Source organism: Miniopterus natalensis, chromosome 18 (genome assembly GCF_054644295.1).
Source record: "Miniopterus natalensis isolate mMinNat1 chromosome 18, mMinNat1.hap1, whole genome shotgun sequence".
NCBI classification, from domain to species: domain Eukaryota; kingdom Metazoa; phylum Chordata; class Mammalia; order Chiroptera; family Miniopteridae; genus Miniopterus; species Miniopterus natalensis.
This window is the reverse complement of record NC_142098.1, coordinates 28,078,776-28,553,820: the sequence shown is the minus strand read 5'-3', so window position 1 is coordinate 28,553,820 and position 475,045 is coordinate 28,078,776. Positions and strand designations below refer to the sequence as shown.

At 47.5% G+C, this 475,045-nt stretch overlaps 27 protein-coding genes, 2 non-coding genes and 2 pseudogenes across 47 annotated transcripts; 16 read left to right on the top strand and 15 right to left on the bottom strand.

Annotated features, from left to right (window-relative positions):
• Window positions 1-17,741: 17,741 nt before the first annotated feature.
• On the bottom strand, window positions 17,742-41,573 carry DYNC1LI2 (dynein cytoplasmic 1 light intermediate chain 2). Of its 3 annotated transcripts, none has more exons than XM_016213195.2 (13): window positions 41,453-41,573; window positions 41,215-41,288; window positions 39,072-39,188; window positions 34,553-34,783; window positions 29,597-29,766; window positions 28,541-28,634; window positions 27,461-27,596; window positions 25,246-25,357; window positions 24,018-24,077; window positions 23,248-23,289; window positions 22,737-22,854; window positions 21,997-22,113; window positions 17,742-20,678 (listed from the first exon to the last, which is right to left on the bottom strand). In XM_016213195.2, the coding sequence occupies exons 1-13, from the start codon at window positions 41,557-41,559 to the stop codon at window positions 20,578-20,580; spliced, it is 1,479 nt and encodes a 492-aa protein (XP_016068681.1). In that variant the 5' UTR covers window positions 41,560-41,573; the 3' UTR covers window positions 17,742-20,577. The 3 variants fall into 3 exon arrangements, with proteins under 3 accessions (XP_016068681.1, XP_016068689.1, XP_016068697.1); XM_016213211.1 differs by having other exon boundaries at window positions 20,594-20,678; window positions 21,943-22,113; XM_016213203.2 differs by lacking the exon at window positions 23,248-23,289.
• Window positions 41,574-44,415: 2,842 nt separating this feature from the next.
• On the bottom strand, window positions 44,416-70,808 carry TERB1 (telomere repeat binding bouquet formation protein 1). The gene is made up of 17 exons (XM_016213218.2): window positions 70,022-70,808; window positions 67,290-67,400; window positions 66,973-67,101; window positions 66,434-66,565; window positions 65,269-65,329; window positions 65,058-65,173; window positions 64,834-64,956; window positions 62,835-62,987; window positions 61,796-61,927; window positions 60,684-60,809; window positions 59,391-59,551; window positions 55,301-55,647; window positions 54,165-54,229; window positions 53,767-53,862; window positions 49,286-49,435; window positions 48,911-48,976; window positions 44,416-46,684 (listed from the first exon to the last, which is right to left on the bottom strand). Exons 1-17 carry the CDS (start codon window positions 70,050-70,052, stop codon window positions 46,497-46,499), a joined length of 2,187 nt encoding a protein of 728 aa, XP_016068704.2. The 5' UTR covers window positions 70,053-70,808; the 3' UTR covers window positions 44,416-46,496.
• On the top strand, window positions 57,738-57,841 carry LOC148091044 (U6 spliceosomal RNA). The gene has a single exon (XR_015716090.1). It is a non-coding gene; the product is annotated as a U6 spliceosomal RNA (small nuclear RNA).
• A 2,987-nt stretch (window positions 70,809-73,795) lies between the features above and the next one.
• Window positions 73,796-93,011, bottom strand: NAE1 (NEDD8 activating enzyme E1 subunit 1). The gene is made up of 20 exons (XM_087827558.1): window positions 92,914-93,011; window positions 89,928-90,031; window positions 89,783-89,843; window positions 88,155-88,185; window positions 87,366-87,437; window positions 87,053-87,132; window positions 86,354-86,463; window positions 85,689-85,798; window positions 84,493-84,555; window positions 83,774-83,837; window positions 83,373-83,464; window positions 82,492-82,551; window positions 82,266-82,399; window positions 80,638-80,713; window positions 80,301-80,340; window positions 78,962-79,048; window positions 77,886-77,978; window positions 75,376-75,490; window positions 75,240-75,289; window positions 73,796-74,036 (listed from the first exon to the last, which is right to left on the bottom strand). Exons 1-20 carry the CDS (start codon window positions 92,964-92,966, stop codon window positions 73,927-73,929), a joined length of 1,605 nt encoding a protein of 534 aa, XP_087683684.1. The 5' UTR covers window positions 92,967-93,011; the 3' UTR covers window positions 73,796-73,926.
• Window positions 93,012-100,125: 7,114 nt separating this feature from the next.
• On the top strand, window positions 100,126-108,533 carry CA7 (carbonic anhydrase 7). The gene is made up of 7 exons (XM_016213539.2): window positions 100,126-100,165; window positions 102,626-102,823; window positions 105,926-106,044; window positions 106,843-106,938; window positions 107,042-107,104; window positions 107,639-107,794; window positions 108,309-108,533. The coding sequence occupies exons 1-7, from the start codon at window positions 100,126-100,128 to the stop codon at window positions 108,429-108,431; spliced, it is 795 nt and encodes a 264-aa protein (XP_016069025.1). The 3' UTR covers window positions 108,432-108,533.
• A 10,503-nt stretch (window positions 108,534-119,036) lies between these two features.
• PDP2 (pyruvate dehydrogenase phosphatase catalytic subunit 2) lies at window positions 119,037-126,386 on the top strand. 2 transcript variants are annotated; one of them, XM_016213554.2, is made up of 2 exons: window positions 119,037-119,085; window positions 120,834-126,386. In XM_016213554.2, exon 2 carries the CDS (start codon window positions 120,891-120,893, stop codon window positions 122,484-122,486), a length of 1,596 nt encoding a protein of 531 aa, XP_016069040.1. In that variant the 5' UTR covers window positions 119,037-119,085; window positions 120,834-120,890; the 3' UTR covers window positions 122,487-126,386. The 2 variants fall into 2 exon arrangements, with proteins under 2 accessions (XP_016069040.1, XP_016069034.1); XM_016213548.2 differs by having other exon boundaries at window positions 119,041-119,102.
• LOC148091043 (U1 spliceosomal RNA) lies at window positions 122,661-122,824 on the top strand. The gene has a single exon (XR_015716051.1). It is a non-coding gene; the product is annotated as a U1 spliceosomal RNA (small nuclear RNA).
• A 13,572-nt stretch (window positions 126,387-139,958) lies between the features above and the next one.
• On the bottom strand, window positions 139,959-148,429 carry CDH16 (cadherin 16). Of its 4 annotated transcripts, none has more exons than XM_087827202.1 (17): window positions 148,385-148,429; window positions 148,027-148,110; window positions 147,431-147,586; window positions 147,224-147,362; window positions 146,713-146,871; window positions 145,680-145,876; window positions 144,905-145,027; window positions 144,545-144,695; window positions 144,079-144,306; window positions 143,898-143,974; window positions 143,636-143,824; window positions 143,289-143,530; window positions 142,676-142,814; window positions 141,645-141,765; window positions 141,374-141,481; window positions 140,968-141,084; window positions 139,959-140,105 (listed from the first exon to the last, which is right to left on the bottom strand). In XM_087827202.1, exons 1-17 carry the CDS (start codon window positions 148,427-148,429, stop codon window positions 140,008-140,010), a joined length of 2,373 nt encoding a protein of 790 aa, XP_087683328.1. In that variant the 3' UTR covers window positions 139,959-140,007. The 4 variants fall into 4 exon arrangements, with proteins under 4 accessions (XP_087683328.1, XP_087683327.1, XP_016069056.2 ...); XM_087827201.1 differs by having other exon boundaries at window positions 141,645-141,817; window positions 142,677-142,814; XM_016213570.2 differs by having other exon boundaries at window positions 141,645-141,887; window positions 142,681-142,814.
• A 4,068-nt stretch (window positions 148,430-152,497) lies between these two features.
• RRAD (RRAD, Ras related glycolysis inhibitor and calcium channel regulator) lies at window positions 152,498-155,561 on the bottom strand. Its single transcript, XM_087827200.1, has 5 exons — window positions 155,477-155,561; window positions 154,870-155,254; window positions 154,286-154,359; window positions 153,943-154,147; window positions 152,498-153,143 (listed from the first exon to the last, which is right to left on the bottom strand). Exons 2-5 carry the CDS (start codon window positions 155,237-155,239, stop codon window positions 152,866-152,868), a joined length of 927 nt encoding a protein of 308 aa, XP_087683326.1. The 5' UTR covers window positions 155,240-155,254; window positions 155,477-155,561; the 3' UTR covers window positions 152,498-152,865.
• Window positions 155,562-160,997: 5,436 nt separating this feature from the next.
• On the bottom strand, window positions 160,998-162,786 carry CIAO2B (cytosolic iron-sulfur assembly component 2B). Its single transcript, XM_016213478.2, has 5 exons — window positions 162,645-162,786; window positions 162,410-162,489; window positions 162,047-162,172; window positions 161,579-161,624; window positions 160,998-161,208 (listed from the first exon to the last, which is right to left on the bottom strand). Exons 1-5 carry the CDS (start codon window positions 162,784-162,786, stop codon window positions 161,111-161,113), a joined length of 492 nt encoding a protein of 163 aa, XP_016068964.2. The 3' UTR covers window positions 160,998-161,110.
• Window positions 162,787-183,287: 20,501 nt separating this feature from the next.
• Window positions 183,288-228,372, top strand: CBFB (core-binding factor subunit beta). Of its 2 annotated transcripts, none has more exons than XM_087827556.1 (6): window positions 183,288-183,401; window positions 183,631-183,717; window positions 188,175-188,291; window positions 202,692-202,808; window positions 215,288-215,414; window positions 226,095-228,372. In XM_087827556.1, the coding sequence occupies exons 1-6, from the start codon at window positions 183,324-183,326 to the stop codon at window positions 226,115-226,117; spliced, it is 549 nt and encodes a 182-aa protein (XP_087683682.1). In that variant the 5' UTR covers window positions 183,288-183,323; the 3' UTR covers window positions 226,118-228,372. The 2 variants fall into 2 exon arrangements, with proteins under 2 accessions (XP_087683682.1, XP_087683681.1); XM_087827555.1 differs by having other exon boundaries at window positions 183,290-183,401; window positions 215,288-215,383.
• LOC107537361 (large ribosomal subunit protein eL42-like) lies at window positions 196,020-199,314 on the bottom strand (annotated as a pseudogene).
• Window positions 198,912-202,681, top strand: LOC107537258 (large ribosomal subunit protein uL11 pseudogene; annotated as a pseudogene).
• A 6,258-nt stretch (window positions 228,373-234,630) lies between the features above and the next one.
• Window positions 234,631-257,809, top strand: PHAF1 (phagophore assembly factor 1). 3 transcript variants are annotated; one of them, XM_016213256.2, is made up of 16 exons: window positions 234,631-234,785; window positions 238,758-238,840; window positions 242,454-242,537; window positions 246,311-246,354; window positions 247,715-247,794; window positions 248,082-248,176; window positions 248,817-248,914; window positions 248,996-249,108; window positions 252,006-252,139; window positions 252,749-252,832; window positions 254,209-254,291; window positions 254,750-254,793; window positions 255,261-255,304; window positions 255,455-255,513; window positions 256,095-256,167; window positions 256,829-257,196. In XM_016213256.2, exons 1-16 carry the CDS (start codon window positions 234,722-234,724, stop codon window positions 256,913-256,915), a joined length of 1,269 nt encoding a protein of 422 aa, XP_016068742.1. In that variant the 5' UTR covers window positions 234,631-234,721; the 3' UTR covers window positions 256,916-257,196. The 3 variants fall into 3 exon arrangements, with proteins under 3 accessions (XP_016068742.1, XP_016068737.1, XP_016068750.1); XM_016213251.2 differs by having other exon boundaries at window positions 234,635-234,785; window positions 257,113-257,809; XM_016213264.2 differs by lacking the exons at window positions 234,631-234,785; window positions 238,758-238,840 and adding an exon at window positions 240,307-241,121 and having other exon boundaries at window positions 257,113-257,809.
• Window positions 257,810-257,887: 78 nt separating this feature from the next.
• B3GNT9 (UDP-GlcNAc:betaGal beta-1,3-N-acetylglucosaminyltransferase 9) lies at window positions 257,888-260,835 on the bottom strand. The gene is made up of 2 exons (XM_016213273.2): window positions 260,746-260,835; window positions 257,888-260,387 (listed from the first exon to the last, which is right to left on the bottom strand). The coding sequence occupies exon 2, from the start codon at window positions 260,365-260,367 to the stop codon at window positions 259,159-259,161; it is 1,209 nt and encodes a 402-aa protein (XP_016068759.2). The 5' UTR covers window positions 260,368-260,387; window positions 260,746-260,835; the 3' UTR covers window positions 257,888-259,158.
• Window positions 260,836-263,235: 2,400 nt separating this feature from the next.
• TRADD (TNFRSF1A associated via death domain) lies at window positions 263,236-265,702 on the bottom strand. Its single transcript, XM_016213578.2, has 4 exons — window positions 265,552-265,702; window positions 264,421-264,695; window positions 264,141-264,339; window positions 263,236-264,019 (listed from the first exon to the last, which is right to left on the bottom strand). Exons 1-4 carry the CDS (start codon window positions 265,700-265,702, stop codon window positions 263,703-263,705), a joined length of 942 nt encoding a protein of 313 aa, XP_016069064.1. The 3' UTR covers window positions 263,236-263,702.
• Window positions 265,703-270,429: 4,727 nt separating this feature from the next.
• FBXL8 (F-box and leucine rich repeat protein 8) lies at window positions 270,430-272,128 on the top strand. Its single transcript, XM_016213501.2, has 2 exons — window positions 270,430-270,599; window positions 271,156-272,128. Exons 1-2 carry the CDS (start codon window positions 270,448-270,450, stop codon window positions 272,126-272,128), a joined length of 1,125 nt encoding a protein of 374 aa, XP_016068987.2. The 5' UTR covers window positions 270,430-270,447.
• Window positions 272,129-273,092: 964 nt separating this feature from the next.
• On the top strand, window positions 273,093-278,210 carry HSF4 (heat shock transcription factor 4). Of its 2 annotated transcripts, XM_087827199.1 has the most exons (13): window positions 273,093-273,215; window positions 273,838-273,946; window positions 274,035-274,162; window positions 274,259-274,383; window positions 274,670-274,745; window positions 274,881-274,945; window positions 275,453-275,555; window positions 275,802-275,929; window positions 276,051-276,278; window positions 277,325-277,421; window positions 277,494-277,559; window positions 277,689-277,758; window positions 278,059-278,210. In XM_087827199.1, exons 1-13 carry the CDS (start codon window positions 273,093-273,095, stop codon window positions 278,208-278,210), a joined length of 1,470 nt encoding a protein of 489 aa, XP_087683325.1. The 2 variants fall into 2 exon arrangements, with proteins under 2 accessions (XP_087683325.1, XP_087683324.1); XM_087827198.1 differs by having other exon boundaries at window positions 277,325-277,559.
• Window positions 278,211-279,015: 805 nt separating this feature from the next.
• On the top strand, window positions 279,016-282,822 carry NOL3 (nucleolar protein 3). Its single transcript, XM_016213310.2, has 4 exons — window positions 279,016-279,370; window positions 281,652-281,957; window positions 282,099-282,521; window positions 282,625-282,822. The coding sequence occupies exons 2-4, from the start codon at window positions 281,663-281,665 to the stop codon at window positions 282,630-282,632; spliced, it is 726 nt and encodes a 241-aa protein (XP_016068796.2). The 5' UTR covers window positions 279,016-279,370; window positions 281,652-281,662; the 3' UTR covers window positions 282,633-282,822.
• A 40-nt stretch (window positions 282,823-282,862) lies between these two features.
• On the bottom strand, window positions 282,863-290,833 carry MATCAP1 (microtubule associated tyrosine carboxypeptidase 1). Of its 2 annotated transcripts, XM_016213301.2 has the most exons (8): window positions 290,742-290,833; window positions 290,166-290,415; window positions 287,470-288,095; window positions 287,244-287,387; window positions 286,829-286,961; window positions 285,668-285,973; window positions 285,480-285,577; window positions 282,863-284,484 (listed from the first exon to the last, which is right to left on the bottom strand). In XM_016213301.2, the coding sequence occupies exons 3-8, from the start codon at window positions 288,037-288,039 to the stop codon at window positions 284,320-284,322; spliced, it is 1,416 nt and encodes a 471-aa protein (XP_016068787.1). In that variant the 5' UTR covers window positions 288,040-288,095; window positions 290,166-290,415; window positions 290,742-290,833; the 3' UTR covers window positions 282,863-284,319. The 2 variants fall into 2 exon arrangements, with proteins under 2 accessions (XP_016068787.1, XP_087683679.1); XM_087827553.1 differs by lacking the exon at window positions 290,742-290,833 and having other exon boundaries at window positions 290,292-290,524.
• A 473-nt stretch (window positions 290,834-291,306) lies between these two features.
• EXOC3L1 (exocyst complex component 3 like 1) lies at window positions 291,307-296,195 on the bottom strand. Its single transcript, XM_016213287.2, has 14 exons — window positions 296,079-296,195; window positions 295,723-295,816; window positions 295,341-295,501; window positions 295,040-295,259; window positions 293,817-294,429; window positions 293,620-293,737; window positions 293,359-293,484; window positions 293,162-293,262; window positions 292,842-292,952; window positions 292,278-292,407; window positions 292,039-292,161; window positions 291,804-291,959; window positions 291,578-291,702; window positions 291,307-291,496 (listed from the first exon to the last, which is right to left on the bottom strand). The coding sequence occupies exons 2-14, from the start codon at window positions 295,766-295,768 to the stop codon at window positions 291,307-291,309; spliced, it is 2,220 nt and encodes a 739-aa protein (XP_016068773.2). The 5' UTR covers window positions 295,769-295,816; window positions 296,079-296,195.
• A 1,620-nt stretch (window positions 296,196-297,815) lies between these two features.
• Window positions 297,816-304,609, top strand: E2F4 (E2F transcription factor 4). Its single transcript, XM_016213513.2, has 10 exons — window positions 297,816-297,950; window positions 298,371-298,480; window positions 298,619-298,780; window positions 299,102-299,145; window positions 299,875-299,936; window positions 300,140-300,437; window positions 300,925-301,137; window positions 303,286-303,333; window positions 303,548-303,592; window positions 303,693-304,609. Exons 1-10 carry the CDS (start codon window positions 297,816-297,818, stop codon window positions 303,806-303,808), a joined length of 1,233 nt encoding a protein of 410 aa, XP_016068999.2. The 3' UTR covers window positions 303,809-304,609.
• Window positions 304,610-304,682: 73 nt separating this feature from the next.
• ELMO3 (engulfment and cell motility 3) lies at window positions 304,683-309,425 on the top strand. Its single transcript, XM_016213594.2, has 20 exons — window positions 304,683-305,117; window positions 305,266-305,306; window positions 305,399-305,471; window positions 305,644-305,694; window positions 305,907-306,076; window positions 306,162-306,261; window positions 306,365-306,516; window positions 306,597-306,675; window positions 306,803-306,853; window positions 306,935-307,057; window positions 307,147-307,278; window positions 307,382-307,483; window positions 307,590-307,698; window positions 307,807-307,943; window positions 308,043-308,206; window positions 308,314-308,426; window positions 308,517-308,621; window positions 308,724-308,803; window positions 308,898-308,984; window positions 309,072-309,425. Exons 1-20 carry the CDS (start codon window positions 305,040-305,042, stop codon window positions 309,282-309,284), a joined length of 2,160 nt encoding a protein of 719 aa, XP_016069080.1. The 5' UTR covers window positions 304,683-305,039; the 3' UTR covers window positions 309,285-309,425.
• Window positions 309,426-311,382: 1,957 nt separating this feature from the next.
• On the bottom strand, window positions 311,383-325,078 carry LOC107537324 (Leucine-rich repeat-containing protein 29). The gene is given in 8 exon segments (XM_087827197.1): window positions 311,383-311,897; window positions 311,999-312,216; window positions 312,429-312,599; window positions 312,601-312,629; window positions 312,738-312,927; window positions 314,093-315,085; window positions 321,777-321,878; window positions 325,055-325,078. Coding segments are annotated over 8 exon segments (1,896 nt in total). The 3' UTR covers window positions 311,383-311,728.
• Window positions 325,079-325,219: 141 nt separating this feature from the next.
• Window positions 325,220-327,314, top strand: TMEM208 (transmembrane protein 208). The gene is made up of 6 exons (XM_016213331.2): window positions 325,220-325,305; window positions 325,932-326,027; window positions 326,417-326,476; window positions 326,556-326,692; window positions 326,853-326,937; window positions 327,033-327,314. Exons 1-6 carry the CDS (start codon window positions 325,300-325,302, stop codon window positions 327,168-327,170), a joined length of 522 nt encoding a protein of 173 aa, XP_016068817.1. The 5' UTR covers window positions 325,220-325,299; the 3' UTR covers window positions 327,171-327,314.
• An 82-nt stretch (window positions 327,315-327,396) lies between these two features.
• Window positions 327,397-342,579, bottom strand: FHOD1 (formin homology 2 domain containing 1). The gene is made up of 22 exons (XM_087827550.1): window positions 342,356-342,579; window positions 335,466-335,572; window positions 335,009-335,073; window positions 334,613-334,680; window positions 334,435-334,540; window positions 334,267-334,361; window positions 333,887-333,998; window positions 333,706-333,800; window positions 333,222-333,365; window positions 332,964-333,109; window positions 332,742-332,882; window positions 331,227-331,342; window positions 330,538-331,139; window positions 330,047-330,202; window positions 329,659-329,841; window positions 329,457-329,576; window positions 329,219-329,380; window positions 328,617-328,807; window positions 328,334-328,526; window positions 328,089-328,251; window positions 327,808-328,008; window positions 327,397-327,734 (listed from the first exon to the last, which is right to left on the bottom strand). The coding sequence occupies exons 1-22, from the start codon at window positions 342,554-342,556 to the stop codon at window positions 327,652-327,654; spliced, it is 3,450 nt and encodes a 1,149-aa protein (XP_087683676.1). The 5' UTR covers window positions 342,557-342,579; the 3' UTR covers window positions 327,397-327,651.
• A 1,601-nt stretch (window positions 342,580-344,180) lies between these two features.
• Window positions 344,181-364,435, top strand: SLC9A5 (solute carrier family 9 member A5). Of its 3 annotated transcripts, none has more exons than XM_087827548.1 (16): window positions 344,181-344,373; window positions 347,133-347,435; window positions 349,154-349,317; window positions 349,514-349,592; window positions 349,895-350,072; window positions 350,634-350,854; window positions 351,071-351,273; window positions 351,496-351,585; window positions 351,682-351,752; window positions 352,481-352,610; window positions 353,591-353,679; window positions 353,844-353,970; window positions 357,765-357,935; window positions 358,441-358,507; window positions 359,176-359,313; window positions 362,342-364,435. In XM_087827548.1, the coding sequence occupies exons 1-16, from the start codon at window positions 344,181-344,183 to the stop codon at window positions 362,812-362,814; spliced, it is 2,697 nt and encodes an 898-aa protein (XP_087683674.1). In that variant the 3' UTR covers window positions 362,815-364,435. The 3 variants fall into 3 exon arrangements, with proteins under 3 accessions (XP_087683674.1, XP_016068835.2, XP_087683675.1); XM_016213349.2 differs by having other exon boundaries at window positions 358,438-358,507; XM_087827549.1 differs by lacking the exons at window positions 349,895-350,072; window positions 350,634-350,854 and having other exon boundaries at window positions 358,438-358,507.
• Window positions 364,436-369,452: 5,017 nt separating this feature from the next.
• On the top strand, window positions 369,453-378,664 carry PLEKHG4 (pleckstrin homology and RhoGEF domain containing G4). The gene is made up of 21 exons (XM_087827192.1): window positions 369,453-370,010; window positions 370,179-370,274; window positions 370,348-370,471; window positions 370,560-370,653; window positions 370,737-370,811; window positions 370,892-371,008; window positions 371,171-371,269; window positions 371,365-371,513; window positions 371,675-371,813; window positions 371,908-372,024; window positions 373,953-374,135; window positions 374,369-374,871; window positions 374,947-375,193; window positions 375,921-376,010; window positions 376,091-376,312; window positions 376,405-376,575; window positions 376,648-376,825; window positions 377,483-377,599; window positions 377,738-377,974; window positions 378,062-378,177; window positions 378,338-378,664. The coding sequence occupies exons 1-21, from the start codon at window positions 369,470-369,472 to the stop codon at window positions 378,341-378,343; spliced, it is 3,621 nt and encodes a 1,206-aa protein (XP_087683318.1). The 5' UTR covers window positions 369,453-369,469; the 3' UTR covers window positions 378,344-378,664.
• Window positions 378,665-379,098: 434 nt separating this feature from the next.
• On the bottom strand, window positions 379,099-399,372 carry KCTD19 (potassium channel tetramerization domain containing 19). Its single transcript, XM_016213618.2, has 15 exons — window positions 399,082-399,372; window positions 391,803-391,953; window positions 390,630-390,821; window positions 389,280-389,411; window positions 387,025-387,235; window positions 385,438-385,598; window positions 384,030-384,133; window positions 383,453-383,595; window positions 383,192-383,275; window positions 382,799-382,913; window positions 381,779-382,406; window positions 380,842-381,033; window positions 380,529-380,683; window positions 380,104-380,205; window positions 379,099-379,212 (listed from the first exon to the last, which is right to left on the bottom strand). Exons 1-15 carry the CDS (start codon window positions 399,364-399,366, stop codon window positions 379,099-379,101), a joined length of 2,769 nt encoding a protein of 922 aa, XP_016069104.2. The 5' UTR covers window positions 399,367-399,372.
• A 4,716-nt stretch (window positions 399,373-404,088) lies between these two features.
• Window positions 404,089-433,928, top strand: LRRC36 (leucine rich repeat containing 36). The gene is made up of 14 exons (XM_016220311.2): window positions 404,089-404,158; window positions 409,378-409,505; window positions 412,053-412,245; window positions 413,016-413,112; window positions 415,364-415,452; window positions 418,520-418,647; window positions 420,228-420,279; window positions 423,050-423,490; window positions 424,140-424,429; window positions 426,838-427,003; window positions 427,925-428,070; window positions 428,869-428,992; window positions 431,686-431,800; window positions 433,703-433,928. Exons 1-14 carry the CDS (start codon window positions 404,089-404,091, stop codon window positions 433,926-433,928), a joined length of 2,265 nt encoding a protein of 754 aa, XP_016075797.2.
• A 4,430-nt stretch (window positions 433,929-438,358) lies between these two features.
• On the bottom strand, window positions 438,359-463,012 carry TPPP3 (tubulin polymerization promoting protein family member 3). 6 transcript variants are annotated; one of them, XM_087827546.1, is made up of 12 exons: window positions 462,906-463,012; window positions 456,455-456,502; window positions 454,910-455,152; window positions 449,971-450,146; window positions 448,249-448,350; window positions 447,737-447,861; window positions 447,478-447,636; window positions 446,881-446,993; window positions 444,032-444,114; window positions 443,722-443,815; window positions 443,564-443,579; window positions 442,983-443,454 (listed from the first exon to the last, which is right to left on the bottom strand). In XM_087827546.1, the coding sequence occupies exons 2-12, from the start codon at window positions 456,461-456,463 to the stop codon at window positions 443,171-443,173; spliced, it is 1,404 nt and encodes a 467-aa protein (XP_087683672.1). In that variant the 5' UTR covers window positions 456,464-456,502; window positions 462,906-463,012; the 3' UTR covers window positions 442,983-443,170. The 6 variants fall into 6 exon arrangements, with proteins under 6 accessions (XP_087683673.1, XP_016075813.1, XP_016075815.1 ...); XM_087827547.1 differs by lacking the exons at window positions 442,983-443,454; window positions 443,564-443,579; window positions 443,722-443,815; window positions 444,032-444,114 and adding exons at window positions 438,359-438,899; window positions 439,014-439,167; window positions 439,284-439,477; XM_016220325.2 differs by lacking the exon at window positions 462,906-463,012 and having other exon boundaries at window positions 456,455-456,618.
• Window positions 463,013-475,045: the final 12,033 nt, after the last annotated feature.

Here is a 475,045-nt window from a genome sequence, read left to right as displayed (position 1 = left end):
AAAGGAGGCGGGAGCGAGCGGAGAGGGAAGGAGGCGGGAGCCGGCGCGGCGGGCCGGGTGGGGGCGGAGCGAGTGCCCGCCCGCTGGCCGCTCGGCGGCGCTCCGAGGCTCCGGAGAGGCAGAGGTGGCGCGCCGCGGACCCTCTGGGGGCGGGGCCGGGGGCGGGGCGTCCTTAGGCTCCGCCCTCACCTGCCAGTGCGCGGGGTGGGGACCACGGCTCCGCGCCTGGCGATCCGGAGAGCGAGGGCTTGGGTGCGGGAAGGCGGGTTGTGTGGATCGACAGGACCCGGAGCTGAGCGGGAAGGTCGAGGTCGACCGAAGGGGCGTGGAGTTGTGTCCCTGGGAGCTGCCTCAGTTTTTCCTCCGTAGGAAGTGGGGTCCTCTACAGGTAGCCTGGGGTACTTCCCGGTGAAAACACAGATGCGCAGCGCGACCCCGGTGCTGGGAGCGGTACACGGCCCAGGGCTGGCCTGACTCGGGCTGTTCGGCTGACAAGAAGAGGGCTAAGTGTCTGGGCTCCCACACTGGGCGCCTTGCAACAACCAATTTTGAGGCCAGGGGCCAAACAGGGAGGGGTGTGGAGTCGGGGTGAGTGGGGGTCGATTAGTACGGTCTACAGGACCGACCGCACGATAAATATTTGTGAGTAACCGCAATGTAAGTCCTGGATCCGCCGGCCTGACCGGGAAGGGGCGCTAGCACACAGTAGACCCTCGGTGACTTAGCTAAAGACTTTTGGCGATCTCCGTCTAATCATCAAGTCGGGTTAAACACAGACTTCTGCGCTGAAGGGCATTAATTAGGGACCGATTTGCAATTCAAGTGTGAAGGCTTAAGTAAAACACTGACTTTCTAAGAACCGCCGCTTTGGTATTACACACCACAAAGGTGACTGGGAAGCGCCCATGCTCTAGGCACTAGCAAGGCACTGGAAGGAGGTATTATTGTTCCCATTTTACAGAAGAGAGGGCTAAGACCCCAGAGCTTGTCCCAGGCCACATAAATAATTGGTGGGCAGAGCCCAGGCTCCAATTTTCTTCACTACACAATGTTGCCTAATATACAACTCAGGTGGGTTTGAGATTTCCAAGCTAGGCATTAAATACCAAAAGGGCTCTCACCTTTTGGTTACCAAAGATGAGAAACTCAGTGACTAATTAATACTCTATTCAACTGATGAATATTGGGCATTTATGTGCTAAGCAATACTCTAGGGACTAGAGACAGACTGACAAGTTAAAGATGACAAGTTGAATGGTTGGATGTAGCCTCTGGCCTCTGCTCTCTCCCAAAAGCCCAGTGAAATGACAATTACAGGGATTTATTTTTTTAAGAGCATAAAATCATTGGGACAAAGAATGGGAAAGGAGACAACAGCAACAAAATTTTGGGAGCAGAAAAGCAAATGGGCAAGTGGTAACTGACTTAGCAGATCCAACGAAACAAAACCATCAGCTGGCACAGGCAAAGGCTGAAAGGCAGCCTAGGTTCTATCACAGAACAAAAGGATCTGGAATGGGCAGCACCAGCACATCTAGATGTGGCGGTGGAGGCAGGAATAAAAAACAAGGTCAATCGAGAATCTTTAGGGAGCAGTTGGATCCCTGGATCCCCTCTCATGCTCATCCCCCAAAACTAGAATTCTAGTCTCTAGAATTCTATAAGGAAAAACAGAGGGTCTCAGCTAGGGGTCACTAGGCACAATTGAGGTCAGGGGTACCATACTGAAAATTGTGTTTGTGTGTGTGTGTGTGTATCCCTGGATATTAAGTAATATGAAAATGAAGAGTTAAAGTAAATATCACAGGAAATAGAGCCAAACAGAGTCACCTTAAGACTTCTTCAAGGTGAAATTAAGAAAAGAGATAGAAAATAACAGAAAATTAGAGCTATAGTCCAAGAGAATAATAGAATAAGACTTCTATAAAGTTAGAAGAGAGAGAATGGAGGGAAGAAAACATAAAATAATAATTCAATAACATTTCTCAGAACCAAAGGACTTGAGTTTTGGATTTAAAGGACCCACCAGTGCTCAGCACAGTGAGTGGATGGACAGGCACCCAGGCCCATCAGACCACTGGAGCAAAGAAAAGACCCTTGAGAATCGAGGAGGAACAGAGCAGGTTCATTATAAAGAATCAAAATCAGCCCGGCCGGGCATGGCTCAGTGGTGGAGTGTCAACCCAGGATTCAGGCGATCAGGGTTTGATTCCCGGTCAGGGCACATGCCCAGGTTGCGGGCTCGATCCCCAGTCGGGGGCGTGCAGGAGGCAGCCGATCAATGACTCTCTCATCATTGATGTTTCTATCTCTCTATCCTTCTTCCTTTCCTCTCTCTGAAATCAATAAAGATATATATTTTTTTAAAAATGTATTCTTCTAAAAAATAAAATAAAATAAAGAATCAAAAATCAGAAAGGCATCAGACTTTTCCACAGTAACTTTGGGAGCTACAAGGGAATGGAACAAACCCTCCCACATCCTGAGGAAAAGTGATCCCACATAGAAGTTTGGTTCCAGCTGGAGTATCAATCAGGTATGAGAGTTAATGGAAGACTCTTTCAGACATGCAAAAGTCCCTTTCTCAGGAGGCTGCTGGAGGAGGACACCACCAGAACAAGGATTCAAACCAAGGAAGCAGAAGACAGAGGATCCAAGAAAGGGTGGATGCAGCCTACAGAGAGGTGAAGGGGGCAGAGGCCCCCGTGCAGCAGGTCTGAGAGTCAGCCAGCCCAGATTGGAGCAGCTAGACTTTGAGAGACTTCTTCAAGGTGAAATTAAGAAAATGTTTAATATACAGCAAAGAAAGATACATAGTTTAGGGAAAGTTTTGAGATAAACTAATGATAAATGCATAGGAAACTAAGCAAATATTCATAGATATTAATTGTAGGGAAAATGAAATTATATATAGAAAAGATAAGTATGGTAAATCACATTGCTCAAATGCAAATAATATTTGCATAATTATAATAATATAAACAATGAATACTGACCTACCCAAAAGTATGTGACCATATTAGGAGAGGATGGGGTCCAGATATATGCATGTGTGATAGGGAGAAGGGAAGGGTGTGCAAGAGACCTAAATACTCATCATTCATTTTGGGAGATCAGCAGATGCTTAAAATTGAAAAAACCCAGGAGGTAGCAGTATATGCATGTTCATTAAAAATATAAAGGTAAATGCAAAAATAATCAGTTAAAAGTTACAAAATGTTGCCTCTGGGAGCAGGAAATGTAGTGGGAGTTTGAGGCCTTGTAGAACTATTTAATTCTTTCAACCATGTGCACTTATAATGTTAATAAAAATAAAAGCTAAATTTAAAACAATTTTTTAAAAAAGGAACATGAAAGTCAGTGGTTAACAAAGCAGACAGAACCCTTGCCATCAGGGCCATGGAGAGCAAGTGCTGAACCCGGTAAATACAACAGCATGTGCAGAGTGTTGTTCATGGTGGTATGTTAAACCCATCAAGGATTTAATTGAGTCTCTGGGTCAGAATTTCAGCTGAGATTTGAAATATGAACAGCAATTAGCTAGGCAAAGAGATGTTAAGGGTGGTTGGAAGAGTGTTCTGGGCAGAGGGAACCACATGTGCAAAGGCCCAGACACAAGCAAAAGCAAAGCACAGTGAAGAGGCTCAAGTGTAGAATTCAAGGGGAGGAAGGAGGACTGTCAGGCAAGACCTGAAGCTGAAAGGTAGCCGTGGGCCAGTCACTGCAGGGCCTCATGGACCACATGAGAGGGTGGACTCTGAATGGAAGAGTGTTAAGCAGGAGAGTGGCCTTGTGAGGCCTGGCTTTTAGAATGCTTTCTCTGGCCACAAGAGGGAGATGGGTTGAGCAGAGGCAAGATTGGAGGTTCTCCTCCAGTACTTATTGTTTCCTGTCCCTGGATACTAGCCTAAGTTTTTATTTAGTTCCAAGGACAGACTCATTTTTTTGTTGTTCTACTTTTGCTTTTTTAACAGAAGCTCACAGACTTCCAAAAGGCGCTATTGGGAATCCCACATAGTAATAGTAGATAAAACTTGTTATTATGGTGCCTTCCTTCAGTGTTAAATTGTAGTACATCATGAGTCTGTGGCTATAGCTGTGCCTCCAGGTATCTACAAGAGCTGAAGTAAAAATGAGGATAATAAATGATAGAGAAGATAAATTAGTGATAAATGCATAGGAAACTAAGGCAACCCTTGGACAGGTCCCTGGGTTTCAGGGTCTGATCCACAAATCGAGGGCTGACTCAAGGCAACCAGACTCAGAAGAGACTGATGAATAAACCAGATGCTACTTTATTAATTGCTGCCAGTGGAAAGAGTCTGCCAGCAACTGTAATTCTGATTCTTATCTCAGTTCCTGATCTCATCCTGAAAGAGCTGCTCAGAGTATAGCATCCTTAGATATGGGCTATTCCCCAGGATACCCTTCTTTACCTGGATCAGGCCTGGCCTCTTCCCAAGTCCCTCAGCCTCTCCATTAGCCCTGGGCTTGTCTCCTTCTCAGGACAATCACCTCCAAGTCAGAGGATTCCTCACTCTAGCCCCCTCCACAAGTGTACTGATTCCGTGGACTCATGGAGAGTCCTAACATCAACAGCATTGATCCTACAAGGACTTTAGATTCTAAATTCCATGAATGGCTGGGAGCAAAACACATTCCCAAACTGTGGTCCTGCATGTTCTGTCCCTGGAGGCAGCGCCTGATAATGGTGAGGAGAGAGGGGGTTCGAATTTCACTTAGTTCCTTACTGAGGTCTCTCCCCAGTCAGTGCATCCTTGTGGGTGTTGGGGTGGGGGTAGTTTTTCCTGTAACTTCAATGAAACAATAGATCTAATCTATTTTTAATAAGCTCAGTAACTGGCAGGAGCCCTAGAGACTTCTACCTCAAACAGAAAAACATAAACAGTGGCGGTAAAATTGAACATTTCAAGTATAAAGCACATAGTAGGAAGACCAATTAAGTTTATCAGAAATAATTATCAATATTAAGCATGACCCAAACACCCAAGAAAATCTTACCTTTAACGTTATATGACTAACAAGTTGGTTTGATGACTCTCTCTCCTCTTAAAAGGCCTTTCAAAGAAAAGTGCCCATATAAATTCCTTATGTCTGAGGGATTAGACTCCAAGATGTAAAAATAAACAACCCATTTTGGTGTTTGAAAGCAGCAGCTGCCCCTGTCTTCCCTGGGGGGACTGACTGGGCTCCTCCAATAGTGTTCCCACATGTCTGGAAGGAGGGGCGGCAGCCTGGGCAAATTCCAGGCAGAGCAGTTCAGGGGTTAGAGTTAACTGCTACTTCTGAAAAAGCTTGTCCCTTCAGCCGGAAAAATGCTCTCCAAGTCTTCTCTAAAAATAGTGCTCACTGGGATTTTCCAGCTTGACATTCCTTTGGTTCCTATGACCAAGGCCAACCCAAGCCAATCCATCTGCGTCCCTCACTGGAGCCTCCAGTGGAATCCCAGCCTTTGTGGAACCCCAGTTCCCCCGGTTCCTGTGGCCTCCAGAGCCTGCTGGCAACTCTGGGGAAGGTTCGCCTGCTCAGCCACTGCCTGGCTTCTCCCTGGCTGCCTGCTCCCTTCTCTTCCCATGGCAGAGGAAGAGTGGCTTTCTGGCGCAAAGGGTGGCTCCAAGGAGATGTGGGCGTGCCAGGCTGCATGCTGACTAAACTAGCCTGTGAACCTCAGGGTGTGGCTGAGGTAGCCAGAAAGCAACCTGTATAAGCCAAAGATTTGCTGGTGGCCCACCCCCATGTACCAGGCACTAGGCCACATGCTGGGGCCCCAAGGCTCTCCCAAAAGAACTGTGGGGGTAGTAACTGTGGAACTAGAGCATCCATCTCTCTGCTTCTAATGACAGCACCCCCACCTTGTGCTGGGTGTACTCCTCTTCTATTTCCACCTCCCAGGTGTTGCCTACCCAGGAAGAATGAGCACTTGACCCAAGAATGACTACTCATGGTTCCCTGCCCATACCTCCTTAGACCACAGCTCAGGATGGGCATGGGACCTGAGCTGAGCCAATAAGACTCCTACCCTGGGATTTTTCTCTCTAGAATGCAGGGGTTGGTGAACTTCCATGTGCAGGAGAATCAATCGCTCAAGGAATAGGTTCTCAGGACCTCCTCTAAGGGTCTGATGCTTAGGCCTAAGGTGGGGGACAGGAATGTGCCACTATAAGTATCTGCAGGACTACAAGCTCAACGCAATTACCTGGGCCAGGAGAGGGCAGGGAAAGCTTTAAGGAGTTAACCTGGGTTTTGAAGGCTAAATAGTTCGCTCAGCAGGATGTGATCCTGCCAAATGTATCTGCCTTCTTGCAACGGTCTCCTTGTTTGGCATATATGAACCCAGGCTCTCCTGGTTGTCCTCCTACTTCTCTGGTTGCTCTTTTCAGTCATCTTTATAGGCCTGGCCCTGAGAGTTCAGTGTTTCTCAGGGCACAGCCATCTCCCGGCTTACCTGCAGGGGATACATTCCAAGACCTCCAATGGATGCCTGAAACCATGGATAGCACCAAACCCTATACATACATATATATGTGTGTTGTTCCTATACATACACACCTATGATAAAGCTTAATTTATAAATTAGGCATAGTAAGAGATTAACAATAATAATAAAATAGAACAATTTTAACAATACACTGTAATAAAAGTTATGTGAATGTTGTCTCGCTCAAAATGTCTTATTGTAACCATCTCTTACTTGCAGTAAATGGCTTGGTGTTACTCCTTTCAGAAGATCCCTTGCTGAAGTCTTCCTATAGGCTCAATGCTTTCTGGTGCAACACGTTTTGAGAGGACGTTTATTAAAGTAGAGACAGTGAAACAAGGGTGGGCTTAGGATAAAAGAAGCAGCAGGAGAGCCCAGGCTGGGCTGCTTTGGCTCACTGGAAAGTCAAAGAAAAGGGGGCCTTGGAGAAAGGATCAGGGGGTTAACCTGGAACAAGCTGCCACTACCCATTGCTCCCCTGGTTGCAAGTCTCATGGGAACACTTAGAGTTTAGGAGATGCATGCCTGTGCAGGGCGAAGAAGGGGAAGGGAAAGATGTCAGCGTGCTATCAGGAGCGAGAGCATGCTAATGCCTTTCCATCTTTTCTTTTATTTAATTCTCACCCGAGTATCATTTTTCCATTGCTTTTTCAGAGAGAGTGGGAGAGAAACATTGATATGAGAGAGACACATCAATTGGTTGCCTCCCACATGCGCCCCGATTGAGCCTGCAACCAAGGTGCGTGCCCTTGGCTGAAATCGAACCGGGGACTGTTCAGTCCCAGGGCCAATGCTCTAACCACTGAGCAAACTGGCTAGGACAATGCCTTTTCATCTTAACTCTGTGCTTATCCATGCACTGTGGCCATAACTTTTGCATTTTGAGGTGTGACAGCAAAACTAGCAAGAATTTTTTTCCTTCTTCACAATTTCACAGACAGAAGATTTGTTATTGTAGATCTTAGCAACCTCAGCATGATCCTTTCCTTATCAAGAACGTTCACCATTTCATTTAAAGGGGCACTTTATTGCTCCTCTTTGGCATATCTGAATTGACAGCATCACCACTCTTGTACTCGGGGCCGTTACTAAATAAAATTAGGGTTACTTAAACCCTGCTGTGGCAATACTACTAGGTGACTACTGGGCAGGGAGCATCTACAGCATGGAGTCACTAGACAAAGGGATGATTCGCCTTCTGAGCAGGAGGGTATGGGACAGCATGAGATTTCATCACACTACTCAGAACCCTGCACAATTTAAGGCTTCTGAATTGTTTCTGAAATTTTTCACTTAATGTTTTTGGACTGAGGTTGACCTCGGGTAACTGAAACTGCAGAAAGTGAAACTAGATAAGAGGGACTACTGTCCTAGCTTCATCTCCTTTCCTATGACTCCAGACCTTTCTCCTGAGCTCCAGCCACTTAGATCCACCTGCCCACTAGATAGGACCTTTGTCATGGAATTGGGTGTCCTGAATTCCATGAAGCCAAAGCATAATTCATAATGTCACACGATGCCCCCCCACCAAACACACCCATTCCTTTATGAGGCCAATAGGAGGGAAAGGAAGAGGAGGAGGCACTTTTATAGTATGTTCCATGTGGCAGACACTGCTCTACTTGGTTTTCATACTAACTCATTTAATCCTCAAAGCAGTGCAATGAGGAGGGCTAACTCCTGGGCATACTGTAGGGCTCAGGCTAGATGTCAGCTCACCCAGGCACACCTTCCTGAGTCCCCAGGCTGGGTCAGGAACTCCTGCCCTGTCTTCCACAGCCCCTTGCATCAAAGTATTTATTACACCGTGTTATGACTCACTGTTTACCCATCCATCTGCAGCCCTTCCAGCCATGAGCTCTGAGAGGGCAAAGGCCTCTTTTATCTGTTGTGTCCTCTGGGCCTGGCTCTGGCCAGATGTAGGATAGACATGCAAGGAACCATTCACCGAACCTGGCTGCATATCCTCAGACAAGATATTAACCTCCGTGGGCCTGTTTCCTCACCTGTAAATTGTAAAAAAATTTGGAATTGTGTCTGAGACAAAGTAGACACTCAGCAAATGTTTACTCACTATTGTCATTATTCTGAACAAGCAAGGCAGGGCGAGGTGTTCTGGAAAAAAGAGCTCTCCTAAGCAAAGGCCCTGAAGGAAAGGCCCAGGACGTTCAGAAAGAGGTGAGCAATCTGGGTTCCTGTTCAGACAGGGAGAGGTTAAGAGGTATTTGGGGGGGAGGGGGCACGATGGGGTAGGCCAAGTACGCTGGGAACAGATTCTGAAGGCACCAGCAGTCAGGGGAGCCATCAGAGCTGCATTTTGCTCTTTAAAAAGGAACTGACATGATCAGATTTGGGTGAAAACAAAAAGTACAGATGAATAATTCAGTCTTATCTCCTCTGTATCAAATGGGTAGTAAACATTCTGTTACCCTGAATAATGTACACAGCCCTTTAAAAAACAAAAAAAGTCTCAGCCCCCAAGGGTACATCTGTGGATACCTAGGGTTCCCCAGACTCTTTTGGGGAAACTCTGGGGTAGTCAAGAAATGCCCTCAAGAGTTCAGGGAGCCTGATTCTTGAAGAGGAGGGTGGGGCTGAAGACCGTCCAGATTTGTGGGCACCTGAGTTAAGCCTGAGGACAGACAGGCCTTAGGTAAGTGATCTAAGTGGGCAGGAAAACATGATGCTAGGACACTCGAAGGGCAGAGTCTGGGAGACCAAGAGATTAGGGGAGGGGGAATGAAATAGTGGCTGAGGAACATACTTATTAAACAAGTCATGGGAGTGAAGGTTTTAGGAGCTATTGCCAAAGGCCTGAATGTCACACCACTCGCATTTTTTAGCCTACATACATTGGCAGACTTGAAGATTGTTTGTTTTAATTAAATGTATTTATTTGGAAACAATGTCAAAATTACTTCAAAAATTTAAAAGGCTATAAGTACAGTACAAAGAACTTTTCCCCCTAAATTATTTGAAAGTGAATTGCCAACCTAATACCCCATCACCTCCAAATACATTAGTGTATATATCCTACGAACAGAATATAATCAGTAAATCATTAATGATACATCACCACCACATAACCCTCAAGATCCCATTCAAGTTTTGCCAAATATCCCTGTCTTTGTAGCAAAATGAACCCATTCAGAATCATTCGTTCCTTTAGTTGTCATGTCTCCAGTCTCCTTCAGACTGAAACAGGTCCTCAGACTCATCTTGACTTTCATGACCTTCACACTTTTGAAGATTACAGCCAATTATTTTACAGAATGTCCCTCAATTTGGGTTTGTCTGATGTTTCCTCAGGATTAGACTCAGGTTATACAGTTTTGGCAGAAACACCCTAGAAGTGATGTGTTCTTAGCATAGCCTATCAGGAGGCCCACGATTGCTCCTTGTCCTGTTACTAATGAAGTTCACTTCGATCAGTTGATTAGGCTTGTGTCTACCAAGCTTCTCCACTGTAAGTTACTTTTTCCCCCCTTGTAATAAACCAACCGACCAACCTGGGACAATTTGAGCATCCAAATATTAATTGTAATGGGTAACCCATTGAATAAATCACATAAATTTAAATTTTGATGAGGAATGCTTTTTCTCATCAAACTTCCAATTTATTTACATCAATGTAGACTCATGACTTCCTATTTTATTCAATGGATTATACTCCATTACAATCTTTTCTTTTTTTGATGCTCAAATTGTCATTGATTTGTCCAGTGGCCTCCTGGTTTTGTTTTGTTTGACATGTTTCCATTCTTTGATCGCTTTTACTTTCTGGCACAGATGTCCCAAGCTCACTTACACTTTGTTTGCCCCAGCCCTGGAATCAGCCATTTCTCCATGATTTATTTTACTGGAAAATGGTATTTAGAAAAGGAGATATAGGTACAAGGTGTGCTTGTTGCCATTAGGCTGTGTCTGCTCCCAGGACCTCTCAGTGCAAACAGCTAGGGGCTATATTGTATGTATATAAACATATACATACTTACATATATGTTTTTTATATCTGTGTGTGTACTGAAAACTGTTAAGTTTGTACTGATAGCTCCACCACCACTCCAACATTCAAGTTTTCTCATTCCATACTTTTAACGCCCTTCTCTGCCAGTGGGAAACCTGGCTATTTTCTTTCATACATTAACTTGATCAATGTCCATGTACGTAACCATTCTTCCATCCCCATCATGAACCCTGTCCCTGCACAAACGCCCTCCTAACACATGACCCCACATTGAAACATCCCTCTCAGGTGGAGGCTCATTTCACCCCACTCAGCTTCTTACAACCCATGTGGATGGATGCCCACTTCATCCCACCCAGGCTAATACCGAGTCAGGCTAGCCCCCATGGGTTTGCTCTCCTCACCCCACTTGGGCTCCCACACCGTGTCCCTCCCTACCACATCCCCACCCAGGAAGATGCCCTTTTCACCCTACTCAGGCTACCTCTCCATGCCAGGCCATTTTCCCATCCCCTCCCCGCCAGAATCACTCTTTACCCTGCTCAGGCTCCAAAAACTGGCTCTGGGTCTCCATAGCTCCCCACCCCAGCCCCAGACACCTACCATGTTCTGCCCACCTAAAGGCTTTAGGGCCCAATTAGTGGGAAAGAGGAAGACTGCCACAAAGACTTGGGTTTTTATTTTGAGCAGAGAAGCTGATTGTGGTGGTAGATACATCAGTTGGCTTATCTGTTGCTCCCAGACTACTAGCCCTGTGGGGGAAGGGCCCACCAAGTTCTCCTTATCACTGGCATCTCGAGTGTCACCCACTCATGCCCACAGTTCCTTGGAAGATAGCAATCGTTGCTGAGGAACAGCAGGGAGGCCCCAGGAGGCCACATACTTCAACGTCATATGCGGAAGCCCACGCATGCAGATGGCAGAGAAATGCTTTGCCCAAGAAATCAGGCAGTTGCCCAGGTGATGGAATTTATGGTGTGCTGAAAGTTTGTCTGCCCTAAAATAGCTCTCCTGCTCAGTCTAAACTAGCAGTTCATTTCTTCTGATTTAAGATCTGGTGTTTAGCACTGCCTAGGCTGGGGAAAGTGCGCAAATTGGGTAGACGAAGGCGGCAACAACTCCTGGATTCTCAGTCCCAACTCTGTTCCCTTCTATGTGACCTGGACAAGTAATTTCCCTCACTGGCCTATTTCCCCATCTTGAAAGTGACCATTTCTCAGGCCCTTTCAAGAACTAAGTTCTTTGTCTCTCACACAATTAGTTAAGGGCTGGTTCTGTTTCAGGACTATCTGCAGGCTGGGCATTGCACAAGCACTCATCTCAAGGCATCCAGTTTGCCTGTGAGGTAGGTGAGGTTCTCATCACTTTCCAGAAGAGGAGCTAAGATTCAGAGAGGTTAAGTGACTTGCTGACTGCTAGCCTCCTGTGGGCCTGCCGTAGAGAGAACATATCCTCTCAGATGGGTTTTCAGGGAGCAAAACCACAGAAAAATAATTGGAATTGCTGAAATACCTTCTCAACATGCACATGTTATCTGTATGCAAAGTTTAAACAAGAACAGTGTTTAGTTTCCTATACACTCCAAAGTTTAATTCCAGGCTAACATTTGTTAGATGATTCTGAGTAGGTCAGAAATGGATTCCCGGCAAAATGGTGCCAAATATTTTAAATATCAAGGACAGATGTAACATGCCACAGGCTGCTGACAGATGTACCAAAGCAACCCCATTCTCTAAAATAAATGACTGCCTTAAAAAGGGACATGCTTTTAAATTGTTGAATTCTTCTCCAAACAAAAATTAAGGTGCTTATAATCTGAAGTTCAGATTTTATTTGCCTTTTCTAGACCTTTAAGTAGATAGTTCTTTAAAAGAGCTGACTGGGTGAGGGGGGGTTTGCAGGGAGGCCAGGCAGGGAAGATGGAAGAGCCTGATGACCATTTAGGAATGCTAATTAAGTCCAATGAAATGTTCTAGAAAAACATCATATATGAAAATACCTCGACATTTTTGTGACTTATCTTGAGTTGCTTGATGAAAACAATCAAGATAGAACTCAGTTCAATGTTAACAATACTGGGGAAAAAATGTTAACTTTATTCACACAGGAATTTATTAACAAGGTTAGAAACACTTGAAAGGTTAGGCTCCTGCCTGACTGGCATGGCTCAGCAGTTGAACATCCACCTACAATCCAGGAGATCGAGGTTCGATTCCCTGTTAGGGCACATGCCCGGGCTGTGGGTTCGATTCCCAGTAGGGAGCATGCAGGAGGCGGCCAGTCAATGACTCTCATCATTGATGTTTTTCTCTCTCTCCCTCTCCCTTCCTCTCTCTGAAATCAATAAAGACATATTAAAAAAAAAGAAAGAAAAAAAAAGGTTAGGCTCCTCCTGTGTGAAATGCTGCCCAAGATCTCAACCCTTCCAAAAAGAACCCTGGTTCCCACTGATCTGGTACCCCCCCCCAAACCCCCATTCCTGGCCTCTCAAACCCCTGTTATCTCAGCATCTCTCCCTTCAAGCTGTATTCCCTCAGCATCAGAGCCCAGGGAGACTTCTGAGCTATGTCTCAACTGTGGCCTGGCCCATTGCACCAGCAGGGCACACTGTCCATGTGCAGTGGTTTTGGCTTCTTCCTTTTTCCTGCTCCCAACACTGCCACAGGCCTGTCACCTCCATCTCCTCCTAATCAGAATACACTATCTGTGCCTCATTAAGCAAGTCAGAGAGAGCATCAAGATGGCACTTTGCATCCTTGTGGCTATCTGCAGGCCTTACAGGGTAAGGAATACAGTACTAAAGAGCAAGCACTGTCCTTGCCTCCAGAATCAAGGGCTCAGGTGTGGCATCCCATGGAACTACACTGAGAGGGTGGTTACAGGATATCCATCCCTCTAACCTCTATTTTCTTTAGAGATATTTAAACTACAAAATGTAAAATGCCACAAATGGGAAGAGTACATTCTATATGGGCACAAAAGGGGTTGCTGGAATGTTTATTAGGGAGTTTTCTAAAAGTATGTTCAGGGTCAACAATCACATTAAAACCCTACCATATGCCAGGCACATGTGTACCTCCTCTAATGTTCACAAGGGAAAGAAATTTTATCCCCTTTACACACAAAGGCCTAAGAGGGGTTAAGTTCCCCAATTTTGACTGTTTTCTTGTTCTGCTTCTTGATCAACTGCTCATCTGTCTAAACTATATTTGCCTGATTCCAAAGTAGTAAGACTTCTGTAAGGTTAGAGGATGTACCAGGACTGGAACCCATCAAAGCTCATGCTCTCCCTCCCCAACATTCCAGCTGCCTCCCTCCATGCACTGGTCCCAATCCAGAGGTGGCAGGAGAGAAAATTCAGATGTAAACCTGATGAAGGTCTACATCCCAGGGCCTGCCAAGAGCCCTTACCACAGGTGACCCTCTACGCTCTGCCTTGAGAGGCAGAGGTCCTTCCAAGATAGGAGAGTGGCAGGCACCTCAACCTGCCTTTCTCAGCAAAGTAACTGTTGACTCTGGCCCCTTCCCCTTTTTACAGGTGTACTGTATACTTTCTCTTTGGGTATATTCTCTGCCATTTTTCCTACCTAACAAGAATGACTCCTCCATCCACAACAGAAAGAGGAAAGGATAAACAGCCCACGTGTGCTTAGGACCACAGGTAAAAACACTTTCCATTGACATATTTTCCCCATCCGCTTTGAGCACAATAAACAGCTACACAGCGCCACAACTGCTGAAACTCAGAAGCTAGGCCTCTTGGGTTCAAATTCTGACTCTGACCTTAGTAGCTGTTTAGTCTATCTGTGCCTTAGTTTCCTCATCTGGAAACTAAGATGGAGATGATAGAACCACATGTCTCAGAGTTGTGAAGATTAAATCACTCTATATAAAACACTCAGAGTCACTGGTATACAGCACTTCTACTATAAGTATTTGCTATTACTCTAGTAATGTTACTCTAGTGTCACCAAATAATTCCCAAAATAAGTTAGTTCGCCAAACTTCTAAACTCAATTTTAAGGTAAACTGTAACAATGAGTTATTAATTTCTACAACTGCTGATAAGTGTGCAGAATGATGTAAGCTTTATGGAAAGGACTCTGATAATCTCAAACAAAATACTACAGATGTACATTTACCTTTTGACTAGGTAGTCCCACTGCTAGGAAACTGCCCTAAAGTTACATCTCCACAAGTAAAAACAACATATGCACAAGGCTATTTGTTGAGGCATTATGTAAAAACATGACTGGAAATGTCTTAAATGTCCAGCTGTAGGAGACTTGATGTATAAACTATGGAGAATCCGCATAACTGAGTACTATGAAGTCATAAGAAAGATATAAATCAGGTTTCAGGAAATGTTTGTTTTTTTTAAAAGTACATATTGTCTGCCCACTGAAAGGGCCTAGATGCAATAGCACCCAGTAATGTTACACATGCCTGCAGTCCAGATCTTAAGTTTCTAAATACCAATCCCTACTAAAAGGAATCAGGACTCCCTGGGAAAATAGCTGATTCCAGGTCAGAGGCAGGGGAAATGCAAGGTTAGCCTGGAGCATCTTTTTATACCAGAAAGTAAGGAAATGTTCAAAAGCCCAATGGGAATGTGTCAAAAGGACACGGCTAATAACAGTGTAGCATCTATAATATAAAAAGAACTCTGAAACTCAATAATAAAAAGACAACATCTTGTTGTTAATCCTCATCTGAGGATATTTTTTCCCATTGATTCAATTTTAGAGAGAGTGTAACGGAGGGACAGAGAGAGAGAGAGAAACACTGATGTGAGAGACACAATAATGGGCTGCCTCCTGCACGTGCTCCTACTGGGGCCGGGGATCAAACCTGCAACTCAGGTTTGTGCCCTTGACAGGGAATTGAACCCACAACCCTTCCGTGCATGGGCCAACACTCGCTAACCACTGAACAATACCGGCCAGGGCAAAAGACAACAATTTTTAAATGAGCAAAGGATATGAATAGACAATTCTCCTAAGATATACAAATGGCCAGTAAGTGCATGAAAAAAAAAACCACTCAATATAATTTGTCACTGAGAAACCATCTACTAAGACACTATAATTAAAACAAACAAAAAAACTCCCAGAAAACAAGTGTTGACCAAGATGTGGAGAAATTAGAACACTTATACATGGATGGTGGGAATGTAAAGTGGTTTATCTGCTATGGAAAAGTTTGGTAGTTCAGTTAAAATAGAATTACCTTATGACCCAGAAATTCCACTCCTAGGTATATGCCCCAAAGAACAAGTTTACACAAAAACTTACATTATTCATAACAACAATCAGAAATCCATATGTGCATAAACAGATCAACAAAATGTGGTTTACCTGTTTGTGTGTAATGGGACATTATTCAGCCATAAAAAGGAGTAAAGTACTGATATATGCTAAAGCACGGATAATCCTGGAAAACATGCTAAATGAAAGGAGCCAGACACAAAAAGGCCACATTTTGTATCAATCCATTTATGTAAAATATCCAGAGAAGGCAAATCCAGAGATTTGTGGTTGCCAGGGAATGGGGGGATAGGAGAACTGGGACTGATAGAGGGTTTCTTTTGGGGATGATGGAAATGTTCTGGAATTTGATAGTGATAATGGGTACACAACATAGTGAATATACTAAAAATCCCTGGATTGAACATTTTAAAGTGGATTTTATATTGTGAATTATATCTCAATAAAAAAAAACACACACACAGCTAGTTGGAGGGATCACCACTCATCAAATCTGGGGCAAGTTGAGCATCAAAAAGATTATTAGAATATAATACTTTGAATTAAAAAAATAAAACCAAATTTATAGTAAAAACCACCACCCAAAAAGGACAGAGGGCAGAAAACTCTTCTTTATAGATGAACACCACCTAATAAACGTAGGGGGAATGATGGGACAAGAAAATTACCATTTAAGAACTCCTAATGTGGTAACTGATTTAGGTAATGACCATCAATGAATGCTATAAGCAATGCGCAAAAGGTGGCTTAAAACCACGATATTCAATGGTTATCACCCCACAGTTCATTTGATAGATCTGGGGGGACACCACCTTAACTAAAGACTCAAACTCAGTATCAACAATACAGAGATAACCTGATGTTACACACTGGAACACATGCAACCTCATTTACATAGAATTCTTACAAAAAGTTTAACTGGAATTGAATCATGAGGAAACAGTAAGACTAATCCAGAATGTGGGATTCTACTAGAAAAACAACTGGCCTGGACTCATCTAATATATTTAGGGGTGAAATGCCTTGATTTTAAAACATAGTTTTTTTATTTTAAAAATATATATCTTTATTGATTTCAGAGAGAGGGAGAGAGACAGGAACATCAATGATGAATGAGTCATTGATCGGCTGCCTCCTACATGCCCCATACTGGGGATTGAGCCCAAAACCCGGGCATGTGCCCTGACCAGGAATCAAACCTCAATTTCCTGGATCCTAGGTTGATGCTCAAGGGGTGAGCCACGCCCGGCCAGGCTAAAATGTATTTTAAATGACTTGGCAGGGGAGGGAGTGTGTGTAGAGAGATATGGAGGAAGGGAGAGAGGAAAGAAAATAGAAGGAAAAAGCAAATGTGGCAAAAAGTTACTAACTGGTGAATTTATGTAAAAGAACATGAGTATTCAATATATTCCTCTTTCAACTTTACTGTAGGTTTACAAGTTCTCAAAATAAAAAGTTGGGGGGAAAATTTGTATAATAAATCAGCTTTAAAGAACAAAAAATTCACCTGGCCGAGTGTGGCTCAGCGACTGAGGTCGACCTAGAATCCAGGAGATTGCAGTTCGATTCCCAGTCAGGGCACATGCTTGGGTTATGGGCTCGATCCCCAGTGGGGGGGGCATGCAGGAGGCAGCCCATCAATGATTCTCTCTCATCATTAATGTTTCTCTCTCTCTCTCCCTCTCCCTTCCTCTCTCTGAAATCAATAAAGATATATTTTAAAAAATAGAAAAATTCAACATGCTTAAAGTGTAATAAGCAGCAACAATTCATCTCTAACACAAAGAATCTGGTTTTCTCGAAAAAAAATTTTACTGTTCCTATTATGGTATAGTTGCTCTGAAATTCCTCTATGAATCCTCAAGACTTCAAAATTAGTTAAGTGAAAATCACTTAGCCCAATTCAGACAATCACAAATGTATCCAAGAGGCAAGAAAACAGTTTAGACAACTCACAAACCCCAGTATCTCCAGTGGGAGGATTTATCATAAAGAAAGTCACCAAAAGTTGTAAGCAGTCTGGATTCTTGTTTATTGAAGACAGTAATTAGAGACATCTTCTTTCCAGCACTAGAAAGCAAAGTTCCACATGACTGCATACTGCATCTGGACAGAGCCACACCCCTGGACTAAGGCTGGTCAGGGAATAATCTGCAGTCCTAATTTTAAGTTAAAAACACCAATAAACTTAGCAAGAGACGACAGTGAACTTTCACTTACAGCATCAACATTGTTAAGGTCATGATGTACAGAGCAGTCACTTTCAACTTTGTTAAACTAATTTAAATACTGATTTTAAAATGCCAATCAAAAAAAAAGTGCAAACAAAATTAAATAATTCTAGCAGCATACCCGTTGCATTTTTAGGAAAGAACAATTCATGGCCTTGATATGGCCACATCTTCAAAATTGGGCTTATTTGATTTTTCCATTTTAAAGACAAACAGCAGATGTAACCACTATAATGTATATAAATAGTCATAAAATTGGCTTAAACAGTATACCATACAAGTGTATTCTGTAAATAACATGAATTTTACTTTAAAAAGTAAAGGCTGTTTATTGTTTGGCCTTTGGTTCCAATGCTTGAAAAACCCCAAAATAACAAAAAAAACCTCCCCTCCTCCCACCTCCCAAAAAGAACCCCGTGCAGCTCCCCAAAGTTGGTAGACTTTGGCAACTACTGAGCACATGACACTATGCATTAGTTTCTTCTGATACTAGGAGCATCCACTTGTCATGAGAAACTAAAAGTGGTCTCCAAGAAACCTTCCTTCACAAGACAGGTGCCTTAGCATTTCATCAGTTCTAGTACATTTTATAGTGACACAAAAGTGCTTATCAATTTAACTGATAAAAAAAATAAAAAGTAAAATTATGCACTGAAATTTTAAATCACTCTATATCCCTCTTAGGCATGTGCCTTCCCAAGAATTGTTTCTTGTTTCCGAGGTCACTCACTTTGTGCCCCACCCCCAGTTGCTATAGAGGAATTAACTGACCCCCACCACTAGTGTGGTCACAAGCTGTTGGGCATCTATTGGTCACTACACCACAACTATCACTCCACAGTCAGATTACTGTCGTTACCTGGACAATCTGGTAATTGGAAACCACAATACATGAAAAAAAAAAAAAAATTAAAAAAGGGGGGGAGTATATTTTCAACAATAAAACTGGCACAAGAAACGCATTTTTATGTTCGTCATAAAGACAATACTCAGCTTTCTCCTTAACAGTGTTCAGACCTTTACAAAAAAGCAATTCAAGACAGTTTTAGAGTCTTGTTATACAACCTAGGATATTAAGTTATGCCCAGTACTATGTTAGTGGTCAGTCAAATCTTGCATGTAAAAGTAGTAACATCAGGGAAGTTATGCTCAGACACAGTACAATAAACATCATATAAAAAAAGTAAACTCCACATAAGTGAACTGTGGTTTTTCCCTTGGTTTGACAACAAATGTTTTATACATTAAATTAATGGTAGTGTTTGCATTTAAATGTTCTGTATCATGTATAAAAGTGCCATTTCAAATCCACAGAAGTCATTTCCAGAATGGTGGTGTGACATAACAATGTGCATGAATTTGTCCTAAATGGAAACACCTGAAACTTATTCCCATAAGAAAAAAAAAATGCTACATTTTATGAAAAACACAAAACAAGAGAAGTGTATCATTTCCACTTTCAATATAAAACACTTATTTGTCCATCTGATAGCACTGATCAGACCAGGGAGCTAGGATAAGACCCTTTTGCATCAGTGGAACTGCATGATTGATGGCTTCCACAGACCATAAGGCAGGGATTGGTGCAAGCCAATTAATCAGTGTGTAATTGCATTAAAAACCTCCCTCAAACTTTCTGTAGTACACTGCATTACAGTAAAATGAGAGGTTGATCACCCATTCTCTATTTGTAGGCCAGCCTGTGGTAGTAAAAAAAAAAAAAAAAAAAAAATTTAATTCAAAAAACAAAGCAGGAGTTATTCAGAAAACACAATTTAAAGTAAACTAATTTGTAACTGCTGACTTTAAACACACCCTACAGTGACTGTCTGCCCCACAATGCACATGCGTGGAGCCCAGCACCCCCACGAGAACATGTCCTAGGCCAAGCATGTGAGTCCTGGGCAGCTGCCTTCTTCCCAACCCGTGTAAGCTCCACCTGACTCAGGCACACCCACACTTAACACATCTTTCATAAATTAAAGATGCATTCAGAACAAGTCTAATTACCATTTTGCTTAGTGTTAAGTTTGGAAATGCTTCTGATATTAAGTCTTAAAAATGATTATTCAACTTCTACTGAACACACAGTATTTACTAACACTGCTCATCTCCTTCCTTCACCTCCTTCAACGTTCAGCTTTCCCACCATCACTTCTCTCATTCCTCCTTAAGCCTTTTTTGTTTCCTGGACTTTCTGCTACTTAATCTGCTTCCCAAGAACAAGTGAATTTGCTTGCACGCACCTGGTCAGACTAACCACCATCTGATCAATGATTTCCTGGTCTCATTTGCTCCACCCTGAAAGAAAGTGGGCCCCCTCTCTCTTTCCATCTACCTTCCCCTCCACATGAAGCCCTAGCTGCACTTGCTTCCCACAAGAAAGCAACATGCCTGAGAGTCCAAGGTTATCCTTAACAAAGGGATCTGACACATAACCTTCCTAAATGTGCAATTCACACTCGGACAAGCCCATGAAGTATTTTTTTTTTTTAAATTCATCTCCCCTGCCCCAAAAAACTGATAGCATGTGCCATATCAGAAAAATCCTGGTCTTAGCAGATCAATATACATAGTTATTTGGTCATTTTACATATGCACTTTTAAGGAGGATCAGGCTTCATTTTCTGTTGAAGAGTTTGTTACCATGGAGTCTGGTTTTCGAGTAATTCTATCCAGTTCTTCCTGAACATTTGTCAACACAGTCTTTTGTCCTTCAAAAAAAAGAAAAAGGCAGTGATGGGGGACCAGAAAAGAATTTTTAAAAAGGAACATTTAAAACTATAGAGTTTTTTAGTCACTTGTGGTGATAATAACCTCAATCTCTGGTTATTGAGAAAAGCCTTTTTTCATTACAATGATTATGAGACAGACCTAAATTTGGTCCTTCTTTATTCCAAATGTCACAGGTTTGTGCTCTCCCAACCACATGATGGCCCCCAGCCTGGGAATGCCTTTGTGCCCAATACAAGGGCCTTTCTGAAAACCCTCTCAGCACCCACCAGACCCCTATGCACTCTCATCACCATCTTCCTAGAGGTGCTGAGTCTCTGGAATGCAGCAAACTTTTTCTGTGCCTCACATACAACAGGTATTTAGGCTTTGTTTCTAATTACAACACTCTAAACTTACTCATATATGGATGGCCCAGGAACACTATATTTCAATAAGGAAGTAAGACTAAGCCCAGATATTTCCATCTAGCACAAAGTCAGTGTTCATATTTTTTGTTGTCAAATACTAACTGGGGCCTGGAAATGCTTCCTGTTTCCTACCAGGGAATACCAGCTCACAGCCTGGCCACCAGACCAGATTCTGAGTCTTCAAGAACTCAAGAGCCCCTAAAGGCCCAGGCTGACCTAAGGGTGGAGTGATTTCTTAATGGTATCCTTTGATATGAAAACACCAATTAGGGCAAACACTGTATTAACATTTCTTATAGCCAATGGAAAATTAAAATCCAAGAACTTTTAAAATGGCCTCAAGCTTCCAGGGGAAATGTGGATTATTTGTTTCAAAGACCTCTAAGACATAGACTTGCCTTAGCGGCATATGGAAGGACAAATGGAGAGAGCGGTGTGCGTGTGTGGTGGGGGGAGCTTCGAGGAGGAGGCATGATGACCCTCCAGTGAGACAGCGAGTGTTCACAGGCTCCAGCTCACAGCAAGACTGGGGGCAGTAAACAAAATCCTTATGAAACATCACAACAAATTAAATAAATAAAATGTCAATGGTATACTCTAGACCATGACCTCTAATGGGCAGAGCTTCTACAGCAGAACACGTATATGGTTTAGGACCTACCTCAACTCACCTGAATATACACAAATCCACCTTAAATGTGCGCAGGAAACCTGCACTGTATTAAGGTAATCCAACAGTAAAGTATACTGTCAGTATAACAGTATTGCTTGGCTGTTCAGAAAACGGAAGGTCTGCATGTCAGGTGAAAGCAGATTCTCCTGTCTGCTCCCTCACCTTGCAGCACCCCTCAACCAGAAGGCTCATAAGTCACCAACGGTCCTTCAGTACCTGACTTCTTGGCTGTGCTCTGCACCCCAGTAGCACCAGGACTTCCAGGAGAGCCTGTTTTTTTACTCAACAGACTGTTGAAGAAGCTGGCCAACACCCCTTCACTTGCTGCGTTATCTAAGAAAACATTAAGAAAAAAAAGCATCACACAAACTGGATGACTCAATTAAACAAACAAAACCTGGTTTTCAGCTTGGAATTACCAATTGGTGGCTACTGTCTTCCTGGGTACTGAGCACATTCATCAACTAAGATGCCTTACATACTGCCACTGCTGACGCTAGTTACATGTTAGCATGATTTATAAGTGGAAACCTATGCCCTGGCCGGTTTTACTCAGTGGTTAGAGCATCGGCTGCGGACTGAAGGGTTCTGGGTTCAATTCTAGCCAAGGACGTGTATCTCGCTTGCAGGCTCGAATCCCTGGCCCTGGTAGGACACGTGCGGGAGGCAGCCAATCGATGTTCTCTCTCTCACATCTATGTTCCTCTCTCTGTTTCACTCTTAATAAAAGCAATGGAAAAAATATCCTCGGGTAAAGATTAAAGAAAAAGAAACAGGCCGTGGCCTCTGCTAACCACGAGCCCCTCCCCCTGAGAGAGGGGGTGTGGAAAGCAGCCTTTCTTGGGGAAGAAAACAGCCCAGGCACTATGAGTCACTATCTCCCAAACCTGGCCACACAGCCCCCGCAGACCTCAGGCCTAGGACTAAACCACTCTCCACAGACACAGGATACATACTTTTGATGTTTGGATCCGGCTTCTTTACTGATGTGCCTGGGGAGGCACTGGGCACGCTGGCTGGCCCTCCCCGGCCCTGAGTTCTTGGAGAGCCAGAGGGTCCTCTCGCAGGCGACTCCTAAGTCCAAAACCAACCCAAGTCACACACAGGCATAAAAATAACAGAAAATACATATTCCAAAAGTGAAACCATGAGTCTACAGGGTATTTTTCACAGTCTAGGGAGAAGAGTGGGAGGACTGGGAGTTTGCTCCTAGCTCAGTCCCTTTCTAGACCTGTTTCTTCTGAGAAAAGAAGAATCACGATAACAAAGTCTGTTCACTCAAATTCCCAGAGCAGTATTTCTTCCTCAGATATTTTCTTAGTTCCTACTATGTTCCTGGCCCTGGGCCTTTGGGGCACCATATTCCCTTTGAAAATACAAAAGCCCACACAAGCTCTCATAAATAATGGTATAAAGTTTGAAGACACCCATGACACTGGGCCTTGACCCTCTGTTTAAGGTACTCACGGAGGCTCTCGTGGGCGTGGCTGGCTGCTTGGCAAGGAGTGACTGCAAAGAGAGGGACACACTGGCCATTAACCAAGGCCTGCCGAGTGCACTGAAGGTCTGGAGAAACACTCCAAGTATTCCACTAGAGGGCACCATTAACAACCAAGTCATAGGTTTTACATTCTAAACGCAAAAAATTTAAATCAAGTAGTTTGGTATGTGGTGAAAAAATATACTCCAAGTAACCAGTTTTGAAGCTAAGGAAGCAAGGAGAGCACAGGAGGGAGGGACAGTTGGCAAAAGAACTGTCAAACACCCCCTGCTGACCTGCCTGTACCATCATGGAGACCCATGGTATGTCTAATAGTCCAAGTGAAACAGAAAGATAAGACTGGAGTGCATCCTGAACTGTCAGCTTGGGGAAGTTACTTTCCTCACCTGCCTTCATGCCCAAGGCTGTGTGGGGCTATGTGAGATAATGGAAGTGAGGTCAGGGCACCTGGTAAACTGTCAATATGGGAACTCTTATGCCATAAAGCCTACATTTCTAGACAGAAAGGATACTTAAAAAGATAACTAAGCCCATCACTGTAGAATCTGCAATCCAGGCAGGGATCCCCTGAGGCAGGTGGTCTAACTCCTACTCTGTACCAATTCTAGAAATGGAAGGAAACAGGGAGACCTGCTCGCAACTCCTTTACCAAGCTCTGATACCCGCCACCTCGCCCTGCGGAACTGGCATTTCAATCATGAGAAGGCCTCTGCTCTGGCCTCACTGGTCTTCTTACCTGTTGCTTCATTAGGAACACCTGCTCATCCTCCGCTGCCAACTCTTTGTCGTGGACCAGCTGTGAGGGGACGAGACATATTCATTTGTGGTCAGAGGTAAAGAACACCTGAACTACTGTCAAAATTCACACTGAAAGGAGAATCTTGAGCTAGGGTCACCACATGGGTCTGGGCAGAGTGCCTGCTAAGGCTGCAGTTATGTTTTTCTAGCCCGTCACAGGCCCCCTTCCAAGACCAGCCTTGGCATGTGGCCAAGTGACATTTTAAAAAAAATGTTTTTATTGACTTCAGAAAGAGGAAAGGAGAGAAAGAGAGGGAAAGAAACATCAATGATGAGAATGAATCATTGATCCGCTACTACCTGCACACCCACTACTGGGGATCAAGCCTGCAACCCAGGCATGTGCCCTGACCAGGAATCGAACAGTGACATGGGTCAGTGATCAACCACTGAACCACACTAGCCAGGCCCAAGTGACATTTTCTAAGTCTGGCAGGTTCCAAACATCTCGTACAAGCAAGGATCAACTAACAATAGTCCAGAGGTGGTGGTGGTACTGTCAGGACTTAATGGGAAACTTCAACCCCACTCCATGTGGGCATTCCATCACTCATGCCCCACCGCCCAAATCATTTGCACATCACCAGACTTCATCTAAAGACTCTTTTTATTTTTTTAAATATATCTTTATTGATTTCAAAGAGAGGAAAAGAGAGGAAGATAGAAACATCAATGATGAGAGAGTCATTGACTGGCCTCAGCCCACAACCCGGGCATGTGCCCTGACCGGGAATTGAACCCTTATCGCCTGGATCCTAGGTCAACGCTCAACCGCTGAGCCACGCCCAGCCGGGCTAAAGAATCTTCTTAAAGGCCCTTGAATTACTCCCCCTGACCTCTATGGTTTAATATGTAAAACCTGATTCTTCATAGGTTTCTTTTCCCATTAAAAAGCACCTGCAACTCGCCCTAGCCTGTTTGGCTCAGTGGAGACTCGGCCCGTGGACTGAAGGGTCACAGGTTCTATTCCAGCCAAGGGCACATACGCTGGTTGCCCTGGTCGGGGTGCATGTGGGAGGCAACCAATTGATGTGTCTCTCTCACATCGATGTTTCTCTCTCTCTCTCTCCCTTCCACTTCTGTGAAAAGCAATGGGAAAAAATATCCGCGGGTGAGGATTTAAAAACAAACAAACCTGCAACTCTTAAAGTGATGGATTTCAGTACCTTTCTCACAGGAGGTTTCACAATAAAGTCTTCATATGCATCTTCTGGCTTCACAGTTGTGAAATTTTCATGTAATATAGCTATTTTCTTTTCATTGTCCCAGCCAGCAGGTCTAAAGGCAGAGAGACAGGGATTGACTTGTTTATCCTAGGACTGCCTTACAGCGAGTGTACAGAGCACATTCTAGGTTAGGACTCCTGGGTGAGTTCCTTTCTCACAAGATCTTGTCTGTAGTTGCTGGGGTTGGCTTATAATTTTCAGTAGACAGGTCAAAATTTACTGCAGATATAACTCATCAGATCAACATTGCAGGTCCTGCTCCATACTGAACTCATGGGCCCAAGGCCTAAGGAGCCAGAATGGAATCTTACTGACTACACATGCTGATGCACAGCAAGTGTTCAAAGCCTTCCCACAACTCCACCCAGAACAGCAAGGACACAATGGGGCCCTTTTCCAACAGAGGGGAGAATGCAGAGACCAGCATAAAGGACAAAGCTTAGGATGAGAATATTTCTCTTTGGCATGCAGGCACCCTTCCTGTGAGCTATTTCTCTGAGAACTCTTCTTTCTGACAACAGTTTCTTATGGATTGGTTCATTCATTTTACTGGTTTGGGAAGATTTAGCCTGGAGCCAAGGGGAGCTACCAGGACCTGCACTATCCTGGGCCCCAAACCAGAGGGATATAGAAAGTCCTTGGGGATCCTATATGGATGCTGACCAGCTTGACATCACAGGGCAAGATGACACCCAACTGCCATTAAGTTAAGCCACAGCCCACCAGACTTTCCTAGAGGAGCAATTATAAAATGTCCTACATGACATACTTTTGAACTCTAGAAGCTCTAAAAGATGGTGATTGATTGTTCTCCCAGGCCTCTCATTCTCCATCCAATTCCTGCTTCATAGCTCTAAAACCAAGAGGGTGCTTAGCCAGAGCTCTCTGCCCAAATCGCTTTGCTGACGTCACCAGCTCCCAAATAGGCAACTACCTACAGGACCAAAAGTGCAAAGGGACAAGGCATGATCAAGATACCGCCATGACCCATGCAGCCTTCAGCAGCTGCAAAATACTTCACTCCAGACCAGCCCCAAACCCAGCCAATCTCCTTGCTCCTCCTGCTCCCCGGGATCACATGTGATCTGGGCACTGGCTGACTCGAAAAACATACCACTCTCTGCACTTGTGCCACCTGACTGCTCTAGACAATTTTCTAAAATCAGCCCAAGTCTCTAGGTTCGCTGGCTGCAAGTAGCCCAAGTGAGGCTCTCCCTGAATGTTTAGAAGGCAATCTATTCAGTCCTGAGCTCGGCTTTCACACCTTCGGTCTTCTCACAGACTGTCCCTCTCGCCCCTCCATTCTTCCCAGCCTGCCTGGCTCACACCACTCATCCTTTCAGCATCGCCTCTCTGCTTTCCCTGTTGCACTGCCTTCACTATCCCACTGCCGCCCTACCTCTCCTTGGCTGTGTCTATCTCTCTGCAATGCCATGTGCAGAGACCACCTCTCATTCATTTCTGTGTCCTCAGCATGCTCAGTATTTGCTGAATGAACTGTAATTCTTTTTTAAGTCAAGAAGATATCTAAACCTAAAAACACTGATCCACTGGCATAAGTCCTCTCAGACACCACAGCTTCAACATTTATTTATGCATCCACAGCATTCTCCCATGAGTGAAAGACACAAAGTTGGGCAAACAGGTGTCCAAGTCCCTGCCCAGGGGCTCCCAAAATGTGAAATGCTGGAAACACAATAAGCAGGCAGTATAGCCAAAGTCCATGCTGATAGGGATGCCTGCTGATGAGCAGAGAAACCAGATGCTTCAACAGAAAACATTCAGGATCCCCAAAGTACCAATTCCCTCTACTTCAACCCACCCCCCACCCCAGCCAGTATTTTACCAGAGTAGACAGTAAGTGGCAAAAATGGCTGGCTTCAGTTTTGGCAACTTGCTCTCAATGAAGAAGGCAGCACCCCTGACCTTACACTACCCGCTTCGCTCAGACTGGAGGCAAAATGGTAAGTAATCTGGAAAGAAGTGAAGAGGGAGCTCTGGGTGTAACTATCACCTATGAGGTCCAGCCCAAGCACTTTGCCCCAAGGCAGCAGAAAGCTGGCTGTATAAGACAGAAGGCACCTTACTTGGAAAGATAAAATGTAACGAGCAAATATAAAGAAGAATTTGAAAGCATCACCTATAAAGAACTCACATAAAAACTGCATCCTTTTCCACAACTAAGGCAGGTGTGGTAAAGTGGAAACCATATGTTTTATGAACAATGTACTTATACAACAAGTCGAGGTTTTTCTCTTCCTTCACTGATGTGTAAATCAAGGCAGCTCCATCTAAGCAATCTACTTAAGGAAAACCAATTCACTGCAGGAGACAAAAGCAAACACACACAAGCACAATCCTCAGTACTGCTCACAGGTTGATCAGTTTTTAATTAATACATGATCAATAGAAAAGCATTAAAAATTTAAAAACTAAAAGGATAATAGTAGCAGACAAACAGGTCAAAAGCATAAAGCATGCTGATGCTAATGGGCCATGTAGTTCATTTTTTAGCGTATAAACTTATCTTCTGACCCATCAGATTGCTTCCCAGCCAAGTTTCCTGGGCTCTGAGGCTAGCCCAGGAAAACACCCTCAGCATATCCAAGGTACACAGATTCTTTTCCAGGCAGATGCTCACTGTGATTAAGTTTATCATTAAGCACACTTTTTATGAGAGATGGGTACCTACATGTATTGATAACCTCCACTGAGCTGGACAAGCTAAAGAGTCCAAAATAAGCGAAAGGAATATCTCTCTCACACCCACCCCAGGGTGTGGGACTATGGGACCAACTGCTATTGGATTCTTACAGAAATAGGACTCAAAGAACTGCTGACATAGCATCTTTCTCATGGACAGCACAAAACACCTGTAGCACTTAAAACAACATCGTGTGGGGTAATTAACCTTTTCTGCAAAAAAAAGCAAAGTTTAAAAGGTTTCCAAGATATGATAAAAGTAACCTGGTAATAAAATTATTACACATCAGTTTTCTTCTTAAATATAAAAGCCTATCAAATGTACATTAAAAATAAAAGTGAAAAAATACAGGCACCAATTAGTCAGTCTCAAATTCCAACAAAGTAAAATACAAAACTAGTAAAAAGATGTATCCAATATCTCCCTGGCAGAAGACTATTCTGGATTCAGGAAGTACTTTTTCTCTTTGAAGATGCCCCATATGGAGGGAAACCTGGGTCCCTATGCCCTGGGATAGCACCCCAAGGATACACTGCAGGCAGAACCTCCGTAGATGTGACTGGATAAAGTCAAAGTGCTCGTCCCTGTAATCATGCTCTTTCTCCAGTACGCTCACGGCATCACACTGCAGGGAAGACAGAAAGAGAAAGAAGTTATCTTTGTGCATCTCTGCCTGATGCGGATGAGAACAGCATGTTCTTCAGGAGTAAAGTATCATACTCCAAAGGAGAAAGCCACAGGCAAAGTTCCAAGCATTAATTAAACTGACAAGAGCAAAAATCAACTGGACATTTTTCTCTTTTATCCTAGGCCTCAGTTTCCATATCTGTAAGCGGGAATATAATAGCCCTGATCACCTCACAGTTGTTCTGAGAATCAAACAAGGTCACATCAGGAAACAGGACCACTGGACATGGCTGTGCACTGCACACTCCGTAGGGCTCCATTCTCACAGGACGTGATGCAAAGGCACACCCTGTAGTTGGGCAACACAGTGGCTCTGGCTGGGAATCAAGTACTTCTGAAACCCAAAATGTTTTTAAAGTCATTTCTTTTTTGTTGTAAGAGACATAATTTTGTTTCTCTCTGACTTAACTTAATTTCTGTTCCCACTTCATCATTCTACAGGGTAAAACAAACTGAAACCTCAAGTTCCCTTCCTTCTTTCCCTAGAGTTATGTTTTTGCTGAAAATCATCTCAAGTCCAACAGACTTTAGAGACCAAAGCCCAAAGAATTCTGCTCTTTCATATGTATTTATTCAACATTGGCGCAGGCTGGGTGAAATGGCTTACACAGCCTTATGAAAGTTGCTTTTAGTTCTGAGTTTGAATCACTCAATAAAGTTGACAGCACTTCATGGAGAGATTAACCCAGGCTATGAGCAAACTGAGGAATGTCATGTCTCCAGCAGCAATATTTAAATGACACTTTCTATCCTGACACATTCAATGTACCTTAATGAATCCCGAATGAGCCCAACTCTCCTTTGGGAAGACACCTAATTAAAGCTTCCCAAAGTTTCTTTCAAATGGTGACTGTTCACTGGCCCAATCCAGCCAAGTCTGCAGCTTCCCAGCACACACACCTTTGTGCACACCACCAACACTGGTATCCCCAGATTATGAGTCAGCACGTTGTCACCAAGAGGCAGGGCAACATTTTCTTCATCAGGACCTGAGGTCAGAGGCCCTCTTCTCTGTGGGGAACCTTGACAACCTTCTTCAGGTTCAATATAGTCTTGAAAATCTTTCACAACTATAGGTGAAAAAGGAAAAGAAAATTACACACACACAAAAACACTCCAGCTTTAGAAAACTGAAAAAGGTAGGAACAAGCACAAAACAGAAAGAATTGTGACAAACTTCCTAACTGCACCCTACTGCAACATTACAGAATTGAGGACAATGGCGCAAAATGCCAATTCTGATATATTCAGTCTGAGCACCATAATTTCAGAGCAGCCAAAACATTCCCCTGGACATCTTCAATTGTATCCAACTCTTAAACAGGTTTTTATTTTTATTTTTATTTTTTTAAAATATATCTTTATTGATTTCAGGGAGAGGAAAGGAGATGGAGAGATACAGAAACATCAATGATGAGAGAGTCATTGATCGGCTGCAGCCCACAACCAGGGCATGTGCCCTGACCGGGAATCGAACCCCGATCGCCTGGATCCCAGGTCGATGCTCAACCGCTGAGCCACGCCCGCCCGGGCTTAAACAGGTTTTTAAAAACTTCTAAAGCTTCAATAGTTCCTACTATGAAAAGCCACTTCTTATCTATCATGCATTTTCAAAATACCAGAATAGTTGAACTGTGTTACTTCAACAGAGGTGACCACCAAAAATAGCTTATAACTTCTAAAACTCCTCAGAGTTCTCATTAGAAATAATAAAACCACCATGTGAATTCCACAAGAACATGCTGTTTGCATACAGCTGATGAATGTCCACCCTGAAGAGGGAGTCTGGGCTTGTCCAGCACCACCTGCGTGTCCTCTTCATCCTAACTTCTGTGGACTTGGTCTCATCTGTAGGAAATCCTGAGTCACATATGCAGTGTTCCAGGACCCACTCTAACACAAGGGGTCAGTGGTCAACACCCACTTCCTGGGACATACAGTCACTACTTTGGCCAAGGTGTAACCCCACAAGAGGGCCTTCAAGCTGAGTGGACCATGGCCTGTTAGGCCAAGTGAACACAAAGCCCACAGACCTGCATCTTTTCATGGGTGCTTCAAGGCTCATGTGTCAGCCCAGAGAATGAGGACATGATGGTTAAAGCTACTGAGCCAGAGGAGCAAACAGACAGCTCTACCCTTCCATGCCCAGTAGGACTAAAGGGCCAAAGCCCTTTTACTTTCATCCACAAAATGTTCATTAAGAAAATGCAAAAAGCTGGATTAAAGAGAACCTAGAGAAAGGTACATATATTCCCCTTCCCCACCCACACCCCACCCAACAGGTTTCAAACATTTTAAAACAATGAAGTTTTGTGTGTGTTTTTTAAAAAAATGTTTTTATTGATTTCAGAGAGAGGAAAAGGGAAGGGGAGAGATAGCAACATCAATGATAAGAGAGTCACTGATCAGCTGCCTCTTGCACGCCCCCTACCGGGGATGAAGCCCGCAACCCAGGCATGTGCCCTGACCGGGAATCAAACAGTGATCTCCTGGATCATAGGTCAATACTCAACTGCTAAGCCATGCCGGCCAGCTAAAACAATGAGTTTTAATTTACAAAGATTCTAGATTATCATTATATAAGCTTCTGGAATTATCTGGGAGCACACTGTCTTTCATATAATACTGAGCAGCCTGGAAAACGACGAAGCCCTAAAGTTCAGACACAGTAACATTTAATCTCTACAACCTCTCCTTAATTAATATAGTTTCATTGCCAACATAAACAATCTACTCAAGAGATCTGTACTGCATTTTGGACAAAAACAGAAGAATTTTCTGATGAACTTATTTGCATGGTTGTTGAAGGATCTTGAAGGAATCAAAGGCTCTCATATTTTCTCTTTAAAAGCATTTTAACAAATCTTCAAATCAATGAAAAATACAATGGCTTAGCTGCCTGGGTAATATCTATAACTGCCCAAGAACACATGAAGCACCCAACCAGGGCTGTTCTAAGACGGGGAGCAAGGCAGAGCCTGGTACAGGTGAGCTAAGCAACTGTGGGAAGCACGGCAGGGCAAGGCGGCTCCAGCAGTCTGCCCATGAACACCCACCACCCGGTGTGTTGCACAAACCCTGCTGTGTTCTTCATACGTCATGATGTGAAAGCCGATGGGAAGCCCCGGGTTGGAATATTCACTCCGGGAAGGAGCGATTTAATTACACCTGTCCAACCACAGCAGGAGCGCGCAGTTTTAATACGGAACAGCGTTTTAGAAAGTAAGCTGGAAAGCAGAGCAGGTGCCCCGACAGAGGCTGGTGAAAGGGAGGATAAAAGCCCAAGGGCTGTGCAGTTCGCCGATAAAGCGGGCACTTCCCTCAGGGCACCCCGCGTTGCTGTTAGCACCTCTCTCTAGGTGCAGGCTCGGCCCACCGGGGCTCCCCTTTAGCATCATTAGTGGAGTGGGCATGGGAAGGAGAATGCAGTGTGTTCTACTCTAGCTACTGCCCATCTTCCCACCTTTTCCCTCCTACCTCACCTTACTGATCACCCACTGGTCCCACAGTCCTATCAGACAGCACCCAATTTTTTCCTCTACTTGATAACAAGGGACGCCCGAAGCATAAAGCAGGAAAGACTAACCTACACACAAGCACCATCTTCTGGTGGCTCTAGGGGTTGCTCTGCCCTTTCCCTCACTCAGATGGATCCTGTAACCAAACAGCTGCCACAGATTCAGGACCGACGTGGAACCTAATCCTGAAAGAGTGGCTAGCCATGCAACAGCTTTCCAAACACAGCAGACTGGAGACTGGCGCTGGGTTGGAAACTAGGTTGGGTGACAGCCCTTTGCTCGTTCAATACAATACCTAGACTCCCATTAATCTGGAAAGTGTGAGTCCTCTGAGCAAAAGGATGGCCAACTGCTTTATTAAAATGTTACCTAAAACCAGCAGTAACAAAAGCACTCCTTCAACATGCAATATCTCAGAGGAGGGCTGGTGAAAACAAGAGAGGTCCTTGGAACGTTGGCCAGAGTCATGAGGCATGGATGGGTTCCAGCAACTGCTAGTTGCCCTCCAGTCAAATCCTGATATTTAGAACACATGGCCACACGTCTACATTTCCCAGCCTCCTTAGAAAGACAGGAGGCACAAACCCTTCCCCCTTCTTTCCTCTTCCTCCATCCCGCTGTCTGGAACAGGGATGTGAAGGCTAGAGCTCTAGTTGTCAAGAGGAAGAGAACCACACCCTAGAGGTGACAAAGCAATAAACCTAAAGGAACCAGGGTGCTTGACCTGTCTTCTCAAGAGCTGCTTTCCAGGCCTAAACTGCCTACCTCTGGATTTCATTTACAAGAGAGAAATAAATCTCAGTCTTGTTTAAGCCACTGTTATTTTGGGTTTTGTGTCACATGCACCTGAATCTAATCCTAAGTGACAGACATCAATGACTAAGAACACAAAATTAATTCAGTGTGTCATGGGAACACAAGCTCCCAAGGAGCAGGCATCTAGTCTGCTGTATGCATCCCCAACACCTAGAACAGACCTGATACAAGGCAGACACTTTCCCTATCTCAGAAGGAACAATACCTTTGGCTCGATCTTTTTTTTTTTTCTGTTTTAACAAATCTTTACAGGTTATAATTCTAAGAAAACAGGTTCAGAAACTGAAATCATCAATGCATTAACCTACTGATCCAGATACAAATGCTAAGTGCGCAGTGAAAGGAAAACTGCTCTTCAGTTTCAGAACTATTCTGAGAAGTTGTCTTTAGGATCTCTGTTTAAGGGGGAAAAGAAGCATTATCTAGAAAGGTCAATGGCTGGAGACAGACGAGCTGAGCTGCATACCAATCACTGCAGCACACATGCGGGTGACCAGGGAAACACACATACACACAGCAAACTAAATTAGATGTAAAACTCCCTGTTTAAACTAACGTAGGACAGGAGTAAGTTATGAAGTTATGACAGACACACAGCAAGAAATTTCATTTGAAAAGCACATCCAAATTTCTGAACCCTTCTGCCAGTAAATGTGAAGATCCCACGTGCCGTGCTTCAGAAGCCCTCATTAATTCACTAAAGGGAATGATGTCATCCTGTGGAAATAAGCCAAGCTGAGCCAAGCCTGCCCTGGCCAAAACTGCTGCTGCCGCCGCCGCCACCACAGCTCCAGCCCTTGCCCCTCCCATTTCCCTGGCAAGTGGACAGAAGCTGATGTAACTGCACAGAAGCAAGGGAAAAGAAAAACAAGCTTCTGAACCACATTAAGGAAAAAAACAAAAACACTTCCTTTAATTTGAAAGTTCTTTGTTCTCAAAAGGGCTGGGATATCCTTAGTCTTAAAAAAGTCTTTCAATTTCATGACAAAAAAATGACCTTCCTATTTATATGAACTAAATTCATATTTGCTGGATCCCAAAATGAACTAAGGTAGGAGCTGAAAGACTTGTCTTTTGTAGGGCTTCCTTTAAACCTGCCAGTAAGAGGGTCCATAGGGCCTCAACAGAATCCCAGGCAATGGACTCAAGCTGCAGAGATCACAGTAAGTCTCCATACCCACTGATGCTAACTGCAGGCAGAGAGTAACAGAAAGCAAAAAGATGCATAGACTTGATCTCATTTGGGGGAAAAGGGGAAACCCTTATTTTAAAAGAGAACCAATGAAGATAATATGAAAGATTAATATTCTTCAACTGTGACACTTGACATAAAAACTGCTTTGAATACTCTTATTAGACTACTGAATTTACAGGAGCAACTCTGAAATAAATGGTGCAAACAAAACGCAAACACTCTTCAAGGGAAGCTCTGTAGCCTCCTGACACTGTGAACAGAAAGGTGGTTGGAACCATCCAAAGAGACTACTGAATTTTCCCATCAAGAAAATCTCATTTTACTTACACTTCCGTTCCAGCTCCCTCATTTCTTCTGGTGGAATTTTCATTTTATCAATGTGTTCACGTAAAACACTAGCCCATTTCTGTAGAGATTCCATCACAGCCCAAGGCCTAGACATGTCTGCAACGAAAATGACCAGGGTCTCCGGCAAGGATTCAGCAGAAACTGCAAATTTCAGCAGGCCTTTGTGGTATAGGTCTCCATCCAGAATCCATACGTTACAGCGTGTGTGATCTAAGAAAAGAAGTGAAGCTAATTTACTACCTGACAATGACCACCAGCACAGCTGAAATAAGAGCCATGTCAGAAAAAATATCAGAAGGTGACAGCCATAAAATTCCACACAGAACACAAACAGAAATCTTAACCAGAAAAGGGCCCAAGTTCTTAGTGGTCAAGGTGCCTGGTGAACTGCCTAAACTTTAAACTTTTTAAACTACCATAACATTTTGTGTCCACATATGAAGATTCCAGCAATGTCTGAGGAGTAAAAAGTGAAGGACACTTTGGGTTTCAATAACAATCAAAAGAGACTAATGAACGCTACTGGTCAATTGTTCAATAGTCTAAATAACCTATTCTCCTCAAACATCAGCCATCTGTGAGGCAGCAAGCTGTGCTGATGAGCCTGTGGTTAAACAAGCTCTTTTTATAAAGTCAGTCACACTAAGCAGTATGTTCACATACTACAAAGGGTGCCAAAGATACAGGACACCTTTGTATTTAAATGCTAAGATAAAATAATTACTTACATAAATTGAGATGTGAGTCACTGGGTACCTGATGATTTAAGGAATTACAATTATTTTTGATACAATAACAATATGGTTATTTTTTTAATCCTTATCTTTTAGACATACACATGGAAGTATTTGCAGATGTAATGAGATGCCTGGAATTTGCTTCATAATAATCCAATGTGGAGTGAAGGGAGAAGAGGGTGAGAATAACAGTTGAAATAAAATTCATCAAGAACTGGTAACTGTTGAAGACAAATGATAGATACACTGGGGTTCACACTAGTCTCTCTATATTGTATATAGTTTTTGTTTTCCATTAATAAGGAGTTAAAAACATTTACACAAATGTGCAACTGCTGACATTTAATGAAATGTGGTCCCAAAATCATAACTGGATAAACAAATTATAGAAGATAATTCTCCAAATATCTAAAAAAAAATCTGAGTCATCGTTTTTAAGAAAAAAAAAATTTGTTTTTTACAAAAGTGCCTTGAGGATGAACTCTTACCATCAAAAATATGTCATTAAACCTATTTCCCAATAAATTCCAACATACACTTAAAAAATGTCTGCTGTTAGCTACCTTTTTTTATATAATCAACATACTGTTAAAAAAACTTACTTTCATGACTTTATTTCAATAGTATATTATAAGATATTTATATCTAGCTACGCTTTCAAAACTCTAATACATTTTATTTTTCAATTACAGTTTACATTCAATATTATTTTGTATTAGTTTCAGATGTATCAAAATTCTAATACATTTTAGATAGCAGTTTTGGTTTGGGTTCTGTGAATTCCTTCAAAAATACTGCTCTGTACCTAAAGCCCAAAGATTTTAATGCCTGCTCCTTACCAGGCACAGTTCCTTTTTTTAGCCTCTCTTCCCACTGCCCATTACACATAACTCACCCATGTACATGAAGATCACACACACCTCATGTGGCATTAAACAAATGCCCCCAACCCTGAAGGCAGTGGTCCTCTGACATGTCATGTCCCACCACAAACCAGGAACAAGCTAGAGACTATTTTCTCTACCTGTGTGACTGACTGCCTGCAGAGTGTATATTTATAACCTAGTCACACCAGATAATAATAAAAATTTAAAAAACTACAGATGGAAGGTGTCTAGTTAACCACAGGTTCAAAAAGGAACCTGCAAATTGGTGGCCTAGAAAAATCCTATAAATGCAGAGACCAAAAAGCTTTTAGGGAAACCTTAAGGAATCTGAAATACAGTTAACGTGTACTTCAACTCAAAGACAAATGACTATGGATAATATGTTTTGGCATGAAATATGCTTATGCCATCTTGAAACAAAAGGCTATAGAGAGTCGCACAGTATCTACACTGTTTTTCAAAGGGGTACTATTGCTACCGCTGTGTCTTAAGCACCCAGCTACATGTGACACATGCCACCTCTCATTCTGTCAACCTACAAAATATGTATCACTTACCCAATTCTAAAGATGAGGAAACTGAGGTGCAGAGTGGTTTAGTCAGTCACAACTAGTGACTATAGGAGTGGGATTCTGGACCAGTTCTGTGTGTCTCCAAAGCCCATGGTTTTCACAATAACCATGCTGCCCAACAGAGAGAAGAAGTAAAAGACTCAGACATATGAGATCCCCTAGGCCTAGCTCAGTGGCCCGAGTCTCAGCCCCACCTACAAAGACTCTAGTCGGCCTAGATGGGCAACTGAATGCCTCTGTCCTTTTTACACAGGGAGAACCCTCTGCACCAGGTCTACCTCCTGCCTTTCTTTCACATCCTTCAGGAAATTTTCAGCATGGAAAATTCCTGGAGTTCTAAGATGACCACTAAGTTAGCATTAATATGATGCAGGTCTCCAAGCTTTAACAAGCAATCCTTATCCATACCCTCCTAATGACTCTTGGAGATCCAAGAATTATCATGCTGGAAAGGACGTGCATTCAGCTTCTTCACTTTAGCAATCAGGAAATAGGGGACCAGAGGTGGTGGGATCTGCCCTCTTATATAATCACCCTTGCATCATGACCCTTACTGTTTAAATGAGTAAAGGAAAATATAAAGGAAGTAATTTAACAAATATATTTCATCCTTACACTACATAACTTTCCTACAAATAAAAACACCTAGACACCAATAATTATTTTAGATCCATTCAAGATCTAACATAAAGTCTAAAAGGTTATAAAGGAGGCAACTGAGTAATGGTAACCAAAAACCACTACTCCAATCCAGCTCATAATTATACTTTTAAGAAATAATTGTAAAATAATATCTAATCCTTGTAAGAGTGTTTACCATGCAAGTATCATCATCCCAACTACCCTGGAGGTAGAAACTATTACTATCCACATTCTTGAGATGAGGAATTAAAAGAGAAATTATCACCTCTGAGGCTCTATTCTTTCCACTAAAACACAGGAAATTAGCATTTTTACACTGTCACAAAGAAACTCAGAAAAGTCTCCTGTGAATATCTGTTGAGCTGTTACACTCTGAACCACAACAATTTTAGACTCTCCACTAGAACCAGGCAGAATAACAACGGTGCCCAGATCAGCCAGCCACACATTTCTCTCACAGAAAAGTCCAGCGCTTTTTAAAAATTTCTTATTGCCTTTACGCACATCTGAAACTAACTTCAGTATCTCCTTTTAAGTGGGGGTTACCCAGAGCTGCAGCTGACAGCTCTGCTCCCCATTTTCGCGAACATACTCTAAAAAGGAAAGTAAGTAGTCCTACAAAGACATACACTTTATCTATTCCCATGACTTACTCTCTTAGAGGTGTGGACCTCAAGAAATAACATACCTACTAAGAAGGGTTCCTGGTGGCTACCTGGGCTCAAATTAAAAAACAAAACAAAGCCTGGCCGGGCGTGGCTAAGCGGTTGAGTGTCAACCTAGGATCCAGGCGACCGGGGTTCGATTCCCAGTCAGGGCACATGCCCGGAGTTGCGGACTAGCCTATCAATGAATCTCTCATCATTGATGTTTCTCTCTCTCTCTCCCTCTCCTTTCCTCTCTCTGAAATCAATAAAGATAAATTTTTTTAAAAAAACACACAAAAAAACAAAAACAGAGCCTAGCAGCCATTTCTGTACAGGGGCCTCTCATGCAAACCCCATTGCAGAGAGAAGCCTGCACCAAGCTGCCTTCCTCCTACACTGAACTGACTTCCTGCACTGTGTTTCTGCCATCTGAGCCTGCCCTTACAGAGGAGTTCCTGGAATCCCATCTCAACCAATAGGACTGAGACTTTCCCAGTCCAATAGGAGCTACACAGCTACATCCCCATCGGCATCTTCACCAAACAATCAGGGACCAGGGACAGGGACTTCTGTCTATATAAATCAGTTCCTCTCTGGCTCGAGAAGTGCACTTTCCCTTTTTACTGAAAACAGAAGACTGTTTCCCCAGCTGAGGAAGTCTCACTAGAGCAGAGCGGAGCAAACAGGAGAGCTGAACTGCCTAGCGGAAGAGAGGCGTCGTCCCAGGGCCTCCTCAAAGCCAATCACAGTCACACTGCTTCATAACTGAGATGTGATGCTATTAAGCTGTTCCACAGCTGTGCTGTATCACAACTAAGCTGTTTTGCACTGAAGTTTTCCTCTTCACCACATCCCAAATTGAGGATTCCTGTTGGCGTTTGAATTGGCACCAACAACCACTGGCTGACAGAACCACACAGAAAACTGAGAATGCCTGGCCATGTTGCAGGAGCTGCAACCAAGGAGTCAGACATCTGCATTCAACCCTCACCACGGACACACGCTTCACTCACCATCTCGGTCCTCGTCATGCACGCTGAGGTAGAGATATTCCAGGCCTCTTCCTTTTTTGCCATGTTCAGCGCCTTGTAGTTTAGTCATGAGTGTTGTTTTACCAGAACCATCTTCACCTACAAATAATGGATGTAAGAAGACAAAGTGTACTGTTTATTGTAGGCAGGATGGGAAGTCTTGAGATTCACACTAGGGACAGCTAAGAATTTCCTGCAAAGCCTGCTGCTGAGGCCTCTCATCTGCATTCATAAACAAAACAGGCTTTGCTATAAGAGTGGTTGGTGTGGGGAGGGGTGATAAAGGTGGCAAAATCCAAGGTCTAAAATAACATTTTACTGCAATTGTCCTTACTTTACAAGGGAAGAACTAAAGCAGGTCCACAGGCCCTACCTTCAATTTATAAGACATGCATTTAGAGAAATAAAGTAAAAGGTGGAGCTAGTTTCTCACAAAATAACTTTTACCACAAGAAAAGCAAGAAATCTTCAAAATATAACTGTAAAACCCAGGAACTCTGAACTAATAAATAAGTCTGATTCTGCCTCACAATCATGAAGAATGGAAGCTATTATTCACTTTTGACTTTAGTACATCTCTTTGAAAAGCATCTCAAAGGCTAGAAAACTAATGAAAATAATTACAGACCTAAGCAAAACTCTTAAGCACAATCTCAGTAATTATCAAGCACTTCCTCATCCCCCTCAACTAACCACTCCCTTCCAAAAAAACAACAAAAAAACCTTAAACATCAAGAACCATCACCACCAAGGAATATCTCTAGGCACCCCTGGGATTTAATAATATGGACTTACAGAACATGAGAACTGAAAGGCATCCCACAGATTAAAGGTCTCCTTCCCCATCCCGGACGCCACTCACTACCTTACTCAGGCGCTCCACATCCCATCTGGATCATGTTCTACCCAGCAGCCTGACTTCAGTACCTGCTCACGTTGAGCCACCTGCCACTCGGCTGCCAGACTTCCCCTTCTACCACAGACCTAGTATCTCAATACCCTACTTCTTGAGGATCTCTAAGGGTCCTCTATTACCTGGTGCAACGGTCATCACCTAAAGAAGACCATCTCCTCCCCTCCTCACAGGGATTCCCATGAGGATTAGGGAATGGAGGTGAAATAAAAGGCCCTTGACAATCAGGGGCCTTCAGGAAAAAAAGCATCAACTCTTCAGCCTTCCACAATCTGCCAACATACCTCAGCAGTCATCTTCCACGAGGAACTTCTGGCAGCTTCCAAACCCCCACACCTTCTGTGTTTCTACAGGCACTAACCCTCTGCACCCCTGGATGTTGACACTTATCCTTCAAAACACATGACCCTCCCAAATCACCCTCTTTTCAAAGCAGCACCAAAGCAGTGTGATGCTCCCACAATAATCTGTCTATGCCTAGCTGATATAGTGCAATCACCAACACATCTGTCTCCCCCTAGACAGAGATTCTTGTGTAGTGTCTGATGGGTGTCCGTGCTGTCCCGGTGCCCAGCCTACAGGTCTCACTCAGCAAATGGGTTTGCTATATGAATGAACCCAGTCAAACTCCCCCGCCAGTATGAGGGTACTGAAAACCAGAGACATTAAGGGACCTGACCCAGGTAACCCAGCAGTGAGGGCTAAAATAAGGCAGTAAAATCCCTCAGTGAAGACTCCAAGGCCGGCTCTCCTTTGCCGAGTCCCTTCAAATGCTCTTGAACATCAAGGAGTGGCCCCTGTGCCACCTCCCTACAGCCCCGACCCCAAGACACCTAGTTCCTCCCCCTCCTCCCCCTAACCTCATGTACTCACACCCCTCTCCACGCCCACATCTAGTGAACTTCGAAGTGAGGCATTTACAGAAATGAATGGAGTCAGGAACGTTTAAAGCAAGGCTAATGTTGCAGCCAAATGACTAAAGAATGCCGACAACCTCATGCCAGCATCACTGGACTCTCCAACGGGGGCAACACCCCAACCTCAGGCGTGGTGGACCTGGCCACTCTCCGGCTGTCCAGCCTGGGTCTTGTGGCCATCGGGCGGGGCAGGCTGCGGGCAGGCGGCAGAAGAGAGGAAGGCTGGGACCTGTGAGAGGGGTGCCCGCCTCGCCCACCCCGGCTCCCCGGGCAACGCCCCGCCGCCGGCGCTCACCGAACACCAGGATGTTCTTGCCGGCTGGCAGCTTGGACCTGGCGCGGGTGGACACCTCGCTCAGGATGGAGGACCTATGGGGACAATGGCAAAGCGGTCAGCCCTGGAGCGAGCCTGGACCTCACCGGCCCGAGATGGCCCGTCAGTCTGTCCGGAGGTCCGGCCCAGCCCGGCGGCTCCCCGGCCGGCCGCGCCCTCCCCGGCCCGGCAGACCCAGCCCGACCGCTTATGGTCTCACCATAAGCTCTGGCCCTCCTCTTCCTCACTGGTCAGGTCGCCGGCGGCTGCCACCGCGGGCCCGTTGGGACCCAGAAGCACCTTCTTCTCCACCCCCACCGGCGCCATCTTGCCAACTGCAGCCACAAAGAGGGCCCTCCCCCGGGCCGGCCGAGGACCCGCGAGGACCCTGGCTGGGACGCCCGCCGCCCGCCGCCCCCGGCCCGCCGTCCCCCTCGCCGCCCCGCGCCGCGCTTCACGTCGCCCGCCCTGCAGGGTTCGCGTCGCCGGCCGCGCTCCGCCTGGAAGGCAATGTTCGCAGGCTTCCCCAAGGTCGTGAGGCCGCTTCACCGGTAGGAGGCGGGCGGCGGTCAGGCGGCAGCCGAGGCAGCCATGCGCAGGGAGGCTGCGGCGGGAGCGGAGCGGCGCGGACGGGGCGCGCTGGTGGCCTCTGCCGGCCGAGAGGCGCAACCGCACCCCGCCCGGGGTCCTCCCCACGCTGGCGGCTCCCGCTGCGCCGTCGGGGCGAGGCTGCCAGATGGACGGACGCCAGAAGTTCAGGCTTTGGAATGAGAATGTAATACATAGCGCCATTTATCTAGCTCGTCCTGTGTGCCCGAGGCACATTATCTCCCTGAATCGTATCTAACCCGTTTACAGATGAGGAACCTTAAGCTCACACAGCTTAAGCAGCCTACCCAAGAACTCAGTGCTAGAAGGTAGCCTCCGGTACTTCCAGTCTTACCCATCTTAACCTGTTACATCACCAGTTTTGCCTAATCCTGATCAAGCCCCGCATAGAAAGATGGGCCTTAAGCTAGACCTCCAAATTCTCATAAATATCCCTTCTTTCACCTCCTCCTTCATTGACCCTATTCAGACTGTGAGGTGGCGATCTTTACGGCAATGACAATACACTTGCGTTTACAGGACTTTATTAACAGGTTTTAAAGAAATATCAGGAAACCAGCATTTGACACCAGAAGTAGGTGGCTTTAATTTCCTTTCTTCAGGGGGTTGGGGGAAGAAAGAGGAAAGAGAAAGGGGGACAAAGAGGATAAGGGAAGAAAAAGGAACGAAAAAATACATTTTGTCTATCAAGCTTAAATTTAGGTGTGGCCACCTCCTGAGGGCTCTTGCTATATACTCTGTGGAAACAGGCTCACTTTACAAGGCATTTCTAAATATCACAAGGAAGTGGGATATAGCAGAAAAGCAGCCACCTTACATGGGTTTCAGATGAGTAGGATTCTGATCCTGGCTCTGCCAAATGGATTACAGGACCCAGCTAATGGACGATACCGGAAAGGAGACCTGGCCCTTGGTGGGTCTGCCTAGGGATGGCCGGTAGTGTGTGGGTTCTTGACTTCCAGCAGGAAAAATTTCAGGAGTCCAGGTGACTATGAGGGAATGTTTCTCAAAGCTGAGGACAGTAAAAGAAGGAAGGCTTAGCACAGGAAAAGCAACAGGAGAGCCTTGGATGGGTTGCCTTAGCTCTCTGGGAAAGGGATCCTTGGAAATGGCTTTAGGGGTTAGCCTGGAACAAGCTGCCACTGTCCCTTGCTCCCCTGGTTGCAAGTCTCCTGGGGTCCCTTAGAATTTAGGAGATGTGTGCCAGTGGGGAAAGAAGAGAGAGAAGGGAAAGGGAATGGCGGGGTCTGCTCTCAGGTGGAGAGCAAGTGCTGTGTCCTTTGTCTTGTTTTTTTTTCTTGCAGGTGGGAATCCTAGGGGAGGTATCAAGGGAGTGTTTCAGCAGAACATCAGTTTTCTAGGTGTGCTCTTTCAGGGTCATGGTCTCCACTGATTGGTCAGTGTCAGGGCAAGGGGTTGTTGTTAGTCATTGCAGGGGTCCTGGTGTTGCCAGCCTGGTTTTGCTTTTTTGGGCCTGAAGCTGAAATACAACTGAGGCCTAGATGTTCTCTCTAGGGAGATGACCTTCTGCTGTAAGTTGACCTTCTGCTATAAGTTGCTCTGCCAGTTTGTTCAACTATCTTTTTCAGTTTCCCCATTCCACTTGGCTTAGTGGCCTCAGACATCTGCCAACCTGAATGTAAGGTTCAAAGAGGACAATGGGAGTGAAAACTCATTAAGAGTTACACATCTGGAAATCTGGGAAGAGCAGGTAGAGTGTTGTAAGTCATAAAAGGGCAAGCAGTGTCTGAATTTTCACAGGACAGAAGATGAAGTTGAAAACTGCAGGCCAGTGAACTTCATCAGCCATAGGTGAAATTCTATAATATAACCATTTGGAAAAGATAGCACCACATTTAGTTTCTGTTTTTGCAGGAATACCAGGTAGGAGGATACTGCAGACATGACAAATGCAGATTTCAACAGGACATTTGACAATTCACATTATCGAAAAAATTAAATGTAGGTGGGATTGAGGCCCGTTAATAGGCCAGGCCCAAAGGGGGCTGGCTGATGAGCAGGGACTACCAGAGAAGGCCACTAGGGTCCTGCTCCAACCTCCTACCCTGACCCAGCCAATTCAGGTTGCCATCAGTGACTTGGATGAGCATGCAGCAGAATACTCAGAAGTTGTGGATGATCTGAATCAGGAAGGGATGCCTAATACAATGGGTGACAAACTGAGTATAGACTAAACCTAACAAGATGGAATGTAACAGGGGCTACCGAAGTCCTGTAGTGAGGTTAAAAAAATAAATGTGTAAGAATAAGATAAAAATTAATAAAAGTTATAATATATAAATCTTAACTAAGTTAACTCTAATCTGAGAGTTGGTCATATAGAATGCCAAGAAGCATCTTAGGTAAGGTCCATAAAACCTAATTGGGCCTAGCAAAGATGATGATGCCCTACTCTGCCAGTCAGGCCACATTCTTTCTGGACACAGTCTATAAACAAAGAGGCATCCAGTGGTGACTAAGCTCATAGAGAGACATGACATTGTTCTGCTGAAGCATGAAGTAGCTGGGACTCATCAGTATGCAGGATAAAGGATGTAGAGAGAAAAGAGGGGAAAGTGATAGACACTTATCTTTAACTCTCCCAAGGGCTAGCATGTGGAAAAAGGATTCAACTTTTGTGGTTCTTCAAAAGGTGCTGCAGGGAGGCACATTTTAGCCTAAGGAAGAACCAACCATCAATTTTTACTGTGAAGTAGTAAATCACAGGTTTCTGAGGATATATACAAATTAAAGACAGCCACCAATGTCCAGAGCAATTCATGCCTCTGGCAGAGAACTATAACTAAGGTCAGTTCCAACTCCAAGGGTCTGTCATTATTAAAATCACTTTTCATTCCCTGTTGATTTGGCCAGGTCTAAATTCCTACACCTATACAGTCTTCTAATATGTCACCACTTTTGGCTTTTATTTTCTTCATTTATTTTCTTACCAAATATCTCTATTTGAGGGGAATAAAAGCAGCTTACGCTAACCAAAAGTTAGCCAAGGGTTAGGATAAAATTCAAAAAGTTTTCAGAAGGCAGGTTATTTTAAATATAGTACCAGTGACAAAAACAAAACTATCTAAACTACAGTATTTCATACTCTTGAGGATGCTTCCGTAAGCAGTGTTTGATGATTCTGTTACATACATAATTTCCAAAGAACTGTTACCTAAGACCCACTTAAAGTGGAAAAATATGTTTAAATCGCACCTGAACAATAGTGAGAGACAACTTCTGATTATCTAAGCCAATGAGGCTGAGGCAACAGCCAAAATGTTTTCCCCTTTGACCTAAAACAACTTTCATAAACCTTGAGAAGTACAAATCAAAATAACCCAGCAAGACTATTTAAATCATCCCCATAGTGCTTAGGGAACAGAACGATAATGGACTAGATTCATTCACACTTTAAATGCTGCAAGGGATTTTACTAATTGCAAATTATTCTTCTGCCTAAAGGAAATTTTGGATTTAAATAGAAAATTTTCTTATTGACCCTATGGAATTTTCAGTGTGGGTCAGAAAATAAGAAATTTTAATAAAAATTATGCTTCATTTAAATAGAAATAGTCATGATCCGAAAAGGTCAGAGAAATCGTGCTTATAGGGAAATACTGTTTAGCGCTGAAAAACCTACCACCGTGACATGAAGCAGAGCGCCAATGGGTGCATGAGCACAGCAGAGCTTTCAGGCCCTGATACTTGATCCCTTTGCCAGGGCAACAACATTTTAAGTATAATGGAGGCTGCAACAGCATTCTTTGGGGATCATGATATAATACAAAAAAAGAGTAAGAAAAATAGAAAATTGAGAGAGAACATTTTGGTTTTTCCATTAGAAGAAAACTAACTTAAAAACAATAAAAAATTGTTCTAAATTTTTAAAAAGCAAAAAATAAATATACCAAAAAAAAGTGAACCTGACCATAGAATTCAAAAGTATTCAAAGCAACCTCACAATTAGCCTTCAGAAAAGAAAATTTTAAAATGTTTTAAATTGATTTTAGAGAGAGAGAGAGGAAAGGAGGGAGAGAAGAGAAAGACACATTGATTTTTGTTGCACCACTTATTTACGCTTACATTGGTTGACTCTTGCATGTGCCCTGACCGGGATCAAGCCCGCAGTCTTGATGTATCAGGACGATGCTCTAACCAACTGAGCTACCTGGCCAGGGCAAGAAAACATTTTAATTTTAAAAATGTCAAATGATTTAGTGTGTTGGAACCTCACTTTAACAGTTTGGGAAACTATTCTGTGGAGAGGAATTTTCACTGGGTAAGAATACTAAAATCCAAATGTTCACACAGTATTCATTGCACTATAATGTCAAATCACGTTTAAAGGCTGATTTTTTTCTCTGACCTATGTTCCTTGAGCTTAAGATAAAAACATATTCCTAAACAAATGTTTGACCTTATGAAGGAATTTTGTCTTACTAATCCACACTTTTAAAATGTACTTGTTTTATAAACTATTTTAATAATTTGATGAGCTACAGCTCATCACATCACAAAAAGTATTTAATGAAAACAGTATCCCTGTTTCTGCAATCCTTGTTCTCATGAGAATTTAGCCGATTTAAAATTTTGTATCTTCAAGGCACTGCATTTCCAGGGTTCGCCCTAGAAACTGACAAGTCTTCTTCCAATTAAGGAGCTGCACAGTTGGGGCGTTTGGTCAGCTTGTGGTATTTCTGAGCAAGGTCAACAGACTTCCGTCCTTGTTGAAAGGGGAAAGACCACAAAATTAAATTCCAGTGATTACCCATTTTCTTAACGCCACTGAAAAGGTAATTTACTTCTTCTTCAGTAAAGTTTTTACGAATTTTTCTTTTTTCTGCAATGTGAATTAGAGAATATATTAGTGCCTGCTGGGGGAAAAAAAAAGTCTTCCTGAGACCCAAATAAGTGCTTAACTTATTCTAAAAATAAAAACTATATAGTGAGAAAACTTCATGTCTGGGCTACTTATCACAAAGAAATCTATTTCAGTTTTTTTAAAACTGAGTGCCTTCTATTAAGCTAGATGTTATCACTGTGACTTCTTCAATAATCATAACTTTATCATATTGTAATAATACTTGCGACATCTTTCAACCAAGAAACACAAGAATTTACAAATATTTGATTGTTAATTCTCTCGATATTCCTGTAAGGACAGTTAAACAGCTTACCTATCTTACAGATACACTCTTTCCAAAGGGCTTCATAACTTCATAGAATAGAAAAAAATATCAATACTTGTTATTTTAATTATCAATCTTGATTAATATTTTTAAAGAAAAAAGGTCTTTTGAAATTCACTTTAAAAAACAAGTTCACTACCTGGATGCTCAGCTTGTTAAAACTTAAAAAAAAAAAAAAAAAGGCTGCAAAAGGGAGAGGAAGCTTTTAACGATCTGATTTTTAGAGATACTTTCTACAATAGAAAGAATGCACAGTTGGTGCTGGTAAACACAAACACATCTTCTGGGGATGATTAGTAGGAAGCAGTTCTTTTGAGCTTTTTCATCCACCGCTAATTCATGTCACTGTACATAGATGCTGGTGAGGATTTTTTTGGCATATTCACTTAAGGCTGCTATTTGCTTAGTGGGACCTGGAAAACCCTTAGAAAATCTTGCCCTCACATGTCAAGACTGTTAGCTACTCCTAGGATAGGAGCCACAGTTCAGATCTTTTAAAAGAGAAGAGAAAAATCTTGCCAGCAGAAGACTGGTAAATAAATAAATGAAAATGATGTCTGATTATGTCTTAATGGTCTTACTTAGAATGCAAGCTCCATGAAGACAGAATTTTTGTCCGTTTTGTTCACCATTGTATCCCCAGGGCCTAAAACAGTGTCTGACACATAAGAGGTGATCAATAAATATTTGTTGAAAGAAAAAAGTTATTAGTAAAAACTGTTTTAAAGCTTATCAATGAAATTACTCCTTACTTTTAGGTCTACTGGAAAACTATGGTTATCTAAGAAATAGATTATTGTAGCTTCACTTGCTAAATGATTTGAACTCACTGTAATCAGTACTGGATGGGTTATTAAAACATTTGGGATATTAGGGTACAGAGTTGTTCATGTAAAACCAATCCCCACTTTTCCATTGCAGCTGCCATCTCATTGATTCCTACACTTAACATCTGTGTCCAATTCCTCAAAGATTACTGCAGCAGAGTAGTAGGCAACCTAGAAGGAAGAAACAGCTCTGTACACCACAAGGGGGGACTCTGTGGCTTCTTCATTGCTCCTCTTGATATTGATTGGATATTAGGAAATAGCAGGAAAAATAGGCAAGAAGACTGTTTTAGAGACTCATATTGTTTAAACCCCCTTAAGATACCAATTAATCTCAAAAAAGAGACTTGCCCCTGAGACTCTTTAAATTTTTTTGAAAATTGATTTGAGAGAGAAAGACAGAGACAGAGAGAGATATCAATTGTTGTCCGACTTATGCATTCATTGGTTGCTTTTTCTATGTGCCTGACTGGAGATCAAACCCACAACCTTGACATATCAGGACAATGCTCTAATCAACTGAGCTACACACAGCCAGGACCCTGAGGCTCTTTAAATGCTTAGATGCTGCAATAGTCCCTTCTCAAAAGAATCATCTCAAATTTGAGTGTAACCTATAACCAACTGAGTGGCGATGACTGTCTCTAACACAAAAGAGAAATTTATCAAGGAAGAATGGCAATATATCAAATTTTCTTGGCCTGCTTGTGAAGGAGATATGAGACCAATCTAATCGCTACCTCCTCAAGATGCCTTTCTGCAGTCTAAAAAAGCAGGCTATATGATTAACTATTTGGTTTTAGCTAAAGCAATTCTAACCCACAAAAAAGATATATGTGTTTATGAGTTGAAGGTCACAAAACAGTATTTAAGATCCCTCCTATAAATCAATGTATAGCCATAATTATGTACGTTTCATGAGGCTCTGAAAATGATTTTACTATGTAAAATAAGTGGAACAAGTTGATGTTTCTCTCCCCCCCGCCCCGGCCTTCCTCTCTCTCTCTCAAATTAATATGTAATTTTTTTAAAAAAATTAAATATATTCACTTATTCCTCCAGAGATAGTAGGTTCATTATTGAGCTGTTGTCTTCTACGTGGAGTCAGCAGGATTTCTGAAAAATATGGAAAACATTTAGCATACTTAGCACATCAATTTGAGTAATAGCACATAAATTCCATTAGCATGATATTTTCTTTATTTTCCCCTTCTAATAGGAATCCTTACGTGGATTAGGAACAATTTTTAAACCACCAGAGACTAAATCTGCCCACTGGATACATCTTAAATCACTGGTTGCTCAGAGACAGATTTTCTTCTCAACATTATTTTGCCCTCTAGCTTTTAATATAAATATATGTTCTAGATCATAGTTCAGAATGTATAGTCATAATTACAGTTTTAAAGCTACTGAATTAATTACTTTTGTTACAAATAAGTGATTTCCTTAGTTCACTTTTATATTTGTCTTCAGCTTCCACAATGACTTTGTGACGATCACATTGGTATTGGCAAGAGTGCAAGAGCTTGCTAAAATTTCGGCTATTCAGGGATTTTCCTACTGCTATGCAACCTAAAAGAAAACAAATTAAAGTGATATATAGATGTTACAAAATATCTAGTAACAAATCTATGAAAGCAAATATCATTATGATGGGTACTGAAGTGAAGTCAGGAACTTAATTATAAATATGTCAAGAAGCTCAAAGTCTTATGGGAGATGTAAAGAACAAGCACAATATAGTGAAACGTTACAACAGAGGTGTGAACAGAGTTACGGTGATATAGACAATGAACATCTACTTGGTCTGGTTCTAAGCAGGAGTCACTGTTAGGAAAGATATGTAAAAGAAGTTACTCTTATGTCCAGTCATATTTTTTTAATGTCTCATTATGGAAAATTTCAAACACACAGAATAAAGAAAGAAGTATAATGAACCTCTATGTATCCATCACCCAGCTTCAACAATTATTAACTCATGGTCTATCCCCCATGTATTCTATACCCCATGTATTCTGCCCTGGCCCCCATGTACACACTAAATTATGAAGCCTGGAATTTGCATTAAAGTTTTATTTCGTCTATAAATACTTTGTATGCATCCCTAACAGATAAGGAACTCTTTTTTTTTAAACACACCAAACCATTATTACACCTAAGAAAAGTATGCTTAATATAAATTAATATCCAGTGTTCAAATTTCCCCATCATTTCAAAATTTTCTTTTTACAGTTGATTTCTTTGAGTCATGATCCAAACCAGGTCTACCATTACACTCAGGTTTTTTTTAATCTATCAAGTTTCCTTTCTTCCTCCTTATGATTTACTTGTTGCAGATACTGGGTCATTTGTACTATGGAGTTTCCCAAAAGCTGGTTTTGCTGATTACATCCTAGTTGCATCCTTTAAAATGATCCTGTGCACCCAATAAATTAGTAATTAGATCTAGAGGATTGATCAGATTCAGATTCAATTGCTTTTAGAATTCCTCACAGGTATTATCGTATACTTCTTACTGCATCATATTAAGAGGCACATAAAGTCTATCTGTTTTTAATGTTAAGATTGATCAGTAGGTTCAGGTAATGTTAGCCACATCTGTCTATTATAAAGTTCTCTATCTGCCTGTCACCTAATGGTATTAGTGGCCCATTTCCAAAGGACAAGGAGAATTTATCCAGGCAGAAAGTTGGCTGGGATAAGTTCATTTCTAGTACAATGAACATGTGCAAAAGCACAGAAGAATGAAAAAGCATAGTGCATTCAGAAAACCATAGGTACTCTGGTGTGGCTGTCGTACAAGATATGAGAGAAGTATGGGAGAAGAGTTGAGGCTGATAAGGGTTGAAAGGGCAAGCTCGAGAAGGGTCTTAAAAGCCATGCTGAGGATTTTTAACTATCTTAAAGTCAATAGGGAGGAACTGAAGGATATTTATTAAGCAGGGAAATGATATGATTTTATTTGTTTTATAGAAATCTCTGCTGAAGGTAAGAGAGGATCATTTGAGGGGTTACTTCAATAGTCCAGAAAATAAATGAGGGGATTCTGAAACAGGGCATTTGCAGTGAGAATGCAGAGATTTCTGAGGTAAAATTGGTCACTAATGAGCTGTTGGGGAAGGAAGTTTAGGATACCTCAAATAATTTGGTAGTTGATTGAATGGCAAAGTTTGGAATAAGCATGGCACATTCTTGGCAGACTCAAAGAGAACAAATGTGCAATAAAATTTAACAAGTGGAAGCAGGAAAAATTCCACATAATTTTGAAAGCCAGGCAGAATGTTTGATTGAGTTACAGAGAAGCACTAAGCGTACTTTAGAATGGTGACGTGATAAAAAGCACATATTAGGATAAGAAGTTAACAGCAATATATACATTATAGTTTGGGGTTGGTGAAACTTGAGGCTGAAGACTTCTAGACAGCTGCTGGAGTGATTTAGGCATGAAGCAAAAAGAACCTACGTGTGTAGGGGGGACCAAATCTGAAAGACTGGAAATAGGGGATGTAAGGAGAAAAAGTATTTATAGATGATTCAAGGTTTGAAATCTCGGAGGCCAGAAGAATAGCGGCAATAATAGAAATGGAGCAGGTGGAGGAAGGGCAACTTAAGGAGAAAGACGCTGTGATTTGAATACATTAAGCTTGAAATAAAAACAAGATATTGACATTAGTATGTCCTGGGTACAGCTGGAAATGGAAGAATGAGGTTATAACCCAAAGCAGAAAGTAAGTGTAGAGAAACACATCAGTAAAATGATAGTTGATGGCCACAAAAGTAAATGTTGCAACAAAATTAAGTGCTGCAGACTATGTCTTGGGGGGAATACTTGTAGAAATTTGGCAGAAAGAGAAAGATAAAGCACAAAAGGTGATTAAGTGGAATCGTTTTAGACTGTAAACTTGAGGTGAAGAATGAGTTCTATTCATCTTGATTCCAGTGCCTGCCATAGAATAAGCACTTCCTAAGTGCGTGTGAAATCAATGAATGAATCATCACTGAAGGAAGGAAGGAACTAGGAAAGAACCATCACAAACAAACCAAGGGATGAAAGAAAGTTACCACTTATAGTGTCCATTCTGTCAATTGGGATACTTTAAAAAAAAAAAAGTCTTTTATTGATTTCAGAGAGAGGAAGGGAGAGGGAGAGAGACAGAAACGATTAATCAATAATGAGAGTCATTCCACTTAATCAATAATGAGAGTCATTGATCAGCTGCCTCCTGCATGCCCCCCACTTCGGATCAAGCCTGCAACCCAGGCATGTGCCCTGACCTGGAATCCAACCAAGATCTCCTGGATCATAGGTCAATGCTCAACCTCTGAGCCATGCTAGCTGGGGTCAATTAGAATACTTTTGACCAGAGGTTCCCAAACTTTCTTGCTTCATGGCACACTTAAGATCTTGGTGATTTTTTTAAAGTATTTTTTGTTTTTTTAAAGAGGGGGAGAGAGAGAAACATCAATGATGAGAGAGTCATTGATTGGCTGCCTCCTGCACGCCCCCCACCGGGGATCAAACCCACAACCCGGGCAATGTGCCCTGACTGGGAATCCAATTGCTGTCTCCTGGATCCTAGGTCAATGCTCAACCACTGAGCCATGCCCATCTGGGAGAGGGTAAGAATTTTTTTTAGAAGTCATTGGTTTGAGGGTGAGGTGGTGGTGAGGCTTCAGGTAACCTTTAACATTAACATTTAGTAGGAGGACAATTTAAAAAGCCAGATTGCAGGGAGTTAAAAAGGGAATGAATACATTGAAAGAGAAGGGAGCAAGAGCAGGAATCTGGTAATAAGCGGTGAAAGAAGAGTAGATGAATACTTGAAGCAAGAGCAAATTACACTATTGGACTTTATGGTGAGGAGAAATTAATATAGTTTAAGGTGGGACAAAAGGAGTTAATGAATAGAAGGGAAATAGAGAGACTTCACAAATATTAAAATGGGGGGGGGGAAGAGATGGGATTCAGATTATAGCTAGAAATCAGTTTTAGGGTAATAAAATTAAACTCTACATCCAAGACTGAAGAATAGTAATATTTTGAGCCTAACGTGCAATAGCCTCAATTTTCTCCAGAGGCACAGTGCAAGAGTAAGAGTAAAGAGAAAATACCAGGGTAGGAAGGAGAAGAAGAAGGGATGGAATAAGCACTATGAAACATTTATAAGTGCCCTGCAGAAATAACTAAGTGTGGTGCCAGGTAAGTACTTGAAATATCAGGGGAACCAATTTTGTAAAGTATTCTCTAACCACTATGCTCTACACTTGAAACTAATACAAAACAATATTAAATGTAAACTGTAATTGAAAAAAATTTTTTTAAAAAGAGCCCTGAAGAGCCCGGCCAGCATGATCCAGGACATAGAGATTCGCTTCCCGGTCAGGGCACATGCCGGGATGGGGGTTTCGATCCCCGGTGGGGGCCATGCAGGAGGCAGCCAATCAATGACTCTCATCACTGATGTTTCTATCTCTTTCTCCCTCTCCCTTCCTCTCTCTGAAATTAATAAATTTTTTTTTTTTTTTTAAAAAAAAGATCCCTGCGGAAAAAATAAATAATGGGGCATGGAACACTAGAAACATTTATATATTTATTATAAATATATATAAAAAATGCTTACCTTACTCAGTAAAGTTAAACTTATAGAAGTATTACTTGTGACAAAAAAAGAATAATAAAGTAATAAAAAAGTATTAGTTACATTAATTCATACAAACAAATACCCGAAGCACAGGATGATGCAGATAGAAGGCAATATTTTGAATGCTTTATGGACTCCAAATGGTTAGTTTTCCAAAGGAAATTAAGATTGTATCATACAGGCACAACTAATACAAATTCTACTTCACTACTATCAGATAAAACTTTAATTATGAAATTACTGTAATTAAGAAATATTTACCTGAGCATCTATACTTGAACATTTTGGAACAATTGTCAGCTGATAGGAAATTGATGACTTCTTTATTTATTATATCTGAACATAATGTAAATGGATCTGGAAAAAAATTGCAAAATGCAGAATTTTTTGAATAAAAAGGACCTGTTATTTATAAGATTTCTTAATGATCAAGATTTTCATAAACTTTAGCCCTGTATTACACATCCAGTCATCGTGATGGATAAACAAAAAAGTTCTAGATGTCAATAAAAGGTGACTGAGCATTTATACCAGAAAAAGAGTCAGAGGTGTGGCTTATAAGTTAGAGAGCAGATATTTCAACGTACATTTTTAGCTACATTAGTCATCTAAATGTGTGTTTTCTTGAAAAATCAAAGAAGAAACATTTTTAATCATACCTGTTAATGGTAACTGCTGCTTGCTATTTTTGACAATGGGATTTGGATGTTTAAAAACACGATCGCTAAAAGAAAATAGGTGCCTGATTACTAAAAATAAACATACTGCTTGGTGTGTGTACAAATGTTTTCTGTAAGTACTGGTTTGATTCTGAGTGTTTGGCCAGCAGAAGGAGCTGGAGCCAGGATCTACCAAAATCTCCAAATTCTGCCAAAGTAGGGTCTGAGATGGTTATAACCTTGTTTCTAAAAGTGGAGTGGAACAATACTCCAGAGGGCAATAATATTGTTGCCAACAGAAATATGGAACAAAAACTTGTAAAAGAGGAATATAGGAAGAAATGAGGACACACAAAAAAGAACTGAGTGGGCAAGAGAGCAAAAGGCTGGCTCAAGATCCCATCTCATTGCTTCCCAATTCCACATCCTTGAGAAGTCAATTAAAATTAACATCAAGAATGGTTTTGAAAAGGAAAAAAAAGGTGGTAATGATATAATGCATCTTCTGATACTTAGTTTATCCTGCAACCTTCCCAAAACATAAGAGCATCATCCTAAGTTTCCCTCCTAGCACAGTAACCGTCAGAAGAGCAGAGCACAGGAAGGGTTTAGAAGAAAGTTACAATCCCAGGTCCAGCCCACAGGCTACCCGTGAGGGAGAAAGGACATGTACCGGAAGTGAGGAGCAGGGAACAAATGAAAGGGCAAGCCTAAAGCAGATTTTCATCACACCCTACTCCCTTTTATCAAACTAAACTTACAAACTGGGTTTTGCCAGGTTGCTGATGGATTATCAGTGTATGCATGGTTACTTAAGGAATGGGGTTTCACTTTCAGTTTTTTGAGTATCCTTTCTAAAATTCAAGTCTGATCATGTCATTCAATTTAAAATTGTCAATGGATCCCTACACCCTGTTAATTAAAACTGAAATTCCTGAGTATAACACGCAAGGCCCTAGAGAAACTGGCCCATACTTCCCGGTCCAAACTCCTTTCCCAACATTTCTTACTTTAGGCTCCTCCCAAGACCATGTTTTATCATTTCTATATCCCAGTGCTTAATAGTGTGGCACACAGTACTGCACACAAAAAAATTTGCTGAATAAATTTTTTGAAAGTTAGAAATTAAACTATACCTTGATTGAGAAAGAGAATCTTCTTTTTCAAAAGTTTCTGCATGTGAGTTTTGACTGCAGCTTGAATTGGCTTTACAAAAAGTCTTATTTTGCCCACTCTGCCTGTAACAAGCATTAACCGGATTTGCACTCTTTAACAGAGTCTTCGTTTGGTCATCATTTGCACCTGCTTTAGATATGAATCCATGAGGTTTACAGCTCTGAAGCTTTCTAGGCTGGCTTTTATCTTTATCTTCTGCTTTGGGGCCTCCACCAAAACTATCTGCATGGAGGTGTTTCGATGTATTTTGAATATTTATGTTCACAGATGAAACATTATCCTTATATTTTTCTCTTTGTATTTTTTCCTATATTGTAAAAATAACAAGTAAATAATTTCAAGGTAATCCATTTGCTGTATAATACAATTTACACACCCCTTAAATAATGCAGGAAAAGCTTATGGTTGTCAATAGAACATACATTATAAAAGGGACAGTTTACATTAGAAAGAAAAGGAACTTTATTCAATAAATTATTTGGAAACAACTGGGTAGCCATCTGGGGGAAAAATAAATTGGGTCCACATCTCAAAATTTACACAAAAAATAAAGTCAAAATGAACTAAATATTGATATGTAAAAATGAAATTATATATGTTCTAAAAGAAAACATGACATTTTAATATTCTCAAGGGGAGGAAGACCTTTCCAACTAGTATTACACAAAATCAATAAATCATAAAAGGAAAAAACTAATAGTTTATCACAAAAAATTTTTTTTAAAGTTCTGCTAGAGACCAAGAATAATACAAGGGGTTGGGGGGAAACTTAGAGGAAAAAGGGCCAAAAGCAAAACCAAATAATAATCAAAACACCTAGAAAGAATATATATGTCATATCCTGAGCTACAATATAATTTTTCTATTAATGTTCACAAAAAGCTACAACAACGAAATATGAAAAAGACCAGCAATAGTGTAGAAAATAGGCAAAAAAGATGAACACTTCACAAGAAAGAAAATATACTCTTAAACATATGAAAAAGTGCTCCATCCTACTTATAATAAGATAAATAAACATTAAAGCTACACTGAGATAGCTTTCTTCATCTATGACATTGGCAAAGATCAAAAAGGTATAGAGAAATACTCTCATACATTACGGGTGGGAGTATAAATTGGTACAACCTCTATGGAGAAAGAATTTGACAGTATCTTTCATAATAAAAAACTATGCATATCTACAGACACTTTTACATGTACAAAAATGTTAATTTTATTAACTGCAGCATTGGTTGTAATAGCTAAAAGTTGAAGCTAGCATATTCCTCAATGGAATGCTCTGGAATTGTAAAAATAGAAAAAAGAGTAAAGAGGCCTTCCAGATAAAGATGATGAAGCTGACACTCATATTTATTTTTGGTCCTTCCAAAAAAAACAATTAGAACAATAGTTTTTTAAAAAGGCAAAAATCCACATGGATAGGAGAAATGAAAGAAGAAATAAAAGCAACAGATTTTTGGAAACTGGAAAGCAAATAGGTGAATGATAACCTACTTAGCAGACTTGATAAATCTGAATCCAAAGCTTACAATGGGAAAAGCCAAGAAACTACCTAAGATATGCTATCAGGCTCTCAAAAGGCTTAGGAATTGGAGGTACCAGGAACCTACAGAAGGTGGGGTTAAAAACAGGAAGAATGGATGAAAGTCTGTTTAAGAAGTAACTGGATTACTAGATCCTGACTCCCACATACACACACTTAGCAGGTAGTTGAGTGACACTAGAAGGTCCTCTCCCTCCCCAAGGCTTGAAATTTAATCTCTGGAGGGGACAAAACAGCATCTCAGCACTGGAAGACTCCAAGCAAAGCTGAAGGCAAAATACTATTCAAGAAACAGAACAAGCAAATACTTACATACTGAATACTAAGACCCGCCCCCGCCCCCCCCCCCCAAGCTGTCTTCCCTCATTTTGATTCCAGAACACTGACTGACAATCTCTAGGCAGGAGATTAGACATTGAAGTTTCTTCAAATAATGACCCACTTAATCCTACGAAAATCCATAGTCAACAAATTTCCAAGGAGACTTTTAGAATCTGACTCTTAAATGTGAATAGCAACTAAAGACCACCAGGAATCTGAACAAAGCTAGAAAAAACAACTCAGAGGAGAAGGGTGGAGTAGGAAATAAGAAACTAGAAAAATGAAAGAGAAGTAAAATGAAATAAAAATATTTAAAAGAAGAATGTCAATGAAGTCTGAAGACTATGAAATAAGAATAAGATAGCTTAAATGGAGTGAAAAAGAGGCTTTGGAAACTAAAACTACGATAGCAGAAGTGAAAAGCTTACTAGTTTAAAAAGTAAATTTGAGAACACTTCCCAGAATGTAGAATTAAAAAGATAGAGAGGAAAATAAGAGAGAAATGATAAGAAGGCGGGCCATCTCAAGAAGCGCTTGCTTCAGCAGCACATATACTAAAATTGGAACAATACAGAGATTAGCACGGCCCCCGTGCAAGGATGATACGCAAATTCATGAAGCGTTCCATATTTTTTAGAAGCATGGAACAGACTGACAAATCTCAGAGGAAAGGCAGGGGGGAGGGGGCGAGTAACCAAACTATTTATACGCATAAATGCCTAACCCATGGACAGAGACAATAGCGTGGTGAAGGACTGGGGCTGGGGGTGGGTGCGGGGCAGAAGGGATCAATGGGGGAAAAAAGGGGACATCTGTAATTCTTTCAACAATAAAGATAAATTTTAAAAAAAAAAGCCCAACAAATAATAGGAATTTCAGAAAAGGAGCAAAGAGAAAACAGGGAAGTAATCATCACAGCATAAAGCAAGAAACTTTCCCAGAACTGGACACCAGTTACCGGATAGAAAAGGCCCACTAAGTGTTCAGCACAATGGATGAAAAAACATGACATCAAGATACCTCACTGTGAAATTTCAAAACATTGGGGATAAAGATTGCATAATCTTCCAAAGGGAGGAAACAGGTAACACCAAAGAATCAAAATGTCTTTGGACTCGAGAGTTAACACTAGAAGCTGCAAGACTGTGGAACAACATGTTCAATATACTGAAGGAAGGAGATTTCCAATCTAGAATACTTTGTCCAGTAGAACTATCAATTAATTCTGAAGACAAAATAAAGTCTTTTTCAGATTTCAAAATGAAAATATTTTCAGATTTTTAAGTCTCAAAAAATTTACATCCTATGTACCCTTTTCTCAGAAAGCTAAGAAGAATGTACTAGATCAAAATGAAAGACTAGCCCTGGCCAGTTTGGCTCAGTGGTTAGAGCGTCAGCCCGAAGACCAAAGGGTCGCGGGTCCGATTGCCGGTCAAGGGGACACACCTTGGTTGGGGGTTCAATCCTTGGCCCTTGTTGGGGCACCTGCAGGAGGCAACCAATCAATGTATCTCTCTCACATCGATGTTTCTCCCTCTCCCTCTCCCTCTCCCTCCTCTCCCTCTCCCTCTCCCTCTCCCTCTCCCTCTCCCTCTCCCTCTCCCTCTCCCTCTCCCTCTCCCTCTCCCTCTCCCCTTGCCTCTCCCTCTCCCTCTCCCTCTCCCTCTCCCTCTCCCCCTGCCTCTCCCTCTCCCTCTCCCTCTCCCCCTGCCTCTCCCTCTCCCTCTCCCCCTCCCCTCTCCTCCCCTCCCCTCCTCTCCCTCTCTCTCTAAAATCAATAAAATATAATTTTAAATAACAAGTGCATGTGCATATGAAGACACAAAGCATACAGAAAGAGAAAAGATATGGAAATGCATGTGCATATATACACACAAATACATATTCATATACATAGAAATATTACTTCTCCATTCTTTCTTTTTCTTGAATTCTTATTATATAAATGTTAGATCTCTTGAGTCTATCTACCAAGTCTCTTATTTTTTAGTTATTATTTCCACTTCTTAAAAATATTTTTTTCTACATTCAAGGATGATTCAAGTATTACTACTGAATTTTAAATTTAAAACTGTTAAAATTTTTAAAAAATGACTTGACAAGAAAAATATTTTACCCTCCAACCTATATTGTTCAAAAATACTTGAAAAAAGTTCTATATTCATTGTAACAAAGAAACCAACCTCATTTCCTTCTCTTTCAAGCTGTTCTATTCTGTGGAGAATTTCTTTTGCTTTCTTCCAGTACTCTTCAATACTCTTCTCTTTCATATTTATGTCTTTTAATTGTTCTGCTTCATTTTCATCAAAGGGATATTCTCTTAGACTTAAAGATAATTTTTCAGCTTTGTAAATATGGGGAAAAAATAGTTTATCCATTACTAGAAATGTTACTTTTAACACTTTAAGTAAGGACAACTTCATACCCAACACTTCCTTCTCTAAATTGGCCCTTCTAGACTATTTCAACTGCCCAAGTGGTACTGAAAATAAGTGGAAAGCAAGTGCTTGGCAGAGACCTAGGAGCCAAAGAGTCATAAAACAGACTCTATTCTTCAAAGTTATAGGAAAGAGAACAGCATGAAAATGTGTTATCCCAGGCACATAAACCCCCTCAGGTATGGATACCGGTTTTAAAGTAGTTTTTTAAAAAACAGTTTTCATAAAGGAGTTTCTTCCTATAATTTTTTAAATTCTCTTTTCATATGATGTAGCATCTATTTTTCTTCCACAAAGACCAAAACCCTTTTCATAGCCACTGCCCCTGGTGCTCCAGTCACAATGGCTATCAGTTCTTTCAATGCACCAGGCTCCTTCCTATTGCAGGGCCTTTGTGCCTCACTGGTGTTTATCCCTGAGATACTTGCCCATAACAAAGTCCCTTCTTTTCACTTCATGAATTCTCTACATTCGGATCTCAGCTCAAGAATCATTTCCTCCTGAAGCTGTTTCTGCTCTATGTCGAGGTCTGAGTCCTTTGTTACAGGATTCTAAGATCTGTGTTCTATCCAATCTAAATTCTTAGGTTAATTTTTATATAATACATTAATTTTTGAAACTACACAATTACTATCTATTTCTCTAATTAAACTAAGTTCTATGAGTTCACAGACTATTTCTTATCACTATATCCCTAATGTGTAGCACAGTGCCTGGCAAATAATAAGCACTCAAACATTTTTCAAATAAGTAAATATACTTTGTATTTATGACTTAATCATGTTACTCACAGCCCTCAAATTTAAGTCTTACAACTAACTTTGTCCACACTGCATGAAATATATGAATTATCTATACTGTTGCTCTCTTCCATATAGGTTTTTCATATGCCGAAACACTCTAGTGGTTATGTCCAAATTACATCCTCTGCTCTTCAGGTGTAAAAAGAGCCTGGGAGCTAAAAGGGCTTGGCTCACCAAAGCAGATATAAATTCCCCTTCATAAACTTTGGTTGGTATTTTTAAAAAATAGACTTACTAATTTTTTTGCAGTTGTAAAGCACAAAAGTGGCAGCCTTGTTTAGTTCCTCATTCTGAGACTCAGTTAAGGCTTGTATCATGAGTGGAAGCCCATTGTTTTTAAAAAGGTCATACTGATTTTCCTCTAGAAAAGATATCAAAAATTAGATGATAGTGATTTAACATAAACTATCTGCATGAGGTCATAATTCTTCCTTGTGATAATTATGAACACAGTTCAAATTAGAGAAAAACAAATAGTTTCAAAAGTATATGCAACTTAGAAAATAATCGACTCACATAAAATACCTCAGGCTCACAAGTGATGATCTCTGAAATACAGTCTCACAGTGGTATTTGTTTATACTCATGAATATAAACAAATGCCCTCACTTGGTTTTTTAAAAAGTATAGTTCCTAATTAAATCTTAATAAAAAATAAAATAAAAACTTAAAAATTATACTAAATCCTAAATTATGCAGAAGTTAAGAAAAAGATTAGAGAAATAAACTAACAGAGTGAATGGAAAAGGAGGAAAAGGAGAGTAGAAGAAGCAAGAGAGCAAACAGGAGAGTGGAAAAGCGGGAGGGGCAGAGCGGGGAGACCAGAAGGAGAGAGGGAGAGAGGAAAGTGAAGAGAGTTGGGAAGGAGGAGAGTGGACAGAGGGAGAAAGGCAACAGAGTGAAGGGAGGAAGGAAAAGGGAAGCGAGGAGAAGAAAGAGAGGTGAGAATGACAAGTGGAGAAAGAAGAGATAGAACTTTTGAAGGTTTTCAGCAAAGGAGAACATGATCAGATCTGTGCAGCATTGTGAAGAGTGGATTGAAAAATGGAGATGGAAGGGAACACAGGGGAACAGTCTATTGCAGTGACATTGGTGAAAGATGGGAAGGGATTGGGGGTCTTGGGAGGGTAGCGCTGGAATTGAGCAGAAAGGAATATACTGAGGGGGAAAGGGGCTGACTAAATACACTGAATCAAGAAGGATAAAGACCAAAACGACTGGTTTGGGGTCTGAATGACCGGGAGAAAGGTGATATTTTTAAGCCCTCATATAACTCTGAGAAAAGAAAACAAAAGTGTATTTCCACTCCACTGTTTTAATAAGCATACTAAGTAAAGCCAGTATTACCACAAGCCTCTGTGCAATGACCAAGAGTAAGAATGATGCTAAATTTTTCTCCTGAATCCAGACTTTCATGAAGCAGTAATGCCAGAAGTTTTGAAACAATGTGATACTTGGACAGTACTTCCCCAAAAGTAGCTATTAGTATAAAATAGAAAAAAAAAGGAGTAAGTACAAACTTAAAACTTATAACTATATTATACTACTTCTCATTATTTACATATACTATTTTTTAGATTTTATCCTAGGAGAATGATCTTATTTATCTATATAATATCTAACATATATGTGTGTATAAATATAAATAAATGCATTGTAATAAGAGTGGCATATATAGCCCTCATTAATCCCTCTTCTCATATTAAAGATATTTTACTAAAGCATTGCTCATAGTGTTTTTTAACAGAGTTCACCAAGTGTCTAACACTATTTATATCAATAATAAGGTAGTGAATTTCTCAAAGGACTATATCTTAATCATTTTTGCATCTCTAGAGCTCACACAGAGCCCAATGCATTGCAGGCCCTCAATAACTGATTTTTTTTTAATCTACTCATTTTTCATTTATTTGTGAATGTCAAGAGTTGCTTATTACAAAAATTTATAGATTATCATTCCACAGTGTTTATGAGAAGCAGGCATGGTTTCAACTCTGGTTCTGTCACTTGCTAGTTATGGTTGGGTAAGTCAGACATACTTAACAGAAAGAGGCATACCTTAATTCTTTATATAAATTTTTTAAAAATCTATAGATAGGGTTTTCCATTCCTTACGTCTCCAAAATGCCCCTTGATCTCTCATCTAAACTGTTTAATTTAATGCAAATTTAAGTGAAATAAAGGTTTAGAAATGATAGAATCTATCATTAGACTTGAAGTCAGAAGACCTAGATTTGAAGCCTTAGGGAAGTTATAACCTCCATGGGGAAAATAAGGAATTAGACTAGACAATCCATTTTAGTGTTCAAGCTATCATTTCAACACTCACCATGTTAAACTCAAACAAAATGCAATTGTAGAAAAATTACTAAGCATTTTTACTCACGATTATCAGCAATACATGCATCCACCGTCTTTGTCACCACCACTGCAAGCTTAGCACTGGAAAGAGTCTCATGTGAATCAGATTCCAGTTGTACAAGAACTTGAGACAATACATCCAGTCCACCCACAGATATAAAGTATTTCTGAACATGTGCTTAAGAAATAAAGTAGAACTATTAATACCCCAAACAAAACAATTGTATGATTTCATTCAATTAATCTGCGCTAAATATAACATTAACTTGACTTTTTCAGATAGAGTCATCCCCTAGTATCCACTTTTTCTAGCACCAATTGTTGAAGACTCTTTTCCCACATGAAATTATTGTGGCACCTTTGTAGAAAATCAGTGACTATATATGAATGAGTTTATCTCTGGGCTCTCCAGTCTGTTCCACTGAGCTAGTATGTCTAGACTTTTAACAATGCCACATTTCCTTGATTACTTAAAAATAAGTATTAAAATCGGGTCATATTGAGTCCTACAATTTTGTCCTTTATCAAAGCAGTCTTGACTACCCTTCTCTGCACTTCCATGTAAAGTTTAGAATCAGCTCGTCAATTTCTACAAAAAAGCCTGCTGGGATTTTGATGAGGAATGCCATGTATCTAGAGATGGGCTAGTGATTATAGAGATGAATTTGAGAAGTGATATTCTAACAAACTGAATCTTGCAATCCATTAGTCTGATATAGCTCCCATTAATTTAGGTTTTCTTTATCTCAGCAATGTTTTATGGTTTTCAGCATATAGACATTGCACATATTTCATTAAGTTTACCCCTAAGTATTTTTTTGATATCATAAATGATAGTTTCAAGTTCCTAATTCTTTGTTGCTAGTATATAGAAATACAACTGAGGTAAGTAGATGACCTTGTATCCTGCAACCTTGAAAAAAATGACAGCAGTTCTAATAGCTTTTTGGGGAAAATATGATATCAGTTCTAGTAGCTTTCTGTAGATTCTTCAGGCAATTATGTCATCTATGAATAGACACTATTTTCTTCTTCCTTTTTGATCTCTATGACTTTTATTTCATTTTGGTGCCTTATTGTACTGGCTTGGACAACCACTAAAATATTAAAGTAGTGAGAGTCACCATTCTTGTCTCTTTTCCAATCTTAGGGGAAAAGCATTAAGTCTTTCACCATTAAGTATACTAGCTGTAGTGTTCCTTTATCACACTTGAGGAAGTTCCCTTCTGTTCCTAGTTTACCAAAAGCTTTTGTCACAAATGTATGTTGAATTATGTGAAAAAACTTCTGCATCTTTTGAGATTGTACAGTTTTTCTTTTTTTGTCTGTGAATATGGTAAATTTTCTAATGTTAAACCAATCTTGCATTCCTAGGATAAATGCCACTTGGTCACAATATATTATTACCCTTTCTATATAGTACTAGATCTGATTATATTTTATTAAGAATGGCTCTATCTATGTTCATAAAGGATATTGGCCTATAGTTTTCTTATAATGCCTTTCTCAAGTTTTATATGGGAATAATGCTGGCCTTAAAAACATGTGCTAGGAAGTGTTTCTTCCGCTTCTGTTTCCTGGAATAATTTATGTAGTTTTTTTTTGTTGTTTTTTTTTTTTTTTGCTTAAATGTTTAGCAGAATTCACCAGTGAAGCCTCAGGGCCTGGAATTTTCTGTATCAAGGTTTTAAACTAAAAAATTGCTTTCTTTAATAGATATAGGAATATTCAGGTTATCTATTTCTTCTTGAGTGAGCTTTGGTAGTTTCAAAAAAGTTGTCTAATTCAAATTCATGTAACTTGTCAAATTTAGAGGCATAAAGTTGTTTCTGCTTTTCCTTTATTATCCTTTTAATATCTATTAAAATCTACAGTGATGTCACCTTTCATTCCTGATACTGGTAATTTGGGCCTTCTTTATTTTGTGGTTAGTCTGGCGAAAGGATTCATTTTATTGATCTTTTCAAAGAGCTAGCTTTGAAGTCATTTCTTGAAGTATAACTTAGAGAATAATGAATACTCACTGTTATTTGCAAGAGTAAGTCCAATAAATGAACAAACAGGGCGAATTATCTCAGGTATCATGCAGTTTATTAGCCAGTCATTAGCATGTGGAAAAAGTGAAGAGCAAAGACTTTGATTTTCATCTGAAAGAAGGCAAAGTTAATAATGTTTTAATATATTTAGAAAATACCAATTTTCATTTGTTTTTATTTTATTTTCATATTCAAATATTTGAGATAATTACCATTTTGAGGATTGTTGACACAGACACACAGAGTACTACACACTGAGGACCACAACTGATAACTCTGGAAAACATTTTTATCTGACAAATTCAATTCATATTTTGAAAGAACTGCCCTATTAGATTAAAAAGAAAAGGAAGTAAATTAACACAAATGCGTTAAGGTCTTCAGTAATGAATAATTAGGAATAAGGAATTTGTATTTACTTACCTGAACAACTCTGACAGAATTTTAATACAACCTGTTTCTCTCACAAGAGTTTGTCCAGTCCCTTAAAAGAATAGCCACATATTACATGAATATGACTTTTGCTTAGAAATAATTTTACAGGGATGGAAAACACTTATTTGGTATTTTAATAAATAACTTTCAGTTACTTTAAAATATTACAAAGTATAACACAGAATTACAATAGGTAAAATCTAATCAAGATTATGGGAAATATATTAGTTATACTTAGAGAATGACAGCACTCAAATTTCTTCTAAAAATTACAAAACATGTATTTTGCATGGTTCTGTGCTACAAAATAAAATATGCTCCAAATGTTTTAAAAATTCAAAATAGAAAAAATAGGAAAAAAAAATCTAGAAGCATTTTAAATGCTTATAAAATCTCTAACAATTTGAAGATTTAAATAAAGCAATGTTAAAAAATAACCTTGGGCTTGGCCAACGTGGCTCAGAGGTTGAGCATCGACCTATGATCCAGGAGATGTGGGGCCAATTCCTGGTCAGGGCACATGCCAGGGTTTCGGGTTTGATCCCCAGTAGGGGGCATGCAGGAGGTAGCTGATCAATGACTCTCAGCATTGATGTTTCTCTCTCTCCCTCTCCCTTCCTCTCTCTGAAATCAATAAAAAGATATTTTAAAAAATAATAATAACCTTGGCCTGAGCAGTAGTTATACAGGAACATGCTATACTATCATTGCAACTTTTCTTTAAATCTAGTATTATCCCAAAATAAAAACTAAAAAAATAAACAAAACAAACAAAAAAACAAAAAACAAAACTTTAGCCAAGAGCTACATGAAATTTAAGGTCATTGCTGACTGATGGAGTCAACACTGTAACTAAATGGCTAACTTAGTGAAATATCAACCAAACTAACTCATTAAATTCCTCTTTTGCTTTTAAAGCTGTTTCTCTTCCATGTTAATTAAATAATACAAATCACTTTATTATTTGTTAAAATTAATAAATATCAAACAATTAAATGCATGCTATTAGTACTCTTTTTTTTTAAAGCTAGTTCTCAGAAGTTAGTAAGAAAAAAAGACATTGATATAAGGGCTAGAATAAAAGGATTAATAATGATTATTCTAATTCATTATTTTAAAAAAATGTTTCTACAACATAAAAGAATGTACTTACTATTATTTGAAACAAGAACCAAAATAACATAGACAGACATTCTTTTCAAATTTGTGTTTGAATCATTGTTAGATAAGAACCAAATTAAGTCTTCAAACAATTCTGAAGTGCACAAAGTCTGCTGACAATAAACTGAAATATAAAAATATAATTTTAATTTCTATACATAACACAAATCAGATATCATTTCATTGACATTTATTGGTCATATAACAAAATCTCATTTGGACGGCAGAATGCAAGTAATTATTGCCCCGCAGATATTGACCAGTTATGTGCCTATTTATAAATCTATTTCAGCATTCTTAAATGCCTATATTGGTTTTTGCCATTGCCTTTAGAACATTTGTAACATTTTACTGATTCCTTCATTAGTTAATAAGTAAAATATAATCTTTGGCATATATTAATTTAAATAAATAAATAATTAACTATCCAGACACATAAAAAAGAAACTTAATTCTAAAATTATTTTTAGTCGTTTGCTAAAGTATAACACGATGCTTGAAAGATAATGAAATAAAGTTTTTATATTTTACCATTTTTTTCTGCAATAGTTCCTAATGTATATAAGGCTGCTTCTTTTACCATGCTATGTTCACTTGACTTTGCAAGATTTTGTACAAACACCAAACCACCAATTTCCCGAAAATATACACCTGCATTACCTGTAGGATGTACAGACAAAACAATACAGAAATGATATTTATTATGACTTTTAAGGATAAAGTAAATCACATGAACACAGTAACATAACGTGTACAGCAACTGAGTAGAAGAGAAAGAGCTGTGCATATTTCATACGAAATAACTAAAGAACTAGAATCATAGGTGAAAATTCACTATCATGTCTTACTGTTTTGTTGACATATTGAGTGAATAGTGACTAAAGCTTCCTTTTGAGAAAATGGGTTGTCCATTTGATATTTCAGACACTCCAATAATAAGTTCAGGTCAGTCTTCATTTCTAAAGAACAAAAATTTCATTATTTTAAACCAAACATTTCTTTTCAAAAAGCAACCATTTAAATTTCACTTTCTAAATACATATCTTTGTAATGTTTGCATTCTACATAAGTATGCATTACTTTTACAGTCTAACAAACAAACAGAGACATATAAAGGAAATATGTTCCTTAAAGAAAAGAATTTGAACTTCTTAAAATTACTTGATCTTCCCCTTGCATGAAATATAGGAATAGAAAATCCAAATATTATTCTCTTTAAATAAGGCTACACTGGTTTAAATATCTGCCATTTAGAAATGAACTGAATGAAAATGAAAATATGACATGTTAGAATTTGTGGGATGAGGTATTTAGGAAGAAATTTATAACACTAAATGTCTGTCTTATAAAAAAAGGGTCTCAAATAAATGATGTTGCTTCTACCTTAAGAAACTAGAAAAAGCCTAGCTGGGCATGGCTCAGCAGTTAAGCATCGACCTAGGATCCTGGACATTGTGGTTCGATTCCTGGTCAGGGCACATGCCCAGGTTGTGGGCTCGATCCCCAGTCAGGGGCATGCAGGAGGCAGCTGATCAATGACGACTCTCCTCATCGTTGATGTTTCTATCTCTCTCTCTCTCTCTCTTTCTCCCTTCCTCTCTCTGAAATCAATAAAGATATATACATATATATATATATATGTATGTGTATATATATGTGTGTGTGTGTGTGTATATATATATATATGTGTGTGTGTGTATATATATATATATACTAGAAAAAGAGTAAATTAAGCCCAAAGCAAATAGAAGGAAAAAAATTATAAAGATTAAAGCTGAAATCTATGAGATAGAAAACTGAAAAACAATAGAGCTGGTGCTTTGAGAAGATTAATAAAACTGATAAACCTCTAGACAAACTGATCAGGAACAAAGGAGCAAAGTCACAAATTACCAATATCAGAGTGAGAGCTATATGGCATCATCATAGAGTCTACAGATATTCAAAAGATAATGGTTATGTACAACTTCACACCTACAGATTCAATGACTTAGGTGAAATGGACAAATTGCTTGAAAGACACAAACTACCAAAATTCACCCAAGAAGAAACAGATAACCTAAATAGTCACATCTATGAAGAAAATTAAAACCAGAGTTAAAAACCTTTCTATAAAGAAAACTCCAGGTTCAATTCAGATGGCTTCATTTGTAAATTCTTCCAAATATATATATTTTTTAAATATATCTCTATTGATTTCAGAGAGAGGAAAGGAGAGGAAAAGAGAGATAGAAACATCAATGATGACAGAGTCATTGATCGGCTTTCTAGCCTGCAACCCGGGCATGTGCCCTGACCGGGAATCGAACCCCGATCGAATGGACCCTAGGTCGACGCTCAACTGCTGAGCCATGCCTGGCCAGGCTCTTCCAAATATTTAAGGAAGAAATAATATTGATTCTACACAAACTGTGGACATTTGACACAGATGCTTTCAAGCAATCTTTCTCACAAAGCATTCTTCTGACATCACCTGGCTATCATCTAAAAGACCTTAATGTTTCTCAATACCTAAACTATGTCATAAGCAATGCTAGCTTACAGGAACTAAAAAGGATTCCTGACCGCAAAAAACAAGGCACTAAGTGCAAAAAACAAGATGGTATGGGGCATGATGTGCAAAAAAAGACCATGCACGGAAGGGCTGAGTGCAACAGAAGAATAACTACCCATGCCTAAAAAGGAATTTAATCACTCCACGCCACAGCCTATAAACATAGAAGGCTCCTTCTTATTTCTTTTTTTTTTTTTTTTAATATATCTTTATTGATTTCAGAGAGAGGAAAGGAGAGGGAGAGAGAGAGGTAGAAACATCAATGATGAGAGAGTCATTGATCGGCTAGCCCGCAACCTGGGCTTGTGCCCTGACCGGGAATCGATCCCTGATAGCCTGGATCCCAGGTCAATGCTCAACCGCTGAGCCAAACCTCGCCGGGCCTTACTATTTCTTGATCAAAGAATAAGTTTCTGCTCCATTTTACTGAATAGGTCTTGTTCTATTGGTGCGAACATTACTGGGCAGAAGGACCGTGATTTGGGTCCCAGGACCTGAAGGGTCAGTAACACTAAGGCTGATTTCCAAAATACCACATTACATTCCTAACTCTCCATTTACCTTTCTGAAATGTTTTTCTCAGTCTTTTTTTGAGGGCCCTCTTCCTCAGCCAAACCGTTATGTGATGGTGGGCATTAAGGGGAACCCTACTCCCAGTTCTTTTCTCTTTTAATATTTCCTCTCTGGTTAATCTCTTCCCTGCCTATGGGTTTAATTTCCATTGTTCTGAGGATAACGGAAATCCTCTAGGCATACTTTGATGGTAGTTCTCTCAGGTTTCCAACTATTCTTGTATATACCTCCATTAAATCAGCTATCATGTGGTATTCTAATTATCAGCATTCCTTTTCCAATTAGAATGTCAGTTTCCTGAATGAGTGTGACAGGCACAGAGTAGGTACATGATATATATGTATGTAAACTGCTGAATTATTCTTTCATTTCCTGCATCCTATCAGATAACCTGCAGTATTACCCACAGATATATAAAACTAATTCCAGACATATGATCCACGAATTTCTCACCTTGTGTTTTCTTTGTGTCCTCACTTTCCATGCTTGTTTGTTTTCTTTTTCCTTCTAGTTCACCTATAAGATAAAGGTATTTTCTCAGTTTAAATCAATGTTTGAAATATAGAGATGATGTATTATAGAACTGTACACTTGAGGAACCTATATAATTTTTGTTAACCAATGTCACCCCAATAAATTTAATAATTAAAAATTTCTAAAAACAAAACACTTCCTTCACAAAAATACATACATAAATAAATGCTTGAGAATTCCAGAATTATAAATACAAAGAGGCAGGGAAAGAATAGTTATCCTGAATCCAAAAGAGCAGGGATTGAATCTACAAGTTATTGGGTGTGTGACACAGGGCATACTTTAGTTCTCTGAGGCTCACTTTCCTCATATGTAAAATAGGAAATTTCTACTTCATAGAGTTGTTACAAGAGTTAAATTGGAAAACATAAAAATGCATCTGGTATTCTTGAGTACTACAGGCATTCAATACATTCTATTAAATAAACACATGAATGGTTGGTTAACTGAATCTAACTGATGTTCTTCTGGTCCTTCTTATTTTCTTTCCTATAAATTTTCATCCCATACTTTCAGATTGGGCATCCCTCCATGAATCAGTTTAAAGACACACACACATAGTCTTTAGAACTACATTTCTCTTCATAAGCTAAGCTAAATACTAAAAATTTTTCTAATAACCCATGGTTTGTTCAAGATATTCCACTATTAAATATTTGTTATATATATATAACAAATTTTAAACAAATCTTTATTGATTTCAGAGAGAGGAAAGGAAGGGGGAGAGAGAGAGATATAAACATCAATGATGAGAGAGTCATTGATCAGCTGCCTAGCCCGCAACCCAGGGATGTGCCCTGACCGGGAATCAAACCCCGATCTCCTGACTCCTAGGTCAATGCTCAACCGCTGAGCCACACCTGGCCGGGCAATATTTGTTATATATTATTTGTTACAAGAATTTTAAAAATAATTGGATATCCTGATATGGCCTTTTATATGCTTTATTTTAAAACACTAAACTAATTTTTTAGAAAAAAATACATCAGAATCCAACTAACTTCTTAGAGCAATAAATCAGGACTCGCAGAACTCTAAAATTCTTATGTACTTCAGCCCTACATGGTTAAAGGGAGATACTGAATTATCCTTTCTATTTTTCATTCTCACTTTCAAAATGAAAATAAAATTCCCAAACAAAATAATTTTAAATAAATGTGAGAACATTTTACAAAGTAACATACAAATATATACTAGTTTTGCCATTTTTCACCTAAATACTCCATTTAAAAAGGGCTTCATTATAGTACATCCATAGGATATTGTTTACTCAAAATGTTTAAAAGCAAGGAATGCTTCTGTTATGAAACAGCAACATAATAATACTTGCTGTTCAGCTGGTGGTTTTATGGTGTTTTATTCCAGTTTTCTATTTTTCACAATTTTTATAATAAAAGTTCCTAATGTTCCATAAGTCCTATTGTAGGCCAAGTACTGTTCTATAAATCTTATAAATATCTTTTTAGTTGTTACAACGCCACCACAAGGGAGCTATAAGGATGAAGATAGATGGCCAGAGGGTAAAGAATTTGCCCAGTTCAAATAGCTAATGAGTGCCAGAGCTGTAATGGAAACCAAGAAAACCTGAAGCCAGGCCTGACACTCTTACCCTCTACACAGTATTGTATTGTTTCCTATATGTAAATAAATATGCATTAACTTTGAGCAATGGGTTAAGATTTGTGGGGGAAGGCTAAATTAAAAAACAGACTTAAAAAATGGACTACTGTATCATATGTGGAGGTTTTGCTTTGTGAGGGAGTTTAAGGAATATTTCCTTAGTTTTAATTATTCTGTTTTTTTCATATAATTTTATTTTTAAAGACGGATACAATTTTTCAATCTAAATGTTCAGGGCTGGATTCCCAGCAGGGGGAGCGGGGTAGGCAGCCAATCAAGTACTCTCTCATCATTGATGTTTCTATCTCTCCCCTGCTCTCCCTTCCTCTCTCTCTGAAATCAATGAAAATATATTAAAACAGAAACACACACACACAAAACCACATCTGCCCAACAAAGCATTTGCTTAGTAAATAGATGCAAACTGTAATGAACAAGATTTCAAAATTATGTACTGTATTCTCACAGTAAAGTAGAAGAGGCAAGTACACGTAATATAAATTTTTGGTTACACTAGTTGAAGTAGGTTGAGAAATAACAATCGGGTCCAGAAAACAAGCTGAGGGTACCAGGAGGCAGTTCACCCTACAGCATTCACACTCCCAAGCGCAGTAAGCTGGAGCAGCCCTTTAGCGTAAAGCCTTCTCACCTCCTTCCAGTTTGCACAAGTAAAGGTACGTGATCTTTCCGAGGAGGGAAGGCCAAACCCACCCAGTTTCCTGAATTTCCGAGGCCTGGCTCACCTGAAGAGCTGGCAGGACCCCTTTCGAAAAGACTGGCGGTCCCTCGGGCTCTTCTTGGACCAGGTTCTCCAGCTTCTGCGAGAGGCCGGGCCGCTGGTTAAAGGCCCCACCACCGGCGATCCACCAGCAGCGGGTGCGCCCGGAAGTCAGCCCAGCGACGGCGGCCGCCACTGCAGGAGCTGGGGAACACGCGGGCCGCCATGGTCTCGGGACCGACCTCGCCAGTGGTTCCCACCCTTCCCTACATCAGAATCACCTGGGGAGGCGCCCGCGGATTCTGAAGTACAAGCGGGTGGAAAAGGGCCAAGGTCTAAATGGTGGGAGCCCGTGCTCTGCCCCACCAGCCGCTGTGGGCACTGCAGCCGGGGTCTGTTGCCTCCTCAGAAGGGTCCCTCCCCACATGGTCAACCCATCCCCTCACGTGGGCCAGTTAAGGGAACAGCGGGGCGTTCTGCATCCTTGCCCCTGTGCGGGCCTCTTGGGCCCGCAGGCCGCGGCCCGTCTTCCACAGGAGGCAACGGACCGGCTCCGGGGCGCGACTGAGGGAGGACCGAAGACGAACACTCAGGGAGCTGCAGCCTTTACCCTCAAGTCGCCGCGCTCTGGGCTCCCGCCCTTTATCCCTTTATCCGTGCAGCCTGCCTCCGGCGACGCCGCAGCCCGTTTCCCACCGAGACAGCAAGAACCACTTCCGTGGGCGGGACTTCCGGGAGCCCCGCCTCCAGGCGGAGTCTCTCCTCAAGGGCACGGATTAGTAAACACGTGGATTGGCGTCTTCAAGTGGTGGAAAAGTCACAGCTTGCAGGGTAAATCCTCCAATGTCCCCGCCCCAACATGGGCTTCCTTTGCTCAGAGGGGCGTTCACCCCAAGGAGTTGCCTGGGAGGGCTCCATGATGGAAGAGGACCACTTCGGCACTGTGGCCTCGAGGGCGGTGTGGGGCCTGGGCGCTTGTGTGCAGGATGCGTGGAGCAAGCAGGGCCCTTATTCCGCTCTCCCAACCTTCCCTCGGCATTGCATCCCGTCCTTGTTTTCTCATAAAATTAATACATCTGAAATATTTGCTTTTAAACTTCTATTAGTTTTAACAAATAGTGATGGTCCTAAAATGTCCATAGATAAAATCTGCACCTGGGTTAAATTCACTATTTAAGAATGTAAGAAAAAAAATATTTAAAGCTATTTCTAACGAAACACGATTTCTCTAAGTAACTTTGAAACAGCAAGCTGAAAATAACAAACTCAATTAGAAATGGAAAGCTTTTATTCTCTGGGAAAATGACTGCTTTCTTCACACACCATCCCTTGACCCCCCAAACAACAAGACTACATTATTACAAATGAGAAAAATGTTTATTATGCAAACAATTTAACAGTTCTCCTTTAGCAGAATTTTACAGATTAGAGCACAACTTGAGGCAATTAAGTTTCAATTATTAACACGCTACATAGGGTGTTTATTCTACAACTGAAAAGTTGCTGAAGTTTGTGACATGCCACTATAAATGTAAGTATTATTAAAAATTACAAATTGCTTGGTGATTATTTTGATAACCTCTTGAGCAGCAGCTCCTGCAAGGAAAAAGGAAAAAAGCAAACCTGAAAAAGGTAAATTTCAAGTATTATATAAAAAAACTCTGTAAAGAAAACCTTCCCTTTTTCCAAAAGCAAAGGTGTTTAAAAGTAATCCAAAACAGACATGATTTACTGAATCATATCAAAATAAAGGACTACAATTTTTTATAACTATGTTATTAAAAGAAAAGTTTTGTTTTATACATTCACACCTTGGGATATTATGCTACAATTCTAAAGAATGAAGTATTTTTGCCTGGCCAGGTATGGCACAGGAGATTGCAGTTCGATTCCCAGTCAGAGCACATGCCCAGGATGTGGGCTCAATCTTCAGTCGGGGCGAGCAGGAGGTAGCAGATCAATGACGACATTCTCATCATTGATGTTTCTACCCCTCTCTCTCCCTCTCCCTTCCTCTCTCTGCAATCAATAATGATATGCTTTTTTTAAAAAAAAAAAGAGTATTTTTAATTATAGTGATTTAGAACACTAGCAAGGTAAATTAAGTAAAAAAAATATCAAAATAGTAGTATGGTTGATTACATTTTAAAGGATACATACAGGCAGAAAAGATTCTCAAAGGACACCCTTCTGCTTTTATAATAAAAGGAATAAAGGTGTATTTGTTCTAAATACATTTGTAATTTGGAAAGAATCTCTTAAGTACTGCCAGACCACTATAACTACTCAAAACAAAACAATAGGAGAAAAAAAAACCAAAAAAAATTACTAAGGAAAAAAATTCTTCATCTTTTATAATCTAAAGCCTGACCTTTCACAAACATTCATTGATTCAATACAATGGGACTCTACGTACCAGATGCTGTTCTAGGTACTAGAGATACAGGAGGGAACAAAAATCAGTGCCCCCACAGGTCTTACTTTTTAGTAGTGAGGGAGATCATTTACAAATAAGTAAAATGCATAGCATGTCAAATGACTCTAAGTGCTAAGAAGAAACAGCAAGGAAGAAGGATATGAGTGCAAGAGGAGGGCCTCAGGGAGTGAGGGATGGCCTCACAGGGAAGATAACAGTTAAACAAAAGACTTGAACACAGTGAAGGAATATAATGGTGTCGTGCCATTTAATATTTAACATCCTGCTTCACTGACCTCCCTCGTTAAAATAACTAAGAAAACAAAACTTTACAACTGTACTATGTAACAACAGATGCCAGACTTCTGATCTTTGGAACTCACCCCCTAAGAACGCAGCAATGGTGTGTGGCTCAGCAGCTCCATATCGGCAACTACAGGAAAGAATGGAGACATGAACTTCGACTAGCTTTTGGCAGGTACAAGTATTATCTCTTACTAAGGCTTAAAAAATACTCACAATTCGTGGACATAATCATCTTTCACCATTACAGATAGTCCATATTCCTGAAGGAAGCCAGTGAGACAAGACTTCAACTTTCCTATATCTTCTTCAACTTGATAGTTAGATACCCCTAAAAATATACATGTAAATTAATTTTCATTAAAATAAATGTGATTCAAAATAAATGGCTACCTCCTTTCAGGTGTTCTAGCCAAACCATAAGGTGTGAAAATGAAGAACAAAAATAACAAAGTATGAGACCAATGTTTGTAAATATCACAAATCTGTAACAATCAAAGAAACCATCAAAAACCTATTAAAATTTGAGTCTGATAAGCCTACTTTGTTCACTGCTCCATATCCAGTGTCTGGAAGAGTATCTGGCACTCGGTGCTCAATACTTCTTTGACAAAAGAATTGAATGAATGAGAAAGTGATGTCCTACTTATACGCTTTATAAAAGGTATAGTGTTGCCTGGCCAGTGTGGCTCAGGGGTTAAGCACCGACCTAGGATCCAGGAGATCATAGTTTGATTCCCAGTCAGGGCACATGCCCGGGTTGTGGGCTTGATTCCAAGTAGGAGGTGTGCAGGAGACAGCCGATCAATGACTCTCTCTCATTACTGATGTTTTTAATCTCTCTGTCTCCCTCTCCCTTCCTCTCTCTGAAGTCAATAAAAACATACAAAAAATTTTTTTTAATTATGGTGTTTATTATCCATTTCCAGGAAATTAAATGACACTGAAGACACAAAGTTATAATAACAGTTACATTTATTGAGCATTAACAGATGCTGGTTACTATTCAAAGCACCATATATATATATATTTATTTATTTAATCCTCACAACCACTTTATGAAGTAGGCACTATTATTCCCATTTTACAGATGAAAAAAAACTGAGGAACAGATTAAGTTATTTGCCTGAGTTACTTAGCTCATAAATAGCAAAACTGGGATACATGCCCAGGCAGTTGTTAATTATTAAACTATAATGTCTCCAAAAGTAAGCTATTATTATTATTACTACTGGAAGGAAAAATATAATTGCCATAACAATCAGGTATTATAAAAATAAAAATCAATATTTTTTAACCGCTCTGGTTTAAAAATGATCACCATTACTCTTCCTCATAATACCCTTTATTGAGTACTTACAAGGTGCTAGGCAATGTGTAAGGTGATTTTCATACATCACATATTTAACCCTAACAGTCTAATAGAGTAAGAGTAGATACCATTATTGCCATTCCATAAATAAGAGACTTGAGACTTGGTGGGAAATAGTCTCACCCAAGGTCAAGAAACAGTAAGTGACAGAACTTGGATATGCACCGAGGTTCAAAGCCTATGCTCTTTGTGGTAGCTACTCTCCCAAGATGGCTGGCTCCCCAACATACACCCCTTTGTGCCTTTATGTAGTCCCCTTCTCTTAATCTAAGCTGGCCCTGTGAAGCCAATAGAATACAACATAAGCGATGCTGTGTGATTTCTAAGACTGTCATAAAAAGCCTTGTACCTGCCACCTGGGTCTTTTGGAACGTTAATTCTGAGGAACCCAGGCACCATGTAAGAAGTCTATCCTAGGACTGCCATGCTAAAAGGAAGCCCTAGCTAGCTAAGTGGTGCCAGATGCCTGACAAGCCCCCAGCAGTTCGTTATCCTGAACTAAAGTGCCAGGCATCTGAGTGAAAATAACTTCTCGGATGTCTAATTCAGTCAAGCCTTCATAATGACTCTAGGCCCAGGCATCAAGCAGTGAGATACCCTTTCCCCAGTGAGATCTGCCTGAGCCCAGGAAATGCACAAAATCATCAGATAATAATTTATTGTTTTAAACTACTAAGTCCTGAGATGGTTTGTTATGCAATAGATAACCAAACAGATACATCCTAATCAAATAATATGAATAAAGCAATGCATATTTAGTGTTTATTCATTTTTTTCCTCCTGGTAAGCTAGCTCATTAAGACTGTAACTCAGTGGGCATATGACATGAGTTGGGGCAACAGGTTTTATGATACACTTAGAATGTACTGCTATGCAATAATCCTGCAAAATTAAACTTAATAAAAATTTTCTGGGCAACTGAAAAATCTTTGAGATTACGCAGATTCCCCAATTATTATATTGACAGATAACAAAAATTAAATACTAAGCAAAGAAATCTCTACATCTTCAGAGTTCTGAGTTCAGGAGTCACTGGAATACTTCTTGTGACTTCCCATTCCCAATAAATTAAACTCAGTGTGAGTCTTAGAAGTAAACCGTGGAAACTGACAGAAAACATGTTTTCTATATGCATTCAACCAACATTCCCTGTAATAGTTTTGCATCAAACACTATTTGCAAATAGTTACACTTATAAAAGAAATGGTAGTTCCTCACTGAGATGAACTAGGTGTAAACTGTTTACAATGAAAATATCAAGGACCAATTGTAAACACCCAAGAACACTTTAAGATTTCATTCAAGTGTCTAGTCAAGATTTTATTATATTTGATGATCCGATTGCTATTCTTACCTGGATATCTACCATGTTGTTTATGAAATCTATCCACAGCCCGTAACATTAAGTATAATACTATCTCATTATCTGGACTGTCCATGCTGGAAACTGGAAGGGAAAAAACTCAATATAATTTGGGTAATTCATAACATAAAAACAATGAAAGACAGAATTTACTATATACTCAAGTTTCAGGACAGAAGGCAAATTTATCGCAAAATTTTAATATTTTGTAACAATAAAATAGAAAATGATAAATAATAGTAAAATAAAGGGAGATACATTAAAATAAAACCCAGCTGTCTTAGGGACTATTAACTATAGTAGAGATTATGTGTCTTAATATCTCTCTCTTCTTTTTATCACACAACTTACTCAGTAATCTACCTAAATATGATTTTATGTATTAAGTTTTCCATTTTGAAATTATGACTTAGATAAGTCTATAGAATAAAATTTAGAGTATAAATATTTCCATTACCCTTCATATTATCACCACATACTCAATAGTATTATACACAAAGTATTAATCTCTTTAAAATTAAAATTAAAGCTGTGGTACATTTATACAATGGAATACTAGTCAGCTGTAACAAAAGGAGGAAAATTTACCCTTTGAGACAGCATGGATGGACCCAAACAGCATTATGCCAAGAGAAATAAGCCAGTCAGAGAAAGACAAGTACCATATGATTTCAGTCATATATGGAATCTAATGAACAAAATGAACTAACAAGCAGAGAGAGCAGGCTGACAGCTGTGGTGGTGGTGGAGGGATTGACCAAAAAAGAAAAGAAAAGAAAAAAAAAAAATAGAAAGAACTCATGAACACAGACAATAGTGTGATTGCCAGGGAGACAGGGGTAGCAAGGTGAAGGAGATATGGGGGGATAAATGGTGATGGACAGAGACTTGACTTGGGGTGGTGAACACACAATACAGTGTACAGGTGATGAGCTACAGAACTAAAACCTGTATAATTTTGCTAACTAGTGTCACCCCAATAAATTCAATTAAAAAAAGGGAAGGAAAATCAATTAATTAATTTAATTAAAATTAATATCCTAGCATAAAAAGATTATTATACTTACTAATTTCATCCCTGTTAATTGTATCCAAGCCATATTCTTCAGCTAAGGATCGGCATCTTACCACGCGAAGAAATGCAGAATTGCTGCCTGAACACAGGAAATACATTACAGAGGTAACTGAGTGTTCCAAATCACAGAGCACTTTAAGAACAGGAAATTCTGTTTATACTCTTCACAGGTGTGGTAATGTGAACGAATGTCTTCTATTTGACTCTAATGGTTAACAAAGAAGGGATCAGAACACAAATCATCCTAAATTTGCGTCCCTGGCACTACCACCAGTTCAGCATTGAATAGCAGGTGATCGCGCCTCTCTGCGCCTCAGAAAAGCGATAATATTGTTTACCTTTGAAAGTTGCTCTGTGGATCAGAAGTACCTAGCATAATGTCTCACAGAGCTCAGGGACTAGTTTTTATCATTATTCTGGATAAGCAGTCCTAAGGGAAAGTGTATATATATTGTGCTCTTGGTATATGTAAAGTTTTAACAAAAAAACTTTGTATTATGGAAATTTTCAAACATACCCCAAAGTATAGGAAACAGAATAAACTCTCAAATACCCAACATCTACCTTTTAATCTGATATCATATGATTTAGTAGAACAAACACTACATGCAGCAAAAAGGTGCAAGATTAATAATGGAACGAAACATTAAACTAAGCCTAAACAATCACTGCGAAAGAGTCATGAAATGGAGAACTTGCATAAATATATTTTAAGACTGAGGAGCATGCAAAATATAGACTATCTTCAGACACCATGTAAACCAGATTGTATTATTCTTAAACTAAGTCTTAAATTTTAAAAATGCTTCAGGTCTACTGAGGAGTTATCAAAAAGATGCCTAGAGCCTTGCCACCCTGAAACTCGATGGCAAATTCTTAATTCCATTACAGTCATTAACAGAGATCAAAATGAGTAGTTAAACCAATACTGTCAATGTACATGTGACTCAAGACTTCACACCCAAAGCTTTCAGATAAAACTTTCCCAAATTACTTAAAATTAATAAGCTAAAAATAATTCTGTATTAATGACAACTTTCAATTAATTGAAACTTTTCAATTAATTGAAATTCTGTATTAATGACAACTTTCAATTAATTGACCTTCATCTTTTTAGCATTGCCATAGATATGCTCTACCTCTGACCCAGTCTTAAAATAGTCTACATTTATTATGTTATAAGAATAAAAAAACCTTACCCAATAACTATATTTACCTATACCATGAAAACATGGAACATTTTTAATTTAAACTATTTAAAATTCCTGGGAACACTTCCTGTGGCACATTTTTTTGAAGCAAAATAAGGAAATTAATTCAAGGGGACTTACAGAGTAATTTTAATTCTTTCTCGGAAATGGACTCTGGTGCCTGTAAAGAGATATATGCAGATTTTGCTCCAGTATAAAAGAGAAGATCAGCAGAGGGTACAGCACAAAGTTAATCACTGTGGGATGGGGAGCCTTTCTCCAAGTGCTGAAAGAGCACCAGAGGAACACCCTGTTTCCTTAAAACAGTCTTTCTCATGAGGCAGGTAAGTGAGAGATCCCTCCAAAGAAGCATAGAGCCAGTGCCATGCACTCTAAACCTTTTCTGGCTGGAGTTATGGGATCAGGCCTACATGGGGCTGTGCTGTCCATCAAAGGCACAGTGTGCCCAGTAACTTACCTGGCCTATAGACTGCAGCAATTTGGCAACATGATTACCCACAGCAGCAGCATCTTCCTTTGCTTTTTCACGGTAACTGGAAGGAAAAAAAGCTACTTTTAACAAATTTTAAAATTGTAAACATCACCAGGAAGCAAACAAAAAATTGTTTTCCTTTTCATGAAAAAATACTGGTCTGGAACATGTGAAATGTGGAAATGCCATGGAAATGCTACCAGCAGCACCTGTTAGTGGTTGGGGATCTTCCCAGTGTTGGTGATGGACTCTTGGAATCCACTAATACCTGGGTTCCCTCTATAATTGACAGCACCCAACTTAAAAACTGCCCTCTATGATCCACGATCCATGCTTCTCTGACAGAGGACCTGACAAAACATGTTACTGATGAATATAATTTTTCTCTTTGAAGTCAAGTCCAAAGAGAGTTAAATACTTCAAAACTGTCCATCTATAAATTCATGTAAAACTTTTTTTTTTTTTTTAAATATATCTTTATTTATTTCAGAGAGAGGAAAGGAGAGGGAGAGAGAGAGATAGAAACATCAGTGATGAGAGAGTCATTGATCAAGCCCACAACCGGGCATGTGCCCTGACTGGGAATCGAACCCTGATCACCTGTATCCTAGGTCGATGCTCAACCGCTGAGCCATGTCCGGCCGGGCTCATGTAAAACTTTTAAGTCTATTTACATTTTCACCCTCTGAAGATGATCAGTACTAAGCTAACTACCTTCAATGTGAGGTCATACTTCTTTCTATCCTCAATTGACTTTTCCCAAGTTTTAAGTAGTTGAACTTTTAGACTAAGAAAACAAGGATTTGTTAAACACTGACTAAGATGAAGAGTGCATTCTGTTTAGAAAACAGAGATCTTCTCTGTGTGACATTATTTGGCCCTTGAGGAAACCAAGCCAGTGGCCCCGGATTCATCAGCACCATACCCAAACTACATAAGGGTAATATCCGTTGAGAACAATCCTTATGTCAGTCTATCTGGGTTCAGGCTAGTGATACCTGGATAGCAGAAGTCTATCTATAGTGATGAACTCTTTAAATTATGAAACATTACTAATAAAAAATTCATCCAAACTGAAGACTTCCAAGTTTTAAGTTACAAATAAAAGGCAGTATAGGGTGCTAGTTAAGAGTATGGAGATGGGTTTCATGGGTTCAAGTCCTGGTTCTGCTATTTACCAGTTGTCTGACCCTGAATAAATTGCCTTTTCTAGGCCTCATTTTCCTCGTCTATAAACTGGGACAATAATAGTATCTCTCATTGGGTTGTTGTAAATATTAAATTAGTTAATACATAGAACAATTCACAGCACAGTTAAGTGCTCAAATGTTAGGTTTTATCATGAAATATGTAAGGAAAAAAATCTGCCTCCTGGTGGGGGTATATGAGAACTCTCTATACTTTCCATTCAATTTTGCTGTGAACCTAAAACTATTCTAAAAAATAAAATCCACTTTAAAAAAAAATCTGCCCCCTAAGTTCTTTAGCTTATTTTTAAAGCAATTAGATTATAACATGCTTTCATTTGATTTCTGACAGACTAGTAAAATATGTTCATTTCTAATATAAACAAATTAATTTTCCTATTACATAGTTTGAAAACAGTGACTTACACATTTTGCAATTTTATATATTTGCCTGAATCTGCAATCATGTCAGGAATTGTGCCTCGGACAGGTAAACTTCCTTGACCCTCTTTGGCCACAAATTCCTTTAAGGCACGAGCTAAAATCCAAAATGATGGCGTCTAAAAGAGAAAAAAAAATTTTTTAATTAATATTAAGCGGTATTTGAATTTGACCCAAAGATTAAGGTGGTACTATTTTTACTTTTTATTACCTGTTTGGTGATATTTATGCAGCGATCATCATTAAATATATCTTCAATGCTGCTTGGGATCTACCAAAGGAACATGAAACATTTATTTATACTAAGAATTTGCCCACCCTTATTTTCACTGCTATTTCTCTGAACAAGTTCTTTGAATTCTCAAATTGTAATCAAATACAAACTTCTGATTTGCTTATACTTTCATTTAGAATCAGTACCAGAGGGAGATTTGATGGGGCAGAAGAGAATGGAAGAAAGTCCCATCCTGCCCACTGTTGTTAGCATTAAAGACAGACCTGTTCTCTTCCATTATATATGGAGTAGAGAAGCCAAACTGAATCTTTTTATAGATTTACATTTGAAAATATAACAAAGATTACAGGCATTGATGTCAAGCTAGAGTTGTAGTCCTTCATGTTTTTCCATCTTGTCCAAAATTTGCAACCCTTTCACCCTAATTAGTGACTGCTGAAAGAGACAACCACTCTGACAAAAACTGGATAATAAAGGACTTTTAATGCTAGCAAGATCACCATACATTAATTAATAAGAACTTTAGAAATTATAGGCTTTGATTCTACTGTTGTGTGGGAAAAAGAAATTTCTTACTGGTAACCTCCTAATTGGTCTCTCTGCTTTTACTCCCAGTCCCCTAGAGTCTCTTCTCACAAGAGCCAGATCATTTTTTAGATGTAAATCTGGTTACTCCACTCCCCTGCTCAAAACGCTTCAATGGCTGGAAAGGACATTATGATCTAGCCCTTTCTGCCTCTCCACACTCAAATCCCTTGCACTACTTTCACCCTTGTTGACTTCACTCCAATCATTTCACCATAAGGACTTCAGAAAACACCTTTCTTAACTGAATCCCTCAGCAACTCTTTGAATACCTGAGTCGTATTTAGTGCTGTGTTCACATTTTTAATGGCTTCTTCAAAATTCTCTTCATCTTCAGGAGCCCCGTTTTCATTCTTTAGAATTCCTATTAAAATAGAAATTGGTCAGTGAACAGCAACCCTTTTCTTCTCTTTCTCTCCTCCCAACATTATGAAAATAACATTGTCTGATTCTGAAGGGAGGATCAGACATGTTGAAACATAAGAATAAATACAGCATATCACTAGTCATTCCTAAAACTGTACAAGGAATGGCTCCTTAATCTCCCCTGAGGCAAAATAAAATATGAGCTAATAATGGCATCATTTGACATGCTGACAGAATCCAATAAACATTAGCTTCAAGGAATTTGCTTTTCAAACCTTGTATAACATTTAATCACATCCCATATTACCTTGTCTAATCAAATCTCTGAACTCTTCTTTTTCTTTATATGTTTTAGGTATTCGTCCATTTGTCTAAATTGGTTAAAAAAATAAAAAACTTAGTTATAAAAACTCAAAATATAGAAATTGAGAGTCCACAGTTTCCCCCATTCTCCCATCCACATGAGATTTCATCAGTAAATATACAACCCAGTGAAATCAGAGGCTAATCTGATAAAAAACAGAAACTGTGGGCCATTTCTCTACATTCATTCCCACTGCAGTATCTGAATGCCATTTATTCAAATTTCATTGTTAATAAAAATATCAGCATCACCCTAGAGGGTCTGGCTCAGTGGTTAAAGCATCAGCCTGAGGACTAATGAAGGGTCCCAGGTTCGATTCCGGCCAAGGGCACATACCTCGGTTGCGGGCTCAATCCCCAGCCCTGGTTGTGGAGCGTGCGGGAGGCAGCCAATCAATGTGTCTCTCTCACATAGATGTTTCTCTCTCTCTCTCTCCCTTCCACTCTCTCTGAAAAGCAATGGAAAAAATATCCTCAGGTGAGGATTAAAAAAAAAAAATTAGTATCAAAAGAGGAACTGCTAGATTTAAACGGAAAAGCACCCACCTACCCTAAATCATGCAAGGAAGAAAAATTAATCTCCCACCCCCTCCAATGAAATCCTTTATAATAAACTGAGAATATAGTTACAGATGGAATTTCTTTTTTTAAAAAAGGACATACTTCACTATACCACTGTGCTAAATATTTAGCTATGATCACAATCCATGGAGTGTGGCTATGGTCCTAAAATTGAGAGGAAAAATAAAATGTATCAGTATTGGTTAACAATAATTAGTTAATATTTATTCCTCACTACCCCGTATCATTTTCAACAAATTTAACAATATTTATGATCATTCCCCAGTATACATGAAATAACAAATAAAGGAAAATGAACTGGGTTAATAAAAATTGCTTCACAAAATTTTTAGAGGCAGTGTCCAATTTGACCCTAATATGGCAGGTATGTACTATGATTGTCTCCATTTTACCATCAAGAAAACAGTCTCAGAGACTGCCACCCAAAAATAAAGCTCAAATCTCTTGATTTCAGATACCAATCCTAGACTATAGAAAGACCTCTGTTTTCTGATGAACCAAATACCTGCATTTTAATTAACACATAGGTAGGAAAAAATACATATACTCTTTAAATTATATGGTATGGTGTGTTATAAATATCACTATTTTCATACCAAAATATGTGGTTGCCTTGGTAATTCTAACACTAAAAATAAGTTATAAGAGGATTCAATTTCAACACCCACCCACCCCAAATTCAAGCTATTTTAAAAAGCACATCTATTTGTTTAGGAAAGAGCCATGATGAGGAATATGTTAATGTCCAATTTCCTGGTCTGAGTGTTTACATAGATATGTTCAATTAGTGTACTTTTCTTTAATAAAAAAGTTTTTTAAATTTTGGAGAAAAGCCCTAGCCGGTGTTGCTCACTGGTTAGAGCCTCAGCCCGAGCACCAAAGGGTTATGGGTTCAATTTCTGGTCAAGGGTATGTATGTGGGTTGCAGGTTTGATCCCGGCCCCGGCTAGGCCGAGTTCTGGAGGCAACCATTCGATGTGTCTCTTTCATATTGATGTGTCTGTCTCTCTCTCTCCTTCCCTCTTTCCCTTCCACACTCTAAAAATCAACAGAAAAAATATTCTCGGGCAAGGATTAACAAAAATAAAATGAAACAAATTTTGGAGAAAAAATATTTATTTAAAACAAATTAGGTATAATGTTGTTACTATGTAATCTGGATGACAGGACTATGCAGGTTTACAGTATTTTCTCACATTGGTGTAATTCTAAAACCTTAAGTTAAAAAGAAAAGTTTTAAGTCTATCTATAAATGGAAGGTCACACACACTACCAACCCTTTTGTCCATATGATCCAAATCATAAGACTGAAAATGTTCTCTCAGTTCAGGAAAGGGCTTATCCAGTCGTAGATCCTCTAATGCATTATCTGGATGAGATTCTATTACTGTGAAATAAATAACCCCAAAAGATAAACTTACTTCTTTAGTAATACTCCTGGCAATACAATGCATTACAATATAGGAAATCTATAATTTTTAAATAGGCATAGGGTCTACATTTTTTAAAATTGTTTTGTTCATTATTGAGATAAGTTTACATTTACATACACATTTTACTAAAAGCACAAATCATAAGTGGACTACAGTTTTAATAAAAGTAAAACCAAGATTCATTTAGAGCAGAATTTTGTTATTATAATTGGAAAAGATCAAAATCGATAAAATGTGTGTTCAGATGCTACCTAACAACCTACCCTGCTCCTCCTGTCGCCTTCAACAGGCAGCTGCACCTACTGTATCTCTTGCTTTGTACCCTCCTATAATGCTAAAGGAAATACTAGATTAAAGCCTATTGATTCTGATTGACACTTTGAACCTATAACCCGGTTGTGCTGCTACAAATTTACTTTGTAATCTAAAACTGACTTTCTAAATTGTTAAGTTTCTAAAATCATAGCTAAAGCAATGAAAAGTAAGCCCCATACGTGCAACAATTTTACCTGGATGTTCTTTTATAATGATCCTCATATAACCAACTAGTCCATATGTCCTACAGATCAAAAGAGGGATTTGGGAATTCCAGAGGACATCTGCTAAACGTAGTAATGTACTGTAAAGGAAGGCACAATAAATAAGAATATAAGCAAATGGATATATGCAAAACATGAAAACACCTTAAAACAAAGCAACTTTCTTACTAGATTATAAATGCAAAAATATATCTAGTGCATTATAACCAGGTCAAGGATATACTGAAAAGCAAGCAATTCCACAAGGTTGCAGTTTCAAAGAAATCATACCTTTTGGACTAGAGGGATAGGAAAGCCTAGACTTTTGTATTAGGGAGAATGTTACTAAAAGACACTTGCTAAACATTTCCATAAAAAAAGAGGGAAACAATGATAAAATGTATGTATCCTTGCATACACGCCCAAGTACTCCCTATAATTAATTCTAACTAGTGTTGTTGTTTTTTTCACTAAAAATAACCAATGATCATAAATATATATTTTTAAAATTTCACATCCAATATTTTTTTTCTTTCTTATCTTTTTGGTTCTAGACATTCATTAGTGCTTCCAATTAAAGGTTTCTATAGTGTTTAGGAATTTTAAAAACCATAGACTCTACAGAGAAAACAAAACTATGCAAATCTAATTAAGAGATTCAATTAAAAACAAATTAACAAAAAAATTTACCTTTCAGGGAGCTGAGTTGCAACCACAACAGTAAACCTACAGAAAAATGAAGGATCATTGTCTAGAAGATTTTCTGGACTCTAAATAGGACAGAGGGGAAAAAAGTCCAACAAGTTCACAGTCATATTAAACATGGCAGAAAGAATTAAGCTATTTAGAACAAATGAGGCAACATGCTAGACTCCAATGTTAAAGTAATTCAACTCTCAACTAAACATAGTATACAAAGATTCAAAATTCTAAATTCCTAGAGCTTTGGGTTATTAAAAAATAAAAGTTCTGTACAGAAATAATAATGTATGTACATATGTACCTCTTCCACAAAACTCCCGGAGACATCGCTATTTAATTCTTGTAAGAATTCCATGGCAGCTTGAGCTCGGTTCTTTTTTAAAACAAAGCATTTGACTTGAATTAGAAAAAATTTGGTTAAAATGTAACCTTTCAATTAACAGATCAAGCAAACAAACTATAAAATTACCCAAATTTCATGCATAGATAGGACAACTCTGCTTTTCATACACAGTGTTTAAACTGAGACTCCACCAAAAAATTACTTAGAACAGAGCTAAACCATCATTATTCAGAGTTCTTCAATGAATACTTTATTTGCACTCTACTTTTCTGATTAAGCAAATGACCAGAAAACCCTGGACATCAGGCAGGGATATTCTGGATCAATTTACAATAGTGTACGAGAGGTCAATCATTAAAGAAACAGTCATTTCCACTCAGAATACTGTACTAAGTTGATTAATATGGCTTTGTAAGGTTTTTAATATGTAATACAAAAATAAAAGATATTCTTGGCTCTTAGTTAAAAATCTTGTTAACCAAAATAGTCTTTCCTCTGAACATTAACATCACTCAAGATTTAGCTTTAATACAGGATACAATATAAAAAGGATACATTACTTCTTCTATGTTCTTAAATTACCAAGCTTATAAAATTTACAAGATCAGAAAAAATGAGCTAATTTAACTTTTTTCTTGGAGAAATAATAAGCTCTTTTAAAGTCAAAGCTTTTTCAAGAAATCAAAATATAATAGCATCATTAAATGCTTAAACTCAACTATATTCTATAACAAACTGATTGTTTACCTTGCCAATACTGCTTCTTTGAAGGAAAAAACTAAAATAGACAAAAAAAATAAAAAAATAAACGTAAGGGCTTCTTTGACCATATAAAGGAAAGATTATTTGTAATACCAGGTGTATTTCATTCATATGATAAAACAAACTATATTCTGATTACAGACTGTAACAGCCTTCCTGGAGGAAGAAAACTGGATAAAACTTGTAATCAAAGACAAGGTAATAAATCAATGTTTCCCAAAGTGTGTAGCACAAAATACGAATTTCACAAGATGTTCTGAGAGAAAAGGGATCCCTGGCTTTAAAAAGTTTAGGAAACACCATGTTATATTTCCCTTTTGGAAATTCATAATATACATAATACACATGATATTAAAGTTTTACATTAAATATTTAACTTCATTTGACCATGGAATCCCTTTGCCCATTTAGCAGTTAACATTTCCCAGTACCAATGCTCCACAGGCCACATGTGGGAAATGCTGTATTAAACTGTTTGCTTTTTCAGGTAACTACACAGATCTATTTCAGGCTTCTTCTCACACATACCCTTGTCATATCCCAAGGCCCGGATCTGAGGCTGCTGATCAGTCGGGGTGGTATGTTGTAGCACAATCTCAGTGGCTCCATAAGAAAAATAAACCTTACTCTTATCGCATCTTGCTTTAACCAACCAAGTAAGCAAAGGTATTAGGACTTTTTCTTTACAGACACCAATAAAAGGGCTGTGTTGTGTATCAAAGCTCAATATGAACCAAATTCTGATTTTCCTTGTATTTATTCATTGCTGCTATATACTGACAAATATAATGAGACATCCCAGACTCCAAGTCCCTGAAAAGGTGAGCTTGAAATGCTCTGAAAGTCTAAATATGATCATTTTTAAAGAATGATATACAGGCCATCTTTAAAACAGCATTTTTATGGAGACAGTTAGTGGAAAGAGAGATATACCTGAACTAAGCTTAGAAAACACTGCAAATAAAAGGTAGATTTTATTATTCTTATAATCCAAATATACAATTATTGTTAATTATATACTAACACCTAGGAATCACTGCAATGACTTAGGAAGTGTTCAGATTTCACAATTAAAGGAATAATGACTACTTCTTTGCATTAATAACAACAATAAAGACAATAACGATGGCCCTGAGCAGTGGTTAGAGCGTCAGCCCATGCACCAAAGAGTCAAGGGTTCGGATTCCTGGCCAAGGTCATGTACCTAGGTTGCGGGGTTGCTCCCCGCCTCCTGTCGGGGCACGTGCAGGAGGCGACCAGTCTATGTCTCTCTCTCATGCTGATTCTCTCTCTCTCTTTCTCTTCTCCCCCTCCCTCCCACTCTCTCTGAAAAGCAATGGAAAAAATATCCTCAGATGAAGATTAACAAAAAAAACCTACAAAAAACAGTAATGATGGATATCTTTTATTAATGGCCTATTTGCCAGACACTGTGCTAACATCTGACCTATATTAACTCCCTTCATCCTTGCCATAATCCTAACCATAGGGATTATTGTCCACCTGAGAGTCAAGTCACCCTGATGAGGTGAAGCTGGGATTTAGGCCTCACTCTCCTGTGACAGTACACTGCCTTTCCTAACATGCTTATATTTGAAAAGAATAGAACATACTTATTTCCAGCATCTTCTCCGCTGACCTGATTTCCATCAATAATTGTAAATGAACCAATACCTGGGAGACAAAACAATCAGTCAAGAATATGTATTTCTAGTTAAAACCTTAAAGAAGTAATTTATAACCACAAAACTACAATACCTGGAAGTATCAAGTTTTTAAGAATTTCAGTTCCTGTGGCTGTTGCATTTATTAGGCAAACATGAGCAGATTCTAAAGCCTCTTGCCCATGATCACCCCACAACCTACAAAACAAGATACACAAATTCAACATTTGAAAAAAATTCACAAAAATACAACTTCCTTATTTGAATAGTGATCTTTGATCTTTAAAGTGTTCCTGCATAGAGTAACTGATGTGATAACCATGGCAAATATGTAAGACAGGAAGAGCAGGAGGTGTTATGGGGATTATATGGCTGTGTAACACAAGACTAAGACTAAGATTGATGACTTGCATGCTTAGATGTGGAGGGAGGGGTCAAATCAAAACTAGTATCTTGGTCTTTCAGCTTCCTGTCCATTATTCTCTTCAAGCCAGATAACTTACAGAACGGAAAGTCTTTAGAAACACTCATTAACATTAAAGAAGTGCCTTAGATTTAAAACCGATCCTGTTCTCTATTTCATTTCTCCTTAAGTTACATGGATCCAGTATACTTAAGGTCTTGACATAGGACTTATCACTGTGACATCTGTAAGAGTGAGAAAAGCTTCACCAAGAAAACTAAATTATTATAATCTGAAAAGCCTCATACTAACTCTACAGGAGTGCTTTAAAATATAATACCCAATGAACATTCTCATAGCATGATTAATAAATGCATTAACAAACACAAACATGTAATAAAGATTAGAAATATATGTTATAATCTGATTCACACAGGCATATCATTAACAAGGCAAAGTACATGATCACACATGTATTATGGCATCTCAGCCAGCCTGATTTTCATCCAGAAAGCCTATTAACTAATTTATCTTTTCTTGTCACTGTAAGAATATAGAGTCCAAACCATTAGAAAAATGCTATAGCCTGGAGGACAGATAGACTTTAATGTGCCTTCTCTGTCACCTGATCTAAAGCAGATTCCCTTATCCTGTAGCCAGCATGTCCTCCAGCATATGTCACAACTATAATTGCCTCATTTGTTTTTTTATATGCTGAACATCCATCTTTCCATTCCACTCTAAGCTCCATAAGGGCCCAAATACACCACTGTAGTCCCAATGCCTGGCACAACGCCTTGTCCAGGGTAAGTGATCACTGAATGGTTATCAAATGAATGGAGGAAAAACCTAGAAGAACCAGAAGGACTGGAAACATCAGGTTTTCCTATGAAAGTAGGGCACACAGAAGTCACCGGACATATTTGGTTGATGGATGCTTGGGGAGTTGGAGAGGGAGCCTAAGAGATCACTGGTGCATCTCTAGGTAACATGTTTCAGGAAAGGGTCCAAACAAGAAATCAATCCACTCTACTCTTGCTGGCCTAAGGAAAGCAGGGCCTTGTTGACTGCTGGCTAGCTGTACATCTTTGCTTCTAACTGCTTCCCTCTGACATTTCAAAATCAATAACCAGATCTTAATATGAAAGGTAAAGTTTGGTCCTTAAATGGACTGAACTCAGCAAAAAACTCTTTTGTTCCAGTTACTTAGTAACCAAAAGTATCTTCTCAGCTCTGTGATGTATGGTTATATCTGCACTCAAAACACACGGAACTCCAGGAATTTACAAGAGAATATGAGTTTGTTACAAGGGCTCTGCCACCTTACTTCTTTCCCCAGAAGCTTCGGAGCAGAGCGATGTGCCACGTACCAGCTCTGAAAAGGCCAGAAGGGCCTGGCTGGTGTTGCTCAGTGGTTGAACGTTGACCCATGCACCAAGAGGTCATCAGTTCGATTCCCTGTCAGGGCACAGGCCCAGGTTCTGGGCTCGTTCCCCAGTAAGAGGCAGCTAATCAATGTCTCTCTCTCATCAGTGTTTCCATCTCTCTCTCCCTCTCCCTTGCTCTCTCTAAAAATCAATAAAAACATATTTAAAAGAGCAAAAGGCCAGAGAGCCTGAGTTTACATCCTGGCTCAAACACATGGGAGACTAAGCAAGTTATCTAACTTCTTCAAGACTCAGTTTCCCCATCTATAAAGCAGAGAATGTCTGCCTCCAAGGCTGCTCTCAGAATTGAGCCCCTAAAGCCCCTAAGACAGCACTCAGTTGTAGGTGCAAAGGGGAGTTTCAGTCCTTAGGGACATACTGTAACTTCTGGCTTGGAGGCTCCAGCAAGGAGGGAAACCAAGCCGTTTGTGTCCCTTCCACTGCCTTAACACACAGAAGACACTCAATAAGTAAGGAATTGGGAGGGTGAAGAGAAAAAGCAAAGGAGAGGAAATAACCAAGGACCTGCCTGATGGTCTAGACCCGCAGTGTCCATTAAGGTAGCTATTAGTCGCATGCACTGAGCACTAGACACGAGGCCTGTAAGAATGGAGATGTGCTCTACAGTGTAAAATGCCAGATTTCAAGGATAATATGAAAGGAAAAAAAAAAAGTAAAATAGCTCCAATAACTTTGTATACTGATTATCTATTGAAATGGTAATATTTAGGATATATTGGGTTAAACAGATTGTATTATTAGAATTGATTTTACCTGTTTCTTTTTATTTTTAACGTGGCTACTAGAAAATGTATAATGGCACGCGCGGCTCACACGAGACTAGCGTTACATTTCTATTGGGCCGTGCCGGCCGGGAACGATCCCTAACACTGTGCGCCGGGTGCCGTAGTGGCGACTCCCCCATTCTGCAAAACCCGGAGCCCGCGCGCAATGAGGCGGGGCCGGCAGCCTCCCCGGTGACAACCGCTGAGGCTGGAACCGCGCATCTCCAAACAGCACGCACCCTGGAGGGCGGGCCCGGCCCGCGGGGAAGGGAGGGCGGCCCCGGAGGAGCGGCCCCGGCCCTAGGCCGGAGTCCCGGGCGCCGGCCCCGAGCTCTGCACCGCCGGCCGGGCGGAAGGCCTGAGAGAGGCCCGGCCGCGCCGCTCGCTCGCTCGCTCGCTTAGGCCCGGCACGGACGCAGAGAGGTTCACTGGCCCGCCCGCCCGACTAGGTGAGCCCCAGCTGACCTCAGCTGCCGATCATACTTCTGCTCCTTGAGCAGCTTCCCCGGATGCGCCATGGCCGCGGCAGCCGCGCGAAGACCCGATGCCCCGCGGAGGACCGCCGCCGCCGCCACGAGCGCGCAGGCGCACCAAGTGCCCGCCGCCGCCGCCGCCTCCTGCGCGCCGCCAGCAGGGGGCGCCGCCGCTGCAGTGCGCACGCGTCGCCGGTAAGCTCGGGCGAAAGCCACCACCACCTGGACCCGGACGGGGACAGGGGGTCAAGGCTTCCCTGCTGGCGCCAGCTCCGCTAGTCTGCCACTCGGTGATTTTTTGTGTGCGGTGATTGGGGAGGACTCGGTCTTTGGAATCAGGCCGATTTGGGTTTTCACCACTTACTAGTTGTGAGATCCGCTCTTTATTTCTGAAATCCTCCACTTACTCATCTGTGCAGTGGGGATAAATGAGTCTCCCTCACAGGATTCTATTAGCATTAAGTGAGATTTTTGAATACACAGAGCTAGCCTCACACACACAAAAAAGGCTGCCCAAATAACCTTCATGATGATGATGATGATGATTTACCCATTTCGCCCATCATCTCACGCAACAAGCCCACTTTGAGGGCCAGTTTCGAGCCACAAAGCTAGCTGCTCCCCGCTGCAGGTACAAAGGCCAAAGGCAAGTATGACCGGGGCCCTGTTCCTGGGGAGGTCAAGAGGGGAGAGGAACCCTAAACAAGTACTTACTGGATAATGTGGCCTTCCTCTAGATAGAGGGAAGTAGGGGAGCTTAGAGGTGCGCAGAAGAACCCCACTCACGCCCCCTCTCCAGGAATATTTCATGTGGTGTGGGCAATGAAGAATGTTTTAAGTAGAAGGAGCAGCAGGTGTCATCTCGGGGAAGCAGAGAGACCATGGCAGGCTGGAGGCGCTAAAAGAGTTTGGTGTGGTGGGGAGTTAGATGAAGGGTAGGGAGTGGTCAGAGGAGGTTTGAGACACAGCAGGGACCAGATTATGAGGACCAAGTACAGACAAGCAAGGAGGAATTTAAAGCCCTTTGCTTTGTGAAAAGAATCACTTTCAGGAAGAGGACAGCTGCCCTGTGGGGATGGGTGGCAAGAAAATGTGTTACCCCATAAGGAAGAGGGAAGGAGAGGAGGCTGGAAACCAGGAGACCAGCAGGCAGGGAGATCAGGATTTCTTCCCCACTGAGTCCCTACGTAGCCACCTTCAGGTTAATAATTGCCTGAAACAAGGTGAAAATGAGCACAAATCCCCATGCCCAACCTACCCTAGGATGGGGACAAGGGAGGGGACACAATTTGACAGTAATGCTATAGTAATGATGGATGCAGTTCCCCCTGGGTTCTGTCTCCGGGATCAGGGTCAGGGCACATCCTCTCAGGACCTCCCTGGCCCCTACCCAGCACCCGTCCCCATCAGTTGTTCCAAATTGATGGGAAACAAAGGCGTGAGGCTCTCCCAGCACATCATGTGCTTATGCTGTGACATTTCCTTCTCCAGTTGGACAGGTGAAATATAAGGGATAATAAAATATGCCCAGGGAATGTGGAAAAGTCAAAAGGCGATAGGTGAGAGTTCACTGCTTAGCCTCTCATGCTCAGAGCAGTCATGTGCTGCACGAAAGAAAACATCCCCAAATTTGGTGGGGGGAGGGTGGAATCATACTGCCTATGAAAAAAAGTGTATTTTTTTGAAAAGGTTTGTACTGGTGATATCTGTTTAAAAAAATAAAAAGCCTCAATGTATCAGTCACCTAGAACTGCCGTAACAAAGTACCACAAACTGGGTGGTTGAAAAATATAGAAATTTATTGTCTCCCAGTTCTGAACGCTAGAAGTCTGAAATCAAGGGGCAGTATGGTGCCCCTTTTTTTCAGAAGCCTGAAGGAAAGAATCCTTCCTTGCCTCCTGGTTTCTGGTGGTTTCTGGTAATCCCTGGCTTACAGCTGAAGCGCTTCAATCGCTGCCTCATTGTCACATGGCACTCTCCTCTCATGTTTCTATCTGCCCTTCTTTTCTTATAAAGACACCAGTCACATTAGATCAGGGCTCACCCTGATGACCTCATCTTAACTTAGATACATCTCCAAAACCCCTATTTCTAAATAAGATCACACTCACAAGTACTGGGGGGTTAGGACTTCAACAGCTTTTGAAAAATACAATTCAACCCATAATAGCATGTGAAAGTGCCTGTGCCGGAGCTGTGGGGATTGACCCGACACAAATCCTGCCATCTGGGAACTCAGGGCCCATGGACGAGTCTTTCCTACTGTGGAGGAAAACAATCAGGTATCAGAACAGGAAGCCATGGCTGTATTCAGTTAAGCCCCTGTTTTTCAAAGTGTGGTCCTGGACCAGCAGCAGCCCCTGGGAACTTTTAGAAATGTAAATCCTCAGGCCCCATCCCAGACCGGCTGAATCAGAAACTGGGATGAGGTCCAGGAAATGGCTTTAATGAGCCCTCTAGGTGATTCTGATGCACGCTTACGTTTGAGAACCTCTGATCTAGGCCAATCTCCCATTGAACAGATGGGAAAACTGAGCTCCATACCACATTACTGCTCACTTACAAGCCAAGCAGGCCCTTGATGTGCATCACCTCATTTTGTTCTCATTTGTGCTTACCCAATGAATAGACACTATTGCTCACCCCAGTTCACAGATAAGAGAACAGAGGCTTGGAGGGTGAGTAAAATTCCAAAGTCTCACAGCTATTAAGAGGTGGTGTAGGGATTAGAAATAAACACTCCAACAGATCTGGCGAGTTACCCATCATTATTTGTGCCAACTGGTGGAGACTGTATTATTGAGCTCCCAGGAAGTTTGGGGCTAGCTTTGCCCTAGAAGAGCTTATAATCTATGGGAAACCAGCCAGGAAGAATCAGTCACAACCCAGGACACTCTTCCAGGCCTTGGCCACTAACCCTCCCTGCCTGCCTTTGCCCATCCTAGCCTTTCTCACCCTGGTTCTCATTGGCCAGTCATTTGCCCCTCTTCCCCACTCCTCCCCTGAGACAGCTGTGGGTCTATAAAGTCCACAGTTGTATCACCCATGCCTGGCCCAGCACTTGGCATCTAATAAGTGTTGAACAAATGCTTGTTGAATGAAAGAATACATTTATGAAATTACTTTCACCATGCTTTCTACATTTTTAAATGCTTTACTGGCAGTTTATCCCAGGGAAATTATCAGATACACACAAAGATGTATAAATAAGGATGTTCACTGCAGTGCTATTTACAATAGTAAAAACTGGAAATAACACATACACTAAAGCATTGTGCAGTTATTAAGTGTCAAGTTCTCCAAGGCTGACCAAACAAGAAAATGCTAACAATAGGGCATTAGGTGGGGGAAAAACAAAAACAAAACTGTTCACAAAGCTATACATCTGATTCCAATTGTTTTTTAAGTACTACTAATACATATCAAGAGAGCCAGGAAGGATGGTCACTAAAATGTTAACAGTACTGGTTCTTGAATCACATGACCAGTTGTTTAAATTTTCTTCTATATGCTTTTCTGATTCTTCCAAATTTTCTGCAATGAATAGTTGCTACTACTATAATTGGAAAAGGAATTTTGGGGGTTTTAAATACGCCCAACAAAGTAAGGAAAGGGGAAAGAACAGAGGTCTAGGGTCTGAGGAGTGCATCCTTGGTGCCAGGTACTCAAGGCATCACCCTACCTGACCATACTATTAGCCCTCTAGACTCTCCATTCCTGTCTTACAGATGAGAAAACAGACTCAGAGAAGTGAAGCAACTTGTCCCAGGTCACACAGCCAGTGATACTGGAAGCCAAGTCTAGATCTGTCTGAGTCCACAGCCTAGGCTCATTCCATTCCACTGCATGCACACATCCCCATACATACTTGGAATGGAAATGTTTTTTAAAAATACAAGAAACTGTAATTCTGCTCTTACAATCTCCAGGCCACGGGGCTTCTAGTCTGCCCTGTTGGTCCTGTGCATAATATACTATGAAGAGCAGACATGATTCTGCCTGTTGGTACAGCATTGGACATCTGTTTTCTCAACCAATGCTCACAGTGATGCCCATGACCTGACAGGGTAGGCATGAGCCTCTCATCACCTAATAGAGCAAGGACACTGTACCTTCAAGAGGGAAAGTGAGATCAGGTCGAAGTTGTTTGATGAATGAGGTATGGCTATGCAAGCTGCTCCTACCCTCCTCCCAAGCCCTTCATCATAGCCCTCAAATATCCCCATGCTCTCCTCCTCCAGAAAAAGCAAAATCCAGGAGCCACTGACTCCAGTGAGACCAAAGAATAAACTCCAGAGCAGTGAAATCAATTCAGCTTTAAAGACAGCACGTAATTGAGACAGGAGGCGCCTGAATGAGGGCACAGGCTTTACCAAGTTGACCTGAATGGGCTGCCGGGACAACTGGGGCTTCACCTGAGACAGGCAGACTCCATCGGCTCCTCTCATCTTCCTGAGTTCCCAGCACTCCAGCACTGGAAGGAAATTTTTGAAGTCAGGCTGCAGGAAGAAAAGAATTGGATCAACCTCTATTTGGTTGTTAAAGCAGTAACACATTTGACTCTTGAACAACACATAGGTTAGTGATGCCACCACCACACACACACCCATGAGGTCAAAATTCCACATATAACTTTTGACTCCCCTAATAGCCTACGATAACATAGTCTATTAACACATATTTTGTATATGTATCATATACTGTATTCTTACCATCAAGTAAGCTAGAAAAAAGAAAATGTTACTTAAGAAAATCATAAGAGAAAATACATTTACAGTGCTGAATATTTTTATTGAAAAAAACATCTGTGTATAAGTGGACCTGCACAGTTCAAAGCCATGTTGTTCAAGAGTCAACTGTTAACACTTTAATTCTTTCAAAAGGAGCAGGCAGTAGGTGTCCCTGCCACCTCTATTCCTTCCCCTCCCTCTCCCTTCTGGTCTCCCAGTCTTCTCCTGGGAGGCAAATATTCTCCCTAGCTTCTCTTAACTCCTTCCAGAGTCTTGTACATATATGCAAAGCATATATACACAAATGACAATCAAATTTAAAATCCACTTCCTCCCCCTCCCCGTGATTTTAAACATGTTGAATAAGGGACTCGGCAGCCTTGGGTTTTCATGCTTGCTTTGTCACTTGCCATGCACCATAACTAAACTTCTCTGAACCTTGCTTTCCTCATCTGTAAAATGGGGTAAAAATCCCCCCAGGGTTGCTGTATACATGAAACTGGATACAAAACTATACAAATAATTCCAATTCTATTTTTTTAATACTATAAATAAATATGGAAAAGGCAAAGGTCACTATGAGGGGGAAGTGGGCAATGAAGTAGACACATTTGGGCCCATCCCCGAGGGTGCTGCAGCTCCCCCCAGGAGAAGGGTGGCAGGCTCCTCTGCAAGATAAACAGAGGCTACAGGCCTTGTGGAAGCAAGCCTTCATCTTCTTGGTCCCAAGATGACATTTCTGGCTTGGAGACCTAGGGCCTTGTCAATGTTGCATTCTCTGTCACTTGCTGGTCTTGGAGCCACCCCTTGCATTTCTATCATGAGTCCCCTTTCCACACCTGAGGGTCAGATTTATATTAAGGGTCCCTTCCAGCTCCTGGGTCAGAGAAGGATATCTAGGCAGGGCTGAGAAATCACTGACTTACCTTGAAAGTTGTCAGTTAATCTCCACAACTCTTCCTGGAGGACTGGGGTTCAGGGCCTAGGAGAGGGAAACCGATTAAGACAGCCACAGAGATGTACGGGAGTCAGGCAGACAGAATGGCAGAATCCTTCACAAGGTCAGCCAAGAGCAGGGCCTGAAATAGTCTCCTCTGGTCCAGGTCAGACCAGCAGACATTGTACAAATGGCACTTTAACTCCTGTTGGGTACAGGCCCCTTTGTGGGATCATTTCCTGTCCTCCCATCCACCCATCTGTTTGTCTGGCCTGCAGAGGCCCAGCCAGAGACTAGCCCTAGCTTTGGCACAAGGCCACATCCTAAGATAAATCAGATTGGGCTGGTGAGAGCCAGTGGGTGGAATACAAAGGATGTACCAGGTGGAGGGCACAGCAAGGACCAGGCCTAGAGGGAGGGAAATGTTGGGCCCAGGCCGGCGATAAGGTTGAGTGCAGGGTGAGGAGCCTGAGCTCCCAGCATGTGTGCTGAAAGTCATGGGGAGGCAAGGAAAGGAGGGACAAACAGCAGGCTGCACAGGAACAGGCAAAGAGTCCTGGATAGAAGGAAGAAACAATGGAGCGAATGAGAGGATGGGAGGCAAGGCCTCAGACTCGGTTCCACAGGTAAGCCAGCTGGCATCTATGGATCTGTCTTCATGCCACTGGTTAGTGCCAAAACTTCAGACTCTCCCTTTAAGGCTCTGGCTTTTCCTGGACCAAGGGTTTGGACTGCCAGTCCTGCCCTTGCCCTCCCCCAAGGCCCCTAGACCCCCCCCACTCCCCGCACCCACAGGACCCACTAGCCCCCAGCCCCAGGAGAAGCGGTAAAGAGCATAGTGTCTGGAGTGACACGAGCTGGGAGTGAATCCCTTACTAGCTGACTAGATGACCTGGGGCAAGTCACTTCACCTCTCTAGGCCTCAGTCCCCTACTCTGAAAAAGGGCTAATGGAAATGCCACCCAATGTTGCAGGGAAGCTGAGAGGGCTGGAGAACAGGAAGGACCCGAAGCTTGACCCAGAACCTGCCACAATGTCTGGCAAACAGGAGAAGCTCCAGTTCTGGACACAATGGTCAGTGCAATTTGCAGTTTAAAGGGGACTCCCCAATCCGAGAGGACTCGAGGCCCAGGTCCTCGGTGGTGGGGTTTACTGCTCAGGGCCAGCCAAGCCTGGGGAGGGCAGGGAATGTGGGGAGAAACAGGGGTGTCCCTCAGCACGAGCGGTTTCTCCCCTCCCAGAGCCTGTACACGTGCTGGAGAAAAGGAGGGAGAATCATCAGGCCGTGGAGTGGGGGAAGCGGTTTTCGTCCCCCTAGCCCCGCATCTCGACTGGGGGCGCGACTGGCCTGCGGGGCGGGGGTGGTGCAGGGCCGGCCTCTCGCCTGGGGGGGGGGGGGGGCGGGTCTCCGGGAACTGCTCCGCCCGCCACCGCTTTAAGAGGCTGCTCCGCAGCAGCGAGCGGGGCCCGAGCCGCAGCCTGAGCCAGCGGAACTGAGCCCAGCCGGCAGGTGCGCGACTGCAGGGACGGCAGCGGCATGACCGGCCACCACGGCTGGGGCTACGGCCAGAACGACGGTAGGCGCACACCCTGGCTGGCCCGGATCCGCTGCGACTCACCCCTTGACCCTCGCGCCCGGCCGGGCTTCCCGGACCCGCAAATCCCCCCCCCTCCTGGCCAGACCGGGACCCCCTCCCATCCAGCCCAGCCCGAGCCTGAGCCCTGGCTCCCCGGCGCCTGGCGCAAAGTCCGCGCTGCGCCCCAGCTGGTACAGCCGCCAGCTGCGCTGTGCCGCCTCCTCCGCGCAGCCCCCGACCGACGCACTCCCTCGGACCCGGGCCCGGGTACACACTCGCTCTTCCCTCGCCGGCGCTGGGGGTGAAGGTGGCCCAGAGCGGCGGGGGCGGTCGCGGCGGAGCACTGCGCGCCGGTGCCGGATGCTGAGTGCGCACGTCGTGTGTGCAGGATCCTCCCCGGAGCCGGGCTCCGCTCGGGCAAGGGCGCAGTGTCCCCGGGAGAGTTTCCCTGAGGGATGTTCGCGCTTACCTGTTGGCAGGTGCATGAGGAAATGGGTCACTTGGGTGCGCACGATGTGTCTGGGTGTCTACAGGGATCAGGGTGTCTGAACGCGTCCTGGCGTGAGGCGTGGCCCACACCATCCTCCTGGTCTGATCTGGAAAATAGCTCCTCGATTCTGCCTCAGTTTCCTTAGGATACAGAGGAAGAGGGCAGAGGCAGAAAGTGAAAGCCAGACTGCTTGACAGTGGGTCTGGGGCAGGTCAGTTCCTTTGTGGGCTGTTTCTCACCAAGCTGGGGTGGGGGTAGGGTGGAGGTAAGGGTTTCCCCTTTTCTAGGAGGTGAACAGTGAGGACCCAAGATCCAAGCTGCCAGGCAGGGCAAGTGGGGGTGGGGAAAAGTGGGAGCGGAAACGGGAGGAACACTCCCTATCCCCACTTCTCTGGAGAGAGACAGTCACTCTCGGGGGGTGCCCTGGGCTACAGTCTGGCGGTCAGGAGGTTGCAATGGGCCAGAGGGAGTTAGAGAGATGCTGTGGTATATCTGGCCCCGTCTGGGACCCCAAGGACACAGGAGCATCTTTTGGAGGGTAGAACTCCAGATCTGGGCATGCAAAAGCTAGAAAGAGACATTCAGGAAAAGGCAACAGAGACCGGCAGAGATGGAGAGAGGGGCAGAAAAGGGCAAGTTGACAACCCATAGAAGATCATCTTTCCCCCCAGTACCTGATCCAAGCCAGCTTCTGTGTGCTCCCCCAGAGTCAGAGTCCCCTAACTCCAGCCTTCTTGCTAGTCCTGAGCACCAGCTCTGAGCACCCAGTATCCTATAGACCTGCCCAATGGCCAGCCACCCTCAGACTGCTTGTTGTCCCTCACCCAGCCAGACCTGGGTGGTCCAGTCTAGGAGCACTGAGGGAGAGGACAAAGGATAGAGGTGCCAGCAGGCGGCATACTTACAAGACTTCTAAAATAACCCAGTGAGTCTGGGCCACGATTCTGAGTCATCTACTGGGGACACAGCTCTGTCGGCACCTGCTGCTATTTTCTCAGGAAAACTTAAGAAGCCAAAAAACAGGGAGAAGCACCAGCCGCCAATAGCTCTAAAAATAGGCTACATCTCAGGATGTTCCCCAGGGAGATGCCTGCAGATGGAGCCTCTGGGAAGCAGGTGGTGGGTGCCCGTGGGTGTGCATGCAGGTGTGTGTGTGTGTACCAGCATGTGTTTTGCTGTAGTCCCTTAGTGCAGATCTGGGTTTGCAACAGGGGTCCCTGTGTAAGGGTGCATATGTGTGTGTCAGATATAGTTGGCTGGGTACGTGTGTGTTTGTGCACATGTGTTGCTGGGCCTGTCTCCTCAGGGCTCAGTGAGCTCTGGTCACTGTGCACATGCGTGCATACATTAAGATCTCTGTGGATCTGTAGGCACATCCCTGGGGAGGACATCTGGAGGCAGTTCATACACATGCTGTGTTTATACCAGTGCCCAAGTGTAAGTGTGCACATGCCTGAATGGTCTTCAGTCCCCTCATCTGGGAAATGAGGACCATGCTGGTTTCTACTGCACAAGGTAGCTGTGAGGAACAAATGCATGTCACACAGCCAAAGCCAGGATGCTGGGAGCTTTTATTATTATTATCACAAACAACATGAACATTACCAAGGTGCAAGAAGAGGCCAGATACCTGGTGGGGTCAGGTCAGGGACTTCAGATGCCTGGGCAGGCTGTCCCTCTGAGCATGTACTAGATGTTAGGGAGGACTCATTGCCCAGAACCACCCTTGAGCCTATGGCTGTATCGTGCTCTCTTCCACGCATTACCTCTCTGGGCCTCCTATCAGCTCTGGGTGGGGAGTTTTAATGAGGTCATTTTAAGACAAGGAAATGGAGGGTAAATGGCAGAGCTGGGATTGGAGCTCCAGACTGCACAGCTCCCAAGCAGGGGCTAAGGTCTGAAAGCATACCAGGGAGGCCATACCTAGAGATCTGGGCTGGCCTGAGTCCTTGCCCTCTCCCAACCCGCAGGCCCCTCGCAGTGGCACAAGCTGTATCCCATTGCCCAGGGAGATCGCCAATCACCAATCAATATCATATCCAGACAGGCTGTGTATTCACCCAGCCTGAAGCCACTGGAGCTTTCCTATGAGGCCTGCACATCCCTCAGTATTGCCAACAATGGCCACTCTGTCCAGGTGGACTTCAATGATAGCGATGATCGATCTGGTAAGTGGCCCTGACAGACCCTGGCACCCCTCCACCTGGGGAACTAAGCCTGTCTGGGGCAGGCTAAGGAGGGCAACATGCTATGGTGGGGAAAGAAAACCTCCTCTCATCAGCTATAAAGCCATGGCCTGAGCCTCGGTGTCCTTAGGCATAAAGTGAGAGTAATAGGACCTTATTTTGTTCCCTAGGATCATAGAGAGAAAAAATGAAAACCTGGCGCGATGTTTGTAGTGCTGGCATACAGCAGATGCTCACAAGCTCAAGAAATGCTACTTCCCTTCCTTCCCTTCTATTTAGTGCTTTAGGTCAGGTTTGTTTTCACTTTACTCTCTGCCCCATCACTGACTGTCGGTGTGGCCTAAGGCCAAACCCTCCTCTCTGTGTGATCTGGCCAAGCCCAGCAGAGAGAGAAAAGGGAGCTAAAATGTTCTGGGTGCCAGGCCCCTTGCTAAAGTCATAGGCAGCTCTTTTATTCCTCTCAAGAACCTACCTCTAAGATGGACAAGTAGATGCCCTGGCCAGGTGGCTCATTTGGTTGGAGCATAGTCCCATACACTTAAAGGTTGTGGGTTTGATCCCCAGTCAAGGCGCGTACTGGGGGCACCAGTGTTTCTCTCTCATATCGATGTTTCTCTCTCTCTCTTCCCCTCCCTCTCTCTCTAAAAATCAATAAAAACATATCCTTGGGTGAGGATTTTAAAAAAAGATAGGCAAATAGAGACTCAATGAGCTGGGGAGGGCCCAAACCAGCCTGGTCCGACTCCAAAGGTTTTCTTTCCAGCCCACGTACAACCTCAAGATCCCAACTATCTTGGGACTAAGAGAGGCCAGCAGGAACTTGTGGCACTCTTTCCAAGGTCTCTTTGCCCTGGGATTAAAGTTCAGGTTCTTTCATGATAAATTCCTAGGCAGAGGCCTCAGGAGTGCTCCTCATTGAAGGGATTGTGTCCTTATGATAAGATCTGCGAGGGGTGGAGTGGGGCAAGGAGGAAACTTGCTGGAGTTTCTTGTGTAAGGAAGTGACAGGAACTCTGCCTACCCTGCCCCCCCGCCCCACGCACACACATAATAAAAACACTCAAGGGAACTTAAGTTCCAAATTAAAAAATCAAAGGGCAGAGAAGAGGAGGGAAGCCAGATAGGAGCAATTTTAGTTGCTTAACCCTGAGTTCCCTGGTAGGCTAGGAAAAAAGGGAAAGAGTATCAGAAGGGAGCAAATCCAGCAGATCCTCAGAAGAGAGACATAGCATTTCCTGGTACTGAATTCTAATGAAAGCCTCTTACCCAGAGCTTTGGGGAGGGAGATGGGGCTCTTGATGACTGACCCTAGATTAGGTTTATGAAGGAGCAGTTTTCATATGGCTGTACCTTCTAAACAGAGGGCACTGAGGGTTCAATTCAGACATCAGTAGCTCAGTGAAGGCCACTATATGAGGTAGAGGTGGAAGATCCAAGGGGGCATGCCTCTGAACACTGACCCAGGGGCTTACTTTCAGGTCCATCTGGGGTTCCCTTCCCTACCAGAATGCCCAGGCCTGAGGGGGCAGGGAGCCAGTGGAAAGAAAGTGGGCTTGGCAACAAGCTAGTTGGAGCTCTGCCACTTACCAGCTGTGTGACCTTGGGCAGGATACCTGCTTTTCTGAGCCTTAGTCTCACATCTACCCAATAAATTTAACAATGTGTCCTCCTCAAGGTCTCTGTGGGGGTTGACATGTCCAGAGTGCAGAACACATAGGAAGTGCACAGTGAGTGGTAGTGTGTTCTATGGTCAGGACGAAGGGAGGAGGCCAAGGGAGCCAAGTTCAAAGGGTTAAAGAAGGAGTTCACTCTCTGAGAGACCACATTCTGGATACCAGGTAAGACATGCTCAGGAGGGTGAGTCCGCACAGGCAATATCAGGGAGCTCAGCCTGCAGGCCCTGCTCCTCAGATAAGGCAGGACAGACAACAAGGAGGGTTATGCCTCTGGACTGTCCTGTTCTGTTCCTCCTCCTCAAGGGGCCCACAGGGCACAAGGCCCTGGCCTGGTCACCCATCCTGAAGAGGTCTAGTGGAACTCTGAGCCCAGGGCTGTCACCTGATCCAGGGGCTCACATTCAGGCCTGGCTGGAGCTCTCTCCACTGTCAGATCCCTTTCAGCTAGAAATTCAATCAGCCTCAGGAGGCCTTAGGCGTGGCCCCAGCTCACCAGATATCAGGGTGGGAAAGTCATAAAACCAGCACAAGTAGGGCCCACCAAAGAATCCAGGGGAGCATTGGAGGTACCTGGGCCTAGCCACCAGAATGGGGACCCTGAGGAACTGGTCTCTGGACAGCACTAGGTCCTGGGGAGGCAGCATGGTCTGGTGATTAGGGGCTTGGGCTCTGGACTTACAAAGGAAATTCAGGCTTATATCTTAGCTCAGTGCCTTGCTGTGTGACCTTGGACAAATGCCTTTCCCTCTCTGTGCCTTGGTTTCCTTCTTTATAAAATAGAGATAATAAGTTCTGTCTCTCATGAACTACTATGAGGATTAAACAAAATAATCCTTCTGACCCAACCCTGGGTCAGAGTTCCAGATATGAGGGGCCTATTGTTAGTGATAATGGTGGGGGGGCAGCTTAGAGGCTAGGTTCCAGCTTCTGTACAAAATTGGGCAGGAGTGGGAATGGTGGAGAGATGTATTCTGTCAGTACCAGACTCCCTGCCACCTACAAGCTGTCAGGATTTCTGCCCTGGCACAACTAAGGGCCCAAGGAACAGAGTGGGGACTGACCCAAGACCAATTAGCCCAGCCAATTTTCCAAATGAAAGATGTATCCCCGTCCAGCCAGTGTTGCTCAGTGGTTGAGCAAAACCCAGGCACCAAGAAGTCACTGGTTTGATTCCCAGTCAGGGCACATGCCCCAGTTGTGGGCTCATTGCCCAGTACAAGGCAGCCAATTGATGTTTCTCTCTCTCCCTCTCCCTTCATCTCTCTCTAAAATCAATAAAAACATATTTTTAAAACAGAAAAGAAAAATATATCCCCCTCCTGGGCACTGCTCTGACCTTGGCACTAGCGCCTGCCTGGGGTGCAGGCTCTCTCACACCAATTGCTACATGTCCCACTTCTACCCACAGTGGTGACTGGGGGCCCCCTGGATGGGCCCTACCGGCTCAAGCAGTTCCATTTCCATTGGGGCAAGATGCACAACGTGGGCTCAGAGCACATGGTAGACGGCAAATCATTTCCCTGCGAGGTAAGGGCCCTCCTCAATCGGAATCCCTTTACTGCTTGGGGAAGGAGTAGGGGACTGGATAGTCAGGGTTTGGCAGGTGCCTGGTGTTGGGCTCTGGAGAGAGTGAGGAGGGGCACCCAGGGTCTTTGGGAGAGACCTCCTCCACCTACCGCCAGCATGGGATCTCCTAGCTGAACTCTGCTCACTGCTGTGCTGGTTTGTGTGTCCAGAAGGAATTTTCTGAAGGGCAAATCCAGTCCCACCACACCCTTGCTAATAAGCCTTCTAGGATTGAGCTTAACATTCAAGGCCCTGCATGAACTAGCCTTGCATGGCCTCATCTTCCCCCAGACTGTCCCCACGCTGCACTGCGGGTGGTGAATCCCCTGCCCACACTTGGCTCTTCCATGCCTCCAGGCTTTTGCCCATACCTCCAGGTTTTCTTCCTGGAATACCTTTCCCCCCAGGTTGTATCTGATAACCTCCTAGTTATTCTTTGGACTCAGTGCAGGTGCCTCTTCCTCAGGGAGTGTCACACTGGATGGCCATTGTCTATTTCACCGTTAGTTCATGGAGGGCAGGGCCTGAGCAAGATTCCTCTTTGGTTCAGAAAAGGGTTGGGTCCAGAGCAGGGTGGATGCTATGTGTGCCCTTTGGGGGCTCCCCAGGGCCACTTAGGATGCTAGGCCTGGGAGGTTTGGCAGCCTGTCCCTCCTGCAGAGGGGCCAGGGGTCTGTTGGGAGTGAAGGAAGCCTGGCTCTGAGCTCCCATGGCCCCTGGAGTGCTGAGCACTGTCCTGGCCTGTTGTTAACCCTGTAGCTGCACCTGGTTCATTGGAACGCCAAGAAGTACAGCACCTTTGGGGAGGCGGCCTCAGCACCCGATGGCCTGGCTGTGGTCGGTGTCTTCTTGGAGGTGAGGGGGTTTACCCAGGGCCAGAAGGGGCATGAAAGGCTTGCTACTGCCCCTAATTCCCGGACACAGTGGTATGGGGCTCACACTACCCTCTCCCTGACAGATTGGGGCTGAACACCCCAGCATGAACCGTCTGACAGACGCGCTCTACATGGTTCGGTTTAAGGTGAGACCAGGGGTCCATGCCTCTGACCCAGAGCAGCCTGGTGGGGAGAGAGGAAGAGGCTACATCACGGAGTGGACCCAGCCACTCTTCCATTCTGGCAGCAAAGCCTCGCTGAGATGAAGGGGGCAGGTCAGCGCCTGCAGTACCCTGCCCCTGACTCTTCTTCACCAGGGCCAGTGGCTCCATGGAGTGCCCAGCATGTGATCTTGGTGGGTATAGGATTGATAAGATACTTGTCACATTCGTTAATGGTTGTCCGGCAGACAGCACCACTAAGGGCTGCTGAAGAGAAGGGAGAAGACGTCATGGCCAAAGAGCTCCTGGAGCTGCAGCTTTTATAGACAAGCAAATGGGTGGACATAGCCTGGCCCCAGCTTGGAGATGGCATCTGGGATCACAGACATTTGCCCACTATTTGCATCAATGAGCCAAGGAGAAGCCTAGATCCCCCTGACAGAAATGGGTAGGGAGGCTGCTGATCTGGTGCTGGTGGGAGGACTCTGCTGATTTCTGGGTTCCCCTACCCTGTCGCAGGGCACCAGGGCCCAGTTCAGCTGCTTCCAGGTCAAGTGCCTCCTGCCTGCCAGCCGGCACTACTGGACCTACCCAGGGTCCCTGACAACGCCCCCACTGAACGAGAGCGTCACCTGGATTGTGCTCCGAGAGCCCATCAGCATCTCTGAAAGGCAGGTAAGTCCTCCGGGTGGAGCATCAGGTGGAAGGATGCAGCATCCAGGGTCCCTCCCAGCAGTGTGACTCTCCCAATCAGCAACCCACAGCCAGGGGTCCCACCACCGAGCTCCCATCTTGTGCTAATAATCTTTTAGATTCTTAGAGGGACGTTAGCTTGATTGGTAGTCATTAGGACCCAGACACGGTCTTGGAGGGGAGATCCCTGGCTCCTGGGATCACACTTGCTGTGTTAGAATCTGAATGCTGCGTTTGCTGATAAGTCTTAGCTAGACTGGATAAGAACTGCAAGTAGGTGGAGCAGGGTCTAGATTCAGAGGCCCTTTAGTGAGTAAATAGCTGAGGCTGGGGTCCCAAAGAGAGAATGAGTGGGGAGAATTGGGGACAAACCCTAGGGGAGGAGGAGGGAGGAGGGGCAGAGCTGACTGGGCAGGGTACGCCAGATGGTGTGTCCGGGGTCAGAGGGGACCACAGCACCCCACTCGGCCCTGAGTTTCTCTTCTGCCTTCTCAAGATGGAGAAGTTTCGGAGCCTGTTTTCCACCTCAGAGGACGATGAGAGGATCCACATGGTCAACAACTTCCGGCCACCACAGCCACTGATGGGCCGTTTGGTCAAGGCCTCCTTCCGGGCCTGAGCTGCCCCACTGTCCAGCTGGCCACTAGGACACCATCTTCCCAAGGGCTTCCACGTCAGCAGACACCAAACCATCTGAGGCTTCCCGCCTGGGGGTGCTGTGGGCATCCCCCTTCTGGCTTGCTTCTTAGCCACCCTACAGGCTTCTTGATGGAATTCCCAAGTCAGGGGACACCCCTCAGCTGCCCTGGGGACAGGAAGGACAGGAGCTGAGCATGCTCCAAGCCTAGGGCTGCCTCTGTTCTCCAAAATCCAAAGGTCCCCGGGAATGTCCTCTTGTGTTCTTCCCCACTGGCGGTGGCAGCAGCCCCACCCTGAGCTCACACTGTGATGGACGAGACCGAGCTCTCTGGGGCAGGAAGCTGACATTGCCACAAAGACTGAAGCAATAATTAGAGATGGGCAGAGCTGCCCTCTCGGCATTACCTCTTCTGCAGGCCTCCGCCATGCACGCACCTCACTGCCAGGCCATTAAAAAAAAGCCTGCTGGAGGTGACAAGGCCTTCTCCCTCCAGCCACCTGCTGCCATGGGCAGGCACTGGCTACAGCTTATGTAGTATCTCCCCTCGTCCCCACCCAGCCACCAAAGCTACCTACATGACAATCCATCCATGCAATGATTAATAAATTCATTCATCCATGCAACAAATACCCCTCGAGTGCCTGTGCTATGTCAAGTTCTGTTCTAGGCATTGAGAAGGCAATGGTGGTGAGTCAAGTACAGGATGTCCAAAGGGACATGGGTCCTGAGTAGATAAGAGTTATAGGGCGGACAGGAGCTGTGGGGTCAGAGAAAACGGGGAGCCTACCTCATCTGGTGAAAAAATTAAATCCCAAAGCAGAGAGCAGGAAATAATATGTTTGATGCTGAGGGAAGAGCCGGTGTGCAAGCTCAGAGGTGAGAGAGCCCAGAGTGTTTGTGGGACTGAAAGGACCGGTGGGGTTGGAGCCCTGGGGGGAGGGCCTGGGTCCCTTTCCCATGGCTGCTGGGGAGTCATAAAGGGCCTGGGGTAGAGGAGGGGCAGAGCCAGGTGTGCAAAGGGGGAAGATCCCTGTGGAATGGGGATGGGTGCGCAGAAATGGCATCAGGGAGTAGGTGGTGGCCAGTGGGGCAGGCATTGTGGGAAAGGCATGGGGACACAGGGACCCTAGTGTCAGCTGGGCTCCCAGGAGTCCCTCAACTTTTCAGGAAGGGGCTCCTCCTCCTCCTCCTCTCTCAGTGCCTGCTCTGAGTGACAAGCCAGTGGCTGCTCTGGGCACTGCCCCATCTCTCCAGTTACCCAGGCCTCCTGGGTGCTTGCTGCTGCTGCTGCTGTTTCTGAGTGTTCAGGAGTACAGTTAGTACCTTTCCCTCATCAGGAGAGCCTTCTGTATCAAAAAGACCCCTGTGCCGAATAACTCCCTATCATGGAGCCTGAAATCCTGTCATTTGAGCTTCAGTGCTCAGTTAAGACAAGGTCCCCTGATGCAATGCAAGTGCCCGTGGAAGGGGCACCCACCTTACGGGGGATGATTTTGTCACTTTCTTTTCAGTCTGCTATATGACTCCTTCTCTTTGCCTCAGTTTCTCCATCTATAAAATAGATCTGTGGGAGGCTCGAGAGGCCAAAGGTAGGACTTGAGGTGGGAGAGAAAGCAGATTTCCCAGAAGCAGTCAGATTGTGACCGAGCTGGGGGCAGACAGCTCTGGATGTGGGTCACCTCAGGTGTCACCTAAAGTGAAAGGGGCCAAAACTGGCAGAGACAGATAACTGGAAGAGCTTCCTGACCCCCAGACCTTTGCCCATCGATGTGACAGGAGAATAACTAGGCTGAATTTCCTACCAGTCCAATGTAACGGAGTCTCAGAGCTGGATTTAACTGATTTACAGAAAATAAAATAAAGACATTCCATGTGTTTCATGTAACCAAGCCCATGAACTATGACCTACACACAACAGGGACGTCTGTACTTTAGGAGTCACTGCTTGGAAATGCTGTCTCTCCTTGGAGAGCAGAGCTCTCACAGTATCATTTCCGGCAGATGCAGGCGAGCTGAAAATACATTTTGGGGACATCCAAACGTTTGAACCCTGGCCCAGCGCTAAATCCAGAACCTGTGGTTGCTGGACGAAGAAGAGGGGACCAGGAGGAGAGTTCCCACCCTGTGTGGCTTGCTAGGTGCAAGGTTGTTCACAGGGGTCCTTTAACCCAGGTTGGGGTGGAAGGCTGAGTACCACCCAAGCTGCTTTAACTGGCGCCAGCGGTGGCTCCAGCAACTCCTGGGGGCTAAAGTCAGGGCAGCAGCAACCAGCTCTCCAGTCTTTGGGGCACCTGTGTCCATCCCAGTGCCCCCTGAAGTCAGAGGTCATGCTGAGGAAAGAAACTCAGGTGTCTGGCAGCAGTCAAGAGCTGACCAAGCTCAGCCAATTCACTGAGGCCTTGCTGTGAGCTAAGACCCCTCAGCACCTCTGGCACACCAGACCTGCCTGTGGCAGGAAGTGGCAGGCCTCGGCTCCCTTTGCTGCCGCTTTTCACGCTGACACCCTGGAGAACTGTGGTTGCGGTCATGGGAACAGAGAAACGAATGGCCAACATTTAGGTTTCCGCTATCAGACCCAGAGCCCCTCCCCCCGAAACCTTTCTACTTTAGCATAATTTCAGACTTATAGAAAAATTGGGGGGGAAATAACACAATAAATACCCACAGTCTGGTCACCCAGGCCCCCTGTTTTATCACATTTGTTCTCTCTCTTTTCACAAATATACATTTTTGAACTGTTTGAGAATAAGTTGCAGCCATGATACCGTTTTACCCCTAAATACTTCAGCGGTTTTTCCTAAAAACAAGAATATTCTCTTACATAAGCAGTACAAGAATCAGAATCAGGAAATTAACATCATTATGTTACTATTATCTAATCAATATACCTTATTAAGATTTTGCCAATTGTCCCCATAATGTCTTTTTTTTAAATCCTCACCTGAGGATAATTTTTCCATTGCTTTTCAGAGAGAGTGGAAGGGAGAGAGAGAGAGAAACATCAACGTGAGAGAGACACATCGATTGGTTGCCTCCCACGTGCCCCCACCAAGGCTTTGGATCAAGCCTCCAACTGAGGTACATGCCCTTGGCCAGAATCGAACCAAGGATCCTTCAGTCCATGGGCCAGAGTTCTAACCACTGAACAAAACCAGCTAGGCCCCCATAATGCCTTTTGTAACCCAAATAAATTCCAAGATCAGGCATTGCATTCCATTATGCAGCCCCTTTAGTCTCCTTTTGTCTGACGATCCCTCAGTCTATCTTTGTCTTTTTCGGCACTGATAGTGTTGGCGAGTACAGGCTAGTTAGGCAGTAGAATGGCCCTCAGTTGGGTTTGTTAGGTGTTACCTCCTGAAGAGACTCAGATCATGCACATGTCACAGGAATATACAAAAATGACCCTGTGTTGTCTCCAGGCACACAATGTTGATTTGTCCCATTACTGGTGATGTTAACTTTGCTTTTTGGTTTTGGGGGGATTTAAATTAAAGCATAACTTATGTACAGAAAAGTACATACACTCAGCGAGCTTTCACAATCTGAACACGCCTGTGCAATCAGCACTCAGATCAGCAAAAGTACATTGCCAGGACCCCCAAACCCCCATGTCCTCATAAGTTCCTGCTTCCCAAAAGTAACCACCACCCTGACTTCTAATAGTATAAATTACATTGGTCTGGTTTTGAACTTCAAATAAATGAAATCATTAATTTCAGAAGCCTCCTTAGTGTCTGACTTTTTTGCTCATATTATGTGCATGAGATTCTCATAGCTGACTTTTTTTTAATATATATATAGTTTTTTAATTGATTTTGAGAGAGAGGAAGGGAGAGGGATAGAGAGATAGGAACATCATCCATCAGCTGCCTCCTGCACTCCCCCCACTGGGGATTGAGCCCACAACCAGGGCATGTGCCCTGACCAGGAATTGAACCCGTGACCTCTTGGTTCATGGGTCAACGCTCAACCACTGAGCTGCATCAGCCAAGCTAGAGATGACTTTTTATAATAAATGCAATGCCTCTCATTATGAGCCTTCAATGAAAATTAAAGAAAATATAATTCATCTATATACATAATTTGAAAAAATTAATTTAATGCCTTAATTGTAACATATAGGACAGACATTTATAATACATAATAAAATATACTTATGTATACAAATAAGTAATTTTTAATAAAATAATAATGTATCAATATGTAAATGCTGAGGCACAAGGACACTAAAGATGCGATGAGATCTTCTGATGTTTGTACCCATGTATGGAAGCCCCATAACGTGACAGCTACAAATGCATTCAGACAGAGGAACATTAGTATTGTTGCCTCATGGTATGATTTTCCTAGATGGTAAAATTTCATACACAAAGCACAATAATTTGCTGTGTACTAAAACTGTGCAAGCATTATTTTGTGTTTGTAAATCAAATAGAACAAGATTGTAGATTTGAATAAAGGTAAACAGATTCTACTCTTGTCTAAACATCCAGGTAAGGCCTTTGAAGGAGGGACAGGACTCAGAAAATCCTTTTTTGTGTGAAACAGCTCTGTAGGATTCCTAGCACCCCTGGGACTCCCCAACCAAGTGAGAACCACCTCCAGATTCCCCAAATGCTCTTCCAGTGGTACCATAAGTCAAGGGGATAAGAGGGGAGGCCATCTGAGGGTGGTCGGGGAACCACAGGGGCTGGGCACCTGAGGAAGGCACAGGGTAGAGGGTTGAACATTGCCAGAAGGAAGTGGGGTCCTAGGTGAGAGCACTGATGGAGAGCTCTAAGGTGGAGCCTTCTAGTGGCCAGCTCCTGGGGTAGCAGGTTACTCTCCGGGGATAGAGGGTTAGGGACCTTTTGTGGTGCCCATCACCCAATTCTTCCCCAGAGGTTGCCACCAGGACCTACACTTTCCTGGTTTCTGCATGGACAATGACAGTGAGGGCCTTGTCAACCACAGCCACTTTGGGGACCTCCATGGGCTGAAAACCTACCTAAGTCATGCACTGAATGGACTATGGGGCCTCACATATGTAATTAAATATAAAAATAATATAAAATGATATTAAACTGACAAGTAACTATAAAGAAGGTAAACATAGTCCTGATTTCTCTCATTATGTTTTTATTTTAATAAAATTAGATAGCAAATTATTGGAAAGCACCTTCCTTTGGTGCCCCTGAGAACATTCTCCATGTGCCTATGGGGTGACCCACCAGTGAACATAGTCCATGGACTGACTGACCTTCCAAGGAGGGTACCATTCTTACCCCTATTTTGCAAATGAGATATGGAGGATCAGACGGATGAAAAGGCTTGCTCCAGATCACAGCAGAGCTGCTAGGGCCAGGACTGGCCTACCTCAGAGCCAAGTCTGAGCCACCACTCTCTAGGTCATTTAAAAAGTATTAGTCCACCTATTCCCCCCACCCCACCCCCACTGACAGTGTGAGTTCCTAGTGTTAAGCGCTGTACAGGGACACACACACACACACACACACACGCCCTCCTGCTCCCACCACCAGCTCTGGGGAGTGAGATGCTCAGGTGCTTCCTGCAGTGTGTTTACGCCCCCTCGTGGCCATATGTGAAGCTGTAGCTTGGTCTCTGGTCCATCTTAGCCAGTGATCCACCAACAGCAGGGGCCCAGCCTGGAAGTGTTGGAAAAGAACTTTGCCCAGCAGGTTACTGCTTGTCAAAATATTTGAATATTTTTGCTGTTGTTTGAGCTCCTTCTTTGCTGGCACAGTAAACTCTTGGTTCCTCTCTTGCCCAGGGCCGCTGGCCAGTGCCACTGAGCACCACTGGGCTACTGGGGAAAGGGCATGCATGGAGGGCCAGCCGAGGCAGTAGCCCCACTATTCCCCAAAGGTATGGAAGATAGATGAGGGCATTCCAGGCAGGGGAACAGCAGGCGCAAAGGCTTGGAGGTCATCATACGAAACTGAAGGTTAGTGTGAAAAAAAGTTGAATTAAATTTGACCCAGTCTCCAGCATAGCCTGGGGATGGGGGTGCCCTGATTACAGCGACGGGTCCCAGTTCTTCAGACAGAAATAGCTCCAGAGCCAAGAAAAGGAGGACAGCACCGCCTCAACACTCTCACATACTTCCCCCTGCCCCCATTATGTAGCCACTGCACAGCTGGGGGGAGGGATCTGCCCTCACATAATACACTGAGCACACTTTAGGATAGCATGGGTGACGTGCTCTCTCATGCCCTTTCTAGCTCTGGCCCAAGGGTTGAAGGTGGGACAGGCAGCCCTGGCCATAAAATCCAAGCCCTTCTGCTAGTCCACAAGGTCAGGACCTTTGTCCCTGCTGTTTTCTCTGGCAAACCTGCTCTCCCCCAGACACTACCAGTGTCATGCCCTAACTTTCTTCAGATCTCTCTCCAAAGCCCATCTTATCAGAGGAGCCTTCCCTGATTTCCCCTATAAAAGAGCCTTCCCTATAAAAGAGCACTCTGGAGGCCCCGCCCTCTTCCCAGCTGCCTCCCTTGCCCCAGGACAGACCACCATCCGCTGCACTGTGCCTTCTTCCTTCTCGATTCTATGCGCAAGTGTGTAGGACAGACATTATTAGAGGTTTTCCTGATTATTAAATACATGCTGAGTGTTAAAAAAAAATGTTAAGGAAATGGAAAGGTAAAGAATGTGAAAAGTTCCTTCAAAGTTTCATGACCTGGAGAGAAGCATTGTTAACTGCTGGCATGTGTCCTGCTAAACTTTGCTCATGAAGACGCACCCACAAAGGGAAGGGAGCAGGAGGAGAAATACACAAATAAATAATTGTCGTTAGTATCAAAAAAGCCCTCTCTTCTTTGTTTGCAATCTGTTTTTTCCACCTGATGTTCTATTCTGGCCAGTAACTCCTTCCAGACCTTTTCAACCCCACACTGGGCTTCCTGTTAGGTGCTCAGGGCTGCTGCTCAGACCAAGGCACTGACACTCCACCCTTCAACCCCTGCATCCAACCCAGGGTGTCCTCAGGTCCCTCTCCGAGTTGTTCCTGGGCCTGAAAGGGGGGCCCCATCCACTTGGAGCAGGGCCTCCCCAGGAGTGGCTTGGAGAGGCCACTGGGCACTCAGAAGTCCACAGGGCAGCACAGGCTGTGCCATGATAGCCATTGCTTGCTGATTGAGCCAACCTGATGTGCCTGTATTTCTGGGGACTCCAGGGCTGTCTCCCAACTTCCTCTTGCCTCCCCTTCCCTACACCAGACCCCTAGAACTGTTCTACTCCTCTCCAAATTTACTTTCAAGAAAGAATATGAGCCACTGGAAAGTTGGAGTGCAAATGACAACTGTGAGGCCCACACAACTGCCCTTTCCAAGTGGTTCTAATTATGTAAGATATGCCAGATGGAGCGATGTATATGTATGCTAATTGTAGAAAATTAGTAATACTTACCTTTGACTCTCTCTTTAAGATAAAAGAAGTATAATTAGTAGACCAAAGATCTGTCCATTGGGTAGCTCCAATTCACTCTCCCACCTGCCAACATGGCAGTGCCCACTCACCAACATTAAGTATTAATCTTGTCTTAATATTTGTCAAGTTGATTGACAAAAATCAGCATCTTGTTTTAATTCACATTTGTTTGGTTTTGAGTGAGGCTGCCATTTAAAAATATTTTCTCAGAAAAATGGCAGCTGAGCTGCTGCTTTCCCTTTCTCAAGGGAGAAATAAGTTCTTTTCCTTCTTTTTTTTTTTTTTTCTTAGAAGAGCTTGACTCAAAGAAGCTTTGGGAGACCAGATGGGGTTCTTGAGTTAGCCATCATATATCGAGTGACTGAACTGGTTATAGCCTTTAAGCAAAAGTTCCAGTGCACAACAAAATCCTCCAGGGTGCATTTTTACTTTAGAAATGGCATGTGTGTGGTAACTCAGAAAAGCTCTGTGGTTTCAGGTTCAGTGGAGTGATATAATTTTTCTCAGGAAAGTGTGGTAGGGGCAGCCATCTGTGTGTCTCTAGTAGTTGGCCCAGAGCCTGACACATTGTAGGTACCCATAAGTGCCCACAGATTGAGTAATTAAACTGTGCTGCCTCGGTCCTGAGGGACGACCCTCTGTAACCCCAAATGAACTATCTATACAAAAAACATTTTGCATCTCTGGTTGAAAAAGGAGTGCTGTAATAAATCGTAAATTCCTAATTGGGCAGGTCACTCAAAGGCATAACCACCCCAAAGAAAGCACATAATCATCTAATTCTTGCTTTCTCCCACCCTCATGGAACCTTCCTTATGTTCCCTCATTAATTTCAAATGCATAAAAGGAGTTGCAAAACTGTTATTCTCTGGAGCATCTGAGATTTTGTTCCCTGGCATATGTGGTCAGTTTTGCGTCAAATAAACTCATAAAAAGTCTCTACAGATTTGCACGTTCTTACGTTGACACACCCACTTATTTAGAATCCCTTACAGTTATTTTTAGTTTGAGTCTGAAACAGCCCTCTCGAAATCCAGGAAGAGAGATATTGCAAATTCTGACTAACTGCTAGTTCTTTGTAAAGGGCCAAGGGTGAGTAGTGATGTAAATATCATACTAAGGGCAAGTCTGACAAGAGCAGTTTTCTGGTAGGCACGTCCTTGGGTCCAGGTGGGCTAGCCAGGCTCCCCCAGTAAGCCAATGTGTCTTCCTTCTGGAAGACAACATTCTCAAGGTTCTAAGTGGCCTTTTCTGGTTATCTCTTATTTTTCTCTGCTTCCACGGGAGGGTTACAGTTGACTTACCACAATTAGTAAAAGAGTTCTATTAAATAGTTTATAAGGAAGAAGGTGAAAACTGGAATCCCAGAATGGAAAGGGCTGAAGGAATGAATATCTGGGGTCCTGGTTCTCAGCATTTTTCAACCTAGCAACCACTAACCATTTGTGGGAACTGTCAGTGGTCAGGCCAATGTAATTGTCAGCTCAAGGCCCAATGGTCAGTGGGGAGCCAATGAAGACTTTTTGTTGTTGTTCAAAATATTACAGATGTCCCTTTTTCTCCCCAATGACCCATTCCACCCCATCCCACCCCCCTCCCCAACCAAAGAAGACTTTAGAACAGGAATCTGAGTTCTAGAAGTGTCACTGCCTGCTCTGTAGAGGAAGGGTGGCTAAAGCCAAGTTGAAATTGGAAGTGTGGAGACCAGATGAGAGGCTTGGGAAAAGGTGGTAGAGTAGCTGGAGGCAAGTGTTTGGATTGGAGAAATATTTAAGAAATAAAATTAACAGTATTAGATAACTGACAGGAGAGTGGGATGGGGGTGAGGGAGAAGGAGAAGTCGAGATGACTCCCACCCAGGCTTCTAGCTTGGGTCTTTGGGCAGAGGATGGGACCATTTCTGGGTTAGGGGAGAAGGGGAATGTTACCAGGGAAACAATGAAGAGACCTCGGTTCTTGTCTTCTTGAGGGAAAGATTTCAATCAAGAGACAAAGTGTAAAAAAGAGCAAGAACTTATTGACCGTAGCAAAACTATACTTAGGAAAATGAAACAAGGAAGGGCACAGACAAAGCAACATGAGAGCCTAGGCTGGGCTGCCTTGGCTCACTGGGAAGTCAGAGAAAAGTGAGGGGAAGAGGGCCTTGGAGACAGGTTCAGGGGGTTAGTCTGGGACAAGCTGCCTCTGCCCATTACTTCACTGGTGGCAAGTCTGGTGGGGTCCCTTAGATGGAAGAAGGGGGAAGATGGCTCAGGCATGCCCCCCTGGGGAGCGGGGGGGGGGGGGGGAGCACGTTGGGATCTTCATTTTCAAGGGTTTTAAAAGCTGGGTGTTTAGGGGAGGATGTCAATAGACTATTCATCAGCTTTATGCTGATATACCAAAATAAGGTTTATTAATTTCATTTGTCCTTGAGTGTGGTTGGCAAATGGCACTAATTGGATTTCTGTTATCTGTCCTCCTGAGCCGTGTGATTTAAAGTTATTTACGCTCTGGCTGGTGAGGAGGAAAGCAAACCATTTACTCTCTGGTGTCCTTCGTTTAGGGAAGACAGGAGTTACTAGGTGGCCACAAACTGCTGTTTAATTATCTGTCTTACTTTCCCTATTCCACTTGTCCTGGAATTTTCCTAGCTTCTTACTATGCTGTAACAGGAGGAGCTGGTTTGGCCGGAAGATGTGTTGGGAGCAAGTTGTGTTTGAGGCATAGAGGGGCCTTCGGCCGGAGCTGAATTGCAAGGCTGCGGCGCGTGGGAGAGGGGTCTGGACTGGCCCGCACAGAAACGGAGAGGAAGCCCTAGGGAATCCCTAAGAACAGTAAGGAACTGGAAAGATTACCGGGTTTGGGGTGTGCATAGTCCGGGCGGTCACGCAGTGGGGTGCTCAGCCAAATGACTGAATGGATCCGTAGCCCTGCTCTCACCCTGCTCTAGGTCAGAGCCCAGCCGGGAGGGGGGGGGGGAGGGGGGAGGAACCGGATTTAGCCTCTCCAGGTCCGTCCCTCCGCTCGCCCACCCTCGCTCCTCAGCCATTGGGCAATTCCACTGTCCGTTAAGGGTCCGCCTCCTCAGATGAACCAATAAGGGCTGGCGAGAGGACGCTTCCTTCTGGAGTTGCACTGGCGGCGTTCAGAGGGAGGCTCCGGTGGCGGCAGGCGCGGTGCTTCTACGCTGGGGCGGCACCGAGCCCCGCGGCAGTGGCGCAAGCCGGTGAGGGCAGCGACAAGGTCCGAGGTTGGGAAGGGGTCGTGCGCGGGTTATGGACGCGTTTAACTCCACCGGGCCTCGCTGGCGTGGGTCTGCCACGCCCCTGGCTCGTCTCGGGTGATGGGGTGGAGGAGAGCGGAGGTCGGGTCGGGTCGGGTCAGGTGAGGTGAGGTGAAGGGGCGGGCCCGTGGCCGGCGGGGAAAAGCTGGGCTCACAGCCACGGTCATCCCACTCGCGCCACGCGCCACGTGGGCTCGCGACTAGCCAAGCACCCTTGCTGGGTACCGAGGCACTAGCTAGCTCCTTTAGCCCCGGGAGTAGCCCTGAGAGCTTGGCGTCTCTCTTATCTATGAGACCGCGGGTCAGAGACTTGAACTTGGGACCCGTTTGTTTCCTTTAGGGACGCTAACCTGGATCAGGGCTGAGGCAGACCGCCTGGCGTGGGACCCCGCTGCCCGGCTTCTCTGCAGGGCCCCGGGCGGGGGGAGGGGGCAGGCGCCCTCTGTTCACTCTGAGGGCAGCTCCTGCCTCAAGTTCAGCAGGGTGGACTGGGAAGAGGCCGTTCCTCAGTTCTGGGAGTTCTCGGACACCCCAACAGACAAACGAAATCCGAAAACACGTGGCAAATGCTCTTTCTCCCGGGTCACCGGAGAAAATAGAAAATAGAGCAGCTCTTTTTTTTTTTTTTTCCTAAGGAAAAATACCACCAAAGGCTGTTAAAGGTGCTAGGAAACTGTTTCCTTCATGCCTTTACAGAGGCAGATGTGAACCTTTTGGAAATTAGTTTGGCAATACGCATCTACAGCCTTTGACCTACCAATTCCTCATTTGGGAAGTAAGTAGGATAAAACCTAAGTAGGGAAAAGGTTGATGCAGAAGGTACAGTACAATTTGATGTTTTATAAATGGCAGTGGAAATGACCTTGGTATCTCGAACAATAGAGAGTAGTTAAGTAAATTGTGATTGTTTATATCAAAATGGGGTATTACAGATCCATGAAATGTAATATGAATAAAATGATCTTAACAGGAAAACTGGGTTCAAAGTTGTGGTTACAACTATATGAAAATGTGTACATAATGTCTGGAGGATAATACACCTAATGATAAAAGTAATTACCTTATTTTGGAGCCTCACAAAACCTTACGAGACTGTTATTCCCATCCCACCAATGAACAGCTATAGCTCAGGCAGTGTGTCTGATGCTAGATAGCTAGTATTATACCTGGAGTGCTATTGGGCCTTTAAAAATCACAGTTAGCCAATATTTAAGGGCTTGTTGTGTGCTAGGTACAAGGCTGGGTCTTGAAGAGCCACTGGTAAGGGACCCATGGTTCCTGAATTCTTGGAGCTTACAGGCTAGTGGGAAAGCAGGTATATAAATAAACATGGATAGTCTGCTGGGGAGAGTGAACATGGGAGCTAGACACTGGACTCTAGCAAGGGAAAAGATTTGGGAAGGAGAGGAAAAGGGACCACTGGGTCAGCTGTGAAGAATGAGTGAACTCTATGGGGAAGCCCACAGTGGCTGTGTAAGAGTTGAGAGTGTATACAGACTCTATTTTTCACATTTCCTGGGGTGTGTTTATGTGTTATAATGGGAGGTAGGGCAACTTGCTTAGGTATTTTAAGTTTAGCAAACTCTTTTAAATAGTTTACCTTAAATCACTTTTGTTCAGGAGAGTAGCAAATTACATGTTTTCAGAAGTCATTATTATCGAGAAATTAAATTTGAAACTTTAATTTTCAGATTTAAATAAACAACACCCTTTTGCTGAAGGAACACATTTGCTGGTATAGTTTCAGAATGTCAAGTACTGTATCCTACTGGATCTTAAATTCTGCAAGGAACAGCATCGCCACATTACAAGGGGGCAGGTGTTTCTATTCAAGGTGTGCCTCAAGTAGAAATAAATCAAAAAGGGCTCTCTTTTCCTGGGTATCAACCACCCTAAAAAACAATGCCCCATGTGGTGGCTTTGCTCTGCCGAAAGCCTATAGGCACACATCGACAGAGGAAGACGATTTCCACCTGCAGCTCAGCCCAGAGCAAGTAAATGAAGTGCTACGAGCTGGTGAGGCAGCACACAAGATTCTCAACCCCGTCAGCGTCAGTGGAGTCCCAAATTCAGTCTTGCGGTTTGAGAGCAACCAGCTGGCTGCCAATTCCCCAGTAGAGGACCGGCGAGCTGTAGCCTCCTGCCTACAGACCAATGGGCTGATGTTTGGCGTCTTTGATGGACATGGTGGCCATGCATGTGCTCAAGCAGTAAGTGAGAGGCTCTTCTACTATGTGGCAGTGTCGCTGATGTCTCAGCAGACCTTGGAGCAGATGGAGGAAGCAATGGAAAGCATGAAGCCCATGCTGCCCATCCTACAGTGGCTCAAGCACCCAGGGGACAGTATCTACAAGGATGTCACGTCAGTGCACCTTGATCACCTCCGGGTCTACTGGCAGGAGCTGCTTGAACTGCACATGGAAATGGGACTGAACATTAAGGAAGCATTAATGTATTCCTTCCAGAGACTGGATTCTGACATCTCACTGGAAATCCAGGCCCCTCTGGAAGATGAGATGACGAGGAACCTTTCACTCCAGGTTGCTTTCTCTGGGGCAACAGCTTGCATGGCCCATGTTGATGGGGTCCACTTGCATGTGGCAAATGCTGGTGACTGCCGGGCCATCCTTGGTGTCCAGGAGGACAATGGCATGTGGTCTTGTCTGCCCCTTACCCATGACCACAATGCCTGGAACCAGGCTGAGCTGTCACGGCTAAAGAGGGAGCATCCTGAGTCAGAAGATGGGACAATCATCGTGGACGACAGGCTGTTGGGCGTCCTCATGCCCTGCAGGGCATTCGGGGACGTCCAGCTGAAGTGGAGTAAAGAGCTGCAGCGCAGTGTCCTGGAGAGGGGCTTTGACACCGAGGCCCTCAACATTTACCAGTTCACCCCACAGCACTACTACACTCCACCCTACCTGACTGCTGAGCCTGAGCTCACATACCACAGGCTCAGGCCCCAGGATAAGTTCCTCGTACTGGCCTCAGATGGCCTATGGGACGTACTGGACAGTGAGGATGTGGTGAGGCTGGTGGTGGAGCACCTGAGTGAAGCAGGCCGGCACAAGCCAGACCTGGCCCAGAGACCCGCCAACCTGGGGCTCATGCAAAGCCTGCTGCTGCAGAGGAAAGCCCAGGGGCTTCACGTTGCCGACCAAAATGCAGCCACGCGTCTGATCAGACACGCCATAGGGAGCAATGAGTATGGGGAGATGGATCCAGAGCGGCTGACTGCGATGCTGACATTGCCGGAGGACTTGGCAAGGATGTACAGGGACGATATCACTGTCACTGTGGTGTATTTTAACTCAGACTCAATTGATGCATATTACAAAGGTTAAGAATCTCCCATCCTGTTGCCAAGGTTAACTTAAATGTTCTTTTGAGACATTTTCACTTACTCTTAAACTGGCTATTCAAACCTTACTGTTAAAAGGGTAGTCAGGTGTAGCTTGCTTAATAATAGACTAATGTGAGAAAAAAACAAACAGCCTAAGTTTAAAATCAATAGCAGTATACTTATGTGGCAGGGAAGATACCATGATCACAAAGGTGGTTTTCCCAGGGCGAGGCTTATCCATTGTACTCCAGATGTGCTGATCCCTGCGATTTCCCCAAATGTGGGGAACTCGACTGCATAATTTGTGGTAGTGGGGGACTGCTTTCATGCTCTCCCCCGAAAAAAAACAAATAGCAGTAATTTCATGTCTCTGTGTGTTTTGGTCACCTCTTCCACTCAGAGAGGGCAGAGACAGAGACACAGAATTGGCTTGGGCTCACGTAGCCCATGTCCTTTTATAAAGACACTTGTTAAACTGTCAGCCTGAGCCTCCAAAGGGTGAATTCAGTCATGATTTTTAATTCAGTCATATGAAGAACTTCAGAATCCTCTGAAGTTTTGCTGTAAAATCTGCAAACTTGATAATTTCCTCAATTCACAATTATGGACTTCTAGACTGTGAAGGAAGGTTTTGTTTGTTTTAATCACTAAGACCTAGGTTTACAGAGAATATTACAGAACACTTCTATGCAACATTCTAACCTTTTTTGTGATTAAACTTATGAAAACATTTTGTAATACTGCATTCTAGTCCTATTTTAGTTTATTTTAAAACTGAGTCCTCAAACTTGCAAACAGGTCTGCTGTCAACATGCTTGGAATGACCTGTCTTGGTTTTCAGCTGAGGGTGAGAGGGGCTAGGCCTCTGGGCCAGCTGAATTTACTTGTGCAGCTTTTGATCCCTTCCATTGGGTCCTACCCCTGAACCTTTGAGCCATACTAAGAGGTAACTTCTGTCTATGCCTTAATCCCTGGCCTTCCCTGAATTCATATTTTCTCCAGGGTGTAAGCCACTGGGGGTTTAGTGATAGTACTTAACCTTTCTGATTATACCTCTCAAACATTCTTCTGTTAATTCCTACCTTTTCTATACTGAATTTCCTCATCCTGCTGCTTCTAATTGCAAAGAATGCTTCCATTTCAAATGGTTGCAGGGAAGGAGAAAATGTGATCTCCTTGTGTCCGACTTTTAAGCAGTACTGGGTTATGCAGTGGATTATAGACTTAAGATTTAGCCTGAATCAGGAGAGGTGAAGAAGGAAGGACCTGAGAATAGTCACTAACCAAGGCTCCCTATGTGTATCCTGAGAGCCAGTGGGAGGAGGGCAGAGGGAAATTTGTCAGATGGGACACTTGCTTCTAGAATGGGGGATAAATCACATTGCTTCTCCTCAGAAACTGGACAGTATATAGAGTACAGGAGTTCAGGCAAAAATAAATGTAACTTGTAATAGCTTCTGTGGGCTGCACAGACTAAAATGAAACCATGTGGATCTTTTTTTGGGAGATGAGTTTCATGTTATGAATTATGGTAGCATTTAAATAACAGGAAATGTGTCCCTAAATGGAAACACAAATATAATCCCACAAAACTGGCATTTTTACCTTCCTGCCCTACATTAGTCAATCTTCTCCTCATCTCACCCCCTCGTGCCATCCACTGAAAGAAAAGCAAAATAACTAGGATTGACTTCTCATTTTTGTTCATGTCCCAGTGATATTCAAGTGTTGGTATACTTCTAGCTTGGGGACACATTTCCCTGCAAGTTTTCAGTGCAACTGGTTAGTGATAGGGCTCCATCTAAGAAGCTCTCTTTTGAGTGTTTAAGCCTTGGTTCTTTTTATCCTGAAACCATTACCATTCCTTCTAATCTAAATCTTAACTTAGAAGTATAACGTGAATCACTGCCATTCTGCTCACATGAAGGTTTGTTGCTAGAGCCGAAGGCTGCTTGTCTGACAACCTTTGCTCTTCATGCCCACTAACCCTTGGGTACCCTCGGAGCATTTACCTGGATTACAGAGCAGGAATCCTGTTTTGGAGCCAGCATGGTCATAAATATATCTGATTCACAAACTATTAGGACAACTGAGAGAATACAGACATCCCAGCTGCTTCTCTAAGTGTATCTGTTTTTTCTCTGCCAGTAGATTTCCTGCTTTCTAATTGGCATAGTGAGAGAAGAAAGGACAGATTATTGTCTGCCTTTTCCACTGTGAACTCTGTGAATGCTCCAAGGGGTGCCTCCTTGTTAAACTCCAGTGTGTGTCTCCCTGACCACAGTTCTGCTGTCATTGACCTTCCTGATGCACATGGGCTACTGCTTGAACACATGGGTTGAGAGGCGGTTGTTGGTACTTGTCAGGTCTTCCAAAGCATTTATCATTCCTTTTAATAAAGATTTCAATTTTGAGACTTCTAAAATGAACTAAAAAATGAGATTGAACGTTTAATATTTTGGTTGTAACTTGTTGTTGTTGTTAATCCTCACCCCCAAGGATATGTTTTCCATTGATTTTTAGAGAGAGTGGAAGAGAGGGGGGAGAGAGAGAGAGAGAAACATCGATGTAAGAGAGGTACGTCGATTGGTTGCCTCCCACACATGGCCCCGGTACCTGGCACCTACAACCGAGGTACATGCCCTTGACCAGGAATCAAACCTGAGACTCTGGTGCATGGGCCAGTGCTCTACCCACTGAACCAGACCAGTCAAGGCTTGGTTGTGGCTTTTGAATAAAGTATGCTTTGGTGCCTTAAATTACATATTTATTATTTTAGGTAAGAAACTTTGGTAATAATTGGCCTAATTTAGGTATTTTATATGTAAATAAAATACATCTCTACTGATTCTGGAGATTGGTCGAAATGGATAGGGAAGATGGTATTAGTTCTAAGTTCTAATTAGTATGCTAGGTCAAGTTACTTAGATTCAGTTTTCTGAGATGCTAATTATAACCTTAAAACTAATTTATTATAATGAAAATGTAAACTTTGAGGTATGTTAACATATAGACATTTCACCCAGAAGTATGACCAGCCTAAAAGATCTCTAGTATTGGGCACACTGGATAAAGTTCAGGTTAGACACAATTGATTTGGCTGGTACCTTTTATACATAAGTGAAATATAAATAGTTCACACTTCAGTTAAAGAAGAGAATAATTAATTGTATGGTACAAGAATATGTGTTCAGAATGAGTCTGGCTTGACTCTTTTTGTCTATCAGCCCTTGGTGACCTATGTTCATTTGACAGGGGGAAGCTTTAACTTCCCAGGTTAAACCAGAATATCCTTGAACTGACACATCCTAGTTTCATCTTAAAGTAGTTTATTGTCCCAGAATGTGACTCTTTCCCATGATAGAAAAAGCCCCAGTGTAGCTTAGGAGCCGGGGTGGCACAGCTTGTCCTGCTGCCATGAGCACTGCTGAGTCAAAAACATGTTTGGACTGCTGTGCAACCATCTGAACAGGCTGAGGTTCTGTTTTGGGGTTTTTTTAGATATGTTTTTATTGATTTTAGGGAGAGGAAGAGAGGGGTAGAGAGACAGAAACATTGATGAGAGAAATATTGATTGGCTGCCTCCTGCATGTCCCCTACTGGGGATCGAGCCAGCAACAGGGCATGTGCCCTGATTGGGAATCGAATGGTGACCTCCAGGTTCATAGGTCGATGCCCAACCACTGAGACACGCCTGCCAGACGAGGCTCTGTTCTTTATGCCTCGAGCACCTAACATTTAACCTGCCCCCTGGGAGATAGTTCTTAAGCATTTAGTTAGAAAAATTATTAACCATGTTATTTAATATTTACTGACATTTGTATTTTAAGCTGTATACCGATGTTCATATTTGACATTGATTTTCTAACCATTAGAGATATTTAAACTTGTAAATAAAAGAGGCAAAATGAAATTCAGTTTCTTTTGGTTTGAATATGAATTTTTTTTAGGTTCTTACAGCTCCAGATAAGGCCAGCCTTTGTTTCACCACCTTTATCGGGTCATGGAAGATTTTAGTCTGTTCAAGAATTCACTAGGAATAAAAAAAAAAAAAAAGAATCTACCCAAAAAAGAAGTTTTCTCTGCCAATTTTTTGGCTGCTGACTACACCGGAAGCCCTCATTTAGTGTGGGGACCTGAAAAGAAGGAAGTGAAGGCTTTCATTATGAGGGTGTCTACACAGTGCCAAGGCTTGTCTGCTGGGGTTTCATACTATTTACCTAAGCATGTTAAATCTTTTTTTTTTTTTAATAAAACCCTTTAAAATTTTTTAAAAATATATTTTTATTGATTTCAGAGAGATGAAGGGAGAGGGGGAGAGAGATAGAAACATCAATGATGAGAGAGTCCTTGATCCGCTGCCTCCTGCACACCCCCTGCTGGGAATGGAGCCTGCAGTTAATCTTTTTTTACTTTTTTTAATCCTCACTTGATGTATTTTTCATTGCTCTTCAGAGAGAGTGGAAGGGGGAGAGAGAGAGAGCGAAACATTGATGTGAGAGACACCTCGGTTGGTTGCCTCCTGAACTCACCCTGACCGTGACCTGGGGTCCAGCCTGCAACCAAGGTATGTGCCCTTGGTGGGAATCAAACCCAGGACCCTTCAGTCCATGGGCCGACACTCTAATCACTGAGCAAACCAGCTAGGGCAAATTTATGTTAATGTTAAATGCAGAGTCAGCTTTGGGGGGAAAAGTCTAGGCAGCTACCTAGACAGAGTTAAAGACCTCACTCCATCTCACCCCCACTAACTGAGCTATATCTCATTGCCTCTGGAGAGATACAGCTCATAAGGACTGCTCCAATAGATGCTTCTTAAAATGCAAATACAACATTATTATTAATTACTAATGTTATGAACATTAGTCATTAACACTAGTGTGGGCTACGATAGTTATATCAGGCCTTGAGGAGGAGCAGATTTGGAGATGGAACAGGAGAAAGGGAGTGTCTGAGGTCCCATTAGGATGATTAGAGGAGCTGTTTCCCTCTTTTTAACACGATAAACCAGGCTCAGGGGTTGAGAAATTTGCCCCTGACACCAAGGTAGGGCGCATTTGAGGCAAGTCTACAGCCCATGCACTTGTCCCAATACTGGGCTCTCAGAAAGGGATGGTAATTCGCAAAACATCTCTTAGTGCCCAATATTGCCCCAGGATGGTTCTAGATGGGGCAGAGAAGCACTGGAAAAAAGCTTGATACTTAACATATACATTTCAATATCCATCATTTCAGAACATGATAAAAATAGAGGGAAAACACTGAGAATTAAAATTTTTAAAGTAAGCTCTTTGGGCTCATTCTAGAGGGGGGAAAGCTTATACTGTTCCTTTCACCTCTAGAGTTTTTGTTTTCATTTACTTGATTTTATTAAATGTCCTTAAGTAGTTCCCAGGCTGGTGATCCTCTGAATCATGGGTGGCTGGCATTCCAAGCGGCTACCTCTGGGATGGGTGAACCTTTACTGAACTTTTGTGGGTCAGAGTATCTGTTCCTTTGGTCCCTGATCTGATCTGCTCCACATGGGAAATCCCTGTCTGGGAGGAGCAGGTGGGAAGTGAGGGGGCCAGAGTTCCAGTTCTGACCTTCACTGGCAAGGGAATAAGTTGGCAAACATGTTACTTACTCTTACTCCCTAGAAAAGTGGTCTGTAGAGGGACCTTCCAAAGCCAGCTCAATCTCAGATCTTAACTCTCCCTGCCTTCCCGAGATTCTGGAAAGCCCTCACTTGCCCAATCCTATTCATTCTCCCTGCAGCAGAAGAACAGAAGAAATGTCTGCCAGGAGCTGCTGCTCTGTCCAGTCCACCCCACACAAATCTTATATGCCCCAGAGCCAGGTATGCGGAGCTGGCCAGGGATGGCCCCATCCAGCTGGGGCCGAGAGGCCCATAATACTGGGCACAATGGGGATGGGGAGGGGCCCATCCAGGGAAAGGAGCACAGGGGTGAGTCCAGTCCAGCAGATCTGGGGACAGGCTCCAGGGTCATTGTAGACATAGGGGTGAGAGCTGCAGTGAAGGCTGAAGGGGAGGTAGCCAGATGTGGCTGGTGGGCAAGAAGGAGCCCCTCAAGTGGTCTCCAGGAACGAAGGAGTAAGCAAGGCCATGCAGCAACCTCAGAAAGGACTATGGGCATGTCTTGATCTTCAGCATGGAGGTGGGGTGGGGGCAGCACAGAAAGTCCTACCTCAATTCCCCCCCCCCCCCCACTTTCCTTTCAGTGTTATGACCAGGTGCTGTTGGGCATTTGTCCTGTTTTTCTCCTTCCCGCCCCTATCCCTGTCACATCAGGGCTCAGCCCCCTGTCCAATTGATTGTAGAAAGAATGAGGAAGGATGTGGGGACAGATGGATAGGTGGGTGGGTGGGTGGGTGGATGGATGGATGGATGGATGGATGGATGGATGGATGGATGGATGGATGGATGAGAAGAACAGATAAAAAGGAACCAGCAAAAGAGAGAGACCAGAGAAGCAGGAGGGAAACCATGAATAGTGGTATGGAAGTGAGGAGGAGGGTGAGGAGTGCCTGGTACCAGAAAAGACCATGGGTGTGGGTGGGTAGAAATGAACAATTAGCTAAAAAAGATCACTATAAAAAGGTGAGGGCCATTGTGTATTCGAACTTGGGGCCTGGGACACAAGGTAGGCCTGGATGGTGAGGTGGAGGAGTTGGCTCCAAGAGAAGCTGACTGAGCTGCTGGGATGACCCTTCCTCTGAAACAACGCAGTGCAGTGGGTTGGGGACAGGGAACGTCATTAACGAGACAACATACTCCTTGGCTGATGGGAGGGGAGGGTATTCATTGGTTCACTTGGGGTCCCAGGGGCTTTGCCGGCCCTGCACTGGGCTTTGGCATGAAGGGATGGAGGGGCTGGGCCTCTTCCAAGTTCTGTCTGGTGGCTTGGTCACTAAATCCCGAGGATGTCCTCATGAGAACACCAATGGGGAGCCCTGGGCTGGCACAGGCCCTTTGCTGGGAATCTGCAGTAAAGTGACATGAAGCAGAAGGCTGCCTCTAGATGTCGCCATCTGGCCGTGTTGACGTCAGCTGCAGCTGGAGTAGAGGGAAGTGTTCCTGAGAAGGTGAGGCCCTGAAACTCACCCCTAGGTGGAGCAGGGTCTCCCTGGGACTGCAACCTGGAACACCCTCAGGAAGCCTCACCAGACCCTGGAAGTCCTTGGGATGTGGTGTGGGGGAAGGACCCTGTCCTGTGGTCACTCAGCCCTGACTTGTGTGGAAAGGGGCTGTTGGGGTCCCAAGGTGGGCTGTGGGTGGTGGAGGAGTAGCTGCCACCTTTTCCAGTCTCCCCAATGTGGGTATCCCCCTCTGTGGACTGCCCCTGAAACCTTCCTGCCCCCACCAGCTTCACTCCCTGCAGCCAGTCCTCGCAGCTACCCTCCCAGGAGCTCTGGGATCCATTCCCTCCTGCCCACCCCCTGTCCCAGCCCCAAGAATGGTCTCAACCACCTTTCTCGTTCCCCACCCCTAACAACATCTGCCCCCTCCAGTCAATTCCACCCTGTACACAGCAGTTAGAATGATCTTGGTCAGACTCAAATCTGACCATGTCACTCTTCTGCTCCGAATCCTACCATGGCTCCCCATCACCCTGGGGAAAAAGCTCAGAATCCTCCTCTGCAGGCTGTGTGGGTACTACAGTCACACAGGGATAAAGGAGTGAGAGAAGAGAAAGAGGTCTTGTCTTCCTCCACAAGCTGGAATCACCTCTTTCAAGAGTTGGGCTGGCCCCCTGGTCACTCCCGGGATGGACCCTGGAACCCTCCACCTTTTGCTCCTTTGTGTGGTTTTGAGAATGACCACAAATGCTCCTCCCATCAAGCAGTGGGGTCTAATTCCACTCCTCTTGAATCTGGGGAGGGGGGTTTAGCAACTTGCTTGTAACCAATAGAATAGAATAACCAAGTGACACTGGGAATTGGCAAAGCTAATGTACAGCAAAGTCTTGATAATTGGTGAATCTGATAGAGGGTTGTGATGATTCGTTTTGTGTTAATTTAACTGGGCTGAGGGATGCCAAGAGAGCTGGTAAAACATTATTTCTGGGTGTGGCTGTGAGGGTGTTTCTGGAAAATATTAGCATTTGAATCAATAGACTGAGTAAAGAAGTGGATGGGTATTATCCAACCCACTGAAGGCTGGAATAGAACAAAGAGGCAGAAGGAAAAGGAAATTGGCTGCTTGTTGAGCTGGGACACCCCGTTTCTACCCTTGGACATCTGGTGGTCCTGGTTCTCAGGCCTTTGGACTCATACTGGGATGTACACCATTGGTTCTTCTTGTTCTTAGGCCTTCGTCTGTTTGGACTGGAACCACATCACTGGTTTCCTGGGCCTCCAGCTTACAGAAGGCAGGTTGTGGGACTTCTCAGCCTCCATAATCACATGAGTCAATTCCTTATAATAAATCTCACAATCATATGAGGCAGTATTATGAACCCATTTTACAGATAGTGAAACTGAGTTTGGAAAGGTAAAATGAAGTGCTCAAGGTCACAAAACTGGTAAACGCGGAGCTGAGTTTTGAACTCTGGTGTCTGACTCCAAAACTCTCTCTCAGCTTTCATGAGATTGCTAAGAGATCACTCAATTCTGCTGAATATCTATTCATTTGATAAAAAAAAAAAAAAAAAAAAAGTGCCCTATCTGCTCTCCAAAAGCCTGGCAGGAAGGAGTGAGCTGTTGGTCCATTGCAACATTCTAATAGAAGCTGGGGAAACACTAGGAAGATGGGAATTGGATGGACTGGGGGGTGGGGGGAGTCCCACCCCAAGGCTGGGCCCTCTGCTTGTTCCTAAGATGGGCTGTGTGGATGCAACACAGGACAGACCCTGTGCATGGCCTTTCCTGTGTCTCCAGTCAACATGGTCTGTGGAGTTTTGAGGACAAGAGCAGGTGGAAGCTAGGGGTTGGTGCTGGCCTCAAGCAGGCAGGCCGGAGGGACCAGCAGATCACAGCCTGCCCAAACTCCTGACCTTGTGGCCCTGGACTGGTCTCTGATCCCCCTCCCTGCCCTGAGCCTGGCACTTCTGGCCTTGGATAGGGCCCAGAACTCATCAGTCACACAATAAAGCCTACCTCTTGCCCAGCAGCTGTCAGAATTTCTGAGAGAAAAAGAGAGAGAGAGAGTCAGGCAACTGCACAACGAGATTTGAACAAAAATGGTCATGGCACTTGTGTTTGTAAGAAAGAGAAACTGGACACCACTGACATGTTTTTCCTCCACATACTGGACAAAGAGGTCTGGTGCATCCATTCTGGTGGACTTTACAAGTGATACTGAAAAAAAAAGTGATGGTGGAAGATTATTATTTGCCCGGAACCTGCTAAATGTAAATACTGTAAGTGAGGGGGTGGGGTGGGAAATCAGATTACTAAACAGAGTGTACAGTGTGACCCCATGTTAAAACCCCTCCCCCTAGCCCTCTCATACACCCCTCTACCAGCTCCCTCGTGACTTACACCATTGGCCTGGAGCCAGCCTGTGGAGGAGGGGACCACGACTATATTGGGAAGGGGATGAGATCACCCAAAGGCTGGCAGATTTAGAACTGGGTAACTTTTTCCACCCATGAGGCTCTCAGGGGTTTCTGTGCTGGCTCATAAATCTTGGAGGGGAGCCCTGTACCTCCTTCCTTCTCAGGGGTGGAGATGGTGGCAGAAGCTGGAGAGGGCACAGGTGCTAGGCTAAAGTTGAGATAAAATGGCAAAGTGGATCTGGGGGTCCCCATGGCCCAGCTGGGACCCTATAAGAACTTTGCTCCCAGCAGATCTGAGTGTCCTGTCACTCCCCAGGGACTTCTGTGGGCAGAGAGTACATTATGTGGGTGCAGGAATATCCCCGAGGATGGCCACCTGGTGGTGAGCTGAGCTGAGTCCCCTTGAGCCCAGCTCTAACACTCTGTTCTGTCTGAGATTCCTATATGCCAGCCTAGCCCTCCCCAAAGAGAACTTCCCCCTGTTTCCGGCCAAACCCAGGAAAACCCCTTGTGGGGGTAGCTGTGGAGGGTAGAGGTCTGGGGTCCAATTCCAGCTCAGCAAATAACTGAGTTCAGTTCAACTCCCTCCCTTAACCTCAATAACCATCAAACACCCTCAAACCTATGTTCCAGCCTCTCGGAAACATCACAGTGTGTCCCAGTCCTCTGAGCTTTCGCCTAGGCGGTTGTCCCAGCCTGGCTACCCTTCCCCACCATCACCCCTGAGCTGGGTCAGGTGTCATCGCTCCCCAAGCCAATGTCCATCATGTTGGCTTGTCCATGTTCATCTGGGGTGATCCTGAGGGCAAGGGCTGGCTCCAGGGAAAATGCTAAGATATGTTGGATGAAGGAAAGGGATTGTCCCTGGAAAAGAATGGGGGGTAAGAAGAAGACCAAAGGTGTGCCCAGCACTGTTCTGTGCCAGGGCCTCTAGAGGGACCTCAGAGCTTCAGTCCCCTTACACTCCACAGCAAACAGCAAGAATATGTTGTGGGCACCCTGCCCTGGACTTTGCAGGGGAGAAGCAGGAGCTGGGCAGAACTGGAATGAGCCGGAACATCCCCTCCTTAGCCTGTCCCTGAGCAGCAGGGCAGGGAATGGAATTCTCCAGCTGGATGGAGTTGTTCCTGGAAAATCCCCACAAGGCCTCCCAGAAACGTGCTTTTGTGCCTGACTCTGGCTCTTTCACATTGGAAGGGAGGGGCCTTTCGGCACCTGGGCTACGCAGGCAAGGCCCTTGCCGTCTTTGGACCCCTGGGCCTGCGCTCTGGGACAGCTGAAGTAGAGAGTCACATATCTATTGAGCACCATCTGTCAGCTTCACAGAGTTCTCTTAACTACCCTGAAAGGTGGGGTTCAAGGTGTCTATCATTTGAGAAGGAAGGTGATGCCCAAGGTCACATAGCTGAGTCAGGATACTAGGCCCACCCATCAAGGGCGCCCTGCATATCGCTCCAGTCCCCCCACACCATTCAGGATTCTCAAAAGGGCAGAGCGAACCTGCAGGCTGAGGATACCATTTCCAGCTCAGTCCCACTTGACCGAAAGCCTGTCCTGGCCCCATGCCTGCCACTCTCAGAATAACCATGGTGGTTCTGGGCACAGATCACTGACCATCACCTGGGACCTATTTTTGCTCTTCGGGTAACAAGGAAGTCCCACCTTGTGCAGTAACCACTTGGGGCAAAGGTGGAACATGTGACCCCCCCAACCCCAGCTGATCTTGCTGCCCTGTTGGGAAATGACCCCAGTAGGGAAGGGGGAGGCCTGGCTCAGCCACTCTCCCTTTCTCTCTCTGCCTCGCCACTTCCCAGAATCTGCCCTTCTAACCCTGTCCCCAATTCTTGGCAGCCCATACCCTTCCCTGTTCCCCAACACTCTGACCAGAAAGCCAAGATCATCTTCAGCTGTCCTCATGATCCATTGCTAAATCTTAAGCACAGAAAATTCTTTCTTACATCTAGTTGTGGAAACAAGTCCATTTCCTTAGGTTCCAGCTGGAGGGTTCTAGAATCCAGATGCAGAGTCCACATGGGGATCCAGCATCTAGAACTTGACTTTCAGCCCTTGCTGGAGTGGCTCAGTTGGTTGGGTATCGTCCTGTGCACTGAAAGGTTGCCAGTTCGATTCCAGGTCAGGGCACATGCCTGGGATGCTGGCTCCATCCCTGTTAGGGGGAGTACAGGGGCCGGCCTATGGATGTTTCACTCTCACGTCGATGTTTCTCTTTCTCTCTCCCTCTCCCTTCCTCTCTGTCTAAAAATCAATAAAAATTTTTTTTTAAAAAATAGAACTTGACTTTCAGAATCTGGGACCCAGGAATCCTACGGGGCAGTGGTTGATGGCATTTGAGGAGATGACAGAGCTGTGGGCATACATACCACAGACACTCTGAAAGATCAAGTGCAATCTCAGGGGTCATGGACCCCAAAGGCCATTTATAAAGGGGTGATTCCAAGGGGTGGAGCCTAGGCATGCATAGAGGAGCACTCCAGCAGTCTTGGAGGGGCTCCTTTCTGCTGAAACCTTGTGTGTGGGGTGGGGAGGAGTATTGTGACCTGAACTCCGCAACAAAAGATAAGCGCATAGAAAAAATACTGAAAGGAAACCTGATAAAAATGTTACTGTAACAACAAAAACAAGAATGGCTGTGGCTGTAATGACAATAATAGTAGTTATTCCCATTTTTCAAGGGCCAGTTATGTCCCAGCCTCTATGCTAAGTAAGGGCTTTGTTTGTGTTATCTCAGTTAATCCTCACAGCATGCTCTCTCTCAGTGGCGGTGACCAGTGGCCTGTGGGGTGAGCTCTATAAGTGAGAGTGGTTTTGCCAGGTCTGCAGATTCCCTGGAGGTGGACAGATGAGCTCTCAGGCCCAATATACAGGGGATACTGTGCTCTCCCTGCCAGCAGCACTGGGCATGAGAGGGCATGGCTGGCCCCCTCGGGGATGCCTTTGGGGAGCCAGCCAGGCCCACTGAGCTGACCCAGGCCCCCACTTGGCCCTACTCCTCTAGGCGTTGGGGCTCGAAATAGCGGCTGTTTGAGAGCTGACAATCAAAAGGGAGCTAAAAAAAGTTCTCTCAGTCTGGGCTCTGTCGGACACGGCTCATAGGGCCTATTTTGGGGGAGAGGGTGCCGACGTGCCAATGGAAAATCCATGGGGCGGGAGTCTCCAAGGTGGAGGACCCATGTGCCTCCCTCTCCCCATTCTGGCCCCCCACCCTGAACACACACATGGGTGTGTGCATACGCACGTGCGCGCGCACACACTTGCAGCCGATAGCACCCCCTTCCTGACTGTTGGACTTTGTGATCCCTACAAGAAAGGGATGAGGAAACTGAAGCTCAGAGAGGAGAAGCGACTTGCCCAGGGTCACATAGCCTGGAAGTGGGCATAACAGTGGTCAGCCTGAGCCTCTGTGGCTCCCAGTACAGTGCTCGCCCCATAGAGGCCTTCTGGGGCATCGGAAGCTCAGAGGCGGTGCATTCTGGGTGGGACTCAGTAGGAAGCTAAGGATGTCTTGAGGGGAAGAAATCCCACTGGAAACTCCCAGGCCAGTTCTGAAGGGACTTTGCCTATCTGTAGGAGAGGCAACTGTGCAGGGCCTTGTCCTAGGGTTAGCCCATCCCCCCACGCTGTCCCTGTGACCCCCTTCCCTTCCCCTTACCCAGGCCCCCAGAGCCTGGCAGCCCCTGCCAAGTTTCCAGGGAATGTGTCGGATAAGGGGCTAGTGCTCATGACTCCCTCTAACCCAGCCGCTATCTCTGACCCTGCTGCCACCACCAAGTAGGTAAGAATAGCAACAGCCCCTGCGAGTGAGCATGCACACAGGGACAACATAGCAACGTACCCAGGCAGCCAGCACCAGCCCTCAGATTGAGGACAAGTCTCCAGTTCCCCCTCCCCATCAGTCCCAGCCCCATTGGGCTCCCCCACTTTCCTGGGCCCGAAGCCCCACAACATTTTATGATAAAGCACCAGGCTTCACCTTCTGCGCCTGCTGCCTCAGCGAATGGGATCTGGAGGGGAGCACACGAGCTTGTTGATCTGGCCTGGGGCCTGAGCCCTGCCCTCCACTGAGGAGCTGTGTGACCTGGGGCTGGACATTGTCCCTCTCTGGGCCCATAACCAGGGAAAAGTGGCACACCAGCTCCCTGAAGAATGGGAAACTGTCAGCAAGGCCTCTCAGGGGTAAGGCCCCTTGTCCTGGTAACCACACCCTGGCCTGGCTACTGAATGCCCCTATGAACTCTGACCCTTTGGCTTCCTGATCAGCGGGGATGTGGATGGGGTAAGCGTGTGGGAATCCCTGGGATATGATCACAGGGTGAGCATGGAGCATGTTGTGGCTGAGATCCCTCCGAGTCTTCCTGTGACACTCCTGTGGGGGTGTTCCATTGCATCCCATAAGTGTGCGAGGGTGGCCGCATTACTCGGGGAAGAAGCTGTTGTCATGGAACCCAGAGTGAGCGTCACCGTGACATAGGAAGTGGGGAGATCTAAGGAGCCTTTTGTTCAAGTTCCTGAGTCACTGTGACACCAGGGGGTAATCAAGAGAGTCACGTCCCCTAGTCCCCACGTCAGTGGTATCAGCAGCTCTTACAGCCTGAGTCACTGCGTGGGTCAGACCAGCCCTCTCGATTCCTCACCCCTCTGCTCCCAGCCCCCTTGCTCTCCTCATCTTCCCCCTGTTCTCTTCCCCTTGACCCTCAAGCCTGCCTCCTGTTTCCCCCATGTCCCCACTGACCCAAGGAGTCCCAGGGGCAGGAGGCAAGGATGCTAGGGAAAGGGTGGGATGGAGGAGCCGAGGTGAGCTCCTAGCAGTTACACATTGTGACATAGGCACCAGGCAGACCAGACTTTAACATACACTCACACACCCACAGACACCCACAGACACACACCCACACACCCCCCCACCCCCCCACACACCTGATGAAATGACAGGCCCACCAAGGGGTCTCCCAGTTCAGTCTGTCAACACTAGCCCTGCCAGGTAGGTTCCCACACCCTGCAATCATATATTTGGGTCCTCCCACATCTCTGAGGCCCTCTCATTAGAAACATGCTGTCCTGCAGCAGCAGGACAGCTTGGAGATGAGATTGGAGGAAAACTTCCACCCTGAGGCACAAGGCAGAGTCCTGGGGTGGTAGAGGTGGGTGTGGGTGGGGTGGGGCTCTCTGAGATTTCAAGACTGTTTCTTTCTTTGTGAGTGAGGGCTAGACTGACCTCTGGGCCTCTTGCTTCAAGAGCCCTAATCGCTGGGGCTGGAAAAAGTTTAAAAATATCCTCATGTTTACATTCTTTCCAAGCCTGCCTCCCATCCTCACTGCTGGGTCTCTTTGATCTGGCCTTGTGCCTCTGGAAGGGGCCTGGGAGAGGGGGAGCACGGGCTCCCCACTGGGGCAGACCCCACCACTCCTTCCAGCTCCAGACCATTCTAAACCCTGCAAGACCCCTCCACATCAACCAGAGAGAGCCTTGGAGCTGGCAAGCAGCCAAAGCTGAAGGGGAGTGTCTTGCCCAGGGTCAACCAGTAGGGCCGCATGGAGGCTCACAATGGGGCCCCTCTCCACACTCCCTTTCAAAAGCCTGGGCCTCATGTTCTCTTCCTGCTGTATGCCTAGCACTGCGCTAAATGCGTTTTGTGGAGATTATCTCATGTAGTCCTCCCAACAACTCCATTTTATCAACAGGTAAACCAAAGCTCAGAAAGGTGAAGTGCCTCATCTGGAAACACACAGCAAGGATGAGGCAGAGCATGAATCACATGTTCTTCTACCCACATTGAGCCACCAATTATCACCCACCTTGCCCCAGCACGGTCTAGGCCCTGCCTGCTTGCAGAGTGGGGTACACTTGATTAGCGTGAATTCCACAAGCACTTGCTGACCCACCACCAAACCCACAAACCTTTGTGACTCAGGAGAAGCCATGCCTCTCTCTAACCCTTGCTTTCCTCTATAAACAAACTGAGGATCACAGGGAAGGCTTATGAGATGCTCAGGGAAACTGAGCCTGTGTCCCTGAGGATTGTGGACCTGTGGTCAGCCCCAGCATAGACAAAATCAGACAGTGGCCTGGGGACTGGAGGCCCAAGAAAGAAGCCCTCAAACTGGGGGAGATGCCTTCATTTGCCCTGGTATCCTGTCATTCACTCTTTCCTTTGATGGTGCCCCACCCACCTGCTCACTAACCCATCCATCCATCCAGTTATCCACCCACCTACCTACCTACCTATCCATCCAGAACAAGGACACAGAAAGCAGGTGATTTCAGGTTTTCCAGCTCAGGTGCTATATCCCACTGGCTGGATGAACTTGGAAAGATCCCTCTACCTCTTTGTGATTCACTTCCCTAACTTCATAAGAAAGAGCTGGCCTGTGTGATCTCTAAGGCCCCTTCTGGGGGATCTCATGGGAGCAGAGACCTTCTGAAAACTGTAACTCAACAAACTTCTAGAGAAGTAACACGACAAACCTCAACCACACAATCCTACTTTGTGCCCTGCTCCCAAGACCCCCAGTTGCACCCCTTAACCTCCCTGATCTTCAAATCCTCCACTGGAAAGTGGGGCCAATAATCCCGCCCTCACAGTTTGATGGGGAGATTAAATGAGATGGCTGCTTTCAAAGGGCTTTGTACCCTGAAGATTTCTGAGTGGATACAGGCCAAGAAAAGGATCTTAGGAGAGGGGGAGGGGAGGAAGCGCTGCTTGGACCACAGTAGTCCACAGAGCCTCCAGTGTGGGGGCCTAGGCCCAGGATGGCTGGGATCAGCCTCAGAATCCATCCCTGGGCTGAGGATCCTGGATGAGTCTCCCAGGCTCCCCTCGGCCAACCAAAATGCCTGTCCCATCTCTCTTGGCCCCCTTCCTACAGAATCTGCCAGGAGTGGAGAGATTATCTCCTAAAAATAGGGCCTGGGCCCCACTGAGGTTGTTTTTCTCCCTTCCCCGTGATTTACCATCATCAGCTCAGGGTGCCTAGGACAGCAAGTCCTACCCTGGCTCCCCAGAGACGATTGGGATGGAGGCGTGGGGAATCAGCATGTATCTGGGTTCAGTCAAGGGTCAGGGATTAGAGGTCAGTCTGGAGGTGTGGCCAGGGCTCAGCAGGGCACCAGGGCCATGGCTTAATCTTGGCCCCCGGGATAGGGTTCACCTGGGGCAGGGGCAGCCATGGGGGTTTCTATCCCACCCCAGGGGTCCACCTGAGTGATTACCCTTCTCTGACTTTCTGCAGACTCCCCATGCACTGACCAGCCTGTGTGTGAAACACAAAGATGCCTTGGGGCCAGCACTGGGGCAGAAGGACCCATCCCCAGCCTCACCTCTCCTGTTCTAGCCCCATGGGACCGTCACGATTCCTGCCCAGACCCCTCCTGAGACTGAGAGACCTCTATCCATCCCTGTGTGCAGGTGACTCATGCATAGGGACACAAGTGTGCTCACACATGAGCACAAGACATGGATTTACAAGGTGCCCTCCTATAGCAAAGATGGTATCCAGGAAAACACAAGAATGACACTCTCAAGGACACCCTTCTCAACCATCACCTCAACAGAGTTGATCCATCCATGGTCTGCAGCCAGTGGTCTCCGAATGCCCGTGGAAATGACCCGCCCTGCTCAAGATCTCACCATACAGGGGACCCTAGCCTTATCCCTCAGCCCCCAGACCCTTTCTGTACACAGGAGATGGGGAAGGGATAAAGGGCAGATGGACACAGGTAACACACATACACATGGATGCTTGGACATGGGCACAGCAGTCCCCTAGGGCCCATGCCCAGCTCTGAGGCTTTATTATTGGACAAGCATGCGGCCATTTGGAGCGCTCCCACAGGCAGCCCATAAAGTCAGTGTACAGACATGTCTGGTGCTGTTGCCTCCACCGCAGGGCAGATGAAGGGCTTCTGCTCTGACCTGGTCCCATGGAGCTGCAGTGCTGGGCCCTCTCCCAGTAGATTCAGGTGGACCCAGAGGCCAACCTCCCAGCTGGGGTTGCCTGGACCGTTCAAACCGCCGCCTTCAGAGGCACACTGTCCACTGGCTGATCGAGGTCCTTCTTCCTCGCCAAGGTCAAATGGGTGAAGATGAGGATGAGGAGGATGCCTGAGGGGCCCAAGAGGGATGCGTCAGCCTGCAGGAGGGGCCGCGGGACTTGTCCATCACTAGGGACTCCCTGCTATTTGTATTGGTTTAACGAGGAAGCAGTTTCCCAGACAGCATCCCCGAGGCTGGGCTGGCATGACTCTCTGGTCCTGGTGCCTGAGGAAGCCTGAATGCTTAGTCTCCTGGGCTCTTACCAGGCCCTGCCCCCCTCCAAGGCTGCCCAGAACTTTCCAGCCTCCAAGATCCCCTTCTCTGCAGGACTTCTCTGTGGGAGTCGTCCTGGGAGCCAATAAGTTGTTCCCATGAACCTCTGAGAGAAAGGCACACTATAGCATAGCATTGTGCTAGAACCAGCCAAGCAAACCAGCCAGGAAAAATTTAGCTGGGATGCGGGGGCTAAAAAATAAATAAAATAAAAAAAAAAGGGATGGAGAGGGAGGCTTGGACTGAAGGAATTAAGCTAGAAAGACCCAGGCTCTGCCATACCCTGGCTGTGTAACCTTGGACAATTTACTTAACCTCTCTGAGCATCAGAGACCCTAGCTGGAAAATGGAGAGATGCTAGGATCTACCCCACAGGGTCGTGGGAATGATTCAGCGTGATAATCTCACGCTTGGCATAGGGCCTGCCACACAGTCACTGTGTAATAATGTAACAGTAAATGCTGTTCTCAAGGATGACAGTGGTGAGTATGGTAACAGGAGGCAAGGGCATAATGACTGGGAGAGTTGGGAGGGATTCCTCCCCAACCTCTCCCCCTGGGGACAAGGGCCCTGTGTTATGCAGAAACTGTGGCTCCGACCATCCATCACCTGCCCCCACCCATCACCCGCCCCCACGCAGGAGCCCAGCCTCCTTTACCTATTGCTAACAGGGTGCCCACGAGGATGCCCACAGCCGACAGCTTCGTGGGCATGCCCTTCATGCGGCCCACCTTGCGCATGCACTGTCCCTGCACGTTGCAGCGGCACACTATCACTGGGGGCAGGCAAGAGAGGAAGGTAAGAGTGGGGGGGGTCCCCCCAGCTGCTTGGAGCTCCCAACCCAGCCCGGCTGGTTGGTATGTGTGTTTTTGTGAACATGTATGTATTCATGTGTTAGGGGCATGCATGCTCCTCTGTGGGTGTGCCTGCATGTACGAGTCTGCATGCCCAGCCACAGATGAACAGGTGTGCACAGGCATGTGCTGTCCATGTGAGCCTGCATAGACATGTACCCAGCCCCTCCCCCTGCATCCAGTGGTTCCCTCAGGAACTGCAGGCCTCACCTCGGACCAGGAGCTGCCACATCCGGGCATTGTGGCTGACAACTACAGGGACTAAGTATTCACGTGGCTCCACCCAATGCAGGGCCAGGGTGAGGTAGGCGTGGGAACCTGTTGGAACCATAAGCAGTGATCAGAATCACTAGCCTGGAAAGGCCCTCTGGGGCTGCTCCCCCTTGGCCCAGCCAAACACCCACAGTGGAAGGGTATCTCACTTCAAATGCCACCCCCTCCCTGCCTGGGCCACAGCGTCCCCGCTTCCCCCACCACACACCATTGAGAGCCTGGATGCGCCAATCCCGCTGCATCGTGGGGTTGGGGCCAAGGGCAAAATTGTAGGGACCATGACCATCAGCCAGGTCGGAGTCCTCGCTGGGTCCACTGACAACCACACCCTGGTTCTTGCGGGGTGTGCAGAGGTGTTGGGTGGGCACAAGGGCCAGAGTTGGGGCAGGGGCAGAAGAGGCCTTCAGGAAGTGGATCATGAGGGTCACAGAGGTTCTCCGTGTCGGCTTATCTGCAGAGGAGGCAATGCTGAGCTGGCCCGGGCCCTTGTGGGCGTGGGGATGAGTCTCAGGTCCCTGGGCTGGGCCCTTTTCCCCCCGTCAGACTCACCCTGCTGATTCCCCTGCCACACCCCTCCCTCCACTCTACCCCTCCCCTCCATCCTCATCATTGCCCCACACCAGTCTCTTCTCAAAATGTACTTCACCCCAGTCACTATCCAAACAGCTGCCACACCTTTCTTTTTGTGCTTTTCTGGGATGCCAAGCTTGTCCTCGCTGCCCCACTACCACCAGTCCCACTGCTGGAGCCAGGACCCAACAATGTGGAGATGGCCTGACTGTAGAGGAGCCACTTCTGCTGGATCTGTGCTCCCTGCCTCCCTGACTTACCTGCCCCTGCGCCAGCGCTTCATCCTACCAGGGTCACTCAGTCCTCCACACCTGGCCTCAGTGTCCCATTCAGGCTTATCTCTTGACATGCCTGCCCCAGGAGAGCCCTTGGCCCTCCTTCCATCTGCCCAGCCCCCACCCTCTGCCCCCAGCCTGTGTCTGAAGCCAACACCCTGAGAAGTCCTCGGGTGATAAGGGGCAGGGTAGTGGGATTGCAAGAAGGTGGTCTGAGGGGAGGCAGAGGCCAGGCATTCTCAGAGAGCGACACTGGACTCAGTCCCTCATCTCTCCGTCCTGCCTGGGGCAGCGCAGATGCCAGTAAGGGCCCCAGGGAGGCAGCTCTGTCCTGCCTATCCATCTGTCTGTCCAAGGCTTGTATCCTTCTCACAGGCCCCCACCGCTGCCTGGCCATACCTGCATCCTGGGCCTCCACGAGCACTGTGTACATGTCCCCCGGCCGGGCGCCCTGCAGGGACCGGGCCGTGTGCACCTCCCCGGAGACCTCTTTGATGCAGAGCCAGCCCTCTGAGTCATTGACCAGGGAGAACCTGAGGCCCAGAGAAAATGGGAGGTGGGGAGGCACTGGGATCATATATGGGATCTTGCTAAGAGGCTTGCAGGGCCGTGTGACTGCTCAAGTTCCATATCCTCTCTGTGACTTGGGAGTGGCAGCAGTTCCCTGGGGTACCTAGTCTCTCTCCCCAGCTTCAGGGATTTGTTGGGGGCAGGGTTTGAACCACAGATACTGTGGAAGGGACTCTCAGAGCATGGGGGTGCCTAACTCAACTCTACTAGTCCCAGGTCACCCCACAAAGGGACCAGGATTGGGCAGCCTGTCTGTGCTGCAGACTGAGTGAGGGTGCTGCAGAAGGCGCAGTTTAGCCAGAATGGGGAGGCATCATCTGAGTTCTCATGGGGTCCAAATACCCTTCTTCGTGTCCTGTCCAGCTCATCTAGCCCTGCTGCTCCTCCTGGGGAGCAGGGGAGGTCCAGCCCAGATAAGGGGCTGGGCTCTGGCTCACCTGAGGGGACTGCTCATGGGGTCTGAGGGCTGGATGGTCAGCAAGAGGGAGCCGGCTGGGGTGCTGACTGGGACGCTGGCCTCATAGCTCTCCTGGTCCAGCTTGGGGCCTGGCACCACCTTCTCCACCAGCACAGTGACTGTGGCTGTGGCTCCAGGGCCCGGGCCTGGCCCCACCAGCTCTGCGACGCTCTGCACCACCACCAGCAGTTTGTGACTGGGAGTTGTCTCATAGCTGAGGTTCTGGAACCAGTGGGGCATGGGTCACTGTGGGGGCTGCGGTGTGGCACACTTGCTGTGCATGCCTGTGTGCATGTGTGTGCTCCTTCCCCACCCCAAGGCCTTTACCTTGAGGAGTCGAAGTTGGACATGACCAGAATCTGGCTCCCAATCCAGGCCAAAGGTCCCATCCGCATCCCCTGCCTCAATGGCAAAGTCCATGAGGCGGAAGGCAGGCTCAAGGTCAGCATCAGTGGCCATGAGTGTGGCCACCAGAGTCCCGGGCTCTGTGTCCTCAGGGAGGCTTATGGGCTCAATCTGCAGACATTTGGATGGGCTGTGAGTCCCCCATCAGCACCTTCTCAAGGTCTCCTCTCCTGCTCCTGCTTACCTGGGAAGTGGTGAACTCGGGAGCATGGTCATTGATGTCTGTGACTGTGACAGTAACCTCACACGTGCTGCTGAGACCTGAAGCAGAGGAGGGCACGTTGGGAAGGCCAGAATAGGTACAAAGGGGGCAGGGAGCCTAGGTCATCATCAGGGTCACCATCGGTCACCATCAGGGCACTTACCACCCTCTGCTCCTCCTAGGTCAACAGCCAACACCTGAAGCAGGATGTTCTGGCCAGCATGGAGGGGGAGAGTCCCCAGTGTCACACTGCCAGAGGTGGGGTCTAGCTCGAAGGCTCTCCCCTCGGTCCCCTCCTCAGGCTCAGGGCTCAGAAGCCGATACACAACTTGGGAATTGGGGGAACCAGGGGCATCCATGTCCTCTGCCAGCAGCCTAGTCACCTTGGTGCCTACAAAGACAGCGCCCACATGGGTGGGACCAGGGTCCAGTCTGGAGGCCTTACCTCACCCACTCCTCTTTTGTTCTGGACTGAACCTGAGCTCGTGTGTGTGTGTGTGTGTGTGTGTGTGTGTGTGTGTGTGTTGTGGGGGTCATTAAGGCTGGCCCCATCCCAGAGAAGAGCAAGGTGGGATGGTTCCTAGAGACACTCACCCCTCCCCCAGCCCCTGACAAGGCCTATAGCCCACCTGCGGGACTGAGCTCAGGGATGCTGATTGGGGGGCCACGTGGGGGGCAAGTAGGCACGTGGTCGTTCTCATCCATCACCACCACCTGCAGCTCCAGAGGTTCTGTGTAGTCCTCACCATGGGTGTTCTGAGCCCGCACCTGGAGCAGGTACTACAGTGGGCAGTGGGGGGCTTCAGATGAAGGCCAAGGGCAGCTCCAGCCTGGCCTGGGTCTCGGCTCCCTTCTGATGGCCAGCTCCAGCTCTTCTGGGTGCTCTTTCACTGTCTCAGTGCCTGTGGGGGATGTGACACCCCCAGAAGCCAAACGGACAATGACTAAGCACCCCTTAGCCTGCCGTCCTGGCTTCCCCCTCACCTCACCTCAGCCCGGGCTTCTCGGTCTAGCTCCCTGGTCACGTAGAGTTTCCCCTCTGCATCCACATCAAAGGGTCCAGGGGGCTGGCTCTCCAGGTGATAACGTACATCCCCACCACTCCAGTGTACCTGGGGGGGGGGGGACACAGAATGAAGAGAGCCCCGGACAAGAGGCAGGAACAGCTTGTGTCAGCCCTTATTGCCCAACTATTCCCAGGTGGGGCCTGGGCCCCAATTATTGTGTGACCCAAGGCAAGTTGCTGTCATCCCTGAGTCCAGGTGGGGTCCTTGTGTTTGGGGCACTTGTGGTTGTGGCAGTTCCCTGGTGGCTTTGCGCTGCTCAGACCCTGAGCCCTGCCCACAGTGCCTGAACGACCAGGTTGTTTGATTCTCTCCCCTCAGGCAGGGCCTGACCCTGGTGCATTCCTAGAGGAGGCCTGAGACATTCCTGGCCTGAGTGACAATCCCCATGGCAGCAGGGCGCAGCAGGGGGGTGGCAGCTGTTCTCTCTGAGGAAGGCTGGAGCAAGCTCTGGAGGTCCCAGCACAGAGCCACACCTGCCAGAGGATAGCAGGTGAAGGGCTGTGGGTCTGGTCCCAGGGCCTCAAATGCCCAACCCTCTCCATGATGAGAACTGATAGAGACAGTGGAGGGAAGGGCACAGGTAGGAAAGGATGTGGGATCAAGTGGGGCCCCAGACACCCCCCAAAATTTCCATGAGACTCAGATCCACCTGCACCATCCATGGGGCTACTTCAGCCACTGAAAACCACTTACTCACCTGGGAAATGTGGTGTGGGTATGGAACTTTGAGGTTCTCTGCCAGGTGGACAGGATCTAGGGGCACCCAAGTGCTCTCTACTATGGAGATATCTATAGTAGCTGTGGCCTGGTGGCCTGAGGCCTGGTCACCCATATCCTTGACCTGTACCAACAGCTGGTAGGGTTCCTCCAGGGCCTGGTCTAGGCTGGTGCTCCCTAGAAGAGACAGAGTGGTCAGCTGAGCAGGGGGCTAGGGAGCAGGGATTCAGGGCATCCTGCTCAGCAAGGTACCCAGCACAAAGCCAAGCGTATGGCAAGTGTTTGTAATACTCTCTTGGCCAAGGGATGAGAAGGACTTTTTAGCACCATTGTGGGCATCCAACCAGGACTTGACAGTTTGCCAAGTCACTCCTATATCTGTCCACACAATGAATGACTGGTAGACTGGATGAATAGATCACCAGGATGGGGGGAGGGAGTACAGGGTGAATGGGTAGATGAATAGATGGCTGGTTGGATGAATGGATGGTTGACTAGGTAGATGGATGGGAGTTTGGGGAACACTAAGATGGATGGGGATTTAGGTGTGTGGATGAGTTAGTTTGGATGGATGTTTGGATAGATGGACTACATGTGTAGTTGGGTGGTGAGTAAATGGGTAGCTGGCTGGGTGAGTGTATGACTGGCTTTTCTTCCTAGCCCCAGACCATGCCTCTGGTGTGAACTCTGAGGTCTAGGTCTCTCTTGCTGTCAGTCCAAAAGTCTCCCAGCAATATCCTGGGCTACAGCCTCTCAGGTCTCTCCTGTCTTTGTCCCTCAAGCCCAGGTCTCCATAGTGTAAGGCTAAGGCCTCCATCCACACCATTTTTTAACTCTCCATGCAAGGTCCTGCCTCCATGCATGGTTCAAGCATGGCCTTTGCCTTGAAACTCTCTCCATCTAGAATGTTCTTTCCTCCTTCTCTATCTCTCAAGCTCCAATCCATCCTTCTATTACCATCTTCCCCAGCTATCCCTGACTCTCCCTCCCCATCACTCCCAACTCAGGCTCACCATTGGGGCTGAGGGCCAGAGCCCCCAGCCGAGGCTCCAGCTGGAACATGTCTGGGAAAGGCTGGGCCGGGGCCTGGTTCAGGATGTGGAATCGGAGATCTGAGTTAGCTGTTCCTGGTTCATCTTCATCCGAAGCCTCAAGGAAGAGGAAGGGAATGCCTGGTGTGTATGGAGAGGGCAAACCATAAGGGGTGCAGAGGGTGGGAGAGTCTTCCATTCCTCCCTATCTCTTCCTGGTCCTTTCTTTCATATCCATCATCATATCAGGACTCAAGGTAAGCCACAGCTTTTCACTTCACTTCACAGATGAGCAAACTGAAGCCAACGTGGATGGGACTCACCTGAGGACCCTCAGTGGGGTTGAGGAGCACAGGATGGGACAGAAATGGGAGGAGGCAGCTTGGGCCATGGCTGCCCTGTCCCTATGCTGACTCCCTGACCATCTTTTTACTCTGCTCTCCCGTCAATGCCCACCTGACCTTGCTGTGAGCTAGCTGCCCTGGCCACTCACCAGGCCTGGTGCCCTGGCTCAGCCGAGCTCTGTAGGTGGCCTGGGAGAAATGGGGCACCTGATCATTTTCATCCTTCACATGCACCAGCACAGGCTGTGGGCCCCACGACACACGTCCATCCTCAGTCTGCAGGGTGACCTGCAGGGAAGGGTAGTTAGTGCCTGCCCTGCCTTCATTGCTCGCACGGACACCTGGCCCCACCCTACCTGTAGCTGGTACTCCGCCTGTTCCTCTCGGTCCAGGGCTCTGGTCACCAGCAGGAAGCCAGACTCGGGATCCACAGCAAAGAGGCCCTCAGCTGCCACGCCTGGGTTTCCTGACAGCACAATCTGGCCCTCAGCTTTATCACGGGGTAGTGGCAGCTAGTGGGGGAGAACAGAGGTGAAGAGAGTGGGGGCCAGGGCTGGGGATGCCCCCTCCACCCAATGGTCCCATTTTATATGTGGGGAAACAGAATTAGAGAGGGTTAGAACTTGCTTGAGGTCACACAGCCAATAAGTAACAGAACTGAGATTCAAAGCCAGAGTTCTTCCCCTGTACCTGATGCTCCCTAATACTCCCTGCCCTTCTTTCTAAAGCCTGAAACTCCTTCCCCAATACTTCATTCTTTAACTTAAAGATCTACTTTCTTCTGGGATTAAAACCTTGTTAGTCGTGCACACTATATTGCATATTCTCCGGAGAGCAGGGTTTAAAAGTGAGCCAGAGCAAGAAGAGAAAGGAGTACTGGAGGTAGGAGAAGCAGGTAGGACTCGGGGGGAGGGCAGCCCACCTTGGTCAGGTACATCTTGGTCAAGCTTACCTTGGTCAGGTACAAAGGGAAATTTCCACCATAGTTTTCTGGGACTTCAACATGCAGCTCTGCAGGCTGGGCCTCGGGGAAAGCCTGTGGGAGGATTCTCACCTTGTCAACAGGCTCTGTCTTCCTGCCATGACTCTGGGGACCTGACAGGGAGGGGAATTTCTCCCTCTTCCCTGGACCTGGCCATACCTTAGCATATCCACCCTCATAATTCCACAACAGGCCCATAGCCAGCTCTGACCCCCTGCCCCCAACTGCTACCATCTGTGGTCAGTGTAACTGGTCCAGGTGGAGTGGGGAGCAAGGGTGCCAACCCCCAAAGCCAGGACCTGAAGGAGGGGAGCAGGGCTCAGCTCACCTGGGGGACGGAGAGGCAAAGCAGCCACAGCCAGGCAGGGACCATGGTCAGGAAGGGCCTGAGGGACATGGCAGTGAGGATCCAGCCCAGATTGGTGGGCAGAGAGTCCCTCCCATCACCCTTCCCCACTCAGCTCCAGGCCTTGACTTCCCCAAGCCCCATGGGATGTAACTGTCCTTCCTTCTTCAGCTGAACCTCCTCCTACCTGGTCAGTATGGGGCAGGCAGCCTGGCCTCCTTCTGTCCCCTGTCCTTCTATGCTGTCCCAGCAACTTTCAGAGCTGCCCCTCCCCATCCTACCCACGTGGACACTGCCACTACCCACTCCCACCCTTGTCTCCTGCCTCAGCTCATTCCAAATGCATAGACAGAGGGACCTCACGACAGACTGGCCTCCTCTTCCTCCCCTAGAAGGACCTGTGGCTCCCCATTGCTTGCAGGGTACTGTCCAGCTGCTCAGCCAGGCCCACCAAGGCCCCCAGGCCCAGCCACCCTGCTGCTTCTTGGTTCTTGCCCCGACAAGGATCTCCATGGGAGTTTCATCTCCAGACCTTTGTCTCCTTCCCACCTTAGCCTTCCCAAATTGTAGATCCCAAAGTGGTAATTTCCCAGCAGCCCTGAAAATCACAAAAGCTTGGGAAGACCCTGATGACTCTGAGGGTCACTTCCTGCAGTTGCCTCATGTTGCAGGCAAGGCCTGAAGGACAGGCCCTGACCAAGGTCACAGAGGATTAATTAACCACGGGCAAATTCCTCCTGGAACAGAGGACTCTTTCTTGGTTCAGGGTCTCCAGGACTGTTCTTTCTTCCACTGCCATCCTTCAGACTCAGAGTCCCCTCAGGGCAGGAGCCCTGCCCCCATCTTGACATTTTCCAGCACTCAGCATGGAGCTGGGCACACAGAGCATGGACAACCACTCCACTCCTCCCTGGACAACTGGAGGACAAGGCAGTGTTTCTCCTTCCCCCACAACCAACCCCACCTCAGCCCTGCCCACCCCTCACCCCAGCTCCCAGGCCTTCACCTGCTGGTGCCTAAGGCTGGCTTCCTTGGTCCAGCTGCCAGGTGAGAAGGCTTTTTCTCCAAGGAGTGCTGGCTGGACCGGGCTGGGTGGAGTAGGGCCGGGCAGACACTTGAGCAGGCAGGGCGTACACTTGAGCAGGTAGGCGGTCCCGCCACGCTTGCTCAGGAATGGAAAGCACCACTGGGCCCACAGCAGCAGGCCTGGCCCTGCCCAGCCCCCCAAGTTACTCATTGACTTTGGAAAGCTGGGGGCTGCTCAGCATCAGTCACTGCCAGCTCCAGGAGGTAGGGAGATCTTCAGCCTGGCACTCCTCCCACCCCTACACAGCCCAGTGGGCACTTCTTAGCCTTCTGGGCTTGGACAGTACAGTGTGCGAGTTTCTCATCCGCAGATTCAACAAACCATAGGTTGAAAATATGCAAAAAAGAAATTATGTTGTTGTTGTTGTGTAGTCAGGCCTACGATGGTTACGTCTTACTGAACATGCACAGACTATTTTTCTTCTCTTTATTCCCTAAACAATACAGTATAGCAACTATTTACACAGCACTTATATTGTGTTAGGTTTTGTAAGATGGTTTAAGTATTAGGTATTATAAGATTAGGTATTATAAGATGATTATAAAATATATTAGATATTATATATGATTTAAAGTTTACGGGAGGATATGCAAATACTACCCCATTTATCTAAAGGACTTGAGCATCCTTGGATTTCGGTATCTGGGGGGGTCCTGGGAGCAATCCCCCGCAGATACAGAGGAACCGCTGTACTCATGCACCCCCATGCACCATCTGCAGCTCCACCTTGGCCCACTCTGTTTCTTTTGCATGGATGCCCTTCCCACCCCTTCATCTGACTGGTGAGCACCTGCTCAGTCATCTGTACTCAGCTCATATTCCCTTCTCCAGGAAACTTTCCCTGGGCTCCCGGGCTTGCTCAGGGCTCTCCTCTGGGAATACCTCCCCCACCTCAGGCCCCGTGCTATCTCTATCAGTGCAGAGAGCACACCAGATTTTTATTGTCTGTCTCTTCCATCAGACCGAGAGCCCCTCCAGGGCAACATGCAGGGACCCAGCAATGACCTGGCCCTTGCCCAGCCTTGGCATCTCCCGTCTGTCTTGTGGAACTAAGACAAGGAGCTGGGGTTTGTACATGAAGGAGAGACGAGCAGGGCATGACCTGAAGTGGGCACTCAGGGCTCCAGACCGCTTACCAGGAGGACAGTGGGTGGGGGACAGTGGCCAGTGAGATCCCTGAGGTTCCCAAGGTGCTCACACTAGCCCTTGGACACTGAAAGGGCTGAGACAATAGACTGCCACGTGCCTCTGAGAAGGAACCAGAAGATTGAGCCAGCTCAGGTGACCTTGAGATAATTGCAGGGCTGACCAGGGGCCCATCCCCCAGTGAGGGCAGCCAAGCAGAACCAAAAGAAGCTTCTGGGGCCTGGGAGTCCAGAACAAAGGGGTAGGGTGGGAAGGGTCACAAGGTGTCTAATCCCTCTCTGTCCTCAGAGCTTCCCATGGTCTCCCCTGAGTCCTTCCCACTGCACATTTGGTTAATTTCTCTCAGGCTGGAGGCTAGGCCAGGACCCTTCAGCTGCACCCAGTCTTGTCTGTCACAAGCTGAGTGCCTGCGTCAGGGTCACCCCAGGCACCCCAGCCTGGAGCAGTGCAGTGTGGGGAGGTTGAGGGGTCTCATGTGTGTTAAGCTCCTACTATGTGCCTGCTGTAAGCACATAACTCATTATTCCACTCCCTCTATTCTGAAGAGGACATCATCCCCACGTCACACACTGAGGCACAGAGAGGTCGAGTGGCTTGCCCAAGGTCACACAGCCAATAAGTGGCAGAACCAGGAAGGTCTGGATTCTTCTTCAGGCCTGAAGACCTTCACCTGCTCTGAGAAAACCATGCCTTCCTCATGCCTCAAAATATGCTGGAGGGGAGTAGGGAGCAGCAGAAGCTTTGAACAGTTATCATTGCCCTGGGGGGCATGTGGGCTAGTCACAGAGGTCACATGCACTGAAGAGCAGGCTTCAAACCTCTTCCTGCCATTGAACAACTGCCATCAGGACTCCAACCAGTTGTGAGGGCTCCCAGTGGAATGAATAAACTGAACTAATGAAGGAATGTATGGACCCTGGCCCGGAGCCTTCTCAGACACTCCCCAGCCTTGCTCCAGGCTGCCTCTAAGCTCTGGAGTCCGGCAGATGGCATTCTATATACCAGTCCCCACTCAGCCACTTCTACCTGTGTGACATTGGGCGAACACTTTACTTCCCTACCTACCATCACTGAATAGGGATGCTTGTTCCTGAAACTATGGACATATTGCAGGCATCTGTGCCCATAAGGGCTCCCCTTCTTCGGTGTGAGTGATAGGAAGACAGGCACACCTCTATTAGTGAACATGTACGCATTCCCACACAAATGCAAGGCCTCTCGTTCCAGGCAGGGGACCCTCCAGGGACCTGCTCCTGCCAATGAGCTTGGGATGTTCTGGCCAGATCATCCACAGTGGAGAGAACAGTGAGGCCCACTAAGTAGCCCAGCCTCAGCAGAGAGGTGGGGAATCATTCAGAGTCAAGTTCACAGGATGTGCCTTCCTCACCTCACCCTTAACAAGTCAGGGAGTCTTGAAGTCTTCCACAGCCACCCCACCTGGGTTGATTTCCAGCCCCTGTGGAGGGAGCAGGACAGAGACACCAGCCCTGGGCCTGACTCAAGGTTCTTGTTTGGCCATGAGAACTGGGGCAGAGTATGGTCCCTTGGGCAGCCTCAGTTTCCCTTACACACAGTGGGGTGATTGAAACCTCAACCAGCTGGGCAATGCCAGGCCCCCGCGCAGGAGAGGAATCTGGATAACACCTGGGAGGGGTTCATGTCTCCCTTCTGCTGCTGGGACCCCCAAGCAGGCCCCAACCTACACTTACCCCCTCTGACTCAGCTGGCTATATCTGGACCCAAACCTTAGGATAGTCAAGGCCACACACTAGGGAGTGACAGTGAGCCCCACTTTGGGAACCCTGCCTACTCCTGCAGCCCCTCCCCTCCCAGGAGGAAGCACAGAGTTCACAGTCTTGATCTATCAGGAAATAGTCTTTATTACAAAAATCTGCCTGTAAACAAATAGCCACTGCACTGAACAGCCACCCTCCAGGGCATGCACACCCGGGTGGAGAGAAAGGCAGAGTCCTCTCCCCACACACAGATCTGTCCCATGAGCTGGGCTCGGGCAGCTGTTTGGGATGCACATGGGCCTGCCCAAGCACCTCTTCGGGCCCAGCCCTCGATGGCCAGTGGAAGCCACCTCCCTGGGCAGCACTGTCTGTCCATGACCATGAGGTGGGGGACACCAGAGTCTGAGCCAGCCCTGAGGCACCCAGGGCAGTTTGCTGGGCCAGCCCACCAATCTGTCCAAGTGTCTGAACAAAATAATGAGTGCCCTTGAGGCCTAGAGCACTGAGAGGTCGTGGCAAGACTTGGACTTGGCACGAAAGGCCATCTTGCGGCTGTTGCGTGCTACAATGCGGCCCAGGAAGCGCTTCGCCTTCTTGCCGAGGCTCTCTCGCCGCATGGTACCCGCTTGCCGACGGGCGTTGGCCTCTTTGCTGTCCCTGCGCAGGCGTATCTGGCGCACGACTCCCTCGAACAGTGCCTGGACGTTGTGGTGCAGTGCAGCCGAGGTCTCAATGAACTTGCAGTCGAAGACCACCGCACAGGCCCGGCCCTCTGGTGTAGGTAAGGACAAGCACAAACCAGTAAATAAAGGGAAGGTGCATGAGGAACCCACTCAAACCCTGGCCACCTCATGGCAGCTACCACTCAGGAATCTATGGGTAAGGGACAGTGGAGCTCTGGTTCCTCCTCAGAAAGAGAGACCCCAACCCCACTATGGAGGGTCTCGGGCACTGCTGGTCCTGGGTGTAGGAGTTTAAGGAGCTCACAAAGGCCTGCAAAAGCAGACTCATTTATTGAAATAATTTGAAGGCTGATCTGTAAATGGAAGTGCCACAGTAGTCAACACAGGAGACTGAGAACTTTGTTGGACAACGTTATATCATCATGAATGGAATGGTGGGTATGTAACCAAGTCATTGCTAGATTCCTCTGAGGGGCTCAGTTCCGGGGACCACAAAGGAAGATACTCAGCCCAAGAGAGGAGGCTCCTCCCCAGGGGCAAGCCTACTTCAAGACTGGTCCAGGCCTGAGATCCAGGCTCTGACCTCCTGGCCTGGTTCCATGTACTCTCCTCGCTCCTTGTCTGTCAGGCCAGGGCCACAGAGGACAAGAGAGGAGGGCCCTGAGGTGACCCTGCTGCCTCCACTTCTCCTAGCGCATTTGGTCCTTTCCCCAGGACTCTCAGGTTTTTGGGTGTCTCGGAGAGCAGCTCTCCCCTTCTCCCCCGACAAGTTTTCTTCCTGAATATTTTTAGCTACTAATGATCCCCAGGGACTCAAGCTGAGTCAAGACTGAGTGGACCACAGCCCAGCCAGGATCTCCCTCCCTTTCTGACCCACACCCTGCTCACCATCCAAGGAGACCTCACGAGAGCGCACCAGGTCGCTCTTGTTGCCCACTAGGATGATGGGCACGTCGTCTGTCTGCCGTGCCCGCCGCAGCTGGACCCGCAGCTCTGAGGCCTTCTCGAAGCTGCCCTTGTCCGTCACTGAGTACACGATGACATATGCATCCCCCATGGCCATGCAGTGGCCTGGCAGCCAGTGGCCCCCATCCTAAAGAAGACACACACACACACACACATATCTAGCCAACAGTTCTCATGCCCCAGCCACAAGGCTGTTACTCCCAGCAGTCTCCTATTCCCCAGCTCACCCCTCCTACCCTGCCCTGGGTCTCACCCTGCATCCTACCTGCTCCCAAATGTCATAGACCATGAGCGATGCCTCTTCTCCATCCACCACAATAGAGCGATCATATGTGTGCCCTGGACAGGAGACCAGTGGTCAGGTTACTTGCTGGCTGCCAAAAGCCTCCCCCACCCCCCATGCACTAGGTTTCCTACTCTGGCCACACACATCCCTTTCCCAAGCTAGCAATGTCCTAGGTGGCCATTCCTGTGCTCCCTGCCCACCTGTTGCTGGGCTCCAGGGTGGTTCTAACCACAGTGGCCTGAGTTAGAATAATGACAGTCACATCCTCTGGGGGCCTTGGTTGGTGACCTAAGGCACCTCCCCTAGAAACTCCCTCTGGCTGTGTTCGGGTCAGTCCTGGCAGGAAGGGATGTCCTGTCCCCATTCTAGGGTAATCATATGTATGCCCTGGGCCTTCTACTCAGCATTTCTTCTTCTATCATGGGTAGGTAGAGGCATGATTCTGAAAGCACCTTCAGAATCCCTTGGTATTTGCCGCTTTTATTCCAGGTCCCCAGCCCTGTAGGCCCCAGCCCTAACCCTGGGATCTCCCCTCCTTTGAATAGTCAGTCCCAGCCCCTCACCTGCAGCCTCGGCTTCAGGCCCGTCCTCTAAGCCACCGAAGATCCGAGCCAGAGCGCTCTTGCCCACGCCAGGCGCCCCCAGCAGCAGCACCTTGTAAACACTCTCCTCTGAATCGCTGCCCCCTGAGCTGAGAGAGTCAGAGGAGCTTTCGGGCCAGTCCAGCCTCGGACCCTGGGTCCTGGTCCCGGCCGCCGCGGTCGCCAGCGCGCTGGGAGCCAGCGCCGCCTGCAGGTCGCGCTCGTCCACCGGCATGCTCCGGCGGTGCAGGGGCGGCGCGGGGCCCCAGGGCGTGCTGCCCCGACGGCGCTCGCGCTCCCGGCCCCCGCCGCGGCTCCCTCCCGCTGCGCTGCCGCCGCCGTTCAGAGTCATCACGTCGGAAGCCGTCTGGGGAAGAATCGGGATGGCCTCGTAAGCCACGGTAGAGATGGAGAGGGCAGCTGGACCCCGGGCCCGGACTCTGGCAAGATGCTCGGACCGACGACCTGCCGTGGTCGCATCCCAGTCCTGAAGGTCCTCGCGCCCTGCCTTGTGACCCATCCTCCTGACTTGTCCATTAGCAACCCTGCCGGAGCGACCACCCCCATCGCGCTCTGCCAGGACACTCACCCACTCGCGCGGAGACACGGTCAGGACAAGGTCCCGTGCTCCTATCGCAGACCCAGGCTCGGACGCTCAATGCTGTCACAGTCGGTGCCTTCTCTGTCCGCACTGAGTCCTGGCTCCAGAGCCGCCTATTTAAGCCTCTGTCCGCCCCCGCTCTCGCCCCCGTCCACGCTGAGGCCGTGGCTGACGTGTCGGTCCCCCTCTCCCCAGGAGGGATCCCACACCCTCCTCCCAGGACCTCACACCCACAGAGACCCCGCCCCACCCGCCAGGGCGGAGCAGGGACAGACTGCAGACAAAGCCAGGGTCTGAGAGAGAGAGAGAGAGAGAGAGAGAGAGAGAGAGAGAGAGAGAGAGAGAGAGAGAGAGAGAGAGAGAGAGAGAGATGTGGGAGGCAGGGAAGGAGGGGGAGTATGTGAATGGGGCTGGGAAGGTAGGGGGCGTGCAATCATGGGTGGGGGCAAGGTGCCAACTCCCCTCTGGGGAAGAATCAGGTCTGGCCCTTTAAAAGTAAATTCTCCCTTCCCTCTTGCCCTGGCCTGGCCTGTCGCCCAAGCAAGCAGAGCATTTACAGGCTGGACAGACTTCACCCTCTTCCGCTCATTGACACCCATTCCTTGCTAACCTGTATCTGAGCTAGAATTTAGGGGTCCTGAACCCAGCTTCTAACCTCAACACCAAGTTCTTCCCACTCGCCTTCCCGCCATGGGGAGTTGAAGTTTCTACCTGATGAGCCTGCCCTTCAGGGTAAGGATGGGTGTCACCCCATAAGCCCCTGTGGGCCCTTGGAGAGCCGTTTGGGGGAGGGGACAAGGAAGGGAGGTTCAAGCTTGAACCCTGGGGAGGAAACACAGGCCCAGATTCAGGGAAAGGATGAACTCAGCACCACCTCACCACCCAGCACCCTCCAGACAGCTGCCAGCAACTCTGCTAAAAATACCTGGCCCCGGCCCTGGCCCTGGCTCCAGCCCTGGTCATCCTGTTCCTGGGCTGGAGGTTGCCCAAAGTTGGGGAAATCCTGGCAGGCAGGTGTCAGATGCCAGCAGGAGCAGATAGGGGTGGAACTGGACCAGAAACTGGATTAGGTCTGGATCTAGCCACTTTAAGAGCCTTCAATGTCTCCCTCCTTCCCCCTAGTCCCAGTCTGGACCTGCCTGTTCAGGGTACATGCAACGCCTGGAGGTTCAGACTCCCATCCAGGAGCACAGATGCAGGGGGAAATGAGGAGAGCTCTTAGCCACCACTTGGTGCCACTACTGCCCAGAGCTCACCTCCTCTTCAGACCTAGGGTAGCGGTGGGACACAGAGGGGAGAGGTAATGAGGAGACTTGGTTTCTAGTACTGACTCTGCCTCCAGGTTCCCGGGTCTTGCCTCCATCTCAGTCTCTGGGTGCCCAGCCATAAATTGGGCATGAGCTATTCCCCCTTGTTTATATATCTGGGGTGTGTGAGGATTGGGGCCAGGCAGGCTGTGAGGCACTTTATGACAGGGATGTACTATAAGACTCCGATATTTGGGTTGTGACAAGTGTGGCAGAAGTGGGGGCACCCATTCAGAGCTCAGGTGACATTACAGATGGATGGATCCTGGTGGGCTGTTGTAGGTTGTCATGGAAACTTGGTAGGGATCTCTGGCTGCTCCATCAGTTTCCTTGGCAACATTTGAGAGGGGCTTGGAGTGAGGAGGGCCTGGCTAAGGTGTTGGTGGGTCCTGCAGGCTCCTCTTGTTCTTGATGTCTCCAACGTAAGTAAGGGCCGGACTGTGGGGTAGCCTGAAGGGTCTTGGAGGCCTGGACAACCCAAGCTGGCTCTAGCTTCCCAGACTAGGTCCAATGGGAAGAGGGAGTCATGGATCAAGCCTCATGTCAGAGGACACAAGTCTCAAGGACCAGCAAAACACTTACCATCAGGATCCCGGCTGGGCTGTTTATGGCCCCTCCTATCCACCCCACACATGACTTTGCCATTGAAAAGAGCTCCTGTATGTCCAGCAGAGTGGGTAAGGGGTGGGGGGTACCTGTGACCCTTCCCAGCAGGGAGCCATGCAAGGAATTGGGACTGGGATTCCCCCCCTGGTAATCTGAGCTTTTGACCTCAGCAGTGTTTCTTCATTGCCATGGGAACATATCCACATTGGGCCACTCAGGCCCCAGGCATTCCCCAACAGGCCAGGCACACTCACTTGAAGCCTCGGTACTGCCAGGGGCCCCAGGAACCATGACCAGGACATGACCTTCAGATACCCCACTCCCACCTCCTGGTCCTCCCAGCTTTCTGAACAGCCCCACCTTCAAATCCCAGCTCTGCCCCTCACTAGCTGTTTCACCTCTGCCCATTTATCTTGGCTAAGCCTGTTTCCTCCTGTGTAGAATAGGGATGTTGTCTTGGTGGGGGTGTTATAAGACATAAATAAAATAAAGTGGTTGGCACATGTTTGGCATATAATAGTATCTCAATAAGAACCTTTTTTTTTCTTCCATATTTGGTTGGACAGGGCAGGTTGAGTGAATCTGTGGGCCCTGTCCTGTTTCTTCTTTCCTGCTTCTGCTGTTCTCTCCAGAACAGTGGTCCTCCCAGGACAGGGGCAGATACCTCTCCTCTGTCCCCCATACCCACCTTCTTTCTGTGGGACCACCACCCTTCCCCCTCCCTTGGATAGCAAATGTTGCAAAGGGGACTTGGCTGGGCTTCAGTATCCTCAGGTCTCCTCACACAAGAGTCCCCACACCTCAGTTCCTCTGCTCTGTTCAAAGGCTCAATTCATTTATTCATTCCACTGACCTCTACTAAGTACCTACTGAATGCCCTCAGACCCTTGTGCTGGGCATGATGATAAGCAAAAGCCCACATAGCTGGGCATGTTCATATATGTCACCTAGTCCCTGGGTCAATCTCACCTAACTATGATTTGTTGTTCTCAATTTGTAAACATGTTAACCAAGGCCTGAGAAGTCATAGGCCAGAAACAGCAGAGCCAGACACACCTGGTAGAAGGCTTTAGAGACCTAAAACTTCACCCCACCCCCACCCAGTACCCATGTCCTTAGATAGCACCTGGGTTCCAGAAAGTTCCCTGGGCACTAGCCCAAGATTCACAGATGGTGTCCCCGCAGGCAGCCAGGGGCCAGACACAGATGAGTCAAGACTGACAAGCGGACTGATGTGCCAGCTGTGACATGATCAGCTTCATATCCCTTGCCCACCATGGCCTGGATGCCAGGAAGACCAGCAGCTGAATGACTCAGTGACACCTGCCTCCCCCATGACCTCCCACACCCAGCTGAACAGACACTACAGACACCTTGAGATCAGGGCTGTCAGTGCAGAGGTATACACGTGGTGAAGCTTACAGCCAGGTATTGGTGGCTGGGAAAGCTCCCTGGGGCCTGAGAGGCCCTAGCTGGTCACCCTGCCTCTCTGAAGCACTGAGCTTCTCCATATGTGAAAATGGGGGACACAACGCCTGGAAGATCACCTGAAAGGGGCCCAGATCCATTTTAAATCTCCACAGAGCAGTCCCAAGCGATTGTCATGACTAACCCTACATAACACCTGAAGAAGCTGGGCGACATGTGCTGAGACTTCACCTCTCTGAGCTTGGGCAGCCAGATCTTAGTCACTGGATGACGAAGCCACGCCCTCCTGGAATTAGGGGCTGGGGGTGGGCATAGGGCCTTCCATCCAGGCAACAGCGCCCCCTGCCAGCTAAGCCGTACCTGTTAAACTGCTTAGGTTCCTCCTTACTCCCTAGCTGGAGGTCTAGGGGAGTAAATTATTGTACAAGCTCATTTCCTCATCTGAAAAATAGGGATAATAAAGAATAGCAACTGCCATGCAGAGCTGGATTAAGAATTGCCCAACTAGGTAGTATACATAAAGGTCCTCTCAGGACAGGCTCAGTGTTGTCAGCCAGCTCTGAAAAACAGATTTGCCAAATTCCCAGGCTGCCTGTTGAGGCCTCCGGAGGTCTCTGCCCACAGTCACCGCTGAGCCTCAGCAGGGGTGAGGTGGGCAGGGCAAGGCTTCTTAATTTCATTTATCCTCAGAGAAAGAAACCAAGGCAGGGAATTGTGTATTACGGCTCCTAACTGACTGATCCGAGGTCTAAGCCCCAAAGTCTGTCCTGGTGACCAACTGTGCTCTGGCCACAGGGCCAGGGAAGGCAGAGGCCCTAGACCTGGAGTGCCACACACCTCCAAGGAGGCTGGTGGAGAATGTACTTCAAGTTTCTTTCATCAGAGAAATCAGTTGTCACTGCCCTGACCAGGGGACTAGACAGAGCATCACCAACAATGTAACAAGCTGGCATCACACACCTCCTGAAGGGTACACACCTATAGCATCCTCGGGCAAGGTTCTCATTAAAAACTCAAACCTGTCCTAGCCAGTTTAGCTCAGTGGTTAGAGCATCAGCCCGTGAACTGAAGGGTCTCGGGTTTGATTCCGGTTGCAGGCTCGATCCCCAGCCCGGGTTAGGGCATGTTCAGGAGGCAATCAACTGATGTCTGTCTCTCTGTCTCTCTCTCCCCCTTCCACTCTCTCTGAAAAGCAATGGAAAAAATATCCTTGGGTGATGATTAAAAAAGAAAAGCCCAGACAGTGTGGCTCAGCGGTTGAGCATCGACCTATGATCTAGGAGATCGCAGTTCAATTCCCTGTCAGGGCACATGCCCAGGTTGCAGGCTGAGTCCCCAGTGGTGGGCGTGCAGGAGGCAGCTGATCAATGACTCGCTTTATCATTGATGTTTCTCTCTTTCTCCCCCTCTCCCTTCCTCTCTCTGAAGTCAATAAAGATATATTTTTAAAAACACACACAAAAACTCAAACCTGAACTCAATCAACTTCTAGTTTACAGGAAACAGCAGACAAAGGAACAAATTAGACTTCTGGAGGACAACTCATCTGGACTTTTCAAAAAAGTCAGTGTCAAAAAAGATAAAAAGGTGTGGGTTGGGAAGAAGAGAGATAACAACCAAATGCAAATACATGAACCTTGACTGGAGTCTGATTAAGAAAACAACTATGAATGATGTTTTAGAGAAATTCACATATGATGGGATATTAGATGGTGTTAGAGAATTGTTCATTTTTGGCCAGATAATAGTACTGTGGTGACACAGGCTTACTCTTAGGAAACACAGGATAAAGTACTACTTAGATATGAAGGATCATGTGTCTGCAGGTTACTGTTAAATATATTTTTATTATACATACACACATAAATAAAGCCAACGCTGCACCATATTAACAACTGTGGAATCCAGGTGGTGGGTATATAGATGTGTTCACTACACTACTCTTTCCAATTTTTTGGTATACTTGCAACTTTTCCTAATCAAACCATTGGGAGAAATGTTTTTAATGAACTGAATCTCATTAACCTGGCCTGTATAGGCACTCACTATCACACACACACACACACACACACACACACACACACACACACACACACACACCCCACCCCCACCCCCACCCCCCACCAGTGACCACACCAAGATGAAAAACTTGGAGGCATGCTGGGAAATGAGTATAAATTAAGGGTTTATTACAAAATGTAAAGTGTGAGTTTCTTATTGTCAGTGGTTCAAGAAAACAAGACCATGAGTCCTGAGTGAGGCTGAGGGTGAAAAGCCAGGCTCAGGAGCGGGCTGACAGGCACTGGTTCACAACCTCCAGCAGGTGGGTATTCTCCAGGGCAGCTGCCACCCGCTCCTTATCTGCAAGTTGCTTGTTTACTGGACAGGAAAGAGGGAGTGGTAAAATATATATATAACCCCACCAACAAAGCCCCCCCTACCTCCCTCCTAGAACCCCAAGCCTTGATCTGGCTATCACAACCACCTGAGCTCACACCTGGAATCCCTCCCACCTGGCTGTTCATCTCTGACTCCTGTACTATAAAACCTGACACATCCTGGTCCTGTGTAGTTAGGAAAGGGAGAGAACAGGAATAGGGGAACATAGTAAGCAAAGGAGAATCAAGTCAGTCTAGGCTGCCACCTCCACTGAGGAGTCACCCACCCAGCAGCGTCCCACTTGCCCCACAAGCCACCATGGCAAGGGGGAAGCTTCAGGGCCAATGCCTCAACACCAGCCCACACTTACCTGCATGCTCTGAGGCATGGGTCCCTGGTGTAATGTGCACGTCCATCTGGGAGGGAGACAAGCAGAGCCTGAGCACTCAACCATATGTCTACCCTTTCTTTTCTCTCCCCCACTCACCACCTCCTAATCATGCCTCTGAATTCTGGCCCTTGCAATACACCCCAAACCCCACCCATAGCCACTCCATTTCCATACAAAGGACTGACCAACTGTGGTTGACTTAAAGGCCTGCCTGTGCCCCATCCCTGCTCCAAAGCTATCTACAGCTCCCTACTGCCCTTCCTAACACACTCCTCACTACTCTTCACTTTCCAGCTCAGCCTTTATTCTTGTCGTCCTCCCAGTTTCATCTCTGTTAGTTGGGATCCTTCCAGGTCTCACTCTGATGTCCATGTTCATGCTCTTCATGTCGTCCTCAGTAGTAGATAATTACACTTGGCCCATATCCAGCACTCAATTCTAACTTACCTTGAAACGCTGGGGAAGAGATCGCAGAAGCTTAACTTTGATGGACAGGCCAATAAGGGTAGCCATGCTGCAGTGAGGAATGGTGGGTGTGAAGGCTACGGCCACTGTGCTCTCGGGGTCGCTCACCTGGTTGGAGGTGGGATGTCAGAAGTCTTGGCCCTTTCAGCCCAGAATCCCTCTTAGTTCGTTGCTTCAGGCAAGTCGTCTAACCTCTATGGGCCTCAGTTTCTTCATCCATAAAATAGGCGCAACAATCCCCCCTCCCGAAGATCCCCGGAGGAGTCCCTGAGCTGAGAGAACCGCAGAGGTGAACCTTTCTGACTCCCCAACAAGTCGTTCCCCTCGGACGCTACATTGACTCACCTGAACCCGGACTTGCTCTACTACGTTCAACTCTTCCAGCGTCAGTGGATGCTCCGGATCATTGATGGAGCGAATCAGATGTGGCAAGTGAAGGAAAGGGGACTCTGCGCCTCTGCCCACTCAGAACCCTCCGCCAGGAATGCCTGGCCCTGACACAGCCCCATCCCCATCACTTCCCCCACACAAGCCTCCCAGGCCCCCCGCGAAGCCGCCCGCGCCCGGCGGTGGCGGATATCGAAGATCTCGCGCGCATCGATGCTGTCGGGCACCTGCTCGTCCTCCTCGCCGGCGGTCACCTGCCGCTCCCCGGAGCGCTCGTAGATGAGGGGGTTGGCGTTCTCCAGGAGGCCGCCTCCCACCCCGCCGCCGCCCACCATCGTGAAACCGCTGCAGGCCGGCGTCTGCGCGCACGTCCGCTTGTAACGGCGCACTTCCGGGGAACGGGAAGGGGCGGGGTGGGCGGGGCGGGGCGGGGCGGGGCGGGGCAAGGCGACGGGGTCGCGCGAGGGACACGCAGCCCCGCCTCCACGCGGACCAGGTAGGGTGCTACGCTCCCAGCAGAGGCACAGAGAAGGCGGCGCTGGACTGTGCGAGCCGGAACGTGCTGGACCAAGGCCGCTTCTCGGGGGCGCTGAAGACCGGCCTGAAACTGGGCCTGGCGTGTCTTCAGCCATCACTTCCTCTGGGAAGTCTGCCCCTTAGGCTCGGCGGGCGCTCCTGAGTAGAGGGGGCCCCCTACTCTGCATAGTCACTGTGCCAACCTAACAGGGCCAGTGCCATTGGCTAAGGGCCGTGTGTGTGTGTGTTCTTACAACTGGAAACTGTGTGGGAGTGATAAGGTTCCCTGAGAGTCTAACTTGGGATGTGAGATATCCGATCGCCTTTCTCATGAGAAATTTACACCCATTCATTCGGGCAGCACATGTATGTGGGCTACTCTCTGTTCCAGGCCTGTTTGGGTACAGGGATATAGTGGTGAATGTCAACACATGCAACCTCAGGAGGATAGTATCCAAGGCTCTCATAACCTTGAGACCTCCCTGGAAGATTGAACCCCATCCCAGCTTCCTCGGAGCCTGTTGCCTGTAACTTGGTGCAGAGGGGCCTTAGGGAAAGACCATGTGTGAGCAGGGACTAAGGGTGGCTAGAAGTGAATCTGGGCCCAGGATCTGGTTCTGGCCACAGCACAGCCCCAGGACTGCCTGCCTGCCATGACCACCAGGTGTCTACAGTACACTGGCATGGGTGAGGGGGTCCTGAAACTGCTGAATCTGACCCTGCCTCCCACCTCTATGTCTGAAGACTGCCTGTACCTCAACATTTATACACCTGCTCATACCCACAAGGGCTCCAACCTGCCTGAGAGTACCAGGCCACAGCCAGCTGGAGTGTGGAAGACATTTTTGCAAGATTAAAAAGGACAAGATCAGGCTGGGCCCCACAGCTTGCTCTGTCTGGTCCATGAAAGTGCTTCTTACCCAGTGTGGGCGGCTGACCTCTGGGCACAGGGTCACAGAACCCTGGTTACTCCCAGAGGTGGGCTTTGCCATGTGTCCACACATACCCACCAAGGAGCCAGTAGCTTATTCCCTCCTTCACATAAGCATTCATTCATTCTTCCAACCAGCCAGCCAGCAAACATTTATTAAAAATAAATAATTGGCATTAGTTGCCAAGCCTGCCATGGGTCTTCTCTTGTTAGACATGTTCAGTAAGTCCTGCTGCAAAGCTGTGGAAGGGCAGATGTCAGTGGAAGTTCACCTCCCCAATACCCCATTGAGCTTAGGCCCCATTCTCCCTTCCTCACCTCCACTCCCTCCCCACCCTCTCTCCTCCCCCTTGGAAGGGAGTCCTTTGGGGAATGTTGCCCACATGTGGCTCTCAGCAATGCTTTCATATCTATAAGTGGCCAAGAGAAAACCTACGCACCAAGAGCCTGGGAGCTCTGAGATCTCAGCCACGGAGGCTACCAACTACTGAGAATGTAAAGTCTCAGTCCTGCCCTAGCCATTTTGGCTCAGTGGTTAGAGTGCTGACCTGTGTACTGAAGGGTCCTGGGTTCGATTCCAGCCAAGGGCACATACCTCAGTTGCAGGCTTGATCCCTGGCCCTGGTCAGGGCTTGTGCAGGAGGCAACCAATCTCATATTGATGTTTCTTTCTCTCTCCCTTCCTCCCTCCCTCTCTCTTTCTCTCTCTCCCCCCTCCTTCCCACTTTCTGAAAAGCAACGGAAAAAATATCCTTAGGTAAGGATAAATAAATAAATAATAAAGTCTCAGTACCCACCCAGTACCCACTAGATTAAATGTTATGTATAATTGAATTTAAACAACCCGCCCACTCACTTATCTGTGTCCCACAGAGGTGACCAACTGCATTTTTTGTAAGAAGCAGGAATGGGCTCATCCATGGGCCCCTGGAGCCTGAGCCAACTGCATGGTGGCCAGGATAACCAGATGGGTTCCTCTGTCACCTGCCTCCTGGAATTTGCCTTTATTCTTAGTGGTTCTGCAGATACAATAGGGCCAAAACTTACATGATCATAGCAACCCAAGATGTTGATGTGGGATGTTTCCTGGAAGTAGGATTGAGGGACCAGAAGGTCCAGGCATGTCTAGAAGACACTCTTGCTCCCTGTGCCTCTCCATCCAGGGAGGTCTCCTCTTGCCTTTTGGAATTCCCCTTGTCAATCACCTCACCCCATCACCCACTCTACTGAGAATCCCCCAATTCACTGTGGGCATCCACGTGATCAGTTTTCCTACTGACCTCATTGTTTTCCCTAAACTTTTCCTTCCCCTCCCCAAAGAAATACCCTCTCTCAATTTTATTCCAGTGTGCGGTTACCAAATTGTGTTCACTTGGCCTCTCTGTTCCACCAAAGCACTTTCTCTCTGTCACTAAGAGGCTGTATCATAGACCCTGGACCCCCTCCATGCTCCTAATTTTGATCAACTTGACCTCTCCATGCACTAGATTTCCCAAGAGGAAAGTCCCCCTTCTTTCCCTCCACTGCATTTAAGCCCAACCACAGAGCCTCTTGAAATTGGGCTTAAAAAAGGAAGATTCCTGCACTGCCCTCTCTGGCCACCTGATGGCAGACACGAATAACCTTAAATCTAGGCTTTGCAAAGAACTTTCCTTACAGTGAACATAGGCTGGTGCATAATGCTTCCCCTGCATCCTGAAAGCGTATATTGAGCAATTGTGGCATGCATGTATCAGTATGTTTTTCAGTCCTGCAGATGCACAATATACTTTCCAAAAGTGGGTTCCCAGGACTAGTTTTTAAGACTTGTCTCAGTAATTTTTTTTTTAACAGCTTTATTGTGGAATAATTTACATACAATTAAATTCACCCATTTTGCCCGACCAGTGTGCTTCAGTGGTTGAGACCTGACCCAGGAACCAAGAGGTTACCGGTCAGGGCACATGCCCAGGTTGTGGGCTTGATCCCCAGTAGGAGGTGTGCAGGAGGCAGCTGATCAATGACTCTCTCATTATTTATGTTTCTATCTCTCTATCCCTCTCCCTTCCTCTCTCTCTAAAAATCAATAAAAACATTTAAAAATCACCCATTTTAGGTATGTAATTTGATAGATTTTGGTAAATGTATAGGACACACAAACACCATCACATTAAGTTTTAGAACGCTTCTATTGCTCCAAAAAGTTAGTTCATGCCCCTTTGGCAGTCAATCATTGTCCTGACCCTAATCCCACAAACCACCAATTTGCTTCCTGTTACTATAGTTTGCCTTTCCTAGAATGTCATAGAAATTGAATCATTTTTTACTGGCTTCTGTCACATAGCATAATTTTTTTGAGATTCAACCAACAGTTCTCTTTGATTGCTGAGTAGTATTTCATATATGATGTGCCACATTTTATTCATGCAAAGTTGCTATGCACATTTTCAGATGAGTCTGTATGAAAGTATGCTTTCCTTTCTTTGGAGTAAATAGCTATGAGTGGAAAATTGCTGGGTCATATGGCGAGTATATGTTTAACTTTTAAAGAAAATGCCAAAACTGTTTTCCAAAGTGACTGTGCCATTTTTGCATCCCTACCAGCCATATATGAGGGGTCTAAATGCTCCATACCCTTGCCAACACTTGGTCTTATGTCTTCTACATTTGATTAATTTTAATGGGTGTGTAGTGGTATCTCGTTGTGATTGGTTCCCTGTTGCTCTCTGTCTCTCTCCACCCCACCCCCCACCCCACAGATCAAGGTTAAAGGAGAGGATTCAGAAAGCTGCACTGGTTATTTTTGGCAGGAGAGGTTTGATCCGAAGGCACTCCAGCTCTAGGTGCCAGCTGGAACCCCAGGGGAGGACATGGCATCTTGTCTAGGCATGACCCTCGTCCTGTGCCTCATTGAGCCAGTACTCCCAACTGTTTGAATTAGCAAATATTTACTAGTGCCTCACACTCTCCGCCTATCCTCCCACCCTCTGCTCCCTGCCAACACTGAGGCTCAGAAGCTAGTCTTGCCCTCCCTTGGGGTGGTGGGGTCTCCTAAGCCAGCTGGGAGACAAATACCCTGACAGACCCCTGCCCCATTGCCTTTGGTTCTACCCCTGCTTTCACACATAAAACTTTACTTCCACCCTGTGAGGTGGTTCCAATTATCATCAGTTTTATGGATGAAAAACTAAACCTAGAGTTGTGAAGTAACTTGTACAAGGTCACACAGCTTGCACTTGGTAGAGCCAGGATTGAAACACTTTTTTTTTAACACTCTCAAGTCATATCTCCTATAGATGAGGATTTGCATTGTTAATAGGAAGCTGCCTGCAAACCACCACCAACCCCCAGCCCAGGAGTCTCACATTCAATTCAGGGCAGTGCCCTGCTTCTGCCCTGTCACTTGAGAATCCTCCAAGAGAGTGGGCCTGCCCTGCCAGCGTGGCTCAGTGGTTGAGCATTGATCTATGATCCAGGAGATTGTGGTTTGATTCCCAGTCAGGGCACATGCCCGGGTTGCCGGCTCAGTCCCCAGTAGGGGGTGTGCAGGGGGCAGCCGATCAATGATTCTCTCATCATTGATGTTTCTATCTCTCTCCCCCTCTCACTTTCTCTCTGAAATCAATAAAGACATTTAAAAAAGAGAGAGTGGGCCTATATGAGAAAGTCACTCCCAACATACACCCTGGACTGACTGATGGCCCTGCCTCGAGAGCCCAGCAGCCATGCAGACTAAGGGGAACAAGTCAAGGGGAACCCACAAACTCAGGTGGATCAAGGCCTACAGGGCAGAGACTGGTGGATTCAGGGAGACTCCTTGTGACACTGTCACAAGAAAGGCCTGTGAGAAGTGTGAGGTATGACCACCAGGGGGTACTGCAGGATCAGATGTGCACACCTGGACTCAGTCAGGGAGACGAGGTCCTGGCAGCTGCTCCCAATAGACACAGATAAGAGTATCCATACCCAAGGCCAAAATTAGTTACATACACACACAGACACAAATAGGGTTCCAATCCAGTTCCACAATTTACTGGATGTGTATCTTTGAGCAAGTTATTTATCTTCTTTGTAGATCAATTTGGGGAGTAGTACCATCTTAATAATATTAAGTCCTTTCGTCCATGAATATGGGATGTTTTCCCATTCATCTATATCTATCTTGATTTCTTACAACAATGTTTTGTAGTTTTCAAAATATAAGCTTTGGATTTCTTTTGTTTGGGAGCCTCTGGGGCATAGGGGCCCTGGGAGTTATCAAGTCCACAGCTGAGCTGAAGCTGTGCATTCTTGGGCAGCCACCTGTGAATGGCACAGGCACACTAGCCAAGGCTTTCCCAGGGCATCCTGCCTGCATCCACTACCCAGGGCTTGTCTTGGCTACACTCCCCCACCTCTACCTCGTCTACCTCCTGGCACTGGCTCTAGGCCTCCTCATCTTGAATCACTGCTAGCCTGAAGCTCCAGAAGGTTCCTTGATAGTGCCATCCTGACATACACACTCTCCCCAGGTCTGCAGCTGCTACTTTTTTTTTTTTTTAAATATATCTTTATTGATTTCAGAGAGAAGAAGGGAGAGACAGAAAGAGAGAGATAGGAACATCAATGATGAGAGAGTCATTGATTGGCTGCCTCCTGCAAGCCCCCTGCTGGGAATCAAGCCAGTAACCTGGGCCTCTGCCCTAACCGGGAATCAAACTGCGATCTCCTGGATCCTAGGTCGATGCTCAACTGCTGAGCCACGCCCAGCTGGGCAGGAAAAGATTTTAAGCAGGGAAGTGACACAATCAGATGTGCAGCAGCATTAAGAAAGCAGAGGCAACTCTGGGAATGGCTATGCAGGAGAAAGCCTAAGGGATTGTCCCTCACCCAGGCCTTGGGGAGACTTGCCATGTATATCTCTGGGACAAAGGTCTTGCTCTCCCCAATCTAGAGCCCACAGAGTCTCTCTACTACTTCCAGGCTTGAGCCAATGCCTTAGACTGTTGTTTGGGACCCTGCACCATCCTCTTCAGCCTGATATCCCATGATGCCCACATATCGCACTGACTATGTTAGGCTAGTTCCTTTCACTGCTACACTGTGCCCAGCTCCCCAGCCTCAGGACAAGCCCTTCTCTCCCCCCCTTCTCCAAATTCTCCCATCCTTCAAGGTCTACTTGAAGCTACTTATGGGAAGTCCACCCAGGCCCCTATCATTTTTTAAAAATATTTTTTTATTGATTTCAGAGAGAGGAAGGGAGAGGGAGGGATACGAAGCATCAATGATGAGAGAGAGTCATTGATCAGCTGCTTCCTGCATGACACCCCCTGGGGATGGAGCCCGAAACCTGGGCATGTGCCCTGACCCAGAATCAAACCACCATCTCCTGGATCATAGGTCAGTGCTCAACCACTGAGCCACGCCGGCAGGGCCAGGCCCCTATCATCATACCCAGCTTGTCATACTGCTCAACCTTGAGCCTGTCCACATCGGCCCGAGGCCTTGGGCAGCTTATTTCTTACATGGAGTGAAAGTTTGATAACTTGGAATCTTCCCCTTCTTCCATACCCATCTCCCCCAGGGCCCCTCCAAAGCCTGGACACAGGGATGTTTCTCAATAAAAACATGTTGACTTGACCTGAGTTTCTCCATCTGCAAAATGGTTGGGTAAAGCAGATGGTGTCTTGATTTGAGCCCTTGGAGGAAGAGAGTGTTACTGCCTTGTCCTTGTTGGGCTAAGCCTGGTATGCTACACTCAGCCAAGGGGAGCTACAGCAAAGTTGCCTGGGATGTAAAATACTTGGCTTTTCTCATCATTGCCTCAAGTGCACCCCTCAAGACATCCACACTCTATGCTCACTTGTCCATCTTTTTAGGTCTTGGCGCTGCATCCAGACTCCTCACTCTCTGGCCTCTCTTGCAGCTCGACCTTGGCACACTCCAGCCTGTCCCACAGGTGTTTTGTTTGTTTTACGGGGTGTTCTGGTGGTAAATATACACTACATAAAATTTACCAATTTAACCTTTTAAATGTTCAGTTCAGTGGCATTAAGTACACTCACGCTGTTGTGCAACCAACATCACTATCCACCTCCAGAACTTTTTCATCACCCCAAACTGAAACTCTATATCCATTAAATAGTAAGTCCCTCCTCTCCCTTACCTCCAACCCCTGGTACCCACTATTCTACTTCCTCTCCTATTAATTTGACTATTCCAGGTATCACTCATATAAGTGGAATCATACAGCATTTATCCTTTTGTGTCTGGTTTATTTCACTTAACATAATGTCTTCAAGTTTCATCTGTGTTGTAGCATGTGTCAGAATTTCATTCCTTTTAAGGCTGAATAATATCCCACTGTATGTGCACACTACATGTTGTTTATCCGTTCATCTGTTGACGGATATTAGTGTTGTTCCCACCTTCTGGCTACTGTGAAGAATGCCATGCGCATTCATGTAGCGTCCCACAGACCTTATGTCTTAACCTACAGTGTTGATTAGGCTCTCTGTTCCTAGGGCTTCCTGAGTCTCTGAGACAACCGGAAGCTGCAGAGACCTGTGGGGTGAGGGGCACCCAATCCTCCATACCCCAGCATCTAAGCCCAAAAAGCAAAGGAACGGTTGGCCCTGGCTGGTGTGGCTCAGTGGTTAAAGCACTGGCCCTCCCAATGAAGGGTCTCAGGTTCGATTCCTTTTCAAGGGCACATACCTAGGTTGCAGGTTCTGTCAGGGTGTGTGGGAGGCAACCAATCTCTCTCTCTCTCTCTGTCTCCCTCCCTTCTACTATCTCTAAAATCAATGGAAGAAATATCCTCGGGTGAGCATTAACCAAAATAAAACAACAAAGGATAGTTGGAGGAGGGGGAAAAGCCCCTTTCCTCACAATAAACCTGTCACATGGATTTTATTACTACTACTTTACAGATGAGGAAACTAAGACAGAGTGAGACAGAGGCACAGAAAGCTTGCTTGAGGTCATGACCTCGTGGTGGCAGGCAAAGCGGGAATTTGATCCAGGCTTGTCTGACTCACCCTGTCACTTCCTGACCTGGAGCATTCCCTCGGGAAGGGTGGCCCCCAGAGGAGGTGTAACAGCTCCATTCTTGAGGGGGCAGAGTCAGCAGAATATTCTGCCCACCTCTAACCAGGGGACAGACAACTAAAATAGCCACTCATCAGTGAAAGCCTGAGTGAGGGGTGCGAGCTCAGCCCCCTGGAAGTGGTCCTATGCACCCTACGCAGAACTCAGCAGGGGCTGAGGTCCAGCTGGGCTCGATTCACCAGATTCACCAGTGTCTGCGGGGAACATCCGTACCTGGATGGTCTGACTCCAAGCTGGCCTAGGCCTGCTTCTGCAGGTCCCTCAGTTCTCCTGTCCAGGCTTTCCACATGTCTAGAGAAGGAACCTTTTCCAGCCAGCCACCTGCCTAAAGGCTATCCTTTCCCAAATTAGAGGGAGAGGAGCTGAGCAGGACCGGGTTTCAATCAGGGCCCAACCAGGCTGCAGCAGATGCCAGGATCAGAAAGGACTCTCAGGGAAACCCTAGGACCTTCTCTAGAAATTCAAGCGGAGCCTGGAAGAACTCAGGTGGCGGACTGGATGGCGGGCTGGCCCCTGCCTCCCACAGCCCCTGTTCCTTACCCTCTCCATGCAGCTACGGAAAGTTCCCGTCTTCCAGTCTGCTCCTCTCCTGGTGGCATTGCTGGATGAAGTGGAAAGGGAGGGCTGTCTTCCTGCCTTTACTGGGGTCCCCAACAGCCTCCAGGAGTCCTAAAGCCCCAGTCAGGCCCCACTTCTCCTGGAGCGGTTCTCAGAACTGGTAGGGTCTTGGTGAAGTCCTCGCCCCCCCCAACACACACACACACACACACACACACACACACACACACACACACACACCTTTGTGGCCCCTCCCCCATTATCTGGCTCCTCAGGGCCACCTCGAGGACAAAGGGCCCCGGTGCAAAGCTGGCAAAGGAACAGCGCGCGGAGAAGTGTCTCCTGAGGGCCCCTGCGGCTCAGCTCCTGCTGAGCTTGACTCCCCGCTCCGGAAGCAGCGCCCCTTCCTCTCCTCCAACACCCCGCCGGCTCCCCCTTCCCCCTCCAGTAGCAATTACCGGCCGAGGCGTCTGGGAAAGGGCCAATTAGTGCGGGAGATGCGGCCCCTGCGCGGTACCCCCTCTGACCGCAGCGCCCGGGGCGCCGCCGCCGCCTCCGGCCCCCGGGGTCCTGCCGCAGCCTCGCCGCCTGGCCGACAGCGCCGGCTGCCTGGGAGCCCCGGGGGACGCGCCGTCGGGCCTCCAGCCAACTGCAGTGATGGATCCAGCTGCCTGGAGCCGGGCCAAAGCCCTGGCGGACGCGGGGGCGTCGGGAGCCGAAGCGCCGACGCTGGTTGGTGGGGGCAAGTGGGAGGGGGCCTCCCTCCCTGGGAGGGCTCCTGCGCGGTGAGAACCCCGCAGTCCCATCTCAGGCACGCTCCCGACAGGGGCCAGCTCTGCCCACGCCCTCAGATGGCCTCATGGTCCTTCTGGCTTCTGGACCTTCAAGGGTAGACCTGAGCTGACCACACCCAGAGCAGTTTCCTCCTGGTGGCCGCGACAGGGCCTGGCCTTAGAAACCTTCAGCTGTAAAGGATCAGCCCCTGAGGCTGGGAGGTGGGCAGCAGGATGGGTGGGCAGTGTGGGGCCACAGGTGCTCATCACTGATCAGGGAATGTATGGACTTCCTCCCCTGGGTCCTTGCCCTGCACAACCTCCCTCACTCACCTGTGCGCTCTGGGATACCCAGAGGATCAGTCCTGCTCTCCAGTTGTCCACAAACTACTTGGGCAGAGGCTCCAGGGACTTGGCTGGGACCTCAAGCTAAGAGAAGCTCTCAGGGAGGCATCAGGTAAAGGAAAGAGGGGCGCAAGAGGGAACAGTGGGGGCAGGCACCATCACTTCAAGGCTTCCCCTTCCCCACTGGCTCCTTTCCAGCCCAGGCTGGACACACTGGGGCCTTGTAGTGAGGGACAAGGTGGGCCTGTACCCAGGACACACTGAGTGAGGCTGAAGTTTCTAGAAGGGAAGAAGTAGTCAGGGAGAATTTAGTTGGAAGGTCCACAAACGGGGTTGACCAAAGAGATCTGCTGCACAATGCTTCTGTTTTCCCCTCAGTGCCACAAGGGGCTGGGTTAAAGGCGCTGAGTCCCCTGAGCAGTCCTGGATATAGTGGCTTAGGGTTGAGGGTGGCCTTTTTCAGTACCACCCCTCTGCCCCCACCTCTTTCAGGTCTGGCCTTGGTAGGGAAGGGCTGGCGGCTTGCTGTGTGCTGTAGAACCTCCCTCAGGTCCTGTTGGGTCAGACTTTCTGTGAGGGAGAGGGGATCACTTCTCTAAAGGAGTGAGAACTCCCCTTTCCACGTACCAAGGCCATTAACTGTATGGAGAGGGAGAGAGCGCCTGCAAGAAATTGGGCTGTGGGGATTGAGTGAGGAAGGGACACAAAGATACCACCTGAGCCCTTCATGGATGGAAGTGGAAGTGTATTATATTAGAACAGGAGGAAAGGAACAGAGAGAGGTGAAAGAGACAGAGGAAGAATCTCGCAAAAAAGTCAGGGGGTGAGGAAGGAAACAGAAGCAGGTGGACATAGGGCCAGACAGGCACATGGACAGAGAGCCAGGGCAGTGCTGGGGCTGTTCAGGCTGGATGAGGGCAGTATCTGGGCATTCGGAAGGTGGCAAGGGCCAGGAATGTTTCTCATCCCAGTTGTTTGACCACTGAGATCCCCTAGGGGATGATGGGAAGGGTCAGCTGGAAATGCTGTGGGAGCACAAAGGAGATGACCTAACTTGGGCTGGAGCAGGGAGACAAGGAAGGCTTCCTGGAAAAGTGTCTGAAAGGACCAGTAGGAAAGTGTAGACGGAATGGAGGGAGAGGGGGAAGGGAAGTCATGTCTGCCAGAGGGTACACCAGGAGCAAAGGCCTAGAGGCAGAAATTAGCCTGTTCCATCCCAGCACCTCTCTGTCAGTGTGGCCCACACATGATGTCTAAGAGAGGAAACAGGCCTGGAGGGAGCACGGACTGTGCCCTGAGGCATTGAAGAGCCAAGGGAGGGACACATCCTGGTCAGACTTATCTTCCAGAAGGATCTTTGAGGTTACAGAGTACAGAGTAACTGGAGGAGAGAATAGAAGTGGGGTGACTAGGGAGGGTGGTGCAGAGGAAGTAAGTTCATAAAGCATTTGGACAGGACTTGCTGACAATGAGGGGAGGGGAGGAAGAAGTTGAGAGAGACTCCTAGGTATCCTGTTGATCCAAGGAGTTGTGGGCCAAGGCAAGAGGTCAGCTCTAAACACTCCCCCCCCCCACCCCCCTAGGATGGCCCCTGGGCACTCTGGTTCAGAGCTCTCCCACCCAGCCTAGGCTGGGAATTCATGTGACCCCTCCCCAAGTTCAGGAGGACCTCAGCCCCTACCCACTGGGACCAGGAAAAAGCCCAAGAGGGAGTTGAGACCAGGCTAGCGGTACAGGCAGGGCCAGGTGTTACTGGGGAAGCCCCTCCTCTCCCCCTTATACCCCACTGAAAACCAATCAAGACAACAGTCTAGCCTCCCACCACTGACCCTCTGTAATCACAATGATAGCTCCACGCAGGAGGAATTGGGTTTGTGCCTATTTGTCTGTGGAGGAAATCAGGAGGGGAGGAAGGCCCATTTGAGCCCTGGAAGAACTCAGGGGCTGAGATCAGATGACCTCATGGAGCAGAGTTCAGCATGCCTCTTTTAGGCAGAATTTGGTAGCTGTGTGTTCTTGTCTGGGCTTGTCTCTATGTGTGCATTCCTGTCTGGACCTGTCCCTCCTGGCCCTTTGCCTCTCTGAGCCTGGTTCTCCTCAGCTGTGTGCTGGAACGATGCCTGTGGAGGACACTACTCCAATCCCGTCTCCTCCATCCATGGCCCAGGATTCCTATTCACTGCCAGCCCCTTCAGCCACCGGTGCTGTGGAAAAGCATTCTGGTGATCTCACCAAGGAGCCACTGGGTGATCATTATGGATCTACAGTGAAGGAACAAGAACCCTTTTAATGGGGAGCCTGAAGGTGGAAGAAAGCCTTTTAGGAAATTAGCACAGTGGCAAGAATATTCATCAAAAGCTGATAGAGGTGCCTTTGGCTGATTCATGTCTCTTTTCTAAGGAGCAGCTCTTCTGGCCTAGGGGAAGGACTGGTTGCCTTCAAGACCTTCCAGAGACCCCAAACACAAGACTCCAAAACTCTGGCAGTGTTGCTGGACCTTTCAGCACCTGTCAGAGGCACTACCATCGATTTGTTGCTCTAGAATCATGGTTTTCTGCATTGCTAGGAAAGGCTGCTGATGAGCAAGGGGTTGTGGGTTCTAATACAACTGTTCTCACTTCTTTGTGATCTCAGGCATTCAGCTGGCCTCCCTGATCCTCCCTGCCAGGAGAAATCCTGACCTTGCCTGGCTTCTAGGTAACTAAAATATCTACAAAACTCAGCATATCTGGAAAAAGAATAATTTTTCCAAGAGTGAGGATGCAGCCGTACCCAAACAACCATTGGTATTGGAGTCTAATGGGAAAAGTAGGGAAACTGTCTGGAAATGGGACCCATTATCCTCTGTGGCACATGCCTCCCTCTCACAGCACCTGGATATGGCAGGCAGAAGAGCTGTTGCAGTGCACACCTCCAGGGGGCACCACTTACCTGGTTTACAGTGTGAATGAGCCCCTGGATATAACATGAACTCCATGACCTCCCTCCTCTAAGCTTGTCACCAACATACACTCTTATACCACACATCTCAGAGAAGGCTGTGATTGGGTGATTGCTCAGTCAGCACCTAACCCAAAACATCCACATTAGGCAGTCTTCACAGCCCAGTGTACTCCCTCCAGCCTGTGCATGGCATCTTTGTGTCCATCTCAATCTCTAATGCTACTTAAGTTGCAAAGCATGCTGGGAGCTCTCCCCTTGGGCAGGAGGGAGCAAGATGAAGTTAGCATGAGGTGAGGCTAGGGAAGCTACTAAGAGTGTGGGATGCCTTCGAGAAGGTTGGGTTCAATCTCTAGGACAGGCATTGGCAAGGGGATTCTGGGGGCCAATAATTCTGCCCAGCACAGGGGAGAAGGGCTTCTCAGAGGCCTCTGGACCCACACTTAACAAAAGAGTATGAATATGCCTGGCTGAGAAAGAGGAAAGAAACAAGCTGGACAGAGGAAGTTAGGCAGGGCTGAAACTCAACTCCTTGCCCATTCACTCGGAAGTATCATCTAGTGGAAGAGAACTATTGTTTGCTTTTTTTTTTTTTACTTTTTATAAGAGTTCATTTGAGTCAAACTGATGACATTGCTGGAAAGCAAGATCTCAAATGCTTGTTGTTTGCTTTATTAATTGTTCTTGTGTACCTAGAGGGAAGGCAGGCTGGCAAGGTGGCCATGGGCTGGTAATTCGGACGGCCTATTTATAAGCCAGCATTACTGCATGCTGCGAAACCGGGCCTGCCAGGCTGGCTTAGAGTTTAGGAAATTTGGGAAAGAATCCAAGAACAGGGCAGGGCGTCAAGGTATCATCATCAGGGAGACAAAAGGAGAGAAGGTAAAAGAGGATGCATTTAGATTCAAGAGTCGATAATGAGCTAGAAGTGAATGCTGAATTATTCAACCTCCTTTATTGATCCATTGATCTTTATCTGCAGGTCTCGGTTTATTCTTGGTTCGCATTTCCTGTGTCTGAGATGCTGAGAAGAGAAATGAGGGGAGGAGGAAACTGATTTTTTTTTCTTTTTTCTTTTTCTTTTTTTTTAAATGTATTTTTTTTAATTTTTATTGATTTGAGAGAAGGAAGGGAGAGGGAAAGAGAGATAGAAACATCAATGATGAGAGAGCTATTGATCGGCTGCCTCTTGCACGGCCCCCTTTGGGGATGGAGCTCGCAACCCGGGCATGTGCCCTGACTGGGAATCGAACCATGATCTCCTGGATTCTAGGTCGATGCTCAACCACAGAGCCACACCAGCTGGGGTGGAAACTGATTTTAAGACTCAAGAAAAGAGAAATTTGGCAACAGGTATCAGGAACCTTAAAATGCCCTTACCCTTTGACATGCTGGTTGTACTTCTGAAATCACTACCCAAAACTTTTAAGAAAAAGCCTTAAGCACCATGATGTTCCCAGAAGCCTATTTTATAACAGTGAATAATAAGGAACAACCAAAATAAATGCCCAACAATAGGTGACTGGCCAAGGTGCCATTAGAAGTTTTATATGATTTCATGGGGAAATATTTATGCCATAGGGTTAGGATAACGGAGCATTCAAAACTGTACCTATGTTATGTAAAACTATGTGAAGAAATGTGAATGGAAGGAGGCCAAATATTATGAAAATATATTGAAAATATACTGAAAGAAATGTTAGCAATGATTGTTTTGAGGTGGTGGTTTCTCTCTTCTTTTCCTATATTTCCTAAATTTTCTACCAAAGACATGCACAACTTTTAAATAATTAGAACAATTTAAGAGACACTCCTATGAAGGCTGCACAGTAGTAAAATAAACACAAATTAGTGGGGAGTCAAATCCTCCCAGAATCCAGGGTGTTGCAGTGTTCTAGGTGTGCTGACCATCTCACTGGCACATCGTATGGACCTAAATGATAGAATAAGGGGATGCTGTGGAGCAGTCACTCTGTGGAAGACAATCAAAGGCCCCTGAACTAATATTTAAAAGAAAAAGTATGTTTTCCCAGCAGAGAAACAGGAAAAAGTCATGCTAGATAGAGCAGTAAAAGTAAAGGCCCTGAGGCATGTGGGAAATGCCAGCAGGCCAATATGAGTAGATTGCTGGGTGCCATGGAAAGAAATGATGAGACATGGGATTGGAAAGGAAAGTAATGATTGTCAGGAGGTCATGAATGCTGAGCTGAGGGCCTTTGCCTTTCTGCCACAGGCAAATTGGAGATTGGGGGAGGGGGCTTAGGCAGGAGGGCAGTGTGGTTAGAGCTCACCACTGTCATTCTCTAGTCCCCTAGTCTAGTCTGTTTCTCATCACCCACCAGAAACTTCAGGGAAAGGGGAACAGTCCAAAGCAGCCCTCAGAGACGGTCAGCCAGGCCTCCTGACCCAGCCTGGCCTCCTTCTCACCACACCAGGCTCCATCCCCATCCCCAGGCACCCAGACAAACCTCTCTCCTCCCATGACAAAGAGGCTCATTTGGAGCCTGGGCAAGATTTGCAAACGTCAAACTTGTAATTACAAGGATGAAATCATCTGGTTCCTTTTAAGCAAACGGGTTTATTGATCGCAACACTGAAGAAATGCTATTCTGGGGAAACTTGCTCCTCTCCGCTTTCCTCTCCCTCTGGAATGACTGAGCTTGTGGGGGAGGGTGGCAGGGGAGCTAAGAAGGGGGAGAACCTCCTGGAAGGGGAGATTCTTAAGGGCCTATGGGTGAAGTTTATGGTATGTAAATTATATCTCAGAAAAGAATTCTTTGGGGCTTAGGAAACTGCCTCATTCAGACAGATGACACCCTCATCCTGGACTTAGGCCCATCTCCATCCAGAAACTAAAAGCTGGATAAGAGCTAGGGCTTTAGGCGCTGTGCCAGCCACTAATTTCCCTTCTCTCCCACCCCCTTCAGGTCTCATTTGTGGCTTCAGATCCTATTTCAACTTCAAGATGGTACAATATTTTCTCAGTAACTGAAAAGAAACAGTTCCCTTAGAAAAAATGTAGCAGAGTCTCGGGTACCTAGGAGGACCTTACTCTCTCTTCAAGGAGAGGAAGATGTAGGTGGCTACTGACATCAGACCTGGATAAAGCCAATCTTTCTACTGGACTTGGGGAGGCAGGATTTTGAGGCCTTAACCTTCCAAGTTAAAGAGGGACAAACTGGGCTTGGGGACAGGAGTGCACCACCCTTAAGGGCAAGAGCCACATCCTGCCACAAGACCCACAAGAGGACCCCTTCATTCAACCTGTTGGGGACCCTTTGGGAGCATGTTTGGGTGCTCCAGGAGGAATGACCCCAGTCACAGCTTTCCATGAGTTCAGATAGGGAGAAAAGAAGGACTTTTGGCATCTCCACCAGCAGAGGCCTTAGAGTGGAATGGTTAAGAGCATGACCCTGGGACCATCAGCTCCTTTGAGCCTCAATTTCCTCATCTGTAGAATAGGGTGAATAATACCAAACTTGCAGGGTTATGGTGAGAAGTGAACAAAGACAATATACTCCAATGCTAAGCAAGCCATTGTGTTATCTCTTATGGGCCAGGGTCTTGTCACTGTCCTGCGGTCACTTATTTACCTTTTCAGAATCTCTATTTCCTCATTTGTCAAATGGGGACAAGACGACCTGTCTCAGTAGGTGGTTGTTTGAATTAACTGAGATAAGGGTCATGTAAGCACCCGGCTCCGAACTTCACAGTTGGGTCAGATGACTGAGGGTTCCCATCTCCTGTTCAGTGTTATCGTGCATTCCCATCCACCCACTCAAGATCAGTCTGGGAGTCCTGCAGGAGCAGCTGCCCACCCAAGAAGAGGAGGCCCTAGGCTGGATGAATCCTTAGGAAAGGAAGGCTCCAAGCAGTGGGGCTTCAGGTAATTCAGTCAGATTTACAGAGTGAGGAGGGTGTTTCTAGGTATAAACAGATACCCTTAGGCTTCCATCTGTGAGCCCTACCAGAGCTGGCTCTTAGTAAATCCCACTTTGGGGTAGTGCCTGGACCAATCCAAACCCAGCTGGACAGAAGCTCAGGGCTAAATTTAGCTGATATGGGTGAAACTTTCCTTTATTAATGTCCTTTAATTCAGTTTTAAAAATAAGTGGAAAAAAAATTAATAACAACAAAAAAAAGCATGCAGAGGTCAGCTGAGGAGATGGCTTCCTTTAGCCTGCGGCTTGTTTCCCGGTCATCCTGGCCAGTCGGACTCCAGACAATGTGGGTTACCCTGTGGCCTGGAGTTGCCAAAGGCTGTCTGTGGTGTTGCTGTTCTGGGTCAGCCTGGCAGGCTTTTTCACCCCTTTCCCTCAGGACATGATTTCCCAGCCCCATGAGGCTGACAGAGTATTCTGCCCTCCTCTGCACTCCCACCTCTCCTCTCCAGCTCCCTTGAACCCAAAAAAGATTTGTCTTTACCTTTTCCTTGTCAAATGGTGTCTGTCTGGGCATCTTAGCTACTCTTTTGATATTTCACCTTTTATTTATTCTACATTTCCCATGGCAGAAACAATTATTACTAGAGTCCAAAGACCAGGATCAGCTGCAGGTTTGTGAGCCCCACCTGGACCCATTGTGGATTAAGAGCCCTGCTGCCTTATGGATCATTTTTTAGAGACAGAAATGGAAAGTTTTATACAAATGTCTACCTAAACAGAATATGGTGGTGCTGAATTATCACATGGAATCCCCTCCCCCCCATAGAGGCCAACAGCAGAAACCGCTTCCCTGACCACTGGCCTTCAGACAGTCCTTGTTGACTGGGAGCATAGTCGTCTTCCTCTCATTTAGACAATGGCTGTGTTGCCCTAGTGTCTAAAGGCCTTGGCTGAACTGGGAAGACTTGAGGTAGAGGCAGCAGATGAATGAAAGCTTCTATTACTGTGAGTGACTTTGTTCTGCCTTGGTGCCTTGGGGTAGAGTCTACCTCACTCACCTCTCAAAATAAGTTGCAGATGTTTTAAAACTGGTTTTGTCTGCACTTTGCCTGTGCTGATGTGGAGTTTCCCCTTCCAGTTTCACCAGAGCCTTTAGGCAGCAAAATAAAAATGACATCCTTTGCCAGATGTAGTTGATACACTGTTCAGTGGACCCACAAGGCACTCCCACTCCTTCCTTTGGGTGAACTGCTCTTTCCCTCTTTTGACCATCAGGTTCTCTCTGAGGCTGTAAATCCAAGGTCCCCAAGCCCAGATGGTAGAACATGTGACATAAGCTGTCCAGTGTCATCACATTAGCCTGGACATAATGATTTGGTAGAGAGGAGAGTATCCGACCCAAACTGGGCCAGCCGAAGTCCTTCCCAGGAATTTTATGACTTGGAAGTAGAGAAATGGCTGCTCCTATCCTTTGCCAGGAAATTAATGCCATCAAGAGATCTTGAGAGAATTAAGGGGTGAGAAGAAATGAAGAAACAAATAAAAAAGAGTATCTCTCTCTCTGTGATTTATTTACTTAAAATAAAACAGAACCCTTTTTACCTGTTTGCTTGAATTGGGTTTCTGTCACTTGCAATTGTAAAAGACCCGAGAGGAAGATTCTGAGAGAGAGGGAGGCCCAACAAAAGTGGCTGGTGACATCCATATCTATACCCTTTCTATTAGTGTACACGTATGCATTCATTCACACAGGCTTGGTGTGGACAGGGGAGCATGCCCTTTTAAGGAATTGATTCTATGTTTGCTATTCAGACAGAGTGGGCTTGTTAAAACCACCAGCCTACAGGTTTGACTTTGCTGAAAATTCCCTCAGTGACCTTGGGGCATGGATCACCCTCTGGACCTGAGTTAGGGTTACCAGCCATCCCATTTTGCCAGGGACTGAGTGGTTTCTTAGGACATGGGAGTTTCATTGCTAAAATAGGACAGCCTCAGGAAAACCAGGATAGTTGGTCACTGTAGCTCAGTACTATATGTGTAAAAATGAGACAGAACTAGACAGGGGTGGGAAATTCGGCCAAACTCTGCGTTCATTCAGACATTGCCAATTGCCCTGGGCACTAATTCCCATAAGTTTAAGTGTATCTTCACAGTCCTTTGCAATATGGCCAGCTACTGTCAGTCAGTTGGCACCACTTGCCATCCTTGGACGGAGTTTTTGACAGGCTGGAATTTTAAGCATCAGAATTTATTGAGGGCAATTTTAAAAAAAAAATACGTCTTTATTGATTTCAAAGAGAGAAAGGGAGAGTGAGAGAGAAATAGAAACACCGATGATGAGTCACTGATCGGCTGCCTCCTGCACATCCCCAGGATGGAGCCCACAACCCTGGCATGTACCCTGACCGGGAATCAAACAGCAATCTTCTAGATCATAGGTGGATGCTCAACCACTGAGCCAGCCAGGCTATTGAGGACCAATTTTTTTTTTTTAAACTAGTATTCTCTGTCCTCTATTTTATTGATTTCAGAGAGAGGAAGGGAGAGGGAGAGAGAGAGAGAGAAACATCAATGATGAGAGAGTCATTGATCAGCTGCCTCCTGCACGCCCCCAGCTGGGGATCCAGCCCGCAACCCAGGCATGTGCCCTGACAGGAATCCACTGCGATCTCCTGATCTCCTGGATCCTAGGTCGCCGCTGGACCGCTGAGCCACGCCCTGCCTGGCCGAGGACCAATTTTGAATCAAGCTCTGCCATAAATCCCACGACTCTTCAACTTGGGCTAAATGACTTTCCTAGAAGTTGTGAATCTTGTTAGGATTTGATTGCACATTTGGGTAAATATATGGACTGGCATTAGGATATATTTATAAATTCAGCTTGTTATTCTTTAAAAACGCAGATGGAGTGCTCATTCTGTTAGACCTACTTAAAGGCTTTCACGCTAACACTGTGCGCTTGTGAAAGTCTGAATTTTGGAAATAAGCAAACTGAGGCTTAGCGGCCCAATGCTTGTCTAAGGCCGCAGTCAGCAGGCAGGGGAGTCGAATAAGATCTCATTTAGGACCAGTCCGACACCAAGAGCTACGACCTTTCCAGCACGAAGTGGATTCAGTGGGATGCTTTGGTCTGTTTCCACCTTTAGTCTTTGAAGTGATCGGCTTACACCCACTCCTGTCGGTTTGGGAAGGCAAAGCCCCCAAGGACTTAAATTTCTTCGCGTACGGATCACAATTTTGGCTTACTCCGCACGACTGGGAAGCCCCAAAGTTCCAGACAGTCGAAAGAAAGGACCTGCGTGCGCCGGCCCACATCTACGGACCGGGCAGATCCCCACCCGGCGGTTCCACCGCGAGCGGCCCGCGGGCCGGCAAAGGGAAGAGGGCAGCGCCGCGGGAGGAGCTAGGGTTCGCTGCAGCCCGGCGGCCCCGCAAGCCCCAGGGCGACGCATGCGCGGCGCGGGTCGCGGAGTTGTGAATGGTGCGTTTTGTTTGCCGGAGTTTGGGGCGGGCGGGCGCGAGAGGAGGAGGGGTGGGGCCGACGGGGGCGGAGCCGACGGGCCAGCGAGGTGGGCGGTGAGAGGAAGTGGCGGCGGCGGCGGCCGGGGGCGGCGAGTGCTGTGTCCGCGCGGGCTGTAGGCAACGGCTGAGGCGGCGGCGGCGTGGATTGGGCTCGAGCGCGCGGCGGCCCCTCAGACTCCGGGGAGCGGGAGCACATGCGGGCGGGCGCCTGAAACAAAGGGAAGCGAGAGTCAGGGTGCCGCGGGTGGGCGGTCAGTCGGTCAGGGCAGAGCCGGCAAGGGGGTGCCCGCGCAAGCCCGGAGCCCGGCCGGCCGGCGCGGTCTCAGGGCGGGAAGATGCCGCGCGTCGTGCCCGACCAGAGAAGCAAGTTCGAGAACGAGGAGTTCTTCAGGAAGCTGAGCCGCGAATGTGAGGTGAGGCGGCCGGAGGCCGCGGCGCGCCCCGAGTGGGCCCGGGCGGAGAAAAGTTTGGGCGGCGCGGCCCCCGGGAACCCCGCGCCGGCGCCCGTGGAGGGGCAATCTCGCCCGGGCGGCCGTCTGCCCGCAGACTCTGCTTGTCCTTATCGGCGCCGCGCGGGGCGGGCGGGCGCGCGGGCGGCGCCGCGGATTTGGCTCCTGATTTCGGGCCGTCTCTGCCTTGCAGATTAAGTACACGGGATTCAGGGACCGGCCCCACGAGGAGCGCCAGGCGCGCTTCCAGAACGCCTGCCGCGACGGCCGCTCGGAAATCGTAAGTCGGCGGGGCGGGGGGCCCGGGGCTCCGGGCATCGAGGCGCGCGCGGGTCACTTGTTGCGCTGGGGCTGCCGCGGCCCAGGTCGGTTCCGGACGCCGCGGCTCCCGGAACTGAGCGGGCGCCGTCTCACTTCCTACTCGGGATTCAAAATGCGAAAGCAGATGCTGGCGGGCCGCGCGTCCTCGCGTGGAGACGCTTCCCTGTGACCCTCGGCGGGTGGGTATGTTTCCCAGACACGACTCGGCAGTTTGCTGTCAGTGGAGCTCAAACCGGAGGGCAACTAACAGGGAAAGGTTATTGTGTGTGTGTAGGCTGTGACCGGAGTAAGGGACCGGGTATTTCTAAGGAACAAAACACCCATTCGGAAAAAGAATTGGGCTTTATTCAAGGATCTGACTCCTGGGCGATAGTTTGTTGGTAAGTCTATATGTGAAGCGCTCTCACTCCCAGTATAGCTAAAAATAATAAATCTTTACGTCAGTTATCTGTTGTCCTTAATAGAGGGGGGAAAATGCCCTAAAGGACATGCAGTGTCCTTTTCTTAGAATGTTAAACCCGAGGAGAATCAGAAAGAAACCATTACTGTCTTTTTTCAAACCTAAAAAGCATACCCCGTTAGTGCTGCATGGATTTGTGAAAACCACAGTTGATCTTGAGGCCATGTTTTAGGTGGTAGATTTGGTGCTGTGCCTACACCAAACCTGATGTTAAAAAAATTAAAGGGCCCTAGTTCCTCTTATCTCCTTTCGGGCTGTCCTATGGAGATGCTAATGAGGGTAGATCGGAGAAGCCAAAGAGTGAGTAGGAAGAAACGAAAGAAAGGTAGATTATTAATTAAAAAAAAAAAAAGTTGAAATACTATGTTAATGGAATCTAATTATCTACGCTGTTATTGGGCACATTGCATTTGAAGAGACTTGAAGCTACTATGCACTTTGAATTTGGGTTAACAATAGGAAGACATATTGGTACATTTACTTCTTCCAGCTCCTTTATAGAGAATCTACTTTTATTGAGATATAATTCACATACCATAAATTCTCCCTTTTCATCACAGAAACCCAGTTTACTGTTAAAGACTATTTCAATATTTAAAATGAAGGCTTAGAATCATATTACAGATAATGAGAAAATACTGGCTAAATTGATCAGGAGCTCTAGAATAGTTTTTTATTATTGCATTTTATGAAAGAAAATCTCCAGCTTTTAGCCCACTGCCAAATTTCTTGAGTAGTTGTGATAATCATGATTAAAATGTCTAAGACAAATATTGTTTGGTTTTGGCACTGAGTGGTAAAAGAATCATTTATTAGTTGATACAGTAATTATATCATTCTTTTCATGGGTTTTCTTTTGCAAAAGGTGATGGTATACCTAACCAATAGATTTCCCGGAGGTAATTGATGTAAGTGTAAAAGATGAGATACAGAGTTTTGTCAGGATTTTTTAAAGCTGAGGTTTTTGGGTTTTTTGGAAGCCAAGTGAAGAATAGCTATTAGAGTGTGTGTTTTTTTCATATCAGACTTTACTACATGTGATTATGAACCGGGAATATAATTTAACCCACTGTATATCTGAATTGGTGTAATATTTTATAGGCTGCTTGTGTTTGTCATAAATTTCTTTCCAGTGTAAATCAGACAGATGTTCTAGTTCTTCCTCTCTTCCAAATATCTGATTCTACAAATTTTAATAAGTTCTTAATATCTGACAAGTACAAATAGTTGAAGTTATATTGTAAGATTTGCTCTAAGACAGCATATGTATCTTAATTTGTTGAAGAATGTAACTATTTGTATTTGGGAAGGAATTTCACATTACCCTCTCTTTCTAGTTCCCCCACTTTAATTCAATGTTTAAATTATGGCATTCTTGTCTCTTAAAGGGTGGAGACCACATTAATTCTGTGGTATATTCATTAATACACTCCCCTCTATGCAAGTACTTTGCACAATGCCTTTTGCATCATAGGTACTTGATTAATTCAATTTAGAGGTTACTTAATGTAATACCTAAAATTTATCTTTTGACTTATAAACAGGCAGTGGCTTTTACTTATTTGGTTATGGAAAATAGATGTGGAAAAGGCATTCTTTGGCCTCTATTCTGACAGCAGTTATATACGGTAAAAGTAGACATATTTCCCAAAATTATTCCCAACCCTTTTTTTTCTCTTTTATTCTTTTTATTTTGAATATCACCTTAACGTATCAGTGAAGTTAATGGCGGACTCGTTTTGTGTTTAGATGTGAAACAATTTAAGGGCTATGATGCTCATCTCTTAAGTATCAAACTTACCTAGATTTTATAATAATATGAATAAAAGTGATTATGGGTGAGGGGTAAAATTTATTTGGTAAACTGATTTATTCCCCAAATAAGTTCTTATTGTAGTAGAAGTGTGGGAGATGTCTTCAACACTAACGAGTAATAAAAGGAAAATATACTCATGACAAGTATGGTGACTAGTGGGAGAGCAGTGAAAACCATGTATTTTTAATCCTGAAAATGGAAGGATAAAAGCTCTGTTGGATTGGCACATGTGTGCTCTTTTATAATTTATGAAACCTAGAATCTTACATATAGACAGGGATACCAGTGTAGCATTTTTATGTTTTCGAACATAATTTTCCCAACTCTTAATGTATGTGTAGGTATCCCATTGAAGATTTCTGTGGTAAGGTAAATTTGGGGAATGTTATTCTAGTATGAACTGTTTTTTATCACTTCTCCTATCAGAGAGAGGGATCTTGATTGAGATAATGGGCATAAAGTGACGAAGCAGGAAATCTCTTCTGAGGTTGGCCTTCAGACAGGAGGTGAGGTAATAAGATCCATAGACTGTTTTTACTGAGCACAGAGTTGATTTTTGGGGTACCCGCGGGGTGGAAGGATTTGTTACTAAGTGAATACTGAAACTTGCCTTGGGGATTTTGACACAGGGCATTGATTTCATGGGCTGAATACTCTTATCTGCACCACTCTGCTCTGAGAATTTCATTGTCCAAAGGTGGAAGAAGTTAGCTCAGTTATTTCTTTTATTTTATTAAGCAGATACTTATATAGCATTTACTTGGTTCTGTTCTAAGCGCTGTACAAATATTAATTTGTGAGGAAACGGAGATCCTGAGTTAAGTAACTTGCCTCAGGTCACACAACCTAGGCAGTCTGCTTTTCATTTGAAAACTATTGTTCATTTCATTTCACTTGATTGCTTTTTAAACTTAGGCTAATAGTGGGGTAAGATATTTTTTTAAGTTAATATTGTAATGAGGTTTGTTCAGTGTCTGTTCATAAGAAAAGGTATCTCAGTCGATTAGGGAAATGCTATCAAAACTATCTGTAGAGATTTAGCAGTTAGGTTGACAATTGTACCTAATGGTACCAGTAATAGAAATAGGAAGTATAATTTTTACCTCTAAAGAATCTAAGCTGTTAATCATCAGGGGAACTAAAGGGTAGTTGAATCAGCTAAAGGCTTTAAACAAATGGCCAAAATGTGAACCCCTTGCTTTCAGATGAAGACTATGCTGGAAAACTTTATGCTTTAGAACTTTAATTGGTAAAATAAAACAAAAACATTCTATTTTAATTAGTAAAAGAAAAGACAATTTCAACAAAGAAAAGTTTACATTTAGATGATGAAAAATGTGTTTTTTTCAAAATGCTTTTTACTTATTTACTTAATTTCCCTTGGGAAGAGGGACAGTGTTATTTCCATTTTTTACTTGGGGGAAATCCAGTTAAATTGCTCAGGGACTACACAGAATGACACTTTATTGAAATGGATTTAGATTGTTCAGTCTGTTGAGCTGTGCCATCCAAATCTTTTATAAATATTAGATGAATACTCTTTTGTTATAGTCAGATCCAGTTATCCTAAAGTCAAATTTAAGAAAATTTTTTAATCACCCAAGGTTTTAGAGAGAATGGGAAGTGTGGTCATGGCACAGGCTAATGTAAGGTTTATCAGAAGAGAGACATTTTTAACATTGGCTTTAGAGCATAGTGTTTCCTTGAACAAGGAAAATCAAGAAAAATTAAAATGTCTCATTTACACAACTTTAAATTGTGGTATGTTTTAAAATACAAAATGTTTAGATCTTCAGTGATTTTCACATTTAAAAATATAAGTTTTTAAATTCAGGGGTGGTGGCTTCTGGTTAGACATTAGCAATGCGTGATCCTAACGTCAGCAAAAACTGACCTGAAAGAAAGTATTGATTCCATGTCTTGATTTTATATTTAAGCAGCCAATGGCAAATGTCCTCAAAATGGAATCAGATGTTTGTAACTTAATACTTAAGAAAAATGATGAGTGCATGTTTTTTACTTTTAAGTATTCTTGGTGCTGCCTGGCTTAAGACAGAAACTGATGTAAAAATAAATGACTGCCTGCATAATTTATGTAATGTCCTGCTCCTGATCCTGTTTGTATTGATTTTTCTAAAAGGCTTTTGTGGCCACAGGAACCAATCTGTCTCTCCAGTTTTTTCCGGCCAGCTGGCAGGGAGAACAGCGACAAACACCTAGCCGGGAATATGTCGACTTAGAGAGAGAAGCAGGCAAGGTAGGAAACATTTCTTTGCAATTTGAAATACTGTGGATTGTTTTATTAGAAATTATTTGATGATTTACATTAATAAAGAGATTATAGTTCCGATTATATAGGCATATGGTTAGATTTGTTTTCATATTATAAGAACGTAATACAGTTTTTAAAAATCACTCAAATTATTTTCATGTGTATTAACATTCACCATAGAAAGTTCTAGCCTTTAAAGAGAATAGTGTACTTTCTTACATGTAACATTCAAAACTTAATTTCTTTAAAAGTGTTGACAGGAAGTATTCTTTTTTTACGAAAATATGTGTGACTACAGTGCTGTAAAAAAATTAAGAGAAAAATGAGAAAAGGCTCTGTAGGCTTTAAATTTAATAATATTTAGAAATAGCTCATGGGTAACTTTCTACTTCTGTTAATAATTTAATTTTGAAAAAACAGTATGAAAATTGTAACTTGGAAATAATTTCTTTGTTTTGAGAAAAAGCTTCCGAAAAAACAAATAGATGTCTTAAAATTTTTATGTTGTAAGTTTAGGTTGAAGATGAAAAATATTAGTGGAAATGTTTAAGCGAGAGCCCTGTTAAAATCTAAGTTAAATGTATTATATGATTTTGGTGAAATTTTAATGAATAATATCTTGGATTGGTTCATCTTTTTATGTAGAAGTTGACTTCAATAAGATATTTAAAGAAAGAAATTTTCAACCTCATTTTATGCTTATTTTTCTCCTGTTTCCTTTGCGGTGTTTCCATACCTGTTTTTATCGACATAGCTAAATTACTTTTCTAAGTGCTGTTATGAATAGCATAACCTATCACTTTATGTGCAAAACATAAGAAACATCTAAATATAGTGGTACCTCAGTTTTCAAACGTCTCCGTTGACGAACATTTTAGTTTACAAACTCCGTAAACCCAAAAGTAAATGCTTCGGTTTTCGAACACGCCTCAGAAGTCAAACATGCCACATGGCTTCCGCTGAGTGCAAGATCCTGAGGCCTAGCTGTTGGCTGTTGATCCCTTGGTTTTCCAACATTTCAGAATTCGAACGGTCTTCTGGAACGGATTACATTTGAAAACCGAGGTGCCACTGTATTCCTATGAGTAACTTAAAAAAAATTTTTGTATTAGGATGTATTAGGTAGGAAAAGTATTTCTGATCTTCTGTATATACATTGAAGATTTTGTTGTTGTTTTCTTTAATTTTATGAAATAAAGTTCGATCTTTTGTCTGTGACAAACCAACTAATCTTTGGAAAGGGAAAGAAAAAATAAATTACAGAATGTTAAAAATTAGTAATAAGTAATTTGCTTTCCTATGTGTTAGCTTGTATGCTTGTAAGATTAAATGCAAGTGTTCCAGATCTTACTATTTAGTAATTCTTATATATAAGGGAGAAGTTTTGAAGTTATTGTAGGATTATTGCTTTTTTTTTTTTTTTTTTTGTCTATTTGGTACATGTATGTGACTAAATGAAGAAATTACTGTTTTCCTTGTTGAACACACTTCCTTAAAGTGTAACATGGTAGCTCAGATACTACAGACATAGACCAAAAATAAATCCTTTCCTTTCAACTTTAAAGCTAAACTATTTTGACTTCAAAATTGACATCTCAATGTTTCTAAAGTCTTCTAGTGTTTAATAACTATTAAATGGGTGTTAACTCTCCTAGGAAGTATGTTTGCTTGAATTAATTTAATGATATCTCTTTACTAGATTGAAGACCATATTATCCTTGGACTTAAGCCATTGAGATGTTTTTAGTTATGTGACCAACAATAACAAAAATGTTTTAATGGAGTATTCTACTATTTAGAGGATATGTTTTCAAATATATCAGGAAAAGTGATAAAACCCATGTTAGCTATCAGGAAACTAGTATTTTATTAATGTTTGTTTTACAAGTTTTTTCCTATGAGGGGTCAGATATTAAATATTTTCAGTTTTTCAGGCATATGCTCTTTGTTGCAACTACTCAGTTCTGCTGTTAGAGTGTGAAAGGGCCATAGACAACATGTAAACAGATGAATGTGGCTGTGTTCCAAGAATGGTAACACTGGCAAAAAAATCAGTATCTTCAGATATAGATCTGTAAATGTTTATGTGTAGATCATGTATTTCTCAAATATAATTTTGCCAGCACTGTACTACACCAGTAGAATCTAGAGGGGAAAAGCATTTAAAAGCAAAAAAACCCATAAAAAAACACAAAAAACCCCAACTACTCATATTACTCCATACCACTGGGGTAAAGGATGCCAGTGAATTTGGAAAAAAGGTACTGACCAGTGTTTTCTCATTTGTGGAGTTCAGGCTATGGGGTCCCTTTCTCTTCCTCCTCTTTTATGGTCTCTTTCTGGTAACCATTAGCTTTTATTTCTGTCTCAACAGGGCTAGGACTAGAAGCAAGGAAAAACTGAAGGAAATTTCCCCAAATGTTAATTATCACAAATCAGTGTCTTTTCTTCCACATACTCTTAACCACATTACATCCCGAAGCAGCTTAGTTCTTTTCCTATTCACACCCAGCTTTGAGAAAACTAGTGGTTAAGGCTTTAGAGTTAGGCAGAATTAAGTCCTGTTTTCATTTGCTACTAGGTAACTTTGGGCAAATTATTTAATTTTGCGGTTCTCAGTTGTAAAATGAAGTTAATGCATACCTCCTAGGATTGTCCTAGTGATTGAAATAGTGAATGTAAAGGAAAAGTAGAGTAAAATAAGGATGAATAAGGGATGTTTGTAGTTTTAAATAGGGTGGTTTGGGTAAAGAAGGTCATATTTGAGCAGGAACGATTAGGAGGTTAGGAAATGATGAGCCGTGCAGATGTGGGGAAAGGTGTTCCTGACAGAGAAGACAGCCATTGTAAAGGCCCAAGAGTAGAAGCATGCACTGTGTGTTTGATAACAGCAAACAGAACAGTGTGGCTAGAGTAGACTGAGCAAGGAGGAGAGTAGGGAGATGAGATGGGGAGATAACAAGAAGCCAGCTTGTGTGACCATGGTAGCTATTGTAATGAGATGGACTTTGAGTGAAATGGGGAGTTGTTTCAGGTTTTTGAGATGAACAATGTGATCTGCCATAGGTTTTGAAAGGACCACTTTAGCTGCTGGGTTAACAATAGGCTACAGGGGGTAAGAATGAAGCAGAGAGACCATTTTGGCTATTACTGTAATCTTGGTGAGAGACTATGGTGGTAGCAGTGGAGGTGGTGAGAAGTTGTCATAGTATGCATGCGTTTTGAGATAGAGCCAACAGGATTTGCTTATGGATTGGATGTGGGGTGTGAGAATCAAGAATGACTTCAACATTTTTGGCAAGGGCAACTGGGAGTATGGGATTGCTGTCATTTGAGATGGGAAAGGCCATCGGTGGAACATTTTTGAGGAGCAGTTTAGGACATGAGTTTGTGGTGGTAGCTTGTTACTGCAGCTTCTGTTTTCTCACCAACTATCTTTAAGTCACGGCACTGCTTTTTCGTAAGTGACCCTTTGCTTATCTCAATAATTCAGTGGCCTTTTAAAAAGAATCAGCTTTACTGAAGTATAGTTTACATACAATAAAATGCACTCATTTTAAGTGTGCAATTTGAGTTTTAACAAATGTACACACCCATGTGAAAACCACCCACAATCAAGATAATGTTTCAGTCATTCCCAAAAGTTCCCTCATGTCCTTTTACAGGAATCTGGGAGTGGCTTGGCTGGATGGCTCTGGCTCAGGGCTGGGGCTGTGCAGTCTCTGAAGACTTTGCTAGAGCTGAAAGGATCCACTTCCAAGCTCAACTCATGTGACTTTTAGTAGGTGGCTTCAGTAGCTTCAGTTTGTAGACGTGTGTGCTGCTCCATAGAGAGAGAAAAAATGAAGTTACTCTGCTTTTTATGACCTATTCTTCACTCTGTTCATTAGTCACTAAGTTTAGCCCACACACTCTAGCTCACACTCGGGGGGAGGGGGATTTATTCACATACTTGGGTGTGAATACAAGGAGGCTGTGATCATTGGGGCCATCTTGAAGACTGGCTACTACAATATTCACTTATAGTGAATTCAGAAAAAACTAGAATGCTGATAGGAAACAGAAGCTTCATATCTTCACTGATTTGAAATATGGCTTTATGATCTAGGAAAATAGGTTCCATGAAATCAGTTATTTTATTTATTGCAGGAATATTTTCAAACCAAGGGTCTTTAATAAGGAAAGTTTATTATTGGATAACTGACTAAATAGATACTTTGTGTTCAATCAAGTCAGCACACAGTTTTATAGTCTGTCTATCAAAGATAGTTGAAACTTTTGCACCCTAGTGTCTGGTGAGCTGTCTACATTAGCTCTTAATAAGAGTCTTTCTCAGAAGAAGTTTTAAATAATATAGTGTAGTGGAAAGAGCTCTGGATTGAGTCAAAAGACAATCAGTCATAACCAATTTCCATACCTTTAAATGGGAATCAGAATATCTGCCTTATTCATATACCTCATGTATATGAGAATTAAATGATGTGCCAGAATATGTGAAAATGCCTTTTAAATTGTGACACTATCCAAAGTTAGGCTATTTGATGGTTTTTGTAGGGTAAAAATCATGGAGTTTTGGTGCTGTAGCCTGCCTTAGATCAGCTTCCCTTCAGGTAGCTGTGCAGTGTTGAAACACTACATCTTTCCCAAGTGGTCCATTATAGTGTCTTAATAAAACCCCAAAGCAAAAATGTTCTTAATTCTTCCTTAATCTAAACTGCTTTCCTCTAATTTAGCTGTCAGAGGACAAGGAAAGCAACTGATCAGAATTTAAATCATTCTTACATTGAAATTTTGTAGAGCAGGAACTCGAGTTCCTTTGATCTTTCCTCTTAGGACCCATTTCCAATTACTTTTTATTTCAAACAAATAAAATTATTATGGTTGACCAAAACTTGTTAGTCTTGAGTGGTAAGATAAATGGTTTTTGCATGCATTCTGTGTTTCATAAAGCCTCATTTGGGATTTTGAATTAATGATTGTATATCCTTACTACATAATCCTTGTTTTTGAATATAAAAATAAAGGGTATGAAAAATTTAAACTTAAAAAAATGAACTTTAAAGTACGCTGTTTACTATTTTTTCTGTGGAAATTGAATATACTATCTAGTATTTCGTTGGCTCCAGAAAGCGAAAGCTTAAAGTCTTTACAGTTGTTGTATTCCTATTTATAACTTGTGATTTTAATTGATAGTCAAACAACATGTACCAGACATTGAGAAATAGTTATAAAGTATGTCATTAAAGTTGGTACTTTTTAAATAAATGTTTTGATAAGCTATGTTTTTCCTTTCTGAACTTTTATACTTCAAAATCTTTTATCGTTCTTTTTCATGAGCATCAAATAACAAAGCAAAATTTAACAGCATTTGATTTAATGAAGGAGGACAGACTCTTGTTTTAAATGGCTTCTCAGAGGTCTGTGACGCTGCTGCTTCTGGAGCATTTTGCTTACTTGCCTGCAGGATCTTTGTCCCAAAATAAATATTGTGTCTGTTTATATACCATCCACTATTTGGCAGGGTTTAGAGGACTCCTTGATGTTAGCTTTGAGAAATCCTATTCAAGCTCAACAAGTTCCTTCTCCTCCTTTGGCAGCCCAGTCACTCCAAATAAAAGATATCTGTGGTAAAGCTTTGGAATGTGATTTTCCCCTAGAGAAACTGAAGCAACTTTACAAGTAGTTTGTCAGATCTAGATGTTAAGTGTTTCAATTCAGCTAAAATATGAAGTATATTTTCCAGCACTTAGTTATCAACAGTTTAGTGCATTAAAATAGGTAATCTGGCTTTTTAAAAATATGTTTTAAGTATACTGTAATAACTGAATTATAAAATTTAGAACTGGAAGTCTTATGCTTGTATTTTTAAAGAAAAGCTTTTATTTCAGTAATTTTTAAATCTAAGAGAATTGACTCACACTGGAGTAGGGCATTTGGCACAGTGTGGGCTAATGTTCATAGTATGTTAAAGATCTGGATGAAATATTGTCAGAGGGAGTGGGCTGCCCTGTATTTTCTGATTCTGGGCTCACCACGTCCTATTTCCTTTTCACAGGAGTTTCTCCATAACTCTTTTCATCTTGTAAAACTGAAAATCTATACCCATTAAACAATAATTCCCCATTACTCCCTTCCCCCCAACGCCTGGCAACCACCGTTCTCCTTTCTGCTTATAATTTTTGTGTGTGTGGTTATACTTTATTTTATTTATTTTAAATATATCTTTATTGACTTCAGAGAGAGGAAGGGAGAGGGAAGGAGAGAAATAGAAACATCAGTGATGAGAGAGTCATTGATCTTCTGCCTCCTGCACGCCCCTGACTGGGGATTGAGCCCACAACCTGGGCATGTGCCCTGACCGGGAATCGAACTGCGATCTCCTGGATCCTAGATCGATGCTCAACCACTGAGCCACGCCCCGCTGGGTCTCCTTATAATTTTGACAGAGATAAGTACCTCATACAAGTGGAATTATGTAGTATTTGGGTTTTTTTGACTGGCTTATTTCATTTAGCATAACGTCCTCAAAAGTCATTCATGTTGTAGCATATTGCAGAATTTCCTTCCTTATGAATAATATTTCATTGTGTGTGTACCACATTTTACTTATCTAGTCATCTATTGATAGACACTTGGGTTGTTTCCATGTTTTAGCTATTTCAAATAATCCTGCTATTAATATGGGTGTACAAATATGTCTTTGAGACCCTGCCTTCATTTCTTTTGGGTTTATACCCAGAAGTGGAATTACTGGATCATATGTTAATTACTTTTAATTTTTTGAGTAACTGCTATACTGTTACATTTCCACTATAAGTGCATGAGGGTTCGAATTTCTCCTCTTTGCCAACACTTGCTACTTGGTAGTAGCCATCCTGATGTGTTCGAGGTGGTATTTGTTGTAGTTTTGTTTGCATTTCCCTAGTGATTAGCAATAAGTACCTTTTCACTTGCTTATTGGCCATTTATATATATCTTTGGAAAAATGTCTATTCAAGTCCTTTGTGCTTTTTTAAAATTGACTTTTTTGTTGTTGAGTTTGAGGAGTTCTCTATATTAGTTTTAGATATCAATCCCTTAACGGGTGTATGATTTCCAAATATTTTCTTCCATTCTTTGGGTTGCCTTTTTACTTTGTTGGTAGTGTCTTGATGCATAAAATTTTAAAAATTTCATTAATCCAATTTGTCTATTTTTTAAAATAAAGTTTTATGTCTTTGGTATCACCTCCAAGAAATCATTGTCAAATCCAGTGTCATGGAGAGTTTTATCCTGTTTGCTTGTAAAAGTTTTATAGTTTTAGGTCTTTTATTTTGAGTTAATTTTTTAATACGGTGCTTGATATTTTACATGTTCATATCTATTTTCCCACTACCAATTATTGAAAAGACTATTCCTTTTCCATTGAATGGTCTCGGCACCCTTGGCAAAAATTATTTGACCATCTATGTGAAGATTTATTTCTTTGCTGTTCCATGGGTCTATATTTTGTCTTTATGCTAATACTGCAGTTTTGATTTTGTAGCTTTGTAGTAAGGTGTTTTTTGTTGTTTTGTTTTTTAACATAAATTTCCTCACAAAGGGAGTTTTATTAATAACGCTAGTTTACTTCCCTCCCCAAAAGACCAATTGCAACTACATGAAATGCACATATCCTCAAGATTTTATTGTCACATAGTAAAGCAAAACATGAAGCTTAGGTCTTTGATTCACTTAGATCACTTGGCCCTTTCTCTTCATATCTCCTCCCAGTTCAAAACGCTTGCACCTCTTAATAGCCACCATTCTCTTAGATCTGCAGTTGGGCTCAATGCATTCAAGCCCCAGCACAATTTTCTTTGTAGTTTTAGCCTTTTTGCAGAAAATCAGCTGTCTGCCCACCATAGCCACTCTGCTTCCTGTCATAACACCTCTTTCCCTGCACTTACAGAGAATCCTTGTCCTTGTGCTGTGTTACTTTGTGGGGTTGATGGCTTGCCACACTTCTTACTGAAAGTCCAGCAGGTTTTAGGAGTGAGCACTCACCATGTTTGCGAGGGCACTGTCAGCATGGAAAGTGTAATGAGTTTTGAAGTCAGGAAGTGTGAGTCCTCAAGTTTTGTTCTTTTTCAAGATTGTTTTTTAACTGTTCAAGGTCCCTTGAGATTCTGTATGAATTTTAGGGTGGATTTTTTCTGTTTGGTTAGCATTCATTTATTGAGTAGGTATGTATATGTAGATACACACACACACACACACACACACACACACACACACTATTAAGTTCCTGGGAACTGTCTATTTATGTTATGATTTTTGAACTGTAGGAAGTACATTGGTCAGTTACATTAAATCACTATAGAAGAAGCTATTTTTTATACTTATATGCAACCCAGTTATGATTCAGAGGCAAACAAGATTTAATGACTGACTGTAGTGATTGTCCAACAGGCGAGCAGCTGACTATGCATTTATGAATGGGAGGAGCATGTGGCTGAAGGAGGATGAGTCAGAACCAAGTATCTTCTAAACGCACCTGTTAAATAGACTACTGAAATGATTACAACTAAAAGGCAGAATATCTTCTTCCTTAATGGAATATCTTATTTTCCTGGGTGACTGTGGCCGTGCCATTATCACTGCTTGTCTGCTGGTTTATTGGTGGGAACAACTGTTCATTGTCTTGAAAAAATGGTTTCTTTCCCTTGGAAAGAAGTTATTATATAAAACATTGGCGGAAATGTGTGTGTAAGAAATTAGTGTTTCTGTAGTACTCTGTGTTTCATAAACTTTATGTACATTGATTTAATTTTTACCCTCATCTATGAAAGAAGCATTATTTAGCCCTGATTTTATATGTGAAGAATCTGAGGCTTATTAGCACACTTAAATAATTTGTATCAGACACACTGATAGACCTACAGTTTAAACCCAGGTTTTATCTGATTCCAAAGCACATTTTGTCATGCACATGGGTACTACACATACAGTTTTACACAGAATTTCAGTAGGTTTCTGGTATTCTTGAAACTTATTTATAAACTCAAATTCCTGTAGGCTCCCTGAACTCCAGACTAAGAACTCCCCCAGCCTTAAATAAAAGCATTGCTAAAAGTTACGAGTGCCCTAAGATCCCATAACATAATATGTAGATATCTAAGGCATCCAACAAAGGGGAAATTTTTACTTGGGGACCTATAATTTAACCTTTAGCCCCTAGGCTCCTTCCATGTTTTTCTCTTTTCTCACTGGCTATTCATAGCATGCTCTGCTGGGTTCTTTTCTGGTACCCAGCATGAAGTTGGATTTCTTCAGGGTTTTTCCTGGACCCTCCCTCTTTTCTCCTACTCACTGCTTAGGAAATTGCTTCCTTTCTCCTGGAGTTAAATACCACTCTATTGTTGATGACTGCCCCATATCTTTTCTCAGACTGCTAGAATCCCACTTGCAACTACCTACTCAAAAATCTCCACTTACATATCTCATAGGTGTCACTTATGTAACAGATAAAAACTGTTGCAGATATACATATATATATTTATACATACATACACACACACACACACACACACACACATAAGTATATTGATTTCAGAGAGAGGTGGGGAGAGAGAGAAGCATCTGATGAGAGAGTCGTCACTGATAGGCTGCCTCCTGCACGCCCCCGACAGGGGATCGAGCCTGCAACCCGGGCATGTGCCCTGACCAGGATCAAATCGTGATCTCCTGGATCCTAGGTCGATGATCAACCACTGAGCCATGCCCAGCCAGGCTGTTGCAATTTTTTTTTTTAATATATCTTTATTGATTTCAGAGATAGGAAGGGAGAGGGGGAGAGAGAGATAGAAACATCAATGATGAGAGAGTCATTGATCAGCTGCACCCACAACCTGGGCATGTGCCCTGACCGGGGATCGAACCCCGATTTCCTGGATCCTAGGTCCACACTCAACTGCTGAGCCACGCCTGGCTGTGCGCAAATATTTTTTATAATAGTTTTATTGAGATAACACTTACATACCATAAAATTTACCCCTTTAGAGTATAGAATTAAGGGGTTCTAATATATTCACAGAGCTGTGCAACCATCACCACTCTTTAATTTCAAAACATTTTCATCGCCTCCAAAAGAAATCCTGTACCTACTAGCAGTCACTCCTCATTTCTCTTTCCTCTCAGCCCCTGGCAACCACTAATCTCTTTTCTGTCTCTCTATATTTGCCTATTCTGGACATTTAATATAAATGGAATCACATAATATATGGCCTTTTTCTGGTTTATTTTACTTAGCATAATGTTTTCAAGATTCATCCATGTTGTAGCATGTATGAATACTTCACTTTTTTTATGGCCAAATGATATTTCATTACATGGCTAATGCCACAGTTGATTGTGTATACATGTTTTTCTGAAGCTCTACTGCTTCAGTGATATGGAATCTAAAGCTACAGAATGAGCCCGGCCGGGTGTGGCTCAGCGGTTGAGAGTCGACCTGGAATCCAGGCGATCGGGGTTCGATTCCCGGTCAGGGCACATGCCCGGGTTGTGGGCTCAATCAATGACTCTCATCATTGATGTTTCTATCTCTCTCTCCCTCTCCCTTCCTCTCTCTGAAATCAATAAAGATATATTTAAAAATAAATAAATAAATAAATAAAAAGTAAATAAAGCTACAGAATGAGAACATTAAGTGATATGTGTAATTTGGATTGACTATACCACAGATACTGATATTTAGAGCTTGAGTTGATTAAAAACATGTTTTTATTGATTTTAGAGAAGGGGGAGAGAAACATTGATCTGCTGTCTCCTGCATGCCACCTACTAGGGATTGTTCCTGCAACCCTGGGCATGTGCCCTGACCTGGAACTAAACCTGTGACCTCTTGGTGCACAGGATGACACTCAGCCAACTGAGCCACACAGGCCAGGGCTGTAATACAAACTTTTACCTTATTTCCGAAGGAAAAAAAATGTGAGGCTATAGTCACTTTTTTTTTTTTTTTAAGTAAATCCTCACCCAAGGACATTATAGTCACTTAACTTTCTGTAAAGTCTCAAACACATTCTCATATTTTACTTTTGGAAAGATAAGCAGGCCTTTCTGTTGTTTTTGTGTATAGTTAGCTTAATCTATTTACCCATTTTAAAAGCTTTATAGAATCCACTTTGTATAAAATACTTAATTATTCTTAGGACAATGGGTTTAATCCCTAGGTCATATTTTAATAAAATTTTCTTTTCATAGTTTGAAATAGGGCATCATTATTTTCAGTGAAAAATGTCTTAGTATTTAAATGACATTATTGAATTATATTACAAAATGCCAAACTGGTAAGAGAGAGAATTTTATTTTCTTCGTACTTTGAGGTTGGTATTCATGAATGTATGAAAGTGGGAAACATTTACTTTGAAGATCTACACATAAAACTATTCATTTGAATGTGAACATCTAAATAAATCACTATGATCATCTAAATATTATTTTAAATTACAATTTCACATACTGCATTAGCCTTATGAAGAACTGTAGCCATTTTCTGAACCCATTTAGGAATTTCCCAAAACAGATCAGTGGTTTTCTTTGTCATTAGAGAGCTTTTGTAAAGAAGTAATAGCTTTCAGCTTTTGGCTCAGAGGAGGCTTAGGTGCAACTTTTGTTTTTGGTCGTCCTGAATCCGGGTTCATCCGACACCGGGTGCCTCCACCATGCAGCCGAAATTCGACCCCAGTGAGATCAAAGTTGTGTGCCTGAGATGCACCAGTGGGGAAGTCGGTGCCACATCTGCCATGGCCTCCAAGATTGGCCCTCTCAGTCTGTCTCCATAAAAGGTTGGTGATGAAATCGCCAAAGAAACCAGTGATTGGAAGGGTCTGAAGATAACAGTGAAACCATTCAGAACACACAGGCCCAGATGGAGGTTGTACCTTCTGCCTCTGCCCTGATGATCAGAGCCCTCAAAGAATGGTCAAGAGACAGAAAGAAGCAAAAACTATTAAGCACAGTAGAAATGCCACTTTTGGTGAGATTGTTAACATTGCCCGACAGATGCAACGCTGATCTTTAGCTAGAGAACTCTCTGGAACCATTAAAGAGGTCCTGGGGATTGCCCAGACTGTAGGCTGCAATGTTGATGGCCTCCACCCTCATGACATCATTGATGACATCAAGAGTGGTGCAGTGGAATGCCCAGCTAGTTAAGAACTACAAATGGAAATATTTCAATTAAAGATCATTTGGCAACGGCCCCCCCCCAAAAGAAGTAATAAATGGACTTTTAAAAAATTTAGTAATTGCTTAAGGAAAATGATTTTGGCTGTGAAAATTAACATGAATAAGCTACATTTATGGAATCTTTGATTCTAAAAGATATAAACTCATTAATGAATATAGAATGTGATCATGAAGTTGACCTTTCTCTGCCATTAGAAGAATTCTCTTTATGATGATTATGAGAAGTTAAAATAATGAGACACATTGATAGGTGAAATGTTATACTCCTCACTGTGGCACTCTCCCCAACCCCCATTAGAAAGAGTAGGTGGAAATCTTGATTACAAGATATAGTAACTCAAGTTATATTGATAGTATAGAAAGGTATTTTTTTTAGGTTTTGTGAGGTATCAAATATGAAATCATAGTTGCTTGTTTAACTTAGGTACATATCAGTAGAGTTTTAAATTTACAATGTGGAAGGGAATGAGCACTTATCAGAACAGAAGGAAATGTGTGGTTAAACGGTTTCAGCTATAACTGTAGACTGTTTCCCTTGGTCCAAATGGGAGGGGAAATGGAACTTTATTTTTTTGGCTTTTCCAATGTAAGTAGAAATTGGTTCAGCATGGTTGATTGAAGTCCTTAACGGGAAAAATTGTTGTGTTTAGTACTGGAAGGGAATGACATAAATATGTATTAAAAAGACATAAATCCTATAGGTTTTATCTTACAGGTGTCTCGTAATTTTTTTAGCATATTTATCATTACTGATAGTCCATTCTTATTAAACCTCTCTAAAAACAAGAATGCCACAAGATTCTTTGTTGAAGAAACAGCTAAATTGAGTAAAGGAAAAGTTAATGTTTCCAGCTTTTTCCTCAAAATGAGAAGCTGTTTTACTGATTTTGTATAATTATAGGTGATAATGCAAATTGTAGCTCACAAAAGCACTGAGATTATAGGAAATATATTTGGTATAGGCAAATAAAGAACCTTATTTATAAAGAAACATTTGGTAACCTAGAGTTTTGAAAATTCTTTGAAGTCCTGCTTCCTCTGTAGGACTTTTAAATTTTTCTTAAGGCAGTTAATGAATTTTGTTTAGAGGCCCAGGTTAAATGAGGTAGCAAAGACTTAAATAAAAATGCTTTTCAACCTAAAATAAATTTTTTAAAAGTTACTATTAATATAGTATGGTGTTAGGATGGGGGAGATTGTCGGAACTGTAATAAATTTTTTTCTTAATATTTTTTATTGCATCACTATAAAATATTCACCTCAAGATCACAGCATTAGATCCTTTCTTTTCCTGATGGATCCTTAATTGCTCTTGAGAACAATTATAGTTTTAGGCAATATGATAATTAATTTGGCAATTGAAAATGAAAGTGACCTGAATTTGGAAATCATTCCTACAGTGACTTGCTCTAGGGTTATTTATTTACTTGAAAAAGAATGGTGAATAAATGTTCTATTAGTTAAGATTCTTTGCTTAGAAGCAGAAGAAATCAACTCTGGCTAACTTAAGTTAAAAAAAAAAAAGGCAGCATTACCTACTTGACTTGGGATGGCGAACACACAATACAACGTATAGATGATATGTTACAGAATTGTACTCGTGAAACCTATAATTGTATTAACCAATGTTACCCCAATAAATTAAATATAAAAAATTTAAAAGGCAGCATTACTTATCAGGAAGATAGGTTGCTTATAAAACTGAAGAAAAGTGTAAAAGAGTGTGACACTGGGTAGCTCCAGGGATCCAAATAGAGGGAAGTAGTGTGTGCTCTTTTCAGGAGCTAGTGAATTCCAGTTGTTTTCCATCCTTATATCTTTCTACTTAAGATTCGAAAGTCAAGGCAAAGTACCTGACTGTCCTAGCTTTAGCTGGAAGAGCAATGATGTTTACCTCAAGTATCATTGTACTATAGTTTTTACAAAATCTGTAAAACTTCCTTTTAAAAATTATCTGGAAGAATTGTAACTAGAAATAAAACCCTGGTAAACCAGATTCATTTAATTTATAGAATGTGATCAGAGGCTATAGTTTATATACTTTTCTATAATTCTTAATTTTATGATTATTTATTTTTTCACTTCCTAAGAAAACCACAGTTTTTGTAAGTAACTTTGACCTCTGTTCTTTACGTGTCTGATTGGTTTTCATCCTTCTTTCTGTGTCTTTAGGTGTATTTGAAGGCTCCCATGATTCTGAATGGAGTCTGTGTTATCTGGAAAGGCTGGATTGATCTCCAGAGACTGGATGGTATGGGCTGCCTGGAATTTGATGAGGAGCGAGCCCAGGTAGGGCGACTTCAGGCTTTACTGAGTGTGGTCCCTTTATATGCTCCTAATCTTGCCTTTGTCTGGGGATCTATTTTACCCAGGCTTTAAGAGTAAGTATAGAAAGTCTCATGTTCAAATAATATTGAGGAATCCTAAACATATATTGAGACCCAAATTCTGGTCCTAGTTTTAGGTAAGTTTTTTCTTCACTGATTCTAAATTTCGTTTGATTACCTGATCTGTTCAGTGGGCTATTTTAGAGTCCAGTAAATGGTTCTGTTTAATATTTGTTCTTGATCTCTAGAATATTATGAGGAAGTAAAAACAGTTCAAAATAAAATGTAGGAGCAACACTTCTGAAATGACTTGAGTGAGGAGCTTGGCAAATCTTCTCCCCCAAAAGCAATAATTAAACAACAAAATTGTAAAAAACAACACAACAAAACCCATTTAAAGTCACTGGACATTAACCAAAGGACATAAATTGAGAGGCACTTATTCAAACAAAGCTACTAAATTTTAGTAATAACAGTAGTAGTCTGGCAATTTAGTCAGGGGGCTGCTCCCATCTTTTCCCTCAGCCCTGTGGTCCCTCATGTTCTACCCTTGGCAGGCAAGGCAAGCCATGAGGGCTGGCAGCTCTATTCTGCTATCAGATGGAGCTGACTTTGTTTAGAGCAAAGCTTGGAAAAATCCATGCCCAGGGATGTTCGCAAAAACAATAGAGGTCTCTGGCAAACAATTCAGGAAAACTGATGTTGCAGGAAGCAGCAAAATGACAGACTAGCCAGAAATTTATCAGGGAGATTTAGGGAAAGAGATGGCTAAAGTGGATCCTAATAAGGTCATACCCTTTATGGTCCAGAAGGCTGTATGCATATACAAGGCCACACCTGTTCAGGAGAGAACAAAGAGGGACTTTGCAAGATGCTAATTCCTGGCTGAACACAGGGTAGACTGATAAGTTCCCTGCACTTTGACAAGATTCCTCCAAGCCACACACACGGATCCAATGACAAAGGATGGAAGTCTACTGACTCAGAGTATTAGGCAAAACTTCTGACCATTCATTGGCTGACCAGTGTTTTACTGACCCAGGGGCAACCCCCAAAGAGCAAGGTGTAAAAAACAGCTAAGCAGTGACATCAGAGGCTGCACACTGCTGAGGAAACAGATTCTACAGAACTAGTCCAGGCAAGTCACTAAATAGACAAACAAAAAACAGTGATATAACAGATTGAGTTTATACAAGGGAAAATTTTAGATTGAGTTGACTGTTAAAACTGAACTATTTTATTAGAATGATAGGTAAAAAAATTTAGTTTAATCCATAGCATTTTCCATACTTAGAATTTTTCAGGCTTTTTGCCCCAGTTCACAAATTTGAGTGTTATCACTACAAAGTAAATGCCAGCTGTTGTGATAATAAATTAATATAATAATAGACTTTACATAATGTAAAAATTTCAAAGCAGGGGATTCCAGCCATCCAGTCAATAGCACTTCTCTGTAGCTTTCTCCATCACAAAATCATCTATAAAGAAGCGATGCAGTGTAGAAATTAAGAATAGGAGCTTCATAGTCATATATTTTGAATCCTGGCCCCACCATGTACAGCTGTTATGGACTGAATGTTGTGTTCCCCCAAAATCCATACGTTGAAGCCCTGACCTCCATTGCGACTATATTTGGAGATAGGGCATTTATGGGATATTTAAGGTTAAATGAAGTCAGAAGAGTAGGGCCCTCATGTGATAGGATTAGAGTCCTGGTAAGAGATACGTAAGAGATCTTCCTAATTCTCTGCCATGTGAGGACAAAATACTCTTAACAGATACTGAGGTACCAAGTAAGCTAAGAGATAAACAGAAAGTAGTCACAATTCCATTTTAAAAAATTAAATTGTGTAAATATTTCAGGTAAAATATTTTCATAGGTATTGTCTTTTTGCCTTTGTTCAAAGTGCCTTTGACAGACACTGGCAAGGATGTGGAGCAATAGTTGATGTGTTGGTTGGTTATCTGGAAAGGTAGTAGTTCTACTCTAAATTATGGTATGTAACGGGAATGATTACATATATTCATCAAAAGCTATGTACTTGGACATTTGTATAGTGGCATTGTTAGTAATAGCCAGAAACTGTAAACTGCCCAAATGCCATTAACAGAATGGATAAATTACATGTTTACACAAAGAAAGAAAATGAGAATGAAAAACTATAACTAGCATACCAATATGGATGAATTTTACAATTATATTGAGTGTACCAAAAACACGTGCTGGGTGATCCAAGATGGCAGTAGATTGAGTGGAAGCTACACTGATACTCTCCCAGGACAAAACTGGAATTACAACTAAAATATAGAAAAACCACTCTGAATAATCAACTGCAACTGAAGATGAGCTAGGGAGCACTGTTATAACCAAGGAGGAAGAGGAGACAGTCCAGAGACCGGTAGGAAGTGAAGAGGTGTGAGAGGGCTGACTGGGCTCCCAAACGCAGCAGCTGAAGGTCCCGGGGGGATATCTCAGCTGTGGGGGGTTCCCACTGAAAACTTCTGGGGTCTAAACCCCAAGCTGGGCTCCCCAGGCCAGAGTACCAGAACTGAGAAAGGTACCCACATAACATCTGGCTGTGAAAACCAGCAGGGTTTCTCCCTGCGAGGGTGAGACAGCTGGAAATGCAGGCATCCTCTTAAAGTGCCAATGCACAAAGTTTCGTGTGCTGCCACTCACGTAGGGCTCTGGCAGAGGGAGGGCAGAGAGGACTAGAGCTGTGTAAGGAGAATCCAGGGGTGCTAGCTCGGGGGAGTAGAGCTCAGAGGGCATCCATCTGGACCCTGGTGCTGAGTCATTACCCCATACGGCAGAGGACATCTTTCTCAGGAAGACATTTACCTTCCAAGCAGCTTTTGCCTGGAGGGGAAACAGTTGCCCCACCCTGCTGCAAAACCTCTGGCCCCACCCTATGGAGTTTCTACAGCCTGAGGCTCATTAAGAGACTGAATAACAGCTTCTGGGTGCTTTGAGTCTTTGCCTGATTTTCTTCTGGACTCAGGCTTTGGAATAGCAGACCTTGGTGCATATCTTGGTCCTCATCCAAACACACCCAGCCCCAGCAGAGGAAACCAGAAGCTGTGGAGTATGGAAAACTTCAAACAGGGTACTCAAGGCCAGTCACAAACAGTGTCTGACATTGACCTGCATCAGAGACCATCCAAAAGACTGAGAGCCCTAGCAGATCTACCTAATACATAGAAACAAATCCAAACAGGCAGCCAAAATGAGGAGACAAAACAAACCCCAAATGCAAGAACAAAAGAATGCTCCAGAAGAAGAGCTAAATGAAATGGAGATAAACAATCTATCAGATATAGAGTTCAGAATGCTGAACATAAAGATGCTCAACAGCATGAAAAAAGATATAGAAACTATGAAGGAAATTAAGAATGACATAGTAGAAATTAAAAAAAACATTGGATGGAATGAACAGTAGATTAGGGGAAGGTAAGGATTGTATCAGCAAATTAGAGGACAGGGTAGAGAAAAACCAATAAGAGAACCAAAAAGAAAAAAAAAATATTAAAAAACAGGAGGACAGTTTAAGGGAGTTGTGGGACAACATGAAAATAACAATATTCGCATCATAGGAATGCCAGAAGAGGTAGAAAGTAAGCAAGGGTTAGAGAACCTGTTTGAAGAAGTAATGGCAGAAAACCCCTAACCTGGTGAAGGAGAAAGTCACACAAGTTCACGAGGCACAGAGAGTCCCAAGCAAGAAGAACCCAAAGAGGCCCAGGCCCACCACATACATCACAATTAAAATGCCAAAAATTCAAGACAGACAGAATCTGAAAGGCAGCAAGAGAAGAGCATTCTGTAACTACGAAGGAGCTCTTATAAGGCTGTCAGCTGATTTCTCAATAGAAACTTTACTGGCCAGAAGGGAATGGCATGAAGTATTCACAGTAATGCAAAATAAAGATCTGAAACCAAGAATACTCTGTCCAGCAAGGCTATCATTCAGATAAATGGTGAAATAAAGAGCTTTCCAGACAAAAGGCTGAAGGAATTTATCACCATCAAACCAGCATTGCAAGAAATGTTAGAGGAACTGCTGTGATAAGAAGTTGAAATAGAATGAGAAACATCGGCATAAAGAAATAAAATGGCAAAGTGCCCATCAATACTCACCTTAAGTATAAATGGATTAAATATCCCAATCAAAAGACATAGGATAGCTAAATGGATAAGAAAACAAGACCCAAATATATGCTGTCTACAAGAGATCCACCTCAGAGTAAAAGACTCACATAGGCTGGGATGGGCATGGGGGAGACAAACTCCTGGAGGACTTTAAAGGAGAGATTGACAGCAATACAATCATAGTAGGGGAATTAACAGTCCCCTCACTTTACTGGATAGATCTTCCAGACAAAAAATCAACAAGGAAACAGGGGCTCTAAATAACACATTAGATCAGATGGATTTAATTGACATTTACAGAATATTCCACTCCAAAGCTGCAGAATGTGCATCCTCCTCAAGTGCACATGGGACATTCTCGAAGATAGACCACATGTTAGGACACAAAACAAGTCTCTACAAGTTCAAGAAGATTGAAATCATATCAAGCATCTTCTTGGACATTTACACAATGGAATACTATGTGGCTATAAAAATGAAAGATCCCTTACCCTTTGAGACAGCATGGTGGACCTGGAGAGTATTATGCTAAGTGAAATAAGACAGTCAGAGAAAGACAAGTGTCACATGATCTTATTTATATGTGGAATCTAATGAACAAAATAAACCAGTGAACAAAACAGATCCAGAGATATAGAAGCATGGAACAGATTGACAAATCTCAGAGGGAAGGCAGGGGTGGGTGGGGAGAGATTAACACAAGAATTTATATGCATAACCCAAGGACACAGACAATAGTGGGGCAAAGGCCTGGGGGGGAATCAATGGAGGAAAAGGGGAGACATTTGTAATACTTTTCAACAATAAAGATAAATTTTAAAAAAATAAAAAATAAATAACAAAAACCCCACATAATGTATGAATCCACTTATATAAATTTATACAAATGGCCAAAACTAACAATAGAAGTAAAGATAGTGGTTTCTACTTGGGAGAGGGGGCTAGTTACTGCAGTGAAGCAAAAAGAGTCTTTTGAGATGCTGGTACTGTTCTATTTTTTTCACATGGAATCTAGTTACATGGAACATTCAGTTTGTGGAAATTCATCAAGCTATATTTTAGGACAGTGCTGTCCAGTAGAATTCAAATGCAAGCCACACAATTAAAAAAATTCTGGAAGCTACATTTAAAAGGGTAAAAAGAAACAATTGTAATTGATTTTATATTAAATTTTATTTAACCCAATATATCTAAAATATCTAATGAATTTACAATCAGTATTAAAATTTTGGGATATTTTACTTTTTTTTTTTATATGGCGACCATATTGGACAACATAGCCTTAAGCTGTGTGTACTTTTTTATGTGGACATTAGGTAAATGATGGACTGAGTATGTTATGGTGGTCCCATAAGATTATAATGAAGTTGAAAACTTCCTATCATCTAATGATGTTGTAGCCATCTTAACATCATAGGACAACACATTAGTTGTGTTTGTGGTGATGCTGGTGTAAACAAACCTATAAAAATACAGCACAACAGAGAACCAGTGAGAAGAACTTGACTCTCCAAGAATGGGGGAAAGGTGCCATGAGCCAAGAATTGCAGGTGGTGTCCAGAAGCTGGAAAGGCAAGGAAGCAGGTTCTGTTGTAGAACCTCCAGAAAGGAACACAGCCCTGCTGACACCTTGATTTTAGCCTGAGGAGACCTTGTTGGACTTTTGACCTATAGAACTGTAAGGTAATGAATTTGTATTGTTTTGACTCACCAAATTTGTGGTAATTTTTTTTTTTAATATATCTTTATTGATTTCAGAGAGAGAGAGGGAGAGAGAGAGATAGAAACATCAATGATGAGAAAGTCATCATTGGACACCCCCCAGCTGGGGATCAAGCCTGCAACCTGGGCATGTGCTTTGACCGGGAATCGAACTTCGATCTCCTGGATCCTAGGTGGATGCTCAATCACTGAGCCCTGCCCGGCCAGGCTTTTTTTTTTTTTTTTTTTAATATATCTTTATTGATCTCAGAGATAGGAAGGGAGAGAGATAGAAACATCAGTGTTGAGAGTGTCATTGATCAGCTGCCTCCGGCACGCCCCCAACTGGGGATTGAACCCCCAACCCAGGCATGTGCCCTGACCAGGAATCAAACCTTGATCTCTTGGATCCTAGGTCGACGCTCAACCGCTGAGTCATGTCTGGCTAGACTGTGGTAATTTTTTACAGCAGAAATAGGAAACTAATACACAGAGCAAGCCACTGTTTTGTTTCTGGGAATGTTATGGGTTTATGTATTTACTATATTATACTTGTTATTTTAAAGTGTATTCTACTTATTTTAAAAGTTTGCGATAAAACAGTATCCCATGTTGTGCAGACAGCAGCCTCATACATCTCATATTTACTGCATCTCTTTATTGCATTATTTTCTCTTGTACTTGACTTAATGTTGTGTTTGTTTATCATGGCCCCTAATCTTACAAAAGCCACTGCCAATGTTACCAGTAAGAGGCCACATCAGTGATTTACCTGAAAATGAAATAAAAAGTGGTTGAGATGGAAAATCAGTGATGGTTATTGCTTGCCAATCAGGCATGTCCCATTCCACCGTAGCTGTGACTTGAAGAACAAGAACAAAGTGACAGAAGCTGTTAAAGGATCTGCTTAATTGATGGCAATGAGACTAATAAAAATTTGAGAAGGGCCCACATCAGACATGGAGAAACCATTTGATGACCTGGATTAAAGACAAGACATAGAAGCATATCCCCTTTAGCCCCATGGCAATCACAGTCAAAGCAAAAAGTTTGCATTGTTGAAAGAAAAGGCTAAACCCAGCTACCATGTTGAATTTACCGCTAGCTCTGAGTGGTTTAAATGATTGGAGAATCATTATTTATTACATAATGTGAAAATGAGTAGTGAGTCTTTGAGTGCTGATGTGAAGGCAGCTGAAGAATTTTTGGAAACTCTAGATAAGCTAATTGGGGAGGAAAACTACTTGCAGAGCAAATATTCTATGTGAATGAAACCTCCCTATTCTGGAAACACATGCCTGAAAGGACTCTCATTCATAAGGAGGCCAAGTCATTGGCAAGTTTCCAGGCTCTTAAGGAAAAGATAATAGTCTTGCTTGGGGGCAATGTTGCAGGCTACAAATTTAAACCCTCTGTGATCTGGCATAGTGAGAACCCCAGAGTCTTCAAACATTATCAGTAAGCACACACTGCCAGAAACAGTAAGAAGTCATGGATGACCCAGCTCCTCTTTCAAGATTTCCTCCTGAATTGTTATGCCAGCGAAATGGAGTGCTGTTTAGAGAATAAGATATCTTTCAAAGTTTTGCTTATTGTTGATAATGATCCCAGATATTCTTTTATTGGTGATCTTCATCCCACTATCAGAGTGATTCAGCCATTAAGTAGATCAAGGAGTTAGAGCAACTTTTAAGACCTATTGTCTGCGGGAGGACCTTTGCTCAGGCTGTTTGCTGCAACTGAGGAAGAAACTAAGAAGACACTGATGCAGTTCTGGAAGGATTACAACATCAGTGACTGCACTAAGAACCTTGCTTGAGCTTGGGATGGTGTTATGGAGGAGTGTATGAATGGCATATGGAAGAAGACACTCAAGGGGTTCATTCATGACTTTAGAGGATTTGCTAAGGATGAAGGGGTTGCAAAAATCAATAAGGCGGCCTGGCCGGGCGTGGCTCGGCAGTTGAGCGTCAACCTGGAATCTGGGGGGGTTGCAGTTCAATTCCTGGTCAGGGCATGTGCCTGTATTGTGGGCTTGATCCCCAGTCAGGGGCATGCGAGAGGCAGCTGATAATGACGGCTGTCTTGTCATTGATGTTTCTCTCTCTCTCTTTCCCTTCCTCTCTCTGAGGTCAGTGAAGATATATTTAAAAAAAAAAAAATCAATAAGGTGTGGTTGAGATGGCAAACTTTAACCTAGGTGTGGGTAAGGATGTCATTGAGGAGCTCCTAGAGGTGGTTCCTGAGGAATTGACTAATGAGTTGTTGGAACGGGAATAACAACAAATAGCTGAAGAAGAGGCAAGAGAAAAGGAAACTAAAGGACAAGAAACCCAAAGAAAATTCATAGTTGAGGAGTTCAGCAGAAGCTTTTGCAGACCTCAACAAGCTCCTTAAAAAGTTTGGAAATAGCCCTAGCCAGTTTGGCTCAGTGATTAGAGCATCAGCCTGTGGACTGAAGGATCTCGGATTCTATTTGGTCAAGGACACATACCTTGTTTGCAGGCTTGATCCTGGCCCCAGTTGGGGCACGTGTGGGAGGCAACCACTCGATGTGTCTCTCTCACATTGATGCCCCCATCCCTTCCACTCTCTCTGAAAAGCAATTGAAAAAATATCCTTTGGTGAGGATTAAAACAAAACAAAAAGTTTGAAAACACGGACCCCAATGTAGAAAGGTTTTCATTAATAGAGAGGAATGTTCATGTTTCATTATCTACCTACAAGCAAACCTGTGATGAAAAAACAACAAATCTAGGAAACTACTGTGGACATATTTTTGAAAAGAGCAGCACTTCCTCAAGAAGAGCCTCAGGCAGGTCCTTCAGGAGGTATTCCAGAAGGTATTGTTAGCATAGGAGTTAACAGCTGCATGCACGTTATTGCCCCTGATGTTAAACGTACCATTTGCAGCTGCAGATGTTAAATTGTTGTCTTTGAAGTATATGTTGATGCTTCTTCAGCAGATTTATTTCTTTTGGTTTTCATGTGATCAGTGATAATTCTTGTTTACATAGAGAATATTAAATGCCATTATTTTGTGCAAATTACATGTTCTTCAACATTCTTCAAAATGAATTTGGTTCTTAATTTTTCATTAAACATGTACTTCCATTTTTAAAATCCATTGCTGTAGAAAGGTAAGTATTACCACACTGTAAGATAAATAGAATTATAGATTTATGCAATACAATAAAGACAAAATCACTGCAGCAAGAATGGTCAGAATTTTATGCATATGCTCTGAAAGCACTGCTGGATCTTTATTTCCCACATGGGTTTCACATACACCCAACCACCTTTTATGATGGATGACCCTATGTGACTACTTTGTGCAAATTGTGGTATAGACCCTGGGGTAACAGACTAGTATAGAACATGTAGCTGGCAGAGTGTTGAAAGCCTCTCCCACTACCACTTGAGACTGGTAGAGTTAGTTGTCCAAGGCCATTTGAGCATACTTTATTGGGTGAGCATGTAGTTTTATCAGCAAGTGCCCTTTATACTGACCTTGAAAAGGAGGTGTTACTTAAGGTTGCAATGGGAATGGATCAGGATAAATGTAAGCGCACACTGTTTACTGCACATACATTTCACATCTAACTAGAAGAGACCAAGACAGAAGCTGTAATAAAAAGAGGAAGGCTACCAAATCTCTTATTTTACTACAACTGTTAATAATACTTTTTTGAAGTTGTTAATCCTCACCCAAGGATATTTTCTCCATTGATTTTTTTTTAAAGAGAGTGGAAAGGAGGGGGAGAGAGAGAAACATTGATTGGTTGCCTTCCGCACGTGCCCTGACTGGGGCCGGGGATCCAGCCTGCAACACAGGTATGTGCCCTTGACCAGAATCGAACCCACAACCCTCTGGTGCATGGGCTGAGGCTCTAACCACTGAGCAAAACCGGCTAGGGCAATACTTTTTTTTTCCTTTTAATGAAATAAAAACCTCTGACCGCCCTGGTTGGTTGGCTTGGTTGGAGCATCATCCTGTACACCAAAAGGTTGTGGGTTTGGTCCCCGGTTGGGGTGAGTATGGGAGACAACTGATTGATGTTTCTCTCTCACATTGATGTTTTTCTCTCTCCCTTTCTCTATCTCTAAAAAAAATCAATTAAAAAAAATTATATCCTCAGATGAGGATTTAAAAAAAAAACTCCAACCATTGCTAGAATACACATTAGTGGCTAATAATTTCCTTAGGGAATTAGATCACATCTCATGTTTTATGCTCTCATTTCATCATGTTATTTTCCTCTACTGTACTAAATCACAGTTGATAATTACATATTGATTTTTGTAATTATTTGTTCATTGTCCACCTGCCTAACTAGGCCAGAAACTGAGAAAAAGCACCATTTGTTTCCTCACATTGTATCCATGACACGGTACGGTGATTTGGCCATAAAAAAGACTCACTAAATATTTGTAGAATAAATGAAAAAGTGAATGAGTGAATGCATAGGACAGAAGGGGTATCCTGTTAGCAGATGTGGACTAATTGATACCTAGCTAAATAATAGAAATCCTTGGGAATTGGGAACAATATTCCTTTACAGGTACTTCTGGCTTATATAGTACATTCTGAGAATATGGTAGGTATGTATCATTATGTTTGGTCAAATTTGTAAATCTTATATATTTATAAATGTAAAATAATAGCTAAGACTTATTGAGTGCTATCTGGTAGTGTATTTAAACACTTTTTAAATAATGTTATTCTCACTTGATCTTCACAACAATCATGTGAAGTAAATATTACTACTATGCCCAGTTTACTGAGGCTTGCCCTGGGTTATAAAGCTAGTAAATGCATCATAATGGAAATTTGATCACACCTTTCAATTTTGTTTAAGTTACAAATATTGTGTCAGTGAAACTTACAAGTATTAACCTAGTGACAAAGGATTTATCACACAGAACAAGATCTCTAGGGTACATGGTCCAGGCCTGGTATAGCACTTAATTATATTATCAGGGGCTCTAGGTCTTTTCACCTTCCTGCTGTGCTATGCTCAGTGTATGACTACATCCTCATTATTATGTTTGCACGCTGGCTACTCTATCTCTGGGCATCGCATCAGTTCTCAAGAAGGAGGAAAGGTGAAATGTCTTTTTTTTCCCATCACCATTTAGCCCCCATACCCTCTTCTACCTTCTCACCCCTCCCCGTCCCCAGGTGAAATGTCTCTTAAATGACTTTTTAGAAGCCCCATTAGGTTCACTTATGTTTCTGTCTCATTGGTTAAGTACTAAGTTACCTGGCTGACCTTTGTTGCAATGAATCTAAGAAGGTGAATATTGATTGATTGTTTTTTATCCTTTAGTTTCTTGTGTGACTGCAAAGGTTGAGCATTCTGTGCTGTAGACAGGGAACTTTTAAAAAAATTTTTTTTGGGGTTTTTTTTTTTTTTTTAGAGAGGGGAAGGAAGAAGGGGGGGGAGAGAGAGAGAGAGAGAGAGAGAGAGAGAGAGAGAGAGAGAGAGAGAGAGAGAGAGAGAGAAAGAAAGAAACATTGATTGGCTGCCTTCTGCATGCCCCCTACTGGGGATCGAGCCCAAAACCCACGCAGGTGACCTGACCAGGAATCCAACTGGCGACTTTGGTGCGTGAGATGACGTTCAGTCCACTGTGCCACACCAGCCAGGCGACGGAATTTTTTAAAGTTGGAGGATATTGTGGTCAGATTGTGCTGTAGAAGATGTTTTCTGATGGCTGTGTGGTGGTTTGGGGAGTGCAGTAATGGAAGGAGGAAGAAGCTGTTTAGGAAACTTTTGTAGTGCTTTAGGTAAGAGACCTTAGGAGTCTGAACTAGGAAAATGTTTGTAGATTCCAAAAATATTTAGGAGGTCAGATGGATAGGACTTGGTTGTTGATCAGCTCTGTGGAGACATGGGAGAGTGAAGAGTAAAAGGTGGCTCAGGTTTCTGGCAGAAATGAATGAGTGGGGCCACTAACTGAGACTCAAGGGTAAAGGAAGAGGGTTAAATTGGCTGCCTTTTTAGACAAAGTGAGTTTGAGGTATCTGGATTTCCTTCATGTGCAGATCTTTAGCCATTAATGGGGAAAGAATTAGGATAGATTTGTCATGTTACAAATATTTTTTTCTTGATAATATTCCATGGAATTTTACTAACTTTTTGTTGTCTAGAAGTTTCTAATATTTGTATAATCAATTCTGTTAATATTCTCTTTTATATTTCTGGCTTTAGTGTTGTAATTGGAGGGCCTGTCCTGTCCTATCCAAAATTATAGACATATACACCAAACTTCTTGTACTTCCATGATTTAAATATTGACTTGATCAGGATTTTATTTTGGTGAATAGGATGAAGTAGGGAAAGAAAAGAAAATAGCATTTTCAGTTGTTAGAATGTGATTGAATACGATTACTGTTTCCAAGGTGTGATATAAGTCATGCAACTAGTGAAGTTTTCAAAAAGTAGCTCTGGTATTAATTTTTTATGGTTTTGATGTTTTAAGAAATATTCTGCGGTTATTTCCTTCCATAAATAAAACACCCTCAAATTTTGCTATTTTATTATAAATCAAAATTAAAATATCTATTTCTTGTATTCTTCTAATAGCAGGAGGATGCATTAGCACAACAGGCCTTTGAAGAGGCTCGGAGAAGGACACGTGAATTTGAAGATAGAGACAGGTCTCATCGGGAGGAAATGGAGGTGAGAGTTTCACAGCTGCTGGCAGTAACTGGTTAGTACTTTCCCCCAAACTCTCAGGCTCTATTTGTGATGTTTGTGCATATGTTTTTAAATAGTTTAAGTTTAATTCTGGCTTTCATTTTTAAAGTTGTACTCTGTGACTTTGTGTTTATTAAATGTAATTGCTATAAAAAAAAGTTAGTCTTAATTTTAAGGTTGTACACAAGTTCTTCATTTATTGGTCCTTATAAAAATCATTTAGCATAATGTTTATTTCCTCTTAATTCATAAATATTTTACCTATTTTTCCTTAATTATTTTTCATATTATTTGTTTAAAAATATCTTATAGAATACTATTTTTAGAACATTATTAAAATTCTTTGGGAGTAATATTTTTAATTTTTCTATGAGCATTTGTCTTGATTTTGTAACAGTATAAATTTTGGTCATTTGTATATTCTCTTTACTACAGGAAAATTGTTATTATTTCAAACTAAAAGAATGGAATTAAACTCTTAACCTTTTTATGGTAAAATAAAATACAGATACAGAAACCTATACAAAAGAAATATGTAGCTTATTTATTATAAAGGTAATACCCTTATAACTACCATCCAGGTAAAAAGATAAAACTTCGACAGCTACCCCAGCAGCCCTCTCCAATGTGTGCATCTAATTATGACCCTTTTCTTCCCCTGAAAAATAAACATTACCTCAATTTTTATAGTAATCACCTTCTTGTATCTTTCTTTTTTTTAAAAAAATATATTTTTATTGACCTCAGAGAGAGAAAGGGGGGGTGGAGAGAAAACAAAACATCAATGATAAGAGAGTCCTCGATGGGCTGCCTCCACTGGGGATTGAACCCGCAACCCGATCAGGAATCAATCCTTGGTCTCCTGGATCACAGGTCAATGCTCAACTGCTGAGCCACACTGGCTGGGCTTCTTATATTGTTTCATAGTTTTATTATCCATGTCTACTTCAGTCTTAGGCATTCAAATTTAGTCTGCCCAGTGTTTAAATTTGATACTACTTTTAATTGACATGGATGTTTACTTTTTTCTACATAAAATTGTACCCTGTTTTAAGTATACTTCAGTTATAAAAATTAATAAAGTATCTGCAGATTGTTCAGAAATCCAAATTCTATAAAAAGTGTACTCTAACAACAAAAATAATCAAGATAACTAATGTGTTTAAAAAGAATAATGTCAAATGTTAAAATCTGTCATGATTCAAGTTTATATAGTTATCAGCATGAACATTTTACACAAGAAGAAACAGAAAAGGTTAGTACATACTCATCTTTGATAACCAAAGGCAATTTAATTCAAATATAATTACAATATATCAACTAAATAGAATAAATTCCAGGCATTAAAGGGTTTTTGTGATTGGTTACATAACACTGTGAATGTACGTAACTCTACTGAACTCTGCACTTAAAAATGGTCAAGATGGTAATTTTGATGTTATGTGTATTTTACCACATTAAAAAAATTTAAGTCAGCGTTATATAATACAGAAAATTTGTGGGTTTTCCATGCACAACATTTTATGTACACTGTTATTTAAATGAACATTAAAGTAAGTGTGTGTGTGTGTGTGTGTGTATGTGTACAAAGACAGTGGTTATGAGCCCAGACTCTAGAGCCAGACTGCAAGGTCTGAATCTGGCTCTGCCATTTACTTTTGTTGCCTCAGACAACATGTTTCACCTTTCTGTGACTGCATTTCCTCATCTATAAAATAGGGCTAATGATGCCTCTATCTCATAGGGTCATTGTATTAAATGAGCAAAATACACATGAAAGCACTTTTAGAGTGTGTGGCACTGACTAGGTAGGTGTCAATGGCTATTATTGGTATTATTTCATATAAATATTTTCTATGTTACAATTATTTCAGAATAAAGGAAAAATTCAAGCCTACTCAGTGGTTGGTGTATGAATAAAGTTATCTTTTAATGATTGCTATTTCTCTGTCAGTGGCTAAGTTGATTTAATAGGCTGATAGCAGCTGATGATGTCCCCAAGAATACTTACAAACTTAAGAGAGGAGACAGGAGGGATATAATGCAATATACATTTGTTTTCTTTGAAGCTTTTACAATTCTTGTGATTAAACTTCCCATAGCATTTTCTTTCAGAATGTTTGTTATCTGTAATAGTAAGAAGTTTTTAAATGTATAATATGCATTTGTAATCTTATACTTCTGAAACTTTTTGCTCATGCTGTTTGTTCCCTGGCCAAGAATGTACTTTTCTACCCATTCATCAAAGCCCAGCCTAAATGTTATGTCAGTCCCTTCTCCAGTCTTCTTAATCATAATTAGCCCTTCTTATTTCTGTTATTGTTCTTACTGAACAGTATGTTGAAAAATTATAAATGTGTCTGTTTTCTACTCTACTGTGATCCCCAGTGAGATTGGGACCCTGATTTTTTTTAACTTTCACACTACCCACCATAGTATTTTGTACATTTGTTTAGTTGTCAAGTGGAGATTGTAAAAAAACCCAAAAACAGCTCTTATACTGCTTGTCTGAAAACTAGAGTTACAGGATAGCCTGTAGGTTAAAGTAGAATCATGTTAGTGGTGTCTAAAGAGATTTAGAATGTTTATAATTTATTCATTTATGTTATTTATTAAGTAAGGAACCCCAACTGTGTTGTGCTGGATTCTGCATTAGGGACTAGGAAATAGATAAATGAAAATGAATGGCTTCTGTCCTTGAGCAACTATCAGTCTTGAGGGAAAATAGATGTATACACAGGTAATGTCAGTCTATTTTAGCAGTAGCCATATGCAATGGAGGTTCAGAAGGGGAACAGTGGCAGTGTGGAGGACAGACCACTTAGATCTGCCTCTGCTTGGGGGATTCACAGGAGAATACACTTGCAAGGAAGATTATAAGATTGCCAGCTCAACAAACTAGAGAGACCATTCTGGGCAGAAGGAACAGTACATGCAGAGGAGTAAAAGAGTAAGAGATCTTGCCATGTCAGAGAATATGATTGATCACTCTTTCTGGAACAGGCTAACATGGCTATAAATGAGTACAAGAATTATTTTATAAATGTCCTTCAGCTACATTTGAAAAATAACAATTAATGGAACAGTTATTTAGGAAGTTGTATAAATTTTTTTCTTTAAATAAAATTCTAGATTAGTTGAGACTAAGAATTATCTTTCTAAAATGTTAGTTTGATTGTTCTTATAAACAGTGTTACTTGAAGGAAAACATTTTGGTGTGTGAGTTTACACTTGTTTATATTTTTGTATAAAGAAAAATATAGCCTGTTGATGGAGGTGTCGTATAATTTTTTGTGCAGATAGATTGTTTCCAGTTGATTTTATGTCAGTGATTTGAGCATGGACTTCATAGTTGAGCCTAGTTGAGACTCCTGCTCCATTACTTGTCAGTCTCTCAGGCCGGTTTTCTCATAGAAATTGTTATGAGAATTAAATAGGAAAATGCTTGTAAAGCACTTAGTATGGTGCTTGGTATGTGTACGCCTACAGTAAATAATAGATATAAAGTACTTTCATACTAAAAGCTCTACCACAGTGATGGTTCCAGTTAATTGAATTATGGCTAATAAGAACATCCTTTTAGTTCTCTAAAGTGTGTCAGGGCACTTTCCTTGCATTATGACCTAGAGCATGGAAAAAATGGTTAGATTTTCATCAATGATTTAAGATTCTGTAGTTCTTTATGGCAGTAATTTAAAACATCAGTTTTTGTAGAGAACTGTCATCTAGAAAATTGGGCTGGAATTGGACTCCAGAGCTTGCACTTAGGGGAGTTTGGGGTGTGCATGTCTTTTGGTACTTTGCACGTGTATATTTTGATTCCCTTTTTATTTTTTAATATATATTTTAAATTACAGTTTACATTCAGGATTATTCTGTATTAGTTTCAGGTGTACAGCATGGTGGTTAGACAATCATATACTTTACAAAGTGATCCCCCCAATATTTCAAGTACCCACCTTGCCCATACATAGTTATTACAGTATTATTGAATATATTCCCTGTGCTATAATTTACATCTCTGTGACTATTCTATAACTACCAATTTGTACTTTAGCTTCCCTTTTTAAAAAATCCATAACAAATTCCCTTTTTCTAAAAGGAGAACATTAGGGAAAAATGTTTCTCCCTGTAATTAAAACATCTGTAAGAGGCCTTATATAATCAAATGAACATTCTTTTCTTTTTTGATTTTTTTAATAAGGCACAATTTCATTTTTAAAAATTTATTTTATTACATTTACCTTAACATTCTTATTACAATTGAAGAAACTGAGACCTGAGAAAAATTAATTGACTTAACTTTCTTTCAAATAATTGGTTAATGGAAGGAAGAGTGAAGGCTTAAACCAGTTTCCTAACCAAAAGGCCTCCACAAGTACAGGCTAGCACTGGGAAATGAATTTCCACATCACCCATACAGATGATTAAGTTGAAAAATAAAATCTGCCAGGAGAGGTTAGAAATAGTTTCACCTGGAAAAGAAAAAGCTGAGACAGAACAGAATAATAATGGTTCCGGTGGGTGGTCCTGCTTCTTGACTGGAGATGGGGTCCAAGGAGCAGCGGTAATTCGTGGGTGGCAGTAATCCAGTATTAGATGGTCCTTGGAAGCTTGAGATCCTGGCAGCACAGAGGCTTAGGGATGTCCCACCTCTGTTTGGATAACCTCTGTGACCACTGGCCCTGCTATGCTAAATTTGTAATGGTGGTGCTCATAAGCATTTAATGTATGTATAAGGCTGAGGTTATTAACAGCGGAAAGCAGAACTCCACATGGTTAACAGCCCAAGGGGTTTGATTTTCACCAGTGTCTTTTAATCTGAAATCAGTTAGAAAATTCATTGGACATGATTCTCTTTTACCATCTGTAAAATTTAGAAAGTTTAAATCTATCATCCATAGTTGGATTTAGCATTTTCTTTTTCTGGAAAGGGATATTTTAGTAGTCCAATATTTTATTTTTTCTTTTCATTTCTAAAATATGTTTTTATTGATTTCAGAGAGAGTAAGGGAGAGGGAGAGAGTCATTGATTGGCTGCCTCTTGCACACCCCTCACTAGGGATCAAGCCTGCAACCCGGGCAATCGCCCCAATTGGGAATCAAATCGGCAAACCTTCCGGTGCACGGAGATAATGCCAGCCAACTGAGCTACACCAGCCAGGGCTGTTTGTGTATTTTTTAACAGTAAAGGATTTTGTACTTTTCTTGCTTCTTTGGAGGTCAAGATGGCAGTTACCTGGGGGTTTGAGTAGTGACTGGGAGAAGGTATAAGGAGAACTTCCCAAGTTTTGGTGATTTTGTATTTCTTGATTCTTCTATACTTTAGTAAAAAGTAGACTTTAAAAAAGAAAATATAACCACAGACATTTATTTTATGAAATGCCTGCCCATTTAGTGTGATAGCAGCGTGCTTGTACACAGTCTGTGTCTAGAGAGCTTTCAACTTGATTGGCCTCTTAACCTAAAACTAATACGGCACTGTTTGCTCTTAATTCAGCTGCCAAGTGACAATGCTGAAAGAGATTTTCTCTATCATTATCTAGAAACTGGTTTCATTTGGTTAGGTTATCAAGAATTAGAAAATAGATTGTTATCTTTAATGTCAGAGAATGGGTAAATAATTATTGCTTATTCTACTTTAGGCAGTTTTAATACAATTCAGCAAATCATAGGAGAATTTTATGTGGAAACTATTTGGAAATAAAAACAGGCAAAAGGCTTTATGTGGTTTTTGTATTTGTGTTTTGTATGTTTTTGGAGCCTTCTATTCTGTGTGGTCCAAAAGAAAAAAATCCCAACCTTATTTATTTTAAATTCCCACAGACTTCAGCTCTTAAATCACTTAACTCTACCAACACTCTTATTTGTGTAAGGACCAATTAACATAGGAATCCGTCTAAACTGGGCCTTCGTGAGGTATATGTTGGCTAAAGGCATTAGATGAAAGTAAACTGGAAACATGAACTATGAACTAGGACTAAGAATGAGAATCAGAAGAGGATTAATGAGGAAGAGGGTACTAAGTCTGTCTTCTTCACACTGAGAAAAAAAGAGAGCTTTAGTTTGCTTTCTGTCATAGGAAATGTAGACTTTTAAAATTTATTTTGTTTTAGTTTGTAAAAATTATCAACTGCAGGATGCAACTTTTTTTAATACTTGGAAAGTTCATACAGATCAATTGGAAAGTGATGAGCAGCTTTGTTTTAGTAACAGTAGCATGAGTGCTAAGTATGTGCCACGTGTAAGAAATGACATAGCTGGACACACTACAATATTTGCTTTATACTTGATTCTTCAATGATCTTTAAGGTGTGTCTCCATTTTGAAGAACTGAGGGTAAGAGAGGATCACATAACTAAGGTGGTAGTGCCATTCCCATCCAAGCCCAGAAATGTAGATTATTTTCACTATTTCTTTTATTTTGAAATATCACTTTAGCCTGGCCTGTGTGGCTCAGTTGGTTGAGCATCGTCCCATGCACCAAGAGGTCCCCGGTTGATTCCTGGTCAGGGCACAGGCCCAGGTTTCAGGCTCAGTCCCCCGTGGGGGGCATGCAGGAGGCAGCCAATCAGTGTTTTTCTCTCTCATTGGTGTTGCCCTCCCTGTCCCTTCCCCTCTCTCTAAAATCAATAAAAACATATTTTTAAAAACATGAAATATCACTATATTTTTATAAGAATTCTATTTTTGAGATGCCTGTTAGACCAGCTCTTGTAATCTGTTTATCTGATGGGTGTTTATAATTGTCTGCTGACTTGGTTTTTACCTTTTTAATAACAAATCTGGGAAAGTGCATTCCTTTCTTTCATATTAGAACTTAAAATTTCTGCTTTGTGTCTCCTCCAGCTTTAGAAATGGGGAGTAATAGCAATGATTATGAGACTGACAGTAATGCTAATTGTGAGTTAAAGGCTCATCTTTTCCAAAGGTCTGGCTGCTACCAGCTAACTATGTAACCTTAGTGGAATCACTTAACCTTCTTGGGCTCAGACTAATCATCTGTAAAAAGAGAGTTGAACCAGATCTCTGAAGTATTGTGCTGCTCTAAAATTCTGTAATTCTGTGTTCTTTTAGCCAAGTGTAAAGCACAAAACCATTTGCACAGTATCTGGACACAGTATAGATTCAATAATTTGTAGCTATTTTTAATTATTAGGGCATTTCCTCATGAAGATTGTTCACTAGTTTGATGATTTTTTTAAAAATATGTTTTTATTGATTTTGAGAGAGAGAGAGAGAGAGAGGGAGAGACACGAAGGGGGAGAGATAGAAACATTGATTAGCTGCCTTCTGCACTCCCCCCACCAGGGAGCAAGCCTTCCATCTGGGCATGTGCCCTGACTGGGAATTGAACCCGTGACTTCTTGGTTCCTGGGTCAGTGCTCGCCCACTGAGCCACACAGCTGGGCACGATGATCTTGATAATAAAAGAATGGAAATCAGTCACGAAGTTTTATTCTTTCTCATTTGGTTATCTCTGCTCTTGACTACTTCTGCATAGCCCTGACCAATAGGGAAAACTTCTAATACCTGGTAACTTTTTGTCTCTTCATTTTGGACTCATGCCATGGTTGTCTCTTAAAAATTGTATTTGCCATATTTCTGGGTCATATATTAAAAGAAAGAAAACAGAAGCAACTGATAGAAAGAGGTCTGTAATAAAATTTTCTAGATTATTTATAAATACTGAAGACATAATTGTATTCTGAACAGACTTTTGGGTATCTGCTTTATTTTAAAACCCTATTCTGAAAAACTTAATAAATATTAAGTTAAAATCAAGAGTCCGTGTGTATTGACTAGAGAGAAAGAAACTAGAAATTACGGACTTTATGCTTTTAGAATAATTGAGTTTAAAGTGTTTCTTTGCCATCATCTAGTCAGGTTTATTACCCACAAAAGTATTCCTTCTAAAACACCCAGCCTCCATTAGAAAACTGCCACAGTAGAAGGCATTGCTTCTTAAGACAGCTCACCCATTTGTTGAATCCCAGTCCTGTGGAAGCTATTTCACTGAACCTAAATCTGTTTTTGTATTTGTCTCCTTCGTGTGACAGCCCATACATCTTCCCATATAGCATTAAATTTCTTCCCAATCTCCCAGCTCTTTCATTCTTCCATCTTCTGCTCTCGTTCATACTCTGTCGAACGTCCCCTTTTAATTTTCCTATTGACCCTCCTTCACATGTCTTTCTTACATCTTTCTCATTCATTCTTAACAATGTAAATAGAAACTAAAAACACAAATAAATAGCAAAAGGACTTTACTCTCCATGCTTTTACCAAAAATATAAACAAACCCATGGCAACCTCTGCATAGCCATGACCAGGGAGAACTCCAGCTCTGCTGCTGACTGTTCTTTGTACTCCTTTGGAGTCATCCCATTATTATTAAAATAATTTGAAAAGTACTCTTATCTCAAGACAAAAGCTGAAATATCCTTTTCACAAAGTAGTATTGGTAGGTTTGTAGTGATTTATAAATATATAATTAGGATTGATTTTTCTCAGTGTTTCTTCATTGCTCAGCCTCTTTCTAACCTTCATTGACTGAAACCAGATACTCATATCATCATCTCTGATTTTGCAGAATTGATCTGTCCTTACACTGCATTTAGCATTGATTCTGTATGGAACATAAATTGTTTTTCTGATCCATACGTATTCCATAGCTCTTTCAGTCTATAACCATGCAGCATAACTTTAACCTGACTAGGAATGTGCTCAAATTTAGTCAGCGTGCAGTCTGCTAATAAAAAATAGTTAAAGTCTGCCCTGGCTGGTGTGGCTCAGTTGGTTGATCATCCTCCTGTGCACTAAAAGGCTGCTGGTTTGATTCTGCAACATGCCCCGGTTTCTGTCCCCTGTTGGGGCACATGCGAGAGGCAACCGATCGGTTTCTCCCCCCCTTCCTCTCTCTAACATCAGTAAACATATCCTCAGGTGAGGATAAAAATTAAAAATAGTCTGCTAGAGAAATATGTAAAAATTTATAAGAAACACTACAGAAGTTAGTGTTGGATTTTATTTGATTTATTTAAAGTGAAATAAGGCAGTGTCATGTCTGTTTAAACAATATAACCCTCTTCAGAAATGGTGACAGCTGGAGCTTCTGACTGACCTTGATTCTACAGTACAAATGTGACTTGTTGAGATGCTTCTTTGAAGGTCAAGAATGCTCTAACAACTGTTTTAGATAATAAGAATTGAAATCACATTTCCATTTTTGATTAAATTTGTTTATAAAAACTGACAGTGGAGAATCAGTTGTGATATTGATATGTGATTCCATTTCGCTAAAAATTACATAGGTCATTGCAGTTAGCCCCCATTGCTGGTATGTATCAAGTGGCTAAAAACAAGATCCAGATGAAAAAAGATGGTGGCTTGGACTAGGATGAGAGTAGTAGAGATAGTCAGAAGTGGTCAGATTCAGGATGTATTTATTTATTTATTTTTCTTTCTCCCCCCCCCCCCCCCGAATATATTTAAAGGTAGAGGTGTCATAATTTGCTGTTGGGTGTGAGAAAAAGAGATATTATGGGTGACCTCAAGGTTTTTTGCTTAAACAGTTGGTAAAATGGAGTTGCCCTTACCTAACATAGGAAATCTGATGCTGAAGGAGCAGGTTCTATATACAAATAGATGTTTGTGCTTGACTGGCATTTGTAGTCACTGAAGAAAGCTTATGGAGAAGCATGCACTAGAATTCGTGAAATAGACTGCAAGTAAATGTGTGTGGACCAAAGGGGCACTACGCTATATAAAACTTTATATTAGCAGAGAGTATGTTAGTGCATTAACATGCACAGTATGTTAGTTGTTAAATGTTCTCTATAATTTGCCATAAATAGTTTAACTAGGAAATCTAAGTGCACCAAAAACTCTAATTTTATATTTCTATTTTTCCTTTTCAGACAGTATTTTATCCTTAGTAATTCTGGATTTTTTTTTGGCAGAGAAGGAATTCAGAATTATATTTTTCAATCATTTTTCTTTATCTGTAAAATGGATAAGTAATAGCAGCTATGTTATAGGTCCTTGGCAGGGATTAAATTAGTTCATCCATGGAAAGTGCTTAGAACAGTGCCCAGTATATAGTTGGTGCTCAATAAATGTCAGCTAAGACTAAAAGAGAAAGTTTGCTTCTAAGGTGATTGGATGATGTGTTAAAATTAAACCCTTTTGTCCCAAAACAGTAAATGTAGATTTGTTGTTCTTTTATATACATGGTACATATTTCACTAATGCTCTTTTGAATATAACAAGATTTTTATTCTTGGTTTTTAAGGAAACTTTAGCCAAATATTTCATACATAATTTAAATTGTTCTTTTTCCTCCTACATGTGGAGAGATACTAGCTGAAAATATTTTATTTTTTAACTATTTTTTTTAAATGTTTTTATTGATTGCAGAGAGAAGAAGGGAGAGGGAGATAGAAACATTGATTGGCTGCCTCCTGAATGCCCCCTACTGGGGATCAAGCCCACAACCCGGGCATGTGCCCTGACTGGAAATCAAACCAGTGACCTCCTGGTGCATGGGCTGACCCTCAACCATCTGAGCCACACTGGCTGGGCTGAAAATACTTTACTTGGAAACTTTTGTTATGTGCTACTGTCTTTTGTTTATCTAGCACTTAGATTTTCAAACACGTTTTGACCCCAAACTATGTTTTTGTCATTGCAGGCAAGAAGACAACAAGACCCTAGTCCTGGTTCCAATTTAGGTGGTGGTGATGACCTCAAACTTCGTTAACTAGTAGCACAGTAAATGTGCCCCTCAAACCTTTACATATACATTGTTTCTAGTCGGCAAAAATAATTGATTAAAAGACCAGAAACTGTGATAACTGGAGGTACTACAGCCTATTTCTCAACCTTAGGCAGTTACAGGACATCACAAACTGCCATGGTTTTGCACTATGACTATAATACCTGCATTTCTAATTTTGTATGCATGTAGCCAGTAATGATTTTAAATTTTTTTCTATGCAAGCTTACCTTGTTGGCATTATTTCAGTGAGTTGAAACAATCTACTTGTAAAGTTCTTATTTGTCCTCATGTCATTTAAAAACAAGTCAAGAAATTAAAATTTTTATCAGAGGGTTTTTCACCTAATCAGTTACTCTAATATTTTTCTTTTTTTTGTGATTTTAGATGTGTTGGTTCTAAAGCTGCATTTTAGCTAGGCATTCTTGTGTTTTTTTTGTTTTGTTTCCCCAATTTTCTTTTGTGTTTTTATTGTCTATGGCATTTAAAAACTGCTGATGTGTTTGCATTATTTACAAGCTAAAAACCTAGTAGCATACAGCTGTCTGCCACAGCCTTCTACAAAGTTTACAGTTGTTAAAGTTGCAGTATCCTTTTAAATGTTGATAATCAGTTCCTTTTCTTTCCTTCTTAAACATAAACATTTTTAATTGGCATTGACTCGAATCTTCTCCTGATTTGTTTTAGATTCTGTTCTATAATCATGAGTTTGTGTGGAGATATTCTCCATACATGATAATATTCTACTGAAATGCCTAAAGAAGTCGCAGGCTGGCTTCTGTTTTATTCAGGGATTTTTTTTTTTAAGTCAATCAGAAAAGGGATACTGGAGCTTCTTCATGTATGTAACAGCATATTAAACTGGAGACAGTGATGAATCAGCTACAAAGGTAATATTGTATTAAAATCATGTTTAAGATAGCTGCTTTTATGTGTATTTTATAATGCATGCTTTTGTAAAAACAATTGCTGGGTGATAAAAGACTAGTCTTAGAGAGAAAATGTTCATCTGTGCAGAGGATACATTTTCTTCCATTAATTATTGTGGAAAAAAATTCACAGGTTATATATATGGTATTTTCCAAAAGGACTATTAATAGAACCTTTTGAGATGGATTAGTATGAGAATATTTTTTAAATAGGTTCACTGTCAAATTGAATGCAACTTTTTTTTTTTTTTTTTTTTTTTTTTTTTAAATACAAGACTGGAAAAAAGTGCTAAGTCATTTGGCACCTCCTTACAAATATTTTTCATGGTCGCATTCATTAAATGTTACTACATTTCTGAATTTTTGCAAAAATGTATTTTATCATAACAGAATGGCATTATTTTAAAGAGTTTGAAAAACTGACATGATCAGTTCAGAAAATGAACTGAAGTCTGAATAAGGTCATTACATTGAAAACATATATATATATACTTGATTGATGAGGGAGGTGTGACTCATTGTACATAGGTCTTATAATTCATAAACATATCCTGTATCTCTGAATAAAAATGTTTGTTATATATTTGAAGTCATGCATGGTAAGGAGTGTGTTTAAATTGTTATAAACAATAATACATCATAAAAGACCATGCTGATCTTGTGTAACTAAGTACTATGAATGAATTTGGTGGTTATTTGGTGTTGTATAGCTCACATGTTTACACACTCAGTGCCCTAATTTCCCCTGAGGGAATCGCCTTTTAAGTGGTCCTTACAGTGGTGTTTTAAGGTTACTTTACCACAGAGCTCCTTGGATTTTGACTTCTGCACTTAAATTTTTTTTAATAACATGATGATGATGGTACATTTTTCTCTGTTGCGTCTAGCTAAGGGCTTTTAGTCCATCAGTAACTACGATCAAATGTTATTAAATGTTCATGTTGCCATTCTTCTGTAAATACTGAATTTTTCCTGTCATTTAGCACTGTGCTGCTTCTGTCTGTCTTAATGCTGGCATTAAGATCATGAGCCCTTTTTCTCCAATATTGCAGGCTTTGAGAACTACTTTTATTAAGTTATTGATGCAATCGGATATTTTTCCATTATCTATATTTAAACAAAATTACATCATTGCATCATCTTTTCTAAATTCATCTCCATTAAAACTTGCCTTAACCTACCGATTGCTTTTGCCACCACCATTAGCCATATTCTGTGTTTATATGTTTAATTTACTTTCACAATAAACTTCTGTGTAGTGAAAACAGGGTCTTGGCTCTTTATTGACATAATCCAACGATTTCTGTTCTAGTGTTTGTTATGACATGAAAATTGATTTTGTTTCTGAACTGTTCTTTCATCCTGCTTTGTAACCTTAAACAACAGTGGCATCTAGTGGTCATTTCTCCTAATTTCAAATAAAACTTTTAATGTAAATGGCACAAAGAATACTAATTTCCCAATGTATATTACGGTTTTCAAAAGTCATGCTTAATTCCAGAAATTACATATCCAAATTAGTACCATTTTCAAACTATTCATTTTAGCAATATACACTTAATTTGTGCTAGTGTTATATCAAACATTCTTACAACTTTTCTTGGCATTTTTCTACAGCTGAAAATTAAGCCTTTTACTTTAGAAGCAATCCTCAAGCTTGGTCTATATAAAAATATTTCCTTACCAGACTCTGTGGAAATGGTACACACACACACACACACACACACACACACACACACAGAGAAAGGCTTACTATTACTGTTTTTATAAAGATTTAAACAAAATATTCTTTTACTCCCTAGGATCATTGGGGGGGGGGGAGGGGGATATATTCACACTGGTCCCTGCCCTCAGGGAACCTACAGTCTAGTTCAAAAACTGACCAAAAGCAGTAATAACATTTAAGTTATTGGAGGTACTGGCTGTTACAGGATACATCTAACCTGGTCTGGGTGGCCAAAAAAGGCTTCCTGGAGACATTTGAGCTGAAATCTGAAGGATGGCAGACACTATGCCAGCAAAGAGAAGGTGACAAGTATTATAGAAAGCCAGGCCAAGAGCTTGGCAAGTTTGAGAAACTAAGCAGTTGAGTATGACTGGAACATGGTATGGAGGGGGCTGCAACAGAGATGAATCTGAAAGAGTCTGCAGAGGCCAAGGTGAGGGTCTCCAAGCAGTGCTGGGTGGACTTTTCCAGCCATGTTAAAATGTTTGCGCCCTAGCTGGGTTGGCTCAATGGTTAGGGTGTCAACCTGCAGATTGAAGCATCCCCAGGTTTGATTACGGCCAAGGGCACATGCCTCAGTTACAGCCTCAATCCCTGGCCCTGGTTGGGTGTGTGTCAGAGGCAACCAATTGATACGTCTCTCTCACGATGCTTCTCTCTCCCTTCCCCTCTGAAAAAGCAATGGAAAAAATATCCTCCAGCGAGGATTTTTTTTAAAAGTTTGGACTGTCCAAGGGCAAACTTGAAGCCACTGACAGGTTGTGAATTTGAGGTAATAGGAACTTGATCTAAAGCTGGTTTTTTTGGTTGATTAGAGAGAACAAAACCAGCAGAAAGTCCCATTGATCATATGGTCACCCAGTAGATTAAGGGTAGCTTAATGAGCATTGGAGACATTTCAGACCGGAGAAGCAAGTATAGAGGCATAACTGACAATTTTCCAAGTTTTTCTTACCATGATAGACTGGTTGTATTGCCTTAAAGCCCCCCAATTTTTATTGGTTTAAAGACATCTCTTACTTGCTAAATACCCATCAGTAGTTGACCTAAGCTGACAGAGCAGTCACTGGAACATTGCCAGTCGTGACAAAGCCAAGAAGATAGTATAATGAAAAGGGCACACTGTCTATTAAAACTCACCTGAAATTGAGACACATGACTACATTTCACTGTACCTAGAAAATCACAGGACCATGTCTAACTTCATCTGAACAGGGAACTACAATCCTACCATCTATGCAGGAAACAGTCAAAATATTTGTGAATAGCACTACTGATTATCATAGGCCACCCCTTTTTTCCCCCCTCAGTATATCGGGTGGGGTCAAAGATTTTTTGTTTGTTTAAATATATATATTTTTTATTGATTTCCAAGAGAGGAAGGGAGAGGGAGAGAAAGATAGAAACGTTAATAATGAGAATCATCCATCTGCTGCCTACTGCATGCCCCCTACTGCATGTCTGCAACCTGGGCATGTGCCCTGACCAGGAATTCAACTGTGACCTGGTTCATAGGTCGACAATCAACCACTGAGCCACACTGCTGGGCCAAATACTGTGTTCTAATGTGCACTCCACAGGCCACTCTTTCAATGATTAAATATTTAATTTTACTTTCCTTCCCTTAAGAAAATACATTTACCATGGGAGACACCGCAAAACCTCAGCTTGTCAGGCACTGAGCCCTCTACACAGCCAGTATACAGTGGTGAAATAGGAACAGGAAAACTGCAGGAAACACTTCTATTCAGAAAGTGAAAAAACAGTCACTGGTCTGTAACAATTATGAAATATCGTTGGGGCAACCGAGGCCCTCTACCCTAAGAGGGGAATGTTCTTTGTGAGGCTGAAGGAGAGGGGATCCCCAACGCATTGTTTTCCATGACCCTTGATCCCATCCCTGATTTGCTGGATGCAGTTACCTTTTACTTCTGCTTTCAAACTGGTTGTGTGTGTTTTTTACCTTGACAAATGCAACCAATAGTAACCATGATACTTACTAAGATTCTGTTTTCGAAGCTCTTCACCTAGGGCTTTAAACTTAATACATTTCCTGCCTTCTAAGTTATCACATGTGACAGTTTTAATAGAAGTACTAGCATCCTTCCAGGCTCCAATGTCAGTTCCCCCAGGCTCTTTGCTGTCTGAGCAACACCACCATTTATCAGCTACCCAAGCTGGAAACTTGTGTTTTGGTTCTTGACTCCTTTTCTCCTTCTATATCCAATCTGTAGATCCTGCCAATGAATTCCGTCACCATTAGTTTTAAAGATTTGTTATACACAAAGCGTTTTACCTGTAAGTCAGACACTCCTTTAAGTGCAATCCTAACACATCTTTGAGTATGGTCATTTTACAGATGAGGATACAGGCGTGGAGGAGTGAAGCAACTTGCTCAAGGCACAAAACTGTGGCAGAACTTGGATTCATATTCCTAGTTCCTGTGCTTAACCACTAGACTCTGACCTGAGCCTGTCCCTGCATTTTTTTGGCTTGGACTGCCACTGACTGTCTGTGTTCCCTGAATACATTCATCAGTCCACCAGCAGCCAGTTCAATGTTTCTGAATATCGCCACCCCTCCGCCTGGGGGACAGGTTCTGATATTCTCCCAAACTGGCCTGCTTCCCTGCAGCACCTCCTGCTTCTACTCTGTACCAACCCCTGGGCTAAGGCCTCCTCCCAGACCACCATCTCAAAGCTGTCATTCTGACTCCTGACAAAAACCTGAGCGTGTCATACTTAAGCTAAAGGTTTGGGGATAGCACAATGAGCAAAGATAACCTTTTGTTGACTAACACTGTTCACAGAAACCTATCTTCCTAGTAACCCAATGGGGCATTTCTTAGGGGCCTCTCCAAACTTTTTCCTGTTTCTTGAGTTTTCCAAACTAAAAATCCCTTTCCCATTGTTGCCCAGGATGCGTGGCTTTCTCTTTCTCTTTGTCTTTCCTCTCCCATACCCCACCTGGCCTGCTCCACCAGAAATAAGTCCCTCCAAGTGTTTTTTAAAAATAGAACTATTCCTCGTCTGATTGGATTTGAGTTCAATCTAGACACTTTAAATTGACTAAAATGACTCCTAACCAAAACCTTGTAAGTTTTTTTCCCCAGGTCTTAGCACACCACCTAGGCCAGCTGCCCAACTAACTTTTCCTAAACACAGCTTTAGTGCTTGTCATGCATGGTAAGAGGTAAATATTCCCTTAATCCCTGCCCCCAATCACACTCCCAATATTAGGTATATTATTGTTTTTAATTTTTTAATCCTTACTCAAGGATATTTTTTCCATTGCTTTTCAGAGTGGAAGGGGGAGGGGGATAGAGAGAGAGAGAAGGAGGAACATCGATGTGAGAGAGAGACATTCATTGGTTGCCTCCCGCACGTGCCCCAACCGGGGCTGGGATTGAACCCTGGACCCTTCAGTCCAAAGGCCAACTCTAAACGCGAAGCAAACTGTCCAGGGCCAATATTAGGTATATTGATAAATTTTTATCTTTTTCCCTTTTTGGTATAGACAATGTTTCTTTTATTTCTGTTTTTATGGGGGGGGGGGGAGGTCATACTGTTACTGGAAAGGGGACCTGGCCCTGAACGGGTCTGCCTAGGGCCAGCTGGTAGTGTGTGGGTTCTTGATTTCATGCAGGAAAAATTTCACAGCTCAAGTTCAGTTGAATTTTAGAGGACATTTACTAAAGCTAGGGACAGTGAAACAAGAAAGGGCTGGAGAAATGAGCCTAGTCTGGTCTGCTTTGGATCACTAAAAAATCAGAGAAAAGGGGGCCTTGGGGACAGGTTCAGGAGTTTGTCTGGGACCAATTACTGCTGCCCATTGCCACCCCGGTTGCAAGCCTCGTGGGGTCCCTTAGAGTTTAGGAGATGCAAGCCTGTAGGAGAAGGGGGGGCACGCAAGCGTGTTTCTGGGAAGGAGAGCTCGCCCTAGACCTTCATTTTGAGTTTTAAAGGCTTGGTGTTTAGGGGAGGTCTTGGGGGAGGATCTCAATAGAACATTCATCAGCTTTATGCTGATACACCAAGCTGTGAACAAATGCCAGGAAGCAGAATCTCAATGGATTGAGAGAATGCTCTGGAGAATGGCAGTTTTGCACCTTGTTTTATGCATTACAATCAAAGAAGATGTAAGTGGGTTACATGAAATCCATTAGTGATAGATTAGGGAGGTGGGAGAAAGTAAAGCAGGGAAACCTCTGGCATTGGATAAAAAGTAAAAGGACAGACACATCTTTTATATAGGTGGGTACAGGATAGTTAACAGTCAACAATTAACTTGATAACAGTAACAAGACAAGATTTATGGTCCCCACCCTGGTGCATTGGTTGTTCCCTGAGGTGTCCGGAAAAAAGAGGAGTTGTGGAGACATTCACAAAGGAATGTTATCAAAGTTGCAAGAGACAATAGACAGGCTTAGTTCGGGGAAAGATCCACCTGTCAGGGAAGATACTGGCCTAGACTTGACTACCCACCATAAACTTTTAGTTAAAAAAGCTTTAATTTCAGACCGTCCTCTGTGGTTACTTTAGGTCTCTGAGTTTACAAGGCTGCCATTCAGGCCTTCCCTGAGCTTGTCAGGTTAGCATGTGGCCCTATTTGCCCCTTTCCGGCCACATCGCTCTCTCTCCCTGCTACAAATTTTCAAGGAGCAATGCAAAAGAAAGAACTTGGGTTCTGCCACCTAGGACCACAACACCTCTTTCACCTCCCTGGGCCTCATTTTTTCGCCTGTAAAGTGAGGTATAAGCTCACCTCTCAGGGTGGTTGTGAGAATGGTTACCATAAAGGGTTGGCTCTGGAAGAGAACTGGTTGCCTTTTAGTTTTAGAGTGCCTTGTAGATGGAGAAACTGAGGCACAAAGAGCACCGAAGGTTTGGTCTAGACCACGCAGTGTTGGCGGCAAAAGTAGCTTTGGCTTCAGTCTGAGCTGCTGCCGGCGACCTCGGGTCCGGGCCCCGGGGCGGGGCGGGGCGGGGCGGGGCGGGGGAGAGGGAGCGACCGGGAGACCTGCGCACCTCTAGCTGCGGTCAGCCCGGGGGCCCGGCCAGCTCCTCTCCTTCTGCCTCTCTCTCCCCCGCACCTACACTGGACCTGGAGCACATTCCTCACTCGCTTTGGGTTCAACCCGAGCCCCAGGAGCAGCTGGGTGGGGAAGGAGTCATTCCTGGATAACTAGAGGCAGCGGCAGCCGGCGTCAGTCTTGGCCCCAGTCGGGGGTAGGAGGGCGCCCGCGGGCCGTGGGGCTCCGGGACTCCGCGCCCTCCTTCCCTGCTGGGCCTCAGATGGTGGGCCCTTGGAACTCGCTTTTTGCTCCCATTGAATGTGAGTCGTACGTGCATGTAGACAGCAGATGGGGATTGTATAACCATGTCACATGTATGTGTTGCGTGGGGTACACATCCTTGTTTCGACGTGTGAAACGTGTGCGGATGTGGGGGTTCACGAAGTATGGGGCTCCTACTTCAGCCCTTCCTCGTGGGACCGCCAGGCCTCCTTCAGCCGTCGCCGGGACTGTCAAAGCTGCCTGATCCGCAGTTTGCGCGTGCGCAACTCCGCCTTAGGCCCCTCCCCTGCGATTGAACCCCGCCCCCGCCCCCGCCCCGCCCCGCCCCCGCCACACTTTACGGCCCGGCACGCCACTTTTGCCGCAGACGCTGCCGCTGCTGCCGCTGTCCCTATACGGCGGCTGCTGCTGGTGAGGTGAGCTGAGGTGAGGTGTGGTGTTGGGCCAGTGCCGCCGGCGACCGGGGAGGAGTTGGGGAGCAGGACCGCCGAGGGACGGCGGAGACGACGGGTCTGCTGCTGCTTTGTCTCCTCAGCTCCGGTCCCGTCTGCCCTGCCGCAGGGAGGCCGCCCCGGCCCGGCGAGCCGAACTAATGCTGGACCTGGAGGTGGTGCCCGAGCGCTCTCTGGGGAACGAGCAATGGGAATTCACGCTGGGTAAGTGTGGGGTCCTCCCTCAGGACCTTGTTCTCTTGTTCTTACTTCCCTCCGGGCCCTTCCCGCCTCTGATCTCTGTCCCTTACTCCCCTGCGCCGGTGGTTTGTCGCCTCTTCCGTCCTATTGGCTTTTGGGGCTCTAGGCACTAGATACCCGCTCCAACCGGCCTGACCGCCGGTGTATCGCAGTGACGCCCTCGCTTCAGGCCTTAACAGGGCCGCTCCCGGGGCTGTGGTGCGGTAGTAATAACAATAATGATTGACACGCCCCAAACTCGCGAGCCCAAGCTCTACTCTCTGGTGCGTAATTATCTCTAGTCGGCCTTCTGGGGGTCTTAAGGGTCGATATTACTGTTATTCCTTTATTCCTTTTCACCGAGGTAACAGCGGAGAAGTGACTGACACTCTTAAACGCCACAACAGCCTGCCTCGCTTTGCTTTTCTGGGCTGTGGGGTTGGCTGCTTCTTCAGAAGGGGAAACCTAGGCCTCATCCCATAATCAGATGTTGGGGATCTGGTCAAATGAGTTGAGAGTCTGTGTTAAAGGAACTTATGACTTGTTTCCTTCTCTTTTTTAAAGCGGTCGATGTGGTGTAATCCTAAACCCAGACCTTAGCTGTGAATGAAATAGGAGTTCAGGGAAACTAACGTTTAGTTTGTAGAAAATTCAATTTGGTCAGTTTTTGGTTTTTGGCCCAGTTTCCTCACCTGAAATGTCACTACCTTTGTGTGTACAGATATGTGTGTTCAGTAACCCCAGCCTGTGTTTACTTTGATGTTCCAGCACTAGGAAAAGGGGGTGGGGAGCAGGTGTTGGTACTGTTTGTTTGTGCAGGCCTGAACTTTTGTCACACTAATTTGGGCTACTGGACTGAGTCAGCTGCTCTATTGAGCTATAACTTATTCTTGAATCTGGAAAACTCATCTATGGAGACAGTAGGTGAGAAACTGGGGGGAGAAGGGGGGTGGATCATTGGTAGGGCCCTGCTGGTGCTCAGTTGAACTATAAACCTTTGGGTTGTAGAAGCCAGTTTTATTGAGAGTTCTTAGCCAACTTCTCTCATAACTTTACACCATGGTCCTGCAGAGTTGTTCCCAAAATTTTAGCTAGTATGAAACACTCCAGCCTCTTATGAAGCAACAAGAGTTTGATTGGGAGGCTAGTGATATCTTTGCCTCCAGACCTATTTTTCATGCTGATGGGGGAAGAACCTCACCATCCACAGCTTCTGCTCACACCAGGATTTAACAGGGCAGAGTAAGAACCACAACTATAGCTTCAAATTGTGTTTGATGTTGCTACTGAGTTCTGGATCTTTGTGGTACAGAGTCTTCTTGGCCAAAAGTAGTGATTAAGGTGTCAGTTGAGAACAGGATTTTCAAAAAACTAGGTGGGAGAGCAAGGCTTCTTCTGTCAGCTGTTGTTTTGAGACCTTAACTCCCACTTCTAAATTTTGCCAGTTTCCAGGAGTCACGGGTTTGGGCAGTTCTTTCAAACTGTCTAAATAGCAACCAAAAACAGTGAAAAGAGCATTTCTGTACAGTGGGTTCAGAATTGAACTTTGGGGGGAAGCACATAAAGGGGCCTGAGCTTTTGAGGGTCTTAAAAATCATTTTAAAATCCTGTTTGCCTAAGAGATGGTGGTCATTTAACTTCCCCAGGCTTGGGGGGAGAAAAAAAGTTGTTTTCCACTCTTGATCTTTTCTCCAACCCTCATGCATGGAAACTGCAGTTGGGGCTGATAGGTAGGGCTAGGCCTAAGAAGTGGATTTGTGCTTTAGAATTACATTCCTAGGCTAGAGAACCAGGCAGTGCTTAATTCAAGTCACCACAGCCTTGTAAAGTAATCTCCATTTGCTAGATGCACTGCCTTTACTAGGCTCAGAAAGGTAGAGATGATAAAAAAAAAATAGCAGACACTGCTACTCACTGCTCTACCCTTCTGAGGATAGGCTCAGCTTTGTTTCTAGGTTTCTTTTTGGAATCTGTGCAATGTATCTAGACTTTGCCATCATCTGCCTGGCATCATAATGGGGAGCTGCATCCAACTTCTTGGCTGCTTTCCTGGCCTTTGTTTGATGTTGGTAGATTAGAGAAATGCCAACAACATAGGGACAGGAATCTCTGAGAATGCCACTGATGGCTTGATCAGTGATGGAGTAAAGGCAGTGCAAATTTGAGCTGTTTTCAATGAGATTTGCATAATGCATGATGTGGAGGCATGTCTTATTTTGTTTTTTAAATTAGTATTGAAGCCCTGGCCAGGTAGCTCAGTTGATTAGAGCATCGTTGCCATACGCCAAGGTTGCCAGCTCAATCCCCATTTAGGGCACATATGAGAGGCAACCAATAATTTTTTTTAAATTGTTTTTAAAAAAATTAGTGTTGAAAATGCCCAAAGAGGGTAGATTTAAATGATCACTGGAGAATAGCCTTATTCTCTGAGAGTACCTTGTTCCAGAGAGACTGAAAGCTCACTTTGTTGAAGGTAGCATGTACCTCTGTGGACTCTGCTTACAAACATTGAAAATTGAATAAGAAATAGTCTTATGCTCTGAAGAGGTTAGTCTAGTGGGAAGGAAGGATTACATAGTGTGTTTTATTGTAATGGAGTGCTGTGGAAGGGGAGAAGGGACTTGACCTGGGGGGTTCAGGGAAGGCTTCCTATCAACCTACAGGAGCCAGTACCATTTCTGGAATTAGTGAACACCAGGAAGGCCCTATCAGAAGCCTACTGCTAGGTTTCTCATCCAAACTCTCCATATATATAAATCTTCCAGTCAGGTTAAAACAAAACAATGGGAAAGATAGGTGGTATGTAGGGAACTATAAGCAATTGGGTATTAATAATTAGAGCATGATGTACTGTGGGAAGAAGAAAATAGGTTCCCTAGATTCCCAATTCTCTTTGGTAGTAGCTTCCTGGGACACTATCAAGGAGCCTCTGGGTTTACTGGAAAAGAGGATATCTGTAGTAAAGTGTTTTATGGGAATGGGTTTAGGAAGAAAGTTTGGCAACTAAATTTGGAGAGATGGGGGAGATGGAGGAATCTAGAGGTTTCTGGCTTGAGTGACTAGGTAGATGTTAGAGGTCAGAATACAGAAGAGAAGCCAGATTTCAGAGAGTGGTGAATAACACACATACTGTCTTGCACTCATAAAGCTATGAGTCTTTGTTTTTGGATTGTCTGAGACTTTGTTTTTAATTGTCTCTCCATATGTGTCTTGTTTGAAATATAATGGACTTTGAAAACATACTTTTTGGTGTTCCCTGTGAGTCCCTGGAACTTTTGAGAGACCATTGGGATTTTTTTTAATGGGGGGAGGGGAAGCATATGTAAATCTATTTATCATGGGCCATCAGTTCAAAATTCAAGTGTTAAGATTTAAAAGATAGTTGTGAGTAGATAAGGACCCATTAAAAATCCTTAGTAAAGTAAGTTGATTCTGGTAAATGTGTGATTTTTAATGCTTTTAATGAGCCCTTACAAGTCATGTGTTCCTACAGACTGTCACTTGAGAGATTAGGGGACAGATGTCACAAAGGAAGAGAGAAAGGAACTGTCCTAGGATATATGTAGTTCATGGCAGAATGAGAACCAGACTCTCCGTCTCCAGAGTCATGCAGTCAGTGCTTTCTCACTGTTTTTTGGTTCATGCTGACTTTGCCTTCTTAAAGCTCTTTGCCTGCTTAGGATCATCACAGAAGTCCCCATCTTTTTGTATATTTGTATATGAACTCCCTCCCCTTATACAATTCAGCTATTCCCTTAGTGCTTGCTGCTAACTTTATTCTTGCACTTACCACTTACAGAACTTTGATTTACTCTAATATCTGTAAACCTTAGTGATCCCCCCTGCCCTGACTCTCACCCCAGACTTTACTGCAGGGACTAATACCTAGCAGAGTGGTAGATGTCAATAAATGGACAGCCCAAGTAAACCCACACACGTGTCCTTGCTCTATTTCAGGAATGCCTCTGGCTCAGGCAGTAGCCATTCTTCAGAAGCACTGTCGCATCATCAAAAATGTCCAAGTTCTCTACAGTGAACAGGTGAGTGGTAGCTGATTTGTTTGCTGAAATAGCATCCGTAATCAGTGAGTCATCTCCAGATATTGATGATCTGGGAAAGGCTGACTGTCAAGGATTGTTGGCTCAGTGTATTCGAATGGAGAACCTTTAGCACTAGTCAGTTACCAAGTACCTTTCTAAAATTTTTGGTCTTGATAATCTGGTGCTGCCAGGTTTTGAGGAGTAGTAATAATACTCTTTTCTGCTTTGTTGGTTGCTTTGGTTTGTGTTCAGGATTGTTGTAGTGCAGATTTCTAGCTAGCAGAGCATCCCAGACTTGAAGTGGGTATACCTCACCTCTTTAGTGAGAATGATCTAATGTATGGAAATTGCAAAATATTGGCTCCCAATTAATGGACATATTTTATTCTTTTTTTGTCCAGTTTATGGTAGTCTCTATTAAATGTTGGTCAATTGTGCCAGGAATTAATCTCTATAGTATAATGTTGTGTATACCTACAAAGACTTTTTCAGTTTCCAGAAAGAGTATATTTTAGGTTAGCACCAGAGAAGAACTTCCGGAACATCAGAATTTGAAATAATAGTACTTGATTTTTTAAGTTCATAAAGTTAGAAACTATTTTTCATAGGCCTTTAGAAATAGGATTTTTCATCTCTCTAAAAATGCAATCTCCCTTCCACTGACTTCTGAAACCTGTGATTCTTCTATGACACAGAGCACATGCTGCCATGTGGCGAACCTTTGTAGTGCCGTATGCATCACAAACCTCAGGGAGTAGTTTTGAGCCTACATAGGCTACAGGCTGTCCTCAAATGGCTTTTCTGAGACAACTTAAGTACCAGTTTGATGATTTTAGTTGTATTTATTCCAATTAGTTTCAGATCATAAAGCAATTGACAGATTATTTTTGACATGAAGGATTAGAAGTGGGTAAGATTTCTGTGATGCTTCTCAATTTCACTTAAAGTGAAGAATGGTAGCTTTTCCTCTTTGTTGCACCCAGATAATTTGTTACCTAATCTGACTTTCAGTGTTAGACCATGAGGGGATTACTCATGACAAGTAGCAGCCATCAAAACAGGAAGCAGCTCAAGAAAATTGGCTTTTTGAGCTTATAGGTAACTTACAGAGTTAATTAAATCAGATTTGGGCACCCCAAGATTAGACGCATTTGAAAATAGACTTTAAACATTCTTAAAGCATTTTTAAGCATATGTTTTATTTCTTATATCACTGTCTTTGTTGTCTGTCATTCCAGTTTTGGAGTACAAATAGTAGTTTTAGCATTAAATTAATTCCCCCCCACACACTATCTTCTAAGCAACTAGAATCGGTTTAAAAACATAGATTTAATAATTAGTCTGGTTCTCCTATGAAATGGATATAGTTTCCCTATAATAGAATAATCTTTTTTGTTGTTGTTAATCCTCACCTTAGGATATTTTTTCCATTGAGTTTTAGAGAGAGAGGGAGGGAGGGAGGAGAAGGGAAAGAGAAACATGATTGGTTGCCTCCCTCGTGCCCCAACAGGGCTGGGGATTGAACCTGCAACGCAGGTAGGTGCCCTTGACTGGGAATTGGACTTGAAACCTTTCAGTGTGCGGGCTGACGCTCTAACCGCTGAGAACTCTGGCCAGGGCAGAATAATCTTTTGATGAGGATCAAGAGGAGGTGGTCTCTCAGATCTCTGATGTGGTGTTTCTTACATGTGGTCCTTTCCAATTCTTCCCTCCTTCCATTTGTCTCCTTGCTTTCCATTAAGTGCAGAGAATAGTTTGGCCCATTAAACATTTCAGAAATACCCTGTCTGAAGCAAATCACACCTTGGAAATGAAGTGTGTATATCAAATAAGCCCCATCTTTCTTAGAGGGAGAAGATGTTAATGACTTGCAACAAACAGCTTTGCTGAATTGTTTCATATGGAGGACTGCATAGTGCTTGGTTACTAGAAGGGCCTGTTTAAACATCACATAGTGTGTATTTTCATAATGGAGATACAAAGTACTGATAAAACATTGATTGTAAGGATGATTTATTTGCTTCCTTTTAAAAATTGCTTAGTTGCACTAAAAAAAATTTATTTAAATTTTTTTTTTTTTTGCTTAGTTATGTCCTGCATTGTAACAATGCCAGGAAGAAAATGATCAATTCTTGGGAGAGTGTAAGAAAAATCTAGATCCTCCTAGCATTCTTCCTCCAAGCATGGATCTTGAAAGATGCTAAAATGTTTTTTCATCCTGTTTACCCCTGTGGAATGGCCCTCTCAGAAATGGAACTGTGTGTTCTGGATTGAGAATAAGGTCAGGGTTTCTAAGTCCATTATCTTGTCTTACTTGAGACCTAATGGTTTAGACATTCATACGGCATTCTTCTAGTGTTTGTCAGTTATGGTGCCACCATGGCCTGCTACCTTGTGAAGATCAATGGGGTGGACAGGAGCACAGCCTGAGCTAATCCCAGAAGGTTCTTTGGAGAGCAGTTTTCTACTGAGGCCCACACCAGCAATGGCACAGTCTTTATCTCTCTGACAGCCACACCTCTGTCATTCATTGCCTACTTTGAGGAGCTCTATAAAGAAACTTCCCTAAATCCTTTTGAGAACTGTGTGCCAATTTCAAGAAAGGGCAGTTTTAGATGGTTCTGTTTTCCTTCTGCTGGGCAACCTGGTTAGGGGTATGGAGAGTCTTCAGATGTTGAGTCTTTGAATTGATTGCATTGGACTAGAAGCGGGCAGGTGGGGCATACATAAAGAAAGAGTGCAGTGTGCTATGCTTAGTGCTTTCTGACTTACTACTTATCCTCACAACAACCCTGGAGGGAAGGGTTGATGGTATTCCCATGAAGAAACTAGAGCTCAGAGAAGTTTTGAGAGTCACTTAAGGTCACCAGCTCACCTGGACTCAAGGCCACCTCTGTCCACTATTCTGTGCTGCTATTCCCCTCCCCCCAGGGCTCAGAAGGGGCAAATATAGAAATATGATTCCTTAGATCTTAGACTTGGGCCTTTCAGAAAGAAGCAAATGTGATATGGGTTGGTGGGGGAGGGGAGGAAAGAGTAAGAGTGTCATCTCTCATAATCCTATCACAAAGTACTCCTTTGTCCTGGAATATGGCCTAAAAGAGTCAAAGAATAAGTATTCCCTGTGGATGGGTACAGGCTGAGAGTGAATGGACATAGGTTTATCTGATATGAATTGAGCATTACCTGCTGAGTGTGGATCCTCGTGAGGCTTTTTCATGTGGTCTACATTCCTCATCATCTGCTCTGTAGGTTTGACAGCAGTAAACCCATGCTACAGATTTGGACCCTGGACCCTCAAAAGAAAGTGGCCTATATACTCACATAATTTTGGCTGTTTTCCCCAGGCATTATTACTCAAAGCCTGTAATAATATAGGCTTTGCAAAAGAGAGGCTCTTTTCAGCCAATATTATAAAGCAGCAGCTGTAGGCTGGAAATAGAGCACACTGTGCATTCATGCAATAGTTTGTTTCTGGCTTCCAAACCCTGTTAGTTGGGGGAAGAAGTCTGCACTTAGATATTCCCTGTGTATTGCATTTATATTGTAAGGCTTTCAGTAGGTGCTGGTAAGTAAATTAATTTTTCAGAGTGTGTTTTTTTTTGTTTTGTAGTCTCCTCTAAGCCATGACCTCATCCTTAACCTGACTCAGGACGGGATCAAACTACTGTTTGATGCTTTCAATCAGAGACTTAAGGTAACTGAAGTTTCATGGCAGGCTGATTAATATGTGCTGTTGTGAGATGTTTCCGAAATTCCTAAGTGGGAGTAAACTTCTATGGTACAGAGACCACCAGGTGGTAGGGGACTGAAGCCATACCTGTTTCCCTAAAAAGAGAAACTGAGTCTGGTGGTTGGAAAGATTCTGGGAAGGACTCTAGTCCCAGGCTCTAGAGGTGAAGGGGAAAGAGTATTGAGGATTTGGGGAACATGCTATGGGGAGGGTGGTTTTAAATTGAATAGGAAAACAAGAGGAGCTGAGTATATGGCATAGGTTATCCTGAGTCTTTAAAGGGGTACTAAAACTCAGCAATTCCAATCCAGGGTATCTACTCAGGAAATGAAAACACATTCTTTTAGTCAGGTTTATGTATCTCATTTTACTTCAGTCTTGGGACAAATAATATGACTTAGCAGATGAAAATTGGAACTGCTCTTCCTAAAATGCTGGGGTTTGGGGCTTAACACCATCAGCAATGAGTTGATCCTTGAGCTCCTTTGAGAATGTAAATAAACACCTTGCTGGTGTGTAGGGTTGTCTTAATTGGCGCTCAAGTGCTATTTACTAACACCTGTTTCAGTCCAGGATGTTTTTAATACACTATTTACAAATGACTGGGCTTCACAGGTTAGTCATGTGACATCAGACTCATGCCCCAGAGTCACAAGATTGAATGTGGCTCTGGGAAGAGTCATCATCCTGGTTAGGTTATGGAGTTGCCTTTCCAAAAGACTTCCTAATTCTTGACATCCCATCACAGATGAGCTGCTGAGGAGCCAAGATAGAACACAGAAAAAGACTCTTTACATGAAATGAGAATTCCTCACTTAAGGTTTTTTTTCAAAGCAAGGTTTAATGTGAACATACTTAGCCCCACATCTCCCTTGCCTCTCCTTGTGGACTCAGTCATCCTGTCCTCACCGACCCGAAGTTCCATAATGAGAAAAGATAGAGGATGGCTTTCAATGTGGCTTTGTCACAAATTGGGGGAAATTAATCTGGAAACACCTTTACAAAGAGTCATTTGCCTTTGACTTGGTAATCCACTTTAAGAAACATATCTTAAAAAGGCTATGGATAGGGTAATGTTGCCAGATATTTATAGCAGGGCTTTTCATAGTAATGAAAAGCTGGAAGTAACCTAAGTGGACAACAGAAAAGGTTGGCTAGGCAGCCCATCATAGAATCAGAGCATGGTGAGGACAAAACCATGTATTTAGTGAGCACTTGGCACATTCTAGGCTCATGGCGGAGTGCTTCCCATGCATTTCTAACTTAATCCCAATAAGCCTGTGAGTGGTACTGTTTACCAGTGAGACAGCTGAGGGAGAGAGGAGAAGTGGTCTGTCTGCCTGACCAAGCTTTTAACCCTATATTACCAGTTGTGGTGACTAGCCACTGAAAGTCAGAGTGGCTTTAAGCTCTGTGATAAAAGCTGAAGAAAATAGTGTGAGTACATTATGCAGAAATGTGAGGAATGGGAAATACATTAGAATGGGCAAGGAGGTAAAGTCTTCTGCCTCTGTGAACAAGGAGGGGCTAGGGCCCTGCCTCAGCCTCTGGAAACTGAGGAAGCAATCCATCAGGTGCCCTTGCTTGGCACCAGGTCTGATCTGACCCATCTTCCTGGCCCTCCATCCAAGGGCTTCAGAATTTACCTCTCCCTCATGCTGTGTCCTGCATTTTTCCCAACCCCTTACTCGCTACCTGTGAGTGAGCTCTGTGGAATGAGGTTTCACCAAGTCACAACCTTTACAGCCACCTGTCTTTTCCTTTCCTATCTTGGCTGCTGCCATGTCTCCTCCTCTCTGGTGAAATCAAGGACTTTTCCAGCCCAGAGGATAGAAAATCATGAACTTTAGACTTACCCAACTGCTCATTCCTATGGCCCAGCAAGCTCTGTTGCCTAAAATCTGCTGATAGATTCTCCTAGTGACATGAAGGACTCCCAGATGGTCAACACTCTGGGTTCCTTGCCACAAGTGCCACCCTGTCATTAACTCTGGTCCACTTGGCAGGCAGGGTTGAACCATCTATAAATGTTGGTCTGAGCTGCAGCAGGTGGGTGACAGTGACATAGGAGGAGCATCCTGGAGGCTCACCCCACAGGGTGAGTGGTAGGAAGCCATTGAGGTGCCATTCGCCAGCTGTGGTGGTATTAATCAGAGCAGATCTCTGGCTGAAGGTTGAGGCCTTCTTCCAACATGGGACCCTGGCTTTGGTCAAATGGCATACCAATTTGGCATGATATACTGCCATGCCCAGGCTTTCTGAAAGGGACACTAGGTATCTTATGAATCATAGTTGTTTCCCTGCCCTTCCTTGCATGACGACTCTTGGCATCTCTTTTCATGCTTTTGAGCTTCATGTTGCCCTTAGCTAGCTTCATACCAGGCCAACTCACCTGACATGTTGAAGTACTTCCCTTTGCAAACTAATAAGCCAGACCTTAGGGGCCTTAACTTAGTGGGGTCAGTGGACAGCATACACAAGTTGTGTAGCAAAGGGTTGATTCAAGTGCTGTGACAGCCAGCAGAGGGAGCAATTCTTAGTAGCAGATAGGATCAGAATAGCTACATTATAGTTAAGAGGTGTCTGTCCAACTTGTAAATTCAGTGTTATGATCTAAACAAAGTTAGAGACAAAGTCTGGCAAGAATGAATTGCCTATTGTGTCTCAGTTTCTGTGACAAAGCCAGATGCTCCTATACCCAATTTCCCACAGCCTCTTCCAGGGTCAGGCTGATTGCCAGACAAACAGATATTGAACCAGCTCTGCTCTCTAAAATGAGGCCCAAGACTTCCCACCTGGAGGATGGTAAACGGTTCTCCAGGCCCCAGCCAGCCATCCTGCTGGCTGACAAGCCCTAGACACCATTAGCATAGAGGACTTCATAGTTCATAGTACTTGGCACCATTAGTGGCTGAGTGTTCAATAACTTTTCCTTTGTCTCTGCCTTGAGTTCTGGACATTTCATTTTAGGCCAACCCCATTGAAACTTCACCAGGGTTCTAAGGTTATCCAGGTTTAAACAGATGCCCTTCATTAAAGAGGTATCTGAATATTGTCAGTTGTCCTAAGTTAATGTATTGTGACTTGCTTTCTAGCAGGATAGACATCCCCCTCCATCTTTTTGTTTTGTAAACCACAGTATTTTGAAGTTACTTTTGACTTGATTTGGGTTTTTATATGCAGCAAAGTATGGAATAGAAGGATGGGGGCTCCATATCAAAGGTTACAACCTTTTCTTTTCTTTTTTAAAATATGTTTTTATTGTTTTTTTAGAGAGAGAGGAAGGGAAGGTATGTGCCCTGTCTGGGAATTGAACCAGCAACCTTTCAGTTCATGGGACAGTGCTCAACCCACCGAGCCACACGAGCCAGGGCTCCAAGGTTACAATCTTAACAAACTGCGTGAATTTCTTTCTGTGGAGGGTTTCACTGACCTGTAGGGTGTTATGCACAGTCTTCTCTATGACCCAACAGTAGAATAGGTATAAGAACCTTGACCCAGAGCATCCACAGGCATCTGTTGAACAATCCACTGGAAGAAGGGGAAGGAGAGGTTATTCTGTGTGTGGTATGGGTTTTTCGTCCAGATTTAAAAATGAGAACTGAAGTTAATGTGCATTGCTTCAGGAGAATTTCAGCTAGTGATAGATTTTTTTTTTTTTTCTTCACTATTCTATAAATGTCTTCTTAATATTTTTCAATGACAGAGCATTAACAACTCTTAAAATTTTTTTTTAGGTGATTGAAGTATATGACTTGACTAAAGTAAAGTTAAAATATTGGTGAGTTTTCTCCCTTGCTGGTATATGTCACAGGCTTGGTACAAGTAGGCTTTATCTACTACACTCATTATATTAGTAAAAGAATGCCATACACAGCAGTTCCAGGATTAGAGCCTGGTGCCACAATTTCCTCAGGCAACTTTCAAGCCTACTCAGTTTCCAGGGGAAGAAAAGGAAACCTTATTTAACAACATGCTGTGTATATATGTCAAATTATTTAATCCTCACAACAAAGCAGGACCTCAGCTTGGAGGTGATGTTACTGTCTCTTGGGCCACAGCTATCTGCACAGCTACTTCTGGCACCTCTTTATGCTTTCATGAGCAACAGAATTGGGACAGTCCAAATAGGTCTGACTCTAAAGCCTATGCTAGAGAAAATGCCTGAAGGACCACTATTGGGGGGCCAAAAAATGCTTTTTAAAATCATGTTTGTATGATGCACAAATATTTGACCCCCATTATGGCAAGGCACTGTTCTAGCATCTAGAGTGCTCTGTTCAGTCAGCTTCCAAGGTCTGGCTGCCCTGGGCTTGAGTTATGGCTTCATCATTTTATTAACCTCTGTGACCTTGGACAAGTCACTTAACCTCTTTGAGCTTGTTTTCTCATCAGAGAAATGAAACCAGTAATGTGGCTGCTGGGTTAGGAAGATTGCATGAGATAATGCTGGTAAATAACGCACGTAGCACAGTGCCTGGTTAAAAAAGAGGTATTCAATAAATGATACTAATTTTCAAAAAATTATTCTTAACCTTTAAGCATTCTCCTTAAAGTCATAAACGCCTTCTCTTCATGCTTATCATCTGATATCATATGCCCCCCCCTTTACTCCCGAGCCCAGCCCCCAGGTGTTTTTTCTTTGCATGAGATCCATCCCTCACCCACCCATCTACCCAGTCACCCAATTCATCTGTCTTTTAAGAAAATAAGCTGCCTTGCTTGGCTACACCCTTCTTTTAAGATGTTCATCCCTTTTGTAAAAAGTTCCTTTTTCAAGCCAACTACTAGTTGGCATCCTGGGAAAACACATTAACACTTATTTATTCCTGAGGCCATTATTTAAGTTTGGATGCCTGGAATTGAGACTGGATTTATTTCATCCTTAACTGTACCTGGTGACCACAGATGTCTTGAGAGGCCCTAGAGGACCAATTCTGTATATAAGCCTCAGGAGAATTGACTTGTCCTGACCTCATTCATTTTCTCTTACTTAAAAGTTCTTTAGTTAAACTTTTATTTTGATATAATTGTAGACTCACCCACCCATGTTTTAAGAATAACTTTTCTAGCCACCATCTCCACTGATCTGTGAGCCCATCCTGAGAAGCCTGGTATTAAAAAGTATCTTTGTTTTTCAGTGGAGTACATTTTAACTCTCAGGCCATAGCTCCCACCATTGAGCAGATTGACCAGTCTTTCGGTGCAACCCATCCTGGAGGTAAGCCAAGTCCATCTGATTCCTCTGGTCATCTATGGCAGCCCATAGTGATAAACCTGGCAAGTGGTACCATCCCAACCACAATCCATGAAGCCTGGTTCTTACAGTATATGGGGGTTGGTACTTGAGTGTAAAGGAAAACTCCTCCTCCTTGTTTTCAGCCCTAGTAGGTCAGTTCAGAAATAAGACACAAGGAAGTGAAGTGGTGCTAGTCATTACTCCCTGCCAGGCTATAAACAAATGTTTGCAACTTCAACCATGCCATTTTCTTCTCCCCACTCCTACAGTGTACAACTCCGCTGAGCAGCTCTTCCACCTCAACTTCAGAGGACTGTCTTTCTCTTTTCAGTTAGACTCGTGGACTGAGGCTCCCAAGTACGAGGTTAGCCCTTCCTTTCCCCTGGTATTTGTTGCCCAGTGCCCAGGTGATATAGGTCAGCAGACAATGCTATTAAGGTAGACTAGATAGGTACCCTTTCTTTGGTTTCCTTGTCTCTTGAGGTCTTCAGGGGCCAAGGGGGTAGAATGGGTAGGGCTGACAGGAAGAACAGCCCAAGCTGGCATTCCCAGAAAGAGGGCACTTCCAACTGCAGAGTGAGGTCAAGCTCACTTTTCAGAGGTAAATCCATTCGTGCATTGCTTTAAAACTCCCAATCAGTAGACCATTTTTCTCAATGACCTAGAATTTGAATTTATCCTGGATTTTTAGTTATCTATTGCTTTTAGCAAAATATTTGATTCATCCTTAGGGTTATGAAATGATAGCTTTTCGTAAGGCTTACATTTTATTAAAGGGGGCATTCCTGCATTTTCTCCTTGATGAAAGAAAGAAAAGGGGGAAAAAGTAAAATTAAAGATGTACTTGTGTGGTTGGGATGAGTTTATTGACCCAGAGCTAGATTTAACTAGTATGTGCTTTGATCTGGCCAGTTCATGAAGACCATGAGTGCTGGGAAGTGCCAGAGCCTGAGTCGCATGGCCTGCAGTGTGCCCTGAGTAAAACTTTTGTCCTGTGTTTGCAGCCCAATTTTGCCCATGGTCTAGCTTCTCTCCAGATACCCCACGGAGCAACTGTGAAACGAATGTACATCTACAGTGGAAACAGCCTACAGGACACGAAGTATGTGTTGGGGAGCACAAGCTTCATGCTAAGGCCTGGGAGGTAAAGCAAAGTCTGTGCTCATTCTGTGCCTTCCCCCAGGGCTCCCATGATGCCCCTGAGCTGTTTCCTGGGCAATGTGTATGCTGAGAGTGTAGATGTTCTTCGAGATGGAACTGGACCCTCAGGCTTACGACTTCGCCTACTTGCCGCAGGTCAGTTATTAATAGGCTTTGGGGTGGTGGATTCCCTCTTGTGTCCATGTTGAGACAGTCTAAAATCCCACGTGCTTAGGGATAGTTGGTAGAAGACAAATGATGCAGATGTTTATGGTTAAAGCTTTCATTTAAATTTGTGAAGGGACAAGACATAGTTTTTTTATTATCATATTTTAATAAACAATAGCACTTTACTTCCCTTAGCATGTGCATAAGCCTTCTGACAGCATATGTAGCTTTGCATTGGTTGCCAAGCTGTTTCCTGGAGATGTATGTTGTGGGCTACAGTGTTGCCTGGTCTCTACCCTTTAAGCCCAGTTCTTAGTATAGGCTGGCAGGAGGGACTTGTTGAATTGTAATTTGGCCACACCCAGCTGAGATTTGCTGGCCTTGAATGAAAAGAGTTGTTGCCTTCAGTAGCTGGTCTCTCCAGGATTCATGCCTCATTTTGTGGTTTCTTATGCCTGGCCAATCTCAGATCGTTGGAACTTGGATCGGGCTTAGTGGGACAGAGATCTCCAGTGTGGAGCTTGCCTCCATAAAGAGGGCCTGGGAGTCAACATAGAGGCTATACCATGATAGAACTCAGTCTAGCCAGGATTTGTTCCTAAATTGGGGTCTTGCATTAGTCTCTGGGCATTGGTTCTTAACTGTTAAGGGTCTGTTATATAAACTGAACTTACTGCCCTGAACAATTAGACAGTTCACAACCTCCAGGGTAGAAATTTCTTAAAATGTGATTTTTTTTTTGCCAAGGCACAACACCAGCTACTTAAAGGGATTTGCATCTGAGCTCTAGTTTTTTAGAGAATTGAGATGTGGCAGCACAAATGATTTAGGGTCTGTCTTCTCCAGAGGATTGCTGCTTGAAACAGCAGGATAGTCAAGGGTGGTGCAGTTATCCCAGGTGACAGGAGGAGGAGCTAATGCTGACTGCCACCCTGTACAACACACTCCCAGCAGTCACATCTCACTGCTTACAGAGTCAGTGGGGAAAACATTTTGTTAAGTCAGGCTTCACTGAGTTATTGTCCAATCTGGTACTCACTGAGAGTTTCATTTGGCAAGCAGAAGGGTAGCTTGTCTCAATTGACCCATTTCTCCCATCTGTTTCCTTATGGCTACAATGATGGTTTTGTTGTTGTTGTTGTTTGTTTGTTTGCTTTAGAGAGAGAGAAACATCACTTTGGTGTTCCACTTATTCATGCATTCATTAGTTGATTCTTGTATGTGCCCTGACCGGGGATCTAACCCACAACCTTGGCATATGGGGACAATGTTCTAACCAACTGAACTACCCAGCCAGGCCCTACAGTGATGCTTTTAACAGGGAAAATCAGTTCAACTGTTTTGGCCCCTGCAATAATTTATAAGAAAACTCACTTCAAGGAATCCGAAACTAAAGTAATCTCCTAAAACTAAAGGTAATTTTACTTGGGTAGGCTTCAGGCAGAAAAAGAAAGCTCACCTGTGAAGGGGACCTTCCCTATAGCCCCATCTGGACATCACAAGTATTGGGTGCCTGGAGACTTTGGGCACACAGTCCAGCTTGACAGGAATTTGGTGGGTTCCAGACTTGCCTAAGATGCAAGATTTGTGCACAGAGGTTAAGGTGGACCATGCATTCAGCATATATGTGCTGTGAATAAAGACTCAGGTTAATTGGAGAACTCAGCACCTAGTATTTCATATATCGGATCCCTGAAGTCTTCTCTATGTAACAAATGGATTGTTATGCGTGAAAGAGCTTTGTTAACTCTAAAGCCCTATGCAGAGTTAGTTGATATTGGTGGTTATTATGGTACCAGGAATTACAGTCCTCCTCAGACTCTTGGATTTTTAAAAAAATTTTTTTGGACAAAATACTTTGTCTTTGCATCCACAGAATGGGGGAAATTTTGCTAATGGTGTGTCTATTACTATTCCACGCCTGCATAGTGTGTGTTTAATTGGAGCCATTTCTGAAATGTATTAGACAAAGTCAGGGTTTAAAGATTCCTCCCAAAGAAAAAACTTTTGACAAATCAGAAGATTTTTTCATTTTTCCACTTACGTGGTTTGTCTCTTGAAGTATTAATGTGTCTGTCAAATGTTTGTGGAATTAGGGAGTGAGGTGTTTCACACTTGGCTGTTATAAAGTGATCTTTAGGTCCAATCTCTTTTTTTTTAAATATGTCTTTATTGATTTCAGAGAGAGGAAAGGAGAGGGAGAGAGAGAGACAGAAACATCAATGATGAGAGAGTCACTGATCAAGCCCACAACCGGGCATGTGCCCTGACCAGGAATCGAACCCCGACCACCTGGATCCCAGGTCGACGCTTAACCACTGAGCCACGCTTGGCCGGGCATAGGTCCAATCTCTTATTGAGTATTACCATTGAGAAGTACCTCCTAATGTAAAGAACCCTTTATCTTGTTAGAACCTGCAAAGTGGCAAGAAATAATAGTACTTTATCATATACTTCATAGCACCTATGCTGCTGTTTATCGTCCGTCATTTGTGTGATGATCTGATTGGGATCTTCATGCCATAAACTCCCCATGTGGGTAAAGACTGTGCCTGTTTTGCTCACCATTATTTCCTCAACATTTAGCAAAGTGCCCTAGCCTATAATGGCCAATAGTAAATATTTGGTGGGTGAGTAAATGATGTTTCCCAGAATGCCATGTCATTTTTGTGGAATTGAATGAGTTTCTCGCATTGTTTAAAGGACATAGAGATCTCTGGTAGCATCTCAATCCCTGGTGATCTGCTTGTATGTAGTCTTGCCCATCAGCCAGACCTGATAATGCAGCTTGCAGTTAGTGGCCTCTCTGGGGCCCCCAGGGCCCTGGGCTTCAGGGTCTCAGGCTCTGATGTGGAACCTGACTGCCTCTCCCTTGTTCTCTACAGGTTGTGGACCTGGCCTGTTAGCAGATGCCAAGATGCGGGTATTTGAACGTTCAGTGTACTTTGGTGATTCTTGCCAAGATGTTCTTAGCATGCTTGGTTCTCCACACAAAGTCTTCTATAAGTCAGAAGACAAGGTGAGGGAGATTTGTTTATAAAATAAATAGTGGCCTCTTAATTTTTTATTTTTATTTATTTTTATTTTTTATTTTTTTTAAACATATCTTTATTGATTTCAGAGAGGAAAGGAAGGGAGAGAGAGAGAGATAGAAACATCATTGATGAGAGAGTCATTGATTGGCTGCCTAGCCTGCAACCTGGGCATGTGCCCTGACCGGGAATCGAACCCCAATCTCCTGGATCCTAGGTCGATGCTCAACTGCTGAGCCACGCCTGGCTGCGCAATTTTTTAAAATCATTAACTTAATATTGAGAAAATATAAACTAAATATTGAATAAATATAATATTCTCATAGAACCTGTTCTGTTAAAGCAAATGGAGAAGTAAATTGAAAGCTCTTTTCTGACCCTTGTTGGTCAGATTGTCCTGCCTTTCCTTGGAGACTAGGGCCCAGTCTGTAGTCAACCACAGCTGGCTGGGTTGGTTGGCACCAGCAGCTTGAACTCCCACACTCTTGCCTACCCAACAGCTTAATGTCAGAGAAGAAAACAATTTGTAGACTTTAATTTAATCCAAGAACAGTATTAAGGGGTTGGATTTTAATTCATTATTTTTTCCCAAACAGATGAAAATTCATTCTCCTTCCCCTCATAAACAAGTTCCTTCCAAGTGCAATGACTACTTTTTTAACTACTTCACTCTCGGAGTGGTAAGTTATTGTTCCTTAGAGCAGCGTTTAATTTCTGTAGGGGTGGGCAGTGAATCTTGGCACACCTATGTGTACATGTGTAGCTGTAACTGTGCCTGGTAGCAGGGAACCTAGCCCCAGATGGCTTTGCCCAGTGTTGTCTTGTATGGCAGACCTTTTCTGCCTCCAAGATTGCTGCGACACCGGGTTCCCTGGTTTGTCTTCTCTGGCAGAAACATGCTCCTTAGGTGGAGTCTGTAGAAATCATTCAGGTTAAGATGTTTTAGGAACTGCCCTTTTGCAGAGCATATGAACCTCTTCTGGAGTCACAAAACTGGGAGATTAAAAAGGCTCAAAAACAGCGGGAGTGTGCTTATGAATTTAGGGGATCACCCCAGAGGCATTATTGTAGCCGTATGCTCGAGACCTAAGGTGCTGCTGATTGGAGCTTATGGTCACCATCAGTGCTGACATTCCAGCTGGTAGATGGATTTTGTGTGTGAGAAATTATTGTGTAAACACCAGCACGGTACATCTCAGAGGGTAGGTCTAACCTGGATCTTGAGTCTTCTAATCTATGAGCTTTCTAGGGCCTGGGGTCCTGAGGCAGGAAAGAAAGGGTAGATTCCAGAGGAGGAGAAAGGAAAGACTGGGTCGGCCTATGTGGGAAAGAGCTAGGAGTAGTGGGAGAGCAGCAGTGGGATCATAAACTCTTGAGGCTAGGATGGTGCCAGGAAGGAATGGCACTTTTATAAACCAAACCTCTTTTTGAGTTCTAGAGCCAGTGATAATAGGAGCAAATGGATTGGCCCTAATAGGACTTAGTGTAGCTACTGATGGAGGGGTGGAGTGGGGTAACCTTGTGGTCCCAGACCTGAGCAGCTGGCAGGGTATGACACTGGGCAGGATGTGATGGATAGGAAGTATTCAATAGGCAATATCAAATCTAGGTATGAGTGCTGTCAAGAGGCTGGAACGTTGGTCCAGGGGTTGCCTTGAGCACTTTGAGTTAGATGGCCCCTAAATCTTGGTAGCCTTTAAGTCAAAATCTCTGCTCAGTTAGATTTTTTTTATCAGATGCTTGTCAGGAAAGATCTGATGTGTTTGAGTTCCCAAGCAGTGGGAGCTGTAGCCACCTGTGCGTGCCCGGACTGCTGGTACAAGATTTGGAATGGGGAGGGGGGGTCCTGTGGATGGTTGGGTGCCCCCTCTCACTGAAAATGTCCAGTTAGAATTGCTTGGCTTCAGCTGTCCCCATAATTATTACTTGGGAGAAAGCTCTTGCCTACAAGCATCCTCATTGTAGAATCGGTGTCTCTAGTTGGACATAACCTAGAAAGACCACTGCCCTGCCTCAGTAAATTTCCTGACTTGAGCATCCTTGTTTTTTATCCCAGGACATCCTCTTTGATGCGAATACTCACAAAGTGAAGAAGTTTGTCCTTCACACCAATTATCCTGGGCATTATAATTTTAACATGTGAGTATACCTGTACCTGCCCCTCTGAGATGTGGGCTTTAGACTAAAAATCACCAGGAAAGAGGTTATGGCTTTAGAGTTCACTAATTTATCTACACCTGAGTTCTTGCTGTTTTATGGGAAGTGAACATTTCCTAAGTGTTTGTTCTCTTCCTGTTACAGTGTCCAATACCTTACGTGTCTCCATCTGTACCCATTTTACAAATAGGGAAATAGATTCAGAAAGCTTGGTGTCTTATCCAAGGTGATAGATCCTTCAGACCCCAGAGCTATGCCTTTTCCTATTGAACTCTAATGCCTAAACCTGGCCTTCCCCAGTGAATGCTACGTCAGGCCCAGTGCCAGGGCTTTGGACAGGTGTGCTTGATTCTGTTTTTCCTGGGGTGCAAAGTTGAGATGTGGGGTTGGTTAGGCCTCCCAGAGGGCCCAGCCTTTACCCTTTGCCTTTTCTCTCTTAGTTATCACCGTTGTGAGTTCAAGATCCCAATAGCCATAAAGAAAGGTGAGTAGTGAGTGTCTTCAGCCTAAGAAAAGGCTTTTGGGGTCAGTCACTCATTGTGAGAAGGGACAAGTGATCAAAGTAGAGAGGCTGATAGTGGGTGGGTTAGTGGAACCTTTGCCCACCTGATTGTGCCCATAGCCTCAGCTCCTCTGGGCTAAGCTCTTTGTTGGGGAGTGGGGGGCTGCATTGTTTTTGTCTGTAGTCTCATAGAGGCCTTCTAGATTGCTTCCTGTGACCATGGATTGCTAGTCTCTGGAAGGGAGAGTTTCCTTCTACAGATGATCATCCAGGTGCTCCAGCCCAGCCTTCTGATTGTTGTCCACTGCTGGTTAGTGTAGCTCACAATCTGTGTCTCCTCCTTCAGTACTCATCCACAGTGCAAAGGGTGGTCAGGTCTGGGTTCTGCCTAGGACTGGGGTCACAGGTGGGCGTGGCTAGCTACCAACCACTCTTTGTTCTCTCCTCAGAAAATGCAGATGGTCAGACAGAAATGTGCACAACCTATAGCAAGGTGAGCTCCTATTTTCCCACCTGATGCAGCCTGAAAATCAGGTGGGCATGAACCTGCCAGTAGTCTGGGACCCATGTTCTCAGGGCCAGCCAGTGATCACAGGTGTGGTCAGGCCCTGCTAACCCCTTGCCACCTCCATCCCTCTTGCAGTGGGACAACATCCAGGAGCTCCTGGGTCACCCTGTGGAGAAGCCTGTTGTCCTGCACAGGTGAGTATGGGAGGTTGCTATCTCTGACCATCCCATCAGAAGGCCTAGGGAAGCCTAGCCGTGGATATTGCTTAGAAATTATAGACACATACTTCCTGTCCCTGCCCCTACCCTGTGCATTAGTACTAAACACACAGGCCTATTGTTCTGTTTGTTTACCTGTACCAGAGAGGTTGCCTGCTGGGGATAGCTTCTCTCTTCCTCCATGTACCTCCTAGCATAAGGGCCTTGTTCCCCTCTAGTTATTCACAAAGGGGGCAGGTATGACTAACTGTCCTGGGACCTTATTTTCCCATCAAAGCTGCTACCTCCTGTAGTCCACAGCTCAATACCCAATACATGGTTACCATACTGCCTGAGGCTCTGTGCCTCCTAAGTTACCACCACAGTCCACTTCCACAGTAACTTTCTGTACCGTGTTGGGTTATGTAGGATTCGGAGCTAAGTGAGGCTATTTGCTACCTCTAGGAGCTCAGGGCCTGTATGGGACTTAGAGACTACTTGCCAATAACCCCCATCCCAAAAGGGACTGGTGGCCTGGCCTCGGCCTGCCCCTCTAATTCTGGTTTCCTTGGCCTCAGGTCCTCCTCCCCAAACAACACCAACCCATTTGGCTCCACATTCTGCTTTGGTCTTCAGCGGATGATCTTTGAGGTAAGCCCTGAGGACTGAGGGGCCAGTGTTGATAGCAGGGACCGGAAAGTCATTGAGAGAGATCAGGGAGGACCTAACAGCCCTGCTGGGCAGGTTAATCCTTCCCCAACAACTCTGCTGAGAACCTGGCCTATTCAGTTTAACAGTGAGGGTTCAGAAATTATGTTGGAGAAATTCAGGAAGCTAAAGCATGGTCTACATCCACTAAGATGAGAGGTAGAGGGAATCTCAGGTTTATATCTAAAAACAGTACAGCAGGGAAGGGAACCACAGGGCAAGTAGGGCTCGAATGGCTATAGAGGCCCTGTTGGCCTGGGAGAAGAATGGATTGCCCCTGGTTTCTCTTCTGGATGCCATAACCTTCAGCAGGCCCCTAAATTCCAGAACTGGACAAATGGGCGTGGTGAAATTTATATATACCATGAGGCACAGGCAGACCCTGGGGCAGAGATGACCCCTAGCATGAGATAAGGGATGTTGAGGGATTGGCCCAGCCCTGTGTTCAGTTGTTTTGTACACACAACCTCCACGCCCAGGTACAGGACCTTTGGGTCCCTTCTCTGCAGTCACAGCCCCAGTGCTGATCCCACTGGTGGTTTTTGTGGGTCTGATTGCTTGCTCTGCTCCGCCCCCTTGACTTGCTGTCCTCTTCTCACACCAGGTTATGCAGAATAACCACATTGCCTCGGTGACCCTGTATGGCCCCCCCAGGCCTGGTGCCCATCTGAAAACAGCAGAGCTCCCCTAGGGACATCACCACCCATGCCCCTCTCCCCCGTGGAACTGTGCGTCGCATCCTCCTCAGCGGGCCTTCATGTGCCACCTGTGGGTTTTCTTGGACACCTTGCCAGTGTTGCAGGGCTGTTGTGATGTTCTGAGATGGGGCTCAGGCTGGGTGCTCTGCCATGGGGTGAGAGACCCAGATATTCTTCTGTCCGTCCTCAGCCTGCTGGTGCCAACAGGGGACACAGACTGCAAAGAGAAGCACAAACTCTGAGCCTTGATACCTGGACCCAGGAGCTTTCGACTAACACGTAAGGAGGCAGGGTTCTGTCTCCCCTGTCCCACACACATTGGAAAACTTGGGACTCTCTGTGGCTGAGGACTCAGGCACCCAGGATGAGGACAAGGTCCTGCCTTTGGCCCAGCATTGCCACATGACCCTTAAGGCAAGCAGGTAGCATGTCCACTTGGTTGTGACTTTTGCACTACATCCACTTTAGTTACTTGATGAGCTGGCTGTTGCCAAGGTGGCCCACCTGCCCTTACTTGTTCCTTTCTTGCATGTGATCCCTGCCAGGCCCTGTAGGCATACCCAAGTGGTTGAAACACAATTTTCTACCATCCAGGGACATGCCCAGGCCCGGTTCCAACCCTTCTTGGAGCCAGCCTTCCAAGGTTGCCTCTGCCCTGTTCTGTACCAACCTGGCTGGCAGGGCTGCATGTTTCCATCCTGTTTGCCTCTTTTATTTAATGCCAAAGTTTTAGCCAAAGACATCTTCCTCCTTTATTGGTTTCAGCATTCTGTTCTGCACTGTGGGCCGGCTCCCCTGCCCCAACCCTGGGCAGTGTCCCCTGGCTGGGCCCATTCATGGCTCAAGGCCTCTGGGGACTCAAGGAAGGCTGGACTGCTCAGTCTCTTCATGGGTCTTGTTAAGGAAAGTAGCATATGTGCTTTAAAAATATTAACCTTTTGAAAAGAATTGAGAAGAGAAATGTATAATTTTATCCCATTTTTAATATTTTGGTCTAGCAACTTGTGATACATAGATGACAATTTTGTGAGTTTTTCAAATGTGTGTACAGATTTTTGTAAATATGACTTTTGTAATTAACTCATGTACAGCCTCATCCTGTATAGTTTAACGATGAATGTGCAGGGGACCTGCCCCAGGCTCCTATATGATTCCTGGGCCTACATCCAGGCTTGTGTGGCACTCTCGTGATTTTGTGACTGACTGGTGTCTTCCCATTTGGACTGTGGCCTGGCCAGAGACACCCCCAACCCCTCCCCGCACATCCCCACTATTGGGGCAGCCAGGACTGATCTCATCCTCCTGGAATGGGGGAACCTTCCTCATGTCCTGCCCATACCTCTCCTCCAATAAAGACCTATCCCCTCGGCAACAGCTCACCATGTGCTGTTGCTGGGATGTTTGTACTAAAGTAAGCATGGAGACATTGATTTTTTTTTTTTTTTTTTTTTTTTTTTTAAGACTATGGGAAAATGTATAGTGGAATCATCTTAGGAGAAGAGGTTCCTTGTCCCTTCTGAGGGGCAGTATAGCCTCCAGTAGGAGATGGTCATAGTTGTGTGGGTATAGGTTCTTGTGCTAAGGGTAGTTGGGGATGGGAAAGACTTTAGGTAGTACCATGCACTTGGTCATCCCTATGTGCCTCGATTCCTTGTGTTGCAGCCAAACCAGGGCCCAGGAGGGGGTGGCTTCTCAAAAGGAGATCTGAAGACCTTGACAAGGCTGATAATCCAATTTGGAGGGACAGGTAGGAAGCAAAATGCCTTTCAGATTGAGTTTTAACATCTGCTAGTTCTGTGAAGACTGAAGCCAAGTCCCCACACTTCCCTAAGGGGTCTAGCTCTGAGAAAGACCTGTATGTGTCTGCATCATCCTAAGGGTTTCAAACCAAGGTGTGGTCAGATTCCATGAACCTTTGCCACCCCCTCCTCCCACCTGCTTGGTTCTAGGAGGACCAGACATGCCCTCCTGCTTGACAAAGAGCCTGGTGTTCAACCTCAGCCCTGGCTATCTCAAAGGGTTGTCATTACATAGTTCCAGATCAGCTCCCAGTACGGGGGCAGGAACCAAGCTCAATCTTCATTCCCTGAACCCTGAGGAAGCAGACACCTGACACGAGCTGGTTCCTGAACTTTTCTGCCCCTTTTTGGGGAAAAACCACATACACCTGGGAAACTCCCATTCAAGCTCCCACTACATCCTGGGTCTGAATGTGGAAGCTTGGGGCTGTGATAAATTAGGGGCCCCACTGAAAGGGGCCAGCGGCAACAGGCCACCGACGTGCACAGGCTGGCCTGTGTGGGCCGTGCAGCAGGTGCCACATTAGCCAGATGTCAGCGGCCGATAGTCCATGCACTACAACTAGCTCACGGTAAAAGCAGGGGTCGAAGGTGCGCAGGTGTGGCGCAGCTGAAGGCTGAGGGATGCCAAAGGTGCGGAAAGCGGGGTGAGGCTCAGGCGTGATCCGAAGGCGCTGCAGGCACATGCCCAGAAAGACATCGTCGATGGGGAAGAGTTCAACCTGCGCACAGGCGCTGGCCAGGCGATGCAGCGTGGCCCCCGAAAGCACGAAGCCGCCTCCACCAGCATATGCCGGATAGACGGGCAGGCCATACACAGCTTCGGGAATGTAGTACTTGCTGGCTCGTGCCCGGATTGGCCGCGCCTGTATGATCACGTCACCCGCAAGCAGGTCCTGCGCCGGATCCCGTGCTGCCAGGAACTCCAGCAGATTTCCCACGTGCATGAACACGTCGGCGTCCCCCTTAAAAACGAACCGCACGTCGGGGCAGTAGGCTGAGGCCCAGGCCAGAAAGTGGATCTCCTTGAGTGTTAGGTTGAAAAAAGTGTCGTCGAAGGCCCAAAGCAGGATGTCCGAGTAGGCGCGGCTCTCAGCACGCAGTAGGGCGCGCCAGCGCATTTGCTTGCCTGCCCCCTCGGCGTGGGCCTGGTCTAAGCCTGAGCCCCTGGGCACGCCCAGCAAGAACACTCGGCGCACGAGCGCCCCCTTCACGCGACCCTCAGCCCCCCAAGTCTGGCGCACGGCTTGGCGCCGCTCAAAGTCCGCCGCCACTGACTTGACGGCAATGAGTAGGTCGGGTCCTGCGCCGGGTGCACCATAACCTTGGCACTTTTGCGGCTGGTTAATGAGCAAGGGGAAGCGTCGCTGGTCCTTGGCACGCAGGTATCGGCCAAAGTCAAAGGGTCCCGTGGGCGTGGGTGGCTCTGGTGTATCTTCTTCATAGGCCTGCAGGGCTGCGCCCGCGTCTGGTGCCTGGAATACACGGAGCCCGGGGGTGGGCCCCGGCGCTACCCTCCCTTGAGCTTGCGGTGCTCTGGTAGTCGGGGCCCCACCATCGCGCTGCGCATAGAGCAGGAGGCCGAGGGCAGCGCCCAGAAGCAGCGTGAGCAACGCGTCCCCACGTAGGCGCAGCTTCCACCTCATGTCCGCGTGGCCGGCGCCCACTGTGGAGAAACTCTGTCTGGGTTCCGGGCCCCGCCCTCCCCGAGGGGAGGGGCGGGAGGCCACCCGCCGAGGTTCCCCAGCTACCGGCTGTTAATGCCCCCACCAGTATAATCCTACTCTGGGCTCCGTTACTCCCCCATCCCCCACCCTGCATCGGATGGGCACCCTGAAAGGGCAAGAAGTCTTCCAAGTAGCCAACTCCCCTTCCCTCGGCTTCGGCCCAGGGTGGTGCTCCAAGGCCCGGGCTGGGAGCCGCAGAGCCTCAGCCCTACCCCCGCCCATCTTCCCAGCGCTGAGGTTGAACCCCTTCTACTCCTCTCTGCCCACCACGTCAGTTCTTGGGATCCCAACACTTACGCTAGGCCCTTGGGAGCGGCGCGGCCCCGGGTGCCAGGGGCCTCCGGGGCTCAGCGCAGGGTCCCAAGGGCGTCCATGGATTGGCCTGGGCCAAGTGCAGCGTTGGCAGGAAGAGGGGGGCCGGGGCCGCTGCCACGTGACCCTCCAGCTGTGCGCTCCGACAGATGGAGTTAAGCTCCACCCAGGAGACGCAGGGAGTGCTATCTCCGAGTGGGGACTAATCTCGGAGAGGAATCTTAACAGGCATTTCTTTCTGGGAATTCCCTGAGAGGTGGGTTCTGGTCTGGGTACAGGCTCAAACTCCCCAAATCCGCTTTTTTGGGGGGAGGGGGGGGCGCAGGAAAGGAAAAAGCTTCTCTAGTTAGTCTCGCCGCCGCTCCCACCCCCTCATTCTGGAGTGGGGCAGGGCCTGGGCTGAAAGGAGGGTGAGAGGTGGCAGGCTGGTCCCAAATCACTGGGGCCCAGAGTTGTAATAATCGGCCTGACCACTATCCTAGCCCATTCTTGGAAGTGTTCTTCCTAAGCTCACAGGAGCCCTGGTTCCACCAGGCAAGGCCCATACATGGCTGCCTCCTTACTCCTGGTTCTGCCATGCCCCCCAGCAAACACACACATACCAACAAGACAGCTCGCTCAATACAACAGCCCTGGCAGCAGTTCTTATTGCTTATGCCCAGATGGGGACACTGCCCCTCAGGGAGCTAAGTGATGTTCCCAGGATCATACAGGCAAAAGGTAAGAGAACTGTCCCAAGTCTTCTGGAATTCAGTCCAGGACTCTTTCCTCTGTCACCCCTTGCCACTCTCCCCATCCATCCACTGGAACACAGGACAGGGAGAGCCCTGTGTTTTCTTCACCTGTAATTTCACAGGTGAGCACTTCAGTCCTCTCCAGGGGCAGTTCTGAATCCCCTGGTCCTTAGTGCCCCGGCCAGCATAGCCTCCTGCAGGTAGAGATAACCGAGCCTGGGCCACTTCAGCCCAGATTGGGGAACTCCTGAAGTAGGCCTGTGAGCAAAGGGTTTGATCTGGGACCCAGGTGGGCAGAGAGGTACTCTGGAGACTGAGGGCCCAGTCCTTGCCTAGCTCTGCTGCCAGCTCCCTCTTCCTGGAACTCAGAGCCTCCAGGTTGCAACCCAGTGGAGCCTAGAGTAGACAGCCCACCCCACCCCATCCTGCTCCAGAGTTTTGACAATGGGAACGAGTACTGGTCCTCCACACCATCCTCTTTCCAATGGCTATGCCTCCTTAGAACTTGCGACCAGTGTTCTCCCTTAAAAAGCAAACCCTCCCTCCTGAACCTCACTTTCCTATTCACAGACCTCTCAGGAGTCTGCTATTCTGGTTTCTTCCACCACATCACCTTCCGTCCCTCCCTATGGTCTCACTTCAGGCTGTACTCACCATGTACTAGTAGATGTTTCTCAGACTCCAGCAAAGAATCCTCAGTCTTGACTGATCTGCAGCCTCCTCTGTCACAGCAGGTGGGTATTCCCCTAGCTTTCAAATCTTCTAATTTTCCTCCTTCCTCTTTGGGCTGCATTTCTGGCTAGTGTTCTTCAGGACCTCCCCCTGGGACACCCTACCCCCTCTCACCTGTCCATTTTTGAATCTTTAGCCTTGACTCTCTGTTGAACTCAAAACTATAGATCCAGCTGCCCTCAGACTCTCCCTGGATGTTCTACAGGAACATCATGCCCAACTTGTTCCAGACAGAGCAAGCACTTCACCTCCTCTAGGCCCTGTCTCAGCAGGAAGCCTCTCCTTTAATCCAACTGAAAAAGACAAACTCTGGGGTCCTCTCTCACCTCACTCCTTATCCAGTGTCACCAGGCCTGTTATTCTTTGTCCGAAACAGCTCTGTGTTTGTCCCTTCATCTCTGCTGCCACTGCCCCAGCCTGGGCCACTGTCTCTCCCCCCCCCCCCCCATCATCCTCACAAGCCTCCCAGCCTCTATTCCTGAAACCCATTAAAGGCTCCTCACTGACCTCAGGATAAAATCCAAACTATAAAATATGGCTTCCCAAACCCCATGCTATCTACCGCCCCTGTTCACCAACCAGTTTCTGCAAATCCACCCACCCCTAGATATAGCCACTCAAACTGTCTGTTCTAACATCTCTCCCTCTCACCTCCCTCAAGACCTCACCTGAGGCTTTCTCTACCCAGGACATTGCCCCCCCCCCCCCCCCCCCCCCCCCGGACACACACCTTCCCCTATTCACACTCATCTCTCTCTCTCTGGAAGCCTAACCCCATAACCTGGGTTAGGCCCCTCCTCAGTGCTCCCAAAATTCCTTGTATTTTTCACATCAAGAAACAAGTACCAGGCCCTGGCTGCATAGCTCAGTTGGTTAAAGCATCATCCTGACATGCCAAGGTTGCAGGCTCGATCCTTGGTCAGGGAACATAAAAGAAGCAACCAGTGGATGCATTTTTCTCTCTCTTTCCCTTCCTCTCTAAAATCAATAAATAAAAATTTTAAAAATAAACAGGTAACATTTTATTACTGTGGCTTAATATTTGGAGCCCCACACTGAGTGTCAACTTGGAGCAGGCAATATTCGGCTATTTTGTTCACCATTGTATTTGCAGCACCCAGGATGATGCCTAAGCACAGCAGGTGCCTAATGAATTGTTCAATGAGAAGAGGTAAGGACTGGCTGGAAGCCCCTCTTCTGGGGTGGGTGAAGTGAGGCCGACCTCTGCAACAAATCACCCTCACACTCTACCAAGGTACTGGGGTGAATTCCCAAGGGCACCACAGCAGGCATGGTGGGTGCTTGTTTGACTCCTGGAGAAGGCAGTCAACTCTGCCCAGCAGCTCGGCTAAATAGGGTTGTAAGTCTTGTGGATGGACAGGTCAGCAGTAGCAGCAGAAGGGACCCTCGGGTCATCCAGGTGCTCCAAACCTTAGCTGGGCAACTGACTGACTACCCTTTTGTCTGGTACCCAGCCTAGGCCGGGCCGCCATCGCCATCGGGATTCGCCAGGCCCAGCAAGTCCTCTGCCAGACTGGTGAGCTCGTTCTCCTCGAGTGCCTCCACCAGGCGCTGCAGCGTGGCGCGGCGGCCCTCAGCCTGCACGAAGCGCCGCAGGAGCTGGAAGGCCTGCTCGTACAGGCCCTCGCGCTCGTACTCGTAGGCCAGGGAGTCGAGCACTGGGTCCCGAAGTGCACGACAGTCTCTCTGCAGGGAGCGCCCAACCTTGCGCCATTTGAGGCCCACTGAGCGCGCAAACGTCTGCTGGTCCTGCAGGCTTAGTGGCCGGTTCACTGCGGGAGGGAAGGGGGGTGGAAAGCGGAGTGAGCTGGGGCAGGGCCACACCAATACCCTTCCATTCCCGCCCTGCGACTTCCAGATGACGCTGTCTCTACCTCTCCAAGAGCACCTCACCTATGGGCTGACCCTGGAACAGAAAAGTCTGGCCAGATGGCGGTGGCAGAGATGGTGGTTTCTCCGACGTAGCGGGGGCCAGGGACTGCAAGGGGGCTGGAGCTACTTCCCCATTGCCACCCTGGCCCCCGGAGCCGCAAGTCAGATTCTGGAATGCATCCTCCAGCTCAGCGAGTTCCTCGTCCCGGAGTCGGTCAGGCTACGGAGAGGAATGCGACGTTGGTGGGGGTCTTAACACGAATCCCTGCCCCACCCGACTCTGGCCCCAGCCCAGCCTCACCTTCTGGGCAAAGATGCAACTCAAACAACGTTCCTCATCCGTCAGCAAGGTGTCCAGCCGCTCCGCGCCAGCACGCAGCTCCAGTTGCAACGGCACAGCGCGCAGGGTGAGCTCTGCTGCCAAGCAGCCCTCCAGCGCGGCGCGCAGCGCCCCCTCGCGGTATGCGCGGAGGAAGCGGCCGCAGGGCTGGCGTCCGCAGAAACGCAGCTGCACAATCAGCTGCGGATCGCTGCGGTGGATCTTGAGCATCTGCAACACTTCTGGGCTACCGCTCTCTGCGGAGGTGGGCAGTCAGGCGCCAGTCAGTCCCCATGCCGGGCCATTCTCCAAGAGGTCGGAGGAGAGGTGAAGCCCGCGGTCAGACCCCCTCCCTACCCCCAGACAGAGGGGCACGGGGTTACCCCAGAGCTCCCAGCCAGAATACAGTTGGGATGCCAGAATGAAGGCCAGGACCTATCACAGGGAGTGGGTACCATCCTAGCCCCATTCCTGAAGCCCCAAATTAAGGTAGACAAAAGGGACGTGAGGAGAGACTTTGCAGCACAGAGAGGGGCTAATGCCTTGGGTAGCCAAGCCATCTTGGTCAGCGACCAGCGGGGCAGGGAAGGGGTGGGAGGTATCAGAGCTTCAGCCTCCACCAAGTTCGGATCCCGCTGCTCCAGAAGGAGAGGGGATCTTGCTCTGGAGCCCAAGTGGGATGTCCCAACTGGCTTCAGTCCCCTGTAACCTCTGCCTCGACATGGGAATGAGGGACCCAGAAGGTAGTTATTGAGAAGGGGTCTTGGGCAAGGAGTGCTGCAGTGAGAGAGGAAAGAGGAGAGAAATGCGTGATTAGTAGAAAGCAGTGAGCTGGCTGGTCTGGGGCGTGGGGGACATTGAGCAGGGAGACGTTAGTGTGCACACATAGGTAGATCACACACAGACATGAGGATACATGTCTACACTCAAGGGCACACATGAGTAACAAAGAAGAGAGCCTAAGCAGCCAGTCCACCTCCTCCCCTTCCCATCAAATCTTTTCCCTAACAGTAGTTAGGCACATGCCTACAGAGTTGAGGGGGGGGGGGGCTCATCTCCTGACTCAGCCCACAAAAAGCCACCGCCTTTTCTCCAAGTGACTCAACAACGAACCTGCCAATGCAGTCCGAAGAGCGCTGTACACTGCCACCTTCTTCTGGGGGTGAGCGTAGGCATCGGACAGTACCACCTTGTCCAGCGAGGACTCCACAAACAGGTATGCATTGCCCACCCACTCCTCCAGCCCATTTGGTCCAGCTGCCATCTTGCCTCCTGGAGATGCAGATAGGCATCCAGATCACCCCAAACCCAGCCCTGGAGACAACCATCCAGTCCCACGTATCCCAGTTGTCCCCACCCAGTAGGCACACTTATTCATCATTCCACAGGCAGCCCCTTGTGTGTCTGGCTCTGCACAGCCCAGCCCAGCTCAGTTCCAACTTGCAGTGAGAACTGTCCCTCCACTGCCTTCTCAGAGAAAGAGCCCAGGATCACAATGGCGAGAGAGAGGAGAGGTACTATCCTGCAGTGGAGTCAGAGAAGTTATGCCTTCTCCTCAGGCCAAGTTGTCTCTCTTACCAAAGCTGACAGGAGACATCTTCATCCTGGGTGGTGCCCATGCCTCACAGCCAACCAGACCCATGTCCTGGTATGCCCCCAGCTTAAACTTGAACTTCCAGGATCCCTTAGGACCACAGCCCCCCTCTCCCACTACAGCAGTTTTCTCACCTGTGTTCCTACTATACATTCTGACTTCACTTCAAAGGATACCCGTAGTTTGTGCCTGCCCAGATTCCTTTCCCCAATCCTGACTGACTTTTGGGCTATAGGGAGGGCTAACCCCTCTCCATAGCTCCAGGTGTGGGCATATGAAACAGGTCTGGCCAATCTGCATACTCCACTCACCTTTCTAAAATGATTAGTTCAGAGTTGGGTAGATTCAAGTTGGACCAAACAACCTGCAACTTTGGCTGGACCAATAGGAAAGAGGCACTAGTTTCCCTTCCCTTGGGGCTGAACTTGAAGGAAGGGTAAGTCTCCCTCCTTTGCTACTGGTTGGCAAGAGCTTGACTGAGAAAGAAACTGACACAGAAGGAAGCAGAACTCAGAGGTGAAGAGGTGCACTCCTAACCACATTATGCCTCTGGTTCAGCTGCACCCTGGACTTCTCTCAGTTATGTGAGCTAAATCATTCCTTTTTGTTCTAAAATACTTGGAGCTGGGCTCTTCCCTTATGCAACTCAAATTGTTCTATTACAGATTCCTTCCCTGTTTAGAGAGAACCAGGGCCCGGTGGTTCTAGTATCTCTTCCATCTACTGACAAAATCCTAGCCCTAGACCAGGGGGCGAAATTCCCAGCCAGAGAACCACTGCACTGCCCTCCATTTCAGTGTCCTCCCAGTTACTGCACCATGAGGCCTGACTCTTCCTCTCCACTTCACCTGAGGCAACATCTCACCCTTATCCTATAAAAATAGGCTCAAGACCCCACCTCCTGCCCCATCAGCCATACTCCTTTATTCTCTGGTCTGGTATTTACATATTGTGGGTTAGGAGTGGTGCTGAGCCCCAGCTGTGAGCACCCTGGACTGACATTGCTCTGGGCAGGACAGATGGGGTGGCCCCAGATGGCATCCATTTACATGAGGGACAGAGAACCTCAGAGAGGGATGCCAGGAGGAGCCAGGACCACGGCCTTGGACAATGTTGGGGAATCTGTGTTTCAGATCGGCCCCAGATCTTACTATGAGAGCCAATGCCGGGAAAGTAACTGGGCAGGGGCCATGCAGCATCACCCAGACCTGGCAAGAAAAATACCTGGTGATGGTCCTACCCTGGGTCTGAGCACAGGGGAATTAGTTTTGAGTCTCCCTCCCCCACACCAATAGCTTTTTGGTAGAAAACATTAATACTTGTGTATTTACCCAAAACAATGGTCTTTGGGGAAGAAGGAGATTTGAGGGATTTTAATTTTCATTGTATTTAGCAATAGTCTACTTTATGTAAAATAGATACATTTTCTTTGTATTAAAAAGGCAAAATAAATTTTTCTTAAAAAGCAAAAAATAAAGACAGGGTGAGTCTCTGTATGTGAGAAGTGAGGCCAGGTAGGGAGACAAGTGGGCAGCCCTGGGGGAGTGGCCCAGGGGGTAGAAAAATGTAAAAACCTGTCCTGGAAACGTTTGCTCTTTCATGTCTTCTTAGTCTCCTGACCTGAGGGTGCTGACCCTATGGATGGATGTGATCCCACCCCAAGGGGTGGAAGGGGGGAAGCAGGATGAGCCAGAGTCTGCCCAGCAGCCCTTGGGGGGGGGGGGGCAGTGGAAACCTGGAGGAGGGGAGACACTCCATCACACTCACTAGGACTGTACAAATGAGGGAAGTCAAACAGGTCCGCCAGGGCCCTCGGCTCCCATGTCCCATTGGGAACTCTTTCCTACCTGTCTTTCCACAGAAGCCCCTTCTCGGGAAGCCCTGGACCTTACCCTCCCGGAGTCTGCCTCTCTTTGGGCTGGGCCAGGATAGGTCCTGGAAACGCTTAGCTGGGCTGAGACTGCGTGACCCGTGGGTACCGACTCAGGAAAATACTCCCCTGCCACCAGGGGCCAGTGCCCCATTAACACACCCTAACGGCCCGGGCGGCAGCCCCACCTCTGGCCGGGTGGGTGGCGATGGCCTGTGGGCGTGGCTCCCAGACCACTGAAGGCTCGGGACTCCCAGCATCCAGGCCGGCGCGCCCCCTACTCGACTGCGCCCCTTCCGAGCTCCGCTGGGAGCTCCCGAGCCTCCCACTCGCCCACCCTCCTGGTGGGATTTCGCGTGCGGGACTACTGGCTGGGACGGGCAAGAGGTCTCTGCTCACCGATCCGTTCTTGTCCCTAGGTGGGACAAGGAACCTGCGGGGGCCAAGGCCGGTACCCCCTTCCCCGCCTCCCACCTAAACAGCCCAATAGGCTGCCGCTCCCACCCGGCCCCCGGCAGCCGCGGATGACAACCGCGCCGCTTCCAAGCTCCTGAGCCAGGATCCACCTCTGCTCCGCCGGCACCGGGAAGCCCCCCACCCTCTGCACTGACCTGGCCCGCCCGGCCCGGCCCGGCCCGGCTGCACTGGACTCGCGCCGCTTCCGTGTGTGCGCGGAGCGCAGGGGCGGCGCCCCAGCCCGAGCCGCCCCGTCCGCCCGGCGTCCCGCCCCCCGCGCCCCACCCCTCGGGCTCCCCGCGGGTCCTTTCCACCCATTCCCCCGAGTCCCCAGCCTCTGGGCAAAGCTCACCTGGTCCACTGAGCAGGTAAGACACTGGCGTCTGAGATTAGACGGCAGGAAAAACTGCCCTTGGCGAGGGACTTTCGGGGACTCGTGGCTCTTAGGAGAACGCAGGGTTCCAGGGTGAGAGCTGCCCGCTTCCTCCGGAGGGAAACGGATCTACAAGGGGATGTCCCCTGGGGGCCAGAATTTTCTGGCGCCTACTGGGGGATGGAGCTCGATGGTCTCTGATCTCTGCTGCTCCCTGACGCTCAGGACGGGGTGCCGGTGGGTCCCCGGTTCAAGCCTGACCGAGGGTATCTCAACTTCCAAGATTACACGTGCAAATCGCAGCAGGGAGTGTTAGCCTGGAAAACATGGGGAGATAGAAAACTGGCAAGTGGTGTGAACCCTTGTGCATGAAAACCTTCAAGCACCTTTCAATAAAACTGGCAACTTAAAGAGAAGACGCGTATTTTCCAACAACGCCCGCCCGGGAGAGGCAGCGCCCTGGGGTGGATCTGCAGGATCCCAGGTGAGGCTAAACCGCCCAGTGGGAGCCAGGGCTGCTCGGTGATCGAGATCGGACCTTGAACCCAGGGCCCCTCGGGCCCCAGAGCTTTTCTCCCACCAGTCTTTCGCTGGAAGTACCCTGGTGTCTTCCCCCAGAAGTGGAGGAAGGGAAGGAGCTTTCCCCTCCCTCTCTGGGCGGATTCCACGGCGCTACACCCGCTCCTCCGCTTCCTGATTGGCTTATGGCCCCTGTCAATTAAAAGCCTTCTGCAATGCTCCCGCCCTATTAACCCTATTGTCCCTCCCTAGCGACTGAAGGGGCTAGAACGCGGGCTTCTCAACTTGGGTCCTGTGGGTTACCCCGCGCTGGTTGGGCTTCAGATTCCTGGACGCTCCCCTTTCCCGAGGATCTGGGTGAGCAGGTGGGGCCGCGAGTTCTGTACTGGGAACAAGTGTCCGAGTGGTTCTGAGCCCCCTCGCAGTCTGAGAAGCCCCGCTATCCGTGGCCCTCCAGGAGGGGGCTTGGACCCCAGCCCTTCCCTAGCACTGAGGGTCGCAGCTGGGCGGGGAGCCGTTCAGTGACCCCTGGAGACTAGTCTGAGCAGCTCTGAGGGGGGGCGAGGCGGGCCCTCTGAGCTGGAGGGGAGCACACGGTTGTTGGGAGTCAGGGCTCTGCAGCCACCCTCCAACTTCTGTAGGAAAGACTTTAGTCACTGGGAGAAAGATCGGATAGCACGATCTAAAATCAGGGTATTTGGATTTTATCAACCACGTGTAGGTCGTGGTTGCTTTCCCTCTAATACTGTATAAAACGGGAATTCCCCCCCCCCACAAATGATAACGTAGTTTAAACGAGAATCAGCTGTTCTCTCTCACATCGATGTTTGTGTCTCCCTCCCCTCCCCCCAATAAATAAATAAATAAGAATCAGAGATCCTTCAGCATCCAGGGCCAACTTCATGGGCCTGAGACCTGTGCAGTAGCACAGGGCTCCATGCTTGGTTTAATAACTTGGTTATTATAATAACTCGCTCTGCTGTCACTGGCTTGAAGCTCTTCATAATGTTTTGAATAAAGAGTGCCACATTTTCATTTTGCACTGGGCTCCGCAAATTATGTAGCAGCTGCTGGGCCACAAGCATTTCCATACGTAGGCTCTGGTGTTCCCCTCTACACCCTGGCTTTCCTGGGCCCAGGGACACCCCTCTCTCTCCAAGCCAGAGCTGCTGAGGAACCCCCACCCCACGCCCAGCAATGGCTGAACCTGGAGAGCAACTGCCTGCGGAGGTGCTGGCCCTCATCTTCCGCCACCTGCCCCTGAGGGACCGCGCCGCGGCCGCCAGGGTCTGCAGAGCCTGGGCTGCTGCTGCCACCTGCAGCGCTGTGTGGCACGACACAAACATCAGGTGAGCCCGTTCCTCCCCTCCTTCCTCTTGCCACCCTCCAGTCTTCTCTCCCCATATTAAAGATCATAATCATTAATGCATATATAAAACCACCGTCATTACTGACAGCCTACTATGTACCAACCATTGTTCTAAGTGCCTTACATATATTAATTAACAGATAGTATTATTACCTCTGTTGCACGCAATGAAAGTTGAGGCAGAGAGAGTTAATCACTTCCTGCAAGTCACTCAGCTAGGGAGTAGCAGAGGCGGAATGTGAACGTCTCCTTAGAGACCGCTGAGAAAGCCCAGTTCCTAAAACCCTGGCTCTCCCTGCCAGGATTTCAACTGTGGCAGATGCCTCTGAAGTCTTCTAAACGGATAGAGTGGGTGTTCTCTACTAGCATTAGCGGCTTGTTTGGGGTAACCAGGCATGGTGGGGTCAGGGAGGTGTGTGGCAGGGGGGCAGAAAGTGGGGATGGTAGCTGGAACCCAGGCTGAGGGATGGGTAGAGGCTTCTCTCCGGATCTCAGGGACTCAGCCCATGCCTTTTCTCCACCGCTCTAACCCCAAGTTGCTACTGTGAGCGAGAAGGCGCGCTGCCACCGTATCTGTCGGACTGCCTGGACCACATTCGCAACCTGCGACTGGAATTTGAGCCATCGAGGGAGCCGAGCCGCCGGGTGGCTACGGAGCTGCTGACCGCACTGGCGGGCCGCAGCCCAGGGCTGCGAGGCCTGCGCCTGGAGTGCCGCGGAGAGAAGCCGCTCTTCGACGCGGGCCGCGACATCCTGCAGGCCGTGCGCGCCATCTGCGGGACCGCTCGCGCGCTGCGTCTCCTCGACCTGCGGCGCTTGCCCTTCACTCTGGACGACTCGCTGGTCCTGCAGGCGGCACGCGGCTGCCCTGAGCTCCGCAGCCTTTTCCTGAACAACGGTACGCTGGTGGGCAGCGTGGGGCCGGGCTCCGTGCTCGAGCTACTAGAGGCCTGCCCGCACCTGTGCACTCTCGGCCTGCACCTGGCCAGCCTGTCACACGCGGCCCTCGACGCCCTGGCGGCGCCGCACCGCGCGCCTTTCGCGCTCCTGGCGCTGCGGTGCGCTTGCGCTGAGGACGCGCGCGCCCCACCTCTGCCCGACGAAGCCTGGGCCGCGTTGCGCCGCCGCCACCCGGGACTGGTTGTGGAGGTGGAACTGGAGCCCGCAATGCCCGCCGAGAGCGTCACGCGCGTCCTCCAGCCTGCAGTGCCGGTAGCTGCGCTGCGCCTCTGCCTCTCGGGGGACACCGTAGGCCCGCTGCGCTTCGCAGCTCTGCACTACGCCGCAACCTTGCGCGTCCTCGAGGTGCGCGCCGCGGCCTCTGCACAGTTGGACTCCGCGCTAGAGTCGCTGGCCGAGCGCTGCCCGGGCCTGCGCGAGGTGCACTGCTTCTGCGTGGTGCGACCCGCCGTCCTGCACGCCTTTCTCGCGCACTGCCCGCGCCTGCGCAGCTACACGCTCAAACTAACGCGGGAGCCACATCCCTGGCAGCCCAAGCTTGTGGAGTGATGAGGCCACACCACTCCCGTCCCTGCCCCAGCAGGCTTGTGGCTTCTCAGATGCTGGGTGGATTTGCCCTAGGGAGCGCCAAACGCTAATCTGCTCCTTCACAACTCTGTTGCCTCTTGGGCCTCTGGAGGATTGGGGGGGACGGGGAAGACGTCCCGAGTCCACTTGACGATCTCAGCATCTGCAGACGCCCCATGTCCCCGCGGTACTGGGATCAGCCTCCTCCAACCGCCCTCCTCTGAGAGCCCTGCGCCAGCTCCGGGACCCCGGCGTGGGGTGGCAGGGAGCGGAGGGCACAGGCGCAGGTCAAGTCTCAGGGGTAAGTGTGAAATAAACAAATCCTGAAGCATCTCTGCGTCTAGTGAAAGACCCCGTGGCCTCTGAAGGGAGGGCAGGGATCCCGCAGAGGTCGGAGGAACTGTCCAGGTAGAAGTGGGAGAGACAGACCTTAAGGTCCGTTGTACTGAAGCTGCAGGAATCAGGGGCGGGGCACTCCTTACCCTTGGACTGACGACGCCCCAAGATTCGGAGGGAGGGTGTCCAGTTCTCTTCCTCCCTCCCTTCCTCCTCCGCTCCTCTGTGACCGCTCTACCCGAGGCTTCACTGTGCCCGTGACCTTCGCCTTCTAGGATTTTACCCGCCCACACCAGGTTGCGCAAGGGATATTTCTTCCGAAGAACAATGGGAGAAACAGCGGGTCTGAGAAGGGTGGAACTCGAACCCAGGCCTCCCTCTCCCCGCCCCTGCACACACACCGGATCCCAGCCTGCGCTTTCAGTCTGCTGGTGCGGCGGCCCTGGCTGAGCCCCGCCCCGCGGGTTTGCACGCGGCCCCCACCTGACCCGGCGCGGGGGTGGGGGCGGGGGCGGAGTAGGGCTGGCCAGGCGGCAAACACAGCACTTTCCGTGGCTTTGACGAGCCCGCAGCGGCCCAGCCGATCCATTGGCCGGGCTGCGACTCCGCCATGCAAGAAGCGCCAGCCGCGCTGTTCACAGAGCCGGGCCCCAGCCCCGTGCCTGCCTTCCTGGGCAAGCTATGGGCGCTGGTGGGCGACCCGAGTACCGACCACCTGATCCGCTGGAGCCCGGTGAGGGCTGGGGCCCCCCACTCCCCCGGGATGGTGGTACCCGGGATGCCTCCACGTCAGGGAACATCCGCTCCCACCCAACCCCCGCCTGGGACGGGGCTGTGGGTCTCTCGATTCAGCGGTACAGGGTAGTTTATCTTGGAGGGGGTGTGCGAGATGGAGGTAAGGTGACCTCCTCTGGGCCGAGAAAAGAGTAAGAGCCTTCTGGAGACTTAGAGCCCAAAGGATCTTTATGGTCATTTAGTTCCCGCACCAACCCATCAGACAGATCGGAAAACAGAGGCCAGAAGAGAAGGGCTGGGTCCGGTTCTAGCTCAGAGTCACATCACGGGTCTGGAACCCATCTGGGCCTGGGACCCGGGTTTGGCCTCTGTACCTCCTTTCTGGGAACCGAGTACCGAGTCTGGGTCTGGCTGGGGCAGGGATTAATTGTCACCACCCCAGCCCAGGCCTCAGAACTGGTTCTAGCCTGCATCGTCCCTTGTCCCCATGAGCGACAGGCCAGGTCCCCAGAGTGAGTGCGCGTCGGCAGGGTGAGGCCCGGCCCGCCAGGGCGCGGGCCGCTCACGGTGCTGTGCGGTCTCCACCCGCACTGTTGGCGGGAGGGCGGTGTCCTCCGCAGAGCGGGACCAGTTTCCTCGTGAGCGACCAGAGCCGCTTCGCCAAGGAAGTGCTGCCCCACTACTTCAAGCACAGCAACATGGCGAGCTTTGTTCGGCAACTCAACATGTGTGAGTCCCTCGGGCCTGGCAGGAGTCGGGGGTGGGCGACTTGGTGCAAGGAGAAAGGGCAACGGACGGCTCCACGCCCGCTCCGCAGACGGCTTTCGGAAGGTGGCGAGCGTTGAGCAGGGCGGCCTGCTCAGGCCCGAGCGCGACCGCGTCGAGTTCCAGCATCCGAGCTTCGTGCGCGGCCGGGAGCAACTCCTGGAACGCGTGCGGCGCAAGGTGGGCCCCCGCAGGAACCAGCAAACCCAGGGGAGGTGTTGGGACCACTGGCCGCGTTTTACGCGACTCGGGCCCGACGTTGCCTCCCGCCCGCAGGTGCCTGCGCTGCGCAGCGACGACAGCCGCTGGCGCCCCGAGGACATGGGCCGGCTGCTGGGCGAGGTGCAAGCTTTGCGGGGAGTGCAGGAGAGCAGCGAGGCGCGGCTGCTGGAGCTCAGGCAGTGCGGGGGTGGGGGTGGGAGTGGGGGTGGGGGTGGGAGTGGGGGGCGGGGGAGGGTTGAGGAAGGGCGAGGGGAGTCTGGCGAGAGGGTACTGCAGTTCTGCGCAGCTCCTTCCTCTCTCGTGTCTTGGCGCCTTCATCCAGACAAAATGTGCCGGGCTGTGGAACTCCGTTCTCTATGGAGGGATGAGCATCCTGTTGGTCGCGGGTTGGGACCTGCCATTCTGTAAGAGTGGTGACTGGGCCAACCCTCAGATACCTCAGCACCTTCCCACACCTTCCCCCAGGCAAAACGAGATCTTGTGGAGGGAGGTGGTGACACTACGGCAGAGCCACGGTCAGCAGCACCGGGTCATTGGCAAGGTGTTCCTCTCCCCAACCCCACTTCGCTCTCCCACTCCTCAATACCCCCCTCTGCCCTCTAGCCCACCTGGAAGTGCTTTGTTAGGACAGGTGGCAAAGTCCAACGGGTGATTTAACCCTTTGCTTTCACTTCAGCTGATCCAGTGTCTCTTTGGGCCACTTCAGGCTGGGTCCAGCAGCGCAGGGGCTAAGAGAAAGCTGTGAGTGAGAAAGCTAGGGACACTCTCCTGCCCCCCCCCATCCAGTATCTCCCCGGTCTCCTCCAGAAACCCCTTCTCAGGAATCCTCACACCCCACCCCCACACCAGTCTTCCTCACCCCAAGGCCATCTCCCCAGGACCCCTCTTCCAGGACTTTCCCCCTCTCCCCCCAACTTCACCACCAAAACCCCCACTCTCAGATCCCTCAGTTCTAGGACTTCATTCCCAAATTTCCACCCCAGCACCCCCTTTCCCCTTACCCCAAAGCATCCCAACATAAGAAGGTTTGGGGTTCAAACCATGCTCCCTCCCTCTCCTTTCTATCCCCAAAGAGCTCCCATGGGGGGGGAGCCCCTTCTGCCTCCAGCACATGACTGTTCCCCCAGCAACAGGCCTCAGCTCTGCTGACTTGGCTGCTGGGGCCTGTAGGAGGGAGGAGGTGCAGACAGGGGGGCTTGGGAAATCAATCTGCCCAGCCCTCTGTCTGTACCCCACCACCCTGCACAGGCCCCTGATGATGGATGAGGAGAACTCATGCCCAACACCAACCAAATTCAGTGCCTGCACCCTGCCTGGTGCTCTCCTCCAGGACCCCTACTTTACCCAGGCGGTAGGTTTTGCTTTCCCTCCCTTCCATAGGGCACGGGGCTTATGGAGAACCTAGCCCTTTTTCCCATTCCTCTCCCAAAAAAAGAGAAGATGGGGATCAGCTTTCCACCCCGTCACCCCCTGTAACCATACCAGGCTCCCCAGCTGTAAAACTCCCCCCTTAGACCTGGGCTGTGTGAGTACTGGTTGGGTTCTAGCTCACCCTGTGGCTTGAGGTGAAGGGTTAGGCCTAATCTTTTACTTGCAGCCCCTCCCAGAGACCACCGTGGGCCTCAGCAGTCCTCACAGGGCCAGGGGCCCCATCATCTCTGACATCCTGGAAGACTCTCCATCCCCTGAAGGGGCCAGGCTTTCTCCCTCCAGTAGTGGCAGGAAGTAAGAGGAACAAGGGGTGTCCTCTGGGGAGCCCATTGGGGAGAGCCTGGCAGCCCAGATGGCTGTGGGGGTAGGGGAGATGTCAGTGCCAGGGTCTGGTTGAAGCTTTTCTCTGGTACAGGGAGAACAGCCTGGCATTGCTCAAAGAAGAGCCAGCCAGCCCAGGGGGGGACAGCCAGGCCAGGCTGACCCTGGCCCTAAACGACTGTGAATTCTGCGTGACAGCCCCCCCACCGCTACCTGTGGCTGTGGTACAGGCCATCCTGGAAGGAAAAGGGAGCTTCAGCCCTGAGGGGCCCAGGAGTGCCCAACAGTCTGAACCAAGGGGTCCCAGGGAGGTACCTGACAGGTGAGCCGAGAGCCCATTCTTTTTAAATTTTTTAAATTTTCTTTCTTTTTTTAATCCTCACCAGAGGATATTTTTTTCATTGCTTTTCAGAGAGAGTGGAAAGGAGAGAGGGAGGGAGAGAGAGAAGAGACACATTGATTGGTTGCCTCCCACATGCACCCTGATGGGGCCGGGATTGAGCCTGTGCTCTTGGCTAGAATCGTACCTGGCACCCTTCAGTCCTCAGGCTGACGTTCTAACCACTGAGCCAAACTGGCTAGGGCCAGAGAGCCCATTCTTTTCTTTCTTTCTTTTTTCTTTTTTTTAAATATAGCTTTATTTATTTCAGAGAGAGGAAGGGAGAGAGAGAAACATCAATGATGAGAGAGTCATTGACTGGCTGCCTCCTGCATGACCCGGACTGGGGATGGAGCCTGCAACCTGTGCCCCAACTGGGAATCGAACTGTGATCTCCTGGATCCTAGATTGATGCTCAACTGTTGAGCCATGCCTGGCCGGGCCAGAGAGAACATTCTTGGCCGTGAGCCCTGGGGGCCACCTTGGCAGTTCGACTAGCAGTAACTTCCCAGCCTTGTCTGCCCCTTGGTGGCTGAGGGGGATGTTGGGTATTATGATATGACCTGATTTCTCAGAGTTGCTCTAAGGAGTACTAGCATCAGAGGTCCTGGAAAGTGGAAACAACTCTGGTAGGGCTCAGGAATCTGCAGTTTAAACTAGTCCATTGGAGTGCTCGTAAAGATTGTAAAGTACACGACAGTTTAAGAACCACTGGTATTGACAATTGCATAGGGAGGGCACACATCCCAAGACCCCAGCTCTACAACCCAAACCTCAGGCCAAAGGTAGGAGGCACTCTTATGTGCTCCTCTGTGTGTGTGTGTGTGTGTGTGTGTGTGTGTGTGTGTGTGTGTGTGTGTGTAAGGGGTTCCTTTTCCTACCATTTTCTAGATATTGTCAGATGTAGACCCTGATGTATCCAGGTTCTTGGGGAACCTAATTGGGGGAGGCGTAGTTACTCTAGGCTAACAGCAGTTCTCTGTGCACAGGCAGCCCCTGGGCCTGGAGAGGGGGGACCGGAGCCTGCTGCCTCCAATGCTACTTTGGCCCCCCCCTGGAAGTGTGGAAGCTGCAGGGCCCCTGGATGTGAGTACACCTTCAACAGGGCATGGGGCTGTGCAGCCTGGGAAGGGCACCATTGACTGGGAGCTCCCCCAGGTGCTGGGCCCCAGCCTCCAAGGGCGGGAAAGGACCCTGATGGACTTGGATGTGGATCTGTCCCTGGTAAGATGGGGGTGGGGAGGGCAGGGGGTTAGAGGTTGCTGAGCCAAGTCCTTTGATCCATGGCTGTTCTCTCTCAGCCAAAGCCCTAGCTCCTTTCCCCAGCTGCTTCTGTGGGGTTCTCCCATGCAGATGCAGCCCTTGGTTCCAGAGAAGGGTGAGACTGAGTTGGCAGTCAAGGGGTTAAATTCTCCAGGCCCAGGTAACGGTGGTGGTGGTGGTGGTGGTGGTGGTGGTGGTGGTAGGGGAGTGGCCCTGATTGGCCAGAACTACCATGATTGGGTGGGCTGGGGCAGGTTTTGTTTTCTGGGACATCCCTCAAGTTCAGGTTGCCCTGTGGAGAGATGTTTAAGCCACCTGTCCCCTCACCACTGGGTGAGAGTGGGGAGGCTGAGAATGGATGTTTCATCCTCGAGGACTAGAGGGCAAGGTGGGTGAGGCTCCCCATCCCTGAAGAAGGTGGGGCCTTTCTCCTTGCCGAGCACAGCCCCACCCCTCCTAGGGAAGGACTCTCCTCTTGGCATACCACTCCTGCTGGACGTCCAAGCGGCTTTGGGAGGCCCAGCTCTCAGCCTGCCTGGAGCTTTAACGGTTTACAGCACCCCTGAGAATCGGGCCCCCTGCCTGGGCCTGGGGACTGATCCCTCCCCCTGACACTCTCCCGTCTGGAGCCAGCCTGGCTGAGGGCTGGCCCGCAGCCTCGCGCCCTCCTCGGCTTCCTGTCGCCCCCTGGCGGAGGCTGAACGAAGACCCTGCTGCGCCGCGGCCCCTTTCCGCTACCAAGTTATGCACATAAACCGCATTGTTCCCCTGTGTTTCTGGTCTCTTTTCTCTACCGGCCGGGGAGCACAGAAGTCATGAGGGAGGAGGGGCGCTTTTGCGTTCGTAGAAGCGTCCAGGTCCTAGGGCTTTAGTGGAGAAACCCCTGGAGAGTGGAATGCTTGGGGAGCCTGCTCCTGGGTCTCTGCTTAGGCCCGGACGCTCCGGCCCTGACCATTGCAGCCTCCGGGAAGTGGGGGTTTGGGGGGTTACACCCAGCTCCGCAAGGAACCCGCTGTGTGATCCTGGGTAAGCTGGTCGCCTTCTCTGAGCCTTATCTGCGGTACATAAAGTGGGGTCGACGAGAAGATAGGAGTAAAGCGCCTGGGAATTGCCAGGCCCAAAGTGGGCACCGAGTCCGTGGGGCCGCGGGCCGCGGGGCCACCTCGCTGACTCAGCCGGCGCGCGCGGCGTGGGGGAGGGAAGCGGCTACGTAAACGAGCCCGGGCGGAGCGCGGCCTCGGCGGTCGGCCTGCCAGCCTGGGGACCAGAATGCCCTGTCTCCCCGGGCCCCTCCCGGTTCCCGGCAGCCCTGGCCGCCCCGCCCCCACCGCAGCTGCTGCTCCCATCCCCAACCCCAACCCCAACCCCAACCCCGCCCAGCCCTTTCTGCCTCGTCACCTCGTGTCCCGCCAAGGCTGCACCCAGAGCTCACCGGACAGGGAGCCCCACCCCACCCTGCTGGGGGCGGGAGAAAAACTGAGAGCGGGCAGAATCCGCGCCCCCGCCAGCAGCGCTCCAAGGTCTGTGAGCCCCGCCCCTCCACGGGACTCTAAATCTGGGACCGGGTGGACGGGAGACGACGGAAGCCTGTGGTCGCACCCGCGCAAAGGTTCCCGCACTGTCCCACAACTCTCACTCCCTAGCAAAAGAGCGCGCGGAGCCAGGTGCGGAGAGGGACCGAGCCCCCCACCACGCCTCGATCTGGGAGCTGCCTGGTGCCCCGTGAGGATCTGGCCCGTGACCCTTGAAGGACTGGCCGCAACATAACTTCGGTACAGTATTTACTCCTGAGCACTGAGTCTCAGAGGAAGGGCCTAGACCAGCGGGGGTTTCTGCACCCAAGACAGGACCAAGGACAGGACTTGGCAATGGGAGAAGGACCCTAACATAAAAATAACTTTATTAGGAGTGAGGGAGGCTGAGGGGCCATCCCACCTGCCCCTCCCTTTCTGCACCTGTCCAAGAGTAGGCTCTGCCCCCTCTCCCTTCTTGCACCTGTGACGGGAGGACAGTCTTTGGAAGCCTCAGCTGAAGAGGGCAGAGGATCTGTGTGTACAGTGAAGTGATGTCAGTTAGTGTAGTGCTGAGGACATATGCTGTTCACTGGGGCGCACAGAAGATGAGATGGAACCATTCTTCCTATAACACACTCAGGTATTGGAGTGGACAAGGGGACATTTATTTGAGTCTTAGAGGATGGGTCCACAGCTTAGAGGGAGGGGAAGGGTGTTTCGTGCTTAAGGAACAGCATCTGCTAAGGTTCAGAAGTGCCAGGGGCTTAGCGAGCTCTCCTAGCACCGAGGGTTGGGGGAAGTGAGGGAAAGCCTGGCTGTCCAGGAGGTGGGAGGTCAGCCAGGCCAGATAGCCTGAATTCTCTCTGATGGGTAGTGGGGAGCAGGGGACAGGTAGTTAGGGCTGACATTCTGCTTGGCAGGAGACCTCATTGTAGTTCAGGTTGGAGCAAGTCAGATTACAGTTCTGTCACTTGGTCTCTCTGATCCTATCTTCTCATCTGTAAAATGGGGACAATAAATGCTGCCCCAAAGAATTGTCAAAAGTCTCTATGCTGTGGGGGTGATGAGATGGGAGGGAGAGGTGCTCAGAGAGACTGTCAAAGGAGATGAAGTGAGGATGGTGAGGGTGAGGGGGAATGCTGATACTCACTGAGAGGTGGAGGAGCAGCATTTGTCACAGAATGCCACATGAATGGAGAAGGAGGGCCAAGGGGTAGTAGTCCTAGTCCCTGATAGTAACTTGGGGGAGGGGTTGATACTTTAATATGGCCAGGAGGGGTGAAATGACCAGAGAGGTGTAGCATGACACCAGGTGTTAATGAGGGAGACCTGGAAGGCAGGAGGGAGCTAGGACCAAATCTGCTCTTCCAGACCTAGAGGAGGTAAGGAGGTAGAGGAGGGACCCCAAAGGGAGGAAGAGACCAGGAGGGTGCTGTGTGCACAAAGCTAAGGCTGGAGGAAATGGGCTGAGAAGGGAGTGGTCCAGGACCTGACCTCTTTGCCCCTTAATGCCAGGGGCCTGGCTGCCTGCGTAAGGCCTTCCAAGAGGGGATGGGCCATTGTCCTCAGATGTCAATAAGTGGACAAAGTAGATTAGTTTCTGGCTAACGCCTGTTGTTTGGTAGAAACAATCTCTCAAAATGGAAGGATCCATGGAGGAAAACAGTAAAAGTTGGGCAAGCATTTAAAAATAAATTGTTGATAGCTTTTTTGAGTTTGGCCCTGGGTACTTCAAGATGAAGCAAGAGATGGCTGTGAGTCATTCCCAGGGCAGCAGGGAAACAGTTTGGTCTCAGGTGATGTCAGGAGATCTTGGCCAGAGTTAGGACTAAAGAGAATTCAAGTATCCCTGCTCAGATATTAAGGATCCAGGAAGGGCCAGGAGACCACACTGGGGTTGCAACAAGGTAGTGGCATTGGTGAGGGGGTGCAGGGGCAGGTCCTGTCCTGGAAAGATGGATCTTAGGGTCAGGATAAGGGGTGTGGTCATTCTCCGGTGGATGAGAGGAGCAGGAGAGGATCTCAGCACTTTCTGCTCTGGGTGCTGAGGGGATTCAGGGCTCTCGGGGTCTAGGCTATGAAAGCAGTGAGATGACAGAGAAGTATTCAGCAGATAGACTGGAAAGGACTTGACTGCAAGCTGGGTGTGGGGTCTTTGCCCGTTAAGGTCGGGAGGCAGGTTTGGGAAAGAGAAGTTAGTTGGATAAACTGGGTCTGAACAGATAGCAGAATCTGCAGGCAGCTGGGGCTCAGGAGGTCGGTCCTGGCTGGGGAGAGCGGTCACAGAGTAGTAAGGGTCTTGGGAGAGCGGAGGAGAGGAGGGCCACAGCTGATGTTTAGGGACCCAAGGAGACGCACGAGGAAGAGACAGGGCTGAACCGGCCCGAGAGGCAGGAGTGACGTCCGGTGCTGCAGAGCTGTTCTGCCCGCTGGGGTCGAGGTGAACTTAGACCCCGGCCATGGGTGTTCACTGGAGCCCTGGGAGAGAGGTCAAGGGCGGGGAAGCCCTGGCCCCCACTGCCTCTCTACCCCTCCCCAGGCACCCCCACGATGGGCAACGCGCAGGAGAGACCCTCAGAGACGATCGACCGCGAACGTAAACGCCTGGTAGAGACGCTGCAGGCAGACTCTGGGCTGCTGCTGGATGCGCTGCTGGCGCGGGGCGTGCTCACCGGGCCGGAGTACGAGGCGTTGGACGCTCTGCCTGATGCGGAGCGCAGGGTGCGCCGCCTGCTGGTGATCGTGCAGAGCAAGGGCGAGGCCGCGTGTCAGGAGCTGCTGCGCTGCGCCCAGCGCACCGCGCGCGCGCCCGACCCGGCCTGGGACTGGCAGCACGTGGGCCCCGGTGAGCGCGCGCGGGGCGGAGCCTAGGTCAGAGTGGGGGCGTGCCGGGGGCGGAGTTCTAGCCTCCCCCCAGAAGTGGGCGTGTGCAGAGGAAACCGCACAGGGGTAAATTGAACCTGAGACACTCCCACTTCCACCTCAGGCTACCGGGATCGCAGCTACGACCCTCCTTGCCCAGGCCACTGGACACCTGAGGCAGCTGGCTCAAGGACCCCATGCCCTGGTCTGCCCAGAGCTTCACACTGCGATGAGGCCGGGGGTTCCGATGCAGTGCAATCCGGAACCCTCGACGAGCCCCAGACAGAGTTAGAAGCTCAGGCCTCTGAAGGAGCTGAGCCCGAGTTGGAACCGCAAACGGATCTGGAACCAGAGGCAGAACCAGAGCCTGAATTGGACCCAGAGGCCGAGCCGGAGCCGGAGCCAGACCAGGAGCCAGAACCTGACCCCGAGCCAGAGCCGGATCAAGAGCCAGAACCCGACCCCGAGCCAGAGCCGGATCAAGAGCCAGAACCCGACCCCGAGCCAGAGCCGGAGCCAGACTACGAGGCAGAGGATGAGTCTGAAGGTATTAGGCTGCCCAAACCCGGTGCCAGGTTTGCGGGAGGTTGTGGCCCGGGAGGCAGAGGATGGGCCCTACCTGACTGACCGCTTTCCCCCTTTTTCTCTAGATTCCTGAAGGCCAGAGCGCTGACAGGCCATTCCTCATCCAAGCAGAATAGGAACTGGGATCTTGCCCTGGCAGGGTTGGATTACCACCAAGGCTTCACCTGGGCCCATATTCGCTAGAAGTGAATAAACTCTTGAGGGTCAGTCTGGGCTTTCTTGTGATTCTGGCTCTTTGCCCATGAGTAAAGGTGTGGACCTGTGCTCTGAGTCCCAGAGACCTGGGCAGCCCTGTGCCCCACTACCCAGTCCTCAGCCCCATTTCATCAATAGCTCAAGCTGCACCCCTGGAGATCCCAATTCCAGGTGTCCAGTGAGACAAAGCCCTGACTTGGGCTCTTGTATCTTCCTGAACCATTTGGGGTGTGTGTTGTCACCAGTCCTATTCCATGGAAGCCCCTGGGCCTGGTGTAGAAATCCAGGGAAGGGGAACTTTTCTCCCCTTTGGGAAGGCTAGAGTTGACAGCCCGGGAAATGAGATTAGGAGGAAGAGGAAGGGGATCTTGGGTAGAAAAAGACCACACACTTTATTGTAATTGTTTTAATTGTCTGGCTTCTTTCAGGACTGGGAGGGAGCTCCTTGAGGGTTTGACCAGTAACTGGAACACCGAAGGTGCTCTATGTATGTTCACTGACTAAATGAACAAGGACTTTCCAGCTGCATTTCCAAATTTTACAGATGGGAAAACTAAGGTGAAGGGTGGGAGTGGGACTGGTCAACCTCACACAGCTGAGTCTGAGGTGAAACTGGAAGCAACAACCATCTCTGCACCTCTCCTGGTCCAGGAGGGGCTCAGGATTTGGGACACCTAGGGGCCTGCCCCTCAGGCTTGATTGTGGCTGCTGCCAGGCTATACCAACATCTGTCAGAGACCAGCTGTGAGGGTGTGGGCAAAGACAGAGACAACAGGGGCCATCTGAGGCTGTGGGGGTAGGGGCAGGGCCAGTGAACGCTTGGGCTCAACTCACAAGGCCTGAAGGACTGCAAGTGTGTGTGTGTGTGTGTGTGTGTGTGTGTGTGTGTGATGAGACTGGGGCTAGAAACAGTGGGTGCCTTCCAGAGGAGCCCTGTTCCCTCCCTTGAACCTTCTGAAGCTGCTGCCTCCCAGCCCCAGGAAGTAGAGCACATAAATAGGGAATAAATACATGAGCAGTGGCAAAAGCAAAATGCTGGAAAGCACATCCCAGCCCAGGGGGGATCTCTACCTACCAGGACCCTTTCCCCTTGAGTCTGTGTGAAAGCCAGGACCCCAGGCTCAGGTAATCACCTCAGGAGAAGGGAGACCCCACCAGGACCCAATGAGAGGTAGACAGCTTGAAAGCTGAAGGAGCACCAAGGGGCCAGGTGGGGGAAGGGAGACTGGAGTACGCAGACACCCAAAGCCATCTCATGCAAGAACAAGTTTCTACTCCCAAACCATCCCCCCCATCCCTGTTCATGCTCAACTTCCCTGCTTCTCCCACGCTTCCCCTCTACTCAACAGGCAGAAGCAGGAGGGCGGACTCAGTTTGCCCAACATGCTGCTGCTGGTCTCCAGGTTCCAGGGAGGATAGCATGGAACACAAACCCACTGATGTTGCCACTCCTGCCTCCTAAGATGCTCCTGTCCTCTCAGTTTCCCCAAGAAACACCCAGGCCGTGGGCGCACAGAGCAGCCATTTTTGTGTTCTGGGGGATGATCTGGAGCCCTTGACCAGTATCAGTCAGGCAGCAGGCGGCCCAACTCTGCTTCATCCAGCCGGTTGGTGGCCATGATGTGCTCTAGCTGCTGCCGGTAGCGTGCCAGGTCCTGCATGAAGTGGGGCACCCGAGTATTGTCCAGCACCCCATGGGGCCGCAGGTGGTCTACATCCTCATAGGACACCTGCAGGAAGGAAGCTGGGCCTGAGGGGTAGACAGAGGCCCTGGCTTTCCAGTGGCTGGTCCCAGCTCTCTACCAATGGTTTATTGCTCTTTGCCCCTTTCCCTTCCTGATCCATTCTCATTGTTGTGTATCCCAAGGCTCATTCCTAGGTGTTTGCTCTTCCTCTTAATGCCTTCTTTTATCATCTATGCCTTACAACCCCACTCCTGTCTCCAGCCTAGCTCCCCCACCTCTAAACCTGGATATCCAATTACCTTCTGAACACTTTCTCCTAGATGGCCCACAGGTACCTCAGACTCCCCATATCCAACACTGAGTTTCTGGATGTCAGATTATGCCGGCCATTCTCCTGACAGTGTCCTAGGTCAGATTCCAGGGAGGGGGCTTGAGACTGCCACCTTCCCACTCAGGGTGGCCACTGAGCTCAAAGGATTCCACTCTCTGAAGAGCTCTCCAGCTTGTCCATGCAGAGTCTCCAATTGCATGACCACTGCTCGGTTAGGCCAGACCACCATCAGTTCTGCAGGAGCGATTAGAAAGGCCTCCTCCTCTCCCCTCTCCCCCCGGTGTTCCCTTCCCTAGACCTCTCTCTCAACCCACCTCCCATATGACTCCAGAGGGAGCCTTCTAAAACAAACACCTGTGCCACTCCTCTGCTTAAAGCTCCTCTGAATCCCCACTGCTTTGGATGAAGTTTACCTTTCTCAGCCTGGCACAAATACCCAGTGCCAGGGATTTTGTCCCTGGTCATTTCTCCAGCCCCCATCTCCAGGTCTTCCTGACTGCTCCTTTGGTAGGGAATGATGCACACACACACACCCCTGCAGACTGGGTCAAGCACCTGCCAGACAGTCATTTCACCTCCTGTGCTCATCTCCCCCCCACCGGACAGGCCTGGCACCCAGTCCTCAGTCAAGCACCCATCATCAGCGAGAGGCTCAGGGAATACTGTGATGAGAGCTGGCTGGGCCCTCTGAAGGCCCATGGCCACTCACCTTGCCCAGCGAGGTCAGCAGCCGGAAATCGATGGACTGGCGGTGCCGCAGAATCCGCACGATGCCATCCAGGTACACTTGGTCCTTGCTGAAGCAGCCTGTGGGCACCGGGGGGGCCGTGAGCCCCTACGCCTGAAGCCACCGCCGCCCCTGCCCCAGCTCAGGGGACTACCCACGAGGGTACCCACCAGGCAGCGAAGTGTCGGTCTGGCCGCGCTTGGCGCGCACGCAGTACTCCCAGCGCACGTTGGTGTCCTGCACGTAGCGCGCCAGGTCCTGGAAGAGCTGGCGGAAAGACATGTGCGCGGCCCGGTAGATGGTGTAGTAGAGCAGCGCCGCGCGCCACAGGAACGGCTGCTTGCGGAACAGCACGCTGTGCAGGCTGGCCAGGCCCTCCTCGGTGGGGTTCGCCGGCCGCAACCCATACTGCAGCCGGCCCTCGGCGCTGTGCCAGGGCTGCCGCGCGTTGTTCACCCCTCTCAGGTAGTGGGTGCCTGTGGGGAGACGAGGGAGGCAGCGCTGGGCGGGTCATCCGGGACCCTCCTGCCAGACCTCTAACCTGTACTCATGGACCTATGGCTATGCCTCTAAACTCATCCTCTCACGTAAGCTCTCCCTGCCACCCTGACCCAAGCTGCATACTCACCCAGCCCCAGGCAGCATGAAGACCCTCCTCAGGCGAACCCATACCCAAGGACCCATCGAGTCTCACATGCAAGAATCCTCCCACACCCGTCCAGGGCTACACACACACAACCCTCCTAAACTCACACTGCTCCCCAGGCCCCTGGAGAGCAGCAGGAACTCACACCCCACCCCGCATCTTGCATGCTCTATTGTTTTGACAGTTACGCTGATGTCCCTAGCAAAAAACACCTTTTGCCTACAGCAACAGAATTTTCCATGAAGGGACAGACAGAAAAGATAGTAATTAGTGTCCTGTGCTCTCCTTTCTAGTCTGGCCTATTCCCAGCTCTGTGTGTCTTCAGCCAATTCCATCCCACCCAGGAGGGCCTGCATGTTGGCTGGGCTAGCGGGACCCTCAGTGTTTTCCCTCTGGTCTGTCCAGCCCTGTCCCCACTGTCAAGGGAAACTAGAGAGGAAGTGGGGGGAGGAAAAGATACCCAAGAGGAGTGAGAGATGAGGGTGAGCCCGGAGAGTGGGCAGGCATATTTGGGCCTACCTCTGTGAGCCAGAGGGAGGAGGTGACTGCTCATGAAAGGAAAGGGCCCATCCTCTGAGGGAAGTGGGAGAAAGAAAGGGATGAGGTTACTGGGGCCCTCACTGTCCCCCCCACATCCCAGGCCCCTCTTATCCCTACCTGCCCACCCACCTACCCACACCCTGACCTATCTCGTGCCGCAGCATGCCTTCCAGCCAATACTGGCGGGCTCCAGTCAGGTTGATGGCCAATGTTGGTCGGCTGTTCTCCACCATCATCACTGCCTGGGACAGCAGGTCTTCACTCAGTTGCACCACAACCTGCAGGCAGCAGCAGTGCCCTGAGCCATGGTCACCAGCCCTGGGGTCAGTGTGCAGGTGTACCCACTAATAATGCCACAGGGCATCCAGGCTGGACACCTGGCCAGGACACCCACTTTTTACCATCTCTGCTCAAAGCCAGCTCCCACCTTACTAGGGCAGGAACAGGGGCTTGCCAGGGGTCATTAGCTGGCCAGGTGTGGAGCTGGGCCTGGCACCACCCACTGGACAGCCCAGTTTGGGTCATTTAGAAGAGGGTCCTCACAGGCAGAGCAAGCTCACCTCCCCAACGCAGCCCTCCTTCTGCATGTATTTGCGCACAATAGACCAGATCTGGCACTTGGTCAGCAGCTGGCCCCCAGTCGCAGCCTCAAAGTGTTCGTAGGTGCCAAACTTCTCTAGGACAGCCTCAATGATGCCAACTGCCTGCACACAGGGCCGCAGTGGTTGGTCAGGCCAGGCCTCTTGGGTGGTCAGGGCCAGGGCGAGGTGGGCAGGCTGGACTGACCTGATGGATGAACTGTCCAGAGGCCTCACAGTATTTCTCCAGCACAGCTGTAGGCATGGGCTCCTGGTACTCGAACTGTGGGTTGTAGGTGTAATGGGACTGGAAGAACTTGTCCCGCTCACGGTCCATGTTGGTTGGCCGCAGGGCCATCAACATGCAGGGGTTCCTGCTAGCACCACGGCCTACATCCTTTTGAGTCTTAGCAATGTGAGGCAGGGAGGCCGCAGACCGCAGGGTGCCCCCACCTGGATCCCGTCCTCGTCCAGGTGGGGCCCGACCCTGGGTGCCACCCCTGCGCCTGCCAGTACTATTTATGGTGTGGGTGCTCTCACTGCGACGCATGTGGCCACGGTTGCCCAAGCGCAGCTCTGAGAAGGACTGCAGCTCAGGCCGGGGCCGCAGGGCTGAGGAGACTGACAGAGCCAGGGGCAAGGCCAGGGACCGAGGCCAGGGGTACAGCGGTGTCCCATCTCGGTCTGAGGGCTTCAGCCTATGGCCCAAGGTTGAGCGACTGGCTGGTGGGCTGGGGGGTGGCTGCTCATACACCTGAGCCCCTGAGTCCAGCACCATTCTGTTCTGGGGGTCACATCCAGCCGGGTCACTCCAACTCCCCACAGTGTTGACTTCTGGGGACACAGAATGGCATGTAGAGGCCAGCATGAGTGGATGTGGCCTGAGGACCAGCAGGCCCTGTGCTCCACACTGCCCCTGCTGGGTCCCCGGGGTCTGGGTGGCTGCCCTCTCACCCTACCCACTCCAAGGTCCATTCCCTCCAGCAGGCTCACCCAAACAAGCTCTTTCAGGAGGAAGCGTCTTACACACCCTCCTAGGTGGTGGTTCCTGGAACACCCTTAGCCTGTGAGCTCCTGACACTGGGTCTGAGGCCCTACTCATGATTCTAACTCCTGTGCTCAGCACCCACTTAGGCTGGAAGCTGGTATAATGTAGCCTCAGCCGCCAGGTTGATGGGCGAGGGGGCCTCACTACCTTCTACCTGCCTTCTACCTGCCTTCTACCTACGGCATTTTTCAGTCCCTCCCCTCCCCTCCCACCTGGCCTCACCCACATCCTCCAGCCCATTCGGCTTCAGTCCATTTGAGTGCCTACATGCCCCTTGCTTATGCTAGTCCCTCCACCTGGAATGCTCTCTCTCCACTGAACTATCTGTTCAAAGTTAATTTGGAATCAGCTTTTGGGGGGCAGAGGGAAACTTTAGCAAATCCAAGCCAAGCCCTGGTCTGTCCCTATCAGAGGCATCTTCCTAGTTGTCACCCAAGGCCAGTGCTGGGGCATTCACCCCTGACTCTGCACCAGGGCTCAGTCCAATGTAGTCTCTCTCCAGCCTCTGACCTCCCTTGACTGCCTGCTTAGGGACACAATTCCAGGATGTCTCCTCTCTTCAACATCTACATCACCAATATCTTTCTCTCTGCTGGATTCTTTCCATCAGCATAAATACATATTGTTATTTCTTCATCTTTAAAAAAAAAAGGAACAATCCTCACTTGATCCCACACTCCTCAGCAACAGCACCACTCCCTCTAACTGCTCCTCACTGCAGCACAGCATGTCAAGAGTCATCTATACTCAGTCTCCATTTCTTTCTTTCCTGTTCTCTCTTAAATTTCACTCCAATTAGGCTTTCCTCCCAATCTCTATTGAAACTGATCTAACCAAGATCCTCAATGATCTTCATATTGATCAGCAGTACTTGACACTTCATTCTAGAAACATGTTCTCCACTCGGCTCCCCAAATCTCCTACCTCACTGTTTGTTCTGTTTTTTATTTTAAAATATGTTTAAATTGATTTTTTAGAGAGAGAGGAAGAGAGAGGGAGAGACAGATAGAAACATCGACATCAACATTGATTGGCTGACTGGCTGTTTCCTTGCTGGTCATCTCTCTCTTCCTGACCTCTTAACACTGCAGTGCACTTGGAAACTTCTATGGAAATGTCTCTCCTCCATTTGTGCTCACTCCCTAGGGAATCTCATCCATTCTCGTGGTTTTAAGATCATCAGCCCAGACCTCTCCCATCCACTTCAGACCAGTGTTGCTAGTTCTCAAGTCAACATCTTTACTGGAATGTATAAAAAGGCATCTCAAACTGAACAGGTCCCCTGTCTGGAATGCCTTCCCCACATGTAACTGCAGTGGTCACTCTCTCACTTTCCTCAGATATTTGCAGAAATATGTTATTAGAAAAGGCTCCCTAAACATACTCTATAAAATGGTAAATTTCTTCTCCCTACTCCACCACAATTCCCCACCCCCTTCTTCAGATTATTGTTCTCTGTAGCAGGTATTTCCATCTGAAGTACAGCATATTTAATTGTTAGTTATCTGTTCTCTCCTTTCGAGTGTTCACAATGTGTCCCCAGAGCCCAGAACAGTACCCAGAACAGCTGCTCAATAAATGACTGAACCCAAGCACCTTTTTCCTTCTCAGAACTGGAATTATTCCTTCTTTGTACTTTGTTTCCCCATCTGGATCTGATCTCCCCCCACCCCACCCCCACTCCCACCCCACACATGCCTTCCACCCTGCCTAGAGACCAGCTGCTTAAAAAGATTTCAGGCCTAAGGCTCCACTCCCTTCAACTAACTGCACACTTTGCTGGACTCCTAACTGGTCTCCGGTCCTCTACCTGAACCAGTCCCCCTTCATGTTTCCTTATTTCCCTTTCCACCTACCTCTTCGCAATTACCAGTATACGCCTGTTTCTTTTATGTCTCAGGTCTTTCTGCCAAGAATGCTTTCCCAAATGTCTCCGTGGAGCAAATTCCTACCCATTTTTCAGGGCTCGGTTTAGGCCTCACCTCCTCCGGGAAGCCTTCCAGGCGTCTTAGAGGCTCCCAGAGTCTAGGCGTCCCCTCACCACATCCTGAACTCCTTGAGGGCAGGGATGGGGTTGATTCACCCCCATGTCTTAAGCACCCAGCACTAGATGAAGAATGAATGAAAGATGGCTGGGGGAGGAACCCAGACTGAAGGCGGAGTCCAGTGACAAATGAGAGGGTGTGGCCTGAGCCAATAGGAAACTCCGGGAGAGGATAACGTGGAAGAGGAGCCAATGGGGACGGAGATATCGAGGAGGGGCGTGACCTGCAGCCAATGAACGACGGGGACAGGGCAAAGGGCGTGCCCAATGGAGGGCGGGGCCAGAGGACAATAGAGGGGGTAATTCTCGGTAGGTGAGGTGGGGGTCCTGTCGCGCGCCTTCTCGGCCTCACGGGGTAAAAGGGTTCTCTCCTCGAGTCGCACCCCACCTGTTCGCTGCTCCTCTTGCCGTCACCGTTCCCACTCCGACACATCGGTCGCCGGCACGGCGGCCCTCCGGAGTTGACGCGGGGACGCACGCCCTCGGGTGCGCGCACGCTCACGCGAAAGCGCGCGGATTCGCGTCAGGGTCCCCTTAAGCGAGCTCCCGAGAACCCTGCTGGGGGGTGGGGCCTGGCAGGGCAGAGGGGGCGGTGTCAGCCGCCCAGGTCACCTCCCTAGGAGGGGCCTTGACTTGAGCCCGCCCCCTCCACGAAGACCTGGTGGGTTTCGAGGCTTCAGGTGGTACCCGGCCCTCCGAGGCAGGGCCGGGGAGGCACCAGGTCACGGCCGCCGCACGGACACGTGGGGATGGATGGAGTCCGCGCACGGCGGCGGAAGCCCGGGTACTTGGGAACTGACGGCGGTATGCCTGGACGGGAGCCAGGATACCTTAGATGTGTCCCTGCCTTTGGGCCCCCTAACGTTCGAGGACACTTTTACTTCATCCACCCCCTTCCCCAACACACACAATTCAGGCGTCGGACGTAGCTTTATTCTGCGAGCAGTTAGGAGTCAGGCACAAGTCCCCGAGAAGAGGCAGGAGGATGGAGCAGGGGTAGGTGCTGGTACGAGGCTGAAGAGTGCGCGGTGACCCCCGGGGGGCGAGGGCTGCGGGCCGTCCCGCAGGGAGCTGAGTGCCGCTAGGCGCTGCTCTCGGGACACGTCCCCTCGTAGGTCCAAGAGGGCGGAGACGTGATCCTCGCTATGGAGGCACCACGGAGGTGTGTCAGCCCGGCCCCATCCCTCCCAGGTCCCTTCTCCCTTTCCGCCCCCATCTGCGTACCTCACGTCGGGAAATTGTTGCCGAAGGCTTGCCACCTCGAGGCCAAGCATCGTGGGGTCGTGGAGGTTCAGCAGCTTTCGCAGGGTGAGCAGCACGGGTGCGCAGTGAACGCTCTCTTCCAGGCCCTAAACACGTTGGGGTATATCTTGAGCCGGCCCTTGGCTCCTACCCAACCACTGAGACTCCCACCCATCTGCTCTCCCCCCCCCCCCCCATAAGCTCTCACCAAATCGAGGAACAGCGCCCGAAGCTGGGTGGCATCGTGTAGCATGCGCTCGGCTGCCTGGTTCCGCTCGTCCGCACCGCGGCACACCAGGCGGCCTTGCATCAGCGCGCACAGGTACTGCAGCACCACAGTACGCTCCGCCTCGGCCAGGAGCACCTGCGGGGAGGGCGATCCGGTGAGTCCAGGACGCCTTTTCCATCAGCGCTCCACCCTGACGAGCCTTTCCCCAACACACCTGGAACGCGGGGTTCCGAACACGCCAGAAGTTCTGGCAGAAGCGCGCTGTCCGCTCGCACACATCATCCAGCAGCTCCGGGCTCGACAGCCAACGACGCGAGGGCAGAGCCGAGAACAGGGGCTGGGGGAGGGGGAACGGAGACGGGGTTGGATGATCCAGAACCCCCTCATTTCCCGCGGAGACTCCCACACATACGCTTTATCTCCTCCTACCCCTATCCCCACCTGAAGTCTCACCTGGAGCTCCAGCAACAGCGCCTCCAACACCAGTCGGCAGATTCTCCTCTGCAACTCGTCCAGCGCTGTCTCCACAGGAGCGAAGGCCCCCGAAGCCACCCCGTTGGTCTGCAAGACGTTCACGGAGGAGCTAGACCAACCAAAAGTACGGCTTCAGGACCAAGGCCAAGGCCCTCACTGCCCTCCTTGGTCTGGCCACTTGGGCGCCACCTAGTGGCGGAAGTGAACGTGGCGGGATGGGGCAAGAAGGGCATTCCCCGCCCTTCTGAAGGGCGGGTCTGGACTGAGGTGTGGAGTGGTGGGCTCAGCAAGCTAGAAGGACACAGCCCAGTCTGACTTGAGCAAGTCATGCCTTTCGGTTTCGGTTTCCTCATCGGTAAGGGGAGAGAGTTCATCTGGGTCAGGAGGGAGTCAAAATCAGCAACTTGTTTGTCTGCCTTCTCTGCCCCCATAGGGCTATGTGACTCTAAAGTTCCTAAAGGCAAAGTGAAGGCTGGGTCCATGCCTAATAGGTGTTCAGTCAGGGGTTACTGAAGATGGGGTTCTTTGGGGGCCTTCTGGTACCTGAGTGCTGATTGGTGGTTGAGGGTAGCCAGTAGATAGGACACGTAATGAGGGGCCATTGCTTCCCCTCTGAGGTGGTCTCGGGAGAATCTTATCAGAGCATCATTGAAGCTGCAAAGGACAGAGGTGGCGCCTGTACCTGCTGTCACTCTAGTGTCACAACAATTCCTGTTCCGAGTACTCTGGCCCCACCTCCAAGGTACCCAAGGCACTGTTTCAAGGAGCCTTTTCCCACTGGTGTGCCTTATTCACTCAGAGCCCCTTTGGGCTGCTCCAGGAGCAGGGCCAGGGCTTGGGGGTGGGTCAGTGCCTTGGCAGACCTCCTCAGGAATGCTCCCAGTTCTGACAGTGCCATGCCATGCACCCGCCGCTGCAGTGACTCACTGACCAGGCTGGTCACTCGAATGTTCTCTTCCAGGATCTATAGGCAGGAATGGGCAGCCATTAGCAGAGTCCTAGTCCTGCCCTCCTCCCTTCCTTTTGAGGGCTGCCCACCTGGCTGCCACTTCCCACCCACCTGTAGCACGATGGCTGGCATTGGTGAGTGGTAGAAGCCAGACGGGTCTGTGTCAGGCTCCTGCTCACGACCCCACTCAGCTACTTCCCCATCCAGTGCCTTTTGTAGCCACTGCACCACACTTGCCTGGGGGAAGGGACGAGGGGGAGCAGAATGTAGCAGGGCAATGATCCTGCTAGAGACAGGTAGACATGTGACTCTACAGATACAGACACACAGTTAGTGGCAGAGCTTCTCTGGACCTGGGCCCCAACTACTCACCTGGACTTTGGACACAAATGTTGCCTCTAGCTGCTCGATATTCTCCAGGGTCAGGAGGGGCTCCAGCTGAGACACATCAGCCTCAGGCCCCAATTCCAGGCCCCCCATCATTTCTGGCCTGGTGATGAGTGGTCCAGTGTCACACTGAGCCCCCAGCTTCTGATCCACCCACTTCCCATCGCCCCATGGGCACTGACCCCAGGTACACATGCAGTGCCCAGTGCAGCAAGGTGAAGGCGTCAGCAGCTCCCAGCTCAGGCCCTTCCAGGAATTGCTGCAGGCAGCGACGCAGGCCACTGTGCAGGGTTTGGGCCCACAGCTGGACCACTTTGTAGTGTGGTGGGCAGCAGGGTGCTATTAGTGCCTCAGCTGTGGCCAATTCGGCTGGTAGAGCCACCCGCAGAGTCTCCAGCCACCCTGCTAGGGCCCCTGGTCCAGGCAGCAGAGGTGTCCCAAAGTGGACCCGCTCTAGGCCCTCCTCTAGTGCTCGAAGACAGCGCTGCCGCCAGTCCCGGGGGGCCTGCTCCAGGGAGGTTGTTCGGCCAGCCTCCACCTCGGCCACTCGCACAGCAGCCACCAACAGGGCTGGGTCCTCCCGTGCCAGCTGCCCTGCGGCCCCTACAGCTGCTTCCACAGCCCGGCCCAGTGCCTCAGCCAGAGGGCCCAGCCCCTCAAAGACTGGCAACTCCAAACCCCCCAAAGAGGCCCATGTCTCCTCTTGCAGCTGCTCCAGATCCCGAAGGCTCACATATGCCTCCAAGAGCTGATGGGCATCAATCAGGGTCTGTGTGTGGACCACTGCAGCCGGCACTAAGGAGGGAGCAGAAGAGACAGCCCTGGGTCTCAGCCTTTCCATCTGTGCAGTGGGTACAGGATCAGATGCTGAGGCCCTGGGGCTGGGGTGATGTATTTAATAACCACTACAGTAGACTGTTACTAGGTTATTGAGTAAATTTAGTCATATTAGAAAAAATTTAAAAAAAAACAAAAAATCCCAGTACAATAGAGCATTGGCCAATCTGAAAGGACCAGGGAAGGTCCTAGAGGCCTGGTGGGCCAGATGTAAACCTTTGAACTGATGGAAGATAGGAAGTCAGGGATCCTGGAGGGAAGGCAGAGAAGAACTGGAGGACATTATAGTGGCTATTCACCCACACTGTTAGAAAAATATTTCAATTTAACAACCAGGGTGGCGAAAGCCACTTGATTGGGTGTTAGTCCTGACTCAGAATTCCCATGCTCAGGAACCCCAGAGTGAGCTAATTTGCACCCTACCTTATATGCCATCTGAAGCCTGAGTTACTCTCTGGGAGGTCCCTGGTGTGTCCTTCCATGTAATCTCCCACTGGTGCCCTAGCCCCTTGATGAGTGATTGCTGAGTAACTGTTGGGGCTGAAACCCAGGGGCCCTGCACACTCACCTGCTCGAAGCCGGGGCAGCAGCTGAGACAGGGCCTGCAGTTGCTTGTGCTGGACAACCTGCTCCCGCAGGGGCTCTAGGGTCTGTACAGCCTCGGCCATGCCCCGGAGCAACCCATGGGCCTGGCCCAGGTCCTCACGGGCTCCTTGCACAGCCTCAAGGGCCTGGGCCAGCTGCCACACACCAGCCTTCACACCTTCCAGGTATGACTGCACCACTGACTGTGGAAGGGAGGGAGACAGTGAGGCCTAGCCAGCCCCGCTGCCCACCTCCAGCACTCCTGCCCCTTGTCCGATGCCCACCTTGATGCGTGCTTCCAGGGAGCAGGTACGCTGCACTTCGCGGCTGCGGTACTGGCCCAGCCTGGCCAGCTGCTCTGGCCGGTAGAAGATGCCTGAGGCCCACTTGAGCGCAGCGCCCCGGGCCAGCTGCTCCGCCCTCTCCTGCTCCGGCCACTCAGGCCCTGGGCAGGAAGAGCCTGAGCAGCCATGTCCGTTGGGCAGGGTCTGGAGGAAGCAGCTGCTGACCCTGCTCCCCTTCCTGCTCCTCAGCTTGGCCCCCAGGGCAGTCCACTCCTCTCCCGACTGACACAACTCCAGCCAGACCTGGCAGGGAGGACCCAGCCCCACCACTCCCATCTTTCTTGCCACATCCCTCCCCCAACCCACCCAGAAAGGCTCATACCAGAACCAAGTGCAGGCTGATTTTCATCCTTGGATGTAGAGTCCATTTTAGGCCTTGGATGAGCCAGAGCCGAGGTTGGAGTCCGGGCAAGGGTCTGGGTTAGAGCAGGCAGAGTGGATGCTCCTTTGAGCTGCAGGCTCTGTCTAGGCCTCTCTGAGAAGGAGGAGGGAGGTTCCTGCCCAGGCTCCTCAGGAAATGAGGGAGGTGGGTGTGATGGGGAGGCACCTGGGAAGCCTCCCTTGCTGGGTTTCTCAGTTTTGCCCCTGCAGATGCCAAGTGAGGCAGGGTAGGCACAGGCTTCCACTGGGCCCCGCATTTGCTCTGAGTTGCAGAGGACAGTTTGGTATGGAACTCACCAGGTCTGACCAGGCATTTAGTTCTCCCTCCTCCGCAAACAGTGTTGGCCTTGAGGGTGGCTCTCTCCCGCAGCCCTTACAGCAGAGCTGGGCACTCCCTTCACTGGCTCACAGGACTGGGTGGCCCTGGCTCACACCTCAGCATTCAGCAAAATTTCTCTTTTCAAGGAAGCCTCTGTCCCACCTCCCTGCCCAGAAGCCCCCTCCTCCCTCCAAGTTCCCTCCCTCCCCAAGACCACGTGCAGAAAGGAAGGAAGCTGAGTCTCTGGCATTTTATTCCCAACAGGAAAGAGCATCTGCACTGTGGGATGGGGTGGGGAGGGCTGGGCCCACTTCCTTGGGGGGAGGGGGGTATTCCCTGTGGTTATTGAGTCTTGACCAGTCCACCCAGGACCTCTTAGTGCTCAGAACAGACATGAACTAGATGGCTCCAACCTGGGGTGCAGAGTGGGTTGTGCAAATATGGATGCAGATAACATCACAGTATGAAAACTGTGTTGACAGGCCCTTCAGAGGAGGGTGTGTACCTCTGCCGAGGAGTGAGAGATCACAGGCTGTTGTGAAGAATGTGTATGGCAGGAGGGGTCCAAGGGCTATGAAGGCAGTTTATCTTGAGAGTTAAAGGGGGCCATAGAAGGGACTACAAGATATTAATAATGTAGTGGACACTGGTGAACCATCCAAATCCACCTTTTAGGACAAAGACACACATTTCCCCTAGCTGCCAGGAGTGTTAGCTGCTGAGGTCTCACAGCTAAGTCTCTTGGTCTGTGTTGGAGTACAAAGGCCCAGTATCCTTGTCTGGATGTGGAACGTCTTGGAAGGGCCACCTCAGTTTCAGAGCTCCTAGTAGGAGCCCTATTATAATTGCACTGCAGTTTAATTCCTTCTCTGTCCAGTTCTGCTTATCTTACAAGTGTGGATCCTCAATAAAATTCCTGCAGGCAGATCCCTGTGTCAAAGTCTGTTTCCCAGAGAACTTGACCTAAATTAAACAATAATAAATAACAAAAATGTTAAAAATAACAAAATTATACCAGCAAACACAATCCTTCCTACATGCTAGGAACTGCTCTAAATGCTTTACACATATTACACATCGGTAAACATGTTTGCATTGGCTAAAAAGTGGTTGTAATTCCGTGGCCCCTGAGCACTGCAGTCTTAAGACAAGAGAAAGATGAGGCTGGGATCAGGGAAGGAGAGTAGGATTGGAGACAAGAGGACAAACGATGTAGTTAGTGCTTACTGTTTGGCAGGAAGTGAGGTAAGATAATAGAATGGGTGACCCCTAAGACAGTGGGGCAGCTTATAGGAGCAGAAATTGGGGAAACACATCGGTTTATCTGGCAGTGTGGTCTCCTCTCCTGAGATGGGAGCTGGGGCAGAGTTAGTAGAGTTGGGGCAGGTTGGCCATCCAGGTTTCCGTGGCTCCCCCTTCTCTACTGCCGGGGCTGCCCACAGACTTCCTTTACCAGCCTCCGAATCAAAGTCCAGCCTCCTGGGATCCCTGGGTTGTTTTCGTTCTTTTCTGAGGTTGAACATTTGCTGATGGTCCCTGAAGTTTTGCGGCCGTGTCCGCAGAGAGGAATTGCTCTGGGCTCCCTAGGAGAGCGCAGGGCGGAAGCGGAAGCATCGACGCTGGCGCCTGCGGCTGGGTGGTGAGGAACGGAAGCGGAAGTGGCGGCGGCGCCGGCCTGGCCTGGCCTGGCTGAGGGGAGGCGGCGGGCGGGCGCGATGGCGGAGGCCGGGCCACAGGCGCCGCCGCCCCCGGGCACCCCAAGCCGGCACGAGAAGAGCTTGGGACTGCTCACTACCAAGTTCGTGTCGCTTCTGCAGGAGGCCAAGGACGGCGTGCTTGACCTCAAGCTGGTGCGGTCCGGGCTAAGGGGCGACAGGGGGGATGTTGTAACAGGCCTAGGCAGGTAGCGGGAACTCCTGGGGCGGCCCAGCGGAGCCTTCAGAGAGCAGGCCGCGATCCGTGTGCTTTCTCACAAGTGGGAGGTCGGGAGCTGTTTAATTCATTTGGCTGAGGCCATTGGGTGTCAGCTGTGTGCCAGTCTCAGGGCTGCAGGTGCTGATCCTCGTGGTTTTTCGTACCTGGGGAAAAGAGCATCAGAACATCAGTTTAGTTCGTGCCAGGCCTCTTTCGGCCCCTCTGGTCCTGAGTTGCTGGGACGAGGGTTGGGACTGCCCACCTCCTTTCCAGTCTACTCCAGACCAAGTCTCAAGGTAGCTCAGGGTACATCTGAGAGTGGGGCTGAGCATCCTCCCCTCTGTTCTCTCTGCCAGGCAGCTGACACCCTAGCTGTGCGCCAGAAGCGGCGGATTTACGACATTACCAACGTGCTGGAAGGTATTGGGCTGATCGAGAAAAAATCCAAGAATAGCATCCAGTGGAAGTGAGTGGGGCACCTGGGAGGGCAATGGGATCTCCTATCCAGAAGTGTTGGGTAGGGGGTGGAGGGTGCAGGAGAGAGCAGGGTCCATGGGACTCAGAGTTTCTGGCAGCCCTTCTCAGCCCCACTCCCTGGGCTCAGGGGTGTGGGGCCTGGTTGTAATACCCGGGAGATTGCGGACAAGCTGATTGAGCTCAAGGCAGAGATCGAGGAGCTGCAGCAGCGAGAGCAAGAACTGGATCAGCACAAGGTGTGGGTGCAGCAGAGCATCCGGAACGTCACAGAGGACGTGCAGAACAGCTGATATCCTCCTGGCAGTCCCTGCTCCTGGGGTGTGGGTGAGGGGCCCTCTAATCCAGCTGGGTTTGCTTTGTGGTGTCCCCGGCTCTGTCGTTCTTGGGAGGATGGTCCTGCAGCCCCTGGCCAGGTCCCAGCCTCCTGCTTCCCTCTCAGAGCCCCTCCCCCACCAGTCTTGGCCTGTGATCCCTCCCTACTAGACCCTAGACCTCAGGACTTTCTCTGAGTGCTTGTATGTTAGACCTTTGCTGAAGAGCTAGATCTTCTCTGTGGTCTGCCATCTGTCACTATAGGCAGGGCATCAGTCATTCTCCTTAACCCTCACACCTTGGCCTACGTGACTCATGAGGACATCTGCAGATGCTTTGCTGGTGAGCAGAGCCTGAGTGGGGGGAGATGGGGGTGGTGCTGGGCTGATCCACAGCCCTGAGAGTGGGTTCAGTACCTAAAGAGAGTTCCATCTCTTAAGAGAGTTCCTGGGGCCTTCCCAAAGAGGAATCAGGCAGGGTAAGTCCTGGGTTTGAGGGTCACTGGGCCCTGTGGAGGCCAACCATACGGAGAGAATACAGGAATCCTGGGCTGGGTCCCTGGGTCAGTCCCCATTCTACATAGTGCCTTGTGTTTGGCTTCTCAGGTGTGCTAAGGATAAGGGGAGAAAGTATGTGTGTGCTCATTCGTGCATGCTTGTATGCAGGGAGCAATGATGCCCCCTTCCAACCTGTAGTTAGTTTAGTTGCATTGTGGATGCAGGAACTGTTCCTTCTCTACCTTTCATCCCCCAGACTGGTCCTGGAGAAGGGAAGTTGGCCTTGCCAGAACACCTACACCTAGGGAGCAGCCCTCAGTTGAGGAGTGAGATGCTCATGCCAGCAACTTTTTGCCCCACATGTTTGAATTCAGATTTTCTGGTTACTGACACTTGGGCTCTTGGAAGGAGAAAAGCTTTAGTTCTCTGTCCCAGCCACTGGGCGGGGGATGGGTAAGGTCTCCTGTCTAGCCCCTCAGAGACCATGATCGCCCTTGCTCCAAGGGACAGGTACCCGCCATTCCCAGCTCAGATTGAGCCCCTGGGCTCTGACCCATCCTCCTTGTTATTCTAGGAGACACCCTTCTGGCCATCCGGGCTCCTTCTGGCACCAGCCTGGAGGTGCCCATCCCAGAGGTGGGTGCTCAGCTCAGGCAGGCGGGGTTGGCTCAGGGCGGGTGCTGGCTGTGGAGCCTGATAAGTCTCGGGTGGAGCAGGTAGGGGGAGGCCTGAGGTTTTGGGTTATCTAGGAGAAGGCGGCCTGGGGTGAGAGAGGACACTGGCTCAGGGTCAGGCAGGAACCAAGCCTGCTTCCAATTCCACCTGCCCCATACCTCCAGGGTCTCAATGGGCAGAAGAAGTACCAGATTCATTTGAAGAGTGTGAGTGGCCCCATTGAGGTGCTGCTGGTGAACAAGGAGGCATGGAGCTCACCGCCTGTGGCCGTGCCTGTGCCGCCACCTGAAGATCTGCTCCAGAGCCCACCTGCTGTCTCTACTCCTCCACCTCTGCCCAAACCTGCTGTGGCCCTACCCCAGGATGCCTCACACCCAAGCAGTCCCCAGGTGATCACTACCACCTGTGTCCCTGGTACCGCCGAAGCCCAAGGGATGGCTAGTTCAGCAGCTGAGATCACAGGTGAGGCATGACAAACATCTGGTGATGGGATGATTTCTGGGGCCCAAGAGGCAATACCTCTGTGCTATGTGATGCTATACTCAGAGCTGGAAGAGATCCTGTGGGGGTTGTCCTTTTCTTGGCCCCCAGTTGGCCTCCCCTTGCTGTGACAAGGGAGCCTTTTTTAACAGGGAATTTCTGACTGTGTGAAGGGGCGTTAGTGATGGTAGTTTTCCCCTAGACCCACCTATGTCTCACTTGCCCTGGCAGCCCCTCTTGAACTGTGGTAACAGCAGCCATGTTGTCCATGAGTATTCCACTTATAGGCCTCATACCCGTCTCCTTCAGTGCCTCATTTCCAGATGACCTCTTCCGGGTGACTGGCAGTGTCTGACTCTCAGCTTGGGAGTCAGGGCTGTAGTCATCCTGGCTGTGGGTTCTATCATAGCCAGCTTCAATGTCCTATTTCCCACCCCCAAGTGACTGGGTTCGGGGCATGTGGTTGCAGTGAGTGGCGGCCCTGGATCTGATAGCAAGGACAGTGGTGAGCTCAGCTCACTCCCGCTGGGCCCAACAGCACTGGACACTCGGCCACTGCAGTCTTCTGCCCTGCTGGACAGCAGCAGTAGCAGCAGCAGCAGTAGCAGCAGCAGCAATAGCAGTTCATCTGGACCCAACCCTTCTACCTCCTTTGAGCCCATCAAGGCGGATCCCACAGGCGGTGAGTACTTGTCCCATTGGGAGTGGGGACAACCCAGCCTTAGCCAATTCTAGGTCAGAAACAGAATTGGGGCTGGAACCCAGCTTTCCTGTCTCCTCAGCCAGAGCTGACTAGCACAAGGGCAGCCCTTGTCATCAGTCTTGCCTAGACTAGAACTCTGCCAGCCAGAGTGAGGAGCTTGACCTCCGGCTTCAGTGCTGGTGCCCCTCTGTCCCCCCGTACTGGTCTCACACAGAACTTCCTGGCCGTCTCTCTAGCCCTGCTTGCCACCCTTGGACTCAGGTCTCAAGAAGGTGAAAGCACTCTCTTGGGGAAGGGCTGTGGTATGGCCCTCCGGCTCCAAAGATGAGCAGCGCCTTCCCAGGAGAGGTGATGTTATCTGCCTGTGGAGTTCCATCTCTATCCTGTGACTTGAGTGTTTTCTTTTTCCAGGACTTAATTCTCCTCAGCCCATAAGCACTGCTCTCTTCCTCACTAAATGACACTTTGCCCTCTGTGTCCCCCTCTTTTACCTTCCCTGTCTCCTCTCTGTCTGTACTCTGAAAAGGTCATCTCCACTCCACTTCATATCTTGGTCTCCTAGTCACTCTTCTTCTGGTTGCAGCAGTCAGGACCCCTGTATCCATCTCACACACTATGCTCTTGATAAGTTGCCCAACCCTGATTGCCAGCTCCAGTGGATTTTGAGGCCGATGTGTTCTGATGCTCTCTCGCTTTGTATTGATGCTTTTTTCCTTCTTTGGCTTTAATGATGCCAGTTCTTGGCTCTTCTTTCACTGGCTTCCCTTCTGACCTCTTCCCGGTGCTTCCTTAAACATTGACACTTGCCAGGTCTTTGTCCCATTCCACACCTACAGAGGGCTAGATGAACCCCCAAGTGACTGGGTTTGGGACATGTGGTTGCAGTGAATGATGGCCTTGGATCCCATAGCAAGGACAGTGGTGAGCTCAGCTCACCCCTGCTGGGCCTGACAGCATTGGACACCAGGTCACTGCAGTCTTCTGCCCTGCTGGACAGCAGCAATAGCAGTCTAGGTCTTGCCTAGGTTTTTTGCCTAACCTCCACACTTGTGTCCACGAGCCTTCCTCTGCACATCCAATGGGTACTTCATTCCCATGTGTTCCAGCTCCTTCTCCCTCCTTCTTCTGTCCCCATCTCACATCAGTTAAGTGAGTTCTATTCCAGGTATCTCTCTCTTTTTTTTTTTAAACGTATCTTTATTGATTTCAGAGAGAGGAAAGGAGGGGGAGAGAGAGAGATAGAAACATCAATGATGAGAGCGTCATTGATCGGCTGCCTAGCCCACAACCCGGGCATGTGCCCTGACCGGGAATCGAACCCCGATCTCCTGGATCCTAGGTCGATGCTCAACCGCTGAGCCACACCTAGCCGGGCCAGGTATCTCTTATATCCTCAACACTCAGTATCACTGCCAGCCACTGCTATTGTAAATTCTTCAGTGTCCCCCTCTTTACCGCAACTGACCAGGGTCCGAAACACAGCCAGACTGGCATTCCTCTGTTTACAAAAGTACCTTTAATGGCTTCCTAAGGCTGCTGGATAAAACCAGAGCCCCTAGACCTAGCATATGACATCCCTGGTGATCTAGCCAGCCCAGCACTCCTCTTCAGCTTCATTTTCCACTGCTTTATATGTGCATCCTTGCAGTCAGACTTTTGTAGCAGGGTTGTCACCCTGTAGCACTAGCCCCTGTTGAACTGTCTGTCTCCTCCTTTGCCAGGTAACCCTGCTCAGGTGTGGTGTTTGAGCCTGGCACCAAGGAAGTGCTCAGTAAGGGTGGGGATGGACAGGGCATTCTCCATCAGACAGGATTTCCTCCATCAGACAGGGTATGCATGCTGAGCCCAGAAAGGGAGGAGGGCTGCTTGCCTTTCTGCAGCACTTCTGAGTCACAAGGGCTGTATCAGTCACCTGCAATGAGCCTTTGTATACTGGGCTCAGCACTGAGGAATTTGGGTCAGCAAGGGAGACCGACAGACAGTGCCAGCTTGGCTTGGGGCAGGACCTTCATCTCTTCAGCTGTGTGGAGCCCCAGGGTGGGTGGTATAGGATCTGAGAAAGTTGGGAGCTAGAGTAGGATCAGGTTGGACCTCTGTGCCCTTGAGCATGGCTTTCTTGTCTTTCAGTTCTGGAACTCCCCAAAGAGCTGTCAGAAATCTTTGATCCCACACGAGGTATGGCTGTGTTCCTCCTTGGGGCTGGGGTAAGGGGCACAGCTTCTTGGGTCTTACAGCTGTTTTCTTGTCCTTCTGAGGACCTATAGTTGTAGTTGGTACCTGGACATAGTGTAAAAGTTCCTGATGGTCGGGGGGTAGGGGGGCCTTCATGGGCTTTGGTGGGTGGAGAGGCAGGAGCCAGAATGTAACTGAGGTCTCCCTCCTTCCCCAGAGTGCATGAGCTCGGAACTATTGGAGGAGCTGATGTCCTCAGAAGGTGGGTGGCCCAGGAAGGTGGGGGTTTGGGTATGGACAGGGGTTTGGGCAGCTGTTGGGTGGGGCCTTGGCCTCAGGCCTCAGCTTGGTGCTCTCTGCAGTGTTTGCTCCCCTTCTCCGCCTTTCTCCGCCCCCTGGAGACCACGATTACATCTACAACCTGGATGAGAGTGAAGGTGTCTGTGACCTCTTTGATGTGCCTGTTCTCAACCTCTGACTGTCGGGGACATGCCCTGTGTGGCTGAGACACAGACTGTCTAACCTGAGGCTGCTTGGGGACCTCCCCACATTTCACCCCTACACACAGCTTGAGAGCCACAGACTTCTGGTTTCCCCAGCCTTCCCTCACTGCACAGTTCTGGCCAAACTCCCAGTCTTGTACCGACACCTGTATTGTGCTGGGAGAACAAGTGAAAGGGGCTCAGCTCCCTCCGTGGTGGAGCCAGAATATTTGCCTCTCCTTTTCTGGAGCCTTCCCCCACTTTGTATCCTCCCTGTGCTCTCCCTGAGCCCAGGCTCTGCTGCCACCCAGTGTCACAGAATGAGGACCCACATTCACTCCATAGGGCAGCTTGTCTAACACCCCTTGCCCTGTTCCTGCCAGCTCCTCCCCCAACTGGGGTGGAGCTGGGCACTTGCCGGCACCACTTCTAGCTTCCTTCCCTTCTCTCCACCCCTTGACCCTACAGCTCCACCTGGACCTTTTCTGCCCCCTCCTGCCTGGTCCTTAGCCCTGGCAACCTGTAGGTGGTGTTGGGGGTGGGGCTAACAGGAACAGAGGTCTCTAGCTAGGAATCTGGGCAGGTGAGTCCCTGAGGGTTGGCCCAACTTCCCGCTGCCCTATAGCCCCTCTCTTGTTTATTCATTTATCCTCATTTAGAGCCATTTGCAGAGATTTAGAAAGATTTGCAGTAACAAATGGATTCCTATATAAAGATTATTTTTATACTTTTTGCAGCAAAAGGAAATTGTAATATTTGTACAGTGTCCAAGTGAATAAAGATCGTGCCTAAGGCTATTTCTTGTCTGGTTCTTTCGGGGCCCCTCCCTGGGCTGCTGGATTGGTGGTGGGACTGGGTGGGTCACCTTTTCTGGAACTGGAGGTGTGGCAGAGCCAAGAACCCGCCCTGCCAGCCCCTACCTGCCGCACCTTGGGACGGGGCGGGGTAGCCTTTTTGGGGGCGGAGCCGCCCCTTCGGGGCGGGACAGGGCAGGCGCCGTCCTACCCCAGGAGTCCAACCCGGAACTAACCTCGGCTCCCGGCTCCCTGGGGAAGGCCGCAGCGCCTGGCCAGGAGTGGGTGCCTGGGCAGTGAGTGAGTGAGGGCCCCTGGCGTCAGGTCGCGGACAGACGGACGCCCTCATTGCCCTCAGGGGCCCAGGCCCCGTACGCCCTCGGTAGGAGGTTGCAAGGTTTGGAAGGCACAGGCATCCAGCCCCAGCTGGGCCATGGCGCCCCCACGGGATGTGGTGAAGATCGCCGTTCAGAAGCGTGACGCCATCCCGCAGCTCATCCAGCTGGACCAGGTCACCCGGCCTGTCCGGCCAACATCCACCCCACTGCCCACCTCTGGGTTGCCCCATTCCCCTGGGAACAGCCCACCCTACCCATTCCCCAGGTTCTTCCCCAACTCCTCCCCACTCCTATCCCTGTGAGTGACCTCTTGACTTGCAGGCAAAGCCCCTGGCTGCTGTGCTGAAGGAGGTGTGCGACGCGTGAGTGCGGGCCTGGCAGGCTGTGGGGTGAGGGAAGGGCAGGAGGGAGGGGGCTCCCCTTACCTGCCTCACTGAGCTGCTTCTGCCCGCAGGTGGAGCCTGGCTCACTCTGAGCGCTATGCCCTGCAGTTTGCTGATGGGCACAGGAGATACATCACTGAGAATGTGAGTCCCCTCTCCCCTTTAGCCCCGTCTAATTCCTGATTCCTGACCCTGATTCCTCAGACTCCTCATCCTCAGTGACCTTTCACTGAGTTCCAAATCCTTTCTAATTGATAACCCCAATTAACCAATCCTCAGAGCTCTTCTTGACTTCTCTCTTTTCTGTCTTCTCCAGAACCGCTCAGAGATCAAGAATGGCAGCATACTGTGCCTCAGCACTGCCCCAGTAATGCCCCTCCTGGCCCCACCCTCATTCCCTGCCCCACTGCTCTGTCTTCTTTCTGCTCCCCTGTGCCTCTGTCTGCCCCAGGTCTGGAGGCCCCAGTCACATCCTTGGAGTGCTCCACCTAGTGGACACCCAGGTCCCCACACCTCCAGTTCCCGCCCCTTACCGCCACCCAGCCTCCTTACCTTTGCTTCCGCTCCTGCCCCTGCCAGGATCTTGAGGCTGAGCAGCTGTTGGGTGGGCTACAGAGTGGGAGTCATGAAGGGCGCCGGGAAGCCCTGCAGCACCTAGTCCTGTTGGCCCCAGACATGACCTTTGCCCAGGAGGTCATCAGCCGTGATGGGCTACAGAAGCTAGGCACCATCATTGAGGAAGGGGACGAGTGAGCATCGGGCTGTGGTGGGTAGTGGACATGGTGGGGCTGGGGGTCCTGGTCTGGCCCTGCTCAGCCCCAGATGTCCCCCCAGTCTAGGAGAGGTGCTGGCCCTCGCATTGCAGGTCTTCTTGGAGCTCATGGAGCACGGCGTGGTGTCATGGGAGACACTCAGTATCCCCTTTGTTAGGAAGGTGGGTGGGCTTTTCTAGGGACAGCAGGTAGGGGCAGTGGGGTGGTGTTAGGATCTGGCCATCCATACAGGTCAAGTGATGACAACCTCTATCGCCCTTATAGGTGGTGTGCTATGTGAACATGAACCTGATGGACGCATCTGTGCAGCCCCTGGCCCTCAGGCTGCTAGAGAGTGTGACCTTGAGCAGCCCTGCCCTGGGCCAGCTGGTCAAGAGTGAGGTGCCACTGGATAGGCTGCTGGTGCACCTGCAGGTGTAAGTGTCTAGGGGTGGGGTACAGATGAGGGGAGCAGAGCCAGATGCTGGATGGTCAGTTGAGCCTCTTCTTGTCCCAGGATGAACCAGCAGCTGCAAACCAAGGCCATGGCATTGCTCACAGCCTTGCTGCAGGGGGCCAGCCCTGTTGAACGTAAGGTGGGTGTCCATCTGGTGGATGGATGAGGGGCAGGAGCTGGTGAGCCCTGTGCTCCACCCCGGGCCTACAGGGTAGGAGCTCATGGTTGGGCTACATCATCTAAGCCCCCTTCCCACCCACCCTCAGCACATGCTTGACTACCTATGGCAGAGAAACCTTCGCCAGTTCATCTATAAGGTAGGAAGCACTGGGCCAGGCAGACCCCTCCCCACTCCTCTCCCAGTGAGCCCACATTTACACCCATGGACTGTCCTCCAGAATATCATCCATAGCGCAGCACCACTGGGCGATGAGATGGCTCACCACTTGTATGTACTGCAGTCCCTTACACTGGGATTGCTGGAGCAGCGCATGCGGACGCCACTGGACCCCTACAACCAGGTGAGTGCTTTGGGGTACACAGGCTGGGGGCAGCTGGAGCTTGGCCTTGAATCTGTGATCATGACCACCCCCCAAATAATTATCCCTAGGAGCAGCGGGAGCAGCTGCAGGCCCTGCGCCAGGCTGCCTTTGAGCTGGAAGGGGAATCTCTCAGTGCTGGGCTGAGTGCTGACCGTCGCCGTTCCCTTTGTGCCCGGGAGTTCCGCAAACTGGGCTTCACCGTGAGTGACCCTTACCTAGCTCCCCACTCCTGCCTCAACCCAGGGCTGCTGTTGTTCCAGAGGGCTGGGGTCTTTCCTCAGTTGCCTGTGCCCCTTCTCCCAGAACAGCAACCCCGCACAGGACTTAGAGCGCGTGCCCCCTGGCCTGCTGGCCCTGGACAACATGCTCTACTTCTCCAGACATGCACCCAGTGCCTACAGCCGGGTCAGTATTGGGAGGAAGGGTGGGTAGAGCAGGATGCCTGTCTATATAGGGTCCCCATGCGCTTAGCTGTGACTCCCCAGCCCATTCTCTGCTTTCAACACCCCAGTTTGTGTTGGAGAACAGCAGTCGTGAGGATAAGCACGAGTGCCCCTTTGCCCGGAGCAGCATCCAGCTGACCGTGCTGCTGTGTGAGCTGCTCCGTGTCGGGGAGCCCTGTGAGTGGGATTGGGCACAGTGTGTCCAGGAACGGGGGACGGAAGGGCAGAGAGGGCCAGGGGCTTCACATACTTTCTCCCTGAGCCCCTCCTGCCCCCCTGTTCCAGGCTCCGAAACAGCCCAGGACTTTTCACCCATGTTCTTCGGCCAAGACCAGAGCTTCCATGAGCTCTTCTGTGTGAGCATTCAGCTTCTAAGTAAGACCTGGAAGGAGATGCGGGCCACACAGGAGGACTTTGACAAGGTGGGTGGGTGGGAGCTGGGAGACCTGGGCCAGGGCAGGGGGCTATGCCGGGTAGGGGCCCAGAGCTCAGACCCTGAACTGAACCTGGGGTGGCCCCAGGTCATGCAAGTGGTCCGCGAGCAGCTGGCCCGCACACTGGCCCTGAAGCCCAGCTCCTTGGAGCTCTTCCGAATCAAGGTGAATGCGCTCACCTACGGGGAGGTCCTGCGACTACGGCAGACTGAGCGGCTGCATCAGGAGGGCACTCTGGCTCCTCCCATACTGTGAGTTGGTAGGGATGGGTTCCAGTCCTAGCCTCCACTTTCCCTGGTGCCCCATGGGCCTTGCCCCAGGTCAGTTCTGGTCAGTAAACTCCCTCCCCCCCACCCAGGGAACTTCGGGAGAAGCTGAAGCCAGAGCTCATGGGCCTGATCCGCCAGCAGCGTTTGCTCCGCCTCTGCGAGGGGACACTCTTCCGCAAGATCAGCAGCCGGAGGCGCCAGGGTTGTTGAGTGGGCAGGGGGGCAGAGAACGTCTGGCTTGGGGTCAGGGCCCCTCTCATCACTCCTTCCCTCTTCCCCTTGCTGCCCATAGACAAGCTGTGGTTCTGCTGCCTGTCCCCCAACCACAAGGTACTGCAGTATGGGGACGTGGAGGACAGTGCCAGTCCACCTGCCCCCGAGAGCCTCCCAGAGCAACGTAAGGAGGGCAGGGGCAGGGATAGGACACCTACTCCCCCAGACCACCCATGCCCCAGGGATGCCTGGGGACCCAATGGGCAGCCCAGCTTTCTTCCCACAGTCCCAGTGGCTGACATCAGGGCACTACTGACCGGCAAGGACTGCCCCCATGTCCGGGAGAAGGGCTCAATGAAGAACAAGGTAAGGGCAGTGGGGGCCTGGGCTCCTTCCTACCTGCCCTGCCCTGCCCTGCCCTGCCCCCTGCTCAGTGCTCCTGGTTCCCTTGCCTCCCCAGGACCTCTATGAGTTAGCTTTCTCAGTCAGCTACGACCATGGGGAGGAGGAGGCGTACCTCAACTTCATTGCCCCCTCCAAACGGGAGGTGAGTGTCTGGGCAGGTTGAGCTGAGTTGGGCAGATGGGCAGGGGAAGAGACTGGCAGGCCCTCATGGAGCTGGCCCCATCCCCAGTTCCACCTATGGACAGATGGGCTGAGCACCCTGCTGGGCAGCCCCATGGGCAGTGAGCAGACACGGCTGGACTTGGAGCAGCTGCTGACCATGGAGACCAAGCTGCGTTTGTTGGAGCTGGAGAACGTGCCCATCCCTGAGCAGCCACCCCCTATCCCCCCGCCCCCCACCAACTTCAACTTCTGCTATGACTGCAGCATCACTGAACCTTGACAGGCTGGCCAAGAGCCACAGCTGTTGCCACTGTGGTGGCGATGAAGCGTGAAGTATGCAGAAGTGCAGGCACCCTGACCATCAGAGGCTGCAGCAGAAATAAAGTCTGCTTGGCTCTGTATGTGTCGAGCCAGCTGTAAACCCTGTGGGGCCAAGCCTGCCTTCAAACTTGGTTGGCACATGAGATGTGGGGAATCAGGCCAGGGCCACAGCTTGGGGCCACAAACCTGGGCAGCTACAGTCGAGGGGCTTGTCCTTCCTCAGGATGAGTCCTCAGCCTCCCTCAGTGCTGGGCCTGCAGAGAGGCGTGGCCTATGTTTGCGGCACACCAACCAAGAGAGTGCTGGTGCTACCAGCCAGGTGAGGAAGAAGCAGCCGGGCAGGAGGCATTGCTACAAGTGGACACCTTCCTGGGCAGCATTAACAGGGGCATTGTCTGGGAGCCATGTGTCGAGAGGCTTTTGAGAGTCTAAGCTCAGTCCCGAATCCTGCTTGGCCTGCCCTGTGCCCTTTGTAGGACTTGGAGGCCCTCTGGTGAGAGGCAGGAAAGGAGAGATGTGAAGCTGGGCCTGCTTTGTGCTGAAGGGCAGACTTAAGATTCCAGAACGTCCCCAAATGGTGGGAGGATATTCTGACTAGAGGGAATTCAGTGTAGGAAGCCTGAATTCTGATTAAAACCCACTGTAGGAGAGTGGGATGGAGGCTACAGGCAGGCCAGAGCCCCTGGGATCAGAATTGGCTAGGGGTATTGGGCCCAGCTGCAGGTCACGCTCAGAGCCTATGGTCATGGAACCCAAGCCTCTGAGGCAAAGAGGATCACACCCACCCATAGGCCACGCTGAAAGCTGCCGCCACCCTCTAACCTTTTCCAAGCCTATCCCTATCTCTTTCCAAACACCTCCTCAAATATCTTTTTTAACAATGTTAATCATCAACATGCTACCTTGAAAAGTGATGAATGACATCTCCTTTGGAGAATGTTCTGAGCTTCCCCTCCCCAGCTATGCTTCTGATTCAGGCACCCAGAGACTTCCCACCACACTTGGAATAGTCTGCTGTTGAGTTCAAGATGGAAATGGGGGTGGGGATCCCAGATGCTGTTAAGTCTCCCAATAGAGAGGCCTTCCAATAGAGTGCCTGTGGCTTGCAGGGTCCTTGGTGCTTGGTCCATGATGGCATCCTCCCTGCACCCTGTTGGGGCCTGTGCACCCCCCAGTCCCTTCTGCCAGATTGCGCTCTTCTTTCTCCTGCTTTTTTTTTTTTTTTTTGCCACCTTCAGTCTTTCCTTGGCTTTCCAGGCTAAGCTCATTGCTCCCCTGGGTTCCTGGTCCCAGGTGCTTATTTCTCTATTTGTGCACAGCCTGCACACTGGGCTGTCCTTGTCTGCTGGCTGATTTGCCTCCCCAGCTGCCCTGGAGGCTGGGAGAGCTTCATCACCTCTGAGTCCCCACATAAAACAGGCACTCAGGCAGCCTGATTGGCTGCTCCTAGAACTGATGAAGACAGATGGACAAAGTGTAGGTGGACATATGGAGGGCCAGACAGAGCTGCTATTGAGAATTCACTGGTACTGTTAAAGCACTTGGACTAGATGACCTCTAATGATCCTTCTACCCAGAGATGCTATTCCCTTTCCTCTTGTCTCCCCCCCCCCCCCACCCAAGACAACCTCATGGACTGGCATTGTTAATCAGTGTGTTCCTGGGGTCTGGCTGGGCCGAGTGCACACAGATGTGCCTTTGCTGCAGGACCTGCCTGGGAACTCATGCTGGGAAAGGCCTCCAGACTTTTGGAGTCTCCTACCGTATGGGGAAGAAGCTGGGACATGCTAGAGCTCTTGGGGGCTTTGGGCCACACCTGAGGAAGAAGTTGTCTGGTGTTTCCTCCATTGTCCCTGGGCTGCTTCAACTGAGGTGGGGAGGGGAGGGGCCCTTTAGTCTGAGAACTTCAGATAAGGAGGCAAAATCTGGAACTTTTAATCTTGTTTGGGTTTACAATAAAGTCTAGCTTGGCTGTTGGTAGGGGACTGGGGGGTGCTCCTATAGGAAACAAGGTGGGGCACAGGCCTTGAGTGGGAGAAGTGGGCAGGGCAAGAGGCACTGGGTCTGCTCCTCTCCAGCATCAGACCCAGACACCTATGGGCCTTGGGTTTCTGGACCCAGGCCTGGCCAGGAGAACAGGAGCTGGTATTTCCAGGGGCCTGTGGCAGATACATGTAGCTGGAAAGAAGCCCCTCCTGGGCTGTGGGGCAGACGAGTAGGAAGCACCCCAGGTTGCCCTGGATTAGTCCCACCTACAGTCCTAGCAAAGGTATTTATAGCTTGGGGAAGGGGCTCTGGGGTCTGTATCAGAGGGAAACAGGAGGCACTGAGTCAAACTCCAGTCAAAAAGCCAGGGCTAGGGACTATAGAGGCAGAGCTATTGGGCTGCTTACTGACCTGGCCTCAGAGTGTTAGGGTCAGGTCAGCCCCTCCTACGAAGCGGGACTGGATGCAGGTCACCAGGGGCAGTTGGGCTTGGAATCGCCTGACAGCAGCTATGCTAATACCAGGACACATGGAGACATCTAACGTCTGGATCTGCTTGCACGCCTGCCCAATGGTATCCAGCGTTCTGCAGGGAGGTCACTGTGTGAGTGCCTCACCTGATGTGGGGCCCCAGCCAAGCCCAGCCCAGCCCAGCCCCTGCACTGTGGCATCATCGGACACACTCACTGTTCTGTAAGCTGATTGCAGCTGGACAGGTTGAGGTGCTGCAGCCTTGGCCAGGAGCTGGCTGCCTGGGCCCAGCCCTCATCACTGAGGAGGCTGCAGTGACTCAGCGCTAAGCGCTCCAGGCTAGGACAGCCTCTGGCCACAGCCACCAAGCCCTTGTCTGTGAGTGCTGGCAACAGGCTCAGTGACAACTGCCTCAGCTGGGTGAGCTGGAGCACCTGCAAGGGTGGAGTGTGTGGGGACAGGGTGTAGTATGGCACTGGAGCCCAGGGCCAGGGGCTCTTCTAGGTTCCCCCACCCCCAGCCAAAGGAGAGGCCATAGGCAGCAGAAACTAATGAGAAAGGAACTTTTTCCAAGCAAAATATGGGTTGGGCAGGCTCCTGGCTCCAGCCCAGGATCCTCAGCCTATCCACACCCCCAGTCCCACACCTTTGCCAAACTGGCATCAGTCAGCTTGCTGCAGGCTGTGAGGTCCAACTCCCGCAGGGCCTGCAGCATGAGCAGGGTGGGGCCCTGTGGTTGGAGAGAAGGGTCCTTAGGGGCCGAGGCCTGATGCTCCAGCTCTTGGTGTGGCTGTGGGACGAGGCCCCTGCTTCTCAGGTTCCTCCTGAGTTTGGCCCCCAAGTGCTCCTAGAGAGAGACTCAGGAGGGGCAGGAGAGGTAGGTGAGCCCAGGGACCATCCCACCCTCCATGACCTCGAGGGTCCCACACCTGGGCTCCCTGTGCTGGCTCCTCACTTGGTTCCTCAAGCCCCAGGAGCCCCCAGTCACAAAGCTCCTTGCACCAGGCCAGGCGCAGGACTGAGAGGAGAGTGAGGTAGGTGCAGATGGCCTGCAGGGTCCGGTTGGTGAGGGTCACACAAGAGGATAAGTCTAGCACCCTGAGACTTGGTCCCAGCACTGGAATCAGGGAGAGCACTGAGGTGTCCTAGGAGGAAAGTGGGGAAGGGAGAGAGCAATGGAAAGATGGCTTGTGCCTATGACACTGAACTTGGCAACGGTCACTAGGAAGGTTCTGTCCAAGGTTTTGGCAATAGGGAGCTACCAGAGGGTCCATGGAGGGAAGCAATAATGCCCTTGTGCTGGTGAAAGGTCAGAGTGAACAGGGTGAGCCACGGGGATAGGACACCAGGAGGAGCTTGCTGGAGGGCAAAGGCCTAGGTTGGCTGGGGCACGGAAGATGCGGGGGGAAATTCCAAAGGAATCTGCCCGGGTTGTGATCCCAGTCAGTACCTGCTGAAGGGGTGAGCCTGGGCTTACTGAACTAGTGGTGGTGTCTGACCCCAGTGACACAATCAGATATGCTCCCTCTAGATTTCGAAGCAGAACTGTGAGGTCACAGTGGGAGTAGGGCTGCCACCTGGCAGAAGCAGTGGTGGCAGGAGGAGCAGGAGCTAAGGACGGAGTAGAGGAAACGTTGGTAGAGATACAGAGACACAAGAATGTGAGGCTCCAGGGAGGCCAGCTGAGACACAGTGGTGAAAGGAAGGTGGGTGGGGCGGGGGAAGAGGTGCGTGTGTGGAAAAGGTTGAGAGATGGTTTTCAGGTGCGGAATACCCTGAGCATGTCAATGGGCCGGAAGAACAACCCACTAAAGAAGACTGACACTGATGCCACCTGGTGGGACAGGGCTGAGCCCCATCGAGGACACTGGCTTCAGACAAGTGACCCTGCTGCTCCCAAATCACATTCCCTCAGGCCCTGCCTGAGAAACCTCCTCTGTGGGACCTCAGTCCCCTTCTCCATAGGGCTCTGTTCTGTCATCTCCTTTCACCAGCCTTCCTCGCTCAGGAACACCTGCTTTCAGTGCCCCTTTCCAGACTGCAGTGGTCACTGAGCACTTGGCATTCGAGGTGGATGCCACCTCATGGCCTGGGCCTCCCTTTACCTGAGCCCACTGTGGGAGCTGCTGGGAGTAGTGCTGGCAGCTGCACTGACTTATCTAGGCTTCTTTCCCCTTCCAGACTGTGTCCCAAATTCAGTTCTAACTACTATTGCTTGGACACAAACACTGGGCAGTTCCTCCCTGGTGCCACACCCCAGTTCCCCCAGCCCCCAGTCCTAGTGAGGAAAGAAGGGGATGGTAGGCTCACCTTGAGTGAGGAGCAGTAGGCCAGGCTGAGGGTGGCCAGTGGGGGTGGAGCTCCATGCACTGAGCCCAGGGCCTGGGCCAATTCCCGCCCACTGACCAGGCAGCACTCGGCCATGTCGAGGCTCTGCAGCTCCCGCAGGCATCCCAGGGCTGTACATCCCGCATCGGTCAGTCGCTGTAGCTTCCTCAGGCTCAGGTGCTGCAGGTGCCGCAGACCCCGGCTCACGGCCAAGAGTGCCCTGTCAGTCAGTTCTGAGCAGCTGCTGAGGTCCAGGGAGGTAAGGCCTGGTTGCTGGCGGCAAAGGGCAGCTATGGCCTCCGTGGAGAGGTCCCGGCAGCTATTCAGGCTCAGCTCCTGCAGCTGTAGCCCAGCTACCTGACCCAGGGCCTGCAGGGCCTCAGGTAGCAAGCCAGTGCCACTCAGGTCCAGGGTGCACAGCCTACCAGCCCGCTCCTTCACGAACCGCAGCAGGTTGTGGAAGGAGAGGTGGGACAGGGAGGAGTCCTGGGGACCCATGGAGCATCGGGTTGGGCCTAGCTCAAAGGTGAGGTGACAGTAGGCCAAGGAGAGGCGCTCTAGGCTGGGGGCACAGCTGCTTAGCCGGTTGAAGCTGAGGTCAGCCAGGTCTCGCAGGCCAGCCAGGTTGAGCTCACGGAGGCTGGTCAGTGCCTGCTGGACCTGCTGTGCTGTCTCAGGCTGAGCTAGCAGCATGCCCGATGCGAAGAGGCTGTTGCAGCCACTGAGGTCAAGGCTACGCAGGGCTGGGCAGCCCAGGATCAGGGCCACAAAGGAGGCCTCTGTGGGGCTGCCCCCACCGAGGCACAAGCTCTGCAGGTGGGGGCCTAGGTGGTAGGCAACAGACTGCAGCACCTGGTGTGAAGCTGGTGAGCCATCCAGGTTGGTCAGGCTGATGCAGGAGACACCCCTGAGGCCCAGGTTCTTGATGGTTGGGAGGGAGGCCAAGGACACAGGGATATTGTACCGCACGTTTGTCTAAAGGGCAGCAGTAGGCCTGGGTTAGCAGTCTGGCCTCAGAGGATGCTGGGCACCAGGTCTGGTGGCAAGTTGCTGGTTAGAGGTTGAGGGCAGAGCAGGGAAGGGCCCTTCTACAAGGGGGCCCACTGTGGTATGATGTGATGTGTGGTTGAAGGGGTGCTGGTGGGAAGTGGGAACTGGGAGGACAAGTCACACTGGGGCTCAAGGGGATGGATGACTATAAGGGGAGGACAGGAAGATTAGTGATGGAAGGGTCTGGATGTCTATGGAGTTCCATGGGGAGTTAGCATACAGGGTACAGGAGAGTTGGGGGGTGACCTGGAGGAGACTGAGCAAAGCCTCCAGGGAGCAGGACGACAAATTATGCTGGGCCCCAACCTTTAGGACTTTCAGAAGGTGACCCTGAGACCCATGGACTCAGCCCTTGGCATTAGTTAAGCAGCCAGCCTCCTCCATTTTCTTGAGAGCATATAATAAATGGCGCTCAGAACAGCTGAAGGCAGGAAGAAGCGAGGCAGATGTCACTCACCACAACCCCCTGTGGCCCAGATGCTAGAGGTCTGCGGCAGGCAGTGAGGCCAAGGTCCCTGGTGGCTTCAGTGTCTTGGTCACATGAATGTTTGCAAAAATGGGTTTTGTGTGTAAGTGAAAATGTGTGCATGCATGTGTGTGTGCATGCACTAACACATGTGAGCTCCACAGGCTCCAGAGTTCAAGATATTCTTGTGATCCCTGAGGCTCATCTCTGGAGGGTCCATCTTATCGAGGTAAGGAAGGAGAAGTCTCCATTTCTGGGAGGCAGGAACCAAGAGAATGAATCTCAGAGGCACCAAGGAAGATGAGTTGGCCCTGACGTAGAGGGACAGGGGAGTGAGAGTGGGGAGCCCACAGTTGGAGGCAGGGAAGCAGGAGGCCAGCTCAGGGCAGAATCATGGGAATAAGCTGGCTTGTGTAGGAGTTTGGGGAGCCCCCAGTTAAGGAGATTTTCCACAAAATCTTCCCTGACCTTGTGCCAGAGGGTGCTATAGGGCAGTTGGTACAGGTCTTTGTGGAACAGGTCTGTGGTAGGAGGGAGTAAAGGGTTTGGCTTCTAAAATGGTAGCCCTGTTTCTCTACCCATGAGGATGCCCAGGTTGCAGGCAAGTGGTACTCAAAGAAGGCTCTTGTCTTAATGTATCAACACAATCCTGATACAGGAAAGCAAGCTCCCTGGAAAACCTGCCCTATCAGTAACTGTAAAAACAAGTCCGTGTTCCCTGTGGTACTCCACAGAACATTAAAGGAAAGCAGAAAAGTGGAAACGGCACATAATATGCACTCCTGCAAGATATCTATCAACAGGATCCTCTTGAGAAGACACACAGAACTCATCCTCAGGTGTGGAGAAAGCAACCTGGCTTCTGCCAGAGGGAAGCAGCCACCTGTGGCCACCATGGCTGTCACCATGGGAAGGAGTGAGTGGTTAAGATATGGGGACCAGCTGGGCCGGGTGTGGCTCAGCGGTTGAGCATCGACCTAGGATCCAGGTGATTGGGGGTTTGATTCCCACTCAGGGCACATACCCGGGTTGTGGGCTCCATCCCCAGTCGGGGGCGTGCAGGAGGCAGCTGATCAATGACTCTCTCATCATCGATGTTTCTATCTCTCTCTCTCCCTCTCCTTTCCTCTCTCTGAAATCAATAAAGATCTATTAAAAAAAAAAAAGAGAGAGATGGGGAACCAGCTCCTGGCTGCTTCCACAGGAATCTGGGGTCAAACCAGGTTCCCTTTCAACACCCCATTCCCTGAATGTGATCATTATGGGTGAGAGGAGTACTCTTCATATACCCCTTCGTGGACACTGGGTCCATCTCTCAGATTTCAGGAGAGCTGGGGAATATCCCAGTGTGAGAGTGGGGAGAGTGATGAAAAGATCGGGGTGGAAAGGTTTTAGAAAGGAAAGGAAAGCAGGTCTCCAGCCATTTCAAAGCCCTGCATGCCAGATGAGCCGATTTGATGATGCATGAGGTGAACTATGGCTGGCGGAGTGCAGAGCCTGCTGGTTACCCAGGCAGCACCCGCCCCCTCAGTCACATCCTAACCCCGCAGGCCCCAGCTCCTCTGCCTTCAGTCTTCTCCTTCCCCTTCCTTCCTGAGCCTAGGTGGGCAGGAATGTTCTCGCCTTTCCCCCTGCCTCCCTATAAACAAGGTAGACAAACAGCTGAGGAAAGGCATTGGCAGTCAGCCCGGGGTCCAAGTTCAGAACTGGCTGATAGCAGCAAAAACCACAGGATAGAGGGACGGGGCCTGCTTAAAGGGCTTCCAGCTCACCCACCTCCCTGCTCTGCACCATTTTTCTTGGTGGGGAGGAGGCAGTCTCTAGGTCATCACCTAGGTGGTCTAGCCTGAACTCAAAGTACAGGAGCCCAGGAGCAGCCTTTTAGGGATATGTATCATCTGTGGGGGCAGGGCAGCAGGTGGAAGGAGCAGGCTCCTGGGTCCTTGTGTTTGGCCCTGGTATAGCAAAGCCCCCACTCCCCGGGCCCTAGGAAGCTGCTTCTAGAGGCTCAAGAGAGGACTGTAAGGGTACCTACTCCAGTTTGAGCTGTCCTATCCACGGGAGGCCAACTAGCCCCTGGTCTCCTCCTGTCCCAATGCTGGTATCATAAGAGAAAATGACGAGAAAATGCAAAGACACTTGGGAAATGCTGTATACCTGCTAAAAGTGACACGTCCTTTGTGAGAGGCCAGGATTCCATTGTACCTACTCTGTGTGCAGACTTGGAGAGCTATCTGATAGAGAAATGGCCCTCTGTCTGCTGATACAGGAATCCAAAGCTAACGCACCTGTTCTCTAGAAGGCCTTTGAGAAATCAGGGCCTGGAACCCAGAGGGTTTGGTCTCTAGAGAGGGGTTAGACCTCCAGGTCGTTATAAACACCTCAGGCAGGAGAAGGCAGAGGAGGGCAGAAGCTAGATGTCCTGAGTTCTTCACAGTGACCAACCCAGCACAGGCAACAAGCCCCCAGCCCCCAGCCCTCACCCCCCAGGAACAGGCAGAACCTGGGTGTCTGTTAGGGTGCTGCCTTTGTCTACCTTCTTATTTGAGAAAAACTGAGATTAAGTGGGGCAGGTCAGGGAAAAGTCACTGAGTCACTGAGTCCAGCATCCTAGCCTGGCCTGGTGAGCCATAGGCCCTAGCACGGCCTTGGTGAGACAGAATCTTCCATAGCACCTACTAGCTGCGGCACTACCTCCTATCAATCTGCCCACACCTGGGCCCTGGAAGATGGTTCCTGCCAATAGGGTTCTGCAGATTGCTCTCTGGGACGTGGTGGTGGGATGTCAGCAGGGCCCTAGATGCCCCGGTACCTGTGGCCCGACCTCCCAGTGCTCCCAGCCCAGGGGGTGCTGAGTTTTGCAGAAGCACCAACAGGTCTTTGTCAATGTTCTATCTGGAGCAGCCCAGCACTAAAATGGTGGATTCTAAGGCTGCAGATGCTGACCCTGGCCACTTCTTCTCCTTACTCCCTTATTCCTATTCCAATCTCACCTACACCCCAGGGCGTGACCACCCACTTTGCTTCTGCCCTCTCCTTTGCTGGACTCCAAGAGTCCGATTACATCTCCTTAGAAGCCTCAGGGTCCCGCCTGTCATGATGCTGTGCCCATTCTCCTTGCTCCCTGCCCTGCCAGGGATGATGGGACCACTGCCTCCTCGGGTAGGTGCTGGGGATACAGAATTCTGCAGGAATTCTCTGCCGAGGAAGCCACGGTCTCCCCTCTTGCTTGCACCATCAGTACTGGCCTCCCCCATTCCTACCTCACGGTTCTCTTCTCATCCCCCTTGAGACTTCTCTCCAGGTCCACTATCTTCTCCAGCCCCTGAGGCTACTGTGGCACCCTCCCCCACTCCAGCCTTCTCAGAGGTGATCTGTTCTGTTCCCAAAAGAAACCCAAGCCATCAGGTGGGAAGGCCCTCCCTGTGTCACATTCAGCAACCCACTCCTGGAAGGATTAGCTCTAACCTCCCTCCCTCTCCTGCTCCTTAGTTCAAAGTAACTCCCTTCTGCCAGTCTACTGAGCCTGTCCCTGACCTTCTCCTCTGAGAGCCCTGCAGTTTCTGCCTTTCCACTGCTCCTTCCCCAGAGTCCACAGACACCCCAGAGTCTTAAAGAACAAAAAGTCTCCCTTGATTCTGCACCCCTCTTCTCAGCTCTCCTATTTCTCCCCTTCCCTCTACAGTCATGCTTCTTGGAAGCACATGGGCACACCCACATCTGCCGTGGACACTCATTTACCCCTTGCCTCACCCATTTACCCCTTGCTCTACCACTGACCCCATGGAAACACTCATTCCTGGCACCAGCTCCCCACCAGGAAGGTCATCAACATCTCCCATGCCACCTGGTATGGAGGCCCGTCCCCCTGAAGATGTCTCCCACTGAGGGTTCTGTGACTCTGCCCTCCTGGCTCACTTCCTACTTTCTGGCCTATTCCCCATCAGCCTCTTCTGAGATCACCAAAGAAGAAAAAGACCCAGTCCATAGGCAAATGGGTCCCCCATGATTTGTTCCACTTTCTCCCTCCCTCCGTTCCTTCCTCCTACCCGTTCCCCAACCTGGCAGACTGCACTTCACCCCATCACAACTACTTTCTTTATGGTTCACATAATTTTCCAGAACAGCAGACCCTGGGAGCTAGTTACCTGATGGGCCTCTCTCCAGATACACGGATGCAGATCTGAATCCACTGTCTTATCCTCCAACTCTGCCCTTCTAAACTCTCAACGCCCTCTACCAAGTTACCCAAATTGGAAATCTGGGCACTTTACTGCTTCTGCCTTATTGTCTGTCAAAATATATTATAGCAGTTTCCTCCTAAAGACTTGGGTCTTAGCCTCCAGTCTCTCTGGCACCATCTGTTCTTGGTATTGTTACCAGAGTTATCCTCACAAAAGGAAAACTGACCCTCTTCAGACCCTCTGATGGTTCTTCACTTCACAGGACAGAAGCTGAGTGTCCTGGCTGGCATTTGAGCCCTATGTCAGACCCCTGCCTACTCCCCAGCCTCAGCTTTCCCATGCCAGTGCCTACTTCCTCCCCACCCCCAGTGCTGGGAATGTCAACTTCTGACCATTGTCTCACGCTGCCATGCCTCTGCTCTTCTGCTTTTTCTGAAGATCCATGGATTCAACTTCCACCCATTCTTTAATGACACCCAAATGTATATTTATTATCCAGGCCTGTCTCTTAGATTCCTCACCCAGAAATCCAACTACCAACTATATTTTACCATCCAGATGTCTCATACTTCGAGTTTTAAACAAACCAAATTCCTTCAGACAGTAAGCTCAATGACACTGGATAGATAACTCAACCACAGGCCCTACACATTTAATATGTGACAGACGAGGTTTCAAATCCAGCAGGGAAGGGGAAGGAAAGATTATACATAAATGACATTTGGGCTAATTGAAAAGAATCAGTTTAGCTTCTACCTCATAGCATAAATCAAAATAATTTCACCAATAAAAACAATATAAAGATTCACACTGTAAAACAGAAGGAACAATTTTGTTGTGAGCCTAAAACTGCTCTAAAAAATAAAGCCCAATAAAAAAAGACAGAAGAAAACATAAGTGTATATTTATCAAATCTCTGAAGAGGCAAAGGATCTCTAAGTTTAAAAAGCAATGGAAGAAGAAATAAAAGGATGTTCCAAGTCAACAACATAGAAATTTCACCTCTGCATCTCATAAATAAACAGATATCTACAAATCAAATGAAAAGGCAAACATACTAGGAATATATTTCAATAAATATGAAAAAGATTAATCTCTTTAATGTATAAAAAGTTCACACAAATAGATAAAAGACGAAGTCCCCAATAGTTAAATGGATAAAGAACAGGAATAAACGAAAGGGAAATATAAATGGTCAGCTAATGAGAAAACGATTCAACCTCCGTAATAATTAAGAAGTGAAAATTGAAACAAGGAGTTACCACTGCTGGCCTTTCAGACTAGGACAGATGTCTGGATTCACTTCCTAGCGGGCGGTCCCCCTGCACCCTGACTCCCCCGCAGCCCACTGCACCGCGGGGAGACACACATGGCTCTGTGCCACTCCCCAGCCCTAGCGTTCCTCTCAAGGCTCCAGGGTGATAACCAGGAGAAAGCCCCAGCGATGCCGCCTGGCACGCCTGCCAGCTTGCAGTCTGACACCTTTCTAACCTTATCTCCCACCCCCTGCCCCGCACACATCTAAGTTCCAGTCATAGGGAACTTGCGTGGTCGTTTCCAGAACCATTTCACGCCTTTGTGCCTTCACCTGTGCTGCTGCCCGTCCCGGAAAGGCCAACCTTCACCCTCACGCTGTTCCTTCAGGAAGCCCTCCCGATGCTGCTGGTCTCCTTTGGATGTCCTTCCTCATGTTCCTGTCGCACCCTTCATTCCAGTGTCACAGCACTCAGCCCGCAATATTATGATCACTAGTCTTCTCCACTGGGCTATGGGCTCCTCGGGGCAGGGGCCATGCCTTACCCACCTGGATAGTCCCAGCACTGTACCCAGACGCAAGTATGTACGAATGTAATGTATGTATGACTATGTATGATGAATAAATGGGTGGATGATGTGTGGGCAGGGCCATGAGCAAGCTGACGTGACGGACAACTGAGAATGGGCCAGGTGAGGGTGGGCACCTTACCTCCCGAAGGGCATTCTGGGCTGCATAGTACCAAGCCCGACTCACGAGGGAGGCCTCTTTCTGATCTGACAGAGGCAGGAAGCTCAGAATATATGTGAGCATCTGGGGGAAGAAGAGAGGGCATTGGGGGCTGTTAGAGCTGGGGGCCTTGGGAACTTTCTCTAGCTGATAGCACGGTATGTCTATGGGGACTAGAGCACTGGCTTCTAGTTCACCTTGGATCCTAAGCTTCACAGAGTCTTCATGTCCCCTCTCCACCTCCCACGTATCTTTACTGTGAACAAACCTTTCCTAAGCAAGGTCTGGATGCAGGACTGTACAGACTGATAAAAATCAAACTTCCTGCTCAGTTTGGTAAAAAGAGCCTGGGCACTGGGGCCAGATAAACCTAATTCAAGTCCTTACTCTATCAACTGACCTCTTTGAGCCTTGTTTTTCTTATCAGTTGCAGTGAGATTTAAATATATTATTGTGAGAATTAAATGACATGTCTTGAATAGGATCTGGAACACAGCAAGTCAGGTGCTCCTCTGATTTTCAGGAAGCTGCACCCCTTCCTCCTGTTCTCATAGGTGAGTGTCTGAGAACCCACTCTCTTCTCATCTTCTCCACTGCCAACTGGCCTCAGCTGGTAAGATGTGATCCCAGCAACACCCAGCTTGGGAGGCTCGGGCCCTCGATCCACTTAATGCTCTATGAGGCTGGGGGGTAAGGTTGGAGGCCCTATTATAGGGAACTGGGAAGGGAGTTGCCTGTGAGGCCAGGAGTGATTTGATGTTAACTCTTCTTTTCTTCTAGAATCTTCCTTCCTTGACTCCTGTGACACTGTTTTCTAGGGCTCCACTCACCACAATTGCCCTGTTTCTGGATTCTTCTGTGGTTCCCAGGGCTTGGACCTGAGTATTTCAATCTGTTTACTTTTTAGGTTAATAAGTTCATTTACATGGCTTCAACAGTTATCTCTATAGGAATGACCAACAATTCAGTATACTCATATTATCTTATGTGCCAGTCCAGTGTTGCCAACTGTCCACACAAGCCTTCATCCAAATATTTTATCATCACCTTCATCTCAACCAGAATTCATATTCTGCCTTCAGTCCAAAGCAGCCCCACCTCCCATCTTTCCAGCGCCTGAGCTTCAATGCCAACAATGCACCTCGTGTAAAGATCTTTATAATACTTTGTACTCATCATACTCCTCTGTCCCTTGCTCTCAGACACAGGTGTAAAGCATAGGCTTTAGGCCAGGCTAACTTAGACTCATTCAAACCCCAGTTCCACTACTTCCTAGCTGTGTAACCTGTGTGACCTCAGGCAAGATACTTGACCTTTCTGAGCCTCAGTTTCCATACCTGTAGAATGGGGATATTAGAAAAATCTAGGTCATAGTTCTTATGGGGATTAAGTTATATTTATATATCTATATCTATCTATCTATCTATCTATCTATCTATCTATCTATCTATCTATCTATCTATCTATCATCTATCTACCAACTTGATACAATGTGCTTGACACCTAGGTGTTCCATAAATGGTTGCTGGATTGCTGTTACTAATACTTTTACCTTTGGAACTTTACTTAGTAGTGTAGATTTTTATCATTTCAAACCTGGATTCCTTTCACAATCTTCTACCTTATCTTCCTGCCTCTAGGCTCATCCTTGCTAATCACTCTGCACATTGCAGCAAGGTTAATTTTCCTAAAAGTGTTCAGTCTCAGCATACCCCTGATGAAAGCTTTTAGGGTATCCCAGTACCCTCAGGACACAAACTCTACTCTTAGGTCAGCACTGTCATGCCTCTAAGCCCAACTGGATCCCTGATCCCAGAGCTTCCCCAATCTAGTCTCCCCACTGTCCTACACACACAGCGTGTCTATTTTCTTTTCCTGTGTGGGCCTCTTTCCTGGACTGCCCATCCTTAAGCTTGACATCATCAGCCTATTCTGATCTCTTCTTTTTTTATCCCTAGCATACAGAAGGTGCTCAGCCAATACTTACTGGATTGAATTAAGGATAGATAGTCCTCTATATCTATTTTCAACAAAGGTTTGCTCAGGGTGGGGAGATAAAGCAAATCAATTATTGAGAGAATGGGGAGAACAGCCTGGGCCAGGGAGGATAGACATGGGGAAGAGAACACTGATGGGGACGGGTAATGACCAAGCCTCCAACCCCAGGGGGAGGCAGATACCTTATCTCTCTAAGCTGAGATAAGATAGTGCCCATTCTGTCTTCTGGAACTCAGCATCCAACTCAGGGATCAAAGGTAGGGCAAAAATCCTGTCCTCACTGAGGGTAGTCTTTGTGCTGAGAAGGGGAGTGGCCTTTCTAGAGGGTCCAGAGGAGGTAGTGATAAGGGTGGAGTGGCCATCCCATGAACCCCATCCCGAGGGGCTACTAAAGATACGATTGGTCATTCCTGGGATCTATGGGGATGAAGTAGATAACCTCTGGGGCCAAGGGGAGAAAGGATGCCATGGCAGGGAGTTCAAAGGGGTTGGAGCAGTCGTATTTTTGCTAAGGGGAAGGAGAGCCATTCCGGGGCTGATGGGGAAAGGGTGCCCTGTTTCCTGTGCCCAGTGAAGGGGCGGCCAACTCTCAGAGCAAAAAGGATGGAGGGGCCATCCCAAGAGTCCACTGGGGACAAAACCTGCTGTCGCTCTCTGAATAATGGTGGCAGAGAGGTCTTGCTTGAGGCTAAGGAAGAGGGGCAAACACCCCATGGGGCCAAGGAGGTAGGGGTCGCCATCACTGGGGCTGGAAGGAATGGGGAGCAGGCCTGTCTTGGTGACAGAACTCAGCGACCATGCCCGAAGTTGATGGGAAAGGCAGTCTGTCTCCCACCGCCAGAGGTAGGGGACAGCCATCTCTCCGGGTGGAGGGAATAGAACGATCATCCCAAAGGGCCAATGGAATAAGATCGGTTACCCTTTGGGGACGATGAGATGGAGCAGATATCTTCCAGAACTGAGGGGGAGGGGCGGCCATCTCAAGAGAAGGTTGGTAGGCAGAGGCCCTGTCCTCTCTGAGGTGATAGAATAGCCATTTCCTGGGGCCGATGGGGAAGAAGAGGATGTCCCCCAACTAAGGAGACGGAGTGGCCCAAAAGTGGGGCCGTTACCCATAGCTTGCAGGTCCTAGGATCTCCCCGACAGGTCGTTTCCGCCTGGCAAGCGGGACCCGGGGAGCAGTCTGACAGCCCCTCCCCACAGCCCGGGACCCCGAGGGCGGGGCCTGGCCGGAGCTAGGCCTGAGGACGACCGCCTCTCACCTCCAGGGGCAGCGACTCCGCCATCGCATCCCTGCCGCCTCTGCCCCCGCGCAAGGCATCTGGGAAGTGTAGTCTTACGGACTCTGGGGGGGCGGGGCTAGGAAAGGAAGTGGACAACCCACTTCCGTCCCAGTTATGACGAGTTGGGACTGCACCGGAAGTGCCTGTGCTGCCGATGTGGTACTTAGTGACTGCGGTTTCGTTCGCTACCCCTTGTTTCCCTGGCTGAGTATTTGCGACGCACCATGGCGGTAAGGAGGGCGGGTAGGGCGCGGTCCGCAAGGCCAAATCGCTCCCAGGGCCGGGAGACAGAAAACAGAGGAAGGACATCAAGAGAAGGAGGTCGGCCAGAGGGAGGCGCCATTCAGTGGCCGGACCGTACTAGATGGAGGGGGGTGGAAGGGAGCGACGGAAGACCGTACCAGAACTAGTGCCAGAGTGGGGGTGGGCATCAGTATCACTTAGTACTAGAATTGGCTGAAGATTTGTGGGGCCTGAAGGGTGTGGGCGTCAGCTGAGATCTTGTCTACTCCAGCAGAGGCCGGAGAGGGGCACTATTCAATACCACTCAGGAATTCCTCTTTATAGGGTCGTCAACCCAAAGCTATACCTTAACAGGGAAGACAGGCGCTATCAGCCTAGTATTAGATCGTTCGAGGGTGTGCAGGAGGCGATCATACCTGGGATTGTTGGAAAGATGGTTTCAGCTCTAAGCAGGATTGACTGGAGGAGGGGTAGACATCCCAAGGATTGTGCTAGGTTGAGCACTATGGGAACTTAGCACAGCTGGGACTCTGTAGCTAACCAGACTGGTGGGGAGAGTGAAGAGGACCCTACTGAGGAGGGCTCTGACAAGCATCTCATCATTCTTCTGCAGCCCAAGGGCAAAGTGGGGACAAGAGGAAAGAAGCAGATATTTGAAGAGAACAGAGAGACCTTGAAGTTCTATCTGCGGATCATACTGGGGGCCAATGTAAGTGCCTGCTTCCTTGTTTCTGTGCCTACCCAAGGTCCCACAGTCCTCAGTTATGTTTGGTGGCAGCAGTGTGGTGGTATGTCAGAGTCAAGGCTTTACAAGAAAGTTAAAAAAATATATAGAGAGATGTTGAGTAGTCCAAACAAAACAACAAATATGAGGATGGACTTGAGAGCCCTTATCCCAAATAGAGGTTTCTTTCCTAGGCTGATGTGTCAGAGGGTAGTTTGAATACTCAGGACTTGGGAAGCAGACTTCTTTTTCCCCAACCCTGTAAGAAACAACCTGTCTTCTTCCACAGCCTGGCTTAACTCTTGGTCAGAGTCCAGGGAGGTCCATGGTTTAGGGTAGCTTTGATCCCAGCCTGATCCTGTGTCTGCTTGCAGGCCATTTACTGTCTTGTGACCTTGGTCTTCTTCTACTCATCTGCCTCATTTTGGGCCTGGGTAAGTGTTCCCCATCCTGGGAGGTGGGTGAGCACAGGGTCAGTGGCTGGCCTTTGATATTCCCATTCTTGTTCTGCAGATGGCCCTGGGCTTTAGTCTGGCAGTATATGGGGCCAGCTACCACTCTATGAGCTCAATGGCACGGGCGGCCTTCTCTGAGGATGGGGCCCTGATGGATGGTGGAATGGATCTCAACATGGAGCAGGGCATGGCAGAGTGAGTGTCCCCCGCCGCCAGCCCAGGTGAGCGGCCCCAGGGCTGTGGTGCTGGGGCCCAGATAGCCCAAGATCCACAGCTGCCTGCAGCTTCATGGGGTGGGAGCTGAATTGGAGTCCATCTACTATTTTGGCCCTTGCAGTCTCCCTTCTATTCACAGGCACCTTAAGGATGTGATCCTACTGACAGCCATTGTACAGGTCCTCAGCTGCTTTTCCCTCTACATCTGGTCCTTCTGGCTTCTGGTGCGTGGGTTGTTGGGCTCCCAAGAAGGGGCTGGGGGCATCTAACCCTTCTTTCATTTCCTGAACCTGGCTTCAAGTTACCTTTTCTCTCCTAGGCTCCAGGACGGGCCCTTTACCTCCTGTGGGTGAATGTGCTGGGCCCTTGGTTCACGGCAGACAGTGGTGCCCCAGCGCCAGAGCACAATGAGAAAAGGCAGCGCCGACAGGAGCGGCGGCAGATGAAACGATTATAGCCACTCACATTGTGACCACCGGCTGCTGGGCCCTAGGTGGCTCTATCAGGCTGCAGGGCCCCAGGCCAGGAGTAATGAGGGCCTAGTCCAGGGGCCAGTAGCAGTCTAAGTCGCAGGATTGTTGAATAAATTGATTAGAATGTGGCTAATGGCTATGTGAGTGATGATGAGGCGCGAGGCAGGAGTATTTCCCTCCTGCTATAGACCCAGCATGGTCTGTATCTTGAAAGAAAGAAAAGGCTCTTGTATTGGCCAAGAAAACTTTATTATGTTACACATGTTCAGGGAGCTCATACATGCACACACATACAAACACACACATACACATGCACACACAGATAATACTGCTCAAGGCACTGGCCACTGGACAGAGTGACCCCAAGGTTGAGAAGATGCCCAGAATTGTGCTCTGGTCCCTCCTCACTCTATAGTCTTTTGCATGCAGGCTGTGGCCCAGATAGATATCCTGGAAGCAGCGCCTTCACACCTCCAGGCCAGGTCCCTTGCTCAGTCCCAGTGCCTGCACCAGGTCTTCTCCAAGCCCGCTCTTCAACGTCCGTCTCACTGAAGGGACAGAGCATGCTTGTAGGGGGTTGATGGGAATAAAGTGGGCAGCAGGCGTAAGGGGAATACTCACAAGATTTGCGGTTGCCACGGGAACGCTTGCGTTCTCGAGCAGCTAAGGCACGAGGACTGCTCTTGGTCACTGACTGCACCAGCAGATCCATGATCTCATCTGAAGTGTCACTGGGTAAACTGGAGCCTGGGGCTTCTTCTGGGGTTGCAGTGGAGGGCCCCACTGCTGTGGGCGTGACTGGGGAGCTGCTCTGGACCAGGCCTGAGAAAGGCCAGACAGGGAGATCAGGCCAGGGTGGCTCCAAAGCAAAACCTATTCCCCCTAGCAGCCACAGGTCTCACCTCTGCTACGGCGGCCGTGTGTGGTGTCCTCAGGCTTGCTGGTCAGCAGACTCTTCATGCTGGCATGACTGTCTGCATCACCCTGGCCTGGCCCACTACCCACAGCCACTGGGACAGATAGGTTGCTGGGGGCATCTCCAGCCACACCTGAGAACTTCTCTGTCTGGAGAGGAGAGAAAGATGAGCTGGGAGCCAATGGAAGGAAACCATGGGAGTGGCAGTTAAAACCTGGGAGGGGCACCCACCTCAGTGATCATGCGTCCCCGGGTCTTGTTGCGCTCACGGTATGTGGCCCGCTTCTGCTGCTGTTGCAGCACCCGTTCTCGGCAAGTCCGGTACTCCAGTGAAAACTCCCGCAACGTGTGGCAGAACTGCATGATGCGCACTTCACGGGCTGCCTGTGCTGTGTACCCCAGGTACAGCAGGAAGGCATGGAACCTAGGCAGGTCAGATAGGAAGGGATGATGAGTCCTACTTGGGGGTGAGGGACAGTGGTGGCAGTCCTGCCTCTCAGGCCCATGATCCCACCTGTTGCAGACACGGCGGTGCACTACTCGTAGCATGGCAACGCGTTGGGCACAGTGGGTCAGGAAGTGGGTGAGGCGGGTACGGAGGGCTGGGGCTAGCTCATGCTTGGCCAAGCTACGCAGACTCTCCTCGGCTGCCCTGCTCCGGTGTTCCAGCTGCCCCAGGTTCTCAGTCAGCTGCTCGAAGTCCACCTAAGAAAGCAGGGGGATACACAGGCTGTCCCCCAACAAGAAGGTACTGCCTAAGGCTGCCTCTGTGCCAGGCTGGTCAGCTGGCGCCATAGGAACAGACAAGATCCAGCCCCTACCCTCCAAGAGTTCACAGTCTACTGCAGGAGACAGACAAGTCCTTTTGATCCAGTGGGAAACAGAGAAGGTTTCCTGGGGAAGTGGCAGCTAACCTGAGACCCAAAGACTGAGTAGGTGTAGTCAGGCCAATAGAGGAAAGCATTTCTGGCAGAGGACACAGCCCACACAAACACCTGTAGTGGAGCAAGTCCTGGCACAACTGACAAAAGAGGGAGGAGGGGAAAAGCCAGCCCCAGGAAGCAGTGCTCCCCCATGCCGTGGCCAGTCTTATTCAAGCCTCTGGCTGGTGCTAACCTTGGCACAGCGGGTCAGGGCGGGGATTTCTGAGTAGAGGTCGGAAGAATCAGGCCGCGTCTGGAGCACCAAGGAGCAGAGATGGTGCAGCAGTGACTGCCTGCGCACTGTGTCCTTCACCTCTGACACCTTCTCCAGGTAGCTCAGCTCAAAGCCACTGCTCTGAAAGGACCTCGTCTGAGCCTGGGTCTGGTTGGCTCCAGACCCTGGCCCCCAGCCCTCATGTGCTGTCACTCACCTGGGAGCCATTGAGGAAGTTGCCCACAGCCAGCAGGGTGGCCAGGATGCAACGAAAGGTGGCATTTTGCACCAGCTGTTCCATGCCCACTTTTAGATCAAACAGTGGTTCTGCGATTTCCTGGTGTGGGAGGCCAGGGACTCTTAGACTACAAGGTTATCATGCTGCCCCCACTGTCTGTCCCATCCCATGACCCAGGTACCCGTTCCATGCTGTCATAGTCCAGCTTGAAGGCCCAGAGTTGTAGGCGGGCAGCCAGGCCTCCGATAGAGGCAAGGGTCATCAGGAAAGTCTCAGCTGGGCCCAGAGGTATGTCAGGACTGGCCAGCTGGGCCTCCTCGATCTTTTGCCGCTCCTCCTCCGTGGGCATCATGGTCAGTAGTTTCTGAGGACAACCACCTAGGCCACTCAGTGCTGACCTGAGGCCTCAGGTGTTGGTCTCGATTCCCTCCGAGGCTGTCTGGCGGAGCCTCTGGGCCTGGGGACTGCTCTGCCAAGCCCATGCCCACCACTAGAGGGAATGCCCACTGACCAAAGGAGAGGGCTGGACCTCCCACCGCTCTTCCACAGTCCCAGCTGGGTATCCCCACCTCAATGCCATCCTTGCTGACAGCAAATTCATCGAAGTTGAGCAGAGCAGCCTTAATGACATGCACAGGTGGCAGTGTGGTTAGGCCAATGTTGATAGCGTTGCTGCGCTTGGGGTCCAGCACTGTGGTCATTGTCCGGCGGCCTTCACCAGCTTTCTTTGAGGTTGGGGGAAGGGTAGTGTAAGATTGGGAAAGGGACTAGCTGGGCCAACAATCTAAGAGGGCACTCCAAGGCCCCTCTCTAAGTGGCCAATGGTGGGGTGACCCCACAACTGGGAATCAACCTGGGAGGTTTAAGGACTGGGATGAGCTTAGATGCCAGTTAGGGATCTGCTGGTCCCTTGTTGAAAGAGCTTAGACAAGTCCCCACTCTTTCCTTTGCCTCAGTTTCCCTATGTGGGAAATGAGTGGCCGCCCCAGCATCCAGACCCTTGGGCTCTGATTCCCTTCCTGTTCCCCTATGGTTACCTTGCAGATGAGGGTGCGTTTACCTTGGAAGGTAACACGTCCTTGGCACGAGACTCAAACAGATGTTCCAGCCGGGCTGTGTCCACTGAGACAGGCTCCAGTGAGGCCCACAGGGTGGAGCAGGGCCCAAAGCGGCTCCCAGAGCCTCCGTGGCCCCCAGCCAGCTTTAGCTCCCGCCAGAAGAGTTTTACTGTCTTCCTCTTGGTGGGGAGGGCTAGGCCATCAGGTGCTGAGGGGGGAAGAGGGGCAGCTGGGGGTGGAGGGGGTGGGAAGGGACCTTTGATGGGTGGGGGAGGTGGAGGTGGAGGGGGTGGGGGGCCCTCAGAGAGCAAGGGCAGTGGGGGTGGGGGCGGGACCCCTTTCCCAGCCTCCACAGTCTCCATGTTTAGCATGTCCTGGTCTTCGTCTTCCCCCAGGTCTGAGAAGTCCAGGTCCCCAATGCAGAGCTTGGCGACACGGGTAGGGAGCTTCTGGGTGGGCTCAGTCTTGGGGCTTAGTGGGGCCAGTGGCTCCTTGGGCTCTGGCTCAAGGCTCCACTGGGCCCGGAGCAGGACTCTGGGGGCAGGGCTCTGGGGTGTTTTGAGTGTAGGGCCTGGTTCAGGGGAACCCCATAGTTCCTGGGTATCTAAAAAAAGAGAAACAGCTGTCAGTGTCGTGCACTCTGTGGAACAAAAAAGAGACATGAGTAGATTCTGCCCACCCACCTACTCACCTGGGTGTCCATCAGCCTCATCGGGCACTGCCCCAGCCAATGTCTCTGCACGGCCCTGGGCCAGCGCAGCCTGCTTCTCTGTTTCTGCTGCTGCCACGTTCTCCAGGAACCGGGCTCTGGGGGGAGGCACTTGTCAGTGAGGGTGTCTGACATACCCCAGCCCAGGGTGGTGCACATGCTGGGCCCCTGGGCACCACCCCTAATTGCAGGCACACAGGAACAGACCATGCGCTGAGCAGACCCAGGACCCAACTCCCCACGTCCAGCCCCTGTTCAATCCTCCACATCTGGGGAGTGTCACTTCCAACCCAGCATTCCCAGGTCAACATACAGAGAGAAGTTCTACTTAATGTCTAACTAGCAACCTTGCTGTTCATGTTAATTGTCCTGGGGGAAGGGGATAGCTGTCCTAATGAGCACACTAGATGTCCCTCCCTTGGCATGTCTGCAACTTTTGAGAGCTATGACCTCTGCCCGGGGAATGACAGGCAGTTTATGTTAAAGTGATGAATATGATCCAGTGTCTCTTTTTTCGCCCCTCCAGCCTCTGTTGGCCCTCAGTCCCAGCCCTGACCTTAGTCCTAGGCTGCTCCTCCTCCACACCACACAGCACCCTTGACCCCCTCCCTGTTCTATTCCTAGCCTGAGGACATGGGAGAATGGGCTTCCAGGTTGGGGGTCTATGCCCTCATCTCCAGTCAAAGCTGTCAAGGTGTCACTATTGAAGCATACGGACCGCTATGACTCCAGTGAACTAATCCCAGTGCTTAGTCCTTAGGTAACTGAGGAGGCATAAGTCTGGGAGAGAAGGGGCCTGAGAGTCCCCAAGTTCTGGCTGTGGGAAAGTGGACCCCCTGCTGGGAGAAGCAATGCTGAAGCCCTGAGCACATGGCAGGTCTGGCAGGCTGGCCTTGGTACTTACTCCAGCCTGGCCTGCCCCGTAGGGGACTGGGGGACAGGTGGGCTCTCAGGGGCCCTGGGTTAGGGGGATGAGAGAAGAGACAGTAATTGTGGTGTCTGTTCCACCCCAAATCCCAGTTGCTCACACCCACACAGAGCTAGGCAGTGCTATCAGGGATTCCTTCCCAGCCACGGTGGGAAGAGGAGGGGGTTAGGGGGGGCATGACAAGAGGAAACTGTAAGTGGAGGGGAGACACTGACATGAAGCCGGACAGGGTGCAGTAAGAGACAAAGAGCAGTACAAGGGTTGGGGACAGTGACGGAGAAACAAAAAGAGCAGGGGGTAGGAAGACAGATAGCATTGGCCAAGACCAGACAGAATGCCAGAAAGAGATGAAGAGAAGCCCCAGGAGGAGGAGGTCCAGTCAGAGCTGAACCCCCCCCCCCCCCAGCAGTCACTTACCAAACAGGAGCAGTTTGGTGAAGTCTGGAAAGAAAGAGAGAGAAAGCACGCTTTTGGGCAGAGGAGGCAGAGGGTCCATGGAGGGGAGCAGAGCAGGAGGGACAGGTGGGGAGAGGATCCCAGGGGTGGGCAGCCTCTATCTCCCCACTTACTTGTAGATGCTTCTCTCACAGGAGATGTCAGCTGAGGGTGCCATGCACAGGGTAGGAAAGAGGTTCACCGAGAGGCCAGAGGCAGGCGCAGGGCCTGTCTGTAGGTCCAGGCCGGTGGTGGAGGAGGTGGGGCCTGTGGGGCTGGAGGGGGGCCTGTCAGGAGACTGTGCAGTTTCTGGCGCATCCATCCCTCCTCCCCAGCTGCTGAGGCACTGTTCTTACCCTGGCTCCATGGTGCGCACAGGACAGCCCCCGCCTTCTAGAGATCTTCGGCTCCTCTTGCCTTCCTCTGAAGAGGGCTTTCTACGCTCCCGTCGCCCACCTGCAGCGACTTCCTCCGTGTCTCCGTCCTCCAACCGCAGGGCGTTCTAGCAGATGTGGGCCCAGATGTGAGCAGCTGAGGCAGGGTGGGCTCTGGGGAACTGCGCCCCCTCCCTCCCCTCCTCTAGCTCTCAGCTGGGCCGTGGTGGCTGAGCCCACCTCATAGAGCACAAGCTGCGCTCTCAAGTCGATGTCAGTGCCTGCAGCGCTCAAGTGCTGCTGGACAAGTGCCTCCATGCCCTGCTGCTCCAGTGCATCCGTCACATCATAGAAGGAGTCCTGATCTGGGAGCGCTGCCAGCGTCTGGAGGGTGGGGATAGGAGGGCAAGGCTAAGGCTGATGGGGCCTGAAGTCAGGAGCCTGAGGGGCTCGTAACTGGCATTTGGTTCCCACCTCCACACACTCGTTTTTTTAAGTTCTATTTAATCAAGAAATCTAATCTTGAGGAAGGGATCGAGAGAGAGAGAGAGAGAGATGGAGAGAAACATCAGTGAGAAATGTCGATTGGCTGCCTCCTACACCCCCTACTGGGGATTGAGCCCAAAACCCAGGCATGTCCCCTGGCCCAGAATAGAATGGGCGATCTCCTGGTGCATGGGCCGGTGCTGAACCAACTGAGCCACAGTGGCAGAGCCACACACACCTTGTTGATGAGGGTGACTGTGTACACCAACAACTCAGGGTCTGCACCATTCTTCTCCTCTAGGATGGACACAAGGTTGGCCCAGGGAAGAGCACCTGCCACACAGAAGGAGGAGCAGTCATGTGGAGAAAGGTAGGAAAGAGGGCTCTGAGTGGTGGGAAGGGAGGGGACAGTCTCTGACCGGTGGTGCTGGCCACAGAGTTGACTGCATAGATGAACAGTGGTGCGTTGCTCTCAGAGTATTCCACAAACACCAGCAGCAGTTTCAGAGCTGTCTTCACCACCAAGCGGGACTAGGGGGAGGGATAACCACATATGATTGGGGCTTGGGCCAGACCTGTGCCAGCTCCTGGTGTGGTGGGGGAAGGGCTTCTGGGGCTGGACCCAGAGAGGAGAGTCTTAGCAAAAAGACCCTGGCTCTAGGTCCAGGCATTGATGTGCTTTCTAGGCTTAGAGGGGCCACAGACTCATTCCATTTTAGCCCATCTTACAGAAGAGGAGACTGAGGCCCAGAGAGAGGCAGAGGGAGAAGGGTGCATGGCTGGATGGAGGGCCACTTACCAGGCTGGCGCACAATGTGTACAGCCACTGCACGGTCTCAGTGTGGGCCACCACCCCAAGCATCCCATCCACAAAAAGCATCAGCTGACCTAGTGCTGAGGACAGAGAAACAAGAGGTCGGTAAGGGTTCATTGGAGGCAAGGGTCATGGGGGAGGAGAGGGGCTGACCTCGGAGGATGTAACTCTGGTAGTTGTGGTCAGCAGCAGCACCCACACGGGTCAGGCAACTCAGTCCCTCTGAGTGGACGAATTCAGGCACCAGGTCTTTGTCCTCCTGGGGGCACCATGGGTGAGTTTAAGGGGGCTCAGGCTGGATGCCCACTCCCAGCCCACCTCTGGGCCTCACCTGGAAGATCTGCTTCAGTGAGAAGAGGGAGCGGCGGAGCTCGGGGCCACTGGAGCCATACAATTTTTCTGTAAGGGGTAGGTGGACGCAGTAACCTCAATGGGACACAAATACCCTCTTCTACTGGGACACAGCTATAACCCCCCACCTAACAACATTCCAGTACTCTCGAACCCCCCCACCTTCTCCTCTACTTACTCCCTGACTCTGGGCAGCCCCCACCACAGACTGTGGAATCAACCCAGGAAGGAAGGGTCAGGATAGGAATGGGGAGGGGCCACATATCCTGTGTCTGATCTGCCCTGTCCACTGTCCAGCACATGCTGAAAGAAACAGAGCCAGCTAGGCTGGGGTGGGGGTGGGGGTTGCTGAACATGGATGCCCTCATATACTCACCTAAGATAGCATTGACCCTCACAGAGAGCTGGGTCCGCAGGATCAACGTAGGCTTCCGTCCTTTGCTGGAATCAAGCAGCCTAGTCAGCAGCTCCTAGCTCATTCCTTGGGGTCCCTTCCCCCACACCAAGGCAGCCAAATACCTCCCCACATGCTAACCCAGGCCCAGCTCCTTCCTCCCCAACTGCTCCTCCAAACCCAAGGGTTGGCCAGACAGAAGGGTTTATGCAAACACAGGTATCTCAGGTATGTGGGAGAGCCCCTACTCCATCCTGGGCAGTAGGTAACACTGGCCAGGCCTTGGGATTCCCCTGGCACAGTTCCCTGGGGCAGCAGAAGGTGACCCACATGTGGCCCATGCTAGAGATCAGGTGTCTTGGCCGCTGACACGTGATCCAGCCCCTGGTGGGGGCAAGGTCAGGGCCAGCCTTGTCTTCCTGGCCTCATTGGCTCTGACCTGATCTCTTCGTAGAAGCCCTCCAGCATCTCCCGCTGCTCTTCCAGGGACAGCTCAGGGTCCAGGTAGTATCCAGAAGGAGACACTTGCAGGGCACAGTCCTCTAGCTGGGGGAAAAGAGAACAGTTGTCGGGACTGGGGAAGAGGTGGCAGGGTTACATATGGAGACCTCATGACTTCCTACCTCCTACTCAGGGTGCTGGCAGAGAGGCACACCACAGGGTCTGCACAGCAGCTATGCATTCCTTCAGCAGTCCTTCTTCATGGACCTACTATGTGCATAGTACATCCCTTTGTATGTGCTATGTCGTCTCCTGGCTAACATCTACCCATTCTTTAGGTTTCAGATTAGATAAGGCTTTTAAAATTTTATTTTTACTACTTTATTTTTTAAAATATGTCTTTACTGATTTCAGAGAGAGGAAGGGAGAGAGAGAGAGACAGAAACATCAGTGATGAGAGTCATTGATCGGCTGCCTCTTGCATGCCCCCTACTGAGGATCGAGCCCACAACCTGTGCATGTGCCCTGACCAGGAATTGAACGGAGATCTCCTGGATCATAGGTCTATGCTCAATCACTGAGCCACCACTGCCGGGCTAGATAAGGCTTTTTAAAAAAGACTTCCTGGACTTCTCTAGCCAATGCTATGCAGTCCACTCCATGCCATGTGTGTACCCCACTCAGGCCTTCCCTAGAGCAGTATAATGTCCTAGACACTAGTCTCTTTCCCCTGTTAACCATGTGTTCTCAGGGTTCAGGTACCATGTCAGTCTTGCTGCATGCTATATCTGCAGAGCCTAGCACAGCACTTGGCACATAGTAAATGCTCACTAAACATGTGTTGAACTAATGAACATGAATGAGGAAGGAGAATGGAGAGAAGATGGAAGGAAGTTCTTGCCTTCGAGGAAGTTCACAGCCCTGTGGGTGATAAGCTGCAGCCACAAAGCATTCAAGCCCGGGGAGAAAGTGCTATTAATGCTGGAACGTGTATGCGTGTCCTTGAGTTAAGACAGTGAGGAGCAGGGGCTAATCCACAGGCTCTCAGTCCTTTCAAGCCTGAGGGTGTTTGCTCTGCCCTCAAGTGGGCTACAGTGACCATGGTCATAGCTGGACCTGAGAGGCCTCCCAGGGGCCTATTGAAAACTAGATTTTAGGGTCTGACTCAGTCTATAGTGGGTCCCTGAAACCTGCATGATTACAAGAAGGCACATGCTTCATCCATATATCTGCTTCCTATGCGTCCCCATTGAGCCTGGCTCCCCTTCACCACTGGGCAGGATACTTGGCTCTTGAGAAATACTTGTAGAAGGGCCTAGTAAGGTGACTGGAGAGTCTGATGGCAGCACTATGCCTCTCTCGGACACCTCCCCCATAGCAAAGTCCCTTTGACTCGAGTGTCCCCACTCCTTGAGGTGCCATGACCCAGGGAGAGCCCCCTTTGCAGAGTTAGGGTACCTCTGGTCTCCATCTTATTAGAAAAGTCAACCCCAACATTTGTCCTGTTGTTCTGTCAGCCTTGCCTTGCTCTGGACCTAGCCTAAGGGCTTCCAGCTGCCCTTGGTCCTGTGGGTGGAAAGGAAGTCCAGCTCCTGCCCCCACCCCGGCATCTGCGTAGCACCCCTGCTATGCCTGAGAGCCTGACCCAGCTCCTTCCTGGCAGTTCAAGCCCTTCCTGTGAGGCCCTTGGGTGACCACCTCCCCCCACTGCCTAGGACATGGGACAGGACAAATACTCTAGCCTGTTTTCTGTCCACTTCCTGCCTGGCTGCCTGCCCTCCCCTGGGCGCCTTGGGCGGGCCTAGTCTCTCTCCCCTGCCTAGAAGCAGAGTCATCTTCTCCAGGGCCTACTGGGAACAGGCCTGAGATGGGGGGGGGCAAGGCCCCAGGGCTGGGGTACTTTGTCCAGGGCCAGCTCAGCTGAGGGCAGCCCCACATTCCTCCTGATCCCTCTTCCCACGGGATGACTCAGCAGCCTACCCCCCCCCCCCATCCAGGCACAGCTGCATCTCCTCTGGGACCCTAGAGAAACATGTCTCCCCCAGGGCTGCAAACCCCCTCGAGGATCCCCCAAACCACACACACATAGGACAGCTCATTCATTCGAACATGCACAAGCTGGGCTGGTTTTAGGTGCTGAGGACATAGCACGGAACAAGGCTTCTGCCTTCCCTGCTTTCCAGTATAGTCCAGGAGGCAGGCAGGCTTGACTCGGAGAAAGGCCACAAATAAACAGAAGCACAATGACCAAGGGTGCTAAGCAAGGGGAGGGGTGATCAGATTATGCACGGTAACTGCTTATATACCCAGGTATATATGGTTTTATACACACACACACACACACACACTCACTGGCAAGCACAGGCCCAAGAAGCACACTCACGGAAAGCTCGGGCCCAGTATGCTTTCTTCCCCTCCTGCATGCACACTAGCAAGCTCTAATCCCAAGTGTGCAGGATACCTGGGATGCCTGCATCCATGTGGGGCAGGGTCCTGAAGAATAAGTGCTCACCACTCCCAGCCTCCTCAGATGAGCAGGTTTAAACCCTGGTGGTAATAGTGGCTTCCTTAACCATGTCACCTGTCCAATCCTGGCAGGGCCCCATCTCTGGAGAGGAGGTCCAGGGGAACTGGCAGCCCAAAGCATGCAGGACACTGTTCCCCTCCTCCAGCTGTTTGTCTTAGATGGAGATGGGGGAGGGGGCTAGGGTCAGGCAAGCAGCAAAGAGCAGAGACTTCCTGCCAGCTGAGTGGTTCTTGTCTCTCACACCCCTGGCCCCTTCCTGGGGTCATCCTCTGAAAGCCAAACCTCTGGGCCTTGTTTCTCACACGCTGGGGCTGGGCCAGGCCTGAGTAAGCCCGAACCCTGGTCCCTGCTGACAGTGCTTACGGTCAGCACACAGTCAGTGTGGGTCTACATCCTTGACTCCCTCCTGGCTCTTGTCTTCTGCACTTCTCCGCTGTCCATCTTGGGGTGGTGTCCCTCCCCCATTCTTCCCGGGCTCAGCCCCTCACTTCAGCCTCCAGACCACTTTTCTTTGGTTCCTCTGAGCTCAGGTTTTTCTGGCAGCCCCAACCAACCTGTTGCAATTGATTTTATATGCAGGGCTAAGCACAGGAGACCCTGTTGTCTACACCCCAATGTTTTTCATAGTAGTGTAATCGGGAGAATGAACATGCTGGGGCAGGGTACAAGGAAGATGGAAAAGAGGGCATAGTTATATGCTGACGGACTCTTGTTTCAGGAAATATTTTAACTGCCTTTCTCGTCTATAAACACAAGACCCTATGCTCTATGACTCCCCTTTCCTATGATCTTGAGTCTCCAACAAGACTGTGAATTTCTGGATGAGATGACATGGTTGGACCTCGAGAAGGGAAACCCACTCTTGTTATACCTCTTTTGTGGCACACACCAGGCTGCCTAGTTTCTTTGATTCTGATAATCCTTTTACAGGTGAGGAAACCAAGGCAAAGAAATTCAGTGAATTTGCACCAGGCTGCACAACCAGGAATGGGACTAGGGCTAACTGACCTAGATCTTAAGTGGATGTTCATTGGAAGTGCTCCAGGGAACCCTGGAGGGGAGAGGGAGGGCTGGGGCCTATAGGGTTGCCAAGAGCTAAAGACAGGCCCTCAGCTTTCTGAACTCTGCAAATACCCCAAACTGGTCCTCCCAGTTCCAGCAAGGGGACACTAAAGAACACACACATATCATACATGCTGGGGTAATAATTTCTACTTCTGCCAGAACCTAGGTCCAGGGGTTCTTCATCAGGCTCCCTAGCCCAGAATTATCAGCTAATTAGACATGCCAGCATAGGAAAAGAAGGTAGGAGTCCATGACTCATGCCCACATCCCAAAGAAACCTCCATATCAGGGGACTAAAGGGCTCAGTTCATCACCAGAGCACCCCATCTTTCCCTTAAGAATCTTCTGGAACCCCTCCAGTTGGTACCTGTCCCAGCAGGTCAGATTAACACTTTAGCCCCTTTGCAACAACTGCTTCTGAAAGGTAAACTGAGGCTGGGGAAAGGAGGGGGCAAGGTCAGGAAACATTCTAGGACAGTGCCACCCCTGTCCTATTCTAATCTTTAGCCACAACTGGAGAAACAAAGTTGCTGGTAATGGACAGATTTCTAGGGCTATCTCTGCTGCCAAGAGTAGGGGGCTCCTCTGGCCTTTGCATCAGGGTCAGGGCAGCACCCCAGTCCCTCTGCCCAGAGCCCAGGGAGAAGTCAGTGCTATCCCAGATGTGGCAGGGCCTTTGAGTGTAAGGGAGGGGCTCCTGAGGCACCACCCCAAGGGCAAAGGTAGCAGGCAAGGCCAGATGGCCAGATTCTCTCCTGGGGCAGGGGCAGGTCCCTGGGTTGGGAGAGGCTCTGGTGGTAGAGAGAAGATAGATACTCCTGAGTTTCCCTGGGGACATCACGCATGGCCCAAGGCACTGCCAGGACCCTGCCACACCTTTCCCCCAACCCTCCTCCCCAGGGTCAGGAGATGAGTCAGAGATTGTGGCTGGGAGCTTCCTCCTAGACTGGGAGGAAATGAGCAAGGCCCTCTCCGATGTGAAAGCTCCAAGTCTTTTAAAAAGGAAGCCTCTAAGGGAACTCAAGAGGCTAGGCCTAGCCCAATGGGGTGTGTGGGCTGGAATCCCAAAGAGAAAGTGGGCTGGGCCTTTTACACCCCCAAGGAGGGAGCAGGGTCTGAAGGGATGATGGGAGTCAGTGCCCTCAGTGGGAGGGCAGACTTGGCTGTGTCCTGTTCTACTGGAAAACTGTACAGAACATGAAGCAGCGAGTATACCCCCCCCCCCCCCCAATTTCTGCTCTACAGCACTGCACAGGGATGCCTGGATTTCTGGGCCACCTCTCCCAGACAGCTATCAAGGCAGGCCTGAGTCATGTCTGTGCCCCTGGGGCACCCACTTATAGCACTAGGGGAGGAACCAGCTGTTGACATTTCCTGCAAGGAAGGGCCGTGCTCCCCCTCTTTCAGATCTCTGATGTCCCTGACCCTACCCTATTCTCAGCCCTTCTTCCTCCAGTCTTCTATTCTGGGCTGTGGTCACAGTTTATATTTGGGATGAGCATATCACAGTGCATCTGACCATTGCTGGCAGAGCTGTCAGCCCCAGGGAGTCCTGTTCTAGGCACTGTGGTAACCCAGTGTGTCCACCCCCATATCCTGCCTGTGGGGGATATGGCAGTCCTCAAGTACACCAGGTGGGAGATCCCAAAAGTGGAGAAACTAGGAAGGACTGAGTTGGCAGGGACTGAGTTGGCACATTCTCTGAGTTCAGTAGTGTCCTCAGCTAGGGAGCAGAGAACAGAGGGCAGAGGACTTGGTAAGGAAGGGATATGGGTCCCTAAATGGGGGTGTTCTGAGCCTCTTTCCTGTAGCTGACCTCCTAAATCTGCCCCTAATTGGAAAGAAGGGTGTCAGGGTTAAGTCCTGTCCTAGAGTAGGGGTGGGGTGGGAAGAATATTACATTCTCTGTAGTGCTCCAGGCTTATTTCAGCACCAGGAGTTTCAGGAACGTGGCCTCAGTTCAGCACCCCTTACTCCCTAGCACTCATCCTGAATAGGAGGTGGCCTCGGGCTGGACACGCTTCTTCCAGGCTCACCTGTCAGCCCTTTCAACAGGGCAGGGCAGGGGGTGGGTGGTGGGTGGGAGGTGTTGCATCAAAACTCTAGAGTGGAAAGTGTGCTGCCACTTTCAAGCCGTGGCCTTGAATACCGGGCTTTTCAGGGACACGCGCCATTCCCTAGGCCAACAGTCTCACCACCTCTCCCGCCCGATCTCGGAGGCGGGGCTGGCCCCGCAGCGCGAGGAATGCAGGCTGGGGGCCCGGCGCCCGGGGCACATTCCAAGGGAGACCCCGGGCCCGAGGGCAAGTTTGCGCAACTCCTCGACCCAGCTAAGTCTGGGAGCAGGGGAGGGCACCCCCGCCAACTCTCTCTCCTTTTCCGCATCACTCTGTGCGGACTGGCTGGCAGGGAAGCCCGGGGTGGGGGGGAGGAGGGGCACCTCCCAGAGTCCTGGCCCGGAAACCCAGCGCGCCGGAAAGGGCTGCCTGCGGGGGGCTGAGCGCGGCGAGCCGGGGGAGAGGTAGGGCCAGCCATCTGGAAAGAGGCCTTTCCCGGTACTGTGCACGAGTCGGTTCCGGGGCGCAGGCAAACTGGGGCAGGCCGGAGGTTTAAAATTAGCCTGGCCCGCCCCCTCCCTTCCAGCAGCTGGCCCGCAGCGGCGAGAGTACGGGATGGTGGGGGCGGTGACTCAAAGGGCTTTTCCACCGGGGGAGTCTCCCGCGCTCGGCGTGACCAGGCCGGGACGCTTCTCGGGGACTCCCCTCACCCCGCGAAGTCTCTTCTCCGTCGCTTCCAAGCTAGACCCCCCCACCTGCAGGGACAACACTATGCGGCAGGATCCAAGCCAAACTCCAGACACCACTCTGTCACCTTTATCGGCCCGCCCCGGGTCCTCCCCTCCTCGTAGATCCGCCCCTGCTTCAGGTAAAGTGAAAGCTGGTCCGCACACCCCCAGCTCCGCCTCCTGGGTCCGCTACCATCCAAATATCTACCGTCACCCAATCCAGAGCGGTTACCCAATCAGAAAGACAGCAAGTGGACCCCAAGCACCTCCCCGGGTGGGCCTCATTTCAAGGGGCAGCCAGGGTGGCGCAGACCACAAGCTCCCATCTTCCTTCTTCAGCTTCCCCTCAACTTGAGAGGTGTTCCCGCAAGCAGGCCCGCGTGGACTTTGGGTCCCCAGCACAAAACTTCCCCAGAGGAGCGTACTCACTCCAGCCTCTCCCCGAGGGAGACTTTCATGGCGCCAACCCTGAACCCTCGATCGCCCCCAACCTTTCTTCGGCGCCCCTCACCTTGAGCGGCGCCCCCAGCAGGCGGTGCAGCGCGGGTATCTGTGCACCCAGGGGCAGCGCCCCGTCCAAGCTGCAGGTGGGGGCCCGGCGCGGCTCTGGGAAGTTGGCACATGCAAAGGGATCGGTGTCCTCCAGGTACTGCACCCTCACGGTGACCACTGACACCGACTCTCCGTCCCCGCGGTCTTCCCCGCCAGCCATGGCTCTGCCACTGGCTCGCGCAGCGCACCGCACCGCGGAACAGGTCCCGGTCCCGGTCCCGGTCCCGCCTCGACAACTACTCATCTAGATCTGGGCGGGGCCGGACGGGACACTGCTGAAGGGGGCGGAGTCACACGGAGGCGGGGCCGCGGAAGGAGGTGGAGCCAAGAGGCACCGGGGAAAATGCACGGGCGGGGCAACCACGGGTAGAGGCGGGGCAACCGCTGGCGGAGGCGGGGCTTGCGGCTAACCACTCGGAGCGCGCGATCTTAATCCCGTTAGTTCTCTGGCTAGGAGGGCGGGAAAACCCGAGGTCGCACCCGCCCTCCTAGAGCGCTGCAGGGGGTCGGAAGGCTTTCTTTGGGCTTGGGCAGTGAGGCCGCGCTGTCTTTGAGGAATTGTTAGGGCAGGTGGGGCGGAAATTTCTTCAGGTAGTGGCTGGCCTGGGCTCCCTCAGTTTAGGAACGAGATGGTCCCGAGTCCTTCAGTTTGAGGAATGAAGTGGATGTGATCCTCTCATTTGGGGAAAGCAGGCGGATGGATCCCTTTAGTTTGGAGCAAGGAGTGAAAATCAACTCCCTTCAGTTTGAAGGAAAAGGTGGGATTATTTTCCTTTAGTTGGTGAAAGAAGAGGGAGCGATGCTCCTCAGTTCTGGGAAAAGGATGGGATGATGCATTTTGAGGAGTGAGGTAGAGCATGTTTCTCTCAGTTTGGGGGAAGAAGTGCCATGGGTGCCCCTAAACTTGAATTGGAAGTGGAGACGCTCCTCCTCAGTTTGGGACGAGATAAGCCTAATGCCCCTCAGATTTTGGGAAAAAGTTGAATAGATCCCTCTTAGTCTGAAGGAAATCGAGAGTCTGTGTTTTCCATAGTTTAGGGAAAGAAGCGTTCTCTTCAGTTATATGGAAAAAGTGAGAAGAGTTCCCTATAGTTTGAGGGAAATGAAGGGGAATGGTGCCCCCCCCCCCCCCCGGTTTGGGAGATGAGAGGGATGGCCTCCTCTGGGCCCAGCTAGGTCTTGGGTTTCCTGGGAACGCTGGGGACAGCGCTGTCCATCGCGGCGTTCTGGGAGCGCCCAGTGCGCGTGCGCAGCTCTGGGCCGGGCTGCAGCCCAAAGGGGGTCTCAGGCTCTGCGAGGGGGCGCGGAAGGCGGCGGCGCCCCGCCCCTGCGGACTGCACGGTAGCTTGCAGCAGCCGCCCGGGTACCAGGGGCCAGCTGCTCGCCTTGGAGTCGCGCCCCTTTGACCTGGATCCCGCTCCCTGGCCGACCCCTGGCCCTCCGGCGGCGGGCTGCCACCTCCGTGAGCGGGACTCGTAGGTGACTCGGGAGTGCTGTGGTCGTTCACAGCTCGAATCCGGGCCGGGGCGGGTTTGGGGAAACGCGTTGAAAGGAATAGGTTGCTGGACTTGGGGGACGGCTGCACTGGGGAATTTCCAGAGCTGAGACTGGGTGAGAAGGGAGGAGCCGGGGGCCTGAGCACGGACCCGGCTCGGGGGTATCAGAGCGGGGATTGGGGAGAGCGCGCCCCACGTGCCTGTGACGCGGGGGCGGCGGTAGGCGGCGGCGGCTACGCGGGGCCGGCTGCCTTGCGGGGCCGGGAGGGCCACCAGGCAGGAGGCAGTATGCTGCGCGCCGCGCTGCCGCTGCTAGGGCTGCCCCTGGCGGGGGCGGCAGCGGCCAAGGAACCCGCCCCGGAGCTGGGGTCTCCGGGAGAGCCTCCCCCAGGGTTGGCGCTCTTCCGCTGGCAGTGGCACGAGGTGGAGGCCCCCTACCTGGTAGCCCTGTGGATCCTGGTGGCCAGCCTGGCCAAAATCGGTGAGTGCGTGTGTGCGAACCTGGCCGGCGCCCGGCGGCGGACCCGCCCCCAACCCCTATTTCCCAAACCAGGGCCGGCTTCTTGCACGGTGCCCGCACTTAGGTTGGGATGCCACAATCCGGGCTCTCACAGAGTTCCTGCGTGATCGCTTGAGGAGTTCCCTCCTCCCCTTCTCCTCGAGTGGGAGCTCTGAGGATTTGCCTTTCCCCAGGGCTGTCCCAGCTCTCCCCGTCCCCTTCCCTAGCCTCCTTTGCCCTCTCGGCTCCACTCTTACCCGTGCAGTAAGCCCTTCAGTCTTGCTTCCCCACCAATCCCCGGCCACCCAGACTGTCAGCGGTGAGGACAGGTGGAGACATCGAGGGGATGGTATTCTCCCGCAAACGCAGGCATCCTGGTCCCGAGGAACAGCCTTCCCTGGAGACCAGGTCCAAGTGTCCCACTCTTTTGGGATACTAAACTGTCACCTTTCCTCTGGTCCCCTAAAGATGCCCCCTTCTTATGCCTAGCTGCGGGACCCCACCCCAGCCCTTCAAGTTCAGGTCTATAGTCTTCCCACTTCAGGGTATAAGAAACTTCCATCTGTTGGGGCCTTCCTCTGTGCTGCCAGCACTAGATGCTTTCATACATCCGGCCTCCTTCAGTCTGCACAGCATTGAAGGTTGTGGTCCAGAATACTTTCCTTGAATAGTGCTGCTTTTCCTTGCCTCTGCCCCCTCTTCCCTCCTTCTGAACAATCAGTGGTCCCTCCTCCCACGAGAGATCCCCCTCCCTCTCCCTGTTGTGCAGACTCTGCTGTGGGGGCGACTAATTATAGCTGAGTGTTGCTACTCACTCCCCATCTATGCTGGCACAGCCTGTACTCCAACCTCACCAATACAGTCTTCATGTAGGAATCACACAGACTAGAATTTGCCCCTTTCCTCCCCCAGGGGCACTGCTGAGAGGAGGGGGGCTGAGCAGGAACGGAAGAACTCTCCATTCTGTTGTGGCAGCCCATTAATAATAAAAAATGGGGTTTTAAATGCCTTCAGGGAGCCTAGTTCTGTCAGAGAACAGGCTTTGGTGATGAGTTTTGGATTGCTGGGGTTGAGGCATGCTCTGGAGATGAAGATGGAATAGGGTCCCTGAAGGAGAGGAGAGGGGGAACCAAAGGTAGTGTGTGGCTGGTCTATGACTGAACTTAGCTTAGAGCCTGGCAGCAATGAGAGCAAGGTGAGAGAAGCCCCAGATTTAGGAGCCAAGAACTGGGTTTGCTGAGAAATTTGTGAGTTGCAGGAGAGTTCCTATCTTATTTAGGCTTATAGCAATGACTGTAGTTTCCTTCATAAATCATAGTGCTTTTCCTAGATTGGATAACACCTCTTCTGGAAGTAGAAGAGGGCCTCCTTTGCATCAGTCAAGAAAAGAGAGGAGAAAGATAGGTAGAATATTCTGGGATATCTTCCTCCAGCTTCATTGCTTGGAGATTTTCACTCCTTTTATTCAACAAATCTTTGTGTAGATCCCACTATATGCCAGGCACTGTCCTAGGTTCTTTGGGGGGAGGAGCTTCCAAAGGACACTGTCTTGGCATTGGGCCTCACACAGGCTAATGTGGAAGCCTACCCCACTACCCACCACCCCAGGGATTGTATGGGGAGAGATGTTCACTCATGGACTCGGGGACCAAGGGAAAGCCGAAAGAACTTATTTTAGGGAGTAAAGGTAGAAGTGGAAATAGTGCTAGAAACCCATTTCATACTACTTCCTCTTTTCCTAGGGACAGATCTGTTATTATTTTGCCTCAGAGTCATATTAACATTTGTTGAGAACCAACTATATGTCTGACATCCTACTGGGCACATTCATATTATATCACTTAATCCTCACCTTGTGTAATAGGTAATTTTCCCATATTACAGGAGAAGAAATTGAAGTTCAGGTAAATTAAATAATATGCCTGAGATCACACAATTAGAAAGTGACAGAGACAGAAGAATTGGAGATCTTCTGACTGCTAAACCTGATACTTTTTAAACTACTGAGTCCTTGGTGAGCCTAGATAATGAAAAGCACACTGGGCTAGCATACTGCTCCTAGGAGGTATAATATGCATTATGGTCTAGTTAGGGAGACAGGACACAGTAATATAATAATAGGTAACATTTATTGAATACTTACTGTAAAGCACTGGGCTAAGTGCTTTTGAGTAGATTGTCTTATTTAAACCTCACAACAGTCCTATGAGATCTTTACTGTTTTTATTCCCATTTTACTCTTGAAAAAGCTCAAAGTCAGAGAGATGAAGTTATTTGCTCCAAAGTCACAGGACTAGTAAATAGAGGAGCCAGGCTTTGAACCCAGGCAGCCTGGCTCCAGAGGCCCTGATTTTTACACCTATGTTGTACATAAAACTGTATCGAGTAGTATTTGCTGAGGTTCAAATAATGGCTATGAATAAGGGAAATCAGAGAAAGGTGAGGTCCACTGAATGTGAAGTAGAGAGGAGGGGTATTTCTGGAAATGGAAAAAGCAAGCAACGGTCTAGGCTACCATGGTAGGAGCACCAACAAATAGACAACTTTGTAGCCCTGGAAGGCTGGAGATTCTGCGAGTCCTGAATTTCTTTTCTCCTTCCTTGGTCCTAGGGTCAGGGGCCCTGACTTTGGATAACCTTCTAAGACTGGGAGGTTATAGGCCAGCACACACTTGCATGTGTGTGTGTGTGTGTGTGTGTGTCCTATAAGCTGAAATCTTTGGCCCTCTTCTTGCATTGCAGTGTTTCACTTATCTCGGAAGGTGACATCTCTGGTCCCTGAGAGCTGCCTGCTGATTTTACTGGGACTGGCGCTTGGAGGCATTGTCTTGGCTGTGGCCAAGAAAGCTGAGTACCAGCTGGAGCCAGGCACCTTCTTCCTCTTCCTGCTGCCTCCTATTGTGCTAGACTCAGGCTATTTTATGCCTAGCCGGCTGTTCTTTGACAACTTAGGTGCCATCCTCACCTATGCCGTGGTGGGCACACTCTGGAATGCCTTCACAACAGGTGCTGCCCTCTGGGGCCTGCAGCAGGCTGGACTTGTGGGTGAGTGACTCTAAGACCTGAGCTGGGAGAGGGAGGCTTTGCCAGACTCATCACCCAACTCTTTCCTCCTCCAGCTTTGGAGATCCCATGTTGGCGAGAGCCATGCCCTGAGAGCTCCATCTTGGGTCCCTCCCACCTGGAGTGTAAGGAATTGCTCCAGATGGGACTTCAGCCTTCATTTAGGTCTTTGCCAATTGAATCTGGGCTCCTACTGCATGACAGATGATCAGGGACCTGACTCCCAGCTGTGTGTGGGCTGCCGAGGCTGGGAAGCCTGTGTCACCACTCTGCTGCCTCCTACCCTCTGTTACCATACTGCCACTTGCCAGCCCTGCTTCCCTGAGGCACAGCACACCAGTCCTGGTAGGGTCTACCATCCTGATTCATATTATTATTTTTAATAAATATGTAGTATACATTCACAAAATACAAGATACTACACTGACTGGGTGTTCTCTCTATCCCGTTGAGTCATCATAGCAACCCTGTTGAGGTATAATTTGTCCCATTGAATGGATGAGGAAATTGAGGCCACTGACCTTATTTGATATCAGGTCCAAGGTTAGTAGGAGAGGTCCATTTTACTGAGAGTCTTTGCATTCAGGCTGCTGTGACCCGTTCCCTTCTTCCTCATTTCCTGCCCCCAAAATTCATTTAACCCTGAGTGTTGGTAATTCAGACTTCTTCCAAGGTGCAAGGGGAGGTTTGCAATTTTCACTTGAGGACTCCAACCTGATTTTCCTAATGGGTCAGTGAACTCCCTGAAGACATGAGACCATGATATTAATAGTAATCTTAATAATAGGGTACTTTCTATGTATTAGGCACTGGCTAAATGAAGAACTTTGTGGAGAAGATAGTTATTATTCCCAATATATACATGAAGAAACTGAGGCTCACAGATATATGACACGTTCAAGTCTCACCTATGGTGCTTTTCATACTATATTCAGCTCTCATAGATGGATAGCCTCCCCCCTTCCTGCTGAGAATAGTGAAGGTCACATCCCTTAGGCTGAGAACCATAGGTGTGGGAGAGGGCACACTCTTTTGTTTGTCTCCCTAATAAAGCCAGCCAGCAGCCAGTTTCCACCTGCTGGTGGTTATTATTACTGCTGCTGCAATGCTTATTGTCAGTGCCACCTTAGCTTTTCAGGTTACATAGAGCTTTCTTAGCCATCCCCTAAGTTGGTTTTTGTAGCAGTCTTGTGAGGTAGGCACAGGAGGAATGGCTAAGAGGAGTCTTTCATCAATGACAGTGCCAAAATCGCAGAACTTGTAAGTGGCAAAGCCAGGCCTTAGGCTCAAGTCTCTTGACCAGCAGGCTGACACTCTCTTTACCATCCCAGGTCCTCTCTGGGTGTCCTTGTTTGTTTTTGTTAATCTTCACCTGAGAATATTTTTTCCATTGCTTTTCAGAAAGAGTGGAAGGGAGAGAGCGGGGTGGGGGGTGGGGAGAGAGACACATTGACTGGTTGCTTCCCGCACACACCCCAACCGGGACCAGGGATTAAGCCTGTAATCAAGGTATGTGCCCTTGGCTGGAAATGAACCCAGGACCCTTCAGTACAAGGGCTGACACTCTAACCATTGAGCCAAACCGGCTAGGGCTGGGTGTCCTTGTTTTAACAGTGGGTTGGAGCCTGGGCTTGTCACAAGGAATGTAGTAGGAGACTCAGTACCTCACCAATTACTGTCCTTTATCTGTCCCTTGAAAGCCCCTAGAGTACAGGCTGGCTTGCTGGACTTTCTGCTGTTCGGGAGCCTCATATCAGCAGTGGACCCTGTGGCTGTGCTGGCTGTCTTTGAGGAAGTGCATGTCAACGAGACTCTCTTTATCATCGTCTTCGGCGAATCCCTGCTTAATGATGCAGTCACCGTGGTAAGAGTGCTCAGCTAGCTGCCATTCCTGATCTTAGGCCCCGCGCTCTGACTAGCTGGGTGTATGAACAGGCTCAGACCCTCCCCCCCCCACCCTGGGGTCCCCTGGGGAAGTAATAGAGTCTTAGCGTTCACCTTCTCCCAGCAGTCCTGATTGCTGCCTTCCCCTCGTTCCTGACTCTCCTCTTCTCACTCAGGTGCTGTACAAGGTCTGCAACTCCTTTGTGGAGATGGGTTCTGCCAACGTGCGGGCCACTGACTACCTGAAGGGAGTCGGTCAGTATCTCCCCTCTTTCAGTTGGCACTGCAGGTCTGCCTCCCCTGGGTTGCTGAATCCCTGTCCCCACCACATCAGGACAGAGGAGGCTTTTCAGGTTGCCTCATTCCTTTCCCTGCTCTGTGGAGAAATGGGCCCGGAGAACCTAAGAAGGAGGGGCTTTCCTGGGATCCTGGCTCAGGGATCCTGATCCCCGGGGAGTGCAGTGGGCATCCTCCTCGTCTCCCTGCCAGGCAGAAGTCTGGTCAGCCCGGGTTTGGTCCAGGCCAGGGGTCATGCTGACAACCCACTCCTCCCCCAGCCTCCTTGTTTGTGGTCAGTTTGGGCGGGGCAGCCGTGGGCTTAGTCTTTGCCTTCCTCCTGGCCCTGACCACACGCTTCACCAAGCGGGTCCGCATCATCGAGCCCCTGCTGGTCTTCCTCCTCGCCTATGCAGCCTACCTCACTGCTGAAATGGCCTCGCTCTCCGCCATTCTTGCGTGAGTCCTGGGGAACTTGCAGGCAGGCAGCTGGGAGGGGGAACTGGAGATGGTTGCCCTTCATATGGACAGATGCAGGGCCCCGAGGACTCCATAGGTTTCCCTGAGCCCTTGTGGTAGTGGGAGCCTCAGACTCTCCTTGGGAGACAGTAAATCTCAGGTAATGTTCCAGGATTGGCCTCCAGAACTTTCTTGGGCACCCCAGAACTCAATCTTCCTCTGCCTGAAGTGCTCTCTGGGGCGTAGGCTGAGCTGGAATTGGCTTCAAGGCCTGGCGCCACTGACTGTGGTGGCCAAAGGTGCCTCAGGGGGTGTGCTATTCAGAGCATGTTTCTCCCACCTTCCCCTCCGGGAAGCACTGAGTGGGAAACCTAGAGATATGGACCCTTTTCCAAGGACCACCACTAGCTATTCTTGAACAGTCTCCATGCTTCCTGGGCTTCAGCTCTGAGAGTCTGACATCCTGTGATGGGCAACACCATCTCCTGCAGCATGCTCAGACCCCGGGGGTTTGCCTCCTGCGACCACTTCTTACTTGCCCTATCTCCATTCTTCTCCCAGGGTGACTATGTGTGGCCTGGGCTGTAAGAAGTATGTGGAGGCCAACATCTCCCATAAGTCACGCACAACTGTCAAATACACAATGAAGACTCTAGCCAGCTGCGCTGAGACTGTCATCTTCATGCTGCTTGGCATCTCAGCTGTGGACTCTTCTAAGTGGGCCTGGGACTCAGGGCTGGTGCTGGGCACCCTCTTCTTCATTCTGTTCTTCCGAGCCCTCGGTATTGCTAGCACCCTCTGCTTTCCCACTCTCCTTCCTGCCCCTCCCCCAGCTCATCTCCCAATCTGAGTCCACGTCCTTGTCAATTCCTAAGCCTACCCTTGTTGCTCTCCCCTCCCAGCTCCTATCAGACCTTAGTCCAGATACTTGGTGCCATCCACTCCCAGTGCCCTCCACTCCCAACCCCCTGCTCCCATTGGCCTCCTTCCTGCTGTAGGTGTAGTCCTGCAGACGTGGGTGCTGAATCAGTTCCGGCTGGTCCCTCTGGACAAGATTGACCAGGTGGTGATGTCCTATGGGGGCCTGCGGGGGGCTGTGGCCTTCGCTCTCGTCATCCTACTGGACAAGACCAAGGTCCCTGCCAAGGACTACTTTGTGGCCACTACTATTGTAGTGGTCTTCTTCACAGTCATCGTGCAGGTGGGAGAGCCCACAAGACTGGGTGGGGAAAGGGTCTGGCAGGTCCTGGGGGAGGCTTGGGCCCTTTGGGATAAGAGCTCCTCTTCCTGTTGGGGGTTCAAGGGCCTGACTGTCCAGACCTTGAATGCACTGAGGCCAGGATACAGAAGCTGAAACCTAATTGTGGGGAGAGAAACAACAGGGAACTGGGTAGGGCAGGGCTCACCTGCTGCCTGTCTGTAGGGCCTGACCATCAAGCCACTGGTCAAGTGGCTGAAGGTGAAGAGGAGTGAGCATCACAAGCCCACCCTGAATCAGGAGCTGCATGAGCACGTGGGTACCAGAGCTCCATCCCTCCACCTGTCCCTCTCTCCCTTTTCCTATTTGAGCAGAGTCCTGATCCAGTCCCCCTACCCACCCCCCTTCTAGACTTTTGACCACATTCTGGCTGCAGTGGAGGACGTTGTGGGGCACCATGGCTATCACTACTGGAGGGACAGGTGAGGGAGCTGCCCCGAGGCTCCTTCAGCAGCAGCAGCCCCACCAGCCAGGGCAGCATGGGGGATGTGCCACACTCCTGAGAAGGGACACAGCCAGGCTCAGGCTGGGTAACCTCTGCCTGAAGCCCTTCAGTGGCATCCCAGTACTCTCAGGATAAGACAAGGCTCCCCAATGAGGCCTGCCTGGCCCTGCATGGTCTGGCACCTGCCGGACTCCAACCTCATTGTGCTCGGTTCTCTTTGACTATCTGCCTGTTAATTACATGGACCCTGGTTTAGAATCTCACGACCCACCATGCTTCCCCCACCGTGGCCACTGGGACGTGTACACATGTAGTTCTCTCTACTAAAACACTCCCTTGCCTCCCTTTCACCTACTTAACCTCTGTTCATCCTTCAGATCTCTCCATAGCCATTAAGTCCTTAGGGAGGCTGTCCCTGGACTCCCTGACTAGGACAAATCCCTATCACATTCTATAATTATCCTTTGTAGTTCTTGTCATGGTTGCAATTTTACGGTTATTTGTACTAACTTCAGTTAATGGCAGGCTTTCCCAAAACACCATAAATTCCGTAAGGGCAGGGACTAGCTTCAAGATTTTCCCCGTCCAAGGCCCATACCAAGAGAGCCAGGCCAGCACTGGTGGTGTCCCTGCCCCATATGAGGAAGGGCCAGCTGGCTGGACCGTGGAAATGGCACTCAGGGCTGGGCCTGGCATCCTCTGTAGGTGGGAGCAGTTTGACAAGAAGTACCTGAGTCAGCTGTTGATGCGGCGGTCAGCCTACCGCATCCGGGACCAGATCTGGGATGTGTACTACAGACTCAACATCCGGGATGCCATCAGCTTTGTGGACCAGGTAGGTTGGCAGCCTGTGGTGGGTGAGCAGGTGGCCAGCAGGGCAGTAAGGGATGACTGACAGCAGACAGGCCCTGAGGAGGAAGTCAGGAGTTCCTAGCAGACTCAATGGTCTTATGAAGTGGCAGCTGCAGGAACCAGCCTGGCCTAATGCTGACATTCTGAGTCTGGCAGGCAGCAGAGAAAGGTGGGAAACAGTTAAACTCTAGAGTAAAAAATGTTCAATTTTTGTTACTTATAGGCTTGTGACCTTGGGTAAATCACTTATATTCTCTGTTTCCTCAACTGTAAGAAAGTGGAAATAAGAGTGCCTGTGCCACAGAGTTTTGAGGATTCTATAGTAAAGTTGAACCTCGAACATCAAAAGAAAAGAATGTGTTGCCCTAGCCGGTTTTGCTAAGTGGTTAGAGCGTTGGCCTGCAGGTTGAAGGATCTTGGGTTCGATTCTGGTCAAGGGCACATACCTGGGTTGCAGGCTCGATCCCAGCCTGGGTCAGGGAGGCAGCCAATTGATGTGTCTCTCTCACATTGTTTCTTTCTCTCTCTTTCCCCACCCCCCTTCAGTCTCTCTGAAAAGCAATGGAAAAAATATCCTAGAGTGAGGATTAAAAAAAAAACAGAATGTGTTAACTATTGTTACATTTTTTTTAGCATATTACTTTGAGCGTCAAAAGCGCAAAATAAGTGTTAACTATTGTTTTTTTAAAAATATGTTATTGATTTTTTAGAGAGAGAGGGAGGGAGAGGGACAGAGAGATAGATACATCGATCGGCTGCCTCCTGCACCCCCCTACTGGGGATCGAGCCCGCAACCGGGCATGTGCCCTGACCAGGAATCGAACTGGGTACCTCTTGGTTCATGGGTCGATGCTCAACCACTGAGTCACACTGGCCAGGCCATGTTATTTTTTTTATTGCACTCTGACTGTCTGGGCCACTCTCAGTCTGATTGCCATCTGACCTTTGTCTTGGCCCCTCTAGGGAGGCCACGTCTTATCCTCCACTGGGCTCACTCTGCCCTCTATGCCCAGCCGAAATTCTGTGGCAGAGACCTCTGTCACCAACCTGCTGTAAGTCCTTGAACCCGCTTCCCCTTCCTTAAGCTTCTCTCCATTGAGCCCTCTATCTGAATTGTTTTGGGGAAAGCTTGTGTTTGAGCACTTTTGCATTTGCCCTTCCCCTGGCCTGTGCCCCCTGGCCCTTCCCCAGCACATGTGTTCCCTGCCTCTTGCAGGAGGGAGAGTGGCAGTGGGGCCTGTCTGGATCTGCAGGTGATTGACACAGTACGTAGTGGCCGGGACCGTGAGGATGCTGTGATGCACCATCTGCTCTGTGGAGGCCTCTACAAGCCGCGTCGCAGGGTGAGAGCAGCCAGGGTATAAGAGTTCTGAGGGGGTGAGAGTGGTCTGGGGAGGCCATGATCGCAAGCTCAAGGGGCAGTTGGCACCAGCTGTAGGGAGCTAGCGATGCCCAGCTGAAGAGTGGGGGCTTCATCTTGTGGGTAATAACTTTTAGCTTTTCCTTTTGGAGTAAGGGTTGGTCTGATACAAATACTGTTTAAAAATGTCTTCTCTGGTAGCAGAATGAAGGTCAGATTGGAGGGGGTGAGTTGAAAGGCTGTGTGAGTCAGTTGAGAGTCTGGGTGAGCTAGTTGGGAAGTTGGAGGGCAACACTGGGTTAGAGCTGGGTGGTGGGAAGGGAGAGGAGCATAGGACTGGGTGACTGACTGCGGAGGGGAGAGAAGGAAATAGAGTGCAGAGGGCTTGATGGGGTCAGCCACAGACAGAAGCAGGAGTGCTGATAAAGCCTGCGGGACCAGCTCAGCATGGGGAAGGCAGACATCTATTTTAGGTAATGTGAGTTCATCCAGTGCAGGTTGTTTATGAAGTTTTGGGGCTGGAAAGGCCCATCCCATCTCGGAGGAACCTTTTGTAGCCCCACAAGGGGGCAGCAAGCCATTACCTTGAATCTTCTTGATATGGGAAGCTAGCTGTTACCATTCCTGGCAGTTTTAACAGTCAAGGCTGTTTCTACTGTTGTGATAGAATTGGCCTCCTTTAACTTGCTCCCACTGGTCCTGATTTAACTCTCTGCAGCTCTGCAGAATATATTTTCAAAGGTTTCAAGGCAGTCCCCTTCCACACAGGCCTTCTGCCCTGAGGCCGGCGTTTCTCTCTGATGTGTCTTCTCTGATCATAAGAAACAAGGCCCACAATGGAAGGTGCAATTCTAGCTGTTGTTAGCCAGGGCGGGGCATGGGGCCTCTCTTACCCTTCTAGTTCTAGAACTTGCCATTCTCTTCTTGCAGCCCAGAATCCCTCTAGCTTTGGCTCACCACCCTGGGGCCCCATACTGTCCTTATAATTAGGCAACCCCCAGTGTCTTCTTTAGTTAATGGGTGTTAAACTCTATCTCATCTCATTTGTTTTGTTTACTTTTTTCTAATGGAAAATTTCATTCATTCACAAAACTAGAGAGAATAGAATAACTCAGTTATCCATCACATAGCTCCAGTACTTATCAATGCATAATTTAATCTTATTATATTCTAGACCCCACCACACTCTATCCACATCACATTTTATTATCTTAAAACAAACTTCAGACATCATATCTATTTCAGTATGTATCTCTAGGTGGCAAGAACTCTTAAAAACACACAACATACAACCATTATCACTTATAACAGTTAACAGGAGTTCCTTTTCACATCAAATATCCAGTGTTCATAAATATCTTTTCCGGATGGTTTGTTTAAATCAGGATCCAAATAAAGCCCACACTTTGCATTTGGTAAATATGTCTCTTTATTTTTAAAAATCTATAATATTTTCTCCTCCCTCCTTTTATCCCCTTGTTATTTATTTATTGAAGAAACTAGATACTTTGTCTCAGAGAATTTCCCATTTTACAGATTTTGCTGATTATATTCCAGTGGTGGTGTTTAACATGTTCCTCTCTCCCCTGTGTTTCCTGGTAGTTAAATCTAGGGGCCTGGTCAGATTCAGGAACATTTAATAAGTATGCTGTGTTTCTTACTGCATCACATCAGGATGTACATAATGATTGGTTGTTTATGGATGTGTGTGTGTGTAACATTGGTCCAACCAGTTCTTGTGTAGTCAATTAAAAAAAACAAATGGAGTATGATTGTGCTTATCCCTGTTAAATGAAATGTCATCTTATTTGATTTAGCCCATCATTCCATCGTTTGGATCCCATGTCTGCCACCAAATATCTGCTCAGATTCACATCATATGAAAATTTGCTAAGCCTGTTAACTCTGTATTCATCCAAATCAACATAAAAATGTTGACCAGGCTAGAGCTGAGGACAGAGCCCTGTGGCATGCTACCAAAGACTTTCCTCCAGACTGACACGGATCAAGCATTTTTGGGGTATGGTTACTCAACCAGTTCTGAATCCACTTAGCTATACCATAACACAATACACAATTCCTCGTATTCTTCTCAGAAATATCATCAAAGAGAGACAGAAATGTCTAGTATGCAGTTAGACATATAAGATTATAGTTTAAGAGAGTGATAAGGGCTGGAGATAAGATTTAGAATCAACCTTTACCAGAGGTTTCCTCACCTGACTATCCCAGAATCCCCTGGGGAGCTTGTGAGAATTCATATTCCTGGTTTTATCTCCTGGAGATTCTGATGCTGTAGTATGAAATGGGACAATGAATCTGTGCATTTAATATGCCCCCCATGTGATTCAAATGCAGCTGGTGTGATGGCTGGTGTTTGGGAACCACAGATCTCTATCACTGTGCTAGCTGAAGCTGAAAGAACGGATATGTTTGCTGAGGAGAGCATTTAGAGGGGAGAGAGGAGGGCCAAGAACAACACTGTGAGGAATGCACATGGAAGAACAGAAAGGAGAGCCAGCAAAGGAGGAGAGGGAAGGAACCCTTGGAGGAGCAGTAGCAGATGGCGTCTTGGACGCCTGGGCCAGAAGTGGGACTAGATGCTGCATAGAGGTCAAGTCAGCTTATCTAGGGGTCATGACACTGGTGACCAGGAAGAAGGCAGCACTGGGGAACTGCAGACCTTGGAGTTGCAGTTCTGGTTTAAGGAAATAATGGGTATGAGGGAAAGTGTCAGAGTCAAAGTATAAAAGTTTGGAAGGAAAGGGGAGGCAGTGGAGTCAATGGAAAAGTTTTCTTCAAAGAGGTAAGGGAGCAGTGGTGAGGGAGGAATTGAAGATGCAGGAGAGGGAGAAATAGGAGGAGCAGGGAACTGATGGAGGCAAGAAGGAGTGAGTTGAACAAAGGTGAGGCTGGGTTGGTAGTGAGGAGCCCTGTGAAGGAGTTGGACCCCTCCTTATACCTTCCCCTAGAAAGGGGGCACCTCTGGGTGAGTATGTAGAGGGAGGTAGATGGGAGACTTACAGGGAGCTCTTTGTACTAGTTCAGGGAAGCAGAAAACGGGAGGTATAGGAAAGGGGACAGACTGGGAATGCAAGGCAAGACAAGATGATCTAGAACATGCTGGCAGTACTTGGGAGATTACCACTAGTTAATGAAAAGGCTGCCAAGAGCAGAGGGCAGAGATGGAGGCAGTCTAGGTGAGTGTGCAGTGGGTGGGTTTGATCTTTATGAGAAAGAGTGAAAGGAGCAGATGATGGGGTTGTTGTTGGACTGAGAGGGTTTGGGGTGTCGGGAGAGATAGTTATGGGAGGTCAAAGTGCAGCCCAAAGTATCATGGTGGTTGCTGTAGGAATGACTTGTTGGAGAGTTCCACCTGGAGAGAGAATCCTGTGAGGCTAGAAGGGGCACATGTGGGCCAGGCAAGTGGACCTTCATGACTGGAGGTGCAAAGAAAGAAATGTACCCCGTGGTCTCATAGTAACCCCCTGCCTCTGGTCACTTCACATCAGAAAGAATTGGGAAAGGGCAGTAGTGGATAGGGGAAACTAGATTTGGGGGAATAGGTTCTGGGATAAAGGGAAGTTTTTCCCCAGTGAACTGAGAATACAGAGTGGCTCGATTCTTATTGTATTCTTTGTTTTATTTATTTAATCCATGGCTAGTTCTTGAAAACTGAGCTGGCAGGGCCTATGGTGACCATGGGGCTGTGGCCTGGGATTCCTGTGGGAGGCCAAGGCACCCAGCCTCACGGCAGGGTGGGGCTGTCATTGCCAGTACAAACCCAGCTGCAGCCGCCACTTCATCCTGGAGGACGCGCAGGAGCGGCAGGACAAAGAGGTCTTCCAGCAGAACATGAAGCGGCGGTTGGAGTCCTTTAAGTCCACCAAGCACAACATCTGCTTCACCAAGAGCAAGCCACGGCCTCGCAAGGCCGGCTGCAAGAAGGCACGTGCTTTCTTTGGGACTTCCGTTTGGGGCTGGAGATTGCATGCAGTTTTGAACCCTCCAAGTGTTGGAATCCAGCTCAGGGAGACCCCTAGTTGGATAATCCTCAGGGACTTGGTGGCCACAGCAGTCTGGGTTCCCTTTTGCATCTTCCTGGAGCCCCAAAAGGGTAAGGTGAGGCCTTCAGAGGGAGATCAGCCTCTTGGCCAAGAGGTCCCCTGCTGGGAGGCAGCAGGACTTCCTTCTAGAAATGAAATGAGCAGGAGAAAGGCAAATTCCTTGGAGAGGGCAAATCCATAAGCCCCTAATTCAGCCCAGACTGATGCCTCAAGAGCCCTTGCTGGGGCATGGGTTACTCAGACTCCACAACACTTGCCTGGGGGGATCAAGGGGTTGTGGAACCATTGGGATCGACAGAGATTCACTCTCCTGCTATTTCAGGAAAACAAGAGTTGGGGTTGGAGCCAGGGCCAGAGGCTTAGGGTTTTTTCTTGCTCTTTAGAAGAATGGTGTGGTTAACACTGCAGCTACAAATAGAAAATCTCCTCAAGACCTGGACTTTCAGGATACAGGCAAGCAGGGAATGGGGGTGGGGTTGAGGGTGGAAGGGGTAGGGAAAGGGACCCATCAGCCAGAATCCCGGAGGACCTACTCTGTGCTGTATTCTGTGCCATGAGCTGGGGCTCTTCTCAGGGACTAGATGGGCACACTCTGTTTCAAAGCTGGGTGTGTTCAAAGCAGTTATTAGACTATTTGTGACAGGAGGCATCTGATAGCTAACTATAGGTTACAGGCCCTGAGGACTTGGAAAAAGTGTCATGGAGAAGGGGGGAGCTTGGTCAGCCTCGAAGGATGGGTGAACCCTGGGCCCCAGTGTTGTCCCATCTGCAAAACCAGGGTGAGCTGAACATTGATGGGCCTTCCAGCTCTCCAAATGCTCATATTTTCAGCCGATGGGATCTGGGGCTGAGAGGAGAGGATGGGGAAGCTGGAAAGTGTGACTTCCCTCATGGCTGCTTCTGAGGACTGCTTGTCCTGGTTCCCTCTTTGGGATCTGTAGTCCCCCTTCCCTTCTTTATAAGCACCCAGCCCCCTAGGCCAGTGCCCAAGCAGCCAGAGGAGAAAGCAGGTGCCTCTGCCAACTGTGGGCTCTGCTTGGGTGGGCAGGGAGCTGGCCTGTGCAGTACCAAGAGGCAGCTGCTGGGCTGGCCACCCTGACTCAGCTCTTGTCCCTACCCAGCTGCTGTGATCTTAACTGTGGAGTCTGAGGAGTCTGAAGAGGAGAGCGACAGTTCTGAGACAGAGAAGGAGGATGATGAGGGGATCATCTTTGTGGCTCGGGCCACCAATGAGGTTCTCCAAGAGGGAAAGGTCTCAGGTAATGGCTTCCTCCCTGCCTCCCTCCCCTCTGGGGCAAGCTGCAACTGTGCATCTGGCTTCTCCCTTTTCACTCATGGCCTCTACTCTAGATAACTGCCTTTCCCCATTCACTCATTTATTCACCAACCATCATTTACTGAGCATCGCCTTTATATCAGACACCTGATGTATATGATTTGATTCCACCCTCCCAACAACCAAGATGGGGAAACAGCTCAGAGAACCAAAGGAACTTGAGACTTGTTCAGCATCCCATAGCAGAACCTGAATTTGAATCTGACCCATCTGACTCCAAAGCCCACAGCCTTTAAAAAATAAAAATTAAAAAAAATCTTTATTGATTTCAGAGAGAGGAAGGGAGAGGGAGAGAGAGATAGAAACATCAATGATGAGAGAGTCGTCATTGATCAGCTGCCTCCTGCACACCCCTGACTGGGGATCGAGCCCGCAACCCAGGCATGTGCCCTGACTGGGAATCGAGTCGTGATCTCCTGGATCCTAGATTGATACTTAACTGCCCAGCTGGGCAGCCCACAGCCTTTTCACTGCCATGCTGCCTCCCTTTACAATTTGGGGAGAAACATGAAGTGACAAGCTAAAACCTGGTTCTGTTGTAATCCATGCCCAGCACACCTTCCCTCAGGTAGAACGCACCTTCCCTCAGGTGGCAGCCTGTCCCAAGGGAGGAGGCTGAACTCATCGAAATGGAATTATTGTGGATAAAAAACACTATTTACATGTTTCCATATGTGGAGAACTAACTCATAAATATCACTGCTAGTTGGCGCAAGCACCCTCAGATGTCTTATAATTTTTTATTATACAGAATTTCAAAATATACATTAGACAGAATGGTAAAATGAACTCCCATTGATCTGTTACCCAGCTTCAATAATTACCTGCTTCTAATCAATCTTATTTCATCTGTATCATTACTATGCCCCTCACTTCATGGGTTCTTTTGAAGCAAATCTCCAATATCACTTCATCAATAAACACTTCAGCACGTACCTCTAAAAGATAAGGATTCTTCTTTAAAAATACAACCACAATACCATTATATTTAAAATCTTGGTCACCAAATATCCAGTCAATGTTCAAGTTTCCCTGATTGTCGTAATATATATTTTTTTACAGGTTACTTCAAATAAAAATCCAGACAAGGCTCACATACTGCATTTGATCAATAAGCCTCTTTTAACCTTTAGTAGTAGTTCTCAAGAGGGTGATGGTGGAGACATTTTTACCCCTTAGGGGGCACTTGGCAATGTCTGGAGACATTTTGGGTTGCGACAACTGGAGGGGTGCACTTGCATTGAGTGGGTAGAGGCCAGGTATGCTGCTAAACATCCTACAAAGCACAGGACAGCCACACAGCAAAGAAGTATCTGTTCCAACATGTCAACGGTGTCAAGTTTTTACAGGTCCCTCCAAACCTCTGCTACCTACTTTTCCCCCCTTGCAATGTATTTATTGAAATAACCTGGTTATTTGTTCCACAGTCTTTCCTTGTCTGGATTTTGCTGATTGCAACTTCAAAGTGTCATTTAATGTTTTGTTATCCCTTATATTTCCTTTACTTATTTTTATTAGATAAAACTCTTTTAAAAAGGAATTATTTCATTCAATGAGTGGTTCCTAGCCACTCTGACCCCTTCTTCCTGTATGTTCTCTCCTAACTTCTCTAACTTTGTATATCTAGACTCTGTCTCATTTTCTTAGCTAAACTTATATTTCCTTTAAACTGATAATTACATCTAAGTCAGATTTTGGTTTTAATTTTTGGGTAAAAATATTTTATAAGTGGTAATGGTGTACTTCTTATTGCATCACATCAGGAAGCACATACCATCTGGTTGTCTTTTTGTGAAGTTAACATTGATCACTGGGCTCAGATGTTGTTACCCTGATCCCTCCATTACCATGTTCCCTGCCAGCTTTTCACCAATGATCTTAGCAGCCTCTGATAATCACGGTCAGATCCAACATTTCACTGGGGGTTGCACAATGGTGATAGTATACTTTTTTTTTTCTTGGTCTGATTAGCAACTTCCTCTCATCAATTAGGTGAGATATAGTTCATACAGGAAAGAATGGATACATTCTTGATTCTTTCCTTTTATTTATTAGTTTTCAGTCCATGAGTTAGTTCCCTAGCATCCTCCAGAGGTGAACACTGAAAGTTTTTGTTGTTTTAATTTCATTGTGGTTGTTAAAATTTAATGTTTTAGGTCGTTCCAGAGAGGCAGTTTTCTTTTCAATCACAGCATCAACACATTTTATAATGTACTCAATCTAGTTTATTGGATTGCTCAGGACTTTATCAATGAGCAGAAACATACTGAGCACGGATTACATGCAACGCATTGTGCTTGACTCTGGCCAGAGGGCTTCTCTTTCCCAGATTTCCTCTTTCAGAACCTCAGACTTCCTGCCATACAGGGGCTGAGCCTTCCATCCTGGCTGCCAGCAGTCTTGGGATTCTCAGCTCATGTCCCTTGTGCTCTGGCATCTCCTTTTTGGCACGGCTTTAGCCTGCTATTAGGTTTGCATGAGCTCACACTCCTGGGCTCTGTCCCACCAAAGGGCTGTGGTGGGTGCTCAGGCAGGGCTCCCAGGAGCAAAGCCTTTGGCTGGAGCCTTGATATCTTCCTCACCCTCACTGCCATCTCACCCTGGGATGGGGCTTGGCAGGATGTGGTTTCTGAGACTGCAAGTCAAGTGAGAGCTGATTGCAGATGGGGCTTTTTTTCTGCCTGGCTCATGTTTCTCTTGCTTTGCTAATTTTCATCTTTCAATGGGTATTTGTTGAACAAATACTATGTGCCCAGCCTTGTGCTAGGTGCTGGGGATACAGAGGAGAGCAAAACCAGCTGTGGAGCTTCCCTTCAGCAAGGCATTCATCAAATAATCACACAAGTGGATGTGCTATGGCAACTGTGGGATGAATTTATTTATAAAAATGTGCTTATACTTGAGAATTCCATTGTGTTGGTAATGAGTGGGTGTGTACTCTCTGTTTCCAGGGAGCCTTGAGGTGTGTCCGAGTCCACGTATCATACCCCCATCTCCAACGTGTGCAGAGAAGGAGCTACCCTGGAAGAGTGGGCAGGGGGACCTGGCAGTCTACGTGTCCTCAGAAACCACCAAGATTGTGCCCGTGGACATGCAGATGGGCTGGAACCAGAGCATGTCATCTCTGGAGAGCCTGGCATCCCCGCCCTGCACCCAGGCCCCAACTATGATGCGCCTGCCTCCCTGCCCACCGGCCACTGAAGAGCCCCAGGCCCCTCTTGACCTGCCTTCTGATCTGCGCCCTAGCTTCGCCTTCCCCCCGAGCCTGGCCAAGGCTGGCCGCTCTCGCAGTGAGAGCAGCGCTGACATCCCCCGGCAACAGGAGCTGCAGCCCCTCATGGAACACGAGGACCACTCACATCTTAGCCCAGGCACTGCTAGCTCCTACTGGTGCATCCAGTTCAACAGAGGAGGCCGGCTGTAGCCCAGGGACTGGGAGAAGCAGGAGCCCAGAGTCCCTGTGGGAAGTCCCTGTACAAAGGGCAGAGGAGCCCACTCAGCCTGACATGGTGTCAGAGAGGCCTGGACTGAAGTAGCAACTGGAGGCAGGTCAGAAGGGTCTCCTAGGCTGGTCCTTAAAGGAGGCCTTTTCACCACCACCCCTGCTCCTAAGTCCTGCCACCTTCCATTTTAGTGAGATCCTAACCCTGGCTCAAGACCCAGTCCAGATCTAGAGGCTAGGCCCAGAGACTTGGATAGCTGTTGTTCCTTCTCCAGTGCGTATCTTGGGGTCACTTTAGGCATCTGTTTCCTGCCCTCAAAGCAAGGGCATCATTCCTCAGCTGACACTGGACTTTCCAGCCCTCCACCCCCTCCTTAGCACCAGCTCAAGGACAATGGCAATGAGGTTCCTCAAGGCGCTGGTCCTCAGGGAGTTTGGGGTGGGAGGTGGAGCAGGTCTCAACCTTGGGCTTTGCTGCCTTGTTACGTCAAGCTACCCATAACCAATTTTTTTAGGACATTGGGAATCTGTCTTCACTTCTTGCTTTATCTTCTTCCTTTTGCTGCCAGTTATTGGGGTGTTAGCTCCTCCTTTTCCAGGACCAAGGCCACAGGGCTGTGCCAGGCTTCAGGTTAGGGCTCCTTTTTAGCCAGGGTCACTCTAAGGCTCTGGTGCTCTGCATCCAAGTCTGGACCTTTCAGATCCTTGGGACTGGGTTTTCTAAGGAAGGGAGACAGTGGCCCCTGGGCTGCCACATTACCACCTTGACATTTCCCAAACAGGAAAGGAGCTGGGGCCATTGCTCCACTGCTATGGGGGCTAGGATGCCTGGCTACAGTGGCAAGGGGGCTGACAGAATGGCAGGTGACTTTCCTGCGGTTAGCACCTGCTCTGTGTTTTATACCTTGAACTGAAGATACAACAAACATCCCTCAGATGAGTATCCTGGGTGGGACACATAGAACGGTCCATGTGTCTGGGGGTTCTAGGGGCAAGGGGTGGCAACAAGGGCATCTGGTGAGGGAAATGGAAACTTCCAACAGCCTGCCCCAGGGCTTCTGGGATAGAGATTGGAGAGGAATCCTGGGAAGGACTGTTAGCCCTCTGGCCCTCCCTCCTTCCTCTTCCATACCTTTTCAATATTGTCTCCTTTCAGGGGCTTGTAGTGGCAGTCCAGAGGATCACTATGGGCACAGGGTCATAGAACTGGGAGCCCACAAAATGGGGAAGGCCAGCAGGGACAGAGACCCCAGAGGTCAGGTGCCATGGTGCCCAAAGATGTAGCCACCACACACTGGGACCGATAAGCCTTCCTTGGAAACCTGAAAGCAAGTGTAGGACAAATGAACAGAAGTGCTCTGCACATTGTGGGTGGGAGGGCAACCTCGAGCTGGTTACTGTGAGTGTTTACGATACAAATTGGTAGTGTGGGGTCCAGGAACATTTAGGGCTAGAAATGCCTGGTAACAGCAGTCCCAGCTTCAATTTCCACTGTGTCTGAAGGACTTTTAAAATATATATCTATCTTTGCTAAGATACAACATGCATACCATAAAATTTACCCATTTAAAATGTACAGTTCAAAATAAATAAATAAAATGTACAGTTCAGAGGTTTTTAATATATTGAGTTGTGCAGCCCTCACTCACCACAATCTAAGTCTGGAACATTTTCATTGTTTCCAAAAGTCTCTCCTTACCCCTGGCCCAGCCCTAGGTAGTCACTAACTCACTTTCTGTCTATAGATCTGAAGGACTCAACATTCTGCCAAGGTTACAAATTTAGTCACTTTTCCTAAGCTATGCATGAGGAAAGTGTGATGAAGAGTGACTTAGGCTTTGCACTCAGGTTGTTTACAGTTGGCAGTGATAAGGTCTCATAGTTAACAGTCCCAGCTGTCACTTACCAGGTATGTCATCTTAGGCATGTTACATATTCTCTCTGAGCCTCAGTGTCTTCATCTCTAAAATGGGATAACAATCATACTTATTTCATAAGGTTGCTATCAGGATTCAATGGTAAAATGAGAAGAATCTAGTACACAGCCTGGTTCACAGGGATCACAAATGTCGTCATTATTGGTATTATATTATAAGGCGAAAAGTACTGAGAGTGCTATGGGGTCTTGAGGAGATCTGGGCAGCCTTTGGGAGGAGTGTGAGTGTGTGTGTGTGTGTGTATGTGTGTGTGTGTGTGTATGTGTAGAGGCTCAGACAACACAGGGAAAGTTGGGTGGGTGCATTCTAGGTAGAAAGAGCAGAATAACAAAGGATGCCTAGAGTACACATGGCAAAAATCAAGAAGCAGTGGGTGATGTGGTTGGGAGAAACCAGCCAGGGACACAAGGTTTGGGTAGGGAGACCTTGCTGATTTTGCAGGTGGCAGAGAGCTGGCCTGAGAAAACTGGGATCTGGGAGTGGTATGGGCACTGATGTGCTTTAGGGAGCTCAGGTGAGCCAGGTGGGAGATGTGTGAAAACCCTGGTGGATGGACTGGTAGAAGGAAAGGCTAGGGCAGGCCTGTTGGGAGGCTGCTCCAGCAGCCCAGGGACATGAGGGGCTGGTACTGGAGAGGACAGGCAGCCATTCTCAGACTTAAGTGTGAGAATCATTGGGGAGCTTATCAAACATGCAGATTCCTGGGCCTACTCCAAAGATTCTATGGAGGTTTCTCAGCAGGTATATGGGGGCCCAGAAGTTGTAGCTTTAACAAGCTCTCCAGAGAGAGGTGGTCCACAGACCACACCCTTTGAGAATTATTACATTAGAAAGGTTGTAGAAATCAAATTCACACAATCAGGCAACTGAAGGTGCAGGGGAGGGGGTGCAAAGGGGCTCCTGGGCCTGGTGGTGGGTAACTAAGAACAGTGGGACTGCCAGGTGGAGAGGGTTGGTCAGAGGCAAGGGGACTGGGGAAAGAAAGCAGGTGAGCACAGTGCGGGGGAGACAGGAATCTGGGATGCAGGAGAGCGAGCAAGTCAAGAGCTCATCTATGGGTCACCACCTGACTGGACAGGATGGCAGAAATGGCCTTCGGTGCCACCTGAGCTACCTCCAGGCCTTGAAGGGGGAAGGATTTTGACCTGGGGAGATGGGTGTTGGCATTCCAGGTAGAGGAGAGGTAACTAAGACTTGTAATCAGATCAGTTTTCCAGGTCAGTATGGGAGCTGGACAGGAAGGCGCTGATGCCATTGGATGGCCCTGAATGCCACACTAAGGAGTTTGGAGTTTATTTAGGCCAAAGGTGAGAGAGGTCTAGAAAGTTAGGGATATATGTCACCCTCATTGTCTGGGGCAGTATTGAAGAGGGTATACAAGATTTGAGATGGAGTGAGGGCAATGACTGTAGGTCTCCTATTACTAGGCCCACTGAGGCACAGAGTATTTTATTTTATTTTACTTTATTTTAATTTAATCAATCCTCACCTGAGGATATTTTTTTCCACTGCTTTTCAGAGAGAGTAGAAGGGAGGGGGGAGAGAGAGAAACATTGATGTGAGAGAGACACATTGACTGGTTGCCTTCCCCATGTGCCCCAACTAGGTGCGGTGAACAAACTCACAACCAAGGTACATGCCCTTGACCGGTAATCAAACCGCCAACCCTTCAGTGTGCAGGCTGACCTTCTAATCACTGAGCCACACAAGCCAAGGATGGAGCATTTTATTTTTGATTTATTTATATTGGCAAGGAATGGAAGGTTGAGGGAAAGTGAGGGAAGGCTAGGAAAATGGCAGGGGAGGGAAGCCCATCCCCATTTTATGATCTCAGTGGAAAAGGCTGCTATGAGTATATTCTGCTGTCAGGAGAGCCACAGAGATGGGCCCCATGAGTCACTGCTCAGTCCTGCAACCTCAGCCCACAAAGCCTGCTGTGGTCAGCAGCCCAGGCTGGCTCCAGGCTGGCTCCAGGCCCAGCCCCCAGTATTCCCCACTAGGCCTCAGTCTGCCCCCATTTCTATCTGTATCTTTGCCATCAAGGGGCCATGGATCCTGTAGCTTTTGGCCTCTTCTGTGTCCCTTTCAGATAGAGCCTCAGAACCTGTCTCCATTTGTGACTGATTTACATCTGGATCATGGCTGAAGAGCCTCAGGAGGGCAGGGGTAGTGTGACCCATCTCAGGCATCCCCTAAACATTTATTGTTGCTGGAAGTAAGAAGTGGACAGCACATAGTCTCTGTTTTCATGAAGCTAGCTTACAGGGCACATTCTATGTGGAACAAATAAACCAAGGCCTGGCCCTGGCCCTAATCTGTTTGCCTGTGTTCTGGGGTGCTGGGGTTAGCGATGGCCTGTGGCTTAAGGCCTCTTATTTGCCTCTGGTCTTGGGGGGGTATGTGTGCCTGCCAGCAGGTTTCTCCCTCAGCTCTTAGGGCTCCTAGGGGGCCTGGCTGGTGGGTGGGGGTGGGCACACAGTGGGCAGCAGAAGGGGTGGGAGGGAGCAGGAGGCAGTGACTCAGTGGGGTGGCCCTGGGACAGCTGGGGAGGGAGCCAAGGTTGGTCCTGATGCTCACTACAGCTAGAGGAGGGTGGGATGAGAGGACCCATTGGGGATTGGGGATGGAACAGGACAACTCCAAGGCTCCTCTCTTGCAGCCAGATCAGCTCATGAAGAAGACTCCTTGGTAGCTGAGAGTCTGAACTCTGGGTGCTGATGTGACAGCTGGAAGGAGGGGGGATTGCTGTTCCCACTGTGCCTGCTTCTGATGCTCAGGCTCCCTCCTCTGGCAGCCTCCTTGGGCTCACGAGGGAGTCCCTGCCTTAGAGTCAGGGAAGCCATTAAACCCAGGAACCAAGGGCCTGAGCCTGCTGTGGGGCACAGTGTCTTCTTCTGGCCACATAGCCTATCTTCTAATAATCTTCCCACAACTTCTGGGGGGGTGTTAGAGTAGGTCCACTTGTCTCAAACGGACCTCAGAACTGGGAGGGATCTCACAGGTCAACTATCCAAGTGACTTTCACCAGTTGAGGATCCCCTGTCTGAGGGGGAAGTGAGGGCCAGAGCACCAGCACAGCCCAAGTGCTGGTAGCAAGTGGACGCTTGACATACAGGGTCTTTCCTAGTCCCCAGGGCAATCCCAAGAGGAAGAAATGACTTTTTCTTTTCTTTCTTTTTTTTAAAACAAGTGAGTAAAGTGAGGCTGAAAGAGAACTGAGTTGCTGGAGCTCACCCAGCAGGTAAGTGGAGGAGCAGGCCTGGGGTAGTATCTCTCTGGTCTAGACCTCATTCCCAGCTTCCTTGACTAGACTTTGTGGGGAAGGGGGTGTTGGCTGGGGAATGAGTGTATGTGAAAGAAGGAATGTAAGGGAGTGGAGGGTCTGGGCCTGGTGGATTGGTGGATTCTGGCAGGCCTGGTTCAGCTCCCACCCCAGAGACCTCCCTGCCCACTCCCTCTCTCCAGCCCTACAGCAGTCACTCTTCCCATCATGGGATCATACAACTTGTCTCTTGGTGCCTGGGCCTGGAAGGAAGATGAGGGTTGCAGTGGAGGGGACCCTCCCTCCCACCCTCCCTCCTGCCCTCCATGAAGATACCCCTACTGGCTCCTAGCAGCCCCAAGTAGCTGATCTGGGCTTAGGAAGTCTCTCTTTCTAGGGGCGTCTGACACCCTGGGCCCACACTTTTCTCCCGGCTGAGAATGAGTGCTCCTTGTTTTGTTTAGGGAGGCTGGGACAGGACTCCCCCAATATTTCGTGCATTCCAGAGCAGAAGCCCCCTCTCATACACACTCCACCCCCGCAAGCCCTTTCCCCCCACCCCCAGGAGGATCCACGGGCTCACTCACTTGTGCACCTCCACCACCTTCCCCAGCGGGGCCGCTTTTAGGGGAGTGGGCACAGCGGAATGGCCGTTGGTCTCTGCCCCGACCCGACTGAGAAGCTGAGTCACAGTCACTGGGGGCCCTGGGGCTGCGGGTGGAGTGGAGCCGGCTGGGCCCGCGGGGGAGGAGTGGTCAGCGGGCAGCAGGCGCTTTCAGGGTCCGGCCTCCACGCTGTCCGGGCGGCCTTCCGTCCGCCGTCGGGTCTGGCGCGGTGGGCTGTGGCTCCGTCCTCCGTCCCCCAGGGGGCGGCGCGGCGCCGAGACCTCGGATGCCCTGCGCCCCTCCCCGGCGGCCGGGAGGCGGCGCCCGCGGACGCCGGCTGAGCGCTGTTACGCGCCGTCGAGGCTCCGCCGCGGTACGTAGGGGGGCTCCCGGTCGCGCGGCCGCCTGGGCTTCCCTGCTCCCTGTGGCGTCTTCCCTGGGGGGTATGAGTGCGGTGGACCCGGAAGGGTGGAGGCGCACAAGTCCCCGGGCGGGGCGGGGTTCCCGTTGGCCCCCCAAGTGCGAGCACGAGGCAGCGCCCCCAGCATGGGCCTGCAAAGCGGCGAGAGTGCGCTTTCGAGGGTGGGAGGCCACGTGAGCGTAGCCGGGCAGGGCCTGGGTGGAAGGGAGACCCCTGCCTTTCTCCCCTCTCCTCAGGCCTGACCCGCGGCAACATCTGCGCTCCCTGTGCTTGGGCACCAAAACTGGCATCTCCTACAGCGCCTTCTGCCTGCGTCCCCCGCTCCGAGTGCTACCCGACCGTTTTCAACCCTTTTCCTGGATGAGCCGAGGCCTCAGTTCACGCTGAGGCCCCAGCCTCTCTCCCGCTTGCCATGAGCAGCCCCACCCTTAAGGAGTGGGTGATGGAAGGGTCCCTGGGGGATGGGGATGAGTCTCCAGACTCCCAGGGCCATGCCACCGACTGGAGGTTTGCTGTGTGCCGTTTCAGGGATGACTGGGATGAGGAGGAACCTGCTCCCCAGATGCAGGTCAAGGACCCCAATCCTCCAAGACCACCAGCTGGGGCAGCCCAGGGTGAAGGGCTACAGGGCAGCCCCCTGCCTGGGGAGCTTCAATCATCCCCAGGACAGATGGCTGCAGATGGGTCAGGGGATGGCCAGAGGGGCACATTAGGAGGTTCCTCAGGCAAGTCAGAGGAACCAGGCCCCTTTGAAGTGGAGAGCCTCCTAGGCCTAATGTCTTCCCACCTTAGCCTGGCACAAGGCAAGAGTGTCAGCCAAGGGGGAGACTTGGCAGGGGACCCAGGTCCAGGCAAGATAATGACAGCTGGCTTGAACCCTGGAGGTTTGGACAGAGACTCTGTGGACCTTGGAGGCCCTTTATCTGAGACATCATCACAGCTGCTGGAGCGGGGTAAGGGAGACTGGGCGGAGATGTCTTGGAAAGGAGTGGGGGAGTGCCTGGAGAGGGATGCCAAGACTTGGGGAGGGCTCCCACCCTACTCAGGCTGAAGTCTAGGTCCGAGGAGGGGATGTTTGGGTAGGTGGGCCAATGCAGACTCAAGCCATTTCCCTTCCTAAGACGGCAGCGGGTCCAGCCTCCCTAAGCCTGCTGACTACCTTCTGGCCCAAGACCTCGCCTGGGAGCTGCTGGCCAGTGGCATGGCTGCCCTCCCAGGTAGCAGGAGGGACTAGAGGTGGTGGAGGTGGGGTGACTTGATTGGCAGATGTTCACTACCCTCTCCCCACAGGGACTCGGGATGTAGAAGGCCGGGCAGTGCTGCTTTTGTGCGCCCATAGTCACACCTGGCTTCATCCCAAGTGCAGCAGCCATGAACTCATCCGCCTCCTGCTCTACCTGCGAAGCATCCCCAGGTTGTGGAGAGGAGGTTGGGGGGTACACCCTGAGCTAGGAGATGGCAGGGCCTGGGAGTTAGATACTGAACTAAGCCTGCTCCTTTAGGCTTGAAGTACAGGCCTTGGGAATGACTGTGCTAGTGGATGCCCGAATTTGTCCCCCAAGCTCTTCCCTGTTCTGGGGGCTCAGCCAACTGCAAGTGAGTACAGGATTGTAGCTCCTCACCACCAACCATTTCATTTGTGTAGGGTTGGGGCAGGGATGAGTTCAGGTATCTTTCAGGAAGCAGCCCCAGGGTCCGTGCACCAGGTGTTGCTGGTGGGAAAAATGCCAGAGGAAGTGCCTTCAGGGCTGCAGGTACTGAGCCATGTTGGCCAGGGGTGGAGATGGGGTGCTTCCCCACCAGGCCTGGGTCACAACATTATTTTTTCCTGCAGCTAGAGCAGTTGTCCTCTCATCAGAGCCTGCTGACCCACATCTCCACTTCATGGTTACCTGCTTCACTGGGAGGAGGCCTGCCTTACTGCCATCAGGCCTGGCTGGACTTCCGGATGGTCAGTGGACTGGGTGGGGCATAGGGTGGGTATGCAGGCAGTCTGGTCAGCAGAGGAGCCTCTCCCCGGCTGGCTGGAGCAGCACAGAGCTGGCTACAGCATCCTGGAACCCAAGATGCCCGGGATCAGCACTGTGCAATGCTCTGTCATGCCTGCTCACAGCGTCTAGAAGCCCTGCTGCAGAGCTGCCAAGTGGTTTGTATCCTGCTCCAGGGGACCATTGAGAACGTGAAGGATATGCCCCAGCCCATGGAGATTGGGGTGAGTGTCTCCTCCTGACTCTTCCCCAAATACTTCCTGTCTCCCTCTTTTTCGCCCATGCTCATCTCCACCACCTGTGTTGCCTTTAATCACAGGAAGTTGATCAGCTACTGCGGCAGGCACGGGTCCTGATGCAGCATGTGCTAGACTCACCACAGCTGGCATGGCTACAATGCCAGGGGAGTGTGGAGCTGGCATGGCTGAAGCAGGAGGTCCCAGAGGTGACCCAGAGCCCAGACTACAGGTAAGTACAAGACCAGCTCCCAGATCTTGCACCAACATACCATGTCCCCTGCCAATGACTCAGCTGGCTGGCTCAGAACCAGCCAGGATTGTGGTCCCAGGACAGGGTGGAGTGGAGCAAGGCAACTTGCAGGGGCCTTAAGATCGTCTACGTTGTACTAGGACAGCGATGGACAAGGTTGATGAGCTTTATGGCCACGTGGATGGGCTGCTGCACCAACTGACCCTGCAGAGTAACCGCCGAGTACAGGCACTGGAGTTGATCCAGACACTGAAGGCCCAGGAGGGCGGGCTGCACCAGGTGAGAATGACCTGCTTAGATGGGCCCCACCCCTGACCTTAAGCATGACGTCCAACCCACAGCAGCTGTCCTTACCATGTTTGTGCCCCTCCAGATTGAAATGTGGCTACAGCAGGTGGGCTGGCCAGCCCTGGAGAAGCCAAGGGAACCTTCACTAGACATGCTGCTCCAGGCCCAGGGCCCTTTTCGGGAGCTGGATCAGGTTGCCCAGGTGAGTTTGGGCGCTTGTTCATTCTGTAGGTATTGGGGCACTTTGCCAGGCACTAGGAATGCAGGGTGGGTGAAGGCAAATCTAATCTTTTCTCTCTTGGGATTTTCAGTCCAACAGAGAAGTTGTAATTAAAGGTTCAAAGTCATATACATGTGTTTGCAAACTGAGTCAAAGAGCTCGGGAAAGAAGCAATGCATGTGGTTCTACGTGAGTGTGTAATAAAAACATGATCCAGAAGGGGTGTTGGGCAAGCTTTCTTGAGATAGTGACTTTAAAAAAAAAATTTTTTTTAAACAATGATCACCTAGTTTTTTTTGGTTGTTGTTTATCTGTTTTTTTATATCTTTATTGAGTTCAGAGAGAGAAAGGGAGAGAGAGAGAGAGATAGGAACATCAATGATGAGAGAGTCATTGATCGGCTGCCTCCTGCACGCCCCCTGCTGGGGATCAAGCCTGAAACCCAGGCATGTGTCCTGACCAGGAATCGAACCTCGATCTCCTGGATCCTAGGTCGATGCTCAATCGCTGAGCCATGCCCGGCCGGGCCAGATAGTGACTTTAAAAAAAAAAAAAAAAAAAAAAAATATATATATATATATATATATATATTTCAGAGAGGAAGGGAGAGAGAAAGATAGAAACATCAATAATGAGAGTCATCGATCGACTGCCTCCTGAACACCCCCTTCTGGGGGTTAAACCTGCAACCCAGGCATGTGCCCTTACCAGTAACTGAACCGTGACCTGGTTCATAGGTCGGTGCTCAACCACTGAGCCACGTTGGCCGGGCAAGGTAGTGACTTTTGAGATGAGAGATGAAGGATAGGCCAGGGGTAAACCAGGCAGAAGAGGGTTGGAGACATGAGACATTCCAGGCTGAGGGGACAATCAGCATGTGCAAAGGTCCTGCAGCTGTAGGGAGCATGTCTGGCCTGAGGAACGGTAAGAAGGACAGTGAGGTTGAAATGCAGAGCATAAGAGGGAGGGAGAGTAGGATGAGATGAGGTAAAACAAGGCTGGAGGTCAGGGGCCCGATCACTAGGCCCTGTAACAGTGCACAATTTAAGCAGGAAAGTCATATTCAGATCTGTGTTCTAGGAAGATTACCCTAGTTTCTGGGCAGACAACAGTTTGGAGGATGGACATGGAGGGTCCATTGAAGAGGCAATTGCAGTGGTCCAGCTGGGAAGTGGTTACTCTGGCCAGGATGATAGCAGAGAGGATGGATTTGAGAAATTGATGGGATTTGATGGTGGATATATGAGAGGATAAGTGGGAGAGGGAGATTGTAAGAATGAATGGGTTCTGTTTCCTGAGAGAGGTACCAGGAGGCAAGGAATTTCTGGAGGAAGGGCATATGTGAATCCAGTCTTGGGTGTACTTTGGAGATGAGCGTGTGGGAATAAGAGGAAGACCTGTCAGGATTGGGCCTGTCACTTAGAGGAGAGATCTGGCCGCAGAGGGTCACTTGGTAGATGTGGGTATGTGGGTGACATTTGAAGTGTGGTTACACAAGATTGCCTGGGGGGAGAGAGTGGACAGTCTTCAGGAGCCTCAGTGTTCAATGGCCCGGTTAAGGGTCTGGGAGCAGGAGGAGTCATCACCAGAGATGGACAAGCAGAATGGGGAGGGCTTGAATGTTGCTGAGCTGTGGAGTCAGATGAGTCCTGAGACCTGCTGGGAGGTGGATCGAAGTGGGATTGGAGTGGGCTGATGAGGTGAAGACACAGTGACAATGAGGAGAGACAATTTCTCCAGGAAGGTTTGGCTGTGGGGAGGGGTTAAGAGTGAAAAGGAAATGTGTGGGAAGTGGAGGGAGGGTCTTTGATGACAGGAGAGACTGATACTGATGAGTAGATGTCAGCAGAGACCTGGGCTCGGGGACTAGACTACCAGACCCAGCCACTGAGCCCAGCCTCTGTCTCCAGGAGCAGGTCAGGCAAGGGGAGAAGTTTCTGCAGCCACTGGCTGGCTGGGAAGCAGCTGAACTGGGCCCCCTCGGGGCCCGCTTTCTGGCCCTGCAAGCCCAGCTGACTGAATTCTCTAGGGCTTTGGCCCAGCGGCGGCAGTGGCTGGCAGATGCTGAGAGGCTGTTGTGCTTCTTCAAGCAGGTATGTGCGGGGTCCTGTCCCTGACTCCAGGTGGTCAGTAGGGCCAGAGGGGTGGCTGCCCAGCTCCTCCACAGCCTGAGCTCTTCCTGGCTGTCCTTCCTGTTCTCCTTGTCTTCAGTCTGACCCCTAAATCCAATCACTGGGGATGTGGCCTGGGGCCAGCACTCTGTGGAGATAGGGAGGGGGAGAAGGTCTTGGTGGGATCCTCCTCCTGTGTGGCCTTGGTGTTGCAGGCCTCAACATGGGCTGAGGAGGGACAGCGGGTGTTGGCAGAGTTGGACCAGGAGCACCCAGGGGTCGTGCTGCAACGCCTGCAGCTGCACTGGACCAAGTACCCTGACTTGCCTCCTGCCCACTTCCGAAAGATGTGGGCTCTGGCCACAGGGCTGGGCTCTGAAGGCATCCGCCAGCAGTGCCGCTGGGCCTGGGCACAGTGCCAGGACACCTGGCTGGCCCTGGACCAGAAGCTAGAGGCTGCACTGAAGCCACCACCAACGGGCAGCACAGCTAGCCTGTGTGTCAGCCAGGTCCCAGCTGTGCCTGCCACCCCTCCCCTGAGGAAGGCCTACAGCCTTGATCGGAATCTGGGGCAGAGTCTCAGAGAGTCTGTCTATCACTGCCACCATGCAGCCACTGTGGCTGCCTGCCACAGACCAGAGGCTAGATATGGTGCCCAGCCAGGGTTATCCCCCACCATGCCTCTGTCAGGCAGCTCTGATCCCAGGAGTCCCAACAGGTACGGGCATTGGACAGGGCAGGGAGGGGAGTGGCGGGGTAGATGCCTAGGGTCCTCACTTCACCTACCTGGTAGGCTCCAGTTGGTGTTGGCAGAGATGGTGGCTACAGAGCGGGAGTATGTCCGTGCCCTTGACTATACCATAGAGAACTACTTCCCCGAGCTGGATCGCCCTGATGTGCCGCAGGGCCTCCGTGGCCAGCGTGCCCACCTCTTTGGCAACCTGGAAAAGCTGCGTGACTTCCACTGCCATTTCTTCCTGCGTGAGCTGGAGGCCTGCACGCGGCACCCACCCCGGGTGGCCTATGCCTTCCTGCGCCACGTAAGCCCCCTCGTCCCCCTGGCCCCTTGCTGATTCTCCCACACTCAGTAAAGCTGTTTGGCATCTGCTTGGTCCCAGGCCTTGTGCTGGGTACAGCTGTGAGTGAGACTAATAGGGCCCTGCCCCTCAGGATGCTCATATTTAAGTAGAGGAGACGTAAAAGTGAAAAAGTTTATTTCAGATTATAGTAGGGGCTAGGAGGAAAATAATCAGGATAGATGGATGATTGTGAGTTACCAATGGGGCAGGGGGTCCCCATTTGAGAGAGCAGTTAGGCCTGTGAGGAGCTGATGTTCAAGCTGAGGCCAGATGGAGAGGCTGGAGTCAGTGTGCCATCATAGGAAGGAGCAATTGCAAAGCCTGTGGCAGGAAAGACACCCGGTGGTCAAGGAAGAGACAGGTCAGAGTGTCTGTGTATAGTGAGCAGAGGAGTAGATCAAGGTGAGATAAGACCAGAGGGTGTTCTTAGAACCGTGGGAGGAGCCAAGCTGGGTGCAGGACTTTTTCCCCAGAAGGCCTGTGGGCACACCGTTTGTGCACAGGGCCTGTTCTTGCCAGATCACCCCTCATTCAAAGCAGGGCAGATTGGATCTGCAGTAGGAGGCCTTCTTGGGAGCCACCTGTTGGCATTTTGGTCCTCTCAAGCTGAGAGTTATCTGGCCCAGGCAAGGGCAGCCTTTGGGAGCTGGCCCCCTTGCATCTGGAGCTGAGCTACATGTCCTCGCAGAGGGTGCAGTTTGGGATGTATGCGCTGTACAGCAAAAATAAACCTTGCTCCGATGCCCTGATGACCAGCTACGGTCACTCCTTCTTCAAGGTAGGTGAGCCTGAGTCTGATGGGGGGGTAATGGCGGGAGTACCCTGAAGTTGCCTGATGGTCTCCCGTCCACCTGGCAGGACAAGCAGAGAGTGCTGGGGGACCACCTGGACTTGGCCTCCTACCTGCTGAAGCCCATCCAGCGCATGAGCAAGTATGCACTGCTGCTCCAGGAGCTGGCGCGGGCCTGCGGGGGGCCTACGCAGGAGCTCAGTGCCCTGCAGGCCGCCCAGAGCCTGGTGCGCTTCCAGTTGCGACACGGTAATGACCTGCTTGCCATGGACGCCATCCAGGGCTGTGACGTGAGTCATGCCAAGCCATGGTGGGCAGGTGCAGTGGGTGTCAAGGGAAGGGGCCAAAGAAGCTGGGCACCCACTGGGCCCCAACTCGGCAGGTTAACCTCAAGGAACAGGGGCAGCTGGTGCGACAAGATGAATTCACAGTGCGGACTGGGCGTCACAAGTCCCTGCGCCGCGTTTTCCTCTTTGAGGAGCTGCTGCTCTTCAGCAAGCCTCGCCGAGGACCCACAGGCATCGACACATTTGCCTACAAGCGCTCCTTCAAGGTAGGCCCACCAGCCCCTGCCCTGGGCCCCTGCTTCACCATGTCTCACCACATCCCTCTCCTGGCCACACAGATGGCAGACCTTGGCCTTACTGAGTGCTGTGGGGATAGCAACCTGCGCTTTGAGATCTGGTTCCGCCGTCGCAAGGCCAGGGACACTTTTGTGCTACAAGCCACCAACTTGGCCACCAAGCAGGCTTGGACGGCTGACATCTCTCGCCTGCTCTGGAAGCAGGCTGTCCACAACAAAGGTATGTCCCTGGCCCCACTTCACCCCCTACTCCCCTTTCCAGAGAGCTTATGTGGTCCCACAGGGGCCCAGGGAGGGCCTAGGGACCTAGAAATGCTTGGGAAGTGGGGAGGAGGTCAAGCAGCAGCAGCAGCCAATGCAGGGGAAAGAACCTCAAAGTTAGCAGTCCTGCTGTCACTGTCTCTGACCATGGACACAGTATTAATCTTTTTGAGTATCACCCTCATCTCTAAAAGGGGAATTACACCTGCCCACAGGATGGTTGGGAGGAGAGAGTCTGGCACCACCAAGGCTCAATGCACAGGATGATTTATCTGCTGGGAATGGGTGTCAAGGAAAGACATTTAAGGGGGCAAATAGCCCAGCTGACATGACTCAGTAGTTGAGCATCGACCTATGATCCAGGAGATTCTGGTTCGATTCCCAGTCGGGGCACATGCCTGGGTTGCAGGCTCGATCCCCAGTAGGGGGTGTGCAGGAGGCAGCCAATCAATGACTCTTTCATCATTGATGTTTCTATCTCTCTACCCGTCTCCCTTCCTTTCTCTGAAATCGATAATTTATATATATATAAATATAAAAATAAGGGGCAGGAGATAGAGGCCAAGAGCCAGGCCAATGTCATAAAGGGCCCCAGCTAAGCCCACTCTCTACCCAGAGGTGCGCATGGCTGAGATGGTGTCCATGGGTGTGGGGAACAAAGCCTTCAGGGACATCGCCCCGAATGAGGAAGCTATCAGCGACCGCACCATCAACTACGTTTTGAAGTGCAGAGGTAGCTTTATCGGGTGGGGGTGAGGAAAGCTGTGTGGGAGGCAACATGGACCTCTGTCAGCCCCCGTCTTCACTCCCCTCAGGGCCTTGACCCAGGTGGGCTCTCACCTGTCCCAACCTGACCCTCTCTCTTATGCAGAAGTTCGTTCTCGGGCCTCTATTGCTGTGGTCCCATTTGACTATGACAGCCCCTATCTGGGGGCCTCGAGCTCCCTTCCTGCAGACCCTGCCTCCGGCTCTGTACTGGGGTCCCTCAACCTGCACCTGTACAGAGACCCAGCTCTTCAGGGCCTCCGCTGGCCGCTGTATTCTACCAGCTTCCCAGAGGAAACAGCGCTGGAGGCTGAAGGGGAGCTGGGCAGCCATCCATCCTTAAGTAGGTCTGGGCCTAGCCAGAGGCAGGAGGGCATGACTTGGGGTCTGGGCTGCCCCTGCTAACAGCTCACCCACTCTCCTGCCCTAGCTCCTGAGGACTCAGAGGTCTCATCCCAGTGCCCATCAGCCAGTGGCTCCAGTGGCTCTGACAGCAGCTGTGTGTCAGGGCAGGCCCTGGGCCGGGGCCTTGAGGACTTCTCCTATGTGAGTGCCATTTTGCCCCACCAGCCCCTCCCCAACCCAGTCTGGGCCTATGGCTGCCTTTCCTTTAGGTGGAAGTGAGGCTGGGTGGACCAAAGCCATTCCCCAGAGAACCCACCTGAACCAGGAAAATAAGACACTCATGCCTAGGTTGGCACCACAGGTCTGAGCCCAGGCTCTCAGATGAGCAGTGGATCCAGCAGCCTGTAGCTCCAAGGAACATCACCTCTCTCTGGATCTATGGCCAGGGCATAGCTGGCACCGGAGCCACTTCCAGCCCACATGCACTGCCGTATCGACTACACCTTTGACGTCTATGCCTACTAGACATACTGGCAGGGGAGTCTACTGCAGAGCCTGAACAAGCACCCTGATCCTGGGTTCCTGGCTCCCTGTCCCCTTCTGTCTCCTCTCTGGTTCCCACCCCCATTGAGGGTTAGGATTAGATTAGAGCAGAAGGTGGGTGTTTCCATGCTCAAGGCTGGTGGGCACCAAGTGGCTCCGGGCAGTGACTAGGCTGCCCCACTCACTCCTCAGGAGGAACACAAGCAAGTTCCCAGCAGCTGCTTCCCAACCCTTGGTCTCAAAGCCAAGCTCCTCAAACTGAGGGGCAAGCCCACCCCTAGTGGGCCCTTACTCTTGCCTGCCCTAGCTCCCCAGGCCATCCCCTCCTTACCTGGGTCAGTTTGGTTATACTGATTCATTGCCTTTTGAATAGCTTTCAGTTAGATTTGTTGTCCAAAATTATTTCACTGGTTGTTAGGTTTTGGCGTCTCAGAGAGGGAGTCTAGGCCTTTGACTTGTTATTTACTCTTTTATTTGTTTACAATAAAAAATAGACTGATACATGCATTCTGGGGGACATCCTTGGTTCAAATGAGTCTTAAAAGCTCGGGATATGTGGGGGCAGCGTCTCTGGGCACCCTAGCCCTCTTGTAAGTACTTGCCCAGGATAGAGTAAGAGACAGACAGAGACAGGCCCCTCTGGATGAGCAGGTTCACACAGCAGCCATATTTCCTGGCGAAAGGCAGTGTGAGCTGGAAAAAAAGGTCAGTCTTATCCCTGATTTCCTGGCCAGTTGCCTACTCTAGCTCTGTGTGGGCAGGGTCCTCCCAGTTGGGCAGGGGCGGGACAGGGTAAGGACAGTTGTTGGGAAACTTTGATGCTCTTGGACTCAGTTCTACACAAGGACATCTCACAGGGCTGTGGCTAAAAATGGCTACCAGGGAACTGAGCAGAATGACCAAAGGGTCAAAAATGTATGTTTCCTGCCACTGTTTTTCCACTTTCTAGCCATAGATGCTGATTTCACCTTTCCAATCAGGCCAGAGACCTAATAATTTAGCACTAGTGGTAAAGATGTTATAGTAATGTATTTGATTACAGAAATAGCAGGTTAATGAGAAATTAGCTAAATCTTTTTACACCTACAATGTTAAATATAAACCTAAAATGATTTTAAGGTCTCAAAAAACAAAACCCCAGGCCATTCCTTTGCCCTTACTGAACAGTTTCTTTATAAAAATGCTTTACAGCAGCTCAGCTGTGAAAGGAATATACAAAAGTGGTGACATCGTGGTGAAGTTGGTACCACCTGTTGAAAAGGTGTCACTCCCAATAATTTTTCTGATTTCAGCATCCCCAAACCTTGGGCTTATATCATGTGCTTCCCTAAGAGTGGGCAATGTTGTTAGAGATGAAGGCAAAATTAGTATCACTGGAGGAAAACGACAAAAACAAGTAGCCTGAATACTGCTTTTCGACCTCTCTGGACTGATTAATTTCAGCCATCTTCCCTCCCCACCCCACCCCCGGACCCAGGGACCTGAGGTCTAGCTGCCTGCCTTGCCTTGTGTGAAGCAAGACACAGTGCCCATCTGAGGCATCTGCAGGGCGACCATTCCCAGTGGGGTGCAGGTGCCTCTCACCTCCACCCAGCTGTGCAGGCGTTCCTGGGTATGCCGGTCATTCTTAAAGCCGGTGATGGCCAGCAAATCCACCACAAACTGCTTGGGGCTGATGTGCAGGGTCTGCCAGGAGAGCCCACTGTCAGGCAGAGCCAGGGACAGCTGCCTGACACACATTTGCTCTCAGCCCCTCAGAGTGGGATGCAGAGCAGGGGCTTCCCAGGGCCTGCAGTAGCTGCAGGGATCAGGGGGCACTGTCACTCCACACTGCCTCAGCCAAGGCTCGACCCAGATGACCCTGCCCTGTCTTCCTGTCCCTGCTCTTCTTGCCACCCTCCTACCCTGACCTATTCCACCTCCCTAACCCCCAACCCCTGCCTTACACCACTTATTGTGGGCCAAGGGGACAGGTAGAGAAGGAACAGGGTTCGGGGCCTATCACATACCCATAGCCGGTTGGCCAGGGAGACCACCTTGGCTGTGATGGCTTTGGGGTCCTTTTGTCTGATGGAATCCAGGATGATGTCAGTCAGGAAGCGGTGACATTTCTGTGCATAAAACATCTCTTCCCAGGACAGAGAAAAACTCAGGAAAGTCACATCTATGGAGGAGACAGTGAATGTGGCCCCATCTGCCCACAGCTAGGACCTTAGAGGCAGCCTGTAGTAAGGGCTCCTGAGGGAGATGTCTCCCTGAAGGACCCTGAATGAGGCTCAGGCATCCCCACAAGGAAGTGCAGGCCTGGCTTCAGATCCTCACCTCGGGGCAGGGGACTGGCTGAGGGCAATGTGTGCCTCAGGATGTCCATGTGTGTGGTGTAGATGATGCTGTCCTCAAAGAACATGCAGGAGCCATCATTGCCCACCACGGGGGGGTGGCTCACTTTAAGGATGACCCCCGCGTTGTCTAGGTCACTGGCCTCAGGCAGAGGCTGCTCAGGGTCAAGGCTTCCTGTGAAAACAATGTGGGGAGAGGGTTCTTAAGCTATCTCAGAGCTCAAGCAGAGAGCAGACCTTTAGTGACAGACCACTAGTCAGTCTCCCCAGCCTTCCAGCAGCTGCTGCCTCCCCCATCCTGTCTAGCCTGCTTCATCTAGACTGACCTGACCACTCGTACACTGCCTCCTGCTGCTGCATTGTCCCTGCTTCCGGAGCAAGCTTTCTGAATGCACACCCGGCTGCTTGCTCCCTTGTTTGTTTATTTTGCTTCCTTGTTTAAAATGCGGCAGTGGCTGCCCACTCCCCTTATTATCAGAACAAAATGCCAAGCCCTGAACTTGGGCCACAAGATCTGTTCTGATTACTCTGTCTTCAGTCTTCTCTCCCATCACTTCCCATGAAGCCTGGCCTCCAGCTAGACCGATGACCTGTTTCCACAAGCACCAAGGCTTCTCCTTCCTTCCTTCCTCTGCTGAGCTAGCTGCTCCTTCCTTCTGCTACCAATTCTCCAGCCCCCAGCCTCCTCTGTGCTCCATTACTTCATAGGCACTCCCTTCCCATATGCTTTATGTGGTTTCTCAACCCCTCAAGTCATGCCATTGTGTTGGTCATATAGCTGTATCTGCTGTTTGGCAGAGATGGCACTTGTGAGTGCAGGATCCTAGTCCCCTTTTGCCACTAACTCTGTGGTCTTGGTCAAGGCTTTTGCTTTTCCTGTTGTAAATGAGACTTGGGTCAAGGATGGGGACAGAACTCACCTCTCTCCTTTGACTTCTGCTTGCCCCAGTCCTTCAGGGTTACAGCTCTTTTCGTGGGGAAGTATGGCTTAAACGTTGGCTCTGGCCCTTTGTCTTTGGCTCCAGTTCCAGCCCCTGCCTGCAGACCTGGGTCCTTCTCTGAGGCTGTGGAGTGGCTTTTCCAGGAAGTTGAGGTGCTGGGCTGGGAAGCAGCCTCACTTCCTGAGGGGACCTGCAAGGCGGCCTCCTCCAAAGAGCTGCCCCGGGGAGCTGGTAGTGGCTGGAATTCCCATTGTTTGCAGTTGACCATGTCCCATTCCCTCACCAAGGAGATGAGTTTTTGCATGGGCGTGACAGGAGGATCTTTGGTTTCACATTTCTGTGTGAGGTTGACTGTGGTGGACTTCTTCTTGGGGGGACTTTGGGGGCAGGACCCCCAGTGTCTGGGGTTGGCACATAAGCTGGAACAGTGGGAGTATGTGCTGGGATTGCCTGCCCGCTTGGCACCTCGGCACAGGGACATCTGGATGGTCCGGGAGTACTGCTCTGCCTCCTCCATTTGGCTGGACCTCGCCAGGGTCCCCTTGGCCTTGTTCCATGGAGTCCTGTCACTGCAGTCCTGGAAGTCCACGGGCATGCAGGCTGTGGTCTGGGGAGGGAGGGCACAGCAGCTCTGGGCATGTTGTGCTTCCACATTGGAGCCTGCCCTGATCTAATAAGCTGGGCCTCCAAGACTTCACTTGCTCACCCAGAATGGTCCTATCCCCCACACGGTCAGCCATTTGAGCTTTGCTCAGCCTGAGTAGGCGTGGTGTCAGCTCAGGGGCCTGTCATACTCCAAAGGGACATATTATCAGCATCCCAGGCCACAGCAGGCAATGCTTCCCTGTGCCTCCTCCCAGGTTCAGAGGCTGGTTGACTGTGCTAGGAGTCCATGCAGGCCCTGCCCTACTCTGCTCTGCTCCCCAATAGCAAAGCCTGACCTGAGCTTTGTGAGAGTGTCCTTTGAGTAACACCAAACAAAAGAAGGCTGGGCCTTACCTCTTTGGTGTCTCTACTGAACTCCATCAGTGACTCTGGCCCTTCTGTCACCACATGCAGCCTCCTGATGGGAAAAGCTTCTTCATTGTCAGATTCCTTCTCCTGGGTCCATGACCTGCAGACTCCAAGGAGGATTGCTTAGTGAGCAGAAGCTTCTGCTAGCCCATGGCCCAGCCAGCCAGGCTGACTGAGAGTGAGCTCTGGACAGTGGGGGAAAAGGGGCTTCTAAAGGGTTTTGCTTAGGTCACTACCCAATCCTAGGCCTGCCCCACCCCCCTAACTCCAAGGAAAACAGGTCCTACTAGGTGGGAGGTGGGACTTAAAACAGGATTCCCAAGAGGAATTCAAAGGAACAAACTCCAGAACATGGGGTCTGGAGCCAAGTTCCCTTACTTGTATGCCTCACACTGGACAAGGGCTTCTGAGAGGGATGGGATGTGATATTCCTCCACCTCCTGGCAGAAGAGGGGCCATTCCCTGCAAATGACAAGGAGATGTCAGACTGGGCAGTTGGTGGGAGTGTGGGTGGGGGCAACAGGTCTCCAGAGCTGCTGCCTTCAACAGCAGTTCATGTGTTGGAAATACCATAACCTCCTCCTTGAAGGCTGCAAACTCATTCCCTTGTTACAGAGGGATACAATTTCCTTCACTTACTTAAATTCAGATGGTAAAAACAGTTTTCCAAGTCTCAGGAAGTTGAGAACGTGTCGGAACATTTGGCCATCTCCGTGGATCAGCAGGGTCTGTCCATATGTGATCCAGTACGCTCTCTGCTGGTTGGACAGCAGTTCTGGATACTGCAAGGGATGGGACATCAGGCTCTATTAAATAGTCTGTTAGTTAAAGGGCTAGGTCTTTAGTAAGGGGAAGATCAGTCTTCTCTCGCTTCATTTTCCCGACCATTCTAGAGCAGAGCTTTGAGATTTGTTGGCCACAGAGAGCCATATCAGGGAGCAGAGCATCTAGGGAGAAGCAAACCATCCCTGCTTCAGGTTTTGTTGGTCCCTAGACGACCCACTCAAGGCATTTGGAACCCTACCCTACCTCCTGCTCAGTCCAGGCCCCTCAGACTGGCCTCCTCCCTACCTACACTCCTGAGGCCCTTCCCACCCTGGTGTTCGTATGGCCGGAGATGGTCCTTGTTCTAAGCAGGTGCCGGAGGCTGAGTGAGGGGCAGGTGACAGGTTCCAAAGCAGCTCAAAGAGAGGGGGGCAGCCAGGGCCGGCAGTACCTTCAGCAGGGTCTGCAGGGTGGTTGCATACCAGTGGCTTCCAACATAAACCTTGATGATCTGTTGGGGGGAATACACAGTAATTTCTGCCATCCACTCCTCATCTAAGGAAACCAATGAGAGGGAACACATCACTTGGGCCAGAAGGGAAATTTCAGTCAACAGCGTATTGCATGTTAAGACTCAATATCTTTGTCAGTCATACTGTGTTGCCTACTCTGAGAAGCAGCAGAAATCCCTGACACCAACCTTCTCTCCCGCTCAGGGCTTTCCTGCGGCTCACCCTTTGGTTTCCTGGTGGTGAGGTGGGTTTGGAATGGTAGCTTGGAGGGTCAGCTGGTGACTCGGGGGGTGTGGAGGTTAAGCCCTTTGGAATCCCAACCCCAAGGGCACTTCTGCTCTTCCCCTGACCTGCTCTCTCAAGAAAGTTGAACTGAGGTTCTTGTCTACATACATTGCCACCTGCCTCTGGTTTCTGGCTGGGTGTGTCCTGGGTAGGAAACTTTTCATGTGGTTACTTAGACTGGAGCTAGGAGTCCCTCATTATGTTTGTGCTTATGGCCTGGTGAGTGTCATAGGGCCAGCTCTCATCAAGTCACCATCACTTCTATAGAGAACATGTCTGTACACGTTTCTCTATACATGTCTGGAGAACGGGGCTTTCTTCTGGGGCTTACTAGACTTAGGCTTTGTTGTGATGTTTGGGAGCCAGTTTCTAATGAGCTTTGTACAATGAGTGAAGGGTATATAACTAGGTTATAACTAGATAAAGGGTAAGAGTTCTATAATTAGATTGTGAGCTCTGTGAAGGTAAGGACTGGGTTTGTTTTGCTCACTTCTGTACACCTAGTGTCTACTTTTGTCCTGGTATATGGTAGGTGCTCAATAAATGTTGTGTGTTGCCAAATGACAGTAATACATCGTAAACCTGACCTGGAAAACTTTTTGTTAATAGGAGTCTATAGGCAAATGGTGAAAACAGTACTGTCTTTGGACTCAGATTTCAACTCCAGCTCAATCATGATCTAACTATATAGTCTGAGCAAGTTACTCCCCTGGCCTCTACTTCATCTGTTAAATAGACTCAGGGACTGTTTCTCCCTGGATGGCAGTGAGGACCAGGTGAGCACAGCAGGTCAGCACCCAGGGTTGGAGCAGGCACGCCTCAGGGACTGTGCAGCCCCACACTGGGTCAGCCTGTACTGCCCACTCTACTGCTCGAGGCTACCTGTCAGAGGGGTCACTTAACATGAAAGTTTCCCTTTAGGCAAACTCCACAAATGGTCTGTCTGGCTTTCCTTTCCTCCTGCATGTACAGCTTCTGGCCCTGGTCAGCCTTATCTTTCCCCTCTGATCCTCCAGACCCTCCCTTGATGCTAAATTCAAAACAAGAAGCTTCTTCATTTACTGAGCACATCCATGGGTGCTAGAGTCCTCGGCTCCAGATGAGTCTTCAGAGCCACTTTCATTGGCTCATAGGTGATGTCCCTCTTGTCCAGGAAGGCACAGAGTTCATATACCTCAGAAATGGTTTCGGTGAGGGGCAGCCGGCAAGTCCCCAGCCAGTTCCTGCCCAGAGGAAAGGCCTGTCACAGAGAGCCTCAGGGGTACACCCCAAGGGAGTCCAGCTTGTCTACTCTGTCTAGAATGTCTTGCCCCAGCACTGGCCAAAAACCTGTTACCACTAACATCATTTCCTTGACTTAACTGATAATCTGGTGGTATCTTGTAGGACAGGAAGCTTGAACCCACAGGCTTACCCTTTTGGAGTTGAACTTGACCTATTTCAGCAAAGCCCTCTAAATTGACCAATTGCAAGCCTCCAGCATTGTCTCAGGTTGAAAAGCCAGGCCAGGGCCTGGCCACATCTTTCCTGCCCCATGAGTATCTGCCCAAGACATCTCAGTCACTGTGTGGCAACCTGCCATGATCTTGGTAGATAGCTAATACCCTGCGTCTCCAAAAAAGTCTGAACATCAACCCTCTGCTTCCAAAGGTGCTTGTCTTTGTCTTCTGTGACATTAGGGGTGAGCTACAAAGGCCCAAAACAACAATATTGGGGTAAGACAGCATTAAGGGTTGGCTGACCCTCTCCCCAGGGACTCAGAAAACCCTAGTTCTATCTTTAGTTTTGGTCTCAATGCATTTTGGGAACCTAAAAGTTGTTCTTCCCTGGCCAGTGTGGTTCAGTGTCTAGGGCATCATCATGAGCACTGAAGGGTCATGGGTTTTATTCTCGATCAAGGGCTTGTACTTGGGTTGCAGGTTTGATCCCTGGTCCAGTCGCATATGGGAGGCAACCAATCGATGTTTCTTTCTCACATCAATGTCTCTCTCTCCCTTCCTCTCTCTAAAAATCAATAAAACATATCCTCAGGCGAGGATTAAAAACAAGAAAAAAATTCCACTCCAAACCTCAGCTCCCCTTCTATAAAATAGGATTGGATGCCCCTAAACTAATGGGGACATTCTGAGCTCATCCCTCAAGGCAGAGGCGAGGCATCACCTCCTCTAGGACATTCTGAGCTCATTTCTCAAGGCAAAGGCCAGGTATCACCTCCTCTGTGAAGCCTGCCTTGCGTTACTTCTGGAGGACTCATCCCTACCTCTGACCTCTCTGTGCATCCAGTGAACCTCTGAAGGGCTGTGAGGAGGACCTTGGTAGGAGGTTCTGCATGGTGGGTGGTTAATACTTAGCATCCTGAGGGTTGTAACTTCGGCTTGGTCATCTCAGACCTAGCACAGGGCTAGAACCAGAGCAATGGTTTGCAGAGAACAGGGATATGGACCAGTTTGGAGCCTTTAAACCTTGGGAACCCTTGCACCTTGGCACCAGCCCTCTCCTCTGAGGCCGGGGTTCAGTGGTGGTGGTGGGAGTAGCTAAAATGATGGGTCTGCCTCTAAGGACAGTACTCCCCTCTGGCTGGCAGGTTGGTTCCTAGAGAAAGGCAGAGCCCACCCCGAGTGGGACCGAACTGTTCTCTGAGGGCCTTACTTGACGTGCTGGAAAAGTACTCCATTCCCTGTGATGTACAGCCTGCTTCCGTCCAGCGTGCTCTCAATGCGGAGCTGTCCCAGCGCGGAGTCCGGGTACTTGACCAGCACACCCAGGGCCATCATGTACAGCGGCTTCACGGACTCCAGGCCCCCTGCGCGGCCCCCCTTCCCCGGGCTCGGGGGAGGGCAGGAGGTACGGGAACAGCCACCTGTGCCGGGAGAAAGGGGTGACTTCTAGACCCCTCGCAGTCACACCTATATTGGAACTTTTGGGTCTCCTTCCTATTGCTGCCTGAGTCAGTACTGAAGAGACTTAGCAGGAGCTTATTTCCTTGCAAAGCCCAAATCTGGATCTTCTCAAAATCACTATAATTTTTCATATTCTGTGTTGGGTTTAGAGGTCAAAACTATTAGTTGGGAATGGGGTGGGGAGAAGAGAAAAATCTGCTCTCTCCCTAACAGTTGGAGTTCAGGATGTTCAGTGCAGCAGCCATCTGGCCCAGCCTCTGCAGGAACCTCCCTTAGTTCCAGGCTCTGCCCTAACCACCCATGGGTAAGATTGGCAGTGATAGCACAGAACCTGAAGTGTGCGACAGCTTCTGCATTCACAGTGTCTGTCACTCCTGGGCAGCATTTTCCCCAACAGTACACGAGGCGGTGTTACTTTCAGGTGGGGAATTTGGGTTGCTGGCTTCTGGGCAGGACCTTGTTCTACAGCAGAGGGCACAATGCACAGTCTACAGTGGCAACAGTGGGCTGCTGGGCAAGCTGCTGGGTGATTTTCACGGACCATCTCCAATCCCTAGAGCAACCCTAAGAGAGGGTAGTGCTATCTCACATCACAGATGAGGAAACTGTGCTGAGAGATTAATTAAGCACCTTGTCCAAAACTGCAAAGCAAGGCAGGGGCAGAGCTGGGATTTGAGGGTAGCTCTGTCTCCGGGGCTCCTGGTGCTTTATAAAAGGCAAAAGCACACTGTGTTGGGGGACTGCTGCTCGGCTAACGAGCCTATCTACAAATCCGCTGCCTTCCATCTTCATATAGCTCTTGTGGAGGAGGCACCGCTCCACCCATCTCTCAGTGACCCCTGTTTCTCTGAGGAACAGAAGCCCTTGGGGGAGGGGTTTGAAGCCACACCCTTAAAGTGGATTGTAGAGCCTGGGACAGGCTCCTTAGACCTGCTGCAGGATGCCATTGCCCCCAAATAGGATAGGGCTCCATTTGCCAGGGAGGAGGCTGGGCGAGCTGGGCCTGAAGGCAGGGAAAGGCCTATTCCCCTGGGATAAATATCTGGTGGTGTGCAGACATGCTATACATCCTCCGTTCCATACATTCTCAGAATGCCTGCTGAGGCCACACTGAAGCAGCTAGCTCCCGAAACAAGCACTGAAGCTTCAGTGGATGTGCAGGAACTGCAAAATGAGATGATGAAAAAGCAAATAAGAAATGTGAGGAACCTGGCCGGTGCCGCTCAGTGGTTGAACCAGGAGATTACCACTCGATTCCTGATCAGGGCACATGCCCAGATTTCGGGCTCGATCCCCAGAAGGGGGCGTGCAGGAGGCTGCTGATCAATGACTCTCATTGTTGATGTTTCTCTCTCTCTCTCCCTCTCCCTTCCTCTCTGAAATCAATACTTTTTTTTTTTTAAAGTGAGGGGAGGAGCAAACTGAAATGAGGTAGGGCTGGGAGCATGAAGGCCTGGATTGGACCAGGGTCAAGAAGTGTCAGGAGCAGGCAGAAACAGACACAGCAGCCAGGGATTTTGAAATAGGGGACAAGGGAATTTGGAGGGGGGTGGGAACACTGAAGCACTAGTAGGGAATTTGCTCAAGCATTTCCCACGCCCCCCAGCTGTGGCTGGAAGACAAAAGACGAGAGTAGCAGGTGGGTGCTGTAAATTCCCAGTGGCTCCCACTTCCACAAGCAAGGCAGCCCTGCCCTGCCCTTGGGAAGTCTGCCATCAGGCCCAGACTCCCTCCCTAGGACATTCTGGCCTGGTTTCCCCACTTAGGCTGAACTGGGCTACCTGCAGCCCCTGTTGGCTGTAAGCCACCCACCCTCAGTGGGGAGGCCTTCAGACTGAAATTCCTCTTCTTGGATTCTAAGACAGCCCAAACACCTGCTTCTCTCACTACCACCCAAAGCTCAAAGTAGTTGTGGGAGGGGAGGTGTTTGTTTTTGGCTTTTCTAGCCCAAGCTTGACAGCCCCACAATGTCAAGGGAAGGGCAAGTTTCCCCTGGTGACGTACCCATGTTCATCCGGTACAACCTCACAGCTTCAGTAAGCTCAGGGATTTCTAGAATTTCCACTTCTGCTTCCAACACATCAATATTGGAGAAATTATCTGGTAATAAAATCTTCCTTGAGCGGAGAAAATTCACTTGAAAAGCAAAGGAAAACAAAATAAGTTAATGAGGTTATTTCTCATTTAACTGAAGGTCCAGGTTTTGACAGGTTTTTGGTGCTGCAGCTTATCCTAGGCTCTCCTTGTTCTGAAACAATTTCCAAACATACCTGGTTATATTGGCTTTGAGCCTGTGGTTTTCAAGGTATTTGAGTCCCTGGGTGTGGTCTCTCGTGGCCTGGCCTGAGGCCCCAAGCCAGGACCTCCTGGTGAGCACACTGGCCCTGAGACTTACCCTGTGAGTCTTGACCCAAGAGCAGGTCATTCCAAAAGAGGGAGGCATCTTGCTGCTTAGAGGGGGAGGACCCAGCTAAGCCTGGGCTTGCAGGTGGCACTTGTAGCTTGTCCCTGTCTGGACTGCAGTGGAGAAGGCAGAGGTGGAGCCCACACTAATGTCCTATGTGGATCAACTTGGAGATTCAGGAGCACACCACAACAACTTTCCAGGTGACTATGAAGATGAATGGCTGGGGTTCCAGGCATTTGGTCCCCTAGTACGACCTGGGTGTTTCCTGCCCTATTCATCTAGGCAGCAGCAGCATCTTAGAATCAAAGAGGTCATTCAGTTCACACCCCCACCAGAGCTTGTCCTGGGACAGTGTGGGGAGGGAGGCTCTCTTCTGTCCAGGGTTGAAGAATCTCATCCCTCCTCAGGCCACTAACGCAACTGGACAATTCTATAAAGATTCTGGGGAAACTTTCACCATCCACCTTCCTTCCCTTTTATTCCGAGTTTAGAGGAAGGGAGAGCAGGTAGGGACCATCCTTTGAAACACCCCTATTTCCTCATTTTATGGTGGGAAGAACTGAGGCCTGGAGCCCACTTGGATACATAAGGGCAGAAGAGTAGCTGACCTTGGAGTGCAGCTCAGGGCCTTGCCCTTCACACCAACTCTTGTGGTCCCGGACGCTGCTACAGGTAGTTTCCAGTGGCCCCTTGCACCCAGGCCATCCCCAAATGAACAAGGAACAAAAGAACCCTGAGGTTAGCGGGAGTCTAAAGCTGGGATTCTGCTTGCCTCCGGGAAGGCTCTGCATGCCCCCCCTCCATCTTTGCCCAGGGAAGCTCCTGAGGCCCTAAACACCAAGCTGGGTGTCCACAGAGTATGGGCTGGGAGGGGCGGATGGGCCCTATCAGTCCGCCTCCCTCCTCTCACCTCCACACCCCACGATCCCCCCGGATAGAGCAATCACCAATGAATCGGAACTCGCTGCACTCGCACTCGATCAGGGCCACAGTCTCAGCTAGCCACAGCAGGTTGTCTTCAGTCACCAGGCTTGGATACTTGGCCACTAGGTCTAGGGGTAGGAAGCAGTAGTGCACTTCTTCTTCTGTGTCTAACAGTGGTGTGTCCATGAGCCCCAAAGGTGCCTTATCATGCAGGCCTGGAGGAGAATGTGGAGAGGGGTGTCACCACCTCCGAGAGGCCAGGGCTCTCAGAGGCCACCAGGGCTCTCACTGATCCAGGGGCTCCAGAGAAAGCTGTAAAGATTCACCCTGGAGATGGTCCCTGCCCTGTGCCTCCTTCCTTTAATTTAGATGTAACCCTAAGGTTTGGTAGGAGTGTTGTGGGGAGCAGGGCATGGAAATCTATTTTTTCTATAGTGAAGGACACTGGACATGTTATAAAATTTTGGCTTATGTATCCAAAGTCATTAAATTCACATTGGTTTTCTATTCTTTCTAATTGATCAAACCAACCATTGTGGCTTACAGGTAAAATAGATCTTTTTGACTCTCCTGGAAGCCCAAAACCCACCCATAATCATGAATCATTGTTTGGTGTCTCAGACAGGCTAATCTATACTGCAAGGCACACATCAGATAGTGATCATTTGGGGACATTCCTGGTGTGGTGGTTAGAGTGACTTGAAAAGACGGTGGACTTCCTGGGCTACGAGGAAGCATGGAATTCAGCCCAGTGAATCCAACATGCAGGAGAATGAATGTAGAGCAGGATGTCTGATGCCAGTGGGTGAGCGGCCAGGGAGAGGGCATGTGGCAGGGAACAAGATCAAAGGAGCCCAGCCCGGCGTGGCTCAGCAGTTGAGCATCGACCTAGGATCCAGGCGATCGGGGTTCGATTCCTGGTCAGGGCACATGCCCGGGTTGTGGGCTCGATCCCCAGTGGGGAGAGTGCAGGAGGCAGCTGATCAATGACTCATCACTGATGTTTCTATCTCTCTCTCTCCCTGTCCCTTCCTCTCTCTGAAATCAATAAAGACATATTAAAAAAAACACACAAAGGAGATGACAGTAAGGTGGAGAAATCATCCAGAACTAGTTCAGAAATCGGGATACTCTCCAGACAGAAGCCTCTTCTGCTAGGACGAAGAGAAGGGAAGCTGGTCAGCCTATGGTTGTACCTGTGAAGGCTGGGCTTTTTATAGGAAATTCTGAGGGTTTGCTGATACACTTCCACGTTCGCCAGTAGTTCAGAGATGCTCTCTCAGCAACAGGTATGTCTGCAGGCCGCACGCGCAGATGGTGTTTCCCTTCCTTCAGATTATCTAGAGTCTGTTGGAGAAAGAGGATTACTGCTTTGAAAATTCTAAACCAAGTAACTATCTGCCAATTCTACGGTAAAATACCAGGAAAAATAGTATGTGGCTTACTTTGGGAAAATGTTTTGAAATAGAGGCAATCACACAAAAATGTAAAAATTTAGGAAAAAGATGATATGCTAATATTCAAAATATCGATGATGATTTATCTTTTGATTTTTGAAACAATTTTTTGGATTATAATTTGTGTGGATTAATAGAAATTTATCTTACACAATCTTAAGGGTAATTGATATTTAACCATTAAAAACTTGAGATTTCGCCCTGGCCAGCGTACCTCAGTGGTTAGAGCATCAGCCAAAGGATCATGGGTTCAATCCCCACCCAGTCAAGGGCATGTACCTGGGTTGCAGGTTTGTTCCCAGCCTTGGTCAGGGTGCATGCAGGAGGCTCTCCCACATCGATGTTTCTCTCTCTCTCTCCCACTCTCTCTGAAAAGCAATGGAAAAATATCCTCAGGTGAGGATTAATAAAAAAAGAAATAAAAACAAAACCTTGAGATTTTCAGTTATCATTTCCCCTAAAAACCCCTTTTGACCTGTTTTAATTGTTTTGCTCTGCTTGTTGTTTGTGCTCATCCTAACCATGGAACCTGGTTTAAATAGGGAAGTGGAAGTGGCACAGGGTACGTTTTCCAAAGCGCTTTCTCTCATTCACTCATTTACCCTAACACAGTTCTGGGAGATAGGTGTGGTGTTTGCATTCCCATTTTGCTGATGAGGCAGTTATGGTCATAGGATTTATGACCTGCCCAAGCAGTCTTCCAAGTCCAGAGCTTCTCTGATTCAAGGAGCAGGTGACCAGGGGTGGGCTGAGGCAGGAGTGGAGCCCCCAGCTAGGTAGGGCTGAAGCCCAGGACAGAAGGTGGGCTGGATGTCTTCATGTTGCCTGTACTCAGGGCCCCATTCTCCCTCTAAAGTCCTGCCCAGGGAACAAGTTATCGTAACATCAAGCCCATTTTTTCTGTCCCTAGCTTTGAAGAAAATAAAATTTTCCTAAGACATTTTTTGATATAGCTGGAAAAGTCACCGAGTAAAGGCACCACATGGCCAATTTGTCTCTCTAAGAGCCTCATAATGGACAAACCACCTCAGATTCAGTATGAAACTAATGAAAGAACTTGCTTTTGATTCCTGTCTACCCAAGGGAAGCTCTTGGGAAGCTGCTCATGGGAATCCTGAGATTTGAGAAGAGCCCTCTGGTGGCCATGGCCATGCACCCACATAGGTTTGCAAAAGGCAGGGACGAGAGTGAGTCTTCCCCACTTGGGTGGCTGGTGGACTTGTGGAAGGACTGGAGTTTGAGTCTTGACTCTGTCCCTTAAGAGCTAACATTTATTGCCCAGGCGCTTTTGAATGGAATCCTCATAATGTCCCCCTGACCCACAAAGTAGGTTCTAGTATTATTAGTCCCATTTAGCAAATGGGAAACAAGGCCCAGGAACAGAAAGAGTACTCAGAGCCCCAGGAATAGAACTCGAGACCCTAGAGCCCATGTTCTTAACCACTGCTCTTAACCAGCTGCCTCCCACTTGTCACTTAACCTCTCCAAGCCTTAGGCAACTTAATATGCAAAGTGGAGATAGTAAAATCTGGGAGGTGGTGTTGTAGGAGTTAAAGGAAATAATGTAAATGTTAATTTCACTTCTCTTAGTGGTCAGAACCCAAGCTACCCTTCTACCTTCATCTCCCACCATTATTTCATCCGCACCCCATCATCAGTGACACTAAACTCCACAAAACTCCAAGGGGAAGAGGGAAGGAAGGAAGGAAGGAAGGAAGGAAGGAAGGAAGGAAGGAAGGAAGGAAGGAAGGAAGGAAGGAAGGAAGGGAGGGAGGGAGGGAGGGAGGGAGGGAGGGAGGGAGGGAGGGAGGGAGGGAGGGAGGGAGGGAGGGCACTTCAGAGAGCTAGGCTTCCAGCTGTCCTTTGCCTTTGCTGACTGAAGTTGACAGAGTGTGTGGTTGGTCTTCTACAGATTTCAGTTCCACTTCTATCTGCCTATATTACTTCTAGGATTTTTATTCTTCATATGTTATTACCCAGAAAGTTATTAGGAGGAGGATTTCTTTAGGGAAATAGAGATTTGAATTCAGATGGCTAATTGCTAGCACAAGGATAATTAATGTTGTTTTTGGCCTAGAGAGTAGTAAAAAATCAGTCAGAAGCAACATAAGGCTGACGGCACAGGGGCGAGTGTGTGTGTGTGTGTGTGTGTTTGCCAAAAGATGGCTGACAAATGCACTGCTGGCAGAGCCTTGGGACTTAATGGAGGTTTTCCAAAGCAGCAGCAGAGCTCAGAGACGCCTTATGCTCTGATGTGAGCCGTTGGAAGGAAAGTGATGGTGAAGGAGTTTGGGGAAGCTTGAAAATCTCCAACTGACAAGGGGAGCCAGCACCACCCTGAAGCTCAGGGGAAGCAGGGCTGGGAGCACACAGGGCTGTGCAGAACAGCGCCATCAGCATCTCAGCGCTGCCTCTGCAGAAGCAGAGTCAGCCTCACAGGTCATCTTAGGTACATCATTCAATGTGCTCTCAGCAGATGTTTATTAACACCTGTTATAGGCTGAGTACAGGGAAAGGTGCTAGGAATGCAGGCATGAAAAGAGTACAGGCTAGTGAGAGAGAAAGACATATGAATACATGATTCCAACAGAGTTAGTACTGATATAAGAGAGGAACTGACTGTTATGAGAACAGAGACACAAAAACTCCGCCTGGAAATGTCAGGCTAGCCTTCCCATGGGCCACATTTAGGCTAAATCTTAAAGGGGGGGAATTGTAGGAAGAGGTAACAGCAAGTGTAAAGGTGTAAAGAGAAAACATTTGGGGTGCGAAGGGACGTGGCTTAACTTCAACATGTGTATGTGTGTGTGTGTGTGTGTGTGTATGTGCGTGCACATGCCCATGTATGCCTGTAGGTGTGTGTATGTGTTGGGATATGAGCCAGGACCAGCAGATGGGCCATCCTGTGAGGAGCCCTGATGCCATGTCAAGGCGTTCACACTTGAGTTGTCCACTTAGCCATACCCACAGATAAGCTACGCTGTTGGGATGAAGATCTGCTGTTTATGTAATAATCTTCCTTTCCAGATCACATGTAATCTGTCCACATTGTGAGTAATAGGAAATGTGAGACTGTCACTGGCTCCCTTGAGCACAAGGAATGCAGGTGTATCTGGGTGGTTTTCTGGTAGCAGAATGCTCACAGGTGGAACAATTGAAGTTTCCAAACTTAGGAGTCCCCAGAAGGCGGTGAAAGGAAAACACAAGTAGCGTGTACTGTCAACTTCCTACGCCCTCAGTGGACTTCAAGGGGGCAAGTAAAAGGGGATTGGCAGTCTGCCATGAACCTTGGGCCCTTGTGAGTGACCCTGAAGGGAAATTTCACACTCTGCAGTAGCAGCTGTGACTCCCAACCAGGCTGATAGCATGTGAGAGGCTCAGAGAGGTTTACATTTAGGCCTTTTCACTTTCTTGACTGTGTCCTTTGAAGCATAAAAGTTTTTGATTTAATGAAGTCCAATTTACCTATTTTTTCTTTGGTTCCTTGTGCTTTCAGTGTTGTATTGGACCATTGCTTAACTCAGGGTCCAATGATCTTTCTAAAACTTGAATGTGATCAGTTTACTTCTTTCTTCAAACATCTCCAAAAGCTATTTATAACATTTTAGAATCAATTCTGTGTCTCCAATGTGGCCATAAGACTCTGCAAGATCTGGCCCCTGGCTTGATCTGGCCCCTGGCTTCTTCTGACCTCATCTTCTACTTCTGTTATCTCTCTACCTCTGATTACAATTAACAATGGCTTCTGAGTCTGCTTCCTCCAAGCCACATTAATCTCAAGACATTTGTGCTTGCTGTTCTTTATGCCTGGAAACTCTTTCCCCAGACATCTGCATGACTCATCCCTTTTTCATTCAGGTTTCTGCTCAAATGATGACTTGTCAGTGACACCTGCCCTGACCCCAGTAGCTTCCCTGGCCTCAGTCACTTGATATCTCCTTACCACATACTACACATCTGTACATTAAAAAACAAACAGATTAGATATGTTTTATTCTTTCAACTAAATTCCAGTACTACAAGGGTAGTGACTGATAAAATAAAAACTACTCACAACAAAGAAAATCATATAAACACATTCTGAAATCCCAAGGAGTCCTAGAATACAGAAATGCACCCCTCCTTCACTATTCCACAGGAAGCATTGCTCTATTCTTCATGGCACTTACCTCTATCTGACATTGTATGGCTATATGGTTCATTCTTATATCTCTAGTGCTTCACCTGTGATTGCTGCTCAATTCACAATAATGTTACATTTAAAATCAAGACAGTAATAGTACCTAGTGTGTCCTCTGGAGGCCAAAGCTACAGATTGGGGGGAGACAGGGGTTGGAAGAGATAAGGGGTGCGGATGAGGGGCAATGAGGAGGAGTGGAGAGCAGAGCAGCAATGTAAGCCCAGGTGCCTGTCCTCTAGAAGCTTCCCCTCTCATTCTGCTTGTTGGCTCCTACATGGCTTTCCAACAAAGCCTATCATGCTACAGATAATCCTGAGTTGGATACTCCACCAGTTGAGTGTATAGGAATTTCAGTTAGTGGGAGGCGAGTTCCCATTTTTATTGCTAGGGGCCAAATCTGAAGGACTCTACAGTGAAGAGCACTAACAGTTTAGGACAATTTAGTTATATGCTGTCCAATGTGGTAGCCATTAGCCACAGGAGGCTAATGTGATAGTCTGCTATAAATGTAAAACACACATCGAATTTTAAAGACAGTACAAAAGTAGAACTTAAAATATATCAATTTTAATAGTTTGCTGACTGGTCACGAGTTTACTCATGTTTTCATTCCCAAATGTTGTTGACCAGTCACAAGATAACTCGTGTCTGCACTTACATTAATATTTTGATTAATGTTGAAACCATAATATTTTTAAATATATTGGGTTAAATAAAATACATTATTAAAATTAATGTCACCTGCTTTTTTATTTTTTAAATTGTGGCTACTAGAAAATTTAAAATTACATATGTGGCTCATATTATATTTTTATTACATCATCCCCTTTTATCCTTAAAGCTCATAGGAATAATGTCTGGTACCCAGAATACTTTCAATAAATACTGGCTGAAGGCATTCAGCTGGGCTGCCTGAGAAGTCTTTAGACTAAGAATTGGCAAGCTCCATTTTCTCAAGCAAAGTGTTTGTACATTTAGGCAAGAACCTGAGTATCTGAACAATGAGGAAAATGAAGGGAATGTGTGAAGCTGTTGATTTGCTTGAGATGGTTGTTCATTCTCCAGCTGTATTTACACTCTGCTTCAATGAATAAATACTACTTCAGTTGTGCTAACCTAAATGTTTATTTTTTTGAAAACGCCCTTTCCAAAACATAAGCACTTGTTTTACGGTCTGTTTTAGAAAGGCCAATCCACGTGATTCTTCGAATGCTCTACCGCTCACAACTTCGAACTCTGGAGTTGGACCAACTCATTGACCTCTCAGTGGTTACCTCCCATTTAGAAGTTGTTTTCAGTTATATTTTATTTCAATTTGGGGAGTGAAGACAGCAAAGGAGTTAAAGGGTTGAATAAATGTTTGTATTATAGGCTTACGTTCTTTAAAATGGTTCTTTAGAAAATTGCCTTTATCTCTTTGATTTTCTGCAATGAATAAGTGACTCCTTCCTTTTTCCCACAAAATGGTGCCTTGGTGTATAGTCAATCAGCAATCGTGACATGCCAGGCCATTTAAGTGATTTTGAAGCTACTTGTAAGTAATTCTAGTATTCCATTTTTGGGGTAGTTGAACAAAATTTTTAATTCAGGTGTGTAGCTTGAAGAAAAAAAAAAGACTACTACAACCATTTGCACTGGAGTACATTTCCAAGTATATAATAACTTTTAAGGGAAAACACTGAATTATTTAGTAAGGAGTATCCATAAAAACATACATTATCAATGCTCTCATTCTTACATGACCCAAATATGCATGGTCTACCTCAGTTTTCTTCTAAGAGGTGTTGTTGGGGAGGCACAATTGGTAGTGCACTGTGAGCTGCAGTGTGGCTTGTTGGGTCAGTGATTGTGGAGATAAAGTAACACCTTGTCCAGACAGTGGGTTCAATGTGGAGCATGGCCAAGGGTACTTCCCAGTCATAATATTTAGTTCTTCCAGGGCAAAAAAGAAAAGGTCATTGTTCAAAAACTAAGAATAAACTACTTAAGATAAGCCACAGAAATGATTTTTGTAGTTTAGAGAAAATGTAAGAAAAAAGGCAACATTCTTTGGTGATACTTTAATGGTTATAAGTAAAGGCATTTAAAACTCTTACAATGGGAAAACAAGACATTTGGGAAAAGAGAGAAGTGAAGGCAAAGGAAAGATTCTATAGTTTGGAGGATTTTCTGCTTTACTGTAAGTGAATGTTGGGACTTAACAGGCACAATAAGAAGTAATATTCTTTTTTTTTTTGTCTTCACCTGAGGATATTTTTTCCATTGCTTTTCAGAGAGAGTGGAAGGGACAGAGAGAGAGAGAAACATCAATGTGAGAGAGACACATTGACTGGTTGCCTCCCGCACGAGCCCAACCTGGGGCCAGGGATTGAACCTGCAACCGGAATCTAACCTGGGACCCTTCAGTTCACAGGCTGATGCTTTAACCACTGAGCCAAACCGGCCTGGGCAAGAAGTAATAATCTTGATGAATCTTTTAGATTTTAAATCTCAGACACAGTGTGTATAACAAACCCTACAATTTCTAACATCTTCACCTTTTAAAATTCAACAACAAAAGCACAATAAGCTTAAAATAGGATTTCCAAGAGTCAGGGCACCCTCTCGGGAGGTGGTAAGTCCCATTATGGGTCCATGGTGGCTGCTGGTATAGATCAGGCAGAGTCAGGATGAAACCCTTTATTCAGAACATGCATTCCCAGCATATTGTTTATTTAACTTACTCATCACACTTCCCCATTAAGAGGGTCATCTCAACTACCAATACACAACACAACATTTAGTGGTATAAGGCCTATGCTTACTCATCACGGCTCCTAGAAAATAAGAGTATCTTACCTGCAGCAAAGGCATCAGCTGCAAACCCAGTGCTTGCTCATAGAGCAAGTTCAGTTCTGCACAACTGGAGAAGGAGAGTTTGGAGGTATAGAGGTAATAGTGCACGTGCCTAAATGTGGAACCATCTCTGTCGATGAACAGCCTCTGGTTCTCCAAAGAGGTCAAAGCTGAAGCCTCTTTCCACAACAGGGAGTCTGGGAATTGAGCGAGTTTGCTTCTGGGAACTGAGAAATGCCAGCCCCCAACGTTGAATTGAAACAAATCCTCTGCTGACTCGTGAAGCATGCCAGTCTCCTCCTAAAGGGGAATGAAAAGAGAGCTATGCAAGAAAAAGAAATAAAAAGCGTCCACATGGCACTGGGCCGGCGGTTGAGCATCAACCTATGATCCAGGAGATTGTGGTTCAATTCCCGGTCAGGGCACATGCCTGGGTCCTGGGCTTAATCCCCAGTGGCAGTTGATCAATGACTTTCATCATTGATGCTTCTCTCTCTCTCTCTCCCCCAAATCAATAAAAAGAAAGAAAGAAAGAAAGAAAGAAAGAAAGAAAGAAAGAAAGAAAGAAAGAAAGAAAGAAAGAAAGAAAGAAAGAAAGAAAGAAAGAAAGAAAGAAAGAAAGGATGAAGGAAGGAAGGAAGGAAGGAAGGAAGGAAGGAAGGAAGGAAGGAAGGAAGGAAGGAAGGAAGGAAGGAAGGAAGGAAGGAAGGAAGGAAGGAAGGAGAGAAAGAAAAGAAAGAAAGAAAGAAAGAAAGAAAGAAAGAAAGAAAGAAAGAAAGAAAGAAAGAAAGAGAAAGAAAGAAAGAAAGAAAGAAAGAAAGAAAGAAAGAAAGAAAGAAAGAAAGAAAGAAAGAAAGAAAGAAAGAAAGAAATCCCTGACTTTTAAGAAAACAAAACATCCACATTGGATAGGGAAAAGTAAAATTATCTCAATTTGCAGATGATGTGATTTTTCATATAGAAAAACCTAAAAAAATCACTAAGAAATTGTTAGAATGAGTTCAACAAGATTAATCAATATAAAAGATCAATTGTATTTTTAATCCAAAATATGAAATTAAGAAAACAATTCCATCCACAGTAGTATCAAGAACAAAATATTTAGGAATAAATTTAACAAAAGAAGTTGTAATACTTGTACTCTGAAAACTTCAAAACATCATTGAAAGAAATTTGCAAACACCCAAATAAATGTAAAAAAAAAAATCTCATGTTTATCGATCGGATGACTTAATATTTTAAGACAGGTGTATTCCCCAAATTGATCTACAGACTGAATACAATCCATGTGAAAATTCCAACTGTCTTTTTCTGCAAAAATTGGCAAGCCAATGTTAAAATTCATAAGGAAATACAAGGGCCCAGAATAGTCAAAACAATCTTGAAAAAGGGGAACATATTTGAGGACTCACACCTCCCACTGGCAAAGCTACAGTAATCAAGATGGTGTGCTACTGCTTCTGGTATAAGGATATACATATGAGTAAGTGGAACAGAAGTGAGAGTCCAGAAATAAACCCTCACATTTATGGTTAATTGAATTTTGAAAAGGGAGCCAAGATAATTTAATTCAAAGAATAGCCTTTGAAAAGAATAGTGCTGGTACAACTGGACATCCACATGCAAAAAAAAAAAAAAAAGGAAGTTTTTTCAAATGGTCAAGTGGATCATAAACCTAAATATAAGAGCTAAAAAATAAAACCCTTAGAAGAAAACAAAAATCTTAGATTTAGGCAATGCCTTCTTAAATAAGATACCAAAAGCAGAAGTGAAACAAACAAACAAATAAAACTTCATCAAAATGAAAAACTTTTATGCTTCAAAGGACCATCAAGAAAATAAAAACACAACCCACAGAATGGAACAAAATATTTACAATCATATATATGATACAGAACTTGTATTTAGGCTATATAAAGAACACTTATAACTCAATAATAAAAAGACAGGAATAACTAAATTTAAAAGTGGGTAAAGAATCTAAATAGACATTTCTCCAAAGAAGATACATAAATGGCCAGTATCATGTGTAAAGATATTTCACATCATTAGCCACCAGGGAAACTCACAATGAGATAGCACTTCACACCCATAGGATGGCCTGAATCAAAACAATAGGTAATAACAAGTGCTGACAAAGACTGGAGAAACTGAAATGGTGCAGCTGCTCTGGAAAACAGTTGGGTGGTTCCTCAAAATGTTAAACATGGAGTTACTATATGGCCCAACAATTCCACTTCTAGGTATAAACTCAAGAGAAATGAAAACCTATGTCCTCACAAAAACTTGCAGACAAACGTTCATAGAAGCATTATTCACAATAGCTAAAAAGTAGGAACAACCAAAATATCCATCAACTGATGAAGAATAAACAAAATGCAGTCAATAAGGAGTGAAGTACTGATGTGTGCCACAACATGGGTGAAACCTTGGCATATTGTGTTAAGAAGACGGACGCAGAAGACCACAAATTACATGATTCCATCTATAAGTAATGTGTAGAATAGGCAAATTTATAAAGACAGATTGTAGATTAGTGGCTGCCTAGGGCTAGAGAGGTTGGGGGAAGCTTGGGGGGGTTGTGTGTGACCAGTTATAGGCATGGATTTCTTTTTGGGATCATGAAATGTTCTAAAATGGATTGTGGTGGTGGTTACACAATTCTGTGAACCTACTAAAAACTGTTGAATTGTACCCTTTAAAATGGTAAATTGTATAGTATGTGAATTATATCTTAATAAAGCTGTTTTAAAAAGAGGGAATTATGATAAGGTGCTCCCCACCCACTGAGCATGTGCAGGGCTGTCTTGGGATCATACCCTCAGAGACATTACCTTGCTGGGTCTATGGGAGGACAGCTGAATGCTGTGAGCTCATTATTAAAAGTTCAAGGTTATCTGTCTATAAGTGAATTGTCTATTTTGCTTTAAGATGACCTAGCTTATCAACACTATAGAAAAATAGAAAGCCATCAAGCATACAAACCATCTGTATTAGAGTTTAAGCACTACTCTTACAAAAAATTAAAGAGTGGTAAATAGAGTATAAAATTTTACCTAAGAAAGAACCATAAAACAATATTGAATCCTAGGTAAAAATTATGCATGCTGAAGTGATTGGGATACAGTGTACCAATATTGCAACTTGTTTTGAAATGCATCAAAAATAAGATGGATTGATAAGAGGGATAGATAGATGAACACATGATAAAACAAATACAGCACAGTGTTCATTGTAGAATCTAGGTGGTGGGTGTATAATGTTCACTGTACAACTCATTCAACCTTTCTGAATGTTTAAAATTTGCATTAAAATATTGGTGGGAGGAAAGAGTGTTAAAGTAAGAGGTGGTTGCTCAGGAGAAGAAAAGTCCTTTTCTCCAACAAAACCCTGACTCTCCTATTTTGAGAACTGAGGAAGGAAAAGAAATGCATGCAACAAAGAAGGGGATGGGGTTCTTTTCTCTTATAATAAACATCATCTCCATATTCAGATACAAAGAAGAGCAATTGTGTATGCCTCATTGGAGGGTAGAAGAGTTACAGGAGACTTAGAGAAATATTACAAATTGTAAAATGGTGTCATGGCTCACGGAAGCCAATCTAATGAGCTAATCTAGGCTTCTGAGTCCTGGCCCTTCTAAATATGGGTAATATGATAAGCTGAGAGTAACTAAGGGCCTCCCCTAGACCAGAAAGCATAAATATGCAAGAACTCTTGATTTTGTTTTCTGTTTGCCGTAAAGATGACTAGCTGGTTGAGGGCTCGGCGAAAAGTGCTTTGAGTGTGCAGATTTTGGATGCTAAAGAAAACCTGCTCCTTGAAGGTGAGCCACAGTTCTGGTCTTTCCTCTTTTCTTATTAAGGATAGAGTATGACAAGAGGGTCTTGGCTTAAGAGTTTGCCTCCTTCTTAGGCATACATGTCCCATCCAAGGGTGGGGTCTCAAGAGGCGCCTGCTGTAGTGAAGGTAGAGGTTAACGATGTGGCTGTTCTTGCCAGAGTTTTCTTCCCCAAGGGCTGGTTAGTGCAGAACTATCCCAGCCTGGAGAGAGCCCTTAATCACTGGCAAACTTGGGGGCCTGTAGTACTTAAAGGACAAAAGGCTTCTTGCCAGACTGACTGTAGGAACTGGACTAGCTCTAGTACAGCCATCCCCACCCCATCCCAAAGAGCACCTCTCTTTTCCACACTGATCCCTCTCCCCCAAGTCAATTTCTAGAGCTAGAACCACCTCATGCTCTAAAAACAGGGTCCCCTATATATGCACAACCCAAGGACACAGACAATGGTGGGGAGAGGGACTGGGGAGGGGGATGGGACAGGGTGGAACAGGTCATTGGGGAGAAAAAGGGACATCTGTAATATTTTAAATAAAAATAAAATTTACAAAAATCTTAAAAAATAAAAAATAATTAAAAAAAAAACACAGGACCCCAACTTCTCAGAGCCAAGTTCCCCAACGTTTCCCATCATGCCTCGGAGGGCTGGCTGCTTCCCAATCCTTCAGATCTGGATCCCCTCCTCCCCCGTTTACCCGCCCACCCATCACCTTGCTTGAGTCAACATCGGAAAGTGCTGAGATGTAGACCTTCACCCAGTCAAGAGACACCCCCCCACTCATCAGACCTGGAGTCCCCCAAGTCCTCAAAGCTAGAACACTTGAGCATCCTTCCAATTTCTCAGACCCAGCACCCTGACCCTTCAAAGCTGGGGCCATATTCCCCCAACATGTCCCAGAGCCAGTAACCGAACCCTGTAGCCCTAATCCTCCACCACATGGCCCCCAAATCGCCGTTTTAGTGGTTCTGGTGCCCCCACCAGGGCGAGGTCCATACCATGGTTCGCACTCCTGCGGCGGGTCTGCAGGCACGTGACCCTGGCAATAACGGCCCCCAGTGTGGGGGGCGGGGCCTGGCGGCGCGGGGCGGGGCCTGGCGCGCGCCGGGCGGTCTCGTGGGCGGTGACAGGTGACCAGAGAGGAGCGGAACCGCTCGGCAGGCTGGCGGGAATGGCGGAGCAGTGGGATCTGGACGAGGAGGGCATCCGCCGCCTGGGGGCGCTGAAGCTGGAGCAGCCCGGTAGGGCCTGGCCCGGAGCCTGGGGTCTGAGGCTGAGGGGAGAAAACTGAGGTGGAGGCAGGGGAACCTGAGGTAGACACCCGGGAACCGCGGTGGAGGGAGGGGTCCCTGGGGCCCAGGAGTTATTGACGGAACTGAAGAAACCGGGGAGTCTGAGGCAGAGGGCGAGGAATTGAGGGAGGGGAGCAGAAAAACAAGATGAACGCGACACGGCAGCCGAACACGGAACTGGACAGTGTCTGATCTAGAGGAAGGAAACTGAGCCCCAAGAGGGGTGTTGGCGGGAGAAGAAAGGTGCTGGCTGACAAGGGCGTTTGAGGTTGGGATGCTGTTGAGGCACGAAGGGCGTTAACTCCAGACTCAGTGGGGCAGGTTGGGGTGAAATGCTCTTCGTCCACTCTCCGCCTCAAGAATTTGGCCATTTCTTTGATCCATCTGGATGTGTAGATCCTTTTAAGAGAGACCCAGGGGCCGGATGTGAAAGGAACAGCATTAGATTTCTCAAGGCGCTTAGGTCAAGGCCTCAGCCCTGACTTGGTCCTAGAGATAAAACTGGTTGACTCCTGGCCCAACCTTTGACCTGGGGTCTGACTGACATAGGTTGCCTTCTGAGTTCCTAAGGAGTAGAAATGTTGGGAAAGTTATCAGCATTTTTTTTAAAAAAAAATATGTCTTTATTGATTTCAGAGAGGGGAAGGGAGAAGGAGAGAGAGAGATAGAAACATCGATAATGAGAATCATTGATCCGCTGCCTCCTGCATGTCCCCTATTGGGGATCTATCCAGCCTGTAACCCCGGCCTGTGCCTTGACCGGGAATCCAACTTGAGGCCCTTCAGTGCATGGGCCAGCGCTCCAACCACTGAGATACACCAGCCAGGGCTAACAGACTATATTTTTAAAAGCAGTTTTAGATTCACAGAAAAATTGAGCAGAAAGCTCAGAGTTCCATATATTCTTCCTCCCTCACACCTCCCCTCCAATATCCCCCCCACCCCCACCCCCACCCCCCACCCCGGTTCCACTATTATTTATATGTTGCATTAATGTGGTATATTTGCTGTGATTGATGGACCAATAGTGATACATTATTATTATTAATTAAAGTCTATAGTTTACATTAGGGTTCACTCTTTGTGTTGAACAGTTCTGTGGGTTTTGACAAATATATAGTGTCATGTGTCCACCATTACTGTATCAAAAAGAAGTTTCACCGCCCTAAAATTTCCCTGTGCTCCACCTATTTATTCCTTCCTTCCTGCTGAACCCCTGGCAACCACTGATCATTTTACTGTTGCCTTTTTCAGAATGTCACATAGTTGGAATCATCGGGTGTGTAACCTTTCCAGATTGGCTTCTTTCACTTAGAAATAAGTATTTAAGGTTCTTCCATGACTTTCCAAAGCTTGATAACTCTTTTTTTTTCTCACCTGAGGATATTTTTCTATTGCTTTTTAGAGTGGAAGGGGGGCATGGAGAAAGAGAAACATAAATGTGAGAGAGTCACAACGATTAGTTGCCTCCCACCGGGCCTGAAACGGGGGTGGAGGGGTGAAGCCTGCAGTGGAGGTATGTGCCCTGCGCTGGAATCAAACCCAGGGCCCTTCAGTTCCCAGACCGATGCTCTAACCACTGAACCAAACTGGCTAGGGCGATAACTCCTTTTTATAGTAATATTCCACTGTGTGCATGCATAGTTTGTTTATCCATTTACATATTAAAGGACATCTTGGTTCCACCCAAGTTTTGACAATTATGAATAAAGCTGCTATAAACATTCAAGTATAGGTTTCTGTGCGGACATAAAGTTTCAACTTATTTGATCAAAAATACCAAGGAGCACGATTTCTAAATCGTATGGCAAGCTGTGTTTAGCTTTGTAAGAAACTGCCAAACTATCTTCTAAAGTCGTTACACCTGTGCATTCCCATTGTAATGAATGAGAGTTTCTATGGTCTTAATATTTGTGTCTTCTGACCTCCAGTTCAGAGCTTTTATTAATATGGACTATATTTACTAATATTTACCCTATTGAAAATTGGAACAGAGAAACATTTAAAATGTTTATTTATTAACTCATTAAAAGATAACTGTAACATACCCATTATATGTTAACATAAATGTTTTTGAAAAATAACTGTATTTTCCAAACTAAAAAAATAGTGAGAAGAGGGGGCAGGCATTGTTTTATATTCTTACAGATCTTTTTAATGTCTTTTCTTTTTTAAAATTATTTTTAATCCTCACCCAAGGATATGTTTTTATTGATTTTAGAGAGAGAGGAAGGGGGAGAAACATCAATGTGAGACAGAAACATCAATTGGTTGCCTCCCATAGGCACCCTGACTTGCGTATTGAGAAGCTTTAGAGACTTTTACTACATCCTTCAGGGTAATTTAAAAAACCCAAGGGTTTTGAAAAACTGAGATTTTTAATGACTGTATTGCTGCTTTTATTTTTTTTTTAAATTTATATATTTTTAAAATTTATCTTTATTGTTGAAAGTATTACAGGTATCCCATTTCCCCCCCCCCATTGACCCCCTCCACCTTGCTCCCACCCCCTTCTCCAGGCCTTCACCCCATTATTGTCTGTGTCCATAGGTTATGCATATATGCATATAACTTCTTTGGTTAATCTCTTCCCACCCTCCATCCCCCACCCCCCTTCCTTCTGAGACTGTCTGTTGCAGGCTTCAGTGTCTCTGGATCTATTTAGTTTGTCCGATTCTTTTGTTCATAGCTTCTTCTTAAAGAAGACCCTTCAACATTTCCTGTAGTACTGGTCTGGTGGTGATGAACTTTAGCTTTTTCTTATCTGTGAAGCTTTTTATCTCACCTTCAGTTCTAAATGATAGCTTTGCTGGGTAGAGCAATCTTGGTTGTAGGTTCTTGCTTTTCATCACTTTGAATATTTCTTGCCACTCCCTTCTGGCCTGCAAAGTTTCTGTTGAGAAATCAGCTGACAGTCACATGGGTGCTCCCTGTAGGTAACTAACTGCTTTTCTCTTGCTGCTTTTAAGATTCTCTCTTTGTCTTTAACCTTTGGCATTTTAATTATGATGTGTCTTGGTGTGGGCCTCTTTGGGTTCCTTTTATTTGGGACCCTCTGTGCTTCCTGGACTTGTAAGTCTATTTCTTTCACCAGGTAGGGGAAGTTTTCTGTAATTATTTTTTCAAATAGGTTTTCAATTTCTTGCTCTCTTTTTTCTCCTTCTGGCATCCCAATAATACGAATGTTGAGTCGCTTGAAGTTGTTCCAGAGACTCCTTACACTATCTTCATATTTCTGGATTCTTTTTTCTTTTTGCTCTTCTGGTTGGGTGTTTTTTGTTTCCTCATGTTCCAAATTGCGATTTGATCCTCAGTGTCCTCTACTTTACTGTTGATTCCCTGTAAATTATTTTTCAGTTCATGTAGCCTTCATTTCTGATTGGTTCTTTAGTATGTCATTGATGATCTCACTAGTTTCCTTAATAGTCTCACTAAGATCCTTGAGCATCTTTATAACCATTATTCAGAACTCTGTATCTAGTAGCTTGCTTGGCTCTATTTCATTTAGTTCCTTTTCTGGAGATTTCTTCTGTTCTTTCCTTTGTGACATGTTTCTTTGTCTCCACATTTTAGCTACTTCCTGGTGTTTGTTTCTATGTATTATGTATAGCTGCTATGTCTCCTGGAATTTGTAGAGTGGCTTTGTATAGTAGGTGTTCTATAGCGTCCAGTGGCTCAGCCTCTCCAGTCACCTGAGCTGGGCCTTCTAGGTGCTCCCCAGCGTGGGCTGTGTGTACTGTCCTATTGTAGTTGAGCCTAGGTTGCTGTTGGCATCACCTGGAAAAATTGACCCCCAGGCCAATTGGCTGCGAGGACCAGCTGCAACTACAGCCAAAGAGCTGCTGTGCTGGAGACACCCCTATGGAGCAGGATTTACTTCAGTGGAGCTTTGGTGTTCTCCGAGTGTTCCCCTTGAGTATGTCACTCGTGGATGTGGTAGGGTTGTAATCCAGCGTGGTCGAGTCTGACCACCAGGTGCACTGTCTCTGGGGCCTCCTGGGAGGTGCAAAGTCTGCCTCTGCCTGTGACTTGTCCAGGGCCACCCAGCATGAGCTACACAGCAAACTGTAGATGGCTGCTACTTGTGCTGGGCTTGGAGGTGCCCAGGAGAAACCAAGCTGTGAACCAATGCAGGCTGCCACTAGTGCCAGGCCTGGGGCCACTTATCAAGACGTATGGGGCACGCTGAGGCCAGCTGCTGCTTGTTTGAGAGATTTTTGGAAAGTAGCTAAGCATGAGGCTAGAGAAGCCACTTTCTTAGAAAAGCCCCTAGAAATGACCTGGATGAGCTTGCAAGTAGGGGGGGGCGTGGTCTTGGGGAATCACTGGGGCGGGGCCAGAGGTTTGAGTCAGGTGCTGGCGATTCAAATCTGGTGCCTGCCTGCCGGCTCCGTGTGGGAGGGCTCACCACAGGAGCAACGGCAGCTGCCAGCTCTTCTGCCTGGGAGGAAGCTGCCCCTCCAGCTCTCGCTCCAATTTCAGGCAAGTTAGTTCCTCCCCAAATGTTCCAGGTTCCTTTCAAGCTGCTGCCCCGTGCTGGGTCTCAGAGGGAGCGCGTCTGAGTGAGTCCTTGTGCAGGCCCTTTAAGAGGAGCTGCCTGGGGTTCCCACAGCTTCCGTGTCCCTCAGCCACAATTCCTGCTGGTTTCACAGCCTGAAGTTGTGGGGGCTTCTCTTTCTGGCCCTGGAACCCTGGGCTTGGGGGCCTCATGTGGGCTGGGACTGCTCACTCCTCCGGGAAACCTCCGCCACCGAGATTCCCTCCGGGTTTAAACTGCGGCACTGGGTGTGGGTCCACAGCCGAGTCTTCCTGCTTCAGCCCCAATCCTCATTCGTCTCTGCCCCTCCTACCCATCTGGATGCTTCTTCAGTTCCCTGGTTGTAGGGCTTCTGTTCAGCCAGATTTCAGGAGGTTCTGAGTGATGGTTGTTCTATATTTTAGTTGTAATTTTGATGTGGTTGCAGGATGCGGTGGGTACCGTGGTTACCTACACCGCCATCTTGTTGTCCTATATTGCTGCTTTTAAAAGAAAGATCCAATCTTCTTATGATCCTTGGATGTAGGACCTTTCACAGATGGGATATGGGAAAAAGGAAGTCCTATTTTCACTGACTCTGCTGTTTATCCAAGCAGAGGTCATAATATATCTACTGATGATCTCTTTTCAGAATTGGTCGAGTCTCTTTCATTGCAGGGATCTTATGCTGGAAAAATCCATTCCATTGGTGATGCCTTCAGAAAATTTAAAAACCTCCGATCCTTAGACTTATCAAGAAATTTGATCACTAGCCTGAAGGTAAGTTCTATATTCTCTAATCAGCCAGTTCAGCCCAATTTATTTATTTATTTTTTGATGGGAAGAAATAAGAGATAGATAATGTCAGCCGGGGAAATACTGGATCTTCCTTTTAAATGTTTCCAAACTAAATTTTATTATTCACTGTAAAGTTCTTTCAACTTTGTTCTATGTTTGAAATTTTTTATTATAAAATGTTGGGGAAAATCCCTTTATACTCAGGGAAAACTATATTAAACTATCACAACTTATAGCAATAGTACACATTTTAATGTGCGTACTATTATGAGGAGCTCTTATGAAAGTACAGATTCTTAGTCCCTTCTCCAAGAGAGATTTTGAGTTAATAGGTCTGATGTGGGCTCAGGACATACCCTAGGGGATTCTAATGGCATTGGTACATAGAACACACATGGAGAAACACTGTACTAAGTTGTTACTGTGAGTTTTTCTGAGAAGGAGGAGGAAATGGTGGTCTTGAAAACAAAAATTTACAGGTCAGGGGGCAATGCAGGAAAGTGGAGGGTGAGGGGGAGGCTTGAGCAAAGTGTGTGAAGATTACTAAACAGGCAAAAAGAGCTCTAAGGACATAAGCATGCACACACAGAGAACCCAAATGGTGTTTCTTCCACATGTTCCCATTTGCCTAGCTATGTACCTGTCTTGATAAACCCTTTCTTTGTAAGACTGAGGGAGGTGAAGGACTCTCAGATGCTATCTAGAATTAGTTCATGATCTCCTGGATTATTCTGCCAATTTTTCACTCCCTAGGGGATACTTGTTCAACAACATAAGCCAGACCCAATGTCAAGGTCTAAAACTAAGGGCCCTAAAAGAGGAAGTCCAAGGAAGATCAAATTTCCAACTAGGACTCTAAAAGCAGAAACTCCAAGTTGACCTAGGGTTTTAGACTATTTGGTAGCAGCCATTTATATTTGGCTCATCAGATTCAAAAAGTACTAGTTCGGAGTTGCTTAGGTCTTCTCTTTTCACATGTATTTTTTTCTTTTTCAGGCTAAAAAAATTGAGTGAACATTGCTGTAACTTGTTTCAATACTTTCTTTTTTCACTTCTGTAAAATGAACACAAAATCATTGTGAAGATTGATCAGATTAGCATGTGTAATCACATATATAAGACTCCTGGTATTTCATATGGGAGGCACTTAGTAAATGTTAGTTTTCTACATTTTTTTTGCACCTATGATTTATCTGCATATATTAATCTCTATGAACTCTGAATCTTTTTGCTTAGTTTTCCCAGGGGAGATATATTGTGTGATTATTCTAGCATAACTTTGGGGAGTATATGAATTCATGCCAACTAGGAAAAGTGAGAGGAGGTTAGAGGTCATTTCCTTGACTTTTACACTGAGAGACATTAAAAGAGTACTTGAGTTGGGGCATTAGATACATTTAAAGACAGTCCTAATAGTGTATTTCCCTGAGAGTTGGGCCAAAGGCACTGATAACTATTCTTACCACTGACCCTTTCACAATATAAAAGTTAAAGGAATTGAAAAAGCCAGAAAGAAATGCACCGAAGTGTAAACAGGGTTCTATTTGGAAATGTTTTGTATATTCCTTTGAGTTTTCTAAATTTCCTGCAATGAGAAAAAGGTAATTTTAAAGTGAGAGAAGAATAAAAACATTATTCTATAAATGCATGGTAGAAAATAATTTTACTTTTCTGAAATAACCCTCACCGACAGAGTTCCTTTTACATTAAGCATTTTTATTAGTAAAAGTATGTGGTAAAACATATATGTCCATGTTTTGAAGTATTGTCCTAAAATTTAGTGTTGGGAAAAAGCAGCTAACTAGCCAAATACATGAACATTAAACAATAATTTCTAGTAGTAGGTTTCAGCAAAGGAGGAAGATTGTGGCTTTTCCTGAGTCCCCCCTGCCCCCGTCCTGATTCTATTGTTGCCAGATAAATGGAGAGGTAGGGTTGCTAAATCCACAGGAAGAGAACAGAAGAAGGAAGAACTTGCTTGATGGTGTCAGTAACTCTGGAAGGGGAAACAAGGACAAGAAGGGTTCCAGACTGGCCCAGGAGGAAAGATCTGGAGATAGCATTGTTTTACTTTTCCATATTCCATTGACCTCCTCCAGAACCATCTCTTTTGCCTACCTCCCTTTTTCTTGTAAATTGAGGTGTTTCTGGGGTCAGGGGTGTGGTTGTGGCAAAGGTGAGAGAAGTGCAAAGGTGACTTGGCCTGGCTACCACTGGGAAGGGTTGGATTGGGAGAGTGATCCGGGAGCAAGAGAAGTGGAGAATTGACTGCAGCTATTTAAATGTCAGGTTTTGTAGAGGAGGAGATGTGTGAGAGCTGTGAATTACTTAATGTATAGAACACTGCCCATGGGCTGCAGTATTCTTATTCTCAGGACACTAAATGGGAGTTTCAACCCTGCTCTTTCTCATTGGTCACTCAGGTTACATGTTTAAGGATGGAAAGTAATAGATATATTTCCACCTTTATTTGTGAGATTCCTCATCCTTACCAATGCGCAGTTTCATAATGTGATCTTTTCCTTGCAGGGCATCCAGTATTTATGTTCACTCCAAGACCTGAATTTATATTATAACAACATTCCTTCATTAGTGGAGGTGTCCCGCCTACAGCCTTTACCCTTCCTCAAAGAACTAGATTTGAGACTCAATCCTGTTGTCAGGAAAGATACAGATTATAGGCTCTTTGCTGTGTACACGCTACAGACTCTGGAGAAACTGGGTGAGACCCTCCTCCCATGTTCTTTGCCCCAGAATCTTACTTTAAACCAGCTGCCTCTTAACTTTTTGGATGTTGGCCCAGAGTGTGCACTGGCAGGATATATGTTTATTAGTCAATATTTATGCAACTCTTTTGTTGGCAGGATGTATAACAAGTCCTTTTATTGTTCATTGAATGACAGTCTATGATTTTATCAGTTACTTCCAGCTTTAGTTTTCTTCAGTTGATGTTTTCACCACTACTTCCTCCCCAACAAAAAGTTTCCAGGTTGAGATTTATTTTTCCAGGTGCCCCAACTTTGCAACTGTATTAGCAATAGAAAATGAATACAACTCTTTGGAAGGAAGAATAAATATTCCTTCAAATGAGCTAGTCTGTATTTCTTTAGAATCTTATTGTTGAGTATACATTTATTGATATAAAATTTGATTTCACATGTTCCTGGGCATGTTATTGTAGGGAACTAAGTCAAGTCTTTTAGGAATGGTGTAACTTTCACCTTTAAGATTGGGCCATTTAGGCTGTTTGCTGCCCAGCTCTACTTTACTGCAGGGCTAGTTACACCTATATGGCAATTGTTGCTATGGTGTCTGTGTAGTCTCCCTGAGTTACTACTTGCTCCAGTGACAACATAATAGCATTATTTTATGACCTGTCTCTAACAAAAGATGAGACTGGTCTTTAGTTTTTACTCTGTGAATATGATTTTCTGACTCGCTACTGTTTATTCCACACAAAAAACATGCTCAGATCACGGTTTTTGCCTCCAGATGACCGAGCCGTACGAGAAAGTGAGAGAAAAGCTGCCAAGCTGCATTTTAGTCAGTTGGGCAACAGTGAAAATTTTCTTTTAGAGGTGGAAAAAAGGTAAGAAGATTCTTTACCAAAAAAATTGTAGTTTGGTTCTGAACATAGAGAGTAGTGAATTCCTGTTTAACTTTCTTTATTTTCCAGCAGAAATCTCTTTTAAGTTGTAAGAATCCTCAGATCAGGAATAAAAGTATCTGTTCAACACATTGAGATGTATCTGGAATGAGAATCTGTCCCTCGGTGGGAACATTTCTGCTTTCTTTAACTATTGGGTCTGCTTTGAATATAATTGTTGTAAATTCTCTGCAGTCATGTTCAATTATAGACAGAGACTATGAGATAACTTATCCCCACAAATGCATACAGACCCTTTCTTGGTAGAGTTGTAATCATTACATGGCCTGTTCCTACTGAATTGGAGCATTGCGTTACCATGAACAGGGCTGTTGGAGGTAAACCTGTTAAAGGACAATAAGGGAAGTGTTTCTCTACAAAACCAAAGGGAAACAGATCTTGAAGCTCTCTAAAGCATCTGAATTATGACATATAATATCATATATTATTACTCTTTGTTGCTAAAATCCTATAAAAACAAGGTACCATATCTTTTCCCCAAAACCCATGCTATTTTTAAGTGGCTTTACAATTTTTTAAAAATAGAAGTCAATCACAAACAGTTTAAATAATACAGAAAACCACAGTGAGAAAAGTTAAAATCACCCCATATTCTGCTATCAGGGGTTAACTACTAGCAATGTTTGATCCTTCTGAACATCTGTGTACCTATAAATAACATGTAGAACATGTAGATGTATCTATTAGTATTTTTTAAAGATAAAACTAAGGCATGCATATGGCTGAAAATTTGGAAAGTACATAAAAGAACAAAATAGTAACTCATAATAATCCCACTAATCAGAAATATACATTAATTATAGTATGATAAATATCCTTTTAGTCTTAGGTATATGTGTATGTTTATAAATAATAATAATATATAATATATGTTATAAAATATATAGTAATAAAAATTAATAAAAATATATTTATTTTATAATAATTTGCTTCTTCTACATACCATTTTAAAGTTGATATCATGAACATATCCAAACATTAAATATTCTTCCTCAGAATGAGATTTTTGTTTGCCTGTTTATTGCCTTTCCCCTCCACTAGAACATAAGCTCCATGAAAACAAGAACTTTGCTTGTCTTGTTTATGCAGTATCCCTAGTGCCTAGAACAGTGTCTGACACATACAAGGTGCTAAGAAATAATTTGTTGAATGATGAATGAATGAAGTCAGAGCCTCTTGGCCTGAGATCCTTCTCTTTTCAAGTGACTTTGCCTATCTCTGCTCTGAATCCATTATATGTTTCAAAATGTAACCCTCAGCATCCTTAGTTCTCTATTTTTAAAGTAAGGTTTATTGAGGTTAATTTATATAGAGTAAAATTCACCCTGGAGTAGAGAGAAACACAATGTTTCTTTAAAAATTATTTGTATATATGTATTTTATAAAGTAATTCCTATTTTAAATGCATTGGGGTACCCTGCTTACTATAGAAATATGGAGATGAATTCATGTATAACTGAACAAACTTTCTAGTAAGGCAAATAACTAATGCCATAATATTTATGTTTAGTTACCATATAATGATGGCAAAACCAGAGGTAAAATATACTCAGGTGCCCAGTATCACCTTACAAGCTCTCCAACCTTGGGTGAAAAAACATTTTAAGCCTTTCTGAGTTCCAGTTCCCCCAATCCATAAAATGGGGATAATAGATCATAGGAGAGCTTTTGTGACTAAATGGAATGGTGGGTGTAAAGTGCCTGGCTCATAGTCTAGGTTGTCTACTTACTATACTTATCAATTTAACGGTAATACATCAGTGAAGTGCAAACATTTATTGCCTTTCTTGTCTGTTTTTCTAATTAATGGGTGTAGTTATCTCCACTGTAATTCTTGGCAGCGGAACCTTCCTTTCTGTGTTTTTAGTTTTTGAATTCAAAAGAAAATGTCTTATTTCCTCAAAATCATTCAGATCTAAGTTTGTATCAAGAAAACAGAATGTCTAAGTTGTGAATTTTCTGGCTTTCATACTTTAAAGGCTGAGCTGTAAGTGTCCTTCTCGTTCCCAGTAAAAATATGACTTTAAAAAATGGCTTTAACTGAAATTTTTGTGAAATGAATATGTTCTAGAGCATTTAAAAATGTGATCACCACAAATTATTGTTTTCTAAATAGATTTATTGGTGATCTCAGAAACCTTTTGAGTTTTAAATAAGTTATTCTATGTGGCAGCTCTAGGGAGAAGACAATGAAAAACTGTGTGACAGATGAGAGCTCTGCATCAAAAGTCAGTGCTGATGTCGAGAACAGGATTGAAACTGGTAAGTTTTCTCTCTCTAATCACAAATAATTAAAACATTAGTTGCTTCAGCTTTTGTGGCCAATCTTGGGTAGAATGAAGAAAAAACAGTTGAAAAATAACATAGATTTGAAGCAAACACAAGATTTACTGGCTGTGTTTTTCCTCCTTTTCACTGCCAGAAGAGCCCTATTTACTGAGACCTAAGCCAGAACCCGTGAAAGCACAAGCTGTACTCAGAGTTTAATTTCATTCATATCACTTTACATCATTAGTACATCCTAAAAATTGCATTACCAGTCCCCATGGACTCCTTCGCATTGCTGAGGTGATTGATTCATTAGCCAGAGACTCATGACTCGTCTGCATCAATGCAGCTCACACCTTGATCCTTCTGGGCTTCTCCACCTTGAACCTTTGCAGCTGCAGAATCTCCTGTGTTTGTGCTGTATTCCTGGGGAGTGTAAGCATTGTTGGTAATCTAATATGATTAAAGTGGTTATGCCACATTAATGGTAGTATCACAGGCTAGGAGAAAGCTTTCCACTGGAGAAATTGCATGCAACAGACCCTTATGGATTAACCTGGCACTTATCAGATGACCTTTTACTTGAGAAAACTTTCTTCTATGTTGAGGAGTCTGTCCCTCTTTCTGAAGGATCTGTTGAAATATATATACATGTATATGAACTCTAAAAATCAATCCTGAAATTCCAGCAATAACTAGATTTTATAGTTTAGACATTAAGGGTTTCTTCGGTTTATAACATATAGTCTTTTATTTTCGTGATTTATCTGTCCATGTGGACACTTACCGACAAGTCATTTTTATAGTATTTCATGGTAAAACAAGCCATAGTGAGATATGATTTTTATTTTCCTTTCTTGGAAGTCTCAATGCATGTAGGTCATGGACCATGCATTTCTTTGTTTCATTTTAAATAGCATTTTTAATATTTCAGAATTGGTTAAATTATATTGTAATAATTTTGGAAAATATTGAAAAGCATGAAGAATAATATTTTAATCACTCATAAGCATTTTCCCTAAAGAGAATCCCAGTTAATTTGGTATACAGCCTTCTTGTCTTTTTTCTAGGAACAAACATTTATATATCCATTTCCAGAAAGACAAAGGTACATTGAAGCATAATTTGCCTTTTTGTATGAGCTGAATTAAATTTCACTTATGTTATATTGCATCATTACCACACACAAAGATTCACTCCATGAATTAAAATGTTTTAAAGTACACAATCTCTACTGAGAACAAACTGCTTTACTAGACACAGGGCCCATTTCTAACGGTTCTTAGAAGCTCCAGCTGTTGCCTGGGTTTTTAAAAAATAAAATTTCTTTTGCTATTTTGAAGCGTTAAAGAGCTTTCCTTCTACTGAAAATTGTGTTTGCTAGATCCCTGGGGAGTTTTGCCTGTAAGCACTGTTGGTAATTCAATATGACTAATGTGGTTATGCCATGTTAATGGTTCTGCCATAGGCTAGGAGAAAATTTTTTGGAGAACAGTTCCCACTAGCTCAGTTGTTCAAAACAGTGCTTTTCCACCAACCATTTACAAAAGGCAGGGAAACTCCACTGTCTTGGATCCTTATCTTACTCTCCTAACCACGTAATCTTTGTCTCTTTCAAAGGTTCATCTCTCTTTCCCCATACCCTTAAAACAAGCATATCAAGACTATGTCTTTAGACTCTCTTATTTCTCTACTCTTTGCCCTTAATTGATCTCATCTATTTCCACAGCTTGCTTTATTTCCTTCCTGTAGATCAGGGGTGGGGAACGTCTGTCCTGAGGGCCATATGTGGACCTCGAAATCATTTGGTCTGGCCCTGCCAAGGCAACTGTAGGCGGGACTCAAAATTCAATAAATCTAGGAGCTTTTTTCATAGCTATTTTTTAAGTTGATTATTTTTTATGGCCCTCAAATGATGTTATAAATACCCAAATGGCCCTTGGCAGAAAAAATGTTCTCCACTCCTTCTAGTTGATTCTTAAATATATTGGTCTAATCTTGACAGGCTGTATCAGTTTCTAGAGTAGCCAGGAATAGAATATAGTTTTTTAGTTTTTTTGTTTGTTTTTACTTTTTACTTTTAAAATTGTTTCTCTAATCAAGGTAAAAAATACTGGGAGACCTAAGTGTTTAGCATTCTTCTCTATGAAATAGGTCCTGATTAGTCTTTCTCTTTTTTCTTTTTTTTCTTCTTAAGGACAGTTAACAGATTTTTAAAAATATTTTTATTGATTTTTAGAGAGAGAGGAAGGGAGAGGGAGAGAGAGAAACATGAATGTGAGAGTGAAGCATTGATCGGCTGCCTCCTGCAAGCCCCCTACCTGGGATTGAGCCCACAACCCTGGCATATGCCCTGTTGAGGAATAGAACCAGCAATCTTTCGGTGCATGGAATCACGCCCAACCAACTGAGCCACATCAGCCAGGACCAGAGTTTTTGAAATATGTTTTTTAATTGATTTGAGAGAGAGAGGAAAGGAAAGGGAGAGAGAGAGAAACATCGATTAGCTGCCTCTTGCATGCCCCTACTGGGGATCCAGCCCCCAACCCTGGAATATGCCCTGACCAGGAATCAAATCTGCAACCTCTTGGTGCATGGGACAACAATCAACCAACTGAGCCACAATGGCCAGGGACAGCCTTTCTCTTTTTTTCAAATGAGGAAATCAAGGCAGAAAGAGGCTGGTTTGAAATGACGAATCATGGTAGACTGCTGATGAAAGCCCTCAGAGTTCCTTATTTATTCATTTAGGAAATGTGCATAACATTTGCCTTCTTCTTAATTTCTATTGAGCCCTTCATAATTTATAAAGCCATTTCATACCCATTATCTTGTTTTTACCTCAACCCTAAGAGATGGACAGGTTAGGTTTTATCATCACTGTTTTACAAGTGAGGTGAGAGATTCAGAGAGGTTAAGCAATTTGCCCAAGTATACATGGTTTCCAAGTAGTGTCACCAGAACTAGCTCTCAATCTTGTGACTCCCTAGTATCTTTCCACGGACATGTTGCCTTTGATGTCTGGTCAGTGCTCTATTGTATGCCTTTTCTTTTAACACAGACTCAAACAAAGGACTGTTTATTCCCTTCACCAACCGGGAAATAAAGGATTCCCTGACGGGCACTTCTGCAACCCAAGGCAACAGTATACCAGATCAGAAATTAGACACTTTCCCACTGGGGACACAGGTAATGTATTCACTTTCCTGTGGATATGTTGACTAGTCAGTGATTAATACTAGTAATTCAGTGGACTCTCAATTATTTCTGAAGATCTAATAGGAGTTATTTGATGAGGCACTTTAGACTCTTTAAAAGGAAAAGGCAGGACAGGATGCAAAGGGCCTTCTGAATTAATTTCAATCTCCCCTTTCCCTCTCCCATAATAACCTGTTATCAAATGTAGTATATTTATACATATAACTTTAGCACATTTTATGCCAGGTATTTTGGCCCTCAAACAGGGATGCAACTGTTATAATTTTGGGCTGGTTTTAAAATGTCTCCTCTCTACCCATTGTCTCCATCTCCTATTACCTTATTTTTACATTTTCTACCTCTGCCTTTTAATTACTGAATCTTGTATCTCAAGGCTGTCTTTCCCAAAGCTACCTCTTCATTGGAAAAAAACAAAACAAAGAAAGAAAAGAAAAGAGAATAGATGGCATAGAATTTGTGGGCAATGGTGAGGTAGAGATCATACAAGATGGAGGAAATTTTTTAAATAACTTTTTAATGAAAAATAAAAAAAATTGGTGGGAGAGAGATACAACCATTATATAAGACTTATTTTTGTAAGAGTGATTATAATGTAGAATTGACTTCTTTATACTCAACTTCTCCTTTTGTCTACATTTTTAAAATATATTATGAGCAATGAAATTGCTAAAAATAGCCAAAGGGGGTGTAAAAAGAAGCAAAGGTTCTGATTAACCCACAATCTGGGTAATCAGCGCTGTACTAGTAAAAAGTTAGTAATTTTTTTTAGTTTGAGTATATAACTTCATCTTATAAAAAGACAGATTATCATTTAGTTGGTTTCATTGTTTTTGGAAATTCTACTTGGATGATATCTTAGTATTGATTTAAAGGAAATGGAGACAGTGAATACTCCAATCTACAGATAAAGTTAAATAGTTCTTTTTAGATTAACAAACCCAACTTTTTTGAAATTACTTCTTGAAGTGAAAGAAAAAAGGAAATTGAATAGCTTGCTATGTATCCTTTTCATTTCAGAAACAGGAAGTGGAATTTCTTTCTCTGCATAACTACCAAAAATATACTAAATACTTTAAGATGAGTTTTGAGAAAGCAAATCCTAGATGGCTTCCTATTTTGTGTCAAGCCTTGCTTAATTATGCCTCAGATTAATTTTCAGCCTATTAAAACTCCCAGTGGCTCCTGTGGTCAATACTCAACTTTACCAGAAGGTAAAATAAGTATGGGAGTTCTTCAAAAAGAAAAAAGTAAAAGTGAAAAGGGTGGCACCATCTAACTTCTATGTTATCTAAGCAGGAAAAGTATAGCATTTCACTGGTATGTCCTTTACCATCTAAGGATTTTTTTTTTGGTATTTTCAAGGAGTCTCCTTACCTACGCCAGAGCAACTCTGGAGACACTTTGTATTATGGCAGTTTTAAAATAGGCTTAAACTTGGTCCTTTGCTTGAAGGTCTGTTTACCTAACCTGCAAGGATGGTCTTGCTCACTAATAGGAAAGTATTCTGAATTCCTGGTTCACCTTCTTTTAAACTTTCAAACTTTTTTTAGATGCAGGAAGTGGCAAGAAGGGAGATGCCAAATGATAATCACCAGGAAGATGGTAAATATTTTGCTCGCTGAGTATTTTTTGCCACACTAATCAGAGAAATCTAGATGTGATGGGATTTGGGAGAAGATGGAGATGTCTCAGCCCTGGAGCCCTATGTGGTCAACTAACTCTTTTCTGCTTGTGTAATGGGCTGCCCTGTAAGGCATTTTTGGTTGAAGAATGGATGGATATTCTTCCTTTGTTCTTGATTTTTTATATTGGTTGACTAGTCCTTGTTTCTTTTTCTTACCTTTCTTGCCATCTTTTGGATTTATTATGTTTTTATTCATCTGTTTTTTCCCCTCTACTAGTTTGTAAATTATCACTGTTTCTGTACTTTTAGTATTATTTCCAGAACTACAGTATGTGTGCTTAACTTATACAATTTTAAAATTAATCAGTACCTTACCTCTTCTCTTGGATAATTCAAATACCTTAAAGTACTTTACTCCTTTTAATCACTCCTGATTTATGTATATTATTATGAATTTTAATTCTATTTTTAAAATCCACAAGATATTTTTTAAACAATGTTTATTTAAATTTATCCACTTTGTTTGCTTTTCATTTCTTTTTTTATCTCGATTTCCCTTCTGAGACCATTTTCTTCTAGCTTATAGTACATCTTTTAGAATTTCCTTTAGTATGGGTCTACTGATGATGAACTCTTTAAGCTTTTGTTTGTCTGAAAATGCCTCTATTTCATCATCATTATTAAAGGGTATTTTTGCTGGATATAAATTTCTAGGTTGGCAGAATATTGGTGGTATTCCACTATATTCTGTCTTCTGTGGTTGCATTTGAGAAGTCATCTGGAAGTCTTTCATTCCTGCAAGGACAATCTGTCTTTTTTTCTCTGGCAGCTTTTAAGATTTTCCATTTGTCTTTGATTTTCTATAGTTTCAGTATGTCATGTGGATTTCTTATTATCCTGTTTGGTATTTATTACACTTGAATCTGTGAATTGTGTCTTATTAGTTCTGGAAAATGTTTCAAATATTGTTTGTGTCCAATTTTTTCTTGCCTTTCTGGAACTCTTGATTAAATAAATATATGTCATATTTTCACTTTGTCCTCTTTGTTTCTTATTCTCTCATATTTTTCATCATTTTTTTGTCTGGTTTGAATTCTGGATAATTCATTCTTACCTATCTTTGAGTTCACTAACATTCTCTTCAGCTGTGTCTAATCTGCTGTCTGCTGCATTCTTAATTTCAGTTGATTTATTTTTCAGTTCTATAAATTTGATTTGGTTCTTTTTCAGATATGCTGGGTCACTTTTTTATAAGCAGATAATTTTCAACTTATTTTATATGTCTTTAAATATAGTTGTGTAGGCTACATCTGTTCATTCTAATACCTGAAGTTTTTGTGTGTGTGTTATCTATTTTTTCCACTAATTCTTACCTGTGTTGTCTTATTTCCTTTTTTGTTTGTTTGTTTTGACTGTTTGTTGGCTATTATATTTGAAAAACTATATGTAGGAATGATTTAAAGTCTCGCATGAAAGTATCATTTTCAGATCAGATTTTTATTTGCTTCTACCAGGGGCCTGGGACACTATTAGTTTGGGATCATCTTAATCCAGGCTCAAAGCTTGAGGTTCCCTAGACTACCCAGATGATGCATACTTGGATTACTAGTCAGTACAAGGGCTGACTTAGTTCCAGTTTACCTTTACCCTGAAGGCTGTGTCCTGCTCAGGGTTTTATCTTAATGTGTGTGGGGGGAGCAAGAATGTGGGGTGGTTTGCATACTCCTCACCATGGATGGATCCTAGATTTGGACTTCTATGCCTGCCTCCCTAAAACTCCTTAGGGTAAAAAGTGGCTTTAAGTGCTAAACTTACCTATATGAGTTCTTGCTGTTTCTTGGAGTTAGGCCTAGAAATTTCTCACCAGCTCAGTCTGAATTATCTAATCTTATTACTTGTTCTTAGATTCTTTATATTATGTAAAGATATTATTCTACATCCTTTCCCCCCCTGGATAGGCTGGCCCTGGGTAAAACACTGATATTCTTACAGGTCCTATAAAGCTACACTTGGTTCCACTTTTTAAAAGTTAATGTGACTAACTCATATATAGTATTTTTTTCTTTTCTAAGGAAGCACTTTAAGCATACACAGTTCTGAAAGCCCCAGAGAGCACAAAGACTTTTCTTTCTGTCTATTGCTCTACTTGCCCCACTCTGAGGCCTTTTGGAGATGACAGATACAGCTGTCTTGAGACAAATGCTTTATAACTGGGTTAGGAATTTCCATAGGTTTTGAACTCCCTGCCATTTAAATTGGCTTAGGATAGTGGTTCCCAGTGAGTGAACCTAGAACCTCTAACAGTGGGAGTGGGCTTAGCTTAATTTCAGGGAGTCTATGAAATGATAGACTTGCCAACTATTGTCTATAAACTGAATAAGTAAGATTACAACTATTGTCATGTAGAGGTGCATCAAATTTTTTAATATGAAAATAGTGTCTAGAAAACTCTGATGCTACAGTTTTAGGAAATTCCTAAGGGATTAGGTTGACATGAAATTTATCTCGAGTGTTACAGATTCTTCACTGTTTACATAATGTCCAGCATGTTTATTTTGTTGTTGTTGTTGTTCCATATAAAAGTCCTTTCACATCACTTTATACTACCATTTATCAAAATTAGAAACCATCTCTTCCTGAGGAAATTTTCTGGTAGACAGAGGTATGTCCAGTGTAGAGAGGTATCCTAACTGGGCCAAGAAGAGTTCTCATTGTATTTTGTTCCTTTTTTTTCTTGGTGGTGGTTAGAATTCCGACATTACTCGCCTCGCCAGTCCACAGTTCGATCCCCAGAGAAGATGGCTAGAGAAGGGTACCGAATATCTTTTGTGGACAATAAATCTTCAGGTTCTTCTCCAGAAAAGGACATGACACCAAAATCTGATGCTTATCAGCTTACCCATGATGCCTTATTGGGTAAACGCCTGGATGTGGGTGATTCTAGCCAGATTCATCCCTATCAGTTACCTTCAGATATTGGTCTGGAAAATTATGATAGTCATTATTCTCACACTCTATCCCTGCATGGAAGTCCTGGCAAAAGGCCTCAGAGATGCAAGAACTACCGCGAATATAGCATAAAGCCTTCAAATAACGTGAAGGCTACCACATCCCATTCCTGTGGAGACTTGCTGACTCCTCTACCAAACCCTGATTCCAGCACCGGAAGGCTTTTGAAGCTTAGTTCAGGTAATAGCTTCCTGTCAGTTTACAAGAAAAATCCTTAGGTAGTCAAGAGGAGATGGAATCCTGTCCACCAGTGGAGAGGTTGGCCTTAGATGAAACACAGACAGTTCATCTATTATAACAAGAAGGAATTCAGAGAATTTATGCAAAAAAACCCCATAAATACATAGATTTACTGGTGGAATCACATAGATGTTTCCTTTGATTACCTCTGTTTTTCTTAGGGAAATAAAGAGATTAGTACCTGAGAGTGAGGAGGGAAGAGAAGGTGTTAGAAGTTTGAGGAGAAGAGAGAAGTGAAAATAGTCATCTCAGAGAAGAGTAAATTGACTAGAGTAATGTATTAGGATAGCCGGAGAGTACAAAGGTCCAATTAAGATAATAGCCATGTATTTAAAGTGAAGACAGTGAGAAGAGATGCATGTTGTTCTCTAGCCACTTCCCACTGCTCTGGTGTAGGCCTGGAGTATGTGCACAGTTGGAATTAACCAGAGTTGGAATTTTGTCAGGTGGAAGAAGAAGGGGTCCAGAGAGTTGGGGGTATATACTAGGGAGATTATGACCCTTGGCCTCTGGGTTGCGGGGTAAGGATGGAAGTGAGATAAGGGAGAGTTGAAGGGCAAGTTCATCTGCCAGCCTGTTTCCTTCACAGATCTGTATGCCACAACCCATTTTAACAGTGACCCTGCCCTGCTTGTCAATGTAGAGCAAAAATTATCCACCAGCCTCGGGGATTTAGCACCAGCACATGGTTCTTTTCCAAACCACTCTGCCCTGGGAGACTCTCTACGCACACTGCTATTGCCTACTGGAACTTCAGAAAACAGAGAGAGTTTGACCAAGAGGTCACTAAGCCCATCGAGGAGAGGATTCAAACGGAAGGACAATATCTTTGCCACACTGAATCCAAAGCATGGTTTCAGAGATGCAACAGGCAGCGAGGCAAGTGTTGGATTGTTTGTGCTTGTGAATGAAACACGCAGATGCAAGACCAGAATGAGGTTCTTTCTGGGGGGTGGTGGTGGTTCTACCAAGAGTGCTAGAAACTCAGGGGTTTTCAGAGGCCAGTGGTTGATAACTGCTGCCAGGCCAAAGCCTGTGATTCCTCTGCCCTTGGGAAAGTCATTCCCCTTCTGCCACATTTCTTCATTTGTGTCACAGGGAGAATCTACTTCCAGAGCATAAACATTGTGGGAAGTGCTTTGATAATAATAAATGGTGGGCAGAGTTTGCCACAGGAAGAAATGCAAAAGTTGCCTTGGACTCAGGGTTGGCTGAAGAGTGATCTCTGTAGCATTGTTGTTTATCATGTTTATACATTTTCTTTTGCCACAAAAAAGCATTGCTTTTCTGTCTAGAAATTAAAATTATTCCAATTTGTTTCTCCAAAGTAGCAGCAAGCAGAAGATGAATTAGATTGTCCAAGGTATTTTTAGCTGGGAATGGTTCAGAGATTGAACAAATCAAGAACCCATCCCCACATATACAATAGAATTAATTTTATAAAATTATAGTATGATACTGTTCTACAATGGGACTTTATTTTCATTTAATAACTAAGTTTTGTCACTGTCTCTGCATACATATCCATAAAAAGAATGCCCTGTACTCTCATCTGCTTGAGTATTAATTTTTCTCCAGGCCCCACTTCCATCATGAAGCCTTTTTCTCTTTATTTAAAGGAACCTCAGCTCTCAGGGCCCTTTCTTTCCTGGAACCCATGATCCTTTGTCATATGAATCATTTGTTATTTAATCATTTACTGTCCTATAAGGAAGCAAGGAATTTGGTCAAAAGAACCATTTTTAGTCATTTATTTTTCAGTTGTGGGAAATCTTTTTGTACATTGGCATGGGTTTACAAGTTTGATATATTTTTTGACTCTAAATACTTTCTATTCAGTTTTCAGAACTTCAGAGGTGGCTATAATTTTTGTACACCAAAGAGGGCAGTCTTGTAATACTTTCTTGGCTTTTTGGTCCCTTTTTCTGATTTTTAGCCACTGGCTACCTATTTTTCCAGACAAGATCACTGTGTGTTAATGTATTTAGTGTGAAGGTACAGGAACACTTAGTATATTTGGGATGCTATATTAATAAAACATGTTCGTGGAAATTTTTTCACCTCTATTTCATATATATTGTTAAAATAGCAATATCTCAATGCACTTTTTCTGGACAATCTTAAAAACTCACATTTCTTTTTTTCTGTTAGATACTATTTTTCTTTATATGAAGAGCTGTAAAAGAGCTACTTGGATGTAAATATAAAAGAAATACACTGTTCAGTTTCTAGAAAGGTATAAATCAGAAAATTGCTAAAAAGAGCATTTAAGAAGTTATTAAAAATAATCCCATGATACATAAAATTAAACTGAACATGAATTTATGATTAGAAAACTTATTTTTGACCAACTGCCTTTAGAATCATGGGCAAATTATAAAAATTTATTTAAAAAAATCTTTGAACCATAATTTGCTGAAAATGAAAAGACTCATAAAAATTAACAAAATTATTCCAAATTTTGCCCTGGCCGATGTTGCTCAGTGGTTAGAGCATTGGCCTGTACACTGAAGGGCTGTGAGTTCGATTCCCAGTCAAGGGCATGTACCTGGGTTGAAGGCTCAATCCCTAGCCCTGATTGGGGTGCAGGCAGGAGGCAACCAATCAATGTCTCTCTCACATTGATGTTTCTCTTTCCCTTCCACTTTCTCTAAAAAACAATGGAAAAAATATCCTCTGGTGAGAATTAAAAAACTAATAAAATAAAATTCACAATTTCTTAAATTTTTCGCTTATATGTCTGCATATCTATTTACTCATGTCAGAATGAATAAAAACAATTGTGAAGTTTACTGGACAGATCTACCTATATATCTCTCTCTATAAGATTCTTACTGAATAAAACGTATCTTCAATACTGGGTCCAATAATGGGATTAATATTTATTAATAACTAAATATAAGCTTATTATGAGTTATAATTTTTATTAAAGTACTCCCCATTTTTGATATATAATAACTGTTTAAAATGTTCTGCAATTTGATCTTTCCATATTACATAGCATAATATATTGAGCCATTGATGTGGATGTCAAAACATTTTTTTTTCTTTTGAAAATCTCTACAGAAAATTGATAGAAGATACTGTTACCTTTGATATTATCCTTGAATATATTATTGTATTTGTCTTGGGCATAATTAATATTTTATTCAAATCTAAACTGAAAGGTGATATCATCTTATTATTTTTCTTATTTTTTTAATGTTAATATTTTAAATATCTGGATTCTTATTTCCCTTATTGTGTAAGAATGACAAATGGTTGGGATTTTTGTTTTTTCTCTTGAGCCTCTCTCTAGTGACCTGGGCAGTTTACATGGTTTACCAGGAAACCACAGTCCCCACGCCTCTGCCAGAACCTCCCATGTGGCCACTGTCCTCAGACAGCTCCTGGAGCTTGTGGATAAGCACTGGGCTGGCTCCGGCTCCCTCCTCCTTAACAAGAAGTTTCTGGGTGAGTGCTTTCTCAGTTCTAAGAGAAGGGCTCGAACCTTGCTTCTGCTCTACAAGGAAAACTGTTCTCATGATCACTTAACAAAATTTAATAACACAGTAATGGAAAAGTCGTTTTCTTCCCATTTGTTTTATTTATCAGCACTCTTCCGTCATGTACCAATTATTTTGTTTCTCCTGAAACTTTTTTTTTTTAAGTAGTAGTCTTTGGGTAATATGTAGAGTGATGAGGTTTGTAACATACAGTGTGGTCATGTTAATGGTTACAAAGGATTTCATGGTCCCTGGGAAAGTGGCAGTAATAAATACAGTAGAAACTGGGTTTGATCAGCAGAGTTCTGAGATGCCTGTTGAAATGCTATGATTTGAAAAACTCGAGTGACTAAATGACCTGGACTCTCTTTAGGGCTTCTTTTTTTTTTTGGAACTTGGGGAAAACTGGTTTTGCAAATGTTGCCCCCATGTGTTTATTTGTTGTTTAATGGAAGAATTCAAGGAGCTTTTGGTGGTGGAAAGAGTTTAAGTAAAAACTAGAAACTTTAGTTATTTGGGCTTAACTTTTTTTTTTTTTTTTTCCCTAAAGGAACATGCAGGAGAAGAAATCTTTGCCCAATTACTTTCCTTCCCACACTGACCCTTTGCTCTCATTTGGTAGGAAATTATCCCCAGGAGCCACTCCTCAGTGACTAGAGAATAGCACAGAGACCCCACTTAGGAGGGTCTGCTGTTGTTTCTCCACAGAGGATGTGGGATATAATTTCTTATCCATAATGAAACACCTTTTACGGTCATTTACTAAATTCTTGTAAAAAGGAGATATTAGATTACCTTATTTGTCCTGCAGAGCTGGTAGTCATTGACTAGGAATTCTGTGCGTTAGCTTTTAAGATTGGCCTGTTTGCCCAACCTGAATTTTTGGCAGGTCCTGCCCGAGATTTGCTTCTGACTTTGGTAGTCCCTGCTCCTTCTCAGCAGTGGTGTCGCTCACACCCTGAAGATGCACCAAAAGCCTTCTGCAGGAGGGAGATGGAACTGAAGGAAGCTGGACAGGTGGTCCCCAATGACATGGTATGCCTCTTTCATCTCCCTCCTACTTTTCTTTTACTAGAAAAGGACAGAGCAGCAAGACTAGAGCAGTTCTGTACCATAAAGATCATCATCACCATGAACACCTAGATGTTCTTGAACCGAAATTCAAAAAAGTCATTCTGGGCAAATCAGAAACACAGAACTTGCCAGGACAGGGACAACTCAGAGGTTCTGCAGGGATGACCCCTTAATCCTAGCGAGGGCTAGGATTCTAAAAATTCTAAAGAAAGACTTGAAATGGAAAAAGAAGAAGAAAAGACCCTAGAGTGAAAATGTTTAGGATCATGGCCTTGAAGGTCATGGTTTGATTCTGAGGAGGGAAGGTCATTTGTCTTTGGGATTGTCCTTCCTCCCCTTCTGATGGAGCAGAGAGCCCTGAGCTAGGGGCCAGTCCTAGAGCATCAGGCTGCTGCCTCTGGAAGAGGAAGAGAGACTTAGATCCTTACGCCTTTTTCCCCCTCTTCTTAACATTAAGGGGTTTTCAAACATCAGGTTCGGTTTCTAAAAATCTTAGGTAAATGATTCAGAATGCTGGCCACTTGTCAAAATGACTTCTTGTTCTGCAACAGTAGTGGACAAATCACTGGAAAAAATGCAACTCCATGCGATAAATTTGTTTGCTGCACTTGAGCTATGTTTACCAATGAATTGAAATTCTAGTGAGAAGAGAGATGCTGACCTCCATTCAGTTATCACTAAACAGAGGAAAGATTCTTTCCGTCACTTCTTAGAATTTCAGATTCTTAATGTGTTTGTATTTTGTTTATTGATCCAAAGGAAAGTTTGAAGCAAAAACTGGTCAGAGTGCTAGAGGAAAACCTCATTTTATCAGAAAAAATCCAGCAGTTGGAGGAAGGTGCTGTCACCTCAATTGTGAGTGGGCACCAGTCCCACACTTATGGTAAGTTTAGGAAAGCAACATGTCGTGTGTCCCAAGATGATTGTTTGTTTATAGATGACTCAATTAATAAACTTCATTATCTAGAGCTCACATGGCTGCCTAAATGGAAACTATCATCTTGATTCAGAGAGTTGTATGTAGGTGGCTTGAGTTATCAGTTGAAGGTCTTTGTCATTATAAAGCAAGTACAAATGTTATTACTTTTCAGAATTACACTTGTGTGTATGTTTTCTGATTATAGCAGAAGATTGTGTTCTTTATAGAAAGTTTGAAAAATATAAGGAAGCCGGCCAGTGTGGCTCAGTGGTTGAGCATCGACCTATAATCCAGGAGATCTCCATTTGATTCCGGTCAGGGCACATGCCCGGGTTGCAGGCTCCATGCCCAGTAGGGGGTGTGCAGGAGGCAGCCAATCAATGACTCTCATCATTGATGTTTCTCTCTCTCTCTCCTTCTCCCTTCCTCTCTCTGAAATCAATAAATATATATTTTATATACACACACACACACACACACACATATATATATTTTGTTGTATATATATATTTTTTCCATATATATATATATATATATATATATGGAAAACAAAATTCCACTACCCAGCAATAACTACCATTAGTGTTTTGGTATATTTTCTTTCACCATACTCCTATACATATATTTTTAACTCAAAATTAAAATTTGTGTTTTGATTTTTTAAGAATAATTTACATACAACAAAATGCACACATTTAAGTTTGATGAGTTTTGACAAATATATACACTCATTTAATTCTATCCTAATAAAAATACAGAACATTTCTGTTACTCCAGAAAGTTCCCCCAGACCCTTGTGCAGTTTACCCCACTCTCTACCCTAGACAATTACCAATTTGATTCTACACCCTATTGTTAGTAATTTAATAGTATAGACACTTCCTATAATGTCACACAGGTATACCTTATTTATCTAGTCCTCTATATAGTTGTTTTTAATGTTAGCTATTATAAATAAAGCTGCCATTGTTTATAATATAAATAATTTTAAAGAGTTTCCAAACATTCAAAAGACCTGAAATGAAAGAAAAGACCCAAGAGTGAAAATGATTCTCTGAGATTGTCTTTCTTGCCTTCTGATGGAACTGAGAGTCCTAATATTTATACTACAATAAGTAATGTGCCTATTAATATCTACGTACATAAATCTTTGTGTGCATTTCAGACTATTTTCCTAGGAGACAATCCTACCAGTAGTTAGTGGGTCAAAAGATGTGAACATTTTTGAAGCTTTTATTACACATTGCCAAATCACTCTCAGAAAGGTTTTTCAATTTACCCTCATTTTAACAATGAGTGTATTTGAATGCCCTTTTCACTCTACCCTTGCCCACACTGGGTATTTTAAAAAATTTTTGCCACAGTTGTAAGTGAAAAATAATATCTCATTGAAGTTTTGATTTGTACTACTATATTATTAGCATAGTTTAGGCCAGAATTTTAGATAAAGCCTACTCTTGACTTTAACCCTCTAGCTCAATACCCCTAAGCAAACATTATGGGTATTTCATTTTATATGAGAAACTTGATTTGGAAGTCAGCACTGAATTTCCAGAGTTCAGTGTCATCACTGTCTGATTTTTTCAAACCTGAATAATCAAAGCATCTCCACTTACCTACTCTGAAAACAGGTCATTGTTTGTTCACTAGATACCTACTTTCAATCAGCCCTGAGGCCCAGTACTGGTTTTGGCTTACTGTGATAAATAAAGCTGCTGTAGCCCTGTTTTCCACCTTCTAGAATCTTGCTATTCAAAGTGGGATTCACAGATCAGCAATCTTGTTAGACATGTAGACTACTGGGCCTCACCTGAGACCTACTGAATCAGAGTCTGTTTTTTAACAAGATCCCCAGGTGATCTGTAAGCATATTAAAGTTTAAGAAGTATGTGGCTCAGCAGTTGAGCATGGACCTATGATCCAGGAGATCGCGGTTCGATTCCCGGTCAGGGCATATGCCCAGGTTGCGGGCTTGATCCCCAGTGGGGATGTGCAGGAGGCAGCTGATCAATGACTCCCTCATCATTGATATTTCTATCTCTCTCTCCCTCTCCCTTCCTCTCTCTGACATCAATAAAGACATTTTTAAAAAGTACGGTTCTAGAAGGCTTCCTTAGACCGGAGTTCCCCTGCTTTTACCTATGTCATTATTGCAGGCAGTAGTAACATATTTGGGGAACTATGTATGAGAGCCTCAGTTACAAATTCAGTTTCTGCAAGCACTCATTGAGTTACTACTATAAGCCTGACACAGTTCTGCATGTTTTCACATATTCCATAGAGAGTGAAGGACATACATTCATAAACCAAAATGGAGAATCCAAAGACCTAATATTTGTTGACTTCCTGTGCTAAACGAGGACAGGTGTTTCATTGACTCCTCATAATAGTGCTATGGGGCAAGGTTATTAGCTCTAGTGAATCTCAGAAAAATGAACTAACGTGATATTAAGTGGTGAATTTTAATTCAAATCTGTTTGTTGTTAAATCTCATATTCTTGCCACCATATCTGCTGTCTCTAAGGGAAGGAATGATGAATGGAGTATGGAGGTGGGTACAGTGAGGAGGCCCCCAATTCTTCAAGGTGCCCTTAAGCTCTGCTCAAAGACCAGCTGCTTGGAATCCTGCTCACCCCTGGCTACTGTATTCTTTGTAGATGATCTTCTGCACAAAAACCAACAGCTGAACATGCAGGTGACTTGCCTAAACCAGGAGCTTACCCAGCTGAAAAAGCTGGAGGAGACAGTGGCCCTTCTCCATGAAAGTCAGAGGTAGGAGTGGGTCTATCTAGCTAGCTTCTGGAAGCAGATGCTTACTTTATCTCCTTTGTTTTACTGGCAAGTTAATATCTATATACTATATATTAACTCCATGTTATATATAAACCACTTATATCTAGGCCCATTAGCTCAAGGCTCAAAAGTACTGTTTTTCAGGACACACCAGGGACTAAAATGTCTTTGCTGGAATTGAAGGATTGTACCACCTCAGTAATAAGTAGTTTCTCTCTAGACCCAGCAGGACCCTTGTGTGAGTCGGCTACCTTTGCTTGGTCACTGTGTACCCCTAAAATCAGTCATCTAGCTCTTCTGGAAAATACCTGCCTTCTATCAGTCACAGAAAATATGTTGAGCCCTCAGAATAATAGAGAAAGTATCCAATGTGTATGTTTTCTTCAGAGGGGCTCAATAGCATCAGCCTCTTCAAAGAACAGTACCCTCAGGATGCATGCTAGACACATCAGAAGAGGCCTCAAGACTATTGGTACATTTAAAGAAACCCTGGGCATTTTGATTTGACAAATACATTTACTAGGACTTTCAATGAAATTTAAATATAAGAACCCCATCCCCAAATCTTCAGCCTCAAACTTCACTTCCTGATTTTCCTTGGAATTAGACCCTGATCCATTCTGGATGGCTTTTTAATTTTTAAAAACTTTTCATTATAATTATGTCAAACATATACAAAAGTTGAGCAAATAGCATAAAGTCATGGTTCTCAAACTCAGGTGTGCATCAGAATCACCTGAAAAACTTGTTGAAGCCAGGATTACCAGGCCCCACACCCAGAGTTTCTGATTCAGCAGGTGTGGGCTGGGAACTGAGAATTTGCATTTCTGATCAGATTCCAGGTGATGCTGTTTCAGCTGGTCTAGACCACACTTTGAGAACATTGGGGTATACCTGTTTAGTGATGTACAAATTGCTATACTTTAAAGTAACCTGAAATAATTTTTCTCTGTGCTGTTAAACCATCGATTCAATATACAGGTTCAATTTGTTTCAATTTGCTTTTGATTCATAGGGAATTTTTTATTATTTTGATTTAACCTTGTTTTATAATTATGTAAAACATTTACATGGTCCCAAAGTCAAATTTACTAAATGAGATAACTTCAGAGAAATCTAGCTTCCTTACTTGTCTCCTCTATCCTTTCCTTCCCTCCCACTAGCCTTCCATTGTAGGTGTGGGTGTGTATTTGTAGAGGGGCACTCTATTATATAAAAAGAGGTATAATGATACTTTAACGTGTTATCTTAGCAATCAGTTCACAGTGGTGTATAGAGTTAGTTCCCATTCCTTTTTATAGTTGTATAGTACCCCATTGTGTGTTTAATTATTTCTCTATTGATGGACATTTACTTGACAGTATTTTGCTGTTACAAATAGTGCTACAATGAATAGCATTGTGCATGCATCTTTTTTCTTTTTTTTTCTTTTTCCAGTCTTTGATGGCTTTTAACATTACATGGTAATACAGAGTCCAAGAGTACAGCCAACTAGCACCACTAGCTAACTGCGGAGGTGGGGTAGATTAGAAGAAGTAGAAGTTAAGATTTGGAGATAGACACTGGAGGCCTGGTCAGGTGCCAGTCTCCCAGTGCTTCTGCTTACCTCATCATGAAAGTGCTTTGGAAAGGAAGGAACAATCACTGTTTAAAACGCGAGCTATGCTACTGCTACAGTCGGTCTGGAACACAAACAGAACTGTAGTGAAGAAAGAAACTGTCAGCCTGCTTTTAAAATACCCACTCGTAAATTGGACAGTTCTTTCTATTTAAAGATGTTACTTTTTATATTTTACATTTGTCCTTAGCAAACATTTCCGGTGAGAATGACATCTACTTTGCTTTTATGATTTCATAACCGCCTTTTCCCCCGTGCCTCAGATCCCTGGTGGTAACTAATGAGTATCTGCTGCAGCAGCTGAATAAAGAGCAGAAAGGTTATTCCGGGAAAGCACTTCTGCCTCCTGAGAAGAGTCATCATTTAGGGAGAGCATCACCCTTTGGGAAAAGCACGCGGTCTTCCTCCCCACCAGTGGCACATGACACGGGTCAGTATCTAATACAGAGTGTCTCAAACTCTGTCCCAGAGCCTAGTTTATGGAGCTAGCTAGCGCTGAACACCTCCGCAGCTTCCCTCTCCGCCTTGGGGGCTCTCAGTGTCATTGCCGCCAGTATGGTGGTATTTACCCACAAGACTAAGAAAAAAAAATCTTATTCTGATTACATTATATTGGTCCTTCTCTTTATTTCTCTTCTTATCTCATCCCATCAAGTCACTCTTTCCTTCTGCCCACAGAAATAGTTGGCAGGAAGTCTTAGCATCATATCACATAGAAACATTTGGCTGAAAATGTGAAAAAGGAAAAAACACTAGACATTTTTCCCAAGTGTCACTTGGAATTGTGTGGTAGGACATTTAAAAAGAACATCCAAGCCCTGACCAGTGTCGCTAAGTAGTTAGAGCGTCAGCCTGCGCACCAAAGGGTCACAGGTTCAATTCCTAGTCAAGGGCATGCACCTGGGTTGTAGGCTCACTCCCTGCCCCGTCCAGGCAACCAGATGAGGTGTGTCTCTCACGTCGATGTTTCTCTCTCTCCCTCCCTCCCTCCCCTCCTAACACTCTCTGAAAAGCAATGGGGGGAAAAAAGAATATCCATGACCAACTAGGGTCTGTGTTAGAAGAAATTTCAGAGAATCCATATTGATTGGTTCATCAAACATATTTTGAGTTTCTTCAACCATAGTGAAAAGGTGACAAGATCTAGTGTCTGCCCTGGAGATTCAGTCTGGGAGGAAAGCACAAACTCATGTGATAGAGCTCAAAGCTTGGCATCGGTACCAAACAGGTCTCAACAAAAGCCTAAAGATGCCCCGGAAAGTGAGAAAGAGACCAAGAGAGAAAGAAATCCCTACTCTGGGGAATTGGAGCAGGCATCACTGGGCACTTGTTTGAAGGGAAGCTCGCAGAATGAGTAGAATGGGGACAGGTAGAGAATGTGCAGAGCCTTCTTGGGCCAAGAGTGGAAGAGCCTGGAGCCCCCAAAGGGATCACAGGGCAAGAAGATGTGGGTTATGGTGCCATAAGGGTACATAAACGGGGGAGAAGTCTTAGCCTGGGAGGCGTGGTGTCAGGAAAATGTCCCCTAAAGAAATGATCTTTTAACCGAGACATCAAGAATGAGTAGAGCCCTAGCTCATTTGGCTCAGTAGTTTGAGCGTCGGCCTGTGGACTGAAGGGTCCTGGGTTCAATTCCAGCCAAGGGCACGTACCTTGGTTGCAGGCTCAATCCCCAGCCCTGGTGGTCGGGGCTGGTGGGGAGGCAACCAATTGATGTGTCTCTCTCTCTCCTTCCACTCTCTCTGAAAAGCAATGGAAAAAATATCGATTCCCTGTCAGGGCACATGCCCGGGTTGCAGGCTCCATCCCCTGTCGGGGGGGTGCAGGAGGCAGCTGATCAATGACTCTGTCATCACTGATGTTTCTCTCTCTCTCCCCCCTGTCTCCTTTCCTCTCTCTGAAATCAATAAAGATATATTAAAAAAGAAAAAGAGAAAAGAATGAGTACAAGGTTACCAGGCAAAGTACAGGGCCAAACGCAGGAGCAATGAGGAGCACTGAAGAGAGAAATGGCACCTATAAAGACTGTGAAATGGGAAGGAACATGGTCCAGGGAACTGAGGGGGCTGAGAGGAGATAAGCAGGAGCAAGTTGCATGGCTCCTTGGGGCTTTTACACTGAGGAGGCAGAGGAGTGGCAGATTTGCGTTTGAGAAGCTTTCTCTGTAAGAACAGAGTGACTGTCATGTGGAGTGGGGAAGAGCCAGCGAGGAGCTAGAGAGATGGGAGGAAAGGCTGGTGAAGTCCAGACCAGAGGTGCAGCTGCTGGGTGCTAGCTTTGGGCTCAGCATCCACTTTACATGAGTACTTTGTATTTCAGACAGAGGCACAATCTTTCTTTTAATCCTCATTGCTGGGGCATTTTAAAAATCAATTGGAAAAGACAATGAAAGTGGCTCTAGGTATGTTTCTGCTTCAGGGTCGTCCAGGTAGCTAATGTAGCCAGAGACTGTGTAAGGGCAAGGGCTGCGACCCAATGCCATGATGTAACTTCTCCATCTCCAGGGCCGTGCCAGAGAGAGAAGCGGGGGTAAAGATTAGGTACTCATTTGCTCCCCTGACCCAGGTGCTGTGAGGGTAGGAAAGCTAGTGTCATAATAATGAGGTGTGAAGATTGCAACCAAGATCACACATTTCTAAGTTATAAATCAAATCCACAGAGCTCTGGATTTTATGTGGGTTCCCAAAAGGAACATGTACAGAGGAGACATAGGTTTCTTTGAGCTGCATGGCTCTGAGGGAGCTAGAGGGAGCTTGTGTTCTGTGGAAACATCAGTAAGAACAGCACCCCACCAGCAGCAACCCCCTCCTGGGCCTATCCTCCAGAGAACCTAAGCCTTGCCCAGGTAAGGTAGCCTTGGTCAATAACCTTGAAGCCCTGAACTATCATATTTCAGGGTCCCAGCCAAGCATACAGGCCAACCTACTGGAAATAACACACTTCTTTCTACAACCCCAGCCCTCCCTTCCTTCCCCTAGGAACATCTGATAACGCCAGCCCCAGAACCTACTCAGGGTAACACTAAGTAGGAGCAAAGAGCCTGACCTAGAGGGAGTCACCTTCCACCTTATTTTCTGAAAGTGGCTGGTCCTGCCCCACCAGCTATATGTGAAAGGTTTGAATGGCTCCATTGCACGGATCCTAATCATTCTTTTGCCCACCTGGCTTTGCTAGCAAGGCTACCCAAAGCTTTCCACCATGAGGGGGCTATGGAGTATGGAGAAGTGACAATTAAAGGTCTGAAGTGCAGTTTGCTTGGTCGCTGCCTTGTACCAGATTCTGCCAGTAGACCCATTGGTCTTTGAGAGTCTTCCTGGCTCTAGGCAGGCCTTGATTTCCCTCAGGCTCCACGACCACTATTCCAGAAGAGGGGACTTTACACCTACAAGGTGTTTTAGGACTCAGCCAGTTCTCTCTCTGGATTCCTCTCAGCCACCCTGCCAGGCACAGGAGGGGCTGAGCTGCTGCTTCCCTACTCGTTGGATGGTACTCTCACTTGTAGCTTAATCACTTAATAGCCTGGACCAATTTCCAATCCAGTTAAATTCTTTTCACTATGAGGATATTTTAGCAAGTGAAAGCAGGAAGGATTTGTGTTTCACTCCCATTATGCTCATTTAAGTAAGCTTACAATTCAAACAAATTCCCCAAGGCTAGAGGAATCATTTATCTGTGGGAGAGGCAGAGCTCTCTGAAACTCTTCCCTGGGCAGTGCAAGGCCACGTGGTCAGTGGGAATCCGGAGGAGCCCGCAGCTGTCAGCTGTTAGGCAAGGCTCTGCCGTGGCCAGGCGTTGATGCTCCACCCTCTAATTCCCACCTTCCCTCCCCAGGATCCCTCTCCTGAGCCACACTAGTCCTCCACATCCCCACTCCCAAGAGAACTTGGGTTCAGGGAAGGGACTCTGGGGCCACCTGGGGCAGGAACATCCCAGAACAGTCTGTGGGGTGAGGGAATAAGCAGTTGCACTACTTTGTCATGTTAACAGGGCCTTGAAGCCTTTTTCTAGCACCCCTGGGAGCTACCCTCTACTGAGAAGGCACTCAGTCCCATCCAGCCTGTTTGTCAGCAGGAAGAGGAGAATTGGGCTGGTTATAGCTCTGGCCTAACACTCAGAGAGGAGAAAAGGTTAATCCAGAAACTCCAGGAGTCCTCAGGACCAGAGAGGCCCCCACCTTCCTCCCAACCTGAGATGTTCAACAGGGACTCAGCAAGGAAGAGGCCCCTTCACTGTTGGATGCCCTGCTCCCCTGCCAAAGACTGGTGTTGGGTGGCAGGTTCTGTCACTGGCCATCCAGTCCCATTTTTGGAAATCATGTTGGGGCTTGCTGTGTTACAAAGAGCCTGGCCTGGGAGTCAGGTGGCATGGTTCTGGCCCGTTCTGCAGAAGTCCCTTCACTCTCTGGTCCTCAGTTTCCTCAGCTGTAAAGTTAGGGAGTTAAGCTGTAAAGTTAAGGTTCTTCCTGCATTTCCTGATATTCTGAGCCAGAGCCCAAAATGACTCGCCTTGGTAGCCCCCTGGAGTGGGGGCCTGACAGCAGGCTGACAACCAAGGCCTGGCACTGGGCCTCCTGCCAACACTTGGCCCAGGCCAAATCTGCTGTCTCATCCCTCCTCCTGCTGTGAAAGCAGAAGCTGAGACCGAGGCCCTAACTGCAGGAAGCAAGCTGTGATTCTGCAGTTAGGGCCTGTGATCCTGTTAGGACTCTGGGTCAGGGCTAGGGGAAAAGGCGTTGGATTTCCCTAAGGAGCATCCTCGGGCAGTCTGGCTCTGTGCTGATGGAAGAGATGTGTTAATCTTTTTCTGGGCAGGGCCGCCAGTGGAAGGATCAGCAATACAAGAGGAAGGGGCATGATGACACTGAGGGATCAGCAGGGTGTGAATGTCATCCCCATCGTCACACACCTGACCAGGCCATATTGATACAAAAGGTGTCTTTATTGAGGTCTGGGTAAGAGTTAGGCACTTGGCCAGAGCAGCAGCTTAAATATGAGGCAAGCAGTCAGGGGTTAGCCATGCCCGGGGCTAGGTTGGGGTGGTGAGGCTATAGGCACAGACTCTCCCCAGAGGGACAGAAATGGAGGAAAGGGAAAGGGGACACAGAGCAGTCTGGGTTAGAGGCCTAGTGGGCTGGCCCCGTGGGGCTGGCAGGAAGCTCTGGATGGTAGGTCCAGCAGGGGGGGGAACTGGGCTCTCTTGCTCCATGTGCCCCTTAGGCTCAGGCTTGAGCCTCTGGCCGGAGCAGCCATGCTTGGGGGGCCTTCCCAGGCCTCACTTCTTCACCTTGGCATCATAGGTGCCTGCATTCTTGTAGGAACTCACATAGCCACTGTCATCCAGGATGTCCTGCCGCCCAGCAATGCCCTTGCCCTTGCCGCTCTCATCGAAGCGCTCCTTGTGGGAGCCCGTGTACTTGCTGGTGTCGGTCAGCCGTTCCACAGCACCCCCTGTTTTTGCTTTCTGTTTGGAAAGAGTTCCCCCGGAACACCTGGTTAGGGAGCCCAGCCCTTCCCTCCCCCAGCTGAGATTCCCCACCCCTCCTCAGTGTCTCCCTAAGACCAGCAGGGCACTTACAGTGACTCCTACATTGGCTGGTTCCTTGCCTGCTACCAACTGGCAGATGGCATCAAAGGCCTCCTCCTTGCTCTTGCCCTTGAATCTCTTGGTTGCCAGCTCTTCCAGGGCCTTCTTGAACTCCTCATAGTTGATGACCCGAGCAGACTTCCCCCTGCCAGGTATGTGGGCACCATGAGATTTCCCCTTCTCAATGTCCCCCCCTGCTGCCAGTCCCCCAGTTCCCCACCTTCTGGGAACATTGGAAGCAGGGATTGCCTGGGAGCTCACTTGACTTTGGAGAAGACGATGTCGACGTCGGTCCCTGTTACAGTCTTTCCATCAGTCACCTTGCAGTCCTTGCATAGCTTGGCCCAGTTCTTGCCATTCATCTCTTGTCCACTGGCCTTGGGGTCACCATGGATGGCAAACTTGCGGAAGCTCTCCTCCAGCCCAGCCACATCTGTGCTCGCTGCCATGCCACCCTATAGGGGCCCATCTTGGTCACTTCCAAGCCAAGCTATTCCTCCCCTCCCCAAAGCACAGAGCATCACTGCCACTACCTCAAAACCTGCAAGGTCTGAGTTGGGGGCGCTTAGGCTACATACCCTCAAGAGCTGGAGCAGGAGCTGCCAGCGGAGAGGGGCCAGCACTCAGTGTCTCCCTGGAGCCCTGAGCCCTGAGGAAGATCCCCAAGAGGAAAGGTCCTGTTGTTAATGCCAGCCCTGGCTTGGAGTGGAGTTCAGGAGATGAAATCATGATGCTACACCAGGCTGGGAACAGAGTGGCACTGTCGAGAAAGACTGTGAGGGCAGCAGCTGGGACCATGGCTTTGTCTGGCCCTGGCACAAGGCCTGCTTGGGTGGAAGTGAGAGTGGCAGAGCAAGCCTCCCTCCCTGGGAGCTCCATGCCAAGCTGGGTCAGGGCCAGGCTAGGCTGCTAGTTGGGCAGGTATTTAGTCAGGACAGTGTCTTTGTCAGGGTCATGAGGACCCAGCAAGACCCAGCCCAGGTGGGGAAGGGAGCCAGAGCACAGGCAGGGGTGCATGCCCTAGGCAGGGGTGCATGCCCTAGGCAGGGGTGCAGCTGGCCCAGCCGGGACCTTGTTACTATTTGCTGTTAAACAAAAACATGAAGGGAAAGGGAGCCTGGGGCTGGCCTGGCCACAGTTTGTGAAGCCTAGAGACGGTTGCTAAGGGAGGGTGGTGCTACTTGGAGAATGTTGCTAAGGGCAGGATGGTGTCAGAGTGGCTCAGGGAGAAGCTCCCCATGCTGCTGGGCTGGGCTGGGCTGGGCTGGGGAACAGGGGCCCACGGGTGGGGCACACCAGCACTCCCAGGGCCTAGGGCACAGCCATGGCTTCCTGGCCCCTTGCCACCCATTGGGGTTGTAACTTCCCAATCTATGGAGTTTAGGAGGAGCAGGAGATTGGGGGGCTAGCCTAGGGTAGGGGTTGTAGAGTTATGAGCCCCTAGAGGCATTTTGGCAACTGGGACTGTGGCCTTGGCCCTGTGATCCTCACACCTACACCCTGAACTGAGCACACTTCCTCTACATCTTCAGCCCTCCCTCGTGGCTCCTTGGACACACCCTGAGCACTGCCACACCAGCCCACACTCTCACAGCTGTAGTTCTCAGCCCTGGCCCTCCACACCTTCTGCCTTATTTCCCCTAACTACACCCTTCACCTGGTACCAGACCTCCCTCACCACACCCACAACCCTGCTCTGAGGTGCCCCCCTCAGACCACACCCACAGCCCTGAGACTGAGGGCTTGGACCATTCTCTCAGCATCCACCCTTGATATATATACTAAGCACTGTGCTGAAGACTTCCCCGATTATACCCTCAGCCCTGCATTGGAGGGTCCCCCCATACCCCTACAGCCCCCCTGCAGTCCTCTGACCACACCCACTGCTGCACAGTGTAACCTAACACAGCCCTGTACTGATTCCTCCCTGACCACACCCTCAGCCCTGCACTGCAGCCGCCTCCATCTACCACACCCACAGCCCTTCCAAGACCCCTAACCAAAGCCTTATAACTCACCCTCTCACACACCTTCAGCTCTAATCACACCCATACACCACCACCACCACCCCTTGTTGCACACCCACAGTCTTCTAGCCACAGTCTCGGCCCTGCACTGAAGCCCACCCCCCATGTCCACACCACAGATTTGCATTTCTAGACTCCCAGGTACTATGTTGGAACACCCCCCAACCCCCCGTGTTGAGACCCCCTGTCCCAAGCACACCCACCTCCACTACAGCCTCCTGACCACAGTCATGTCTTCAGAAAACATCCTATAACTCCGCCTTTTATACTGGAGCCTCCAGTGACCACGGCCTGGGCCTCTGCCTGGCTACCCCCTCTCCCACTACCACTGCCCATCCCTAAGTTGCAGTTTGTGGGACTGGGAGCACCCACAGCTGCTACATTGCAGCAACTCTGTCCACAGATCCATTCCACACGGCAGTAGCCTCCCCTCTCCACACTGCACCCTCCCACCAGAGACCCAATGCTTGGTTCGTGAAAGGTAAAGTCTAGGGGAGCTTTTCTGCCACAGAATGTTTGTCCTAGGGGACTGGCAGGATCCTGCATCCAGTCAGTGCTTACTCCTTTCTGTGGGAAGATGGATTCTTGGTCATTTCGGGGCTTATCACATAAAGCCAGGTCACAGGCTGTATGTAGTCCCAGGGGGTCTGCAGGCCATGGATGGAGCAGCCACGCCTGTGAACTGGGGCCACCAGCTTGCTCCCGCAGGGACAGCTGGAGTCATCAATCAGCCCAGGAAGGAGGTGGGGGTGGGGGTGGAACGATTGGGCCAGGGCAGGGCTGCTCAGCTGGCGTCCTCAGCTCAGTACCCTCCAGGGTTGGGACCCCTTCCAGGCCGCTCCCACCCCCACCCCCTTCCGTATCCTGCAGGATACTGATTAGGGTGGTCGGCACCCGGGTCTCCTACCGACTTCTACCTCGTGGCTGCTCCTGCAGTGCGCGTTCGATGGACAGAAGGACACAAGAATGGACCCACCGACGCGGGAGACTGGGCGGCTCCGCAGCTCTGCTCCCTGCCGGCTCCGGGGCGGGACTGCAGCCCGGGCGGCTCTGCTGTATTATCCCCTGTTTCTCGGTCTCCATAGAGACGGTGAGTCCCACCCCCAGGGCTGTCTCGGCGAGAGAGTGACCAAGGTCAGGCTGGCTCCACCCACTGGACCCCGCCCCATCGGCGCTCCGAGATACGCAGGGGCGGAGTTGCAGCGACAGCCTCCTCCGTTTGCTCCTGGGCATCTCGGCGGCCTTTGCGGCCCGGGTGGCAGCCCTCTGCAGTTCTCGACGTCCTCGGGTGGCTCCCTAATGGGAAAGCAGCCCCCCATTCTGGGCTCCAGCCAAAGTTCAAAGCAGGCCGCTGCCTCCATGACAGATCCAACTTCCCAGTGCCGCAACCGAAGGGCGGATGGAGGGAAAACAGGGAGGGAGAAAGGAGGGGCAGAGGAAGGAGGGAGGTCCCTTCCCTCAGTGACAGTGGGCAGTGGAGTCTACAGCTGGCTCAAGACCACGGTTCGCCAATTAACGTGTGGCATCCCCAGGTCATAACTCAGGATCACTGGGGAGAGAGAACAATGGGCGAATCAAGAGTGCCCAGCCCCAGCACCCTGGTACACCAAAGGCCATCGGGTCGCCAGGAAAAAGCTTCTGGACCTCCCGGGTCTCTGCTCCCGCTGCTGCCTCTAGAGGGCAAAGCCTTCTTCCCCTCATGTCTCCAAGTAAAAACTCCAAGGAAAATAACCCTCCAAGCAGCCTTCTAGGATCTTTCCTAACCAGGAGCCCTGTGCCTGAGCGCCTCGGGTCCTCGTTTACCTCCATATGACAATCTGGGTGGCCACCCACTATAAGGAGGCCCACCCCATCCTCTGCCCCTAGGCCGACGGGCCGTGGGCCAACTCCAGGAGGGCCTGTGGCCCTTGCTATTAAGAAAGTATGCTGTAAGTCCGCAAAAGCATAAAAAAGTTTATTGGAGCATCACGGCCGGTGGGGCGGGTATTGCTGAGTCGTGGGGGAGGGGGGCCGATCCCGCCGGCCGTAGGGGCTCCTAAAGTGCACTCGGTCCGCGAGGGTGGGGTGTTGCATAGAGCCGGGCCAGCCGCTCCTCCTCAGCCCTCCTGCCTCTCGGCCCAGCTAAGCCAGGCCGGCGTCTGGGCCGCCCTGCGCCCTGGGCACGCCACTGCTCGGGCTCACGAAAACGGCAGGCACGCGCGCCTGCAGCTCCGGCCCCGGCTCTCGGCCCTTGTCTCCGGGAGCGGCCGGAGCGGCGCTGCCCAGGCGCGTCTGAGCCACCGGAATCTCGTCCATGGACTCAGCTAACGCCGAGGGGTAGACGCCTGCGGGGCCAGCGGCGTGCACCGGGCTAGCGCCCGCTGAACCCGACGACGAGCTGGGACGGTGGCCCGGGGCCCAGGGCCCTGCGGGGGTGGAGGGAAACGTAAGACTGGGGTCTGCGACTCGCTAGGGCCCCTACCTTTCCTTCCCTCGGAGCTCCCGGAGCAGGATCCAGTCAGGAAGGGCCCTCACCCGGCTTCCTCTTTTTCTGCAGAGACAGCGGGGAGCCTGAGTGCCCCTTCCCCAGGTCTCTCATTGCCAAAGAGGCAGAGGAGCGAGGCAGGGTAGAGGATTCTTTCCCATCCCCTCCACCACCAGCGGGGCAGGGGGCCCAGCACAATACCCCCTACCTGGGGTCGGATCCTGGGGGGCAGAGCCAGAGTCTCTGGGGAGGAGGGCAGTGGAGGCTCCACTTGGCCTCTGGTGTCAGGGAACCTGGAGAGACTGAGGGGGAAGTGGGAGGGTAAGCTCTGAATGCGGATGATCCCACAAATCCCACCCAGTTGGAGACCCTCATATAAGCCTCCCTTCCTAGCAGACAATAGATGGGCATTGATCTGTCCTAGCCTCGGGCTTGGTCTACTCCCATTCTCCCACCTTAGATGGTGCTGCCATGCCAATGGGAGATGCCCAGCTGGCACATGTCCGGATCACACTCACTTGGCACTCACTGCTGAGGGCCTGGACTGGCCACGGAGCTCTGGGCGTACATGGCTGAAGGTCCGCATGTAGAACTCCATCTCCTGGGGAAGGCAGGGGTCAGGGAGGCTGGACAGCCAGGTGTGGACCTGGGGCCTTCTAGGTCCTGAGCCCACCTAGTCCTGGACACCCCCCCACACACCTCTGTGGAGGTTCTGGGTGCGGAGGTCTGCAGTTCTCCAGGCTTCCTAGCTATCCTGGAAAACCTCTTTGCAGGATAAGGCTTAAAACACCCATTTCTGGGTCTTGCCCCAATCCCATGGACCTCCTCACTTCATCTAGTCAAAACCTGCTTCCTCCAGGAAGCCCCCCAGTCTCATGAGTCCAATGCATCCATTCTAGAGCTGCTCTGGACAAGGTGGGTGGTGGGCAAGAGGTGCTCAGATCTATCCTCTCCTGCTCCTAGTCCCTCCCCAGACTCCAGTCTCTGATTTTTTTTCCCCAGCTGAGACACTAGATAGCCAGCTGTTCACAGGCCAAGTGGGCAGCCAAGGTTGTGTGCATGGCTCCATGGCTTTGGTGGAGCTGAATCTTCAAAGTACCAACCCTAATCTCGTCTGCTGGGGAATGCTCCGTTTTCCCTACCCCTAATCTGAAAGGGAAGGAAATGGGTGGCTGAAAAAAACAGCATCACCACCCCATCCAGGACCAGGCTTATGGGTGAATTGTGTCTTGTTTAGTAGCTGATCCTACCAGCAACTCTGGGAGTTGCAGCTCAGCCCCTGTAAGTGAAGGGGACTGAGGTCAGGATGTCGCAGGAGTGGCCTAGGCCTGCACCCCAGCACGCAGGACGTGCTCCAGCTATGCCTATAAGGGCTGCAGGTGAGGAAACAAAAGCCAGGGGAAGAGCCAGCCCAGGAAGGCCTTGTGCCAAGGATGTAGGGCGAGGCCAGGACGAGGAGCCCCGCCCCACGGGGGGGGAGGGGGGGAGGGCACCAGGACAGCTGTCGCCTGCTCCACAGCTGTTTCCATGGAGACCCAGGCGTCCTGACTAATGCAGAGACGACAATGTAACAGCAAACGCGGTCTCTAAAACAAGCCTATGTTTGGGGGCAACGGCTCCAGAGTGGGGCCCCTCCCGCATTCCTGCTCAGGGTGGGGGTGGGTAGGCTGCCTGGGGCACTGACAGATTAGGGGACAGAGCCTAGCTGGCCGGCCATAGGCTGGCTGCACAAATACAGAGACTGGCACCTTGGCAAGCCCCATGCCCAACCTCTTCCCAGGCTGGCCCTCTGGGGAGGAGTGTCGGGGTGCCAGCCTAAGCAGAAGAGCCCTGGGAAAGAGGAAGGGGTCTGAGGCCAGTCACAAGGACTGGGACCTCAAGGCAATCCTCCCTCCACATCTTTCGGCTTCCCTATTGTGGACCTAGCACCCCTCCAGGGCAAGCAGGGAAGAGCAAAGCCTACCCTGGTGTCCCTGGGCTCCAGAAGGGTTGGGCAGAGGAAGCTGGCAGCAGTAGAGGATGGTCCCAGAAGCCTGAGGGGCCAGGATGGGACAGGAGCTAGGCCCTAGCCAGCTGGGAAAATCTGAAGGTGTCACCAGGGTGCCCCCCTCCCCTCACCACAGCTGTCCCTAGGGTCCTCCTGAAGGGATCTTCAACATTTGCACATTCCTGAATGGCACTGTGGCACCACTCAGTCTCTGCTCTCTCTTCTGCACACCCTCCTCCCACTGGGGAGGCCTCCGTCAGGTCATTTGCAGATGATATTAAGTGTCCTTGTTGCTGGCACATCTGGCTCCAAAGCCTAGGCAGCAGTGACTACAGGGCAAGGGCCCAGAGCCCTGGACCCTGACATCCCAGGGCCAGCCCTGCCTCAGTGGGCACTGCTGTGCAGCTTGAGCCTCAGACTCCTCTATGCAGTGGGAGTGGGGATAATACCCACTCCTCAGAATGGCTGCCACTGTGCTTACATGGCATCAGTGCCCAGCACCAGGGCAGGTACACAGTAGTGTGGCAGGGAGTTCTCTACTAACAGCCAGCACTCCCCCAGACCTGGCAGCCTGGCCCACCCCTGGCAATGAGAACGGGAGAGGCGGGGTCTCAAGCCCTTTCCCAACCCGCCCACCAGCCTGTGTTTGTGTCCAGTTGCCATGAGGACTTGGGATCCAGGGCTCGGCCTTCCCAGCAAGGGCCTGCCTGGGCCCCCTGCCTTCCCAGTCCCTGGGGGTTCTGAGGATCCCCCCTCCCCCCAGCTGCTGACCTCAGGAAGCCATGGGGCGTGGGAATGGGGATAGGCTGGTCAGCAGCTGGGCTGGCCAGGCCCTAGCCTGGCCTAGAGGGTTCTTGCTTCAGAGTGTAGAGACCTTAACTCTTCTCAGACCCAACTTCTGTTTAACCTTTCTTGGCCTTAGTATGCTCATCTGCAACATGGATATGGCAACATTACCTGCTTCATGGGCCGTTTTAAGGATTAAATAGAGTAATGGGTATAAAAGCTCAGGGTCATAGTCAACTGATGACCACCTCAGTCACTGGTCCGTCCCTCTCTCTTCCCCCACAGTCCCAATATGCCCACTTCTAGGCTCCTACATTCCAGACCTCCCTCGGCACATGCTTGGAGCCTGGACCGATGCATACATAGGATCAGGGTAATGCAGGGCTCCTTCATGCCAAGTCCACACTTGAGGAAGCAGGCATGTGCTCAGTACAGCCTTGGCTTCACCCTGCTGCCCAGCACCCTACCCCAGCTGCTGTTCCAAACCTGCTTCCTTTTGCCCTTTCTCATCATTGGCTGCTATCTGCACAGTCTACAACCCCTTCACACCCAGCCCATCTCCCACCCCATAAACCCTCTGGGCCACTTCTGTACCTGAATGGGCCGAATCTTGGGGGGACATGACTCGAGCTGCCTGTGGGCTCCCTTTGCCTCCTGTGGCGGACGATGCTTCACAATGTACTCATAGGTGGTGAGCTTGTGCCACACTGAGGGGGAGAGGGGAGGGCTCAGTGCAGTAGAAAGGGGACCCTGGAGTTCAGAAAGTGAGGGAGGGTATACCCAGTCCCAGGCTGTCCCCATATACACTAGGCCGTGAAGTGAGACCAGGCCACCACAGAAAGCCGGCAGGGCCCAGCCGGGTGTGGCTCAGTGGTTGAGCATCAACCTAGGATTCAGGAGATCGGGGTTTGATTCCTGGTCAGGGCACATGCCCAGGTTGCAGGCTCAGTCCCCAGTTGGGGACATGCAGGAGGCGGCTGATCGGTGACTCTCTCATCATTGATGTTTCTATCTCTCTCTCCCTCTCCTTTCCTCTCTCTGAAATCAATAAAGATATATTAAAAAAAAAAAAAAAGCCAGCAGGAAGGGGCATGGCTTCAGGGCTCTATAGCCCCATTGGTACCTCCCTGCAGCCTAGGAACCCCCATCCCCTGCAAGGCAAGTGTAGAGGTAAGGGAAGGGGGCACTTACTGAGATAAATGTGGAAGCAGAGCAAGTGGCCAAGCAGGGCTGTGGAGAGCAGGCCCAGAAGGATGAGTAGGGCAGCCAGGGCCAGGATAGCATGAGCCTGGGTCTCCACAGGGGCAGCAGGCAGGAACACGAACCACACCTCTGTGTGATTCTTCAGGACTGCAAGGCACAGACAGACTGTGCTTAGCTGGGGCTGTGATCAGTGACCAGAACAGGCCCAGGGTTGAAGGATGGGAGCAGGCCTGGAGTCCAGACTGACCTTCAAAGTGGTGGTTGGTACGCAGCCGCATGGGATTGACAAAGAACTCCACGAAGACATAAGTGGCCACCAGCACAAGGAGCAGGACACCGAGTAAAGCAGATGCCACACTGTGTAGAAAGAGCCTGGGCCCAGCCGTGGGCAGCTGTCAGCACCCAGGTGCTCCAGCTGGGTAAGGGCCCAGAGCTCAGAAGGACCCATGGCTGGGATGGGGAGCAAGGCCTCCCATCCTACAGCCCCAACTTCTCATGAAGTCAAAGGCGTAGGGCAAAGGTGAAGATGGGCGGCCACCCCTTCAGATCCCACTTTTTTCTGGTCCAGCAGAGGGAAGACCCCAAACCTACCCTCAGCAGTCCCGGGAGACAGCCATCAGGAGCACACACGATGCACACCAGCACCCAGCTCCCAGTAGCCCCATCCCCTCCCCATCCCACTGCAGTCTCAATGTCCCAGCTCACACATTCAGACCCTCTCATCCCCAGGCACCCGGCGCAGCCCGGGCCCGCTCTCACCGGTAGTTCCTTTCTCCCACACAGTTGTTGAGCCACTTGCAGTGGTGGTCGAAGCCGCACACACACTTGTTGCAGGCACTGCAGTGCTTGGAGCGAGCGCTCCTGCGGGAGGGGAGGGGGCACAGCACCGTTGGCCGGCTGGTCCTCCACTCGCCGCAGGGCCTGGCTGGAGCAGCGGGAGTCCGAGGGGCCGGAGCGTCTGGCCGGGAGCCGGTCACCCACCGGGCGCCTCCACGGGACCGCGGAGCTCGGCGCCGGGGAGCGTGGGCGCCCTCTGGCGGCACTGCGGGGCGGGGCACCCGGAGGAGGCAGCGTTTCTGAAAAGCTGGGGACCCAAGGCGCAGGAGGAGGGGTGGGGGTATTACATTGTTCTACTCAAGGACTGTGCACGGATTGACGGTGGTGTGAAACAGAAATGGGGCTTCCTTTCCAAACAAAGACCCCTGCTCTAAACCAGAAGACAAAGCAGGTGAGGGGCCAGGGAGCAGAAGATAGCAAGGCTGCCAGGCCCAGGACCTGCACTGCTCTTCCCGACATCTCCATTTTTTGAATGCCTGTTTCTCTGCCAGTCTGTGGGAATTATACTGACATTCTTCCAGAAAACCTCAGCTTGTCTGAGGGAACCAAATGAAGAGGAGCAAGATAACATCTGGATGAACTCGGGGCAGTTCACCGCAGATGAGGTGAGGCCACATTAGGAATGTGAGTCTCCCAGCCCGGGAAAGGGACTGCGGAAGCCCAAAGGAGTGCGGGAGAGTGGGGAGCCCTCCCCAAGAACTAGACAGAGCCCTGGAATGGGTAGCAACTGCCAGAGTACCCACTGAGGAACAACACATTGACAGGTGCCTAGTGAAGGAAAGGATGGTCTGATGCCAAAGTCCTCAGCACCTTAATGCCATGGACTATATCTCAGTCCTGTGTGCAGACCCCTTTCCAACAGACTGCCTGAGTCTTCAGATTAGAAGTGTGGAGCTGGCCTTGGACCACACCTCCATGTCCAATCCTCCACCTGAGGCTGGGAGACTGGGAAGCTCTAAGAGGGTGCGGAGGGGTCTAGGGAGGTGGTCTGGACCAGCCAAGGGGGTGTGGGCTCCGCACATTCTAACTCATCTCCCAACTAGCAGTCTGATCTGGAGCAAGTCACCTGGCCTCTCTGGGCCCCCGAGTCCTCATGGGCAAATAAGAATAACAGTACCCGCTCGGGGACTAGACAGGCTGGTGGTGAATCTGGCTCTGCTACCCAACAGTCATATGACCTCAGCAAGTCTCTCAGCCTTTCTGAGCTTTGGGCTCTTCCTCCTCTGTGGAGAAAGATGCTGCCCACCCTGCAGGGTGGTTGTTCATAAGCACTTGACACACAGTAAGCACTCAAGTGTTAACTCCCCTCCCTGTCCTAGCTGGGAATGCTTGTGAGATAGGAGTGGGAGGTGAGTGGTAGAGTTAGCCATTAGAAATGTTTGTGGGTTTGTGGTGGTGCCAAATGTTTCCTACTTTTACTGTTGGAAATGCTATTCCTTATCTTCTGTTTCCAATTACCTTCTCCTCACCTCCTCCTTCACCCAATTCTCTGTCACTCCATCAAGATTCTTGACTGTGCAAGACACATGTGTTATCAGGATGACTGTAAAGCCCTAGGCATGCCCCTCTCTGCCTTGAGCTCCCACTGACAGTTCTCCAGGTTCACTCATCGCCCACACACACCCGCAGGCCACATGCACTCACACATCCACGTCGCACAAATTGCAGTGCAGGTCTTCAATGACATGTGCATGTTGGCTGCGGTTGAAGATGGGCAAAGGCCCTGAATAGCTCTTGTCCCGCACGTTGGCATCTGCTGGATCGATGGAGACAGCAGTCAGGTGCACCACGAGGTGGCCAGCAAAGATGGCACCCATGAACTGGCCCAGCAGGTTAAAGGCTCACTCCACATTCTGCCAGCTGAGAGCCCCACCCCTGATTCTTGTGGCCAGAGAACTGTTCCCACCTCCATGTGACTTCCTGTACAGACTCTTAGCCTGTGCCAGGTCCCAAGAACTTCCTTGTCAGACCTCCAGTGTACCCAGCCCCAGATGGAAGAGGGGAGCAGCCATCTGGTAACAGAGCTCACAAGCCAGCACTGCCTGCTGCTGCCGAGGGGCCCAAAAACAGGGCTGTGGCCTCACTGTTCCAAGCCTGACACAGGCCCTGGTTGGTCTGACCTCCAATTCTGATCTGGTTTCAGATTCTAAATGGTGAAGTGAGTTTGAAAGACACCATCCTCTAAGGTAGAGGGACCCAAAATATAAGTTCTAAGCTAGTTCGTCTTGCTTTCACAGGAAGTCTTCTCTGAGAGGGGAAAAAGCAACCCTCCCTCAGCAGCTGAGCCAGATGGAGAATCACTTGCAGATGGGGCCTCATACACCCGCCACCTTTCTGACCTGGAGTCCCGGTACTTGGAACTCTGAGGCTGAGCATCTAGGATGTCCTGACCAGAGACAACATATCTAATTCCTGAAGCTGAAACACAGCTCTTCCAGGTGATTGGACCAAATGAGTATGCTGACAACTTGCTGCAAAGCCTAAATGTGTAAAAATTCACTAAAAGATCCCATGCAGGCAGCTATCTACCCTCCATTCATCCACCCTCTTGCTGGCCAGGCAGACATCATCCCTCCATCGTTTATCTTCCATCCATCAGCTATCCAACCTCCTTTCCTCCCTTCCTCCTTCTCCCAGCAGCCAAATTTCCCTACACGCCTGCCTGAGCCAGGCTCCGCCCTAACGTGCTGTACCATAGTTGAAAGAGACAATCCCATGACCCTCTATGGCCTTGGCTGTCCGTCAGGCCTTTGCCTCTTGCCTGGGTTATTCCATAGTCTCCCGATTCTGTGCCTCCTCTCTGGGTCCCCTTGAGTCTGCCCTTTGCTTGGTCTCAAAGTGAGCTTAAAGCCTCATTTGCTTATACTCCCACACTGGCTTTCAGTGGACCCTCAAGCTAGAGTTTTCTCTTCAGCTCAGTGCTGGGGCCCCTTACGCTCTGGTTCCTCTCAAACCTCTCTGGTGTCACCAACCACTACTCCTCACCATTCCAGCCTCTCTTCAGACACGCTGAATGTGGGCAGACATTTCGTTTCCTGCCTGCCCCAACTCTTCTCCCACCCCCACACCCTGGTTCATTCATTCAGCTGTTATCTGAGGTCTTTCTCTGTTCCAGGCACTGAGGAGTATGGCAGGAGCAAGACAGACGTGGCCCCTAGCCCCAAGGAGCCTACGGTCTGGTGGGAAACAGAAATGTTAATCAGATAAAGAGTGATTACAATGAAAAAAGTTCATGGGACTATGTGAGTTTGTGTGACCTCAACTGGCCTGCAGGATCCAGAAAGCTCTCCTGAGAAAGTACCACCTCAGCTGAGGCTTGAAGAGGAACAGGTAACAGGGGCCCAGCAGGTAATGTAAGAAGGAAAGGGGGCCTGGCTGGTTACTACGAGCAAGCCGAGTCCCAACCAGAGGGCTGGCTCCAGCTCAGCTCATGGCTGCCCTGCAAGAACGAGGGCAAAAAAAACAAAACAGGAATGAGGGCTCATGTCACCAAATTCAGGCTTTTCAAAAGGAACCAGAAATCTGGATTTTTATGTGCGGTCTCTCATTTTTTTTAAATGTTGACAAGGAAATAAATTATTTTTTAATACCCACCTGCTGATGGAACACTTAAGATTTTGTATGCTAATTACCCCTCAATTGAAAAAAAAAAAAAAGCTGGCCCTAGCTGGTTTGGATCAGTGGTTAGAGCATCAGCCAGCAGGCTGAAGGGCTGTGGGTTCGATTCCCGTCAAGGGCAAAACCTCCGTTGCAGGTTCCTTCCTCTGCCCCAGTTGGTCGGGGCACGTGTGGGAGGCAACCTATCGATGTCTCTCTTACACTGATGTTTCTCTCTTTGTCTCTCTCCCTCCTTTCCACTTGCTCTAAAGATTCCTCCAGTGAGGATTTAAAAATAAAAAATAGCCTGGCTGGCATGGCTCAGCGGCTGAGCATGGACCTAGGATCCAGGAGATCGCGGTTTGATTCCCGGTCAGGGAACATGCCCAGGTTGCAGGCTTTATCCCCAGCAGGGGGCGTGCAGGAGGCAGCCGATCAATGACTCTCATCATTGATGTTTCTAGCTCTCTCTCCTTCTCCCTTCCTCTCTCTGAAATCAATAAAAACATACTTTAAGAAAATAAAAATGAAAACCTATAGACCAAACTGGTTCATGGGCTGTCAGTTCCTGACTTCTGACTAAGCTGGGTGTTAGGGTGGAGAGAGAGGCCAGGGGCTTCCAGGTAGAGACCAGTGACACAACAGAGAACAACAAATAATAATATAACAAGAGGCTGGGGAGACGTGCAGCAGGCAGAGCACAGGGAGCCCTGAGCATCTTGAACCTCACTCCTTAAGGCAGGAGGGCGCCATTAGAGGGTATTTAGCTGGGGAACAACTTTATCATATTTGTTTTTTGAAAGGGCACTATGGCTGCAGGAACACAGATGAGCTGGCAAGAGTGAGAGCGTGTGCGGGGAGACCGTCTGACAATGAAATTGTCCTCTAGATAACAGACTCGGATGGCAGCGGGGGGAAAGAGGGTGATTTGATAGATATTTAGGAGATAAAATCAACAGGACTTGATGACTGACAGGACACAGGGTGATGAAGAAAAAGGGCGGAGCCTAGAGCAACTGGACAGGTAGGTTAGGTACTGGTAAAGGAGGGAGCAGTGAGCAGCAGGTGGGCGTCTGGGCCTGTGGTGACGTTGGTCTCATGGCCCATCTCCTGCATCCACGGTATGCTGGATGAGTCCCTACCCTATACTTAGCACGGGGTCATCTCCAGTCTACAGGGCTTTCCTTCAGCTGGAGGCTGGGTACCCCGGGGCTGGCCCCTGTCTTGCTAATCGTTGCAACCCTAGGTCCCAGCTAGATCCAGGCCCAAAGTGGGTATTTGGGACACATTATTATCCTACCTCATCCCTCAGGGTCCTGAGGGAGCCTGCAGAAGGAAGGTGGCTTCGATGGAAGGAAGGAGAACATTCCAGACCTGGAAATAGGGTGCCAGACCTGGTGGCTCTGTGAGCCTCCACATTGCCCAAAGCAATAAGTGTGGAGAGGACAGAACTCTCACACCATGCCAGTGCCTCAGAGTTGGGGTGTCTGAGCAGCTCTGTTGGCCTCACTAAGTACCAGCTGTGTGAGCTCAGGAAGTCACTTAGCCTTTCTGAGTCCCAATTTCTTAGTAAAGTGGGAGGAATACCTTCAAATTATTATGAGGATCAGGTAAGATAATCCATGTACAGGGGTTGGCACAGGGCCTGGGACATATATGTGCTTAATAAGTGACAGTTACTCTTGTTTACTGATATTTGTTCTGACTGCACTCACTCCAAACCACATGGCAGAAACCCAGGTAAGCCTGAGTGAGGGATGTGCCCATTCCAGATCAGGAGAGGAATTACCAAGAAGCCTTCTAGTTAATAGCCCTAAGGCCTGTTGGTCACCTCTGGGAAAGGCCAGTTTCCCACTTACAGAGTTGATGACTAGGCCTGGGGGCCTAGTGAACCAGGAAGCCCCCCAATGATACTGCCAGTGTCTGAGGGTGGCAACTTCTCTAGAGTCCTTCTCCACACACTTGGCCTTGTCACTCACCAGCCCAAGGCTCTCATTTCCCAAGAGCATGCTCACACTTATGGCTCATGCATTCTGGTGCTCAGACACACATCTCTGCATACTCCCTGTCCCCACCCTGGAAAGCAGGCAGGACTCTTCCTGTCAGACAGAGGGGGAGGCTGAGACCTGGAGAGCTGGCAGCAGTTGCTCAGCCTTATGTAGCCCTAAAGGGGCTGAGCTGGGACCAAGCTCTGCTGTTGACTCTCTGTCTGAGGCATCAAGTTCATCCCTGCTAACCTCCTTTAGCTCACCTTAACCCTCCTCCCTGGGAAACCTAAGGAATCATTTCCATGAAACACATTCCAGGCACACTCGCATGGCTCCCTCTGGACAGAGGCACATGGCCACCTGCTGCACTCCAATCTCTCAGCCTTGCAGCCACGTTCTCTGTTCCTGGGGGTTGTGGCCAGAGCTGGGGCAGTCACACCACTAGGCTCATGCAAGTTCATGTTTCTCACTGTTCCCAGGGGCCTCCAAGGCATCTTTAGCCCTCCTCTTGTCAATTCAACCTCACCCTAAAAGGGCATGATTTACAAAATCAATGAGCTCCTAAGCAGTCCTGAGAACAGCATAATAATCTGTCCAAAATAAAACCACACTTTAAATGTATCAGGAAACTTACAATGTAAAAAGAATTCTACCATGACTCTCTGTGGAAACTGAAAAATTCTTTCATAAATGGAATAATTACTCTGTAATTTATCCCTTGTTGAGCTCTGGACACAATTAGCTTAAAGAGAGCTTTCAAGCGGTGTGCTGGTTGATGAGGTTCCCTTCTGTATGGGGCTTTAAATGCTCCAAGGTACTTTAGGTCTGTTGCCTCACCGCATCAGGCAGAGGGGTCAGATGGAGGCTGGAGGCCAGGGAAGAGACGGGGTCTGCCTGTGCTCTCTGAGGCTCTGGAGCCCAGCTTCAGGCCTCTGCCACGTCTTCCATCTACTGCCCCCACAATTCCATGCACCAGCCCTACATTTTCCCAAGGATACAGCATAGCCAGCGGGCACCCATTGGTGAGGCAGGAGGGGAACAAGGATTCCAAAGCCGATCACAGCGAAGAAGAGGTAGAGCAGCCAGGCCACAATCTGGAGCGGGTGAGGGGGCCAGCTCCACCCATTCCGGCGGGACCGCTGGCCCTGCAGCTCTGGGGAGGGTCTGCTGGCCTGTGCAGGCGCTGTCCACACACTCTTCTCAGGGGCTGTCTTGTTGGAGGGTTTGTTGCAGATGTTCATCTCCAGAGGGGGAGAGAGTAGAGAAAGCATGAGCCTGAGGAGGCCCGGGCTGGAGCCCAGAGCCCATGGGTGCAGCCAGCTTTCAGCAGGGGGGAAGCAGGCTGGAGTGTGAAGCCACCTCCCAGCTACTCTGCAGGGGAACCCGTGCCCTAGCATGATGAGGTCGGGCAGTGGGGGAGGGCAGAAGTGGAGTGCTGGTCTCACAGCCCCAGAGCTGCAAGACTGGCCCTGGCCAGTACAAGGTAGGAGGGTCCAGGGTTTATTCAGGACACAGTGTGGCTGCCTGTTACTCAAAATGTTCTGTCTCCACAGCCATCAAAGTTAAAATCAATAAGACATGCTCTCATCTGGGAACAATATCAGGCTGGGGCCAGACCGATGAGAACACATGCTGATTCTGTTACGATTAGTCACCTCTGTCCTATGGCCCAAATGAAAGTGTCAGAGAGGGGCCCCTTACTGTTTGTTAAGGGAAACAGGGAGCGGAGTTGTCCAGAAGGGGTATCTGGCCTCTGCTCCTAGACAAGCATGTAATTCCCTTAGGACTGGGGGGATCTTGAGCAGTCTCCCCTGGGCCTCAGAAGGGCTCTCTGAAGCTTCTTGGCTGGGGAGGAGTCAGCACATGAGAGAGAGGAGAGGATTCCTCCCTGGTTCCCTCCAGCAGAAGAAATGACCATGTTTATCTAACTAAAATCTGGGCCTGGTGCACTGAGAACAGAAAGGTGGGCTGACCTGAGGGAGTTCAGGGAAGGCCAGGACTTGGCCAGAGCCTGCCACCAGAGGGCAGCACGCCCCCACCCTGCCATCCTTAGGCCCAAGAGCTGGCTTAGTGGCCAAAGTTACATGCAGGGCAGACAGTGGGCCTGTCATTACAGGAAGAAGAGCCCCACTCTAGCATCTTCCAGGCCTGAGGTAGAAATAGAGCCTGGACAGGCAGCACCATACTTGGGGAGACAGGCCAACTTGGAGTTCTTGGTGGGAAGGCCCAGCCTAGTTGGAGACAAAACCCTGGCAGCTGGACTCTCAGGAGTCCATGCCGGTGGGCCTTCCTCATTCTCAGCCCAACAAAATGTTACTTGACCTTTAGAGCCCACTGAAAGCATCTCCTCAGCCAGGGGTACCCCAAGTGGAATCGGGGGCCTCATGCTCAGTCTTTACTGGGCAAGTCGCTGCCATTTGGAACACTCTGTCATCCCCATATCCATCTGCCCTGTCACTCCAGCTTCTCCTAAGGGCAGTAAATGTGCTGTGATTCATTCACCTCTGTTCCCCACACCCCCTGCCCCAATACCCAGAACATACCTTGAACATAGAAGGTATTCAGTAAAATGTTTGCGGACTTGAGAACATCTGAAATAAAAGGAAATGTGGGCACGATAAATGGTGTGGAACCCTGGTCCACCCAAAGCCATCTGGCCCGCTCTGCCCCACCTTCAGTTAGCACAGCCACCACACGCCCACAGCTCCTTGCTCCGCACAGACACTGTGGGCCCCTACAGTGGCCCCAGCGCCCTCTGCCCACTGGCCACTACCCTGACTGCTGAGCATTCACTCTTAGCCACTCTGCCCTTCATCCTGCCCGAGGCTGAGCCTCCTGAAAGCCAAGGCTGGCATATCTGAAGCGACTTCTGAGTAGCCTCATCTCAAAGCTAAATGAAGTGATCTTGGTTTTCTTCCAGGGACTCAATCGGAATCCTTTGGTCATTTGCTTTGTCTTCAATAAGCAGCAGCAAAACATGAGAAAACAGCCCCAGCTTTGGAGGAAACAGATGCAGGTTCAAGTCCTGGCTCTAAGTGGGCTGAGTTTCATCTGAAAAACACAGTTAGGGTTGCCTACCTAGTGTTGTGGATAGTTCAGTGGCATTGCGGGTAAAGCCTGACACATAACTGCTCCCTAAATGGTAGATGTCATAATTGCCCTTAAAATAGTCCTCTGGGTAGGTTGTTCTCATCTCTCCAGACTGAAGCTACTGCATCTGATATTCTCTATGAAGCTTATGTCCAAAGTAGTGGGGCTGGCTGAAGTTGTTTTCTTATGCCAGTGGTCCCTCGGAACACAGTGTCATAGAGTTGGGCCACTGAATCGCCATTCTAACCTTCTCACCTTCATTCTAAGGTGACAAAGGTGACTGAAAAGCTGGCATCACACCCTGGTCAGTGGTTAGAGCACTTGCCCATGCACCAAAGGGTCTTGGGTTTGATTCCTGGTCAAGGGCATGTACTTGGGTTGCAGGCTCAATCCCCAGTCCCAGTTAAGGCTCATGCAGGAGGCAACCAATAGATGTGTCTCTCTCACATCAATGTTTCTCTCTCTCCCTCCCTCCCTCCCTTCCACTCTCAAAAAAACAAACAAACAATGGAAAAAATATCCTCAGGTGAGGATTAAAAACAAAACAAAAAGCTGGCATCACTTTATTTTGGATGTCCCCGAGGTAGCAAATGTTTGTCCTTGATTTTCTGAAATAGTCAAAGGTCACCAGGTCAAGCCCTGTGAATATAGTTCAGCTGGGTGGTTATGCTCAGGGTAGGGGGCAGATTGCTTCTCCAGTGACATCATTACCAGGGCAATGACTTTGAAGGGAACCCATGAATTGGGATCCCTAAGTCCTGGCTTTCCATTTGCCATCCTCACACCTTAACAGTCCTACACCTTGAGGGACCTTCTAAAGAAAGCAGCAGAAGCACATGGCTTACATGTCCCTGCCGCTGCAGTGGGCTAGCAGTAGCCACAGGCACCCCTAGCCCTGGTGCAGCCCAGATACCTGAGGTAGGAGGAGTCACCATCTGAGGCCAGAAGCCTATACAAAAGCATTTGGGGTGGATCTGACTCCAAACCAGGGTATCCTTGGCCCAGAGAGTACCACTGATGAGACCATGAATGAGGGGGCAGTGCTGTTAGGTCTTGGTCCCTTGCAGCAGTGGCAGCACTCTAGAGTAGATTCCTGAGCTGGCCGTGAGAACTGCCATTTGCCGCAAGGCATCAGCTCTTAACTGATGACATTTTCCCTTGCAGAGTTGACCACAAATTCCTTTGGCTTAAAAGATTTTGATTAAAAAGATTGGGAGGACCCTGGATGGGTGACTCAGTTAGTTGGAGTGTCATCCCATACACAGAAAGGTTGCAGGTTCGATTCCCAGTCAGGGCACATACCTAGGTTGCGAGTTCAATCCCCGGTTGGGGCTCCTATGGGAGGCAACCAATCGATGTTTCTCACATTGATATTTTTCTCTCTCTCTCTATCTCCCTTCCTCCCTCTCTAAAAAAAAAAAAAAAAAAAAAATCAAACATATCCTCAGTTTTAAAAAGACTGGGAGGTCAGAGAGAATCCAAGATGGGCCTCAAGCATTGATGGGGCCAAGCACTGTCACCTTACCTAGGGACTTCGCTGGCCATTCCTCCCATCTCAGCACTTCTCTAGGAAACCAGATAGAAAGATCCATGGCTCTGCTCTGATGTAAACACAGATGAGACCAGGCTCCTGTCCTCAGGGCCTTGCTTTCTGGGGGTCCAGACAGACATCAGGGCAACGGGTGAATGAGTATTTTGGCAGCCTTGCAAGGGCCATCCATTCAGTGTGACAGAACATAGGGTGGATGGGTGGGGGCAGGAGTGGAGCAGGCAGGGTACACAGAGAGAGAGTAAGTGAGAGGAGTTGCAGGGTTAGGTCACAGGGGGCGAGGTGAGGAAGCTTGGGTTGGAAGAGCCACAGGGAGTCACAGGAAGTTTAAAGCAGAAGAGTGACAGAAAGGTGGTAAGAGTTTTGGAAAACTTTCTAGTCACAATGGGGAAGTGAGCATGAGCAAGAGGGAAAAGGGTTTGGGGGGCAGTGACACCACAGCAGCCTAGTCTCCCTGTGCTTTGGGAGGAGATGGTTGGGAGGTGGAGGTCAAGCCCACAAGCTCCCCCTGCCCACCGAATGCCCCAGATGCTGCTTTGGTGGGCTGAGAGATATGTAGGCCTTTATAAAAGATTCTGCATGTGCCTTCTGCTGCCACAGAGCAAACCACAGAGTAAAGCTGGCAGAGGCAGAGGGAAGACAAGAGGGAAGAGGCCCCATGGAATGTCAGAGGCAAAGGCAGCTGCCACCTTGGTAAGCTAGGGATCCACCTGGCTTCTAAGATGAGCCAGGCCCCTCTCTTGTCCCATCAAGGTGAAGCCCATTTCCAGGATGACAATAATCTGTTCATGTTACATTCACTTGCTAAAAGCCTAAAATAGCATTTTCCAAATAGGGTTAGGCTGCCTCAATTTATTTAAATGAGGGAAATCTTAACATTTCAAGTTCTCATTATAAGAACTGTAGAACATGCAGCTGTAGAAGAGTTGCATGACTGATCCACGTCCCTCTTGCCCACCTCTGCTCCTACAAAAAAAAAATTTAGAAATGTGATTCTGAGATTCATACATGCATGGCATTGTCCAAAGAATCAAGCTGAGGGGGAAAGTACCAGCCCAGGAGAGGGCATTCCTGGATTCCTGCAAGATGGTTGAGGATTTCAGGAAAGAAGCAAAAGGCTTGGAGGGCCCAGAGACCTGAGCCACCAACAGGGAAAAGTGGGTTGGAGCAAGGGACAAAGGTTAGGCCCAGAGACAGCCTGGTTCTGGTTCCTGCACTGCTGCTCACAGATTGAGAAAACAGGGTAGGGGGTGCAGATTTCATAAAGCCACCTCTCTGAATCTTTCCTTCCCTCACTTTTCAAAAAAATTAGCTGGAAGGCAATTTGGCAACATCTGCCAAACTTCAGAACACATATACCCTTAGGCCTACATTTCATTTCTAGGTATTTATCTTATATATATTCTCACAGAGTACACAAAGATACACGCAGTCTTGTTTGTGATAATAGAGGACAAAAGCAATATAAACAAACTGTGGCACATCCACACAATGGAATGCTATTCAACATCAAAAACAAGGAAGGGAGGAAATGACAGGTAAGTGGAAAAGCAAGATGTGCGATGGCCATAGAGAGTGCTACCATGTGAGCAAAACAATAGGCACTGGACAGACATCTGTGTTCCCATATGCACAAGTTCTCTCTGGAAAGAAATATAAGAAAGCAAACATAGGGGCAGGGGCAGCCTTTGGGAAGGAGGTCTAGTGGCTGGGTCTGAGACAGAGATTTGCTTTTACTGTATACTCCTTGGTACTGTTGGAATTTTTTTACTTTTATTTTTTACCATGTAAATGCACTGCTTTTGAAAAAACAATTGTCAAATAATAAATAATTGTGCGGTGTCACCTCTTGCCCTCTGGGCCCCACTAGGCTGCCATGTGGACCAAACATGCTCATGTGATCAGGATCCCTGTACCACACCAGGCAAACAAGGAGCTCCTGCCTGACAACAGTGCAATAAAAGTGCTTGGTTTTATTTCAATGTTTTCTCAGTATCAAGAGCAGTTCTGACTCATTCAGCTGCAAAGCTCTGAGGAAGAGCCAAAGAGCTCCCTACTTGCTGTTGGGGGTCTTGTCCAAGCCAGAATCAGACAACCCAACAGCAGAACAGAGAAGTTGCTGGGCAGGACCTTGTTCCAGTCCTTGGCCAAGGGCCAGCTCAGCTCCTCATGACTCCTGAACCCAAACGAAGGCACACGCCACAGGAAGGTTTTGCTCCCAACCATCTTTTATTTTGGCTAGAGGACTTATGGTTGCCACGGGAGTGATTTTCTATGGATAGTTCCAAATAAGTTATCTGTTTTTCCTCCCAGGATCTGCTTTGAAAATAATTTTCACCAAGATTAACAGATGCCCAATTTAACCACCTAAAGGGGTGCATGGTGAGCACTGTATTACAGCATAAAAAGTCTTTAAAAATAACTTTTAGGGGCAAGTTCTTTGTTTATTAAAATACCCCACAGGTACCAGAGAAGTCTCTGGCCTTAAAATTCTGGAAAGTGCCTATAGTTTGACTAAGAGATGCACATCCCAACAACTCCCAGAAAATAAACTGGAACTTCAAGCCATGGTCTCCGATGAGGCTGGGCTCCTCACATAAACAACACGCAGAGGTCTGATACTAGGACAACAAAAGCTTGAAAACTGCCCGGCTGGGCGTGGCTCAGCGGTTGAGCATCGACCTAGGATCCAGGAGATCAGGGTTTGATTCCTGGCCAGGGCACATGCCCAAGTTTCGGGCTCGATCCCCAGTCAGGGGCGTGCAGGAGGCAGCCGATCAATGACTCTCTCATCATTGATGTTTCTCTCTCCCTCTGTCTCTCTCTCCTTTCCTCCCTCTGAAATCAATAAAGATAAAAAAAAAAAAAAAAAAAGAATTCTTAAAAAGCTTGAAAACTCAGTCATTCCTGAGTTGATGTGGTCTGCAAACATTTTCTGTGTCATTCTCCTCCTGAAGCAACCGCTGCAAACTGGGATTCAAATTAAGCCAAGGAAAGGGGACAAGAAGGAGGGACTAACATGAAGCAGAAACAAGGCCAGTGAGGGGAGGCAAGGGTTGTTGATTTTAACCAGGAATCAATTCACATGATTGTAGGAGCAAGCCTCGAGGAACACCCACCAAGAAATGGTCATTAAGAACAAAGTTGTGACAGAACAAAGTAAGAAAAACAAAAGAAAAACTGGCTAATTAAGCACCAGTGTTGCCTTTATTCCATCTCATGAAGATTATCTGTTTATAAAAACCCGTCTCCCACAGTGAACCACCAGTTCCACAAAAGCAGGGACCACCCTTCACTCATTTCTAAACTTAGCTCTCCTTCAATAAGGGAAGTTAACCCACTCCTTAGCATCTCTGCTGCCATCACCCTAATCCAAGCCTCCATCACTGATCCCCTGCAGTGTTTTAATTACAATAACCACCACTACCATTTAGAGGGCACTGCTTCTGTGCCAAGCACTGCTTTAGTGCTTTGATGAAATACGCTTATTAAGCTCTCACAACTCTCTTGAGTTAGGCCCCATCATTTCAAACTGTTCTCATAGACCTCTCCAGTCATTGGTCTCAGAGGCAGCTGGCCCCTCACTTTCTCTCTTATAAACGGCATGCACAACAGCATCCCCCTTCCACAGATGAGGGCACTGAGGCTCAAGCAGACTACGTTCATCTAAGAGGCCCGGTTGGGCTGGCGGAGCTAGGATGGCCCTCAGTGGACTTCCTGGTGTGCCCTGTTACCACCACGCTGCCCGCTGCCCGCAGCAACCAGGGTGAGGCCCCCCTTTTCAAAACTTGAAACTGCATCAAAACGCTTCAACCGTTCACTCCTCCTCCTCCTAGAAAAAAGTTGAAACTCCCACCGCATCCTTCAAGGTTCCCTCGCCCATGCTGTCCCTTAATTGTAACTCGGCTGACTGCAGACCTTTGCATGTGCTTTTCCCGCTTCCAAAGCACCCCTCCCCTGCTCACAATGCTGGCTCCTTTTCAACCTTCAGGTCTCAGCTTCAGAGTCACCTTCGACAGCGACCCTCCCTGGCCACCTCCCTCCGCCTCATCTCTAGAGTTCTCCCCCCCCCCCCAAATCACTTCAGTCCCGGATCTGGCGCCTGCCCCCCCCCCCCCCCAACACTCGGTGGAGTCTGGAGACCGGCCCTCGGTGGTCCGCCCCTGGCACACAGTAGGCTCTCAGTGCGGATCTGTGAACCTGGTCAGTGACAGAAGGAAGTCCCGCGCTCCGACGGATCCCTGGGCCGCGGGCTCCTGGCTGAGGCGAGCGCGGAACCCGGCTGGGGGGCGGCAGCCGCAACCCGGCGGCTCAGGCCGGGCTTCGAGGTGAGAACCGCGGCGGGAGCCCCTCACCTGCGCGTCGTGGCGGCCGAGCCAGGTCGGCCCTGCCAAGGTCACCCAGCGGTTCAGCCCTCGCGCCTGGCGGTGCCCCCTCCCCGGGGCGGCCGCGCTTCACACCCTCGCGGCCGGGACGGACCCCGGGGCCGGGCGGCGGCGCACCCCGGAGCGGAGCCCCATCCCGGGCTGCGCGGCGGAGACTAGGCCGGCGAGTCCTCGGGCTCGGGCTCCAGCGGGCTGGCTCTGCAGCCGGGCCGGGCCGAGGCGGGCTGGGCCTGGGCCGCCGCCGGGCCCGTTCCCCTGGCAACGGCGCGGGCTACGGCGCCCCACAGCGGCCAAACCGCGCTGCGTCACTTCGCGCCCGCTCCCCGGCTGCGCTTTGACTCGCCAAGGACCCCTTGGCGCCTCGACCGGCCCATTCCCCTTTCCTTTACAGCCTTTCTCCCAGAAAACTCATCCCCCCGCCACCTCAGTCCACAACTTGTCTTCTCGAAATCCTAACTTGTTCCAAAAGCGCCCCCTTCCAGCTTCTGCCGAGACCACCATGCTCAGGGAGATTCCTGCACATTTTAATGCGAGAATGTGCAGGGCACCGGACATAACATGGGGAACCCGCATGAGGCCCCTGCTCTTCATGGAGATTGCAGGCTAAGGGGAAGAAAGAGCTAGACAAATGAGTATGCAGATGCCCATAATATAAAGTGTGAAGCATAAGAAGCTTAAATTAGGTTGCACACACTTCCTTTAAATCAAGCATAACTCCTACTGGGAGCCCCCAACTTCCAGGCTGGTGGGAAATTTAATCTCAGCCTCCACTGAGCTCCTCTTACCCAAGTTATTCCAAGGACCAGAATCTCCTACAGCAACAGACAGCCTGAAAAGCATCCTCTGGTCCTGGGTCCTCTCTGGAACTGAGCCATAGCCATTGTCGTATCCACAAGGACTTTCAGGTTTAGGCTCTGCGGGGCCATGCCCGCTTCCCCTCTGGGGCTGACACAGGACAGGCACCAGTGTCCCCTGTTCCAGGGTGTGCGGACTCTCTTGTCTTCCCGCATCTGGGGAACCTCCCTGTGGACTTAGTTTCCCCAAAAGCTCCCTCCTTTCCCTTGGGGACACTCAGAATGGACTCACCTAAGAACTCAGGCTTTCTTTTTATTTTATTTTATAGAGGTGGTGGGGGAGACACTGAAGCTGAATGGTCTTCAGCCCCTTCCCATGGACCCCTACCTAGGTGCCCACTCCAACCTGTCTCCTCCCTCCCCACAAGTAAAGCCTGGTCCTCTTTGGATGCTCCCCACAACTGCTGCTTCCTACTCAGGCTTTCTTTTGAAAAAAGGAAGAGCCTTTATCTTTAGCCAGCTGTTGTAGCCATATCTTCAAGGCCCTAAAACGGTAAGCAGCTGGCTGGTTACTTGCTCAAAATGGACTGAATAGAAACATCCTGATCGCTAAAATGTATGTTCACAAGCATACAATAAAAGCAACATAACTCCTTCTCAGTCACAGGCCAGTTGTAAGTCTTGTGCAAGTGACTTTATCTGTCTGATCTATTATTATTATTTTTTAAATCTTTACCCAAGGACATGCTTTTCATTGATTTTATTGAGAGAGGAACGGAGAGGGAGAGAGAGACGTATCAATGTGAGAGAGAAACATCCATCAGTTGTCTCCCGTATGCACCCCAACCGGGGATCAAACCCGCAACCTGGGCATGTGCCCTGCTGGGAATCAGGAATCGAGAATTGAAACTTCAGTGCATGGGGACGATGCTCCAACCAACTGAGCCACACCGGCCAAGGCTATCTATGATTTCATGTCTTGTTTCCAGAACTGATAAGCTCAAACTTGATGTGAAATAAATATTAATGCCACTCTGGCCTCAGAAATACAACATGGCTCCTCAACTCTTATCTGGAATAGGAGAACTTAGGGTCAAACGGAGATGGTAACCCAGAAATCAAGGTAGAGAATGAGCCCATGTATGCCCACAGGAGAGGAAGGCCCCAAGAGTCACAGCTGCTCCCAGGCACCTCTGCTCTGGGTCCATCTGCTCCCAGGCACCTCTCCTGAATGTGCCATGGGTATGTAGATGAAACACATCCCTACATGCCGTCTTTGTCTTTGTCACAAGGACAAAGAGGTCCCCTTGGGCCCCCAAAGGGCACTACCATCTACCCAGGCCTCTCCTAGTCCTTGCCCATCTAACCCCAACAGTTCCCAGGACCAGGCACTCCTCCCTCTGAAGCATGTCCTGTGTTCATTCTTCCCACTCCCCTCCAGCCCAGGCCACCAGCATCCTCCTTGCTGACTCTGTAGCAGCCTCCCATCTGGTCTCCCTGATATCAACCTGCCTGCTTGCAGTCAAGGGTGGTAGTCCCACTTTAACAAATTAAGTCCCCAAAATAGCAGCCCCCAAAGATGTCCACATCCTAATCTTTGCAACCTATGAATACATTCCCTTATATGGCAAAAGGGACTTTGCAGGTATGATTAAGGATCTTGAGATGGAAGATTATCCACGTAGGTTCAGTGTGATGACAAGGGCCTTATAAGAGGGAAGCATGAAGGTCAGAGCGGGAGATGTGACGCTGAAAGCAAATGTCTGATAAATACGAATATACTACACTGCTGGCTTTGAAGGTGGAGGAAGACGCCATGAGCTAAGGAATGCAGGGGCCTTGGAAGCTGGAAAAGGCAAGAAAACATATACTCTCCTAGAGCCTCCAGAAGGAACCAGTCTGCTAACATCTTGACTTTCGCCCAGTGAACCCATTTCAAACCTCTGACCTCCAGAACTATAAGATAATAAATTTGTGTTGTTTTAAGCCACTAAGTTTGTGGCAGTTTGTTGTAGCAGCAACAGGAAGCTAGTATGGTAGGTTTCAAATAGGGTTGAGTACACATACATGCAACCAATGAAAGCTGTTTCACTTGAAACAAAAATCCAAGTGACAGCTCAGACTCCCTTGATGGGTGTCTGACCGACTCCAGGTCAGGTTGTGTGAGGACTCCCTGAGGCCAAATTTGCTTTTTAAAGGCATAGGCAGTTTGATCGCATTCTTCTGAGTCTGTCACCATCATGTGGTCTCCAATCCAGAACCTGACACTGTCCAGGGCGTCGCCTACTGAGAAAGGCCGCACATTGCCTCCTCCCAGGCAGGCAGATGGCAGAAATCTTCCAACCACGAAAACATCACCTGACCAGTCTTCCATTTGAGATAACGCAGGGTTTTCTTTGCCTTTAGACAAACTGCAACTCCAAAGCATGGCTCCCAAGCCCCGCTCTGCAAGCTGCCATCCGTCTCCTCATCCCTGTGCCCAGAGAGGCTTGTGCAACTCCTGGAACCTGCAGCATTCATTCCCACCCCCAGGCCTTTTCCCACTGGGTTCCTTTTATTTGGAGTGTTGTTCCAACTCCTCCCACCCCCTATGTCCAATGTCTTTGAAAATGTGACACATTTTTCTAGCACAGAAGTCAGCCCCTTGAGCAGGACTTGTTCCTGCCCAAAGCTGCTGCCCATGACCTACAAAGCAGGCCTGCCCAGGGTTCACGGGGAGAAAAAGCTCAACTGTGGTCGGGAATGCTTGCGCACACATGTAGATGTGTGAGAAAATCGCAAGCTGGCTTACGTGGCTTCTAGAATGGCCAGAAGACATTCCTGGGCAACCAGGCAAGGCAGCTCATCGTGCCCTGGGCCACAACCAGTAGCCTATCTTTAGAGCCAGTGTGTACTCAGGTTTCCTAGGACCTGTCACTTGTCCCAGGGCCAGTCAGTGGTTACCTTTTTCAATCCCAGTTCTGCCAGTCACCAGATGGGCAAATTCCTTAATCTCACTAAGCCTCAGTTTGCTCCCATGTGAAACAGGGGTAAACAATAACAATAGCTACTCCATAAGGCTGTAGTGAGGCCTGAAAAATGTGGTCATGCCTATAAGCACACCAAGTATTCAGTTGGTAGTAGACAGTCATACGTATAATCTAGACCTTATTTGTCTTTTTACCCCAAATGATGCTGTCCATTTCATCAACTAATAGAATTAAATTTCAATGATCAGATTAGCCTAGGTGGGGCGTGGTCAGCCCCAGCTCTTGCACTCTGAATCCACTTCATCTGGGTCACTGTACCCTTTCCAACCAGCCCTGGATGAGTCAGCACATCCACTTGGCTCATCCCCATGACCACCAGCAGCTCTTGCCCAGCAAGCACCACAGCCTCCTGACTGGTCTTTCTGCTTCCATTGTGGGCTCCTCACACTGTTAGTCTGTCCTTCTCACAGCTTGTAGCTGTCTTCTTTTTTTTTTTTAAGCCAAACTGATTGCTTTACTTCCTGCTTACAACCCTCAGGGTGACTCCCCCTGCTCCCCCAGGGAGTGGTATTTCTATCTGCCATAAAATTAGAATCAAAACCTCCTGCTCACCACAGCCTCCAAGACCTCCTTTGTCCCGTGGCTCCAGCTGACCTCTGCAGCCCTGTGTGGCTTCCCCTGCAAAGGCTCCCTCCCTATGGGGCCTTTGCATGCGAGGCTCTCACTACCTGGAACATCACTTTCTCCAGGAAAGCTTTCTCTGACCCTCAGAATAGATGAAGCATTGCTGCCATAGCACCATGGGACTCTGCTTTGTTGTTCCTTCTGTCAGTGGCTCCTGGATTGTGTAGTGATCTGATTAGGGGCTGTCCCTCCAGCCAGAGAGACCAGAGGGGGAGGAACAATGTTTTCCTAGCTCACCCTGGCTCCCCTAGCACAGAGCCTGGAACACGGTAAGGAAGGAGGAAAGGACAGAACAAAGGAAAGGATAGTGCTATTTATAGGAGTTCTTTAGTGAAGCCTTTTGTAAAGTAAATACTACTCGTTGAATTATTTTTGGTGTAAAAATGACTTTCCTATATTACCCTCCCTTCGTAGTAAATCTATTTTTTCCATGTCCCTCGTAAAGTTGTTTTTTATTTGCTACACTCAAGACATTTTCCTCCCATTAATTTTTTCTTGTTAAGTGGTTTTTATGACTGCTCTGGGCTTTAAGAAAGAGCTGCCGTTCGGTATTTAGAATATTCTCTCAGCTTCTTTGGTGAGAAGGCCCTGGCAGCTTTCCCACTGTTGACTATAACCAGTGCCACTTGGAACATGGTGTCACCCCTCCAGAACTCTCTGGAATCTAGATAAAACCTATTCTGTATCTCCAGTTGGGAACAAGGTGTTTGGAAACAGTACCTTATGCAACAGAGCTGCTGTGGGGCCGTCCCTTGGAGGCAAATGAAATAAAATCACGGTGTGTGGAAAATGTGTCTGCAGAGTCCTAGGAACCGAAGACTTGAAAGCTTCACTGCCAGTAATTCAGTTTTTTATTTTACGTTTCTTGGAAAACCGAAGGTTTATATTTACCACATGTGTTACCTTAGATGCAGAAAGGGGGGAAAATGGTGTCCTGGGCCGGTAAGGATTTCCATGGCAGCCTGGTCAAAGCTGCCCTTTTTGCAACTCACCTCCACCCGCCCTGTACATGCTCTGGGGGGAAGGGTATTTCCACTCGCCATGGCTCGCTCATTTCTATGGGGAAGGGCACCTGCATGCAGAGTAAATAAATAATTACTTTATTTCAGAAATGCACAGGGCTGAGACACCTGCATTTTTCCTCGAATACTCTAAAGCAAATCATATGCGGGAACTTCTCAGGCCTGCTCCCTGTGGAATTTCCTCTGAGTGTTCATGGCTCGAAACCTTATGTAACCTGACACAATTATCTGAAAAGGCTTGGAATCCAAAAGAGCAGTGCTCTGAGCTAGGAATGAAGGTCAGAGCTGGGAAAGAGTGCTCTCCCCTGCCTGGGGACTGGGTCAGGCTTCACTACGACAATGCCCCGTTCACCGTCCAAAGAAAAAGGTGAAGCCCCTGGCGCTGTGACCAGTGGGTGCACTTGCTTCATCTCTCTGAACAAGGAATCTCTTAATGAGGTGCTCGAGGGACATTACAAAGCCCTCGACCTGGCTGGCGGTTAAAAATATTTTGATAACCACCTTGAACAACTGGCCCATTTCGGAGGGGATGACCCCCTCCACTGACTCAAAAATCAACCCACTCTGAGAGTTTGGGTCTCCTGCCAGCAGTTAGTGCTGCAAATGGCGTATATGTGGGGGGTCTGGAATCCATATTTTCACCCCAAGTGGTCTCTCCAGGTGATTCTGACTCAAGCCCCAGCCCAGGACACAAATTAGGAGATGACCCCCATTCCAGAGAGCCCTGGGGCCTAGAAGCTTCTTTTTTCTCCTCATTTAGTTTTCACTTTTAGAAACCCCAGGCCTGCTCACTATTGGATACCGGCAGCAAGGGACCTCCGAGGGAAAAGGCACCACTCATAGGTGGTTGGCTTTTCAAGGAATTTGCTGGAGAAAATTTTAGGCCAGGCTATGAACAAAAACCTCTTCCATCTGGTTTCAGTTTATTTAAAAAAACAACACACACAGGCCTCCCCACCAGCAATCAGAAAACAGCCACAGCTCCCCCAGGCCTGGTATTAGCCACCAGGGGTGGGGCTGAATTATGTATATGCAAATAAATTAAACCAGTCAGCCAACAGCAACTAATTTTTGTATCTTTTGCAGTTGTTCTGCCAAGAAAAGGCCTGGGGGGTGGGGGTGGGGGGGTGATGGAAGTTGTAAGGAAGCAAGTTTTGGAATTAGTTTGAACCACTTGTATTAATTCTACCGTTGGGAGACATGTTTCTAATTCAGAAGCAAGTGTAAAAAGGTTGATGGTCTTTTGCCTGGGTATTGCCCGCTACACAATGCCAACCTCCTAGGCTGAAGGCCAGGGGGTAGTGCTGCCTTGTGGTTAGGAGCATAGTATCTGGATTGCTGTGCGATGCATAGCATGTCCTTTAACCCCTCTGAGTTTGTTTTCTTATGCATAGGAAGGGGATATATATCGGAAGGGGGTTCCCAGGTGCACAGCCGAGATGGGGTACCTTGGAAAATGGGGAGGCTGTTCAGTTCATGCTCAGGGCATGAGGAGGTGAGTCAGCTATCTCCCAGGCTCCCAGGCCATGTGAGTGATGTGCTAGTACCTGCTGCATGGTGATGATGTGAGGATAGCGTAAGTAACTAAGCATGGGCAAGCTGGACACAGGACTGACATACAGCAAACACAGTAAATATAACAGAGGATTATAAATAGCTCAAAGCCACACAGCAAGATCCAAGGAGGCCGGTGAGTCAGCCAAGCTCTTCCTGCAAGTGTTCCCAGCTGGGGCTTGCCTTTCCCCGGGGCTGGTCCAGAAAACCCGTCAGGACACTTTATCTTAGTGCTTCCGAATTTGAAGGCCTTAATCTCCGAATACCTGCCTTCAATTCTGGAGGTAAAATAAAAATTCATAGGAGGGTGCCAGGCACCTTTCGAAAAAACAAGTGGTGCCCCTGCGTCACCAAAGGGTATCACTTGCGTTTTCAAGTAACTGAAAGGTTGGATTTGTAGATGCACAGCCTAGATTGGGTACCTCGAAAAATGGGGAGGGGATTCAGTTCATGCCAGGGCATGAGGATGTGAGTCCACTGTTCTCAGGCTCCCAGGCCATGTGAGTGATGTTCTAGGAACTGCAGGCATCCAGTTACCTCTGGGCTCAACCCTTGCAGATCCACAAGCACCTTGGGCTCGATTTGTCCAAAATAGACCTCTGCTCTGTCCCTCGTCTGCATGCAGCAATAGGACTCCCAGCCTCCACCAGTCCCCTGTTCCCAAATCCATTTCCTGGCCAACTGGAACAGGAATCTCATTTGCTCAAGACCATCACCAGCTCTCCTTTCCTGCATAATGAAGTCTAAGAGGCCCTGCAAACATGGCCCTGCACGAACACAGTTCTCAAGAGACCAGACTTTCAAGCTGGCTGGTGTGGCACAATGGTTGGAGCATTGGCCCATGCACCAAAAGTCAATATATCCATGTTTCTCTCTCCCTCCCTCCCTCCCTCCCTCCCTCCCTTCTTCCCTCCCTTTCACTCTCTCTAAAAAAGCAATGGGAAAAAAATATCCTCAGGCCCTAGCCAATTTGGTTCAGTGGTTAGAGCATTGCCCCATAGACTGAAGGGCCCCAGGTTCGATTCCAGCCAAGGGCACATGCCTAGGTTGCAGGCTTGATCCCTGACCCTGGTCTGGGGGTGTGCGGGAGGCAACCAGTCAACGTGTCTCTCTCACATCAATGTTTCTCTCTCTCTCTCCCCCTTCCACTCTCTCTGAAAAGCAATGGAAAAAATATCCTCAGGTGAGGATTAACAACAGCACAAAGAGCCCAGACTTTGGACTCAGAGACACCTGAATCTGAATCATGGGATTGGTCCAAGATCCAAACTCATGTGTAGCTGAATTTGAGACCTGGAAGCCTCAGTTTCCTTGAATGTAAAACAGTAATAATACTACCTACTACAAAGGGCTAATACGAGGACTTTGCACCCAACCAGGGTCTGGGACAGAGCAAGAGGTTTGGAGGCCAGTGCATGGAATGAGTGAGGGTGATGTGGGGGGAGGGTGGCTGTCAGAACCAGGGTAGATGATGAGCCCATCTTCAGGCATGCTGTGTGCAAGCGGCCTACGGGTATCCCGGGGAAGCATCCAGGGGCAGCTGGACATGTCGGCCTGGAGTCAAGCACGAAGAGGCCTTGGCTGGAAAGGAGTTTGGGAGTTATCAACATGTGAGTAGGAAGATGAGCTCATGCTGAGGGAGGGGTCCCCACAGCCAGAGGTTCACCCAAAGAAAAAGAAGCTCTAGAAGGGGAGCCAGAGGAATAGGGGGACACCCACAGGGACACCCAAGGGAGAAAGGGGCTAGGGCATGAGGACTGGCCACAGGTCAGAGGCTTCAGGAAGCCAAGTTAACTGAAAGCAGAGATGTGTCTAGGGTATTTGGGGACTAAAATGGCATTCACTGGTGACCTTTGGTGAGGTCAGGAGGGGAAGTTGACTCCCTCCGAGCTAGACCTGGGGAGGGGAGAGTGGTGATGGTGATTGTAGACAATTTTAGAGAAGTATGGCTGAGAATGGAAGAGGGGTGTGTGAGAACAATGCTTGAGGAAAGGTATAGAGGACTGAGGTGGAAGAAGTTCTTTACTGTGGTATGTTACCAGCGGAAGAGGCCAGAGCCCTCGTGCATGCTGCTGGGAAGGGGCCAGTGGTTAATGTTTATATCCATGGTGCCCAGCACAGGGCCTAGCACACAGTAGGAGTTCAATAAAAGAATGCTGTCTTTGAGGATGAGATTCAGAACCCAGGTAGAGAGACTGGCCGTTGGGGCCCCTCTGCCATTATGTCAGGAGGGAAGGGTAATGGGGTGCCCGGGTGAGCAGAGTGCAGGGCAAGGCCTCCCTGGTGTTCTGCTGCCTCCTCCAAGCTGGATCACAGAGGGAGGAAGTGGTGCTAAGGAAGTTTTTGACTCCAGGAACCCTGCTATGTAGTCAGGGGACAAAGCCTGAGCTCTTTAAGACTGCCACTTGTCACCCCACACCCAGCACTTGTGTTCCTCCATCCTCAAATCCAGCAGTCACCTTCGCTTTATCCCCTTCACAGCCACCCTCTCCCAAAAGCCAGCAGATGGTGCCAGTGAGCTGCTGGACGCAGCTGGAGCAGACCGGAGCCAGCCCCCCAGCCCCCTACCCACTCCAATGCCCTCCAGAGTCTGGGGCATGCCAAGGGTTTGGCTCACCAGGTTTCTGACCAAGGGGGGGAGCAGGACTAACAATGAAAGAAGGCCTATGGGTTGAGGGCTTAGGGGTGGGGTGGCTCAGGGGCTCTTTTCCCTCTGGTTGCCCTTCATTCCTTTGCCCCTGCCAGGCCCTGCCTTATCTGCTGGGGCTCCTGCCCCCTTCCCTTCTCTTCCCTGGAGGCCCCTGCCAACCCAGACTCCTGGGTCTGGCAGAGGCTGGTTCTCTGCCCCTGGGCAGGCTCAACCTGGCACCAGTCCTCAGACAGGGCTGGGCCAGCCACTCCCAGCCATGACTGCTGTAACCACCTTCATTCTACTTCCAGAAAGAACATCTCCACCTGATGAGGGGGTAAGGGGTCAGCTTACCCCCTGAGGAGGTCACAGGGAGCTGAAGCATAGATCCTGGGAAGGAGGCATGGCCTCCTGGCCTAGGAAGTGGGAGGAAATGTGTCAAGGAGGCATATGTATATAAATGTGGCAGATCACCTAGTTCTACAAGATCCAAAGCACACAAGATTAATAGTTCTGTCCAAGGTGGCAGAGTCCCAGAAGCTGAGCTGGAAACACCCCCTCCCCATCCTATACACTGCAGCAAAAGACAATTCCCTAAAGAAAAAGGTCTTTCTCCCTATTGCAGGCTTCCAATTGAGTCAGGATTTTTCATGGTTCCTTCCTAAGACAGTGTAGGACCCTGTTTCTCAGTCTCTGTTTTTATCTTGCTTTCCCACTTCCACCTCCCTACCTGTCAACTCCTGCTCTTGGCAAAGGCTGGTACTACTTATTATGTGACCTTCACCTTGAAGGCTGCCTGGGATCTCCACCTCACCCTCTCCTCTACACCCTCTCCCCAGCCCCAAAGGGAAGTCTTTAATGGACTGAAGCTGGAGAAACTGCAGCCAGACTCTCAGCAGGGTGACTAGAGCTGGGGGGGGGGGTCCCACCAATCCAGGGTGTACAACTCAGATCAGGGAACCAGGCCTGTGCCTACCTCTGGGTCTGGGCCATAGAGTCAGGGTAACAGAAGTCTACAGATTTGGAGAAAAAAGGTTTCCCTGAGTTTCCAAAGGATGACCCAGGCCAAAGAAGAAATAGTTACTGGAAACACACACAATACATACGAATATACTTACAGAGTCATGGCACAGGGAGAGACATTCCGTATGTGCACAGACAAGCCATGGGGCCCATGGACTTGAGTGAATACAAATACAGGCACACAAGGTCATGTAGCCAAGGTCAGGCACACCCCCCCTCTCCAAGCAAGTCCTCACTCCCAAGGCCAGGGCCAGTCTGTCATCTGTACTTATAGGAGAAATAGGTTGGGACACCAGGGTACTCTAGGCAGGAAATGGATCGTCCACCCAAAGCCTGTCCCCTTAGATGGGTCTGGCTCCTAGCCCCCTCACCGAGACTCTCCTGGTCCACCAGGGGGCTATGACTGGGTGGCAGAAAAGGTTTTGGAGGAGGTATGCCTTGGAACAGGCTGGGCACCTAAAATATAGACTGGGCAACAGAGCTGGGAGGGGTCCAGGACCTACTGCAGAGATGGATGAGACCCTGGGCCAGGCCCAGAAGCCCACAGGAGGCAGGGAGCCCCTCTGCCATGGGCTGCACCTACTGCCCTTAGCATAGGGTCTGGCAGCCAGGTACTGGCACCAGCTCCTAGTGCCTGGCAGAGCCCCGGCATGAATGCCAAGCACAAGGTGCCAGACACGGGGGTGGGCAGGGTGGGGGGCCGCCAGGCCACACACAAACACAAACCTTCATACACACAGGGAGGGAAATGCACCCACACTCACATCGCTTATTTTATCCCCTAGGGAGTCATGGGAACAGGGTAGGCATCACCCTGTCCTCGGGGCTGCCCTAACTGACTCCCCAGGTGTCCCCATTGGCCTGGCTCTTGGAGTCCCTGGGGTAGGAGGATGGGCTGGAGGTAATGGGAAACCTACTGGCTCCCTGTGACTCCCACGAGCACCCACAAACACATAAACTTGTGTGGCAGGAGGGGGGGGCGCTGGAAAGGGGAAGACAGAGCAAGGACTCCCAGGAGCCGGGGTGGCCATCGAGCTTCCCCCAGCCCCCGCCCCCAGCCGGTTTTGCGGCCCGGGGCAGCCTAGGTGTGAGCGCGCGTCAGGGCGTGTGTGCCAGGGCCCCGCGGCCGCGCACCGCGTGGGAGTGCGGCGCGTGTGCCGGCGGCGCAGGCAGCGGCGGCCGGGTAGGGCTTGCTGGTTCCGCGCGGCGTGCCGGCCCGGCGGCAGCGGCGTGCTGTCAGTGCCCGGCGCTTGGAAAGCAGGTTGTGCGTGTCCTCAGGTGTCCCAAGCAAGTGTGAGCTGGCTGTGTTCACCTGGGAGCGGCGGTTCAGAGGCCGGGGAGCGCGTGTGGGGGCGCAGAGGTGAGCGGGTGAGAAGCACGAGGGCTACTAGACGGACCGGCCCTCTCCCAGACTCGGCCCGCGGCCAGGCGTCTC

Coding starts and splice junctions, on each gene's coding strand:
- SLC9A5 (XM_016213349.2), top strand. CDS start 344,181: ATGCTGCGCGCCGCGCTGCCGCTGCTAGGGCTGCCCCTGGCGGGGGCG. Junction 351,753..352,480: donor TATCACTACTGGAGGGACAG/GTGAGGGAGCTG, acceptor CATCCTCTGTAG/GTGGGAGCAGTTTGACAAGA. Junction 358,508..359,175: donor CCTGGACTTTCAGGATACAG/GCAAGCAGGGAA, acceptor GTCCCTACCCAG/CTGCTGTGATCTTAACTGTG.
- NAE1 (XM_087827558.1), bottom strand. CDS start 92,966: ATGGCGCATCCGGGGAAGCTGCTCAAGGAGCAGAAGTATGATCGGCAG. Junction 82,552..83,372: donor CAGCACTAAATACGACTCAG/GTATTCAAAGAG, acceptor TTCCTTTGGTAG/ATCCCAAGCAGCATTGAAGA. Junction 80,714..82,265: donor TATATAAAATTGCAAAATGT/GTAAGTCACTGT, acceptor TTTTCCTTCCAG/TTACCGTGAAAAAGCAAAGG.
- CIAO2B (XM_016213478.2), bottom strand. CDS start 162,786: ATGGTGGGCGGCGGCGGGGTGGGAGGCGGCCTCCTGGAGAACGCCAAC. Junction 162,490..162,644: donor CGATGCGCGCGAGATCTTCG/ATATCCGCCACC, acceptor TTCACTTGCCAC/ATCTGATTCGCTCCATCAAT. Junction 161,625..162,046: donor CTCTTCCCCAGCGTTTCAAG/GTAAGTTAGAAT, acceptor TCTCCCTCCCAG/ATGGACGTGCACATTACACC.
- ELMO3 (XM_016213594.2), top strand. CDS start 305,040: ATGGCGCCCCCACGGGATGTGGTGAAGATCGCCGTTCAGAAGCGTGAC. Junction 306,262..306,364: donor GTATCCCCTTTGTTAGGAAG/GTGGGTGGGCTT, acceptor TCGCCCTTATAG/GTGGTGTGCTATGTGAACAT. Junction 307,699..307,806: donor GCTCCGTGTCGGGGAGCCCT/GTGAGTGGGATT, acceptor CCCCTGTTCCAG/GCTCCGAAACAGCCCAGGAC.
- DYNC1LI2 (XM_016213195.2), bottom strand. CDS start 41,559: ATGGCGCCGGTGGGGGTGGAGAAGAAGGTGCTTCTGGGTCCCAACGGG. Junction 28,635..29,596: donor TGTTGGTGGTGTGCACAAAG/GTGTGTGTGCTG, acceptor TCTTCCCTGCAG/TGTGATGCCGTGAGCGTACT. Junction 24,078..25,245: donor TGAAACCTCCTGTGAGAAAG/GTACTGAAATCC, acceptor GTCCCCTCACAG/CTGGTCCACGACAAAGAGTT.
- TMEM208 (XM_016213331.2), top strand. Junction 326,477..326,555: donor CTGCCTCATTTTGGGCCTGG/GTAAGTGTTCCC, acceptor CTTGTTCTGCAG/ATGGCCCTGGGCTTTAGTCT. Junction 326,693..326,852: donor ATGGAGCAGGGCATGGCAGA/GTGAGTGTCCCC, acceptor TTCTATTCACAG/GCACCTTAAGGATGTGATCC.
- EXOC3L1 (XM_016213287.2), bottom strand. CDS start 295,768: ATGGACTCTACATCCAAGGATGAAAATCAGCCTGCACTTGGTTCTG. Junction 293,738..293,816: donor GCACTGCATGTGTACCTGGG/GTCAGTGCCCAT, acceptor ACTCATCACCAG/GCCAGAAATGATGGGGGGCC. Junction 293,263..293,358: donor TGCCAGCCATCGTGCTACAG/GTGGGTGGGAAG, acceptor TCCTGCCTATAG/ATCCTGGAAGAGAACATTCG.
- FBXL8 (XM_016213501.2), top strand. CDS start 270,448: ATGGCTGAACCTGGAGAGCAACTGCCTGCGGAGGTGCTGGCCCTCATC. Junction 270,600..271,155: donor TGGCACGACACAAACATCAG/GTGAGCCCGTTC, acceptor TCTAACCCCAAG/TTGCTACTGTGAGCGAGAAG.
- HSF4 (XM_087827198.1), top strand. CDS start 273,093: ATGCAAGAAGCGCCAGCCGCGCTGTTCACAGAGCCGGGCCCCAGCCCC. Junction 273,216..273,837: donor ACCTGATCCGCTGGAGCCCG/GTGAGGGCTGGG, acceptor TGTCCTCCGCAG/AGCGGGACCAGTTTCCTCGT. Junction 275,556..275,801: donor ACCCCTACTTTACCCAGGCG/GTAGGTTTTGCT, acceptor TTTTACTTGCAG/CCCCTCCCAGAGACCACCGT.
- RRAD (XM_087827200.1), bottom strand. CDS start 155,239: ATGACTCTGAACGGCGGCGGCAGCGCAGCGGGAGGGAGCCGCGGCGGG. Junction 154,360..154,869: donor GCCTGAAGCCGAGGCTGCAG/GTGAGGGGCTGG, acceptor TCTCCTGTCCAG/GGCACACATATGATCGCTCT. Junction 154,148..154,285: donor TCTATGACATTTGGGAGCAG/GTAGGATGCAGG, acceptor TGTCTTCTTTAG/GATGGGGGCCACTGGCTGCC.
- TERB1 (XM_016213218.2), bottom strand. CDS start 70,052: ATGGAAAGTGAGGACACAAAGAAAACACAAG. Junction 64,957..65,057: donor TGTCAACAATCCTCAAAATG/GTAATTATCTCA, acceptor GCCTTCTTTCAG/ATGAAAATCAAAGTCTTTGC. Junction 48,977..49,285: donor ATCACTTATTTGTAACAAAA/GTAATTAATTCA, acceptor CATATTTTTCAG/AAATCCTGCTGACTCCACGT.
- MATCAP1 (XM_016213301.2), bottom strand. CDS start 288,039: ATGGTGCTGGACTCAGGGGCTCAGGTGTATGAGCAGCCACCCCCCAGC. Junction 287,388..287,469: donor CTGGACAGTTCATCCATCAG/GTCAGTCCAGCC, acceptor CCCTGTGTGCAG/GCAGTTGGCATCATTGAGGC. Junction 286,962..287,243: donor AGGAGGGCTGCGTTGGGGAG/GTGAGCTTGCTC, acceptor TGCTGCCTGCAG/GTTGTGGTGCAACTGAGTGA.
- CBFB (XM_087827555.1), top strand. CDS start 183,324: ATGCCGCGCGTCGTGCCCGACCAGAGAAGCAAGTTCGAGAACGAGGAG. Junction 183,402..183,630: donor AGCTGAGCCGCGAATGTGAG/GTGAGGCGGCCG, acceptor TCTGCCTTGCAG/ATTAAGTACACGGGATTCAG. Junction 215,384..226,094: donor CTCATCGGGAGGAAATGGAG/GTGAGAGTTTCA, acceptor TTGTCATTGCAG/GCAAGAAGACAACAAGACCC.
- TPPP3 (XM_087827547.1), bottom strand. Junction 447,862..448,248: donor GTGGGAGAAAGGAACTACCG/GTGAGAGCGGGC, acceptor GGCTGGGCCCAG/GCTCTTTCTACACAGTGTGG. Junction 439,168..439,283: donor ATCGTCTTCTCCAAAGTCAA/GTGAGCTCCCAG, acceptor CATACCTGGCAG/GGGGAAGTCTGCTCGGGTCA.
- NOL3 (XM_016213310.2), top strand. CDS start 281,663: ATGGGCAACGCGCAGGAGAGACCCTCAGAGACGATCGACCGCGAACGT. Junction 281,958..282,098: donor CTGGCAGCACGTGGGCCCCG/GTGAGCGCGCGC, acceptor CTTCCACCTCAG/GCTACCGGGATCGCAGCTAC.
- B3GNT9 (XM_016213273.2), bottom strand. CDS start 260,367: ATGAGGTGGAAGCTGCGCCTACGTGGGGACGCGTTGCTCACGCTGCTT.
- TRADD (XM_016213578.2), bottom strand. CDS start 265,702: ATGGCAGCTGGACCAAATGGGCTGGAGGAGTGGGTGGGCAATGCATAC. Junction 264,696..265,551: donor TCTTCGGACTGCATTGGCAG/GTTCGTTGTTGA, acceptor CCACCTCCGCAG/AGAGCGGTAGCCCAGAAGTG. Junction 264,340..264,420: donor GTTGCATCTTTGCCCAGAAG/GTGAGGCTGGGC, acceptor TCCTCTCCGTAG/CCTGACCGACTCCGGGACGA.
- CDH16 (XM_016213570.2), bottom strand. CDS start 148,429: ATGGTCCCTGCCTGGCTGTGGCTGCTTTGCCTCTCCGTCCCCCAG. Junction 145,028..145,679: donor ACCCACACCACATTTCCCAG/GTGAGTAAGTGG, acceptor CCCCCCCCCCAG/GTACACTGGAGTGGTGGGGA. Junction 143,975..144,078: donor CCTAGGAGGAGCAGAGGGTG/GTAAGTGCCCTG, acceptor CCTCTGCTTCAG/GTCTCAGCAGCACGTGTGAG.
- PDP2 (XM_016213554.2), top strand. CDS start 120,891: ATGTCAAGTACTGTATCCTACTGGATCTTAAATTCTGCAAGGAACAGC.
- PHAF1 (XM_016213251.2), top strand. CDS start 234,722: ATGCTGGACCTGGAGGTGGTGCCCGAGCGCTCTCTGGGGAACGAGCAA. Junction 254,292..254,749: donor GGGCATTATAATTTTAACAT/GTGAGTATACCT, acceptor TTTCTCTCTTAG/TTATCACCGTTGTGAGTTCA. Junction 255,305..255,454: donor TGTGCACAACCTATAGCAAG/GTGAGCTCCTAT, acceptor TCCCTCTTGCAG/TGGGACAACATCCAGGAGCT.
- LRRC36 (XM_016220311.2), top strand. CDS start 404,089: ATGGCGGAGCAGTGGGATCTGGACGAGGAGGGCATCCGCCGCCTGGGG. Junction 415,453..418,519: donor CGAGAACAGGATTGAAACTG/GTAAGTTTTCTC, acceptor CTTTTAACACAG/ACTCAAACAAAGGACTGTTT. Junction 423,491..424,139: donor GCTTTTGAAGCTTAGTTCAG/GTAATAGCTTCC, acceptor TTTCCTTCACAG/ATCTGTATGCCACAACCCAT.
- CA7 (XM_016213539.2), top strand. CDS start 100,126: ATGACCGGCCACCACGGCTGGGGCTACGGCCAGAACGACG. Junction 106,939..107,041: donor TGGTCGGTGTCTTCTTGGAG/GTGAGGGGGTTT, acceptor TCTCCCTGACAG/ATTGGGGCTGAACACCCCAG. Junction 107,105..107,638: donor TCTACATGGTTCGGTTTAAG/GTGAGACCAGGG, acceptor ACCCTGTCGCAG/GGCACCAGGGCCCAGTTCAG.
- E2F4 (XM_016213513.2), top strand. CDS start 297,816: ATGGCGGAGGCCGGGCCACAGGCGCCGCCGCCCCCGGGCACCCCAAGC. Junction 300,438..300,924: donor TTCAGCAGCTGAGATCACAG/GTGAGGCATGAC, acceptor ATGTGGTTGCAG/TGAGTGGCGGCCCTGGATCT. Junction 301,138..303,285: donor CAAGGCGGATCCCACAGGCG/GTGAGTACTTGT, acceptor CTTGTCTTTCAG/TTCTGGAACTCCCCAAAGAG.
- PLEKHG4 (XM_087827192.1), top strand. CDS start 369,470: ATGAGCAGCCCCACCCTTAAGGAGTGGGTGATGGAAGGGTCCCTGGGG. Junction 370,654..370,736: donor GGGGGCTCAGCCAACTGCAA/GTGAGTACAGGA, acceptor GGTATCTTTCAG/GAAGCAGCCCCAGGGTCCGT. Junction 376,011..376,090: donor ACGGTCACTCCTTCTTCAAG/GTAGGTGAGCCT, acceptor TCCACCTGGCAG/GACAAGCAGAGAGTGCTGGG.
- FHOD1 (XM_087827550.1), bottom strand. CDS start 342,556: ATGGCTGGCGGGGAAGACCGCGGGGACGGAGAGTCGGTGTCAGTGGTC. Junction 334,681..335,008: donor GAGGGTCAATGCTATCTTAG/GTGAGTATATGA, acceptor TACCCCTTACAG/AAAAATTGTATGGCTCCAGT. Junction 334,362..334,434: donor CCAGAGTTACATCCTCCGAG/GTCAGCCCCTCT, acceptor CTCTGTCCTCAG/CACTAGGTCAGCTGATGCTT.
- KCTD19 (XM_016213618.2), bottom strand. CDS start 399,366: ATGCTTCACGAGTCAGCAGAGGATTTGTTTCAATTCAACGTTGGGGGC. Junction 383,596..384,029: donor CCCTGCAGACCCTGCTGAAG/GTACTGCCGGCC, acceptor CATCCCTTGCAG/TATCCAGAACTGCTGTCCAA. Junction 383,276..383,452: donor TTTTTACCATCTGAATTTAA/GTAAGTGAAGGA, acceptor TGTCATTTGCAG/GGAATGGCCCCTCTTCTGCC.